Raw genomic sequence first — 452,819 nt, 5'->3', positions numbered from 1 at the left:
GGGGTGGGAATTTTGGAAATTTTTCCGTTCTATAATCTTTATCAAGTTCAATGCCACGAGGAGCTGCCAATGGCTCACAAAGATTTACAATTTTCTGATATAATTAGAGAAATCTTTAAACAAGCTAACGATTTAAAAAAATGAAAAATACACTCAAATCACTTTTTTATTGTAACAATTGATCTACAAGATATTATATGAGATTGGAAATCAGACATTTTGAACATCATATTCTGATGAAGAATTGCAATTTATCACTTGCAAATTATCGTGGAATAATGATCAAGGGTGCAGTACCTTAAAATCAGGAGATTACCAAAATTGACTGCTCATTTTTCGGACGATAATCACTGCTTACCCGAGAAATAATAAGAGGAGAACTGAGAAAGGCGAGAAGAGTGATCAATATGTTACATACGAAACGTCCAATCATTTTGTCGAGCAATTTTTTACAAGCTAAAACAGACTTTCAGCGGTAATATCGAATTTTTCTCGAAGGATTTACAAGCGTTCCAACGATTAAATACGTCGAGTTACCTTGACTGAACGGGACCGATTGAGATGTAGATTAATCGACTGCAGAAACCGCTAACGAAATCGTCAATTATGATAGGAGATACAGCGTGGGCGTGGTTTCTATATCAAAATGATCTTTCTCTTTTTATATTGGTGAACGCGTGCCACTTAGGAAATTGTAATTTCGAGCTGCGTACCTCGAGTTAATTACAAAACGAAGATTTCAAATTGTGTCGAGGTCTAATTTGGAATCTACTGAATCTGGAGCTTTGTTTGAAATAAATAAGATCTAAAATCAGATCGATGAAATCAATTTGCCATGTTCCCTCAAATCCGTCAATCATAAAGGTATCAATGCCTCCAGCGACTGACCGGAGAACAATAGATTCTGGTTCTAGAAAAAAAAAAAGAAAAGAAGAATAGAAAATCAATCGAACGGCATTGAGATCTTGTATGGAATTCATACTTTTCCATGGACGGGAGATAAATCGACACGAAAATAGAACAGACAGGAAGGCGAAGAGAAAGAGAGTGCCAAGGGAGTGAAACGAGTGCCAAGAATCAGCTGAGAAAAGTGCGAGGGAAAAGTGAGCTGGATGGCCTTCGCGACAATTCACATTTACTTCTTGTTTCGCTGCTCGAATTCAGACGAATTCCATCGATCGATCGAGAGTCGAACCATTTTCGATGAAAAGAACATCCCTTAATTCATTGGCTACTCTGAGATGAAAATTAATTTCATAAATGAAATTTTCAATCTCACCCCAAAGTTAAATGTATTATTTTTAAACGAAAGGGTTTCATATGTTGGAAGAATAATTTTTAAAGGAACAATATAAAATTAAGAAAATGAAAATTAAATTAAAATTGGAGCGCTCTCCATGGTCCGCCATCCGAGAGGTGGACTTTTCTTACACTTACCCTTAACAAAAAAGGACTGCATACTTTATTTCGTACTCCCGTATTCTACTACTACAACCAAGCCTTAATTAAGACAGCACGGTGCGTAATTAAAAGATCGTTCAATCGTTCTAATTATTACACAAAGCCGGCTAATGTCCACGCGTAAAAAGAATCTGATCCGCTGGATACAGAAATCGGTGTTCTCGCATACAGGGATCGCATTAAAGCTGGCAGAGAAAGGCGGCCACCCACTGGCTTACACAACGTTTTGCTCCAGTTATTAGTGTGCGACTGTTTTACGGGCCGTGGTTTTGTCATTCATCTCAAGACAGACAAAACAGTTGCCCACTAAATGCGAAAATTAATTAAATAGTTGAAAAATTTTTAGATGATTCCATAAGCAAAGATAAATTGAAAATGTAAAATAAGTTCTTTCATAGGATTCCCAATATGGTACCAATAATTTCCTTTGACTGATCAACACTATTGATTGATCCGATTTTATCTAAACGAAATCTAAATTGTTACACATCTCGATTAAATCGTCACGAAGCAGACATAGCCCGGAGACGAAACTCCAATGTCATCCGTGGCTGATTAATGATCATAAACGTGCTCGATGAAAGTGTTATCATTTCACAATGCCACGTAACAGCCGGCTATTGTCATCGTAACTATCTACGTGCTACCAGAACCGACTGACACAACAATACCAGGCCCAACCATAGCCTCTGCATAATATTAACTGGCTCTCTGTCGTAACATTACTGCTGACCGTACCTCAACTATACTAACTCGTAGAATACCGATCATAATTATCATTACTGTTCGCAATTTTCCGTTTAGATCTTTCATGGACCTTCGTAATGACGGTGGATTAATTTGGACTGTTTTATGGGGGTTGAGGAACTTTCTAATTTTGTAGTTTGGAATAAGAGTAGAATAAGGATAATTTTGGAGGATTACAATTATGATAGTCATTATTAGTACGATCCAATACCAGTACCCAGTATCAAATATTTAACACCCAATACTCAGTACTCAGTATCCGGTATCCAATGCCCAGTACTCAGTACCCGGTATCCAATACCTGCTACCCCATACCACTGCCAGTACTCATACTAATGCTAATGGTAATAGTAGTAGTATTTTACCAGAATACTCGTAATTAGAAATAATAATAGTCACCATTCGTTCAAAAAGTGTCTCGGAACAATAAACACGGGCTTTCGTATTACGCAAATCTTGAGTTTTGCAATTTTAGTTACAGGCTGACGCTTAATACGTGCATCGAATTGAATGTTAATAAAACAGCCTATCGCCTTTCGAACGAAACGTTTCCAGCGGTAATTGTTAAAAACACTATAAGGAGGAAAAACGTGTGACACTCAATTTGAACAAAAGCTACATTCCAGAAAACAATAATCCCTTTAACCGGAAAATTAATTGAAAGTGTAAATTCACGACTCAGGTTATCCGTAACCAATGATTTATTGAAGTAAAAATACAGAACCTAATTTTTTATTAAAAAAGAAAAATTGTTTAATATGACCCGGAAGTAACAGCAAGCTTCCACTAAAGGAAAAATTCTAAAGGCGCCTGTTATCAACGGCAGCCATCGATAATTTCGACAAATGTAAAATTATTGCGTGCCCGCACGTGTGGCCCGATATCAAACGGTCAATTTACCGGTTGTATCGAAAGAAAAGCCTTGCAAGTGTCCCTTGCTCTTTTCTAATCATATTAGCATATCTAGGTGAACCGTGCTCTCTCTCAAGAGTGATTGTACAGATCTACACGCGCGGCACCAGAGGCCATTTCCTTTTATCGTTCTTGCAGACAGAGCGACAAATGTCGTGTAACTGCCACGCGGATATGCGAACTGTCGTAAGCTCTCCCACTCGTTTCGCGACGTGTACGATAACACATAGAGTTACTGTTAAATAAAAAAAATAAAAAAATCGTAACAGAAGATATAATGGGTAATAGAACAATCACTAACGGGATAACGCAATGGGTACATAGGGCAATTATTTGCACCCAATATCCAACTCCACTACCCAGTACCTAATTACCAATTACTTTTGGAATATAAATTTATATGATATAAAGAAAGATGAAACTCCATGATAAAACAGGTTTACTAAATCATCCATCTATTCAGCGATCACCAGGTTGTCATGGAGATTCATGAATCCTCCCTAGCAGGCCAATTAATCAAAGCATTTCATCGGAACAATTTCGATGAAGAATGGATACAGTTGGACCGAATGTGCTAATCAACTGGCGAAATTACGTCAGGAATCGCACTCGCGGTGCCATTTTCGTCGCTCGATTTCGACACTCCTCCTCCCGATCCTTGAAGGATATAAGAGCTACCGCAGCAGGAGGGCGGCCGAAATTGTAGAGACAACGTGTCACGGCGCACGTTGAATCATTGAAAAAGAACGGGAGAAAAAAAAAAAGAGGAAGAACGGGCAGTTTCGAGCGTGCGCGACGCGAAAGTACCGAGAAACCGTGACTTTTTGCGCTCGATGTCTTATTATGTAACCTGTCCTTTCGATCTGCCGGGAACCTTTATTTCTCCTCCGCCACCGACATCTGGCAAGCAGATCGTCCGTAACTCTCCTCCTCCTAACGGCGGTTAATTGAAAGATCGTATATCTACGTGCATCGTAATAGAAGAGATGCTTCCTGAGATTACCGTGCTCTGTGGCCTGCAGACTTTTTGTTTATTGATAGAAACCTAACGCTTTCATTACTGAGGATGAATATAGATAGTCATCAGAATGATAGCTGTGGTCACTCACTATTAAGGACTCATTACTCAGGACCGTGTACCAAGAAAGGCTAGGGTCATTTGGCTTTCTAGGAGACCACTGTGTACTAAGGATCACTATACTCGGCGACTACTCAACCCTGGTTAATTAGGAAGGGTGGCTATAGTCACTCATCGCTAAGGACATTGTAATTCTCCATTGTCCAGAACTCGTAAATAGGAAGTACTGTACGAGTCTGATCAGTTGGCACCTGGGTCAGCAAGGGGGCTGAGAGAGGCAAGGGGCTAAGGCTATACCTCCCACATACCAACTCCTCAGACTCGTACAGTCGTTACCAGAAGGTAATTGGGAAGTCCCCGAGTAGGGACTTGAAGTCGCTCTATTAAATTTTTATCCAGAGATCCTTAAGTCCTAGTCCACCCCTAGCGACTATAGTTACCCACTACTAGGCTAGCAGCGCTGGACCCTCACTGTGCACTAAAGGTAAGTGTACACGAGAGAGAAAAAATGGTAGAGTGTAGAGAAAACTCTCGGTAGAGACACGTAGAGACGTGTACACACCTTGTAGAGCTGCACCGTAGAGCTCTCTACCTGAGAGCCTTTTTGTGGAGATTTCTCTACCGTGTAAACAGCCCCAGTAGAGAAATTTTTGTCTCTACATCGTCTCTACGTCTCTACGCATCGAGACGTATAAGTTGGTAGAGCTCTACCTAGTTTCATGCGCTTTATTTTGATATAGCAAACGAATTTTTAAGAATGTGTAGGAAAGGAACTATTAAACATAGAATGCTAAGATTTGTTATACATATAAATATATTTATATGTTTTTATTTTATTTTTATATTTTTTATTTTGAGCTGTAGAAGCAGCGGGAGGGTTGATTGAGCGCTTATTATAAAACATAGTTTTTGATACTTTTGAACACTATTTTAAATATTTGTAGGCCCACATGTTTCTGCCGAAACATCTAACTAAACCCTATTACAGGTATAGAAGCACTTCGAACAGGGATACTAAATAAACAGCTCCCGGTCATTATTCTAGCGCGCGCGTCTCGGATCGGGACGAAAGTGGGTCACGGGTGCAGGCTCTCACAGCAATACCTTTGTGCTCCACTCCAAATACCAATGCGTTTCGTATTCTATAGGTTTCAAAGTAACTTTTTAAGCAATAAAAAAAAAGACTTTTTTGACTCCTACATAGAGGTCCCCCCTTAAGAATAACTAATCACCCACTGTCCGTCTGCGTTGACACGTCGACTCGCAAGGTTTATAGAGAAAGCAGTGGCAACAGGATTTACATAAGGAGCCCTGTGTATCGGCTGGACAATTGAATTTTGAAATCGCACTCACCACACCCACACGATCACCCACTAGGCGCCACCTTGAACCCAGGACAGAGCGACCGTATGATTAACGACACGAAGGCATTCTAATTGGCCTTCGTCGTGGCGGAATAAAAGCGGGGCATTCCTATCGAAGTGACAGAAATTTCCAAGGTGGTCATACACTTATGGTCCCGAACCAACGTGAACCGTCTAACGGGAACAATGGGGGATTGAAGTTGAATGAAGGAGACGAAGAATAAACAAGTCGTTGTGAAATTGGATGGGAGACGAGGATGGCGAAAAATATGCGCCCGATGAAGAGATAAATGTTCACTTACGACTTTGTGGGTCAGTCGGTATGAAAGCTACTTTCGGGAATGTATGATGGAGTGGGTCGAGTGAAAAATGGTTCTTTTGAGTGGGATATTGTGGAAGTAACTGTATATAAATTACACAGGCTCGTATCCTTGTACAGTATAATGCAAAGGATACATTCAAGGATAAATGGATAAATGGGATCAGAATTTAAGTAACTGATTGCCATGATCAGTAGAACATACCATGATTTTTCGAACAATGGCATCTTTCCCTCATCATTTTCTAATTATTTGGCTAAATCTCGTAGTACCAATCACCAAAGACCACCCATGGCGTCAATATGCGTAACACAAGTTTGTATTAAAAATTGCCAAATTAGGTTACCAATTTACACAATCCAGAGAACCTTTCCTTCGCATACCTAAATTATGATTAACGATCAGATTCGACGTCGGACGTATAAAAATCACTTTTTAATTATAAATCATTAACGTCATAGAGATTAAGATCGATATAAGTGGCTGCAACTTTGTGCTACCGCTAACACTCATTTTCCTTTATCTCTTCGAACCGAACTATAAAAACACGATAGAAAATTCTTCGCTACCATTAGAGGAACTTATTTATAATCGACGATTTCACAGGAGGGACCCGTTCTCAGGACTTTTACTCGCAGTTTCGTGTGTTGCTCGGTAGCACAGCAACAAAACGTTCCAGTTTCGATAAAAGGACGTTGAGCAACCGATAATGACCGCGACCAAGTTAGTATAGCACGGCTACCTGAGAACAATCGTATGCGTGCAATTTTCTGTTGTCTCAACGTCCTACAGAGACACGTAATCCCTTGGAACATTGCAATATCGGCTGTCATGAACGGCGATGGGAATAAAAACCAACAATTTTTCCTTCTAAATATTTTCTATTCTATCTAACTTATAATTTAAGATTCCTTATACTACTTATCGTTCTAATTTCTTTCAGAACCACCCTTAAATATCTTTAAATGTTATACAGGTGGTAGTTTTTGCTGATCCTGTATTTAATCATACACTCTCAATCTGACAATACACACACCACAAAGCACACAAGGAAACAATTAGTCTCTTTGTTGCAATTATAGCAAAGTAAAAAGGGTTTATTAAAAATATTGTACAGTGTAAATTAACATATTTTTATAGCTCTTACATGCTTACACAACAATATCTCTATAAATCTTATTATGCCCCATGGAAAGTGCAATATGTCAGTTCAACAGATCGTGATTATAACATTTATGTAGATTTGAGATTTATAGTTGAATACTGTAAATATAGAAGACTTTTTACAGTTATCTTTCTATTTTAAACATATTATCCTATCTATTTTTTATATCGACAATGACCTGTAAAGTTGAAATCATCATTTATTTTATTGTTGGATGAATGGATACTAAGCTATCACATGCTTTTCACTCACTTTTCCTGGTAATTTCTTATTGAGAATAAATTCCAATGCATCATTTACTTTAAGTAATCCAACATTTAATACACATGTTGGTTTAATCAAACCCTCCTCGAAAAATTCTAAGATATCATCCCCTGCTTGTCTGATTTAAAACACATAAATATTAGGTGATTTAAATCTAATGTAAGAATCAACTCTGTCCTATAAATTTTGTTAGCTATTTCCTTTTTAATTAAAATTGACACAATTTTCAATGACTCATTCTTAAGGGCTTTATACAAAACAAAATTCATAGGACATTGTAATTTTACAAAAAATATTATACCTATATGTTTCAGGATTTGCCTTTCTAAATTCTCTTAAATTTAATCCAGTAACACTGAAAGTACCTTCCTGATCTTTAGATTCATCATTTGATTTAATTGTAGCTGTGCCAGCAATTATTGCCCTACCTTAATGACAAAAACTATCATTACACAAGTTGTCCTACATCAAATTACGACTAACTCTATAATAATTTTATACCTTCGCGAGAAAGATGGTGCAATACCACGGCAAAACTATCATCACGTAACAAATCTTTTATCGTTGCATCGGGTTTGTAGATATCAGTAAAGCTAAAAGTACAACAGAGTTGCTACCACTGTTTGTTTTCATGATTTTCATTTTCTTTAGAGAGACTTACCAACTTAGGATCTTTTTAAAGTATTTACCATCAGCATCATCAAAAATAGCTTTAATATCTTTGTCAGCAGCTACTTCCTCAATTTGTTTTAATAATGTACGATCTTTAAACTTAAAAGATGCAAGCACACCCTTTTCCCTAACAAGTGCTGCACCATCTTCGGTAGCACAAACACTTATTACCTAAATAAACAATTGCCTAATTCACAATGCAACCCAATTATCTTTGAAATTCTACAACAGCTAAACCGACCTGAGCTTTGAAAACATTTGTTGCAAGATCAACAGCTGCCAACCCAGTACTACTTACACCAACATTAACAAACATAATGTCATGTTCTTGGAGGCTAACTTTTTTTTCTAAAGCAATCAAAGCAGTAATATAATCATCGAGTAATCCTACAGCATCCAATGATTTTATCTCACATGGTATTTTCCAAACATCCTATAAATTTAACTTACAATCGGATGCAAGACACAAGGATGTTTCAATACACAAAACCTGCTTACAGCAATATCTGCCACGCACTGCTCAGCTAAACCTCCATAACGATCTTTATTAAGAGCAATAACCTTATCGCCGATTTTATACCCTTGCTTTTTTGCTTCATCTCCAACTTGAACCAATTTCCCAACAAGTTCATAACCAAGAACCATTGGTAAAGTTGGTTCAAATGTATATAAATTTTTAGATAATAAAACATCTGATGCATTGAGAGCACAGTAATTAACATCAATAAGAACCTGACAATGAAAAAGATGCTTTGTGTCTACGTCTTGTATTCTGAACCTTACTTATTGAGAAAATTGTTTTGTTATAAATACTAAATATTATATTTATACTAGTTTATATAAATCTTTCTCTATGTCATAAAAAATAACCACAAACAATATAAATTATAATATGTAATAAAAAATCCATGGAGTTGAAACCTAAAATAAATTATTAAATGATTAATTATTAAACCATGCTCTTACTTCGTTTGTTTGTAACATTTTGGGGGATTCTAAATTTTCTACAATAAGGGACTCGTTGAATTTCTTCAACACGGCTGCCAAAATTTTGCCTGCTTCGGAAGCCGGTATACCAGTTTTTGCATCTTCTAGGTTAAGCGACTTTTCTTTAGCTTCAGAAGTAAACCCAAGGATCCTTGTCCGTGTCGGCAACTTCTTCAAATGATTTTTACAAAAATGCGTTAAAATTCTTCGTCCTACCACGACTGACATTGTTCTCGAACCACAATTATTACTCGATACACAAGGAGCAGTGACACCAGTGACACGGTGCAAAATATTGCCGTATCCATTCGTCGTATCCTTCGCGCATGCGCGTCACTGCTTCAGTATCGAACTGAAAATTCAAATCGTTGAAGTAACAATCGAAGCGCGACGTCAATATATCGATATTTCGGAAGAAGAAGAAGGAAGTTAGTAATTCGCGGTTGTTAACTTTGAAACGGCGTGCTCTTATATTCGACGCAATTTAAAATAGTATTTAGTGTATTTAATAGTGTAATATAAGTGTTTTGTTGGACTGTGTGTACGTGGATTATGGAATAACACTTTTGGACAGCAAAATTCTTCTATTAGCTGCTTAAACTACTTGCAGACATCGATTAAAAAAGGTCAGTGGGAATACATTTTGTTTTCTACAAGCGGCTATTATTCGAATATATGTTTCTCTTTATTCTGAAAGCATTTCTGACTTTTCTACTAAGTATATCATTTAAAACTGTATTTAAACTTGTTGAAATATTCGTAACTGAATTTTATTTGCAATATATTATGGAAAAGTAACATTAAATGTGCTAATAGAGGCACATAAGGTAGTTACAAAGTAGTTATAAAGCAGTAGTAATGTAGGATAAACTTACCGATCGCCCAATGTGTGAAATATTCTGATTTTGAGAAAAATCCCGTGGCTATTAAAGGAGACTTTTTCAATGAAATTGTCGTAGAATCCATTGTTAAAAATTTACTATGAAATAGAGGAAAACGGAAATGAATTAAATTAAAATTAAATTAGTCAACTTCAATTTCAAATCGATCGAATCAATCGTTAATAATAATGTATTAGTCGCAAGATATTTTAATAACATAATTAATTTTTTTGCACACTATGTACGAAAAATTGAATTGAAAAAATTAGCAGAATAGAAAGCAAACAAATTTCTTATGTACAACTAATAAAATATATACAAATTTTGAAAAATAATTGAGAAGTTAAAAATTAAACTGGAAAGTTTCACGATATGGCGCAACCTCGCAACGCAATATTTCCAAAAATTTATAAAATCATAATTAACGAGCGAAATTCAATCAGAAAAATATATACAGTTCATGAACAGTCTCTAAATTTTAGTATTTATTGAATATACCTGTTAAACAGGTTGACACGTCGCACTTTTGTCACTAAATTTATTCACCAACTTTACGAACGCGTTTAATTAAGCATAATTGATTAAAAAATTTGTAATGAATTAGAGATACGTGTATTTGATAACCAACACCAGTCACGGAAACGTGTTTCCTCCGCGGTGTTCAAAATAAGAATGAAACGATCCAGTTTTAATTCTTCGAGCCTCCCCACCAAACAGCCACTATATTCATTTATTTTTTTTTTTTTTTTGAGCTTCCTCGTTGATCCATTTAATGTACATACATTAGCAGACATTTAAATTGAAATAGAAAAAAGGAATTGTAAGCTAAAAATTTGTTACTATTAGAAGTTAGTTTATTAGTACTATAAGAAGGATAAAATGATAAAATACAAAGCATCTGAACTTTATTTATTGAGTTAATACATCTTTGCAACTGATACGTCTCTTTTTTTTGTTCAATGATTATATAATAATATCTTACAGTAAAGAATACATAGTAATTCAGTTTCTGCAAACAACCATGAAAATTAAGTACAACGTTTATACAATACATGAAAATGACTATGGAAGTTTTACTTGAATCGTTAGTATTGTTAAAAGAAAATAGAAACATATGAACCATAATATTCCTATACTGATCATACAATGATTAATCATACTGAGCTGAGCGAAATGATACTTGTCGAGGTACCATTAACACAAACGATTATAAATTTGATGAAATTTATTCGTTGACGATATTGATTCATGCATTAAACGGTATGACCAACCTTACCCATTACTATCACAAAACAGTTATATCATGAAATTGTTAGTTTATCGCTTAAACATATTGTAGATACTAAATTTGATTGACCAGATTAAAGTTAAAATAATAAGGCGACGAGTATGACTAGTATTAAATTACAATGTTACGTTACAAAAGTAGTAAACTTATTTAACGCCTTGTGTTAGTTCAAATAAAACTACATAATGTTAAGAGTATATTTAGGCTGCTTCAATCTCACTTATGATTCGGGTATGAAATGAAAAAACGAAAGTAGCAACGAAAGAAGCATTTACATTAATGAGATATGCTATTGTAAACATTCTAGTCTCGGTAGAATTATGAAAAGTTCTGTAAAAAAGTCCTGAAAATGGCGGGAACTTGATGGTAGGGTCGAGTCAGGTTAGGTCAGGAATGGTTGGGTCGAGTCCCAAAAATATTCTCAGGTGTTGAAGATATCAGGATCCCTGAGAATTTTGGACCTTCTGATTTTTAGCCTCGAAATTCTTAGAAATCCTGAGCTTTCGTGGAATACTTTTGATCTTTAAAACATATTCTCCACCTAACCCTAACTGATCCGCCATTTTCGGCTTCTCACACACCTCTACACAATGCAGATTTCAGTTACAATGATTGTAATGTTGATTCCAAAACGGACTGTTTTCATAACAGCTTTGATAACTTGATACCAACACATCTAATACCTCTCAGCCTTACAGACACTTGATTAGTATTAAAATAAAAGTTACTTCGCTTGAAGGCATATACAATGTAAGCGATACAAAGCATTGTATAAATATTCAACAGTCGTGAACTCCTAAAAAAGAGTCAGATATTAACAGAGGAATTAATTGTATAGAAAGAAACACAGTGAAGAAACAATTTTTGCTGAAAAGGATGAAACGCTTCCAAGTATTTTTGTGTTTGCTGTTTATACAATCACCACCTTTGCAATTTGATGATATCGCTTGATTAGAACTGCAATATCAATCGTCATTTTTTTAATTAAAAAATCTACCTACATCACATATACTAAACGATACGAACACTTGTTCCCTTCCTCACAAAAGTCATCAAGTGAAAATGCTAGGTCTAAGCATTTTTCGTTGGTAGCAATAGCTGGATTATAGAACACATACGTTGACATAAATTCGTCTATAAATTTTTTGTTTTTTGTCTTTTTCTTTTTTTAAACATATCAAACAGTATACTGTGCATTCACGTTCATAATACTGTGAATGAGATTTTTTTTTTTTTTTTTTTCACCTTAATCCTACGCAGAATATTAGGATATTACTGCCGTGGTACTATGCACTCCATTGTTAAGTGTACAAGTTTAGTACAAACGTTAGAAAAAACTATTGTTATTATTATTATTATTATTTTTTCTCATCGCTTAAAACTGAAATCTTAGTAGTAAACCTATACTCTGGAATGCTGTATTAATAATACTTCTAATTTGACATCGATGTATATCAAAAGTCGTTCCACTTGGATACGCTCGTACAATCGGCAAGAACTTCGTTAGATTATTGTGCAAAATTCAGTTCAACGTTTTCGTAGTAATCAAAAAAAAAAGGAAGATACAATAGAAATTTAAAAACGTTCAAACGTTATGTGTATAAATTGAATTCGTTTAAAATTACCTAAAGAATACATCATTATTTTTACATGTTATATGTGAATTTTACAATCAATTAATTCCTTAGGGTCCGCAAATTAAATTGTACATCACTTTTTATAAAATTGTTCTTAAGCAAACGATAACTATGCTCGTTTTCTGAAACATTCTTGCTGTATTAGATATTCGAAAATCGTATCTACCGAATACTTTCATCGTTACATCAAAACTACCTGAATTGTAACAAAATAAAAGGTGTTAATTATAGTTATTGTAATTACGTATTTTCGTATATGAAATAAGAAATTTCGTAAGAAAGTTGAGAATGTTTCGTGAAATACTTGAACTATTATTTAGTAATTTATCTTACAGGTCTTACAAGTATAAAACTGCACCATTTTACTATCAAATCTGCGAAGAATTGACTAAATATGAGAAAACTATGAAAGAAATTCAACCCCGTTCAATTCAGTTAATTCCAACACGATTTAAGTTAAAGACTAGTCAAACTTAAATTCTCTCTAAAGGTTCAATCGCTTCGCCGTTTGAAGATATTTTACATTTCTTCTGCGATTGATTGTACATCGTTTGCAGAGGTACATGAAGCAATTCCACGATTTCTATAAAATTAGGCTCTGTAATGGATAGAATAAGAAATTTATGATAGATCTGAACGTTAGTTTATTACTTGGTCATCAGAAAATTACTTACCATTTTCGGCTGTGATATATCCGTGTCTAATTAAAAAGTCAAGAGCAACTGGTACAGATGTTGTTTTAAAATGTGAAGATAATATCCTTTCTAAGCATTCGTTAACTGGAAGCAATTCAAAAGTCTCTACTTCTCCGTCATTGTTACTCGGTACAAAATCTGGCGGTAGTTCAAGGTCGTATACAAATTCTGTATTGGGAAATAAGCCCCTTTCACTTTCAAAGAAGAGTGATACACAACCAGCACTTTTTAGTTTAGCAATTAGATTATTTGGAATACTGGCTTCTTCTCCAGCCTCTTTTATAGCAGTTTCATTAATTCCATAACCGACACTTAACCCACCGCTCACCATATTATCCCAATATCCGGGCCAAGTTTGCTTATTTGGACTACGTTTTTGTAACCATATTGATAATCCTTTGACAGGATCCATAACATATCCATTAATATCTACACCATATTTTCGAATTCCAAATAAGCCTACACAGTCATTAACAATTAGAAATAATTTTTTTTTCTAATAGAGGAACATATAAATAGCATACATACATGTGGCTGATCGATCCATCTTAAATAATGGTGGAGTGTTGAACTGTGCACGTACTTCGTAACATTCTTCCCTCCATCCCCTTAATGTTACAAATTTCTCACCTGCGCGCCATTCTCTTAATACTTCTTCAACCCGAGCACTTCTCTCTGAATAATCTCGAAATGCAGGATTTAGTTGCACATATTCAGGGTGTACTTGAAATACCTATAAAAAGATAGTTAGAGCTTCTATAGAGTTATTCCTTCTTATTTGTGAAGTTATAAAAACTAGCATGTAATTACCTGAGGATGATTTAACAATTCTTTCATAACATCTGGACGTACAAGACCAACTTGTTGTCCATCAACAACAAAAGCCCTGCATTCACCTGCATGGAAACCTAAAGAATTGTACGCATATATAGATGATAATCTTCCTGAATAACTCTAACGATAAATCATAAAATATTTACTTTATTCATACATTATAACATAATACAAAACATAAAACATAAAAACATATGGGAAAGGAATAAAAAACTAGGCAAGACATAAATATATGTAGTAATACAAAAATATAGTTCAATATTATTCAGTACTAAAGGATTAGAAATAATGTATAAGCCCTTAAAATTATCATAAACTTTATTTTTTATATTCATTTCTATTAAAAATAGAAACAATTATACAATTATGTGATATACATTCTACTTCAGTAAATATACATATACCATTAATTTACTCAAAATATTTAATATAAAAAGAAAAGACTACATCAGATAGGGAATTAAAGGATCTCCGACAGAAGTATTGCAAAACTCATTCATGTTTCTATAAAAAACAAAGTATTCCTTGTTATTCAGTGCAAAAATATGAGAAAGAATACACAACAGACTCCAAATCAATATCTCAGTAGACAGGACAGAAAGCCACGCTTTTCTATGCACTATTCAATGAAAAATCAGGCAGTCGAGGTGTATGAGAGAACGGTACACGATTTGTCCAGCGATTTTACTTACCTGACAGGTAGAAGCAATTAAATTTATTAGCGAGCTTCAGTAAGCGTGACATCGGTTTCTTATCACTATCCGTCATGATGTTTCGCTGTCGTTAACCAGCTGTGACAAAAAATGTTAGCATAGAGTATATAGAGAACTATGTCAGGCAGGAGCTTCACGAAATTTCTGCGCGTTGAGGAACAGTTATAGAATGAAAATGCTGTTGGATTGGTCCGAAACTTGTTTACCTTCTTCCCATTTTCTTTTTGTCGTAGATCCAGAGATAAGATACTTGAATTTATTATTTGTACAGCTGATAAAATACGATAGTTTTATTCTATCAGTAGTGCTTCTTAAGAAATGCTGGAAACTGATGATAATTTATTATGACATTTATTCTTACAGTTAAATATATAAATATCAAAACTTGAGAATTCCATATGCAAAGGAATTTCATGTTAATTATTTATGATAATTTGAATAATGAAATTCATTATATTTCATATAAAAATGATGAAGTAAAACAACAGGGGGTAGATGATGGCTTTATGTACATAATTGCAATTATTTAAAGAAGCAGAATGCTTTTCACATTTTATTTTAAGTATTTTTAGAAAAGAATTTTCAGAGAATTCCTTGCATATCATTTAAGCACTCTGTTAAAACATGTTCAGAACTCCCAGTAGATGGTATTGAGGTGCTGGCTGTTTACTGTATGAACAGTCTGTTTATATATTTTATAAGTTTAATTATTAACAATGAAGGTAAAAAACGCGAGCAAACATGTTGAAGAAGCGTCAGAATCATCTGAATCTGATTCGGAGTACAACAGTTCAGATGAAGAAGTAAATATTCCATGAATTTCAAAATACTTATAAGTAATCTGTTCCTAACCTATTCTTTTTCACGTGTATAGTTACGAGAAGCTTATGCAAAGGGTTTATTAAAACCTGGTCTGAATGTATTGCTCGAGCAAACAAAAAAACAGCACAAAAATTGTGTGGTAAGTATGATAATTTCATGATTAATTTTATAGGTATCATAAATGTTTATTCCTTAAGAAAAAATGAAGAGAAGATGATTGAAATTTTAGAATCTTATGAAAGAAAAGTTAGAAGCTATTAAGTTAAAGTTGCCATGGGTCGAGAGATTAGATTTGACAAATGCACCAGCACCTCTGGCGCCGGAATTGGCACTGCAAATGCAGGAACAGGAAGTGAGACGCGCGAAGCAATTAAAAGGAAATAAGAAAATACCTCAGTATGATCCAGCAGAGGATCCTGTTCTGAATGATTTTCGCAGAGAGACAATGTTTCATAGACAAGCACAGGGTGCAGTCATGGATGGTATCGCACGATTGAAGAAGCTTGGAATTCCAACAACCAGACCTGAAGACTATTTTGCTGAAATGGCCAAATCGGATACCCACATGCAGAAGGTTAGGCAAAATCTAATGAAGAAACAAACGATAACACAGAGATCAGAGAAGATAAGGCAGTTGAGACAACAAAGGAAAGTGGGGAAGCAGATGCAGATAGAAGCAACTCTGAAGAAGCATGCAGAGAAGAGAAAATTAATGGAAGAAGTTAAAAAGTATCGCAAGGGTATGAGACAGGATCTTGATTTCCTGGATGAAAAGAAGAAACCGCAAAAGAAACCGATGAATCCGAGAATAGCGGCGAAGAGGAAGATGAAAGACGTGAAATTCGGTTTCGGCGGTAAGAAACGTGGCAGTAAGAAAAATACAAGAAACAGCTCCGCCGATGTCTCGGAATATAAGAGGCCTGCGAAGCATGGAAAGGATATGAAGAAAAAGGGCGGTGGAAAAGTAAAGCAGAGATTAGGGAAGGGCCGTAGGGTACAGATGAAAGCAAAGAGGAAATGACAGCAGACATAGTTCATACCTTACTCTATCTAAACCTATCAACGCGTTTTGTACGACTCAAGGACTGGAGCACCTGTGCATTTGTAAAATAAATCGTTTAAAATAATAAAGAACCGATATTTTCCTCGTTACTGTTTCTCACTATTTTTCCTCAATCGCAATGTCCTGCAATTCTGTTTTCTGTATTCAACGAACAATTGCGAACAGTCTCAACAAAAGAATTTTGCCGTACATGTAACTACGTTCAAACCCATTGAGACGTGTACTCGCATCAAAGATTACGTAAAGGCAAAGGCATACAGGGAGCTAGGAAATATTTTTCCATTTCAGAGACCTTTTTCAACTTAGCTAACACTGTTTCGTGTTCAATCAGACGCGAATTGCATCGTCATCGATACGACGATGCAGCACATTTCTACCGCACGCTTGGAAAAATATACGGTGGCCCAACTGAAACCTAGCCGACCATTGTGCTTCTTATCACTCACACCTCTCGCGAAGTCTTAAAAAGAAATATCTTTTAGATATCCCCTTTTTTTTATCGTCAGTCGCAACTCCTTTTCTTTCATTCAGTACATAATCATAATTCAGTTATCTTTCGCTTTATGAAGCATTGAAAAATTAATTATATCTTTTTAATTAGTAATTTTATTTCTATGGTATTCAAAGTGTTGAAACTTAGGAATAAAGTTGTAATTTCTGATCAATGGGTCACCCGGTATATGAATTTCCAAGCAGCAAAACAAATTTGTAATCTGCTTGCAAAGACACGTTCAGAAATCTTAGAGCGCGTATAGGGGAAAGGAAGATGAGGTGGAATCATCATTAACCATACACCCTAGGGAATCAAGCAGCAATCGCTGAAGGAAAGGGGTCGTGTACGCTGTACACATATATTTCCCCGCAAATGCAAACGTGGACGTGCATGTAATATGCGGTGTAATCGCATTTCCATGCATGTAACAAGCCCTGTAGATACAGCGGATTGTCTAATGGATGACACATGTTTAGTATTCCTACAGTACCACCATGCCGATAGGGAGAGCATCATTCTGATCCTCGTGTCCATAGCGCATAATCGTTTGTTTTTTTATCCCGTACGTTTTTTAATAATTTAATGGCGCATTAACGCGACGAACGTCGATCAGCTAATATTGGAAATTCACTTTGTGGATTAAGCGATCCATCATACGATAATTTCTACCATATTGCTTCTTTATTTCTCCCGGATTATCTTTCACCGGCATTATGCGTAGGCGTATTTTCATTTGAATGATTGAAAAGTCAAATAAAGACACTAAACACTACATTAAAGGGTATAGCAGGATAAGATGGTCAAAACTGCCCTTGAGCCGAATTTGCTTCGCAATGCACCATTCGATAGCATATCCCAAAAAACCATGGTACACCAAGTTTCAACCCTGTACCTCAACCGGGAGGGTAGTCGCAGGGTAAGAAAGAAAAAGTAGTTTTTGCCATATTTTCCAAAAAATCTGAAAAAATTTGAAATTCAGTCAAGTGTCACCATGTGACGCTGAAAGCTACGACTTTCGACAGATGACATTTTCTGCCATGAAAGTAAAAGTCAGGACACAAAATTCAGCGTCATGGCGTTTGGACTTTCCACGACATTTCGTGGCATAAAAGTAAAAGTCACAATTTACCGGCCACGTGAAGAACGTATCCTGAAGGAGGCCAAAAATTGCCATGAAAGCGATGCAATCGATTTTGCTGGCTCAGCATATCGGTGCACCTGTACACGCGTGATCAACGATACGATGGATCCTCGAAGAGAGCTGTGATGGTCAGCAGAATATGGGATAACACGCGTGATTGGGTTTCGAGTGTATACTTGTTATTTGGTGAGTGGAAACACCGCCGATCGAGCCGCATGCATAAAGCCCTGGCCATTCGTGTTCACCCACGCGCACACACGACCGTGTATACATATTTCTTTTTTTTTTACAATAGCCTCGGGTTATTGTATTTAAATCCACGAGCACTCTCGCACTGTCCAGCACAGACACGAGAGAGCCCTGGGAATCTGCCCTTCAGGTAACAGCTGTTTCAGAGGGAACCCCGAACGAGCTTTCCACATTTTTAGTCCTGCTACAATTTTGCCAATTACACAAGTGTCAGGGGTTCGTGCTAGACCTTCGATTCTTTATATGGTTCAGTGTGTTAATTAGAACACATTGAAAGTGATAATTAGAACCGAAGACTATAAGCAATGTACCTTAAGACAATTTGGAACATACTCTATTTTTGAATTATTATAAGAAAAAGTAGCTGAAAAAGAATATTCTAACCTTAACAGCATACCACCTAACCCTACCTGGAACGCCCCCTAACCTCAACAATATAGTCAAGCAACCAATTAAGACATCCCTATCATTGATGATCAATGATCCGTGACATGAGCACAGTTTGCTCGAATAGTCAGCAACTAACAGGTAAATGGAAATACCCGGGTGTTGCTTGACCTCTGGTGAAGCTAAAATTCTGACGAAATGTCGGGATATTTATCCACTCGGACATGATCCACATTGGAAAGTCTCGGCTAATAATAATTCATTTACTTTTAAATGAGTCCGTCTGGACAAACGGCGATAGAATATTTTTGTCATGGCACAGTTTAGTCGTTTAAATATGAAATACGAAATGACTGGTCTTTGTCGGAAGAAATAATGGATCAACTAATTTACAGTTTAATATTATCCATTAGCGAGTATGAACATTTAATGAACTTTATGATCTCCGGTTATTTGATTATACAATTTCCATGAAACTTTAAGCGTCGAATTGATATACCAACGTTTAAATATGAATTGCAACGTCGTTCGTATACTTTCGTGAATTCCTCGACGAGGCACAGATTTTTATATAGAGTATCGGGGTCAGATTGTAATCTCCGTGTATTCCAACAAATTGTCCAGTTTTTAGACGACCAATTTACAGCGTTAACACGACCCGGGCCAAATAGCCGTGGTATTTATATTGTAGTTCGGACACGTGCTGTACAATTCTACGCGAACAAGCTTTTTTTTCATCACGCGTGTGAATTCACCGGACGGCCGGAATATGGACAGGTATCTCTCGCAGATATTTGTATCGATGACAACCACCGTGTGACACGTATCCTCTGTCGGCTGTTAATGGGTGAAATTTGTTTCGCTATTGCCATCGGGCGATTTTGTACGATTTCGAATCTCGCGAAATTTCGTACGCGAATCCCCGTACCGGGTGGAAGCTGACACGACGACGATGATATATCCATCTCAATTATTTGGGCTGAACGAGAGACCGAGCTCTCTTGCTTCGTTTTGTGGGACCTAGGTTAGGTTTATCTCTTTTTTATAAATATCAAATCCTTATATAATCCTCAGTTCCAATTTTTCGCTTCGAATTAATCGAAAAGAAACAGCTGTACTTTCCCTGGATCCATTGGCGTGACTAGGCAGGGGTTGGAATGGGTCTGCTCGTCCATTCCAGAATGTGGATCGGCACCCCATCCCTACACCACTAGAAAATATTTGTCAGTTTGTAAAATCTGTTCTTGTGACAAATAAACATTTGATACTTTTAGATAAAAATCCTAGTTACGCCAATGCCTGTACCCTTCGATACACGAATCCCCGAACGACTTTTCCAGGAAGCATAAAATCGTAGGTTTCAGCGGCACGTTGTTGGCACGTGGCTGGTACTAGGCTGAAGCGAATAATACAGTCGTTCGTAGACGAGATAGTTAGCCATTGGTTACTTCTGCGTTCACCCTCGCAGCCAGTGTGTTCCATAAAGCTGACGGTAAATCGACTGTGAGCCGTGGAGCAACCTCTCGTGTTGTTGCACGTACGTGGAACGCAGCCTGTTTGGGGATGGGGATGAATGGGGTTTTGGGGAGTGGCGGAGAGGTCGGTCCGAGAGGATGGGAAACCATTATTGAAATGCAGTAAATGGCCGTGAGTTTCAATTGCCCCTGGGTGCTTCCAGCATGCCGTAGGAAAGAGAACCACCCCACCTGACCCCCTCATGAAACCAGCCTTATACTAGATGGAAGGGAATTACGAGAATTCGCAATGATTCGCTCTCTGTCGGTGCACGAAAACACGCGGCAGCATCGACTGATCGGCCTACGAGCCGTTCGCCTTCGATGGATCGGCTATTAGGGGGTGGGATACCTATTGCTTTTCCTGAGACTTCCTGTCTGCCCGGATGCTGCCGGGGATTCTATTTCGGTTGGTCTAGCTCTTTGTACTTGTATCCCCGTGTGTTTTATGATTGCTCTGTCTTTGTTACCATGCGAGTGTGAGTTATGAAGATGGTATGCTGATCGATAGACTACGGATGTTTATGTGACTATAGATTTATCGTATACAGGCTGACTTACCACTTTATGTGACTCACATAAATGGAGGGGAAATATGATCTGTTCAGTTAGGTTCGTTTCATCATGATAGACCTAACCTGAACTTAATCTTTGTAATAGCAAGGATGATCAGGTGTGAATGATTATCGTGGGAACGAGATGGCGCTGATTGAGAGGAAAAAAACAGATGATCCTCATCGATAGGCAGTCACGTCCGTGGGTTGGAAGAAGGGCTACCAAAACGCGGTCGTTTAGGTAACGCAGTCAGGGAGACAAATGCGATATCGCGTCTCATAGCCGTGGCGGAATTTCAATGGAGCAGATGATATTCAGCGATTCGCAGACGTCGGTAACGAAATTGGACCCGCGTGTCACTGGCATACCAATAAGCGATACGCGCCCGGCCAGACACGGCTTGCTTTATTTTCTCTGAATATGACGCGACCTATTCGCGAGCACGTATTTTGTCAGCGAGTTACGCGGAATACAGGCACACCCGGCTGTTTTCTGGAAGGAGCAACCTCTGACATTTTGTATGCGGGTCATACGTATTCATGCATACGTACCGTGCAGGCATTCGTCGGATAAGCCTTCGAAAGCATCGGGGGGTGAACGAGGTTTCTTCTTCTTAGATAACCAAGGTTCATCATCGAGCCTGGAATTTAGTTTTCTTGCATCCTTCGTATGACTCGGTCAGAGCGCGCCAGCAGAGACCTCTAGGAACTTATAAACATGGGATGTCATTAGATTTTGTTAAAAATATCTGGTATTTTACCATAACAATAGGGTCATGATCATTAGAATCATTTGTACGCATATTTTCAGTTTTTAGAAATTCTGATTGTTCTACATAGCGATACAAATCTACGGGATTTAACTGTGCTAACGAAGAATGCGAACGTGAGAGTATTTTTACTTGCGCATGCAGTTTTAACGTATTCTTCCGAGCTGGAATTTAAATATCTCCAATTAAAATCCGGCGAGCACCTTTTAAAAGCTGGAAATTTAAATTCTGCCGATAAAGCTTTTGAGTACGGGGTAGCATGAAAATTTTTTTCCCCTCAGCTTAGAAAGGCTATTAGCTGCCAGTTACTCTTCGTCAAGCGGAAAATAGTTCTTTTAACCGGCAAACTGAAAATATCGTTGAGAATGTTACAAGAAATTAATGAAATTACAATTTTCTTTTACCGCTTCGTTAAATAATTAAAATAATAAATAAAATACTATTTGAACAGAAACGTTCAGCACTGAACGATTCTGTTCCATAAACAAACCGAGTTCTATGCAATCTTAATCGAGTGTGCCGCATTCGGTCCCCGCGAAATCGATTTCTCGTTAAGAGGGCTTGATCGATTCAAAGATCGTCGTATCGCGTGTAGTGCATCAACGAAGCTCTCGATATGTCGTCGGAGCACGCAACAGTCATAATACGAGAGGACATAAAACACGTGAACGCGTAAAAGTCCCTAGAAAGAGGATTTTCCATTGCAGGCGTCGTTATGCGCGGAAAACGTTTCGTAATCTTCATTAGAAACACGCTTCGAAGATATCGTTAGACTTTAATGAATGGTTACTGCTAGAAAAATATTTAAAAACATCAATCGTTAGTTAATATTATTTATTTGTGAAGTTCAATGATTTTAAATAAACAGAAATAGCGTTAAATTAATTTTAAACACAAAAATTATAACAAATTCAAGGTTGCGCTTAATAAAGTGAAACGTGTAGAAATATTCTAAAAAATAGATGAAAAAGCAATATTAAAAAGTTTGGGTAGAAAACATCACTCGACTTTTAATATTTCATAAATTGATCGAAAAACTCGACGATGTGCTTCACAGTTTATTGACTCGGAACTTTCATAGTTTTGTGATTAAAAAAAAAAAAGGAAAAAAAAACAGGAATTCGAAAGGTATTTTGATCGGAAATTCTCTATAATCGCGACACAGTGAAAATGAACTCGGCCTCCAAAAATCTTCGTTCCAAATCCGTTCGAAGTTCCGGTGTTTGTTCGCGAGGAATTAAATCGGTACTCGACGAAAAGGCGATCATAAAGGGAACGGAAATTGAGCAAAAACTCGACAATATCCGCGGCAGGTTTGTACGAGACTCATCGATTCGGTCTCGCTCGGTCCAGACGCGGCTGATAAACTTTCACGTCCGCTCGTTTCGTCCGGAATTATACCGACGGTAATATCGCAGGGCGTTTTATTCTTGCGGCGTAATCAAGTCGCGAGCGTCGTCAAAGGACGCGCAATAAAAGAAGTCAAATATCAATACGGGACGGACACGATGTCTCGAAAGAAATGAACGGTGAGGAACGAGGAGGATGCATCCGGCTGGAAATTGTACAGTCGCTTACGCTGACTGCCGCTCGTGTCCCGGAAATTTGCTCTTTGTTAGCTGCCTTCTCTCCCATTAATAAGCTCGATATTAATCGTTGCCCTTTTTCCCCCTCTCCTCGAACCTTTTTATTAGCGCGCTTGGTAAATACTCGAAACGTATCCTGGATAGGGCAGCAAGAAGGACAATTTCTTCCTGGTTATTAACTGGCTAGACGGTTGTGTGTTTGCTGTGAAATCTCGTTATACGACCCTGAAGACACGATTTTTCGCCGAGGGTAATAGTACACGAAATGTGTCGAGGGAATATGCTTCTTCCTTTGAAGGTGCAGCAAGTAGCATAAGGCTAAAAGGGGAGTGGGCTATAGGTAGTCAGACAAGTAGTAAGGGGGATGTAAGGAGATACATGTAGAACGGAGACTATATTCAGGCAAGTAGAATAGGACTACAAGACCCCAGACATGTAGAAGTAGTGAGATAGCGGATGATCAGATAAGTAGATAAGGACCAGGTGGCAAGAGAAAGAGTTAAGGAGTAGGTGATTAGAAAAGTAGCTTATGCCCAGGCAGTCAGAGAAGTAGATAATGCCCAAGTAGTCAGACAGGTAGATAGTATTCGAGTGGTCAGGTAAGTAGATAAAGATCAAGGAGAAGGTAGAAGTGGGTGGCCTCATAGGTGCATAAGAACCAGCTAGCCAGACAAGTAGAAAAAGCCCATATAAAGTCAAATAAGTAGAATAAGACTACATGTAATCAGGCAAGTGCAATACACATAGCAGGTGTCAATAATTTCAGACCCTGTTCACTTTGAAGTAATTATGTAATTGGCATCGATATGATGGTATGAACATTTGCATTTAACAAACTGGTAATTCGATTTCCAATGGCAAATATCAATGTTCATTTATACTAGTTCGATTGCGTAAAGACGATACCCGATATTTGATAATCAGAGAAGGGAAACAGGAGATTCTCGGTAGTTAGAGTCTGTGTCTCCTCTCCAACCCCCTCAAATCCAACCGGCTTGTGTCATCGATATCATTGTCTAGACAACTGGTCCGCGAAAATATCATTCCTTAATTAAATCGTGCTGTATAATTCATTTATTTATTCCCATCCCGCCTGGTCCTGCGATACATGTATAATATTTATCCTGACCTTTTGCTGTAACCCAAATATGAAAATAGCAGACTGTTGGCTCGACAAAACTGTCGAAGTTAATTTGATGACCATTTTAGTGACCTAAAATTCTATATAAAATTTCAAATTTAATTGTTTTACTGATATTCTGTGCTTTCTGTAATAAATATCCTAACTTTTTAATTATTAATGTGTTAGGTATCGATTTAATAGTGTAATATAAATTACTAATTAGACCAACTGTAAGTGGTAGTAACGACAACTTGATTAATTAATTACTAATTAGTAATAGTTGTAATTACTATCGTTATTAAATTTTTCCTCATTAAAATGTTTCCTTCCCACAAAATAACATCCAACGCCATTTACCACTAATGATAGCCACAGTTCACCTGTCGTTTATCATTTCCCGACGATTTTTATTGGTGTAGATCGTTTGAACGTTTCACTTTTCACCCCACGTGTACCAAAAAAGAAGCAAAAAAAGAAGAGAAAGTAGGAAAAAAAACGAAAGAAGAAGAAACTTCACCCTCGCGTCTTCGGGTCGTGTATGGTTCTTCTGGGACCCAAAGCGACACGTTAAGGGGGTTGAGAGCAGACCAGCAACCGAAGAGATAAGGGCTTAAACTTCTCACGAGCGGCTGGCTGTCTGGTTGATTTACGAAATTGTCCTTTTAAGGCAACGCCAGCAAGAGTTGCGAAATTCCTTGTATGTTGCATAAACTCGAGGACCGACTTCGTCGGACGACAGTTTTTTCTTATTATTTCCGCGTAGTTCATGAAACATTAATAATCGACCCTCCCTCGCGTATCTTTATTTTATCCACCGGAAATATGGGAAAAATTTTCTTGATATCGAAAGGATCCAATCGTCCCCATCGTTCTTGTGAATATTTTAACAATTGCTTGAGAAACTTGTTGAAATTTATTAAAGTAGGACAAGAGCAAAATGGTGTTTTAAAGATGTAAGAAATTTTTTAATTAAGCGATTCAATTAGTAATGCAATTTTATTTTTTGCAAAAGTATACCAACATTAAAATATCATGTACATTCTTGTACATTTTCCTGGAAATTTCTTGGAATTAAAGAATCGTGCTCTCTTGAAATTCGTGTAAAATTTGTATCTCTTAATTTTAATATAACATCTCGTTTAAGATACGGTGAAATATTTCACCTTCGAGAAAGTTTAAATTGCAATTTTCAAGCTGTTACGGGCTTCGAATGTTAGGAAACCTCAAAATACCTTAGAATTCTTCATAAATACCTTCCCCCTCATTCGTTATATAATATCATAACATAACATTATGATATACCTAAGAAATGTATTTTGGTTAAAAATTCGTATAATTACCCTTTATCTATATTTTCAAATTCAAACAAATTCTATGCGTGTCCTTTCATGTATAACATTTTAATTTGAAATAATATTCCTGAAAAAAATCAAACGCGTTGCAATTCAAAGCAGTTCTAATTAAACATTTCATATTTGTCAAAAAATGTAATATTTCATCGCAACGAATCAAAATTCCTTTGCTATAAAATATCGTAGCATAAAAATTGTAAGAATAATCAGTGTAATAACAATCGCGATTAATATTCCATTGAATATATTATTCAGATATATCTTCCCATCTGTCCCAGTTCATTTTTCCAATTCGTTTTATTTAAACGACCCACCACGCGATTGTATTGAATATTTCAACAGATATATACGGGCACAATAGACCTCCATTTCAGTACATGATATGTAAATAATCAGTGTACCGAGCTTTTAGTATTTCACGAACAGCTGTTCAACGGGACAGATCTGGGTCACAGTTGAGTTCTAGCCACCGTGTTAAGTGCCATAAACGAGGTCTGCCTATGGTTACCGTGAAACAAAACGGGGTGCTGTTAAGGCGTAAGAAACTTCCCGAGTCGTATCGTAAAAAGTAAAGAAAAATAAATTTTCTCGTCGATAAAATTCAACTAAACGACCTAAGACCTAATCCGACCCTATTATTGCTAAATAGAGAGTTTTACTCATAACCATTTAGTTCTACTTAAAATTTTGGTCTGACCCTCGGATGGCGGACCATGGAGAGAGCTCCAACTTTAATTTAATTTTGTATTTCATATTATTTTCATTTTCTAAATTATATACTTTTGCCAATAACATGAAACACTTTCGCTAATCTAGTCCTACCCAATGCCTAACCTAGCACAACCTTATAATATCTTCGCGACTCGAGCGCCATCTGAGCCAACCTCCTGCAAGCGTAATTAAAAGCGGACACTTTGTCCCGCGATAGTTCGCGATGAATCGAGAAGCCGGCTAATGAAGGCAACTTGCTGATTTTCAATTGAAACTTGCCGCTTTCGACAGCGAACGTTTTCGTTGCAAATCGAGTAAACCCGTCTTCTTTGGTCCGAGGGGACGTTCGGTCTGATTAACGGGCCACTACTGCAACTTCCGCTCGGTTGTTCCCGGTATCGGGACAGCATTGATGAATTCACAGAGATTAAGGAGCACGAAATGGATTCGTTAATTGCTCGCTGTAATTCAAATGAGAGCTTTTATTGTAAAATGAACAAAGTTTACTGGACGACAAGTTTTAACCACTTTGCACTTCTGCGTCTGTTCTTAGTTTATCGAGGAGCACTTAATTATAAGATTATAAAACATTTTATAGGGCACATTTGCATAATCGTTACTCGGGACGTAATTCAAAAGAATATTGAATTAGTGGGATTCGGTGTGCTTGCTTATTATGGAACCTAACCTCAAAATCTGTACGCCATTTCCTTCGCTGTACACCAAATGCAAATTCAGGTGGTATCAATAATTACGTACGTCACCTCATCAATTAAACTCGATTCATTAAGCTAAAGACAGCACCCAGAAGGGTTGGGAGTTCTCTGAGTGGGGCTATCGCACAAATTTCTTGGATCACACAACCGAGAAGTATCTAAATTTCCAGACTCATGTCTGTCTCTCTCTTCCTCACCGCTCGTGTAACTAACTTTCGTCTTTAAAGTCTGCGAGTGTGTACATTAAGGTCTTTGTACGTAAGACCTCGAGACCAGTTCCTCGTGCATCTTGCATCAGTTCACCTCTCTGTGAGAGAGAAGGTCGACCACGCCGGTTGATACCTCGCTGGTACTTCCTAATTAACTCTCTGGGTTTCCTCGCACGACTCCGTTCCAGTGTCATTATCCTCGCGCCTAGCTGGAAACCGAGTGTTGCTTACACGTGAAACTGCAACCGGCTCGACCGAGGGGTGCGAACTCGCATCGATCCCCGGGGAAAAAGGACGAAATATTTTTTTCACCATACTTTGAAATTTAATACGAGTTCATTGAACTTTGGTACTCGCTAGAGAGGCTCGTGAATTTTGGGTGAAATTTTATATGCTTGTGCCATAGCCAAAAATGCAGGAGTACTAGTTGCTATACTGCATATCTGAAAAACGGGGGTGAATTAAAATTACTAGAGTCCTGGGACTATTGAACCTTCGAGGAGCCCTTAGTTGACCTCTAAATAAAATTAAATAACGTAGAAAAATGGTAATGGTAAAAAGAATTTTGATTTAATATTTTTTGAAATAATAAATGGAAGGTTTAAAAAGAAAGTAGGGCCCAGGGCTGTAGTTTCTATAGGCGTTGGTTTTAAGAGTACCCATTATTTTTGGTACATCCTGTACATAATATAGGTACATGTATAATACGTTCGCTGCGGATGCTGCAGAATCGCATCAGCTATGATCTAGGCGATGTACGTAGTTTATCTATTGGTATGATAACAATGAGGATCACTGGCATCCATATCAATGTGGTAAATAATGAAGTCGGGTACGAATAGACTGGGAGAAAGCATCTTCAAAATTATGAGAAAAATAAAAAAAGAAAGGAAAATATGACTGCAAGGTTAGGGAGAGATTTATAGGGGTGAACAGTCAGGTAGTAAAATATATTTTATGGAAATGGCATAACAAATTTTTATAGCGAATAAATATTCGCGATAGGATAATAGGGAAGCATGTTTGCTTGGTAAATAACACATCGTGAATATTATTTGGCATCCAATCAACAACCATTTGCTAATTGATACTGTTATTTTAATATCAAATAGCATTGAATTTAATTGCGTTTGCTTCAACAAGCCTTGTGTTTAAATTATTATTTGCAAAGTAATTTCAAATATGGTTTTCAATCTTTTTTTGTAGAAATTAATTAATTTGAATTTTCTTACTTCAATTAAAATTTCATTTGTAGATTTCTTGTTGTCTTAGTAGATAAACATTTGCTGAATAAGAACATAATCTGAAAATATACAGATTCGTTCAAAAATAGAGTCAAATATGGCGAGCTAATATATAAAAGTGACATTTTATACCTTTCCTTTAAATGGCTATTTACATTTTGAAAATGCTACGCAAAGGTTAGTAAATTAACGTCGACATTTATTCGAGCATTTTGAAACCCTTTTGCTTGCACAGAATCATCGAAAGAACCCTGTGGGCAATCGATTCGGTAGAGTTTGATTTTCTACACGATCGAAAGCGTCCAGAACGATATCCGGTGTTTCTAGCACGGTTCCTCGTATCCGAACGGAAAACGAAGTCGCCTGGGATGACCCTCAGGGTCGGGAATAGCTTCGGATCCTCCGATTCCCCTGGGCGTTCCAGCTATCCAGGTGGTTTTATATCAGCCGATTTTAAAGTCACCGTCAAACGTGAAGTTTATAGCTCGTCTTTTCATTCGACTTTGCACCGCTACTTATGTTGAGCTTTCATTTCGCGAATCGCACCTTGGAAAGCCATTAGAAATATCCATAGGAGTTAGGTTTGGTTAACTGAAGGAGACGAGTGAATGAGAACGCTATTTGTAGGTTCGATTGTCCGAATACTCCTGCAGTTATTGGGAAATACTTTTTATTAAATTTTTGTAGAATATATAGATAGTTTAAATGAAATTGTTAATAAAGTAAATTTTGATATCATTTAAATCGGACAAATTTTCCGGAAGAGAAACGAATTTACTGAGAATCGTGTGATGAAAATGCTCGAGTAGCGTAGAGAAAAAATGGATTATGTATTCTAATTTTTTGAATAAATTTCGGCCACACCTCTGCACTGCTTTCTTCGTGAAAAAAATGTGGAAAATTGAGAGTGAAAATGAAGTGACGTTATCAAAAAACCGATTGACCTTTTAATTCATTCAAAATTTATAGTTTCTATTTTACAACGTTATTATAAAAATATTTTGAAACAGAAAAAAAATATAAAAATTTTTAATCAAGTAGAATGACATACATTTCACTCATAAAACTTACTTGTAAAAAGTTTAAAAAATTGCGTTTGTTTAAATTAAATCAGCTTCAAAAGACTTGTATTGTTTTGTCTTTGTTTTTAACATTCTTTTGTCCTACGCGTTTATTAAATTCACGGACGCAACTAAAATTGCTTCAGATCTAACTCAAATCTGGTCCAGACGCAAACGAGGTTTAATCTGGATACAATTGAGTCGTAATTGAAATCTAATCGATATCTATTCAAGATCTAACCGAGACTCAATTCGAACGTATTCGATTCACCATATCAGGTTGTGTATCACGGTAGGAAGATAGAAGGTGATTGTGACCCCATAACAATGACATTATAACTACCCACAGAATCTAAAGTACAGATAAAAATATTTTCTGATTTAATATTAAAGAAGAATTTCTCATTGAAAATAATTTATTAATTATATTTTGTTAACGTATAGGGTTAGGTATTTCCTAATGCGGGGGAGGAGCTGTAATAATATACAGCACTTGACATTTATTGATAGTAAAACTGAGAGATCTGACCCACCTCAGACAAAAGTCCTAATTACACCAATGATCCTACCTTTGTTCTCTCCATCCCCCTCTTTCTCATGGCAACCACCATGACTGCAATGCAAACCCATTAATTTCATTACGCCACCTGTCACTCACCTCTTTTCTTCAGCTCCCCATTGTCCCGCAAAATATTTGCACGCTTGTTCGCACGTCCCGTTACAAAAACATCGATCCACCGCGCGAAAAACAAACCTGCCTCTCACATCGAGCATTCATCGAAATTATTTCCGCTCTCGACGTCGCGTTACGCTTCGTAGCGGGCAGGAATTAGGGAGAATCGTTGCTACAGCTTCGCATAATTACACGGCCACTTCATTATTGCAGCCGCGTGCGGATGCTAGGCTCGGGCGCATACGTAGCGGAAGACTGAAAATACAGTTCGACGAGCAATCGGTGAATTTCAGACACGGTCATGTTACTGAATTGCCGTCGATACGGAAATATCGGCTTGATGCATGAATTGCACGCGTTGCACCCCTTCCTACCCTGCCCACCCACTCGCTCGATTATATATTTATACGCAACGGCATTCGATTACATGGCCACTCGGATATGAACGTTATAATTTTAACGAATGTTAAATAGCCGATTTTCCCGCGCGGCCACCGTGCAGGTAAATATTCATACGTATATTCATGCACGCGCGCGCGGCCACTCGTCGGCCATATTCGAGGATTATCATCACGAACCGACTAGACGGGGTTTCGTATGGCAACTAGTACGTGACCATTAACCGTATGTCCAATTAATGAGCTTTTTGTGCCATTCTTATCCTTTAGTCCCAATAGTGGAAATTCATGAAAAACAAAATTTTCATCAAAAATTTCATCGAAATCCAAAAAGTTTAATCTTGTATTCGAACAGTTACGGCAATCGATCATATCCTCATAAAAATTATTTCGAACAATTTGCATTTTTATTAAACGAATAACTTCCATTTATCCCCGTTCTAACAACAGCTGGGCGCATGCTATCCAACTTCTCGAACTGTTTGATAAAGCGGTTACGCTATACACCAGACTGAAATAAGTAACTGCAAGCCTCGCGCTTACCAGTACGACCCTCGAACGACAAACAAAACGATTCCAACTCTCTCCGGTCGCTTCCCAACCCCCAGCTGCTCTCGTGGTCGTTTTCGAGTCTCGCATATGCTTAATGTCAGCGCGTTTGAAAATCGGGACAAGGGTGTAATTACGCGTTAAGAAGTCGCCGGAGAGGTTTTAAATTAAGCGAGCTGCTGCAATTTTCGGCGACCTTCCCCGCGCGTCCGCGCCAAACCACTCCGTGCGGTTTGTTTACTCTCAGGCGAGAATGAGAGCCAAGTGCTAGAGCAACGGCGATCGATATACATATATCAGGATTACATCCATCCATCCATCTATTCCAGTGTGGTGAACAGGATGAAATGGCGGGAAATTGAAAAATGATTGAGAGATTTTGAGGTTAGGTTTGAAAAAATGATTAAATTTCTATATTCTTCCCCAAAAATTTTAACCTAATCTCACGAAAGATTCTCTAACCTAACCTAACCCAGTCGTTGGAAGGAGATCCGATTAGTTTCGATTTCACGGAGCGGCGTTTTGTAAACGTACAATGCTCCATTTTCGGCTTACCACAAACGCTAATAGTCAAGTATACCAGGACATTGAGAATGCACTTGCATTATAATTACACACTTAACCGTCGGTGTACGGGTGCAGTCGAGTCGTTTAGTGGTTTGCACATATTACGGTTGCAGTTGCATACGTGTTTCAAAGACTAATTAACGATGTTTGAAACGATACACGTGACCGTGAATGTGTATGGCTAGAAGAAACAGATAATGGGTGATTTGCATAAGAGCGAAGGATAATCTAACCTTTAAGTATTATGGCAGAGTTGGATCTGACCCTGTCAGAGTACTTATTCTCCAGGCATTCCCAACTGGCCTCTTAAAACACCTCCTCCTATAGAAGTACCTCGTCAGTTGCTAATGATGCCCATATAATTTCCATGTGCTTTTGGAATAATTTATGACACTCTAGGTTTTACATTATGATAAGCTGGCCACCCTGGTTACCCACCAGGAGATATTTAAAAATCAGCCATAAGAGTCAAGATATCTCCATACCATTAAACGGACGGTTCTACCAGCTTCTAGTACGGTCATCGTTGTCCCGAAAAGTGGATCAAGTTGTTTCCGTATAAACGCGGGTTACACACGTGATGCAGATGGATAAACGCGTGTGCACGTGCGGCTAGGCAAAGCCTCGGCTCATACAGAAGTGTTTAGAGTTTAGGATGCACATGGGAACGCGCGAATCCGGGCGACCCGTATTAGGGTCACGTGCAGATTTGCCCAGGCTAGAGAGCCTATCTTATGCGTCCCACGTACGCTCATCTCGGAATCAGAAGGCCGTCATAAACGATGCAAGGGATATATCCTCTTTCAGGACGGTCAAAATTCACCACCGTGAAATCTCGGCCGCGAAAATTGTTCGTCGGACCACTGTTTGGTCCAATCGGGCCAAACATTCTGATCGCGTCCCCCAATTCCTTTCCCCGTCGACTTTGGTGTTTCTTGATTTCTTTATTTTTTGGGGGCAATTGCCTTTCAGAGCCTCTTTTTATCTTGGTATCCCGAGCTTTCTTACTGATAGGGTCCTATACGTTAAACTAATGGTTTGCAACATAACCTCACATAACGACTGCTCGCGTATGCGCATGCGCGGACGCGAGTTGCAATATGGCGTGGCAACCGCTTGGTTAGCAGCCGTTGTTTTATTCAAGAAACTGAATATTGAAGCGAAAGTCAATATCCTCGGCCCGCTTTCAGATGGATGCATCGATATCCTCCCGTAATCCGCGCGAAAGCGACCGGAACACATCCGGAAACGCCTGGACGGATGGACGCTTCGGATCGTTTTGCGCGGCAAACAAGTGGATAGAGGCGAATTACTCGTCTGTCTAATTGATCGGGCGTCTATCGTCCGCGATTACCGCGTTTAACGACGACGCGAGCGTCGCCCGGTCGGCGTCTGATGGCGACGGTTATCATCAGGACATTACCCAGGCCAGCTTATGCCTGTCCGTTTGTTCAACTCTGTTTGCTGCGAACTATTCCGCGAATTTGCAACGTTAGCTTGCTCTCTCGAGGCTCCTTTAAATATTGATACTCACGACTCGTGTACACCTCGTTTACACACGATATAATGGTACATTGGACTGATTTAATCATCTCTTAACATAAACTTAGGAAACACATCACCTAATTGAGAGACGTTGATTTTGATGCAATTCCGGTATAATTTAGAACCTGAAATTTGACGCGTTCTTTCTTATTTTATAACATTATCAGGTTAACTATATTTGCAAAAAAGATGGAAGCAGGAAATCACGAGTTTTCCGTCGAGGAAAATTTCCATCTAGATTTTCAAACATCGAAGCGACCGGAGTACGATTGATTCAAGGACGAAAGAAATAAGGATAACGGTTTCTCTTAACTTTCCGAGCCGTTTTTCCGCGTCATCGGTGCACCACGGATTTCCACGAACTTTTCAACTCGCTAACGTTCTATCCCCATCGTTATCTCCCCTTTCTTCTCGCTCTCGAACCATCGTCGCGTATCGAGAGTAATACAGTCCCCGACTACTTCATCAAATTAACAAGAGCACCCGCTGAACTTACGGCTCGCGAGACGAGGCAGGTGCACTTTGCAGGATAGTTACGTCCCTATCGCGATACCCTGCCATCTTGGAACTTCGAAACTATGCGCCTAACTTTTTCCTTATATTTGCAAGAGTGGTTGGGATATCTTGTTGCAACGTTCGGTGTATGAACCATTTTTCCTTTTAATTTATTTATAGTTCATTGTTCGTATATTTCGTGTCGAATTCAAAGTTACAGTTGTATGCGATAGAAAGGTATGACTGATATGCGTGATTAAATCTGGGGAGAAATAATCGCAGAAGCACACTCGATCATGTTTGAACCAGGACGTTGTCATGACCACGTCAATATTCGTCACTGGTGATTGCTTTTATTTTAATTAAATCTGAAAAAAAACATAGGCACTACACTATGTACCGTGTAATCGGGTTATACTATAAAACATTCTTTGTGATCCATATTCTTGTATCGTTTATAATTGTCTGAGACAGCTCGCAGCGCCCTCTAGCTACCGCTAACTACTAGGCCTGATAATTGATTCTGTCTAAAATTCAATATCAGTTGGAAATTTTTAATATATCATAGTTAAGCTATCATTTATAGCTGAACGTAGATACGATTCTCCGCTAGTGAAGTGAGACACCCCTTTGTGGTGCTCGTAGAATGTGTGGATTACACAAGCATATCGGTGCGACAACGGCATGCGATTGAATACTGCTACTGTGCGCGACTCGATATGTGATTTGTGCCCTATCGTTGCGAATACGCATACGTTCCGCATAATTGATAGACGGTGGCTACAATTGGCGCGTATACGATCTATATGGATGATCTTCAAGGGTCTTGACTTTCATCCACATAACTCGAGAAATTCTAGATCCTCTGAGAGATTCCTGCAGGAAGTATCGCATACTCGATAATTATTACGTTTAATTAAAGGGAAATGCTTCGATAAACCCTGCCCGAGTGTTTTTCCTCGAATCTGGCGAGAATTCCGAGATCCCAGCAAAGTGTTTACACGTCTCGAGAATAATTTCACTTTTGATGAAAAAGTAGGTTCGACGACGGTCGTTAACTTTTAACGAATCAAGTTTCCGCCAATCGCCGGAAGAGCTCGCGCCAGGATATTTGCAATCTTCGCCTTTGACAGGGTAACTCGAGTCGACCAAGAAGAGCCTTGCCAATTCACATGCACGGTTATCGCGAAACAACTTTCCTGCCCGTTGCACGTAACAACTTGGAAACTCGTCGCTCGCGGTTACCGTGAACTTTATGGCGGTCTTCCTCAAAACGTCCGACCTGGCGATGAAAAAATAAACCGACGGAACACGGAAACTACGCGAGAGCTTCTCGAGTGAACGCTGGGGAACAAATAGCTGGACGATCGTTAAAACGCTGGGTAACGAGTTACCCCTTTGTCCTTATGGAAACCTTTTATTTTCACTGAAACCACTGAATTTAAAACACCATTCGATTCAAAGTGAACCTAACCTAAAAATCAACTCGGCCCTCCCATCTTTCGCGTATAACTCTTGAAATATGAGAGATGTAAAAAAATATTTCTAATAAAAGTTTGATAGTACAATAAGTGCTACAAACTTTATTAGCGAAATTTTGAAAAAATGTGTCTTCTTTAATTTTGAAGAGGTACTTTCCAGAATTTTATTAACGCAAATAATAAATTCTAATGAAATAAAATGAATATTATTATTAATATTCTGTAGCTTAGGCACGGACTTAACGGCAAGGGATTTCCATGTCGCTGCAAACGACGAAACTCTTTCTGGTCTTACCAGCTGGAAATCGTTCCGCGGCTTGCATTATAGCCATAACGCAGATTTACGACGCACACGACGTCCCGGCCTGCAATATTTGCAGCGAATTTGTCATTTCACTGTGCAGTTATTACTTTCTCGTTGTTGCTGTTCGCGGCCAGTCGTATGCTAAACCGTGAAAAACGTGCGAGCAAAAAAGTCTGTAGGAAAACGCGTGCAGGCAATTCGTTTTCTCGAATCTGACGTTCTTAGACAGCCCTTCATCGAATGAAGGATCGATTAATTACGCAAACGTTCCTTGTTCTTAAAATTAAAACAAATGTGCTTTGAATATTTAAAGATTAAAAATAAAAATTATTGAAATAAATTCATAAACAGAAGAATTGCAATTCATGGTAGAAGCCCTTTTCTGTCGGAACGCTTCGATTTTCTTCAGTATTGGTAAAATGGTCGGTCGAGTGCAGATGCAACTTCGTCCTGTTCCTTGTTGAGGATCAAGGATACGGAGATTCGTGGCCGTCGTCCATTATACACGTTACACTGACAGTCTAATATCGTCCCGGGAGACTGCAGGATTAACTTGAAATTTAATGGGTTTTCGAATTGCCATGGGAAGAGAGTCATTTGCGAGGGAAGTGTTCGAGGCACAGGGATTTATGGGGAACTGGCGTTCTCTGAAAAAACAAAAACAAAAAATAAATAAATAAATAAATTGCCATCGAAGGCTTAATGGGTTATTAATTAAAGCACGCCTTCTAAAGTGTATTTATTATGTAATAAATTGGTCTGTCTTCATTGATTTATTAGCTTCGATGAAATTTATTACTCCTCCCTTATTGTTAGTATAGTAAATACGGATAATTGAAATAAATAAATAAACAACATAATTTGTAAATTGGATTTTATATATTTTTTTGACAAAATGACGAACGACCAGTTTCTGTGTACTCTTTGAAATATATTTCTAGTGATTTTCTAAAGATAAATATTGAATTTATTGTTTTATTGGTCGAATATTTACTGACATTTTTTAATTACCTACAATTAATTCATATAATGAACGTTTTTATTACTCTTGAAATTTTTGGAGAAATACTTTTTATTCTATGTATAAATATTTGTATGAGAATTAAATATTGATTTATTGATATTACTCGAAATTATTTATCAGTGAAATGAATTTTTAATTTCTATCATAAGTTCAGTTAAACAAAAAAAATTGGATATACTTTATTCTTTGCTTTCTTTGTGCTTCTTACTTTCAGGTTTATCTTTTCATAATTTATATATCCATACTTATTAAATCAAGATACACGAAACCAGGGAGTTTTGTGAAACTTGAAACTTCCGGAAATAAAAACTATTTCTCCATCGTGTGCTAGGTTCTTGGTTTAGAAAATAACGAAGATAAGATACATATACGTATTATATTTCCAGTAATAATCGTGGAAAAATATTCAGTATCTTACCATAACATATACAAATATCTAAGTATTCTAGTATACAGTACTCTTATTCAACAAGTGCCCAAGTACCCAAGTACTCAATCACTTAAATATATACTAAGTATTCTAGGTATTCTCTTAGTATATACTAAGACAAATATCTAAGTATTCTAGTATACAGTACTCTTATTCAACAAGTGCCCAAGTACCCAAGTACTCATTCACTTAAATATATACTAAGTATTCTAGGTATTCTCTTAGTATATACTAAGACAAATATCTAAGTATTCTAGTATACAGTACTCTTATTCAACAAGTGCCCAAGTATCCAAGTACTCATTCACTTAAATATACATATACTAAGTATTCTAGGTATTCTCTTAGTATATACTAAGACAAATATCTAAGTATTCTAGTATACAGTACTCTTATTCAACAAGTGCCCAAGTACCCAAGTACTCAATCACTTAAATATATACTAGATACTAGTATACTTTGCTCAGTATAGCAATCCCAGTATTCGAATATACTGATTCAATATGTCGAAGCCTACAAGTATCTAAATACTTGTTGATCCTTATTAATAGAATACTAGGAGAACAACAATGGTTTCCATCAATCAGTGGGGCAAGCGTCAGTGTTCTTAAGGTCCATTAAATTTCCTACGTCTCACCGATGCTTTGTACATCTACGTGGCTAGTGGGCGAGCAACACGGAAATAGAAATACTAATGTTCTTTCGCAGGGAAGCTTTGTAAATGCGCGGAAACAAGAAATCAGGAAGCACTAGGCGAAGCTTGTTAAGCGAACTTCTTTGAAACTTTCCCTTCAACGTTGAACGTCTCTGTAAATTAGTGAGCCCGGTCTTCGGAACGTGACTAATAAAAAGCGTAATAATAGCAGTTACCTCCTGCTTCTACAGGCTCTTTCAAGAACCAGGTACATCGCATAAACTGATCAACACAGTCATTTATTGTTTTATGAAAAATATGCAAGTAGAATGTGGAAATTTTTAATGCAAATTATTTATTAATTTGATATATCAGAATAATCGTGGCTTCAATCTTAACCTAACCTAACCTGACCCTCTATAGACAGATATTGAAATCTGATTCAACAGATGGGTGCAAAGTTATTTTTATCTACAACTGAAACTTTTTCAGGATAAATCAGTATATATCGTCATTCCTAACTCGATCATTTTAAATTACCCCATCCAGTTAACATCTCGCAGGGACATTAAAATATACTTTATCTTCAGTTACCAAAATGGTAGAAAGGTTTGAACGAGCACTTTCTACACGATATTTCAAATTCCAGGATCTCCATTCTACCTCACACATTTTATATTCCTCTGCACATGTGTAGTATGCACAGCTGAAGTGTTCCAACGTTCTCGTGAAGTGTTCTGTAAACGATAGACTCCGGTTGATCTCACAGATAATAACTTACTGGATTTAAGTGAAGAGATTTAGGTCCTTTATAGAGTCCCATCTATAGATCCTATATTTTATCAAATTCATAAATCCATATCTATCTTTAACAATTAATTTAATCCAGACTGTCTCCTGAAATATATAACCATAAAAATTGATTGCAAATTATCATTTAGGAAACTTGTGCCATTTTCAAAAGAGGAATTCAATTAAAATCTCGTAAGCGTCGTCGAGTATCTTTCGAGATAGCCTTACGTGGATCTTTTCTACGCTGAAATACGAAACGTACGCACGCGAGAACAAATTGCTTTTTGCAATAGGCGTGCACACGTACACATAGGGGAGTCCGTTCATAAAACATGCATAATAAACACGGTACCCGCGTCGCTGCGCTTGCGTGTATTCAACGCTCAGCATCCCCGAAGGGATGGGGTAGGAAGCTTTCGGATCGATCCTTCAGCTTTATCTGTACTGCTGGCTTGAGAGAACTGAAGATCCTTCATTTGTACCTACAGGCTGGTCATCTTTCGTCGGTGAATGTCGGAGGAGCCGCAAACGGATGGCTTTCCTTATGTCTCGAGCTTTGTCGGCGTATACGAAGCCTCGATACGAATCCACGGCTCCTCCGATGCTTCTTTACCGCTTCGGATAGATTTGAAACTCGAGAAGAAGGAGGAATGATCCTTCAGAAACTTCTATTTCAACCCTTTCTTTCAAAGTGGCATGTCACAATGATTGTCTTCAATTTCTTGAGATTATAGTTTTGATATTTATTTTCAAAAATAAAATTTTTTTACTCAATTATACTCTATTCAACGAAAGCATTGATGTTTTCATTTGATCGCTCGCAGATGTTTCGTAAACAAAAACGTAACTTCAATTTGCAACCATAGCAACAGTATTATCGATTTTTCTGGTCGAAATTGCAGCTGCATCATTTTCAAAATAAATGATCTGAATATTCAATGATCGTATCGAGTTATAAAAGTATTTGTAAAACAGTACAGTTGTATAGTTTCCCAGGGAAATAGATATCGATTGCTATTCGACGTTAGAATAAATTTAAATGTGTTGCATTTCGTAAAACATATTACACGTATGCATTGTTTGGACGTATTTGTCCACGTCTGAATGTTAACAAGATCTAGACATAAGGTATTCCGTGGACGAAGCGCGGATTTTCCACAGCATCCTCGCGAATTTCTCCATTTCACGGACGATTTGTCCATGGCGGAGGGTTTTCACGCGCGGGGTCAGCACGGGGCGACTTTTTAAATCTCGCCTGACATTCCCTACCTTTCAGATTTTATTCGCTGGCTGAGCCCCAGTATCGCTCGTTGTTACTTCCACCGCATAACTTAATGGCACATAATTGAAGTAGCTCGAAGTAGCTTCTTTTTTCTCACAGGATAGATTTTCTCCTTTTTTCAAAAATTTATAGTTAAATATTTATTTTTAATTTTCAAAAAATGGCCCATATAATTATTCTAATTATAAGAATATTATGCCAATGATAAGTACATAACTATATCGACCCTCAACATACAGTTCCACTGTATCAACATATTCGCGACCAAAGGGTAAACACAATCTCTTAGAGTCCTGTTTGCTCAACTCACACGTGTCCATTACTGTATCAATCACATAAACGACAATAAATCAACAGATTTTCCGGGAGGTAAAGTCTCAAAGATGAAAAGACATTGCATGGAATTTAATATGCACTTCCTCGATCCGAAACTTTCTTCCATAAATATTCCTTCACTTGTATCAAACGTCATGGAATTCGATGATCGGTGATACTCCGATAAAACACGGACCGTGGTGTTTTTTTTTCCTTTTATTAGTAGGATGCTGTCATGCATAGAAGTAGCTGGGAAGTTTGCTGGCCGAGAAAAGTCGCTAGTCATTCGTCTGCCAGTGACGGTACTTTTGGTCAGCTTTAAAACTTCTTTGGCGATAGTTTGTCGAACAACGTGAGAACAAGTGAAGGATGCTCAAGGCTCTGCCACCCCTTCCTTTTAAGAAGGGTTACTTCCGTCTTGGCAGCTAGGAAAAAACTGATAAATTAATTGCTTCCGCTTTCCTGACATTTTTTCAAACAACTCCCTAAGAAGTACTTATCAAAGTGTACACCTATTAACATGAATTTGTTTATAATAATTTATATGTTAGAACCGAGACAAATATCTTTTATTAATCACTACAGCTTTATGTAGAATTAGAGTTAGGGTATGTCAGGTTAGGTTCAACATGCCTAACCTTACCTTACGATTTTGACCTAACCTCTTTCTTACATGGTTCACGCGTGTGTTTCATGTAAAATGAAAAAAAGGAAGGATAGGTTAGACCAAAATGATAACCTCGCAATGGCTGAAAGTATAAATTTATAATTTATGAAGGGACTAAACTAAATGCTCATCCAGGAATCGTTTAATCTAGGTTTGAAAAGTAGGACGAGTCCATTATCGCGGCGGGAAGTTAAATGAATCATCTTTTTAGATGGTGACTGCCTTTATGCCGAGTGAGAGAAGGTGGCTATTACAACGGGAACGCGGAAATAATTCCGGAAGATGCAAAACGCGGAAAAGTTGGTAAAACTGACGTTCCGGTAATTAGATTCAACGGTGCAAAAGGGCAACGGCGCCGCTTGACAGCGGGAAACTTGTCAACGATCCATTTCGATGAACGATTATAAGATCCGTCTGCAGAGAAACTTTCGTCGTTTCCCGACGTATTTTGCAATTATTATTTTCATTTACATAGCAACCAGCTTTGTGGCCGACAGAGTAGCTCGTTCCCGCTGAACGATCGTTCAGCTACAGATGAAACTGTACACGTAAACGCGTTGCGTTACAAAGAAGCCCGGGTCGAGTTTTAGTTGTAGAATGCCAAATGCAGAATTGTAGAAATATGAAATATGCTGTATAAAATTACATAAAGTGAACATTACTACGTGGAAAGTGGAATTCTGTAGGACGAAAGATATGAAATATGCAATATCAAATTCAGTATGAAATAATAATTTTAATAATCAAGAGAAGAAAGAAATGTCTTAAAACGCCAAAGGTAAAAGTCACTGTTTGATTTTACAGTGGCGCCACGGAATTAGATCAGGTTAGGTCAGGTTAGGTTAGGATCAGTGACCGTTGATATTAAATCTCCTATTGATACATTATTTTGATACTTTCCAGTGGAACGAAAACTGCATCAGAAATAACCGTGATATTTTTATAAAATCCATTCGAGATCCAATATTATCTTGCAGAATCGGACGAAAATTTTTAATTAACTTACCCGTCAATAGAACGTCAGTGCATCTATAAACGAACGTTCGCACACGTGTATCCTCGGCTCAATAGATAGACGCATTCTTCCATTTACATAAACGTCAGATGGAATTAATTCCCGTCATTTCTTCCCCTCTGCCTCCTCCTTCTACCTTGCAACCGATTCCAGAACGGAACAAACGATTAAAACGCTGCTCAGGATCGTTCGTAACGCATCACGTTTCTGCGTACAGATTCATTTATAACTGACAGTATATGTACTACCTATATCTCGGGTTTTGTACAATCTTATTCGATATCTGTGTAGATACCAATTTCGGTTTACATTGAATATCAATGTCTTCTTCATTAAAAGAATTAAAATAATAACACCTTACTCAATATGCAGATGTATTCTAGGAAAAAATCCAGTAGCTTTTCACGAATCTCGTTTGATCTCATCGGTTCGATAGGGCGGGAAAATGAAGGAAGCACCTTTGACGCAAATACCCCGAACCTCTAACGTCTTTACGGTCGTGGCTTGTAAACCACGAAGCATTAAAACTAATACATAATTATTCACGGTTCATTTCGTTTTCCCATTTCCTACTATGCCCGGCTTCTACACCGAGCCCGGCATCGACTCATCTCGAACGGAAAGAGATGAAACGAGCGTGGAAAAAAGATGGCGAGACGGGTGGAGGCTGCGCTTGTCCGCAGGCTTGTTTCTGCGCTTTGAGCATGCATTCTGTCGTACCGCGAACATGGGCAAGTTAACCAGCCCCGCGACTATCGCGAAAATAACGCCGTGGAAATCCGCTTGAGCGGAAACGGGTCGTCATTCCATCGATCCAATCTGCTTTCGTCTCACCCCCCTTCTGCTTGTTTTTTATCCTTGCTCGTTTCCCTCCTTTCTTTTTTTTCACTCTCTATGTTCGTCGCTTTCCTCTTTTTTTTTTTTTCGTTCTTCCTCCTGTACTCGTTCGAACTTCACGTTTCGGGCAGGAAAATCCGGCTCGAATGGAGCTACTTGATTTATATCGCGATAGCTTGTTTACGTACAAATATATTCCTGATGGAAATCGGCCGCTTTGACTCGCGCGTCGAAGCTTCCGTGTAATTTTATTAGCCCCGATTGGAGGTGCTGTTCCATTTTTCGGGTTTGTCTAATCCGCCGCGATCCGAGCGCGCTCTGTCGGGAAGCATCGGAAACGCGATAGAAGGCCCATTTTTCCATTTACCTTAAATTAAGAAATGAGCCCGTTTATGTGACATAAAGAATTATCTCTATAAGAAATAAACGTTTCGAATTTCTTTGAGGTTAGAATTCAAATCCAAGATGGATGCGTCTAATAAACACAGTAGGCCCATTTAATCTTTACAAAGCCACAGAGAGAGGAATTGACCCAGAAACCCCAAATAAACTGACGAAACATCCACTCATAACTATTGCAAACATCTCGGACGGGCAGGAAAAGTGGTGGCTCGTCGAAGCCAAAATTGCCGGTGATAAATCGCGGCGGAGTATGGGGCTTCGGAATAATAGGAACATATGCAGGGATTATCAGCGCAATTTTCCGTGGCTCGGTGCGTTGAGGTATCGCTTCTAAATGTCGTTAAGTCGAGTTATCTGTACACGAATAATTTCATGGCTCCGCCGCTCGGCTGCACTACATTTCACTATCTCCATCATACACGGAGCTCTGTACACCTAAACGACGCACACAATAGCGGGAACCGGTAGGTGTACAAAGGCACGCGTGTATAGGGGATGTGAATGTATCTTATGCAGCCCCTCTGTGACCCACCCACTATCTGAGATCGCTACTTATGGCTAGACACGATCTCACGATGCTCCCCATTTTTCTCTGATAACCTCTATACCCTGTACACCAATAAACTCTGATTTGGGTCATCGATGCGTCGATGCGTTCCCCGAGATTGCTATCCTCATCCCTAGACGAGAGCCACTAGCGTTTTATAGAGACTCCTTTACTTTTTGATGAATTTAAAGATGACGATGGAACTTGGAAGTTAATTTTTCTTTTTTATAAACATCGCAAAGACTATCGTATTAGATATGTCTTCATTATCAGCTCGTTCTGGCTGAGTGAATAATTAGACAGAGGCTGACGAAGCACTCATTTAACTATTCTAATTCAGGAATATTGCACACGTAACAGGGAACTTTAATCGGTTCACTGATTCATGTAACACATCGCCGATTGTATTAGGAATTTATTGTACTATGGATGTTTAATGCGTTTCATCGGTATCAGCGAATTAGTATGGAAGCTCTGCGGTATGATTAATACCTGCCTCAAAATTCGTTCTCGATGCTAATACAGCCTCCGTATATTAATATCGGTTAACTCGCGAAGGGTTACAAGCTTCCTGTAACAATGTTCAAAATAATTCAATAAATTTCTAAACCAGCTGTACAAGTGAAAATTAGTGTTAAAAATGTGAACAAGTGTCGCAGGTCGTAGAGAAATCAATAGAGGTGACGTGTAGCTGAAGGATGTTTTAAAACTCCGGCAGGAAGTTACGCGTGTATCTAAAAAGCGTTATTAGGTCGACTTTATAGAGGAAGTTCCCGGGCGTTTCTTTAAACTTACTTTCGGCGTGCTTGGCTGTGCAAACGTGTTCGCAAACTCAATCGGGAATTCTCAATACACAGTAGACACCTTTAAGGCGAAATTGGCGTGCCGTTGAAACCTCTTAGCGTAGCTACGTGCCACGATGAATCGAGGGCTTTCTTAAATATCGTCGGAAGCCAGACACCGCCGTTCCTATAAAGTCGTGAAAAATGTTTTCGGATGGAACGTGGTGAAACGATCGAATCTTTCTACTATTTGCACACGGTATACGAATCATGATAAAAATTGTGAGTCTAAGGGTGCTTTTCTTAAAAATCATTTTACTTCCATCATTCATATTATTAAAAAGAAAAAAGAAAAAAAAGGAACACAGATTCATTGTTAATATCCACCCTTTCATACGGGATACGAAATTTGGCGCTAGGGATTAAAAAGTTTTGATGTGTTCCATCGAGCCCCGCTCGGGTTAAACCTGTCCTTCCCACGACGGCGTATCACTGAACGGCGTCCTCTTTCAAAAAACTGCGCCAGAAAAGGCACTTCGGCCTCAGTAGGGAACAGTAGCTTTCCCGAACCATTGTACGGTACGTGATTGGTGGCGGAGGGGGGTAGCAGGTCTGGGGTGGCGCGCATGCGTGTTCCGCGGGGTTGGTCGCGTTGCCTGCCGAGTCTGTATCCCGGCGTCATCGGCAGTTATCGGCGAACCGCGATTCAATCCTCGTCGCTTCGAGTCGCGTCGGTGTACCGGCGAGATGTAACGCGACTGACAACTCCACGGGAGAGATCGTAAACCCTGTAATCGTGACGTTTGTAACTGGTCCGACCGATCGGGGAATAAAATAGCCGCGGTATACGCGGACCCGTCCTGGTGATCGCGAAGGTGTGGTGTGTGTTGCAACGGATCGTTTCTTGTTTTTCTTTTTTACATCTTTCTTTCCCTCCTGTTTTCCCTTGGTGACCAGGACATCGATCCCACGGTGCTGTCTGCAACGTGTCAAGGACACCCGGTCTACGACTCGGACTCGTCCGCCTCGAGGTACGTGTTGATTATTTTCGCGCGAGTGGTCAGACCAGGTGGGACAAGTCCATGGTGTGGCCCCATACCGACAGGGTCCGTTGCTTATGGTAGGCCGGTGTGGCGGGTGTGACGCGCATTGTTCGTTTGAAATTTCGCGCAGTCCAGCGGTGTTTCCGACACGCCGGACGTGTGTGCCCGCGTTGACCGAGCGAGGGCAGAGGCGGGCATACCGGGTACTCGGGTTCTATTACATCTGGAGTAGCAATTGTTGCGAGCGGTTCTTAATCAGGACCGCTTAATTCCGCGCCCGGAATGACTTTAACCTTCGCCTCGGCCCTTGAACTCGAGCATTGTTTACTCTGGCAATTTGCATAAGTTTAGCACAGGTCGAAGTTTCAGAGGGACCGCAGCATTTCTCTGCGACCTTATGAAACTGTCTGGGTTGGATCTGGGTTAGGACACCCTCTTAAGGGTCGACTTAATTTTTAGCACCGGACAAAGACTCGGCCTAAGGACATAACTCAAGAGGAACAAAGAAATGTGAATTAGAACCTCGTCCCAGGGATGACTGACACTGGCGATTGATCTTGTTTACCTGATCCGGAAAGGCTTCAGGGTTCAAGGTTAACCTTGAGGCTGCTGTAAACACAGGCCGCTGTACACAGCGTGATAACGGTTCGTCGCGCTTCCCGGGGCACGGAATCAATTGGGCGAAGTTAGCAACGACGATTAGAGCTCTTCTAACGACTAGCTGCCCCGTTAGCATGAAACATTATCGTTTCGAAGGGAGGCGGAGGTGGGTGCGCTAATAATGATCGTCCCGTAGTAGCTAATGTTTTGACCGTGTTTCTGGTTTGCGCCGTATGTGCAGTCGAAGTATAGTTGGCGAAATATAGGCGAGCTGCGGCATCGGTGTGGCTGATATTACAGCCCGTAATGTACCGGCCATCTCGTACAACGGGGACATTTCTCGAAACTTTGAAACGGTCCGTGGTCACGGTTGAATTGCTTCATTAGATCTTACTCGTAGGGAATTAAGGACATCCACTTCGAACGCTTCGCAATGTTCTCCTTTGTGAGACTTCCTTGACATTGGTTCAGCTTTTCGACTTATTGGCGTTAGTTACGAGATTCTTGGCTCTTCCATAACCAATGGAATCCACGGATCCATCGATAGCCTTTTGTTTATTCGAGCAATAGCGGCAGACAAAGAGCTATAGTAGGTAGAATACTATGACCCCCTCCTATACTGGGGTACCTCGGGGGCGGATTGAGCAATCGGTTATGCAGTACTACTGTACACGTTGAAAAGCAGCGGTTCTTTGTCGTTCCTTCTTGGTATAGCGTGAATGTTGATCATACACCATGACTGAAGCAAATTAGTCCTCGAGATACATTAGCATTTATTAATATTCATCGCGATTCTTAAAAAAGACTGGCATGGAAACAAGTGTATTTGCGGGTAGAGATTCATTTTTGTTCTGTTTCGTTTCCCTAAAACGATATCGTGTTTATTCGAACGAAAATAATGGTGGATTTTATTCTTTTCATTTTGGGAGTGAAAGGTAGTAGAGATATTGTGGGCTAATTGAAAAATAATTTATTTTTCATTTCCGTGCCCGCGACTCACCACGCGAGCCATTTTAATTGGAACTGAAAAGTCGGCCGTGTTTCCGTGCCATTAAATTACTCGGTTTCCTTTGATTCCACGTTTCCCCTGTCTTCGATATTAATTTTCAATAAAAATGCTTGCTTGCTCGCATCCAGACAATGCGTCCCGCTACAAAATGTTTTATTTCTAATGAATTAATTACCGCTTAATAACCGCGTGCAGGATATTCAGATTGAACACGAATAATTCTTGACTGAATGCAAAAGGGAACATAATATGCTATTAATTATTAATTCAATTGCGTAAACTGGTCATTTTTATAGAATTTCAAGATAATTAACAAATTATTCTCTTTATATCCTGACTTTTATAAAAAGATTTAATATTAAAGAACAGAATGTTAATTAGATCCGGCACAAACAATGTACGCAATGTTTAATTTTCATTTAAGAACATTCTTAGTTAATTAATCCGTTAATAACAACGGGTCAGTATTAAGTTCACCGTGAAGTAAACGAGTCGATACAATGCCCCTCTATGTACCTGTGTACATCGACTGCTAATCGAATGTTCCTTTGCACCGTAACTTTAATAATATGAACAGTGATGCATACATTAAGCGACGGCGATATTAACCGACTAGCCCTGTTCCTCTGCAACTAGTAACGACGCCACTAACCATCATTAACGTCCTTAATGAAACAGGGTGAATCGCTAAATATGGACAGTCGTTAGGGATGGGGTTGTTAAGTAGAATCTAGACAGGTGCAACAGGAATGTATCTCAGGTGCACTTATTAAATTAATTTTCTAAAGATCTGCGTCAGTATCTAAACAGAACAGGGCCCATTCGGATATGAGACATTTCTTTAAAAAATTTTCAAAGCATTTTGTAATTTGTTTTGAATCGTCCTATAGAGAAGAAGGGCTAGCCCATGGAGTGGTCTAGTGCGGCAGTGGAAAAGAGGCTTAGCAAGGGCTGAAGAAAGCAGAGGTAGAGGGAAATTTCACGAGTCTGAGAGAAGGGGTTGCTCTCTGGTTGCTTCCTCTCACTCGTTTCATTCCGTTCTCGACCTTTCTCTTGGGCAATCTTCCCCAAAACACCACCCTCTCTAGTCTCCGGGGGTCAATGTCTGCTGGAACGGCAACCTTGTCTCGCTTGATGCCGGCGCAATTGGAATTCTCAGTTCCGTTCTTACCCTTTCGAGACGGATGTCGTATATATACCCCCTAGAAAATAACTATTTGTTTTCGTTGATATACATATAGATATGATAAATTATGCAGAATAATCTTCTACCATTGGATCATATTTAGCCCAGAACTCCATCTGTTATTCAACAGTTTCAATTTTTAATCATTTTTTCAAAATACCAGTTATAATGATTCATAGTTGATTTATTCATAAAGTAGATATTTTATTTTATTTGAAAACTTTGAAACAAGCGTTTCACGAACAAATTAGAGATTCCTTGAAACAGGGGAAAAGGAATGGTACACTTTTAGTTGTTTCATTGCAAGTGAATTCCAGGATATGCTAGGTGCTCGGTCGTAGCATCCACTGAACGGATAACTTTATTTAATGGCTCCACGCCCTTAAATTTCGGGCTTTTGGCGCGAGGGTGGCGAGAACAGTTCGCGGAGGCGTTGTACCGTTGATCGTTGTCGGGCTGTTTGCTTTCGTTGTGTTCGCGGCGGTGTTGTTCTCCAGCTCGTTTGATGTACGGAAGTTTCAGATTTTTGGGGAGCTTCCGTTTATGGAATTCGCGAAGCTGTTGGCGTTGTTGCGCGAGCACGCGCACCCACGGCTCACCGACCGAGCGAAACATAACTGCCTAGCTGGATGTTTTATGTATTTTCCTGCGCGCCGAGTTTGAGAGAAAGGTCGTTTCAGTTTCCAGCTCTTTCGTGTGAAGTTCTTTGTTAGCAACAAATAGAAAGGTTATGAAATTTGATACTTTGCCTATAATCAAATCTAACATGGAAAGTAAAATAATTCCTTGTTCATCAGAGAAATAGGAACGCAAAGCCTTTTATTTATAAACTATATGCAAGCACATAGTAAAAGGAAAATGGAGGGAAATGTATTAATATTAATGTATTAATGTATTAATAATGAGAAACGGTATATACATAAATCCAAGAAAAAATAAGGCGACAAATATTACTTTCTACGTCGGTCAAAATTCAATGCAGCCCTTCCTTTCCCTATTCCACCTACCCTTTCATATTTCACCCTATTTACACGCATGTATTTCCCCCCACATATACACGTATGTATACCAAGGGCAGGATTCGACTACATTATTTTGGTACCAGGATTTCGATCCCCTTCGATCCCTGTCCTCATCTCTTGCCACAGATTTCTTTCGTCGGCAATTTTCTGCATAATATCTCGCGATCGGTGTCTGCATTTCCAGTTTCTGTGTATAGATAGCTGTGACAATAGCTGGATGCCTAAATTAAGTTAGGTAAGGTTAGGTTTAGGTTAGATTTTTATGCAGAGGGTGCTTGGAATTGTAAGTTTTCGATTAGAAAATTAATTTGGGAAGTGATATTCATGATAGAAACACTTTGTCACAGAAAACAGAACTGTTGAACATAACCTAAAATGCAGCTAACATGGCAGTCAAAGGGTTAACCATTTTACTTTTTTAACCAGTTGATTGCAATCGACTCGCACAGTAAGATTCAGGATGAAAAGGCCCCGTCACTCAATTTTCTTCCAAAGAATAAGCCCATTCTCTCGGCACACCACAACTTTTACCTCTCCATCGAAGATTCAAGGGCGATCGAGCCTTATTCTTCCCGGCTCTCCAACTTTCCCGGCCATACACGGTAATAAAGTATTGTTAACGTGGCCTCTCTCATAAGTCGTCGACGTCGTCGTCTAGGGAAAATTCTTGACAAGCTTCTCCTCGGCGTACAGCTACAAAGCAAGCAGCGTTCTGGAACGCGAGGAAACGTTGAAGATAACTACGATGAGAGGGCCCGTGAGATTCTTGTGTCAATCAGTGAACCGGAATTCGAGAGCGGGGCATTTTTCGTCTGTTCCTTTGCTAACACAGTATTTCCCAGCGAGAAAGAAGACACTTTTCACGTCCTTTTTACCACGCTGAAATTTCAACTGTTGCGTTCGTTCGATGGTAAAACGAAGACCCACTGCGAGAACCCAATTAGCCCGAGGTTCGTGTACGGGCAAAACGAATCTTTGAGCTTCTCCAACGGCAACCATCGATTAATTGCTCGTTCTTTTGCCGTTCGATGCTTAATCGATCGATAAGGAGAACGTGGAAAATGATTTTCACTCGTGAACTTTGATGCTTGAAATAGTTTTCATGAAAACTGAGAATGTTCCATCAGGCAGAGGGCAACTTCGCGAGGGCAGGGCAATCTGGCGGGGAAATTTCAATGAATATAAAATGTAAATGATTGAAAAAATAGAAGTTTGAAAAATGGTATCTCTTTTGGCCATAAAAGTTATTTGTTTCCAGTTGAAAAAAACTAACAAGTGGAATTACCCCTAGGTTGAAAGATCACCGAAAAATAAAGGGGAAAAATGGCAAATTGAAACCTTTTGACGGAATTTAGAGCATATGCAATCAAAATTGTTTTACACTGGCCGAATTTCGAAAACGTATTGTCAGCGTATAGATTTATTTTAACCATCGGGGCTGCAGCTGGATTTATTTTGACCGTCGGAGCTATGAGCTCTCGTAAATTCTACAGCTTTGAGTTCATACCGCGGGAAAAAGGCAAAAAAAAAACATTAAATTCGGCAATCCAGCAGCTGTTTGAAGTTGAGCGTCGCGATGCAGTAAACCGTATATCAAAAGAGATTTGTTTGCGCGGTCCTTTTATTTCCAATCGTTCAGCTCTCTTGGGGCATTGATGCCTGTTGAATAATTTCAATAAAATCTCTTAATTCGTTAAAAATATCAACTGAGAAAAGTGTCCAAAATTGACCAACTCCTCCGTTTTAGGTTACGACACTAAAAGTACCATAACCTAAATTTAGGCTAAGGTACTTAGGCTATAAGTGCTTTTAATTAGGATCTTCCATCTAAATTACCCTGTTATTTTGAAAATTAGCTCAATTAATAATTAATTGCCCAGATAATTCGAGTCCTCTCAAAGGTCCATTTCTCGACTCCTAATCTCTCCCATCTTTAACTTTGAAATCTTATCTAACCTAAATGATGTATCACGCGTTTAGTAGCTTGAACAAATCGTCAGGGTATCGATCGATGTTATTCGTCGACGCTTTTAGACTGCTCGTTACTCGATTATACTCCATCGAACCGGCTGATACGTAATCCTGCTCATCGACAACGACGACGCCCGAGAAGAATCCACTTACGAACGGTCGATCGGTTCGTCGTTTCAAAATTAACTCTAATCTAGGATCAGACCGCTTATAAAGTGGGTGCAGAGATTTGAGGGAGAAGAAAAAAATGATCGTTACTGGCTACTGTGCCGGCTCACCTAATTGGACGACACGGGGCATTTTGTTCGCTCAATTATTCTATGCCGTTATCGAGGCTCTTTGCGTTTAAAATTACGAAGAACAGTCTGATCAATTGTGTTCTTTTTAACTTTAGCCAATGTAGAGTAATGCACAAAACAATTTTCTTAAAATGATTTTTAAAAAAATTTTTATTTTATTTTATTTCGGTTCGTTAAGGGCTGTAACAATATTCGCAAATTTATATAACACTCGGTATTGATCACATATTTCGCGGATCACGTAATTCGACGAATCAACCTGATTAGTCGCATCCCGCGCTCAAACAGGCGGCCATCAAAGCCCATAAATCGTCCTCGGTCCACCATCTAATCTGTAAATTCGAAATGAGTTATACTCTGGCAGTGTGTGCTTTTCTAGAACGCTGCTTATCCGAATCTCCCGCTTGTTTCCCGATTTGTGCTCGTGGCGAGTCGGTTTGTTGACCTTTTGACCCATAATTGGTTATCGAGGTGCTACTGCAATTGGTCACTGTTAGCAAACAGTTTGGACGATCGAAACCGAAGCGTTTGGTCGTTCCTGAACATTGAATTCTCAGATATTTCAGGCTTAAATGATTTGAATTCTTTGTCCACAGATTTTTCTATTTCTAACCTCACTTTTTCAAATGTTTTTCAATATGGCGTATGTCAATGTCTTAACCTAACCTAACCTAACCTATTTTTTCACATCCTTTGTGGGACTGATTGATTTTAGAAAACATATTTTAGAACTTATAATCTCTTTTTACAATTCATTTTAAGATACACCTTCTCAGGTACACGAGTGCCTTCCCAACCTCCAAACACCATCCTAACCTAACCTCAGCCTCTCAAGATCACATTGTTTCGTCTACGAATCATTCAATTATTCGCCCCAAACGACAAACATGAAGGAGAGAACTAACGAGGGCAAACAATTCTGCTGTCTCCAATTACACGACCAGAAACGACCTCACAGAGTTGTCTCGAACAATTTCTCGCGAACGTATGCAGCCGGCTGGATGATGCTGCTCCGTGTCCGCGCACTTGAGCATTTAAAATGCTCCCTTTCGCCCCTTTTTTTCCCCTCGGTGTCACTTACCTGGCGTAACGCTTTTACCTCGGTGTCTGTGTACAAAGTGTACACAGTCTCTAACTTGGCCCGTGCGTCGTGTTGCATATGGAAATGTAGTCACGACGCAGAGGTTCTTACGTACCAGACCAAGGTGTGCATGCACGGATACTCTCGGCGAGCATTTAAATTTAGTTCTTTTTCGTTGGTCCTTTTTCCCGTGTCCCCAGCAACGTTTGCCATAGTTTGGAGAAAAAGACTGGGGAATTCAACCAAGGATTGAAAATTACAGCTTGAAAAATCTTCATCCCTTTTTCATGCAAATAACAGGATTATAAAATCAATTTCCTTTTATTAATTTTTTCTACGTCCTTATCAATTTTTATAGACCCGTATAATCTAAGTGTCGCGTCGAATAACAAAATGGTGCACCTACAAAGAGAAGTAGACCGTAAAGAAAAAACAATGAAACTATAGTCGAAAAACAATTCTGTGGCGTGTTCACGGGGAAAACGCTGAAAATTCGTAAACGTCTACCCGTGTAACACAAGCAGGCATACATTAGTGTTGGTGCGGCGTACAGACGCTTTACATAATATCTTTGCCATTGTAAAATGCAAAGTACTGCACAGGGCGAGTCTCGCTGAGCCAGCTTTTTCCTTCCGCCGCGTTCGCACTCCGTGTACCGTGAGAGAGAGAAGAGTAGAAGGGATGCCTCGAAAGCAAGTTTTTGTCTTCTCATGTAAATCGCCGCGTAGACGGGCCGATTGAGGGCTTAAGCACATATTTTTGTATTCTCTTCTTAGGGCGAGTCGATCGCGTTCGTCTCGACGAGAATCTTCGAGAGGAAATCGATATCGCTGTTGAAGAAATGGTAGATGTACAGGGTGTATAAAAAAGATCTATCTTGAAAATATCAGATTTTCAAAAAAAGAAATTTTACACAAAAATTCTTTGATTTTTTTATATGGGACACAGTTTGGGCTAAGTCGATTCTTTCAGCAGATTTGGTTAAATTAGTTGGGCATAATTAAGGTTAGATGTGCCTAATTGAAATTAGTATTTATTCATAAACAGAAGAATATTGTCCTAAACATAAACCTATAATGGAAACTGATAGATCCTTCGAACATGGTACCAATTTAAATTCGACTCAAGAACACACATATGGCTGAGATAGAGGTTAGGTTTAAATCAAATCTTGCTTGAGCTTGTAAGACATATCTGTATCAGGCTTAAATCAATCATAGGTTACGTAGAAATCAGACACTGTACAAGCTTAGACTAGATACATAATCAACACAGAGTGGACAAGTGTTAGTGCTGGATTATGACTGGTTTAGGGTAATACTACATCCGGCCTAACTGCAGATATTGTTGGCAATAGCTCGTTACAGATGAGACATGTTAATCAAGCACGTCTTGGGAACAATATTGGTTAGATGTTCATCCTATGCATGTATGGACATTATAAATAAGTTAGTAATCAGATGAAAGAAATTGAGAAGTATTCTGAAGAAAAGAAAATGGCTTCTCAGGTGCTCAACTAATAGAACCAACATACAGCTTCACCGTAAGAAATACATCTCTCACTGGGGTCCCAGGGGTCGAAGGCAATTCACCGACCGATACGTAGCAGAAATGAAATTCCGTGATTTGTTTAGATCGAATTCACGCGGGGATCGCGACACGTATAAATCCCATATCTCGTCCGGGACATGGAGATCCGGGGTTCGGGAACGAGTTAAAAGTATTCCATCGTGCTCGCATTCCACAATTTGCTTCGACGAATGTGACGATATTTTTTCACCCATGGATATTCCATAAGTCTATTACTGACAGAAGGCTCAGCCTGGTCCTGACAAATATTTTTTTGTACAAATTTTCTTGAACTCAGAAGTTAGGTTAGGAATCAGGTATATAACTGGTTAAATTATTTCGTCAGTCCGGACGAGGATCTTTGGTATTGAAAGAAAAGCGATAAAAAGTATTGTATTGATTTTTCATTTATCTTGGGTAGCTTAACAAATTTAAGAACCAAGCATTGAATATCGTCCAGGGAGAAATATCTCCGCCAAAGCTGGAACGTGGAATTCCATGCGAGTTCTGCCAATATTTCTTCACAGCTCACAAGTGTCAGCAGTATTGCGGAACACATTTCGCAGTATTCCTAGAGTTATGCCTGTATCTGCCAGTGGCGGGCGTTACCGTAAATTTTTCAGATCCGTAACCATTGTTTGATACACTTGGAAAAAGTTTGGGAGAAAAACAACGCAGTCAACTTGATATTTATTTTTTCAGAAGTATTTCTAGGGCACCTGGCAGAGAGAACTGATTTTAAAAAGATATAAAACTTATAATTTTAATTTTTAACATTAACAATAGTAGAAAAAGAATGCGGTATTACGAGAAGAATGAATTACTCGTTGGTACACCTAATACAGAGGTAACCATTCCTAATGGCGTAATAAAATTGACCAAAGGGAAAAGCTGCGATGGGCTCAAAGTTCAAGCGGATTGCAACGGGCAAAGGGTTAATGACAGGCCACCGCACGGCCAATTATTTAACCAATTATTTAGCCGAGTGTCCGACCAGTAAAGCAGTTTTATCAGCAAACAAGCCGACGATACAACTACCGTGTCTCGGTCATGCACTCTTCTCGACGGCATATCGATTCCCCACATCGTTACGCGGACTGGCGTACGTGGCCACGCGTGTATAGGTTATGTTCGACCAGGCCACCAGGTTATCTATACGGGCCCTTTTAACGCGGCAGCATTGTCTTTAGTGAATTGCATTCCGTAGATACTGTCAGCTGTTGGTGTTGGTGTCGTTACTCGTGCCCGATGATTATCGTTGCTATATCGAGAGCATTATGCGGCACACGTGCGGTTGCGCTGCTGCCAGCATTGCTAGACCCGCTTGAAATGGTCCTATGACCGATGAACCTTGATGGACTGTGAAGAAATCCGATATGGAGTTTCATTATCTGATATGCTCCCCAGGATTTCTATTCTCCTTAACTGAAATCCCCCATCTTCTATTATTTTTAAAGTGCCAAAAGACAGTTTTTATTTTTAATTTATTTTATCGTTTGAATGGTCGCACTGGAAATTTTTATTCGACCCCAAATATCACCAATTTACGTCCTCAAACGACCAGCAAACACTCTGACCTAACCACCTAAGCTCCCTCTGTCCTTAAAAAGAGAGGAGAAACCATCCCACCCAACAGAATAAAAAGAACTCGCCGGTGCTCTCCAAGCTCCCAGTAGCCCTGAGCAAAGGAACGACTGTGAACGCGTCTCGCTCAAACATGCATAGAATTTTCCCGACCGTCAGCCGGATGATTCAATGCATCCGTGAACATCCTCCAGCGGCTAAAAGATATGTGTCAGCGAGGAAACACGTGCAATGATATAGATGGACTACTCGTCGTGCATTTATCATCGTAAATCGTTCCTCGAGATAGATTATTACCTCTCTAATTGAAAAGGCTTTTGTCTCTGTAATTGGCATTTTTCTTCGATGTTGGGTAATGATGTTAATACCCTACAATTATCATTGTGCAGATAATTTATTGGTCTTTAGAAACTTAGGGAGATGATATTTACCAGTGGCTTACATTCGGATTCGAATAACTGGCTTTGAAGTTAGGTTATATTGAGACAGTAGGGGAAGGTTGGGTAGAATTATTCTACTCTATTAATGGCTATACTATCAATGATTTATCCGGTAATTTATAATTTTATTTTTCTTACTATTATTACTTAATATAACCTAAGCCTAAATTTAGGACATAATCTCCATATGCTCACATAAATGAACGTCCGCTAATCCACTTTGACTCGCAGAGTGATCACGATCATTAACTACGATTTGGGTGACCCAGTGAGCAGTTGTGTGTATCTGAGACTGGAGATATGAGCCAAGAGTAGTATTTGTTGTAATATTCAGCGGAGAGGAGTTTGTAATGATATTAGAGTCTGGTAATCCGTTGGTTCGTTATCCTCGCCCACTGGTGGCTCCCTCTAGACCGCATCTTTCTCCGTGCTTTTGTATTTCCTCGCGTTCGAGTATCCAGGATTTGGACGATGTTCTTTCGATTGGCAAATAAATTGAAATAGATATAAAAAGTGAAATTAAAATATTATTACAAGCGATTTTATTTTATGATTTCATAACGGTGGGGGTTGCAATCGCCCTCGTAGCCTCCCTTCGTATCCACCCCTGTCACCATCGATTCTTTGTCGAGAATTCTTTCGTTTCGTTCGCGTGCATTCGGAAGTTCGTTTGGTTCGCAAGTTGTACGAGGTTTTTGCATAAACGACAGCTCGCCTGGAAACGTTTCAATATCGCCCAGAGTTGTAGAACTAATATTCTCCTATATTTGTGTGTATATGTGTGAACATAGAGAACCAATGAGAGGAGTTCACATATTTACTGTGACACAATTTTGGTAAATAGAAGCGATGGAATATGTAAGCGGAAGATAGGACAAGTTTCCTTAGGATCGATCCCGATCCTTGTTTAAATGGCGCGGAAACGTTTCGCTAACTGGCGAACTTCGTCCTTCTTCGATTTTCCCAAGACTTTAGAGGGTGGTTAATTGATGTTGGAGACTTTTAGGAGTCCGGTAGTGGTCGTTTTAGCGTTTCAACAGTTTTCTCCTGAGAATACAGGCTGTCTCAGAATAGGTATCTAAAATGGTAAATCGTCATCTTCAATTATTTTAATTAATTGTTATTTGGTCGAAAGGGATCGAAATCATACCTATTCTAGTTCTATGTGCAAGGTAATCATAATCTTCCTGTTTGAAATTGAATTGTAATAGTTTTCCTTTAACGCGAAGTCAATTTATCTTTTATCTTTACTAACGTTCCATGGTTCGCTTTGATCCACGTGACACGTTTCTATTGGCTTTATGGTGCACGGTACGCTTACAAATCCTGTAACAACCTTTTAGAGTTATCTTGCACACGTATCCCTTTATGGAATACTCCTATATCTCGTTCCAACAAAGACGGGGATATTAAATAAAGGTCAAAGAAAGCGATTAAATTCCTCTTTCGGAGACGCGAAAGCGTTCAGAAACGGGAAATAAATTTCGTGCACGTTGTACGTTTGTAATCGTTCAATTTCTCGGCTGCGCGAGACAAAAAGACGGAATAAAATTTCAAATGGAAAGTTTTAAGACGTAAATTTGCAATTTTCCTTCCTCGGATTTGTCAACACTCGAAGCAAACTGTTAATAATATTCAGAAATTGATTGAAAGGATGATTTTATATATTCAACAATTTACAATTGTTCGGTGCAGAATGTTTGGAATGGAGAAAATTAACGAAACTCGGGATTAAAATCTAGGGAAATTTAGGAAATCGTCTATTGGACGGTTGTGTACACTTAATTACCTTCTGTAAACATCCCCTAGCGTTTAACATTTACAACAGGAAATTACGCTGCGATTTATGGACTGATCCGATCAAGTTAATTGCCAGCTGTGTATATATACTCTTCCAAATGATAAAAAAAAAAATGAACATGAATTACATGCCACAATAGAGAAAGTTACTAGGCTTTATCCTTGGGAAAGAAGAATTTTTTATTCCAAACTTGGTACGCGCATTCCTAATGTCCCTTTTATGCTCGTGTTTCACTCGAAAAGGGATGGCCTCGCAATTCTTAACAAAAAATGTGCCTCGTAACTAAGGGGTGGCGACCGCTAAGCCGGGATTGAAGACGCGTTTGCATAAAAGCTACTATTTACTCCGTGAGATTTCAGAAGACGCGTGTCGAACGCTTTGGAAACCTAAGATGGCGCTTTTCTAGCGTCACCTGTGCGGAAAGACCCATTAACATATGTGTAATAAGAATTTCAATAAGTACTAAAATTATTATCCTATTTTTGATTTCAGGTAAGTCACTGTTGTCGCAAAGTCCGTTTCAATAGCAGTGATTATTGGTGAGTCACAGTAAGATTTATAATTATAAGTGGTATAGTTGGAATTTCAATGACAATGGACGACCAAAGTGTAGGGTGTATTGTACAGCGTGCGAGATCTCCAGATGGCCATTGAAAAGGGTAAATAAAGGGTAATTCAGATTAGATTTCTGTCGATGTTAATTTCGAGAGGGGTTCTAAAACAGGTTTCGATTCAATTTTGAATTTTAACTAATTGCGAATTGATAACCCCCGGCAAGGATTAAAATGATAAAAAAACAGGACTGTACAGAGGTACAATTGTAGAGTGGATAAAACCGGTTGTACAATTGTTTAACTAATTTCCGGGGATATTCCGTGTATTGATTCTGGAAGCAGCACGCGGCCCATTTAATCGACGTGTTCTAACGTCGAATGGGGTGGTTTCATTGCTCGTAACGAGATTCGAATCGTTTGTATATCGTTGCAAACCACGAGGTTACGTTTCAGCAATATCCACCGTGCAGCGTGCTAATGTATTTTTAATACGTTTCCCCGGCGATTAATCAGCGTGTGCCGGTCGGCCGTGTGTTTTTAATGTTCGACGGGAAACGGTGGCCACCCTTTCACGGCTGCTGAAAATTTAAATAGCCGTGAGCGGACCCGTGACGGCAGATAAGGAAAATTGCCGCGAAAGGGGTATGGAACGTTCAAATAATTTTATGTATTTCCATTTTTCATAAAACAATCAACAAAATGAAAATATAATTTTATAAATGTAAAGCTCGTTACCATATCCCAACGAAAGGTTAACGTGTCCGGTTTAAATTGAAATTAAAATTTCATTAGGATAATCGATGCAACGAACATAACCTCTATTTTCCCGGAAAATGGTTACTGGTATAAAATGTCGTTCGCCCATTTTGAATCAGCCCGTACCGTTCATTAGAACGATCGTCGCGGGCAAGACGCCCGCTCGCCCCCTCGCGGCTAAACAACAATTTTTCCGCGCAGCATTTTTCTTTTTTTTTTTTCGCGGTTACACAAAAGGAGGCGTCCGCCGGCCATTTAACCGCTTGTAACGGCTGGCTTTAATCTACGGCGACTGGGTGCGACTCATTAGATGCGATTAGTCTGCAGCCAGACACACGCTCCTTTCCCGTCCGCACGTGCATACATGCTTACGTAGATACACGTAGACGCGCGAATAACCAGCGCCAAACTGCGACGCTGTCCCCATCAGGATTCAACCGGCGTGTCCTGCTTCACGAGCGTGTATTTCCCAGTCCCTATGTGTAAATCTATATCTATATCGTCGCCGAATGGCGGCACTGTATGCGTGGTTGTTCGTGCGATCTGTCGTAGTCAGCAGGTTCCAGCGACAATGAGGATGCGCTTTTAATAAATCGCCACCTTCCACGAACGATTTCTAACCGTGGCAATCCTGCGTGTCGAGACGCAATTTAATGCTGGCTGATTAATGAGCTGCGTCGAGGGGGTTGTGGGGGAGGATCCGAAGGGAGTATAAGTGTTGATGAAGCTCTTGCCAGGTGGTAGGGCAAATAATTGCACCTCTTGAAGCTTTTCTCGTTATCGAGGATTTGGAGAGGATTAGAATATCACTAGATATTCTGTTTGGGGAGTTTTCAAATATTTATTTCAAATATTTGTTTTAATTTGAATTCCAACTTTAAATTTCATTTACCGTGTTCTTTGAAAATAAACGTGTCAGCAATTTTAGTTTTACATTGGTATCAGCAGTTTTGTTCATACAAAAACACGAAGCAAAATCACGTTTTGAGATATTGGGGGCTTAAAAATTAATAATCGTCCGTTCCCCGTAAACATTGCACGATAAAATGAAAAATTTTTTCATTCCGCGGGGAGAACCGGCGTTCCGTAATGTAAATTTACAATGTTAACAAGATAAACATTATCGTTCACCTTAACTGCCAGGATAAGTAATTAAACTTTGTTAAATTAAAAAAGTTGATAAGGAAATTGCGAGTGTGCATTTTAAACTCGCCGATCCAACTTTATTTCGAAATAATAAGCTGTGTGCTGTAGCGAAGATTGCGGAATAACAGAAAATTCAGAAAAATTTTGAAATATCCGTAAAGATGACAGAACCTGAATTAATGTCGAGGGATGAAACCCAGTACCTGGACAATCGTACTCGCATTCGTCACGATGACAGAAGTCATGACATTAAATGTGGCGATTTACTCTGAAAATGTACTGTAACATCCAATACCAGTTATTCGATCCAGTTGTATTATGGGGTAGCCGGTGTTCACGGGAATTTGCATTTCATTAACAGGGCGGCATGATGTCCCGTTTAACGGGGCATGGAACAGGAAAACAGGCCGCGTGCAATTAAAAGTTGAGGCAGCCTGGCTATTTGCATATGGTGTAAAAAGTCGTTACACGACGAAGCTCGCGTGACGCACGAACGGTCATGGAAAGTCTCCCAAGTTTTAATGTCATTGGTCCATGGAAATACTTACTTTTAACTAGTTTATACCGTGGATATACAGGCGCCTCGATCACCGGCACGAGTTCATAGGCAGCCGGTTACTGACTTGGGTAGAAATGAAAATTTTCAATTACTTATAGCGCAGAGCTGAAAAGATGATCAGCTAAAGAAATTTTATTGGGCCTCTCTCCATGGTCCGCCCTCGGGGGATTAAAGAAATCTTTAATACATCTGTACCTATATCTTCAATTCCCAAATGTAATAAAGATTCGATGAAAGCGAAACGCTTGGTACCGCATTTTCGCTTTCATCATTACTGTAAATTATAAACTTCCAGCAAGAGCGACCTAAAAGATTGATAAACAGCTCTTCAGCCGGAAGGACTCAATCGATGATAGTAATGCGAGAACATGGAAGTCACGAATCAACTCTGGCTAGAACACCATTTAACCAGTATCGTGAAGTTCGTGGCTAGAAGTGATTAATCTTCCTGCACGCGGTGCATTCCGGTTACGGGGGTCGTTCGTGTTCACCGGCGCACTGGAATCCCCGTGAAAAAAACCGTGTTGGAAAAAAAGAACGGAAGCGGGAGGGCGCGTTAAGCCGAGCATTGCTCGGATGTTGCTTCGAATTCGTGTTTTTCACGCTTCCACGGGAACGCGACAGTCATAAAGAAGAGGTAACACGTGTTCTCTGCTGTGATTTTAAGCTGTTCGTTATGAATGACAAGGATGCTCCCTTGGTCGGTTAGGTTAGGTCGTGTTAGGTTAGGTCGTTTGGGCGTTGAGAATGGGATCTAAAGTTGTTTAGGCTGAGTAGATTGATTGAAATGTTTGGGTGCTGGGTGGATATTCTATTGTATCCTATTGAACAGAGTATTTAGGATTTAGTATGCTGTGGAGAGAAAAGATAAGTTGTTAAAAAAAATATATAAATAGGGTTCCTAGTGAAATGTTATTTAATTAAGAATATAATGTACTTGCATGATACATGTAAATTTGTATATTCTTATTAAGAATATAACATAGCAGTGTTAAGTGTTACGTAGAAGTTATAGGATGATATCTAGACTGGTTCAGTTGCTGTTGCATTTTACTTTCAGATTAAGCCTTCTAATTAAGCCTTCCTTATATGAAGTGAAAGCATAAATAACAAATGCAAAATAGAAGATAAAAGAACATGCAAGCTATGAATGTACTTACATAGATTCAAATGTGATGACTGACAGAGGTGCAAACACAATCTACCTTTTGATACCAAGGTGTTTAGAAATTAGGACTTAGATTTTTTTACAGAAAAGGAAAATTATCAGAGATTGTTTAATATAATTTAAATCACAAAGAGTCTTGGAGGTAGCATTAGTACCCATATTTCTATCAGAACCATCTTGACTATTTTTATCTGTGCTACATGTTCTTTTATAAAAACATGCTACATACATCAGAACACATATATTACAAGTTCTTGTGACCTGAAGCCTTCAACACAGACCATAAATTCTCCCATTTCGTCGGGTTTCTTGCTACCTTTTCTCCTCTCTTTCTTTCCCCATGTTGCCCGCCTTTGTTTCTCCGCCTCTTCGCCAGCTTGTCACCAGAAAGGTTCATTATCCCGTAACAGATGACGAGTAAACGTTCGCTTAATGAAATCTTCGCAGTGATTTTACGAGGGAAGTTTCGTGAACCAGAATAGTCTGGGCGAAAAGAGGGGTCAGGATGAAGGGAAGAGGAGATGCTGGCTGGCTACGAATACCAGCTTGAGGTTAAGTGTGTATGTACGACATTCCCCGGCGACAGTTTTCGAGATTCCGGAAGCAGGCGATCGGAGGCTGCTGAGAGTGTTTGGAAATTAAGCGGAAATACGGTTGGAACACTGGTGTCGAAAGTATGCACATTGATTACCCTCTTGGCAGACATTTAGGGAGCTCCTTTTTAATCATTTACAAGTTGCGTCGATGCGTTTAACTTGAACTTTCACAGAATTTTCGAATTTTATATTTCTATCGAAAATACGCAAATAACAGCCCAGATGTTCGGTATCCTTAAAATTGTAAGCGTTATTCCGAGTGGGAACCTCTGGCAGAGAAATATTGAAATAATTTATGTCGGTCAATTTTTCTGGCTACGACCCTATCTTGAATCTTTCATGCGGTCGTTTCGGCCGAAAATGCAATCGCTGCACCGGCTGAATTTTAAATAATCAAGTTCAGATTACACCCGCAAAAGGGAGTCTAGGTTCTTTAATAAACCGAAGAATCTCTCGCCTCGTTGGCTGCAGCTGCATTCGAATAAAGGAACGATATATCCTTTCCATGATATTCTCCCCCTTTTGCTGACTTTACATAATTTTGATAGTTCAAAGTTTGATAGAGAATTTATTGACCATCAGGATTTAGAAAAGTGAGGTTAGGTTTCGACGTTCGTTAGTTATTTCACCACATTCTTAAATTTGTCCTCTTAGCCGCAGAAAGCACTCCATCATAGCTCGGAAACAAAAGTGTACGTCTCTTGAACATTTCCGTGTCACCGAGGGTAACGAGGGTAAACGCGATTTCGCAGGGCTTAGGGATGAAAGCTTCTCTCGAAAAAACAGGCTACTCGATACTGCAGGTCGTCTCGAAACTTTCTTCTTATCGCACGATTAAGCCCTTCCCTCTTCCTTCTAACCGGGTCTACGAGGTCACCTTTGTGACCCACAGGGCAATCTTTTATTAAATCTCGCCTCTGAACACCCCTTTCCGGCCGTGATTCTTTTCCATCCCCCTTTCAACCCAATCAGACACAGTTCCGATCGCTCGGAGCCCGGTTTCCGAGCAACTGATGGCAAACGTCTGCCTGGTTTCCGCGTTGTATCTACGGAATGGTTCGAACTGCTAATGCGACGTGGAAACTGAAAATTCTGCGTAGTAAAAGGAGTCGAAAATTTCGGTCAAAATTGGGCGGCATCCCAAAAGTTAGTCGAGCACGTGTTATTCGGGTACCCGTAATCAGTACTCGATTCTACCCAATCTCTACCTGATCATTATCACGCAATTACCTATCTTTACCTGATCAGTCCTCGCCCCAACCGTACCCGAGGTAAGGATGCTCGAATTTTTGGGAAATGAACAGCAAACTGAAAAATGTTAAGACAAACTTGTACAGAATTATAATTACAATTATATTAAATTCATGGTGTCGATTACTGGTAGTGATTTAATCCAATGCATAGGTGAACGAGATCGTTTAAAACCTGATCAGAAGTTCGTCGGATAAATCGTCGAATAATCCTGAAGTGTTTTGAATAGCCGTCGATTCTCGGGACGAAGAAGTTTCTCAGACAATGGGGGTCGGTCGATCTTAATTTTCCGTCCGCTTTAACGGGGTGTTAAACAGCACGGAACTCAGCGTGTCGGGCTTTAATTAAAGTAACTCGCTACTTACGCAGTGGAGGGAAAATATTCGGGCGATGTAATCTCCGCTGACTTTGAATCAAGTTGAATTGCCGTGATTTTTGCAATTCTTCCTTGATTTCAGCTGATATATTACGAAACCAATAAAACATGGTTATATGAACAAATACTTGAGCTAATATGAACTTGCATGATGAATGCTAGACGGCGATAAAGGTGTTTAGTTAACGAGTTGAATTGTAAGTTCTTGATTCGGACTATGTTTCACTAGTGATATTCTGGCAAGCTTGTATCATAAATCGAGCCCTGGAGAAATCCTAACAGGGTTAATTAGACTGGAGTTTCTACAGCTGGATTCGTGGAACGCTTGCGGAGCTAATCGCTTAACGCTAAAGGACAAGGATACTAAGGGAATCGATAGCTTGAACCGTCAGATCCTTGAGATTACTGGAAATCAGATGACCTCTGCGTTTGTCCCTATGGATTTGTGTGACACGATAATCCTGGAAGGGTGATTCTGCACATTACACTTCCAGAGTATATTACAAACTTAATTAACACACCCTATCCTTAGTGAAGTAACTTTTATAAAATTAAAGACAATGTCCTGACTAAGCGGCTTGAGTGTACCCATTTAAGTTGATCCTGGATCAATTGGGACCCAGCTGTGTGAAAGGTCCATTCAGTAGACAAAGGGACTTGGACAGTTACAGCTGCCTTCTAACAAGCCATACCCTAAAGTGAGGGACATTGGGGTCACCCTAGACCCAGCCTCAATGGCCTACTGCCTTAGACACAGAAGCAGTTGTCCCATGTCACAGCCTGCAACAGTAGACCCCAGGTCCTTAACATCATTCCCCAACAGTTGTACCGGATGCCTGAAGACCGCCGTGGCCCGTCTTCGCTCGACCCTTATCTCACGAAAGAAAGACCCAATCGACGCTTAATTGATTCGCATTAACGCCACGGCGCAGGGGTATCAAGGGTGCTCGCGGAGGTAATTACTCGCTGCTAACGAGCAGCGTTACCGGGCGCGATCGATCGCGCGTCAAACAAGTCGAACTCCAGCGGCATAAGCGGAAGTTAAGTTGGACGAATGGAGTGAGAGGCGGCAGGAGTGTGCAACTAGTCCGGAAGTAAATGAACCGAGTCTTCCGCGCGGCGTTGTCCTTTCATCCCTACGATTTCAGACGGCATCGAACTGCACGAGGAAATCTGATCCTCCCGAAAGGGTGAGATATAAATTGTCACGCTAGTCTGAGGACGGAGGTATTAGACAAGTTGTTTGATGATCCAGCAAATTCGGACAGCGATATCCCCCTTGTAATTTGATCTCCCGTTGCCCGGATCCTCGATCGTTTTCATCGTTGTTTCTTACCTGGACCCGGTGGGACCGTTTCGATTCCTTCGGAGAGAATTAGGGTAATTTAGTCCAATTCTCTGGTGAAATTGATTCCTTTCCTATTGAATGACCTGGAACAATACTGTCCATGGGAGCATTCGTTCTTTTTATACACAGGACTACTCAAAAGTATTAGCCTTACCCTTCTAGTATTTTAATAGAACCTTTGTTGCTGGTTGAAAATTAACAATTAAGTATTTTTAATTGGAGGAAGACATAACCTGCCTGTTAAACTTTAATCGCAATTTTTTGTATACATTGATGAATGCTTATTTATAAATCAAGTGAATGGATATTTTTGGGGCTTTAAATTTTGATAGTGATCCAATTGCAAGTCCAGATTGTTTAAAGATCGATAGGGTCTTCCTTTCAGGCTGTGTTTTAAATTATTCAGTTCCAATTTTGCAAACGTTGAAGCCTGGCCTGAATAATTTAGACCCGATAGAGATCTGCTATTTGAAAGTTAATTTTCATATACCTTAGTTTACCAAATTTAGAAGGAGAATAGATATAACCACACCTAACCTTATACCCTGAGTAAATTAAAATAAAATTGAATTTGAAGGATCATCATACAGATATAATATCAGGTGTTTTAAAAGTTTCAAAGCTTATCAGTAAAATTACTTCTAAAATTATATCTCAAATATGATTTTAAACAAATATAATTATAAACCTATTTTAAAAATATCGAAAAGACGAAATTAAAATTTTGAACTCTTTCATGTTCAGTGAGTTTCTTAATCTTATATTTCATATATCAAATCCTTTGAAAGTGCTACGCATTTCATTTATTACCTCGAATCCTTTGAAACTTGTAAAGCAATAAATTTTCCAAGTTAGCATTAGGAAAATCAGATCAGTTTTTCAAAGCTTATTTTCTAAAAGTTATATTTTTCAATGGTAAAATGTTGTCAAAAGTGAAATTCAATTATTTTAACCTCTCTTGCAGTGAATATACATATATATTCGTTTCGTAATTTAGCAGTAAGGGTTGAATGACGGTTTTATTAAAAATTGCCCGATTCTGACTTCAATATCATCGTCAGAAACGATTAATTCTTCGCGACAGGCTCGTGACGATGGGTCCGGACGAATTTATGCGATAAGAGAAATACTGCAATGACCGGTGATACGTTATCGAGCTTTTAATTCCGGCTCTTTAGCCCGTTGATATATCGCCTTTTAAATCCGAGTTTAGACACGAAGTTTCACATGATATATAAAAGCTTTGTGTACACATACCGGCTGTTCGTATTCGCGAAGCTTTCTCCAAAGGCAGAAACAATTTTTTGAGATTTAGTGAAATAATGGTCGCTGGGTATGACCATCTGCTTCGCCTTGAGTTACGCGCGTACGTATAAAACTGCTGGAAAAGTTGTGGCACAGAATCGTATACTCCAATCTTTTGAAATTTTTTCAAAATCAATTTACAATCTTTTTACCAATTTGCTAGCCTCAAGTTATAAGTCGACAGAGATTGAAAGTACGTCTCTGCCATTGAAATAAATAAAATTTATATTTTCCAAAAATCTAACATTTTTGTATTGATCCCTCAGAAATGAATATTTGAGCCTTTAAATAGGCCTGTGCCTAGGAGCCATATCTGAAGTACAAAGGGTTACTTTGTTAAGGGCTGTAGGTCCAAGTAGACAATGTCCCTAACTAAACCATTCTTCAGGTGATCAAAAGGGTCTAATTAGTGTTCACCACCAGAGGCTATAGCCACGGTAGTGTTACTGTTCAGTATGGTCAAATAATGTTTCATTAAAATTCCTCTTCGAGCTGCTTGACAAGCTACCTTCTAACCAGGGATCAATCTGACGCGTTAATAAAAGAGCAATAGACTGGTCGTGGATTCGAGGACTAAGAGGAGGGTATGGGGGCTTTCAATTTTCTCCATTTAGGCCCTAATGAAGGACCGGTCCGCTGACTTGGTCGAAGGGTGACGAGGAAGAAAGCTGTCGGCAACGGGTAACCAGTTTCTGAACCCCTCGACCTCCTGAGGTCTTAGGCTTGACGGGGTAGCAGCCAGTTTCGAACGGACTACTTCACGCGACAGAACTTATCTAATATACCTGGATCCTCCCTCGCGTCACCGCCGAACCCTCCTAGAAGGATTCCTGCTCCCTTTATGCCACGCAGCCGCACTTTGGCAAAGTTCGTTCGCGCTAAGAAGCCAGGGCCACAAAGAGGAGAGCCGGCTCGAATATAAAATAACTCTGTCTGTCCCTAGTGAATATTATACGGGAATTCGGGGAGAATCCCAAGTAGATCGATGCTCTTAATTTTTTAACACGACCCCGGCTACACGGAGGGGTGGATTCCGTCGGTGACGTGACTCGTTTGGTGGTTAGAGATACTGTGTAAGGGGAGCCTCGGATGATAACGATTGTAGATAGGTCCTCGTGTTTCTTTATGAACAGGGGTTCATTTTAAATTGCCTTCTTTCTGTTTTATAGTCGTAATCCTTGCTTGGAATACCGTAATGATTGTTTGCGTATGTACAAGGTGTCCTAAAATGGGCGCTGCCCTCGTGGTCCGGGAATTACGTTTCGATTGAGCGTTGGCAAAGTGGAGAGAGGGAAGAAAGGACTATCCCAGGCTGCCCTTTATCGTGGGTCATCTCTTCATTAGGACCTGTACGAGGAAAATTGAAAGCGCCATATCGAAGGCTGCACTCTACAGATCATAAACAGCGTGAACGTCGATTGCTCTTCCTTGTTCCAGGCTGAAAGTCCTTGGAGCTATGATCGAACTCGACTGTAGAAGGGTTGAAATTGAGGATACCAATTCGTGGATAAGATGACTATAATTTATGACGATTGTAGGGTCCAATTGACGAGGATACGTTCTGGACGGTCTAAATTGTAAAGGCAAGGGACACTTTCAGAAATTCTCATCCAGAACCCAAGAAGCCTGTCTATAGTGTCCTCGGAGGCAACACTTGCAGATGTCTCCAGTGACTAGCAGCGTGTAATTAGGTAATTAACGATAGGCCAGGTAGGCGTATCAAGGACCATCTAAGAATCGTCCTCGTTCGACTGCGCGTTCCTGCCAAGGTAAAAGCTCGAAAAACCGAGGTGAAAGGCAGTCTCTGAAGGCGCAAAGTGCAACCACTTGCGTTCTCGAGCGCGCCTTGTTAATTCTCCATAGGCTGTAGTTATGGCGGGCCAGTCGGCCCGGCTGAGCACCGCTTTCGAGCACGCTGGTTAACGTGCTCGTCGAGCCACAGCACTCGGAAGAAGTTTCTGCCTGCCCTCCTTGGCCGAGCAACGTCTGCTTTTTATTATCCCGCTGTTAGAGACACGCGGAGAGTTTTTAGACAAACTTCTTACGCCTTGCTTTCCAGGGATAGGTTACACTTTCCTGGAGACCCCATGAACCTTATTTTTTTGTGTCTTGGGGATATTCTGCCCTGTTCCCATGTTCTGCATGGGAACGTATGGTGATTCTTTTTCTGGGTGGTTGAAATATTTAATCCGACTCTTCCTCTAACAGTTACCCTCAACTAAAAGAAGCCTAACTTGTGCCCAAGTGTACATGTCTTGAAAATACTGTGTCCTCAAAGCTATGTACGAAGGTATCTTAGTTTTGGGTCAAAATAACCCTTTATTCGTATGCCCTGTCAGCCCCAGAACATTCGTCTACCATGGGTTGAAACGGAAACGATGATTCTGATGGATTTTAATTAGCTTTCTCCTTTCCAAGGTTAGATGCCTTCCCCATTGACTGTCTTTGTAAAAGCTAAACAGTGGTTGCGGTCGTAGCTCTTTGATCGTGGATTAGCGGTTGTTGCTGCGAGCAAATTGTCATATTCATTAAGGATCCGCGTTTGAAGAAGCTAAACGGCGGTTTCACTGAATTTTAGAGGAGACTCCTCTTTGATCATATATTAGAGGTTATGTTTGGATACGTGCTGCCATATTGATTCAGGGATTCGGTTAATTCGAGCTACTGCGTTCCTTGATTCTGGGAAAGCTTCTTTCATCCTGCATCATTCATTACTTCTGTTAGGAAGTTGCTCTTTAGTAACTCATTGCCAACCATTGCGAGAGATTTCCCTATTTCATAATGTATCATTGAATAACTAAACGTGGAGATTTCTCATTTTCCACTTGATACAATGTTGATTTAACACTTTACACCAGTGAAAAGAAGAATATTTATAAACTTAAATCAATCAAAATTTAACCCTCTCGATGTTTAACCTATAGTTTCCAAAGGATTAAAACAAGTAGCAAGCAATAGTAATACGAAGTCAAAATCATCCAAAATTCTGAAGAAATTCTCGAGAGGACTCAATTCCCATCGGCAACCTAACCTCAAAGAGAAGCTTGGTAATTCTGAACTCTTCTATCGGAACAGCAATGATTCTAGCAAAATTACCTCTCTCTCATCAGAAATATCTCACGTGGAGGAAGACCATCAAACATCGCGAACACTCGGTTGAAATTTCTGCTGCGCCAGCATCAGTACCGGACCGGTGAAAAATCTCTCCGTTTCGTTGGAAAAAAGGAGGAGCAGAGGAAAATAACGTTTGCCAGAGCTGAATGTTCCACCCATCGTCGTCGTCGTCGTCGTCGAAACGAGCGATTGAATCGCGACTCGCGGGTTCACAAAGGCGAGACTTCAGGAAATTTCCGCGCCCGGGACGGTTCGTCAGACAAAAGAGTCTCGAAAGTTTGTTTCCCTGTTTAGAATATTTCGAGCCTGCCCGGTGAAAAGAGGGCAAAGAGCAGCGGTCTGGTTGTGTGCCATCAAGACGAGAATTAAATGTAGCCAACGTTTCATGACCATCCTGGTTTTTCATACCTTCCCCCTCGGTTCTTTGTCTCTGACTTTCGTATTAAAAGCTACATGGGTTACATTGGGTAAAGTAAGTGATAGAATATATTAGCGCCACTGGGTAAAGTATACTAGTGCTGATACATTAAAGAGGTACGAGAAGAATTAATGTTAAAATGGCTCTACTATGGTTTGTACTATTTCACTTTAATAATTACTGTTTTTATCTAACCTTATTGCTTAATGGATTTTTCTCGCCAATTTTAGTACACTCTACCAACATAACCTCAATGTTAGAAAACTCGAGTACGATTTTAAGATCGAAGACAATTGATACGTTAATTGATGACTCGAGTACAATTTTATCATTGTCGGATAGTTCAGACAGAAATATCTGGAGAATCTTGTTAGAGATACATAGATTGCGCGATCTTTTTTGTCTCTTCTTTTAGACGAGGAACAATTTCGTGGCGTTCGCTCTTTCGTCGGAATTTACGGTGTGTTTCGGACCGGGTCTCGTCTGTCTGGTTGAAATTTATGTCGCCTACGGTGACTATTGCCTTCGGGCAACGAGAGGATTCTTTTTTGCAAGCTCGGGGAAAGGTACTGGGTTAAATACGTGAAACGAAAGTCCGAGATGAATATTCATATTGAATTTTCCTTGTACCGCTTTCTCCCTCGTTCTTGTTGTGTTTTTTGTAACGAATATCGGAGCGAGGGTACTTTTGATCCAGGCTTGATTGTTAAATTTTCTTGTCGATGAAAAGTGAAGATAGGTGGTCCGTTTCTTTGACCGAATAGACTGTGCTCTGAGTAATTCTAGGTTAGGTCGATGATTTTTATGGAGAAACATAGATTTGAAATGATAGACGTTTCAAAACGAGCTGAAATATTGTCGATAGAACGAAAAGGTATTGATAAAAGTATCAATTTTCGATTTTATATTTATACGAACCTGAGTCAAAAGGATAACATCTATAGTGTTTACTGTTGCTTTCATCAGAGTAAAATGACTTCGACGTTTGTTACGTTCTTTATTGTTCTATTATTTCAGGTAAAACTATATCTAGCGCGTACCGATGAAATTTCAGGCAGAAGTTAGCATTAATATGGAATTCCCTGTTGCCTACAATTCGTTCACGTTAATTGGCCTGCGAAACAACGGCACCGCGTCAGAAATAGCATTCGGCTAATCTAAATTCTAATTTCTCCATAATTAGCATGTAGTTTCCAGAAGCTTTCATAACGTCTCCCCCTATCACGTGTTATTGCATTAGTCACGCGTCTCGTGAACGTCATATTACCTGGTTCCGCGTAGTAAGATTATCTGATATCTCATCACATAACGTTAAAAGGAACACGTTTCCAGGAATCGAACAATTTCGAATTACGAATTTACCAGAAAGTTAGTCATATAAAAGGATATACGTTTGTGAATCAATACAGAACAATGACTATCATTAGACTCGACAAGTGAGGTTTGAAGGAAGTTTCTTATTGTGCCCAATGAATTGTAGTCATTACAATAGTTAACAAGAATGGTACCTAACCTCTTGTAATCACTCTAGACTCATCACGATGCCTCTCGTCGTTTCTCAGAGACACTAGCTTCGAATCGCGAATTTGCGCCGGAAAGGAGAGTTTTAACCCCCCCTCCCAGAAAGAACAAACAGGCAGACTGTCCGCAGGCTAAATTAATTAAACCCGATACCTTCATGGCTCGTTTCAATTGACTGACGTCCGACTAATTTTCGATGAATTCCTGGCTCGCGTGCGTTTCCGAACTGACGTTAATAACGCGTGCCTTTCGAACATTCTCTTCCAACGCATAATGATAATCGTTCCACGCGACAGAAAACATGTCGTGGGAGTGAGAAGAAGAGAGGCGAGCAATTTGAGCGATGAAACGATGCCGAATAAAATTCCGGATAAAAGTGCCGTTTCACCAGGGGTTCAATTTCAACTGCACGACATAATTTAATCGTTAATTTTATCGACCAAAAGGTGGAAAAATGTAGCCAGTTGGTGAACCAGGATGTCCTGATGAAAATGAAAGGGATATGTAGAGGACGATGGGACATTTGGTTCACTGGAACCTTCGTGGTCCATTTTGAGTCCGTTTGCTGATCGTAGACATAGTCCCTGTCCACTTTCAGTCCATCCCTGCTTCTATGTTAAGCTTGGATAACAAGCACCATGGGATGCACAGGTTCTATTAGTCGAAAGGAGTCCACTACTGGACTTCTGCCTCCTACCCTCCCCAAATCTTAAAGGTCTCCTTGCCTAAAGTGGATATGGTCCATCTATACATAGGACCTATGGTTCCATCCGATTGCTGCCATCACGTTTTTACTATTCCATCGCCCCAAGCCCTCCATCCGACCATTCCATCTGCATGAATCGCTGTGGAGATGCGGGCCCGCAAACAAGGCCGACATATGGACTGCCTACACGTGCAACTTTGTACTCATCCCAGTGCTGCTACCCTAGCGCCACCTGTCTCCTTCCATCTCCTCCCTTTACGCGATGCTGCAGTCTCCTGTCCGCACCCCATCCCCCCGCATTTTCGTCAGGATAGTATACACGCGACATTAGACAGGAATGCGTGTGTTCGCAAATCGTTTGCTTAATTAAAGTTGGCGAAGGTTTGCTCCGCCAGCCGGAAACTACCGATAGAGGTTATCGTCGACCTCAGCACCTAGGATGAAATGATGAACGCGTCGGTATTAACATTCTGGCTTGTGGAGCATTATTTCTATCGGTTGTAAACAGTGTAATAGTGTCCCTTGCTAATTAGGCAGGTGGTCCATCCGAAAAGTCGTGGATACGTTTTCATTAAGGCATTACGGAGGTCCAGATTCTCCGTGTACCCGAAACCAAATGCCAGCAGAGAAACGGATGGACGTGGTTATACGACAGTAAATTTTAATTGTACGCCTCCATCCACGCCGCGATGGCGTGTTCAGTTGTCCCGATTCTGCTGTTGGCAGATCCACCATATTGCGGTGCATATGTACGCGCGTGCCGTTTAGTTGTCGGCCTGGATTCAAAATAGATTAGTTTGCAAACAGTTTCATTTCTGCTCTTGCCGTCATCCGTTTACAGCCAAATCATGGGAAGAAGTGTAGGAGCAAAATCTTGAGATAAGGAAATGCTGTTAGAAAGTCTTCGTGAACAAAAGGGTTCACTTTTTAATGTTTACTCAGCAAACAATGCACTTGATCCTCTCAGTCCAGCTGCTGCCAAAACATACAGAATTCCTTCACACCTAGCCCAGCTTCTGAGCTTATTAACCAATTATACTGTTTGAAGGATTAGATGTCTGCCAAGGAAAACAATGTAACTTAGGAAATAATTAACAATTTGTAGAAATTTAATTTCATTTTTTGCAGCATGGTGTATGGGTCAGACATGGAAGGGACAAAATTACAGTTGCTTGTTTTGGTTGTGTTTATGCACTTTATCAAGGTAATCGTTAGAGTCGGCAGGACCGCGGTGCATGGCCGACCAAGTGCGCACGCGATTTTTATGCTGGAAGATCTGCGATACGGTGCGGGAAAACAGATTTTAATGCGAGCGTGCGTCCAGCTGGTCCTCGAAGTTTGTTATTGAAAACAGTCGCGATTAGGTATTTCTGTAATGAGAGGTTATTTAGCATCCGTTATCGAGGGACATTGATGGATGTCCTTGTAATTAAGCTTCTTTATTTTTGTTGTTGATTTATCGTAATGCCCAGTCATTTGCCAGTGACTTCTAGGTCCTGGTATCAAAAGGACCATAATCGTTCTAGTGTGGCTGTACAGAAAATGGTGGAATAACAATACAGGTATTCCTCATCCGCGCGTCACTGTAACAGCTGTCTGCCGCAGCTGTCCGCCCGTTTACTGTCAAGGAACGCATCTGACGTTTCGAAAGGCCGGATTCAAATCGCGCCAAGAGGCTATAAAGCGAATCCTTCGACGCCCGGCGTTGGCTCGATGCGAGCTTTTCACTGTTCTCGTTGAAACTTTCCGCTCTCACGTATCGACGGTGCTGTCCAAGTTTTTGGAAGTTGGGGAACTCGAGCGGAAAGCTTGCCCGCTTGTTCGACCGGTCGCGAAAACGCTGTCGACGTTGACCCAGGTGCACCGCCAGGTAAGTCCCTCAGGGACTGGACTCACTGTCACCGGGCAGAACGGATCAATGCATTATTTCTGGAGAGTCGAAGAAACCGGAGGTGTGGAAAGTGGAGGATGTGTCCCTGGAGGATTTTTTTTAACTTTGTTTCATGATTTGTAAATTCTGGTAAGTTATTCTAGAAGGACGGGGTACCTGGATGTTTTATGGGGTGATGGGGGTATAATTCTATTGAACCAAATAATATATAGAGTAGAACATGCTAAGAATATAGACTAATTCTATTTACAACATCAACCATGGTTCAAGTCCCTCCCCACATACTTACAAACCAGCACAATGCAAATCAGTTGCAAGGATCCCTTTGGGAGAAGACGTTGTCCCGACGAACCCTTTATTCCCCGTCCGGAAAATCGTGGAAAGGACTTTTACTTAAAGGTAACCACCTATACACGCACACCAAGCACGCTCAGTCGTGCACATATATACACAGAGCAAGAAGCAAGAAGAATATTTCTGGCTGGCTCACGTACCAGCCTGTTATCTGGTCCCTCTGCAGAATATTACCGGTATCGTCGCAGAGAGTCGCCTTTTTCCTCTGCAGCCCTCGCTGCACGCTGCTCCAATTACCTTCACCCCATCTCACCGCCCCTTCCACTCTTGTTCGTTCTTCTTCTCCAGCCGAGCGGGCGAATTCTGTCCTGTCCGGACGAAATTCATCAAGGCTCGAGCGGTGGCTGGCTCGCCCTGCCCCGAGGCTTTGCATTCCTCCGCTCTCGCAGGAAACACGCACACGTAGCGTGCACAAAAGCCGCCTACGGGGGTGGCTGGACGAAGCGAGAAACACGTCGGAAGGGGAGGGATGGGCGCGCGGGGTCGAAAGTGGTGCGGTTTCGTGTCTGTCCTCGTGTTGAACGGCTTCCGTCGTACACGCCACGCACGAGATTCCGAGAGTACGGGTCAGCTGGCGTTTCACGTGACAGTGATGCGCAGCACCGTTTTTCCTCGTCCTCGTCCTTCCACCTTCACCCCCCCCCGACCCATACAGTTGAATTATGCCTGGGGGCATGTTTGCCGTATGCTTGAGGATTTCTCACCGGGATCCGTCGAGTTTCCTTCTTCTTTTTTCTGCAGTACCGTAGTTTCGTTGATGAGGATAGAGAGGCTTGAGTTTATCTCGAGTTTGAAACAATTCTGTCTTATCTTTTTGCAAAAATATAGAGCATTTGCTCTGAAGTTAAAAAAGATTGCTGCCTGGACCTCACTTGTTATGTAATGAACATTTGTAGCCTACCGAAGCTATGTATTATTTGCCGCCTGGTTGCTGGTAACCCCTCCCTCGGCGATCGTTGTATCAAAGCAAGGTTTATCGGAAGTGCAGGACCCGTGTCCGCGTACGTGTTGCACGTGCACGCAATCGAGGTGCTCGTGCATCACGCAGCTAGCTGGCGTTTTTTACCCCCGTGGCTTTTAAAAGGCCAGCCTGTCATAGGGGGGATGGAAAAAGAGCGGAAGAGGCCATTTAAGCTGAACGCGGCTCGGTACCCGACTGAATAACACAAAGGCAACGTTTCGTCCCCCCCGTTCCAACTTCGTCGACTGTGGTTACAGGTTTAATGGCGTAAATAGTCACCCTGCCTCTTTGCCCCTCGCCCTTTCGCCCCTCGCCAAAGAATTTTCTTCTTTCTTCGACAGAGGAAACTCGATTGCCGTGGGATCTTCGTTTCCCGAGGCCTATCCATCAATACTTTAACGTTTCATTGCACGCTTTGAGTCATAATTCTATGCCGGGTATGATTTCACGAACAGGATTTGAATTATGGCCCTTTATAAATTGTTCGGGGAAAGTTTGGAAACTTATGGGAGAGTTTCATATTGTTTGCAATTCTTTTTTCGTAGATGATCAGAGGGAGAATACGGTTGTTACGCTTTTTATTGTACTCGGAAAGACCTGGGGGAAGATGATTCGTGGTTAGGTTAGTTTTGGCGGGAAACGTGTTGCATACATGTGAACGTCCATTAAGGTTATGTTAAGAATTTTAATCATTTATGTTGCGATCTGACATTATAAACCAGAAACTCACTGTTCTCCCTAAAGAGAAAGCAATTTCTATCGAAGAACAACCAGGTGTACATCCATCACTCTGTATCGATAATATTGTGGCAGTCGCTTGTTATCAGGAGGCGTAATGTCGGGTTTCAATCGGCTGATTTGCGCTACCGGTACCACCGACTGTTATCGATTTCGACAGAAACATCGACTTCACACACTGACACTCTCGTTTCTGTTAATGGACAAGTCGCGCGTGTTTCGTCTGTGCTCATTATCGTTCTAAACGCGCCGCGCAATAACCAGGGCACTCGTTAGTGAGGTTAGGTCTCTTTAATTGACAGGCAGGAGTATCGGTGAAATGAAACCGAAATACAGCCTCCCCTTCATTTGCATAGCTTCAGAAATTGATGGGTTAGACACTGCGTGGAATACATTATTTTGTTTCTTATTTTTTCTTTTTTAAATAACTATGGCTGAACGATTTTAGGACTTGAAATTAATTTCCAAATAACTCCAGAAAAATGGCAGTCCTGATATCGTAATCATTCTTAGCATTAACCCGAAATTCTTGAACTGGCTGCAGGATCGTGTGCCATAATTCACAGGCGTTGTTTCGATGGAAGATAAGAGGGGTGGGAAGCACGCGTGCCAAATCAGCTCATTGAAACGCGACAGCCATCATGATTCGTTATTATCTGCGTTAGAGCAGAGAAGCCATTGTGATTTGCTTTATGGTGGTCGTGTATCCTGCAGGCTGAAACGGCCTAGCGAGTAGAAAGGGGAAGCAGGGAAATGAAAAAAACAGGAGACAAAACGGGGAATCCTCCTCGAAGACGAGCTGCTTTCAGTCGTGATACGCGTGCATGAGAGCTCTTTTGTGACGATGACAAGCAGACGATGGGTATTTATCTCTGTTTAAATTATTTAAAAGCACTATCTTCCCTCGCTTCACCGATTTGAAGAAACATCCGAGGGCTTGGATTAGAATATTTTATCAGTTTAAAACAAAGCATCTAAAGTATCTGAAATAATTAATAAAAATTTGCCATTCAAATTTCTTAAACTTCAATTAAAGTTGAAACATTTATCTACCTGGATGTTCATCTAGCGTAGTAAAGCTATTTAACACCTCAACCTTCTAAACGATTCTACCAGGAAGTTCGAAAGTCTAGTGAAACCACAAATTTCCCGAAAACTCTGCTAAAATTAAATACCCCAACAAGAAATCCTTTCCCTAGCAACAAAGTTCCGCAGGGAAAAAGAGGAGCAGCTAACAGCCGAAAAGATAAACGAAACGAGCTTAAAAACAGCAACAGGAACTAGAAAAAGACCGGGACAGGAACGAAAAGAATAGAAAAATGGAGCATCGAAAGGTAGGAGACTAAACACCAGGGAAGAACGAAAAAAAAAACCAACGGTGCAACAAAAATACCTGGCAAAAGGGAAGGCGGCGAAGAATAACGAAGAAAACGGTGCAAGGAATAAAAAATTGGCACGAGGTCTGGCAAAAACGTAGCAGCACAGCGTCGAAGAAGAAGAAGAAGAAGGAAAAACACGCGAAGAAAATAGCGGAAGGATGAAGGCGAGTAAAAGAGGGTAGGTTAGGTTAGGTAAGCACTTTCGCGCTCGCACAAGAGAGCAGCTGAGGCTGAAAAAGAAGTTGAACGACGAAAGAGAATGAAAGAAGATGTACAGAACTTCAGGCTGGACAAAGACAGTGAAAGAGTGCGACCATTACGGCACTCTTTCCGTTCTAGTGCTAATAATAATGCACTCTGTGCACTGATGGCCGGCTCGCAAAGACCGGTGTCAACGGATTTAATCCACCTTTCCACGTAGCTACGACGTCCTCAGCTAATTTTGCTTGACTAAAGGTTGAAAGGTATCGACAGAAAAACAAGTGGAAGTACGGAAAATTCGTTGAAGAGATTGAGACAGAGGCTGAGATTGAACGTGAAAAGTGACCTTACTTCTTTTCAGAATAATGATACGAGCTGTTAACACCTGTATTCTTGGATTCTCTTTGTCCTTAGCGAATGCATTTGGTTCATGATTCCTTTGTTCCCAGTAATCTTGCGATGTATTGTGAGATTGGGACTGATCTTTAAGAGGTTATGTTTGCATGAAAGACGAGTATCTAATCTAATATAAGACGCGCAAAAGTTACAAGAGCCTAATCTATGTTAGGAGGTTAGGTTAACATAACCTATTTAACAAGTATTTAACATAACCTCTACATTCTATTTGATATCTAGAGCTCTGTATAAGAACCAACGTCTAGCCAGATATTACCATCTACTCCTGATAACTGTAATATAGTGCACAATACACATCATAGTGTGCAGTCACAATCTAGAGGATTCCTAACAGTTGCAATAGCTATAGTAGCCTATTTTCTCAAGCCAATACTTACATCTTCGATTTCATATCCAATCTTCCCTCGCTTTTCATAATCCCCCTCTTTCTTCTTTTCTTCTCTTTTCATTCCCCATTCCAGGTTCCGTTACACACCCATTCACATCCTCCTCGACCATCTTTCAGCCCCCTACCATCGCAGCCCGTTTCACTGGTGGCCTCTGCGTCGCACGTTGGTCGTTACAGAGAGAAATTTTATAGAACGAGCCGCGCCCACTGCTCATTAAAGCAATTAGTACCTGTAGCTGCTACAGTGGCCTGGCTCTTCGTCTCTCTCGTCCATTTCTGCCATCGTGGCATGTGGCTATCCTTTCTTCTCTTTCTCACTGCTCGTTTCGTCGACGGTGACTCACCGTTTTACTTTTTATCCCTGCGAACTAAGGAATTAAACGGAATTTTTCCACGGACAGTTATCCTTTAAGGATAGTTGTTCTTTTTTGAAGGGCGGAGTGGTGGTTGTTATAACTGTGATTTGAAGATTTAAGAGGTTGTTTGATCATTTTTGATGGGACATTGTGTGTTTCGTATAGGTTAGGTTGTATGTTATTAATAAAGAATGTATGAATGGAAATGAGAAATAGTTATTGATCAGGATAGCAGGATTTTGTTCAAATTTAATTTAAACATTTTAAGCAATATTGTACATAACCTAAAATGTCCCCATACGTTATCCTCTTAAATATACATTATTTATACAGGTAAAAGTAGAAATTTATAGCAGGATTTCTAAAGGGATCCCTCATCCCTCACGAGTACCTTTAAATCCACCCCATTAAACTTCATTGAAATCCTTCTGGAATCATTCACAATGAAGGAACAGCTAAAAACGATTCTGATCTAATCTAAAAATAACATTTATAACGAGATTATAGACGAGAATAAGTAATTTATTAATTTTCAATTGCTACAGTGGCACAACAAAAAGTTCATGTCTGTTCTTTATATGGTAATAAAATGTGTACACATTTTATTTGGACGCTCTGTATTCAAACAACAAAGATGTAAGTATTTAAAGCGCTGGCATTCTTTTTGAATAAACCTGTATAAATAGGAAAACCGGTTTCGGGAACATCCCCGTAAATAGAGGGGTGTAGTACGAGTCACAGACCCGCAAAAATTATTAGAATTCCGCGGCGAGGAGGGTAGGATGGTGCAGTTATGCACTCGAGCGAAGTTACATATTTTCCAGCGCAGACGAGTTGACCCGCTTTCGTTTGGTCCTCTTTCGTTTCACCCTCCCTTTTCGCCATGTTTTCCATGGAATGCGCTTCAAACGTGTGTTCCAAAGCTCGCACGGGTTTTTCATCGCATCCTGTATTGATTACTCGTTTACTTCTGCGACTTTTTTCAGCTTGTCCGTTGGTCGAGTATGATTGAATTCGAACACACACAAAGAGGGTGCGATGGGGGGGTCCGTGAAATGTGGGGCACGAGGTGCATGGGGTGACATTGTGACAGTTTCAGACGTACACATCGCTATAACTATTGATTCCCATTACATTCGATTGATGCCATAACCTACAAAATCAATGCATCGTTGTTCCTATCAACCTAACCTATAAAGTGCATTAGACGAATGCATTCGAATGCAATCCTTCAGAACGAACAGTAAATCTGATAATGATATACAACTGCTAGCTACTATTTTATCAGAGGCTTCCAGGCTTTTATACGCTCTCCCTTTTTCTGGTCGCACTTCCAAAAAGTCAAACTCGCTTAACAGGTTAAACGATTAACTCCATCCTCCCTGATAGGATCGAGGAACTTTACGAAACATCAGAGCCACGCAAACAAAAAAGGGAGAATGAACGTGAACGGAGAAATTAAAAGCACGGAACTGCGATTATCGATCGTGAAACAGATTGTTTCCATAACGCGAGTTCCTTAAGAAGTTTCGAGCTAGAGGCTGTTCCCCGATTCTAAGCGGATATTTTCCGCGCGTATTCACCGGAATTCTACGGTGCAACATAATTGGTCTGTGAACATTGTTACACAGTAGAAAGGAAATAAATGTGGTATAAATACTTCTTTGCAATCGTCGTCAGTACTTTCCGCAGACGACAGTTAAGTTCTGTAATTGTACCAAGATGCCATTTTAAATAATGTTTTAATGGATTCAAATTGGAAGTGAAGATATCATTACTTATGAAACGATCAGTACACGACTGTGCTCCTTGAGCGGTTTGAGTTATTGAAATGAATGTGGTCCTCTGAGAGCATTGTCAGTCATCCCAGCCATGTTGACAGTGCCCCGAAGGTAAAAGGTCCTTCGACCACGCAACATCGTCTCGTCGCGATATAAATCAGCAAACGATCGCGTCGTGAAGTACGATTTTATCGCGACGATGTCCTCGAGCGAGCAGCAGCCCTGATCGGAGAAACCGTAAAATCGCAAAGCGGATCAGCTGACCTCCCGAAGCGACGCAGGTTCGTTCAACTACGACACCCTAGTCGGCCGGTGGTCCGCTTAACCCCTTTAAAAGAGGGTGGGGCTTTGTGTCTTTCGTCTTTTGCCCGCCTTTGTTTCTGCTGTACGCGGTGAATCGTTTCGGGCTGCCGGCTGACATGTCGCCTTTGATGCTACCTAGGTGTCCTGGCCTCTTTCAGACGCTCGATCGTTGACTGTGACGCCTGGCAGCTCGTAAGATCATGACTGTGAAAGGCTGAAGACCAAGGGAGATTGATGATGTTTCGACCTAAAGCTTGACTTGGCAGAGGAAAGGGTTCGAGTTGTGGACTCAATTTCGAATTTCCTTTGTTTCAGGACGAGATGGTATGGATCGTTGTACCTTACAATTATCTGCCAGGAAAGGAAGGAGGCTTCGAAATATGTAAGTGCATCATCTTCCTTTTCCATATCCTCCCATCAAAACTTCAGCTCCTTTTGTTCAAGATTCTAGACATCCTCCTTCAGATTCTTTCAAAATTCATTTCTGGCTAGTTGTATCCGGATCCAATAAAAACGTTTGGAAGAAGCGCGTCGCCACGCGTCCAAAGAGGATGGGCGAAATTTGCGAGCGTGCAGTTATTACCAGCATGTCCCCGGTCGCGAAAGAACGCGCTTTGTGTCGGCTGTCTCCCCTTGTCAGTTTCGTCGTCGGTGTCGCGCAGGATAGATATATATATATAGGATTCTCCTTTGTGTCTGGTCGCGGTCATTTTTGCCGTGTCCCGGCCCTGAAGAGCGTGTCAGACCGTTTTATCGGACGCCAAGCCGATGGCTGCGCGTTCGCAAAAAGGCCGATTGATTCGCCAATCGAGCCGGCTACAGAGTCTCCTGTTCACGGCCGGCCATTGTCGGCCAATCGTGAGAGAATCGTTCGCCGGGCCAGCTTGGATCCGCTTTCTTTTGCATCCGTACAATAGAAGGCTGCTTCACCGTGGGTTTCTTTCGCGTCCCGCTGGCGTCTTCCTCATCCCCAGCTTGATCTGAATGTTGCTGTTTTTCTTCCGTACCCCTCGGGCTAGTTTCTTCTACTTCAGTGATGTCTACTGCTTTCCCTTTGCCCCTTCCTGGGCTTTGTCCTTTTCCCAGCTCTTCTCTGGATAAGTCACTCTTCGTTACTAAAAAGACTGGTGATTTTGAAAGCGTGGATATGAAATTTCAAAAAGGATTAACTGAGGGAGCAGCATCTTGAGACCTAGTCTAAGGTAGCAGCACCCTGGGGTCTAGGATATTGAAAACACATATTTTTTCTGAAGGGGCCTTGGTTCCCAGGTGAAGGTATAGGTACTATGAAAAATTTTGACTCATTTTATGGCACAATAAGGAAAAGGTCCTCTTTGATGTTACAGCCGACCTCCCTTTAATGACGGGTTTGGTAATGAACATGTTATATTCTTAGGGAATTGGTATACTTGCACCAATATTTCAATCCTGTGGTTCAAATCCAATTTCGACCTGCCCTGCACAGCTGAACGCTAGATTTTCATTCAACCCTGCTACAGATCTACAGTAATTCAAGCAAAGTTTCCTGGAAACTTTGTGCACTTTAACTATCCAGTGTCCATCACCAACGAACCTAAACCGATAACTAACTTAACAATGGGCTAAGTGACACTCGAGCAGTTGGTCGTTCGTTATCAACCACGTCGACCGGTCAGTTCAAGGCTAGTCGGAAGGGTGCAAAATGAAGCGAAGTGGCTGGTGTCGAATGGCGGATACGCGGCTATAACACAGCTAGCCACTAACCCCTGTTCTAATTAAGCCCGGCTAACCCGCGAGTTAGGATTATTACTTGGCGTTCGCTGGAGTGAGAGATATAGAAACTGTGCACACGGTTTACGTGTGCGCCACGGTGGCTCTCACACGGCCGAGAAAGAAGCGGAAGGTGTCGTCTGGCATCCAGCCAACTATCCGCTTCCGTTCTCGTTCCTGCGGGAGCCGCTGACAGGAATTCAACACGTTTAGACGTTACCGAGGGGAAACTCTTTGAAAATTCTTGCAAGTACCGATGTAAGCCTGCAATGTCTGCCTCCCTGTAATGTCTGTAATATATACGTTTCAATGGAATATGTGTCGCGATAGGAGAAGCTATTTCTGTCGAGAACGACCGCGAAGATGGGAGTGTTGGTCAGACGAATGTCTGCTGGATATTTTGGTGCTGGACAGGCGCTAAGTTAGATTAATGAAGTCCTGTTTAAGAACTGTGAAGATCGGTGCCGGATCTGAGGGATTATTTGAGGTTAGGTTCTGCTAAAATTTAAGTTAGGATTTGAATATGCGATTTGTGATAGAATATTGTTAAAACAAATCATTAGTCAAACCCCAATCTATCTCTTCTCGGTGAATCAAATTGTATTCACAGTCTAAGGAACACCGCGACACCACCATCATCCTACCTAACCTCTTCACAGTTTCATCTTCAACTTGCTCCCCATTCCTCCTTCCCCCAACAACGTACACCATGGTAACTTTCTCCGCGAGACGAAGTCAGCGAAGACGAGAAGGATGACTAATTCGCATTCGTTTTAAAGCGAGGACGATAAGCTCGCTAGGAGGATCGGAAAACTACAGCGAGCCGCGATAATACGTCTTTCCTGTCACGTAGCGACCGATGGCATTATGATAATGCCGCGAGTAAGAAGGATTCGAGGAGGAAATGTGAACGATGAGTGAAGTGGCGCTGTAGAGCGTAGTGGCGGCGTCGTGCAACTTGATGGCGAACACTATTTCTTTCCTTTTTTATTTCGTTTTGCATGTTGGTATACAGGGTGTTATATACGTATGGTAGAACGTACAAAAAAATATCATAAGACAAAATTAAATTATGTTCAATGGAAGATCATATGACACATGGTTTAACCTTAGGAATGAGGGTGTTTCAAACTCGGCTTTATTTTTGATAATGGAACTGTATATTTTATTTTTTCTGTCCTAAAGATATAGCTTGATCCAGACGTGAAAAACATCCCTTATACTATTACCTGGGACTCGTTGAAAGCATATTCCCATTTACTTGTCCCTTTTTTTGCTCGGCAAAATTATTATGTAGGGCTCAATGACACGGTGAAGTATTCATGGAATTGTGTGTAAGACATTCGTCTGGTTTCACTGGGTGAATTTGGTTTGGATTTGACAAATTTTTGAGCTGCTCAGAAAAACGAGGGTGGCGAAGATTGATGACTGGTGTAGTTTTGTTTTTGCTCGTACCGTATGGAGAGAGGATATAATAGGAATGGTAAATTGTAATGGATGTTGTAGGAATTTCATGGATGCAAAATTTGTAATTTATGTAATAATTTGAAAGTGATTTTTCGGTAGAAATTTTTGGTAATTTTTTTTTTGAAGAAACTTAATTCTTCATTTTGGTATAGAATGTGGTAAAGGTTGAGGAAACTTTTCGTATGAAATCCCGTTATGATGATGGATAAAATTTCGAAATTTCGTGGAAATGCTGAAATCGTCTCGCAAACTTAATTCACGAAGAGGCTTAATGGAATACGCGGAATTTATGGGCACTGAATAAAATATGAACGTGGCACTCCCGAATATCATATATCGTGAATAATTTCGCGATTTCCTTACGTATATATACCTTCGAACCTCGTTCGATTTATCGTATGAATAACTGTGCAAGATTAAATTATTTCACTGCAATTTCATTTATTGATTTCTAGGTTAACTGATTATCAGTTCTCGGATCATTACTTCTGGAAATCCTGTACATTTCCTAGTTCCAATTTACTTTTCAGAAACAGTAATTCAGATCCTGATAATCTTCGAAATGGAAATAAATATTTAATCTAATCACCTGCGACTGTCATTTTTGAGGTTATGAATCCATGTCTTCAGCTTTCAGTCGCTGCTTCAAGGTTAGGTTTTAATCAAACCGAAGGAAAGTGTCGTTGAGCCACGAATTCGAGCCGTACAATCTCTGTACACTTGGGTGACATGTTAGACCCCCGATCGTCCAGGTTTCTGCGCCGTCGCTGGCCTTAATTGGATAGAAAGCTAATTAGACGATACCCGTTCCGCGTCCGGCAAGGCAATCCGGGCTGAAAGTGAACCGCGAGATTTATGGCGATGAAAAGACCCCGTGAGAGAGCGAATCTCGAAGAACGGAGACCAACAAGATCTATGGCTCCTGGCCCTTCCGGCAATGATACAAACTCGCGAAGCAGAACCCTGGAACCGCTGGCTGCAATTGAGGATTACTGTTTGTAGGATTGCCAAACAAAATTTCCTGTAATGTGCTTTTCATGTGAGGTTAAGTTAGGTTATGAAGAAGTCGATTTTTGAAAATTTATAATTTATTTTAAACAAAAAATCTTTGGGTTTAATGAATTCTCTATTGATTCGCAACACCAGTGGAGGGTCAATCGGGGCTCGAAGCCTTCCAAGGGCTAAAATCACTTAATAAACCCATAGTTTCACCAAACAACCCCCCGGAGAGTAGCAAATGCCCATGAAAATCGAATCACACCCGGTACACTATGGAAGAAAAAGAGTAAAGCCTCGGTAATAGGATTACACCCTGTCAACCGGCAGATTTCGACTAGATATTCAACCGGTCGACACATTCAATATTTGACAACTCGAATTAACGTTTCTGCGATTCCGCAACGGGGTATCGATTCGGCCATGGCCAATCCGTGTGTTTCGTATAATCCGTCGAGACGCGGTTGAAAATCCCCAAACGTTCGTTACAACCCTCAGCCTGGAAACTCTTCCTTTTCCCTATCAATTGTTGGGTGGGTGATATCCAGACTGCAAATACTTATACAAATTTCTTTAGCTATTGAGAATTTGATAAACTGAACAGAAAGTTATTTTCAGTATATTAGGTGAATTTCAAAAATGAATTTATTAGAAAAGAACTTCTGACAGTCCATAAACTCTGAGTAGAAAAAAAATGAAAAGAAGGATATATTAAGTTTCCAAGAAATTTATTAAAAAATACAGGTGATCGTTATAAATGAGAGTAAAATTCATTATGCACATCGTTTTACTTAAAAGCTCCCCCTGACGCTTTCTCCCATCTATTCTTCGAGTATCTTCAAAACACCATAGCCACGTAACGCTCGGGAACACCATAAATTAGCCGAGGAAGCTGGCCAAGTAGCAACTTAAGAAACGTCTTACAAACTTTTGAACAGTGTTCCAGAAGTTTACCGTTCGGTTTCTTCCCGCTGGTTTCCCCCTTCGAGCATTAAATATTTTCCCTTTCTCTTTTTTTACCTGAGCCACCCCTGTGTGTTTCATCCGTGTTTGCAGAGGCGGAGGCTCATCTTTATTGAATAAAAAGAAGCCCGTCAAGTCGAATTTACAGCGCCCTCTGAATCGGGCCGCCATTTTCGCCAAGTGTTTCTCTCGCGACATGGCCGCTCGCTCCTCCTCGTGAAATATTAATCTTCAAGAAGAATAATGCTATCAGGAATTATATCAAAAAGGGTTTGTACATTAAAACCAAAAGTGAACTGAAGTTGACAATCAAGATTTTATGAAAAGATTGCTATCTTTGAGTGAGGTTATGGTAACTAGATGAGATAGTTATGTTTCTTATGACACTTGCAAGAGAAATATAATCTCCAGTTAAGAAAATATTATTAAAAAATTGTTAACAGAACCAAGTTAATTATGATTAGCGTAGATCAGATGAGGTTTTAACCTCCTAACCTAAAATGCTATCCACGTCACTTGATTTTACTATTTGCCCGGCAATTAGTATCATAAGTTCTATCTTACGAAGAGAAAATTCGCGAAGAAGACGGTGTAAGTTCAGGGTTGCTAATCGGAAGAACAGTTTGCGTCCGAAATCGACCCTAACTGGAAGCAGCGAACCGACGAGAGCGGAGAATCGCATTACCACTCTTAACACAGCCTCTCTATCGCGGCTAATGGAGGTCCCCGGTTTCAAGCGACGCTCCATGGGCATGCTACTTAACCCCTACCTATCTGCGATTACCATGAGAGAAGGTACGAGTCACCGATGGGGGAAGGGACGAACACGTGACCCAGGGAAACCCTATCTGCTTCCGATTTTGTCGAAACCATTACATTCAGCTTTTGGTCGGCCCTTGCGGTTACGAGTGCCATTTTCAGAGTGGTTTTATGGGAAAGAATGAGGTCTTTGCGGGGCAAGTGAAAAATCGGTGATTGTTTTGAGATTATGTTCTGAAGATTAATTCTTAATAAAGTTTTTAGTAGCTCTATCTGAGCATTTGTAAAAGTTTCACGTCGAGAACGTTTGGTTCTTATCGTTAATGACCATAGAAAACGATGACAAAAGAGCAGTCAATCGTGTCTCTGGACGAAAGGAAAGTCCCACTAGAGAGGATCGAATCGAATCGAATCTCTTGGAAACGTTAAAAGTAAGAGCGCAGCAGCGAGGGAAAGATTAAACACTCCACGTCAAACACACAATTCCATCGATCGTGGCTAGGAAATTCCTCTGGAAACACTCCGTTCAAAGCGAAATAAAGCTTTCCCGCTTTGTAGACTACTAACTATTTCACCACTCCTAAGTAATCAAGCACTATTTCATCGGCAATGAAATTAGAGAAAGAAGATTATAAACAGAAAAAGAGCTTCATACAAAGAGCTTGGTCGTCGTAAGGTAACGAGACGCAGTTTCGTCCAGAAACAGGAGGTGTAGTTAGCAACGAAATTACACGAAACAAGGCGGAACCGGCAAACAAACCGATTGCAGGCAATCGTGTCCCGACAAGCCCAGTCATTTCGCCGATCAAAAGAATCTTCACCGACGGTTAATCGATATTCCGTGAACGAACTGGTTACATGCACGTCGGACGAGCCGATTATTCAGATTAGCCGAGCGTGTTCTACGAGTGGTTTCATCTTGAACTTCGTTTCCTCGGTGAAAAGTTCGCGAACCGTTCGCCGGGCGCGAGCACGGTCCGAGAGTATCAAAGGAGAAAGTTAGTCTATACTTAGGGAATATCGCTTTTAACGTTGCCAGCACTGGTAAATGTAGGGGCGGAGTTGGCAACTTGTACGACAGAATCCAGTTCATACTGCTAAATTATTCAGCCTTTTCACTGGACTATCATCTCCCTGTCAAACCAGCTGGATCCGCATTGTTTTAGGTTTTTCAAAAACTCTGCTATAGCCTTTGGCTGGCTGAGTGGCTTCGAATCAGTCCATCCAGGACACTTCTGACCTCAGTGGATGCTTGTCCAGGCGAACAGTGAGTAGGCAGTTGGACTGACTTTTGCTTGATTAAGTATGGCTTTCTTCATGGTCCGCCGTATTGGGGCTCCCTCCGTGGTCCGTCGTTTTGGGGGTCTTTCCATGGTCCAACAATAAAATTTATAAAACAAAACACAATTATCATAATGCCTACGAGCTTCAGGAAAATTCCAACTCCAGACAGGCACATCCTTTTCTCAGCAGTGTTCTGCGTCCGATTGAAAACCACTTGAAGGCACGTTTCTATCAGGTTATACGTTATTTAATCTGGGATTTAATCCAGCAAATTAGAGACGACAGCGGAAGGTAGAAGACGTTTCCTCAGGAACAACCGGTCCCATTCTCCATTTCCTCGCGCCGTCTTTTCTCTCTTTTCTCTTTCTTCTATTTCTGGCTTACGGTCAGCGTTAGATCCCGCGGGATACCCGGCTACTCGTGGTCCCTAGTCGAACCAGACTTTGCTCTCCTTCTTTGCTCGTTGCTATCTTCATTTCCATCACGGTATTTCCTGCTGCTATCTCGTGGCTCTATCGAGGTGTCCGCTTTTATCCTTTTTCGCGTTCCCTTTCCTTACGGCAAGCCTTGGCCCTTGGTTGAATCAAACGACGCCTCCGGATTCCTTTTTTCTGACGAGATTTGCATTCGACGCTAACGATGTTTCCTTTCTTGCCATGCTGCTCACTGGAAGCCGGGTAATTTTGCCGGGAATCGGTCCTTGGGTGAACGTTCCCTTTTTTTCCTTTTAGGAAGGTAGCCTCCTTTGAGCAGAACTTATTTTTTTAACTGCATTAATGCTGAAGGAAATTTATCTTATGTCTGTATATTTAAGGAATGAGACAAAGGGAACAAGTGTCTGAGCATTTAATAATTAAAGTTGAAAGTAAGAAGGAATTTTTTCATTTGAACCTTAGTGCTTTGAGGGGTGGCTATTTATGATATTAATAAATTCGTGAAAAATTTTTTATTCTTTAAGTTTTAATTAAAATTAAAACTATTTTTTATCCGAAGTCATCACTTGCCATTTCAGATTTTCGATCACTCTTCACCTATCCTGACTGAATCAAATATACAAACGTTCCTCTTTTCAATTCACCTTTTTCCTATTTTTCACCAAGTAGTTCAAGCCCGATACGCATTTCTATGACCGGCATTGCTTCCCGGCACTGAAGAAACGTTCAGCCAGTAAAAAGCCCGTCGAAAACGTGTCGGCCATCACTAGATACCTCACAGTCAGAAGAGACTGACGTTCCCGTGTGCAGTACCGTTTTCTCATTCCCATTCGCTTCTGGCCAGCTACTCTCGGTATCGCTTCAACCGTGGCTTGCCTTTTCTCTTTCATTCCTGGCTTTCGGTTAGCGTCAGATCCCGCGGGAGACCAGGTACTCGTAGAAGGATACTTTCCCCAAGCTTCTCTCGTTGCCTTTTCTCTCCTATCGATGTCTCCGCTCTTCTCTTTCCCGTCACACTTCACGGGATAACGTGGCACGACGATGGCATTCCCAGGTCCAGGACCCGTTCGTTCGAGTTCGTCGAAATCCTTAAGGACGTCGTTGACCTCGTTTCCTCAGCGCTTCTGCAGCTCTCCCGTTTTTCGACTACAAGCAGCTACTGCAAGCAAGCTTGCAGACACTATGATTCATACTAGTACGTCATGTCATAGGAATTATTTTATTCAAATTATTCGCAAAAGGATTTTATTCTTACAATGACGCCAACTGTGAAATTAACGTCCCCACTGACAGGGTAGGGCAGAGTAAATCAATCGGGCGTTACACTTACGCCTAAATAAATAAATCCGTGTTTGTGAACCGGTCAGAACGTCCCCACTAAGCGCGCCGCCACAGGCTCCTTTGAAAGGGACCGCCTGAGCCAGTGTTGAAATATGGCACGGGCCGTGGGGCCTGTCGGTACAGGCCGACAGAGGTATACCCTTCTGTGTGGCTTCGCCGAGCGGCCTTGTCGGTCGGCATAACGGGGACGCGTCAAACAAATAAATCCCTGCTTATAAAGCACTCAACAGATCCCCACTACCCACGTCGGCTTTCTTTGAAGAGGCCCGTCGAGGGCCGGCTTTCAGTGTGGCACGGGCCGAGGGACATATCCCCCCACTTGCTTAGCCCCGCCACGCGGTCTTACCAGTCGGCATAGTAGAGATCCATCTGATCTACATATCGGAAACATACACCGCGCACGCTACAATACTAGGCACTGATAAGTTGGCTGGTGGGACGACATAAGGGCAAGAGGAGTATTTCACTCGCTTCACCTGATTCCACCTTTGATGCTTCCGGAATGGCACATGTTGACATAGCAGGAGGATCTTAGTATCCGCGATGATACGTTTTGAATATTAATGGTTAACGTCCTGAGATGCCTAGGTTATATCCTTAAAGCTCTATCTTACTTAGTTTTGATGTGTTTCTTTCTCCTACCCTTTCTCAAAGCAATTTTTCGAATTTATAATGGAATTTTGTTTTCCTTTTTTTACACTCCTTGTATAACGCTTCAGCCCCAGGCTGCGGTCTCCTCTTAACCGGACTGTGCAGATTCAATCTCGGCTAGAACCGATTCTGTCGTCGTGTCTGCTCGATATATGTCGAGACTTGGTTTTCCAGCGGATCGGGACACGTCGGGCCCCATCAACCGAGGCACGATGCTATCTCGTGATACCTGGAGCAAAAAGACCTCTATGCTGCGGTGCCGGAGAGAAATCGAAGACGTTGGATGTTCCCTTCCTCTCTTCCTCATACACCTTAACTCTTTCTCTCCGTTGTTTCCTTTGAGCTTTTAGAGGATGATCGTTATGGCGCTTGGCGTTCGAGCGATTGGAGGCTGAACAGCTTTGTCCTCGTGGCTTCTCGGCCCGATGTACCGATGCTTGGCGTGGGACAATCAACGTGAAAGCTTCGGATTGGCGCTGATGTAGGCTGCGATGAGGAGCGAAGTGAGAGGGGCAGGAGGGAATTTTGGAATGAGCTTTAAATGTTGATTGTGGCTGAGTGCACCACGTATGTAGACGTGTGAGTGTCATTGCCAGGGCGTCCGTTGAGTCAGATTAGGATTTGTGAAGCTATATTTCACGATTTAGAATAGCTGATATTTAAATAAAATAGGGAAAATAGATATTTTTGGGAATAAAATATGAGGATAAATTTAACTTATAAATTATCTCTAATACTGATGCTTTTAATATAAATGAATTAAAAAATGATTGGATGCTGTTTCAAAAAACATGAAATATTTTCTTTTTGAAAGCCAATCGATATTGTTTCGAATTTATTGTTACGTGTATAGTACAATATTTTACAATTTCAATGATAAGCTCAAACAATAGCCTGGTATTGATTGCACACCGCATTACAATATCAATCAAAGCAGGGTGCACTATTCTCAGGTCGATTGTACACAGCATTACGATATCAATCAAAGATCTACATGCTGTCACTATACTGATTGCACATTGTAATGTGGCGTCTATCTAAACTACAAACAATATTCGGGCATTGTTTGTACATTAGGATATAATAACAATTGAAGTTATAATAATATAGAATCTATATAAACAATCACACTATTTTTTTGTTAATCAAGACACCATTATCCGGTCTACAAATATCTGATACCAGGAAAAGCAATAATTTTAAAAAGTGTATATTTTGTTGTTGAACTTCTTTTTTATCGGGCAATATTTCGGCGCTCAAAAAGCATTTTATTTGTCGATTATATGGTTTCGTTTTGGTAAATCGTTATGATATTTGTACCTGCATTTGCAAATATTTGTAGCCAAGCTAAACATAACTTGCAGCAGATGCTAAGGGAAACTCAAATACAACTTTAAAAGCCAGAACTTGTGACGAACATATCGGTGTATTTAACTGAAATGGCTTGATATAAGTAAACAGTTTGGTCGGATAAAAAGTTGAAAATCAAATCTTTCTTTAATCTCTTTTCAGTTAATCACTGGAAATGGTGAACAGTTTATAAAAACGTCTGCACTTTCAGTTCTGAATTTTGTTTAATAATATTTCTTCTAATAACCAAAGGACTAAAGACTGCAATAGCCTGTGGGCTACACGTCCTTAGGGTGTTTATGGTGTATCGTTTTATCTTAATTAATGTTAAACAATTTTAAATTTGACAGAAGTGGCGATTAGGATAGGTACAGTGTATGCTTATCTTATCGTATTCTAGGATCGTGACGTTCATTTATCTTCCACAACCACTTCGTCATTCGTGGATGCTATCGGCGACGGGTAATTCAACTAAACAGGCCAATTTCGCGGTGAACGCCGTGAACACGGCTTTCGATTGGGTTTCAATAAATTCGCCTAATGAATAAGTTTCATAAGTCATTCTAGCCGCGATCCGCGTTGAAATCATTCGTTACGCCGGTTTCCATTTGTACACGCGTTCGTTTCACCTGACTTGAATAAACATCAACGAAACAACGTGAATGATTTTCCCGCAGAGAAGACATTTATGCGAATACTTGTTTACCATATCGTTTGTTGTTATTTACTCTTGATAGCACCGATGTGAATCGGACTTTTGGTAAATACTAATCGCCAACTTAATTTATGTAATTAGGTACTAAATTCGCATATTAAGCTCTAAAATTTGTAATTTAGAAGCGTATTTTAACTAAATTCGAGCTTAAAAGATGGGGACTGCTAAACAGTAATTTCATAACCTCACTTTTCTCGCCTAATATAAAATATCGTCGAACTGTGAGGCGACAGGAACAAAAATAGTGGATGTTTCATGCTTTTCCTTGAGTACGTACCATCTGCATCTGCAAAAGTGTCCACATTCAGCGAAGAGACACCTAGCACAATAAACTCCTAACGAGCCACAAAAGGAAGCATCTACAAAAGTCTGAGACAAAAGCGAAACAATAGCAGTAAGTTCGCAGAAGAGCACCGTCTCTCGCGTTAAAGTATGGCCAAGATGTTTGAAAAGGCACCGCCCACTAATTTTTCCTCCAAGAGGAATCTCACGAACGGGAACAGCGGAGGAATCCCAATAACTTTTTGCTAGGATGAGTATCGGTGCAAAATGCGGCCCTGGTGAACGAAGACGAATAAGTGTGGCATCCACTCGACTGTTCACCAGGAAAGAGAATACGATTTCGTCCGGGTCTCGTTCGTCCCCGCCACTCGTCAACGGTGTCGCGCCAATTTGTCAGCGTCTGGAAGGCTGCGACCCTCCAATGATTCTCCCGCTTCCTCTGGCGACGAAACTGTGACAGTGGTTTCCTCGGTTTTCCCAGCAACGTAATGAACCGTATTTTCGCGGCGACGCGGTGTCAGGCGACGAAGGAAGCGGAAAGAACCTCGAAGAAACGGTCAGGTTACGTGGATACTCCTCCGCAAGACGATGAGGATCCCTGGCCACCCCAAGTTTTCACGACGGCCTGGAATTTCGTGAACGCTTAATGGCGGCTCGTGGCGACGTTCCAGACTGATAATTCGTTTAATTACTCTCGAAGAAATTCCGCTCGTTATGGGATGGGGTCACTTGTGCCCACGGATTCGGGGTAACGACAGCGAGAGTACCTGAGCAGGATCTAAGATACATCTGAACAGGGATTCTCAGATGAGTCTTTTATATTCAATTGTTTAAATTTCAGTACAACACATAAAATATCTCTAACGGGGTTTTATTTAAAATCTTGAAACGTCAGGAAATGAAAGAGGAAACTGATGAAAAATTAAAAGCTTTACCTTTGATGATACCAACAGCACGTTAAACTTTCCATTTGTTAATACAGAGGAGACTGAGGTGATAGTGGAAATATAGTATTTGAAGAGCTTCAAAGGGGAAAGATTGTACCGGATTACTTTTCTCTTGAAACAGAAATTCGCTTCAAAGCGAACCTCTGGATGTATACTTCCCGTTTTCAATATAGAACCCTTTTCAAAAATTCTGCGACACGCCAAGTCAATATTATTGATTACTTTCGTTTCTTTCAAATTTGCGTACTGAGCTTTACTGTGTGCATTTTTCCGGTCGATTTTTGGATTTATTTGAAAGGGAGTTAGGTTAGGTTAGGTTAACCGTGATAGACCAACATGAACGCAAGCTCCCTCAGTTTTCGTGATTCCTGCTTGTATTTGGACGTTTCTCGGTTTGGAACACAAATCAGGATTAATGATCTTTATTCTCGAAATACGCTTAAAGCTCGCCGGAATCCAGGAGTTTCGACTACACCTGACTGATGTCTTACTGGGAGATGTTAATTAATGCTTTCCAAAATGGCTGCCTCTTTATCGACTTTATTGTCCTAACTATTTCATCCTAAATATTAGGAAAATACATGGTTAACCTCTATGCAGGCCATTCACTAACGTATCTCCTTGCGTTTCTATGTGTGGGCATGCATGGGAACAAAGGAATTCCATCTGCCTGAGTTACATACACCAATAACAATGGAATTAATTAACGACAAATATAATGTTCACGATCATTGTTCTTCCGAATAGTAATTACTTTTATTGCTGATATATTTGTAATTAAGATATATTATTACTAATGTTAACACTAGATTTTACTGGGTGTATATACTGATAACAGAACAACGGTAGAGCAATTCTCAACGCAGCATCAAACAATTCTAACAATAAGTGTGTCTGTGCCTTATAAAAGCATTCTAAAGTGAACATCTCTTTTGTGATTGTCCTGCCCCCTGTAATCAAAGCTCGTTTACACGTCTATCCAGCGATTGTCACTGTTTCCATTGTTCCGTAGTCACTTGAAAATCCAGTTTCCGAGCCGTGTTCGAGATAGCATTAATTAACCGGCTAGGAAAAGTGCCTTAATTACGATGTCGTTGTCGCCCAACTGTTCACTCGTTCGCCAATAGATCCGATGATGCATAACCTATACGGGTATGCACTATCGTACACGTGCTCGTACCAGCACGTTCCCAGTGACTAGCAAGCAACATAAATATCTCGCTAATTCTACGTCACGAAATAAATCCTGGCTGGCACTGTGGAAACGTTGGCCCAAATTTGTGGGTCCGTGCACGCCCACCGCACCACCCCTCTGTGTCCCTACGAGTCCACCCGAACATTTGTCGTGCGAACGCAAACAGGCTGCTCCGCTTGCGTGTATAGATTTGTATTCCGTCTGTATTTAGATATGGAACCAGGGGGAGGCGTGTTTTACTTGCGAGAAAAGAGGATTTGGAGGGCGCTGTCCTATATACAGGAGACACTTTTATCTTTTGAGGTTATGAAATGGTGTATTTGAAATATTCATGGTGATTTGAATTATTTCTTATGGCCTTTGGGTTCCTATTAAGGGGTTTTGATTATTTTATTTGTTTCTTAAGGATTGACCATGGAACCTTCAGGGTTGTTTATATATTTCAAAGGATGAAGGGTTACTATGTGATCTATACTTATTTTTATGAATAATTAAGCAATTGTTTACTTAAATTTTGACGATGCAGGAACAAATTCCACTTCTGAATTTTGAGAGTAAAACGAAGATTTGTTAGTTTATCCCGTTGAAAATTTCAATAGTTCCGAGCTGAGAGGTGAAATTTTCGCCTCGCGAAAATGCAACGCGTCAAGCTAGCATTTTGTTCGTTAACAAACTAAAAAACTCGAAGCTTTGGACGAAATCCCTGTGTTCAACGGTTTCCCGTTGCTCCGCTACATGTTTCTAATAAAAAAAAAAAAGGGCAGAGAGCTCGTAATTCGACGAAGGGGTAGGTGGCGTTGAATTCCGCCCCGCGCAAATCTATTCTTCGGCCGGAATTTCGAGCGTGGTTCGCGCACGTGTCGCGGCACAATTCTTGCGAAATGACATTTCGACAATGAATGCTTGTAAACGAATGCAACGCCGGCCCGTAATTCGTGCATGGGATAAAATTCCTCGCCGCTTGTCGCTCCGCTTTGTTAATGCGACTTGCAGTCGTGCACGTGCAGGCGCGCGGGCGCGGGCACTCACGCGTATTGTGCCGTTCGTTATCGATACTGTGACGTTTGTCGATGTTCGCGTGAACTATTGTGCCACGTGAAAAATACGTGAACTAACGCTAATATCTATGGAGAGATTGGTGAATGGCTGAAATATTCAAGAATTTGAAAAATGATAAGGTCTAACTTAAATTTCAAAATTTCTTCTCAGCAGTGTTACTATATTGTTATAATGGTAATTCTAAATTGATATCTACAATTTTTTTATGTATTTCATTTGAATTCTTCGTTCTGTGGCGTATAAAAGTTTTCGTCTCATCGGTTCTATCAATGTTTCCCTTAAATATTGGAAACTATTGATCAGGGTCTACGATAATTTCAAATGAATACTATCCAATAAACATATACATGGAACGACGTGCTTCTTTAGCGAACAAATTGTTGTTGAAAATTTCAAAAGCCGTCGAAACTTTCGATATTCTCGGCAAGTTCAGCCGAAACTATCCTCGGGTTACTCGATCCGGCCGATCTGATTCCAACCAAGAGCCACCGAAAATTCACCAAAAACGAGTCCCCTCCAGCGCCGATCGATCACACGGTTCAAACCCTCTCACAAAGGCGAGAAAACGATGAAGAAGAAGAGATGGAGAAGGAAAGAGGGAAAAAGGAATCTCCACGGACAAGCAGACCGAAGCTATCGAGTAGATCCACGTCGAGCAGGGAAACTAAGATCAACCTCTCACCCGGTAGGCGACAAAGAAGCCAGCAGAACTGGTGGCTGGAGGGCCAAGGAGAGCCATTCACCGGGCAGGAAAATGGCGTACGTCGACGGCGAAGAAGCGAACCTGTCGTCGAAAAGGTTGACCCAAATGCACAATGGTAGAGAAGAAGTTGCACCGTTGGCTGGCATCGGAACACCTACCGATACATTGGTCCTTCTGTGATCTTCGAGGGGGATAAAGAGAGACAGTGGAGATCTAGGGCTCTTAAGGGCCAGTGTCCTTACCAGGGGTCGTGGTAGGCTGACAAAAAGAGCCATTGTTACGTCAACTTTAAGTTTTCACGCGGTCCTCCCCTCAACTGTACGTCGGGCGCCTTCCTTTTTTTACTTCGAGCAGCGACGTGACGTGAATGCAGCCCTTTGTACCCCACCTTCCCAAGTTTGACGGATCAATCCATATAGCTACCGTCGTCGACGTTTAGCCGTACTTCCGGCTTACGCCGACCCTCCCCTGGCGCGATAAGGAGAACAAATTGCCAGCGACTCGGCTACCCCGACGATTGAGTCGCGAGAGGGTTGAATATTTTTAAATGTAACGAAACGCTTTGGGTCATGCGATAAGTGGTATTGGATCTTAAGCATTTATATTATCCATCTTGTATTAGTATTCTTACAACATAACCTAACCTCAAACTTAAAATTAAAATGGACAACAGAAGTTGAAAAATTTATTATCAAAATTGTTAACAAATTCTCTTGTGACGAGGCAAATCGTAAAATTATTCGGTTAGCACAATTTTCAGACGCCTTCATAAACTTGAGAATCACCCGTAACGTCCAACCATAAGCGGCACCGGTGTTTCCACGTACAGATCGATACTCATGAATCCCAAAGCCGCCGCACAATTTATTTAATCGCAGAATAATCTCAGACATCTTGTACCGTTGGTGGACGGCCAAAAATTGATTTAATCGCCGGTTGAACACAGCTGATGCGGCTGACACGTACCATCGTACGGCTGTACGTTGGTACACGTATCTGTACACCAGTAATGGTGGATGTTGTAGCAATAATGGTGACTTGCGAGCTTCCTGGAACACAGACCTCGGTCCCACGTGAATACGTGAAAGTTCTGCAACGGGCTGTTGATTTGCATGTGTGCGTGCATACACCGCTCGAAGATGCATAAACATTATACACTCGATCCCTGGACGAGCAATATCAAAGGGGTTGTTGAACCGGAACGCGTTTTCAATTGCGTATAATGTCGTTTTTAATGTCCAACGCGATGAGAGTTAGTACTCGACAGAAAGGAAATGAAATTTCCATCTGTCGAGTGTCCAAACATTAACGCCCATCACTGTGACGTTCCTGGATCTATTTCTGGGTCTGGTTCTCGTGCGAGAAGGCGTGAAACAAGAACAGAGGAATACATAATGGCTTTTTTCGTAGACTGCCTCCTGAAATATGTAGGCACGGCCTCATGTGTCTTGGTGTTTCTTGTCGAAAGGCAAGAAATTTGGATATTTCGAGGTCCCTCTATCAATCATTTATGTTAGGAAATAGGGAGGTGCTTCTAGTTCAATACGACGCGGCCACATGTTCCTGAAAAGAAGAGTAGAAGTTTTCGTGTTTGGAAAATAGGGTTAAACTTTACTTTGAGGGAAACGAAAGTATTTACCTTTTTCGGGTTGACATTTAGTAGTTTCAGATGTGTAGAGTCCTAGAATGTAATTCCAACTTTAGGAATCCTCTTAAAATACCTCGTTGAACCGACTAACCTCAATTAGGGTCACCCAAAACGGATCCCTTAAAAGGTTAGTAAAGAAAGCAGAAATCAGAACGAAATGCCATCCTGAAGATTCGCTAAGCCAAGAAATCTCTTCAGCAGATAATGATAATTTCTCAAGGAACACGTGTCCCTCCACTCCAACGAGATCCACCGGCCCCGATAACGACCCAACGCTCGTTGCCCTCTCATCTGCCGACGAAACGCCTACGATCGATTATATCGCGCGCGTTCTAGCGTGTGTATATAAAACCGCAGGGCCTCCTCCTTCTCCCTTGGCGGGGACTTCGTGACGAGAAGCTATTCCTGGAGTATTTTAGGGTTACAAGTTCCGCCGTAGATTGCGCAGATAGGCCCCCGCGGGCTTATTTATGGATCGAATCCGCGAGATTTCCGGGAAAGCTCGTTTTCCTCCACCCCACATGGTTGCCTTCCTTCGCTCGCCGGGTTTATCCAGCCTTTGATACACCGGCCGCTTTGATGAAATATTATCGATAATCGGGGCTATACGCTCTCTGTTCCTGGGATTGTGAGCCTCTGTGCCATGGATTTTCGTTCGCACACGTTCAGGAACGTGATCCGTTGTCGGTGTGAACCGACAGTCATAGCACGGTTAAGGGCATTTTCAGAGGACAATTTTGGTTTGGGATCGAAGAGGAGGGTGAACTGGAATTGGACTAGTTTAAACTAATGGCAGATCTAGGGGCTGATAGAAAGAAATGACTGGGATAGTTGGTTCGCTTAATAGGATATGAAAGTGTAATTGATTTCTTTCGAAAGATTTACAGTAGGCTTCCCTAGGGTAAATGGTGCTATAGCATGTTAACTGAAAAGGGGAAAAGTATCATTTTTTAAAATTCTTGTATGTTTCCTCTGTAATTATTTATATCTACTGAATTTCAATCATGCAAATTCTCCATCATTAAAAGCAAGTGTATGGTGGGGCGCTGTGTAGAAAGTAAGGTTAGGTTAGCAGCTAAGAGGTTAACTGCAACGAAAGCATTGTTAACGTGAAGCTTTCATCTCAGCATGATCGTAGATGCATCGTTTCTGCCTTTTGTATCGTATCAGCCGACAAACCAATCGGGTACCCACAATAGGATCGGTGCTATAGCAACCAGGGACGTTTCCTTCTGATTTCCAGCGACGGGGATTTTTCTTGACGAGTTCCATACAAACGCGATCGTTCCCGTTCTCCTCGCTGCGGTGAATTCAATATAGTCGAACATCGATACGCGGTGTACAACTCGTGTGCGTACATAATTCACGAGCTGTTCGAACTTTAATGGGGCGAATCTCGAAAACCTGCTCCGACGATCGATACTGGCAGCACAGTTTTCGACGATTGTCGAAACAACATCATGGAATAATGCATAATGGAAAACCCAACGAAGACATTATTAAGCCGTTAAAGATTTATTGATTAAACAATTTTGTCTAATCCTTTGACATGATTGGTTTCATGTGTATACAGGTTGATCCATGATAAGTAAACACGGATTATTTGAAATAGAAGTACATCTAAAGCCCCTCGGGTTACATCGCCACACTTTGCGTCCAAAAATCCCCTCAGACGGGTCACCGGTCGTATTAACCCAGAAAACAGGTGCTCAAGCTGTGACTCATTAAAATTTAAAGCCCCTCTTTTCGGTCGTACACGCCAGAGAAAGATAGAGAGCAATTGTAGCGACAGCTTGTGGCGGATTTTCGCTAACAATAAGTGTCGCCAGAAACGACGAAAGGGGTAGCAGCCTGTACGTCGGTGTCGACAACCCCGTGAACGAAGTTTCACCCTTCTCCTCGCCTCACAGAACCCCCTGTTTCTCGAATGGGGCGGTGTAGTGGGTCGACGTAAATGACGGTAGCATCGATTTGCCATTTGTCTCGGTCTCGTCGGCCAACATTATTTCCCGGCGAGCCTTCTGTCTTACGTCCCCGGCCATTTGCCGGGAATTCGGCGCGCGTCGGGACGCGTGCTGGTATGCGGCTGCCGGACGTTTCTACGGCACAAAGGTGGCCGGCGTAGCGTGTATAAGTAAAGGCCCGAGGAAACGTCCGCGTTCCTGACACCTGACGGCGCATTCAATGGACGCCGTGCGCCCTTACGCGTCGCTGGCATCCCCGTTACGATACGCTGCACCTGGCTTAGCTCAGTCTCGCTTGAATGGGCACACGGTGATTTTTGCCTTTTCGACTTACCGTTACACAGGAAGGGCAGGAAAGTCTTTGTGATTCATGCTAAAGTGACAGGTATATTTAATAAGAGAATAATTAACTTTCGGGGTGATGAGGTAGAAATTTTACTTTCCTGTAATTTTGTTATCCTTATTCGTTTCTTTTTATAATGAAATATATAAGATAAAAAAAGATTTTATATTAGAATATAGGAAAAAATGAAGAGCCAAAAGTTAGCCTCTGAATCCAGTCATTCTCTTAAGTATTTAATAATGAACGAAGTTACCCTTTAAGACACCAATTGTTTTATCAATATTATCACTCTCAACGTTTCGTTTAAAACTTATTACAGCTTTGTCCATGCAGAAATGCTTATAAAAAAGCCTAGCGAAAAGTCGAGGTGGTGAAAAAACCGTAAACCAGTGGCGGCCATGTTGGCGACGAGAGGGCGCGACAAGCGACACGATGGAGAAAAACTTGAGCGTAGGCTCTTGTTATCATGGTCGTTACCGCGATAATATCGTTGTTGTACGTCCAGTCACACAGCGCGACGATATTTGCCAAGTAAGCTGCGTGCAACATAGCTGCCGGTTACGTGGTTACACAATGGTGACCCGGATGTAAACCCGCTAACGAGAACGTACCTCGACACCTGGCCTGAAGTTTACTTTGCCGCTGCACCCTTAGTCAGTGTAAACGGTGAATAATGAAGGATAACTGTTATTTGATTCAGTTACGCGGCTAGGTTCGCGGAAAATCCACGGAGTTGCGGATTCCGCGGGAATTTTGTTGCGAGTTTCGAGCATAATGAAACGGGGAAACGCTGAGGGATCGTCGAATCGACCTTTGAGAAGCGGTTGGGCGAGGATTGTTTCGTGCGGAATCACGCTTTTCGACCTTTGGATGCTCGCGTCCCGACAGCGTTCATTTATCGAGTTATTTTAGAGATATTCCGGATTTGTTAAATGTTTCATTCTGCTTTAGACTGCTGGAATGTTTGTTCTCCTCTGGATTATTCTTCTCGATGAACGCTTACGGGCAATAAAAACGATTATCTAAAAGATGAAACAGAAACCTGCGAGGATCGGATAAAAGAAACAATCCATCAGTATAAAATCGAACTTTAAAAACATTCCTTTTAATCTAGATTCAATCTGAACATTAACTTACCTGTGTTTGACAGCAAATCAAAAAGTGGTTACTGCAGGTTCGATTGTTTTTTTCAAAGTTGCCCGCAATTTTCTCGCTAGCCTGGTGGTTACACGTCTGGGAATGGTTGGAAAGCGAGGTTATTGATCTAAAAAATTGAAGCTTCAAAGTGTGCTCGACAAACGTACCATAAAGGAATAGCATTCAATCAATATCTATGACGTTGTGTGCACACAACGCTTGTATTCACTAAAGATGGATGGTGTGAACATCAGAGGGGGAATCCCAAAGGATTCACCAGTCGAGATACATACACAGAGGGAGATACAATTGTACTTGCGTGATCGTTTTCTGTGTGGATTGCCAGTTGTGGAACACTGCTATATAATGATAGTTTTGTCACAAACATATCAGGTTCTCGGTAAATCGTTCAAGATTAGACCATTTAGCGTGGTGTAAATTGAACATTTATGTAACACTATCTATCAAGCTCAGGTCATCATCATACCAATTAAGGATGAAGGCCAATAATCTGTTCCTTGTACTTCCAGCCAATCCTTTTCCACTATTATACCCCAAAATTTCTCTCGCAACAAATTATATAAGGGCTACGTCATCCCATTCTCCAAACGATTGATCCCTAAATTGACGTCCCAGACTTAGCCACAAAAGCGACTCATCACTCAACCACAATATCCAAATGAGGCTCAATCCGATTAAAAATTATCCAACCTTTCGGCCCTCCATTCCCCTATTCGTGAGCACCGAACGCTATCAAAAGAATCATTCAAAGAGAGACGCGTAGAATCCTAAATTAAGAGTGACGGGCCCCATCGACAGCGAGATAAACCGACGGTAGCCACATTCGCGGCGCATTTTCAGGCTCGTCTACAATTGCGGTTAATTACCGGCATATTCATGCACCACGATACCACGCTCCTTGGCCGAGGGTACGATACGCAGCAGGACGTGCCTACCACTCCGACACACGGATGCGACCGTAACTCGTTAGTTGCTCGGGACACGTCCATTGAATTAGCGGCGGGCTTAATTAAATCATCCAGATAAACAACCTCCCTTCACGGTGGACAGGAGTGCGGCGGCGACCTGTCTTTATCTGCTCGTCCCAGCGATATTCAGCGGACTTTTTTTCCCGTCCGCTGGCCGCCACCTGAATGGCTTGGGCTTCTTTCAGGGATGCCGACCTTTAGCGGGGACAAAGCCGAAGAGTGAAAGGGACTGCAGCCAGCTAGCATCGCGATAACGTATAAATTCACTGCTGTTTCTGTGACCTAGCGTCTATCAATCCTAGCTGGACTCGATACATTTTGCATTGGTCCAAGTGGAATGAACTTAGCACTGATGACAAGTCATTAGGATCATTTTGATTAGTGTCTTTACTTGGGTTTACTAAGGTTTCGTACTCTTTTCAGTGTATTATCCTCACAGATGAGGATCAGGATGAAGAATTAGAACCATCCATCTTGCAAAACTAATACTATGCAACTTAAAACTCCCCAGTACTCATGTTACACCGACTTCTTTTCTCGCCGAGAAATGTTATGAGTAGTGCAATCGATACATCTGTTCGGCGGGAACAATAATGACGTTTGACCGTGAAATACAACACCGGCACAAAGCAGGCGGCTCCCTTTCACTGGTAATAAATCTCGATCCATGGGATGATGCGGTCAACAACGTACCCTGATGAAAGGTACATCTTCGACGGTGTAACTCGATACACGACTATAATCGTAAAGAACAATACGCGGGGGTCGATTAATGAGCAGGCGTCCTGCGCTGTATAGTGTGCGATGAACTCATGGTTCCAGAGGGTCGGCGACGCACGGTGAGACAGCAATTCCCACGAATCCTACTAAGTGGCCCGCTTTCACGCTGCAAAATGGCCTCTAGTGTCAATTAACGGACGGGTTTGTGATCTTTGAACTGTAATACCTAGTATCACTTCAGAAGACTAGGGTCGTTCCTCCTGGTGATTAATTCTCACCATGGAGATATGACATTGATTTTGAAAAAATTATTATGCTGTTAACGCAAGTTTCTGAATATTTTATGATGTTCGATTGCATTATACAATTTATGCTTTGGGATTCATAGGTTAGGGTTTAGTGTCTTAACCTATATCCTCGTAAGTATGCACCATCTTTTGTTCCCATAACACATGCAGTAAAAGTAGAGCGAAGAGAACAGCAAGAAAAAGGCACTTTATCTTTAAACGTCCGTAACAGAGTTTGATCCTCGTAAAAGTGCTTGCTAGCCGAAGTATAAAACTGATGTTCGCGAAAAATATTTGCCAGTCTATCGATTTGATCGTGCTGTATTGGACAGCGGGTACTTTTTTTTTTATATGCAAAATAACGCGTGAGCATATTCAAACCAACGAGTTACATGCTGCGTCTGTTCAATTGCCTCTTCCCCCTCGTACTCATGTAACAACTTTTTAAAAAAACAATCGATACGCCATCGGTACCTGTCAGAGAGAAAATAACTCTTGTCATCGTTACGATCGACAGAACATCAAAGCTACTTTTTACGATGAATATTTCTTTGATCGTGAATTCACTCTGTAAATAAATTGTTTTTATTCAACAATGTAGAGGCACTTCTTTATACATGTGTCTACAATTCGAAGTTAGATTTTGGTTGGGTTGAAAAATGTATGAAAAAAGTTTCCATATGGAGTATAATAAAATTGACAGCAAAATATACATATGGCGCTGATTATATGCGTGAAGTAGTTTAAGGACGCCATCGATAGAGGGCGTCAAACAATCGACGCCATAAATGAGACTCGTAAAACCGAAGACGTAGAAATTTTGTACCAGACCGTTATTCAATTATCTGATTTTGGTTTAGGACACCTACGCTCGGCTCTTTCGCACTTTAACGGCTTACAGTACCGATTCAACCCCGTTTTCTCATCGTTGAACGCGGAATCGTAAAACCGGTCATTTCGAGCCTCGTAAACGCCATCAAGCTCGGGGTCTGAAAAGGAGGTAATTACAGGCGCTGCTAAATGAAAGTAAAAGGGACAGGAATTACTTGGAAAAAATTTTCAATTTTCATCTTTGCTCCTCGTTACTTAGCTCCTTCTATTTCCTCTGAAGAGTTTCTTCTCTTGTTGGAAAATTATAAAAATGCGATAAAAATGATCGTTAAAAATTCTCATCCAAAGTGGGCAAAGTTGTTCTTAAATTTATGAAAATTTTTAATCATTGCAAAAATATCAATCTTTAATTCATGCAATCCTTCATCCAAGTGACTCCAGGCAATTGGGCCGTCCGGATCATCGATAAACTGTCTGGAAGTCCAACAGGTCTGCCAACTGCATAAGGGGAACTACACTTTTCCGTGCGGTACCATCGTCCTCGATCGCGAGCTGCCGATGACAGCGATTACAAGCGGAATAACAATGCTCGCGGATAGTTCTGGCTTCGTTCGACGTAACGTAATCAGCAAAGTACACCGATGTGCTTTATTCGACATGATGCGATCGATCGTTTTGCAAACGGACGTAGGCCGTACGTAAATCCGGGTACCGGATTACCGTGGACCGTGTCGTTCCGACATATGTACGCGCGTGCAATATTTAAGCCTCGTTAAACCCGTAATTTCAAATCGGCCATGGGGTCCGCGTCATATGTTATTGATAATCGAGCCGCTTCTGCAGAGCATCGGTTGAATAATGCGCGGATTACGCGGTCTAAACCGAAGCAAACGTCGAATAATTAACAAGACAGGCAAGGCACGCTTTGAAAAGCAGCCGCGAGCGGTGAGCTCCTCGCAGCACCGCGAGCGTTACGCTTCGGCCTCATTAACTATACAACTTCCAGTCTCTTTGACGCGGCGCGAAGAGATTGATGAGGCGAGCTCCGACCGATTAGAGACTGTGATTAAGAAAGTCACGTCTCTGTGTGTGCTTATGTCTGCATGCTTTCGTGTCTGTATGTTACCTCCTTCCTGGATGCTTTTTATCCTTGTTGAAAGCGGCTGAAATTTTTGGCCAGAAATTAGAGACTACAGATAATGCAGTTGGTTATCTGATTTCAAAGTACCCACGTTCATTTATAAATTATAATGTTTTTTAGATTATGCGATTTCCATCTGTTTGAAAATCTAATTGGTATTTAAAAGGAATTTTTCCTCTCTATAACAGAAGCTAAATTAAAAAGTGATACTGTTATATTTATCAGAGAAAAGTAATTTAATGTAACAAAATTTTCCATTAAATTGTTCGACGTTGAACAATTATTTTATTTAACTAGAGATTATTAAGTAAAGTTTATAAAATGTTTTCTCTGTTTAATTGCGCGCAATACTTTTTGCTTTTTTATTATTAATTGTGTATTGCGATCTCAAAACTGTGATTTATTTTAAATTTATAATTTATAAGATATCATTTTATCAACGTGAATTTTCACTCAAGTTCACTGTGAACTACCGATGTATCAGTTTAAGGAATTTCAAATTTCACGAGGATTTCGGTGTCGTTTTCGTCTCGAGTTTCCGAAACACTGTCTCGTGAAATTGTTTTCGAGCGTAAGAAACAATTTCTCGGGGACAAAGAACCTGACAGTTCCTCTAAGACGCCATTACGCGTCGTCTACTTGTCGCCATCTTGTTCATCGCGAATTCACGACGGATCACGTCAACGGATACCGTCCGTTGCACCGTTGTTTCCCAAACGAGCTGGAATTCTGTTACAATTTCTAGCGGGCACGTTCCACTGTCCAGATTTTATTAGTTTCAATTAAAGTGTTCGGTGAATGTGATGAGCGGACTTTGACGATTAATAACAGTCTTTGATGTATGGATAGCGAAATTCTATATTTGACATTACTGAAATTGAAGCTGTTTAGTGATAATGAAAGATTTAAATAATTACGTTGGATTATTGATAAATTTTCATTTTACTGTTTAATGCCCATTACTGGTATTAGCAAAATGACAATACAAATTTTACTTAGGAAGATATTAATATCATTACCTCAAGTGTTATCTGTGTTCTGCATTTTTCACTAATTAATCGTCACATTTTCTCTTATCAATAATAATTCGTCTCGTATTTCGAGCCGAATGTCCCAGTTCTGTAGTCGTTTTGCATTCCATTCTGCTCGATAAACACGCCTCTGTATTCATTGAACAGACAAGTTTCACGGCCTTGTTCCCACCGTTCGATCGTAAACAATATCCTCGCACACTCTTGAAATCGCAAAGGTCTTCAGTCATTACCGAACTTCGGTACCCGTCGCGTCGTAGATATCTTTCCTCGCGAGTGTCGTGTGCTTACGTTGCTAACAATACCAGCGTTATAATAAACATGTGAGTATAAATTGATAAATCTCAAATGTTCGTGATTTCGTTGAATATTTGCACAAAAATAGCAAGATATTTTACAAATTTTTCTTGTTTGCATGTTGCAGAAAGAACCAATGAGCGTCGACCTCATCATAACACCATTCCGAAACGAAAACATTTTCACCTGGACGACAAACTAACCAGTAGGCAAAAACGTGAGTATCATACTGACTGTTTTTTTGCATGGAACTTGCACGGTACGAAATTTTACCGTGGAATTAGCAAATTATATTTTACACCGAATCCGAGTTCTGTTAATAACGCAGCATAACCTACAGAACAATCACCTGCCTCATTTTTTTTTTTTTCATAGAATCCTTTACCCTATTTCCAGCGAACCGTGAAATTTTGAAATAGAAAAAAAAAGCGTCGCGTAATTGCTTCCTCTGTCGTTCCCCGGTTTCGAGATTGTAAAACGCGCACCACATAACCGTTCTACTTTTTGCAAATTACAACTAGTATCAAAGAAAGGACGTAAAAAGAGAAATAGGGTCGAGGAATATTTTTCGAATATTTTGTTCGAATTTCTGCCAGTTATGTTTCGAGAATAATACAAAATTATAAATTTGAATATTCAGACATATAAAAATGTACGGTTTTTGGAACACCCTGTATGTATAAGTAGAGATTGCAAGTTTAAAAAGCGCGGTGGCTGGTTCATGTCGCAAATGTATTCTATGTCGCGATTTCGTTTTCGCTGGATGTGTCTACAAAGTCGTGGCGACATCACGGAACGTAAATTCTGTCGCACGATTATCTACATAATGGGCGAGCGTCGCGCGCGTACAGAAAATTTATCGTCTGACTTCCCGATGAAAATTCATATCTTTCCACCCCTGAAATTTTCCTGTCGCACTGTTTCTCTGCAAGAAACAGATCCTCTTTTGACTTCTTTTGACACTTCCCTAATGTCCTTCCACTATTATCATCTTCCTCTTTGATACATCTTTTTATTCATGAATACGTTGAATCTATGCTACAAGTATTATCATAGTTTTTATTCATAAAATTATAACTATGAAAGAAGTAAGATGACAATATTATGAGACGATACATAACCTAAAACAGTAGAGCGGGTCTGGGCAGGCGGTGCCTTAAAGGCTTGGTGTGCCACAGCAAGCCTTAACTCTATCTAGAGATTAAGTTATGATAAGAAATGTAACATTAGTAGAGAAAGTCACGAGAATATTTTTTCTTCTGCTGTAAATGTTAGGAGATAAGATCCCAGTCTCAGGACCCTAATTTTGGACGCTTCTACAGTAGAGGCTATACATAACCTTCTTTTTTTTCATTAGTTACAGGGGAGATATTTGTATTATTTTGATAATTATAATTACCGCAATGATATCCATTTTGGAACAACCTATATACTTAAAGGTTCGCTCTTTCTAAGGACACCCTGTGTGTATCTACATAGATATACACAGTCTTGCACGTATGCACACAGGAAGCCCGAAGGAAATGTCTGGCAGACGCCGGGAAACGTGATATCCGAAGTCACTCACGAATTCATAGGATCCCTTTTCTTCTTTGTTTTCCTCCGCGCAGCCGTGTAACTCGCACGCGACCACGCGTACCGATTCGGTAATGTTCCCGAGGATTTCCCGGCAATCTCAGCCCGCTTTCCTCCAAATCTCCCGGCAATGAGCCGCGTGATGTTTTTCTACCCCCCTCCTCGCACACACATACGCCCCCATACCGTCGTCTCGTTCGATGTGACGGTCAGGAGCTGAATTTCGGATGCTGCTGAGAGGGAGCGTCGTATTTCCTTGAACCTAACCTAACCATGTAGGTTTATCATTCGGTCCCGGTGGAAATAAAGAATTTTAGATCGTTTTAGGGTGAATGGAATTAAAGTCTGTTCGAACATGATGATTATTTAGGATTGATAGAGTCTACGATTGTTGTAAGGTTAAAAGGACTCAGAAACTATCGTACACCCTGCATAAATCCATCACAAGGATTAGGTATTAAACGACGCGTATGATTGTAGGTATTAACCACAGGGTTAGTGGCGAATGTAGGACTGGATTTGTTAACTTATTTTTTGATTATTAAGAAAAGTAGTGGCTCTCCAATCAAAACGAACATTACGGTTGATTCTCATTAACAGACAATTCAAGCACCCAATGAAATTTTGCCCTTGCGCGCATTGTATTTCAGATTCAATTTTCAGTCTCCCATTAATTTCCCCGGGTACTTCAAAGGTTTGCCAAGATTAATTTTCCTCTTCGTCGAATCGAAAACATTTGTTTTGTGACAGAAGTCGCTCTCGCGTTCATCCAATTATGAAAAATGTGCTGCTTTTGCTTGAACATTTTCGTTCGATAATTAAAATTAAAATTCCTTTAAGTTCTCCATCATTTCAGGGATAAATATCAGCCATAAATACTGATCGAAATGAGTAACCTCCTCGTTTTCCGAAATCGTTTAAAAAATAATCTCGATTAAACTCGAAATATTTCGGAGTCGGTTAAAAACAGAGCCACGAAACTGTCGCCGGAAGTCATCCTCCGGGCGTCGAGTTTCCTTCGCAGCCCTTCATTTGGCGGAATTTTCTCAACGTTTCACCAGGGGTCCCGCCCTTCTCAATCAGACCGAAAAGACACCCGACCCCTAACATACGAACCTGCGTGCACACATTCACGGGGTAATCCGCATAAATTCCTGGAGTAACAGTCGCGTTTTCATCCGGTCCGGTTGGGGGTCTAAGCGGAAACGAAGAAATTGAGAGGAAAGGAAGCTCGGTTTGGGATGAGCTCAACTAGCATGTATACCGTCGTAGGATTTAGGTCAACAATGTGGAACCTCGTAGAAATCGCTCCGGGGAATAGACTGTCGTAACTGATCGAAAGTATTCTGCTCGATTTGGCCACGATCTCCGTGGATCTGCTGGTAAGCGTGGTAATGTAGCCACCTGCTTTACCAACAGTTTCGTGTAACAGGATAATCGTAACTGGTGACCCAGTTCCTGGACAAGGCGTGTTTCACGATGCGATGTCCCGAGCGCCGATCTTCGATCCAGCGACGTTGTATCGTTAACGACACGTTGGATTGGGTTCGATTGAAATTAGGTGGAAGGGTTTCGTTGTGTTCCAATTAGTAAGATAAGTAATGGTATTCGGAACAATGTCACAGCTGCAGTAGAGGGAATAAAGGTATGCGTCGCATATCCCTTAACTGCTACAGCGAAACAAATGAATGTCAAGTCGAGTTATTCCCCTTTTATTAATTATTAAATGAATAAACTCGCTTCGAAATGAATACCTAACCGAATAACGGTCCTCTGTAATGGAGGCATAACGCAAAGTATTAAGACAAATGATGGGGGCCGCCTTCCCCTATAGAAGGTTACCATGCTCGGTATTTTACACGAACGTCCTCTACAACCCAATACATACACATGGGACAGCATTGACTTTGAGGGAGTCCTAAAAGCTGCAAACCACTCCACCGACTAGTTAGAAACGTTTCACTGGCCGAATTGTTAAGTGGCCGACTGTTATACTTAATCTATGCTCGCAGAGTAAAGCGAGTTCAGGTTAGGTTAGCTCCCTGGTGGCGAGAGGAAAAAAAAAAGTATCCTTGGAACACACATGTGCATCGTTGCGGAAGCCCTTCAAAGGCGTTGGTGAATCGCAGTTAAACAATGGCTTGCAAATAAATCCCGGCACGTTTCGACGGTTTGCGTTTAATGTTTCCGGGGAACGGTGGCGCAGACGGGTCTAAATTGGGAGATTTTCAGCCGGTCGACGTTAAATGTTTAATTGGAGTCGCTCGACTCGCGGAGACCCTCAGAATGGATTGCGGGAGGACGGTTTTATTTTTGGATACGTGTAACGAAGTTTGGATAAATATAGAGGCAAATATTTTGAAATGTCTACGCTAAGGAAATATTCATTAGTATGACAAAATGCTGTTGCTTTATCCCGACAGTATAAATATACTTTTTAGGTTATGTTTGTAAATATGTCCCTTGGTTTAATTTTTCTCTTAATATTACATCTCATTCGTTTTGGAATTAATGTAAATCCTACACGAGAATTGCCATAAAATAATCAGAACAGGTGTCGAGGATTAGAATCCTAACCTATTTATACGATCCTCTGCGTTTTCACCTAACCTACATTTTTCTTTGCGATGCATTGCATTTCCAAGGACCAAAGTCAGGTACTTCATGCACAAACGAGTCCTTTCTCGCGGAAAAATCTCGCGCTCCGAGGACATACATACATATACATATATTCGAGTCACTGCGGATGCATTTTGACCCCGGTCGAGTGTCAAACACGCAATAAAGCCGTGTTTGTGAGTGCGGTGACCCAGTTCGAATAAAAATATACACGCAAGCTTCGCCAGCATCCAACAGCAATTCGCTCGTATACTCTTGCTTGCGCTTGCATCCTGTTCGTTTTTCTACGCGCTGATCCTCTCGCTTGGCACCCAAGGGTACCAAATTATGGAATGCAGTTTTCATTTTGGAAATGTCGGTTTTCGAAAACGTAGTGCAGTCAGATAATGACAAAACCATTTTGAGAAAAAAAATTAATATCTGTAGAGGACTTTTTCCTTTTCGAAGTGCATCCGTGCCAGAACTTAAGCTGAGGCTAAAAGTATAATTTAGTTAAAATATTTCTTTCTGTTGATGGAAATTTCTTTCCTGTCTTTCTAAAGATTCCGAAGTAATTTCATCGTTATTATGAGCCAGAGGGGGTGTACGGTAGATTCTGTTAAATCATAAAGACGAAAGAATTCAGGTTGGAAGGAAAACGGAAGATGCAAGTATCAGGCTTTTGAAATTCGTCGGGATATTGAATAAGTGGAATCTGTTAGTGGGGGGTTAATTTTGATGATGTCCGAAGTTTTTATTGGAAAAGTTGCCAGCACGAGAATTTTGTTACGAACTAATATCTGAGGTATTCGTGTAAGCCCCCGTCGGAATGAACCGCGGGGTAACTTTGTTTCAGAAATGACTTAGTTTTCAATTGCTTTCGCCGCCCTGCATTCGCTGTAATTTTATGAAAACATATTAACCTGTCCATATTTTTTTTTCATTACTTTTCCAGTTTCATCCTCCAGGTTGAATCAAATTTTTCTCTTGATTCCATTACATCCTTAATGGTTGTTTATTTTTTTAAATGTTTCAAATATTAATTAAAGTAAATATTTGCTTTCATCTCCGTGATAATTATTTCAATAAATTGCACGAATAAGATAAAAGGAGGTTTCTGAAATATTAATAAAATTCATCAGACATATCACTGTAGTCACCTACGAATTCCTAAAATTAGTCTTATAGTCCGGGAAATTTAAAAAGAGGGTTGTCATTCCACTGTGCACACACGTGTACACAATCAACCGGAGGATTACGCAGGACCGTCTGCAACATGGCAGCTCGCATTACCTGGCCCCTTTCTCCCTCTATTATGAGGGACATTAGCGCTGCCGGCGGTTGTAGCAGCCAGGGAAAAACAATAGGTATACCCAGGACACTTGTCCGCCTCTCTGCCATACTTGTCCATTGTTCACAGCGCCGTCTGTCGGTTTTGTTGTTATACAGAGGGCTAAGAACACCGTAGGAATCCTCGAAGAAGCCTGAGACTTGGCTCTGTCTTTTATTAGCCAGAACAATCGTCGAGCAAACGAAGGACTCCATCAGCTGACCAATTCATGGGTCCAACGTGGCTTTTAAGCGCGGCAAATAAGGCAATCTTCGAAAATTGAATCTCCTAACGTTTTACACTTTGTGTTTAGTTATTTTTGTCGAGGGTACCTTGTCCTTTGTCTATTAGGGTACAATTCAACTATAGTCCAGTTTCAATCTTCTAATCCTTTAGTACTTCAAAGGCTAAGGTTTGGTGTTGTCGACCTCAACTGATGGAAACTAGGCACTGAAAATTTATCTTTCAATATTTTGGTTGACTATCGATAGAACTGTGTATTACTGGAGCAAACAACAGAATTATGTTGGTAGTCTGCTTGAATTATTCATGATAATAGAGGCACTATTGAATTACGAGACGTTCAGCTGGCATGCAGAGTGTATGGGGGTGGAAGTCCAAGTTCTGTGTGTAATAAAAATTGTAGTTTCAGGGGTGGAGCTCGATCGTTCGACGGAGAATCGTTTTTCCAAGACAAACACTGGCGCTCGTTAAATTGAACACGCGGTTGGTTACTTTGGGGATGCTTGTTTTCTTTCCTTTTTTCGGAGACCACTGGCCAGCGTTCGATTAATCACTTTGCCGGGGCTTATTTAGGCGAGAATTGTGAGATACAATCACTTTGTACCTTTTATGATGGCATAATCTGTCTTTTACGCGAGGACAATTATTTCTATTATACAGAAATGTCTCTTTGTATTTAAAAAATAAAAACATTTTCAACCTTTCAAAATATATTCATTAAGGATGGTAGCTTAATGCCTTTTCCATTGATTAGCATCTTCATTAGCGTTCCATTATTCGAGAATAGGTTGAATAGTTATCATGTTGCATAATTAGATTGCAACACCATAATTAAAAGCACCTCTTATGTCAGGTTAACATGTTTTGCCACCTAATACATTTACACACATCACACCTATGTGTACTCCTTCTCGAATTAATCTTCATACATCATTTGTCCCCATACTTCTATCAACAGATCAATATTAATCCTCTTAGATGCATTACAACTTCAATCTTTTGTTCGGCATACATAGCATCAAAAACTTCTACCTTTCAGGTAAATTGCATAAACCGTTCAATCGCTAAAAGAGGCGTCGTCGTGACGCGAAAATACGATCAATTTTTATTCCTGGTGAAGCTAATGCGATGTAATCATGCACGTGAATGCTAGACGTTTATAATTAGCACGCGAAAGGATCGCGAATGGCGCTGTCGTCGAACTTAACCCGTACAGTTCCATAATGCAGCTTTCATCGATAACGGATTAAGGGTACCGGGTCCGTACCATTAAATCCCGTTGGTATCGCATTAATTCCTTTTTAATTTTTGTATCATTGCTGTTCATTGAATCGCGTCACGAATGTGTTCTTCGTGCATGCTACGCTTATTCTATGAAATATAGCAGATTTGCAATTATTTCGCGGATACCGAGGGGAGGTATCTAGAAACTTCAAAAAAAAAATCAATTCCCTTAAAATCTCATTCTTTCGTAGCTATATCCTCAGGTACATTTCTCAGTAAAAGAAATCAAACATGTTTCGTTTTAAATAACAATTGCAATTTGTATTTCTTCTTAAAGATTCACTTAATAGATGTTTATAATAATCTTCGTATCTTCGAAACCATTATTGAAGGCTTTAGGTTCCCTTTCCCTCATTAGGACTTTACAGATCCAATCTGATTGAAAATCGGAATTCCCATATCATATCCCTGGCCGATAGCCTAATTATTAACATTACAACAACTCGACGGCACAGTTTGATGATATCGGGTGCGTCGAACTATTATCTCGGGTCGTTCGACCGTATGATTGTCGCCTAATGATCTCCTCCGAATTGTTAACTAACCACTGTTAAGTAATAGCGTGTCGCGTGCTTTAATAACGTTATGACGGCCGAATGGATATCGGGCTGGTCGATTCGACCGGTGTTTATTGTCCGGCTGCTCGTAATTCTCGCGTAACACCAATTATCGTTTCGGCTGTGCGTACACGGCTGCTTCCCTTCCGTGGAATTAATGCCGGCACAGCACGGTTCGCGACGTTCCCAAATATGTCCGAGGAACACGGTAGACAGTGAAATTTCCATTGCAAAGATAATCGTTGCCCTATTAACGGCATAACGAGATTTCCAACGCCGTTGGTCAGCTTTATTCTTCCCAGTTTCGTTGCAGTTTAACCACCAACGGCGCCACCAGTCTTTGGCTAATGGCGGTGGTTTCGTTTCATTTCGTTGCGGCTAATCTGCCTCTGCTACTCCTGTTAATCCATTAACTGATGGTTAAAGATGGGGAGAGGGTATTGCGTTTTCTACTGTATTCACGTTTCCTGTTGTTTCTTCTTGTTTTCAAGAACAGAAGTTAAGAAAATAAATGTTTAACATTGTGATTTTTTATTAAATTGCATCTATTAAGAGAAAAATATATCACTTTACTTACCTTAGAAAGAAATACTACACTTACCTGCTAGTTATGTAACATGTGTTTTAACTGATTAACAAAACTGTTGGAAACGTGGCAGTCACTCTAACCTCACTACACAAAACTTCTCACCAAACTTCATCAGATCACGAAACACCTGTAATATTCACTTTCCAACTACATTTATCAGTTTCTGAATCGTCGATCGATTCGATAAAGGAAACAACCTCTCACAAAATCACTATGTACTCGTTCATCAAAAGCTGTCCGATCGACACGCCGATCTACTACGCGGAAACGAAATGGCCGTGTCACGTGACGTCACGGAAACGATCGTCGCGCACAAGTATCGTTTCCAACGAGCGTTACCGGTAGGCGACATTTACAGAACATGGTAAGCGAATTGTAGATCGACAGGATTTAAATAGCGAATTAATTAAACGCCAATGAAACACTGAAGTAATATCTTTCGATCGAGCAGAACAGCCGAAAGTCGCTAAATGGAAAGAGGCCATTTAGTAAAAGGCACAGTCATACAAGAATGAACATTTTTATCAAGAATTCGTGTTTGATAAATATTTAATGTGCGATTGGGTATTGATTATAGTACAGTAATTACGGTATTACAAGGTCCCTACCTTTTTTCTGCAAACATAGAGACAAATCTTACCGCACATGGGGACTTTATGGTGCAATTGGTACACACTGGACACCGGTAGATGCACCCGTATGGTGTCAAGACGATTGATGGGCTCGTGGCTGTCGCGTGTCACCTACACGCGTGCACACACACACGTGACTCTTCTTCCAGAGATTTATCGGGCATTAAGAACGGTCGATTCAATTACGCTTGCGACTGACCCCCCAGCATTTCGTCTTGTGTGCCGTGAAAACAAAGATTTAAGTGGACAACGTGGCCAACGTACGGATGCTTTAATGGCATTACCGGGAAATTACAAGATAAACAGAGATTATCTGTTCTCGCGAGCGAGCGCCATCTCTTCTTCCCAGCTTTCCCATACCGGCTATGCTTGTCTCGTGCTAATGGCCATGGGACTGGTGGTAGTTGAGGGGCGAGGGTGCAGCTAGTCGAAGGAAATTTAAGGTTATTGCGGGTTTAAAGTAGCGAACAGTGACAAACTGGTGTCCCCTTAATCGTTTCGGAAAAGTTTCATTTGGCCGGACGTTCGAATAGCTGTCAAGACAATAAAGATGGCGCTTGATGTTTGTCGCTGGGGAATGGGAACGGAATTTCGTAGACGATTTTGGGATCGGAATGTATTGAATGGTTTCGATATCTTTCGAATTGCTGACGTTAAAACTTTCTGGATAAGTCATGAAATATTTGGATATATTTAATGGTTAAACTCTACTGCTCTTCTATGTTTTATTATTTACCATTTGCAGGTGTCGTGCTTTTTATTGAATTATTCTTTTTCAATATTTGTTCAACAAGCATTTGACGTCGTCGTACAATTACTTCAAGAAAATAGAAGCATCGAAGCATTTTTCTCTTTTAAAATCTGCCTATTCAGAAATGATTCATGCCGTTTAATGACATCAAAGACTTCCTTAATCATTGTTCCTCGTCTAGTTTTATAAAGGGCAGGCAACCTCTTTTATTTTTTTATTCTTCGCCTACTCCGTTTCTCGTTTCAATTTATCTTTGACACAAATGCGACCGTGATATTCATTACGGCGAAATTGTTTTAACGATAATCTGTCGACGCCGAGGAGCGTAGCTTCAATTTCTCTGGCTGCTTCCGGTTCCACGTTCTCACCCTTTACCCCGGTGCGCCCAACCCTTGCAGTAGATTTTTTAAATACTGGGACGGTCGGTCTGTTTCACGCCTTCTTCGTTCATTAAAGTCGATGGCGTGATCCGTGAGAATCAGCTGAAACACGAAGATGAAATGCCTCTTGAAGGTATTTCTACGTGAAAAATCCTTTCTCCTTTTGGTATGTTTTTAATTTTCTCCTTCGCGCCTCTTTGAATGCGATGACATGTGGAATTCTTTGAATTTTTAGAAGATTGAGGTTAGGGACCTCTCGTTATAAAGGTGTACTTTCTTCACAAAAAAATTACTTGAAATGAAAATTTCAGATACAAACATTTAATGGCTTTGGGATTATAACCTAAAAATCTACTTGGTAATTCCTAACCTCAAAATAATATACAAAACTTAGGAAACTTCTTAATTTTTTAACGCACTCCTACGTTCATTATAGTGAATTAATTTTGTAAAAAAGAAACTCGGTAATAAAGAAACATTTAAACGCTTGAACGTAAATTGTTTAAGAGTTTCGCAGTGAGATACTCTCCTGGAAATTTACCTCGTAAAGTTCTCCGGAAAATTTTCTTTTTTTTTTTTTCAACTGTTTGCCAAGTAGTTGAGGAACGTTTTTAAAATTTTCTTGAGAAAGTGAAGGAACGCTCGAGGTTACCCGGAAGATAAACTTCTGACTTCTGAAGGTTCGTCTCGACCAAAGTTTCTCCCCGGATACCCTCCGGTAGACCTCACAGACGAATCAATCAATAAACAACGTTAATCGCATTATAATCAAAATACTTCCCCCGCATAATCAGTGATACGTATTCACGGTGCGTCCCTCGGTCCATGAATAATGTAGAGCCTGTTTCATGGTATAATTTTTATTAACTACTACTACCAATCCTGTGGCTCCTATTATATTCTGCTATCATAAGTTAGCCTCTGTAAAAGATCCTCCACTTTTGCTACTTCTACTTTTTCTACTGCTTTTACATAAATGAAGTATCGTTCCCCTTAATTCTAGGATATCATTAAATTGTGTTGCTTAACTCCAAGACTCTGAGCAATATAGCAAAGAAATTTCAAGGGACTTAAATTTACTTAGCTATAAGACACGTCACTTTTATCTAAAAAAAATTTGAGGCACAGTTTCCGGAAATCCTTATTTAATACTTATCTCAAAGAAAATGTCAGCATCGAGCTGTGATTTTTGTCGTGTCCTACACGTCTTTCCATTTCCTTCCTTCTCGCTCAGTTACCTCTAGCACTTTCTCTTTCTCCTTCACCTAACCGTGTCTTCCACCCCCAATTTATCTCTTCCTCTTCTATGTAGCGGCAGTGTGGCCCCGACAGCCGACAGCCACAACGTGCGTCGCCGAGCAAACTGTTCATCAACCCCCCTCGCCATCCCTGCCCGTTTCTCTTTCGCCACGAAACTAGATTCACTGCTCATCCTAACTCTGCTACCCACGCGAGGCCAACGACGGTATCAGTGCAACTGCATTTAACTTTCTCCCATTCCGTTCGGTTTCGAGTTCGAGTTGGACCGCCGTTTGATGCTTTCTTTCGCGGGAGAATAAGCATGGTTCTTTTTCGGAAAGATTTGCAAGGGGTTGTTTATGTTTTTTTGTTTTATCTTAGATTGGCAGAGCTGTTAACACGAAATATTGTTTTTATGAAATCAGTTGAGTGAAGTGGATCTTGAGTTTTGTTACTGTGGAAGGGGTGGGTTCTGAAGATTATTATATAAACGTGCTTGAAATATTTCTATCACCTAAATGTGTATATACCATATGGATAAAGATATCAAAATGCTTCTGTAATATTACGGAATCCCTTTCAATAGGTTAGGTTAGGTTAGGTTAGGTCTGGATGACTATTTGAACTGTTAAGTCAAATGAAATGAATGGAACAGTGATGAGGTCGATCGATGATCATCCACCGTTCTACGGAAAAAATTAGAAGAAATTGGATTGTAGGCGCATGTAGAGGGAGGTCGCGGCGCTTGTTATCGCGTCGGGACGCGTAGGCGCCTGGTGTCGCGACGATGCCCCGGCGGCTGCGTACACGTGCATAATTCCGCGTGTCTCCGGGACAGGAACGTCATTTGACACTAATACACCGGCGTGGCATCAACTCTTGACGAAATTATGGCGTATGCGGGGAGGGCGTGGAGCTTGGTGTTCAGAGAGTCCTGTCAGAAACGATTTCGTTGTGACGGGCCCGTTACTTCGTTGTTGTTCCGCCGTTGACGTTACTACGAGGGGCTGGTTTTAGCAAGAGGGGTGACGAGAATTTGAATAATTGTTAATTGGTAGTCTGGAAGACGACATGTCGTTGGATGTATTTTTCGTGGTAGCAATTGCTCTATGGTACTATTTTATCATTTGAACGTGTTTTAAAAATTATAACAGCTGTAGTTTTTCAATTTAAAAATCATGTATTTAGTTCAGAAATCATTTTCAGCAGCAATTTAGTGATATGTACATATTTAGTTCATTAGCCATTCAAAGCCCAGTAGGAAATAACCCGATAAAATGAAGGATGTCCAGAAGATCAGACTTTCTCAACAAATAAATATCCCCATGAAAATTCACAATCACTCCGCGTGACGGCGACGAGTGCTAACGTCGTTCGTGCATCAATTAAGTTATCGTTCTCTCCGGGGGGTGGTAAGTAATATTGGCGTGACCGGGGCTGGCTGGATTCTATCCCCAACCCCCTGAACGTCATCCCCCTTTTCTATGCCGGGACGCCACTACCGCTATTAAGACGCGGCACTCTGCCACCTCTAACATCCACCTTCACCTCCCCTTTCTGCTTCTTCGCAAGGCATCCGAACCGGTCTCACCCTCTTAACCCACCCCCTGTTCCTCGCCTTACGATCGATCTTAATCCAACCGGGTGCTCTACAAGTCGACAAGCTGCTGGTGCTCACGCTTCGACACCTCTGCAGCCAACTTTCTCCACTCGAACAGGGTGTCTCTACTCGAATCCGCGTTATTGAATTTTCATATGGCACCTATTCACCCCTCAATACCTCGCAGCACCGTTTTTTCGTCTTTCGGTAATTGGCGAGGTCGCACCGCGCGATTTCGCATCGTCGAGGAGCGTAAACTAGGTGAATCGATGATCAAGAGAGTCTGGTAGTTAGGCTCTCCTTCTGGAACAGTTTTTTGGGAAGATTGATGGGTCTAGTTTAATCATCGAGTCACCGGTGGAGGGTCCTTCTGTTTCTGGGCCAAGACTCTGCTGCCATGCTGTTATTTCTTTCTGATAGGGTAAATTACTTAAGCATCCTCATCCGAGTGTTTGGGAATTAGGAACATCTAAGTTGGATCCGATCCTCAGGGATACTACTATCTGATGATGGTCTTGGCTAAAGTTTCGAACTTAGCAAAAGCGTATCTTGTTTTGAACAAACCACTGGATCACCATAAGTACCTAATTCACATCCCATTTCTATGGCTGGTACAGTCTTTGATATAATAATGCGATAGAAACATGGGTAGTCTTCGAAGACGTCAAAGCTCTTCACTTCTTGACCCTAGAGTAGGTCCAAGTTATAGTCATCCATAGTACGGATAGACCTCCTTTAGTCTTTAATGTCAAAGTCCTTAGGCTTATATGCCATGCTATTGATTGGATGTGTATTTGCTTATTTGTAACAAGGAAGCCAAGGAATATACAAATTCCAAGCGGCTAATCCCTATAAGACTTCCCCCAATGAACATCACTAGATCATAGATGGTACGAATGGATATTGTAGGTATTCCTGGGTTCCCCTCCGGATTCCGTAGGTCCCGACCATTCGTAAACCCATCTTTCTTGATAGCCGTGTTATATGTTCACTATGGACACCATACACGTCGACACGTACTCCTGGACCCTCTTCCCGACTGTCTCCAACGTCCGCTTTGTTACTGAGGGGCTCCCTCTGTGGACAGCGCTGAACCACAGCGCAGCTTCTATGGTGCATACGAATACGACGGATATTTCTGGGTTCTCTTTGAGTTTCCATGGGTGCCGGCCACTCGTAAACCCATCTTCATTGATGGTCATGGTATATGTTCGCCAAGGACACCACAAACGTCGACACGTAGTCTTGGAGTGAGGGTAGGACCCTCCTCCCGAGGGTCTCTAGCGTCCGGTTTATCTTGGAAATGTCCACGAGAGAGGCTCCGGAAAGAGTCGTAACGTTATGTCGAAGAAGATAAAAGGTTCTTGACGGTAAGTCGCGGTCGAGCGTGAAACGTGCCCGCTATAAAGGAGATAGGTTTTATGGGTTGAGGGTGGTTACCCTTTAATTCGTTTGAAAACTGTTTTACGCGGGGTTTTAGCGCCTGACGAGGCGGGGCTGAACCGATCTCTCTTACCTTAACCTTTTAAACCTCTTCTGGGGACCCTGAAATTTTTTTTCAATTTCTTAATACACTGTCTTATAATTTTTTATGTGTGCTGCATTTATGATTTATGCAAGAAACTGTAGGGTAATATTAAAATTATGTTAGGTTAGGTTGTACAAAAGTACTTCTTACTTTCAGGTCACATAATTTACGTCAGTTTTCGCATTAAGTGCCCTGAAAATCGAATTCTACAAAGTGGTAATAAAACAGTTATTAACAAGACAAATGGAGCTTGATTAAATTTGAAATCGTGCATCGATACGATCTTCGATATCGAATTTTCATATTTTCTTTAATTGAAATTCGTATCGGTATGTCGTTTGAAATTCATATCGAACCTTTCGAAATATCACCTCGTATGATTTTCATTTTACAGTTTAATTATTATAGACCCTTTAACAAGGAAACGTCGAAAAATCGTCGCACGGATGGGACAGAAATTCTCAATTTATTTCAGCATTGAAATTAATAAATGAAGTAATTATCGGAGAAAGGTAAAACGACTGTTTCCACACAATTCATCGAATAAAAAAAGCACAAAAGCAATTACACAATAATTTTATTTAAAAAAAAAAAAAGATTCAAAAATTGCTCCATGATGTTGAACGCATGAAACGGACTGAAATTATTTTATTTAAACCAAATATTTCGACTCATTAAGCGGCGGGATATATTTTACATAACGTCATTATCCGTCACAAACTGTACTGCAGCATCGTCGCCTGTCGCCGAGTTTATTTTCGCGCAAACAAGTCATCGCTAATTCTCGTGGTGGCCATGTAGAATCCGATTTCCCATAAGAATCGCACGTGAAATATATTAATGCGTCGCACCGCACACGGGACCGGTAATGAATACATATCATCCGCGTTTTGTAACCCGGCTGGATGTGCTGAATGCGTGAAAACGCAGAGTATCGATTGTCCGTTCGTTTCATTTTTCTCTCGGTGTAATTTGCGAGAGGTGGTTACGTGTATAATATATGTGTTTAAATTCTGATACAATTCCATTAAATTTTGCAAAATGCCGCTGTGATTTCTTTTTATTTTTACGCAGCCCCTGAGGGCACTGGAGATAGTTCAATATTGTCATCAAAATGCAATTAATGACACCAATTGGCTGTCTATATAATTACGAAACATCTCATACTATTCTCCAAAATATGTATATAAATTTAAGCCACAGACACAACCCTCCAATACCCATAAACATTCCTCGCACGCCCGACGATATCGGATCGTCGAACGAGACGTATCGTACATTTCCAACTGGCTGTCTGCTCGCCTGGACACCCCTTTAACATCGAGCAGCCCGAGCGTATTGAATAACATTCATGGGGAATTACCGATGTGTATTCACCGGTGGCCCGATCGAGCAGGGTACGTCTGTCCACATTGGGATTGGTTCTCGAGACGGCGGCCTTTCAAGGGCGATTTCATGCGAGGACGATTTAAGATCTGCCTGGGCCCACCATCGTGGTCGCTCTCTTTTTGCACACGGACGCGAACACCCATAGACATTCAGGATTACCGCGAACAGAGAGGCAGAGTTTTTCTCGATGACCGAGCATCGACCACGACGACTTTGCTTCCCCATCTCGACCCCATCCCATCCTCATCCTCCTCCCATCGCCGTCCGGCTCCACCGGTGGCTCGGTTACCAACGTTACAAGCCTGCGAGACTCGAGTGGCGACCTCTCCGTTTCCAGCCTTTTTCCTGCCGAGATATATAGACGGCCACTAAACTTCTGTCCTTCGCCATCAATTCTGCTGCAGAAGGATCGCGTACCACCTAACGCGGACTTCTGCTCCTCAGCCTCTCTGTCCCTCTCGTTTACCGAATGCCTGCAGGCTTGATCTTTTTTGTCGACGATAGCGCGAGCGGGCTATCTTTCGCGTTTAAAGGATCGCCCCTTGCGACAGTCATCCTTCAGACCTGCCTCCTGGGAACTGGGCTTGGGATCGGCCGGAGGATGAAGGCGCGGCAGTTCGCATAGCCCTAGCTGCCGAAATTGAATCGAAGATTTGGTCGTTTAGTGAAAGGTCCGGCTATTTGGAAGATCTGGGTCAATGATGGAAAGTAGTCATCCTGTCCTGTCCTGACCACTCTGGAAGTGGATGGATCCTTAGAAACTGGTGTGGTTGAAATGTACAGTGTTTGCTATAATGTGGCAGGATAGTAATTGTTAGAATCAAGGGTATGCTAAGTAGGGACCTGAATGTAATGGAGGTAAAGTTGTGGAATAATCCCACTGAGGAAGGAAGAGGAAAGAAGAAATGTCTGTATGGTGGTGTAATATCTAGCACACTTTTTAAGCGCATGTTTCATACGGTAGGACTTGTTTTACCCTCGTTTTGCTGCGTTTAAATGATCGCTCCCTGTGAGAGCGGTTTCTTTGCCTCTACGGGTTCCTTGGGACCAATCGTTCGCCCCGTGAATTTTTTACGAACTGACATTACATGCACCTTTATCTCAGGTTCCTGGTAAACGACAGGCGGACAATAATTTCTTCCTATGAGACATTCATGCAAACTACACGCTGTAAATAACTGAAATTGCATTTACAGCGCCATCTAGTTCGAATGTAAGGTTGTGCCTTTAGCCAATAACCTTCCAATTTACATTAGAATAGGTTGTATAAGTGTTTCTATTAGTAACTTTCATATTTTTCCTGCTTTCGTTCTTAATGGCTGGCAAAGTCAGTTGCATTCAATGAAATATTTACGTCTAAGATTAAGTTAAAGTGAGGTTAATTTGACCTAACCTATATTAGATATTATAAACTCTAATCTTCATTTGGAACTCCGACAGTGTTTAATTCATAACTTAGAATATTCTACGGAATTGCTACTCTGTTTAAGCGTAATATCGAGTATCATAACCTAACCTACATTTGGTTTGACCTCAATCTGCAGCTAACTTGAAAGCAGCCCTGCAGTCTCATTTGCAAGCAAATTTAAAATTCCGTTTCATTGTAATTAAAGTTTATCCATTAAACCTCATACGTGTTTAATATAACCGAATTGTGGTATATTAAATGGTATATTGCAGCTTAGCCCAGATTTGACCCAGACTTAATCCACACCCAATTTGGCAGCCTTATTTGCAAACAAATTTAAGATTTCAGTTACGTTCAAATTGCCTTCACTGAAAATCTTATGCGCTTATCATTATTTGAAATTTGAAGCATATAATCTGGCGACGTTTTCATGCTTCAAATTAACTTGGATCAGCTAGCACGAAACAAGAGGAACATATTGGACCTCGAAAGATTAAATGGTTTCCGGTTACAACGTTATGCTTTCAGTAGGGTACGACGCGCTCATGCTCTAATACCGTGAATTAATTTGGCATCGAACTGATGTGCAGCAAGAAAAGCGTAGGTATAGAATCGGAAGAATTTAATGGCAAACTGTCAGTCTTCCATATTTGCGGTGCTGCATATTCGAGAAATATTGATGCTTCAAAAGTGCCGCAATATTAGACCCACTCGGGTGTCATATTCTTGGAAAAATACTTGCGTTTCGAGTTTAACTTGATGTTTCATAATTTCATCTCACCGTAAGTGAAAACGAGAACACTGTGTACACAGAAGTATATATTCAAGAAAGATTCAGTAAAGAATTTCTCGCAGTCGCTTGAAGAAACAGTTTGTTTGCGGACCAGACTGCAGATATTACATCCAAGAACCAACTCCGGAGGCTCGGTGTGCGCCTCTGCCTGGCGGATGCACAGTTTCTCATGAACATGTGTCGATCCCGAGCTCTTGTGTACGGATGTCCACAGGATCTTTCTGGCTCCTTCAGAATATCGTATCCTCGAGGTAGGATTTGCTCTGTCGATGTCTGCGAGTACATATAAGGATAGATTTCCGTGTTCCCACCAATACCTATCCGATTCAGACAGCTGTATTCAAGATATCACCTCGACTAGTAGCATTGCACACAGGGTGTCCCAAAAATGATGATCTATCCAGTAACGTGAAGATTATTCCTCGAATGAAACAGTTAATTTATGACACGTTTATTATGTGGGAGGTGTGTAACTTAACCCCCTCCCCCTCCCACTCCACTGAAAATAATTAGGGTCACAACACAGCTATTTCATTGTTATCTGTTTTTTACAGAATTTGCCATATCGAGTGTACAATGCGGTGATTCCAGGGAGGGCAGGACATCTCGATAGAATCACAGTGCACTCATAAAAGTGGTGAGTCGAGTTTCGATTTTTACGTCCCTCGTCGAGCGAGAGCTAACATTTTTATTATCAGGTGGACAACGATTCACTGGTGAAATTATTTCGAAATTAGAGATAAAAGTAATTTCAGAAAGGGAAGCTCAATTTCTATAAAGTGGAAAGTTCTTGTTTTCAACGAAACCCTGGCTGTATTTATTGGTTCGAAAGAAAAACTTAGACCCGTAACCGCGTACCTCGTTTCCCGCCGAAGGGAAACGAAAGAATATAATTTCAAAGCAGAAGCGAAGAAGAGAGGTTGATTAAACGGTCGTTAGAGGGAAATGAATTTTAAACACGATTCCCCATACGTGAACGGGAGACGGAAATAATCGTGAGGCTGGCTCCTTTCGGTGAGAACGTTTCCGTAATATGCAAACTCGACCTTCGGTTGAATTAATTTTTGCCCGAATTATCATCCACACGAGATTCCCAGAAATTTTCGTCGTCTTTCGCGTGAACTTTTAGTCGGGATATGGTCCAGGGTATCCAGAGATAGAAATATTTGATAGGGAAAAAGTTGGAAACTTAAATGGAATTGGGTTTCTAAAAACGGTCTCGTAGCCTCGAAATTTTTTATTTCACCCTTCGTGTTACGTAAACTGAAGTTTAAAAATTTCACGTGTCGCTTTGGAAATTTTCTCTCTCGTAGCTAAGGTTTCAGTACCCCTGATTTCAATTTCCACGTTTCAGAAGTTGAACTAAATTTTTAACTACCGAGTTTCGAGATTCAAACTTCAATTTAGCCCCCCCCTCCCCCCCAACATCCGCTTCATCCGTTTTGATTCCTTAAGCGAATTCTGTTCAACATTTGTCACATTTCCCGCGGAACGATTCATTTCCTCCCGGAAGTTCTCTTCGTCGTCGAGCACATGCAGGTAGCAGAGTGGCTGGTCTAGCGAAGATAAACGTGGCCGGATCGAATCCTGGCTCGATCCTGGGTCGACCAGCCAATTGGTTGAAGTTGTCTGTCTGGCCAGGCCGATTAATCGATAAGCCCCATCGTCTTCGCTGAAAGCGAGAGTGCTCCTTCGAGAGACGAAGCAATCGTTGAAAGGGAAGAGAGGAGCATATCGACGCTTCCTGCCTCCTCGATGCTCCTCTATTCGTGTATCTACGTTTTCCGAGTGCTTTTAGCTCCGTGACATCGTGTTGCTTCGCAGTAGCTCCGGTCTGATCGATACACTCTGTGACCATACTTCGAGTCCAGGCTACTCAGATCCGTAGAGACGGGGTCCATGGTTATGATGGGAATGTGTTGAAAGGGGACCTAGAAGAGTCTTTTAGTAGCTGTCAATTGCTTCTTCTAGGTGGTCTAGTCTCAGGGACTAATTAGAATGGCTGAGGTGGGTAGCTCAGCTGGTCTGAGTAAAATTTAGGATTTGTGATGTTAACTGCAAGGCTATAATAACAATCTGAAGCCTATGGGTTTATAGGTGCAGCACCTACCATCATCAACATTTTGACAATTCACCTTAATACAAACATCCTCCGCATAATTCCTGAGCTCACTCCGTCAGAAAGGAAGGAAAGAATTCGTGATCCAACTGACAGACATCAAAATCCGAGCTCGCCATCATAGGCAGCACTGCAGTACGCTCCAAAGGAGCAGTTTCTCATTTCCCTTTCCAACAGCTGTCCACCTAGCCAGACCGAAAGCTAGCAATTCCTGGTAGGACCCCCCTTGGTGCCTGAGTTTTCCATAAATATAGATACCTCGGTGCACACCGCCACGCCTGAGAACCTCTGAGGTCCCTCCTTTCGGATGCTCCATTCCCGCCTCGACGAGAGGAGGATGTCCGGGGGACTGAGGGTACCATTGTCTTAATTGAGAGAGGTTAATTCGAGACAGACGAGTTCTGAGAGTTATAGACACTGTGCCGTGTTTAGCCGGGGCTTAGGCGGCTCCTCTTCATTGCCCGATACCGCAGACACGAGGACCCGCCAGTACGAGATGTTGGTGTGTCCGCACGTCTGCTTTCGTTTTTGTCCTCGTAGATTTATACATGCAGCCCGGAACGTACGGTGTCTCGGTATCTGACGTAGATTATGTGCCGGCTGGCTACTGGTAGATTTCATTAGGAGTTAGCTCCGTCTCTTGTAATTTATCTCTTATCAGTTTCGTTTCACGGAGGGTCAGAATGGACGTACACCGGAGGATCGTTTCTTTCGGTTCCCTCTGTGCTGACTAGGCAATCCTGAACACCAGTGATGGGTTCACGCATGTTCTTGGATAAGGTGGTGTCAGAAATGAGGACGGGGACGAGGGGGAATGACTTGGTTGGGTCATCCGAATTGGTAATTTTGCAATTTGCACTGAAAGGTTCAAGGGTGATCGAGTCTTAGAACTGATTTTATAATGCACACTTGAGAACAAAGTGATAGAGTTCTTTATTCCTTAGAATTAAAAAAGAACACACCCTGTCTAGGTCTTAGAAATTTGCATTTAGCAGCTTTGAGGGCCATTCTCATTCAGAGCCCTTTAAGTCGGCCAAAGCTCTAAATGAAACCCCAAACAACAGGGCCAAGTCTTAACAAACATACTTTTCTCAACTGTTTAGTCACTTTTATGCTGAAAGCATTATTTCAGCCATCACGACGAGATTGCCAGGACAAAATCTTGTCTCGGTCCACGGCTCTAACCCGAATCACAGCGAAGAGCTACTTAACCTCATTCCCACCCCTTCGGTCTCTCTCTCTCTTTCTTTGTCATTTAGTCATTAGAGCTTTCAGGCTACTCAGACTAATCTAACTTTTAACAGACCGTTACTCGACGGGCAAGAAATGTTTTCAAGTCCGTGGGACCACCTTAGACAGCCTAGCTGTGTCTCGCCGAAGAGCACCCTTGCCTTGACAAGGACCCTCATTGCATAATGTGCTCGTTGAAAGACGTAAGACGGAGGGGGATGAAACAGAACTGCGTGGCCGACGAGGCGCATCTCAATTTGAGGGCTTGTCGTTGATGACGAGAGTGACTCTTCTTTCTCCAGGGACATGGAGAGTTGAGAACCGTGACGCGGCAAAGAAAGCGCACCACGGTGGGGTGCCGGCAAGGTTAGGAGGGCGGGAATCATGGCAGTGTGTCTCCAAAACGTGACCGAGCATAACGTAAACTTCGTTAGGAAAAGTGGATGAGGGCGAAGAAATGCGGAAACTCGATGTTCCAAGGGTGAAATTATGTGGAACGAGGAGAGAAATCGGTTGGTTTATCGACTGATATGCTTCGCTGGTGATTTTCAACTGAATCTATGAGTATGGTAGACGTTAGGGTATGAATTGAATACCGTGATGTAGAATGTTTTAGTAATGAATGGTGCGATGGAATGAAGGAGGGTTGAAAATATATGCCTCAAATCTTCGTTACAACAAATAAATTTATTCAAACATAATTATTATACATCGGCTAAAAGCATTTCTTTCTACTAATAGGTGCTACCATTTCAGAAGATAGAAGAATTTTAATCAATTTATTCTTTGCCAGCTGAGTTCCTCGTGAAAAGTATCCTAAAAAGGTATCCAATAACACATGCACCGAGCATCCACTTTCATCGAACATTGCTGACATTCTGAATCCTCCTCTGTGTGACAAAGGAAATCCGAGGGGGTGAAAAAGAAGTGAAAAGGAAAGAACGAGGAGAAAAAGAGGGAAAAAATAATAACGACGCAACGAAATCTGAGACGTGATCAAGCACGTGGGAAATTTCGCTGTGACAGCAATAGAAGAGAAAGGAGGGACAAAGAACGTCGGGCCGGAAGAGAAGCGAGAGCCACGCAAGTCCTCTTTCCGTTTTAACCGGCCTGCGCTTCCGGAATTCTGGATATTCCCCGTTATCGAGGACAAAAAATGCTTTTTGCTCGGCTGGTCGGATGCTACGCGGTTATCAGTGTCCATCGCGAATCGCTTCCCTTCGGAAAAACATTTTTCGAATTTTCTGTGGTCCACTCGGGGTTTGCTCGGTAATTCGCAACGGTAACAAAAGGCTGTGAAGTACTTTTTGTGCGTTGAGAACAAAAAACGGATCAGAAGTGATTAAAATAATGCAATTATCAGTTGTAACGTCGGTTTAATATGTTTCAAACAGGGACAATTTCGTGACATTACTGTTTGATCATTTTCAAACTTCATAATTCCGCGAAGATTTAAACATGATAAATAACTTCGACACAAAAAAGAAGGTGGCGGACATTGATTTTCAATCAGGGAAATAACAAAATAAAATGGGTCTTCAGTGAAGTTGAAACGAACCGTGCAAACGGATTGTACATTTCGTGCCGATTAAATTTTAATATAAATCGACAATTCCTGCAGCTCTTTTAATCAAATACCATTCCTGCATCAAAGTATCTCGAAATCTCTTCGGGGCCGAGGATGGACGGGCGCTGAAACGGTCGGGGTCAGGGGTGGCCTTACAATTAAAACTTTGCTCCCGGCGTCTTTCTCTTTCAGCCTCGTTCTTCGCCTTTTAGAGTGCAAATAAACTGCCCCCGTGCCCGTCGTCCCTCGTTCCTGGATATTTTGTCGCTCGACAAAAGGATACCTTTCTTTAAATAAAAAGAAAACAAATTGACCTATAAACAATCTTAGAAAAAAAGAAGCATTCACATTTTCATTATACTTGTTTTAAAAAAGTTAATTAATACAACTTTATAACTGCATTTCATAACGAAGGAGTTCAATATATACAATAGCTATCTTTATAAACTTTGCCTGCGGGGGGCTTAAAGGTATCAGACACCCCACGACACTTTCTCGAATCCCAAGAAACGCAATTCCCGAGAAATTCTCGCAGCAGGGCTTGAAACTGCTGTGCAACCCCTATGTAGCCCGAAGATCGTCTCTAATTGGCCAGTGGCGGGATTGTCCGTTCCGCCATTACCACGGACAAAGAGTGGATCCGTTATCCCGGTCGGGTGGATCGTTGAAATATTGCCAGGTGGCGGATATCAGCCTCAGCCTACCGGAATGGCTTCCATTCCTTTCCGGCAGCTGACTCTGGATTAACCGGACCGCGAAGGATCCTACGAGATGGTCGACCGAGGGGTATTAAAGCCAGCCCCCTGATATTGCTTTCTTCAATTTGCAACTGCTTCTAGCCACTGACATCTTTGCTCCAGCTCTTTTAGAATCAGAAACGATCCCTAGTGACGTTTACTAGCTGCCCAGTGCAGTCCTGTAGGCTTACGTATCGATCGGCTGATCGGTCCCCAAGGTGCACCGATGTGATCGGCAGGCGCATTCACATCGGTACTCGAAGTGATAAATCAATTCTAAGAAGAAGCGCCTAAAAATCAAGCCTACCGTGCTCTATTTGACAGCTGACATTGAATTATAATTCTATCCTCGTTAAGTCATCAATCATTCCAACTGAGAGGTGACTCGTTAACACCCGTGTTATGTTTATTTTCGGACTTGAACGCTTTCTTAATTAACCCGGGGCAAGTGTCTGTGTTAAATGGTGCCTGACAAATGAAAAAACTTCCCAGATGTCCGCCGTTTTTGTCAGGGAAAAAAGAGGCGTGTTGTTAAAAACCGGCTGACGATCTGTCGGGAACAACGGTAACGACGCGTGTCTGATTCACCAGCGAGGAAGAAAACTGGATAGCCTGGGAGAAACGCAACACTACCGACGGAAATCTAGCCACGAATACTCGGCAATCGTAAAAAACTTTCCCCTGAATCATCTTGGTCACAGTTTCGCAACAACTCTCGTTACGAGTGTCAGCCCTTGCAGTAAAGTGGGGACCGTCTGCGTGAAACCAACAGACGTCCCCGTTGTTATTGCGCCGGAAGAAGTAAGAATCACGCGTTGCTTCTTTCCACGACGTTCCAACGAACGTTCCCAAGGGTTCCGCCGTCGAGGGTTGGCGCTTCTGGGATTAATTCAGGGAAGCGTTAAGGGCGATTTGCGGCGCTGATAAGGGACCGCATCAGGAGCCTAATTGTAGACCCGTTGGAGGATAGGTTCACCTACTTTCACGAGTAAAATCAGGCACATTGTGTACTATAAAGGACAAGTAATTTTTAATTTCTGAAATATTACTGTCTTTATACATCCTTATAAAAAATGCGGTCAAAACACCAGTCAAGCTCACACGAACCCTAATTCCGCCTAATCATCAAAGTATCGATCCAATGCTATAGGCATAGCACCATCGTTGTGGGCAGGTCACCAGAGGCGTTGACGTGTCAAAAACGTGGACAGCGGGTGGTTAGCGAATACACGGAACGAAGATTTGCTTTTAAGCCTGATACGCGTGGAACGTCCGGCTCGCATTAGACATTAGTCGGCCGCGTGAACTTGTTTGCGTTGTAGCGACGTCGACGACAGCGGCGACGACACTGGCACCAGGCGTCCGTAACGTGGCCTAAAATTAAATTCAGCCGACACAATGGATCCTTTCCACGACGGCCCCGATGAAATCTGTCCGTCAGTGAGGGAACAAGCGGACTCGATGCGATCCCTAGTGACGACATCGCTTGACGTTGAACGGGTGCTCTCTTTTCCTGCCAGCAGGCATTTTCTGCCACTGTTTTCTAGAGATATCGAAGTTAGAACGCGAAGACTTAAGAATTCGAGAATTTAAGAACTGAAAAATTCAGAAAGAAATTAAAAATTTCAAATGAAGAATTCTGCTTCTATGTCTATAGAGTCAAACGTTATCGACGCGGTAAAATGTTCGACGTTCATGATTCAAGGGCCTTCGAGATCGATTATGCTCGAAATTCGAGACGTCGCGTCGTCGGTCTCGAAAGAGGGTCGCAACGAGAGGGGTTTGAACGCGCTGTGATTTTGCGCCTTTAATATCCAGTTTAAATATTCATGAGGCGGAGGATGGGCGCGGGATATCGTATCTCAGCGCGCAAAGTCCTCGACACACGTATTTTCGGTCTTGGACACCGGCTGCGTTGCGCTTGTTCAGTGCATAACGAATGAAAGGTGTTTTTTAAATTTCATACGGACTTTAGGAGATTCGCCGTTAAAAAACGAGACGAAATTTTCACTGAAAAGCTTTCCACGTTCTGCGTTCACTTTTTTTTAAAAGAATGACTTGCTGAATTATCGTTGAGATAATTTTATTTTCAGCAATAATCTGCCCCTCCTATTAAGATAATCATTCATAATAAATGACGGTTGCAATTAAATAAAATATCATTATTTTTTAATACGATAAATTATTACTCAAATCCCCTGATATTCTTTTTATAATTGCAATGTTAAAAAGCAGCATTCAATAATTTAAACATTTTTGATAGAAGAAAAAAATTATAAATGGAACACTGCGTTAACGAGACATTGATCCTTAATAGGTTTGAAGGGAAAGTATATCTTATCAACAAATTAACACCTGTTTCAGTTTCACTAAAATTGGTAGGTGAATATCCTTATCCGTAAAATGAGAAGGTTTATTTCCTCGTGGCCCACTTCACGCTGTAAGGAACTCATTTTCGAAAGTGACTAATCCATAAAAATGCGTTTCGCTCGCCTCAAAGAATGGATGCCCCGGTATTCATGCTTGCATCACCGACGTCAAAAAGATTAATGCCCCGCTCGCGGCGAGGATAGCGACCTTTTTCCTTTTTTCTTTATTCCTGAATGAGAAGGAAGGAAACTGAGAAACCGGTGCCCGGGAAAAAGCACCTTCCACCGCCAAGAAATTACATTCCCGTCTACGTTTCGCGGTTTTCTTCGTTTGCATAAAAATCTTGATAACAAAATATTGTAACTCGTATTTTCTAGCCTCGCCCTTGGCTGTTTTTTTAAAGATGGCTCCGGGTTAAAATGGCTCTGCCTCTCTGTACCGTTGATGAATGTTCCATAAGACATTTCCATAGTCTTGGGTAAAGTATAGCGGTAAAAAATGGCGCGTTTTATATACTCTAAGAAACTAGGTTAGGTTAAGTCGGTTAGGTTACGTCTCCATTTTTACTTTCGTACCTAACCTAACATTACTATCCGCGTTTTTACTGCTCCCGATCGATTATTTAACAGTTAAGTAGGAATATTGGTAATTAACGAGGAGATTAACTTAATTGCGGACTGAATTCCAAGTGGAAACGGGGATTTCCTCTTTTAAGACCTGTGTCTAACCTAATACTACTTATTTCGTTAATCGTGCTAAACCGAGGTTAAATTATTCTTATAAGATTTCTCCAATTGGGCATTATAAATTGAATAACTGTTTATTTTCTAGGTTAAATAGCTGGAAGCAGGAAATTGCGAGTTTCATTAGGCTGATATATTTAGATTTAGCTTATAACTAAAGTGGCAAACAAAAGGCAACCATTTTAACCATCTAAAAATATAACCTCGAGAGGAGCTAAAATTGTTCTAGCGACATCCTTTCGAAAGCTTTCATCTTTGATAATCACCGAAACTGTCCGAGTTCTAAAAAATTGAGACGACCAAAGATAGACGTACGTAATTTATTCGGGCACCTATAAAAAGAACCTACGGACATAACCTGAAAAATGATAGCATGAGGTCTGGTGACACGTTCCTAAAAGATTCTATCTTTAGCATTGCAAGGTAATGGCAGTGAGATACAGGACGATAGAAACTGGCTGACAGTTGGCCAGTACTTTCGCTGAAATGCAAACGCAAGTAATGCGATTATTAATTCATCAGCGGGCGTAGAGCATACGTTACGCGTCGTTTGCGCGGTCATTAGGCACACAACGAGTGCAGATCGATCGAACCACTCTTCATGTACGTTGGTCGCAATTACTCGACCGTTATATTAGGTAGACTGTCCTGATAGATTACTCGACAAACCGCGGACTCGACCCTTCCAAGATTTAATAGTGATTTATGAGCATCCAGCTGTCTCTTTTTCTTTCTTTCTCTCTCTCTCTCTCTGTGTTGGCTTTTTCTCCGCGGCCATCTTTCATGGATCAGTTCCTCCAAAGGATAGATCCTACTCTACTCCACTGTTTCGATGTTGACTGTTGGATGGCGTGAAATTTGTCTGCGTCATTGACATTGATTCCTTTTGATAACTGTTGATAAAGGAAACTTCGAGTTTTCAGGATGGAAGTTCTTGTCTGCTCGAGTTAGGTTAGGTTACGTTGGAGATCGAAAGGATCGTTAACAGGAAATTATTTAGTATGCAAATCGCATTTTTTATTTAAAAATTCATTACACATTTCAGTCGATGAAAATTGGATAATTTTTTGGGAACTGTTAATGTTTATCAAAGGTCAATTGTTTGTTGTTAACGTAGTCGCAATTTTGGAACCTTAGTTCCGGATTCGAAATTTCTCAGGGAAGGAAAGATTGGGTGGTTTAAGATCCACGGTAACGGCAAAACCTTTAGAATTTCTTGGGCTTTCGGATTGAGCACTTGAACTTTCGGAACTTCTGTAATTTTCGAACTTGCGCGATATTAGAGTTACTCGGGACTTTCTGAATGGCGGCAACCTTTGAATTGTTCTGTTGGACTTTGAACTTGTTGACTCTCGTGGATTCTCGCGAACTGTCGCCACTGTTATCTATGGAAACTGTTGTTACCTGATAAGGTTTATTTGTGGCAACCGTTTGCCAACCGTCTGCGTCACGTTCCAGTCGCTTGAAATCTTTCAATTTGCAATTTGGACAGATTGGAAATATCCGGATTTATTTATAAGAAACTTGGACAATAATTACATATCATAGACAAAGTAGAAAATTAATATTCGTATCAAACTTGGACGTGCTTGCCCTCGCCTCTTAAGTGTCCTCCACTTGAGAATTTATCGACCCATCCCGAAATTGTTAATTTCCATTAAGAAACAATTGTAAAGTCGTCCCAACGATTCGTATGCCCGTCTGGCGACTTGCATCGGGTCTGTTTTTCACGATCAGCCGAGCCGTGGGAGTTAATTAAGTTAATTCGAAACGTGCCGAGCAAAGGAACCAGGGAGGGGTCAGTGGTGCTGCTCTGTCGGTAAACTTCCGATTCGAAATCTGCAGGGCACCAGCCACACTGGCAAGATTAAGAACCTTCTCTTGCTTATTATCCCGGACGTAAGACCTCGAAAAACAAGGAGACAGTAATTGCTGCCAAACCGGGGAGACAGAAGAATGGAGGGAGACGGGCAGAGAGCGAGCCGTGTCGCGGTTATGCAAAAGCAGACGACAGAGGGCCACCCCAGGCTTTTAGCGGAATTGCTTTTACTAACTGATCACATAACGTAATAAAGATTATTTTTACGTGCCCGAAAACGTTGGCACGGTGATACGTCACCGGAAACTTCGGCATGGACGAGTCGGTGTTAAAACCGCGTCAATTTGCATCTCCTTCGCGCCTTCGTTGACTTCGAGGATGTGTTGGAATTTCACTGTGGGTGTACAAGCCCTTCGAAGGGCCTGATGAAAACAGCTTTTGATTTAAGGTTACAAGAATAGAACTTGAATAACTAGGTCGATTTAAAAATTAATTGCTTTTCATTTTGATTCACTTTAAATATTACAAAGGGTACAGGAATTTTTGGACTCGTAGTAACTCTAGCCGTATCAAATTGATCCTGAAATTCAACTCACAAATTCACTCTTCCGATGATTAAACCACGCGGAACGTCAAAATTTATCGGCGAAGTCCTCCGGTGCAGTGTGCATATCAGTGGGTGTCACTGGATGTGTATGTGGGGAACTCGCACACCATGGAATTGACACTAGCTCAGCCGACATGGTGTCGCGTTACGAACACTAGCCTCCACCCATCGGCCATTTTCCATCTACCCTCTAACTCGTCTCTCGTCGTCCAGGTGGGATTCTTCCACGTGACGGACGTGTATCGGCACGGATCCATGGGTGTACCTCGGCCACTCCACTTTCGTTCTCCCTTCAGCATCCACTTCGTGATATGTGGGTGTGCCGGAACAGGATCTTCAATTACTCACGATACACGGCCCGATCAATTACACCGTTCACTGAACTGTAACTTCCTTTTTTCCCTGTTTTACAATATTCAGTAGATGTTTCGGTAGGCTCACTTTTTCTTTATTGTGCTACGGGTTAGGTTAGGTTAACTATGGCACTAATCAACTAATCATAAATTGCACATCAAAAGGTCCTAATTTAATTTTGTATTACGAGATGTCGAAGTTTGAGAATCCACCTTCAGAATATTTTCTCGAATCATGGCTGCGTGTTGGACGTCAGTGAACGCAAGGTTGCCCGCAAAGTTTCCATTGCACTTCAGCCGAAGCTACTTATCCTTAATCCCGGTATTACTCGAAGACGGAATAGAGCCAGACTCTCGGATTTGTCACGTCGAGAAAGGGCTGGGAAGAGTGAACGCGAGAGAGAAAGAGAGAAACGGCAAATTAGTTCGCATCGATCAGACTCACCCCTCTGCTGGCAATGAAGACGTATCGCGAACGACACTTATCAGCTCAAGATGTGCTCGATTAATTTGTTTAATCGATCTTCATCCCTCGCTCGAAGAATCCTCTGGTGTTCTAGTTGAATATCAACCACCAGGGATGTACCATGGATACAGGCTAATCGATGGCGGAAGTGATTTCTCGATTCGAGTCACAGGAATTGATTTGCAATTCTCTGGAAAGCTGGCTTTGAATATCTATTATCCGGTAGTTTGAGCGATTACCTTGCTCGTTCTTTTTAATAACCAATTTGTTATGATAAATCATTATTGAAATATGTCCATTCGAGAAAAGAAATTAATTTTCACAATTAGTAGAATACACGTTCTTTGTTAGAGAATTTCTCGTATACAACTAGCAGCCATAACAGTGAAACAGAAATGGTTGTTTCAATCTTCTCAGACTTTCCACGGGGTGCATTATCGTACGCATTTTAATTAATTTAGGTAAATTAAGCCGTTTTTACGATACAAGAAGAAATCCTATCCCCCTTTTTCTTCTTTGAAACTGGGTAATGGATAAAAATAGGAAAAGGTTACATGAAAAATAGTCTGGCACGAGCGACCGAGGGGAAGTTTTAATTTCGAGCGGTGCAATCGAGAGAGGGTTAGAACGCGTATCCTTTGCCCTCGGTTGTGGCAATTGTCTTTAAAGTGGCTTAAGTAAGTCACGTTTAGAGCAGAATTGAGCTCGGAGCTCTAATGAATTACACGCCCCGTGTTCGCTAGCAACTTGAAACGTTTCTTGCATTTGTATACTCAACAATAACGTTAAAAAAAAAGAAAATAATGTTCACAAAAGCGTAGTCTTCATCAGCGAACACATTAACATTATAACCTTCAAATGTTCAGTGAACATTAAAGTTTGTTAGATAACCAAATTAAAATTTAATCATATATCATTAGTCTGCTTATGTGGTACAGCTACCCCTATTATCCCATTCTGAATATTTCAAACAGCCACTGAGCACACACCATTCACCCTCAGTACGAACTATTATTCCTCTGGTAAGCAACCATTTCCCTATGACTCGCTATACCTCAATCATCGGGCTTTCCGTACCTCACGCCCAGCTCTCCTAAACATTTATCAAAACTGTCCACCGCAATCGCGATGGAGATGAAGTTAAGGGGTCCCGTGTAGTACGCGTCGATTTCCTATCCCATCGTATTATCTAAACAAAAGCCCCAGTCTGAATAATTCCCTAGCGCGGCCGCGAACACGTGACAGTGCAGCCACACATCGTCAGGTAACCACCGCAGTGACAAGCCGCGATACATCGTCGAATAGATAGGCTGTTCTGGTACGAGAACGATCCGTTATCAGCGTCACCGACGCAATAAAGCAAATTGTCATTGATGTACAATCGTCGTGATCCCTATGTCCCATGTGCGCCACGTGATCGCATAACCTCAAAACAACTTTAACCATATCAGATATTCGGTTTATGGTATTTGGTAACTTCTGCTTCAGGCTTCTATCGGATATATGGAATTGTTTTATTATTATTTTGAAGTAGAAATAATACTGCGGTCTTCTCTCTGCCATGTGCGCCATGTGGGTACATAACCTCAAAGCAACTTCGACCACATTAGACGTTCTACTATGGTATTTAGTAACTTGTGTTCAACGATCCTATCGGATATATGGAATTATTCTATTGTTATTTCCGGGGGGAAATAATATTGTGGTCTTCTCTGCGCCCCACGTGCGCCAGGTGAATACATAACCTCAACTTCAACTATATTGGCTGTTCTACTAGGATACTTGGTAACTTAGGTCCGGCAGAATTATTGGAATGTCAGTTCTACGCAGGGATTTTTAAGCATTCACCATAGATAGAATCCAACATCGAAATGTACCTCAGTCTTACCACAGGTCTGCTTATTCACCATAACATTCCTTCACTCGCATTCCATTTTATTTATGTACGGCCACATGAATCTATGCATCCGATATAATTGCGGTATAGAAGGCAGCATGGCGTAACATGCATTGTAGCAATAATTACGCACGATTGCAGGATTTCTCGCGTGCAGGAAGCAAAAAGGAACAGCCCGCCATGTTCGGAGAGGATTCTCGCGTATTCGGTGCAAGAAACCGCGTATACGCGCGGCATATGCGAGGAGTCTAGCGCCATACGCAATGTTAGAACGATAATCAAGCTCGGGGCAAAACGAAAATTTAGCGGTTCCCGCGGGAACGCGGGCGGCAAAACGAGTCACCTGACCGCTTCGTGGATTTGCTAATTCTCCAGAGTTATGCTGGACCATTTCTGATCATTAGACTAACTAATTCAAATTTTGTGCCCAGAAATAGGTATACCTGTCTGACTGTATAGGGGTAACATAGCCCTTGTACCTATTATAACTTTTCTCCCATATGACTGCATTCCTGGAGGATACATAAATGGCCTATTCACCCCCTTCACCCCACGGGCAGTCTACAGGACATCATTACCTCAGGTCAGGTGGGACAACAAACACCAAGTCACCTCAAGAGTCATTAAAAGGCCCAGCTTTGCAGGTCCACTGGGCCTATAATTGACTCCTAGGGTGCATCCCTGGATGCATTGGTTCCTTCCACTCTAGCAGGGTCCTAAATACTTAATTCTATAATATTCTATTCTACTTGTCCGACTGCTTGCCCACTCTATCCACTCGGCTGGCCATACACTGGTTTATTCTACTCCCATGATCATGCAGAGGCTCTGTTTCACTCGCCTGATCATAATCCACTTGTCTGACCACACGGCACGAATGGTTGTATTACTAAGCCGGTTTCAAGTCAAAACTGTCGATTTTCCCTTGATGAAAGTTAACAAAAACGTTATTGAATGATGGCGTAATATATTCAGAAGCAAAAATAGAGAGGTACGGGTAAAAATGTCCGAGGTAGTTGGTATTCCTGTCGGAGATGTTTTCGTTAAGTTCCACCTTCATTTCTGTAAAACGTTTGCAGCACGTGAATACTCGCTTGCGAGCGTATTCTACAACTCTTAACCACAACTAGGTCAGCGGGAACGTGTATGCCGGATAGTTTAATCTTTTATGTGATTGTTACGGGAGTTCTTGTGCTTCGCCATACACTTTTTCCTTGCATAGCTAACAAGCTTCCAAGGGATACACCTGCACTCACAATTTTCTTGAAAGAGTACAAACAATCCCACTTGCCATTGAAATCAATGCCACCTTTTTACAATTTTATATTGATGCACATAAAATATAGTACGTCTCTTTTGAAACGATCCGTATCGTTTTTTAACCAAACCCAAATCTTCAGCATAAATAACAGAGCAGTGTTTAAGGGAAAAATATTTCCGCCTTTGGTGGTGTCAGCTATATTGCGGCATATCTTCATCGAAGGCTTGCCACCCTCTTCAGCCCTTCGTCCCTGCGGGTTTACCCACGGTTTCATCGAAACGCGTCCCGTTCGAGCGTCCATTATTGGTGGACCACGATGAGCCCGTAAAATGCAGAGCTCTCGCCCGTTGTTTGTCGACTATTGTTTATCCGCACGGTTATGTGGCTCGCTGTTATCGTTTCCGGATACCTTCGTCCGGGGCACAATGAACATTCGCGTTTCCGGGAATTTCCGGCCCTGTGGAGGATAACTGGACCGGCTTTTTTTCCCGAAGTCGTTCCCGCTCGACTCGTTCCGTAGCGTATTAATTTACCGCGTCGACGTCGATGCTCGTCCGGGCGTTTCCGCAGTTTTTGGCCTCTTTTCAGCGGAATGGTCAAGCTTCAGGTACGAACACCAGAGACTACCGTATATACTTCTTCATACAGGCTGCTTCAAAAGATGATTGTCCATCTTATTTTCTTTGTTTCTTAATTGATCATAGTTTATCCTTTACTTCATTAACTGGACAGTGTTAAATGATGCGGGTGCAAACAGCGGAGAACATTACATTTTCCAGCTGAAGTATCTAATCAGCTGCGTATGAATATGTAATCGAGCGTATGTTTCGTTTCATCGTTTCACATGGATGGTTCGTTTTCAGTACACTTGCAAATATTATTCAACGTGATGCACGCGGCTGGTACGTGCATAGAACGCTGCATCGGTTCATTTGAACGGCATTGAATAATGTTTGGATAAACTGTAATTCGACTGGCATACTTCATTTCCTTGTCATTGTTTTTTCAACCAAGAAAGATAAATATGCACAGCCATAGGTAATTAATGTTTTATGGATGGTATCCATTGTTAGAGATAAGCGGGACAAAAGGAAATGTACGTACAGGTTGCTTCTGAGCAAGCAATAAACGTAACGCGAACAAAAACAGTTGCATTCCGAATAGCTTTCCAATCGTCGTGATTCGACTTCCTATTCAAGGAACCCCGTTTAACTTCACCGTTTCATGTAACAGCAGTCCATGCAATTACGCTTCGTCGGTCTTCGTATTTGTAGGTTTCTCTTGGTCGATTGTAAAACAGCGAGGCGAACGCACGTTGGAACAGAACACCGGCAGACGTAAAAGGAAATATAGTTTGAGGGCGCCACATTGGTTCGACGAGGCGCTCGTTCTCTTTCAATTTTCAGCTAAACACCATCTGCCAGAAAAACAGACTGGTACTCTGAAGAGAAAACTCCTCTACCATTATCTTCTTTATTTAAAAGTTTCGAAACGAAATTGTTAAATTTCTAATCTAATCCTAACCTAAAAATTAGATTAACTCTCATTCATAACCTACAAATTTGTTTGATAATAGTCTCTAACCTGAAAGTGTTAACCTAAGCTAACAGTTTCTATGGGGATTAAACTGCGACCTAATATTTGAACATCATATTTGGAAATGGGCTCTGATAATTTGCGTTTTAATGCTTTTTAACAACTCGTACGTTCCGAATGAGTGCATTTGAAGTTGAGGGTTAATGGTACGTTGAAACGGTGGAATGAATTTATTCTCTAGCAAAAGAGGCCGCGATACATTCAATCCCCGATTCATTTTTCCCTAGCAAACGACTCGATTCGTAAGCTGGATTCGTTCGAGAGCCAGCTATCTCCGCCTTGTCCCTGTAATTAGCCAGGAATTAAACTCGCCCCGTCCCGGACCCACCCGTTCCCCGTGTTTATCCACTAAAGCGGCATTAGCGCGAATTACCGGTGAAACGTTGCACGAAAATTGCATGTAAACAGTGCACTTTATTCGATTACGAGTCGCGAGGTTGGCGGAGGGAGTGGCTAGCAAGTTCGAGTGGCCTCGTATTAGACGTGATCAAATTAGTCTCGTTCGCAATGACTACGCTGCTGCAATCGAGTACTCGATAATGTTCTCTTGATGAAATTATGTATTTTATACCTTGATACTTTTCATACAATCGTGATTTCAAATTAATAAATGTATAAAATCTTTCGAAGCACAAAGCCATTATCGAACAAGATGGCGGAGCGAATGAAAGGGGGTCAGGTGGATTTACAATCTCGTAATTCCGCAGATTTCATTTTAATGAAATATCACTAAATTTATGGAATATGCAGCTTGTATTTATGCTGCTTAAACCCATGACCCAGTATTTAAATTCATGCTAAAAGCACGACTGACAAAAGTATACTGCCACGAATATCCCAGCCTTCGTTTACTAGGAATTAAAACAGTGTTACCGTGAACTGAAAGGGATCAGATCTTCACACCGACTTAACTAATTCCTTTTTCCTTGCACTATAATTATAAGAACAGCTGTTGCTGTTTCATTGGGGTCAATAAATTATCCTTGCCAGCTTGGTGCTTTCCAATTTTCAAACCCTTTCGAAAATAACTATAAAGAAGCAGTATCTGAAATAATTTCGCAACAATGGGAGAGGGCTAACCGGCAACTGGCCAGAACTGGTGGTTCCGTTGAGGCACGAGTCATCAGGACAAGAAAGCTCGCATGGAACGCTTGCGATGCGCGTAGGTGTGCTCTCAACATCAGCCTGGTGTGTACGGAATGTAATATGGTGGCTGGCAGCGTCACATGGCTATTTAGAGGAGCCATGGCACGGAGTTTCAAGACGAGGAGAGTTGGAAAGAGTTCTTGGAAGGGGGGACACCCTCCCATCAGGAACAGACCGAGGAAGAAGACGAAGAGGAAGAGACAGTCGCACGAAGAGACGCTCGAGGCGTTTCTCTTCTAACCGGCATCGTCCGGCTTCCTTTCTCCTCTTCCCCTTCCTCCCTTCCTTCCTGTTGTTTTTTTTACCCTACGTACATTCGACGTCTCGTTTCTCTCCTTTTTCTTCGGGGCTCTATTTTCTGCCCAGACCACATTAGCATCTTTGTCGCCCGCCCAGCCGCCGACCAACGTTCCGTCTCTGTCGGCGACGTTCACTTTTTGCCTCTCGCTTTGTGTACACGCTCGCGTTTCTCATTTTGCACCGTTGGGAGCTCAGGAACTGCCACTTTACTATTGGTTACAGATAACACTTAGTGGAGCCATGGCGACAGTAACGCGCGAGCGCTGTGTGCGAACATGGCGGACTCTAGCTGATACGAGTGTTACTTCTGCCCGAGAGTCCGTGTGTGTGATTTGGTCGGAATTCTTCCACTTTTACGTTGGACTGCCTGCTTGCTCTCATAACGCTTCAATTTTCTTCGTGTTATATCTGCACCCGTTACTGCTATTGCTTTTGATGTTATGGATGCTATCTGCCACTTGTTCATCTTGGGCTCTTAGAGGTTTATACTGTGCTTCAGGGCTTCAGAGTGTATATTTTAAATCTAGTTATAGCCGTTATTCCTTCCAGATCTGATCATAGTGCCCCACTCTCACCGACATACAGGATGGGCTGTGGTTAGGGAAGCGCCCTTAAGACACAGTATAACCTGTCCTGTTATGTTGGTTATGTATAGCCTGCCGTCAGCACCAAACCATCTAAAAATATTTAAAAAATGATAAAATTATGCTTCAATCCACTTTGGATACCATCTCCATAAAAGATTAACTCGAGCCTTGTTTGACACACAGGCAGTCGCAAGATAGGCAGCAGTCTTTTTTCCCTCGGTTTCTTTTTTTAATATCATTCCGTTCTATCTCCTCCTTCCTCCATAACTCTTTCCGACGCACAGTCACAAACGCGTTCCCGGTTTCTGGAGGCAGACAACGATGAACCGAGAGGGGAATCCGCAGATACGGCCCGTCCCATCCGCTCGGCTGGCTCGCAGACTCGCTGGAGCTTGCGAAAAGCCAGACCATTGACACCGGTGCTCGCCCCACCATTGTTACCGGGCTAATAAAGAAAAATAAAGGCTTCTCTTCCCGCAGGATATTAGCTCTTTCCTATCCAGCCACGCTCGTCGGGGTCCAGTCCCTTCTTACTGACCGAGCACGGTTGAGAAACGCGACCGACGTCCGGTTTCCGCGTTGCTGCTTCGTTTGTCGAAAATCTGAGCGTTGCTTAATCCGACCAACCACCGATCGCCCCTTTTCATTCTTCTCCCGTGAGCGATAGAAGCAAATTACGAGGCTCCTTCCGCTTGGCTACGTCCCTTTGTACCGTCTGTGATGTCTTTCTCGTTCTGTTCGGATGTTGGTTAGGTTTGCCTTCCGTGTAGAGGTTAGAATTGATTGTTTTCTTGGACGGGGTTCTACGTTTTTAGGGATTTAACATGTTTTCATTTAATTATTGCAGTGAACTGTAATTAATTCTTTTAAAGCTATGTCAATATGTCCTCAGTGACTATGATCACTAATAACCTAACCTAACTTATCTAAAATCGTTCCATGGTGAATCTAATCAAGTATACCGAATTTCCTTGCACGTAGAATGCGTTGTTGAGCGAAGATATTTCTTTCTGACTGTTCGGTAGACGAAAAACAACAGGATGAGCTCGAAAAAAGCCACAGACCAGCAATAGAGCTTGCTAGAAGCCAGACCATTGACACTGGCCCGCGCCTTCGCATTGTTACAGCACCTGGCTAATAAAGAAAAATAAAAGCTTTCTGCTGGATATTAGCTTCGTGCTCTGTGTCTCCGTTCTTTTTTTCCATTCTTCCACCGTGAAAAAGGAAAAGAGGGACCCACTGCGGAAGGAAGATCGTTCACCACGGATGCGACGAAGCTGTACGTTCGTGACGCGCTTTTCAAAGAGCTTAGACGACAAATTTATGGTTCCCTCTCGTTCGACCTACTGTAACATCGATCTCTTCCTCCCTGAAGGGTAGTTTTACCTTGCGATTGCATTGAACTCATCACTGTTATTATACCATAATTTACAACGGGGTAGAATTGTACATATGCATTACGGTTTGAAAGAGAATGTCAGCACCTCTCCTTCTATTTTCCCAGAAAACGTGTCGCAAGCGCTAATGTCCCCCCTTGAATCCCTTGGAGCCTTGCCTCTAATCATTTCCTACGAGAGGTTAGGAGAGGGCGGACAGAAGCAGACTAATCGACAGCAAATGGCAGAAAAGTAGAGTGCTAGCTGAGCAAACGTCCGGCTAATATCAACTTTTGTCCCCCTTTAGTTATCCAGCTCACGAAACATCGGGAAACAACACTCATGACCCGCACTCATTTGCAGGGGGGCACGGCACGCGATTAGGGGAGGGCCATTGTGTGCAAAATTGTTCCAGCGAACTGGATACTGATGGATGGGTCGAGTATTCAGATTGGATCTCTTTTAGGACCATGGAAATTTGAGGATTGATGCTTGTCCAAATTTTTATGGGAGGTCTGTAAATAGTTAGATGATAGGAGGGGGATAAATAATTTTGCGAAATGATGAAACTTGAATTATAGACTTCTAGCTATCATTTAAGGAACTGAGCAGTATTTTTGCTTTAACATTTAATCCAATATAAATGATGGCTCTTACTTTATCTGTTACAGATCCGAAGATGAAGTGGCCATTAGTGCTGACTTGCTTTCTGCTGCCGCATTCGTGCATCCTCGGCGCATCGCATGCCGGTAAGTGGTTATTCTTGCTATTTCTTATTCACCGATCGCCGGAATAAATTATATCGTCGGCAATCATCTCGTTATTCTGTGCATCGACCATGTGACAGGTCGATGAATACCTTTCCTACAACGTTTCCGAATAAATTAGTAGTCCCCCTACAGCTTGAATTCGATTATCCCAAAATAGACCCGCTTTAAACTCTAGTTCGAAAATCAGCAACCCATTTAACAAGCGATACACGAGCTCTTATCGCTAATTGGTTACATTAATTATATTTGACACAATCTTGATTTTACAAGGCTTGGAGGGGTTAAGACACTTCAAAAGGTTTACACTTTCTTATTATCAAACTCTCCGAAGATAAACGACACAAGGTTTCACGCAACTCCCTTTAAAAATCACTTGGTACAACAGAAATCCTCTAGTACCCCTGAATTCACTTTTTCCCTGGTCATAAATCTCCGCCTGGCTCACCTTTCACACTCGCAACCCTAAAAATCGAACAAGACATTCACGAGCGAACAGCGACCCGTTAATAAATGTTCGATACAGCGACAGCGATGCTCAAAGGGTTGAACTCGACGATAAAATCGACGCCACGATTTCCGGCCGTGCTGTTATCGCCTCATAAATCATTTCCAGGAACGACGGATCGGCTGGGCGCGGGTGCGATGGAGGTTATGTTAGGTCGCAGGACCCTCCGGTTTCACGCAACGAGCCGTGAAAGCCGGAGAAACAGACGAATCATGTTCGCTTTCTTCTTTCTATTAGCCTAGGCATGTCTGAAGAGGGTGCAAAATCCTTGATTCACTATTGGCGGAACGGAAACCGTGCGAGAACAACAGTCAAGGGGCTGGATTACGATCGTCCTGGAAATATGGGATTTTTGGTTAGGGGTCATTTCATTCTTTAGGCGTAGGGCACATTTTCACGTCCCAGTAAATTGCGACACTTAATGTCGTGATTTTGCAGGCCTGAAAATTAGAAGTTGCAGTGCCATAACACATAATCAAACCACTTTGGTTTCTGTGGCATTTGAGGTTAGGATAGATTTCTTTGCGAAAAATGTCACAGTGTCACGATAGCCACGAGTATTAGTGCCACGTGAAAACTACTCTAAAGTGCACAGCCATCCGTGTCCCATAATCGCAGACCTTATGGGTCTGTCCTCTGCTGGGCTGCACACGACCGGACAAATTGCCTTTTCTTCCCTTTTTCGCCCCTTGTTTGAACATATTGTTCTTATTGTTTCTGTTTCTGTGGCGATTAATCACCGACCACTGATCCCCTTTACTGCCCAACTAATCGGAAACGAATGCTACCGAACCATTCAAGGGCTGCTTAGGAATTTTAATTTCGCACTGTTGCTCAGCGTTTAATAGGAAACGGTGGTAGATTGGTAGTTTGCTGGAGTTTTTTCTCAGAGATGATTAGTATGACATCTATGGATGCATTGACTAGGAAATTGGTATGACTGATTTTCTGATTTTATGGGTAGGAGCCATTTTGTAGGTTCTAAGGAAATGCAGTTCACCTTTTGACTATTTTAATTTATTATCCAGTTCAGTTTCATTCTAAATTCAATGGTACATAATACCAAAGGAAGGTATACTTTCAAGGTGTCTAGGGAAATTTTGTGCGGAAGTCATATTTTCTAGAAAACTAGAGGTTATGATTCATAATTTCTAAGAGTACATTTTACTATAAATGCAGAAGTTGTTCCATTCAAACTAGAGTTCCTTCAGGTTGTTTCAAACGTCTCCTCGTTTAATTTACGATTTTGTTGTAAAAATGAAATAATTATGAGTCTACGGGCTCGTTAGAAAATATGAAATTCAAAGGAAAATTCAGTACTCGTTCTACGTACTGTCCTAGTATCGCAGGTCTAATTTGCATGTGAATGGGCCGTAAAAGAACTGTGCAGATAAGCTAAAGGCACGTAAATATTTTCAAGGCAGCGTTAACTTGGCTAATAAACAGCTTAAAGGGTCATAATCGTATAACGGATAATATTGTTCTGAATAGTCTAATCTTAATTTCGATTACGATCTCGTTGTACGACATTCTGCATCGTTAGCAATCTGCTGTATCTTAATAACGTATCATCCAAATTATAATATCACCATAATAAAATACCATCGCGCAGAAAATTATTTTACAAATTGCTTCTGCTTAAGAATTCAACTTAATTGCCTTTAATTTATAGGTTATGATATTTTACTTTGTCCAGTGATCTTTAATTCCCTTTAATATCATTCTCAAAAATATCTTTAAATCTTCCCTGAACCCTTTTCAAGTAAAGGGATCAGCCCAGTTCGAAACAATTACACATCCCACGTGACGACAGAGGGGTCGATATTCTTTCGCCATGTGCTGGCACGCGTTCCAGCCTATGTATCCTAACCTAACCTCTACCTGGCACTCGATTCCGCTACTTGTCCAGCGGTATGCAACTTGTTCGATGCCATTCTGGCAAATCTTCCGTTGGGGTCGCGTGTATCACAGGAAACAATCCCTTGTTCATCGGTCTGGGAACTTGTAGTTCGATCTCGAGACACAAGGAAGAGGAAGAGCAAAGTGCACACCTTAACAGAGGGCTAAAGGAACCGCATCTCAGAGAACTTGACGAGACTTTCCCCTTTTGACTTAATTGGCGGCTTCGAGACTAACGGCGCTAGGCGTCTACGTCGATTCGAGTGGCGCTTTGGCCGGTCGCAAACTAACAAAAGAAGCTGGAAACTCGTTAATGGTGCTCTGTGAAACAATCGATCGCTTTCTGTCGCAATTGTTTTTTTTTTATTCTAAAATTGCGTAATCCTGATTTAACAGAATTGTACTTTTCACGAAAGAAGACAGAAAATTTGTGAATTGAAATAAGGAATTGATTGTAATTGAGTGGAGTGGAATCTTTCGAGCTTTGAGAGGAACATTTTATGTTGCTTTGACAATATGAAAGATGAAAGACACAAGAGATGAAATATTTGATATGCATATTTGCTACTTTTCATCATGAAGATTCTTGACAAAATTCGAGAACAAAGAGACAATTTGATATTCAACAAAACATGTAATAAAATTCAAAATTGTAATAAAATTCAAAAGGAAAGGACATAAATGTTAATTTAAGGAATAAAATAAATTTGATGGCGTTATAATTAAGTTTTCATTGGAAGATAAAGGAATAGCCAGTGTCTTGGGAAACGTTGCATCGTTAATGATTTACCTTTTGGCGTTACCCCGACTTTCGAGTTAATTGGCGACATCGAGAAGTCAGACGTTCCCCGTTCTCGATTAAAGTGCTATCGTTTTGCAAACTCGTGGACGTCAACTAAGAAGCTAGGGAACTTGTTAATGGCTGCCCGAGAACAATGACGTGAAGGCTTGTTGGCTCCCCTCGAAGCCCATTGTCGTAGCTACTTTACAGTGTCGTGCATATTTTTTACGCGTCAGCAACAATTATGCCGGCGGCAAAATTTGAGGCCAACCATACTGGAGCTTTCATAAAATTAATTATCTCCGTCGACGGGACAACTATGAATAAAGGAAAACCATATTTTAATTAATCCTCCGAAGACGGATGTTATTGGACTGTCGTGGGTGAAGGACCATTTTGATCTACCAATAAAACATTATTATATTAGCTTTCATAAATAATAATTAAACATCATTGTGGACAAAACGAAACGTGAAATGTCGTTTAAATGGCAGCAAGTGGAATCTAACCTATTCGAACCTAACCTAACCTCATCATCCTATATAGACAATGATCTGAAACCATTCATAGTACATTAAATCATCAATACTTGTAATAATTACAAACAAAGTGTAACGAAAATCCGATTTTAATGACACCAAGCAAAGGCTGATTCACAAGTGTGCACGATCGAAGTGTCCCGATTGGTCTTACAACGGGTACAATGGCGGAGTGATTTAACGGAGCCGTAAAAAAGTTAGCAGGTGAGCCGAAGTCTCCGGCATTCAATTCCGGACCTGTGATCAGTGATTCCCTTTGAGTCGTTGAATTTGATAACCACCTTAATTGGCAGCTTCGCAAAGCCGTCTTTGTCGATCGAAGACAGGACCGATGCAACGACACTTCAGACTGTGGGAGGGAAAGAAAGGGAAGTAAGAAGCTCGAAACTCGTTAATGGCATGGATTCCAAGAGGACAATGACGTAAAGACCGTTGTCGACGACGTGGTTGCGTCTTCCTGGAACTAACTGTTGACCTTTTTCCTTCTTTGTGGCGAGTTGCTGAATGATCGTCGCTTTGATGGATCCGGCAGTGATTGCTGTCGTTCGAAATAAAGGACAGGGTGCTGAAGAATCTTTTAGATTGTCAAACTTTTTTTAATGGTGGCTTAAAGTTGGCGTCAATTACCTGCTTTTGTTAATATAAAATAAACATGTTTTGCTATTGTTAACATTCTTCGAGGAACAGGTAACAGCGATTCGGATAACAAATCGAAAGCCACGCGAAACAAATTGACATGGTGAAATTCAATAACACCGAAACAACGAGGTCTCGTATTGCGCGATGTATCAGCATCCAAATCAACGCCTGTCGATCCGTCACATGGTATAGGAACACGTAAGATGGATGTCACTTTTTGATCGTGAATTTTCAACGTCCTGTGTCACTCCTGTTCGCTGTTCACGGCGACCCCATTGCAAACTGGAAACAGTAAATCTAACCATTCAGGTTGAGCCATGTTGTAGCTCACGCTATTATTTCGAATATCAACGCGACATTAAGCCTGTGTAAACATGGAATTTCGCGACCTCTATCGAGCGATCAAGGATTTACGTCATCCCATACTTTTTGCAGTTCGCCAGAAACGACTATCCCTCTGCCAAGTCAGTTTGAAAGGATAATTTTGAGAAATTTGGGACAATAGAACAAAAAATTAACCCAAAAAGTGACGTATCAATCATATTGGAAATTAGGTTATAATTGGCCAACAACGCCATTTGTCGAGAAACTATAATTTTTCGTCGAACCTAACCTAACCACATAGAGGCGGCGCTGTCTCGAAAAATCAAGATCAAGTCGACCACGTCACGTTACAATGGAAATTCGTTAGATTTACCTTCGGATTCCGTAATTTCCTCGCAAAGCTAGACGTTGCGCTCGGGGTAGAGGGGGGCTGGCGAGTATTTGCTTTGAAGCAATCTACACAGAGGGAAAAAGAGAGAGGGGCACACGCGCTCCCTGATAGAAGCAAGCTTTTTCATCGGAAGAGAACTAATTTTGCGACGATGAAAATGCACGTTTACAAACCCGTGGCCGGGCACAAGGGTGAGCCATTCGGAAGAGGGATGAACGACAAGAGGGGGATGGGGTTGAATTGTGCGGGTGGGAGAAAGAAAAACGATGGCCCGGAGCGGAATTCGTTTGTTCCTTGTCCCTGACGGTTTTGTAACTTTGTAATGAAGATCCTGTCCGCATATGCGAATGGTAATACGTAGTCATTTTCGGTTAATGGGGTGTGAAACGAAAAGGCGTCTTTGATCGCGTGTTCTCAAATAGGTTTCCCAATGGGGATTTTTATAGGGATTCTGGTATTTTTAAATGATCGTTGCTGTAAACCTTTCTATGAGTCCGAATGAATAAAAAGCTACAGTTTACGATTTCTTTTGTACACCCTGAAGATTTTACGATTACTAATGGACGTGGCGCAGCAATTTACACACGGAAGAGGAGTTTCCATCCTACAAAACTCGCACAAAACGACTCTGTCCTTTAAATACGAATCGCCGGAGCGATGTAACGAATAGGAGGGAAAAGAAGAGGGAGCTGGAAAAAAATTCCGAGAAAGAGAGGGTAAGCTTGAATCGACGGGGATCAAGCTAAATGGCGCGGGAATGGAAGTGCTTTTTACGAGGTTACCGACCACTCGTGCCCGTGAAGTGGCTTTCGCTACGTTTTCGCCACCCTAGCGTTTATGATAGCTCGTTTGAGTCCCTTCAGTTCGCGGCATCGATGTTGTCGAAGAAACTGCTCGCGATAATAAAACTGGCGTCTGATGCACTCGCGTTTTCGACTGTGGCACCAGAGGCTCGATCTGTCTCAGCGTTCTTAAACGGTCTCAGCGAACCGGATAAAACGCTCCTCGCATCGTGGAAAGCTTCCTTCTTTTCTGGAATTAAAAATGTTCAGCTAGTTCTCTTCTTTTTTTCGTAGGAAGGTTGCTGGTTTCCTTACGACCTTAAAAGCTGTGGTTCAATTAGATAATTGAAATGCCATGAAGCTTCTAACACTTTCCTTCTACCTTCTTTTTATACGGATCTTCATTTTTACGGTTGTGCTATTCTTTCTATTTTTAACATTTATTGCAAATAATTTTATGAAATAAGGTTGAAATTGCTACTGAAAGAATAAAAGACTTTATAGGTTATAAGAATGATTTCCTTTTTAGTTCATAGAGAGTCTCGTCATTCCGGTGGGAGTATATAATATACCTAACCTCACTTATTCATCTCAACACTGAATCCTCTTCACATTACCAAGACATTTTTCCAAACAGTTCCAAAGACAATCATGCTCCCCCAACCTCCACATCCCCAGTGTCTCTGAAACAGTTCTCAAGACAAACAATACAGGCCGACATCAAGGCAGCACGCACGACTAGACTTGATCCAAACCCTGTCACCCCTTTCCCTCCTTTTCCCGCTTGGCCGAGTGTGAAACCAAGAATCAGAAGGGTGGACACGAGGAGTCGAGGCTCTCCCTCAGACCCTAGCCACGACCTTCCTCTACTCCTCGTTCAGGGGTTGTGTTTGCGGACGAGGGGACCCAGTTAGCATAATTTCGTCTAGCTTCGGTATATCAACATTATCCAACCATTCGCAGATATTCCACTGGTCGCAGAGAGATAAGGCACAAGGTGCATACAAGGGATTTTGTCTCTGCAATTCTGCAGATTCCTACCTTTAATGGTAAAATACAGTCATTGACAAAAAATTATCATTAACCAAAAGACAGTGGTACTTGTACATTCCGTCTCATGCTGAAGAGCCAAAGGTAATTGATTATGGCTGATGATAATTTTGATGTTAAATTGTTTATCAGAGAAAATAAAGAAAGGGAAAATACTGTGCCAGGGCTAAAGTGGAACAACAGTAGTCGCTCGTCTACACCGGACCTTATCCCTCGTACTCGGCTCGAGATTCCCCTGACACTGCCGATTATCATCGGCCCCCTTGTAATCCCGCGTGTTTTTATGAATCACGGTCTTTAGGTGCGGCCTGCTAATCGGATTTCTTTCGCTTCGCGGCACGAGGGATACCTTGAAGGGAATTATGCCAGCAGCATTAAGCGCGGATGGACAAGTTCTGACGCGATCCTAGCTACGGTCTTTGGGCTGGGCTGTTTGAAAGGGGCTTTGGATGAGAGTTGAAGGGAACCGGGGGCTAGTACAGCGTAACCCAGGTTAATATTTTGAACTTAGGTTGACTGCTATAACGTAAAAGTTATAAGAACTATAATATTCTATCTCAGAGTGAACTCACATTTCTCATAGCTTCATCCAATTCCCTTCAACATCTTTCATAAATCATTCGGGAAACCAATATCGCAATCTCAATACCTTGAAATTCACTGATTCATAATTCCGAAGAACTACACACACGTGTGCCATAGTTTCCCGGTTCAACCGAGTCCAATCCTCCCCTACCTGGATCGAAATTTTTCAATTATCTAAGTAAACGCAGACGGCACACGTATCCTATCGTGAAATCACGGCGTGCAAAATTAATCGCATCGAACGTTTTAAGCTGGTCGTGAAATTTTTTGCGCGACAGAGGAAGAAAAGGGGGAGACTGCAGGAGGTCAGTGTTCCTCGAGCAGAGAGCCACGTGGAGGGTTAATCAGAGTCGAGGTAAACAAGCTGAGGACCGGCTCGCTTGGTAATTAGTAAGGTCCGTTAAAGTGGATTCCGACACTGGCACACGGTGCCACAAAAAAGGAATGCGACGGTGACGATTAAAACTCGTCTCAACTTCCTACTTCCTTTTTTCATTCACATTTCCATACCCCTCCACTTGTGACCATTCCTCTTCATCTTCGTCCTCGTTTCGTTCGATTGAACTAATGAGTCAGAGATTTGGTTATGCACTACTTAGTTAGGTTAGGTTAGTCGCCAACCTAACCTAACTCCGCTTCTCGAAAAGATCACCCGGCAAAATTGTCGTCGTTCATAGAAACTGCATCGCGGTATATGAATCGAGAAATGCTCAACAGTCCATTAATGAACGATCGTTCCTCATTTGTAGCCACGTTCCTCTACGTTGGTGGCGTAGAAATGCATTTCGAGCTTCGTCTCGCCCGTCCTCTGGAAAACGAATAATAATAACAACAATAAAAAAGTAGCGGAAGGGGAAAAACGAAGGATCCGGATGCAACGGAGCGAAACATCGTACAGCCAGAGGGCTGAGCGTCAACCGAGTTTTTCAGCGGCATTACCGATTTATATTTTACGCCGGATTTGCCGCCGGATACGTGCATTTTTAGCGCACATCCTTCGAGCGAGTGGCGGATGCACCAATGCACCCTGTCAAACGTTCACTCGCAACGAAAGCTCGCGCTCGTGTTTTCCACCCTCGGTATTCATTTTTTCCTTTTGCTGATTTTTCCTATGCTTCGTGCTGTCTGTCTCTGTCAGATGGGGAAATTGCATTTTTCGAAATTAACCCTTTCTACCTGCGGCAGATTTTCGCATTAATTGTACTAGTAGAACCCCGACAGTTTGAGCTTTTGGTTTTCCTTTTAACCTTTGAACTATGTTAATCTGTACATTGATCTGTGGGGATGGATCAGTATATGGCATTATATCCAATGTAGATATAGTAATAATGACCCAAACTTAAAATAAAAATAATATAAAACACAAAATAGAATTAAAATTGGGGCTCTCCACATGGTCCGCCAACCTATAGGTGCGACTCTGCCTACATAACCTCATTATCAGTGACCTACGTTGGCCAAGACCATACAATATCCTCCAAACACCATAGAACTATGAGAAATAATTAAAAATTTGGTTTCATTAAAGGATGAAATTTGTAGCACCATGAAAAGGAAAATCAAAAGTAACTTTCCGAGTGATCCAATTCAATAACAAGTAATCGAACAGTGGAGTACCATTCCAAAATACCTCCAAGTTTCAGCAATTACATTAAACTGCAGCCACTTGCAAAGGAACATTTTCTCAAGTAGCTCCCTTCTTAACAGTTTTCCACACGCGATCGTGTTTGCACGCGCGGCTAAACGTGTCCTCGGCGCGCAGTTAAGCTTGCACGCGCGCGCAATTTCACGTGTAAACCCGTCGCTGGTGGAACACTGTGTCTCTGTGTCTGTTGATGGGCGACAGGAGAGAGGGGCTGAGAGAGAGAAGGTGAACAAGCGTCCTAGATAGTCGACGCTTTGTATTTGCCCATTAATAGTGAACTACCATCCTAGGCTGGGTTGCCTAGTCGGCGCTGAGAAATTAGCGGAGGCGCTAATTGTGTTACGTAACCTAGTTAGCGATGTATGCACTTGGAAATTCGAAGCGAAGATCCAACTCGGCTCCCGCCCACCTTCGATATAGACCCCTGTCGAACGACAGCTTTTTCGTCCTAATTAGATAGTAACCCCGATGTTCAGATCCTTCTTCAACTTTGGTCTTTGCTCCTTTCGATGTTTCACCTAACCTAACCTCGTCAACCTAACCTCATCAATTATTGCTGACTGAAGTTGACATTTTGTTTACGGTTAGAAAGGATGACTAATTGAGCCTTTTTTGAGAAATGGTCTGGGTTTTTGTCCTGGTATTGTAGAACCAACAAATTGTAGCACGAGTTTATTTGCTTCGACAATCATGTTTTCGAATTGTCGCAAACGTAAAGCAACCGTATTCCAGGTTTCTCAGTTTGCTAGAAGTTTTCACTTGGTAAATTTCGAGTCGTTTATCGGTCGAACGGCATTCATGAATTCCACCCACAGTTGCCGAAGATGGTGAGGCCAGGAGAAATTCCGAGGTAGTACGGTTCGCTTTGATGCGAAACAGGCGAACCATTAAAAAACTCTCGAAAAAACTTGAATAATTCCTCGCCCTCGAGAGGAATGAATAACTGGTAATCTCGAATTCCTGAGAAAACTGAAACATTAAGAGCTTCCGGTGCTCAAAGGGAACGATACATTAACAATTCCAGGAGTCTGCTGGAATTCTCATGGAATCCATCAGAAATGTCGCAAAATTAAATATTAAAAGAATCTTTTTAAGATCAAATTTTCTGAACAAATAAAATTAACACGTGAAAAGCAATTTCGTTATATTATTGCATTATTATTTTCAATTAAAAGATCGATGGATTTCAAGTTCGAATCCTTCCATTAAATGGATTTAATCGTCAATTCAGGAACATCCGGCCGAACGAGCCTGACACATGACTGATAAATGCATCCGAGAACGGCAGCCGTTCAGTCGCTGCCATAATAAACTTTTTTTTTAAATATTAAAAACTCTTTCGACGCGGCCCCATCATCGGATTTGCCGTTAAGCCGCGTAATGGCGGAAAAGTATATTATGCCGGCCGAGCGTGGATAAGCTGAGCATATTACCGTCGAGCGAAACCGCGTTGTGAATCGTGAATATAAATAGGAAGTTGAATGCGAATGCATGTGTGCGCTTATTGTAACAAAAGTGTTTTGCGTTCTGTGAATTCTCTGTACGGCTATAATAGTCGAACACTGTTCTACGCTGACTTAACCTAGTTTTCCTAATGGCCAAGAGGTAACAACCTCCAGTTGTCTACCTAACCTAACTTTTCTTTTGTCTTGAATTACGTATGAGTCTGCTTTTCTTCAGAACTTACTTAAAAGCAGTTGTTACAGAAAATTAAGGATACGTGAACTCTGTTCTTAGATATATCTTAAATCATGATATCAAAATGGTGAGAAGATCTTCGTGGGGCGATTCTTAACCTAACCTAACTTACATCACAGTACATATTGTGTATGTTACAATTATGAATTACCAGTTCGATTCAAGGGTATTACAAAAATGAACAACTCAGTTTTTAATTTCATTTTATTTGATATGAAAAATGGTGTACATTTCTCTGAGACACCCCTTATGTACCCACGAACCTCTAAAGTTTTTGGACCAAAGCTCCCGTTCAAGCCTTCTCTCACCTCCAACTTATCGAATTGATCAGAGTGTAACCAGCGGGTTAAAAAGTCCTCGAACGATCGGTCGACAAGTCCTCTTCAGCAATAATTACGAAGTTCTCGCGGTGATCATCAAGGGCAAGTCGAAAGTTGGACTGAATGGAATCCGGGTCATCAATAATCCACGAGGCAGACGATGTGGCGTGACGTCGAGGCATCATTCAATGGATCCCGTTGAATAGAGGTTAAGAAGACCTATTATGCGATTGCTCGTTATTGTTTTACGATCCTGGCAAGTCGTCCGCAGACCCGAAGGGTGGTTGGCGCTAATAAAATCAAAGTACCAATGGCGGCACGGGGGGTCCCTCGATTCTTTCACGAGGACGAGACAGCAGAGGGATGTACCAGGGGGGTGGGTAATTGCACGCTGGCTGGACGTGTTAATTTTACGCGGAGCTGTTGACTTCTGTCCTCCTTGCGGTGAAAATAGCGACGCTAGATTCTTGGAAGGTGTTTTTGAGCATTCTGGCTGCGTGCCGGATTGATGGTAATTATTCCAGGGGCGGTACGTGTCAGGAAAAGCAAGCACTCGTTCGTCTCTGGAGGATGATTCAACGGAGGGCGATGAAATAATTATTTCTGAAATAATAGTTATTTCAAAAATTGCTTTCGACACTTAACCTCAAACGACCAAGTCGGTTTTACCTTTTTTAGGTTAGGTTGGATCGAACCTTTTTATTCTGAAATACATTTTGTAAGGTCAATAAAGAAAAGTGTCGATATGCATCAGAATTGAAATTGAACGAGACTATGCAGGGAACGAATAAATATTCGGATAGCAGCCTTTATAAGTGGATAAACATCTCGATAACTCTCCTCGTGGATATACGAGCCGACGAGAACGCGTACTACTATGTTCTCGACACAATGGAAAATGCGAATCCTCTTTTGGCCTCCTTCTGATATCTTCCGATGCAACTCGAGATCCCTCGATACCCTCTTTTGTGTTTGTTTCGTGGACCAGGCGGTCCGGAATGATTCACCGCTTTCCTTGGCCTGATTGAAACGTCATGATTGCTTTGCTCGTTGCTTCCTCCGACTTGTGGCTCGTTTTCAATGCCACTGTACACAGTGTTGTGAAATTAACTTCTCCGTCAATATTATTCAGTCTACACAAGATTCATGACATCAAAGTAAATAATAAAAACATCATTTATCAAATTTCTCCCACCAATTTGTATTTGTTTAACGCAGCAACGAAAGGGTTCTGACCCAGAGGTTCTAACTAAACAAGGTAAAGCCATAACCTCGACAGCGATAAACAGGAAGCGAGAAATTGGCCCTGACAGAGGAGGGAGAAGGAGAAACACGGCGCAGGAACAAAGAGATTGCGACAAAGACGAAATTCAAATCGAATAAGACGCGGCAGAATCTGGTGAAAACCGGCGTGCCACGAAATGGAGGCAATAAAATCGTTCAAAGGGCGTCCCGTCTGCCGGAGACACGGTACAGCTAGGAGCTCGATGCCTTGCCCTTCCTCGGCATCCGGGAGCCCAGAGGGCTAAATGAAATAATTTCTTCGAGAACGATTTGTTTGCCGGCACAATAAAACACGCGCGACCGATGAAGATAAAGGAGAGAAAGGCTCGATTGGGCGTCGAGACGCGACCTCTCTACCAATGAATGGGACGGGACGGGCTCTGGAGAGGGCGTCCATCGAAATCGAAAGACAAGTGGGTAATCCGCGTGGCTCCGCGGGAACAGAGAAGTCCTGGAGGATATCGAGCGACGGCATCAAAGAGAATTCCACTTGGCATTGTACACGGCTGTTTGCATTGTACATTTGCGTTCGGCTAGAGGGGCTTTCGATACCGATAGCCAAGCGTCGATCATACGATTTCTTTGACGTAGCTGAAGAATAATCTGTGGTGGCTGAGTGGTTTTCCTTTTTTAACAAGAGACGAAGAGATTCTGATAATCGAGGAAGTTTTAAGTTTACGTAAAATTAATGAAGCAGCTATTTAGTTAGACGAGTTAATGAGTGGCACTTAAGTGTATGGTGTTCCCTAACCTAGACACATTGGATAGTAACTCCTAAGTATTGGGGCGAGTGGTGGGGACCTCGTTCCCCTACGGCACCTTTCTCCCTAGGGCAGGCCAGCATGCTCGACGGTGTACTTCGAAACTAACCTCAATGGCTAAAGGCAAGATTAGATTATTCGAAGAAGCAAATGGCAGAGATTGCACGAAATAACTTTAAATTGCTTAGATTTTCCTATCAGAATGTCAGAACGAAATAGACAACGAACCATTCATGTGAAAATAGAAGGTACAACTATGGCGGCACTGTTCTAGACCTCAATTCTGACCGAGGGAATGGAAGAACGTTGGGTGTAGTGAAAGAATACGGGAAACGAAGTTAAAGGTATAGAGGAAGCCAGGACGAGACGAGTCAAAGGAACAGGAAGAGATCCAAAGAATTTGAGAATGGACCGTAAAAGAGGAAGTCGAGAATCTGGCCACTGGTTTGCGCACAAATTGGATGTTATCTCTCGGCAGCTGGGGACAGAGATAGAACTGTGTAACACATATACACTTATACCAGCATGATCAGATGTTGAGAAGCTCCTAAGCGCAGGACGAATAGCATACTGATTCTGGCATCGAACGAGACTTTATTGTCCAAATGTGCACTGCGATACTAGGGGAAACGATCTAGAGGGCGCTGCTTGTTTTCTGGAAACTCCGAGCTTAATGAAGGGGAATTGAGGTTATGTTTAATCATATGGTTGGAACAGGCAACAGTCGCCATAAATCCTTTCATGATCATCGATCCTTTTACCTATACCGACGAACAGTGTTAAGTACAAAGTGTCCTTCCTTTCCTAACACTGTCCACGCTTTTCACGCACCCCTCGGTGCTGGTTCAATTATCTCAGGCACAATATTCCCTCCTTTCAGGTGGGGAATAATTAGATCTCCCTGGACGATGTCAAGGCGAGCGTCCACTTTGCCCATGTTCTACGCGGGCGTGTAGGACTTTTTGCAAGTCAAAACCGCGTCTAATTATTCAGCGAAATCTCGAGTCGCTGCTCTGCGTCGCGTCGTTTGATGTAAAATAATACGCGCGTGGTAATGGAGCCGGAAGTCACGCGTTGTTGTACACCATGGAGGATGATAGACCGTGGTCCTGTTGGGGGTTGAAAGTGTGCGATGTAACTAGGGGTTGGATCGGATAATCGTAGGAGGGAAAAGGTTAAAATAGAGTGCAAGGAACGGATTTAAATTTTTAACTTATCCAAAAAATGAATCATTTATTTAACTTCATTTAGCACAAGGTGGAATTTTCATACCAGATTTAATTTAGATTTTAATTATCTTTATTTCTAACCTAAACTTAACCTAAAAACTGAAGCTATTTTGTCCTAACCTAATTCAACCGAAGTCAGAAGTTACTTTTCAATCATCAGTTATTGTGACCCATTAATTATAGCTTACTAAAGTTTATTAAAAAGAAAAATTCGGAGAGTATAGCATCAAAATTTCAGCAAAACTGCATGGATAATATCGAGAAGGATATTAGACTGGACGCGTGCTTACTTATTTATTGTTAACAGCTGGAAGCCAACCGCTTTATGCAAGAATAATAAATGAGCTTGCTTGAATATTTATAGGCAACACTCGCCTCATTCATGTTTCCAGAAGGGAGTCATAAATTAATATTTAAATTTATACTGAAAGCGCTGATGAGAAAATCCCTGGCCCTCGATCACCTACAGGGGATTACTTTGTTTATAAATCATAAAAAACAACAGATTGCAATCTCCAGGACAATGAAAATCTATCATGATTGAAATGTTTATCGACTGATCTCGATTGCATTGATCACTGTTATTAATTATAACGCAGTGACGTATATATACGAAGGTGTTACAAATAATTTATTGCAAAATTGTTTTATATCTAATGAAAGCTTTTTGTTATAACTTTTGAGAAATTCCATTACTCTGTCAAACAGCTTGGAAATTATTTAATAATTTTGCATTTATATCTTGTATAATTCTTGAAAGAGTAATTAAATACAAACAGTTGTTTGATTGCTGCTGTTTGTTTAATAAATACTTCCAGGAACTCTGCTAAGTAATTGAAATATTTGTCTTAAACATTGCTTTATTAAAGCAATCTTATTTATTTAGTGATGTTTGAGAAGAGCAGTAATGGTATTTAATTATATCAAAAGGGAAAGATTTTCTTTATTGACTCATGGATCGATAGTAATTTCAGTGAGATTAAGAAAAATATCTGTGCTGTTTTACCTCGCTTTTGTTTAAAAATAGAAGACGGGGGAAATGTAATCAGCTGAGTTGATTTTCCGATGTTTCTTCTCAGAAGGTTTAAAAATACAAACGGAAAGTAATTAATACTCATTAGGGAAAGAATTACAACCAGCTTATAAATAGATAATTGAATCTGTTAATGCTTGAGGCTGTTAAATTCTTAAATGAAATTAATTAATTTTATTATTCTTTAATTTAAATACCTTACCTGATGAAATCATAAACTTAGTTCAAATAACTCAACCTTACATTAAAAGATTAAAATTCTTAATTAAAAATTTGATCAATTATCTTTTTATAAATCTTTATTTCGTTGCAATTAACATATCAATTAATGCAATAAAATTTCCATGAAAAATTTATCTACCATTTAAGTTAATTCCAATCAAGATAATGGAAACGCGCCATATCTCAAGGAAGAAAAAAAATTCACGTCATAACCATCTGCAGCAGCAGGGCTCTTCCGAGTGCAAATATTATACGAGTGTGTCGTAACCTGTGCGACAAGCTGGCAGCACAGTTAGACCCCGTTTGACCTCCATTAATAACGAACAGTTTATTCGCCGTAAATATGTAAACATAATTAAGGGTCTCGTTAACATGAGCAAACGATAGCACGGAGAGCCCTACCTTCCTGTCCCCCTCGCTCCTCCTCACGAGGAACCCTTAACCTGACAAGGCAGCCATGGAAAATAGAAAGAGGCTGACTTTTTGATCGAATGCCACCCCCGTTGCTTGTTTGCCGGACCACCCTCGCACGGATGTTAATTATGAATATTTAATTTCGAGTTACCAGACTTCCTTCTGCCGCCTTCTCCGTCGGCGAACGAATTTCTGCACCAAGCTTGCCCGCAAGTTGCAAATCGCCCGAACTGCCGCTGCATAATTGATCGCGACCATTAATTACGGGCTTGTTTGAACTATGAACGGTGGGCCAGAGGTGGAAAAAAATGAATAATGAAGGTGAATTTTTGGATGGTGGTTTCCGTGTTTCAATTTCCATTTGGTAGAGTACACCTGCCCGGGGGTACTTATGAACCTTCACGTATTATCTCTTGTTATTTTTACGGAACTGCTTTCCGAAAATGTAAGAATTTATATTCGTGATGCCTCCGAGCTAACCGAAGACACGAGAGGCGACTTCAAGAATATCCATCCCCTGAATTATGAGGTGAATCCGGCCAGCGAACTTTTCGAAAACTTCCCAGTCCCGGTGCCGGGTCGCGCTTTCTTCCTGTTTTTTAAATTGACCGTGCCACTTCCGTCTTATAAATAGCCCGCTTCCTTCGGGAACTTTTCTGTCTCACCGTGGATCGCTTTCAGCACGGTTCTGCCGTTGTCATTTCTGTTCTTCTGATATTTGAAGGAAACGTTCATGAAATTTTCAAGTTAACATCATTCCCTCATGTTTCTTGTATTCTTTGGAGAAGCATAAGCTACCAAACCTAACTTTAGATTTTATTTATTTATAGTTAAGCGAAAGATTTAGTCGGAAAAATTCAAACAAGAGTTTCATGGTTCATTTTTGTCCGTCTCTCGTATACCTTGTGCATTCACGTGGTTATGGCTCAAGGTGGACGTCATGGCGTCCATAGCATCTCCTAGACCCGTGAATATTTTCAATGGCAGCCGCACCGTAAACAGAATGCGATATTTTCCAGCGTGAAACAATAACGACCCGCCACGGTCACAATGTGTGCACCGTTGTTCCGTAATATCGCGTCCATCCCCTCGCACCCTTCGCCCCTCTCTGTGCACTCTGTTCTCTCTTTTTTTGCTTTTTGTTTTTTGTTCACCGCTTTGTCTTTCTCTCAGGCCGCTTGCGCCTGTCTGCTCCGGGAAAATCGCGAAAATCCTGAAGCGTGATTTGCATTTTGCCGAGGATCGACGGGAATCGTTGCTCGCTGCTCTTCGTTTCGGGCTTGATGCCATGGCGACCGAGGGTGTGGGCGGACGATGTAGAAAGAATTCTATGGTGGTAGAACTGGGATGGTGATTAATTATGCGTTTTCATTCTTTGTCTGATCGTTTGATAGGTGTTGGAAGGTGTTCATCCCTTGTTTGTGAAAATTTGGGAAAATTTGGGAAGGTTGATTGCGTGGAAAGTTGTGAAAATTGAAAAAAGGTTCCTTAAAATTGGAAAAAATAGCAGGAAAATGAAAAGTAATGCAAAATAGTGCTAGGAATTTAATGAAAAATGGGGAGAATTCGTAGGAATGTCTAAAGATATTGATTTACTATTTTTTTTTTTTAATTCAAAGGGGTATTTCAATACTAGTTTCACCGATTAATTAACTAAAGACATAACGCTGTACAATTTTTTACTACATGTCCGTTCCGATAAACACTATTCAAAAATAAAATACGAATTGATGGGTGAAAAGTAATTTTCAAAAGTATACCATTATTCGAAATGAATTTATGCCCTTGTAAATTTTCATTCGTGGTTGCACAGAAATTTCTGCCTTGGAATATCGGATGCAGAGATCGAATGAAGCTAATAACTGGGCTTTCGCGTGCTAAACGAGAATTTATGTTGCAAATTTGTGGCCTGGCTGATTTATAAATTTCGTTGCAAACGAAACATCGACTCTCGTTTTCGCCAAGTTTTGTTTCCCTCTGTTGCAACGAATAATCATCGCAATGGGTGCAACGACAACTGAACCATTGCGGAAAACGAACAAATATCGTGGAAATAAAAATTCATACATATAGGGCTTTTAAAAGAAGAAAAAAATTAAACGTCGAAACTAACGATCAAAATTTTATTGATTGTGAACGTTAATTGTTGATCGTTGTCGCAGAAAAATTTAATGGTACCAAACCATTATAAAAACTTCACTACTGGTTGTTGGCAACTTTAATAGACGTCAAAACGAGCATTCAATTATTACTACGGCCCTGATGTGTTCCGTGCTCGTCGGGGATAGGTCTCTGCCTCCATTTGTAATCCTGGCTTTCGTGTCGTGTAAACATTCGAACGGACATCGAGGCAGGCACAGCTTGTTACACGCGTATTTGGCAGAGCTGAAATGAAAAGCTTGCCATTTGTGAGTCGATTCGACTATGAAAAATGGTAAAAGACTTTTAGGAAATAGAGGGAGGAGTTAAAGAACCATAGAGTTTAATGATCTGAGCCTGGTCTCTTATAAACTCACTTGGGGACTTTGTTTTGACATCATTTGCAGAAATTTCTAATTTAATTTGAGTTAATTTAGCAGCTAATTAACTTAACTTGAGCTAATATAACTTAGGATAGTATTTTTAAAATATACCATATTTTATTTAAAATATTTTTCCAAAATGCTCAAGTACATAATCACTGAAGCTAAACTGGCCGCATGAATTCCCAGAAAACATGCAACATCATTTTTTCATTTTAACGAACCTCTTACGAGGCGAACTGCATCAGGTTGACTTTCACCCGTAATTGGACCACCTACCAACCTCCATAGCCGGTAACCAACTACTCTTCCACGTCCTGTGGACCACGTTATTCCGGAAGCGCTAGGACAAAACCGGACGTGCTTGTAGGAAGAGTCGCGATGCCTCTGGGCTCCTAAATTATTTTCCCTGGGTGAAAATTATTCATGGTCGTGGAGAACCTTGGACCTCGTGATTTCCTCTCCCTCGCAAAACCTTTCCATCCCTCTTTCGTCGCTGTTCTTTACATTCGTCCGTTCTTCTTCTTTAGCTCGTTAACCGCTACCGCCATAAGTTACCTTGTTTCTTTGTATCGTCGTTAGCAGCAGGACGTCCGGTTGAATTTTTAACCGCGAAAAACGCTGCAGCCTTCACCCTGCACCTGTATGCTTTAGGGGGTTTCGAGGGTCCTTTTCGAGTCGTAAGAGGATGGTAAAGGGGTGTAGACATTGGGGAAGGCTTGAGGGTCAAGACAGAAGACGATTAAACAAATGGTACGACCGAATATTTCTTTATAACAATATTGTTATAAAATTAAGTTAATCTAAAATTTATTTCACAAAATGTCCCAAATTATCTTTGTCCAAATGATCTATTCTTGGGCACAGTTCTGTCTGACCACTCTCGACCTCGCACTACGTGATTCCACTTCACGACCGACGGCTTTCACACACCACGTGTGCCCGACAAATCTATCAACCTGCGTTCATCGATCGACCCTGCCAACCCTCTGATCCGTGGTCCGTGCGCACTTTATCGTCAAGTGCCGTGTGTTCAGGTGTTGGGACACGTGTTGGACGCACGCACGCACTCGGATTCTTAATTGGCTTTGTGCGTTTGGGAAAAGTGTTTCTTAAAAAGATAGAATTACTGTAATACACTTTCTTGTTGATAAGTTTCTAATCTTTAATTTGAAAAAATTTTATAATTAACAGTAAGTAAGTTCTACTAAAACTCTTTCCATAAATGGATGAACCCAATGTCATCTAGCAGTATCTCGAAAATCCTCTCGAAAACCACGCGTCGTTCAGTACTCAGCGACTGGGTCGAACCCATAGCAACCCACCCCCTCGTTACCCCCATGAAACTTCCATTCGAAAGTTCATTCCGCTCGTGTCATCTTCGCTAATAGTTTAAAAGGCCTGGCTGACGAATGGCCGGGGACAGACTCTATCCAGGACTCGTCCCGACAGACGTCCACCCTTCCAACCCCCCCATGACGCCACCTTTCCAGCGTCGAGTTTTCGTTGCCTGGCTGCTCGAACGAATAAATAGAATAATTTAATTTTCACTCCTTCGAAACGTATATTTAAATAAAATATAGAAAGCATTAAGTTGTGGCATATCATTAGTCGATTTGGAAACGAAACGTCTGGCATTTGTAGTTTAATGAATATCTTCGATTAATTCATGAAAATTATTAATTAATTAGTTATGTTTAATTTTTTATAAAATAGTTCCATTGACGTTGATAGCTCAAGGAGAAGAAAAATCGTAAGCAGAAGGGGATGGAGGGGTGGACAGCGCCTAGAGACCGGTATTACGGAGGCTATGGGGTGAAAACATGATAACACCATTAACCATCCCCCTAATGAATTTATCGCCGGTAACTTAAGAACAATTAATGCGGAACTTTTGATGTATTGTTTCGAACGTTCGTGGGTGGCATCCCCGTGAATACCTTGGTCTCGCTGTTTTCCATCCACCACTATTCCCTCCTTCTCTCTTTTCAACCCCTACTGCAACCCTTCGTGAGTCTATTGTTTGCCGTTCCACGGGAGCTTTCGCGACCGGCAATTTCCACTGGCACTTCCCGCCAGAGGTTAATGTTTATTGCCTCTATTTTGCAGTTAGGTTGATTTTTCTTTTCTCTCCTTCCTTTTATCCTTTTCCATGACACCTTTGGCACCTGTGGAACAAATTTCTTTTCATTCTTCTTTATTTCATTAATCCTTGTTATTGATGCAATCTAGCGACATATTTTTAAGAAACATTTCATTCGTAATTCTCTTTTCAACAAACCATCATAAGTACCCACACGTTGAATACACGATGTTAACTTCGACGTACATCCGGCGCACAGATATTAAGAACAATCGATACGATGTCAGATCTTAGCGATTCAGTTTCCACCAGACCGTTCATTCGTCCCTTTTCTCTTCGGCTTAAGGTTCTTCCAGGCTTCATCGTGATTATCGCGAAATCGCATTTACGTGGCTGGGTTTTACATGAGCGGTCACGGGCCAGTCTCCTTTCTCCATTCACTAGAGCAACGATATTATCGTTCGAGTGCTTAGACGGCCTCTTTCATGGTTGATTTTAATGGAAACATTTCGTCCACGGTACGGAGAAACTAGGGCGAAACCGTTCTCCTTCTCGGCTCTTTTCAAAACCCCGGGACACGATGAAGCTTGTAATTCGTCGCTAAGTACGCGGCTGCTACTTACGCCAGGATGGTTCTTTAATATTCGACGAGTTGACGTGTAACGAGCTAATTGGAAACCGGACATTCAGCCCGGAGCCGGCTGGATTGAATGATTCACGAGCAATTAAAGTGGCCAAATAAAAATCGGGCAAACGTCTGGGTCCTGGGGGCTGCTTCGCTCGCTTTCAAGAGGATGAATGAATACGTTAAAACTTTCTATGGTCGTAAAGTCAAGCAACCGTTTTGTGTTAAGTACTAGGTAATCGTTTGTTAATTAATAATTTCATACGCTGATTGTTCAGGGGGTGACCTTAATTTTGTAGGGATTTGATCAATTATCCATAATTAAGAGTAATTCGTAATATCAAGACTGTTAAGTTGAAATAATACTTGTCAGAAACAAAAATGGCCCAGTGGAAACGGGCAGCCTTATGGTCGAACGTTCTACAAATTGTCGAAATCGAGTTGGCGAGGTATCGAAGCTCGATGCCGGCCGAAACATGATTTATCCGAGCCGTTTGACTTCTATTGTTAGTCGGATACACGATGACAGTGTTATTTTCTCTGGCAACGATCTGTTCGAACAGAATGGACGCGCGTTGGGTGTCGAAGGCTGGAGGGACAGGGGGTTGAAATTGGTAGAAAGGAGCGTAATTTCCTGAGGGGCACAGGGAAATATGAGCTCACGGAGTTCCTCTTTCCGTCGTTTATCGACAGCCCTCTCTCGGACAATATTTTATCGAGGAAATATCGACGCCCGTTAAATATATTTATCCTTTATTGATACACGTTCAAATCGTTCCTTGTAATGTCCACTTTTTTGTCCATACTCCTCTGCATTTTTATCGTCACTATTTACGCCGATCATTTTTTCCCATCAACTTTTGTGTTGGAAATGGGCAATCGTTTGAATCGTACAATAGGTGTCGGCAATCGTAAAACAATGAAAATCATGGACGTGTAAAAATGTTCAAAGGTATTGAAAGTTATTTTTATGGAATTTTGGTGAAGCGTTATTCTAACTTAGTGGGCTCGGTAATTGATTCAGCTTTGAAGTTACTGGAAAATATTTTTCTCTTCAATGAATTTTTCACTTTGACGTTAAATCCAAAATAGAGGGTGCTACACTCTGAGTAGCAGACATCATTCAACGCTACATATGTTAATAAAAATTTATAGGTAGACAAAGGAAATAATTCCAGAGGCATTTCATTTCGTTTCTCCGTTCGAATCACACTACGACCTCGGTGCAATTTCGAAACCCCGCAGGCAACGCAACACCGTAGCACGTTATCAACATTAGCGAGGACTTATTTCACCATTGCCAGACGTCTGTCCATCGTAGACCTAACACCAGCGAATTTACTCACCATTAAAGCCTGCGATGTGACGTAGTCGTCGTGTACACACGTTCCTAAACGCTGTGGACGTTCACGTATGAGGGTGGACGGGGTGGAAGGGGGTGAAATGGGATATGGACGCGGAAGGGACGCGTGCTGCGGGTGTGCGTACGAGGAAATTGCGTACGAGCTGTCATCGGCACGATACCGAGCCAACGATATCCAATTAATTTGCTGCCATCATTAAAATTAAAAGCTCTAGTATCGTACGTGAGTCTCGTCTTACCCTCGTGGAAATTTTCTTTTCCATCGATAACAGTGTCCAATGAATTTTCTTTTCCCTTTCTATGGAAAATTCAACCGGGCATTTACCATAAATTGTTCTTTATGTTATACATTTGTTTATCATTTCAAATTGCAACACAGATTGGATCACTTTTAACCGGGTAATCGAGAGAAGGACAGAAGCAATCCATGAAATGTTTTACTCGTTTGTTTTACATTACTGGACAATTCCACCGCCATTATTGCAATACACGCGTGGTTATGCAATCCCCATCCTTTCGCGTCGGTTTTATCAATTTGATTCTATCAAATTCACCGATAAACGAACAAAGCTCGCTCGCTGAAAAATTAATTACATCATCGAAATACGCGCGATTAAATTTAGCAATATTTAAATTCGCGGGCTTTTAAATTCTCTCTGCTACGTCGCTTATCCTGCCTCTCTGCAACTTTGCGAAATATTATAAAATCCTTTACCTCATTATTTGCATGTGGTGTCGGATAAGCCCGAAAGAAGAATGATAAATAAAGAGGAAGATGGATAAAAATAATTATGAATTATATATGACGATGGAAATTAACGTGATATGGGTTTCCATTAACGATCCATCACGCGAAGTTCTTGTGAAATATTCAGTAATCGTTTCTTGTGACGAGTTTTAAATTATATTGTTAACAGGTTAGGCCAATGATCGATTTAATTCAGGTTAGGGTGGATATGTCAGTTTTGAGGTTAGGAACGCAGTTTTGTAATTTGGAGGTTATTTGAACACCCTGTATATATCAGTATAATAATAATAATTTGGTGTCTAGGTGAATCGAATTAAATGGAATCGAATCGGCACGAAATGAATAAAATTAAATGCGACTAGGGAACGCGTGTGCCTTTTATACGGTTCGCAAGCGGTTATTTACTTTGTCGCGCTCGTTTCAAAATTACATTTTGTAAATGCATCGAAACATACAAATCAGCGTGCCGTAAACAGCATGATAATTAAGCGAGAAACAGCCAATTCGGAATTTCGTTACTCCGCCCATGGTGATTGAGTTTTCCGTCGATGTTCAATCTGTTTTCGTTTTTAACGTTCATTAAGAGATTGCGAAACGCATTATCATAACTGAAAATGTCTTATTGACATTTCATTTATGATATTCCTGTATTTTCCAATTAAACGGATTCTTTTTGAAATAGGTTATGTTAACTACAAAAGGTTAGGTTAGTGTCTTTCAATCATTTTTAAGGTTAGGTATTCAAAACGATGTGTCTTACTGTAGAAGAAGTAAAAATACTTCGAATTTCAGAAAGTGTACACTCTTGACCCCTCTACCCTCCAAAACGATCTCTACTACCCCTAGTATCAATTACCCACCCCAGCCAAGAGTCCACGCACAAACCACCCCATCAACCGAACTACACATGTCAGTTTTCAAACAGAATCGAGCCCATAATTGAATGTCCATGAATGGCTACGATTTCCACGAATTGCCCTTCGTCAAGCTACTTCGCTTAGCTACCCTTATTCTGGCTGATCCCGTCCAATTTTGGCCAGGAAAATCGTTCGCAACCGTTCCGCGTGCGTTTTCTCGGTTATGGGAGAAGACAATAGGGCGATCAGCTGGTCCCAACGCCATATACGGGGTGGCGTGTGACAAACGATCGAGCAACGCCTGCAATATATCCCCGTCGAGCTTAGGCGTGTTCACGTGGCCGAAAATAACGGCTCGGGGGGTCATTAAATTTTTATTTTGCTTTCAGACGATTTGCGTGCACCCCCTACCACTAATCGGGGTGGCTCTAATGATGATGTATTGGACTGCTGGGTAGGTTGAGACACAGGGGTGCCTTTAAGTCGATGCTATTTGCTGGGCTGCAATTTAAGGATGTTGATCTTCGGTCTTCCTTTATTTCATTAGGGCGCATTCATAAAAATAGACAGTCGTTGTTTCTAATTTTTTACATTTTTAATGCAATTTTTCACCGTCTATAACCCCAGCAGCCAAGAATTTAAAAGTACCAATCATATAAACTGCAGTTACAAACTACTGCCACAGTTAAAAGCACTCCATAGAAACCATCTTTCACATGTGCAAACGTAACCTCTGAAACGTTCAAGAGGAGAACCGAAAAAGACCATCCAACATCCATCACCCAATCGTCACAACACACTCCGGTCCAGCCCCCCCTCTTACACAAGCGAAAAAAAAAAACATTCCGAATATCAATCGGAAGCCGCGTAAATGGACATCGATCGGTGGTGCCAGCGATTCGAAATCGAACCAACGCGTTCCCTTTCGTCTCCATCACAGTGACGTGCTTCTTCGCAAACTCGCGAACCTGGATATCCTCGTTCGAACCACGTACACCATGGGACCATGGTTCTATGGGGTAACCAACGGGGATTAACCGTACGTTTACCCGTTATCCTGTAAACTTGATTAAGGCGATTGCCAAGCCGAGTTCGTTACCAGGATCGAACGATTTGCGTGACTCTGCTGCTGCGGCTTCGGCCACGGTCGCTCTGCGCGCACGCGGATCCTCGTTATTGCGGCCAGATCGATCAATCGTCCGATTTGCGGTTCTAGCTGTTGCGACAGGAAACGAAAAAACTGGTTGGAACTAATCGCGACCCATTAGACGACATAGCGGGCTGCCAGTTTGTTTGGTAACAAGAATTGAATATTCTTCCGGATGGCATCGATGACTGATGGAGATGAAACTTGATGGATGTCCTGGCCGGGAGTGGGCGATCTTGAAATATGAAATTTCAATTTGGGAAATGAAGGTACTGGTTATAGACGTAAGTAGATGATGCGTCAGATTAACCATGCCTAACCCAAACCTATCTGGGGGCAGACGAGACGGGAATTAGCGAATATTTCGCAATGGACAGCCGAACCGACGAGACGGGAATTAGCTTATATTCTGGAGTTAATGGCCGAACCGACGAGACGCGGACTTGCGAATATTTTAGAGTGGACAGCCCGACCGACGAGACGGGGGACTGCGTATATTTCGTAGCGAGTGACCAAAGTGACAAGACAGGGACTTGCAAATATTTAAGAGCGACCGACCGTGTATGCCTCGAAACGGATTGCCGAACCGACCAGACGGCAACTCTGGTCCTGATGATGGAAGGAAGAATTTCACGTTCCAACATTTCCTTTATGTTTAAAATAACTTCATCGACTTCTGAATTCAGCCCTGCTGTGATTCCGTATGTTTTTCCTCTGTGCTACAGCAAAACCTACGTCTCATTTCATTAGAAACATCTCTTTGTAATTACTTCATTAACAAAATTTCATTTTAGCTCACATGCCCTTTGTTGGTTCTGTTTAATTCGTTAACATTTTTTACGCGTTCACTTGGTTCTGCCTTGCTCCCTGAATTCTCTTTTGCCTAAATTCGTAACAATTGTGCGGCCACGAAAGCTTTCCTACCCTTTCGCTTTTTCACCGCTCAAGGAAACCTGAATCAATTCGAGATACCTTCACCGTCGCAGAAATATAATTTACAGTGTTTAATCTGAGAAGGTGGATAGCGAAACGAGCCATTTAAATCAATTCAAGCACGGGACTGCCGATGAATCCTGTGAATCATGGGGGGAGGGCTATGATCGTCGTCGGGCCAATATCGCGCCGGATTTCGTTTTAATTCGGCCGCACGAGCGGCTTTATTGGACTGTAAACGTAACGCGGGGCGCGATCACCAATTACATCGGAGGATTCCTTGGTATAAAGCCGACGGACCATGGTAGAGCGCGCTACTGTAGCCTTGCCCCTCATATTCGCGAGATTAAGGCAGATTTAACGAGCTCGTTAATTTATTAGCGACGTCATCTCCATGGCGATTCGAGGACCACGTGTTCCGATGAAAGGCCAGAACATGTTTTCTCATTCTTGTGGCATATGGAGGTTAAAAGAAATTTCGTGATGGATTGATGGGCGGAGTTGAGGTTATGTGATGAGAAATCGTAAAATGAGTTAAAAAGTCATCTCCTTACACTTTTAGACAAACAAAAAAACAAATTTACTATAATTTATTAATTCTACCAGCGCGGGAAATTTGAAATCGTATATGGAAATGCATATAATAAGAGGGAAAGTAAATTTTCTGTAATTAAAACGATATACAGGATTGAAGTTTCAAGTGAAAGTGCATTAAATCAATCAATGAATTTGCGAAATACAATGCAATTTAAATTGTGTATCGATGAGCACTGTTTTTCATGGGTTTCATTTCTCCGCGCCATTAAGCGGAAAACAGTGCGAAAGAAATAACAATTGGTCGTAATTCAAAGGCGGTATCTTTGCCGGAAACATTTGTACAACCACGAACCGATGTTTTTTCACGCCCGTTTGGCTGAGCGGCTGTAAATTAATGCGCCTAAAACAGCAGCGGCCGGTAATTGAAACGCATGGAAAATTTCGTCTGGCCGCGAGCCGGCAAATGAATTAATTAATACCCTCTGTAAAAACGTGGCTTTTGGTTAACCGGTTCCCGTTGTTCGTCGATACTGAAATATAACCGATGATCGCGGGTAGATAAATTTCTCTCGCAATTATTCAACGGGTCACGTTCAAGCCAAAATAATTCTCGTAACTTTGCTTTCTGACGATCTTTATTACCCTTTCTCGTTATGCGATTAAACAGTTTGAATATAATATTTATGTTCGCAGAATGGAGACAAAACGCATCATACTTTCCCATGTTTTATAAAAATAAAAAATTATGATAATTCAGAATAGTTACAACGCAAAAATATTATAATACGAGTTGTTTTTGAGGTTTGTTTTACGATATCATTTTAAATTTCGCGCGCCCGCCAAATTCAAATGCTGTAAAAAAGATTTTTAGTTTTCTTTTCTTTCAAATAGAAAATGAACTCAGTATTCTAATTATTTAGTGGATAGAGGAAATTGCATTTTGAGTTTATGTGTTATCAAAGACTAGTTAATTGTTTCAAAAGTAATCATTAATTAAGGTCGCGAGATAGGAAAGTACAATGGAAATAGTATCCCTGTTCGTAATAAACGGAGAACAATTGTGTATAGACAAGGAAGTCACTGAAGCGTTAATTTTCTCGAATTAGAGTCCATATCTTGTTATAGTGCGTTTGCTTCCCCTTTATTAGAGACTGCAAGGACGCGTCCTGTTGCAGCATCCGCTTCGTTAATTCGGTTAAGCTAAGTTCCGTGTTCGTACGCGGTCGACATTTATAATATTCACTTTATGTATGCATTCTAGAAGTTCTTGCGCGTGTTATCGCGGCTGGAATACCGAACGATCTCCTGTGGCCTGCCATTTTGAGGTTATGTAATTTTATTTCGAATATGTGAAAACCTTTACTCCACTGTTCAGTTCAATATTCAGAAACAAAACGAATGAAGTTTTTAGGTTACAATTCACTTCCTCACTTTTTTATTAATTTCACGAGATATTGTCGTCTTCAATTCGTATTGTGTATCATTTTACCTAAAGAATAATGAAAATTCCATTCGAACTTTCAGTTCGTATTATTCCAAAGTTGAAGCTTTCATCTAGTTTCATTGTCATCGCGCTCGATTTTCGTTAAAACCGCTGCGGGCGAAATTTATGCTCGTCGCGAACGCGAGAAGCCGATTTATTTTTAAACAAAAACAAGCCGCCGGTTGTCTGACACGTTCCTCCCAACAACCAGGCGCGAAAATTATCTGATCTCGTGCCACGGCGAAGCACGAAGCAGGAGGTAGTCGCGTGCATGCGGTTGCGAAGCATTAGACGCCATTCTTGAGAACTTGTTGAAGGTGTTACTGCTCCCCAGCGCCCTCGTGGTATTTTTCGAAAGTCCTAAATTAGTTGCACGCGTTTGCGACGCTTTCATTGCTGTTCCAGCAAACTTTGCCGTGACGATTTACAACTCTCACTAACTCTGTGCAACTAAAATTGGTACTAAAAATTGGGTGGAATAGTAGTGTTGTATATATTAAGACAGACCTAACCTAAACTGTATATAGTGTAACCTATTAAACTTAGTCTAATGTTAAATGCAACATGTGGCTTCCGACCTGAAGTTGTAATCTAAAGTGAGTTGAATTCTAACCGAAACTTAATCTGACATACTTATGGCGCACGTGTCATAAAAGATAGGTGAACGAAAATCATTTAAATCAGGCTTCATCATCTTGTCGTTGGCTTCTGTAGCGATCGTTCGATCGTTCCTTTCAACCACGCGTTAATATTCTCTCTGGTCTAATCGATAATCCCGTCAGTTTCCGGTCTCTGGTTGGCGAGTCGCACGGGTAACCGTGAATGTGGCCGGTGCGCGCGCGTGCACACATAACACTGTACATAAATTACCGGAACAGTCGATGCACTTTACGAGCTGGCCGCAACGTTGCATACACGATAAACAGGCTTTCCGGTTATCTTCGCGGTCTGATGAAACCGGTAAATCGTAAAAGGTGGCCAGCACTGGTCCCGCCTCGGCACTTGGTAATTTTGGATCCCTTAAAAAGCTGGAGGAACTGGGTCATCTGGGCTGTTGCTTTCACTTGTTCTGTTTTATCGAAACGTGAGGCTATTTCATGTTCTTCTGCGTTCTTAAATTCATGACCTGATTTACTTTTTGATATACTGACTCCTAGAATCCGAAACAGTACGAAATCACTGTCCGACCATGTGATAACTGAAATCTGTTTGAACATTTTTAAGAACAATCTTCTGGCTTACCACGAACCATAAAAACCAGAAACATCAATCATAATTGTCTCCCCACGTCTCAACTTATAGACTTCCGGGACACCTACTTCAGCTGATACAGCACCCGCTACCAGCGAACCAATTATAAACGTCCAAAGCATCAATCTCAATTTCCTCCAGACATCTGACCCTCCCGACAAACCGAGCAACCGTTTTCTACCCCTGAATCAGCCAGCTGTTCGGCATCGTACAGCCAGAGCGTATTTGATCGCCTTGGAACCCCTAAATCGGTATATCCCAGCGAGTCGCGACAGAGCACGCTTCCCAATTCGTATTTCCCTCGGTGCACGGCTCTTTCTTGCCACCCTTGTCGCTATATTCCTGCAACGATACGATATCCTAGCCGCTTCCTACCCGTGACGGTGCTTCGTCCTTCAGGACGTCCTGGCTGAGGCTGTCTGGCTGCCACCCCCCGTGTTTACGAAAGGTTTTACGATGTTTGCCGTCCGCGCGGGCCCTTATTGTTGTTTATAACCACGACCGTGCCCCGTGGCGAGGCGCTAATACGTTCGGGCTTAATGAAAGTTGCGGATGGATTTCCAAGAGAGTCGGCCGACGTATTACGCGGGGAATATCACGTTCCCGGTGTTTGGACCTCTCGAATCTGAGACGACGTATGAAGGGAGTAGACTCGCCCGTCCTTTGTTTGAGCTAAAGCCTCATCCAATGGGGCTTGATGCGAGGAGACGATGTAAGTTTGCCGATGTCTTTTCGAGCTGATGGGAAGGTGAATCGATTACCAGAGTGGTGGTGAGCTTTGGTAAAGAGAAACAGAGGGAAATAATAGAGGAAGAGGTAGAACAGACTGATCAGTGAGGTCTGCCTAGCAGGAGCTTACTAGGAGGATAGACCCTGGGAGGATGGACTCATTAGCAAGGCTATCTATGATGTCTGCGCTTTAGTGAAATTGGAAAATGAGAGGACATTTTTGCCCTGGATCTGTTAATGGACTTAACGAGGCTAACTGGCTGGTGCCTACCAGTGGACTTATCAGTGACTACTCAGGATGCGAATGTCTTAGCTATGGGTTCATCAGAAAGGCTACTCAATAAGGACTGTTAGTGGACTCCATCTATAACTTGTCATATGGAATTGAAATGCCCCATCTATCCAACTACAAACGATCTCAATTTAACTTCTCAAACACTTGTCATTTCCACCCCTCTTCCTGAAATTCCAGTTTAGCATCGAAATAACATCAGAATTTCGTAAATTCCCCTTAACAACCGGAGAAAACTCCGGTTTTCCACGAACGATCAAACAATTTCCAGGCTGTAAGCCGGCGCGAATTAAAAAACCACCCCGAAGGAAGAAGCATTCCGTCCCGAACAGCGATATTGCTGGCGGCAAGGAAGAGGCACGCGTTCCCGCTCGCCGGGTTGAACGAAGACTCGCGAGGAATCCGCCGGAAATCTCGTCGAAGCATCACTCGAGGCGCGTATAATTCACGTTTCAACACACAACTCGAGGGTGGAGGCATTTGAATACGCCGTGCCGGGATTCTCTGGCCGCGTTAGCCGTTGAATCCGTGAAATATACAGTTATGGGAGGGGTGCATTATAAAGCGAAGGGTGGGTAGGAGAGGGATAGATAGGCTTCTTTCCCTTTTCGAATTCTCTGCTGGAACTTTATAACGGTCGATTCAGTGTAACTCAAATCAAGCTTAGTTGTTCTTACGATGTTAAATCTTCTGGACATCCCGGCTTATGGGAGAAACAAAATACGAGGGGGATTTATTTTGTTGTATAACTTGGGGTGATGGTTTTGGTTACGGTAAGTGAAATTTTATCACAGTGAGTTGGAATTATAGATCCAATTTGAGAGTATCATTTTTCATTTAAATAAGTTTTGAATTATTTTATGAAATTTTAATGAAACGACGTGACGTCACTTTCAGTGTTTAATACATTATAGTATGAAATTTTATTTTATTATTATCATTTGGTGTTGCTAAACCAATTACACGGAGAGCATGTTGCATGATAGATGAACGAAATTTTCATTCGCTTTTCACCTTTTCGTTCTCGGTCAGCTATTACCTTCGTTAATTGTCATTAATTATGTCAATAAGTGGTAACGTGCACTTCTGATTGACCGGTTAAGTGGACGTCAATGAAATAGAGATTCTTTCTCGTCGCTTAAAGGTGTTAATCCACTTTCCGTTTTTAGTTAACTAATTTTTATTCAATCAAACCTATTATACATTTAATTCAACAACAATTTACAATGTTCTCTCTTTCAACAATCAATTCTACACTGAAAACAGCTTTCCAATCCTTCCTTCGCTCCCAGGGGCACCTGCAACGCGTAACTAAATCGTTCTCTCCCCCAAATCAACCCCATCACGTTACAGGGGCCAATTAATCCCCATTAAAACTCACTGAAATCCGATTCAGCAACAGCAGTCGATCGTACGAGTTGAGCACATCTGCCGATCCTAAAGAGGGTGGCGCCAGGGTGGAACGACGAGGGGTGGGAGGGCCTCGGTCGAGTAGGGGTATCATTGAATCCTGAAATATTAAAATGTAGTGACGGGGTGCGTACAATGTTACCCCTGCCAGATATCCAGAGGGGTGGAAACGACGCTGGCGGAAATACAGCAGATATTGAAAACGCCACCCCCGCCCCTTCACAATTCACCGTGTCTATGGTGAGGCCGTATACGGAGAGAGGAGAAAAATTTCAACCGTACAATGTGGTAGACGGTGAAACGAAAATCGCCTACAGCCTTATTAATACGCCACAAATTCGTGCGTGTGGGTGGAGGGCGGAGGGGTAGCTGGTTGGATGCGTTGCAAACTTGTACAGGATGTTGAAAACATGATGGTCATAGTTGGACTTAGGGTCCAGCTACTAAAGTGTTACTATCCTGAATTAAAATTCTGAGTGATTTGATACCAAATTACTTAAACTATAGTTCGACAACTTCTACTTATTAATGTTTAAAGGATATGAATGTCTATTGACCTCAGGTCTCTATGTATGAACCTTCTAGATAAGTGACTGCAGTGTTTCTTGCAAATGGGGCTCCAAAAATTGCACCATCTTCCCTTACCAACCTCACTGACCGGAAGATTTACTCGCGTGCAGCCCACCCCTAACACCCCATAACCATCCTCCGCCACGGAATAAGCGTTTCCACCTTAACTCTTCCTCAACAAGTAGCTGGGTGTGGTTTCCACGCTTTAGCTACCAGCGAGTACAAGGGGTGAAGGATTTGCTTGTGTATTTAATTTCCGCCGAAACGAATCGGATCGCTGGCGCGTGGAATTCTGGAGAAGGGGGTGAATGCGAGGGTGAGCGGGGGAGGATGGAAGCCGGGAAAACGAAGAAGAAGTTGCACAATCGCTTTGGAGAGCGTCGAATCGAATCTAGCAACAGCTTTCAGCGTTGCTTATTCGCCTGTATACATTTCTCTATCTCAATTTATAATGCAGTCCCGAGACGAGATGAGATCTCCGCGAACGGAAAATGGTTTTTCCTCGGAGAAGAACCGCCCTGACTTACATGGCCACTCGTTTCGACGGATCGATTCATGAGATTTCGTCAAAACTCGTATTTAGTTAAAATGATTTTGATATTTTTGATAATTGTTGAAACATTTTTTACACATCATTGAATTGAAGCTTCCATAATTCCTATGGTTGTTCGAATGTTTTTAGTACTTTTACTGGATATTTAAATGTTCTTGAGTTAATGAGTCGATTACTTTTTAAGTTAATTCAAACCTAACCGAAAAGAGGGTGGATGGCGAACGCGGCGAGGAGTAACGTGTGTACAGATTAAATAGTTTCACGCCAGGACGAGATTGCAATGCGGGAAGAGGGTATTTTTATTTCGCTATCGCATTTTTACCCCCATAGGGAATCCATTTGGTTTGTTTGCGCAGCTATTGAGCGATCTGCTTGCGTGACGTGTAATTACTTCGTAAATATTCCACCTTTGCTGTATTTTTAGAGTTAATGTGGCTTTGATTTGTTTAACAGTGACAAGAGGTGTTCAATTGTTTGCAGATTGAATTTTTCAAAAACGAAATGAAAATTTCTAGCGTCATGTTGTTGGAGCATTCATTCCATAAAAGTTACTCGATAAAACGTCGAAACAAGTTTCGTTTAGAAATATCCAGATGCAAATACTAAAATCGGAAAAAAAGCAATTTTTATAGCTATAAAAAATAATAAAAATTATCTATGGAACACCCTGTACAATATACTAACAGTGCTTTGCCGAAGAAAAAACAAAAGCTTCCCCATGTTGCAGGGACTATTAAAAAAAGCACGCACTGTACCCTTTCAAAACAAATTGAAAAGGATTCCCATACATGTTGACCCATTCGCATGCTATTAAAAAAAAATACAACATGCTTCTGTACCTTTTTGGGCAAAAAACAGACAAAAAATTCTGACAAATTAACACGCGATGCCATGGACAATCCCCGCGAACCATTCCATCATCCAGGAACGAAAACATCACGACCTACATTCCATTACAGTTTCATAGTGCAAAAAAAGGAAGACAGAACAAAAAAAAAAACCGAACCAATTCCTCCATTGGGAAAAGAGTCTCCCCTGCATCTGAAAGTGCACGCTTTCGAGGGTGATGAATGGCGAGCGGGATCATTAGCTAATTGTAAGTTCAGCCAGGCCAAGTGCAGCTCAGAATTCACCCCCGTAAGTTGAAGCAAGTCTTCAGCATGAGAATCGAGCGTCGAGCAACGATGGCTATAGAGTACCTAACCTAAATCTAACCGAAACCTAAATTCCTTTGAATTGAAGGAAGATTTCAGTAGGAAAATTGATCGCGGGTAGCGATAGCTTGTCGTAAAGCAGAGGAATTAATCCAAACCTAACCTCAATCTAATCTTCATAAACTTAAACAAAGAATAGAAAATTTTAAGACGTTTGATACTTTCTTGAAGATAAAAAATAAGATCACCTCTTCTAAATGAACCAATAAAGGTTTTTGTTGCGATTTTTTAGGTTATGATTCAACCTAACCTAAACCTGAATTTGAATTCAGCCATTTTGTTTCCAAATTTCACGTCTTTCCGAAATTTTTCTATAAATCTAATTAAGACCACGAAGACACTTCAAGGTATCGAATCTCTCCGATCGATCCCGACCGAAATCTTTTCCCGTTCAGCGTCGATTTTCCCAACATCCCCGTAGAATATTAAATCAATCCATGGACCGCGATGGAAAGATGGATTTCGACCAGACGAATTAATCGCTCGTCATCGCCATTAAAAAATGGATTATCGAAAGAGAGAGAGTATCCCATGCCGTCTGGAAGAGTCTGCCTGGAGATTACCAATCTCGCTGGTCCTATCGAAAAAAAAGACCTTGGAACATGCACCGATGATTTCCGAGCGAAGGCTGCTCCATCGAGTTCCCTCGATTTAATTCGATTTTCATGTATATCTTGGGTCCAGGCTGGCTCTTCTCGGAAAATGATCGGGTTTCAGCGAGGAATAACTTGATTAAAATAATCTATCACCCGACCAGTGACAAGGGTGATTGGCTATCCGAGTTAAATATGATGGAGCGATCACTTTTCCATACACACACACACATGTCCACTACTTTTTTCCCTACCAGCCTGCCAGTTGGTTTCATCCTGTCCTCTCTTTTTCCCTTTCTATGTCGACTCTGAGTATCGACAGAGGTAAATTGATTGGTAATATGTGGCCACCGGCCGTCAGGCTATCTCCGTGACATTTACCAACGGAAATGCCTCGTTTTTCCGATATCCGAGGCCGAAAGAGCCGCTGAAAGGGCTTTTACTGGAGGAAATGAATATTACACCGGTAGGTACCGTAACCGGGCACTCGGGATCAGATGATATTACACAGTCGCGCAGAGGGCTGGACGAATCAACAAGGGTCTGGAATAGCGGCGAATGTGTCGTACGAGATTCAGATCTCGCGATACACAAACCTGTCGGTGAATACAGGTTGCGATATCGTCCGAGGAATGGGGCCACTTTTGATAGGTAATTGACGCTCGTTTTGCGGGGAATATCTGCGAAGCAATTTTCTAGGTCCTCTTACTGTTTGTCCTGGGGAAGTTTTGAAGGTAGTAGAAGTCATATTTTTATTTAGCCATATTTTGCTACTTGAGTCAGTACTAGTACTCAAGTCATTATTGGCACTTGAGTTAGTATCAGTCTAAAGAATTACTGTCTAAAGATCTTCATCAAGCTGATTGCTTCAGAAGTAATTCACCTGAAAGTTTCTCCCCTATCTCCAAGCATTTCCTCGCCGCTTCCTTTCAATTCCTTCTAATTTTCCCAAAATCGTTTCTGTGATCTTTATGGCAAAGGTCACGACACACGCAGGGACAATGCGTGCTGTACAGTTTTTAAAACCAACTAACCTTCATTCAAGCGAATACACGTAGACCGTCTTGTAATTACGAGACCCTGAGGACTCGTAAAATTGTAGACGATGCGTGCGATTCAGCGTTTTATTCGCTGAGGGGAAGTTTTGTATTAGGGGATGTTCCTGGAAGATGTTGCAAGCATGTTAGTAATTTTTGACACGTGATAGCCTCGTTATTTTCTGGAAATTGGCCCCGCAGACGGAAAGGTGATTATTGTTTCTTCGTTATAATTCTTTATTATATAAATAGTACAACTTTATTCTTCTTTTGTAAAAAGTAACCCAAACTCATTAGTGAGATTGAAGAATTGTTTAACTAATTTACTTATGATCACCCTAGAACAGCAGCAAGCATCACGTACATAGTTTTCTACCCTCAACAAAATTCTAGAACGTACACGAAAAGTTACCCCAACTGTCGTAGGGTATGAACACTAGGCATGAGCAACGTTATTAAAACAGAAAGTATTACTTTCCCCTACGGTAGGAGGAATTATCCTTACCTACCGGTGTCCTTTTAAGCTACCTCCTACCGAAATGGCCAGCGGCTTCGAGGTACAGTAATTAATTAGTAATTATATCAGCAGGGGCGAAAAAGTCAAGCCACCAGGCTACGATGTCGAAACTCACCCCGATAACTTCTGCTTTCTGACCTAACTCCAATTTCTGCTAATTATATCGCGACTGGCTACTTTCCATCCCTCCTTGGCCCCCTTTTCTCACCACTTTTCTTGCCAGCACTGTCGAGCCTGGATAATATCATACACAACGAGGGGTAGTTAGGGCTACTTCGTAAGATGATAGCTTTCTTTGTTCTGTCTTGATGGGGATCTTTATTTGGAGAGATTAAGGGATGAAAGAAACTCCGTAATACCATTTTCTTTCACCGAACATTTACCACAACAGATTCTATCTGAAATCATTAAACTCCATCGTGTATAAAAATTATCCCCTTCACCCTTTTTAACCCACAAGAAACACTAATTTAGTACGTTCACCGCGAAACGAGTTCAAAAAGCGACAAACATGTACATCGTCCAAAGATTAAGAAAGAGAAAAACCTGAGGAAAGCCCATAAACGTCCTCATCCAAGGAACAAGAAAATCGAGTCACGAGCTCTCAAGAAAATACACGTCGTAAGACCGCGACATTATAAAACGATGACGATAATGGTCGACGAAAGCATGCCACGGTTCGCTGAACCCGGAACAGCCGTTTCCTCTCGTCCTTTTAAACAATTGGAACGAGTTTGCAGGCTTTGCTTCAGTTCGAGCAACGACGAAAGCTACAGAAATCCCGGGATTCTAGGAATATTAACTGGAAAGGGTGTAGCCGAACATTCGTGGAATGGCTGCTACCAAAAGCTAACCACACTATAATTATGTATCCTAACTAGTTTGGCAAACGTACTATACACAAAATATAAAGATCGTAAGCTGATAAATTGTACAGTCATTACGTTTGCAAAGTGTACTGTCTTTTTGTCGAGTACTGTAATTGAGGTTACGTCTGACTTTGAGGTTAGGTTTGAGTTTTTAGCGGTTGACAATAACCTTCCAAGAATGCGGTACTTTCCTGAACTGATGAAGATGGTCCAACTACATAAAATAAATTAAATTTCTGCCGCAGACCTGTAAAAACGCAGAATCTTCTTAAGAAGATCGGATTATCAGTTGAAGGAGGTTCAACCCATCCTCTTTTGTAGAAACCTGGGATTACTAGGAAGTGACGAGTCGCGATTAAGCATTGTTTGTCGACGGAGCATTTTGCATTTAATAAGTCCAGGCATTCGGGAATCCTGGATGGAATCTCCTCGCGATTCCTCGCTAGTATAATCCATCCTCCCGGCTAGTTGTATTTTTGTTTTCCACCGTTACTTCAGGGGGTTATTGCGAACCAGATGGGGGGGAATATTATTGCCGTGGCGCGCGTGCATTAAGATGATTTGCGTCCCTCATCCCCTACCTCGTTCCACCCTTGTTCGAGGTGAATGGATGAACGCGCGGTTCCTCGAGCGGAACAGCTCGTTTCCGCGCGATTTACGACTGCACCTCGCAAGATTTTTCGAGATCCGATCCTCCGAACTGGGTTACAGGGACGTTAACGTGTTAGTAGGTTCAAATGAGGGTCTAATAGGGATCCAGCTGCACGGCAGGATGTATGAAGGTGGTGAGGTAACATATGTTGGGAAATATCTGTGAACAGGTTAGATTTTTTCCTAAAACCTGATAAAGAATATTGTTATATTTATCGATACAGGGAAATATCAACATCCTTCATTTGCACTGGAGAGGTTAAGTAACCTAACCTCAACAACCATACCAAAGTGGCAAAAACTGATGAAACAATATCCAAATCCTATCACAGCATCGAAAATTCTCTCTAACTCTGAAAAAAAAAGAACCGATCGATCCTTGTTTACACAAACCACCCCGTTCGGTTTGAATATTCTATATCTCGGGTCATATATGTATATATATATATCATGCCTTTATTTATCCAGCAACCTTTGGCCAGATGAAAAAAATGTAAAACCCTCCCCCCTTCTACGGGGGTCGGTGTGTTGCAGGCTGTGAGTTTCCGGCGCAATGGAACGGCCACTGGTTTCAATCGGGGAATCAGGGGTTGGTGACAGTGAACGGATCCATGATGACCAGCAAGGGCCGCTGCATCGAGACCAAAGACGACAAGTTCCTCATTCATGACACGTGAGTCTCGTTTGAATTGCAAGTGAGATATGTATATCGCCGGTCCCGTCGATATGAAACGATGCATGGATCGTATTTCATCCTTTTATCCGCGCCGCCATCCCCACCCACCCTCCGCCTCCTTCATACCTCGACTCTGGTTTCGAGTTTGAGCTTTTATTAATTAACTGCACCCTTCGATGCTTTCGACCCTCTGTGACAAAGCACCTCGGGGCTAGGCGTGCCAGTGAAAGGGGTGTATAAAACGTTTCCTAAAACGAAGGGGAGGGATGAAGTTTCGAGATTCAGAAACGATCCTCGAGAGGGGTGCGTATGTTACGTTGCTTGTAATGTTATGATGGATACTGATATCTCTTTAGCAGGGAATTTAAAATATTTGGGGTGAAAGGAGAAGCTTCTTTTTTTAACGGAGGGGGTTGAAAACTCGTCTTTTTGACGAGTTCCGAATAGAATTTGAAATTCTTTCAAGGATGGTAGATTTAGAAATTAATAGTCCTTGATTACTGAATTTTTTAAACGAAAGATTCTTTTAGTTGGTCGATTTTTAAGTCATTTAAAAAGCAGGAAGAGCGTCAGAAAAGTGTCGTGAAACGTTTACGAGGAAAGAGATCTTTATGGAAGTCTTTAAAATGTATCAAACGAAATTATTTATCAGAATTTCGTTTATTTGTCAGCGTTCATAAGACATTCAGTCGCGGGATGAAAGTCGAACAAAGTAGCACAGCGAACGATAAGAAACGACCGAGATGAGGATCCTTTATTCCGTTTCGTTTTATCTTTCGCTCGGTGAGATTCTTATATTCCTCGGTAGTGACCTTAATATCCACGCTGAAGAAGAATGAGAAGACGTTAGAGGATCATTTCGTGCGCTTTACGAAAATTCTATTTTGTCAGTATCGTCGCTCCCCGCCATTTTACAATGGATGGAGTTCAACGATGAAAGATCAACCGGCCAGATGAAACCATAAAAGCATGCCAAAACGGTCGTTTCCTGTACGCGAAAATTCTCTTCATTTCTTGAAAATGACAAAGTTTGCAAAGTTTCAAACTTGGAGAGCTTAGAAGTTACGAAATTTGAAAATCTCGAGGGTAAAAATTTTGATAACCTGATTAAGCTGGTATCTAAAAAAATTTATAAAGTTAGTAATTTGAAATTCGGACGCTTTGGGCGCGCGAGAAATCACTTGAAAATTCAGAAGATCGAGGTATCACATCAGTCAGTAACAAACCCAATCGAATCTCGCTGATGCTACTTCGTCAGCTAGCCTCGGCATCATTGACATGCAAATGAGAGAAGAAAATTGACGAGCAAGCGTGTAGAAACGAGCGGAGACAAAACGGAGAAGCGAACGGGGAAAAGTTGAAGGAGGACAAGATAGCCGTGGGTATCCTGGCAAAGTTCAGAGTTAAGTTTTAATTAATGTAATGGAGAGTAGCCCGTGATTAGCCTTCCAATCAGGGTGCTCCTCTTTTCGAGGATGCTGCCCTGGCGTGAAGGCAAAGAGGACGTTGTGAGAGGAATGTCCTTTTGCGAACTGAACTGTCCAAACGAGGCTGAAGCTGGCAAATGGGCCAATCGACATTAAGATTCTTTGATTCGGCGATGAAAAGTGATGAGAAGAAGTCAGGCAAATGAGATTCAACGCTAATTCAGTGTTTAGTAACCTCATCAGGATAGCCTCTTCACTTATTGTCCATTTTTAATTGGTATAGTCATGTTTCCTTAAAATAAAATATGATTTTATCAATTTTTTTGAGGTTAGAATGAGTTGAACCACTCTGTTTAAAGGCTTACGCTATATCCCCACTCGGGGGGGGGGTAGAGTGCTTCGAAAAACATAACCTCAATAAGCTCTGAGTCCTTGACAACAAGAGGACAAATACTATTTTCAAGGTTTTTCGTTAATTGAAGCTCCATTATCGATTTGCTGGAAAACCCTCAACGGTAGTTAAAAACAGAATCAAAGTTGCTTATCCCGGTTCAACTTACAGCCATGCTTCTATAGAAACTTCATTACGATTAAAATTAAACTACAAAATTGCTTGCTGGAATTTCAGTGCAATTCCCCGTTCACGGTGAATTTTCTAAACATTTCCGCTTCGATTCTGCGCGAATTCTAATTAACTCTCAGCCCGGGCACAATCAATTATCGAGCAACGTAACAAATCGTCGAGTTTCCGAAACTTTCGCTGTATTAAAATCTGATATCGAACCAATATTGCTGAACAAACTATACGCTAACTTTAAAACCTATATGTATATACGTAATCTAACCTCACTTTTATGTATATAGTTATTTCATACAAATATCTAATTATAACTATATTAATAATATTAATTAAAGCCAATGCGTAACGAATTGATTCATCTGAAAGAAAAGTATACTATTTGAACGTAATTACAATCAGTCCAAATCGAAAATAAAATGGTGGACACGACACAAAATGGCGGCACGAATGAGTTGTATTGGTCGAACGAAGGTCCGAAAACAAATTGAATCTAACGTTGCGTAAATACCAGCATAGTGGCCACGGTACTTTTTAATCGATAAATAATTATTACGAAGCTGAAGCCTCAATCGCTCGTCATTACGTTGGATTATCGGTAACCATTAATCGACGCTCGGGTACTGTGTATTACGCACCCCGACGCCAAAGCATCAGTGTCGTTATCAGAAACAATCAAGCCGGCTGGAAGTTAATGGTGACGGAAAAACGACACTTTCTGGCTAATCATTTCCTCGTAAATAACAGGAGTACCAATATTAATTTGTTAACTAACGAGAAATTTTTATGACATTTTTCTAAAATACTTTTTCTAAAAGACTTTTTACTATAGCAGAATAAAAAGAAATCAATTTTGAATTTTTAGGTTATGTTCAATTTTATTGGTTATCTTTTTTAACTATCCAGCTCGTGTATCGCCAAACAACAAAATACAATTATTTTATACAAATAAATGTTAGCCTCGTCTGAACAAACGTAAACATTGTTTGTCACGGTAATTTGCAACCAGGGAATCTACATATGTAATCATTTACAAACATGTTGATTACAATTGTGGTACAACCGGCGCATTCTAAAACACGATTGAAATACGGGAAAGCAGAGAATTGTACGTTGAAATCAATTGAAGGTTTTGGTAGAGGGGTTTCGATGTATCTCAAACGCAGCCACGAAAGCTCCGGCCACGATCCGATGGGCACTATGTACCAGCACCCCATAGGTAGATATCGATTATCCCGTAGCGTCGTTAACGAGGCGTCGCGATGCTCAGGTGCCGAGATTACGTTACACTTTAGCCCTGTCTTTAACCGCCTGCTACCCAATGTTGTATAATCGAATGGACACGACTGTTGCGAATGAATTTCTTCTCAATTAACTCGATGGATCTTGATAGTATTAATCAATTAGAAGTTTGATTTTATTTGAATTAGGTTATGTTGCGTTTAGGTTAGGTTCTTTCTCGTTTTAATTTGGAAAACGTTGTGGAAGTTTATAAAGGTATCAATCTCGTTCGAAATATGCCAAAGAACAACGAAATCAGCAATTTTTGAATTTTATGCAACGCTCGCTTTTTCATCACGTCGATAAATCATGACGTGCACATTTCGTACCGTTAATCATTTATTCAGTGCGGGACGACAAACATTTCATCTCATTTCTCAGTTTTATTTTGGCATTTTTTCAATATTTCAGTTGCAACAATGTTTTATTACGCGGTCTGTTTTTATTAACGTTCTCAAAATGTGATGTAATTTTACTTTCGAGGTTTATGAAACATTTATTAACAGTGAACATTATATAATAAAAAGTGTTTCTGTATTTTCAAAAGTGTGAATTTACTTTTGAATGAGAATTCCCTTTCTGAACCACGAAAGTTCATCCTAACCTCAATTTTCAGTCACGTGATTTCGATTTTCACTTGGTGAGAACTTCATTATAACCAAAGCAGGAGCTTCCCAATGTTTCCTAATAAAAGGCTGGTCACAAGAGACGGGCGTCGAACCGTAGGAACGGGTTATAGGCTCGAACGAAGCCAGGAATATGGAGTTGGTAACGAGAAAAAAAAAAAAAAAAAAAAAAGAGGAAAAAAGAGTTATATTGCCTTTGCGTTTGCGACGAGGCCACGCGACGCCAGCATATGAATAATATCCTGTCGGCCAGCCGGGAATTTCCTCTCGCCTTTTCCTACGCGATCCTCCTCGTCGACGGAGAGGATCCGCTGATTGGATTCGAATTGAAGGGAAAGTTTATCTGTCCGTCGACGCGCGTTACTTCCGGGAATCATTTCGGTTTCCAACCGAACTAGAACCGACCGGAAATGGTAATGACGTCTCGCGTTCTCCGCCGTGATGGATATACTTTATTATGGAATTGTCAGCTGGCTCAATGAGATCCAGCCCTTCCCTCTGCTTGAAATACGATTCCGCTGTCGAAGTTGGATCGCAAAGCAGATTTTCGGCATGCTCGAGGGTTGAGGAATATTGTCGATGGATATTTTATCTCTGTGCTGGTTTTCTCTGCTTTTTAAGCTATACTATCCTGCATTTTTCACATCCTCTTTTCTCTTTCGGAAAATTATGCTGTAGGAAATATATTTATTGTTGAAGGAAATTTATTAATTTCTTTTCATATAAAATATTTTCAATCTTTTTTGAACCTATCTCATTTTTATCGAACTATCTTCCCCGTAATTCCCTTGGAAAGTTTAAAACAGTGTCTCGCATAATTACCGAAAGCAGTGCAACACGTTTCCGCCCGAACTCGCTTGGTCGATCGGTTTACCCGACGCTGCCTGGCTCGAGACAATGAACAATGGAGACGAGCGAGCGGATCCGCATAACTGAGAACGCCTGCCGCCGAGAGGATCCAGCGTGAAAGATGAAATTCGAGGCGTTGGCGCGCGTTGCGGCCACAAAAGAGAAGCGGAAGAACAGACGCGAAGCTATTTACCAGGAGCGTCGCGAGTCGTCGTCTAGCCGGCAAGAAAGCTTCAAGTTATAGATGCTCGCGGGTAGAAAGGCTAGATAAGAAACGAACGTAGAAATATAGAGTAACGACCGAGACGTTTCTCCGCGAAGGAAAAGAAACGATCGTAGAATCCTTTTCCCTCCTTTCCCGGCTCGATACTATCCAATCTTTCTTGAATGATTCACGACGATTGGCTTTATCGATCGTTTTGTTCTTGTACGCCAGGGCGATGGTTTTAAATTTGTTCGGTGTCTACTGGCAATTAGCGACACCTGAGATTTATCAGTGACGCTGCTTGCCTGTTACCGGTCGATCATGATTTGTTAGGTCGTTGCAACCGTTCTATCGACTATTAATTAGGCTTGATTGCTAATTAGCGAGACCGGTGCTTTATTTTGACCTGTCTAGTTATCGGTTTTGCTAATTGTACGGCTGGCGCAGAACAGCTACGCGTTTGGTCATTTAACGATGGATCATTGTTCGTTTTATGATCATTTGTGCTAGATCTACAATTCTTTTATGGTTTCGATCTAATCATTTCAATTATGCCACGGTGGAAGTGTTAATTCTACGATCTGTATCTGTATCAAATTTATAGGTTATGTGGTAAATTTATTTATTAAAATCTATGCAAAAATTTCATCAGTAATTGAAAATTAAACAAGTCCCGCGGAAAGAAATCGAACATAACCTCTTAATCGATCGGTTAACATAAATTGTCCGCCGTGTTGAATAGGTCCAGATTAAAGAGTAGGTGAAAAATCCGCGCGAGATGCTGAAATCTTCAACCGCCAGGTCACGACCTTAATTTTTTCTCTTGTAGCCTTGCCGCTTCCTCTTTGTCCGCTTTTGAGCCACGGAAATGGCCGCCGTGTGTCGTTGCGGAGAAACGAGCTGCATGAATAAATAAAAGATGGCCGGAGAGAGAATGAGTCGGGAAAAGAGGGCGGGAAATCGAGGCTAGGACGAGTTAGGCCAGGAAAACTTATCTAATCAATCAACCCGGCTGATCAAGCTTTCATTGATCGTGGTAATCCATCAGGATATCGAACTGATACAAACAGCGTTCCAACCGGATATACCTGGATACCCTCCAGTTCTCGCGTTAATTATTTTTCGTTGAAGGATGCAATGAGGTGTTGAGAAGATGTATTTTTCCTGCTCGGGCTGTTTGTGGTTATTGATCACCAACGGTATTCAAATTTGGTTCATCAAGAATTCTAGGTTAGGTTTCAGTTTTCTGATGGATTGTTTGCAATGGCACTTAACTTAGGAACATTTATATTTGAATATTAAAGACGGGTCTACAAAGAGCAACGTTCATCCGATTAATTCGAAATGCATAAACAAAGGAGACACCCAAAAGGCACTTCCTAGGAACATAAAACAGTTCTTACAGCGATGCCAACCTCCTTGATCGAAAAGCACCAAGGCGCGCTGGCTCAATCTACGTTTTAATCATTTCGTTTTGGGACAAAGGGTTGAAAGGACGTGCAAATTGTCAGAGCAATGCTAAATAATTGCGATGAGGAATTATCTGAAAGATTGTTTTCTTTTGTTATAAATTATCTAGTAAATTGAATGCATTTAAAGTTCTTGCTTTGGTGTTTCATGATCGTTGATATAAGAGTTTCGTATTATTTTCTGATTAGATCGCGTTATTAAAAGTGATCGTTTAAAGCTTAATCACGTTTGTTTCAATTTTCGTTTCCACGATTAAAAAGGACGTTTATTGGTGGCTCACGTGTTTCGTTTCGCAAGCACCACTCCACCGAGTCTCCGATCCAATTAACGATGAAACTGATTCCATTCTCGAAAGTGTCCTCGATCCTCGAAATTGTAATTTCGTTTCGTTTGCCCTCGATCTGAGACTTCGCTTAGCAATATTTCACGCGTTTCGATTATTCGAATTACGTGCGCGAAAAAGCGCTTGGAACGTTCGACCGTTGAAACGCTATTAAACGTCGTCGCAATTAAAAGTTAATGAGCATCGCTTTTTCCCGTCGTACAATGTAAATTACGTTAATCAATACTTTCCGTTCGTATGATACGGGAATTCTCGAAATTGATTCGTACCATTCATTTCCAGACCTGGAATCGTTTAATTTTCACGCCTTTGTAACCTATACAGGTTATTTAAAATCGTATTTCTCTTATTCATTCATTTTCTTTACTGACACTTTTGATGCATTTATATTTATAATATATTTTATGAATTGCAAGAGTTAGATTAGAATTTCAGGTTGGGTTAGAATTTAAAATTAGGTTAGAGTTTATGGATAATTTGGAACAGAAAGACATCAAACAGAATTGAAATCACTAATTTTTTTTGTAAAAAAGATCAAAATTTTTTGACAAGTGTCTTTCTACCCTACTTGTAGTCAATTTTTATGTCCCTCTCTTTCATTTTCCAGTTCTAACAGTTTTCAGTTTTTTATTGGAGTTTAAGTAGGCCGAGCAGAATCGTTCTTTCTCATTCTACAGATTTATTTCAATTTCTTCGGAACATTGGGCTTCTTTGGTTTCTTTACGAGGAAAATAATCGTTTGTAACGGTGGACGGAGCAAGGAAGATAATTCCTCGAACTTTAAACCTCCCCGGCGTTTTTCCTCGCGCCGATGATGGACCCACCGCGAGTAGAAAACTACCTGTAATTACCCTCACCCCCTCTGGGTACATTTTTCTACGGTGGAACAGCAATATCTCTTCGCCAGAAGAAACTCGCCAGCGGGCAATAAATGTGATCGTTTAAATCGTTGAATTGATGGAATGAAAAAAAAGCAATCCCCATCAGACGAGAGTAATTTGATCTCAAAATACTGCTTTTATAAGACCATTCATCAATCTTATTTATATTTCAATATCAAACACCATCCCTTAATAAGAGAACTTCTTATCCAGAGGGGTCAGACAAAGAAAAGTACCATCAGACAATTAAATAGCCCTCCAGAAATAGTGTTTCTTTAGTGTGACACAGTTTCCTTGGGTTCATCGACCTCTATATGGCATCTGATCAACTCTCCATCAACCCCCACATCAAACCTCCATCGACCTCCATGAACCATAAAGTATCAATACTCAGGAGATCGTTTCGAAAGAGCAAAATGTAGGAAAAGTTTCATCCCCTCTGCTGACATCTTCATTTCCGGCTGCGTTAACGGTCCACGCAACCACCTCCACCACCATCGACGAGCTTCTCACCCTGAGGCTTCGTTGCAGCAGCAACGGTATGGCCGTTCTGAATGGCGAATGGTCGGATGGTGGGCCTCGACAAATAGAGACAATTAAGCGGCTAATATGAGATGCCCTGCCGTGTGCGTCGCTCCCACGGGTATACCGGACGTGTGTGCGGACGAAAGAGGGGGGGGGGGGGGGGCAGGGGTGGTCGCAACAATGCTATGCCACTACAAACACCACCAGGGAAAACCAACAATGCACGCGACCCACTAGACCCCATCTACCTCGTTAAAGCCCTGCCTCCTTCTTTCCTCTTGATCTCTGAATCGTGATCTTCTCTTGATCCTTCGGGTCAGATTCAGCCCCGACAATTCGGGAATTTCTGTCTTTGATGCGGTGATCCTTTTGCGTGCTTCTGATACGATCGCTTGAGGTATTCAAGTTTAGGTATGTTTGGACTTCTGAAGACAGGATTCTTGGGTATATTGGGACTGTTTAGCGGGTGTCCAGGATGTTGAATTGGGGTGTGAATGTTTGAAGGGACGTTGTAGGATTTATGATGGTGTTCCGTGTCTTGGAATTGGGGGAATGTTAATAGATGCGACCGAGGAGATGTTAATTGCAGCAGTAGGTGAGAAAATGTTTGCACGTAATTAGGTATTCAATTAGGTAACGAATGGTAATCGGAATAAACAAAAGAAAAAGTAATATCTGGCAAGTATTTAGCGTCGTATGTTTTTTCCCTACATTTCGGACATGGGAAAATAAAGCGTACCAAACACTGTGTACACACGACTCGTCCACCCACCCTTAAACGATCCGTGTGTATTTAGGGTAACTCTCGAAACGAAACGATTCAGGGTGGACAGGGGTGATCGTGACGGTGCATACGCTCTTGAAATCGCGTTAAATAGGCAGATGGAAGGGTGAAATAACGTTGCGATTATTGTTCTGCAATATTATTTATTTTACAATATGGCAATTGTTCCCATTCATAATTTTCATATTACTTAATTAAAAGAAAAAAATGTCCATAGGTCCATTGGGTCCTCGCATCCTCTGTCTTCCTCCTCCACCCTCGTTTTCATCAAACTTATCACCCTGTCTTTCGAGGCATGTTTTCTTCCACCAATTTCCATCGACTATATTCGAAAAAAAGAAAGAAATTCCATTTCACTGAATCCAGCCAGTTGGAGAAGCGATTCCTCTTTCACGTCGCCTAGACCCATTCACCGTTCGCCATTGACGTGTTCGAAATTCCGAGCGCGTTGAAAATTGCTCGCGAAAACGCGCGCGGTCGCATTCACCGGCGACTTTTCTTTTCGAAACGGTAACCGCGTTACCGGCAATACTTCCGGCCCGACTCACCTATTCGATTATCGATTTCTTTCATTTTATTTTTAAGTGACGCCTCCGCAACCGCGCGGGCGCACACATACACAGGCTCGATGGTAACTCGTTTGCGCGGGAGAAAATTCAGGTGCTCCGCGGGAATTTCCAAAGCGAAAGAGTCCTTCTTTCTGCAAGAGAGAAAAAAGAAGTAGATCGGGGCGAAGGAAAACGGTTCGGGTACTTTAATGGAGAACGTTCGAACATGGCGGGTGGAAAATAAGCAGCCTGGATATCCTTGCGGCGGTGTGGATGCTTTTGCATTGAAACCCAACACTTTTTGCTCGTTTTACGCTCGTTCCAGCTCGAGGAGAAGCCCTCGTGAGGATCGACACTGAGCGATGCGAAAACTCGCGCTTGTAAAGGTGAACGTTTCTCACTGGAAATACCCCCTGTATTCTTGAATTTTTCGACCTCTGGACGGCTCGGTACTCCTTTAATTCCTTGAATACTTTTCAGCATTTGCGGTCGGTCAAAAGGTTAAAAGGTTAGGAATTTTCACGAGAGTTATTCAAGGACGAACAGCTAACAAGTTGGTTGTAACAGCAGTCGAGTAGAAAGGATTAAAAGTTTCAAATCCCTTGTGTGATTTTAAATCATTCTATATAGTCAAATTTATGCGCATATTATATTATTTTTATGGAGCGTAATGTGATAGAATTCAGTAGTATAAGTTAGCATATAGTCGGGCGACAGACTGCGACGGAATCCAGTAGTATATATCAGCGTATGATCAGACGAATCCGAATTTCTTAACATTCTACCATAGCTGAGTTATTTTTGAAGTCGTTTCGAATGAAATTTTGCAAAATTAATAAGAAATTTTTAATTGCTCGAAATTTCGAAAGGAATTTGGTTTGATATTCTCTGTTCGTTAGACTGTTTCTCGCAACACAAGATCCGTCCAACTTTCAAGAAGGTTGAAACGCTTAAAGGCAGTTGTACGAAAGAAAATATTCAATTTCAAGTCTTTGCAGGATTTCATTATCGGACGGAAGAAAATATCAAAGGTATTCTTCCTGGTACCTTTGAGTATTCGAGCTGTCGGAATGAAGCTTGAACTCTTTCGTAGCGGTGAAACTCTAAACTTGCTGCACCAGAAATCCCCTTCTCTCATTCTTGATCTAATTTGCATTCTCGGTTTCTTTTTACCGTTTGAAAAGTGTCGCTAATTGAATCCAGCAGCTTCCGGTGTATTCTTTGAGCGATCATTAAAGTGGTAAGCAAGTAACGGACCTGTTAATGTGCGAGGCTTAGAAAATGAAATTTTTTTCAAATTAAATTAAAATTCCCGCTATTCGAAGGTTAAAGAATTCATCATATTTTTCTGGAAGAAGGCTAATTACATTTCATTTGGAGTGCTTGGAGTCGATAAAGCGTCAAGATAAAAAAGAAAAGTAAATTTTGTTAAGATTCCTCTGCTCTCCCTCGAACAGAAGCACCACGGACTTCATTAAACGAGTTTAATTCTTAATAAAGAATAATTCGTTCATGAAGAAATCGATGAATTAAAAGGGACGGCCAGGACATTCGTCATAATTATTTCTTCGGTTCGTTCCAAGCTTTCGCTCAACTTCCTTCATCAATTTGTCAGTCAACCTTTAATTTCTTCATTTTCTCCCGTCTCCTCCTTTGTGTCCTCTTTTTTGTTCGTTCCTGAGAAAAACACGGGAAGACGTTGGAGAAGAAAATCTCGTAACCTGCTAAGGGGAAAGGAAAATCGGATATCACGTTTCTCTTTCGTGCCACGCGAACAGCTTTTCAAAATGGACGCCTGATAGCACCCTGAAGGGACACCTTTTAATTCAGCAACACTCGTGATACTCGATTACAGCAGCCAACAGCCGGTTGGCATCCAGATTAAACGAGTTTAATCCGTGTTGTTTGTTCCGACTTGAAAGACTATAGTAAAAAGACGCTTTGGTGGATAATCGGATCATATATTCGGTATATGCAGTTGCTACACGAAAAAATATTGGTATTATTGTTTGTTACATGCACAAAAAGAAAATAATCATGAATTTTTCAACTGTAAGAATGACCCTTTAGAATACACAGTACCGACCACCCTATAGAAATAACACGAATTTCAATTTGTCAATACTCTGGAACTATCCGTAGGATTCGTTCCCAGTAGCCACGATTTCAATTAATTCACCAGATAGCCGAAAATATCTTCAATCAACGCGTAGCCGGAGGCAAGAGCTTTACAAAAGATTCCACGGTCGGGGACCAGCTAATTAAACAATCGACTGGAAAGGGGATGCGCCAGGATGCACAACGAATTCCCATCGTGCGTGTTGTGCCGAAACCCTCGGGGCGACGATATCATCGAAGCTGATCGAGATACAGCCTTGAGCGCAGCTGAAACAGACAAATAACGAAGAGCAAAGACGCGGCACGCTGGATCCGGCTAAATCAATCGCCTGAAGGCGTCGAAAAAATTCAGCCTTTTCGTACGTTGCTTAGCTGCCGTGCGGTAACTACGTGAACGTCTGTTTTCAGATGAAATTTCGCAGAAAAATTGGGTTCAGGTAGGAGACAGCAGAATACTGAAGCATTTGGCAATCTTATTTGATGGTAACTTTTATATTGCAACGTTATTTTAGGTCTTCTGTGTGTAATTTTCAGTTAATTTTAATTGCACAACTCATCAAGTACTTAAAATTAACTTAATCTAAAGCTAATAGGTAGAGTGTTCGGGGATTATAACTCTGTTAGTATTTTTAGGGGATAAAGATTTAATATTGCAATTTCATAATATGTGGGATTTACTGATACATAAACAGTTTTAATAAATGATGTTGTAGGACAAAGAACGTGGAGGTTTCGAATTTAATTGCTAATCTAATAGTTTCATTGTAAACCGCGCAATAAGCAAGCAGAGTGTTCTCGTTGATATCACCATGTTCTAAATGATTACGAATCTCGAGGAATTCTGGGAATGCTGCATTTAGGCGACGTTGTTCCCGAAGGAGGGCCTGTCCCTGCCCTTTCAAACGCTCCGCAACCCTTCAAATGCTCACGGAGGGGTGGTTCACGTGGCGTCTTGAATCGTGTACAGGTCCGTTGGGAGATATCCCCGATATTCTGTTCTCTACCTACAGCTGTATGTCCATGCTTAAGTCACCGACCGATTTAAGCGAAATAATAGATCGATAATCAGGTCAGTTAAGTGCCAAGATTGCCTTTGATTGCATTCAAAATTCATTAATCACTGATTGATTAATTTGATATAATTATTGTAGTTCGATTTCCGAGTTCTTCAAACTTTGAAGCTCGTAGAGACGTGTTTATTTTAAAGAAATTATTATTCATTCATAATATGTAATAATTAATCTGTTGGGTCGTCGTTCTCTTCTACTTCATGAAACTTTTCTGCAATTTCGACTGGTTAGCTATATAAGGCTTGTAACGAGTTGCGCCGAGAGGATATAATAAAACTCGGGGCAAAATTAGTCCGTCAAAGGTGGCGGAAGGGGGGAGGCTTTTAATTGGGATCCCATCGGGGCCCCTCGACCTCGTTAATAGATTCTTTTTTTTTTCTCTGGAAGTTTGTAACGGGATAACAACGTCGTGAAACGAGGCGTTTTCAAATTTGCAAAGGGACACCGTAACTGGTGGTCATATTAGATAAGAAAGAAAGGTACTTTTATCAGTATATGGTCCATTTCAAAAATGGTTCTCACAGTAGACAACTGTATCAGAAACATTTATAACAAATATTTTTATTCAACCAGCAGGTTTTGTTTAAAACATATCAAGAGTTTGTGCTGTTCTTTGTTTACTAAATTTATTATTGGAAATTTAGAAGATTAATATGTATTAACATGGTACTGATATGGAAAGTAAAATATATCAGTAACAAAAATGAAGAAATTTCAGTCGTCACTATACTCGGAAGATAAAGAAGATTACGCTCTGTATAACGCATTTTTTTTCAACTCGATAGCTCAATTGGTTCTCGAGATATGCGGCTTCAAAGTTTTACCGAAGTTAGCGTGAGTGTAGTGAGTAGCGAGTTAATACGGAAGTAGCGTGATTCGCTGAGTAACGCGCTAATGACTCAGCGCTTATCGCTGACTCACCGCGTGCGAGTGAGATGGGTATAGCGAAATATTAAAAATTACCCTTTGCTTTAAACGATCATATCTCGGAAACTAAAGGGCGTATTAGCGCACAATAAAAAGCATTTTAAAGAGGAAGCTTTTCCACTTCTAATGATATAAATAGTAATGCTCTATCGTTATGGATAATCATATTATATTGCCTCAAACTTTGCTATGTTTTAATAAGCTTCTCATAACGTCCTTTTTTTTATTGCGCATTCAAGCAAGTATTGAGGCTACTTATTAATCAGGAATGTGTATAGTTGTGTAAAATTCAATGCCCGAGATGTTAGAAGTGATGATTTAACTGATTTTGCACTATAGAAGAGGATTTAAACTTTCTGTAGTATTTGCAAAGTGAACGAAATAGAGATATGAAAAAATGAAAAGGGAAAAACAATTGTTCGATATTGCTTATCATATCAGGTGGAAAACGGGATTAAAAATCGAGTCGAGGGAAAACTAATTGTCCAACCGAAAAGGATTTCACGTTAAAGATTAAACGTTTTTTTCCGAGTGGAACCGCGATTTTTTTCCCATGATATTTTCCCGCCGAAATCCGTTGGTTTTCCCCTCTTTGTACTATTGACGTCTGCCCGTAAGCCGACCAGAGGGATCGTCGATGCTTTTCGGCGTGTTTTTTAAACTGCTAACAAATTGAATAGCGTAGAATTCAAATTCGAAACTTTCTGCATTTGCATGCCCGACTTTTTCCAATTGTGGAATCCTTGTTAAATATTTGTTTATTGAAACTGGACTTATTGTTATCTGTAAAACAAACATTATCCAATTTGAATAATTGAATCGAACAATGTTAAATTGTTGATAAATTCTTCTTCCTTTTTTTTTCAATAGTACCTGTTGATTTTGATGGAAATTATTGTTTATTTGTTTATTTATTTAAAGAGAGCGTGCGTGATAAATCCTTGAAGTAGATAGATCTACATCATTTTAAATAAAATTCCGTACGCTGACAGCTGTCAATAATGAAATACCTCAATGCCATGCCGTTCACACATGTGTGAATCAGCCTGAAATGGAAAACTTTAAATTATCCTTGCGAAATTTTACCGAAACGTTCGTTACGTATTCAGCCGACAAAAAAGTCTCACAGGTATGCGGCTCGATCATTTTTCCCGTTGAAAAACAGACAGGAAAATTCGTGCCCGATTCCAAATGTATCTCGTGTTTGTTCGAAACAATCCGAATTATTTCGATTTTGTGTACAAGCGGCCCTTTGTAACACGATAGCTTTTCGACGTTACAGCGCCGTCTGCGGCCGAAGCGTCGAATTTCCGAATTCTCTGCGCGCGTATCCAAGCGTTTTCCCTTCCCTTTCTCCCCTCTGCTCTTTCGATCATGAAATAAAATCACCAGCCGGAAGTCCGCTTCCCAGCAACAGATTTTTATTTGACCGATGACAAGATGGGAATTTTTGAAATGCAATCTGCGAAGAGTGAAAGAGCAGAAATTGGTTGAACCAGATGAAGAACTTTTGAGATAGATGGTATAAATTTTGGTATAGAATATCAATACTCAAATTATTAATAATTGTGAGTCATTCGGTACTCAATACTTGAGTACTAGACACTCATTACACTAAATTAATAATTGTAAGTCACTTTAGCAAATCTAAAATTCATTTCGATAAAAGTTAACGTAGTTTTCAAGGATTCTGAACTTGCGAATCTCGATTATTCTTAAAACGTCGTCGAGGGTTGAGCGAAGGAATTTCAAGAATTGAATAATCACCGGGAACAGTTCGTGCTCGGTCCATTGCACTTTACTCTAAATCATTTCAGCAACAATTTCCCCGGGAGGATATAATCGCGCTACGATTTTCACCATTGCATTTCACAGAAAGTTCGATCGGTGCTGTGCACGCGGCCATGCAAATTATTGCTGCTGGATATTAAACGCGTCACGAACCTTTATTGCTGGTTTCAAGAGGTTTAATTCACTCGACAGTATAAAAATTGATTTAAAACAGTACACGTGTTCAATAATTAAAGGGATATTCATCATTTTTGACGTTTAGTAGACGCTTGGATATTTTCTCTATTTAAATTTCTCCTTTTTTTATTCAGTTCAGTCGAATGAATTATTATACGAACGGATTCCAAAATAATATGACCTTTGGCTGAAAATTTTAAACATGGTACGAGTGATTGATTAAAATTAACAGTTGATTAAAAAAGATTCTACCACAGTTGAATGAATCGATTTTGTTCATATTTTATGGGTTCGAAGGAGTGTTGATATCTATGACGTGTATCATGGACGACTAAAAATGGAAAGGAGAGTTTTCTCGAGTATCTTGGGTCAGGCTAACCCAAATCAGAATTTAATGTGAGATGCAAATAACTAATGACATTTCTTGTCTGGTTTTACCATGTTTCTGTCGATGAATCTTTTAGTATTTGCAAAGTGATTTTGAGAATGTGGGACACTAGCTATGAATAGTTCTAAATCTTTTATTAAAGATTGAAATTAGAACAAAAGTTTGCTGCGTTATAAATTTTTTAATAAGGAAAATGTGAAATTAAACAATTCAGGAAAAGAAGAATTTTTGAAAGTATCATCAAAAATTGATTTTTAAATATAATTTACAACATTTGTAAATAAAGTAATTTAATACACTAAAAGAGGAATATGAAAGATAGAATATTTCATGAATATTTGATGAAACTTTTCAATATCCACGATTTTCCTATTTTCAACGATTATTCAGAAAATAATTATCTTCCTTCGCATTCGCACGTGTTTAATTTTCATTCACCAAGTACCTTTGGTCCGTGAATTTCTAGGGAATATCGCCGTATCCTCGCTATTCTCTAGTAAAATATTCCGGTTTACTGTAAATCGAGAGGTAGGAAAGGTAATGCATAAATAGTATCGATACAATATCGAGATAGAGCCCGGCCAGCCGGAATGCTGCTCGAAGCAGGAAACCCGACGAATTATGTATCGAACGTGCGAGATCTCGCTAGCATGAGCTACAACAATCCCCTTTTCTACAATGCTGCCAGCTACATACACCCACTAGTGGTTTACAAGCTATAAGCTCGTTAAAGTTTCATTCAAACGATGATTTAAGTAATCTTACTGATAAATTGAAAATCTCATTGTGAGTGCAATAGTGATATGTAGTATCATATAACTCAAAGCTACTGAAAGAATAATTGACTCAAGGTAACTTAATATTAGTGAACAAGTATTTAAGATAACTTAATGTAATGAAACTTATTATCACTAAAAAGTATTTAATTCAAGATAACTTAATGTAATGAAACTCATCACTAAAAAGTATTTAACTCAAGATAACTCAATGTAATGAAACTTATTATCACTAAAAAGTATTTAACTCAAGATAACTTAATGTAATCACTGAAGCTTATCATCAGTAAAAAGTATTTAACTTAATGTAATAAAACTTATTATCACTAAAAAGTATTTAACTTAAGATAACTTAATAGTACACAAATCTTAGATCGAGATCAAAGAAGAACGTGTACAGCCAAGAATATTCAGTATTCCTATAAAATGTTGGAGTAGTGTGTAAGCTAATAACCCGAGTTGTGTAAACATGTGATCCGTTTCTGATCCTCGAAACTACATAACGTTTCGTGATCCGAAATGTCTGGTTCGCACGTTGGTCGTTGATCGACGTGGTTCGCATTCTGTTCCCTGAACTCGTAGTCGATCCTGAAACTTCCGATAACATCGTAAACTACCGTGCAAAAGTTTCTGCCTCCACGCTCGCTTCGAAAACGGCCACGATGGAGTCGTCGTGGAAGTCAGAGATTCACGATTTTGTTACCGGATTATTTCTTCCCCGCGAGTTTCTCCGATAATGCGAGCACTGGCACTCGATATTCCTCTGGCTCTCGGCTCCTTTACACTCGTATCTCTAACCTGGTCCCTTATTTTTCGCCAGCTCTGCTTTCATCGCGATTACCTTTCATGCTGAAGGCAGATTTGCTTGCGGATCCGGGCCAGAGAAGTTGAAATAAATTCAAAGTTCGAAGTTCTAGATTTGAAATTTGAAAATTGAAATTCCTCGACGCACCCGGTGCGTCACATGATATTTATAAAGGAACATTTTTACGTTATCACTTTTTAACTCCTGCCAGGAGAGATAGGACACCCCGTACAACATCGACGGATTTATCTTTTTCAGTCACCCGCATTCCGTATTCATTGGCCTGTCGCGGATCAAGCGCCATCATCGCGCGAATCTCTCGCGTTCCCGGCTGCGCCGGCTGGCTTTCCGATCTCGCTTAAAATTTAATTCGAGCACAAAGCCTCGGGCTTTGTGGCGACTCACCGACCGTGATTGGTTGCCACCTAAGTTTAAGCTGGTCGGCTTTAGTTCCGCGTCGAAGAGCGTGCGTGGCGCAATGCGTAAGCTTCGCCCGACGCTCGTAATCCGACTTGAACGATAACTCCGCGTTGCGCGGGAATGCCTCGCTCGATGATGGATTTGTCGACAACAATGGATTTGGGAAAGAACGGCGAGGAAATTTGAAAGAATACAAATTTTCGAAAGGAGCCATCATCGTCGAGATATTTGCCATTGAAGTTCCCTAATATACTTGGTGTCCCTAAATTAAACAATTTTTTTTTTTTAATTTCTTATGTGCAATAATTTTAACTGATTGAATTTGTATTTTATTGATATTTTCGGGTGACGGATTCAGCTAATCAACCGTTGAAAATTTATTGCGATTGTTAACTACGGATATAATAAACAAGGTATACCATAATTAATCAATTAATATTAATTAAAATTGAATAATACGTAACAGATTGTTACATTTACCTGTATTTTGATATTGTATCTCTTCGAAACAATATAACGAAATAATTATTCATAACAATACCAATATGCATAAAGGACATTTTCAACAAATAAACGTCAACGAAAATGTATATTTTATACTTCACATATGATATTCAATGTCTTGTTTGAATTTCAGTCATATAAATTTAAATTTACGTTTAAAATATGAACAAATGGAAATTTCTTCATTTCATTTCACTTCAATTCTTTCCATTTTTCCAAACGTTTGCACTGTTGGAAAATTTTTATGGAAAATTTTGTTTCCAATAATGTTTAATGTTTATTATCTGCTCTACTGCTTTTAATGGCAGTAACAGTTATCGAATCGCCCCGTATAATACTCATCAAAACCATAGAATATTTAGTTCTTTCACCCCTAACATCAAACTCCTCGTATACATCAGCCATCAGCAAAATTCGATCCCCTAATCACTTTCCGCATTACGTGTCCAAACATCCTCGACCACATTCTCAAAATCCCATAAATATTCGATGAGCCAAATCGAGCCAGCCCCGTGGAACTTCTTCCCACGATGCTGACGCGTTGATAAACGTCTAGCCAGAACCTGGAAGAAAGGGAAGAAAAAAAAAGGAACTTGCTCGACAAGTTGTCAAGCAGACACCATCATAGCCCTGTTTGTATTGTCTAATAGCCGAATGGCGTGTAAGAGGGTGAGTTTGACCCCTTGCGTCCGCTCAGCCACCCTTGGTCGAATGGCAGACCCCGGGCGTCTCGTTCTCGGACATGGTTTATTGATTCCTAGCCTGCGTAAATACGCACCCGTGGTCCCTGCTAACGACGCCCACGAGGGCGTCGCGACGCGACAAATTATCGTGCACGATCGCGAGCCAACGTGTTTTAGCCGGCGATTTCGATGTTTCTGATCCCTGTGCGATGGCTCTGGTCACGTAAAAAGGTGTTCACGAGAATGGGGTGCTGATAAAAGGGGAGTTTACGATCTACAATGGCCCTTTTTTAGTTGTAACTTAGAATGGCTTCAACCCTGGAAGATTAGCTTTTAATTCTTCACACTTTTTCATTCGAATTTATAAACGAGGAATATTAATATAAATTCATCCGTGTTTTTGTAAATATTTAATTTAAAAAAGAAAAGGCAATTAAGGAGGTATTTAATTCTCTTAACAATTTAACAAGTACCATGGTAAAGAAGGTTAGAATGGAGGCACGGGATGTAAGGGAGGAGTTCTACTTCTCTTTTCATCCCCCATCCCACCCATAGTTCTATGGTGAGACGTTATTAACCCACGTGCTTCGACGAGGCATCGGAATTATTGAACGACCGTGACGAGAGGCGACTTTAGCGAAGAATCTCGTTAAAATGCGAATACTTGACTTGACGCGACCGATTTCTCTTAATGGCGAAGTAAATACGTCTACTCGATTTGATATACCTGCACCCAGGATGGCAACTAAATTCACGATCTCCATATTTTTCCTGCTGCAATTATTTTCAATATAAATTGTTACTGTAAGTGCTATTTATATTAATAATTTCTTGCCATGTTTGGGATCATTTTTACATTTCAAAATAATTGCCATATTTATAATGGGAGTAATAAATTAATAAAATTACCCAGATTTTTACGGACCGCAATGTAAACACTAATTTTTAACTCTCGGATGGCGGACCATGGAGAGAGCCATAATTTTAATTTAATTTTGTATTTCATATTATTCTAATTTTTAAAATTATGTTTGGGTCACGATTGACCCAGCCTCCCTCTTTCAAAGCGTACATCTTCAAAATCCACTGAATTTTCAATTTTCCCTAACAATAGAATAACAAAGATGAACAATTCTATGATGTAGGCAGAAAATTTAATTTTTATTTCATAAATTATGAATAAAAGCACGCCCAGGACACAACGTGGCGCGTGACTTAAATCATCCTCGAAATGTTGATTCATGGAACAATTTTCATCCCGTGCATCTTTTATGCTGATTAATTTAACAGACGAGCTCGTGTAATCCCAGCTGTGCGAAGAAAAATTTAAAGCATGCAGTATGTGCAGCATTGCAATAGTTTTTTTTTTTCCATCTCCTGAACGGACGTTCACAAATGCCATTTGTTTTAAAACTGTTGTAGCCACTGTCCTGTCGCGTTGCAGATGAAATGAATCATTTTTTGAAAGTTTCATACATGCTGACAGAGATTTATTCAATACATTATTATTCGACTAAATTAGAGAGTCGATTATTTATCAAAATCATGGTCCTACATTCTTTTTAAAGCATATTATTAATAATTATGATTTAATTTTTTACACCAGACAGGAGTTACATTTTGAATGAAATTATTTTGCTTGCAAGTACTGTGAAATTCGACCTTTGCGATTAATTTAAAGAATCATAAATAGCAGTAAAATGAAGTGACAAAATGAGCTATAGAATGACGAAATAAAAAAATGAAATAACAAACGTTCTACGGTACGAATTGTTCGGGGAAAAAGAGTTGTAGGACATTTTTCATCGGGAAATTTTTGCAGTGTAGCTTCCCTTGCTCGCAGTTATCAATCTGTCGATAACGGTGTTGTCATTACTCGTAGGTTGCAACGCGAGGACAGAGAATGAGCTGTCTCAGCGCGATCCTCGTGATTTATTTATGCGATTGCATCGAAAAACGTTCGTTGACCCGGCTACGTTGGCGGTTCTTTAATTTATTGACGATTGTTTATCCTGTTCCATCCTCCCGTTTTGTTTGCTAAATGTTAACTATCATTTCCATTTTATTTTACAACCTATTCGTGTCCTAACGTCGTTAGGTTCGCATTTTTCAATCGCGGCAAATAAACAAATAAAGAGCAGGCGATGGCAATTATCGTTGGAAAAGCATCTCCGAGCTCGTAAAGGTCGGCTCTGAACGATACAGGATCGTCTCGAGACGACAAGGGTGAAGCTCAAAGGATATCGCTGTGATGCTCTCAGGATCATCGAGAAACGATAAAGCAACGCTCCTTCGCAGCGTCCCGGCAATAATCCGGAAGTACGATCTATATCTACGAGATACCCGTTGCAAACAATATTCCGTACTATAAAATTGAACTTTCCTATAACTCGGACATTGGTACCCACTTTAGAATTGTGTACAATTGAATTTCTATCGGCTTTAATGATTTCTTGTTGAAGAAGATCGATCGTTGTATGTCCTATTATAAAGAAACTGATAAATATTTATCAGGATTTTTAAGGAGGAATATTTGTATAAACGTCCGACAGAAAATTCAGTGTCGCGACACTTTACACGGTCGACCTGGTTGTAGCTGGTCAGGTGCCATCGTCCAATCATCTGTGCAGCTGCATCATAGGCAATTATCGATATTTCCCCGTAACCTTCCGTCGGAATCGTTAATTTCTTCCAGTCAATTACGGCTAATTAACTGGCGCCAGAAGAGGACGAAGAACATCGTTTTGACTTTTAACGCAGCTTGTGAAATTGTAATAATATTCATCCGGAATGAATGTTATTAACGTGATTTCATTGCGAAGCAATATTAAGAATCGTTTCCTCGAGCTTCGATTCAGTTTCTGATTGATTCTAACCTATAAAGTGGGATTCTAACCTATAAAATAAAACTACCTTCGTTACGCATGCGCGAGGAGAATCTGAAAAGATTCCGAGGATGGTGTTCCATAGTTCTCTCGATACAACGTTCTATCCTCCATTAAAATAACGTTTTATTGCCGTATCTCTGAGAGCCAGGAACGATGCACGTCTTCCACGAAAAGCATCAAGGGTGGCGGGTATCTCGAAACCGGAAGAGCCGTACGATAAACCCGGTGGAGACGTTGTTGGAAACGAGCGATTTATAAATGTCACAGACTAGCAAATACATCTCTCTCTGTTTCTTTTATGAACCATGAACCGTTCGAAATATACACGTATACGTAGCATTTGCGTTCTGTAACGTCTCAATTCGTTGATGCCTCGGTCCCCACATATATATCACCGATATATTTGTCTTTCGAGCCCGCTTTTGTACTTTTCTGGCATCGATCTTGCGGTTTGAAAGCGTTTCAGCGTATTCAAATGACGAGTGACTGTCGATAACGAGAATGAAGAGGAATTTTTCCAGTAAATTTCAATTCGTACAAAGGAAGAAACTTTATTTTTAATTTTACAATTCATGAAGACATAGATAGATTGAAAAGAGAAATTGAGAGACGCAATAGCGACACTAGCATTTGTTGGATGGTGAAAAGGAGAGGGGAACGACGCGGGGAGGAGTTGCGTCCAAGTATTGTAGTATCGCGTAGCTACTTAAAACTTTTGGAGCTTGTCTTGTGTCCCTACTAGTTGGCACCTTGCTTACTTAGCTCGGCTCTGCAATTTCTACCTTTTCCCATGGTCGCCTCCCCTTCCTTGCCACCCTCATTCGATGTCTCAGTCTTGGTTACACCCTTCTCGGTGCCTGAAGGCGAAGTTTACCTTTGTTTCTGCCCGTCAACCAGGCATACTTCTCGGTTGGGGATCATCCTGGATGATAGCGATGCTTAGGCTACTGGCTTAATAATTGGGGGATGAAGAAGGTTGTTCGTGGATTCCTTTGAAAACACTTGATTTGTAACACTTGATGTAATTTAATTTTAATAACAATGTTTTCTTTTTTGCTTCAGAGAGGTCAAGTGCTATCGATGCATCGTGATGCACATGAAGCATCCGAATGTTCTTCAATATAAAGAGAGTGAGTACCTTATTTTGATATTAATTTCTGTCAAATTTAATTGGTCTAATCTGTATTGCAATTTTTCTTGCAGCTTATTGCACGATCGAGTCGCCAAAGCCGAGTCTGCCCTCGATGTGCAGCGAGCTGACCAGCGACGCGATTCTTATTTCACTGTTTCGCACGGGCGCAGCCCCGATGCCCTGTCCCTTCAAGGGACCCTTGGAATTCACCTACAGCCACGGCGAGGGGGAATGTAATTCACCACTGTCCACTGCTGAAACCTGCACCCAAGAGTCGCGATTGCTCCTTCGTTACCAGGCCTGCGCCAACGTTCTGTCTTCTGAAAGCGTTGGTGGGTACTTTTTGGCTTGTTCGCATATTACATAAAACCCTTTCGTGTATTGGAACCAAATGGTTGTTGGAAATTTCGTTTAGTCATATCGTCGTTAATTAACCCAACGCGAAGAATCTGCGACGGTCAATAAAGCTTCCGGTGATTCGATGAATGATTAACGATGTTATCGATCCCTCCGCTCGTTGTTATGGCTTGTCGAAACGATTTTCCGTAATTACTACACCGATATCGTTACGGTGGACAAGCGTGGCCGGAACGAAAATCCGCGTGTAATTCATTCTAACCGACGAGCCACGGTTTATTAACGGTTAGAATATTTCCGTCCATAATTTTCCGCAAGGCTCGGTCGGACGATTTACCCTTCGACCGTAATTGGAATCGTAATGAACCTGCGTGTAATTAGACGCCGATGATACCGACAGGAAGATTTGTCGATTCGTTTATTTTTATTATTATATTGATTGTTACATTGTAAAACTAACTTGAACTAACTGTTCCTTATTTTAGACGTGGAGCTAGAGTGTCTTGCCACGTGGAAAGAGGGCAGCACGCACAATTTAGTAGCACGGCTGCACAGCGCGCGAAAGACCAACGACGAGGACAGCTACAGATGCTTTATTTACGAACAAACTTCGAACAACTCGTGGAATTTGGCGCAGAGCGCTGACGCCTCTTGCACAGGATTGATCAGCGTCAAGGAGGCTGCCAAGACCTTTAAAATGAAACAGAGTGAGTACTTTTTGAATCTCTATTCTTCCGACTGTCGTATTTTCTTCAACCGTTCTAGGGAAGCAGTCTGAAATATAAAATTCCGAACGATATTTCATGAAGTGTACTAAAAGATTTTATTTCTGAATCTTAACACGCTCGTCAAAACTTTTCCAACGATCATAGGAGGAACGTGAAAATGATTATTGTAGAACGAACGATACCGCCATTTTGTTTATACTTTTGTGTAGTTTCATTATTAATTGCACAAGGTGTTAAATTTCTCGGAATCATGCTGTATAGTTGACCGGGACGATGAAAACCGCGAGAGGTGATAGGGACAGGCTCGAAGAACGAGAGCATGTAAACTATGACGGTGTCCATGGACCAGCAGATCGAATTCTTGCAGCGCATGCTATCGAGACCGACGTCGGGTACTTGGAATATTCCATGGTATCGCATACCTGCATATAACCTTATCAGATTGCGATGATTCTGGCGCTGCAGCCACGGTTAACCAAATTGAGGTGATGACCAGGCCTCTGTGAGCCACACCAGGCATTCTTGGGATTGATTTCGTCGAAACTCCCCGTAAATTTCTTTGACCACCCTTCCGATCAGCCTATCATGGAATTTTAGCTGGCTTCTTGGTAAAACGTTAACAGCTGCATCTGTGTATAAGGATTCTGTGGATTCTATGTAATAGGATTCAGGGTGCCTGGGTCCGGGGTTCAGGGAGCCACGATACGGGGGTCCAGGGTACCAAGGACCCAAGTGTCTAGGGTGCCAAGGCCTAGGATATAGGATCCAGGGTCTAGATTCCAGATTCCAGGGGTCCGGGAATCAGAGTCCAGAGTCTGCGGTATCCGCAGGCCCAAGGCCCAAGGCCCAAAGTGCGAGACCCAAATTATGAAATCCAGGTGTCCAAGGTACCAAGGACCCAAGTGTCCAAGGTGCCAAGGCCCAGTATATAGGATCCAGGGTCCAAAGTTTCAGGGTCTGGATTCCAGATTCCAGGGGTCCGGGAATCAGAGTCCAGAGTCTGCGGTATCCGCAGGCCCAAGGCCCAAAGTGCGAGACCCAAATTATGAAATCCAGGAGTCCAGGATACCAAGGACCTAAGTGTCCAGGGTGCCAAGGCCCAGGATCTAGGGTCTGGAGTTCAGAATCCGAGGATCTAGTGTCGAATTCCAGATTCCAGATTCCAGGGGTCCGGGGATCAGAGTCCAGGATGCGCAGGCCCAAATGATGAAATCCAAATCTCAGAATCCACAGTCCACAATCCCTTAAATCAGGATTCAGTACCCCCTACCATGTGGAAGGTTTGATTTAGACCTTGTTTAGGATCCAGAATCCAGATCCCAGGTACTAGTGTTCATAATCAAGGATCCACGGATCAGATGCAACAGTAATTACACCCTTACTGTCAACTCATGCGCAGCATACAGCTAGACTGTATCAATCCATTGTTTCTCCATATCATCAATTAGCTGCTTAATTGATCATCAGTATCAAATGTCCATTTCGTTCCACTGTTGCTGATTTCGTTCAAATGCATTTGTCTCATACCTGGAATCCTATAGACCTGGAAGCGTAGATACGAATAGACCGCTGGTATCAGATGGAGATGATCTTGTTGCTGGCTTTGTGGTAAACCGCATTCAGTTGGATATCCGGAATACATGACTGATTGCGCAATGCCGTTGCAAGCACACTAGGAGATTTATTTCCAGCGACATGTTAGCCAGACATTCGTGATGTTTTCTCAGTTTCGGATCAATAAACCCTTGGCGTTCATCGGAATGATGATTGCGATCGCAAGTGGTGCAATATTAATAGCAATCTTCGGATGCTTTCTACGCCCAATGTTAAGGATTTTAGGGGCTAGGACCCAGGTAAAGGAATTAAAAACTCCGAAAATTTTAAGTGCACATGGCCATTGTTTAAGCAGCTTAAGGATTTTTCCAACGCCACTATCGCACCATTGGACTCGAGTGTTTCGTTAACCTCGTTTCCCGGCGTTTCCATTTAAACTTTCCAGAAGGCAGATTAGCTCTGGAATCCCTATCCAGGCTTTTTCGTGACTCGGTGGAGTGAAGGGAACATTACTCACGCTGATGTCTCCTTCAACATTCCGATCTGATTCTGATCCGTCTAAGAAACAATATCACTCATTGACTTCCGCGAATGTAAATTGAGTCTTAAAAACATAACAAAGAATTTAAATACAACAATTTGAATTTCGAACATCGTTTAAGTTAGAAAAAAAAGCAACGTGTTGGACAGCAGAATGGAGGGAATGCAATAATCGTACACGAACGTGCACGATGCCCGTCGCCTGTAAACAGTTATCGCGTCGATGGTCGACTGCTCACAGCCATCAATCATTGTGCATGAATTAATGGACCGTTAAAAATGCACAGGCGTCGAAGTATGCAGTGTGCTGAACGTGTCGGCTAAAAGGCGGTCGATAATTCGATCCGACAACACGATCTGGGAATGTCTGTCCGCGTTACAACTTAACAACAATTTAATCTGATTTCGTTTTTATTATTTTCTGTTTGTAACATTTCAATTTATAATTGACAAAGAACGTGGGAACTTTGTTGCTCTGTCACTACAGATTGCATGTAATTATTTGTTTTATATTGCTGGGCAAAATATATTTGTATTTATCGATTGAAATCAGTGTCAATAACGTCTTTAATTCTTATAATTTCCATAGTAACAATTTCTTACTCGAATTCTGAGGAAAACTAAAAAGTTTCAGAAAACTTTTAACTATTTAAACGCATGTCGTTAATCATCTTCAGTTCGCATTAAAACAACCGGGAAACTTTAAACAACTGCAGAACTTCGAAAGCTCCCTTAACGCGAATAAACGTAAGCCTGTTATACGTTTAGCACGCCAACGATTCCTCGAACAAGAATTTCAATGTAACTCGATCCTTCGTCACGGCGGAACTGTCTTAATTAGACGCCGAGACTCGAAGGGAATGAGAGAAAAAAAAGTCGTGTAATTCATAGGATTCGTCGTAACGGATAGAAAATGGCAACGACAGTCGTACGATTAAATTTATATCCGTCCGGGGAGAAAAAATAAACGGGACAAGTTTACGCGTACTTTGGTTATCAGCTGACGGGACTTGGCGAACTCGAAGAGTCTGGAATGAGTTTCTGCTTGCATTATGCACTCGCGAAGCTTGGAATAACCGCCTTCGCGACGAAGTTATATTATTACGAGAGAGGAATAAAGCCTCGACTCACGAATACCCCCTTCTTCGACATCTAATCGTATTTAACTTCCGTCAGGGATCAAAAGTTATCGAACCGAATTTATAGTTTTTTATGCTACCATTCAATGCACCCTCGTTTGATCACAGACATTTCTAACAATCATGTGCAGAGTTATGTGAGTTTTTATATTCTATCAGAAAAATGGCGATATAGGGAAAGCAGGAATTTTTAAAATTCTAACTCTGCCTGTAATTATATTAAAAGTAATTTAGAAACATAATAATATAATTTTAAATTATTAAATATTATAATATTTGGAGGGGTGGGGGCACAGGCATGCATAGAAGAGGCCTTCCCCCTCCATCGTCATTCTCCCACGGAATGGTGGGGGTCTTGGGGAGGGGGGCACTCCCATTTTTCCTAGGGAAGCCTACCATGCTCGATACTGTATAATATTGTATAAATTATTCTTACGCCATTGTGCCATTTCTAATAGGTACCATTTCTGTTTCAGAAAATTCACCGAATCGTTGCACTTATCCCTCCTGGGTGGTGGCAAACAAGTCATGGGTGGCCCTGGATCCAATAACGTCGCGACTGCAGGCATCGCCTTACAACTTGACGATCCTTGATCGAAAGGAGACACGTCTGGTCTGTCATTCCGTGGTTTCCATCCACGATCGTCATTATCATCATCCCTTCAATCCTGACAAAGAGATGCAGGTGCAGTACGTGGCCAAAGCTACCCTCGATTGGTGAGTTCTTTCGTTCCATTGAAGAATTTGTTTATTAAATTCATTTGAATTATCAAAGTGGTACTTGTGAGAAAAGGAACGTTCAGTAGTAGAGCTTGGTTACTGGTCAGACATTTCCTGGAGGGCGAGGACTAATCTCTTCCCGGTTTCTCAGCAGTCGTGTTTCCTTCGTTTTTTCCTCGCGATGAAAGACTTAATGATGAGAATTCCTCGAGCAACCGGAAGTTACCTCCAGTATCTTCGTTCGGAGAAATTAGTTCTGAAAAACAGCTCCATTAATGGAGTCGTAATCAAGTTTCGTTAAGTTCGTGAAAAACTAAGGTCGTGTCTTAAATGTAAATGTACAGGTCTGTTTTAAATGCGACACAAATGAAACTTCTCTTTCAAAGAATTAAATAGAATATACTTATTAGAGTATTTATCTATTTAACGTAAATTGAGCGCGACTAAATATTACAAGGAAAAAGATTAATAACAATTTGTAGATTTTACAAAATCATTAAAAACGTGTTCTTCGATAGCGTGCAATTTCCTCGCCGCCATTTTCTTTCCTCTATCCGTCGGGAACATATGAATTCGCCGATGGCTGCCGCTGCAGGATATAAAGAATACCTGTCCTCGCTCCTTTCTCACGAGGATGGAAGGCGAGAGAAGAAACTCTTGCACGAAGCTTCTCATAAAATCGCGAGCTGGCGCGTAATCGCGGGTATATTAAAGCGCGAGAAGATCAGCCTGGAAGATTCGCGAAATAAGAAAGAAAAGACTTTCTTTTTGGACCCGAGCAAGTGATAGGTAACTGGTGTGCGATATGCATGCAGAAAAAACCATCTGAATGTCATCTTTCTTTATGCAAAGCTTATTAACATTCTCGGTATTAAAACAATATTAAATAAATTTAGATCGTACGTGCAATTTTTATTCGAAATATTTGTCAAGTTAATGAAACTGTAACACGAAAATGGTCATTACGTTTCAGCAGTGTATCGTTTTATGTAAACGGATGTTAATATTATCATTACAACAGCGGACAGAATATTCATTTGACGAAACACAGAGGAATACACTCGACATGCAAATTGATGATCTTCTTTATTTCAAAATCAACAATGATTTATTCATCCCGTAAATTGTTGCTCATTATACAACATAATTAATTTGGTTACAATACACGTAATTAATTCCAGCTGGAAGGAACGATTATATACGACACAAACATCATTACTGCGATTAGTCGATGGAGGAATTAATTAAACGTCGAATCGACAAACTTGACGACAAAAAAAAAAAAATTGGAGTCGGGGGTACCGTGCAACTTCGAAACTGTCGGGGAAAGGTTTTTCGTCAATTTAAATTGCAACGAAACCGGCTGGAAGTTCAACAAAACAGCTCCTTCGATTTTCATCTCATTTTCATGAAATTGAACCTCCTCTCAAAAAGATTTACTCCGTTCTTATTCTTTCAGAATAAAATAAAAATAAATTTAGCTAGATAATTACATATAGAAAACAAAATTATATTGATAACGAAATTTTCATCACTTTTCAAAGAAGAAATGTGCCAGAACTTAATTTTGAAAAGTGGCTCATTTGTTTGAATAATCAGACAGCTATTACTGGTGAACAAAAACACAAAGGATGTTTCATAACGAGCATTCAGTTTGCTTAACCGCATCCCTCTTAACCCTGTTTCACAGATTTAAATGCCAGTCGCAAGATTTTCCGTCGAAACACACTGCTCTATAGCCCTCCATTCACTGCTCTACCGACTATTCAACCCTCCTGATCTACTTCCACCTCCGTTATTCCGTTCAGTAGGGGATGAATCCCGATATATGGAGACACAGATCGTGTATGCTTTTCAAGAAATTTCGCTGCTAATAAAAAAATCAAAGCTGAAAAACTACTATTGAGACGCTAAGATGATAACAAACTGATAACAACAGATAAAGATACAGGTAGGTTTTTATTGCTATAAATATTCATATATTTAAAAATTGAAGTGGGTGGGCGGTATGGGTGGAGGGTAAACCACGCCCGTCACGTGGTCAGTGAGGTGAAGCAACAATGAGCAGGGATCGCGTTAAGATGGGTCACCGCTTTTTTAAAGCTTCAATGATTTTGAAAGTTCTAGGGATTAAGAGGTTCAATGTTTTGGGTTCCAAATTCCAAAATTTGGATATTGTTAAGATCCAAAATTACCTAGAAACCTTAGGGTTTTCCAAAGTTTAGAATTATTTCTAAAGGCTTCAAATTCCAACGTAAAAATCCAGAATCCAAAGCTTTCAAAGTCCCAAAGACCGTTAAAAACGACACTGAGTTATCAATGGAGCAACCAATTATCAGACCGTTTAATCCACCAATTGGTTCGGTCGACAGAAAACACGGAGTTCCCATTGATCAGACAGCAAAAACCACACGACAACAGGGAATCGATGCTCCCCACACATACACAGAGGATTTTTATCCGCCAATGCTTGTATTACAAATCGAAACCCCTGTAACGATTAACCTCTTTCGTCCACGTTTAATTGTTATTAGCCACACAATCGTGAGGAACAGCTCTACAAGCTCGCGGTGGTGTAACGATTGTACGGCGCAACACAGTGCAGTGCAACGACTGTGAATTGATAAATATTCTGGTGGCTATTGTACGTTGACGATCGATATACCCCCACGATATTTATGATTGCTGTTCCGTCCCTGAGTGAATAGAATTCCCTTGCAAGAGGGTTACAAAGGAGCTCCGTTTCTATGGGCACAGAATCCCACGGCTGCAACTTTGTGCGTTTGCGTGTTACTTTGGTGTTGCTTCTGAATAATTGTAACGTTGCACGAGTATATCTTTGTTATAAAACTTAATGGAAGAAATTCCTTTGTTCCTGAAGATTATGAAGAAACTATTTTTCCAACTTTTGTGATGACCCGGTGGAATCAAATTCTAAGTTAAGACTCTATTATTGTTAATTCTTCGAAAAGTTCGCCAGTAAATTGTTAACGTATCTTTCCAACTGGAACCGTCGCCAAAAACTAGAAAGCTCGCTTATTGAATTAAAAGTACCACTATACATATAAACATTGCCAGAACGAGATATCGATACCACTGACTCGATCGGAAACGTGCTTGTTCCCGGCTGGTGCAACAGGAAAGGGTGTTCTTATCACGGAGTAATGTTCTTATCACCGCTATATATCGAACCGAACTGCATCGTGTACTGCATAAAACTTTTGTTCGATTCGACGTGGCCGCGGACTCAAAACGGCTCGGTGAATCTATTCCTTGAACAGCCCCGTTTTCTACATTGTTACACGAGCTACATCCACTTCCGGTGTTCGAGATAAAACGGATAAACGTGTTGTTTTCCCTCGTGAGTGTCGTTCCTTCCACTTCTGAGACCGTTTCCTACGAGTTGAAGGAAAAGATGATTGCGTCCCGGTGAAAATGTTTGGAAGTAAATTTTACGAATTCAATAAATTTTAATGTTCGTTTCCTCAGTATGTTGTTCTCAATCTTGATAAACAATTTTCTTCCATTTGAAACTATTTTCATACTGAATTTTCTTGTTACATCAGATGAATATTTTGGTTATTTACATTCTTGTTACAGTGATATTTAAAATATCACCCATCCATTTCATAAAGAAATATGCTTCAGGTTTTATACCTTCAAAATAGCAACGCCCAATGATTCGCGCCTACATAAACCAATCACTCGCAGGGCCCTTCGCATTTCCCCGCCATCATTCCGCCATTTTCTAACATTTATCTCCGCCGCGACAGTGTCGCCCTCCCCATACATTACGCCACGGTATCGCGCCTCGCGAAAAAACATCTTCGCCCGAGTGTTGCGGACGAATTCATAAATCGATGAACGCCAACGGCAGAGGTAGGTTGGACACTTCGAAAGGACAAAGCCAGCCGGATATATCGAGCCGACGGAAAATAAAAAGCAACGAGAGATAAAAAAAAAAGAAGAAGAATAATGAAACATAGTCTGGTATATCGCAAGGGAAAATGAAACGAGGGAAAATCTGAAACTCGTACCAGGAACACGTACTCGATTATGCTTTAAAAAAAAGTCACTTCTAAACGCGTGCGTTTAATTTCGTAGATGTCCGACAAAGAGGGCGCTATTTAACGAGCCAGCTGACTCGCAACTCGTCTATGGCTACTTGTTTTTGATTCAATGAACCGGAGGGGAAATGATGCATGAAAACAAGCTTTGATCGACGAAACGTTTGAAACTGTCGAAGCTGGACGGTGTTTCGAAAAAAAAAAAAAAAAAAAAACTGGGAAACGCGTCTGGTTATTAGATCGCGACTACCACTCAACAGCCCTGAAAGGTTTTATTGCACCACGTGGTCGGTCTCAAAGAACGCTTTTGACTGAAATGTAGCCACTGGTGTAGACAACGATGATTGGTCGATGGAAAAAGTCGACTGCCACTGAATGGACAGTTTTTTGACGTAAATTTTTGTCTAGCTGTGTAAGCTGGTTTGGACAGTCGCGGATTTCTAACCTCAAACAATATCCACTCGTCTTTTTGTGATTTTTATTTTAACAAATTTTATAGAATAGGAGTTTTATAATTTCCCTGATATTGATTTTTTAAAATCTCATTGGATAATTTCAATATTTTCCAGTTCCAATTTTTTGTTCCAGTTCTGGTTGTTTTTTAATACCCGGGTCATTCCGGAGCATTTATTTTACAATTCTCTGTTTTATAACCTCTCGCGTTCCCTATTTTTTTCTGTTTTTCGTTTCATCGTCCATTGTGCGTGGTCGGTGTTTATTTTCGCTACGTTTTTCAATATTTTCCCTGTGTAGTGCTTCCCCGTGTTTTTCATCCGAACAGCTTTCTACTCTTTTACCATTTTCCAGCTCTCGCCTTTTCGTTCCATGATGCATCTTACCTTAACCTTTAAGGAAACTTCATTAAAAACGTGTGAATATTAACGGAATTGAATTTTTTTTTTCTTTTAAACAATATATTCCATATTTTGAAATGCACTCCGTTTGTAAATGCAAAGTCCGTCCCTTTTTGGCCACCTGTTTTATTTCAACAAATTCATGTATGCAAGGGGAGTCTTCCAGAAAGACCCTACCAAAGGAACGCGGAAAATGTGGTTATTGTTATTTCCAGGGGCAATGGAATATAGAGTAGAAATTCAACAGCTGCACCCTCCACGTTGATCTGAAACTTTAGCGATGCAGAATGTATGGATTGAATTTGAAAGAGTGTAAAATCAAATTTTGTATAATTCATCCCTTGAATATTTAAACCAAGCCATTGTAGAATTTCTATGTTTTACACCGTTTGAATAAGAATTTCCTAATCACTCTTTAAACGTCTCACAATTCCCACAAAATATCTATTTCATTCGAACAACACATCCTCCAACCCCTATCAACGTCCCAAAGCAAACACTTACCCTCCACAAACGGACTGGAATCGACCCTTCACCCTTTCAACCTCCCCCAAAAAAAAAAGCAATGGTTTCGTTCTCGCTAGTTCTGAATGCAGCCACGTGGCGATTCCTGAACTAAACCACCCTCGAAATTCGAGCCAGAAGATGCTGGTCACGTAGTTCGGCCGGTAATATACGAAGGACACGTCCCGCAGAAACCCCCCCTTGGCCTCTCTATGGGGTTAAGGAGCGAACGTATGTACCGTTAGAGGAGGGGGTGGTTTCGGGGGTGGCCACGAGGTAAACAAGCGTGTCTCTTTCTGTCGACGGAGATCGACTTGGCCTGGAAGTTGGACGTTTCAGAGGTCAATTGGCCGGAAAATTGCTCGTTCAGCCGGGGATCTGGCGACCGGAAGTGCAGTGCTCGTGTCCGGCCCGGTGCACCGGTTCCTGTTCAAATTATCCACCGCGAGTATGACGGTTTGCCTCGGTCGATATGTATCGTTTAATCGATTTCCTGCCGTACCTGCCACAGTTTCAATTGGGATGTTTTCAAGGAATTTCAATATCTAGAGTGGATCCTGTGGGTTTAGTCATTATTTTAGTGGTGGTTTTTTAGGGTTGTTGTACAGTTTTTATTTTTTAATTTCTCGTGAAACGGGTTAGAATATTTTTGTTCCATAGAAATTTAATAATTTCATTTTTTATTGTAAATTAAATTCCTATAAAAATAAATTGCAACCCTTAAAAAAATGTTAATTACAAGCAGCGTTTTCGGTTTACAAATCAAACATTTGTTTCAATTACCTCTTATCTAGCAATCAAGGGATTAAAGTAGGAACAGATCCGATCATTAATTATTACCGTCAGTCCAATAAAATCGAGTTCTTCAGCTTCCGATACTTTTAATCGAATGTACAAAAAGTAGAGAGGTACAAATTGATCGCGGAGCTAATATTATTTTTCATAAATCTCTCCGAGGCATATTTACACCCCTAGCTCGCCTCCACTCCCTCTAATCTTCTTTCGCTCTCTCGCTGTTTGTTATCATTATTCTCGTGCCGAGAGTTTTTATACGAAGATTTATTTTGCTACTTCCAATTAGTTGCTCGTTTATAGAGCTACCGAGTTTGCGACGTTCTGTCGCCAGAGGGCTTCATTCACATCATAACTCACGTTTCACAAAATAGCTAATTATCATCAAATTATCAAGTATTGATTGCAAATGAACTGGATGCATTTTATTTTAATTCATATATTCCAAAAATTAGGAGATAACATGCATCTAGATATAAAAGAGCATGTACATTATTCCACCATCCCTTTCATCTCTCAGCCCAAAGGTTCCCTTCCTTCTTGTTACGGTTCACCGTCTCCGTGATGAGAGTGCATCAGACAGCACGATTCGTGTCGATATCCGGCGGATGTTGCAGCCACAACCGCAGCCGCAGGCCGGTGATCGCCGCTCGTGATGCGGGAACATTGAATGAAATGAGTCGAGTCGATGAAACGGGGTCGAGATAAGTGGGAATCGGGTCTTGGAACGATCAAGCCGCGACGTGAGACAAACGTCTTGCTTGCGTGGGTGGTGTGTCGCTGATGGCGACGAACGAGCCTTTTATTTGTCGCTGCGGGGCGCTGTTCCTTGGAATGGCTGAGTTGTGGCAATATGGCGGTGGTTTGAGGTTATGTACACCTCCTTACAAAAGTGTTCGATCATACTTAAAATAGAATAAATATATTCTAAATATAAATGCAATTGCAATTTTAGTTTTTGCTAGCGCTCTGTTTAACCTAACATAACCTAACAAATTTTCAAAGAGCGCCAAAGCAGCTCCCTCTACAGGAAGGTGAACTTAAGCAAGCGATTGAATAAATTGAGTTAGTAGTCGTAAGTAGTAAAAACAAAGTGTCCCTCGCAACAATGAAAGAGGAAGAAAATTCAATTCCAGGACACACGGGTACAAGATCGAAAAAGTAATACACGTATCGATAAATAAAAGGGATATGGGATCTGGAAACCATAGAGAAATGTAAAAGAAAAAGAATATGGAGGTAGCAGGTGAAAAAAAAAAGAAGAAGAACTCGGTGGATCGAGAAGAGGAACAGCTGGAGGAAATACGACAGGATGGGGGATGGAAGGGGACGGTAGACCCTTGGATGGAGAGGGTGCACGTCAAATTGGCCGCATAAGTGCGCTCCTTTCATTGAATCGTCTAACGACCGGACATAAATTAGATTGGAAACTCGAGATGCTTCGAAGAAAGAGTCGCGACCGATTCTCTGCATCTGGTAACCTCTTTAAGGTTAGGAAACGGGGACAATATGTGACTTGAAGAGTTTTATTTCATTTTTACTTGACATTTATTGTTAAATTTCAACTATTTTCGTGGCCTCGTTCGCGAGAATCGAAAGAAGATTTAATGGAAATAATTTCTGATGTTTATAAATTTTAATGAAATGGTCAATTTACCATTTTTATTGCCATAAATGATGAGGGGTAGGAAATGGAATTTTAATAATTAATTTCGATTGGAATTTTGATTGTTTTCCACCAGACAAATATTTCGAGGCTGTGCTACTGTTTCATTTAATTTTTTACCTTGCCATAAAGTCAATTACTAACTGGAATAGCAAAGGAAGTTGGGAGAGAAGTTTATGACTTGCAATTTCGTGTAGCAAGGAAATTCGTTGTTAACTGGAGGTAGTTGAAACAGCCGAGTTTATTAATTGAAGTTACGCATTATTAATTGATCCATTTAAAATTCCCTTGTTAAAGATAATTTCATTGTTCCAAGAAGTTGAACGTATAAGTCATCGGACAGAAAATTTACTCCAGCCTAAAAAATAATTAACAATATTGTTATAAAAACATGTTTCCAAAAAATTTGTTAAAACTTCAACTGAAATAAAAATAAAATACATTTATTACATTTATTAGAAAAATATGCAAAAGGTAATAGCAGAATTTTTATATCAAATTTCACTAGTATATTGGTTCGTGTATTTCTTTGGACATAAAATTTTCAAGGAAAAAGAGAAATTCGAAAATCGAAAGAGGGATCATTCGAGCGAAAAGGTCTGCCAATAACTTCCACTCTTTTTATAAAATTGAACCGTATCGAAGGTCCCCGAAGGCGAAAAGCGCAGCAGAGTCGGTGGAAAGTGTCTAGAATGGGATTATACTGGGTTACATTTGCGCTTCCTCGTAAAGAGAGGGTTGAAAATGTACACAAGTCCGTAAGAAGCCGCCATTGCACCCCGGGGAACGCTAACACCGTTCGAGACTTCGTTGGATACACTCCAGAAAGTCGGAATGTAAATGGTTGCGGCAACTCAATTAATTAAATTGCCTTTTCTCTGTTCATCGTGGCCCACTTCGTGCCTCCTTTTAACGCTTAAATGGCTTCAAATTATCTTGTCAATAAATGCAACCATTTCTGAAAAATAAAAATAAATACTGCTATAGAATTTAAATTCTAATTTAAATTATCACTGAACTAAATTCATTATAACATAAATTATTTTCTCAATAGCAAATAAGGTGCTTCTTTTTCGAAAAATTCTCCAGCGATAGTAAACCAGAAAATCCTCCCCCATTTCCATTCGAAAATTCATATTTCTCGGAATTTAAAAACTTCGGGTTTCCAAGGCAGCGCAAAATTTCCTGACCGTCATAAAATCCTGACGAAACCGGAAATCGTGGACATTTGTATCCGTTCCACGGAGACTTTCCGCCGAAAAGTCGCAAATCTTAGCCGTCCGAAAGGGACAGCCGAGTGAAAATAAAAAATCAATCGGTCCTCGGTGGGAAAAGTTCATCGCGCGCAAGAAAACATTCACCCGACCGGAAGCTGATCTGTCGCCATAACAATAATCCGCGGGAACGCGTCCGTAAGAATAGACGTGTTATAAACCCGAAAATCCCGACTCGTTCTCGATCGCGGGCCCATGGGTTTTCACGACCCCCTGGGAAGCAATACGCGGCACTTTATGTTCGTTTTCATGGCGCGAAGGATCGTAAGGAAAATACAGTTACCCGCGAAAGTATCCGTTCGCTCTTTGTCTGTATCAAGCTGAACGCGTTTGATGAAGCTGTGAATAAAACAGCCTCGATGTTTTGAAAATGATGGGCTGCAAAGAAAATGTGTAGCCAGTGGATTTTATGGTGGCTAGACCACTGCAAAGAGGCTAATTAGTTACAGTAAAAAATTACTTCCACGAATATTGGATAGATGGCGCTGAATCCTGGATAGTTGAGGCTAGGTATGAAATTTTAGTTAAGGTTGGGTTACGTCCGACTGAAAGCAGAGAATAAGGAATATATCGCAGTCAAGATACTTTTTGTAGAATTTTTTAAATAAAGATTGAGTTGTTTAAGAGATTGTTGATCATTTATGATGATGGACCATAATCTAACCAAGTGTGCACAGAGAAAACAGAATGAAGCCTGAAACAAACACGCGTTGTTTCATGTGTGCAATTCAAGCAGTGTTATGGACTAGCTATAACAGAGTCCTCGGATTCATCGTAAAAGAGTGGGGGAGGGGGGCAAGTCGTAAAAGGATTACGTTAAGGTTAACGCACGCCCGTTAAGAAACGTCCTGATAAAATAAAATCTTAATCCTGGTCCGACCACGGAAGCGACCGAAGATTTAACGTCTTCCATCCTTGTATTCCAACCCCATCCTTCCCCTCTTTTATTTGTTTCTTTCCCCCGGTTTAGTTGGCTACTGCCAGCTTTTATGGCGTACTGGCTCGATTATTAGATACGTCCCGTTTTCATAAAAGTATACGCATCGTCTGCCCTCGTTTAATTTCAAGGCCAGACATGTTTTAAATTTTAATTCTGTTAAAATGACGATAAGGAAGCTGTTTGCTTTTATTTTATAGCATCATCAGTGTTCTTCAATATCCCTCTATCAAATTTTGTAATTTTTAGGACGTACACTTATTTTGAGGTGCCCTGTACGTTACCAGAAATCTATTTTTAATTACCAATGTATCAGCTTATTAGAAATCTGTTTTCCAGTGGAATAGGAAAATAAAATGATTTTTAAAAGCTTAGCGGATATTGCAACCACGAGTTTCGGTATTTTTCCTAAAATTTTTATTCATCTCCTGCGGAATGTTTACCAGCAATTTCTATCCGGAAATTCTGTTTCCGTTTGCAGCACCAATGGCTACGTGTGCCTGATGTTCCACCGAAGGGACGACCATGTAATAGAGATGCAGCTGTCGGAATGGAGCCAACAACCTGACGACGTGTGCAACTCCAGTACGTTCAACTCCCACTCGACGCCGTACACGACGTTCATTGGTAAGTCAATTACGATCATTTATTAACACTTGCTCGTGCGAAGTACTCTCCTATTCCGACGTATAAGTTTGGACTGAAACTTCACCTGCAGTCATAAAGACCCATAGTTTCTTTACTTTATTAAAAATGAAGGGGGCAGACCGTTTAATACAAAAGTAGTGTAAATCAATTTTTATTGAAAATTAAAAAGCAATAATTGAGTAAGTTTGATTAATATTTAATTTTTATTTTAACTCACGCATAGTTAACAATCTCCTCCATTTTTCCCAGGAATAAATATTTCAGGGCAATTCTCGTCTAACAACCAATAAACTTTCCTAATCGATAGATCGAACTAGTAACAGTTCGCTAAACAAAGGGAAAAAGGATCGGTTTAAAAACGCGTTGCCGATGGTCAGTGAACTCGAAAATAAAACGGCAGTCAGTAAAATTAAAAGCGATATTTCACTGTCGAATGTTGCGAAAAAAGAGGAAACAAAGAATACAAGTTTGAATGCGAGAGAATATACATATATATCGTGGGAAGATAGTGAATTCCCAATAGGGGGTTGATGGAGGATTTTGCCAAAAGGGATGAAATTATTTCGCGAAAATTCGCGGTTCTCTTTTTTACACGTGTAACGATAAATAACGTCTTAACAATGGGCAACGTTTCGTTCGCTGGCCACGATAAATGTCTTCTCTGGTTGTAAAATTTCCATGAAACGATCGCGATCGTTTCGCGCGGAAAAATTCCCGCATAAAGTACGACTCGTTATTTAATATCGGCCACGGTGAAATTAATTAGACGCGATATTTCAGCGATAACGCGTGATTTTTATCCGACCGGGCGAAATATTCGCGACGGGACGAAAAATCGGCGAATTAATTATCGGCCCCGTTGATTAATTTGTTGATAATGAATTGGACGCGCATACGGTACGCGAATGAATTCCATGCGTATTGTAAACTGCATTTGAACATTTTTTATTCATCTCTTGAATATGAATGAAAAAAAAAGAAAAATATATTGTTAATTAGCTCGATTCATTTATTTAAACTGCAATTAGTTGGTTGAATTGTTTGCACGAAGTTGAGAGTCAATTTTCTAGAAACACAAAGACGTAAGTATCGACGAAACGGAAACAGATAGAACACGAAGGGGAAGCAGCAAACGGGAAACTTTAACAATCGATTCGCGAAAGCAGCTCCTTTACGATTGCGTTAAGGATCATATGCCGAATCCGTCGTAAACTCAACCCTCTCAGGTCTGCTCGCAGTTTCCGTTTAAGCCGATTACTCGATTCCATAACACTGCGACGAAGACAGCGCTTGGAATTTATCGCGACAGCATTGAGATTGCGATTCCGGCGTCTTGAGCTCCTGGAAACTGTTCGACGACCTTAACATTTATGTTCCTTTCGATTGTTCCATTCAATTATTTAGTTTCCTGGAAATTCCAGCAGAAAAATCACTACCATATCATTTTACCTTCTCAGGACTAAATAATAATATTAAGTTTTACACATTGAGTTAGGTTCTAAGTTAATAACACTATAACACAAAATTATTGACTCTTTTTATATATTTTAATAGTATTCCATGAGAAAAGTTCAAAAATTGGCGCCATATTGAATTCCATCCAATGCACATAGATGGCGCTCACTTAACCTCAAATATTTACCTGAATATGCTTTGCATATGTTAAGTTAGTTACTAATCCATCCAGATTTATTCTAAAATCGATCCCAGATTAAAAGAATCTAACCAATATAGCAAAAGTAGAACACTTGCCCCATCTTTTCAGCAACAGATCCGATGACAAAGCAGTGTCCCAACCTGGGTCGCTACGAGATTGTCTCCGTGCTTCATTCGCATGCCGGTGAGAACCCCGAAGAGATACTGGGCGTGGAGGGTGAACCGAACATGGCAAACGCCGCCGAAGTGCAAGACGTCAGGGTCACATCGACACCGTATCCGGGACGATGTCGGTACGGAAGTGTTCGCCGACTGGATATCGGTTGCAAGACACCGGATCGCATGGAGTTTGCCACGTCCTGCAGCGACGAGTCACCCTCGGGTAAGATTTCTTCTTCCACCGGGAATTAGGGGATAAAATTGATCCTTGTTCTGTGAAACTTACTTTCTCTTTGAGCCTGTTTGCTCTTATTCGATGCGAACCGGGTTGGATTCAATTTTCCTGGACTTGTTCGACGATGTTTAAAACTCTAATAGATAAATCAAAAGTTCGTTTAGATCAATTCTTCGATTAACCTTAATCAGCTACGGACGAAAGAACATGCCACGCGCGTTTCGAACTCGGTCAAACATTATCATACATCACATTCGAATCTTCATTACAATTCCATAATTCACGATTCGCTTTTTGCTTCGCCTCCCATCGGTACCGTGAGATTAATATCTCCAACGATTAATCTTTACCCTCGCTATCCCCTCGTTTCCATCGTTCATTACTTCCCGCCTATTTCCCTTCGGAAAACAAGGGAAAGGGAGACATAAAAATTCCCGGCATCGAACAGGATGACGAGGGCACGGAAAGTGGCTAGGAACATTGATGGCTTCGAGACGTGGCTTCTGACGTTTCTCAGACGTGAACAGTCGTCGTTCTCTGTGTTACCTTTGAAGGGTTGCTACCCTCTTCAATTTCGTCGGCCTCTAGACAGAATAACTGTTCTTCGTGGCAGGAATGACGTGAGGGAAATCCATGTCAGCAATCTATACTTACATGACTTATCTAGTATATAATACTACTTCAAACTCACTGATTCCAAAAGTAGACATTTAATATACACTCCTATATTTTGCTTCGTGTCGTCAAGCTCTTAAATGGAATCCATTTTCCAAATACCTTCATCATAATTGACAATGAGAGTACAGATCAAGGGCACTTAGGATGAAAATCGAGCTATTAAATTTTCTCATTGGAAAAATGTGAAATTGACTTTGACCCAGACCCCAACGCCCTTCGATTGTCATCCGTCTTACCTGTATCTCGTTTTCACCCCCTTTGGAATCGAGTGCACGCGCTAGCTGCAGAATCATACGGGGGCGAAGTGAATCCTCGAAGGGTGGCTCACCCCCGACAAGGAACATCTTATCGGATTACCCGCACCAGGCCAAGTTATTCCTCCGTACGGAGACGCGTCTCTCGCTTCCCCATTTACCTCGAGCCGCCAGCAGCACCACCCTTCCCTGTTGGCTGGTAAAGTTATCGCAAGTGGCGATAGTTAGTTTGCGGGGAGTCAGCGGCGTGACGGTTGCCCTGGCTGCCTGCTTGCTTATGTGCAAAGTTTGTTGCTTTATTCGCCTGTACGTGTTTATGGCGCGTGCCTGTGCACCGATCCGTTCGCGTTGAAAGATAGCTAGGTATCGAGCCTGCTTTTAGGGCTTCTGATAAAAAGTTGATCTTTGGGGAAAAACCGGCTTGAAATATGCTGCCGGAGAGCGGGAATCGAGATATGAGAATCGTTTTAGACACCGAGCTGAGAAACTTGGCGATGGTGTCACGTATTCGTGATGGTGATTGATCAAGGCAAAAGAATCAGTAAGGATGATAGTATGGTAATTTGTACGTGGGTGAAGTTTAGAACCTTGAGATAGTCATAGCTACAAAATATAAAATATTCTCAGGAATAATACTTGTTACTACAATTCTTCAGGACCCTCACTATTTGGGATGAGATTCCATTAAATAGTAGCACTCAAGTTAATCATGATAAAGCTAAAATACTATAAATATTCAGAAATGTTGAGTCTGTATCTTATAATTCAAAATTAATGAAATAAATGATCACCAATCAAGAGATTCTGAATGAACGTCCAGCATAGTTTCCTTCCAGCACGGTTTTAATCCCAAAGCGGACAAATACTGCTACGGTGGAAGGTGAGTGTGATTAACGATCGGTGCCGGAAGCTAGCTCGAGACATCTCGAGATGTTCTCGGTCTAAGAGCTCGAGCTAAGATCGCTGTTTGTACGAAGTCTTAATGACCAATTCGCGTTCTACTCGCAGACAGAAGGGAGAGACTGCAGGCTGGAACGCAATCCCCTTGTCGACAGCCGTAAGACAGGAAGCTCCGAGCGCCTAAATCCACGGTTATGTCAACCTGCTCTCCGTTAAAATAATTCCGGATACTAAACCCCTTCCTCTTGAGATATCTGCTCGTGTTTTTGTGGATTACGAAACGCCACTGCTCTGCCATCTCCTACTTTTGCTCATCTGGCGATCTTTCACGATTGCTTCGAGTTTAGGTATCAAAAAGTTCTTATCACGAGATAACTGGCTTTTTTTATTTGTTAAGTCAAGGGACATAAGTATACGGAAGGATTGGTTCTTTTAAGAACTTTGGTGAAAAAGGTTCCTAGCTTCTTATTTTTCATTTATTTCATTTTAAATTTCATATATCTTCTTAGAGTGTTTTTATTCGTTACATATTAGTGAAATTCATTAAAATCAATCATAATTAATTATTTATTATCAATAATGTCCATTCTAATCGTGAATAAGTATCATCAGGGTGTATTAAAATATAGCATTTTTCTTTGCCTTATAATACAGAAACGTGTGGCTCTAGTCACTCAATGGTTATATCAACAGAAGCGCGTAACTTTGCTCTTTAAAACGCCGTTTGATTTGCGTTGATACGATTTTTGGTTTCCGAGATATCATCGTTTGAAGAGATACATAACTTTTAACGTTTCGGCTGTTCGCGTCTCTTTCTAACTTGCGTATCACTAGCAGCAGTCGCGCGGCTACTAGTGAGCGGTGAAAGGATTAGTAGCTCACTACTATCGCTACTTAAGTACTTAACTACTGGACTACTAAGCGCTGAATGTCGTCAAACTTTGAAGCTCTATATCTCCGGAACTAATTGAGATATCGACATGGAACAAAATGCGTTATACAGGGCATACTTTCCTCTATATTCTGAGCGCACTTGCTGTACAAATTATGCAATTTTTCACAAAGAATACTGTGTTTAAATTTGACTTTATAAGTATATTAGATTGATTGAACAACTTCGAGTAATTTTATAGCTGTTATGGATTGAGAATACAGTTTTCAACAATCATTAACAGTGTATTTGAATACTAAAAATGTCACTTTATGAAAAATATTTTTTATATATGTATTTCAGTCCAGGACGTTGTACTCGTACATTGTGATAAAAGTAATTAATATTTTTTATTAAGGTATGAGCAATAAAATGAAATATTTACCGAATAAAGCTGCAGGTATTGTTTTAAAGCTCCACAGCGGCAATCAATAAATGGACGTCCATTTGGTTTGTTTGAAGTTCTGATAGAATATTTTCAATATTTTAATTTTCAAATCTACATTTGATTAACAATATATTACTTAACCATTGAATATCTTATTTCTAATACTTCTATTGGCAAGTACAAAATACTTTTTTACAATAATGTAATCTTAAATACATTTTGGATGCGGAAAATCTTTCTGATGTTGAAATAGTTATTCGACGAGCAAATTTATCGTGATCTATCAAGGAAATAGAACCGACTGCTTTGATTGACTGTTCGTCGCTTTGAACTATGTTCCACCGAAGAGTAGACCATCTTTCTGTCGCTAAATTTTCGTTGTTTATTTTCATTTTCAGTCAGGGAACTGTCGCGGGGACGCTGTAAATTCTCATCTTTCTATCTTGCAGTCTCGATAAGGTATCGGTGTCGAGACAACACGCCAGATATCGACATGTTCGAGCGATTTACGACTTTCGTTTATTTCGTTCTCGTTCGCGCCTTTCTCGAGCTCCAACACACAGCCGATCTATTCCCTCTCTAAAAATCCGGCTCTCAAAAGTGTCGACTTCTTTTTTTCAGGTATTATTTCAAACTGTTCCACTTTCAACAGAAGTTCGCAGAAACCGAATCCATTCACAATAACCTTTCTTCGAATTACTATGAAAGGTATAAGGACTATCTGTTTAATAGTGATCATTGCTTAGATAATTACAATTCAGCTAATAATTGCTATTAGGATTCTAATTGCGGGTCAAATTACTATTCTATAGGGGATACTGCTATTTGGCTAGTTAATTACTATTTTGATTGCTGTTGGGAGCTAGTTATTGCTTGGAAGTCTATAATAGAGTCTAGTATTACAATTTATTAGTATTTTACACTGTTCAGATATTAAACAATAGACAAAATAGTACAATTTTCAATAAAATGCTAAATTGTGTAATAATTGAACGTTCTTAGCCTTTTCAACCCCTTTACAATATCTCGGTTCAATTGTTACCCTTTTTTACGTTCTTTTTTCTTATTTTTTTCTTCTTTCCTCGTGAGTTAGTCCGTAACTCGATCGTAAAACGACTCTTATGGTGAACGAAATCGTATGCTTAAAATCGTTGCATGGATGATTACCCATTCAGTGCTTTCGTTAGAACGATAAACGTTTCTCCGTTGCTATGGGAACTTTTTTTTCTCTTGTTCCACCTCTGTTGAAACCGATAAACCACTCGGAAATTGTGCTTTTACATGTACTTCGATTCGATTCTCGATAATGAGGTCACATTACCCGGGGATGTAATATTCCGATGTTCCATCCATCTGTTAAAATCAGATTCGCGTTTATTCTTCCGTGAATATTCCCATGATAGCGTTCTTTAAAATTCAATGAAATTGAATGGTGATTCACACGATGTAACTATGTTTTTGTATTTTGAAATGTGTGCTTTGATTATTTCAATCAAAATATAAATTGAATGAGTGCTTCTACGTTCAGATGTATAATTGTTTCGAGTTTGTAAATACAGAAAATAATTTCAATCAGCATTTCGTTATTAATTGTTAGCAAAAATAGTTTGAAAACTGGATAAAGTTAAAATTATTCTTCCACCACTTAATAAAATGAAATTTGCCTTGTTAGTATGCCGTACAAGTATCTTATCGCGTGCATTGTTGTTCTAAGCAAAAGACATTATTCCTGTGATGATCTGATAACTTTGAACCGAAAAGTTTGCCCAGCTCGTCTCTTGATACGCTGCTCGTCTCCTAACTTTCTTTTAACGACTTGTCGCGAAGTCTAGTTTCCATGCATCATCTTAACTAAAATTTTCACTTAAAAGTGATGAAAAACGCCTGTCTAAGAAGATCAATTACTTTCAGAATACTGGTGTCACGGAACTTGGATCGAAAACGACACGGCATACTTGGTCGCTAGTACGGACGTGGGACGATATTGTCTCGTTTACAGTGCATCCGCCGCGGCGACAGGAAGCCGTGAACTCTCAGTGACGGGTCATCTTGCTTCCTGTCCGAGGCCCTCTCATCGTCATCTAGTATCGTGGCAGGTCAACCTCACGTCGTACGGTGAGTATTGCTGACGACTCGACACCATCGAGTCGACATTTCTAATTAACTTAGACGTTGAGTGTCCCATCAATGATCCTGCTGTTCCCATCGCTAATTAATTAACCCATAACAATCCTGATGAACGGATTCGAACAGGCATACATCATAATGCTCTGGTTACTTCATAGCCTCCTGATTTTCTTTATTTCTTTTTTGACAAATATCAGAGCAAAAGGCATCTCCTGTTAAAATTTTTGTGTAACTATAAGGTTCACTATTTTTCCTCAATGGCATCCTTTAACAACTGCAATAACACGTGTTCCCTGTTACAGCGCAATGTGGCGACATCTCGACGGCCACATCGTGGACCTTCCGGATCTCCGCTTCTGTGTACGTTCTGCTGGTTCTCGGCATCATCTTCGGCAGATATATCGCGAGGTGATACCATTGAGTGGAGGAAACAGGCCAAACAGAAACGGCCGTGTAGTCAGCTACACAGAACGACAAGCCCAACAACTACAACAAATCTCTATATAAATAAACAAAACGAAAATATATAAATATATATATAAATATAAATACAAGAAAAAAAATTATATATATATTAAACAGAACGATTTAATGGAAGGTGCCGAGATCGAGGGAGAAAGTAACCTAATAATCAAGCTTAGTGGATAAGTGATCGTGGCTGCAAACTGTGCTGAGAGGAGGGTTGAGCTACTTGGAAGATTTTCATCGACGCTGCGAATATGGCGGACACCTGAACGATCAGCTGTATATAAGCTAGGAATTCGTTTAGAAGAAAATGATAAACTTTACTGGAAAGATTGAAATAGGACCCACACCCTTCTCCAGGTGTGTATTACATTCTGCATGGGTGCTTTGGGTGCTGGGACCTAGGTGTTTGGTGATGGGCGGATCGCTGTGAGCATGTAGATAGGTTTTCAAAGTGTTCTTTTCAAATATATTTGATTTTCTCATCAGGATGTACTGGTGATGCAAGTTACCTGTCTCTGTGTGATATATGATTATTCAATTGTCAGAGTACCAGTAAAGCTTTCATGATTTATGTGGTGGGGAATTATCTGTAATCAATTTATTTCACAGAATTATTTATAGTGGTATTGAAAGTGTGATATAACGTAACTTCTCAACTGCTTCAAAGAAACCTAGAATGTTGAACTATCTTCCATAAGTCGATACCCTGAATGTGATCTAATGAATGAATATTTCTAATTAAACCAAATTAATTTTCCTTCGCCACAAACACATCAGATACATCGAACGAAGGAGGAAACAGTAGGAGAGCAAGAAAGAAGAAGAAATAACAAAACAAAACAAAAATAAGGGTGCTGGGGCCAATATCGTGTGCGTCGAACGATGACTGTATATCCCAGTGAGTGAGAATGAGTGAGTGGGAGAGAAAGGGAATCAAGATGGAAGACGTGCAAAAGTAAATGAAACCCAGAAAAGAAGGAAGATAAAAGCGAAGAGAAGAGAGAAACTTTATAGTACTTGTTTAGGGTGCTCGACGTCCGCCACATTCGCAGAGCTGTTTTCCAGGTCGAACGAAACGTGTATTTACTCGCCAGCCAGGGAATACTGTTTCGACTGTAATTATACACGTTTTAATTAAAGTTCCGCGGCACGATCGCGTGGCCGAAGAAAAACACGAGAATCTTATCCGTACGTGTAACCTGATGCCCGTGTGTGTGTGTGTAAAAAAAGGAAAATAGAAAAAAAGAACGAAAGAGAGGTTAGTGGTGCTGCGCCATGAGTACCAACAGCTAAAAACGATTATTATTATTATTATAACTATCATTGTGCGTGTTGGAACGAGCGTATAAACGGACTTCTCCCTTCTTCCATGTCTTCTTTCCTTTTATTTTTCTTACTGTGCCATTTTTTCACTTTGAAAATGGACTTCGACGTTAGCTTGTAAGGACTGTACATTAACACCTTGCCCATTGTTCTGATAACCTGAAATGGTGGTTGTGCCATATCAATTTGGAGGTTAAGATTCGTTCAATATGGCTTTATTAACTGAAAAAGGAAATATGAAAACGGGCCAGGTTTAATTATGCTAAAATTTTATTCTTTTAATTATTATGGTATTCAATTAATAACCAAAAAATATGAGGAATGTTAATGACCTCAGGTTGGTAAGGTGTTAAATGCTACCGTGACACTGTTTTAAGGACTGGAAAGAGGATTTCCTGATTTAATCTGAACTACACGATCCTTGGAATCCCTTCTTTCGGGTCGACCCCTGAATTGAAATTCACCAGACGAGCTCATTACTTCCTCTTTTATTTCTGTAGCTTTCTGAATGAACTACGCTTCAAGGTCGCTTTGTGATGTTACACATTGATTTCAGCGATACTTTATTAATAGAAAATTAGCTAATTAATTTAAAATTTGATGAAGTGGCTCAGTGGCTCAATGAATCTTAGATCCTTAAGATGTGAGTTACTAATTATTTATTTAATTAAAGTTTCAGAAGTTCACAAGTTTTTAGTCTATTGTTTGCTTTAACATATATTTATTCCGTCTAGTCGGTTCGGTCATCCACTTTGAAATACACTTCAGCTGCAGTCCCGTCGGTTCGGTCGGTTCCATCGAAATATCCACAAGTTTGGTTAGTTTTGGGTTAGGATTGAGTTAAATTTAGGTTAAGCTTGGCCCAATAGCGTCGAGAATCTGTTATATAGGAGAACCTCTACGTTCTGAACGCATGAATTCCCAAAGCTAAGTACCAAGTTTCATCCCAATTGACCACCGAAAGAATATTCAATTAACTTGATATAAAATAAGCACGACATATCGAGGGAACTCAATTAAAACGAACAGTCTGTACTGTGAAAACGAAAGCAAAAAATGAAGAAAAGAGAAATTGTATCCAATTTCTCTGGTAAGAAGCACGAAAGAAAAGAGGAAGGAAAGAGAAGATTCTTGTTAAAAGTGCAGATATTTTTCACGTGTAACTACATTTAATTAAGGACTAACGCTGACTAACGAAGAAAGGAGATAGTACTTGGTCGCATAGCTAGTCGATTTACTATACATACTTGGATAGTTGGGTATACATATTATAAATATGAAATATAAATATATAAATATATACATATAAATACACGAGGACAATTCGATGTTGGTTACAAGCTTGTACACTATTAGATAGAAAGAAAAGAAAAAGGGAACTGTACGTCTGAAAGGGGGAGGTGGGGATGTGCTATTAAGTCCAGACTCACTATGAGTCTAACTCACTCCATATCTCAAACTCAATCTAGATTAGTGTTCCTAAAAAAATACCAACCACACTAATTAAAAAAAAACTTATTTAAAATAATCAGAAACCTTCAAAAAAGTTTAATATCTTTTTAATTTAACAGAAAAATCTTTTATTTTGAGAGGTCCTAAAGGTATCAAATCAGTCTAAAATCATTCTTGTCCATCCCCAAACACATACTAGCTAAAAAAATCCATACAATGTTCCAATTGATTAAAAAAGAATCAAAACGTGACTGTCCTATTCAATTCTACTTGTCAGACAGATAACAACAACAGTTCCGATCCCCTGTTTTTTTCGAAATGAAGAACGACAACAGCTCCACCTAACTGTAAATAGTAGATTTAACGATTTTCGTGTAGGATGGAAGGAAAGATATGAAACGAAGGAAACAGAAGAAAACGAAGGCGATAAAAAGTGAAAATGCATGAAACACGGTCAATCGGTTCCACGCGCGTTTTGTCGCAAATTTTTTCCTGTAAAAAATCTGAAAGAATGTGTGCGAGAGAGAGAAAGAAAAGGATGAGAATTTGGTTTTATATAGAACGCGAGAATGTAGATTTCAGGGTATTTATATCGAAGGTTAAATAGTTATACAGATATGCAAGAAAAATATTTAAATATAAATTATATTATAAATATGAATATAAATATGGGAGAATATATATATACTATGTTTTTATTGTTGTGAATTTAATAAATGATGGTCGACGTCTTGCAAAATTATTGTCGACCTGGATACGTATTTCGTGTTCCATCGAAAAACATACTTTTCTGATCCTGTCGTCTTTTGTTTGCTAATAAATATTGATAAAAAATACAGATTTCAAAATAAAAAGCACACTTTTCCAACTGAACTCTTTTGTAAAATTGAATTATAAAAATGGGAACTATGCAAAATTATAAAATTGTCGTGTTTGATAGTGTGAAATATTGTGAAATTTCAATATTTTGAAAAAAGTAACAATGGTTCTTTGAAAAGCACGTTCGATGAAATAATGACGAAGAGCGACAGAAACGTATCTGTATTCTTTCGACGATGTAAAATAATGTTTATAATCGTAATGAAAATTCGAAGGACAGGTATTTACGAAGGTGGGTGGTGAGTAAATCAATTTGCGAACGAAGGTGCACTACATGCTGTTTTATTTGATATGGTGGTGGGTTTGATATGAGATATTGATCGTTTGAAGTTGGAAAGCATTTGAACTGCCATTCGCCGAATACAAACGAAGATAGATATGATATTAATTAAGAATAAAATTGATTTGAAATTTATTGATATTGGTAAATAATGTTAATAATAAATCAGTAATGATATTTTAAATTTAAACGATATAATTTGATGATTTAAAAAAAATTATCTTGCAATTTTTCAGAATTTAAATTACAATTTTCTGTTAAATTAAATATCAATTTTTCTTTTATTAAATCATTTTATTTCAGAATAAAATATTCCACTTCAATAAAATTTATTCGTTCATAAAATAAAATTGCAAAAACGTATAAAATTTCTCTGATGGAAAAAATTCTCCGAATTGTTGGAATTATTGCAATCATACGATTTATAAAATCAATCGCCCATAAAAAATTACGGCATGTATTTTCCCATCACTAAAAAAAGAAAAAAAATGCACGAAAAATAAAGCAATTCGTTCCTCATCCTCGTCGCGCCCACACGTCACTGCCTGTAAAACGAAACACAACGACTATTACCGTCTCTAGTCTTAGTAATTAACATGGTAATTTCGATTTTGTAAATTAAACCCGCGCAACCCTTGATCGAAATGAGTTTCTCCTCATTCCAAGATCTTGGGAGATTAAAAGTGTACCAAACCACCATCTAACAAGCAAAATTGTTTATGATTACACTTTTAATTTTCCGCCATTACAAATATGTAAAGAATTTTCGAGCTCACCTTTCATGTCTCATTAAATTTACCAAGAAAAAAAAAATTAACGGGATAGTAAATTTGTTGTAAAAATTATTTAAAATAAGAAAGAAATTAATGAAGGCACTGTAAAGGACGAAAATGAGAAAATTCTTGAAAATTTGGTTCGATCAAAATGTAATATCGAGAGAATTTCTAGATCTCGATCGATGGTTGTTGCAGCCATCTCGATATACCCGCACTAATCACGCTAGATTAAGGATAATCACGTGTAAAGGACGCCTGATACATTTTTTACCAAACTAAAACAAGAGAGAATGATTAAGAAAAATTATACCAGCTTTATCTCATTCACCAACGAACCACCATAACGTTAGTTGTGGGTGTATTGGTAGATTTTCAGAAACGCAGAACTCGAATTCGTGCTTTGAAATCTTCTTTATAGTGAAATGAGTGCTTTGCTGATGAATTTATGGTGAGAAAGAGAGAGAGGGTGAAAGATACACACATGCATACACACATACACATGAACTATTATGATGATACTTATTAATGTAAATGGTTTTTCATTACTATATTATAGATGTTAACTTAATAATATATTTACAAATAATTAAACGGGAGTGGTGGTTTCATTTGCACATCCTTCTTTATGATTTCTCATTTATGATTGGAGTTCATTTATCATTTATGAGTTAAATTTGAGTTAAATCCAGTGACTACAGATACAGAAGACTGGACATGCCTGTTTTCGAAGGGTCATGATTCAGAGGGTCCCAGACATCCCCAGATGAAATTAAATCTGTATGCTGAGAGCACCTACATGAAGCTAGCCGGAAGGAATAATAAAATATGATTATTTTTAATTTTTCTTAGTGTATTTCGTTTGTAAATCGTTTGATTGATTGTGAGTCCATTTTTAACGTTTGTGACAAATTAGTTCTTTTCTAATTAGCAATTTTATTTCAGTCATGATGTGAGCTGTAACTTTATAGTAATTTTTTATAATAAACAGATTTTGCGATAGCTGATAACTGTAATTTATCTTACTGATAACTGATAACCCTCTTCATGGGCTTCGCCTCATACTTTTCAATTATTTATTATTTTTTTTGTCTTTGCGGGTCCCACGGGGCTCAGCCCTATATCTCTTATATTCTTGCATCCCTTACATGTAGACATCTTTGAAATCCCAGCATTTCTTACATCTCTGCAGCTTTTACATTCCTATATTAATTACATCTCTGTACCGCTTACACCCCTTCATCCTTTACATCCTTGAATTCCTTAGATCTCCGCATCCTTTATATGTCTCCACCCCTTATGTCCTTGAATTCTTTCAATCCCTGCACCCATTACATCACTGTATCCCTTACATGCCTGTAATCCTCATATCCCTACATCTCTTGTACCCCTGCAACCTTTATAATAAATATATTACAAAAAATGGTTCGAGTAAAGGTAAGTAAAGGTAAGTAGTCTTGTACAAATTTAGTTCCTTTTTTTGCCGCCAGAGGGCGCTGATTCGAGGTCGAAATTTTAGTTCGCATTTTTCCCGCTAGAGGGCCAAAATTTCGGCATGATTTAGTTCCTTTTTTTTGCCACCAGAGGGCGCTGATTCGAGGTCGAAATTTTAGTTCACATTTTTCCCGCTAGAGGGCCAAAATTTCGGCATGATTTAGTTTCTTTTTTTGCCACCAGAGGGCGCTGATCCGAGGTCGACATTTTAGTTCACATTTTTCCCGCTAGAGGGCCAAAATTTCGGCATGATTTAGTTTCTTTTTTTGCCACCAGAGGGCGCTGATCCGAGGTCGACATTTTAGTTCACATTTTTCCCGCTAGAGGGCCACAATTCCGACATGATTTAGTTCCTTTTTTTGCCCCCAGAGGGCGCTGACCCGAGGTCGAAATTTTAGTTCACATTTTTCCCGTTAGAGGGCCAAAATTTCGGCAAAAGTTACTTCCCTTTTATTTAGAAAGGGATATAGAAATGTAAGGAATGCAGAGATGTAAGAGATGCAGGGATATAAGGGAAACAGAGATGTAAGTGATACAGGGATGTGAAGGATACAGGGGTATAAAGAAAGCAGAGATGAGAGGAATGTTGGGATGTAAGGAACATTGAGATGTAAATAATGCAGAGATGTAAAGGATGCACACAGGAGTAATACAATCAACACGTTCTTCCTCCTAAATGAGTTTATTCAGTGAGCTAAGTAGATAAATACAGCAAATTAAATGAACGCAGAAAATGAAATAAAGGTATATGTATGTTTAGCAGGTAGATCTGCACCCCTTGACGGTCGCTGTAAGACTGAGATGATGGTGTTTCACTTCGCTCTAGGTCGAACGGTTGATAACGGTGCCGCAGTTAGCTACTTTTACTCGAATCAGTGGCTGTAAATATTTTTTTTTCTTTTTTTTTCAACGTGGGGAAATCTTGCACAAGATAGTATCAGATTTCTACTGACTAAAACCCCATCGCGACCGTCACTGGTGCTAAATTTGCAGAGAGCACAGCCAGAGACATAAGCGCAAGGCAGGACTTAAGGCAAAGTTGGGAAGTTGGGTGTTGAAGTAGGCAAAGTATTAGACAAGAAATTCCGACAATAAATATGTTTTATTACACATATATCTCGTACGAGGGTTACACGATATTAATACATGTTCATTTAACTGTCCAGCAATCAAACACGTTTGTATTTCAATTTGTTTTTTTTTTCATTTTTTTCAGTTTCATCTCTTTATCTTTTACATCTGACTTTCGCAATCATCAGCGTTCAATCGTCGTGATCATTTTCGTGGTATACGTCATCGTCATCACCATTATCACGGTTAAATAACAAACAAATCACACATCACGTGAAATCATCATCGAAATCGTCATTTTACAAGTAAAAACATCATTCTCTAAAGCGTCGTTAGTCACGAAGTAGGAAGCTACTGGGTATGATGAAGGAACGGTGATGAAATGAATAAAACCATGAAAATTCTTAAATACAAAAATCAGAAAAAAAAAAATACTAAAAAAAAGAAACATTCTTTCGTCGTTCGATCGGTCATTCTCGCTCGAATTTAATTTGAAGATTCATGTTCTGATTTCGATCGATCAGCTGATAGAATCGAATCCATGTTCGAGCAGACTACTCGTATGATTTTTGAAAAAAAAAAAGGGAAGAGGATCCAGTTTGAAGAAGTCGAGCGAGTTTGTCCATACTCTTGTTTCACGGTTAAAACGATTAATTACCATTAATTAACCTTGGTTGTCGCTTACGGCCTAAAGAAGTTTCGTTTTTCATTTAAGTTAATTCCTCAGCTTAATATCTAGTCGTGTACTTCGTTAGCCTTACGTAAAATTACTCTTAATCATATCTAAGCTTGGTGGCCAGCACCAAAAAAACACTCACTAGTTTTCATACTGCCTACGGACACAGATACGTGTTCGCCTCTTCCTCGAGCGGACTTCAATTGTATTTCTCTGTTTTTTTTTTTTTTTAATCGCCTTTAAAATACTCTTTTCCAGTCTTATTTTGTCATTAATTTTGCTAGAAAATTGTGTCAATCGTGTAAAGTCAAATGAACAATCGTCGTCGTACGCTATACCATCGTTTTAGTCAAAAGAGAAAAACAAGGAACCGTAGAAAAGGCTTTCACAGAATCGTCAGGGATGCCAATTACTCGAGAAAGAGTGCGATGAATCGATTCTCGACTTGTATATCGCGACTGTCGAGACTCGATTCGCGAGTTTGAGCGATTCACAGACATCCAAGCGAGAGAGTACTTCGTTTATTTTCATTTTTGTCTCGATATTATTTTTTTTTTTTTTGCATTTTTTCGTTTTAAATGTTTTCTTCTCAACACATCGAGCTGCAAGGTACCTAGCTAATTAAAATTCCCCTCGATCCCCTAAGTATCTACCATCGCTAGAAGCCAGAACGCGCGATGATGATGAACGTGGTTTCCATCTCGTTCAATTTTCTTGTTCAGAATCTTGGATGAAGAACAAACAAGTTCGTATCTTGCCGTTTTATCGAATGATCGAGTGACTATAACAATACTCTTTGGTTAAAAACGATCGCCTCGTGTGCGTCTGAGTGTGTATGTGTATATGGGTGTATGTGTATGTGTGTATGAACGCGAGAAGAAAGTCTCATAACAATTAATTTTAATATAAACGCAAGGAAAAAGGCCAGCCTTCAACCTTTATATTAAAATTAACTCACTCGTCCATCGTGTGAAGACATCTAATACAATTCACTTTTTAACGAACGCTTTCTTCCCTCTTCATGCGATGAGTTGTACGCGCTTATAATCAGCGAGCATGACAAAGATCCTACGTTTAAGGATAGACTTAGTCCTAGACGATTGGGTAGCCGTGAAGATGATCGTCGGAGAACCAAGGATGAACGTGGAAAGCGCAATAACTAGTGTTCCTCTACAGTCTTCTGTTCACCTTCCAGCCTCTGACCCCCTCCTTTCATCGCCAATCAGCGGTTCAATCTTCATCCTTAACATCTCCTGATCATAAGGGAACATAGCTATCGTTTAAAGCCTTCGTCCCAAGATTAGAGGTAGCTGGGGGTCAGATGGTTGCGCAGAAGATCCTCCGAATCGTTCGCATGTCGCGGCATCAGCCGCTTGTACCATGTAATTGATATGTCAGAAAGGATCCTATCATTTGGCGGGATGAGATTTCCTGCGTCCTCGAATCGTATCGGTAGCAAGGAGCCTTCACTGATCCTTGGCTAACCGGTCTGCTTGTGTACAGGTACTTGGTGAAGAGATTCGTGTCCTCCTTCGAGCTAGACACACCAAAAAGGGTCGAGGCCGATCGAACGACGTCAGGGAAGGGGAAAAGCGACGATGATAACGACGACGATACTCCAGTCTCCGTCTTGAATCGAGGATTCACGTTGAACGCCCTCGATGCGCCTCGAACCAGCCGAGACGCAGCGATCTAGGATCGTTGCTCTTTGCTGAGACCCGCGTCAGCTTCGGAGCAAGCGACCGCGTCAAACGAGTGTCCTCATAGCGCCATACGCTCTTAATCGTTCGCCACTTTGGCTGATCCTCTCGTTCACGCGTCAGCAAATGACCCTTCACGTCGGTCCAGGTCTCTGAACTAGCAGCGACTAGACGTTCCCATCGTTTCCGTGCTCTCTGCCCTCTCGTTCTACGACGAGGCATTTTCCACCGTCCCAGGGAGTGGAGCTTGGCCAAAGGTCAATAGGTCGACACAAATAGACCCAGGCGGTGGTAGCCAGCTAAATGTCACTGGCGCACACGCCACCAGGTCTGCTGCACCTTCTCGTGGAGCTTCCTGCAAATACCCGCGAGCCTCCGTCACATTCCAGCCTCCGCGGCGTTCTCCTCTGTCTCACCGCCCCCTTCCTCGCTGGATAACGTTGTTGTCTTCGCCGCTCCACCCGACTCTCCGGTTTCTGTCGCCTCACCGGTTTCATCGCCTTCCTCCAGTGTCACCTGAAACAGCAACAGGATCTTTAGATTATTTCGGAAACTCAAGTGACGCTGAGACACCTGACTGATGCTAACAGATGAGCAAAAGTGATAAACAGGATCAAAATCCTACCTGGAAGTGTATCCTTTCAGATTGTGGCTCGTTTCCTTGTTGCGGCTGGTCATCGGACGGCGGTGATGGAGAAATCTTGGATTGGTACCAGTCTCGGTTCTCCTCGAGCGTGTCCAGGATCTCCTGGGCGTCTGGGTGCACCAGGTCCGCCCAGGTCTCCCAAAGGGGATGGACGATGTAGTCGATGAAGCCGACCTGCGACTTCTCGATCGTGGCACTGTGCCTGTCGCACATCGGGCTGATGTCCATGTTCTGTTCACGCTCGCGGTCTCCTTGGAGGAAGAACTCTTCCATCAGCAGACCGACCCATCGTTCGTAGAGTGGTAACGGTTTCGTGGGGTTGGACAGGTCAGCGCAGTGCACCAGGTTCTCGAGGACCTGGATACGGTCGGTGTAGTTGTCTAACAGAAGAACGCCAGAGCCAGCCACCTTCTTAGTCTCCACCATGGTCTTCAGATCAGCGAGGAGGGACATGTGTTTGGACATGTCCGTGGATAGGACCATGTCGATGACCATCTTGCGAAGTGTCTGACGCTGTTTCTTCGTCATATTTACGAATATGTCGCAGCCCTCGTTCTGAAGGAGCTTGAAAGCCACGGCCAAGTGGTGGTTCTCCAGAACGGACTCGTCATTGTACATCAGGGCAAGCTCGGAGCCTGAACAGAGGACAGGTCATTAGTATACCGAATAATTTGAGGATGCTACCACCTGGACTGAACCCTCTAAAGGCATGTCCTCGGAAAGAAGTTGTATAGGTATCAATGAGACACTTACTCGAATTGATGAGGAACTGGTTGGTGAGTCCAGGATGGTCTACGTCGTGAATGGTAGCAGCGAAGAGTGCCGCAGTGATTTCCAACGGTGTAAATACCGACTGCAACAAAAAGAAACATGTCCGATTAGCCTTTGAGTCTAACAATCACTTAGCGTCATCAACACAAATTGGTCGTTAATTAAAAAGCAATTGGAGGCCAGAGAGCAGGAATTAGCGGGAATCTCGAAAGGAATGGGTACTAAATAGGCGATCAAACATCAATCTCGCGACTACAGAGCTCTAATTAGCAACGTTTCCTAGAAAAACGTGAGGTTAACGCGCAGTTTAACGAAACACCTAACAGATACGATTCCTGAATACAATATTAACCTCGAGTGCGGGCGTGTTGAGCAGAGTGTGGGTGGACTGGGTCACGTCGGCCGCGTGCAGACTATTATGGAAGGGATTGTCCTTGACGTAGTGATCCTCGAGGGTCATCATAAAGGTGACGAAGGTCTTGGGCGGTATGGCCAGCGATTTAAGCAGATCTCGGCTCTGGAAGGCTGTGTAGGCGACGCAAGTCAGCGGCCTGTTGTTGCTCAGCTCGCCTATCCTGAAGATGTCGATGCCCCACTTGTCGATGTCTGATAGAAGCTGAAAATATACGAAAGAAGGTCAACTTAATCATCAGGTTCACCGAGGGAATTTTATATTTAGTAACATGGGTCAATTAAGCCCTATGGTGGGACTTTGAATGCATTTCTGATTGAGGATCAGTAAGACCCGCATGTTTTTTAGTAGCGAAAGTCTATTTCTGGCAAATCAATGCAAATGGGATGAAGATTTAATGAAGTATTGTTGAGGGGGTCGTGTGTAAACGTGTTAAACAATGTTCTTTTAGGACAGTAGAACGTATTATGATTAAACAATTGTAATACTTGTGAAAATAACATCTGTCTACTGTGAAATTGTTACAAGTTTAAATAAAATCAGTTAAGTACAAACGGTTACACGGTCGTTGAAACTTTTTACCCTAGTTCTGCTTAGCAAACAAACTAGAATGCTCCGTTTCACAAGCCAAATAAGGATTCACGAATGATTTTGCGTAGACTGAATCAGAGCGTGTGGGCTTTAGAACCATTCCAAGACCTCAAAAAGTAGTTTCCTTGATCCGGCAACTATTTGATTAGCATACAAAGCAGCAGCCACTGATTACGCGAAAGTTGTACCAGCTTTCTCTTTTTCAGAGAGATTTGCATCTATTATACGAGACTGTGAAACTCAACTATCGTGTGCTCGATGCTGCTATCGCTATTCATTTCTTCAGCAAAAAATACAGATTTTAATTTCACGAATTGAGAAACACTTCGCTAGGTAAAGTAAGTTGAGGTGGAACGATAATGATAAGAAATCGAAGCAATTGGGTTATCAGCTGACCTCGGCCCACATGGGTGTAAGTATAAATACGCGACCCCTGCAGTAGCCAAAAAATAACACCTTTGGCTCTTGTCGAACTGAACCCCATTATCAATTTTTTTAAAAGATCATGAGGACTCCATGTGTCCTTGCAAATTAACTTATTCTTACTTTAAGATAAAATTCAACTATGCCAATAATTTTATTCATCTACCTACTGCAAATGAAGAAAAGAATTTATAAACAATCTTTGTTGCTGGAGTATTTGTTGGAAATAAAAATAGAGAAGATGAACAGGTGTAACATGGACATAAACAAGGAAGCATGTGTCCTAGTTCGCATTGGAACGTCGATCAAAGATTACACGTGTTTCCTACACGTGCCGAATGCGATTAATAATTAGAGAATAGCGTGGGATTAACAGTGGATTAACTGTGGGGGATTTCAGTTATCATTGTTAGAGAAACGGGGATATGACGAATAGCTATTGTGAAAGTTTGATCGATGGAGGCTTTGAAATGTATTTTTATGCTAATTTGTAAAGCAATTTAAATGCAATATAATATTATACTAACAATGAAATCAATCTTGCGTTAAAAAATATTGAAGATCGAATATTGATACTCGTTTGAAGACACTGAATCTGTAATCGAGGTCTTCCGTAGAAAGTATGGGCACCGTTAATTAATTTCACTTTCACGGCAGTACCTCGCGTACGAAGAAACACTTACGCAATTTAAATGATTCATTTCGGGTGGAGGTGTTATTTAATCGTTCAAGTTTAATATCAATTCATTGAATGGACTCCATCTAAAATAACTTTTTTAAGAAAATTTGAATTCCAGTGAGATATCTATTATCACAAGTGTTTTATTACCATTTCAAAATTTCCATTGTTTGCTATTTGGAAATGTAAATGTTTTACATCGAACGGCTGAAAAAACATTTTTTAGGGACACAGATGTGTGCACTTTTATACTTGAAATAAAAAAATGATCAAACAAAGATGTTCAAAAGCAGTTTCGTTTTAACACGTTCCACTATCCTGGTTGAGATTCGGTTTGAGGGTGGAAGGAAGGGACTTACCTTGCCAAGTTCTTCTTCATGGGGCGTTTCAACGCCGTAAAGTGGCACACGCTCCCCTGTGAAGCTATTCGTGTGTGTAAGTGGCCGTTTCACGCCGCTGATATGGGACATCGCAGCAGGACCTCGCTGAACTCGGTCCTTCTTTTTCGCCGCCCTTGCATCTGCGCTGCCTGCAGCCGCGACTGCATCCTCGATTCGCAGGGAGGGCAAGTCCAACTCTTGCTGTTTATCTGGAATAAAAAATATAAAAAGAATGATTAACAATTGAATGCTCAATTAGTAGAGTACGTAGGAAAAGAGCTGGGCCTAACAAGACATTCAGTATTGGGCGTAGGGTGGTCCACTCTCGGATGGCGGACCATGGAGAGAGCCACAATTTTAATTCAACTTCAATAGGGCGTATAGGGTTATCGGTATAAAAGGACTATTCTACTAAAAAGAAAATTTTGTAATGCTCTGTACTTTCTCGAAGTTCCTTATTGTGTGGGCGGTTCCGAGAACAGGTGAAATGTAATTAGTAAAAGCACTTGACGAAACGATGAAATGAGCAAACAAGGAATTACTACGAGACAAAGCACGTGAAACGGAATGAATGGTCATGAGATACGCTTTGCAAAGTCTCTCAAGGGCTTTTGGTGCGTAAGAGTTGCATATTTTTTTATTGCCGGTGGTAAATCAATTTCTCACGTTGGCCTCGGAACGAGCCGGTTAATTGTCTTTGTTTATCTTACATTCTTTCAAACTCTTAATTCGATGTTTTCTTTTTAATTTGCATACGTCACAATGAGTCTGTAGAATAGACGATAATGTGATAAAAGTACATACGCACTTTGATTATGAACTTTGAATGATATAAATTATTTACATATTAATACTGAGATGTTTATTTGCTGTTTACAAGAGACTAAAAAAATTTTATTTATCTTACGCCTATCAATTTTTTATTTTATTCCATTTTTTTTTTTTTGAATTGTTTTTATTACCAAGTGTGGTCGAAATTTAATGGTTGATTCAACTATTAAAATTTGAATTGTTTATTGCCAATGTGCAAAAAAGAAGGGGTTCAAACATCAAAATTCCAATATAAAATTTCTATTTTTTGAGTATACAAAATAAATTATAGAAATGGTTAACAAAATGTTTGAATTCCAAGAAACTATTTCTGAGAAAAGAAATTTCACATGGAATTTTTATTTTTTTATTTTTAACTTACCAAGGAAGGTGCTGCAAATGTATTCTGAAATCTGATTTCCAGATTTTGAGGATTCCGAGAAGTGGGAGAGTTCCTTGTTCAGCATACGTTTGAACTGTAATCAGAAAACAGGAAGATGATTAGTTTTATATAATTTATTTCATGAATAATTGTTTCATAATTAGTTAAATGATTGCGGCAATTTGTTTTGATCTTAAATTTAATAATTGTTGGCTAATTACGACAGATTGTGTTTTTTGCTCTGAACTCGATCATTTTTATTATATGTAGCAGTTTTTATTAATTTACAATCAATCAATCTTCGTTTCCTCATTTCCCAATACATTTTCTTAATTTTCCGGTTTCCTAGTTTCCTATTTTCAATGTCCTACACCCCCACTTTAAAACTCTGGAATTTTTCCATTCTTCGACCTACAAACATTCAAACGCATGAATTATTCAATCATCAAGAGAAGAAGAAAAAGAATCAACAGTATTCCACAAACTGCAGAGGAAACGGAGCAAAAACTGTCAGTATCATCGAAAAACATTGAAAATTGATGAAACACGTGACAAAAAACTGAAAGAATCGAGATGCTGTTTTATGATTGGTGGAAGGAAACGTTATCTCGTGAAATTTATAATATTTGCGAGTCTCGTATGAAATTTCGACGCAGATACTTGATAGCAAATGAAACATACTCATACACATATACACGTTCCATAGGAGATGCTGGAGGATTTGCAAATGGATGGATGCTATCGTTGTCTGAGTTTCTTATTCTTATCGGTGCTTGTTTGAGCTTTGTAGCAACCGGTAAAAGGATCTCTTTGTTATCCAGCCTGATTACATAGACGCGTTTATCGATAAGAACGTGCTGGAGAGAAACGAGAAAGGAGGAGTGACCTGTTATCGAATCGGTTTTGTTTTCACTTTCAGATCCTTTAAGAGTTATGACTGATTGTCTCGTGAGTTTCCCTAGTAACCACGTGTTCATGATTCGATAAGGGAATTACTCAATGAATTCATATGCTTTCTGGAAATTGAGAGCTTTTTTTTTAGAAAATTGGGAATCTAAACACTTCTATCTAAAGCTTTTCACTTTGGGAAATTTTGGGTCGTTGAATTTTCCACCTTTCCAATATTTTATCTTCCATTTTCCAATATTTCATTTCCCATTTTTCCACTTTTATTTCCCATTTTCCAACTTTTGTAGAATTAAATTTATTAACCTGATTCCCTCAGCTTTCAATCTCTCATTTATCAAAGAGCATCTCGTCATTACACGTTAATTTATACCCACGCACTCTCTTTTCCCCCTGAATTATCCCAACCAAGCAACCGAACAATAAAATAAAGTAATTACCGGAGACTAATTGGGTCATCAAACAGATATTACTTGTGATAAATGATCAAACACCTCTACATTCTTACACTCGACAAAATGTATCCTATCAGATAGCATACCCATAAACCTAATTAATTTAACAACGAATCAAACAAATTATATGTCATTAATCAACGTCAACATAAAATTCTTAAACAAATTAAATTGAACAAACTGCACCTGACGAAGATTAACGCAGGTAAAATCATTACTGTATAATAATACGATTATACAAAAGAATTGACAATTTTAACATTCCTTCTTTATTTCATTTTGAAATCATGACAGAAGGTTTATAAAAATGATTTTTTGGTTTATTATCCAATTGCATAATATCTTCAGATAGTTACTACGAATTAAATCACCGATAATACTATCTTTGAGGTAAAATTACAATTTGCTGATTATTTGATCGAAATAATTTAATGATCTAATCGATCGATTGTCTATTTTTATCCAATCGTCACCGAAGATTTATCGGACGACATTTCGTTTCGCGATAATTCATGCTTTCTTTTAATTTAATTTGATTTAATTTCTAATGTTAGATCACGTTGTATATGGTCAGGGACGTGTTGTTTGTTTAATACTGAATCTTAAATCAATTTAGACGTAGTTTATATGTAAATCGTGATCGATAAGCTTGTTTTTCTGCCTTCTTAATTAACACAATTATCTCTTTGAGAAAGAACGGAGAGATGTATTTCAGATTCGATAATAATTTAATTCGTATGAAAATATTGTTCCTGGGATACAACAAAAAGTTACATCTCTGGATATTCTTTTTTGCATCAAAATTGTTTTTGTTGCTCAATAAATGAAAAATATGAAAATCATCGAAATTTTTGAATTTTCCAACTGGCAGCTTTGAAATTTATAATTATTTCCAATTACTTTGGATCTAAATTGTTCAACTTTTAGCTTCAATATTTCCCTTTTATTTTATATAAAAAATTATTATTTTATTTTAAAGAAAACTCGTTTGATATTATTTACGATATTATCATCTACGTTACAATAATAGAATAACAAAAAAAACAAGGCTGCCCATCAATTATCTCATCTCACTCGATAACGTCTCAGTTCATTTCAGTGGCACGCAACGAGGCGTCATTAATTGAACTCATCGATTACGTGATCGCACACTGGGTTCTTTCATCGACAACATCCTGAATCTCATAAGGTGATAGATAACGCTTATCATCCCACTTCAGAAAGCCCCGGCTTTTATTATTTGTCTCTCAAGTGATACGTATAGAACAATATTCCAACGATAATTTATTCATAAAAAAATATTAGCAATTTGTAATATCAATGCAAAATTACTGAAATACGCTGAAAGGTTATCTTCTAAAGTATTTCCGATCGAATCGAATCGACGACCTGTTCGCAGTGTCGATTCCTTATAGATAATCTAATCTCCAGAGGTTTCAGATTCTCTGTAAGTCCGGTTTTCGTAAAAGATTGACGTGTTTCGCTAATAAAGAATATTCAGAGTCGTACGCTAAGATAGTCTAATCCGTTCCACTGCATTGTTGTAAACAAAGCAGATAAAAAAAATTTTTTATCTGATTGGAAGAATACGATGCGGACGAATCGGTTCTGAAACTGGTTTTCAATGCACTGTTTGACGTTTCAACACAATTGGAACTGTTTCGATATCATGTAAGAAGACATGGTGAATTGATCTTAATCACCGTTGTTTGTTTGTTTGGGCAACATGTATCAATCGCCCTGATGACCCATCCTACATTTAACATCCGTCATATTATTACATGTGATTAACGTCATTGTTTGGGTAACAATATATCATATAATGTCGAAAGATTGTCCTATTGGTCGTCTCTGTTTTTCAGCATCGTGTTGTTTTGAACAAAGGATCAATCTGCTTCTAACCTCTTAGTACAATCTTATACGATGAATGACGATAGTTCAATCATGTTTATTCATATTGATGCGAATAATCAGTGCAATATAGTATTTTTAGAATATTTTATATTGAACCAAGATGAACTTGCCTCCTTAACCACGCCTACCAAACGTAGGTCCACGTGGTGGGGGAAGCCCACGTGGTGGGGGAGGCCCACGTGGTGCGTTCAACATAGGTTAGGTTGAATTTGTCTTTTTTTACATACTTCACGTTTCATTTTAAAAAATTGCCTTTTGAGAAATGTTTTTTGAAATAATTTTTTCATAGAAGTTCTAGTTCCCAGGAAAAGAAGACGAAAGAAATCATTTCTATGAATATTATGATAAGGAAATTGGTGAAGCAATTTTTCAATTTTCCTCTTCGTGGTAGAATGGTTACTCATCTTTCCCACGATTATTCGGCGTTCAGTGGAGGAAATTTCATTCAACATGGTTTCATCGCTAATGCTTTATCATTAACTGACGTCATTCTGAAGCACAATTTGAATAACAATCAGGCATCTCTATAATTAAACTACCCCGACTCAAGAATTCATCACTTAATGCAAGATGAATATCATTTCACGAAACTCGTTTACTTAACTGATAAAATGATTAATCAACCGTTACTCCAAAATTTGTAAAAACTTAAAAATCTAATTTTAGATTACTTTTTTATATAATAAAAAACTTATTTATAAAATCGATCAAGTTTCCAAGGGAAAATTGAACATTTCCAATCGAATTGCAACAGGATGCCATAAAGATAGATGTTTTCAATTAACGAAAGGTTAATTAGGCTGCGATTTGCTGCGGGAAGAAGCTAAACCAACGATAAGGTCGATGAATCGATTTCTCGTCTCGATTTGCCCTCGTTTCGCGGCAATGAAGGGTCTCGAAACTCGCAACGATTATCGATTACTTTTGAAATCTCATTTAAAGGCGACATATGGCGGGAAGATCATGATCCTCACCCGAACCTGTCGGTTTTAATCAAATTCATGGATTAAAATTTCTTTTCGTTATCATAGAAATTAATCCATAAAATCCTTGTGTAAATATTATATCAGAGAACAATTTGGTAATATATCCCTCCGAAATTTTTATAAAAAGATATTCGAACTTAAAATTTGTCTAACTTAAACAAAATTGAACGAATGAAATATTTTCATGATTTCTAAGAACTCAGTATTCCTAACAATGGAATTCTGTGATTAATAGCTTCACATTCCCCGAATTTCTATGTGCTTATCTTTGCATAATTTTGATTTTGAAATTCTTAATTCGAAGAAAAATTTTCAGTTTCAGATAAAGCACCTTGAAAGTTTACCAAATACTAATAAATTTGAATTTCTCTGGCAAAGCTTCGTGTGCCTTCTACTGTATTAAATCACAGTACTTTATAGTTGATAGAATAAATAAACTACTAATTTGCAATTCAACAAAACAACAGTAATCGTTAATTCCTTCTAACCGGTACTTAGGACTATTACTTTTACAACATGAGAATCTATTGAATTTATAATTCCTTTAATTTTTCAAAAAGATCCAAAAATGGGAAGAAGTATACCTCAACAGCAACGATGCTAGCCATGGCAGTGAGATCCGCCAGGGTCCTCAAGCAATTGAAATATCTCCCGGAATCGTCCACGTTTCCGGTCGCGAGTTCCGCGTCCGTCTGCATCTTTCCACGTCTATTCTCACAGTTCCCACGAGATTATTCGGATCGAAGTTGATCGAAAACGGTCAACATCGATGTTATACTTCCCGAAAATCGATTCTCACTTTCACCGGTACCGATCGCACTTTCTACGCTCGTATACCGATTCTTCTCGAGATTTCGTAAGGAATACACGTGGACGTTATCCCGAAGTACACCCAAAATAGTTTTTCAGTCCCACGGTACGATAAGAGTTCACTGATTATCTTTGACGCAAAAACACGTCGATTCGATCAGATGGAAATACTATGTATTCGAGATGAAAATGTCCACCTCCTTTTGTTTTCACTGTCGCGAGAATTCTCCGTTGACTAGTATCACGTATAAATTCGATGAGAATACTGATATTGTGCAAGTATCGAGGTGTAAACGTGCCTCGAAGCGAGCCGCACTGAGTTCGCTCGACTGCTAAGCGTGGTCTACGTGCTGGAATCGCGTCGGGCAGCTATTTATTGAGGGCAGAGCGCTCGGTCTTTGTCGCGCTCGCGGGAAACGATTCGCGCGAGTTGGACGCTGGTGGGGGAAGCGTTAGAAGTACGATTTCGCGAAACTGTACGGCGCGGGAAACGCGGACCTTACGAAGAAAAATGGTACTTCGGAACTGATTCGAAAAAGAAACTAACTAATTGGGATTTTTGGTGAATATATTCAGAAAGTTGTTTTTTCACACGTTTCAAATGAAATATTTATTTGTACAGGGAGAATTATACTAACCTGTACACGAAGCTTGCAAAGAAAAATGGTATTCTTAAAATGATTCAAAAAGCAACTATAATTGATTGGGATTTTTGGTGAATATAGTTAGAAATTTTTGTTCGTGAGTTTCGAGTAATTTATATAAGAAGCTTAAGAAGAGATATGGTACTTTTATAATGATTTGGGTAACAGAGGATGACTGGTTAGAATTCTGGATGAATCTGTATAAAAATTTGTTTTCAATACTTAGGCAGGATGTATTAATACCTTTGAAATTATGCAATAAAAGACTTAACTGTGACTAGGTGGAATTTTTTATGAACTTGCCTATAAAAATTGTTTATCAGTTATTTTATCGGACGATTAATTAATAATTCATTCGACGCTCAATCAGAATTGGTAATACGGATGATTTTCATTTGATTTGTTTATTATTACGTTAAAGACGATATAATTCAAGGATTCCTCCTTCCTGAATTACGTAGTTCTGAACATTTGTTTGTCTACTTCCATCTTCAGGTACTTGTCTGTTTGATTACTGGATGAAGCTAAACTGGCACGCAAACATTGCATTTCTCGATCGAATGTGAACAGCAACAAAGGAATTCCCAATTTTCGAGAATTGACTCATCAATTCAGACCCCAAAGTTTATATTTGACTTGGACGATATTCGAGGATTCGCCACTTTTCTTGGTCCTGATATCATCACCCACATGCGTCCATCTAACGTCTCGGAATCTTTTTCCGAATTCTATTCAACGTGAGTCAACGACGAGTTCCGAGGAACCCCAGCATTGTCTCCTATTTTGAGGCTCGACTACTTGTGTCATTTTCGAGTGAAAATTCGTGGGAATTTTTGTTTGTCTAATTAGGAAGTCAGGTGAGCCGAGTGGAGTAAAAATAAAATTACCGATTATGAACTATCGCTGATACTATGTAATTTGAATATCACTAGTAATAGTAAGTAAGGCTTATTAGGATCTAACTTTCTTCATTATTGAAAAGTATTCCAGGCTTTAATTAAAAAAAAAGGTTTTCAATTTCTTAATAGGGAATTGTTTCACCCTTCTGCCCCTCTCCCCATCGTGCTACTGATACTAGATAAGCTATACTAGATACTATAGTAGTCATACTGCTACTACAGTAATTAGTATATTATAATAATACTACTATACTTAGCGTATTAACAGTGTTAGTGCTAGTAGCAATGATACTGACTAATTTGAATATTAGTAGCAATACTAATTACTAATCACCAGCATTAGAATCTACAACTATTTGGGACTAACTACAGTAGTGTAGGATTACTATAATAATGATATTGATAATAATAGCAATATTCGCCGAAATTTTAATAGCAACAGCATTAAATTTATACAAAATGTTTATTGACCATTTGGAAACAGGGGGAATAACTAAAAGACGTATTGTCCTTCAGCTTCAGGATTTTCAGTAGATATTAAATAACTAAGGAAAATAAATATTCAGAATAAATGTCGACAGCACTAAAGCACTTCTCGAGCACTTTGATAAATCTTCTAAAGAAACATTTTGGAAATTGAAAGAATTTTTAACTGAACATAAAAGCGTGATTCTAAGCACGTTTACATATGAATATTCGTTGAACTCCGCTGCTTACATAATTTAGGTTTGCAACACCGTGAATGTATTGAAGACACGTGTAAGTTGCATGGAATAAGACGAGTTTTGTGTTAAATTCTGGCAGAATGGTAAAGTGACATTGAACTTTTGTATACGTAAATAATTCATTCACCTTTCGCTACATTTTTTCATTCAAAATTTTTTCATTTACTGGCAATAAAAAACAGAAACTGTTTGTTTAATAATCATCATTTTCAACAAACTTACATTTATTGAAAGTTTTTTAAACAAACTGGCCAATTTATCGCACGTGCGCAAAATTCTTCCCGAGTTCAACAGTTACAGTGTTTTTTCTTCTACGTGCTAAAAATGTACGTGAAGAATGATTTCTAGGAATACGTAAACGTATAATCAAGAGAACTATAATTTTTCAATGTAAATCGTTTCGACAGCTGGCAATTAGGGCAGCGAATACACGAGTGTACGTGACACGAAGCGCGTACACTTAACATTTTAAGCCCGCGGTATCTCGAATTGGTAAATGTGACGATGTAACAGAATGAAAGATAATTTTTCTTTTTAATTATTCTTCTTCTCGTCCGATTCGACCGACTATATCGCTTTTACGCTCGTTTTATATTGCTCCCAAATGTACAAGTACGTCACTGCTTCGAATTATGGACTTTGAGTCTATTGATCTGCGTGCCTTATGTTTATTTTCTTCTGTTTGCTATGGGAAGAACATGGTCCACTTCGTAATTATATTTTTCAAGTTTGAAGGGTTGAGAATTGAAAAATGGAAAATGGAAAATTTGAAGAGTTGTAAATTGAAAAAAAAAAAAATGGAAATTCACCACTACTATTACTGTAGTAGTTAATAGAATATTCATCATATTTTTAGACTTCTGTATCAATAATATGCGAAAGAGAGCTTTCGATTTGGAATAATAATCGTGGGTGATTTATAGCTGGGAAATGAATTGTTTTCTCAGGAATTTAATTCATCGACGGAATTGGGATTCCTGGAGTGGCTTGATACGGTATTCGTAAGTTTATTTGAAGTGTCTGAGAACGTAAGGGAGACCGGAAGTTGTGACCGTTCAGTAAAAGTGTGGATAATGTTAATACTCGATTCTGAAATAACACCAGATCAGAACCATCTTCCAGCACCATTCATGGACATTGCGGTAGGTCTGGACACTGTTTACTGTCATATATATTTCATGAAAAAAATAAGAACTGGCTGGTTTTCTCTGTACAGGTGGAACCACAACATCCGTTTATCATAATAAGCAAAGATAACTTTAAAAAAATCATTTTGCAACTTTCAATTTTCAAGTTCTCAGTTCCATAATTTCCCAACTTTCAATTCCCAAGTTTTCAGTCTTATAATTTCCCAAATTTCAATTTTCAAGTTTCCAGTTTCATAATTTCTCAACTTTCAATTCCCAAGTTCTCAGTTTCCCAATTTCCCAACTTTCAATTCCCAAGTTTCCAGTTTCATAATTTCCCAACTTTTCATTTTCCAGCTTTCAATTTGCAAGTTTTCAGTTTCATAATTTCCCAGCTTTCAATTTTCAAGTTCTCAGATCCATAATTTCCCAACTTTCAATTCCCAAGTTTTCAGTCTTATAATTTCCCAAATTTCAATTTTCAAGTTTCCAGTTTCATAATTTCTCAACTTTCAATTCCCAAGTTCTCAGTTTCCCAATTTCCCAACTTTCAATTCCCAAGTTTCCAGTTTCATAATTTCCCAACTTTTCATTTTCCAGCTTTCAATTTGCAAGTTTTCAGTTTCATAATTTCCCAACTTTCGATTTTCAAGTTCCCAGTTCCACAATTTCCCAACTTTCAATTCTCAAGTTTCCAGTTTCATAATTTCCCAACTTTCAATTCCCAAGTTTTCAGTTCCACAATTTCCCAACTTTTCATTTTCCAACTTTCAAGTTCCCAATTTTCCAAGCTGTCATTCCCCAATTTCCCATTTCCCAACTTTCAATGTTCCAATTTCCCAGCTTGTCTTTCCCAATTTCCCCAAATTTTTCAAATTGAAATCTTTCAACTTTTCAGTATTTAAATCTCCAAAAAAACGAAACAAGGAATGTAGAGATAGAAAGATGAAAGTTCTTCAATGACAAATTATCGATCTCCCTAGTGGGTGCATGTGAGCAGTGGCCGGAAATAACTTTTGTTCTTCCTTCCGTTAGATAAAGAAGAAAGAAGGCCGTGTCCTCGCGAATCGCTTATTTCCTTTCGTGCTTTCTTTCGCTACATTTAGCCTGGCCATAGTTCCGTCTACTATCATTACTAAATCGATCTTATAGTTGAGAATCGAGAAGGATAGGAAAGCGAAGTGTCGAACGACTTATATCAGTTGGGTCACTATTTTTAATGAAGGTAACTGAAGGAATTGAAAGTTCATGGACACTTGGGACAATTGATTCTTAAGGCCAATACGAATCTATATTCGAAAATACCTTCTTAAAGATTAATGACTATGCTTATTGTCTTTTTATTGAGATGACATGGTGTTTATCGAGTTTAGATAATCCTGATAAAATTAAGTTAACTGAAAATTTGAAAAATTGATGAATTGATAATCTGATGATTTGAAAATTTTAAAAATAGTACTTAGATGATTTAAAACATCGAGAGATCAGAAAATGAAGAACTGAAAATAGAATATAAAAATTTTAAATAATCAGAAAAGAAAAGAAAAAATAAATCATAAAGTGTACCAGGTATAAAATTTCAACCAGATCACCGATAAAAACTCGTATAAGTAGAATCGTAATAAACAAGAAATCTATTAATACTTCAAAACTAAAAATAGAAGAGAATTGAACAACGTAATAATAAATCATCTTCGAACAGAAATACTTCAACGATTCTAAACACACTAGTTTACGTAATAGAGTTGCTCGACATCTTGTACCGCTAATATATTCATAAAACGTAATAAATCATTGCAGTAACTTAAGCTGCAAAACCGAACGCTTAGAATTGACATCATCGATTATTTCATATCAATTCTACGTCTTTAGAGATGCACTTTAATATCTCGTGATGCTTATTTCTCTAATGCTTCATATAATCGGTGTCAACAGTAGCTCTTCAACACGTGTCAACCTCGTGAACAATCACAACTGACATCCATTCTATGCATGCTCATCTGGAATCTTTATTTTATCGATTCATTGACTTTAGTGCTCTTATAAACTGCTCGTATATCTCAAACTAATTTCACTTCTGATACAAACAAATTTGCGTGTGACACTACTTAGAACTTGCAATTAACAAACTTTAATATACGTACAAGGCTAGGAAGATTATAATAATAATGATGTTAGTAATCATAAGGAAATTGGGAAGTTTAAATGTCTTAAAGTTGAGAAAAATTAATTAAATAAAGACTGAGAGCTTTGGAAAGTTGGGAATTGAAAAATTAGGAATTTAAAAAATTGGGAAATGGGAAATCTGACAGATGGAAGCTGGGAAATTGAATTCAATGCTTTGCAATTTTCCAATTTTCAATTTCGCAATTAAAAAAGGAAAATATCATCGTTAGCACCTATAGATACTAAAACCTATTTAAATGTGATTAATGAAAAAAATTTCATATTAAATATTCCCATAAAGAAGTGGGAAAAACTGTTCGTCTTTCATGGTTTTCTGAATTCAGAATAATACCACGCTTTCTATGCAAATACTGATCTCCTTTCCTACTGGTAAATGTACTCGAACCAGAGACGATCTACGTTTCCGGTTCAGAACACTGGTGCTCGTAATTTTGAACCCCGATTGGATGCACACGACTTAGCTATTGCATTTATTCCGCGTTTCCCTCGCTTTCCGAGCGTTTAATTTATGACTATGTTGTTCCCTTTGCTTGTATAGCGAGTGTTATGTCTCGGAAGGATACTAATATACTAATATGACGTAATAAAATTTCATGTTAACAAACAAAGAAGATCGTTTGCCGCTTCTATTCAGAGGATGAGGTCGCTTGTACTTACTTATGGTAGGTTAAGAATTGAATAAATACCATCTGAATAGAAATTAACTCAATTGAAAGAATGGTACTTGAGTAAAAATTGATGCCAGTAGATATACTATTAACAGTAATCAATACTACTAACACTGTCAATGGTAATTAATGAATATTATTAATAATAGTTAAATATTAATAACGCTAATGGTGCCAAAGGTGATCCATCAAACGACTCATTTATGTAATTAAGATAATTGGCAAATTTAAGACAATTTACAAGCACTGTTCTCAAAAGTGGATCAGAATAAAAAAAAAGGAGGATATGGCATTGTTTAATGAGAAACAGTAAGAATCAGATTCATTAGCATTCACCGAAATTATCATTGGAGGCAATTGGAAATTAATTAGGCGGAAGAATTGGTTAATTAGATTCCTGGATTATACTGAACCAGATTTATGCTGTGCATGAAACACCGCAGTGTCCAATTAAAAGCTCAATTAAATATAGTGAATTGGAAACAGTACTCGTGGCTAATGAGACAGACGTTACACTTCCTGGTAATGATACATTGAATTTTATGATGTCATGTTTAGAAAATTCATCTATTATAATTACTTTAGACATACCTTGAAATTTATTTTATTGCTCTATCGTTATGAATGTTATATTTTTATTAAAAAGAAAGAAACACCACACTGAATTTGTACTTGTAACAGATACATTTTATAACAAAATAGTCAAAAATTATCGGTGAAAAATTTAATTTATATTATTGATTTTAAGGAATATGATATATTAAATGGTGCAATAAAAATATTTGGACCTTCTGGTTTTATGGATTACCCTGTATATATGGTGACTCGTTACTTTCCCAGCCAGAGAAGCGCGGGACAGTAAATCGAGCTGCCATAAATGTAATCGCGGGTAATTTGTCTCGTTGTTTAAGCTATCTGGAAGCAAAGCCTAGCGTATATCAAGCAACGTTTACGTCACCGTGTATATATTTGCACATTATTGTTATCGTGTGCTTACAGAATCTATAAAAAAACGTATACTACCACTAAATAAAGATGAATTTTTGACAGCATCGATACGCTTTCAATGACAAAAAATCGTCTGGTAAGTCGGTGGTAATTTGACAAACGTCATTCGATAGTTTAAATAAAAATTTAATAATTTCCGTTAATGAAAATGGGAGGAGCTTTCTTGAACGTCATGTTCTTGGAAATGATTTTGGTGCTTCTGTTCAATTGATATCCTTGGGTACATTATTAACATTATTAGTACTGTTAACAATGTCAAAAACATTTATCAATATTGTTAGTAGCAGTTAAGTGGTAATATTTTTAATATTATTATAAGAATTAAGTACTGATATTATTTATAATTTTGCCAATTAATCTTAGCAATTTTCTTAATTAATGAGTACTACATTCAGATTTCTCAGTAAAAAATACAAGGTAATAATTTTTTCTTCTGTTTAATTTTACAAAGAAATATCAATAAATTTCGCTTGGCGCGAAAAGAAAGTTTCCAGCAAGTTAATTTTGCTTCTCTTAAAAATCATTGTATCAGCAGCTATTTTTTTTAGAATGAATGTCATTGTTTTTAGTAATAATATTGTTTGTATATTTGACTGTTTGTTTGATTTCTCCGACTTGCAAAATGTAAGACAAAAATATTTTGATTCACATGTGGTAAAATGCGTATGATTTTTGTTATGCGTAACTACTTAAAAAAGGAATGGAAATCAAATTTAGCACTCGGAATTGAAATGTGAATTCAGGTGTGAAATTTCCATAATTTTTATGAAATTACCCGAAATGTTTTCCATGTATCGTTCATTTTTTGCAAAGTGTTTGCAATAAAATATCTGCTCAGAATCGGAATTATTGGAGGCTAAGCACCCGGCTTCTTCCGGCAGAATATCTTCGACGAATTCAACCATCTGTCGAGTGTTTCCATGAAACTTCAATTTTTTTTCTTTTTTTAACTTTTTATTCGATCCTTGACGAACGTACACAGACATCAATGAAACTTAAGTGAAAATTTCAAAAATTCAGGGCGAAAAGGGTTATTTGTCCAAAATTCATCGAACTCGAAATTGTTTAGAAGAATTTGAAAAGAAAAATTTGCAAGCAAATTAATTGACGTTAAGGAACAGGAGCGAATGATCATGAAAGAGGTATCGTGAATTCTTTTAGTGAATGACGTTATTTCCAAGAAATCATCGATGCGAGTTTCGACCAAAATCGGAATTTGGTATGAGGAGAACATAACAATGAAAGAGGTGGCATATAATTCCTGAGAATTACTGAAATTTGACGTAATTTCTCAGAAATTTAAGAATTTTTCAAATTTCAATTAGGTCAAATTTCTTGAACATTTATACACATTTAGTATTAGAAAAACATGGCGCCAACTAGAATTTTTAAAACACAGACGACTTTAAATTTGAAGAATTGTACAAATATTGATACATCGACAGTCACGTTGGTCATCGGTGACTGGCGCCTCAAATTGTTAGGAAAGGAGAAGAAAAAACATACCTCGGACGTCATTAGCATAAAGCTAATAATGTAAGACAACAAATTTAAAATTTGAAAACTAACCAATGGTTAAGATAATTAGTGTCTTTACATGTCTGACTGCACACGTCTCTTTCTACTGCGCCAGTCGATCTGTTAATATCCCCAAAATCGTTACTTAACTCTGCTTAATGGTATCTCATCAATTTTTGTTGAGAAAGTTACATCACTCGAACGTCATCATCAAGAACGTGACTAAAATTGGAACACGAGAAAACCTGGAGAAGTTAATGACGTGGTGGCCAAACTTGGGATTTAATACAACATTATGTCGTTCACGGGGATATTGGTTTATGTAACATTGAGTATATATTTTTATAAATGCCATCGCTATCCGTCGATGCATGTAATTGATTCACGAAGAGCTGCCTACCACAGGGCTTAAAGATGCTCATTACATAACTTAAACAGGGATGAATTTTGGGATAGCTCCCTAAACAAGTATCATATATTTATGGGATATATTAAAATTTCATTGGAACCGCTCATTGCTCAGGATTACTAGATAGGCCAAACTTAGAACTTACTCATAGTATCTGGCAAAAGTACACATTTGTTGCAATTTATTTCAGCTGTTCGTATCAATCACGACTTCCTGTTGCGAGAAATTCAATTCGATTGCTTAAATTTACCTAGAATTAAATCATTCTCTTCAATCATTTTGTACAAACTTTTTCACTTAACTTATAATTATCTCTGATCGTATCGCAATTGTTCAGGGAATACTTCTGAGTGTTTGAGGTATTAATAACTGGGCAATCTCAACCGAAGTACCGTATCGATGTATTAAAACAACAGAAAGCCTGGGGGCGGAAATTTGATACGTAGATAGAATGAAAGAGAAACTAAACAATGAAAATAATGGTACACAAAGCATCGCGACGACTGGCGCCTCTTAAGCAGACGCCAATCTCACATATTCTTAGACAAAATTCGGCGAACGCTTTTGTTTATCTCGTTCCCCTCTTCAATAGATTCCATCTAATCTATTTAACCCGATCGTTTTACATGGAAATCGAACAGTAGCTGGAAATTATTTCGTGAGTCTTTGATTTCAAGATTTCTAGGTAAGAAAATTTTGATGAATCTAATGAGGTCATGTGGTTGTCTAGTTTATTCAGAAATGATTTCAGCAAATCGAATGAAGATAAAAGAATAATTGATCAATTCAACTGTTCTATAAATAGAATTAAATTTAAGCATTGTTCCATACTAGAAAACAATTTTTTAATAAAACTCTTTGGTGCCAGACGAATTGACGCAAAACTATCAGTTTTTATACATTTTTCAGAAATGACTTCAAAACCTCAGACACGAGACGTCCTTAAATTATTCCGCGCCGGCTATCGTCTCGCAGACAGACGAAAAGAATTCAGAAAAACCGCGGATAGTTCGTCAGGATCCTTCTAAAACGTAGACGAAATTAATCACAGAAAAATGTTCAGTGGCTGCGAGAGCTGGCTGGCTGCCAATTCGATGGCCGGACATATTTACTCCCTGTAGCGTGGACGATTGATTTATGCGGCTGAAGGACACCGACGAAAAACGTATATACACGTGGTTGGTTTTATCAGCATCCCGGAAGTCGAACAGCTGATTTTTAATCGCTTAAATCTTGAAAATGTGGCCACAGATTGCTAACTGATAAAATGTCATTTTGATTAACTCTGATATGAAAAATATTGAAATTTGCTTCGTTTAGGTTAGATTAACTTTAGGTTTAGTTAGGTTACATTTCAGTTTAGATTAGGTTAGGTTTAGGTTAGGTTAACTTATTCAGAACATTGAAATTTGCTTCGTTTAGGTTAGATTAACTTTAGGTTTAGTTAGGTTACATTTCAGTCTAGATTAGGTTAGGTTTAGGTTAGGTTTGAATGATAATGCACTTAAAAAATTAGATATTGCAAGAATTATTCGTTTATCTTAACCTAAAAAATCACTAACCCATTTAACGATGGCATAACAGAAGTAAATTAAAAAAGTTCCTCGTATTAAGTGGTTAAATTAGTTGTCGAGTAGTAAGGACGTTGTATTAATCAGACAAGTAGTAAAGGTTAATAAGAACATAACTTACACGTGATATACATTGAAACATATTACACAGCAATTAAAAGTATACCTAACTCAAATCTAGTAGCAATCTAGCAGTAATCAAGCCAGCTTTCAGTAAACTACGCGAAGAGGAGCAAAGTTGAACGGATCAAGATCCAGCCACCTGCTCCTCGTAACGATATTCATAGTTCGTCCACGTGTACGACGACCTGCATATCAACTCGCCTAATCGTGAGGTCGCAGGTCCTCCGATGTAGGTCAATTCGTTCGAACGATCGATTTTCAACGGAGAGAAAAAAAGATATAGCCGGGACAGACAAGGGCGGCCCTTGAGTCACGCGAGGGACTCGTACTTACACACTTTTACCTGGCAAATGACGAACTCTAACATTTGCCGCGCAGCCAAGGATTCGTTCGTTCGGCGACTTTGAAACGGTGATAAAATAACGAATAAGACCTTACTGAGGTGACATTTCGCGATTTCCAAGGCAACTCTGCTGAAGCTCATCAAATGCCGATCATTACGTTATAAGCTCCTTAGACTATCGTTTTCAGATATCCCGTCGTTTCTTCTAAGTATCTTCAAATAGACAAGCTAGCTTTAAAACATTTAATAACTTAAGTTCGCAGGACTTAACGATAAGCTATTAATCAACAAAACTATCTATCCTGTAGAAAACAAAAATATTTATGTAACCCCGTCGACTTTGTTATTTTCGGGAATATAAATGACGTTGATCTATACATCCATTTCTTTACTTATCGCCATGGATAAATAATGTTCTCAAAGTTTGCCACGACTTTCCTTGAGCTTTCAATAACGATTGACGTATGGTAAACAAGTCGAGTACCAGACTCTGTTTTCCAAGTTATGGATCGATGTTTCGAATCAAGGATGTGCAACATATGTGTATCCGCATCCACTATGCGGCAGACCGAATGCTGGAATCATTTCTCTCTATTTCGATCCACCGTCTTGTTGACATAGGCGCAACAAGCTAGTACTGCGCCATCGTTACCCAGAATGCACCGCGAATGACACAGTCAGCGCCATCTGCGCGGCAGCGATCGCCTTGGCCGTGAAACGAGCCCGATTATGCAACACGGTTCTCTCGAACATAATACCGGACCCACGGGTCAAAGTCGACAGTCGGAAGCTTCGGGCTTGAAAGTTTCTATTCCCCTCGAGGCCGAACGGTCGGTCGAAAACAAGTCGTAAAATCGACGTAAACAAACGGGAGTACGCGCAATTGCATGGCTGCGAATCAAAGTGCCGTCCATTGCTTTAATCCGACTCTATTGGGTCGGAAGATCCGTGGTTGCCTTGAACGATGCTAGTTTACGTTTGAAAAGTCCTAACCCTTCGGTTCCGGCTGTAAAAGCAGAAAATGAATCGACGCACTGCCTTGACCCGGCTACGTGACATGCGAATATACGCGAATTTCCTCCGGGAAAACATGGTCAAAAATGTAATTTTCTAGGAATTAAGTCGAGGCTGCTCGGTCAATATTCTTTTGCTTTCATTTTCCAAGAACCCAACCTGAAGCGGGCGCAATAAAATTAATTAGATTCATCGGGGATGAGGATCGAGGCTGCTGCTGATCGACTTCCTTGTCCCAGACACTAATACCCGTGACATTTGAACAGCATTAACGAGAAATCTAATAAATCTGTACAGTTGAATGAGCAATCGGAAAATCTAAGTGCGATACACGGTAAGTTGTCCGGAATTGGCGAGAAAAACCTGGCAGCAGTGCGATTCAAATGCAGTCCGTTATGCAATGGCGCAAACCGGTATTTCCTAGTGTTTTTGTCATCAACGTACATACTCTCGCGAATTCCCAATGCAATAAACATACTGAATCGCTTGTTTAACTTTATTTCTCGTTCTTTCGTTTTTATACTCATTAGCGCGGTGACGATTTTCCCGTATCTCGCGAGGTAGGAGGAGAACAGAAGGAGACGTAATCTCTTCCTGTTTGACAACTGAACGCCATTAATGATGCTTTGTAAGAAGTGCACCGAGGCTCAATTCTGCTATATTTACCGTAGTTTGTGGATGTAACAGCTTATAGCAATAGAGTATAATCAGAGTTGAGGGAATTTTCCTCTACCCGATGCAATTAAGAAAAATTTGACCTCGAATTTTCAGGTCAAGGCCACTTTTGCGAGTCGTTTTGTTAACAAATCTCATTATAAATTAAGCTTCATTTTCATTAGTAACAGAGCTATGTAGAAGTCAAATTCATTAAATTTAAAAGAAAGCCATTTAAGCCTCCAATTTGTTGGAACGTCTATTCTTTGATATAACGTCGTTTCATGGAACGAGAACATTTCATTGGTTGAAAGAAATAAAACGATCCGACAGAAGCTCGATGTTCGCTGAAAATTACAGTTGTAATTCTCAGTCGAGTTTCTAGTTCTCAGCGCGACGATATCAATCAACTGCCGCGCGAATAATTGCGCTCGATAATGTTCCCTTGCCTTGGAAAGCCGCGTTGTGAGAAAGTTCGACACAAAGAACCCGAGTGAAACAGAAGAAATTCACGAGCTTTAAAACGAAGCTACAGCTTTCTGCGATAAAGGAATACTCGAGGCACTAAATCATCGGTAAGGTAGATTCCTGCCTTTGCGACAAATAAATTTAGCGTCTATAAATCACGTAACGCGTCAGAATCTATATCGACGAAAGAAGCGAATGAAATTCGTAAACAAAAGACGAAATTAAATGTGGACTTACCTTCAGGGAGGCCATGTCGGACACGGACCGATGAGTCTGAATGGTTTCCAGCTGGTCCAGGCACCAATCCAGCTCTTCCATCGTCTCGACGGCCAGTTTCATGTAATTCTCCTCTGAAAAATGAAAGGGACACCAAATTAAATCATCCTCACACAAAAACAAAATGGAATCGAATGGATTAATCTTTTCTCCTGGCGAATCTTTACCTCCTGGCGCCACAATCCGCGGTTGCGGTGTGCTGCTACCTTGGGCACCGCTACTCCTTCGTGATCTAAAGAGAAATTCATAAAAATACACTAAAACTTTAGTTATTTGCTTAATTTATACAAATATCGGGCTGTTCTACTCACTTGTTCGTGGGCACATTTGTAAGGGACAGGAAGTTGTTCCTGACCGACCGTAAGGAGGCAAGGATCTGCGCGAAGGGCGTGACGATGAGGTCCTCGCCATGGCTGCAAAAAGGAAACACACAATCAGAATTTGCCCTAAACACGTGGGAAATCTAGGGATAATTGGGAAATGAATGATCAAGTGGCAATCAATTTGACGTTTGCTTCGTGCCTTTAAGCTGCGCTCTACCGACATGCAGGCATGGAATTTTCTTCTTGCAAACTGTACACCCTTTATAATTTTTTAAATAATTTAAGAATATACTAGTAATTACCTGTTGATAATTAATAAACTAAACAAAAAAGATAGAAAAATGTTCTTTATTTATCAAAAATCGATGTTGTAAATAATAATGGAGTATTGCAATGTATCTATATTAAAATAAAAATTATTTATAAGAATAATTGCAACTAAAAATAACCATCAGATCCCCTAGAAGTCACTTTACGACCCCTTTTAGGGTCGCAACTCGTCCCGTCTAGTCGGTTCAGTCGCTTGCAAGTCTTCGTCTCGTCTATGCAGGGTGTCGTGTCACTGTACTATATGATAAACATTTCTGATTCAATATAAATTGCAAATGGAGTAGCATCTCAATTTTGTACCAGCAATTACGCAACATCCTGTTTACATTAATTTCCTGTCCCATCGGTTAGTGTTTTCCGTACAGTCGGTTCGGTCAGGGGTTAATGGGTTCATTAACTCCCAGAGGTCCTTCACTAACTAGAGATATTACTTAATTAACTTACACCAGTTCGGATGTAATTTTAGTGCAATATAGTACTCGAAAAGCATTTTCTTTATGGGCAATTGTGAAAGGTGAAATTTTCCGTCTCATCGGTTCTATCATGGAACATCACTTAATTGACAGTACATTCTTGAACGAATTTCCATGAAAGTGATTTGTTTAAAAAATAGAGTTCAATGTGCTGCTATTTTCTGGTAAGGCGGGGCCGGAAGTCGACTGTAAATCTAGTCCGAGATACAGAAATGAATTCGTTCAACGCAAAGAAAATAAACGAGATCGACGGAGACCCTAGATCCAGATTGCATTCATTTTTCCATTGCAAGGCAACTTCCTCTTAGATCACAAAATTCGAGCGTGGTATCGTTTCTCGGAAAGATTAAAAGGGAAAAGAGACACTCCTGATGCAGGAGAAAATAAACGAAAGCTCGTTTGCGTCATCTGCATTCCATTCTTTCAATTCTTCGTCAGAGAAGAATAGTTCAACCTTCGAAGATTAAATTCCTAATAAAAAGAAACTACATTGTAGTTGCGATTTTTTAAAAAAGTACAATATTTATAACAAAGTTTAATGAGCTTTTTAATTACTTAAAGACTGCGAAAATTATAGGAATTCTAATTTATATTTATAATAGAAATCAAATTCTTTGTAAATCTACGTTAATTATAAAAGTAAATTGTTTATTTTGTTTCCTACGAACTGAAAATGTTTCAATTAAAACCACTTTTCAATAGAAGCGCAGCTGGTGATTTAGGAAAAGTCTATCAAGAGGAAGTTGTTTGATTCAATTATCGAGCAATTTTTGTTCGTCCAATTATATTCTAATTAAAACAGACGTCGATCCAAACAAAACTAAAATTTATTTTCCACCTCAGAGAAATATCATGTCACCGTTTCTGCTTTCGTTTCCAATTTACTCGGTATCGAGAGAGCGTGGAATTTACTTTAATTAAATCACGCGGCTCTCACGCGTGTAAATCATTTTATCCCCCTCTAGCGAAATTCTACGAAGGTCATAGGTCAGGTCATCCGGTCGTGGTCGATCTAAAAGTGTCATCGATGTTCACGGATCAATCGACTGATCTTGGCTAATTGACAATCAAATTACTTCAGGATGATCGACAAATTTATTCCACGTGATAATGCTTGGATTTTTTTATCGTCAGAAATTAGGAGGAAGTATCGATCATTGAATCTATAAAACAATGTATTAATTATTAATTTACATATTCCTTAGGAAAAATCTTATATCCTGATCCAATCTCCAATCGATTCCAGATTATCCTGAGGTGAAACTTCGCAAGCTCTGAATATCTAACGGGCTCATGGAAAAGTAAATCCATCTCCATCGTCTTCAAAGAGGACCAAGTCCATTTACCAAATCTTTAAAGTCACTGAAATCCCAATGTACACCTATTCCAGGGGAAAATTGCCTTTGCAACAATCAAAGGACATCAAACAAGTAAGCATCGTGAGTTCATATTGAAGTAGGTTACACAGGATATTCTCTGAGAGGTCCTTGATGTAGAATAAAATTCATCCGGAAGAAAACGTCTATATCCATCTCTATAAAGCTTCGGAGACAAGGGAATCACGTCACGTATGAAGGAACGTGTACTATACCCAATAGGAACTTCTTAACCTTCGGACGTTAGAGACGACTTTATCCGCGGAGGAATCTCTCGGCTTATCTGTATTTATTCAACTCGACCCGCTGAATCGTTGGTCCGCATCTAAAATTGATGGAAACGAGGGTGGTCCAGCGGTTTCTGGGTCAACTGGAGCGTGCTACGAATGCCGAGGATGATAAACACCGGCCCAACGGCTGCCAAAGGAATCATTCCTGATGTTTCCTTGTGTGTAAACGCGACCAGACGAGGGCACAAGTATTCCTTCTGGATGGATATTGCGATCGAAGAAGTAGCTTTGGTATCGACAGTTTCGTTCTTTAAGATAACTGGAGTTATAGAAACGATTGGACAAGTGGCTGGTATAATATAGTAGTGTAACACTTTGGCAGAGTAGCCTAGTGGAGTATCAGTGCAGTAGTATTGCACTGTGGTTGTATGCTACTATATTAGTAATCTATTCCAGACGAGTACCTATGACGTTATACTACTCTCTAGCACCTTGATAAAGTTTTCCACTTCATCACTAGCCTTGTTTCTCCATTCCAATACGCTACCCCTTCGATATACCTTAGCTGAGGGGTAGAGAAGGTAGCCATTACCCAAGGAGTGGCCAATTCTAATCCCTAACGCAAATTTAACTTAGACTTAACTGAACACTACTATAATGAAAGAAAGCTACTAGTAGAAGTACTCAATCATAGCGATACAGTATTATACTAGTATCAATGACTCATGTAATACTAACCCTAACATACCTTGCTAATGGAAACCGAGCCTAACACAGGAGGGTAGTTAGACTAGTGGCCAATTCTAATCCCTAACCGAAACTTAACTTAGACTTAACTGAACACTACTATAATGAAAGAAAGCTACTAGTAGAAGTACTCAATCATAGCGATACAGTATTATGCTAGTATCAGTGACTCATGTAATACTAACCCTAATATATCTTGCTAATGGAAACTGAGCCTAACACAGGAGGGTAGTTAGGCTAGTTACTAAACAAGGAGTGGCCAATTCAGGTAAATAAGAAAGAAATCTCACGTCGTTAACACATTCGTCTTACTTTATTATCCATTTGCGAACTAGTGTTAATTTCCTCCATGGTTCATTAATGGTTTGATGTAAATCAAAGTCGCAAAATAGAAGTTACAGTCGCTAAAGTACGAATTATTCGAATTCATTTACTTCCGAACGAGTTGAAACAACCGTGAACGATGAGAATTAACTGGAAAAGTTGAAATGAGCCCTCTGGCTTCTCTCCAGAACACGAATTTATTCCCTCTGATGGCCGTTTCACCTGATTCGTTATGCAGATGCGTATGTACGCACGTCAAACCGATAAACATGTGACTAATAAATGTTAAAGGGATCCGTGAATGGCCTCTCTGTACGCGGGCCAATTATTTTCATCGTTTCAGCAAATTACGAAATATTTCGTGGGCTTGCATTTGCGTGGCTGTAATTCTCTGTCAAGATCGAACAGGATTTGCGTCAGCTACAAATGATCGATTATAGTCGGTTTCATTGATGAAGGATGAAAATAGCTGCTTCTCGTTGCTCTAGTCAACGATACTTGTTTTTCGCTGTTGAAAACAACATTCGAATGAATAGCAATTTATTATAATTCTATTATGAATTATTAATCCAATTTGATTAAATAACAGTACATTATTCCATATGTTTGCCAATTTGCATTTGCAATTGTGAAATTGTTATTCAATCGAATGACTTAATTGTTTCTTTTTTTTTTCTTGCTAAAATTAAATGTTGCGCAAAAATGATTTTTAATCCAAATTTATTCTGATCCATTCATCCTCGATGATCCGACCAGCGACAAGGCGCAATCAATTATAATCTGATAAAGTCACAAGACCCGTGAAATTGAACGTTATCAACAAAATGTTATCAGTTGAATAAACATCGAGTAGATATCATTTGACACTTCTACACTGGAATATCAACGACAATTATAATCTAATTAACTTTCAACAATCATTCATCAAAACTGCATTAAGTTTAATCAACCTTGTGAGCTTACAAGTAATAACAATTTTATCATTACTGTTATCACAAAATACAATTTAATCAATTCAAAATCCGTCATACCCTTATCACAAGGGAATGTTCAATCTAAATTTAGCTCGTATTAAATCAATAAGAGACTTTCTGTCAAACACTGGTCATCAATAATGATATAACAATGAATTGATTTTAGATTATTAATTTAACAGCGATTCAATAAACCTTTCCACATCGAACACACGCCTAATTCAACATCCACCTCAGCAATCTCATAAATCACAAAAGGAACACCCTAACACATTTATATATCCATACATTCAACACCCCCCTGGGAAACATCTAAATCATCCCCACACGTATTCTACGTGGCAACATCGTGGATCCTCGTCAGAATCTTTTTACCCAACCCCGAGGAGTCGTCAGCAATTACTAACTCTGCGGATCGTCGACCTCGATTCGACGTCCTAACCACCCCTGACAATCATCTTCCACTTACAAGTCTCTTTTCGGCGGCGACTCGAAACACTGTTCCCAGAACAGAGCCTTCCTGGACGGTCGTAGCCGAAGAGCGGAAGCGGATAGAGTTCGAGGCAGCCCACCGGAATTTCCTATGCTGCCACCAGCGCCAAGTGACGGGGAACTCATACCGGCCCCACACCTTTTCAGGCCACTGCCGGACCCCGAGAAGTCCATTAAGCCGCCACTGGAGTCAGACATCGTTAGGCTGCGATGCTGATCGCTTCGAGTCGTTCTTGAAAACGATCTTCAGTATTTGAACGCATTCCAGGTCCTCTGGGAAAGCTTCCAAACGATGATTTGGAATCCTCACTTTTAGGTCTATAGTCACTCGGAGTACATGTGTGGTTCAAAGTTTCTTACTGAGGCTAAGGTGCCCTCCTTGGTGCTGATTGATGGGAAATTGGTAAATTCACTTAGAGTTCACTCGAGTAGAACTGTTTCATCTTCTGCACTCCAAGAACACACTTTTTACGAAGGTAGTTGTCACTTGATACGGTTTGGTACACTTTTAGGGTACTATGTTGAAGGTGTGAGTACTCATCATCACTAATTTAATTATATAGTACTTGGAACATTAATGAGTTCTTTATTTTAATTATGCTATCATCCTGTCATGTCTAAACTGGAAACCTGTTCATCTTCAAAAATGAAAGATGTCTCCACTTAAACTTTATAAACAATATTTATGAACTTAGTAACTCAATCTTGATCACCATGAAACCACTTCATTTCCCTAACAAGAATGTCCAACGCTTCAGGGTGAAACAAGAGGAGGCGAAGTGAAACGTTAAATGAACATGGACGGAGGATAAAACTAGATTTTTGTTTACTCATCAGAGTAGCCTATTAGAATGATTGCGTTTCGAGGGGACGTTCACTGGCTCGAAAAGACGCGGGGTCGTCGCGACGCTTCGACAAATCATGGTAGCAAAAGTGTTACGTTATCAGGATTTCAAATTGCCACTGAAATTGCCCTCGTTTGGCAGGTTCGTTTCGTTCGCTACGGAAACGAGGCAATTTGTCCCCTTTTGCTCCCGGATAAATCTCTAACTAGCTGAATGCCTTTCTGAAATCGTGTCTCGATTGTTTGCATTCAAGTTCAGAAAATTCTATCAAGTGTTTCATTATTATTCCAGAAGATTTATATAATAAACCTGACCTATCCTAACATTTTCAAATTTCTACCTGTCGCTCTTGCGAAACAGAGTATAAATAAATTCTCTCGACGTGTAATATGCAAAGTTTATTGAAAATAATTCTGCAATTTCAAAGTGTCGAGGAAGTTATTAAATATAAACATATTTAACAGAAGATTTCGCAGATTATCAAAATTTCAACGTTCACTTTGAAAGATTCCTTGTTAATTTTAGTGGCCAAGAGTTGGCAAATGCTTACGTTCCAATTTAGTATCTCTGTGTCGCTAAATTCCGAGATAAAGAGACTCGATGCCAACAAGTAGCCGAGGGTCTAGCCTAATTAGTTTCCTCTTGGTTAAGTTGGTACTTGTCCCAGTTTGTCCAACATACCACGATAGAATTGCTGAACTGTTCCATTCCAGTCGTCAAATGTCTATTTCATTAAACAATTATTTTTCACGGTGGGTTAAAAATATTTCTCCAAAACTTCATTCTTCAACTGGCAGTTGTTGACTCATTTCCATATACTGGAGAAAATGACATTTTTCCCTTAAAAAATAAAGGAAATTTGAAATAACGAATCTCGATTTAAAAGAGGAAAGAAAATGTAAAAGATAATACAGATGTTTTAAAATGGACTTTGAAATTCCCATAATTTATGCATCGATGCTTTCGATGGAGATAAAAGGGAACAGGAGAAGAACATCCAATCCTCAGTAGTAACATGACATCTTCAAATGCTGAGGGAAGGAAACAGACGGAATATTGAACGAGGTAACGTAAACTTTTCTTTGTGCCCCTTACTTTAGACGTCGAATTGCGTTTGGATCGAGGGGGTGCTGAAGAATGGGCAAATGGGCGCGAAAGTCTGATCGAATTTCGATTACTGGGAAATTCAATTTGGGATTTCGGCCTGGATCCCAATGGCAATCGAGAAAAATATTTTGCAATTTAATATTTTCATTGAATTCCGAAATCTTTCAAAAATTTCTTTACCTTCCGTAAAAATGACCAAAATATTATTAAATTTCCAAGTGTTGATTTTCTAAAAAAAGAAAAGTCTTCGACAACAATCGATTCAAACGTGTGCAAAACGGTCGCGGTTAAACAATGGCAGGTGTATCATTAACTGAAGATAATGAGCAACGTTCAAGTTAATCGAGGAGTTATCGTACGAGAATGAGGAACAAGGATATTCAAGGAAAACGAGTATGCAAATTGCGTCAGCGAAGTAAATTTGCCGTTCTCCAACAGGTTTCTGGAAAGATTTCGAACAAATTGAAAAGAAAAAACCACACGTCCAACGTAATTATTACATAATTTCGTTAATCGTTTTTTTTTAGACACCGAGCGCACTCGAAATAGCTTTCGACGTATTATTCAATATGATTTAAATTGATCAACTTTCGATTTTCATTCGTTCATCAGAATATTCTATTGGTGACCTAACCTAGACCTGTTGATGAATATTCATCATGAAAATTAATTCTTTTTCTTCCATTTATATCTCGATGCAGAGTACTCTGATACAGGTATCAAACAATCGTAGAAATTTCAATTCGAAGCAAAGAGGATTTTAAGAGAAATAAATTGGAATGACCTCAACATAATCTTTAGTGAATCCAAAACCTGTCGCTCTTAAAGTTATCTCCATAAATGTCAGAGTACAACCGTCACGATTTCTCACGACAGAAGCGACTTTTTCACCGCTTATATCATCCTTCCTTATCGTCCCATCGCTTCCTCGGCATCAGGCAAAAACGAAGAAACCAGTTCGTATCAGCGTTTTCTATCTAAACCGGAAGAAATCTCGGCCGAGAAAGTCGTTACAAAATTTTTAGATTATCTCGTCATTTCCTGGGGAAACTGTCGTTTGAAGACGAGCCTTTAAGACACGCCGATCGATCCACGTGCCTTCCCTCACGCAATTGAGGAAACTGCGTTGCCATGGTTGGAAACTGTGACGAAACGAGATGTTTTATAATATTCAAGTAGGTATTTAAAATAACTAGGAGATACTAGAGATACTAGGATCCATAGTTGTTTTTGAATTAGGTTTACTGAGTATTTGCGTTTTATCCCACTTCAAGTGTGATCTGTCTTCCTTCCTTAACTGATGACCAATTAACAAGTTATCAGTGGAAATTTTTAATTTACTGGAGAAATATACTATAATTGAGCAATGGAACACTTGCCCACCTTTTATAAAGCTTTCTCAGCTAAGAAAATGACGTAAAAAATTCAAAGACAGTGGAAAGAAGAAGTGGCTAAACAGTATTCCCCTAGCACCACTGTAATTCCTAATTAAACCATAACTTATATCACGTGTATACCTCCAGTTTACAAGACAAGAGCTTCAGCAACTCGTATAAAAAAAGATAAACTGCGAACCCTAATCTCAATAGAGTGTACCCTCCCTTATAATGGCACACCTCTCAGCCATCAACCTGATATCAAGAGAATGAACTTTTTATCCAAATTTATGACATAAGAATCTCAAATTGATAGCTAAGATCTGAGGAATAAAGTGATCATTTCTGATTTTCAGAATCCTGTCCAAATACTGATTCAGCCCCTGTACACAAATCTCCATCAATTTCTACCAAATACGATATCAGTTAAACCCATTTACCAACCAGTAAATACACAGAATTGTGCAAGCAAACAACGATCATTGATTAATTATGGGAACATAATGTTACCACAGGTTTCAGAGCATTTACACTTTTAACCCCCTGAGGTCCATTTCTATAATACTACATTCGAGAAGAATGATGGTGAGCTCCCGAAGAAAAGATGAAGGAACCCTAACAGTAGGCTGTACCCCTGGTTCACCACAGACCCCCTAGAACTCTGACGAAAACCCTGAATGCAACTGCATTACCTTGAGAATCTCAAGGACCTTGACCTAAAATGTCTTTAATTCAGCAAGCCATACGAAAGAATCCCAGCAAAATTCATACAGCAACCTCTTTGCTGAAGACTCAGCCGCTAGAGCCTAGGACCGGGCACCTACACGAGGAATAGTGAAAACTGTGCATGTAGGCAAGTGCTTATCGATAAGGAAATATACAACCTACATATGAAAAAGGTTAAGGAAGTATCTGGCAGCACGCAATTACCCTGAAGAAGTGAGCTAATCGATGGTACACCGTGTCGCCCACGAGTGTTCCCCGTAGCCAAGTGATCAACCGTTCGGACGTAGCAGTCACGCGTGTTCCACAGACGATGAAGAGAAACGGGAAACGCGTAAGCCTGATTCACGTGACGCGATGCAAGCTCACGGTTGCATACACTCGTGTACACGTACACGCACTCACACACGAATGACACATAACACGGGACACGAGAGACACGCTGACTCGAACGACCCGGTTGGTGTCGTCGGACACCTCGTGTTTGTTCAACTGGCCAGGGTGATCTGGTTTCGCCGGAAATTTCACCGTCAACGTAAGGGTGGGGGTCGCGATTTGCGCGGGAAACTTGCGCGTTGTCAGCTTCTCTCTTTCTCTCTTCAGCTCATTGTTCCTCTTTCATTCTCTACCTTACTATCTTCCTTTTTCATTCTCTACCTGCGATCCTCACCTTTCTCGCTCCCTCTATTTTTATGCCCTCTCGTTTTCTCTCTCTCCCCATCCGACTCTATCGTTTCAGGACTTCCTTTGTGAGGTGTTTTATGAGGCTTCTAGTTATATCGGGTGCATTCTTCCGCTTGATATTGGTCCGATAGGCGTACACGGATGTAACCTTATACGGTCTGCTATCTGTTTATCGTATGATTGAATTTTTCCCCTCGGTGTACTTGAAATCTTTTTTACCTACTGGGTCAACAACCGAGTATCCAACTTCAAATTGATGGTAACAGATTCATTATGTTTAGAGTTGAATATTTTATAGTTAATTTAGACCCATATTCTTTGGACATTTTTGTCAGCTAATTTATTATTATTATCCAAAAGGTCTAAAATAAGAATCTCTTCCTTCACTTTTCCTATTTCGATCAATTTTATCACTGTTTCTCTTATCATCTATTCTTTTCTCATACCTTTTTCCCTTCCCTCAGCTTGTTTTTCTTTATCTTCTCCTCTCAGACTGCTTATCTCCTTGCACTTATCTTAATTCATTGCTTATCTCGAACAGTGATTTCCATTTTCAAACGTGACACACGATTTCCCGTTCGATCGGTGCCGAGTCTCGTTTCGAAATAAGAATCCAGGAAGGGTCTCCTGAAGAATGATACAAATTGGATGTTCGAGGAACGATTGCGAATAGAAACGAGCTACGTTGGATACACTCGCGGCACAAATGAGCCATTTAATGAATAATGTATTCAAATTGGCCTTCCCTGCCGTGAACCTCTCGTTTGAATTTATCGAAACATTGCGACTCGTTGGGAACGGAAAAATGTCAACGAGCTAATTTATCGAAAGACGATTGATTTCAAATTGGATACCGAGGGATGATATATTTATAAAATGAAAATTCATTTTAATCTTATGAATTATTGAGGGAGCAGTTAGGCGAAAGTACACTGAAATGAAGAAATTGCAAGTTGCAAATATTCCAAATGACACAAAAGAACCAGCTCACCCTTGGAAACCCTTCCAACCATTAAATTCTACAAATTTCACCCTTAACGTGCCATCCTCCATCGTAAAACTTTCCACCTCCCCCCAAGACCCAAAACTCTCACCCCACAAACTTCGTAATCATCTTCAAACTAAACACATCCTCGCTGCACTTAATCTGAATAAACAATCACCGAACTTTGGCACCTACTTTAAAACAGGAAACAAGAATACTTCATTAGAGCATCAATTACCAATGACGATGTAAAGTCTCATTTAAGAAACACGCAATGTTAATAGATGATCAAGCAACCAGTCACTTCTGAAGAAGAGGAGACACTGCATCAACACACAACCATTCCTTGGATCACGGCTACCACGTACACAGAATGCGATACACACTGTGCTGGGATGCAGTTCTATTCGTAAATGACTCGTCCTGACGTAGAAACTAGCGGTCATTATTTTAATGAACGCCTCAATCGGCCTTAATTCTCTGGATTCTTCAGTTCTACCTATGCGACGTTCTCATCGCACATAGCGTGAGGACGAGATCGCCTCAAGGATCAAGACTTAAGGTGACACCTGCAGTCATGGCTTTTGTGACACTGTATTAATCAGAAAAAAATGGTCTTTTATGATTTTACAACGAAAAATAAACAATTTTTTTATTGCAAAAATGCTTCGTTACTCAGAACCATTCACACCACCGTAAACACGTCCACATGTTCCATGTGCAAACGCTTTGACTCAGCTACCAGGAACCAATGGTGCCTGATTAATCGACACCAGCCTAATGGCTGTCGATATTATGCTTTTTTCTTGTTAGGCAAATGCCACTGATAAAGGGGGCTGAAGAGCTCTCGTTTTCTTGTTTTTGTGCAACATATAATATCCATTAGAGAAAAATAAAAATTGCAGGGGAAAATTTTAATTAAAAAAAAAAAAAAAAAAAATACCTAGGACGTATATGGACAGACTGTCGATATTATGCGAATGCGCGGGAAAATAAATACCAGTGTGCACGGTAACCACGTAAACGTGTCCAATCGTTATTTTCTCCTCGTCCAGGGGTCAATATTGATTTTCAACGACGGCCACGTCGCAAGCTCATGCTGCAATTGCAATTTCTTGCTACATTAACCTCACCTAACCGCAATCTAACCTTCCAATTTTCATCGGTCGTTGAAATTTGAATAAATTTCTTAAACAGATATCGCCTGTACCTAACCTAACCTAAACCAAATCCTAGTTTCCGCAAAGCGTTATAATCTGAGAAGTTTTTTAACCTCTCTGAAATCATCAGTGGAACTCTTGATTCTTAGGAAACTAATAGGAACTTAACCTAACCTGATGTTCGTCTTTCATTAGTCGTAAAACTTAAGACTTAACGGTAACCTAACCTAATCTGATCCCTGGTCACATTTTATGGAAAATTGAGACATAACCTAAATTCTATTTTCCACTAGAATAACAGAAATCACCAGTGGAAGTCTATAAATGTTGACAATGTAGATTCCTGTGTGCAACTTTACACAGCGTGCAAGATAATCGTGGAACGACAGATGGAGCGAAACGGATACTTCACGATGTTTGCTCTTCCAGAGATAAAAATATTTGCAAACGATGCACTTACTCTTCCGTTGCATTCGCGATGCACTCGTTGGAAAAATATTTATCAGATGAAACTGTGACGACTTGATGGCAGTTCTTAACACAGATTTAAAAACTATAAATTCATTTTTTACAATTTCTGAGACAAATTTACAATTTTAAACAATCATTTCAACATTAACTTTGTTGTACGAAATCATTATTTACACATGCAAAATATAATTTTCAATCAGAACACAAACCATCCGTCAGATAGCATACTAAATAAATTTTAATAACTGTTTAGGTGTACAGTTTGCAATGACACTAATTGCAGCGTATTCAAAATTACGTAATAATGCGACTTACCTATACTGATCGGTAAATATCCTGAAAATAACAATTCGTATTTATTCGAAAACGTTCCACTATATTAATCATGCTGTTAATTATTTAACGTGTACCTGAACACAATCTAGAAAAAACAAACACTCTAATCCCTAATTAAGTGTTAGTTTAAGGGCGTAGTGTAACTATACTTAATAAAAGCTAGCTGTCCATGTGTTCAACAATTAATTTGTACAATTTTTACATAATTTTAGTTTTTAGAATTTTTCATTTGGTTATCACCTGATGAAGCTGTACAATGTCCATTGTTTGCAAATAAAAGAAAAGACAATGCAGCGGTATTTCGTGTGCGTGTGCGTGTGTCTGGTGGCTGTGTGTGTATTCAAGCATCAGTTTGATCAGAGCAATTCTGCCATGTATCATTGTTGAAAATTGCTTCAATGCAATCATCAACAGTCATTGTTGACTCACAGCCATTCGTTACTTTTTTATTTCAAACAATCCATTCCATCGATCTATAGAATAAATCAGGCTGTTGTTCTACCTCCGATGTGTTAATTTTTAAAAAGGTTAATTAAGAATGAAGGGAAATTTTATTTTCTACTTTTCAACAAATTTCATCAACCAATAAACAATCCTTTCTGTCAAACTTTCAACGTCATAGCTACTATAAAAACTGCTAATACTAAATTCATAAATTTCCTTCAAAAATTTTATTCTCTATTCTATAAAATAATTTAACAAAAATTCATGTATTGAACGATCAATAAGCAGTAATTCTTTGTCTAACCAATCACAAGCAACTCGTAAGCATAATTCAAAATAACTGAACACCTCAACAAATACTGTTTAATAAATGACAGAATTTGTTTATCCTTTGCACAGCAAACAATAGTTCATGCACCTTAAAACCCCATTGTTAAATGTATTTACAGTGTAAAAAGAGACAGACGAACGAAGGATGGTGTCGAATCGAATTGATTTTACAGCATTTAATTATTGTCGTGGCGAAGGGTGTTCATTAGTCTGTGAGTGTGTTATTTGTGAATTTATTGAGACGTGAAGTGATGCGAGAGATTGATTATAATAAATAATAGGGTCGTGTACATACGCTCTCTCGACAGGAAGCTCTGTCTCTTTGAACCTGCAACCCAAGGATCACATACATGATAGTATTGTCTCACCCCGCACCCCCTCTGACAAATCATTTCAAATAAATAATTCAATATTCGATGCAGTAAGGCGTGAAGCTTAAAAAACGACCTTGGTAACTTCAAATTTAAATTTCAGTCACTTCGAAAGTGAAATTAGACGATGTCTTTCTTTGTAACTTTTTATAATACCTCTGAGTCATTCTGTCTCCTAGGAAATTAAGTGAAATTTGAATCACAAATCGAGAGCATAAAGTTTGAATTTTCATGCCTTGCTGCATAAAACATACACATACTATGTACAAGTCAAATAATAAATCGCGGTAACACACGTTTCTAAGCACCACCATCACCACCATACAAAGCTACATGTAAATAAGAGACCATAGATCGTATTTGTACAATTGTAGTACAATATGATTACATTTTTATGATTGTGCTTCAATCAGACGTATTATAGTTGATATTATTTGGTTTCATACTTGCAGGTCTGTGAGAATGTAGAAAAAGAAATAGATTCACAGTTAACATATGTGAATAATACTTTCAATTTGAAACTGTACACTCTTCGATAATATTGGTCACGTGCAGAAACATCTAACCTTTTGTACAATTTCATTTTGGTTTACGAACGATCTTGATTAAACGATAGATTATTTGAAAATTTAATAAAAAGTGTTTCTGTGCATGGACGTGCTACAGGGTGAAATATATTCGTGGTTATTAAGAATTCTTTTGAAATTTTCAGTAGAATAAATACGGCCATGATCAGACGTCAGAGGTTGTGATGGCGCATTAAATACTAGATGTACTTAAAGTATTTCAAGTACCAACTACCTGGGATATTTGAGTATCTGAAGGGATTTGAGTACTTAAGTATTTCAATATTTTTTAGTATTTACGTATTTTAAGGTTTGGGAGGAGTCATTTGAGCATTCTGGTATTTGGGTATTTTAGTACCTGAAGAATATTTGAATATTTAAACAATTGAGTGTAAACCCTTTCAGTACGACTCAATTAAATACTTTCTGCTACTAGAAGAGAAATTCTCATTTTCGTCATGTTGCTTGCCTGCTGCTACTAGTAAGAAGGAAGGACTATCCCTCCATCCAGAACAAGGAAGACGTCGTCGACCCTTTTCTTAGTTCCACCCCGGTTTTACTTTCGTAATGGAAATCCATCCAACCAGCAGTACTCCAGCAGGCCTCTCCCTTACCGCCCTTATTTGGAAACTGCTATATGTACGAATCAATGACTTCGCGAGGACTTGTGAGAGAACACCTCCTATCGTGGCCCTCTAGTGGCAAGCACGGAGGCGTGCTATGAGCAAGAAGACTACTACCTGCGCCATCTAGTACGAATGAAAAATCGATGTAGGGTACCTATCGACTAAACGCGTTGAACAGATGAACCACCAGGTGGCGACAATATCTTAAAGTCTGTGGCAGTTTATCTGAGAGAAAGCAACAACGTTACCCAGAAGGTTCATTTGCGTCATTCTCCGCTAGATGGTACTAGCAACATTATTTTCATGCAATTTTAAAAATCATTTAAAAATAAATCTTACACAATACTTTCGCTTTTCTAAATTAATTACATTGCAATGAAGAACGTCCTGTCTTACTACTGTGCAAATGAAACAATTATAATGTGTCTAATTAAAAATTGAAGTTGAAGAAATTTAAACACTTTTCCTAAGTAAACAGTTGTTATAAATCATATACCACAACTATGTCTACTTTCCTAATTGACAGTCGGTAATGCAGTTGCACCAAACAGTGATGGATTTCCATTCTGCGGTTAATTAATATGTATGAGCCCACTACCTTTAAATAACACTGATTCAAACAGTCGATAAATCGATGTACAGGCAGACCGTGTTTATTTCCTAATTCCCCTTTTAATTATTCATGAACACGTGCATACTGCGTTACAACTCGCTAATTATTACCGCGTTGTGTACAAGCGGGTTCATTAATGGTGCCCTATCAACAGGAATCTGTAACTTACGTAGGTGTTAATTACACCAGCTTCGTTTAATCATAAGCTATAGTACGCCGGTGAATATCCCTCAATTATGAATTTCGCGCTAATACGTGTGGTAGATGATTACATGGACAAACCAGCCATTTTGAATATAAAATTGAACCTTTTGGTACTACTTCATTTACATTTCTGTTTAGCTCGTTAGATTCATTTATCTCAATATCACAGCATTAATATTAACAAATATAAAACTTAAATTAACAAATTAAATAACACGTCTGACCATGGCTGACCTATTCTACTGAAATCTCAAATGCACAACCAATAGTACGAGAGATTTAATTGTTTAACACATAAATATTCCATATTTTTCGTGGAATTATTTACAAGACCAATTTTTTCCCTGCTTCCCCATACGTCGACAGAAAAAGAGAAGATCAGAAGGTGACCAAAGCTGAAGCATATTTTTTGGGAACCTACCTTTCGCTGGCGATCGAACTATTTCGAGACATCGACTTCGGTGACATCTCGAAATCGCTGTCACTGCGATATAGGAAACTCTCCCGTCGCTGGGGTAGAGTTTGGAGAACGAGGCCTGCACTAGGTGAGGCGCCTCCTCCGCCTCCGGCGCCACCGTCCAGCGTCGAGGCGCCATTTTCCACATCGAAACTGTAAACAGAAAAAGGAAACATTTGCTTTATTACCGTTCCATTTACACATTTGCGATTGCTCACAGGGTACTATATCTTTATATATTTACAACCATGAATCATTTGCTTAACACAATGCCTATCTGGCTAACAATAAGTTACCATGATACTTGGGAGATTCAGAGGTAATAATCATTTATTAAAAGGAAGAAAAATATTAAATTTGGTACAATTTTGGACATTTTCAAAATCTTGAATAATCTTAAGCAAAGGTGAGATTTCCATGGTTTTGAGCAATATGGAAGTTAGACCACGTCCCAACACAAAACAAGTATACTAAACTAATTTCCAAAGTAACTTTATACAAGAGAAACTCCCTAGTTGAACATCAGGATAATATAAATAGCTCTTGAAAGTGTAATAGTCGAATTTCTTCGTTAAGCTAACGATGGTGTACCATTGCATCATCAAACAGCGTCGAATTCAGTTTCTCCTGGTCCATGGTGTCTCATAAATACATCTAATGAAGTCGCGTAGGAGTTGGTAAGGTACTTCTCATTTCATGAAACTTATACATATTGCCCCACTAGGGATCAGGGTAAATACGACTACTCTTAACTGCATTAGGATCCGATAAACAATGGAATCATACGGTTGAAAGCAACATTGTAAAATAAGACAGGCAGAGGAAGAAAGCTTCTCGCTTCGGCGATCAAAGAAAAACTGGATTCACAGCAGCTCAGATATATTTTCTTAAATGAGAAACGTAAGAAATGGGTCAAGAAAATTTGTCAGGTCAGAGGTCACGAATGTATCAAACTTTCGTCATCCAGCTAGATTATTCCAGGGAATGAACCTTTTTTTCTTTGAACAGCGATTTTGGTTCCTTTTTTATTAAAATTATGAATTTTGCCATTTTTATCTGTTTGTTTGAAAGCTGATTGAACATTATGTAAATTTTTTTATTGAATAAATTTTTTATTTTTGGAAAAATGATTTTTGCAATATTGAGAATCATGAACTAATTTTTGTTTTAGAGCTTCTATTTTAAAGTTATAAAATAGCTAAGTTCTATTCTAGCGCAGCTTTTATTAACGTCGCAATAAACTGCTGAAGACAATGGTACCGCGTGGGTTCGTCTATCTGATACGGAGCGTATCGCTGTCTTTAATATTTTATTGCGACGTTAACAAAAGCTGCACTAGAATAGAATGCAGTTGTATAATAAAGAAAATTTCAAAAAATATGATAGTAATTTTTTTCAGATTTATATAAACATGTCCTTTGGGTGGAATCTGTAAAATAAAAATTAATTTGCAATTTTGAAAATTGCAAAATATATTCTTGGACATAACAAAAATTTATTTAGAAAGAATAACCTTCCTCAATTAAAATAAAATAAAAACTTACACAATATGACAAATAGTATTCGAGATAAAAATTAAAATATACAAACCATTTTTTACAACAAGATATTTTTTTTTCCAGGAGAAAAAATAATCGATTTTGTGCTTTAAAATTAGAAACATACTCAAGGTTAATAATTCATAGTATTATTTTTTAACAAAGAAAATAATTCCAACCAACGAGGAGATCGGGATCAATTCGCTCGTTAAGCGGTTCTAATTACCCCGGTTTAATCAACATTCTTTCGTTCTCATAATCACTTTGACCAGAAAACACGGTTCGTCTTCCTGCTTTTGATAATCATCATTGTGTGCGATTATATAAGCAATGACCTTGTTATTATGATAGAATGAATCTAAATAAACAACAATTAGAATTTCCAATTCCATTTATCTTATTCACGGTATCGATACTATATTTCGTTCGAAATAAAAGAAAGATAAAGAAAAGGAGTAAATTAAAATTTCAAATTCAGGTTAATCAGCGATCGATATTAATAAAGGCAGAAAATTGCTTGCAGGGAGATAGCACATAAAACAACGATGATCAATGATAATAAGAAAGGCTTTCATTTCCAGAGCTTTGCACGTGACCTAAAAACCTGTTGCAACAAGCTCTCCCTCGAGCAAACTTACAATCGGGACATCTAGACAATCTTTCCGTTTATCTATAGCCACAGCCAAGCCTGAACAGCTAATATTGGTTTTCGAGCAGAGCTGCCAATAAAGTAGTGATTAAAAGGCACTTCCGGCCTATGCTTGCCGCGCCCATAACGCGTTACGTAAAACGCATTGAGTAATGGTTAAATGTAACACGATTGATAAATTGGGGGTGTGCAATCGATACAAAACCAGAACCATTATTATTTTCAAATATTAACACTGTTTTTTAGTTATTCTTGGCAAGAATTTTATCGAAATTTATTTGCCGTAAGATCCGTTGTGTAACAACTGGTATCGTTCATGAGGATCTTCGAACAAACCGTTCCTAACTTTGGAGGAAACACCTAGAAACTGTGCTTCCACCAATCCAGACGCGATAAATTCAAGGTTCTAGCAAGTAGCCTAATTTTCCCAAGAATCGTTAAATTAGCAAATCGAGATCATGTGGGGTCCAACAGTCGTTAAGCCCAACGATCCTACAGCAAGTTGTAAATTTCCCTTGATCATGAATCGCGCTGGCGTGATTAGGTTAATTGCGCATGTACCTAATCATTTCTCTGTCTCTCTCCACGGCGTTCTATGTTACGGATAATTAAAAGGAATCATTGGCCGACCTCATTTTCTAATGGGTTCCTTCGACAGTAAAAATGGTAAAGGCTCGTCTGATCGTTCATTAGATTTTAAATAAGGTGATTATAAGAAAATGAGTGGGCCATTACTTTCCTCTTAAATTTACTATACTTAAACTAAGTATGTCTTCCATTTCATTATATACAAGACATTAGATTTCATCCAGTTAAGGTTTCGTCATATATTAATTTTGGATAATTAAATTAGGACCAGGCCTGCCATATAAGAACTACAGCGGCCAACAGAGCCGCCTATTGCCCATGGGCGAAACTAATGGTAACAATGGCGGACGTAAACAATCCAGATGGGCAAATACACTTTTTCGTTATTTACATTGATAATCCTTGCGTGGGCAATTGAATTCGTATCGAAGTTTCGGTATTGGAAACCTTTTTATTCTGCAAAAATAAAAGTGTTCAAACAATGAGAATCCGGAAGGCTATTTTGCAAAATGCATAAAAAATTTTTACCTGAAATATGGAAATATTTATTCAGCTTCCAACGCAAGAATTAAAGTCGATATTCAATTGTTGCCCATGATGAAATATGCAGTTGCCCGTAGGGTACCTTTCTCAGCAGACCTGGTTAAGATAATCTTCCAAATGGCAAACTTACGGTACAGCCACGTAGACAAGTTTGGGATGCGGTTTAGCACGCGACAACATCGAAACGCAACCGCTATGCCTCCTGAACGAAGTCACCGGAAGTGTCACCCTCATCGTGCCGGAATCTCTACGTGCCAATCTCGAGGACACCTCGTGTGGCACGAGAATAGCGTAGTCGCTCATGATGGGCGTGACTGGTCCGCTTAGGACCTAGTTTCCATCGACGATTCACGTCACCCAACAGGTCAAAGCTCAATCTTCGATCGTCCAACGTTTAAGTAGTTATTTACTTATGGGGCAGCCTGATGAGTTCAAACTCGTCGTATGGGAACGAGCTATGTGGGAGCTCCGGATAGAGCTACTATTACTGGAGAGAGGTTAATTTGAAAACTTACGTTCATGTTTACAGTTTGACTTTATGTCTGCCCTTTCAGTCTGATCCTGCGCACGGAGGTTCTTGTTTCAGGGAATTATAAGTTTTTTTTCATTGGTGATTAAAGCTAGTCTGACCGTAGATACAGAGATGAATTTCAAGAGGTGAAAATGAAATAAAATGCCTTTGAGTGGAAGACCAGAAGGGTGGAAGATAAGGAAAGAGGAAGATACTAGTGTAGGCGCGGATTAGAGTGGGGGTATACTAGCGTGGGCGCGTAGTGGGGGGATAGGATACTAGTGGAGGCGCGTATTAGAGTGGGGGTATACTAGCGTGTGCGCGTAGTGGGGGATAGGATACTAGCGGAGGCGCGTAGTAGAGTGGTAGGATACTAGTGTAAAGTGCAGTAGCATAGTAGCTTGCTAAGGTACTAGTATAGTAGTCTACTAATGTAGAAGCACAGCATCATGGTAATGAATACTTTTCTCATCTCCTAAGGTTAAATAACTCTGCATCGCCCCTAACTAAAAAACAACAAAGCAACAACAATCTCTTTCCTTTCCTGAAGAAATTATTAACCTTCTATAATAATTGTTAACTGTACTAAAAAATAGAAATAAGGAAATAAAATGATCTAAAATTATGGACTTCCTTAATACGAATATGAGATAGAAGAAAATTCTATTAAAATGGTGCATTTTAACGGAAGAACAATTACGACACGTTCTAATCTGATGGCTCGATACTCGATTAATTGTACCGGACGATTTACTTTAATTGCCCTCGGAAGACACGAGGGAAGTTCCAAGGAAATGAAGTTAAACAGACGACGCTTTGCTCGATGCAGGAAATGCGAATTGAAATTACTTTGTCCCTGCGAAGTTAACTGCAAATCCGCCTTCGCTTGCATCCGATTTATCGAATGTCGTAAAAAGAAGAAAATACAATTTTACGAAGCACGAGAAGTATTTTTTACAGACCGTTGGTCTGGAATGCTTCATTCAGATTCTGCATCTAAAATCTATCGAATGTTGAATTTTATGAAACATTTCTTCAGAGTATATCTTGTTAATTTTTAATTAAAAATAGAAATAAACATTTATCGTTAAAATTCATTTATTTATAATTATAAAATATACGTTGCTGAAAATTTCTACTTTTTCTGCAGAGGAAAACCTTCTTTTTAGAGTATTGATTAAAGTATCGTAAGGAATTTGCGTTACGCGTTTAAATTGCACCAGGGTATGCAGGATAAAGCGATTCTTGTTACTTTTCTGAGCACGTGTTGGCTATCCTAGCAAGATCCTCTATTTTCTCGGCAAACAAGTTTACAGGACAGGGATAAAGGACATTTTTCTTGATTTTCAGCTATGAAACGAAAGATTTTTTCAAATATCCCTCACCAAGGAAACAGGAAAAATCGTAAAAGTATATTTATCGTTTACCAGTTCCATTGAAAGTTACTTCGATAAATTCCAGGAAAGATGTGAAGCAAATTGCGTGAAGCAATTTAAGAGCAGAGAAAGGATGTACAGGAATGTTTGTTCATTTTAAATTCAAATCCATTCGCCCGTTTCACCGCGGAACAAATGAAGTGAACAGCAGTTGTTAAATGAGATTCATCGACGGCAACGGTTGGAATTCCGGTACTGGAAGCTGAAGAAAATTCATCTCACTTCGTTACTTCTCTCTAGGTAGAAAATTCATCCTACATCGTTACTTCTCTCTACGTAGAAAATTCATTCTACCAATGTCAAATTTTTGTAAAAGTATCATAAATAATCTTGCTCTTCGAATAAAAATAGTGTTGCAATACTGATGAAACATTCAAGTGTTTATCTTAACCCTTTGCCTAATCAAGTTTCCTGTCCAAAATAGCGTCTTCCAACTTCAAAAGCAATACTCAAAACCAAATCAATCAACAAGTAGGACCATCATAGAACAAACTGAAACTGTTTTCTCCCCATTTGTCATTTTCTCTTTCAAACATGCGTAAATAAGTTTAGACTACCTTCTGTTCAGCCACATACCAGGTTATTCATAACAAAGCTATTCATAGAAACCAGGAACCATAAAGACCAAGCTTTTATCCATCATCGTCGCCGTCTCGCTTTCAACTTCTAATCGTCAGATTTCTAATTTTAATGCAACGCGTTCCACATGACTGCCTCCATTTACCCGTCAAGGGTCTGAGTCGTGAATCTTTCACGGTCCCCCATGAAACTGTTCCAAATTTACCACGTCACGCCTCCATCATAGTCGTTTCTGATGCTTTACTACCGAACCACCTGGAACTTTTTCCATTTCCATGGAAATCTTGTCTGGTAAGGACCAGGTTCTTTCGTCCCCATAATTCCTTCATCTCTGCTCCATGGTGAAAGACGAGCGAGTGTTTAAGAACGGTATGGAGGGTGATTCGTGTCAGGGATATCATAGTGGATGATTCTTATCATTTCGGTGGTTTTTATTTCATTTGGGAACGAAGCATTGCTAATTTAATTAATTTAGGACACTTATTAAATTCATTTTTATTCACTTAAAAAATTGGAATAATTTGTGAATTATGAAGAAAATTAAATTAATTACTGATTGCTTTCTTTGACCTAAAAATTATTTATCTTCTCATTTTCTATTTTTAATTTCAAAAGAAATGGAGAGTTATACGATTTCTCTGTGCAAATGGCACGCAATATTATAAAGGATCCATTATCGAAGTTAGAGCAATTCGAAATAAGATATGATACAGAAATGACGTATTTTACAGAAGACAATCAATCAACGTCTACTCTCTTTACTCAAATCTTCTATTTCGAGAAACGTGTACCCCTGTCGGTGTGGACGAAAGTAAAGATTCTGACAGTTAATTTGCTGTGGATAGAGATAATCAATCACTTCTTCTCGCATTTTCAGTTAAACCTCATTGAACGAATAAGCTAAAAATAATCTTAATTTTGGTTACTACTTATAAAAACAGGTCAATGTTCCGTGAAGATGATTTTTTATTTTGACACGTTCAAAGTAATTATTGCAACAGAGTTTCTCTACTGGAGGCATACGTCAAAATTATAGGAAATTACTGGAGAACCATGATCGATAATTCTGCCACCGATACGTCCTCGTTTGATGCACTTCGATCAACGTCCGATGTTTGCATAGATATGGAAATCTATCGACACTCCTTGATAACGAACTAGCTGTCGTGAAATATTAGAAACTTCTAGCCGAATATGCGAAATTCAAATTTATTGAAATTTTTCAAGCAATTTGGAAGAATAATCTATAAGTTCTGAATTTACGCGTTTGGTTGTAAAATTTGTCAAATTTTAAAATGTTAGTCCAATATTTGTAAAATATAATTAAAATATTGTTAAATATTGGAATAATGAATTTTTGGTAAAAATGAGAAATACTTATTTCAATAATTTACAATTTCCAAGCTCATTACAAAGTTCATTATCATATTTTATCACTGTTTCAACCTGCTAATATGAAATATTGTTTTCTAACTATTTCAAAATGAAAGTTAGGTGCTTGATTGCAAAAGTTATCAAATGTGGCAACCATTCGGGCAATACTGAAATATTGCCGCATGCTGAAATAAATTTTTGAAGTTCTAAGTGAACGCATTATCAAAAACTAAAAGTCAAAAATAATTGTTTCAATAATTTGCAACTTTCTATTTATCATTATTTCTAAGTTACAATTATCAGTTGCTTGAAAACATGGAACGTTTATTACGAACCGATGACGTTGGAAATAGAAATATTCTGTAAAAAATGTGCTGAAATGTAAGAATGTTGTAATAACAACTACGTAATTCGTAAAATCGTTTTCATGTTAATGCTCCGACTTATCATTAATTACCTACGATAAAACTGATAAAGTGCTCAATCGTAAAATACCAAAGAAAATAAGAAGGAAAAAAGCATTATAAGTAATGAAGTTCCTGCGTCATTGAGACTAAAAAATAAATAAATTAATTAATAGAATTAATAATTAGCGATGAAAACGATGAAGTAGCACTTCTGTATCGATAACCCGTCAATTTTAATGAAATGATAAATAAAAAATTACTGAATAGTAAAATATTATGCAAAAAAGAGATAGACTTTGTAACTTTGAAATACTATGTCTGAATTTCATTTTATTCATAATAATTTCAGTACTTTAATATTGACAATATCTTCAGAACTATACTTCTTGAATACTGTTCTATCAATATTAATTAAAAATTTAACATTAACCTATTGTAAATATAAAACGACAATGCCAACATTATTCTCAGTCTGAATTTTCAATTATTTCGTTGCGTTTACCTTCAATATATTAAAATTAGTTCCAAAGCTTTTCCTCATTATTATTGCTCTATAAATTTTCATCGAAAATCCAATTTCACACCATCAGAATAATAAAACTCTGTTGTCAACGACGAAATTTGTGATTCGATAGTAAACCAAACTAAATGGATTACCAAGGTTCGTTCTTTTAATACCAGAGACCATCAGTTTCCATTAAACGAAGTCGAACGTTTGCCGTCGTCTCGATGGAAAATAAATTGTTTATTTGTATCGTCAGTACGTTGAACCAGCTTTCGAAATACCATCTTGCTCGAATCCGTGACAACAATGCGCCGTTCTGACCCAAACACGATCGAAACGAGGAATAAATATTTGTTCCTTTACCTCCCTGCTTCTGCTTGACATCCTTGATTTACACTTCAGTTCCTTCGATTCGAGAAATTGCAAAGAAACGAGTTTTTCGAAGTTCAATTTTCTTGAAATTACAGATGGAAAGTTTTTTACGTAATTTTATTAATGATGGAAGAAAAAGGGTAAAAATACCTTATAAAAAAGATTTGTAATTAAAAATTATCTTAAAAATCGTGAAACAAAAATCTAGAAAAAATTTAATTAACAATCTTTTCGAAATTGTTATGGAATTACTGTTGCATAACAAATGAATAAAAAGAAAATTGTAATGTAATATTAAAAGTCGTCTGAATCCTAAACAACCTGTACCTAAATAATTATTTCAACTCTAAGAAATTGACATACAATAAGAAAAGCCTTCATCTAACACCACCATTACTCCAAATTCTGAAAAACCATTTCTAATGTAGCAAAGTATTAAAAAAAAATTCTCCAAATTCTAGAAAACCTATACCTATACAATCACTTTAAGTATGACAAAATAATAAAAAAATAAAGAAAAGGCCTCAGTCTAACGCCACAGGTATCCTAGATCCTAAAGAACCTCCGTAGAAAGGGCAGACATTTAATCAGTAAAAATCAAACCTAAATTCAAATTCTTCTTTTCTTTAAAAATCCAGCTATAAACAGGATCCTCTCCAAAAAGTCACAGGATCACTTCACGATCACCAACACCAATGATCACACTTTCGCAAGGAACCGCACCTAGTCTCGGCACTGGTACCGCGGATAGCCACGCATCAACTGCGGCTCACACGAAGTGACACCGGCTAGTAAACACAGCAGACTAAGGCTCATCCTGGCGCGTGTCCTGCGCCAAGGACACCGGCACGTTGTTCGCGCGTCGAACTCGCGACGAGCGATCCTGTATGGTCGCGTGCTGCCCGTCAACTGACGGCTGTTGCTCGTCGTTGGATACACACTACCACGGTTTGCCGCTGTGCATAGAGGGTGTCATATTTGTAACCAGAGAATATCCGGATGGGGAGAGATACTACATGATGAAATAAGACGAAAATGTAGAATAAAATTTTTCCATAGGAGGCTCCTATGTAATTTTTCAATAATATAGAGCGCCGTAATTCAGTTATCGAATAAAATGAAATTTTTATTAAATTTTTGAAAAGTATATCACATATGGATGCTGTCCCCAAACCGAAGGCATAGGGCAGGAGGCTACTCCCCACACTGAAGGCATAGGGCAAGATGCCTATTCCCATACCGAAAGCATGGGACACGAGGCTTCTCCCCTCACCGAAGGGATAGGACAGGAGACTTCCCCACACCGAAGGCATAGGGCAGGAGGCTATTCCCTACACTGAAGGCATAGGGCAAGATGCCTAATCCCATACCGAAAGCATAGGACACGAGGCTTCTCCCCTAAACGAAGGGATAGGACAGGAGACTTTTCCCCACATCGAAGACACAGGGCAGTAGACCATTCCCCACACCGAAGGCATAGGGCAGGAGGCTATTCCCTACACTGAAGGCATAGGGCAGGATGCCTATTTCCATACCGAAAGCATAGGACACGAGGCTTCCCCACACTGAAGACACAGCCTCCTGCCCTATGCCTTCGGTGTGGGGAATAGTCTACTGCCTAGACTGAAGGCATAGGGCAAGATGCCTCTTCCCATACCGAAAGCATGGGACACGAGGCTTCTCCCCTCGCCGAAGGGATAGGACAGGAGACTTTTCCCCACACCGAAGACACAGGGCAGGAGACTATTCCCCACACCGATGGCATAGGGCAGAAGGCTTCTCCACTTTTCTTCTTACACAATAGAATTCTTTGTTGTATCCAAGCGCACTGTTATTTACCGAACACCCAGTATATCTACGTGTTAGACTCGAGCAAATATTCTGATTTTTTGCGTAAGCACCCAACGATAAGCGACTACAGGAATCAACCGATACGAGATCAGAGTCTAACAATAACTAAAATGGCTCGAAGGTGTGTTTAGGGATTTAATGGTGGAATGGGGGGGAGTGGGGATTTTGAGTGCGGTTACTGAGGTTACTTCGGGGATCCTGGAATTTGCGGTTAGGTTTGAATTAATATGAACGGGAAATTTTATGAATTGTATTGAGGGTATTGGAAGTTGTAAGGGGATAACTTCAATTGGAGTGTTGAAGTTATTGTATACTCCTGTAATATATGTTATAGAACCTACGGGAATTATTCCTGTATATTTGCTTATAATCCAATGAAAATAAGCGATAAAACCTAACCTCGATTTTAAATCGCGAGTTTAAGCCACAGGAATTTTAGTGCACAAAATGGCTCCCAGTGAGTTCAATAATACAATTACCTTTCGTTATTATTCTCTCGTGACGCTCATTAGTACGTTAGTAATATGCTCATAACGTATTTACATTCCTAATTACCATGCATAGCAGTGCAACTGAAATTTCGTTCTATAATTGAGTACGATTTAATGATTTACAAAGCATATGATTTACGCGAAAATCCGAAGGTTGAAGCTCGTTTCAGATTTACGGCAGCCATAACGTTTCGTTATTTTAGATAGTTATGCTCGACTATTGTATACCTACGCTCTGGATATCGACGTTTCCAGCAAAACACATTTCGAATTATTTTCGATTTCTCTGTTGAAACTTTCCTTTATTTCCGAGTGGAAATTTGTTTCTTCTTGAATACTAAAAGTTCCAACGATTTTGTGAAATTTAAAATTATAATTGTAAGTAAGATTAAGTTTGAATATCTTTGACATGACAATGCAACAGCTACTTACTTTTGTAATGAATATTAATATTTTTTATTTAAAAAGGCCCAAATGTAGAGACTAAATAATAATAAAATTTTAAATAAAATTGAATGTTGTTAATTATTTCCATTCAACCTAGAAACACAATCTTCTATTTTTTTGAAATGTTTAATTTGTCGCTCATTAGTAGTCATATTATTAATTATGCTACCTATCATTATCCTCAGAAATACCTGTCATTAAATTGTGCTCTATGGTTCAATGAATGACATTTATAATTGTGTCATTTGAATATTTCCTGCAGGCATAGAAAATTTCAATACAACCTAATCAATATACGGACGTGGTATATCTAATATACGATATTAGCTAATTTTATCTTTTTTAATTTTCAATATTAATGAAGTTATTTGAAAAAGAATCTAAAGTAAAAAAAAATGTAATATCGGAAGATGTTACCAAATGAATGCTCACTTTATTTAGCTTTGCACTAATTAGTCCAAATTTAACCACTTCCTATAATTAACTATTGGCATAAATTCAAAGGAAACATAATTAAAGTTCAAATTAATCAACGAAGCAAAACAACTTTGAAAAACTAATTCATATGAACCAAAGGGAAGTACAAAACTTAAACAAATATTTGACTTGGACCTCTCCCAGTCAAATGATGATTTAAAACAGGTTTTTATCACTTCGTTTCGTATTGCTTCGACGTAAAAGAATGTTGGTTTCTAAAAAGGAGTTTCTAATTTGAAGGTGCTTCTCAGCCTCCAGACAATGGCATGGCTGTTCTCATAATTCTTGCGTTATTAACTAATAAAAGGTCTTCGGACGTATGGTTGTGTAATGAATTTCATAATGACGAGACAAGGATTTTCTATGCTACGTAATTAGACGAGCGTGACACGTTCATTTTCTTCGCATCAGCTTTTAGTTGCTGATTTTCATTGTGTAACAGAATTTCCGAATAATCACCGTTCAACGTTGCTGCGATACCCTATGTTATTCGATCAATCAATCTTCAGGGTTTCACTTGTGAAAAGTTTGGAAATGCTAAGCTTTATTGTTCTCTTCAATCTTCCTCTTTAAGTGTATCTTGATAGCCATCATTCAAGCTAGTTATTATTTCCTAGTTCTTATTGCGTTTGCCGGTAAACTCGTAAAAGTCCCCCTTCGGTTATCAATGGACCTTATCTTATGGTTTCTAGGACCAACAGTCACAAAAATTCGGATAATAATTTAAATACAGTGGTTAATTATTTCCTCGCTTGAAATATAATTATCTCCAACATTGAAATTAATGAAAATTGAGGTTAGGTACATTCCATTTAACTTGAGGTTATAAATTTTATTTCATTTTGAAGGTTCATTATCAGTTGGAACATTTTTTAGATAAAGTGTGTCAAGTCTTTCTAAGAAATTATATTTTCATTATTTACTTTCTGAGGTGAGGCCCGAAGCCATGATGTAACAGCACGTGATTAATTTATATTCAATATTAAATCGGCAAATACCTGTCTACTTGCTTTAAAAAAAACTGTGCATATATGAAGATTCGAATTATTAACATAATTAAAGTAAATCTATAAAAATTTTTCTCATACCATTTATCATACTAGAACATCTATTATTTATTTCCACAATTCTTCATTTTAATACGACACTCAGAATCAACAAATAATAAAAATTCAATATTTGTACAACAAACTGAAGGTTGTTTAAATCGTCCGTCTCTAAACAGTGATAATCAATCATGTGATTTCACACGTATCTTTTTTCATTTCATTTTTTTTTTTTTCGACTCTTATTTGCGCAGTGTATACAATTTTTCATTGCAAAATTGTTATGTTCCTTCTGCAATATTTTTATTGCAATTTGCCAGTTTTATACAATATGTAGTAGCAATGAATTTTCAATGATAGGCGACGAGGCGATTATTGCTATCTATTATTTGCCACACACTCAGAATAGATCTGGTTTACAATGACGATAATTCTTTGGATTCATTTTGTTTACAATGAGAGCATCGCAATGGCTGGTTATTTTTTTCTTTTCTGTCAGCTGTGTAATCTGAACGCGGAAGTGCGATAAAATCTCTTTGCTGGTCGCGAAATCCAAATAGAAAATTGAAACTCCCTCGCTCCGAAGATAAACATCGCATTTGCATCCGAGGCATATGTTATTTATATTTATTTATTGGATCCGACAAGTTTCTACTCGATATGAAATCTAATAAAATGTTGCACTTTAACGTTACTCTGAAAATCGACGACGTTTTACTATGTATTTATCATCGTGCGTCGATTCGAACGCGTTAATCAATCCCACTGTAATTAATTTTCAACAGTGCAAACGTTGATTTCATGTTGCTGATACGATTAATGTTCGAAAAGCGTTTTAAATGAGAAATGGAAATTTTCCATCCAACGATACAATTAAAATTCATTCAGTAAGAGGTTTATTCCCAGAAAATATTTATTAAAAAAGAAATGCTTATAAAGATTTAGGTTAGGTTGCCTCGAGTTACCCTAACCTCAATCACATGCATCCTCGAGCTTCAGATTATAATTATAATTATTTTGAACTGTTTTAGGAACCTTCTAAGTCGTCACTGTGTCAAAAACAAACAGAAAGTCACGAGTAATCGGGAAAGATATAGGTTAGGTTCACTTTAATCGGAACAGAAACCACGTCAGCCTCCAATCTTGTTCAGTTTTAATTTGAAAAGGTACCGAAACATTTCAGGAACGATCTCAGTTTCCAATCTCCCGTAAAACGATCAGAAATCGCGAACGATTGCGAAAGGTCGGGGTGAAAGCTCGGTATCGATCACAGGCTGGCGTGCCGCACGGTTGTTAAGGGTGTTTATCACCTACGCGCTCTTCAGGGTCGCCAGATTTGTGTCAAGAACTCGTTCTTGTACTTGTGCGCGATATGCGGCACTAGCTGCTGGAAAAACGCTCGTCGAACGTACGTACGCGGAAGAATTTACGAGCCTACAAACGCGGATATCTCAGGCGTAAAAGTCGTCGCCACGTCTTCTTTTTAACGGTGCCTTTCAAGGATGAAATACCGAGGCCTCGACATTTCAGCGAACCGCGCCTATTCTCATTCAAACTGTAACGTTCAACTCAAAGTCGCATCCTTTCAACATGAAAGGAAAATTGAAAGTATAATACCCGTTTCAGCATAAAAGTCACTATAAGTATGCCACTAGGGATTTCAGTTTCGATAACAGCCCGGTGGATTAACATATTATCAAACATTTGAGATCTTCACATTTCATAACACATTGTTGAACATTTAACCAAAAGAAATTCATTCAGCGTGAAGTGGAAAATGAATATGATAAGCAGAATTTTCTATCGAGTATTAAAAATGTGTATTTTTAGGTTAGGTTAGAAAGTTCAACGTATTCGCGAAAAGGGAGGCAATTTCCCTGAAGAATAATTCGACCTCCAGATGCTAATGGGTTTCAGTCGTGTGGTCGGTACTTCGAGCAAGGTGCACATCGATTACATTAGCATTAGGGCTAGCAAGTAGATCGGATTTAATAAACCCAGCTGGATATAATCTTAAAGGGGTATTACACGACCCTGGTTCAGTTCCAGGGAGCTGCTCACCGAGGGTGTGTCGCGACGAGGAGATTATTGCGGCTTCTGTTTATTAGCAATGCCCGATTTCGATTTTCCCTATGGTGTAATTAAACGGGCAGTCGTGAGCCGAGGTTAATCTTGTGCCTTACATGTCTAATATATTATACTTCGCAGGATATCACAGTATTAACGATGCAACAGTGATATTTTAGAATTTTTAATTTAGAAGAAGGATAAGCAATTAGGAAACAAATAACTATGCAATAGGACAGTCGGTAGTCGGATAAGTAGATTATGACCCCAGCTACCGCAGATAGTTAGACAGGTAGATTATGCGCAGCGGCGCCCTAAGTGGTCAGACAAGTAACAGGGGAACAGCGGAAGTGCTGGTGGTCAGACAAGTAATATGGGGATGGTGGAACCGCAGATAGGCGGATAAGGGAATAGGGACAGTGACACCATGGGTAGCAATACGAGTATGACAGGGTTCATAGGCAGTCATATTAATAGGATGAGGGCAGTAGTACCATGGATGGTGGAATGGGTTTGTGGGTGATTAGGCACGTATAGGGATAGAGGAGGAGTTAGTGATCCGGCAAGTAGAATAGGCCTAGTGACTTGGGTAGTCAGGCAGGTACTGTGGGGGCAGTGTGCCCATAGGTGGAGAAACAAGTAGCTAATGGACAGTGGTACTGTCATTAGTCTGATAAGTATAATACTACCACCAGAGTCAACTAGTCAGACAAGGATCAGATAGGGTTAATGCAAAATCTTATTATTTGTTATCATTTTAATGAATCCTGTTGATAGTAATTCGACGGGAAAATTTTTAATCGTGTAAGTCATGAGTAGAACTGTAACATGGTACACTTTTACGATGATATACATTCGCGTCGTGATCACGAACCTAACTGATCGCATTTGATGGCGTCAGTACTTCTATACTTCCAAGTGTAATAACAAAGAAATAGAATTATCCTGGGCAAAAAAATTTCCATCAACTTCGAAGCTTTAATTAGCAATCGATATCTTGACTCACCTCCTGTTACGATCGACGTAATAACGACGCGAGTGTCGTCGAAGACGATGACGACGTCTGTCGATGTGAGGCAGACCAATCGACGTAGTTTCTTTCGAATTTCGCCTAGAATCGACACGTTCCCGATTATCCTTGCTAAAAGAGTCACTTCTAGTATCCTGCTTTTCATCCTGCGGCTCCTTCGACCTGACCATCATCCAGATGAGGAACAAGAAGGTGATCATCGTCGCGTCTTCGGTCATTGCATCTTTTCAACTCATTCTTCAAGATACCGATCATTCATTATTTAAATGACACTCACTTTTTTCTTTATGTTCACTTGGAGATTGTTTTTCCAAATATATTTCCATTTTATTAATTGCAAATTGAAAAGAATCAGTTGATGAACAGTGTTCGTAGTGATGAAAGTTAATTAAGTTCTATCGATATTTTCAATAAAATGGGTAATAAATAAACAAGTATAACAAGGGAACAAGGGTAGAACGACTTAGTTAAGAGAACCAGGCCACCTAGTCCTGCAGACACCATCGACAACTAGATAACACACGACAACACGATCCATTATTCCCGGGATTTAGGACAATAGCCGTTCAATATTATTCCAGAACAATATTTATTGTTCTCCGGCTGTAGGCAGCAGCTAACCAGAAACGCGTAACCGTGCCCGAGATTCCTATTTTTTATTGTAAAACGCAGGAAACCATGAAGGACAACCGCGTTTAGTCGATTTTCCTCTTTGTTTAAAGTTGAGGATTCGGTTGAGCGACTTTTGCCAGCGTTTTTTACATTTTTCTAAACTTTAAAGTGATTACTTATAAGTTCCCTTTCGAATTTTAAATAAATTTTGATACCATTTTGAGGTTAAGTATCGACCTTACCTCCTTTTCTATATTTTCAGATTTCTTATTAATTTCTACAGTTTGTATCAATCAAAATGAATTACAGTGTGAGAAAAATCTACTATTGATTTCTTGTTATAGGAAATGTGACTAACCGTCAGCCATTTTGAGGTTATGTTCGATAGCGACAGAGTGTGCCAAACCCATTCATCGTCCTTTCTACTTTTTAATCTTTTTTGAACAATTTAGACCAATAAAAATGGTCATAACGGGAAGGTTATCGATGTGTCGAGAGAAAAAATTAATGCAACACGACTCGACGATATTTCCACTCGTTCGATTTTCCAGCTAAGGGCCACGGATGAATTATTGAACTACACAGAGACGTTTATGCGTGCGGAACAGCCTCGTTCTGGTATATTGGCCGGCACAATGGGAATGTCACCGCCCGTGACATTTCTCTTGTGCTATTATTAATGTGACATCTACGAGTAAGGTGGTTCCTATTAAAAGTCGATTTGCAGCCTTTCAAATTTGTATATCTTCCTGCTTCCTGGAAGTCGAAAAGAAAGTAGAACTACTGATCGAAGATTTGAATTTGAGCCATTAATGTGAATTGGTTATACTATCTCTACATCAGGGGTTAGGCTAGGTATTACAACTAAAAGTTAAATGCATCATTTTTAAACGAGAGTTTTATGTATTTGAAGAATAATTTTTAAAGGACTATTGTCAAACACAAAATTACATTGACATTGTGGCTCTCTCCATGGTCCGCCGTCTGAGGGTTAATTCCCTAACTTCCGTTAAATAACTAAACCTGAATCATTTCTATTTCCTTCTTTTTCTCCCCGAAACTGAAAGCAGTTCACAGTAATAATTGGTCGCAGCAGGGAACTTCTCAACCCTCTTCAACTAGTTTCTCCCCATTTGCTCTGAGAATTAAACCTCAATCCTTCTCCATCTCCAAAACCAACTCACTCGACGCTTTTTAAACCATTTTACCATTCGTTCCTTGAAATTTAAACGATTCTTACAGTAATCCTCCGCACGAGAAAAGTTCATCGCAAAAATTCATCCCCCATCAACCTACTTTTTTACATTTTCACTGAAAGAAAAAGGGGAAACGTAATCTCTTTCCAAAACCATCCTTCATTCCACGAACAAACAACATTCTCGTTCTTGTCTGATTAAATCGTTCCATTGAAATCGTTCCACCTTGGCCAATCACGCTCTGTTCCAGGATCAGACTCTTTGTTAGACGATGGCGACTGGATCGTTAAATATTGACAGTCTGTGGGATCCTATGGAACTCGTAGTCTAGTGACGTAATCGTTTGTATGACCAGAGAATTACTCGTTGCACGGGTTCCGAGTTATTAATATTTGTGAAGCACTCATACTGACTTTAGAGAGATTCATTTCTTCTCTTTACTTTGCAGCGCAAGATGCGCTGTGGGGAATGGTTTGAAAAACGAGCTTTTGGGGGAATGTGAAATTTTTAGGAGTGCTTTGTGATAACCAAATAGTTCTGGTATATTTTTGAAGCAGAGCTGTGACTTTCAGGGTATTCGGGTACCCGAGTACCTAAGAGACATCCAAGACAATGAAAATGTATGGTTTAAAATTTAAAATTTTTTGTTTTATTAATTTCTTATTAAAAAATTACAACAGAATTATGCAAAGAAAAACGATGTCCGAAATAAACCTTGTACAAAACTGAATTCTAAAAGAGCCATAAAACTTTTCTTCCTCAAAATCAGCTCAAAAATATTCACTACCATATTCTAGCAACCCCAGCAAGTTCTCTGAAACTTTTCAACGTACCACTATCCTCTGTAGAATCTACTGAAAGTCTCCAACGAAATTTGCTTAAAAAAGCAGTCTCACCCCCTAATTTGCGATGCAGAGGGGCTATGGTCAACCGTGAAGGGAGGCTGGATTTTTCAATAGAGTACAGGATCCCGTGGCACGATCGATGGAATCTATTAAGAGAATTGAAATTCCCGGCCACGAACGGGCTCAACAAGTACTCGGTTCACGGAACAATGCACGTACCGTGAAAGACTATCATCGTTCGATATCTGGATTCACCGGTTATTGATTTTGAATCTTCGATCTCGTTGCGGCTACCTCCAAGAGATAAAACCGTTGATTTTTAAAGGGCCCTTTTTCATTTTGTTCGTTCAAGTACAAAAAGGGATCATTTTAATACAAGAAAAGGATGATTCATATTCGAAAGGGGTTTTTTTTAAATATTATATAATATTTATATTGATATTTGAATAGAATTCAAAATCACGTTAGAAATTTTAATTTTAATTGCAAGCTTTACACCTCGTTAGTTTCAATTAATTATTTCACAGCACGTGTGAAATTTTACACAATTACGTTTAAAAAGGTGCTAATTGCAATTAAACGAGCACGCAACTGATCACAAGACTGTGATAATTAAATTTTAACTAAGTGTTTTAAACACGGAAGCTTCCTTATTGGAAGTATTTTCATTGGAATTAAAAGTAATTTTAATGATCAAGTATTATTTTATCACCTATCATTAATCAAAATCGAAAATGAAAATGGACGTCAATAAATTCGAAAAATCTTAAAAAGATTCATTTTTATGACAATTATTCGTTTACCCCTTTATCAGATTATCTGAGCATTCCTTCATTTATTAACATTTATTAAAAATTCAATTATCTATCACTTATCAATCATGAAGTCACAGAACACACTTCAAATAATTCATTTTATTCATGATAGTATTTTAATCGCTGACGATCACTTATAAATGAATCAAAATTAGGCATTAAATACAATTGATGAATGAGCATCAGAAGAACATCACAATTAAAAATTTTAAAGACACTTTAAGTGACAATGAGTAACTTTTATAAAAAAAGTCATTAACAAATGCGATTAACGTCACAAGAATGTCACAATTTCACGTCCCAATCAAGAAAGGTACTTGAAGTTCACTTTTATGGATTACAAAAAACAGATGGTATGAAAAGTGGCAAGTGAAGGATCTGTTGAGAAATTTTGGAAAATGTCGCGGTAAAATGCAATCGCGAGGTGCACCACCACGTGAATCGAGGTGAACTAAGCGCAGCGACGCCAGGCGTCGCGACACGACCTCGGACGCGAGCACACGCGTCTCTTGTTGCACGCTCAAGCGTAACGACGCTCGTTTCCTCGGCGGAAGCGGCGCTTATCGTCTTCCTAGAAGTTTCCTGCTTCCGATGAATAATCTTGTCAATTTATTGTTACACCATTACAAGCAATAACTTAAAATAATTCAAATTTAATTTACTGAAGATAATTTATAAGAAAAAATTGGAAAATTTGAATGAATTTTTAATTAAGATAATTCAAACTGGAGTGAAGTATGATTGACACACAATTTGGGGGAAAATTCTGAGATAGGTCAGGTCAGGCCAATGATAATAGACATAGTTGTATAATGAAAAATAGTACTACAAATACTCTTGTTAATCGCTGCTCATCAGAAGATCATTAATTGGTTTGATGGTCAGTGTAATTTGTTGATGTAATTGAACTTGATATGCTCAACGGTTTCGCGTACTGTAAACAACACTAATTGAAAATGATGGAAGCAAAATCGTCAGAGATGTGATTATTGAAATTCAAAAAACCTTAAAACTTTATACTATTTTTCCATTTAAAGCGATACTTTTTAAATCATTCCTTTTTTAATTTTAAATAATTTCTAGAAGGATTCAATTTCAACAAGGAACAATTATTCTATTTAAACTTAATTAATTAACTGGGTCATTAAATTTTTCATTACCAACATATCACAATGAGCCTCACAATGAATCAACACATAGTTTCCCTCACATCAACAATTAAACAATTTATCACTTCCCCCCAATTATTTTTATATATTCTAATCATATCTTCTGCAATTTAATTAGGCGTTATTATTTATATTAATTAAGCACAGAAATTCCCATTGTTGATAACATTTGCACCACAACATTTTCAGAGACGAAGATTCTCCCTTCACCTTATTTATTTATTTATCACAGAGAAATTAACTTTCTGTTAATACCAAATATCAACACGATAACATCGTTCCACAACACGATCGAGATCATAACACGGAACACGAATGATAATAATATCGAAATTTCATCACGATCAATGTTAATAAATAAAATCTAGCGATAAATAAATTTTTATAAACCATTCCAGTCACTTTCGTAACAAGATGCGAACGAGAAGTCGGAGGGATCAGCGATAAGAAATTTCACGTGAATCGTTACGATTCATCGATCACAATGGCCGCTCGATTTCGAAACGAAAGTAGATCAATCTGCGTTTCGAGCTGCTCTCGTACCGAGGACAAACTAAGAGAACGGCTGAAGCGGAACTGCTGAAAATCCGTCAGCGAGAGCGAGAAGGAAAGAAATCGATTGTCTTGCGATATCTTCGCGCGCTTTAAATGCGAGCCGCCATTAACGTATCAACAGTTCGAGGAACCCGCGTTCTCGTAACGTTCCCGGCCAATTCATTAATTCTTCATTACAACACATAGAATCTTAAAACCACTTTCATTATTTCTAACTGGGTCTAAAAATATTTTTCACAGTATAAAAATGTATTTTAACGTAGCTATACTGTTCCCGCCCAATTTAGTGATCCTTCTAAATATATTTGTTAAGGTATCGAAATATCTTTAGAATGTAAATCATATAGAACTGTTAAACTGAGCTAACTGCCCAACTATATGTAGACAGTAATTGACACTTATGTAAACTACCTTTCAAAGCAGAAATACAAACATTTCAAAATCCTTTCAACGTATACTTAACTGACTTACGTAACATCTCAATATTCACGTCCGTTAGGTGGAAGTTGAGTAGAACAACCACTTACCTGCAACAGAAAAATACGAATAGATTATTATTATTATATTTATTAATGAACAAGATATGGCAGGGTCAAAATTGACCCGGTGCCTTTTTAACACAAAGGTTAATACAAATGGAAAATTAAGATAAAAAGAAATCATGCAATTAGTTGTTAACCCTCGGACAGCGGACCATGGAGAGGGTCCCAAGACGGCGGACCATGGGGAGAGCCCCAAGACGGCCCCAATTAATATTCCTGTAAATTTCAGTCAACACTGACACAGGCTCCGTTGTTCAAGGGTTAAACGTCGATTGTATAGACAGCAATAGAAGGTGACGTTTAATACTCATTTTCAAGTAATAGTTCTTCTGTTTTTATGAAATATTCATGCGTGGACATAAGTAATCAAATGAACGATCGTTCGTGTAAATGTTACGTTCATTATACAAGCTTTACGTCACGAATTATCATCCCGTTACCATTTTATTTCACGTGTCGTGTATTCCTTTACGTGTACGGACACCCACAACACACAACACCCCGAAGCAACTGCTTGAATAATAATATTTTAATGAGGGAAAATTGTGTCGCGCTATCAACGTCATTAATGCTTGATCGTTTCTCTTTGCTTTTAATCTTTCAGCCAACCTCTTCAGCTGTTTCTTAATCATATTTCTTATTGTTTCAACTGCGATGTAGTTGATCGATTGTTAATCGTTAACGAGGTATACGCATGTTCGATCGATAAATAATTAATGATGACTAATAAGAATCATATCGGAGATGATAATCAACCTCGAAAGAGGTTTTTAATTATTGTTGTTTGTGTTTCAGAGTCTTTCGTAAAAGCAGGAAGTGTTTTAGGGGATTGATTGAGTATGATGGTGGTATAGTAAATTTACTATGAAAAATAAATTTCAAACTTTAGTAAGTAACTGAATCACTCAACATCAAATCCGGTGATAAATTATAGCTATTTTACTTTAATTCTGTTTGAATTTTATAATGCAGTTTATATTTCAAATTTATTCTCCAAGTTTACCAAGACTTTCAGTTAAAGAACTTGATTTTCCGTTGAAGGAAATTGAATTTTTATCGAAATTCAATATTGAAAGGAATTTGACTTTGATCGAAGAAAACTTCGAAACTGGAAATTTGTATTAAAAGAAGTTTCACTTCTATTGGAAACTCTTCGCAAGAAAATTCGATGATTGTATTGATTTTCTACTGTGGCAGCAAATTTTAAAAAATAATTACTCAAATCGTTCCAAGAATTAAAAAAAAAAATTAGAATCACCACATCTGTCGCCAAATTTTTAAAAAATTATTGCGATTTCTTCCTGTCGTCAGTTTTGTCCATGATATTGAATCCAACTCCCCCTCCCCCCCCCCCTATTTTTTGGCAGTATTAAAACTTCCACAACTTGTCCAATTTAAACTCCGCAATATGCCGATTTCCCGAAAACTACGTGGTTCAGCATATTGCCATATGTGTCGCTGGATGTTTCTAATGACACGACAAATGTATGCTATTGCTTCATGATCCTTGCCGTTTACCCAGAATCCAATGGTGCCCCATAAACATGGCGGGTGCGCGGGAAGGGTGGCTTAACCTACATTCGTTGCACGTAAAACGATAAATCTTGCGTTTTGATTTCAACAGCGTAGCAATTTCCCTTAACTGGTTTATAAATGAAGCACGGAATGTAAGATAACGAGAGAAAGAATTAAAAATTCCTTTAGAATGCTCGCTTTAAATGCAAAAACGTAAAAGTACCTTTTAATCTTACTGTAAGATACAACATAACCTATTTTCTGAAGAACTGATCAATTCTTTCCAGAATACAAATGTTTTCATTAATAATTTAAGCATTTATGAAGTTTTTTAAAGTCGGGGTTTGAATATTTATGGAATGAAAAATGGGCAGAAAGTTAAATTATTAAAGCTGAGGAGAAACTGAAGAGCTTTGGAAGCAAATAAAAATTGCAGGGGTGCAAAAAATATTGAACCAAGTGGTATGTATTATTCAAGATGGAATGAGAAGCGCCATAAGCGGAGGTCTTGAGAAACTTCTCGTGAATTTAATGTTCTGTCGGTGCAGCAGGATTCGATATTACCGGATGATAAAACAGGAATTTCAATCGTGTCGATAAAGAAGCTCCCTACAGTTAGATACAGCAGACGTGGGGGCCGATGTTTCTTTCTTGAGGCTTTGGAGGAGGACCATTTTAGGAAATGAAAAATTATCGAGCTGCAATTGAATGCGTGCATTCTTCACAATTTATATGTTTACATGGCACAGCTATACATTCTATATGAATAATACATGCGAACATGAGCTACTCCTAATGGAGAATTGTACCTCGATATTTCTCTGCGTCAGTGGTTCTAGGTGTAGCACCATTACTAAAGTAATGAAATACTGAAACCTTCACAAGCGAAGAAAAAACATCTAAAAAAATTCCTAGATTGGTAATCATCTGCAGTTCGTTCCAATTTTCCCCTATTTCTTCATTCCTTTCATGCCAGTTACTGAATGTTCCTCAACTAATTACTAGATGGCGCAGATGGCCGCTTCCCTCTAACCTGCATACGTTCAACACGCCAAAGTGCAAACTAAAATTCAAATGTTGATGAATCCATCTACTTTCATTCCTTTTGATTAATTTGCAGCATTTTAATATGAATAGTACATAAATTTCACGCTTTGAAATTTCCCAAGGATCGAATGAACAAATAACAAAAACTCTGTCTACGTCATCATTCCCCGCCACTTTGCTTTTCTAATCGGATACAGCGTGTCTCGGATAAGTGAAGTCAGCACAAGGCTGATGGAAGAAAAAAAAAAAACGAGCCGAGTCGAGGGTCGGAGGTTAAGTGGTCGAAACACGGTTGCGAAGGGGCTGGCGAAAGGGGCGGGGCGCTGCAGAGATTCCCTGATACGCACCTGGCCACGCGCATTTGAGGGCATCAGTGACGTCAAAGCACGACGGTGGAGGTTCTCGATTACGTCACTGGCCCAGCCAGCCTCCAACGCCACATCATCGATCAGTTTGACTCGAATGGTGGGGATAGGGTGAACCAGAAGGCTTGTACGAGAAGTGGGGGAGGCGGGAATCAAGGAAATATCACTAATAGCCGGCTCGCGGTCTATTAATTAAATTTTTGATTAGTCGACGGATATTTTAGTACCACTCAACCACCATTTTCGATCAATTAGAGTCGAATCGACGCATTTCTGGGATTGCAAACGCGACATTTTCAGTGCAATGAGATTGCACTTCAACAAATAATTATTTTTATAAAAATACAAATGTGAATATGCGGCAACATTTTTGCATCAACTGTTTAACAATTGGAAATTATTTCTCGTTTGATGGAAAAACGAGAGAGGGATTCGTTTGAGAATCTTCCTATTTCAAGAGCAAATAAGACGAAAATTGTACGGAACTTCACGAATCTACTTCAACAGAGCAAAGAATGTGAACTTTTCCACCAACAGTGTCTCTTTTATTGACTTTTCTTCTTCCTATTTCAGCAGAAATATTCCCACCGAAGTTTTCGACAAAAGCATCAACTTTTAACAAGTCTTCCGAGAATATCGTTTGTCGTTCCTGGAATTTTCCAACTTTCCAGACAAAATTCACAGAAATATGTCAATTGAAACGTAATAAACAACGTTAATTTCACAGTATACGAACTATTATAGTGCGTACTGCTAAGTTAGTCAATATATTTAAATGGAAAAAGGGAATTCAAGTTAAATGAAATAAATAATCTTCTTTTATGGTTGATTTACAAATCTCTGAGCTTCTTTCCGTTCATTAATGTAACGCTGTCAAGATCTCGTTATAGTTGCCAGCAACAAGATGAAAAAGGAATTCAAGAATACTCTCGTGTTCATTAATCCCGTTGCTTAATTAATTTCAAGGCAAGCATGTCAAGAGTTAACACCACTGTTTCGCCAAAGGAAATAATAAAAAAGTAGTATACACCCTAAACGAAAATTTCCTTAATCATTTCTGAAACCCTTATAATAAGGTAATAAAATGCTCCACTACTATGTTACTATATTAGTAATAAAGAGAATTGGATCATAAGTCTAGTAAAATTGTGACTAGTGTGCACACTAATTAGTATTCACACTACAGCAGAATATACTGGTATAGTAATTAATATGTGAGCGTAATACTTGATACTATTGAACTAATTAGTATACTTAAATGGAATCACGTGCAACAATTTTGCAAATTAATATCGAGCTAATAAAACAAAGGTGTTAATGTGCAAACGAAGAATTTCAGCCCCATTTCCGTTTAAGCTTCAACTATTTATCACGTTTCGTGCATCTTAAAGAAAGAACAACGTGATGTTATTAACAAGAACGTTCCAATTGGTCACGAAATGGCTACGATTTATGTTTGTTTGAAAATAGTTGTTATCTCTGTGTATTATAACAACCTGTTTATCTTTCCTTATGTCAAATTAATTTATTTCTATGATGAAAACAAAATATAAATAGCACATACAATATTTATTGGTCTAATACATTTTATATTATTTAATTTCCTATTGAAATGTTTAAAAAACCGGGTGAAAGAAATGTTAAAGTATTTCAAGGTTTCGAGAGAAGATATGTGTTCAAATCAGATTATTCATTGATAAATTGCTATATTTGAAACCTTGCTTTCATCATGTCATGAATTGTTAAGTATTTTTCAGCTTTTTATATTTATGATCTTGTTTCTCTCTGGTCAGTGTTTTATAAATATCATGTTACTAGTAAACGTTGGTCGCTGAAGCTTAATATAAAATCTTCAAGTCGTCTGAAAATCTGAAATGCTAATCCAGTTGAAACGCAAAACTCTAATTTATCTTAATATGCAAATTGTACGTCGTAAACGTCGTGTGCGATGGTAAATGAAGAAACCGAGCGAACGGAACAACAAGCGATTCTTAGAATTAAATGAAAGAACAGACTAGATTGAAGTTCATGGTTCCATGATATTTCGTTGGTAATTTTCTTTTAATAAATCCAGAAACTCACAAAATTCTCCGAACAAATTTATTCTTCGTTAACAATTAATAGGAGGGTTTTTTAATTACTGAATTCAGTAGGACTAAATTTTGGTGAGATATTGTTTACCTTAATTTGGAATTAATTAAGATAAAATAAGTTTTGATAGGAAAAGATTTTAAATTGTATTTGAGTGATGACCGATGATTAAGTTAAGTCTGTCTTAAATTAGACCTGATTTAGTATCTAATAGTAACTCAAACACTAACGATAAGTAACTATAATACTTCCAATAGTGATTGTTTGAATACTACTTAGATACTAATAGCTAAATTAGTAACTGAAATAGCAGGACTACTATTTTTATCAGTTCCATGGGAAGGGGATTCAACTTTCCATCCAATTTCTTTCTAAAGCAGCACGAAAAAGCTTGCGATTGCTATCATCGCGGGATTAAAATCAACCCCATCGTCTCACTAACCTACTTGAGGGATGAACACGTGGTCCACAGGGGCAGCAACCGCTGCTCGAACGTTTCCTTCTACGTGCACACCAATCCTGACCCATCCTCCGTCAGCAACCCTTTCGATTTCACCCTTACGATTAATCTATCCAACCTTCTGGACCACAAAATTCCAACGGCAGTTCGATAAAACTATTCTTCCACTTCCGGTACACGAATGGTGAATGCATTTTCAAACTCCCTTAACTTTTAATTCGTTTAAAAAAGTTTTGGTTTGAAATGTTTAAGCTCGCCATTTTGATTAGCTGTATTTCCTTTTCGTTTTACAGAAGCAATTCTCTTTAGTAATTAGTTGAAGGGTTCTTTTAAGTCGTCGTTTCGTAATTCTTGATACATTCGCCGATTATTCTTGAAAATGGATATTAAAATTCGTTGTCGGAGCACTTTGCGATAGCTCTAATTAATTTCTTAAACACCTTAAGTACCAGGATGTCTCTTTCTCCAGCATCACTTAGAATATTAAATAGTTGTCTCGTTATTTTAGGGGTACCATTGCATTAGGCTCATAGCTTTGTCAAAATTTTAACTTTTAGGCCATTCCTCTTCAGTTTCTTGTTATTTACAGAAAAAAGACCATTGCATTAGGCTCATAATTTTGCCAAAATTTCTTCCTCAATTTTTTAGATTTTGAAAAAATCATCACGTTAGATTTATAATCTTGCATTTCTTGCATTCTAAACCCATGATTTTATATTATTCATATCTGAACTTCTTGTTTCCAACACATCAAACTATAAGTTTCTATCTTGAACACTAACAGACACAAACTTTTATCATTAGTCTGTGTTCTATATTCATACTTCTTTGTTCTCCATAAATTTCATTTCACAATTTTCTCAAAACGAGCTCTTTACTCATACCATTCAAACCACCTTTCACATAACCCCTTTTCACACACTTTAATATTTAATTTAACTTACACATTAATATTCCTTAAATTTAGAAAATAATTCCAACATTTTAAACTTCACTGTTCTTATTTAACAACTAAACATTTTCATCAGAAAATGGGTTCTTTCCTACCAGAAGATACATTGATTCATCTTCCACCCACGAATGTAAACATTAAGTACCCAATCATAAATTATCACTTCTAATGATCAGTATTTCATTACACTCTTAATCAACTGCTTAATCAACCCTTAAATTCACTTTTGACTTAACCATAAATTAATCATCACTTCCTTGACCCAAAATTTATCAATCCAATTATAAATCATCATCACAAACAAATCAGTGGTCCTCAAACACTGTGATCTTCCAAGAAAATGATAGGATTACAGGATCAGTTGAATTAGGTCCAGCCGGTCCCATCAGTGATCCTCATCACCCATAACCACCCCCAGTTGCTCGTCAATCCCAAACCTTCAATTATCCAGTCCTAATCGAGGAAGATCCATGGATCCCACATAGATGATTCAAATATAACACTGAACATCCTTCGGCACCTAGTTACACCCACATAACCACCCCCACCCGTGTCAATCGCACGTGGACACTTTTCAACCCTTGCTGGAGCACTGAACGCGACTGAAACGGAACTCACGTGACCCAAGGGTCACCATGGGCATCTCGTAGGGCACTTAGGATGTTCGAGAATGAAGGGTACCACTGAACGACCGACAGAATGCAAACTTCTTGAGGGATGCTCTGTTGAAGGGTGAAACAGAGAGGAGATGAGGGTGCAGCCACGTTGGAGAAACGCGAGCGGATGAAGAGAGGCTCTATCGACGCCAGCGCCTCCTTCGGCGCCGAAAACGACGACGCCGGCCACCCTGGGAGGGGTAGCATCACAGAGAAGGCCACCAGGATGGATTCTCAACGATTGTACGCTTTTTCAGCGTAGATCTTGCTTAAACATACTTTACCTCTTGATAGAGAAGCAATTCTTTTTTGCTCCAAGGTGCTTCGGAGAAAATAACAGGCTGATTTTCGAAGGATGCTGGATGATTCAGTTTCGAGTGAGTCAGGGGGTGAGTTTCAGAGAGCAGTTGGAAATTGATTTTCTCAAGGACAGTAGGGGGATGGATGCTTTCTGAGAGACAATTGAAACTTTATTTCTAAAACAACAACTGAAGGTTGTTGTTGCCTTTTTATTATTGAGGGATGATTCTTCGTTGTCGTCCCTGTTACGCAAAATTGCGTGTACAAGGATGAAGTTAAAAGTTAAGTCCAGTGAATACATCACCCTCAAAATTAAGAAAAAGATCCTATAGGGAGAGGGTAGAATACTGCGTATCGTCCAATTGAACGAAGAATTTTAATTTGCATATAAAAAGCAAAAGATCTTTCATAGCTTCATTTTGCAACGTCATTTAAGAAAAAGCTCCCTTTTTAGCAGTAGCTACACGTTAATTTACTTTCTCTGCTTTCTTGCTGTTCCTATAATTTCTCGTTTCGCGATATATAACTGAGTTACCAACGAAACAGAGTTAACATCGAACGTTATAGTACATAAGTTATGGAGCCTGCTGAGTAAACAACACAATGCTCGAAAAGAGAAGTTACAACGAGGTTGGTGATTTCTTCCCATTTCAGTCAAGCTGTAGAAAACACTGAACAAAATTCTATTAGAAAAATGGTACAAATTACCATTTTTGTTTCTTTTGCAATTATACTAATATTCGAAGTGGCAAAAAAATAAATAAATTTTGGATTATTGATTGGAAAATAAAAATTTTTTTTATACAGTCCAAATTTGATATTGTAATTTGTACACGACTTCTGTAACGCACTGTATAGTAATGCTGTCGAACATGTTAGCAGAAGGAAATGGTTTAATATCCGCGTTGGAAATATCATTCATGGTAATGGGGGTTAAATACACGTTTGCTAGCGTACTCTGGAAACCACGTGCTCGACGACACACCCACGATGTTCAAAATCAATGGAAAGTCGGGTGGGCGCAGCGACGGTGTCGTGACCCCATCGTTCCTACAATTGCTGCCCCCTTTCAACATGAAAAATAGAGAAACAGCTAGAGTAATTAGCAGAATAATATTCTGCTAATAATAAACTACCTTGTACTGCTAATAAATACAACCTTTCATTAATAGGATGTATGTATGTTGCATTAAAACTGTACAGGTTGAGTCAAAAGAGATACTAATTTGGATCTAGTCAAAGTAACCCTTACCTAACTTAAACTTAATATTACGTAGTCTAAAGATAATTAGGACCCCCAAAAACAAACCCAAAATAACCTTAATTACATTAAAAGGGTCCTGTAATCTTACTAGAACTTTGGCCCTACTTATTTGACACAATTTACAAATTTTCTATAGAATTGGGTCTTTCACTTGAGAGGTTTTAAAATAGCCTTAGAATCAAGTTGAACATCAAAATCATAAATTTCCCCAGTTACTTGGGACGCGAAACATTCCTGATAACGATAAGAACAGCATCGAAACGAGGAAGGACAGGGTATTACGAAAAGCGGTAGATTACATCCTCCTGATAGGAAGAAAACCATGACCCTTCTGAACGAACACGAAGTCATGGTTATAAACACCGTGGACAAAGAAGTTAGTAGGTTACCTATGGCCTACGTCAACGATTTCCTTGCAATATTGAGCCTACACACGCTAACTGTTAACATCGTGTGAAAGAGAGGATCACGGATTCAGGAAAAAGCTAAAGGTTAACACATCGCATTCGATACAAACACGGAATAACCTTCGGATAAAAATCCTTGGTTACAAGGATTTGCTTAATTTTTTCTTTTTTTGGTAAATTATTTTTAAAATTCCTAATTGTATCTCAATATGGATTGGTAATTAAAATAATTTTTAAAGAGTTGAAATAAAGAAAAGGTCATTAAGTACTAAGATAATTTTTTTTCGGACGTGCCATCATCCATTAATAATTTTATACAGATTAAGCACGGAAAAGGGGAATGAAATGGAAGAAAAATGTCTTGGAACGAAGCTATCGAATCGACAATTTATCTCGAGTTATTTCCATTACGTTAGATCCCCCTAAGCGGGGATCGATCGAATCTACATTTTTCGCTCGCGTCTTCTCTCTCGACACTCGAACCGAGCTTTTTAACCTCGAGAAACATCTTGGCTCTCTCGAAAGAGGCCGGTGATGTCCCTGAAACAGGAAACACCGAGCTACCTCGACGATTCAGCCCGTATCGTGCACAGGCAATCTTGTGATGGGATCTAATAAAGATGGAACGGTGAACTCCTTTTTAAAATTGATGCTTCTGTTTGTTTCGATGTTGCAAACTGATAAAAGAAGAAAATTTCCATGAAACGTGAAAGTTAGTCTTATTTACTCTACTTTTATTGAAAATTGTGTGACAGCTCTCCGGCGTTGTTTTAATTTGATATGTTTAGGGCACTGAAATGCTAGGGAATTTTTTATCTCGTAAAATATTACTAGAGAAATTACAAAATATTACTAGAAACATTTACAGCAACAAATGGTACATTTCTTACTAAATTATTTAATTCATAATAGTTCAGAAACGAATCGGAGATGAAAAAGTTTCATCGCAAGAACTGAAGATGAAGCATTTCAGTGACACAAAAACAAGAAAAAGTTCATCTGGTCCTAGTTATTGATTCCCGGCAGAAGCTACAGTGCTACCACGACAGTCCCTAGTGGAAAACTGTTCTTTTCCTCTCTGTTGGTAAAATTCTGTGCCGATAATGCAGTTTCCTCTGCTGTAGTTACCTGCTGTGAATAAAACATGTTTCCCCTGGCATTTGCATGCATAGTGTCTAAGTTTCTGAGTGTGAACATCAATACACAGAGTAGATTTACGGGCTGCGATCGCAACGTGTTGAAAAATCAGATGATTATGCAATAAAAAGTACAGAAAGTTATTATTTAAGTTGTACACAATTCCACCGAAAATGAAGACATCAATACTAAATTTTACCAACAGCATATCAAACGAAATACGAGATGAAAATTAAAAAGACCCTGAAGAAATATCAAGAGGAAGATAGAAATCCATTTAATATACTAGAAACTAGAAACTGATAGCTCGGAGTTGATTATCGAGCCATGTTTCCAGCACGATCGTCTACGCTTGACAAACAACAAGACCTAATCGAATTATCGGTGAAACAACCGGTTATATTTCCTGTCACGAGGTTCACGTGTATATCGGAGCCGTGTTTGCACGGTGAATTATCATCAGCGTGTAAGTGAAACGGAAACGACGAAGTATCTACTCGTGGGAATGGATACAAATATACTTCAACGTGAAACGTGATAGCTATCATAAACCCTCACATGTACACTGAGAATCTTTATGTAAATATGTGTTTTTATAAAACATCTTTTTATATTATCTGGATGTATATGTGAAAAAATAAAAATAAAATTGCAGTGAACCAAAAAAAGTGTAATTACATTTTGCATGACTGAATCACCCTGTAGATTGCGTTATTGAGTACAAATATTCAAACATCAGATTGAGCGAGCAAATGACACAATTACTATGGCACACGAAGTATATACACCCGAGGTGAATGGGGATTCGAGGAGTCGATAAAAAAGTTGCTGTTATGTCTGGAAGGTGTTATCGATTCAAGGGGTGAAGTGTACACGAACGATAATTGTTTCCGACTCTATTACTGACAGAGTCTCGGCTACGTGATCGTAATTCAAAGAGGAGGGTGATGATCGATCGTGCACTTTTTATTCTGCAACTGAAATTTTCATCTTGGATGTTCGTTTTTACTGGTTCAAGTGCCGCTGCTCTGTCTACTTGAGTTAATTAGTAAGGGAGAGTTTAATCGAATCCCTGATTAAAGACAGAGGGTGCTAATCCTTGATCGAAGGGTTGAAAGTTCAGTGATTGGAGGATTTGAAGCTTGAAATGATAGATTAGGAAATCAGGAAAGTGGGAAATTTTGGTAGGAATGGATTTTCGTGAAATTGGATTATTTGCTAATTAATTATTTCATTCTAAAAATCAATGATCTGTGGAAAATTAAAATAATTAGTTTTAGTATTTCTTAATACAGAATTTAACGAAGACCACTTCATTGTACGCGATGTTATCAGTGGATGCACTAGGTAAACAGAAATTACCGGGTAATTGGAATTTTGGAGCTTATTCAGTCAACATGAAATGAATGGTAATTGTTCCTGACGTGGAACACATTGTTCGGCGTGTTTGGATAACATTTCTGGCTCGTGCTAGATTTCACAGAAAACCATTTTTAATTAAAATTAGACGTTCTTTCAATTTCCCGATGTTTATCTTGATGATGTCTTTCCTAACTGTTTGAACGAGAAAATTATGATTAAATTAACTTAGAACGTTAAAAATTTCAAAATTCATTGTAACTTACGCTAAACTTTCTAATACTAGATACTTTAGCAAGTACTCAATTCTTTGATGCTAAATGATTTGATACTAAACACTTAGTATCTAAAAAACGCGTTTCATTCAACTGGAAATCGAACTTTCATTAGCCAAATGATAATTAACCATCGCCTCGTGGCCCGTTATGAAGCGATTAGCGTTTTCCGCGTTGCAAATTAATTCCTGAGGCATCAGCGCGATGAAAGCTCGTTAGAGAAAACGAGCGGAAAGGGACGATATAACAGGTATCGATTATTCTCAAAGCCCTTTGCTGACAAAATACCTAAATATTGCTGAAAATATTCCAACTTTCAGACCCATCGTTTCAATCGCGCACTGTTTGCAATTTATCGATCTGACAGTGTTGCATTGTTTTACGTTTAGGTAACGGGCGTGAAATAATTATCCTGATAAAATATATGGATCAGTGAGCTTCAACAAACACCATAAATTAATTACTGCAATTTAGAACCTGATAAATGTGTACTCTCGTTATCAGAATGATTTATTTACCAGCGATAATTTTAACCTCTTCAAGGATATTAACAAATATATTAAACATTCCACTTTGTATATTTTTTAATGCATTTCTATAAATAAAGATTCTCTAAGCAAAGATAAGAATGTCTATTTAAAGTATTACCAGATATCATATTTGTGTCACTTTGAATAGCAGATTAAGATAATTTCCTTTACAACTTTAATAAATACATTCTGAAGAAGTTGAGATAACCAGTGATCTTATTCAGTTCATTAATAAGGAACTTATATAGAGGAAAAGACACTTGCATAAACAGAGATGCATATATTCATTTATATCCTTCTAAACTTTAACAAAAGTGATTCATATTCTTATTATTTTATTCAATTCAATAATTATTTATGCTGAAGACCATTGCATCAATCAAACATAATTATATTGGATAAACAGATGTTAGCAAATAAGTATGAGTCACTATGCAAATATTATTTCAGTTGAACCAATCATTTATATTAAATCTACTATCTTTTCTTCTATATAAATCATTCGTCACATAATTGTATACATTATGAACCATTTACTAGCAATAATAGTCATTTTATTAAATGCTAATGAGCATCAAAACACCGAGGCATCATCACTGCATCATTACCTGAATCAATCATTTTTCGACATTAATAGTCGTTTTCTTGATAGTCATGAAAAATGGAAACACAGAAGAGTAATCTTAACGCTATCAATCACTTTTCTGTAATAATAATAATTTCACTTGATAGAAACAGGAAATTAAAATGCTGACGAGGTAATAAAATGGAAAGATACTTTAAGTTGCATAAAAAAAGTTATGCGGTGGAATAGTAAAGTGCAGTTAGAATCAGAGAAAGCGAGGATGCTTCTTCTTTGAAATGCTTTTTATTTCACGTCGATATCAGGCTTGGTTGCCGAGATATCGTCGTTTAAAGCCCTGCGTAAATTTTAACGATTCGCTATCTGTGTCTTACTCGGGCGCTCGAGCCTCTCGCTATCTACCTTTCACTCGCACGCTCGGACCTTTCACTCGCACATTCGAACCTCTCACTCCCGCTCGAATCTTTCACTCGCACGTGCGGATGATCCGCTTGCATACTCGGACCTTTCACTCGTCCGCTCGGACCTCCGACTCGCACAAGCGCGCGACCTACCTCACGCTGGTCAGCAACGCGTGGTGAGTCAGCAACTTTTTTACTATTGCAACTAAGTAAGTACCTGATACTACCACCAATATCGCTAACGAACTCACTTCCAGGAAAAACCGGTTTCAGCGATTCTGAGAACTCTATACATCTCATACATCTCCTACACGTTAAAAAGCGTAATACTTTGAAAGCCTATATCTCCGGAACCAATTGAGCTAGCGACTTCAAACAAAATGCGTTATAAAGGGCACGCTTTCCTCTATCTTCTCAATGTATTTTCAGTTATAATTTTTTATTCCTTCTTAGTGTAATTTTTAGATGAATTTTGATTATTTAATTTACGAATCAAGAAAGTGGTTTATGTTTAAGGCCTTGCTAGCTAAGGGGCAGAATTGTAATTATTATGTGGGTAGATGCTTGTAAATTAAAAAATGTGAATTCTTGTGGATGCAAATTTTTTTTACTGATTTTAAAATAAGACTCTTTCTACGTGGTTCCATGAGGAAGTCATTGTATGTAAAATACAATTCAGTATGCATTATATGAAACAGATTATAAATTTATGAGCATATATAAAATATTCTGTTGTTTAATTTATAACGTAATGCAAAGGGTATATTCGATTTTTCTCATTGAAATATTGAAATTTCTGAAGAATGCGTAGATGTTATTTTAAATGAAAATAATTTGAAATCAAATTTTGTGAACAAATCAAACTCAGTGAAATATTAATCGTAAACAATTATAACAATGAATAACAAATAATTTGTTTAAATTTTACATTCATCTAATTCAATTATAGTAATTTCCTTTTATTGCGATCGAAGGTAAACCCTTTTACGTTGATTAAATAACATACAAATATTGTTTAAACCATAATATTCTCACGAATTTACATGTTTTCGAAACAGTAATAACATTTTCGCGCAAATTAATAATTTCATTATACACTTGAGTGATAATAATTAATGAAAATGTACCATGTTATTTCATACAGTGATTAAAGTTTAATGCGACACAAATTAATACCTTCAGACCAGTAACAATTAATATATCGTTGTTCGATTTATCAATCCGTATGAATCAGGAGGGGATAAACTGTGTCAATTTGTAGATGGTAATTCGATTTCATGATTTCATAGGTGGAATTGAAAAAGAAATTTAAAGAGAATATGAATGAGCTTTCTCCGATGTTCTAACGAAGCACGAAGTTAATTAATAAAATCCTCTCTTCTGTCTCAGTGACAGAAATATTGCAAAAGCTGGAAAGTTAATCCACCAACTTTGTTTCGCAGATTAACCTGGATGAAGTTGGACCCAATTCAAACGTTTTAATTAAAAAATCGTGCCTGATGTTGATAAAAAATTAATTCCATTGCTAAATTATTAATTGGGTTTTAGTTTATAATTAATTAATAATTGATTGAGCATCTTCTAAATTGGATTCTATTCAAATTTTGTAATAAAAAATTGTGTTTATCATCGGAAAATAATTAAATTAAGCTGTTTGAAAATTTAAAACAATGGAAGGACATAAACTAACTGTTATTAAAATCTTTTGCATATCCTTATGAATATTAATGTTATTTAATACTTCCTTTCTTCTTTCTACCTGATCGAATACATTAGATTTCCAGCATAGAACACCAATGACCCTCATTGCATTCACGTATCAGTGAGAACGGAAATTGCTTCTTCGAAATGGAGATGTCGAATCAGATCAATCCATTAACATATCCCATTTTCGGAACTGCCCAACGCGAGGATGTGTATTGATCGAATCCAACGCGAACAGAAATTCAACCTAATCACCGGGAATCTCACGTTTGTATCTTCCATTCATTTGTCACACACACACCTGCTCGAATGATTACAGCCTTTCAGTCAAAACAAATTGCAATCACATGCAATGATTAATTACACGTATGCATATTTTGCGATGGGTTATTTTAATAATTGATAATATTTAAAAAGCTTTAACATTCAAAAAACAGGTTAACGAAACTATTATTTGTTTCACGTCCTACGTTTAATGCACTTACTGATATTTATTCCATCAATTTAATTTCAGTGTCCTATTTATTTTACCAAATGAACACACATTTCAGAATGAAAAGTACACAGGTGTCCTACTAAATACGAGATAAATGAAGTGCAGAGTATCCAATATGTTCTTTTCAAACATCCAAATACATCTAGTGTAATTACAATTCCAGTTTAATTCCGTGATAAAATCCCAGTCAGTTGGTTTCCTTTATTTCGACTTCGAAATGTGTTTATCAAAATAAATTCCCATTCACGAAGCTAATTGTTAAATTTTGATTTGAACTTAAAGCTTCCCAACACAAATTAACAACTAACGAAGGTAGACGAGTTCACTTTGTAACCCTTGTTCTGTTATGCAGGATCAAATTAATTCAAAACACATGACTGTTGGCGAATGCAAAGGAACTTTGCTGTGGGTTAACAGTGGCCTAACGTTTCGCATATGAAACAATTACAACTTAATCCTTTGAAGCATAGCAGCATGCAAACGGTCATGCATCAGTTTTGCTACTAATGAACTCTCCACGAGAGATAATTAGTGACTGCACAGGTTGAACCTTGGAAAAATTTGCGCGCCTGCTTTTTTCCACTCTACAGTGGAAGGCAAATGTGGAAACATTGTTAAATGACTTCCGCTTCAGGTCGCATGACACTTTGCTTAGTAGGTCAGGTTTTACTAGGATTAAGCCCTGATGATTAAGATATAACGTTGACAGAACAAGGTGGAAACAAATTACTGTCACTTGGAAACTTAGCTGATGATTAATGAAATGGACTTTGAAATTTTGATACCAGAACCTAAATTGTAAGTTTCGTACCCTGCAGTCCAACTATGAATTCTGAATCGTAGCTCGTGAGTAACAAACCTCAAGACATTCGATCGTAAACCACAAATAACGGAGCAGGTTTTGATGAAATAAACGCACCAGGCACGAAGTGAACCGTAAAATACCGAAACCACAATGCACCGTGGTTCTATATAGGATGGTACATGATACCATCAACCGACACAACTCTGTATACCACAAGTAATTCCTCATTCTAGATGCTCCACCGATTTCGCGTGAATACACGAGATACCCTGCGATCCTGTTTCCACCTTTAACCTTCCGCAAAGGCTATCGAGCTAACCAATCTTCCCGCCAAAACTAATTCAGGCATCTATCCTTCACGTTCACCGTGAATTTCCAGCAAACGGTACAGTTAGTATACACCAATTCCAAGAAGATCTCGAAGACACCAATACCTACACCAGCCAGATGTATACTCAACCGTTTTAACTACTCACTCTAAGAACACCTCGGATTCGCTTCTGGGCAACACCAACCTCGGCAAGACGATCGCCTTCTTGCGTCTCGTCTTCAGGGTCTGCGTGGAGAACTGGAACTCCATCGACTGAATCGGCGAATGCGGGCTCAGTATGGTGATCTTTCGGTCACTGCCACCTGGACTGGTCAAAGAGAACACACTAGACGGTGGTGGTAGGCTCAGATGCTGAGGAATCTTCCTCTCCAAACCGGTGTTCGCGAACAAACCCCGTCTGACTTCAGCGTTTAGGCTCTCCTCTCTCTGAAGATTCTCGCTGCTCTTCGACTCGACAGAGACTATCCTGCGGACATCTTTGGTGGACGCGGTCAAGAAGCTCTTGTATTGACTCTTGGAACTGGTTACGTGAGCTTCCGAGGACAAGGACAAGGATTCCATGGACTTGGAGTCTTCGCTGTAGCGATCATCAGCGCTGAGGAAGTTCCTCGAGGTTCTTAGGCTCTCCATTGACCTGGCGGTTATCTGACCGCCACTGGTGGCTGTTAATAGATGCTGTTGCTTCTGCTGTTGCTGCCTTTGAAGCTTGGTCAGACTTTTCACCTCGGGTTCGTACTCTTCTTGGCTGGAGGATGACTGAGGACTGCGGTTGAACAGCCCCAATCTGGTCCCTGCGAATTTAGTGGTCCTGGTCTCTTCTTCGGTGACTCTCAGCCTGCTTTTGGTCATAGATTGTTGACGATTCATCAACAAGGACTCTGCTTCCTCAGGAACGTCCAAGGAATGACGTTCTATGGCTGGGATCCTGCTGATTTTCTCATCAACGATTGGTCTTGAAGCGTCCTCATCTTTTGGGAGGTTCTCCACCTCGTTCTCCGAGGCACACTCCATAGTGTCCGAGTCTTCTGTCGAGTTTCGTTGCTTGGGTTCGAGTCTTGAACTTCTGGACGTGAATTTCGACGTGAGCAACAATTTTGCCTTGGACTCCTTGTGCGATAACTTATTGATCAGCGTCAGCTTCTCGTCCGTGTCGTCATCGTCCATTTTCTGGGATGCCTCGACGATGGGGATTAGGTGAAGATGGGGTTAAACGGGCTCTTTTGAACGTGGAAGAGTTGCGGATCAAAGAAATGGAGGTTTCAGATGGGAAGAGAACGTGGACGGGGTAGATTCATTCGATTTCTTGCGCAACGAGACTTGCAATCTCGTGTGAAGGATAATCGAGCTACGATTCCTCCCGGATTTCCGGGATCATTCCAGCGACGATTGCTTCCGTCTCTTTCTCCCACCTCCGATGCTGTTAGACTGTCTTCTGCGATTACACCTGCGCCGGCTGAAAGAGTTAACGAATCTGTCTCGCGACCTTTCATCTACCGAATACACGATTCCTATTTGGAGTACCTTTGGCTACCGTAGGTCGAGTATAAGGTTAATACTAAATATTGCAATCACTCTTGGGTCAAACTGGGTCAGACCTTAAGAACAAATCCCTCGACAGTATATAATCAACGATATCAGAATTTCTAAAGTGACGTTCTTATTTTGCCATGTTATACGAATAAATAAAAAAGTCTTAAAATTATCCTAATTTGTTTATAGATACATTTAGAAGGGTTCTTTGGGTCACACAATTCCGTTAGTTTATTTTCGAGATAATTATTCTATTGCATGTTTTCCCCTCGATTTGATAAACTATTATCATCATCGTCGGACAATTTTGTCCTAGTTCAATGTCCAGCTTTACTCAATGGGCTTGTTGCGTGAGCAAAACTATTTTATTGTCTTGGAGCACGTGTTGGACACGAAAATAGAAACCGTCAGTCGATAAACAATTTCAAGCTTGGTCTTTACGTTTTCAAATCACTGACGAACTAAATTTCACTACGTCTAATTTCTGTAACGTTCGAAGCAGTGCTTTTCGATTTCTTTTCTTTTCGACAAATAGCTTGCAATCGTTCCAGAGAAAAAAAAAATTGGAAAATGGAACTTTCGATAGCAATGGTTTAAGCTTCTTCGAAGCTTCGTTGAAATGTTCAAGCTTTCGATTTGCACGCGATCGAGTTTCAAGCTTCAATCTGTCAAGCTTCGATCTCGAAATTACGATTTAGCCAATTTTAAACGATCGACGTAACACGGTTTCGGTCGACTGTTGATACCTCTCAAGTGAAATTAGATTTTCTAATGTTGAAGTTTGTTCTGAATTCTCTTATTTCTTTATTAAAAACAATATATATAGGACAACCTGATAAATTATTTTAGAAATATATGCTGAACCCTAAGTTGGACTCTATTGTTTAGAACCTAACCTAACACCATCCCATACGATATTAAACGCAGATTAAAATGACAGTGATAGAAATTATAATCAAGCTAATGGAAGATAAGGACCAACACCACCAAAATCATCACCGTCCTCGGTATCTTGTGTACCGCAACACAAGGTAGCGTGCAGGGACAAATTATCCGTGGCAAATTAGATTGACGCGATTAATTCTGCAGGTCGTCGTGAGATTCAAACGTGTCTAGACAATGCACCATTCATGAACAATGAAAACAATGGACGCGTCGACGTCCATACGGTCGGATGCTTCTCGCTTCGAGCCCAAATTGCCGTCTAATTTTGAAGAGGACCAACAGCGTCGCTGTATTACGGGATATGCCTCCATGGGAGGCCACCTCCCTCGACTGCGCTTCTAAATCTGTTTCTGCCTTCTGTCTCAAGCCTGATGCATACTATTCTTTTTTTAAGTCCTTCGCACTGTCGCAAGACTAATAAGGCGCACCACAAGTTCTTTATGTTTATAGTTCTTTCTGAGAGATGACATTTCAGGAGGGATAGTTATGACGGTTATTTCCTCAATGAACTTCAACCCATTTTTGGCTCTGTGAATTATTACTTTCTTTTTTATGTCACCATTAGGCTGTCCTTGTTTTGAACAGGATCGTTCTCACTATAATCAAATTCTCCCCCTATTTTTGCAATTATTAAAAACGGAGGAGCAGTAATGAGCGAGGCAGATTAATATGTAGAGAGAATTAGGTGCATCTGGATTTCGTTTATTGTCGAACGGCTCGTTTATAATTGGCGCCAGAGTGCTGGGTTCTATTTTAAATATACCCTCGTAATTTGCTGAGACTCGATGTCGTCCAAGCGTGAATATTCCTCGGGACGCTTGTTCATCATCCTTTCATTTATATTTGCGAGGAAATACAGTCGTCCGAAGATCATCTACGAAGTAAACGATCGAACGTGGGCGGTGAAGAGCTATAAACTGCCTTTTGCTTTAAGAGTGAAACTTATCTACTGTTCAAACTTTTGGTCCTCATTTTAAGCTGCCTACTTATCGCGAACTCTGTGTACCAAACAATTTAGGTGTTAGAGTATTTATTTATCTTGACTGCTTGTTTAAAGTATAAAACTGGGAACTTTGATTTAACATATATTTTCTTTTTTATAATTAAATCAGTGACTAAAGAAAACGATGAATTTTTTTAAATGTAAAACAGACAGTCAAATTTAATTTTAAAACCATTCTGTATTATGTTTCAAAACTTTGCACAATTTATTTAAACCGTATTTCATGAGAATTATAAGTTAAGCAAAACAACGAGACTGTCGACTAGAGTTTCATTCTATTTGGAAATGTGTCTTGTAAAAACAAGATTCATTTCATTCTGAGGACATCCGTTTCAGTGAGTTTGAAAAATAATAAATGTTTTCGTTTCTCTTAAAGAAACCACTGTGAGTAATTTATGTGCTTGATAATTCCATAATCACAAATGTTTTTCATTCTTCTGAAAGAAAATAATGAATTTCTAGATTTAATCTAACCCAGACTTAACCCAGTAACCCTTACTGAATTTGATCCACTGAGAGAATATGTAATTTTCTCAAATTCCAAGTTCCCTAATTTCTCTTGAATGCCATAATCTCTGAATTATCATATCCTAACTCTGACCTGACCCTATTTAAACGTCACCTCCACATATACTACATCAGATATTTATTATCAGACTATAAAATACAAATTTTGGCTGTAACTCTACCACTCGATTTATCAATGAGGCATAATCTTGAAATTAAAGAGGGAATATCAAGGAAGTTCATCAAATTTTGGGACTATAAATGAGAATCGTATAAATAGTGGATAGGTTAGGTTAGGTTGACTATGGTCAGCCAGGAAGATATGCCAAAAGTCCCGCTAAAATTCTTTCTTCGACGACCTTTACTGATTTAACGCTTTAAGAAGCAAGAAAACGCCCACGACTGTCGTTTAGCAGCAGCACGATTTATCGCACCGTGTCTCAACAGCAGAGGAGCGGCCGTAGGATCTTCGCAAAATACTGCTCTTTTGCTATATCGCTTTGATTTACGACGGTCATTTACGGCGTTCGATGGTTATTCTTCCTCGTATCACGAGAAATCGGAAGACCGATATAGTATGATAGGCATTATGATGGCAATTCAGCGTTTCACTGATACGTTTTATTGCTTCTGCTTTATCTTACTTGGACGAAATTGCTTCTTGGATTACAGAGCATCATTAACAGAACATTTAATAACAATAAACAATGATACGATGTAATAAATATAATGGAAGAACTATTTAATTAAGATTATTTTCCTACTTGTATAGTGAATCAATTCAGTTAGATGTATTGATTTAATCTAACTCATGAGGATGATAGCAAACTTATTACACCATCAAATGTAATCTAAAACTTGAAAAAATCAACAGTGATTATAAGAAACTACATAACAATATTTATCTTCTGATGAGAATTTCCCTCCATTTTTAACTTAAAAATCTTATGCAAATTTTACCAAACAGAATTTCAATCAGGAATCTAAAATTGAACTCAAAACACGTAATGGGATTGAATACTTGAGGAATTCTGATCCAGCCGCAAGAGATGTCGATTAAAGAAGCCTCGAATCAAGAAAATTGGATTAGTTTAGCAGGTCTCGAAAATTCTAAAGCATCCTCCCGTAAATGGTTCCAGTTAGCACGACCTTTATCGTTAAAGGCCTGTTTCCCACGCGAAGCTTCTTTGCTAGAAGCCGTTTCCGGATGATTTAGAGGTTTCATAGAATAGGCCAGGCCAGAACGGCAACTGGTTCACCCAGATTTACCAAAGTTCTAGGTCAATCGACATGGGTGCTCGCTTCGCCAACTGGAATCGTCGCGATAACACGCGACGATGCCTATGTGACTGCAAACAGCTGCATAGATCGATCAAACCTTCGGAAATCTGTTTGCTGCATGGCTTAATCATACACGTTTCATCGTTTGCACGCTGCTTTTCAAACTTCCTCATACCCTTCGAATAAGGTTTTCACAGAAATCACGCTGTTTTAGTATTGGCATTTGATATTAGCATTGGCATTGGCATTTAGTATCTGATATCTGGCATTGGGACTTGATATTTGATATTTGGTGGTTGGTATTTTATACTTAGTATTGGCATTGATACTGATACTGATCCTAGGTACTTGATGCTTAATATTGGTACTGATACGGATACTAATACTAGGTACTTATTGTTAGTTGCTTGATTTTGGTACTGATACTAGTGCTAGCATTGGCACTTTCATTAGGATTAGTATCAATATTAATATTGGTGCTGATGCGGATACTAATACTAGGTACTTAGTTGCTTGATCTTGGTACTGATACTAGTGCTGGTACTGGTACTTTCGTTAGCATTAGTATCAATATTAATATCGTCTATGTGGTGCTGATACTTGAAACCAATACGTTGAAACCAATTATTCAGAATTGCTTGAAGCACAGTGAATCGATGAAACTTGAACAACTCCAGCAAAAAATCGCTAAGAGGATCTATCCTTTCTCAAATTTCGATATCTAGTTTCCAGCTTTATACGATTCCTTTTCGATCATCGTATTTTAACCAAAAGAGGAAATTTGAAACGCAACGAAAGCTTTGAGAAGAGGTGAATCGTTTTAGATTTCAGTTTTTATAGTGCATTCTTCATTGATAAAACGTTTGCTAGAGGAGACATTTATAAATATTCCATTATTGCAAATGTTTGATATCAAAACATTCATTTCCATCGCTCTAAATTCAATTCTAGTGTGATGAATTTACATATTCAATTGAAACGTTTAAATAAACATTGAATTTTGCTAGTTTACACGACTTGGAAGGTCCAATCAAGGATACAGACCAGCCTCGAGCTGTATAGTAATTAATTGCAACCTTTCGTGATATTAAACTTTAAATTGCCAGGAAAGCTGTCTCGGTAAGTTTGGTTTCGGTAAACTTTGCGTCGAGAGCATCTAGCATGCTGTAATTATGCTTCTTACAAGTTCACGGTTCTCAAGCTTCTCAGAGAACCATTCAGCACTAAATTTTCCTCTTATAATTAGCAGCGCTTAAATTTCATCAACAATTAATTAAAAATTAATTCGTTTCAAAGAAAAGTAATTAGATCAATTACTCTTTTGAACACTTAATAAACAACCGGAATGTATTCAGAACCATAAGATAAATTTGGTGAATCGTATATAAGGAAGTCGTTGGAAGTGCCAGGAAACAGGAAACAGATGAACATGGGGTTGGAATTTGAAATTCATACACAACTCCCTGATGGTCAACGGAAGTTGACCCTGTTCGTCCTGCTGCTATTTACCGTTTCCACTCATTGGGGAAAGGTTGGGTCAACCACGGTGACACAATTCAATTATCGAGGCACTGGTCAACTTTCTCGTTCCATGCTTCACGTAGATGGCAATTCCTCGTTCAAAGGTCGATTTAATTAGAATTTTTGAAATCTGTATAGAAATTAATGGGTGTTGGGCAAACTTTGACGCGGGATATATTGGAAAATTATAAACACCGTAGCTTATTTGCAGAAATTTTGAATAATTGAGGTTAGGTTTGGATTGGCAATTAAAAGTTAGGTTAAGTCCAGAAATTGGATACTTGGACTGGTTACATAACCTTTTATATAAATATAGTATATGTATATAAAATCTTGGTTAGGTTAGGTTAGGTAATTAAAAGTTAGGTTAAGTCCAGAAATTGGATACTTGGACTGGTTACATAACCTTTTATATAAATATAGTATATGTACAATAAAATCTTGGTTAGGTTAGGTTAGATAATTAAAAGTTAGGTTAAGTCCAAAAATTGGATATTTGGACTGCTTACATAACCTTTTATATAAATATAGTATATATAAAATCTTGGTTAGGTTATGTTAGGTTAGAATGTGTCTCTATTTATATTCTTAAAGCGTAAAAAAGAAAGAACATTGAACTGTGTTTCATAATCAAGTCAAAATCTCGTTCAAGCTTAATAGAACGTTCCTTCGAATGAAATTATCCCGAAACCGTGCAAGGAAACAATAATTTCCAATCGCGACCACTTTACCTCTGCAAACTTTTCAGTCGAAAATTCCCACCGGAGAAAAATTCATTTCTACCGGAAACGTTCTCCGCTCCCGAAGGTGCTCTTTCTGGAGATTGAACTCAAGCTGCTCGTTTCGCTTATTTATGGGAGATTTCTATGCGTTTTTTGACTCGCGTAATGACAACTTTTACAGCCAGCGTTTTTTTTTTAAATAAAAGAATTTTGTAAGCAATTTCGAAATCAACAAAATGCTGCCTTAAACCCGTTCTAATTTCTCCTGATCCACATGATACTTCAGTTTTATCGAAAATCCCTGATATGAAGACGACCTATCCCAACGAATAATCCCGCTTCTGTTTCATCGACGCTTTAAACGACGATTAATCAATCCGAAAACGTGTTCGAAGTGAGTTTCTATTCTCTACCGAGGAGGACGTGAAATTTATGACCCGTAATCTCGAGATTTCCTGGTACCGTCTTGTGATCCCCGCAATAGACTCGTTTGAATTAATTAAACGCCGCTGCGCCGTCCCCTTATCTCCTTGGAAACTCAGTTTTCTACGTTTCAAATTTTTTGCCAAGTTCGTTTCTTCGCTTCTAACGACGCTCGCGAAACAAGAGTAAACAGAAGAGAAACGACAGACGAACGAATGAAAAGGGAACAATGGCACCGCTCTAGGCAAAACATACCGAGGCTTCGCCGTTTTAAATTATGCAGAACATCTGTGTCTGTCTTCTGCTTTCCGCGTAAGTTGGCCAACGACTTTGTCAAGAACTGACGCGTGTTACGTCAAACGAATGCAAATTTATTTCCCATGTTAATTTTTTAATAAAATTCACGAAAAATAAGGTGACACTTCTGAGAGCGGATATGAAAACTTTGTTTACCATTTCGTAGTCTACGCTACCTTAATTCCTTTATATCCCACGATATTGCCTATGGCATTTTTTTTATAAGTAAAAAATATAAAAGGCATCATACCAAACGCTTTAACCACGAAAAGAACAGTGATACACAAAAGAAATTTGTCGAAATCAGCTGCGGTGTGTTGGATAGAAACCGAAAAGGTATAAAAAGCCCATTTTCAACGATCCAAACGACGTTTAAATCGCCTGCCCGGCCGATTGAAAACGTGCAAAAAAGGAAAAACGAAGGAAAGCTTAACGTGCTTCATCGATTAAGTGGATTAAAAGTGAACACGCGTGTTCTGGCGGAACGAAATTACGTTTCTATGTGAAATTCGTTCGACGTGCTTGAAAGAATCCACCCTTCGCGGATCTTTGATTTTTAAATCACAATGGGACACGTTACTCAGCGTGAATAGAATCACAATGAAACTCTTCAAGAGCATTTCTTTTATTAACAAGAATACCTACTCGAGCCTGCGAAACCTGGTGCAACGTTTTTTAATTTATTTGCAAGTTTTTTTATGGTTTAATTGGAGACAAGGTTGCCAGATTGAATTAGAAGAAATTGTATAAAACAGACAGCTTGTTAACTTTTTGCTTCCCTTTTAATGAGAGCAGAAGTTTCATTCGTAATGCTTCAAGCGCATACATTGAAATTTGAACTATATTTGAGAAAGTTAAACTTCTTTGTGCACTGGAGATGAACTTTAAGCTTAAATCGATTCGTAATGTTTTTTGATAAAATGTATTTGTCTTGCCCTCGACTCCTGACATTTCTTTTCCATTATTTTGTCTATTCTCGCAGTGAAATTGCATTATCCTTTACTCTCGCCTGGTAAAGAAGATTAAATATACCATACTAATGGTAGAGGAAATAAGTTTCCTTTATTATTTGACTAGATATACAAAATGGCCAGATAATCCCTATGCATGCATGTGAATTTGCCTCGCAGCGACCATTTCGTTTATGTCAGATTATTTTGTGTTTTATGAATGAAACGATGTAATCTTTTCCTGTAATAACTTAAAGGACGTTTAATTTTTATGAATATTTATCTTGAAAAATGTGTTCAAAGTTAATAAACCACCATGTTGCTGTTAACTTTATTCTAAGTGGATTATTTTCTATTTATTAAATAAAAATTGAATTTCAACTTGCTACACGAGTGTTCCAGACAGCTGCCCTAGATTTATAAACAAAGATGAAAAGGAAAATCAAGGAAAAACCAAAAACTCCACAGCACCGTTCTCGAATTATTTCAAGCTGTCGACCATTTTGCAACATTTTCTACCTCGAAAAATTGTCAGAGCCACTCAAAATGGCGTAGCGAAACTGCAAGATTCGTCCAAGGTCGATTAATTAATCCTCCGGTTTGACAGCCTCTGGCTTACGTCCATGTTTTTTAAAAAGTTTCAGCCAACTGGCAAAAGTGTTTCCATCGTTTCTTCCACCATTTTCTATGAAACAAATTGCACGGGATACGTAGCAATCTACAACTTTTAACAGAAGAATCTACTTTGCTCCGTAGGCCTAGGTAACAGGAAGGTTCTCGGTGAAGTTAATTACCTTTCAACGTAACTGAATAATGGCAGTCGGGAACAAGCCATTAGCAAGCCTTCTAGTGGCCATTTTAACTAGTTGGATGAGAATTTCGAGAGTTATGATCTAATGAATTCGTCGAGGGAGTTCAGACACTGATATTCGAAAATAATGAAGCTTAACCTAACTTAATAACAAATTTCCTAACAAATAATAAATTGTTCAGATTATTAACTTTATTTTCCAATAATTTAATAATATCTTTTCCTTTCGTTTCCCACCTTTAAAGGTTATAATACATAACCTCAAAATATCATAACCTAACCTCAATTTCAAATAGCGATTCAAAACACATTAACCTTAATGCATTTAAACGTTTATTAAAAACAATGTTTAGACCAATGGTAACATACTGACAGACATTTAGCCGCATTCCCGATTGAATCACGGAAGAGATGGGAAACTTGGCAAGACTCGCGATTCTCCATCGCGATTTTCGCTAATTCTGCGGTTGTCTTGCCAACTTGTCGAGACAGTGAACTCTGCGATGCTTGATTAAACATTCGAAAGTGTATCAGAGAGTAGTGTGTTTGTGGTCGATGGAATTTCGAAGCACCTGTTACACATTTGGTGGACATGGACGAAGAAACATGGGATCTCGTTAGGTTAATTTTAAACCAGCACATATTTGAACTAACTTCAAGATTCCACAACGTTGTAGCAATAAATTTAAAGAACTATGTAAATTTATTTAAATGAAAACGTTTAAAGCTTTGACAATCCTATTTTTACGTTTCCTTAACCATATCCGATTCCTTTTCCCTTTTATGATATTTTATACAATAAAAGGCAAAGGTACTTCCAGAAATTGCAGTATCCCGTCAGAATTCATTTTATAATAAAGCTTCGCGATCTGCGCTTCGGATATGAAATCACAGAAGAAACCAAGACTCTGGAAACTGGTAACATCGTCAAAGAAACCATTTCCTTCGGTTTCTTATCGTGTATCCTGTTTGCACAGCTGGTTTGTGTCTCCATAAAGCAGGTTGTTTTGTTTCGAATTTCAGCTTTGAGCTTGTTTGCTACGAATTCGATAGAGAAAAGAAAGGAACGAATCTAGCAGACATGAGATTCTTACCGATTTTTCTTATTCGAAGATAATACTATCTTTTATTCTTAGTAGTTACATACGATAAGAATTTCTTTGCATAAATACTTAATTGTTAAGTTAACTCATCCATGTACGCAATTAACAAGTATCATTCAAATGATAAATCACAGTAAGAACCCACTTAAGTAGTTAAGTGTCCAAAGTCTGAATGACTCAATGATAAAAATTCTTAAGTACTAACTCAATCTACATAAGTATATTTAGCTAGTATCTCGAACTAAACACTCAAGTATCAATGGAATCATAGAAGAAGCGAATCGAAATTTATGTTCCCAATGCTCTACTTAATGCCCTGTATATCCAAAGCTTCAACAACTCAACAGTATAAATTTCCGAAACGCTAAGTCAAACAACGCCTCGGAGGTTCAGAAATAGCCCGGAGCCACTATTCGAGCTCGACTTCCGCGCTTCCCTCAAACAATACAGAAAATATTCCCTCCTGGTGAACACGTTATTTCGAGGCTGAGCAAACACTCATAAATTCTTTCAATCGATATACCGAGAAGCCTAATGCTCGCGTCGGAATCGATGACTCGTCGCGATTTGTTTGACGCGACGAAGCAACGCGTGCTATTTCTCAGAATCGATCCATCCTGAACGTTTATGATGATCGAGTGTAAGAGACTCTAGAAGAGCTCTTAACCTTCCCAACAGCTGACCGACACGACACGGTAACCGCAGGTACTCCAAATGGGTCGTTTACGATTAAATTTTCCTCTTGATAAGTCAAACTGATCAACTTCGATTCTGGTTAACTTTCGTTTATATATAGATAAGATAATTATTGTAGGATAACGTGTTGGCAATATTTTGTTATTTAAAACCCTCATAGAGACTTTGGGTAAGTGGTACAAGGTAGTATAGTCGCTACTACGATATAGCGAGGTCATAACCTTTTAGTAATGTGAATTATCCAGAGGTGGGGATACTCCAGTGGTGGGGCTCTCTGGTATGGAGACTCTCTATTGGTGAGCCCTTCACTGGTGGGACCTACTATTAGTAGGGCCTTCCAATGGTGGAACCTTTCACTGATGAGGCCCTTCAGTGGTGGAGCCTTCCACCACTTTGTCTCCCACTATGGGGGCCTTCCAATGATACGGACCCTACAGTGGTATGGACCTTTCACTAGTAGGGCCTTCCAATGATGAAGGCTTCCACTCAAGTGGCCCTTCAGTGGAGCCTTCCACCATTTTGCCTCTCACTATGGAGGTCTTCCACTATGGAGACCATTCAAAGGTGCGGACCTCCTAATACAATGGATCTTCCACTGGTGTAGCTAGCCACTACTGGGACGTTTCAATGGTGAAACTTTTTATCCTTTAATCGTCTTTTTCCCTAGGGAAGCCTAGTATGCTTGGCACTGTACTCTACCTTATAAAAACTGTTACGACCTCCCTGTATGGTTATGGCGCCTATACCTTAACACAAACTACAACATATACTATGTAACTGGGCTAAGCTATAGTTCTAATGCCCTAGAAGATTGAAAATTTTCAAGAAGTAGAATTGCGTATTAAACGAGAAAAATTTAAGTAATCCAACGAGGGAATTATATAAGAACTGAATGTCTAATGTGTATAATAAATATTTTTGAAAATATCCAATTCTGTAGAAGAAAGTAATTAGTTCAGTTGGGAAATTTAGTAAATTTGAAATGTCTTTGATGTTTCTACCATGAGAAAATAAATTGGTTGAAAACCTGTGTCCCTTTGAACATTCCAGTTTTGTCCTGTTATTCTTTACCTCGGAATATTACACTCATCATGTTTTTATCCTCATATTCATTCATATTCGTAATTTATAATTACAAGATAGTAATATACGCATAAACAAACTCACGTTTTTGTTTATATTTTCATACACATTTCGAAATAACATAAAACTTTGCCTTTGTGTAACCAACTTTACTGCATTTTTTTTATTTATGGCGTGTTTTGAAAGCATTAATTTTCTTCTCAATTTTTACTCGATGAAGTTCATCAGTTTGACTTTCGTGAAGTTTAAATGTAACTTGAAGAGAGTTCTTTCATCGTGCACTTGCGTCGTTGCTTTCTAATTTAAATTAATTAAGCTGCAAATTTGAAGGACAAAGTTCAATAAAATTTAAGTGGCTTTTGATTTCAATTTTAGCGATTGAAATAATTGTCCATCGTTTAAAAAGAGAATCGACAATGAGAAGCAAGACAGTGGGACGTCATTCGTGTTGCACTTTTAGAGTTCCGATACTCGAGGAAGGTACTCGAGTGCTAGCTGTAAAAATAGGAAAATCTGTAGGTGTCACGAGGCAGCCTTTCCTTTTCTTGTGAGTTAATAATAAGGATGATCATCGAACGACGTGTAACGGTTCTGTACTTTTCAACGTGTCTTACATTATTATAAACCAATATTGTTTTATGTGAGAAAACTAAGGAGGATGTATCAGATGGGACATTACAATTCTCATTGAAGAATAAGACAATCAGTTGTTCGATTACCTCATCAGTGACGAAAATATCGAGTTCTTCGTGTTCCAAATAACACGCCTATTCTTCAACAGCATTGCCAATTTATATTCTGTTGGAAATAAGGCTTCCCAACCAATCTTTCATTATCGTTATTTAGAACATTGAATTCTATTGCAACATAAATTTAAACTGGCAAAATTTATCTTCAAAATTGCAAATTATTTCAAAAGTATAAATAAATCAGTTTCTCATATTTTTCAAAAATTTATCTATTATTTATCTAGAAAAAGATTGATTGCTCCATTTCTTTTATCAAACATTCCTCTCTACTCCTATATTTCTTTGCCATTCTGAATTTACTTTCTGCTGCAAGAAAGATATTGCTTCTCCCTCATCCATTATCCTTCCATCTATGTTCTCTGAAACAACTTCGGCATTTAAATTCTGATTGCAATTTTTTGTCTTTCGTAATGAAAGAAATATTTAACTTTCAATGCTAATTGCTTGGCTCATTATGACTCAATGATTAACTTCTACTGCAATTTGCAGAACAAACATGGTTCTTCTAATACCTCTAATAATGAAAACAATTATTTTTATTACCGCAAACCATTCTAAAACTCAATTATAATTTTCCTATTAAGGTATTTCAAGACCCGATTATAGGATTAACGTATGTCCATTTCGCCATAGCTGTTAGGGATTACATCCCCAATAAAATCATCTCATCTTATACAACACTGGACCTTGCAAACAGGTCAAACAATGTACCTAAACAAAAGGAACCACAAAGTCGAAGTTCAAATTTGAACCAAAAGCCACATCAAACCCATAGCCCCAGCCAGTCCTTCAAAACTTTCACAACAGAGGTCCACTGACCACTAAATACCCATCGATTCTCCTTGAACTTCGAAAATGAACTCTTCTGACGCAAATGTCACGGTTTAAAGAACTCTCCAGCTCATCGGTAGCTAGTCTCACCTTCAGCGTGCTTTGAAGCTCTCACGAGGACGGGGAAGAGCGTTCGAGAAGGTGAACACGATGAAAATCCACGATCACGGTACACATGACACTTAAACGCGGCATTCTCGCGATAGAACGACGATTTAACGAGCTGAACGATCGAAGACACGCGGAACGAGTCACGGATTAGCTGTCGCGATCCGCTCGAGGTCGCGTGTGCTGTCGTACTGAGAGAACGCCAATCGAGCCGCCCTCCTACGACCCCAGGCCCCTCGTGTGCTCACCCACTGCTGCGAGCATGCTCTCTCTATCCTTCACGCTTTCTCTCGCTTGCTCTAGACTAGGAACGACTGTACATGTGCATCGTAGGTGCACTTGCTTCGCTGCAGTTTTCGATCTCTAGCGAACGACGGTTTGGACTTGACGAAGTAGCTATGATGAACGATAATTTTGACCCTGGATGAGTTTTTTGGAAGAATAAGATATATTTGAGATTATACCCCAGGACTAACTATAGGGTGAAAGCTAGCATCCTTAATGAAATATTAACGATGATGTAGGTATTTCAGATTCAGATAAGCAAGTTAGGAACTGCGAGCTAAGACTAATTGTAAGGTGGAAATTTGCCTCCTTGAATGTTTGTCTTCATAGCCAGGGAAATCCGTTTACTGAAGAACTGATGATAAGGATAGAACATAGTCAGCTGAATAAACTATCAACTTTCAGCTCGTATCAACCACTAGGTAAAAGTTTGTACCTGAGATTTGATGACTAAAAGGTTGCTGCTGAATGATATATAACCCATACACCGAAGTCAATTTCGTAGACCAGTTCAGCTTCTGAATAAAAGATTTCTATCCTCTCTGTCGGTCCTCGTGAGATTTGGGAAGCAAAGAATTTAAGAATTTAAAGAAAAACTGTTGAGTGAAAGTTTACACCCTCCATAATAGGTGAAAACTTAATGATAACGACATTGAAAGTGTGCATTTTCATTGAAAGAACCTTCGTATCTTACTTAACTCTACGTGAGAAGGTTAAAAAATTTAGGAGTAATCACCAGGTGCCATCATCGTAAAAGGAAAGTACAAATTTTTTCTTCCACCGTATCCTCATCCTCCATAAACTTCCAAGTAACAGGACCTAAGATCCTCCACTTCCTCATCGTCTAAACGATCTCGCTTAACCTCTCACTGTCGGCCATTATCCGCGTGAAACAAGGCCAATCTTTCAGGTATAGCGTAACTTAAATAGCGAAACTGGCTAAGAATTAACACAATTTCCCGGAAAGATGAACGTGGCACGATTTTCTCTAATGATCGGTCCAGTAACGAGGCATCCTTTTCTTTCCTCGCACACAACAAAGGGACCAATGGCGGAGACCGATGCAGCTTGACCTTTCTTCCTTTTGAGTGACTTCGAGCGTGTTACGCTTCCTTCTTATACCTAGCCATCCCTCTTTCAAGCTTAATATAGTCGCTGGGTGCTTGCCCTCTGTGCGACTGACATTGCAGCACACAGAGAGGAGGCTTACTCTGAAAGGAACCAGTCAGCCTTGAATAAGGCTCATCCGCGCCATCTGGCCGGAAACTCGATGCTACTGTCGCGAAAATGGCTGAGATTGGGATAAGAATCGTTCTAATTCCTGTCCGCCATTCTTTTACGACTTTATCGTCCGCCATTTTACCGTGGAAATGAAGCACACTTAATTCTATGGGGGTCTGATTGTAGATACAATGGTTATGGTTATTTTCAGTATTTCTGTCTGTTAACTGTCTTGAATGGTCAGGCTAAGTTTTATAAATTCTGGTACCCCTTTTTAAATAAGGTTAGGTTAGGTCCAAGCACCTAAGTCAAAAGCTTCTTTTAACTGAAATGAGGTTAGATTCTAGAAATTAGGTTAGGCACTTTTTTTAAATGCAATCAGGTTAACTTTATGAATTAAACACACAGTTATTCAGAATTTTGTTCTATTTTCTTTCCTCTACATTTTCTGTGTGCACAAGTTATGACGAGCAGCGATTTTTAAATAAACCGCAGAGGAAATTGATTTGAGTAGCTGAGTACGAAAAGGTACGTTTCAAGAGTTTTTTTTTTTATGTTTTCTGTTTGGAAAAGTGAACCTTTTTTCGAAATGTTCGACAGCGAAAATATTGCTGTATTTGAAACTCGAGTCGAGGAGTAAAAATGAAATACGGAAAAGTATCTGACTGTAATACGATATTTATAGTGAATAAAAAATTTGTACTGAAACAAAATATACGAAATATTCGCAAAATATTATTTTCTCCGCTCTTCCCATTTTGTTAAGAATAGAGTTTGTTAAAACGTAACTATTTTATCCGCCAATTATTATAGAACAAATATACGAAATACCATACACTGCGTCATTCTATTCTTCATGGAATTTTATACTTTCAATCGTTCCATTTTTAACCTCTACAAATTTTTTATTATCTCACGTTCTATTCTCTTTTTGTTGATCCTATCACCAATCCATTGAATGTTGGGCTTAATAATGCCTCTCTCAATTTCTTCACTATATGAATATGCAAATTAATGTTATTTTAACCGTCTCGTTTTATTCGACTGGAATATTTGAAATAAAAATTGGAAATAAGGTTAAGTATCTCATTTCAAGTTTGAGAACCTAGGGTGAGTTCCAAAAATTAAAAAAAAAATTAATTGGGTTTATAAATTTTTAAATAATTTTTATTCCAATTCCTCTAGGCTAACCATTGCCAATCTTAATTCAAATTTTTCTGTAAAGTAGATTATTTTGCGAACAAAAAATTGCACAACTTTCCCAATCGCCTCAAGTGTCATGAGATTAATATCTCACCAAGCTTGAATGAGTTTACAACAGCTTGCTTATCGCGATTACGTAAAAATGACGTTTTGTTTTTTTTTTTAATCTCAAGGACGTCAATTCTTGGAAAAAATTCAAAATGATGGGTGATGGTTAAAAGTTTCATTAAACGTACGACAAAGTTTTTCAGAGCTGATGAAAAATTTAATAACCCATCTTTGAGCACACGTCACGTGTAACTCAAGTGAAACTTGAATTCATTCGGGAAATATAAAGTCAACAACATTGATAAGATGAAAAAGACATTCTTCCTGCAATGTTCATGTTAATCCACTTTCATTTCATTAACATAAAGAAACTCGTTAATTATCCGACGAACGAATTCCAAAGGTACGGAGCAGTTCTTTCTCATTAAAACTTTACTCGTTAATTATCCCATTAAAAATTATGTACTGTTAAACAAAAAATAAAAGAAGATTTCATGGTGAAAGGTTGATTAAATTTTCCTCGGAGAAAAATATCGAGAGTGTGTCAAAATCACTTTGTTAATTATTAATTAATTATTCATTACTTTGTAAGTTTGCGATTAATAAAGGAAGATTTAATTTAATCACCTAAATACATTTATCAATTTTGATAAATGTTGAAATTCGGGCTTATTGATTGAATTCCACGAATTTTATTGTGTATCCGGAAACAATCGTTTCTGCGAAATGACCGGAATGTGTGCATTTTTGGTGACGAGAACAATGACTACGACCACGTTTCCATTAATTCGTACTGGAAAATTTCGGAATGTACCGGGGCCACATTCATCGCTAAAATTTACAATCCCCTGAAATCCAGCCTGTCCTTGTAAATTTTCGTGAAATACTATTGTGGGAGGTTGGAGTGATAAAATGCTTGCGATGACGCCTTAATTTCGTTAAGCAGGCTGTTGAAACGAGTTTCGTTGGAAAATTGAAAATGGGCTGTAACGAATGCTTCTATTCGAACTATGGGAAGTTTGCATAATGTAATCATTAATATTCATTGAAATTACGATAGCAATATGCATAATAATACAAAAATTATTTTACGGTTTAGTTTGTGGATTTTTGGCAATTGCAAAATTTTTGTAGTAACGATTTTTATTTTGATCGAATTAGTATCTAATTCTAGGTATGGTTGTGTCTTTCAGAAAAAGTTTATAATAATAATACTGGTACTGATAATGGTAGCAGCACTGATAATGACACTGCTAGTAAAGATAATGATACTAGTAATACTAACAGGAATAATAGTTATACTACTAGTATTACTGGTACCAATGATACCACTTTAGCAACGATACTAGTATCAGCAGTAGTAATAGCAACGTTTCATGTTACTTTTTAAACTAAATATTTGGCAAAAGATGGCGGTTCATCAGCTGTAATATTGATCTAAATGTTACTCCACGAGATTGCTATCATTCGAAGAAGTTTCGAAACGTAGCCGAAGGTGGCAGCGCTGTCCAACTCAAAAATTGACCAACCTGCGAGGGTATGCAGAAACCATGTTACCGACGTTCTAACTTATTGTTAAAACCTTCATCGATCCTAATTGATCTCAAATTCTAAGGTACAAGTGAAAAAATTAATATTCAATTATTTCCAATATAACATTTTTTTCAAGTTTCAGTTTTTAGATTTTGAGTCAACTAATCCCCAGCTTCCAATTTTAATCTTCTAGTTTCTAATCCTTAGGTACCTTCAATTTAACTAACTCTCAAGTTTCAGTAGTCAAAGAGTAACTCACAACTTCCAAGTATTTTCTATTTACCCATTCCTGTCTCCAAAATTCCAATTTAATTCATCTCAAACTCCTAATTTCTAACTTTAAGCTTTCAATTTCGAATTTTCCAACATCAAATATTTTCAATTCAATCTGCTGCTAATTTTCAATTACAAAAACCAATCCCTGTCATCGTTTACACCCTCTCATAAAATAAAAGGAAAAATGACTGATTTACTTGAAAGCACCCCTTCTAGATAAAGATCGACTTGATCTCTGTAAAACTTTCTTGATTTACACTCACCGTACTTCATGACCCACCACCACTGTCCAACCCCTACGCCTCCTCCTATCTTTCCGGCGCAATGTTTCCGCGACACTGAGCCTCTCCATCGTCACCAGCACGTGTCCTCAACAAATCTTCTAACTTGCCGTTAAAGTGGCCTTGCTTCTTGGACCATTGCCTCGTTCGTCATACCCTGGCAGTATGCTTCATGGTGAAACGTCATGGGGCAGAAATAACGGACTTACTCCAACAAGGTTTGATGAATTTCGACGATGCCTTTTTGCTCGATTGCTCTTCGATTCGTTCGAATTTCGATAATGAAGATCAAGTAGACGGAGTTGAAGTTGGGTGAAAAGTTCTTTTTCAAGTAGGACGTGTTAATTGGTGAGAAACTTTCCTTCAAAGTGAATCTTGAAAACTTTAAAAATTTGTTACCGGTTCCCTCTGCTTCTTTGAAGCTCTCTTTTAGTAATACAATACAGTTTTTGCTAACTCAACACTCGTTAAGTTAGTACTCGACGCTTGTTAAGTCAGTACTCAATCTTGTAGTGTGGAATATCTTCTAATTACCAGGTTTATAACCACCGATTTTCGAATTGCAATCTCCCTAATTTAAATACTTAACTGACTCAAGTAACTCAAATCCTAGTATCAAAACCCTCTTCCAAGCACTCAATTATCCTTTAACACTATCTTGAGTAACTATCTCAGTGTTGAAAACTTAATCCATCATCAGCAGCAGCTCAATGATTCATCAGCTGAATATATACACCTGATGATCAGGTCTTCAAGTTGGAGATCAATGTTTCCTCGCGTCGAGTGTTTTGACAGGCTGGTAAGAGACGCGCTCTCGTCTTCCGGCAAGCGTGACCGGCTTATCAGCGTAAGGAATCACCGGGCGGGAAATAAAGTCGAGGAGCACGCGTCAGATAAGCATCCGATCTTCGCGACGAACCGCACAAGACTGAATGCCGTATTGTATTTATAGAGCGAGTCGGATTATTTTCAACGGCGTCGCTTTTCTCACGTACACACTGTTTGTACAAGTGGCACTAGGACCTGTTTCCTCGTGGAAATATCTTTTCAGCCTGCCAGGATCGCCAGGATCTTCGAATCGGGTCACGATCCACTTCGAACTGAACGTTCTGCCAATTTCTGGCCTAATAACAGGTTACAGCCATTTCATTGATCTGTACAAATTCCTGTTACATAGAATAGTAAATTGAGTCAATTTTGAGAACATTCCATTTGTTTTTTAGTCATTTCGTTTAGTCGGAAACGAATCAGTCTCATCAGTTCAAGGAAGTGGATGGAACAAAATTGGTCTCATCGGTTCAGGACTCCAGGTGGAGAAATAGATTTCAAACTGATTCAATTCAGAAGCTACAATTTCATTTGAAACTCTCCATAATAGTTCTATCAATGTCACTTGTCTCTATCATCCTTTTACTAAAATTTGCAAATTTATAAGTTTCAGTATTTCAGGCACGTGAGTTCAATTACTCAGAACTTGGTTTATACCATCCATCATTTTCATAATAATCCATTTTGCATTCCTTATGATGGTACATTCTTTTTGACACGACCTGTATAGACCCATTCGCATAAATTAGTTCTTAAGTCTCATAATTCTTCGGTTCGAAACTTTATAAGTTACCCTGATCGTAAACTTTAATAACTGGCAGATTGTTCATAACAATTCAACGAATGCCACAGTCCTTCGATTCAGATTCGATATCCGAGCCAACCGGATGTGTCTTGAGGTAGCCCTCAGGTGTTGTCCTCTTCCGGCCATATAATGTCAACGCCAACGTGATGACACGTGACGTAGCCATTATTTGGACGGTGTCCCAGTCTTCGAAATTATAACAGCTTTATGATTCACGTACCTCGTGTTGCATCACGCCAGTACCACGTGGTTGCCAAGTTTTCGCGCGAGTTGCGGGAAAAATCATGCCGCTCCCGAAATACGGGCCATTATAATTCTACCCCCTTCGCACCTCGCCACCCACGATTTGTGAACGTCGCGACGTAGAATTTTCTTGTTTACGATAAATAATCGAGGCGACCTTTCGACGATCAAGGCGGTCTAAACATAACCAGTTGACAAATCGTTTTCATTCCTCGGGAGCCATCGAGGTATGTGTCTCGTTGTTCTGGAACGCGAATGGATTTTTGTTTTCGGATTGAATTCTTACGACTTTTTTCCTTCGTGACCATTTCACTCCTGCGTATGGGTCCAGTTGTAAAGTATTTCTATCTAAATTTATTTTTAAACATTTGAAAACATTCATCTGTTTCTCAATTTTGATTTTTGCAAAATTTTTTCAAACATATTTCCTAATTATATAATTTTATTAAGAAGAATAATTTATATGAGTCGAAATATTAATTTAGGGTGACTAAAAGAAAATTTGGAAATTCCCCCAAACTCTAATACATAATTATGATTTATGTAAAACAATTCGGGTCGAAAAATTGAAGTCTTGGGAATCCGGTGGATGATGGTATGTGGAGCACAGCCTTGTCACAAAATTTGCGACTGAAATTTTGTAATGTCGCTGTGAAGTCGCATGGACATGTTCGCTAAAGATTGACCCCTTTTCAAAATAACAGACAACAAAGTTAAAATTAAGCTTCGTTTCACATGATCTATGAGTTCGTAAGTCCGACAATTTTATAAAAAAAATATGGATTACACTCCTCATTTGACAGAGAAATGATAAAATTACAAAAAAATCATTGATTACTAAAAGCATTCCAAAATTCTGCAAAAGATCTATTAATTTTCGATCTGCAATAAATAGCAATTATATTTAAAAAAGAATTCTCAGAATTGTTGGTTAATTTTCTAATTGTTTAAGAAATATATTAATTATATAAAGAGAGTATACATCGAATTACTAAATTGAAATGTTAAAAAAGTATAAAACGCACGAAGTGTCTCGTGATATTCAATAACTTTAAAACTGTCTATTATTAAAATGCTATTATAAAAAAAGAACGGAATTCGTAGGTGGATCCAAATGTCGCGGTTTTCAAAATGCACCCTCCTACTGTCTCTTTCCTTTGTGTTTAGACTACTGAGGTCGATAATCGCGAGTTGGACTGGTGGCGCCATCAGTAGATCAAGAATGAACCTGTCTGACACAATACGGTCTCAATCTACTGCGGCGACGATAACCGACTTCTACTCCAAGATACCTTTTTTAATTTTTACATAAACAAAATTGCTATTTTTTAGAACATAAGTTTGTTATACAAAATAAGTTAAATTTTAAATACAAATTGCAAATTTATCCTTTGCATTTTGCAAGTGCATCAGGGAAATTTGTAAACAGCTCCTAAAATTAAATGGTCCTACACTGATTACCCTATATAAATAAATAATAACTTTCTAAAAACTGACTATTAATTCAATTTAGTTCCTCACTAAATAACTCTTTCTAACTAAACTCTTTCACTGAAAGCATTTTGGATGCGCCCATCTGTGGAAAGCTCCCATCAGAGACTTAAACGCATCCCCTAAGCATCAAACCATGATCGTTCCAGAAATACCACGAAGAGACCAAACATCAGAGACCTCTTGTTCCCTCGATACGAATATTCGCACATAATTATCCGTGTGTTGGCGCGGTTCGCGGAGCCCCTGGGAGATCGCAACCCGGCCAGGAGGCATAGATCCGCCATTACGATACCTCGGTTGCACGCTTCTCCTATTTGTTCGTCGTGTTAGCGACGCTTGGCTCGTTCGTGGAAGCGAATCGTCGAGCAAACATCGTTGGCCCTTCCTTCTGTACCACCTTGCCGGCCTTCATTTGCATTTTAATGTTCGCGAACAGTCGCGAAGTGGTCGGCGTGGTTTGCGTTTCCTCTTCGCGTCCACGCGTGTTTGGAACAGTTTCCACTTCGTTTAAGACGAGGAGACAATTTTCCGACTGTAACGAGGTCAGCTCCTATGTAACGTGACTTCTTTTGTTTTTTTATCATCTTGCTAGGCAGAGTGTACTGCGATGGGACGAGTGATCATGTAGGTCGATTTGTTTCTTCTATTTGATACAATCTGTTACTGGAACGATGATGGGCGGAGGGGATATTGTTGAGAATAATTAGTGCAGGCAATTTTTTAACCCTCTGATGACTTCATTCCTTTATTCCTAAGGTGAGGCCTTCTTTGCTCTTCGAAAGCCCACCATGCCTTCTATTGTACAGTGACATATAACTTAGGCTTCCTTCGAATCTTGAAATTCTTCAGTTTCATGGTTTTGATATTCTTAGACCATATTTTACTTTGACAAGGGTCATCGTTGACCCACGTTAAAACATACTCAGTCGTTAATCTTATCAAGTCCATCGATCAAACAAAGAGTTCTCCACTGTAGCCTTGATCTTGCGAGGGTTCCTTTGGATGTTAAGGTTGACTTATTGAATAAAACATTGGGTCAATGTTATCGAAACGAGAAAGATAGTTTCTTTTATTCCACTTTGCAAGATAGACTGAATTTTCCCCGATTTCGCGGCTGAGGAAGCAGCCATCCCTTATCAACGATGCATTCGAATGCAATGGGGTTGAAGAAATGAACTGGGGACCGTCCAGTCACGGAAATTTCCATGGTTCACAGGCTGGTCGAGGTTCAACGAGAGAAAGCACTCTCGGTGGTTCGGGCTATTATGCAAATTTTACCCCCCTCCTGTAGAATCATAATCGAGTCGGGCTGCATACGAAGCGTTATTCACGGGCTGACGCCCTTTGAATGTCCCTTTGGAGGGTGCTCCTGGATTTGTGGATTTTTCATCTGGAAGGATACCTTCCTCCATAATTTATGACACATTTACTGGTCTTAATCATGAAAGGTCCAGATTAAGTCATTGTGTCGATAACTTTTCCTATTTCTATTTTAATTCTTTTTTATTCCTGGTTACTTTTTTATATTGGCAATCGACTTAGGAATGTATAGTCTTATCTTTGCTTGACTTTGAATGTCGTTTGACTCAGGAGTTATGGTGCTGAAGAGAAGAAATTTTCGATTTAAGAGCTGGGGTGCGAGTATCGTGGGTGGCCGAGCAAGGGGATGTAGTTATTCGATGGGATGGGAAGGGGATGGGGCCAGGACAGGTTTCGGGGGCGGTCGATATCACCGGTCGTCAAAGCGCCACCACGCAGTGGTACACAATCAAATTTTGGCCGGCTCGAATTGCATTTTGATTCCCAATCAATAGTTGCACTTTATGCTACAGTGAAGTGTTTGGGTTATTTTTGAAAACCACGGTTGCCTTTATAACCATTCTACAATAATAATTGGTTTTTACAAACTAATTGAAAATTATTTGAATCACCACAAAAATTTTTTATTTTCTTCTAACGAAGGGAGACTTGATTCTAAAATTATTTGTTTATAGTGTTAAAATAATTCATTTCCATCCTAGCATGATTACTACTAATTCTTGTAATTGTCTGTTTTCCTCTTAGAACGAGAATTCTTTTAACAGAAATTCATTATAATTACTTTGTGCAACACTCGGAAGATTTGCTAGTTAATTATTTTTTAATGAAACAATTTAATAAATTTAAAGCGGTTTGCAGAAACGTTGGAAATAAGGGTATGAATGTAAGTGAAGTTTCTTGATTGAAAAAGATGGACTTTTCATCTCTATGAATTGCCTCTTAGGTTATTAAGCAAATTGAATTCGTTCAATTTCCCTTGAGATTTCAAACGTTTAATCTTAGATAGATTGATTCCTTTCAAATAGCTTTTTTAATTACCCGCAGAAGGGTACTTCATTTTTCCAACTATTTAAATTTTTAATGAAGTACTATTCTCAACTACTTCACAAAAATTAAATTCAAAAAATGAATTCCAAAGAATTGAATTTATGGAAAGTCTTTTCTTTTTAAACACTCTGTATAAAATTGCTAATCATCCAAAAGGAACTTGTTTCCTGCAATCTACAATGTCCAAGCAATATTAATGAACTTCCCTTTCTTATGTCCTTTTTTTAACACCCTGTATAAAATCGCTGGCACCGGTGTCGATTCTCACCTGGAATCACGGGATCGCGTGCGCTACCGTATCCAAGGTTCATCGTTGAGCTTTAATAGGTCAAGTTCTCGTTTCGTCTCGTTCGTGGGTGGCACGACGAAAGCTCAAAAGCTCATCAGTGTATCACGTACGTGACTGTGTGTGTGGGTTAATGGGTGCGACTTGGCCTAGGCCTAGACCCGGCCTACTATTTCCTGCTGTGCGATAACTCGAAGGTTACTAGCCGTCTGCTCTGGTGAATAGAGCGTCGAGTCATGGCCCAATTATACCCTGGGTAAAATTAGTCCAGCAAGATATAATTGTACCCCAGCGGAGACCATTGAAATTAGAATGATCGATGGAATGTACAATCGCTATTATTTTAAACGCTCGGATTTTCTTCGAACACGGCGTGAAAATTGCTTGCAGTAAGACTCGCAATTTCTTCCACGCAGTTCGCCATTCATCGATGCAAATCGGTGATAATGAATAGGTACTGAACAACGATACTCGGTTTTGCATTGCAAACGCCACAGTCACCGACGCGAGTTTTTCACGACAAACTGCGAAATTATCTTAATTGCAACGAGCGAAGAAAATCGAGGATGTAAAAAGCTATTTTGTGCAAGAAGAAACGATGTAATAAAGTGTGGAACGATAAAATCGACAGAGAAAAATGAGTCACCCTGTAGATACTCACAATACGAATTTTTATATAATATGCATCAATTGAATAGAAATCTAACCTTTGGAAGTCTCAAAACACTCATTTTCAACTTTATATATGAAATGTGAAAGAATAGGTTAAGGTCTGCTTTGTAGCCTTTACGAAGCACATAACCTCAAAATACAAATTTTCATAGGTGTGCATCAAATTAAAAAGAAGCCTAACATATTGCAAATTTTCAACTTTATATATGAAATGTGAAAGAATAGGTTAAGGTCTGCTTTGTAGCCTTTACGAAGCACATAACCTCAAAATACAAATTTTCATAGGTGTGCATCAAATTAAAAAGAAGCCTAACATATTGCAAATTTTCAACTTTATATATGAAATGTGAAAGAATAGGTTAAGGTCTGCTTTGTAGCCTTTACGAAGCACATAACCTCAAAACACAAATTTTCATAGGTGTGTATCAAATAAAAAAGAAGCCTAACATATTGCAAATTTTCAACCATGTGCATTAAATGAAAAAGAATAAATTAGGTTAAGTCTGTTAGATTTTGCAATGAAAAATAACCTCAAAGTACAAATTACAAGGAGGCATGTTAAAAGCAAAATAATGAATCACCCCATAGATTTTACAAAGCATCTCAGAAGACAAATGCTGAGATAATAAGGGGCTCTTTATTAGGAAGGTAAAACGACAGCGTTACAAGACCAGGGATCAACGTCTTCCCCCGGAAACTCGTGTTTCATTAGCTGGTAGCTGCTTCCTGCATCCACCCGGCGTGTGTCCCAGGATTCCGTAGATCTTGCTTGCAACCGACGAAACTGGGCTCTCGCCCATTGGGTGAACGTGCAACCCTGTGCAGTAGTAGGCGACGGTTCGTATCGATCCCTCAGGACCACGAACCTCCTCTCCCTGGTAGCCTTGCACTCTGTTTTCATCCACAGACTGGATACATTTTGAATAAGTGTCCCTTTCTTTTCTACCTCAGCCAATTACCCTTTATACAAGATTTTCATATGAATTTTATTTATTTTCAAATGGCGAGTCAATTTGGTTTATAACGAAGTGTTTTTTTTCAATTTCAAGTATTCGACTGGGTTGTTTAAAAATTCTCGTTTAATTTGTATTCTAAAGCATTAAGTACTTTGGAAAGCTCGACTCAGAATTCTATTTAGCATTAAACTTGGATAAGCCACTGGGCTTCTGTTATGTTAACCTTTCTGAAAATCCTCATTCTACCTGGGGGAGCTTGAAATCTTACCCATAATTTCCATTTTTATTCATTTAAAAATTGTTCAATCCTAAAATTTCATTTACTAAATTTCTAATTTTACTTATGGAATTATTTTCTAAAAATTCCACCCTCCTTTTACCCAGGTTGAATGTAATAATTTTCTTTTTTTCTGCCATAAATTCAAGAGAAATACTGAAGTGCTGGGGATTTGAAAATTTAAAAAAATCATTCGATTTTCCCGCTTGCCCAGCAAGAAATTCGCATCACCACGAGACCATTTGTTATTTCGATCGACGCGAATAAAATTCGATGGAACGTGAATCTCGTGCCAGGACTTCTTTATCTTATCACTTTACCAGTGAAAGACGAGGCTCGAAAGCAACGAGCCACCCGACGACTATAAATAAGAAGTTAATAAAACCACGCTGGGTGTTCTTGACCTCCGGGAACGCTATGCTGTATAGCGGGTGACTTATTTCTCGCAAACTATCTAAAATATTATATAAATCATTCCAATTAAAAATTATCAAATCCCTTAGGAAAAAGTCAATTAAAAATATAAAATAAAATTTGCACCCATGGGGCTTCAACTTTGACAAGACAGAAACAATTAATTTTATACTACTTGATGCTACTTACTATTACATATATACTACTTTTTAACATTTTTTAATAAATTCAATTTATTATTTAATTTTAACCACTTTCTATCAATGATCATTTAATTAAGAATACTGAAAAGAACTTTATCTAAACCAAATGTCGTTAAAAGGAAATTATTGAATATTGTGAAATTTAATGAAAGAACGAGCAAACTGTTGATGTAAAAAGGAAATTGAATTTTTCCAAGTCGACGACACGTGAACGTATCGTAAGAGAAACGAGTTTCAGGAATTCTCAGTGGGCAAGGATTAACCTAGAATGTGAAGGGCTTTTCACCCTTTGTAAATTCGTTTAGCTGTCATCCAGCTTAACGACGTTGATGTATTATAAACGTAAGACATTAGTTGTGGCATTTTACTCACAGGGATGACGTTTTGTTACTTATCACACAAGTAGAATATTTTAAATGGACTTACCTGAAACAGAAAACACAAACGTTTATAATAAAATTCTGGCCTAATTGTAAATTTATCTGTATTTCTTTGCAAATTTTTCATGAACCTAATCTACAATTTTTATTATATTTAGTTTACGATAAATCTTTCAGTTTAAGTAAAAAATTGAATTTTAAGAGGTGGTAAATATCATTTTTATTAATAATTTCCAAATGAAAATTAATATCGTAATCGTATAGAAAATCTTTCAGGCAGTATGATAGATAAAAATCGGGTTTCCCTTTGAATTGAAGGCGTTTTCATTTCCAGCGACCAAGTCTTTAGAAAAGGCTGAAGAACTCGAATCCGACGTCGAATGGCCTTGAACGAAAGCTGTTCTGATTTCTCAGTCGCCCTGCTAGGTATAGGATAAATAGAAGAGGAAAAGTAGAGCTGAAAATGCGAAAGCCTAGGCCAACTGAAATCGATATTCCTGGATTTTTATCATCGCGAACACGAAGACGCTCGATTTCCAAGCTTTTATTGGCCTCGCGAGAAATCCTAGCAGCTCGATAAACTGTTATTTTCACCCAACAATATTTTATAATAACTTTGTTACCGATGGTATTTTTGTAATTCAATGCGCGGTTTAATTTTCAATCTTACTTTCAATAATTTCTATTTCTTTGCCGACTCAACGAGTCGTCCCGGAAGACGAGATAACAAACGAGGTTTCACTTTAGGGTACACGCAGAAGAAAACCAGCTCCATGTGGTTTCACGCGTGATACCAGGCGGATAAACAGGCTGGAAACGAGTCCTCCATCTTCATTTAAGAAGAAGGATTGAGGACAAGTGTATCCTCCTACTTTCCGTCGTTCACCATTCTAAAACTCTCTCGACTTCTATTCTCAGCGCTGTTCAACGTTCTCGATTATGTTCGAGAAACTTGAACACCCTGACCACCAATAAGAATCAAACGAAACTGACGAGGATAATTTCTCAAGCTCGTATTACTATTTTAACATTAAATTTTAAGCACACGATGACGAATAAAAATGATTACTGGCATTATTTCATGTATATTTTCAGTTCAAAAGAAGTTTTATAGGTTAGAACAGAAAAAATTACTAGAAACCTAGGGGAAATGAGTTAGGTTAGTACTTCTGAGCACGTGCTGGTGGCGCCACATCAAGTGGCAGATATAACTTACACAGATTCTCACATTTTTTCACTAAAGAACTATTTATGTATTAATTTTACAGAATAACCTTTAATATTCTCAATAATACGTAAAGTTATTTCTATATTGTCAGTAAGGTTACTAAGGATGTTCGGGTTTGGAAAAAGAAGAACAAAATTTAAGTATTTCACAATTAACCCTTTGGCGATCAGCGTCCCGATTAAACGCATAAAACAAAGAAGCCATTGTTGCTGAAGAACGCGCGTGCAGTTTTATAAAATAAAAAAAGAGGATAACCGGTGCTCGAATAACCCTCCAAGGGTTCCTTTGTGTAGCCGCCTCTCGCCGACCGAGAAAGAAACGACCCCGTCCATCGTGCCAACGTTGGAAACAAGATTTTCTTTATTTAATAGTAATTTTTATAAACATGTTCATTAAATAATAAATTCACTTTTCGGACCGTGTAACGAAGTGATTATTAGCGCGAACCCTGTTAAATTACCGGCTTCGATAGCAAACCGAGCCCACTAGGGTAATTGTTTTTCAAATCAACCCCGTTAAATCCTCATTAGCACGCGAGCAAGCAAGGCAATTAATTTTGATTAGTAGCTGGCTCGATTCATCGATGTTAATGGAATTGTCTGGGAATCTGTCGTGTTCTATCAAAATCCAAGGATTTAATGACTAGCAATTTGATGGGCGATAAAGTAACAATGATTATTAACGAGATTCAAATATTTTTCAAATATTTGTTAATTAACCCTGGGTCAATCAAGACCCAAATTTACAAGATATTTACCTTCAAGGGTATTAACCCAAATTTTTTAATGTAAAATTTAAAAAATGAATAATCTAGAGAAGCTTGCAAATGAAGGAAATAAGAAAAACTCACCCGCAGATCCACGAATGCCTCCTCCTTGGCACGCTACTTTGAGGAACAAGCAATAAAGGGGCTGTGCCCTTTCCGCCACTTCCGCCACCGTCCCCGGCCGGAAGCCGTAGCTCCGGTACCTGAAGGCTGCTCATCTTCCAGGGTGTCGCTCGTTAGGTCAGCAAAACGACACACCTAACCCTCCCTCCTCGACTCGAATTGCACTTCGATCATGCATCACTCACCGTTTCTCGCTCTGAATCGATCAGCGAGAATATTGAACCACCGATACCAACTTCCGGTTTCCTTCTCCGACTATGGAAAGGACATTCTTGGTTTTCACTCGACAAGAAGATCGTCGTTTCGAGTAAGATCCAGTGAGACTACACAGGACAAACCACATCGTTTGGGTCATGATTCGTAGGGGTCGAAATGACCCTTTGTAAAGTAACAGACACTGTCAAGAAAGTTAATATTTTTTATAAAATTTTGTACAAATTCTAAAGGAATGTAAACATTCTACATAATAATAATACTACTTTGTTATTTCAAAACGTTGAAAGGAAAATTGTGTAACTTTTATCCAGAACTGTTTCGAATGGATCGGAATTGAAGGCTGAACGTTGAAAGTTCGCTCTTAAATTGTGCCCGTCAATTTCTTTCGAACGTCCGTCGAAAGTTTCTTTGAGAATAGTTCTTTTCTACACAGTGCCGCTGCCTCACAAAAGGTTAAATAGGGTTCCATTCCGAGAAACGAGTCCCTTTCGGTTCCATAGAATTTATGCGAATCCCAGTTGGTATCAGTGCCGTGTGACATACGATTTCCACCGATTTTTCTATCAGTTAATTTGATTGGACAGAATAATTTGTAAGGAACAAAACGTATTTCTTAAATTCTTATATTTTGATCTACAATTTTAGAAGAATTGCAAATTAAATTTTTATTAACTGTACCAGTGAAAACGACCATATTTAGTATATCTCAGAAAATTAATCACTAAAAGTTTTTAAAGTAATTTTTCCAATTTCCAATAGAAAATTAAAAATTTTATTAATTTCTCCCACTTCCATCATTTAATTTTTTAACCTGCCACTATTAAAAATTGAATATTTATAGTGTATTTTCTCCTTGACATAAATAGTTATTCATATTTACAACATCTACTTTGTATCAGTTATGTAACATTAAAACCTGAACATTTAAACTTTATTTTCCATTCTCCTTCATTAAATCGCTCAAATTGATCAATATGCAAAATATCCGAAAGATAAGACTTTATTAATGATGCACCTTCGGAAGATCGTTGAATCATGGTTCGATGTCCAAGGTTTCATAATGGAAGAATCATAATTTTTCATGTCGATCGAAACACTTTTTATCGCCCGTAAAACGTCAATTCAAATTGTACACATAACTAACGTGCAATAAGCGGTCACACCTGATAGTTTGATCGAGGATAAAATATGGAATGCGATTCATTGATAATAACATTTGAATAAACTTCATTTATCTCCTTTCATTTTTTTCTTTCTTATCCTTCGAATATTATGAACTAAATGAGAAAAATCCTTCTTTATCAATTAATCATTTTCCTTCTGTTTTTCAAACGATATGATTAATTGTTCATGAATTTTTCACGGCTTATAAAAAAAATATTATAATTTCAATGTCGTATAAGTAATTTAACATAGTCAGATTGCACTTAGTAAATTATTAGAAAAATAATTAATTTATCATAATTCACTTACTAATTAAATTTTTATAATGAGATTAGAGGTTCAACTTTATAGAGAATTGTAATTTCTCTTCCATAACAAAATTTTTTTTTTTAATTATTTCTTCTTGATAATAATTATTTATCAATCATTCTGACTTTCCTGGTAAAAATAACGTTGTACACAAAACAAATCCTTCAGGCATAATACAGTCTCTGTTGTCGAAATATCGATTGAAACGTGTAAAAGCTATAATGTGATAATCGATAATCGATTATCGATCGTCTTTGTCCCCTTTAGCTTGAAAGCTTATTAATAATAATGCAATAAGGGCAGCTGCACCATTGTGCAACGCTAATCGCCGAGGCTTTTCTCCGATCCTCCGTATAAACACCTCAGTGATTAGGTGGTTTTATGGAAATAATTCGCAAATTATTGGTAACAATAATAATAACTGAAATTTTTAATATGTCAACGTATTCATAATTTTTTAATAACTTTTTGTGACTTTAATTATATCATCACAGAGATATTTCTTTTCAATAATGCTTAAAGAATGTTTAATGTAATTTTCAACTTAAATGAGCATTACAAAACAATGTTATGATAATGTACCTTGTTTCTCCCTACCTCCCATAAATCAAAAATTTGCCAAAAATAGACACTGTCCGGTGAAGTCATCCTTAGAAATTTATTTCATCAAAATGGATTGAAAGTCTTTGAAACTCGTCAAAGTAACGTAATCACGTTTCAAAACAAGTCGAATTTTGTCGACATGTAACATAAAACGCAACAAAATCTGCCGAAACAAGCTATTAAAATTCTTCTCGTCAATCCCGACGTACGTGCGTCTCTTTTTTTTCGCAATTTTTGCTCGCGAATTTTAAAGAACTTTCTTCGTTACAGGAATACAAACGAGAAAATTTATCTAGTTTCACAAAATTCAACGCAACAGGTTTTGAAATTACCTTTGAAGAAAATTAACTTCAAATTGCAATTAATGCAAATATAACATTAATAAATAATTTTTGGTATGATGCCCCAGGTTAGGTTAGATCATTCGTACAGTACCGCGAATGGTAGTCTTTCCGGAGCTCCCACCCTTCCCCATAGATGACCCCGGGGAGATTGACAGTAATGCCCCCCCACCACTTGCGTGTAAATATTGACGCGGGAAAGTTCGAATTGATATTTATTTATTATTCATATTTCTCAGTAATATATTAATTTCTATAGTATAATTTTGTTTCTAAATTAATTTTAATATTAAAATTGTCAAAATTCCTGCTTTCCCTAAAAAAAACCCCACAAATTCAACGTAACCCAAATGAAAACAAAATTAAAATAAATTATAAATTGCAACCTACAAATGGAACCTAAGATTGTAAACATAAACAAACGTATTTTGAATAGTTACAATTTTGCAAAATTAATTTGAGAAGCGAGGAAAGAGTATTTTGATATTTAATGAAATATCCAGAAACAGCTGTTGCGTCTTGATCTTGAATATCGTTTGCTTGGCAGATACCGCGATCTTAGATTGCAAGTAATATAATAGCATTTGCCAAACATTTTCATATTTATATTTAGGGGTTTAAATTACAACGAGCGTTGCGTTTATCAAGGTCTCCGAAACGCGGCACGTACAATGAATTTTCATTTAATTGTAGACATTTCAAAGTAGCATCTTCATCCATCAATTGAGTTATAGATATAATCTTAAGTGATTAGAATCGCTACGATAGAAGATTAAAAGGTTCTCCTGAATCCATAGACCTGTCTGATTGTGGGAAATGTGGTAGAATAACGAAATCCAATATCTCTCGTATTTTTGGAAGTGGTCCAACCATTATACTGATGGATAACATATATTCGCGACAAGCTTATGTTGCTCATTGGAAAACCATGATTTATGAATGATTAAATCTTATCTATTCAGAAAAATTGAGAAGATAAGAAAATAAAATGTTTAAGAAGGAAATTTTGTAAAAATCAACCATTTTTAAAATAAACTAAAATAGACTTAATAATTTTTCAAATATCAAATGATCAACTTCGAAACATTAACAGTCAATAATAATTTCATGACATAAAAGTATCTCAAAATAGCACTTATGATACATCCATTTGATGCTTAAACTTCCCTCAAAATTATTGCAAAAAGCATTGTTCATAGTTTTCTAGGTTTCATCCGCAACATCTGCAGAAAAACGACGCTAAGTTTTTGTCTGTTCAAAGAAACAGAATTGTATTGCAGTGGAACATTCGGAGATTTGGAAAACTGTTACCCGGACAGGGTCGATTCGAGGATTCACGAGGGTTGTGTTATCGACGGAAGCTGAAGAATGGAGGAACTCATTCCGTCTGGTTGCACAGATCGAGAGAGAGAGAAAAAACGCTATGCAATCGATGCTCTTCAGCTTCTGCGAGTGACGTTCCCTTCGATGCCGGCACGTTTCCACGATCTAAACTAGATTCCTCGATAATCAGAAATGCTGAGAATTTCGACTCTGTCGCCGAGAGATGATTGGAATTCTCCTATAGGTGAAGAACAATCCCGTACCTGATGTAGTTCGCCGAATGATTCGAATTGTTGATCAATTATTAACATCATTACTGAAATACGTCTCTAATTTATATCGATAAATAAAATTAACGATTCTTAATTTTTACAAATTTCTCTAACAGCAAACAGTTATTTAAAAATTTTCAAATATGGCAAAATACTTAAAATGGAAAGCTAATTAATTAATTAAAAAGTGAGATATTCTATATTCGATTTGCAGCACTTTGAGATAAAAATTAATGAGAGATTTAACTTGAAAGTTTTGATTCGAACTTAATGAGTGTTCAGAATTGAATTCAGCCCATTTGGAGCCGAAATTCATTAAGTGACAATGAAGAATTATTGTTACGGTTCGCTTGAAATTCATCAAGAGTCGCTTTAAGTAGAAGCGTTCAGTGATCAGAAGCGGTTGATAGAAACGGGCTTGAGGTACCAGACACCGTTTTCCACTTTAAGTAGATTCAGACAATAACCAGACGCTCTTAGCGTTGTCATTCCGAGACTGGAAAATTTTGCAGCTCGTGTTGCCAGCCAAAACAATATTATAATTTATCATGAGACTCCTCCCGAGAATTTCGATCATAATTTTTATAGAACAACACTTCCAAGAAAACATTCTTCTCAGGAAGAAATCTCCTTTGAATTGTTTTCATTCATTGAAACGAAATCTCATAAAGTATTTAATTATTGGAAAAATTAGAATAACGAGTGCAATATCTTGCAAAATAATACTAGAACTTTCATTATCAAATAAATTATTACGCTTTTGTCATTTTATTAGTTTGTAGTAGAAGAATGATCAGGTTTAATTGATTTGTAATTAGTATTGATCTGAAACAGGCAGACGCATATAAAAAAAGAAGATGCGTGGATATTGGTGATCAATCGATTAAGCGTTATCGATGACGATGATGCAATAGGAAATCGTACGACTGTTCTTGGACGAGCATCGTGCATCTGATTATTGGGAAGCAATTTGCGTGCCAAACGTTTTAGACATTTTATTCGGCGATGGCATAATTTATATGGATTTCGCAAATACGATCAACTCACGTGTTTACTTCGCCATCCCATATCACCTGCATTCGATAAATTAATTATCGACGCTTTGAATTATAATTTCAAGTTCCCGGAAATTTATTGAAATAATGTTCCATCAATTTTATAAACGAAAAATATCATAAAAGTTTATATTTAATTTTTGCTGTACAACATTATTGTACGCCTGACTGATGGAGCATTGTAATTGTATGCTAATTAATCATTACGGTCACTGAACAGCTCTAATTAACATGAAAATTAATGTAATCAGAATGTAATATATTGTATATTGCTATAGAAAGTTATAGAATAAATTATAGAACAGCAAAATTTATTCAACAGTTAAATTTGAAATTGGAAGAGAAATTTATGGAAATTGTTTAATTTTTGATTTTGAATAGTACAGAAAACAAATTTATATTTTCTTTTTGAAAACCATACAGGGTGTCTCAAAGTAGATGTTAAAAATTGAAGAAGGGTACTTTCTTCAAAAGAGATAAAATAATATTTGTGTGAAGTTAACTTTCGGTCTTGTACTAAAGCATCTTTGAAGTACAAAGAAAACTTTTCTCTATTTTTCTTTTAAGAAAATTCTGCTCTTGACACCAAGTTATGATAGTGAAGTATGATGGCTCGAGTTAAATGCACGTTGTAAATCTCCAAAGTCCGGTTCAAGAAAATAAAGTATAAAAAAGGAGATTTATTCTCCAATTTTGACCCATTTTTTAGCACGAAATCATCTTCTTTTGGACTTTATCACGTTGGGTACACAATGCCTCAAGTACTTTCAGCTACTTTACACCACTTTACAATATTAGAATAGAAATATGAAATAATAACTTTTTTACACTTTTAGTTAATTTTATATAAATTGTATTATTCAATTTCTCAATAATCTTCAATCTACATTAATAAGAACGAATCATGTTTTGAATCTAAGAAAATCAGATAAATATTTTTCAAGTGATTTCACGAAGATTCAGTAGAATAAATTTTCGCGATTTTCCAAGAATTCCAAGATTTCTACAACTCTTGAAGCAGGTAAAATTATTTGAAAATACATTGAACTACAGCCAATTGTTCCTGTTTTATAATAAACAATCTCTGAATATAAAATTTCTACCATGACAAGTGAGAAAAGCAAGAAAACAAATTGAATTTTCGAAGATTCAATAACAAAGGGTCTGTTGTTAATTGAACGACAAATGCTTTGGAACAATGTGTCCTATCACCATTGAATCAACAGAGGATGGTTGCTGGTGTCCTGAACCGTGTTCAACCGTGATATGCCCGAGCATTGTGTCGGTAAACCACATGTCATCCTTTCCAGTTAGATATCGATCAAACGGGAACACGATACGCCAGCTTTTGGGCTGCAACTCGACTAAAGGACATTGTTTCTTTTTTATCGCAGGCAAATGAAATTGTTTCAAAAATAGATAACGCTTGGGTCAATCAACTAGCCGATGAAAAATATGATTTCTTAGGTCAAAATAAGGAAGCAATCGACACTATAGATTCAATAGTAATTGGAACATTTAACGTTAATCGCAGAGCCGATCAGTGATAGGGTATATACCCAACCTAGGGGTTCCTAGGAGGAGCCTAAGAAGAACCCCAAGGAGGTTTCTAAATAGCAACCTAAGGAGTAGCCTAAGGAGGACCCTAAGGAAGAGCTAACGTAGAACCTAGTAAGAACCCAAACAGATCCTAAGGGGACCCTAGGAGGAGCCTAGGAAGCACCCTAAGGAGGATTCTAAGTAGCAACCTAAGGAGTAGCCTAAGGAGGACCTTAAGGAAGAGCTAACGTAGAACCTAGTAAGAACCCAAACAGATCCTAAGGGGACCCTAGGAGGAGCCTAGGAAGCAGCCTAAGGAGGAGCCTAAGGAAGAGCTAACGTGGAACCTAGAGAGAACCTAAAAAGATCCTAAGGATGACCTAATGTGGAACCTAGGGATATTCCTAAAAGAGCCAAAAGGAATCTAAGAAGAGCATAGAACCCCCCTTCTTTTACACTCCCCCTAGACTCTCCCTAGGTTTTCCCAAAACCAAAGGCCAGTGATGGAAGGCTTTCCCCATACACTTATTCTTGACCACTAGAAGTCCACTTTGCACCTCCCAGTAGCTTATGTAATTGGCTTTACAATCATCATTTTTCTATCAACCACAACAATACCTTGTTGCGTATTACATTTCCAATCGATTACACGGTATACTGTCCCTGAACTATGGACTTTAATTGCAACTTCGAGGCGAATGCATCGCACAACAAACTTTTTCCAACGGCAAAGTAGATATTTTTACTACCCGATCCCTCGGTATCGGCCATTGTTTCAAAAGTTTTACGGCCTCTTTGACACGGCAACTCGGCACGTCATCGGGATTTTTTAGATGAAGGATCTCATATGTGCCTTGACGACGACAGAACAATACTATTGGTCGGTCGTCAAAGCTTTATACCCCTCTTTTGACTTTGAACATGAGTTGACCTCCTGAAGGCTACCCTTTACGTTGTTTACATAATTATATAATAATTTTTGTTATGAAATTATTTGTTCTCCATAGAATCAACCTTACACCTATGTTTCTTTATAACGTCGATTTTTATTTTATTGGACACATTGCTTACTTAACGATTTTTTCAGAATTACTTTGCTGAAATATTAATTATATATTTTTCTTCTTTATGAAAGAAATAGAAGTGAAATTTATTGAATATTTCACCGACCTAACGTCGTATATCATCTATCCAGACGATCGAATAAGAGGAAATTGCAGCAGAGCTTCGAAACCGACGAAAGGGTAACGAAATCGTTTCCAACATCTCCAGAGAATTTAGTTACATAGGTGTAAGATTGATTCCTTGCTTCTCGTGAAAACGAGACACGGTTACTTTTCCTCAGTGTATCGTCTAGGGATTTTCATGTTAAAGGTAGATTTTGGTAGACGGAGAAGTGTGTATCGGTTCGTTTATTACGTGAAACGTAGTACTCGATGAAGACGAATAGTTCAAAGTTGGATCAAATTTACTTGCCATTTCTTTGCCTAACTTTTATTATTTTTATTCATTTTCAAGTAACAACTACGTTTCAAATTTAATGTAATAATAATAAAAAATAAGTGATATTAGAAGGTAAAATTTGAATGCTTAAATTCGACAACGAACTTTATAATTCGTATCTTTATACTGGAGAAATTGAAGAAACTTTATTAAACCTGGAAAAGAGCAATGGAGGTACGATGAAATACCAGAGGCGTACCTTTCCCGCAGTTGTGTAACAAATCGACCACTAATAGTAGTCACGAATTCACATTTTCTTTTTTTCCTAACTCGATGCTCCATCTAAACTCAAGTCGGTTATGCAATCGATCAACGATTCGTGTTTCGATTGAGTGACTATGATTTCAGCGATTAACACAGAAAATATATCTAGTGATTTTATAGAGAAAAATGGTAACAAACAGGGAATTTTACTTAAATCTTAAATATGGTCGTTTTCACTATAATAATATTAATAATTGCATATGAAAATCCTTTTAAATAAATTTTAATTAAATTTGTTCCTTACTTATGATAAAATATTATTTTTATCTAAAGGAACCGGAAGTGAGTCTAAACAGGATGCTACTAAAAAAACCTATCTTTATTATGAATTCCTGAGGACTTAAAACAATAATGACTATTAATAATAACTATGCATTATTTTCATGAAAATCAAAAAAGAAGAAAGTTATGTTTACTTTATCACGGCTCTACGCACACCTGTATTATTTAACCCACTTCCGGATGCCTCGCCAGCACAGATAAAAACGCTAACAATGCAAAATTTTCACTTCCTCTTTATTCGATTTCGTCGAGAATTCTCACACGATACTGATACCTCTATATTATTCGCGTTTAGAAAATACACGGCATGAATTTTCATTCAAGAAAAAGAAAAAATATTAAATTTTTCTTTTTTCCAAAAACACGCACAAGATACTTGTTAAACTTCATTATATGCAATTAAATAAATGGCGACGATGTCAAACAAAATATTCAAATAAGATACATTTTATCAGAGAAACTACGTTTCTATTTGCATAAATAAATATACACATTTGCCAGCTGAAACAATAACTTTTATCAAAAGCTTGTATCTTTTCCCGTTATTGATAATGTCGGCTCGATATTTGACACTTGTTGTACAGCTGTCAACAGTGACAGATCGAGCTGGTTTGGAAATCGCAATGGCGTGAATAATGGCTCGGTGTCATGTTCTCAAGTGATATGTTAATAATTATACTCCAGTATTACTTCCAGGTTAACCACATACAGTAATGAATTTTTCTTATTTTTATAGTATATCAATCATAATAGAAGGTTACAAACAAATGATCGAATATTAACAAAAATATTAATAAAAACACCAAAACATCGACAGAGAGCGTACAACGCGCTTGAAGACGATCAACGGTACCACAAGTGTATATTCGTGCGACCGTAGTTTCGAAAAAAAGCGTCTGAAAGAGAGTCTCGTGCGTGTTTTCGTGAAATCGTGAATGAAAATGCGACGTAATATATCAACTCACGTGATCTGTTCGCTCTCTCGTTGCTTTCCGCTTAATTAATCGTGCAGACTGTTGTGTGTTGTTGAGTGTGTCAACGCACTCAGGTCAGTGGAAGAAAAGGGGCAGGGCATGTACAGGCTTCGTTCGCGACACGCACGTATTATACACATTTCACCAGACACGAGTACACTAATCGTAACAGAGAAATGGCCACTGGAAACGTCCGTGACAACCGAATCACGGCATGGTCCATTTCGCAGCTAACTTCATTTCAGGAGTGTGTTCAAAAACAAACGAACAGGTTTTTCAAAATCGCGACGAAAGAGCGCACGACGCACGCACCAGCCGGCACCGTACACGACTGACTTAGTGACTGACTGACTGGCCGCCCGAGGCGCGACACGAAACCGAACGAAGAAGCACGAACAAGCACATTTCGCCGGCCGATTTCACAGCAGGCTGTTTTGTATCTGACCACGCGTGAAAGACCGTTTAACAAGGAACAGTGTTGTGCAGGATGTTTAAGGTGACTCCTTATCGCGCGAATTTAACCGAACAAGTAGATCAGCCGACTAACAGCACATCGAGTAGACACGAAACTACCCGCGCTGCGGCGCTGCGAGGTAACTCGACCCGCGAACGAACCCACCCGATTGGTCACGGACACACACGAAGACTAATGTCTTGCTTTAATTTATGGGACGCGCTTAGGTTCCTACCCTCAGAATTATTTAAATTTTCATTTTTCTGAATGAAAATGTCGGATTTTTAGGATGGATTTTAGGTGATATGTGTTACGGCAGTAATTACAGTTACATAGAAGTGGAAAAACGGGGAGGAATGTGAAGAGTACTCAACCCTCGGATGGCGGACCACGGAGAGAGCCTCCACTTTAATTTAATCTGCATTTCACGTTATTGTCATTTTCTTAAATTTTACACTGCTCTTTTATAATTATTATTCCAATATGTAAAACTCCTTTGTTTAAAAATTATTGCTATTGTTGTTGCTTGTTGAATAAAATTAAATAATTTATTTGTTTTCAGTAACCTAAATTTTCCTTTTATCATCGCGTTTTTATTTTCATTTATTCATTTTAAAAATGTCAAAGTATTGTATGGTGAAATCGATTTAATATTCAATACAATACATATAGAATTGAAAGCAGAAAGGAATTATTGACGTTGAACATTTTTTTTAAAAAACTCATGAAAAATGTTTGAAAGTATTTCTCCAGTAGATACGAATGAAACAAGTCAAAGAAGGGAACGTAACGAGACAAGAAAACAAAGAATAATGCTTTTCATCTTCCGATATTTTCCATTTTATCCAATTCGTCAACAACGACTCGAAAAAAGATGCTTTCACGTTCTCCGCCTTAAAAAACATGCATCTCTGACAAAGAGAAAGAAGGATGAGTGTTAATATTTGAGCTTTTCGAAAATAATTGAAACGAATGTTTCATATCCATTTCCTCTTAGGATTTATTCCACAAAAGCTCTGCTTTTAATGGATACACTGCCACGTGAGATTCCTAATAAACATATCTCTCTCTTCAGAATTTAATTTTAGAATACAGCATTTCACAAAGTAAAAAGACGAACCTTGGAAACTTGAAATAAATGTAAAGGTTAATCATATTTTCTGCACAGAATTTTTTCCCCGGAAATCGGTCAAGAAACAGATATACATAATAAAATAAATTTATAGCAAGAACGCTTCAAGTTTTTTAAAGCGAGCAAAACATGTTTTGCAGTCCTTCAATTATATTCGTTCTGAGTAACAATTATGCTAATGGTAAATCTATCACTTAGATACATTGAGTAATAATTATTTGTTAGAAAATTATTCATACGACGACCGGTCGATATTTTTTCACTCGACATTTACTGATCGATTGTGGAGTATAAAAAGGAACAAAAAAGAAAAACAATGTATTCCAAATAGTTAAAGATTAATTGTTCTTTAAAGAAAAACAAGCAAATTTTCTCGGTTTCTTTTCTTTTGTTTGATCTGCAACTTGAAGATGCATACCAATAAAGTTGTTCTACATATTATGTGCAAGCATTGATTATGTCGTGTGTCGTTGATGGATCCTGACGTCTGTCTCCGTTTAACCGAGACACAGTCGATGAGAAACACGTGTTTCTAACGCCTCGAGCATTCCTAGCGATCCAATAATTGGTGCTGCACATTTACGGTTCATTACTTGGCCATTACATCAACAGAAATACATCATTAGCAGTGGTAGTAATAACGAAAGATTGAATACAACCGCAGGCTATAAAATCAGTTCAAAAGCGATAATAAGAATATTTAATAAAACCCAAGAAAGTGTAGTATTAAATAAATTTAAGTATGTGTAATTTGTATTAAAAAATTATCACTGTTTTTAATTTTCGAACAAATATTGAATTAATAAATATTGTTAATTTAAAGAAATTGTGGAATGTATCACGGACAACTCCTAATTTTTGCAACGTAAAATCAGACCAGTGTAAACGAAGAAAGTCTTCAGCAACCTACATATTTTTCAACCACAGATGAAACATCGATGTACGAGCATTCCAACGAGCAGGAATAAATTATGCAAATTCGAAATTGCGTGCTCCCACGTGGTCTTTTCACGGTATACATTCGCTTACAAGCATTAATTATTCGTTTGCCTTAATTAAAATTTCCTCCGATTTCATAAAAAACATTGTATTCGAATGGTATTACATCGAGCTCGTTCCTCCTATGCAAAGATATGATAAATGATGAGAACATTAAAAAGAAAAGATAATTAGGTTGAATTTAAATTTTCTTTTTAAACTATCCACACTATACGCCTCAGAATAAGAACTATACAAATTTTATTGAACAATTATCTAATCAATATTAAAGCATCAAAGAATATGTTTTTGTTTTAAGCAGAAGTAATGATAATTGTAAAGTTTCTTGGATACAATGGCCCAGTTCCTTCCGTTTGACTAAAAGTCCCGTGCCTTACGAGCAAACCGGGGAAAAAAGACTGGAAGTAAGTAGATTTCAAACTGTCACTCGAAACTTTTCAGTTCTGGTGAATTTGCATCGAAACTTGTGCCCCCTGTAGCTATTTCTCGAGGAATACTTTTACCAGAAGCGAAAATCTTCGGATATTCCCACGATTTGTTACTTCAATGGCCGACAATGGTCAGCCAAACGCGATCTCCTCTTCCCATGTTCTGCCCATCAAAGTGATAACGTTATTTCCGGCGAAATAAATCGAAATTCCATTTCAGAAAATTTTTTTTCTTGCCGAGATAAATAAGCACTTTGGATTCGCGTAACCGTTTACGAGAACGGCACTCGCGGGAACAATAAGTACCGCAATATTTCTGTCGGAAAGGGAAAAAAATGCCAACATCGCGAGTGTGTCGGGGACGTTAAGATTCCATCGAGGACAAGAAAGATTCGAAAAACGTACGAGCAACGAACGAGACGCGAATTACGTGACTCGGCTGCGAATATGCACGTACGTCGGTGCGTGTAAGCGACACTTTCCGATGCGTGACGCCGAATTTATCGTAGAAACTTCTGTTCCCTCCGAACTATCGTCACGGTGCTCGAACGTGTCCGTTAATCGTCGCGATAATGCCACTTCCATGCGATAAATTTGCATACCATTGTGCGATCCATGTTTCGTTGAGACGCCGCCGAGTGCGCTTCTCAGCGACAACAGGCGCGTCAATATTTTACCAGCCTACTTTTGATCCTCTTTAGAATTGATATGGATAACTTACCACACTTCAATATACAGAAGCAACACTTTCCTTTATATCAGAATAATCTCGTTGAGATTTCCTTTGTTTTTAGATTTTTTATTTAAATAGTCATTTTCAAATTTATGTCTATATGACATTTTGTCCATTCAATAATTTATGTATTTTACATAAGAAAGTGGTTCGATAAATCTTTTTTTAAATTTTTCTGTAGAATAACATTATCTTAAATAGAGATGCTGAAACGAGTAAGCAGATAAAATAGTAAATTTCAAGGAAACCAGAAGTCGAATTTATAGAACCGTATTTATAGTCTTTCCAAAATGGTTCGATCAGCTCGTTTGCCAACTAAAAGATATTTGCAGAATATTAGAAACGACACGAATCATGAGTGATCGAGTGTGACACAGAAAATGAAACAGGTCGTCATGGTCATCAACATACAAATTCCACGGTCCAAGGCGAATATAATTGAAACGCAAAATGTTTCACACGGTTTGCTTAATTTTAAGTTCACAGCTGCAACTGTTTGGCTGCTACCAGCAATTCAGAATTAACTTTCAAGTAAAATTAAAATTTTGTTGAATTTAGTTTTTTTCACCGTTCCTTGATTAGAATTTCGGCATTAATAACCGGTTTCTAATCGAAGAAACGTTTCGAACCGTTGGACAGGTGTTACGAAGTGTGCAAAAGTGTGACGTCAATTAAGTAATTATTCCACCTTCGTGTGTATGGTAACGGAATCCGATATAGGCTGCACGCGTCGAGACCGCGAATTAAAAGATTGATACGAACCAGGCGGGACGAGAATTGAAATCGCTTTTAATTGCGCACCGTTGGAAAACCATCGAGTTCGTTCGAAAAGAAATTGACACTTGTAGTGTGGAATAAAGATTACAGTTTTCCTTTGTTCTATTCTATTCGACCCTGGGTGCTATCGAGATTAATTTTGTTTTTAATTATACGATGCGTTAAGATTTACAATAAATCATTTTTTAGGTTATGTTATGAGGAACGAGTTGATTGGTCAGATACCATAAGTCCCAGAAACATCCACCATCGTTCCAATCATACTCGTCAATTGAAAATGCAAAAAGGTTTCAGAAAAAAGTCTCTCGTTATCAACCACGATCAATGGTTCGGAAGGGTATGCAATGAAATTACACGACGAGTAACCACAGAGTCCTTTACGTGGAAACGGTTGGGAAAAGGATCCGTAATCCTGTTCGCAAAAGGATTTTAATGATTCACTCGAAGCGAAGCGTGCTTCGCGTTTCCACTGAACAGATGGCTCTGTGATCGTCGCGTCTCGTTAAAGGCTTCGCAATCGTAAAAAGCTCGGAACTAACTACGCTCATTTTAAGTTTTCACACGAGATAATGAGGTCGTTTCGTATCTGAGCCTCTGCGACTGTGTGCGACACTACCCTTGCAGTTTTATTGCTTCCTCAACAATTTGGACGATGGATACTGTCTTTTAGTTGGACGTCAGGTTAGGTTGTTACCGAAGTTACCGAATGGTTGAGATTTTACAAGGTGTTTCGGTTATTTCGAACTAAACTTTGTTCGTATATTCCACGAGTATAAACGAGGGAAAAATAGGAAACGAATCTTTGGAAATCCTAAGTTTGGAAATTTATATGCTCAGGAGATAAATGTCCTCGTATATAACAGACTTTCGAAGTTATTGGATTAGCGAAAGCTTCCAACCCGAAACTAACTCAAACTTTTGAATATTTTAGTGTGAACGACCGAACCGGCGAGACGGGGATTAGCTAGTACTACGGAGCGTCTGACCGAACCGATGAGACGGGACGAAAACGACGTGTATCTTTCGAAACAAGTAGTACCTTAGGAAAATTGCAAATTCTCCATGGCGTAACGTTTCAAAAACTCCAGTATCCTGTTGAAAACTAAGCGATTGGAGATTGGATATTCGATAATGGAGTATGCTAAACATTGATGAAGCGTTCATGAAGTAATTTCCATCAAAGAATTTTTTTTCTCGCGAAAAGTAGAGCAACCAAGTAGGTGAAGCGTTCACTTGTCTACTCCACAGCTCCGGATAATCGTGTTTTAACGTTTTCCCAATTGACGCGAGATTAATCGAGCAATTCCGAGTCTAATTGAATTCCGTGCATCGCGACCGTTTCGAATTCAATAACCCAGGAATAAACTGTTTTCAATGGAGCACCGTGTGCCGGAGGATTGCCGATACATCAGCTTCCTGTACCCTCCTTTCACGCCCCCATCCGCTGTGTTTACTTGGTAAAGAGCTAATCCACTGATTTTCTGTCCCTTCGAAAGAGAGAGGTAATCTAACTGAACGAATTACACTCTGTAAGTCGCTACGCCCTATATACAGTCCAAGCTTTTGTTTTTAATCCGATTAGCAACGTTGTGCGAGCAGTAACGGGTGATCGATTTTTGATGAGTGCTTATGCGAAATGGGGAAGGAAGCGGAGAAATTCGGCGATATTAATTAGTACGATTTTTACGCTCCAGTGGACTAATTATGGCTTTGGAATGACAGAAATTGGATTTGATTGAAAGTAGATTCTTCGAGGTAAATGGAATTTTGAATTAAATGAAACCGATGACCGAAATATGAAGCGTAGGATTATACTCTTTTTCAAATATTTTAATTATTTCGTGAATCCTGAATTTATCGGTTCATATTTAAATTTCATAGGTATTTATCTTTTCATCGAGTCGTGATTGTTAAGCTTGAATTTAAGTTTCCCGCCAGAAACGTCGACGTAAACCGAGCCATATGCATATGTGTCAATTATTCAAAAAATGCACGTCACCTGTTTAAATAACAATTTTCTTGATCGACCGTACGCTTGATGGACGTTCAGGCGCCTCACGTACACGTAACAAAAACAAGATCAGACAAAGGTGTCGTTATATATATAACGAAGGCGAAGCATGTCGTTCGGGTTGCATTGTAATGCAGAGCAAGGCGCGGCACGTGTCACTGTCAGCGCGTTCACCGCGTCAAAAGTTGGGTGTCTGCGAGTGATCGAGCGTCGTTTATGCATCACGCGAGCGAACAACCGGACAATGACGCTTTGACATTGTAAATACACGACCGAAGTGCCACTGACAAGACAAATTATTGGGATCCTGGCCAACGACGCGTTTGCCGGCCCTCGTATTCTTCTGGGCATATCGACCAACTGACCATCCACCCACTCGACTTTCCTATGATGCGTCCTTTGGTCCTTCTTTCTAAGAGAAATTATTGTTTTACAACAAAAAAGTGGTTATTCCCAGCCTAATACCTCGTTTCATGACTGTCATTCTATATTTAAAAAAAACATCTAATTATTAAGGTTGCACTGACCAAATAGATTAAGTTAGATTAAGTATAAAAATGCATAAGAACTTTGTCTTCCTTCTTTTCTTACTGCATGTAAATTTGAAAACGAAAATTTAAAGTGAAACCTAACCTAACCTCAAATAAAGGATTATGAATAAAATGGTTCCGTCAACATAGATCTCAACATCAATTCACATTAAGACACTATTGCAGCCAGTGTGTGAATATGAAGCCATTTATAGTGAGGATTTCATTTTTGGTTTTGGATGCTGGCCATTTCCGGGATTGTCAATATATTCAGAAGATATTTCATCGGAATTTTCCTATAGCTGGTGACAGATAAAGCCATGGAATTGTTTCTCTGACGCCGCCATTTCACGTGTCTTCAGATGATACTGAAGATGAAAGATTCCATTTACATCTGTCAAATTTTCAATTGCCTGCTAGGTTCAACGAGAATCCTGGAAGGTTATTGAAATATGAACGATAAAGATAATATCCGAGAGCTGCTTTTTAGCTCATATTTTCATTAGTTACGCTCTCATTAAAAGCCTCCTTTACTCTGCCATGGTTGCTTTTAAACGTATCCCAACAGGAATCTTAATAAGGCGAGTATGGAAACTTCACATTAAAGGTCGAAGAGGCGAACAAGACAAATTTCAAAGCTATAGACAAGATCTTCTTAACATATTATCGGAAAAAGGAATAATAGCTTCTAAAATCTTAGAAGACGAAACATAACCTATAATTGAAAACCTAACCTAACATTCCCAAAATATCCAGATAATTGATCGAGACCTAAAAAATCATTACTATGATACTAATTAATCTATCTACCCTGGCTAAAGAAAATGAATGAACCCTTTTTCTATAATCTCGTTGGGTGGCCCAAAGTACCTAGAACTGACAAGTCCAAATTAATGGTTGAAACGAAATAGACATAACGATATAAGCATTCGTGTGATGAAAACTATGCAACAGTTGGCCAATCCGTGATCATCCTGGATTTATGACTGGTGGTCAGGTTGCATGCACGAGTTAGCGGTGATCCGCCAAACGTAGTGTCAAACAGATTTCCTTAGACGGAAAACCGGTTTAAAACGAGGATTCAATGGCGACGATCTGGCTTCTGGATTATCCGCGACCACTTATCACTCCTACGTCACTGACACCGTTCGTATAATGAGATTCGTTTGAACGTCGTGTCGGTGTGTTTGCTTGAAATGCTCGAAGAAACGTGGCAGCAACTGTGCAAATTAAGACACATTTCAATGGAGGACGATTTTCTTGCGAAACTCCCTGCATCCAATCCTAGATACTTCAAGTTTCGTTAAATAATTTGTTGTACAAAACTTGTTTTATGTATATTTTATGCAAACTTTTTCATTGCTTAACGTCGATCAGCTATGTTACTGAAAGACTCAATTAATAGTCCTGGTACTGATTTCCATTGACGTGCCTTATTTATTAAGAGCCACACCACCATTTTCAAGGTACAATAACATTGATGCAAAGTACTGCTGGAAGTAATTATATGTATCTTAATAACTGCTTGCAAAAGACGTCACATCCTTATCTACAATAGCTAGTATAAAAACAGTGTTCGATTTTATATCGTTGCACCTCGAACACCCACTCCTCAATGTCTCGCTTTAAATCCAATAAAAGTTTCAAATAAATGTAGGTATCAAAATTATATTAACAATTTGGACCTTTCCCACCAAGAAAAGGTCCAAATTGACCTTAGAAATTGCATGATTTTGCTAATGGCTGCATCAGCATAGTCCTACACCTTGGAGCCAGCTCCTAAAATTTGCCCATTTGAACCAGTTTGCAAAATGAGTCACCCCAATCTCAATTCCTCAGGGATGGACTCTGAAACGACATACACGTTGTTTAAGCCCATCCAGGTTAGTCATTCAGGTATCGAAAACGAAATCCTCTGGTGAACTTCTCATTCCATACAACACCCTCTTCTTGGTTGGTTCGGAGTGTGCTTTTGTGGACTGTGTGTAACCAGATGCCATGCTTCCAACCCTCTTGTGCTTACTATCTGACCTATGACGATGGTCTGATAGAGTTTTGATGGTGTTTGCTGTGCGGGAACCGTTCCTGCAATGGAGGGACGAACGACTGACGCAAGACACTGACATCTTGCTCTTGCTGTCATCCCTGTTCAGTGACGTTTCACATGATTCGATGCTGTTTGCTGAGACCATGCTGCTCTGAGTCAAGGCGGATGTTCCTTTTTTGAGCTTGACCAGGTGGCATTTCACATTGTGCAGATGGGTCCTTGATCTGGTGACTGTGAACAGGGGAATTTTCTGGGGCTCTGGGACACCATCGGTGAAGACGATGGGGACAACAACCACCTTCTCTTCTGTGGCCACCTGTATGCTCTTCGATTGGTTGGAGCTGCCCTTGGATGCGTTACTCTCTTCAGACTCTGAAGGTTTCAGAAAACTTGCCATTGACTGCCCGAGGGCGATTTCCTTCTGATGAAACCTCAAATTCGATCCTGAACACTGGACGTCCAGGTCTTTGACACTTTTCTTCTTCAGCCCTTTGGGGTGCTTGTGCTTCGTGACCACTTGACTCGAAGAACTAGTTGTTTGGTCCTCTACTAGTCCTAGATTTGATACCATTACGTCTTGGTCTCTTTTTGAAATTACTAGAGACGCTTGACTGTTCAGACGCTTGACTGTACTGGGCCTGCTCAGGTCTGAAGCAATACGTATCAAAGATGCTGCGACACTCTGGTCTTGATAACAATGGAGACTGTTATTAGAGTTTTTTGCTGAATTCTTGTGGGAACGAGGCTTCTCGTCAGCAAGGAGTTCTGCGTTAACACTGGATGTACGGACTTTAGGACTAGAATTCATTAATGATGCCCAGGATGGTTTTGGTTGATTATCTGACAAATCAATTGGAAATTCCTTCGACTTCATTGTTGACTTCTCAACAAGGTCCCTTGACTTATACAGGTTTTCGTCGGCTCGTTTGCTGAAAGCTGATGTCACTTGGCCACCTCCGCTACTGGTGCTACATCCAGCATTATCGTCGTAATGCGAAAGGACACAGGTTCTATTTCTGTGGCACCTATAGCACGAGCTGCTGACAGAAGGAATCAGTGAGCCCGATGGATGCTTCTCTACATACTGTCCAAATTGGAAGTGGAAATTATTCAAAGTAACTCGGCTGTCATCTTCCCCACCCGTCCTATTGGTCAGCCCACTGGATAAGTTCCTTCCAACGTACCTGGAGGAATGTTTCATTGGGTTCTCATAGTAGGTGTAGTCACGACCCAGAGGGACCATCTGGTTGCCCGCTGGGCAAAATGCCCTACTTCCCACATAATCTGTATCTCTAATTCCTTGAGAAGATTCGTCTATCATCTGTCTGCTTATCAACTGTATTGAGTCGTTCACTTGCGTATCCCGGCTATAAGTCTCTGTTTGATGAAGGTAATAACCAGATATATTGGAATACGGTGAACACTGGGTAGAATGCCTTTGACTTGAGAGAAAGGGATCGATCTGACTCAGGGCACGAGCCCTACCCGATATTACGTTCAACTGCTGCAGCAAGAAACGTAGCTCGCTCACATCTCTCTGGACACCGTCTTTGGTGGCTCTCGAGTGCGTCCTCAAAGACGCGGAAGAAGCCTCTTTCTGTGGATTTGGGGGAAAGTAGAAGGATTTAATGGACGGGTGAGGATTCTCCGCGATGTCTATCAGGTCGCCATTCTCTTGTGAATGTTGCTGAGGCTCATCGTCCCTTGTGGGTAACCGAGGTGACTTGGTTTTCTTTCTTTCCGATGTCTGAGATCGGTCGCTGGAGAAATCTTTATCTTCGGGCAATTCGTGAAACGTTACCTCCTTCAGACGATTCGGTGGATCGCAGTCTATGCCCTAGACATAAGGGGATTATTCAGGAAGGCGGAGTTAGGGTTTTGGAATCCTATCCAGCTGATCTTACAATTAGTAGTACTTGAGTTATAACCTTGTTAAAAACTTTACTACCAATAATTATGCAATATTCATCAATTGAAACCCCCAAATATAACTATATTAGTACTCTCCGATTAAGTGTACGAAAGTGTATAAAATTGGATGGACCAAAGCTTCCTTTAAATGCGCGACCATCAAACTGTTAAAGAAGACTTATAAGTCCTATTTCACAAGTTTCTCCCGCAGACACACAAAAAACACATTAAAAACAAAACGGTGCACCGGAAACAAATTGACCAAGCCCGTGATCAATACCAACGTCCGCAGGAAAGATACAGCCCCACTAATTAGACTCGGCACAAAGGAAGAGCGGATCAAAGGGAAGCGCAATTAGAAAGAAACCAGGCCACCGGTGTTAAGGACCTATTTATCGCACGACTCGAAAACCGGCTCCAGCTCATTAATCCTTCACGAGATAATCACCTGGAGCACAGGTAGCATGGTTCTCGACTCCATCTTCTTAGCCTGGTAATTTTCTTTCGTCAACTCGGTTCTGGAACCGGCCGACAGTGTGGTCGACGTGAGACTGGATCTCGAGAAGATTTGTGCCACTATCATCTTCATTTTCCTGCGACGAGCCAACGGGGACTCTGAAGAGACTACTCTGGTATCCTCTACGGTATCCTCCAATGAAGTAGTGCTTTTCAGTACCGGCATAGATTCTGATTTCGTTAGAACATTCGAGTGCAACAGACTGAAAAACTTCTCTGATGATTTTTTCTTTTTCGATTCGGAATCTTCGGTATCGTTGTCCTGCTGCAAACCCATTTTAGAACTGCTGGCCGAGAACGCCTCCTTATTGGTGGAATTCTGCGCAACCTCTTTACGAACTGGCCCCTCACTAGACGTCTCGTAATCGCCGTCTATGATTGGAAGGGGTACTTAAGTACTTATTTGAGTACTTAATCGAAGTTTTAGACTATTATCCCTACAGTTATGACATAATACGTGTCATCGACGTCATCTACTACAGGGTTAAAATAGTCACACAATTTTAAGAATGACGTTATATATCTTCAAAAGCAATATTCAATCTGCTATTTATGAAATTCGAGGGAAATTTTTAATAGAAACAAACCATCGGTCTCTGAAGCGCAAGTGGTCGTGCAGCTGGTTTTAGCCTCGACTGACATCGCACTCTGGAAGGTTAGTTATCGTTGCTGCTGCATTTCCGTTCTTCCTTGCCTTCTAACTACGCGTCTAATGCCGTCGTCGAGGGGGAGCTGTATTTTCACAGCCCTCTGTTAACATAATTCAATGGAATCGCGATAGAAACGCGAAATTCATTGACGGCCGAACCACGAGCCACACGAAAGACAGCGACATTCGTGTGTTGCTGGTTGTCGATCGAATCGAACGATTGTTTTCTCGAGATTGGTGCCGTTCGATCGCTGCTCGTTCACGGGGATTCAATTTCGTTTGTGTTTGCGCGAAATGCAAGCTTTGTATGTTGATTGGATCGTTTGTTAGAATATATTGGGGGATTATTGGTGATTTGAGGTTATGTTTGATGGGAGGCCAGTGCTGATGGATGCTCGATACTCTGTTTGCAAATTTTCAAGCTGTTCAAGCAGAACAGAACTTCGAATTATTTAAATATTTGTTATGAAATTTAATATTCTTTGTTTGCACTTTAATTAAATTTTAAGTTATAATAATTTTTACTGTATTCCCAAAGTACTGTGGACGAAAATTTTGGAAAATTCAATTTAGAGAGATAGAATTTAATTTTTCATCGACGAACCCTTCATTCAAATAGAATCACATACGAGTTTCATTCTCCAGCGACAAAATCGAATGGCGGTTTCGATCGGTTTTCAGTTCCAATCGTCCCAAAGGTTTTATTATGCATCGTGCCCAATCAAAATGCATAACCGGCTGCACTCGATGCAACAACAAAAGTGCCCAGAGGCTTTAACACACGAATGGACGGGAAGAGAAATTTATTCGTGACGATATTTCGCATAGGATGGATGCATTTTGTTCGACATCGTTATTGAAAATTCCAGTTTCATGCGTGGCTTGTAAGCGAAATGAATTCAATTTCTTCGATTAACACGATTGACAAATTTTTAAAACGAGTAGAAATAGTTGTAAAAAATTGTCAAATACAAAAGTAGTTTTATATTTTCAATCCTCAAATGGCGGACCATGGAGAGAGGCCCAATTTTAATTTGATTTTGCATTTATATTATTTATATCGATTTATATTGTTATTTGATATTATTTTCACAACAGGGAATCGATCAAAGGAACTCTAAACGATCGTCTGTGTTAATATTTTTCGACATAAATTCTAAACGATGGTTATTACAGGCGTAACTGCGCATCGACTATCTTGGTAGAGCAAATTGGCAGATGTCCACCATGTATACCATGTATGATGTACAGGCCATCGTAAATATGAATAATGATCGTGATACCGTAAATTATATGCGTCTGGATGCTCTAAAATAATCACGAACAAACCACTATATATACAATCACCAACAGGCGTTAGAAACTTTTTAGAATTTTATATCTGAGTGTGTTATTTGATCAAACACGACACGAACAGCACTCTGATATTTAATACAATAAGGAGAAAAGGTAGAGACTCGTCGAGGAGGAAATATTCAATCGTTTCCTTGTTTTCTCTTCCCTTTGTCAATGTTTCTCTCGACCCACATCTTCGGTGTTCGAGTGCATTTATACGAACCGTGCAATCTTTCAGACAGCTATATCCAAGTATTATATAACATTCCACGCTTTTCACGGTTGCTTTTATTCAGAAATTTCCTGGAAAATGTATCGCGTCAGAATCGATACCGTGTTACGTGTCGTCGAACGAGGTCCATTCTTGAGAGAATTCTCTTGAAAAAGCAAATACACTGTCGGGATATTTGCATGGAATATATCGGGACGGACAAAAGGAAGCTCGTTTCCAGAACGTTTAGGAATTCGTTTTCTACCTTTTGTCAAAAGCTTCCCCGCGGCGTAACTGCGTTTCCTGTCACTTCCCAATGTTTCAGAACTTTAAAATTGCAAAAATAACAACAATGATTATTTTAGACTATTAAACATTTTGCATTGAATTAAAAATATTGTTCTGATTGCTACGTGCCCTCCTCGTTGCCCCAGGGCAACTACAGCCCTTCAGGAGGGCCACATATAAATGCGAGGGATCAATCTCAATCCGCCATTTCAAAAGACTTTGTTACACTATCTCACTGCAAAATACTTGGTCAAATTGCTGGAACACGCGTTTGACACACGATACATCATCGAAGCGACTGCGACTCTTCCCAGATGCTGTCCAGACCTATCAGACGCGGTGGTGTACGTGTGTCCCACAACGCGGAATCGGCCTATTTTCAACGATTGCGGTTACATCACGGATTGACGGGATCGGATGAAGCCTGTCGATGAAAAATCAGAAGCAGGCCATCCAAGACAGGGCGTGTGCGATCGTTCATTCAGTGAAAGTCATCTAAGACCTGGTATATAAAACCGACCCGTGTAACAGAGGATGGCACACTCTTGGTTCACGTAGAAGACAAGCAACAATGAGAATCTTGATAGTAAGTAAACGATCGATACTGAGTGATTAAGTGACTATTTCAAGATGATCGTGGTCGTTGAGGTTAGGTCAGAAGAAGTGAGGTTAATTTCATCTTACAATGTTATTTCTAAAAACACTTAAGAGCCTTCCAATTACTTCTATAAATATCTAAACCACCATTTCACTTCAGGCATCATCATTATTTAACATCATTTCGAATCGAACATCAATACTCTGCAATTCTATGTCAACAGTTTCTCTAAGAACCAAAGTGTCTTTTTAAAGACTCTAGTATTTGTCTTTTAAACTATTCTACACCAGAAGTTAGATTCAATTCTTCTACCTGACCCAAGGGTAAGTTCACGTTTCACCTACGTTTACCCATCCAGAACGTCCATCGATTCCGGAAACTTCCAAACTACTATTTCCAAAACTCGAAACCAGATCTAATCGTTTCACAGTTCTGCCTTTTGGCGACGGTGGCATTCGTAACCAAAGCGGAGCCACAGCAACAGAAGACAAAGCGTGGGGTGCTATTGGGTTCAGGAGGGCTGGGCGGATCGTTGGTCGGACTGGACCTCGGCAACAGTCTCGAATCAGCTGGAATTCCTGGAGGATACACGAGTGGATTGTCCATTGGTACATATGGAGGGCTCTCGAACGGAATATCCGGGCTTACCGGAGGATATGGCTCAAATATCGGCGTAGGAATAAATGGAGGGCTCTCGACAAGTCTTACTGCTGGAATTTCTGGAGGGCTGAGTACTGCCAACGTTCAGTCCATAGCTCAGCAGGTTCCAGTGGTTGTTCCTCAACAGTATCCTGTGTCCAGATCCATTTCTGCCCCTTACTACGTTCGACAGACTGTCCCCCTCATCAAGGACCTACCTGTCCATGTGTCCCAACCTGTTCCAATCGCTGGGTCGCAATCCATCAGAGTTCCAGTACCAGCTCCTCAATCAATCCCTATTCAGCAGACTGCCCCTCAGTCTCTGCTTCTATCTAGTGGGTCCAGCCTGGGTTCTAGCCTCGGATATGCTGGTCATGGGTCAGGAATTAATTCTGGGGGACTTAGCCCAAGTCTGGGTGCTGGACACATCCCTGGAATCCACCTTAACTCTGGGATCAACACAGGACTAACGTCTGGAATTGGTTCTGCTTATGGCTCGGGTCTGAACTCCATTGGTTCTGGCTTAGGACATGGATCACTTTTAAATTATGGATCTGGACTGGGTCTGAACTCTGGATATGGTTCAGGACTTAGTTATGGATTTGGATCGACTGGTATCCCCTCTGGTGGTGGACTGAATAGTGGATATGGGTCCTCATTTGGATGGACACCTGGAAGTGGCCTTGGTCCTTATGGCACGGGGTTGACTGACAACCTTGGTTCTGGATATGGAGCTGGTTATGGGTATTCTACTTCTGGCTCCCTGGATCGAAGTGGTATCGTCTTCAGGAAATACTGAATTAATGAATCAAGATGAATCGAAATGTATTCTGTACAGTTGGCAATATCATAAATATTGTGTTTTATACATTTTTAATAAAAATATGTTTCTGTACGATAAGTATGAAGTTCTAAATTTGCAAGTAATCCATTTTTTTTATCAGTATCCTCATTATCCTGTCATAAAATGAGCGTGAATAGGTGTGCTAAGTATTATTGCATACGAAATGGTCGGGTGCATTAAGACACCGATGCATACACGAACAATGGTAATTTTTCAAGCCGATCGGTCAATATGAAGCTCACGTGGGGTGGAATTGCGTCAGCAAAGATCCTTTCGCGTCACACAAATTAAACGAATCAGGTCATGATTTCGAAACTAGGTTTCACCCCTCTCTGAACGAAGGACGAGAACCAAATTTGTTCGATGGTCACATCTGTGTTAGATGCAATTCAAGTAACTCTTCCTTGAGGTTTGTATCTTAAGTTGGAAACTCTTTCCAGCTGTTGGAATTTCCTTATCGATAAGAAACGATCAATACAAGTTTTTCAAGTTTATATTATTCGTGTAGTTTGCAAACTGAACCATTCATGCCATCTAGCAATGAGCAGAGAGACTGACGATAAAGAAAATCATTTTTTTGATGGGAAATTGATGACTTTTGCACCTTACAAGGATAAATAGAACGTTTTTGATTTTCCATTTTCCATTTCCCACAGAGTGCGCCATAAAACAGATCCTGAAAATGGCGCTATGAGCCAGGTCGGTATGGCAGTTTATGGGATACGAATTTTCGCGATAGGCAGTTCATCTTAGAGACATCTAGTCGATAACTGTAATACACAGTCGGTAACATGTATTTGTTTGCATAACAACTGTTTATAGTGCATGCAAATTAATGGAACATCATTATTTGAAGCAAATTATCACCATAAAAGGAATGGTGGAAGAGTCCATTTTTACAGGACAAGGCTGCAAAATTTAGTTTCCATTAGTTGGTTCTTCTACCACTAGATGGCTGGTGCATTCCTTGGTCTATCGGGTACTATTTTTTTTAATTTTCGAAATTAACGCTTTAAACGAATTACAGTTTGTTCATAAAATATTTTACTGACCCTTCGGAGTCATAAAAGATACTTTCTTCAGAAAGAAATGCAATTTTCTGTTTGGTCAATTTTACCACCCCTCGGAAGATGGCGCTCGCAGGATTGTTTTCAAGGGATATAATGATATAACATCAAAAGAAAGTATGAAGTCAAAACTTATTCCATATTTTTAACTTTGGAATAACTTTCAGGAATAACTTACTGCCTAATTTGCAAATTAACTAATTATGTCACTTATTATATCAACTTACGAATTTCCCTTTACACCATAGTGTATCCGAAAATGTAATCACTCACCTGAAACAAACAAAAAACAATACAATTATTTATTAACATAACAACTGCAAAGCTTCCAAATATAGTTCATAATTTCTACTTTTTAAGTAATGAGAAAAACAATTATTTTCTGCCAGTATACCTGCGACCTCATAAACTATATTTTCTTAATACCATCGTACACACAAAGGAACCTGACGTGCAATGCTCAAATCTAGCTGCACAAAGTCGGCCCTGTTTCCTTTTGTCAGCCACCATTAATTATGACAGAAAGTTCTCGAGGATATTACCTTGTACCAACTCATGAAATTTTCATTATTTAATTAATTTCTTATTGCGCAAAACAAACAAAATTTGTATTATAAAAAATATAGTGAGTTAATTAAATGCATAAGTTTCAAATTTAATGTATTCAGATGAGGGGGTTGAAATGAGTTAAAGGGCGCCTGCTGTTATAATCCTTTTCTTTAGCAAACTTTCTCCCACGGTTTTAATAATGCAACACAGTCCGTCGGTCGAGAAAGTTTTGCACAAGCAAATGAACGAGTGCAAAAGAAAAAAACAGAAAGAAAATTTTTCGAGCTCGCTTTAACAAGATACAGCTGGCTGTAATGAAACCGCTAATGAGAAACATTTATCCTTCAAGAAATGTTATTTTTTGGTGTAACTTTCCCTGGGAAATTATTTCTGTCGTAATATGCACATTAACCAGTAAAGTGGGATTAAAGCGAAATATAATTAATTCGTGGGGTCCGACAAGGGGTGTTATAAGTGGAACAAGGAGAAACAGGTGGTTGGTTGTCAAATATATGTATGTTCCAGTATAATTTCCGACCTATGCGTTATTTTCAAATGTAAATTGCGAAAATTTTATTTAATTCTTCCTGCTTGAATTCTTAAATATTATGTTTTTGTAATAAATTAAGGCGTTAATTATCAAATATAAACCAGAAAACATTTCAGTAACCTAACTGTTCAATACAGTGTATGAAACTAGACTGACTATAAACTAATGTTTCATTTATCATTCCTTGAAATTATTTCTTAGTATGTTTCTCGAGACCTTTCTATCGTATACAACGTGGAAACATGAATGAAAAATGCAGCGAATACTATGAAAATCTACACGATTCAACTTTACATGATATAAGGTTAGAGTTTCTTACTTTGACCGAGGAACAAAGTTTTCTACAGAAAGTGTCGGTCGATGGATTTGCATATTTCATGTTCTGTTACCGTTGCGAAAGCTCATGCACCGAGCTGGCATAAATTTGTAGCACAATATTGACTTTCTAATCCCAAGACCTCTTTCTGGTAAATTTCATATTTTTTTCAAATAAAAAAATTCTACTTTATACAAAAAAATCGATACAAAGCTTTTGGGGGTAGTTTAATTAAAAACACTTGTGATAACAAGTGGTTTAACACATATCTTAATCCTACAATTATGAAAATTGCTGATTAATGCTAGAGAAATATTTGGACGTTTAATGCAGAGTTTGCGAAGCCCGATGGCGATAATCAAGCACGGTTAACAGTCGATTATGCTCATAGTTAACGGATGAATAGGGGTTGTTTCGCTTCCCTTATCTCACGTAGATCGCACGAAAGTTTAATTGATACACGTAGATGGTTTATCGAGCTATATGAAAGACAAAGGCAACTTCAAGAGATCCTCCTTTGCTTCAGCATAATGACTGTATTTCAATTTATTATTTTTCAGCAAGTAGGAAGTTGAATATCTCTTGAAATGTCAAATGTTAAATTTTCAAATATAATTATTTCATAAAACAACTAGGTATTATTATTTTAAATTAATTATTAGTGCCCTGGGTTTCATGATAAAGGGATCATTTGAAGTAAACCTGCACCATCAGGAAACTAACCTAAATTACCACCTAACCTAATCTAAAAATTCTTTATAGAGATCTATTATTCTATCACATAAATGCTATCACAGACATTCTTATACTGTATACTACTTGAAACAGTAATATCATACGACGTTTACTTTTCATTCCAAGTGCAGCTCTTCATAACGCACTTTGTTATTTGAACCTAACCTAAATTACCATATGCAATGTTCCATCACAGAGATCCCATAAAACATCATAGACTGCATAATGTCCTCTACTGTTTTGTTTCCATCTGAAGTACAACCTTTGGTGCAGTATTTGGTTACTTTCAACCTAACCTACATGCAAAACGCAGCCATTGAACGAAAACAGACGCTTAGTTTCCAAACAAGCTCCATTTATCCGCCAGCTGTTCGCTTCCAATTACAACCTTCGCCTTGACAGCTTAATTGCCTCGAACCGGGAAAAAGGCCTGGCCGAATCAAAGGGGTGGGTTAGGCGGACTCAGGGCTGGGTTAGGTGTCGGTACACCCTGTGCATAAGAGCGTGCCCTGATCAACCATGCGTAAGAGTGTCCGTCTGATTTAAAAGAGCGTCCAACAAGCGAGGCCAATCAGTCACGGTTGATGAACCCTTCAACACTGGCTTCCCTCGCGTGTACGGTGCACCATGGTGGCCACTGACACAGACGCTATAGGGAGCCCAGTGCGGGTACTCCATTGACAGTGATCAAAGGCTGTGACGGTAAACAGAGCCATGGTGGATGAGAAAAAGTGTGGGTAACCTTGCCTCCTTGAGGACAAGGTATGCGGCAGCATACCGCGCATACAGGGGCGTATAGCTGTGGAAAAGTGGAGAAGGAGGGTGTCGTGGGACAGGTCGAGCAGATGCCCTGCGTGTATTCTGACCATGTAGCGAATTGATAACGGATGGCGGCGATGTATTATACTGGAAGTGGAAAAATAATGCAAGAAGTGTTTCGACAAGGTCTGATAGTGGACTCATCTGTTAGATCCCTCTCTTTTTCGGCGGTGCGAGAAAATGGGTTAAGGTGGAGGTACAAAAAATGAATGTGGGTTAGGATGGGACTATAAATATGTAAAAATAAGTTGAGAAGAGGTTTTAGGAATGGAAGTCTTTATGAACCAAACAAGAAACAACAGAATACAGGTATAGAGTAGGGCACCTTGGGTGCCCTGAAGGGGCTGGTGTCTTAGACAATTTCTATTATTATTATTGTAAAAGTTAAAATGAGAAAGTCTGAATGTGCCATATTGACAAGAGAAAGGAGGGTTAATAAAGGTTAGAAATGGGTGTAGTGAAAAGTTGTAAGTTTAATAAAAGTGAAGTTAAGAAGGCGTGTTAAGTGGAGAAAAAGAAGATGGAATATAAAAAGCATAAGGGAAAAGAAAATAGGTTAAGAGGATTTTACGAAATTCACAAAGTCACATAAGAAGATTCTTTTTTCATATTATAAGTTTGCGAAGCGAATAATGCTAAAAGCTAAATCCTTTCGGAATATAATTTTTATTAAAACAAGAAAAATTGTTTATAGTTTTGCAAAGCTTTTAAAGGAGATACACATATAGTTGGTATAAGTTTTATTTCGATTTTATTTACAAATTGAAATTGAACCGCAATGAAAATGGAAGTCACGTTTCTGCTATCTGAAACGTAAACTATGACTCACTACCACGTTCTAGGGGTTTGAATAATCTCTCGATGTGTTTTCATCGGAGAACTTCGTATCGAGATTGTTCACCCACACGGCAAACAATGATATACGTATTTCGATGGACTCATGGCTGGAACAAGATGGACGATTGTTTTCCATCGATACGGGGGTTGAAAAGTTTCATAGACTCTTTGTCTACAGAACTCGGACATCACGCGTTAATACACTCCGTGGCTGTCATCCATTTCAATTTTCAATGGAAGTACTTCGATTTTCACAAAAAGGCTTCGCAATACATTGATTTCTTTTTAATCGGAAACTTCATTAGATAAATGAATTTAAAAAAAAATTAAATGAATGATCATTTTTTATTTTATTTTGGTTAAAAAATCATTAATATTGATTTTATAGTTTCTGTGAATTTAAAGCTAATTCAAAGATTGAAAGTTTCCAAAATTCAAATTTACCAAAAGAATAGGGTCAGTTTGAGTTTCTGAATAAATCACAGTCATGAAGGACTGCAAACCATAAAACTTAGACAAAACTCGTAAAACATCTAACGAACATTTTCATGGTAGTTTTTCAATGAACCCCTTCATATAATAGAATACATGGATCGAGATTTCCCTGGGGTATCGATAGCTGGGCTGTCGATATTAAAGAGGAACGTGCCGAAACTACGAAACAATTTGCCAAAGAAATCACTTTGACCCTTCGTTCGAATTATTTCTTACTACGATGAAAATTCCCTTCTCTTTTCTTTTACAGTGGTTAGCAATTGCTAACTGGAGCGTATCCAATAATTAATGAACAGCGATTGGTTGAAATAAGAAATTGAAAAGAAAGTAAATCCAACCAAGAAATCAGGATGAGTGTTTCTTGAGAAAAGGACGAGGTATCTGAAAAAGGGACGAAAGTAGAAATAAAAAGCAAATTGAAAGACGAGGGTAGATTTCTTTAGACCAACCTGTGACACGTCTGCTATTTAATTCGTAGCAAGATAAATTGTATGTTTCTTTAGGTCGAAAGAAATTACAGTAACGTGTGTTAAAAAAAATGAATGGCAAAAGAATTTGTTGGGTCATTCCATTCCAAATCAATCACATTTGTTCCTCAATGTCTAGAATCTTGTTTAAAATAAAATATAATGTAATTTATATAAAATTAATTAATTTTTTTGAAATTACTTAAGAAAGTGTAAAATAATATAAAAATTCTCACTGGTGTATATATTTTCACGTCCAGCTATCAACAAGGATTCACTCAGTTTCCTAAGTAAATGAATTTTTCCATTACAAGAGGATCTTTCGAACGTGTCGTTCATCTTCAAGGACTTCGAAGAAAGAATTTATCCAACAATTTGCTACCACGACCTATCTGTGAAACTGAAAACACGCTTCGTCGCCTTGGAACTCTATCAACACTCTGGAAGATCGAGTTCTAAATATATCCGGAAGTCCGTTGGACCAAGGATTCCACTCAGTTTCCGTGTTCGAGAAGATAATCGATCAGATTGCAACGCTTTCCTGAACGGTTGCTAGCTTGGATGATAAGAAAGCCGGTGACGTATGTAACCGGAAAAGTGAATCCCTGATAGGTTCGAGGCTTGTTCCGTCGTTAACTGTGATTAAGTTCACGAGAATCTGAATTGTAATTAGAATATATAATGGAGAGTTTGTTGGAAGATTGAACAGAGGTAAGAACGACTTTTCTATCTATCTGGAAGTTAGATATAAACGTTAGTTAGAAGTTATTTGAAACGTGGTACCGGCCGTCTGACCATTTGTCTGACTTATTACGTCCTCATTCTACTTGGCTTTATATCTACTTGTAAAGTTTTCTTCTGAGAACTGCAAAACAATGTCATTCCCTTTGACGTCGTCTTAAAGGTAACTCATATTATTGTTAGGAACTGTGATAGCGCTATAATTTGTATAAAATATGTAGCGTAACTTGGCTGAGAGTGTAACAGTTAACATGATGAACAGGAAAACGCAGAGAGTTGAGAACAGAACATTGGAACTAGAGCATGGTCTATGCAATGGAAGATATAGACTGTAGAAAATAAAAAATAAAATGAAAATATGGATTATGGCACATATAATAGAAAATATAAGAATGCGGAATGTGGAATGTGGGATGTGGAATGTGAAATGCGGAATGAAGGATATGGGGTGTGGAATGCGGAGTGGGGGATGTGGAATGAGGGGTGTGGGGTGTGGAATGTGGAATGGGGGAATGCGGAATGTGGAATGTTAAAACCCATTGTCAAGATTCAGAGATAAAAATTTTATGTAAATTGCTTTCAGAATCCTTGCTTATTGCTTTGTCTCATTATTAAGTCATTCCCCTCTTTAAATTCAAAGTAGAAGGTGAATTTTCCAGCAGACTAAAAGAAAAGTAGGCACCTGTTACTTTAATTCAAGAACACGTATTATTTTCGAGAATGAGATTTTAGTGAAGAGGAAGCCGGAGGGACATCGTGCAGTGAAAGTTTTAGAGAAAATCGAGGGAGTAGAGTGGAAATGGGGGTAAATAAAAAGGAACGTGGGCTTCGTGTGGAATTTCAAACGCACATAGAAGTGAGTAAAAGGAAACATTTTATTACAATTGAAAATGCCTTTTCTTCTATCTCTCGTGATATTTCAATCGTTTTAACCCATCAAGAATCCTGCAGTGAAATAATGGGGGTTTTACACATAAGATTCTCTATTTTCTTACAGAAATTATTTATTAAATAAAAATTTTTTAAAACATATATAAAGAAATAAAATATATAACGTCCGAATTAAAAATAAATAACCCATAATCTTCAAATGCAATTTTTCTGTAAAAAAAAAAACAGAAAAACAGTGGTGCAACTGTAATTTTGCTCAACCCCCAAAGGCAGAACGTTTCAAGTAATTTTCAAACCAGCTAAGTTGAAACCATTAACCATCTCAGCATCCACGATGAATAACAGCCACCCCCGTTTTTCCCACGATTGCCTCTAAATCGAAGTATAAACCCTCTAGAACCACCCCTCCATCCTCTACAACATATCAAGGGATGTAAGGGGGTCGTTGGAGGCCCTCAACTTGTTGGACACTGAACAAGGGTGAAAGAGAGGGCACTGGCCAGCTGATGATACGCCACTGCGGCATCGATCCCCCAAACTACCCCTCCAACCGTAACCATGACGACCAGCCACCCCGTCTACGTCCAAGGAACCACGAGCCTCGTTTTCATCCCTTCTGAACTCACGGAGCCAAGTGACGTCAGGTGATAAACATTAACCACGCCGTGAACCTCTGCCCAACAACCCCCAATACGGGGGTCAAACACGGCCTACGTTTGTAAGGTGGTGATTTTTGATCAATTGGTTCTTTGTCACTTGGGAGGGGAGGTACAAGAGTCTTTTCGGTGTTATAGATGGTAGAAGAGGGTACATAGGCTCGTTACATTGGCTGTTTTACAGGGGTGGGTTTCCATGTTTTGTTCGACAGTGACGGGGAGGGGAACAAGTGAACCCTGGAGGGATGTTTTATTATACTGACGAGTGAATAGAGAATTTATGGAAAATAGGAGAATGATGCAGATGTAGGTGGGTCCTTATAAATTAAAAATTTTTTTAAAATTGTTATTTGATGTAAACTGAATTTTTTTTTAAACCCTAAAGCTGTAAGTTTGCACATGTCCAATTAAGAAGCTTAAAAATGTTTATAAAAATGTTGGAATTTTTTTCATGGATTGAAAGTGTTGTTCTTTTTGAATCAATAAGTCACTGCTGTATATTTCTATCTTACATTGTGTCATTATTCCTCTTGCACAACAAAGGATTATGTAGATTCACATTTATGCTGTAAATAAATTTCAAACATAAATTTGCATTTTAAGTCTCAATATAGAGTCCCAAGGTATTTCCCAGGGTAACAGCATCCATTGCAAGATCCTTCTCTCCAGCAAGGATCATACTTTTAAATACTGGATAAGGGAGATCCTGTTTCCTGCTTACAGGAAGCTTTTCCATGTAAATGCTGTCCTTGCACGCATTTATGAAATCCTTTCGAGTTGCATTCTACGAATTTAAGTGAATGATCTTCGCTGCAAAGCCAAAAGGATCTTGTAAGAGTCGTTGTTGCAGCCTTGAGACTCTGTTAAAACGAACAATTTATTTCTGAAATTTATATAGAGCGAAAATAATTAGGATTATTTTGAAGATACATGGTTCAGTGAGTGATACACAACAGCTACAGCGGTTTACATCACTCGCAGTAGTAAAGATAGATGTAAAACGAGACGGTACTGCAAAAGTTACAACTCTCCGGACAGATGCAAAGCGTTCACCGTAAATCGCGGTCTCTAACTGCACCGTGAACGATAAAAATGGTGATCCCCCTTTTATGGTGGCACCATAAGTAATCGGGTAGTTCGACGTCGAATTCACTCTTCAGGAAACTTCAAAGCTGTAAACATGAAAATATACGATCTCACGTTCCTTTTATACGCTTGGAATACAAATATTTTATAGATAATAATAATATCACCTGAAAGAAATTTTAATAAGTTCGGCTGAATTTTCTGCAGACCCCTGATTTTAATTATATAATTTGTAGATTAACAATTAAAGCGTTGGAAATAAATTTTCAAGTGAAATAAGTGGATAAATGGATCGGACACCCGTGGAATTAAATTTCACGCTTTGTTTCCCTAGGAAAGAACGCAAAAACAACAGGGGTATCGGTGTTTCAATTACTGAAAAAAAGGATTCAAGTAGTACGAACCAACGAATGATCCGACTCTCCGACACGCTCGACCTACTCTCTTCGATTTTCCAGTGAAATGAAACGAAAACAATGAGAAATGAAGCTTCAAGTTTTCAGAAAACTTTCAGAGTAGGCTGGGATAATAAAAATCCAAACAACCCTGATCGACTCTTATTTGAACATTTCAACGAATCACTATTGACATTAACTTTATTCCTTTGCCGAAGTTCTTTGCAGCTGTATAGTTGAAGCACTTAATTTAATTAAGAAACTTTGCAAGAAAATTCCCAACCTTCTTTGCCCCTTCTAATTATTCTTTAGAAGTTACTAATAATGCAACATCAGGAAATGTTTATTGACAGTTGAAAAGCTTGCTGGTTGAATGTTTGCATTCGATTCTATAAACGGAATACAGAAACCAATACTGCAGGGTATAAAGCTGTCTGAACGCTCGACTGGACCTGTATCTCGTTGGGACTAGCATCGACGGCCACGCCATTGAAATGCTTCCGTCTTTTAAAGTATGTAGGTTAACGATGACGTCACTAGGCAATCCGTGACGTGTTTACAGTGGAACATACATCGTTGCGGTCGTTGACGTGGATAAGGAATCGGTTTGGAAAAGGTCACCTACCATAACTTAACATTTTGGAACCATAGAGGGCGTCACTATAACCTCCTCATAGTTATGTAGCTTTAAATACAACCAATTAAGTGTTAATTATACATTTTTTAATTCGAAAAATAGTTTACCATTTCACATTATTTTACTGTGAATAAACGAGGCTGACCAAGTAGATTAACCCTCAGACAGTGGACCATGGAGAGATTCACAATTTTTTAATTCTACATTGTGCTTTAAAAAATTATTTTTTAACTATATGAAACTGTTGTAAATGTTGCAAGGATTAAGAAACGACTAGTCAGGTTTGACACTTTACAAATAATCCCCCCATGTTCCCAGCTGACAGCAGTGCACCTAAAGTGCTATTAGCTTGACTGGTTGTATCAAATATTACTTAGATTTCAGTGTGGTAACCCAAGCACACACACCTACATAAACATCCCCGTCTTTAGGGAAAGTTTTGGGCATTAACCTGAGGGATACGAGAATGTGTTAGGAGTCGCTCCTATTTGCAATGCAAGTTTAAATGGTAGCAAATCGTGTCTGGATGTATTCATATGCATTCGTACAAGCGTTTATGCTAATTCACCAACGGAGCTACGAGACGCAGCCCCCAGTTCGATAGGGGATGAATTTTGCAGGGGGTGATTTGAGGACCATTTCAGTTTTTGTCTATGTTCACACGAAAACTAGATTCATGTTGAACTGGTTGATACTTTTTGTTAAATAACAAGATATACAAGGTATCCTATCTGTAAGGAGACATGTAATTACAAGTTCGAGATCGGTTCTGAGTTTTCGTCTCCAACAGGGATAAACGAGGTTTACCTGTACGATTAGTTGCTTAATCTTGTTTCGAACTTCATTCCAGTAGCACGGAGAGAGTTGTGTTGAAATTCTGGATTCAGCAACTGTGCAGGACAGCAAAATTTTTAATCAACCGAGTTACGTAGATTTCAATCACTTTATATTATTAGCAAACTGTATTGGAAAACTCTCTGTTGTCATTCGGATGAATAGAAGATCAGTGGAAAGTGAAAACGTTTTGAAAATGCGTTTGCGGCAGCGTGGCAACTGCTTTTGACAATCTGTCGCATAAATCACCGACCTGTACTACTGAAATGCCCGTAGTTAATTTAAGATTGACCGAAAATTCACTGGTGTTTAATTACGTCATTACGTCTGGAATCAATTAGATTGAGTGTAATTTAAATTATGTCCACGACGTCCACGTTTGATCCATTTTGATTAGTAATTAATTAGGTCGTGTTGAGTGATTAATTAGATCCGTTTAGTGAATGCTTGATACCAACGATTGATACTAACTGGCTTTTGCTTTTGTGCATGTGGTAAATGATATTCGTTTTCAATAAATATCGAGTAATTAAACCAGTAACTATTTCTTCGTGGTGCTAGAATTATTGAGTTGTACTAATAGTTTTTAGTTTTTGGTGATTAAAAACAACTGGAGGTTCTCAAAATCACTAAGAATCCCTTATAACAAATATAATTAATTTACTTTATATTATTCACATTTGATTCACAGTAATTAGTGAAATAAACAAAAACATGGAGGCTAAATTATTGATCTATACTACTGACAATAAATACAATATCCTTTCGGGGCTAAAAATTAATTTTCTGAGAATCAATTCCCAATTATTTGCATTTTTAACTGAAGGTTATATAAATAAATCACTGAAATTTATTTCAAAAATAGTTTGTCCCGAGTGTATTCCCAATTACTGATCCATACTACTGAAAAGCGATGAAATGAATAGTTTAAATTATACAAACGAACGGTAACAAATTATCGTTGAAACATTGTTCCAGTTAAATGCAATTAAAGGAGTCAACCACGTATAAATTTGCGCACAAAAATTTATTGCTCTCCATTGAACAATTAAACCTCCAATCGATTTTCAATCACTTCTTGCACTTATTTGAATATAATAAATTAAATTTAACTTTGATGTAACAGAATTGTTTAAAGAAACAGTCACACAATAATAATGTTCCAATTATAATCTTTTTTTTCTTAATATTATGTCACTCCTGATTATTGATCAAAAGCAATTCACAAGGACATCAAAGACCGAGAGCCACTGTGTCCCCTTCAATTACCAGGCAATAATAACGTTCTTTGTGCAAAGTCTGAAATCGGCAAAAAGCTCGCTGAAGCTTCTTAATAGAAGCGAAATATCGATAAATTGAATGTGTACACCAGGCAAGGTGCTCAACATTTAATGAGAATCGAGTATTACTTGCAATAAACAAAACTGGTAGCAGAAAGTTGGATTTTCTGTAACTTTGGTATTTATTCTAAAAATAGAAATGCAGTAATTTCAATTCGGTTCACCTTTAACTCTACGGTAACTTTGATATCACGTTAATTGAAGGCAAGTTTCAAATTAGTAATTAAATAAGTTGATTCGATGAAAGGACCAGTCTTCCACGAACTCAGTTATACGGGTAATTATATTTTGGTCCGGTTAACTTGTTTCCTCCTTTTCGTTCCCTACTTTTGGTTGAACTTCGACACAGGTAACAAGGGGAAGATAATTAATTAATTAAATAAATCGTTGTCAGATTTCATTTTCTTTGCCCCAGTGGCTAGAATTCAAAATAACTAACTCAAACACTTATAAATCAAATTCCTAAGATTGTAGTCGAATCAATTTCTGTGCCATATATGATGCTAGAAATAACCAAGCAAGTTGCACGAATAGTCGTGTAAAGTTCCCATCGATTCGATTTTCCCGCGCACAATGGCCGAAAATTACTGTCAAGTCGAAAGTTTCGAGGAAAGCGAGGATCGCCTGCAGCTATTTCGTGCTAAGCTGTCGACGTTCGGCTGGTCCGTAACGTGGGATAAACGCGGTACACCGATACTATTGATTTTGCGAGAGGTGCAGAAAGAAGGGCGGCAGAGAAAGTGGAGGGTGAGCGAGGTCAACCCCCTTTTCAGGCTGGCCCGACATAAAACAGGGTTTTTTCCGGGCTTAGGCCGGTTTATCCTTTAACGTTGCTCCTCTGCGGTAAACCGAACTGGAAAAAATTGATATTTAACTCTGTACCTGGCTGATGCTCGTGCTTTTGTTCGTATTTTCATCCACTACTATTTTAAAGTTACTATTTGTTATAAAAAATTCAATAGCGCAGACTAGAGATTGAAAGCCGGGAAAGTGTTAATATTAGTATCGATGTTTTTATAAATTTATTGTGTAAAATATAACGTTAATTATAATGATAACGAAATAAATAATAAGGCAGAACCTAGATGAATGGCTGGGAAACCAATTAAAACGTCGTGTATTTACCTGGAACGATGATCAATACATCAATCTAACGCAACTTTTCCCCCTATTAAATCTCCTCCATACCCTTTACGCCATCGGCTGAATGGAACACGTCAAATTACTATGCTGAGGGGCATGATTTATGGGCAGAAAAGTTGCGACCACTGGATGTCAGCTTCGATCGTTCAGCGATAAGGAACACAACAGGGATGCTGAACAATGATTATACAGGATGATACAAAAATAATGCCCCTAAAAAGTATATCAAAAAATATGAAAAAATGCAATATCTCTGGACTGAATTTGTTAATAATAAAAAGATAATAAAAAGTTAAAAATGTGCAAATTTGGATAATGAAAGGAACGATACAACAATAAAGTTTATCAAATATAAGTATTTCAAAATCTAAAGTATTGTAATTTCAAAGTTTCCAATTTTTAAATCACTAATTAATTAATTAATTATGTTTATGGAATCCTGCCTCGAGTCACCATTTCGAAGAAGAAACCAATGGATGTGCCCGATCGATACACCTCGAAGTTGGTCGTATCTCGACACGACAGCGGCTACGTTCAAATCGAATTACAAAATTGACAGAGTAGACAGAATTCAATCGTGCTTTTCCGACGAACCTGCCAAAACTAGAGTGATGGTGAACTAAAGCGTAAGCAACAGCCCAAATTGGATCGGGTCCAACATCAGAATCGCTTCTTTTACGAATATGTAACTCGAATTAACTAAACAGACCTCCATCCCCTGACACGGAAAGGTTATCTCACATTTTCCTTTTCGTAGAATAATGCACGTGCACGAAAAATATTTCAAACATCGTTCGTACAGGTGACAATGTCTTTCTAAACCATAATTATTATAATTTCTGAGTATTAACAAAAATAACTAAAAAATTTTAATAACAACTTTCATTTCGTTGATCCAGGTAGCTGTATTATATAATTTCCCATCGTTACACTGAAGGACACTATGGCGGACACAGAGGACCCAGAGGAAACCTCTGCACCCCAAGAATCAGACTACGAAATTCCAGGGATACCCGACGATTTGAAGTCGAGTACCTCGAGTGCCTCGAAGAGTTCGCCCAAGATGTCAAAGATAGAGTCCCTCGTTTCAACAATTCTACAAAATGGATCACCTTCGGCATCAGTGGTAATGCCACCTCCAGATGATCTACCTAGAGACCCAAGTATCCAGAGTCAACAAGAGGAAACATCCATCTTGGAAGAAACATCCAAGAGTCAGGAAGAATTGAAAAAGTCTCAAGAACTTCCTCTGAATGGAAAGAAAACCTCATTGGATCAACTGAGCAAGGACATGTTCCAGAATGGCCAGAAGCCTAGGGCGGCCAGATTGCATCGACAGTGCCAGCGTCGATTCCGGGAGCTGATCGGCAAACGAGAAATGAAGAACGAAGAGCTGGAGAAACAACAGGGTGACCTGAAGCACCGTCTGAATATCCTGGAGTGCTCTATGCCCGCGGTGATGGTGTGGAACATCTGGCGGATGAGCCAGGGGGCATGTGTACCTAGCATTAAACAAGTGTTAGAGAAGTCGTTCCAAGGCCCTGCATCCGGGGAAGTGTACTGTCCGAGCACGCCCAGTCGCCATTTCGACTGCCGAGTCAGGGAGGTTGAGGCCGAGAGGAAGCAGGCGCAGAAGAGGGCGGAAGAGGCTAGGACTCTTTGGGCTGAGAAGGCGGCTGCGTTGGAGGAGAAAAATAAGAAGCTGGAAGAAGCTAAGAAGGCTCAAGAACAGATTAAAGAGAACATAGAGAAATTGAAGATCGAGGCTCAGAAGCTACGGGAGGCTGCTGCCGCTAAGATGAAGGACGATGGTGCCTGTGAGTCTGGTGAGTCCTCTAATTCCTTAACATTATAGCCACATTTCTGAACTGTGCCCTGAACATCTCTACTATGATTACCGCAGGCGAGTGTGGCGTAATAGAATGTAAGAAAAAATGGCTGGACAAAGTGCCCAGCAGCGCGTCCATCAAGTCAACGGACATCGAGTGCCTGGAGGAGCTCCAGCAGCTGGCAGAGACCGAGCTGTGTATGAAAAGGCAGATCGCCGACCTGGAGCGTCGAGAAGAGGCCTACATGAGGACCCTCCAGCAAGCTGATGAACTATGGTCGAAACTGCAAGGCGACGCGGCCAGCACAATGAGCACTCTTCAAGAACAGTTGGATGTAAAGACGGCTGCCAATCAACAGATGGCTGATCGAATCGTTCAGCTGGAGGACATATTGGAAAAGCTAAGAACAAGAATGGCAAATTGCAGGAATGAGCTGGAGAAGTACATGAGTATAGGAAAGATAGAGGCCCTGATAGGTAGAGATGATGACTTCGCTGATGTCGTTGAACAAAAGACGTCTTCTGAAGTGCTTCGGTCGGATCAGAAGGTGGGAAGCAAGTATGGTATAGCGACAGTGGAAGAGAAAGGCGTACTATCCAAGGAAGAAATGTCAGAGAAGGATGTGATGGCCAAACCAGACTTTGCAGATCTCACTACAGGCGTTCAATACGACGATTTGACTGTAGAAGAGAAACAAAAGCTGGAAGCAGCTAAAAATTACCTGGATAATTATGGATCGCTTTCGGAACTATTCACTGACGATGACTATGTCTGCGCTCCAGACTTCATTTGCAACGACCAGGTATTCACAGAGACTGGATTAACTGAAGAAGAACTGAAAGCTTTGAAGGAAGGACGCGTGACAGCAGAGATGTTGCTGAAGAAGTTAGAGGAAGCAGATGGAATATCTGAAGTAACAATGTCTGGAATATCTGGAGTTTCAAGTGCGATGAGGAAGACGATCAAACATACAGAAGATAGTAAGGAAGCTGAGGAACTCTGCGCCCCAGACTTCATTTGCAACGACCAGGTATTCTCAGAGACTGGACTAACTGAAGAAGAACTGAAAGCTTTGAAGGAAGGACGCATGACAGCAGACATGTTGCTGAAGAAGTTAGAGGAAGCAGATGAAATATCTGAAGTAACAGTTAGCGGAGTTTCAAGTGCAATGAGGAAGACGATCAAACATACAGAAGATCGTAAGGAAGCTGTGGGGGAAGAAGAGATTACTTCGATTGATGAGATTACCATTAAAAGTGACAGGAAAATTGATGATGAACAAGAAACTCTAGTCACTACCCTAGAAGAGACAGAGATTGATGCTGTACAGGAAGCTTTTACTGAAGTCCCTATGCTTGAAGAAGAAATTGTAGAACGAATGACTACTGACGCTGAAGTAGAAGATTATACATTATATCAGGATGCAGTTGGAGATGACAACATCCTGGTCCCGCGTGATGAACTGCAAACGTGGCAGGGTAATGTGGATGCAGTACGTGAAACAATAGCGGTATGTATTAAAGTTGAACTAAATAATGATGAAAAGTGAACTGAAGATTAATTTCTTCACATTATGTTTAGACTTGTCCCGATTGCCTGATTGTCAAGAAGGATGCTGATGAGGTAGCTGAGATGATAGCAAGGTACACTGGAGTAAGTATAAACAGCTACAATTGTTTCTTGTTTAAATGGAATTTTTTCTTCATGTTCTGTATAGTCATTTCTTCAAACTCATTATCTAAAGCATCAATTTTTCGGTCTCTTCCAGATAACAATGAGAGACGTGATCGATGACCCTCGACGAAGAAAAGAGGAGGTCGAAGAACTAAGCGTTCTAGAACAGGTGTCTCCTATAGAAATTGGAGTACAAGTAGAAGAAAAGGGACAGATCGAGCTAGAAATAGAGGAAGCTGAAGTAATCACGGCACAGCTTCCTGAACAAGAAGATGTGTCCCTAGTAGTTGAAGAAGTAGCCCAGCCAATAATCAAGGAAGAAATTAAAGACATCGAAGAACCGATAACAGCACAGAAGGTAGCTGAAGTAGAAGAATCACCTGAAAAGGAGAAAACAGTAACACCAACGGTATCAGTGGTGCAAGAGGTGAGCAAAGAACCTAGTAAAGTTTCGATACCGCAAGTAGTATCTATTAAGGAAGAGACACCATCTAAGGAAGAGATACCTCCACTTATGAAGGAGGGAGTACCTGTTGCTGCAGAAATCAGTCCTGAAGAAGCGGAAAAAGTACCTGTAGAAGCTGTTAAAACTGACACTGTACCAGCAGCTGATAAGGAAGATACTATAACACCCGTGGCAGTTGATGATATAACACCAGTGGAAGTAAAACAGGTGGTATCACAAGAAGAAAAAGAAAAAGACGTAGATACAATAACAATAAAAGTAAAAGAAGAAGTAATTGAGGCTGAAGTTCCTGTGGAAAAGAAGGAAGATGAAGCACTAGTGTCGAGGGAAGAAGAAACTGAATCACGAATACTGCCAGAGGAGGATGAAATGGTTACAGCACAGAAGAAAGAAATTGAAGATGATTTACTTCCAGAAGTGGAAGAGAAGAAAGCACCAGAAGAAGAAAAGGTTGAGGTGGACATGCTTGAAGTAATGGAAGAGCCAAAAGAAGAAGACATTGGGGTCGAATTACTTCCAGAAAAGGAAAAAGAAGAAATCCCAACAGAGGAAGAAGTTGCATTAGAATTACTTCCAGGAAAGGAAGAAGAAGAAATACGCAAAGAAGACATCACAGTGGAATTACTTCCAGACGAAGTACCAAAGGGGGAAGAAATAGAAATGGAAATGCTCCCAGAAGAAGAAGAAGTATCAGAACCTAAAGAAGAAGGCGAAGAAGAAGCTGAAGTACCCACAGAGGAAGCAGAGGAAACAACAGTACTAGTAGTAGCAGTAATTCCAGAAGAAGAAGTAGGAATCGAAGCTGAAGAAGCCCCAGTGCCTGAAGAAAAAATAGAGGAAGTACCAATAGAAGAGATAATAGAAGTAGAAGAAATCGTAGATAAAGAGAAGATAGAGGAAATACCAGAAGAAGAGAAAGTAGAAATGTTGCCAGAAGAAGTGGGAGAAGAACCAGCTGAAGAAAAAGAAGCAGAAGAAGAAGTGACAGAAGTGCCTGTATCAGAAGAGTTAGAAATATGTATAGAAGAAATATGTGAGGGACCATGTAAGGAAGGAATCCCAGCTGAAGAAAAGGAATCAGAAGAAGTGATAGAAGTACCTGTATTAGAAGAGTTAGAAATATGTACAATAGAAATATGTAAGAGACCATGTACGGAGGAAGTACCAGCTGAAGAAAAGGAATCAGAAGAAGTGATAGAAGTACCTGTGTCAGATGAGATGGAAATACCTGTGGAAATATGTATGGTAGAAATATGTAAGGAAGAAATATGTATAGAAAAAGTATCAGTACCAGAAGTATCGGAAGTACCAAAGGTACCAGAAGTTCCAACTCCAGAAGAAATGGTTTCGTTTCCTTGTGTCTGTTTCATTGAACCAGAAGTACCAAAAGATAAAGAAGAGGCGCAATTACTTCCTTGTATCTGTTTCACTGAACCAGAAATACCAAAAGATAAAGAAGAGGAGCAATTACTTCCTTGTGTCTGTTCCTCTGAACCAGAAGTACCAAAAGTTCCAGATAAAGAAGAGGCCCAAACATTTCCCTGTATCTGTTTCACTGAACCTAAAGTATCAAAGGTTCCAGTTCAAAAAGAGGCACCTTGTGATTGTTTCTCCATACCCGAAGAACCTGCACCAAAAGCATCAAAAGTTCCAGTTCCAGAGGACCCGACTAAGCTTTGCAGCTGTTTCTTTGCGCTGGAAACACCGGAAGCTCCAGTTCCAAAAATTCCAACTCCAGAAGTGCCGCTTGTAATGCCCTTTATTTCTGTCCTCCCTACAATTGCTGAGCAGCAAACTGTAATTTACTTCAATACCTATTTACAAAATCAGCAACATATCAACTTTTCTACAATTTTAATATTTTTTCGTAGGAACCAGAAACCAAAATCGAAATCACCCAGACAGAATTCAGTACAACCATGGAGTCCATCGAAGTGGTCACACAGACAGTGTCCGAGACAGGAACACAAACACCAACGACCAAATTCACAAGACCTTCTCAGCAACCAAGGATTATAACCATCACGAAGCCAATGGACCCAGAACTGGAGATCCTGGACCAACTAACCCGCAGGTTGACACCCATAACGGAACCATCCTTAACAATAACCACTGCCGCGAGTACCCAAACAGAAAAATCAAGTTTCGTCCAAGTTAAAGCTACATATGTTGATAGTAGACCTCCGAGTCTTCGTATCTCAGAGATTCTGCAGTCCCTGAAGGCTGAGGTCGCCCATCTGAATGGAACACCCAAGTCTGACCCGGAGCGGGAGCTTAAGTCCTTCCACTATAGCAAAAAACCTAAACAGCCTGAACTGGCGAAGTGCAACTGTTGCGTGTGTGGCAAGGACGTGCCTTCAAGCATATCCATTGATCCAAGGACTCAAAGGGAGTCCTCAACGGTGTGTTGCCCCCAGCCTCCTCCGCCGACGACGAGGAAGACTGTCACCCCATATACAAATCAGGTGATGCAATATGAGACTATCTGTCCTGATTGTAAGATACGGAAGCTCCAGGAGGCCTTGAAGCTCCAGGAGGCCTTGAAGCTTCAGGAGACCTTGAAGTCCCAGGAGGCCTTGAAGTCCCAGGAATCCGTGAAGTCCTCCAAGAAGGAGGCGAAGAAACTCACCAGTGACAAAGAGGTCTGTGCCGTTGCCTCTACTACCCCAAGGGGCATACCATTCCATAGGCTGAAGAAGAAGGTCGATCAATGCTGCTCGGCGAAAATTTCCAAGGCTAGCTCCAAGGATAGCTCCAAGGATAGCTCCAAGACTAGTTCCAAGAATACCTCCAAGGCTAGCTCCAAGGTCAGTTCCAAGCTCGACAAGTCCTTGAGGAAGGATACAATGGATCCTGAGAAGGAGGTGCAAGAAATTATGCCTGCCACCGAGACGACAGACAAAGAATCCTTGATGCACTGCGTCTGCAGTTGCGAGATAGAAACTGGAGAGTCTGGAGAGTTAAATAGAATGCACTGTGCCTGTGGTGATCCTGACTGATCTGCTTATTTGATTCTTCAAGGATGGATGGAGGCTAATGTGTCACACCTGAGAATTCCTCTCCGCTGGGGTATGTTTAACAGTTTTTTATGTCGAAGCCTTTGTTCCCTTTATGTCGTGTAGATAAGTGTATCGCATGAAAGATGGCTTTTGTGAACTTGAAGGAAGAAAAAGTATTTCTCTTTAGACTTTGTCAGATGATACATTTCTTCGAAAGTTTATACACCTGTCCTTATGATGGAGTACTTTTATGTACGTCGTTCGACTTTTCGAAAATTTATGCACCAGATAATAAAAATGTATTGCGACTTTTGTAACCTTGCGTTTGAAAAGCTTCTTCTATAGAGAGGGACATTCAAAAAGATCTGTTTGAAGTTATTTTATTATGGAAACTGTCAGACTTCCCTTCCTGAACCTTGACTAATACTTCTTCTGTCTGAAAATGTTTGAGGTTAGGTTTTAACATAACCTAATATGCAACATTTTAGAATCGTTTCAGTAAAGGTTTCAGAGGATCAGAGTTTATTCTGAGGGAGAATATTCCTTGAACGTATTCAGAAGATGAATGAAGAAAGTAGGAGTAACTCGTCCAGCAAAGGCTTCTGAGCGACTGAACCCGATGATGGAATCAAACATGGCCGCGACAAAGAGAACGGTATGTAATTTCCAATAATATGGCCTTCTGAATGGCACTCTTTTAAAATCAATAGCATGGAACCATTGTGCAGGATGGTTCTTCTCAACTGGCTGTCACATAATAGGATTGACTATCATTCAGAAATTAAATTTCGACTTTGGCTTACCGTCCATCTGAAGAAGAAACACAAGTGCCCAGTGCATTGTTCCATGTAATCGTTTATGTAGATTGTAAATTGATAATAAAAAACAACTGCTATTATGTGTACCTTTGAAAGCAACGATAATTATACTGATTTTAATTTTATTAACTTAGCTATAATTAAATGAGAAATTATATAATTGGAGGTTCACCTTCTTGCGATGGCTTTGTTCGTGTTACATCATAATTAGTTTCAAATTAGCTTCACGATGAATGTGGTTTAAATTTAAACGAAGCTGAGTATAGGCATCTATTGTGTTTAAATTAAGACAATTGAATTTCAATCGGGTTGAATGAGATATAGATTATATTCTGATGCGATTCAAAGAACTTATTTAAATTAATATCATATTTATCAATTAAATATATCCACCTATGTTTAAATTAATTGCAATTAGAACAGAATTGCTTCTTGGCTGATAATAGGTTAGGGTTTCATTAAAAGTAAGTTAAACCTCGGTTAGGCCTCCTAACTTTAGTCATAATTAGGTTTTGATTCTGTTTGAACCAAAATCGAATTAAACTTCTCGTTAAGTTTAAGGGAAATACTTAATAAGTTCTGATTAAATTTGTATCGAATTTTAGGTTATGTTTGCAAGTTTAAAGTAGCCTAATGGAAGTAAATGGAACTTATTTAACTTCACAATCAAAACCTAAAATTTTATAAACCATAGTTTTACATATTGGAAGATATTTATTCATTTCACTTAACTAATCCATGAATATTCTTCCGTGAAGTGCACTATCGAAAACACTTTCATTACTCAAACGCGTATTCACGAACGTTGTTCCGTTGAGGTGGTTTCACCAATTTGCATATTAATAGAACTGCAAATGTTGAAAGGAACCTTGCCGAAATTTCAATGCTTCCGTTACTAACGAGATGTCGTTACTTCATAAATCAGACACCCACGACATTTGGCACGGAACGATTACAATTTGTCGCCAAACTTAAGTGACCCCCAGTCCAAACGGAGATCGTCCATTTTGTCTTCTCAAATGATTCATCAGAGTCATAGACACATAGCTTATGATTTACAACATGATCGTCATTTTAAAAAAATACTGCACCTCAATAAAAGAAAAAAAAAATATTTTTTAAAAAAAGCCTAACTCAAAAAAGAACCATTTAAACAATTGGTTTCTCCAGAAAACACTACAAAAACTCAAAATGAAAGAAAATATGAAGAAAAAAAAAATGAAACTTACCGAACGTTGGCCAAAGTGTGCCTCCTGGACCTCAGGTTATGATAACCCCTTAGTTCCCCGATGCTCCCCTGTTCCGCCTGCATCCTGGCCTGTGCAGTTGCAGCTGCACTGGCGATCACGTGGTGCTGATGAGCCGGTGCACCCGCGGTGGTGATGCTCCTTCGCGATCGCCAGCCGGTTCTGCTGCTACCACCGCCACTCGGGGTCGGCGATTTCTTCTGGTACGGTCTGCAAGATTACCGAACGCCGGCCAATTTTAAGTCTGGCCTTTTGGCTACCGCGTGTCTACCTCTCGTTTCGTCGTCCGAGACACCACTGTGCATCATTGGCCGGGACTTCCCCTTTTGGATAGTGCGTATCGATTCAGGGTATTCAAAGTACGTAGGATATTGAGGAAGGTTGTCTCGTGAATGGGGGCTCGAGGCCACGAAGAAGGGGTATAAGGCTGGACGTATCTTGTGTGCGAACGGTATAACATTTCATTGAAGTAACCCGACGAGATGGACGTAGTGGGAGGTTATGAATGGCCCGCGATACAGGTTCAGTTTAATTAAAGGTTCAAAGAGGAGGAAGATTGTGATATGTTGAGAGCAGCAAGTAGCAATTTTTCAATAAGGTCACTTGACACTATGGACACAGTAGAAGTCATGGATGACTCACTATATAAATTTTCGTTCATAGAGTTAGTCTCTTATAAAAACATATAGGTATAACAAATTCTGTATTCAAAGAGAGTTACCAAGTGCAAAGGAACGTGACAATCGTTGGAACAAAGAAAATAAAGGGTAGCAAGAGCTACTCGAAATGCAATTTGTAGCGGTAGCTAAATCGATTCTCGGTGTTAATGCAACCGAGGTCCTCGTTGATTAAAGGATCGTGCTCGAGGACGCATCGATAGGCCCTGCGATTCCATGAAATATTCATGAACCCCATGGAAAACTGTTACGCCTTTCGATCGCTTTTAAACAGGTTACCCAAAGGCTCTCTGTGAACGAGTCGCGATGAAAAGTTTCCAAGTATCAAGGAATTGTAAATCAGTCCATCTTCTTGCTTTCGCATCACAATCTATGAAGTTAATAATGCTGTTAATAGAAATAAATGAAAGTCATCTGATCCGATTTATGTTTGAAGCATTCAACAGTAAAAGCTCCATCTTGATGTGGCCAATAAACGCCAGAACATTCGAAGCAGAAGCACTGGTCCATGAAATAAACACCATAAAGCCGTATGGCGGCATTTACCACGTTAATGTATAACATGGTTTAGCTCGAGCCTGAAATCGAATTCACCGTGCAAGCGTTTCATATGTTCTGAATAAACATGGGCTGCCAGTGCTGTCGAGGGTAAATATTTCCATTACGTTCCTGACCCCTTCTCTCTTCGATGTCTGTTGCACACAATGCAGAATGGAGGCTTAATGAGCGACAGAAAAGTCCTGGCAGACGTCCAAGAAGTCTTCATTCGTTCGAATCAGACGAATCTGTGTAATTTGTTCTTCAACGACGATCGAAGTGACTTTAGAATGGTTTAAGATTATAATTTCATTAATGTCAACAGTCAAGAGTGTGATTGAGGTTATAACTAAATGGTCTTGAAAAGGGTACATGACTCAGAGGATCGGCTTAACCTCAAAATCCAATATAGAATCAACCTAACCTCAAAATTAAATATGTTTACATGTAAATCGATTAAAACATCAACCTAACCTCAAAATCAAAGTTGACCAGGACAAGCTAAAGTTAAAATAACGATGCAGACGTGTCATTCGTGGACTAAAAAAGGGAGAAAGGAAAACACGACATCAATCAGCGTCATATTCGAATCAATCCCAACGTCAAGTTCACCGTGCTTTTTCTAACCAGACGAACGGATGCTCTAATTGAATAGCGAATGGAAATGACGTGGAGTTTGCGAAATCAACGTTGGCGTGTATCGAGCAGGCCTCGAAAATGAAAGGGCAGCCACGATCCCGAATAAACGTGGTCTTTTTCCAAACTCCACGTCAATAGAAGTTTCTCGATAGCTGGGAAGCAAGAAAAACAACGTCAATGAAGATAAACCGTGATTGTAGAATGTTTCCCATCGCAGCGAATTTAGAACAATGGTTAACCAGAAGAGCCAAAAGAGTGTAAAACACTGTGAGCTGGTGAAGCTGTAGCAAACCACGAGGAAATGTAACCAAGTGGAAGCGGATGCACTTTTGACAAGTTTTAAAGCTGCATTGTTCGAGAGGATTGGAATTTCAGTTTCTAGTACGTTTGGGAGAGTCAATGGTGACTTGAACAGAGCTTATTGGGTATTTTGGGAAAATTCTCATGAAGGGGGATCTGAATGGCGCGCCACTGAACTAAAAGCTAACCTCTAAGTTTATTTCTTTTTCTACCAATCTACCCTTGTACTCTATTCTGAAACGGAATTACAATTCATTCTAGAGAATCATTTAGAAATCCATATACCAGTATTTCGCTTTTACTGTTTCAATTTTATTATCGCATAAACTTGTGTTACTGTGCTGCTCTAGAAAGCAGCGCCACATAAAATGGCGCATCCAAGGAGTTTTATAACTCTTCGCTTCTGTCGAAATTAAATTCCAAAGTTTCGTGATAATATTGAAACTCAAAACATCTCTTTCAGTTTATTGAAGGAATAAACTTCAGGCCAATTCATCTGTCTCTATTTTTCAAAACAAACAGAACACAAATTTTATTGTTCTTATCCTTTTCCACGGAAAAATAGCTCTTTTATTTCGTCTCTTCAAAATACAAATGGAAATTCCTCTCTATTTTCACGATAACTTGTAATTCGTGTGCTGAAATGAGCAATCCAACAATATGAAAACAAAAGCAACGCAGTTCGCGATTCTTTTCGTTTAATTCACCGACTCGATTCTACGGCTGGAGTGGTTAATTCGCGTGTAACTTAATTTCGCCAGCCTCGGAACACCGGCGTTATTTTTAATTGCAATTTCGTCCGAGGCTTTAAATAAACACTGTGCCACGCGTTCATAAAATAACCTGGGAGTACAATGCACTCTCAGTTTGTTGAAGCACACGAAGCGTTGTTTGTTCAGCCTGTTTGTTGAGCGGAAAATGAATACAGCAAATTGCTGCATCAGAGACAACTTGAAAATTAACTGGTTATAAAGACGACAACAATTTTCTTACGAAGTTGTTACACGAATCAACGAACAAACCCTTTTGTCCCTTTGAGCTTGGAATCAAAGGAGAAAAAAAGGAAAATTGAAAAAACTAATTTTCATTAACATTCGTGGATTCTCCATTAAGAAATGAGGGCTGGTAATTTGGAAAGCATTCCGGTTTCGATAGTAAACGCGGTCGTATCCATTAGCGAAACTAACACGCTGCCGGATTCAATGCTGCCTCGCTTTTCGACGCCATTATCGTGCAGTTGCACCTGACACGTTCCATCTTCTCCGAACTGAGGATGTCATTGTTAGAGATCAGATAACATCGAAGTTAAACGCGAACGAGTCTACGAGCGTGCGAAACGTACTCGGTCTGATAATTAGCCTGATATTGAGGTTAGATTCCTCTGAGAATTGGAGGAGGAGTGGAACTCAACCATTAATCACTGTATAGCAACTATAATTATAGGGGAAGAACATTTGTTTTTAGGGACGCAATACCATTAGCACCTAAGAAATATAATCATGGTCTCATTTTATACTTAATCCAAAATCAAGTACAAATCTCCAAAGATAACCTATAATCTGTTTCATAACCCAACGTAATCAGGTGATCATCTGTCACGCCAATAAGTTTCTCAGGCTGAAATCCTACAGGATAAAGGAATCATGACCATCGCGGAAGCGTATGTCCTTATCTCAGGCGATCGATCTTTGTCGTGGGTGTTTCTGACGCAAGCTCAACGGCGAAGCAACATCAACAGGTTGCTCCGCGACGCCTAGCGAGACAAAGACGAGAAAACTCGATGCGTCTGTAGGCGACTGGTATCGTCTGAGTTAGGTCGGAACCTAGGGGTTTATTAGATTGACGCTAAGCTAATATCGCAGCGAGTTGCGTGGATTTCCAGCTAGTTGAATGTGACCTAAATGCCTCTGCCTCTCCGTATTCAATTCTGCATTAAACGTCGGCCTGTGACGTGGATCAGTGAAACGGGATGGAAATGATACCTTGGATTCTGAGTATCAGGAATACGCAGATGAAATACTGAGAACGTGCCAGTCATTACTGTCGATTTCAAGAAACTTTTTAGATTCAAGGAATATAACATGAAGATTGATGGATTAGGGTCAATTGTGATGCCAGACAGTGGCTCAAACTTAGAAAATAAGATTTAGAATGAAAAATCCTTGAATTCCTAACTTAACTTAACCTATAACCTATCCTATCTTTTCAAAATCTTCCAACAATGATTTAAAACTTCAATACTTGTCATCTTGGCTGTTTAAGCGAATTGGCTTAAAAGAGTCGTTCACGAATCTTCATTAAACTGTCGCCAAATAATTCAACGCGAAATTTTCCAAGAATTCGCGTCCGTGTGGGTGCACCCACAGAGGCACGTGTTGCAACGACGAAGGAAATAGTCACTTTAAGCCTCATCCACGTATCCTCTGTAGCGAGGAGAATTTCGTGTTCGCCATTTCGATGAACGACCCATCCAGACGTGCTAATTATACGCGTTCCGTTTCAAAATTAGCCGAGCCTCCGCGTTTGTAACCATGATTGAAAGCTGGGTAATAATAAGCGTCATTTTATTTATACGGAATGGCGATCAAAAGCTCGCCGATGCCTCCTTTCACCGGGCTAATTCTGTACGTCCAGGGTTTATTTTCATCAGGAGACAGAATTGTTTCCGATCAGATATTATTAAGGTATTTGGTTATTTATATGTTCCTTTGAGAAGTAATTATCTTTCAGAGGTAAGAGACAGATGGACTGATGAGGTAACGTTAGGGTGGTATTGAATGGAGTCGAATTGGAACAATTGTTCGATTAGTGTTTCGGAATTATTTAAAAAAATAATATTTTTATATCAATGAGTACCTTTTCCAAATTAAAGCATCCCTTAGTGTAATAAAGAGGTGTAAACATGATGAATAATAAAATAATTTGGTGTAGTGAATACATTAATTAGTAGAAATAATTAAAATTTCATTACGTATAATAATTATAATTAAATTATCAAAAGGTCAAAAATTATTTTAAACAATATTTGAGGAGATTCGACAATTTTTGACGTGCTAATTAGTTTTTCTTCAACCCAATTGTTTAATGAAAAATATGTTACCAGCAAAAGCAATGAGTTTTTAAGAATTTATGAAAGCACGCACAATGGAATTTAATAATAATGTTCAAAGGGGTAAATTCCGACGTATCAAAAGGAATTTCCCAGTAAAAAGGATGCAGGTTACAAGCGCACTACTTGCTGTTTTATTTCTTTTAACAAAGCAATTTTACAGAGAAAAAGAGGAGATGAAAACAAATGGCATATGAACTGGTGCAAAGAGAAAATAAAGGAATGGTTGGATGTTGCGATTAAAACATCTTGGTAGGAACAAAATTTAAACAAAAAAAAAAAGAATCTTTTAAGTGAAAAGCGTATTCCTTCATAAAACAAAACGGGAGGAAGAATGTTTTATTTGTATAAAGTGCTTTATATCCCATAATCCGTAAAAATTATCTGTCGAATGTTGAAAATCTAAATAAAAAAGTGAAAACTGAAGAGACTGTTGATCTTTCATCGCACATTGTCTCGTAATTAAAGATTGGCGCGGACGCGGCGTAACTTTCACGGAAAATAATGGGTTTGCGTTTCTCGTCGCCCGGTAGTTAAACAGAATAGCGTGGTTTTATTGCGTTGAAATCCTCCGTTTCGTTTGATCCAAACAAAAGAGCTAGCCAAGCGAAAGGGCGCCACTGTTCTGCCACGTGTACCATTCTTATGATCACGTTGCGCGAACAAATGACCGCGTGAACGCATGAAAAGCCTCTCAATCGAATATTTTTCGCTTACGAAAACTCGTTACCCATGGATAACTCTGAACAACGACCATGAACTAGTTTATTCTGTCATGGTGACCATTGTCAGGTATTTGGTTTTTCGATTAGTGGATGTGTGAATGGGACTTATGGGACTTTCTATGGATAACCTATAACATATGGCATGCATGTGAATTGGACTTGTCTGAAGATCTTCAACAGATGTTGTGCCCGATATCAGTTCATTACATTTCTAAGAAAACGTCCAATAAAACCTTCCCTTTCGTTGTTAGCTTTGTATTCAAGATGTTGTAATCCAATACGTTCCAGCGGATATCCGTTGCCGATAACCATTAACGCAAAACCGATACCGGATCATCGTTTACGTCAAATCGATACGAACCGTACGAGGAACGCTATAATCAGGGCTAAGCAAGCAATATGTAGAAGCCATTTCCTCTTGGACTCCAACACATGTCACACATGCCTGTGCACATGTATGTACACGTATGCCTGTGAGCATGATCAAAGGCTGAGAGTTGGGCGAGAAGGTCAATGAAAAGGAACCGCAATGTGATTACCATTTGGCGGATTATACCATGGATCTATTCATCGTATAGGGCGTTTCAAAAGCTGCAGGCTCTACTAGATTATGCCAAACCAAGTCAAACAGTCTTTTTTTATTTCAATAAAGAATCACCCATTTTGATAGATATGTTTAAGAAAAAATTGCTACCTTTATGGAGTCAGGAAGAAATAAGGAAGGGTGCAATGAAGTCTCGGAGAGGAAATGTGTTCCAATGCACACATAACCTAAAAGAGGAAGTCCATTACCTAAACGCAGTGATTGCAGCAGTAAATGCCTCAAAGTTTCGCAGGGAACGAGTAGGTTTCTTTCTTAATACCCGACGAAAGTTTCACCAATTACAATTACCTTGTCTTTCTTACAAGTTGCTGGGAAGAAATCTTAATCTGTTGAAACCGAGGAATTACTTGGCGTTTCGATTCAAATTTAAATTGCAATACTCGAAGCCAGGACCGGTAAATCTGATTAGTACTTTGAATTGAAATGACAAAGTTAATTATAACTCTTCGCACATAAATTAATTCGGTCCCTTATTGGATAACCTTCATCGGACATTTTACCCAGCTGTGCTCTGTACAATTTTCTTTATACTGTAACAATAAAACAGTGTACCCTTAAAAATAAAAATCGCTCAGAGCACAGAATTTAACTTGAAGAAGGCATCACTAACCTTTCCTTCGTGTTTCGACCGTCCTCATCGTCCTCTTCCTCAATATCGTGCAGCCTGGGGCTCAAGCGATGCTGTGTGTTGCCCTCTTTCGAGAATTCCTCTTCTTCGATCCTATGTTCAGGCTCTTTTTCGTCCTCGAGATCGTCTAGATCTTCGTCAAGGTTACTCAGAGGTGCCAGTTCCTTCGTCTGCACCACAGGTATCTTTCTCTGTTGCTGCTGCTCCTTTTCTTGTTGCTTCTGTTGCGATAATAGCTGCTGCTGTTGCTGCTGTTGACTTGGTTGCTGTTGCTGCTGGTATTTGTGGCCGGTGGAGCCCTTCTTGGCCTCGGGGGTGGCCCCCGAGACAGCCGCACCACCCCCACCCCCGCCGCCACTGGCGCACGGCAGGCAGCAAGACCACGCGCCCCCCACCTCGGCACCCTAGCGCCACTTAGCGTCGAAACATCCAGGGCCGGCTGCACCAGGCTCTCCAGGACCTCTATGGACCAGCACGACCGATTACCAGCGATTTCTAGCTTTCAGTCGCGGGCTACATTGCCCTATCTTAACCCTAGGGCTAGACCTGGTCCAAGTATGGGGAATTCCTGAAATACTGTGACTTCTATGAAAGGGGTTCAAGATTTCTTGGGTCCTTCAGGTCTTCTAGTCACTTGGTGATGATTTCTCAAAATTAGTTATCCTCTGTGGAATGCGCCACAAGAAATTTTGAGCCTTTTACACCTCTGGCTCTCCTTATAACAGTGTGTACTTTATGGACCTCAGTGGAGCACTTTGGATCCCCTAGGCTCTCAGGTCCTTTATATTCTGTACCTTCTATGGTTATGGATCCAAAACTTGTTGGGTCCTTTAGGTCTTCTATTGAGTTTCTGACTGATTCTTGAGATCTTATATTAGATATTTAGCTCTACCATTGACTTAGATAGAACATTTTCTAGGTCTACTAGATCCTTGCATATGAAGGTTTATTATAATTAAGATCCCTTTTCTTATGTCTTATATTTTGTGCCACTTTATTCACACTTAGGTGTGACTGTTGAGTGTTCAATATCTACGTCCATTATCAAAATGGTTTCCAAACTAGAGTACAGTGAAAGGTTCTTAAAGTAGTCTCCTACAGCTGAGATGAAGATGAAGTTATAGGCCCTTCTTCTAAACACGTACAAAAGAGATTGGAATGAAGATGTAAACTTTACTTCTCTACAGGTAACAATAGTTCTCAGTCCTTGATACTTCCAGAAGTGGTTCTAGGTCTCAGTTGAAAATTATTTTGACACAAATACACCAAGTACTCTTCCAGTTTGATCACTAATTGTAAGAAGCAAGTACTAACAGTTATGCCAATCACACATCAACCAGAATACCAAGTGCACACTAAACCTATGATGAACAGGGTTCTATTTTCGACAGCACATCACAATTTATGATCCCCTAGCTCCCATAGAGCTCTACTTTCATCACCATCAAAGATCAACGAGAATGGCTGTCGATCCGGCACTATCTCACTGATCTCACGAACGAATACACCTGCACACCACTCGCACCTCCAATTATCTCTCTTTCAGTGACTGGAATTCGCGTTGTAGGTGAAAATAGTACAGCTGCAGTTAGTTGAAGCAATTAACCGTCACATGCTTCGATGGTATCGATTCCTAGAATTCCTCTTTGCACTGGGCTTTCGTTAATCGCTCTTCTCTTCGCTGTCCAGACTAATTAAACCCCTCGACTTGTTACCTGATCGCTTTTTCTTCTTTAATTCGGGATGGCTTCAGCTGGACTGCTCCTCCGGGGATCAATTCTTTATCTAGATAGTTGGTTATGTCTAAGAACTTGCCTCGATCCTTCGATCAGTTGGACAGACTGGGGCAAAGTTGTTGGTCACTCTGCATGGAGGTCCTTTTGGGTTCTGGTTTCGTATGGAGGGTACGTAAAAGAGCTCGATAAGTGTAGTTTGGCACTGGGTTGCGTAGAAAACGTGCGTAGAAAGAGTAGTAGACGATGATGAGGATGAATCTTCCCGCGTCCCTTTGTCACGTGGAGCGGAACACAAAATTGATTGTCGTCGGTGATAGGACGTGAGGTCTTCGTCGTTAACGACACGAAAGCATTGGCTCTCTGCAAGATTCATCTTGTCAGATGGTGTACAGAAAATGGCGAGAGAAAAAGAGAGAGAGAGAGATGAGTTCTAATTCTATCAGCTGATTCTGTTACCTTTTTTGTATTATCTCACTACAACCATTTTTATTTTTCTATTCTAATTTAATTCTTGCTCATATACCCAAGATTAATTTATTTAATTATTACTCAGGATTCATGGGTGTGTATCAAGACGTGTGGGTAGAAATTTTTTTCAATTCACTTTCTCCATTGCTTTCCAACCAAAATAAATTATTTAAGGCTGCAATATCGAAAAGAATCGAGTGCTGTGACGAGAAAATGTCACGAGGGTAATCGTTCGGTGACATTTCCAGCTGGACAATTTATTTCTTCCTCTTTCAATAGCAATCTCCATTTGTCACTATTTTATTTATAATCTTCATCCAATATTCAGTTACAGTGATTTTAAATTTGAAGCAGAATTTAATGGAAAAATTGTCGATCGTTTTACAAAATTAAATAATTTTCTTTTTTAAGTACGAAGATTCTCTTTTCCAATTTTTATCGAAGGCTCAAGCGGTGGAATGAAATAATCAAGAAAAATGGCATAAACCCATTAAGAAACGAGAAGCCGAGGCAATCAAGCGGTACGAGGTTGGAATTTTTAATTTTCTCGCAATCTACGCTGGTTTTTATTAACCATTAACCGGGAAATTGCTCGAGAAACTGTCTGGATCGAGACAGGTCGTGATTTTTCCTTCTACCGTCGAAGTTCTTCAATTTTTATTGCGATGTAAAAAATTGAAAAAAAGTGAAATGAATGAAAGTGCCCGAATCGTTTCCACTTCTCGAAGCTGATATTTCGTAAACTTTCAATTCGATATTTGACAATTTTTCATTTAACAAATTGGCAAACTAAGAACTCTGCAAACAGCAAAATTTAATTTAAATTCCTCTCAAGGCATTAATCTCAATAAATAAAATCTATTTTCTGAAAAGGTAAAAAGCAATTTCGATTTTCTGATGTTCGCCGCGTTGCGTGGTTACGCGATTCGCAAAGCGTGAAAACGGATAAAAGTAAATAAACCGGCATCTTGCCCGAGTCTCTGATTTTTCTCTTTCTCGTTCCATCGGAACTAATAGTAGCGGTGGTGGTTTACAGGACATTCCATTTTCTAGCCAATCCGATTAACGGCTTCCGCGTATCGAATAAACAGAAAATTAGGTTACGTCATTAGCTGACACTTTCTTCGCCCCCTTTCGAAGTCAATAATCCCGCAGACAAGCCGGTTGCTGATTAATTTCTCTTTAAACGAAAGCTGTCGCCCGGTCGACTGGCACACAGGGATCGATTTCTCTATCCTCCTCCTTTGGTATCGATAACCCTTTTAAGCAGTGATTAGCGTGAACGTGATTAGCCCGCAAGATAACTTAAAAAAATTTTTTAAATATTGAATGGAAACAAAATTTTATTTTGCGAGAAAAAATTCCAAGGGATGTCGTCGTCAGATGATGAAAAGAAACTTCCGCGAATCCTTATGAATTTTTCCACAAGTAGGGTGTCTTATCAGCCCTAATTTAATATTCTTCACTCTGTTAACACTTGCCAGTCTCGGCGATATTAAGTGGAAGAAAAATTTACTCCGGAAACATCCATGGAAACTTCTTAGGATGAAATTTTTTGTAATTCCATTAAAGAGGGTGTTTTATCATCCCATTTTAATATTCTTTACTTTGATTCTAATCAATCTCAAAAATGAATTTTGCAGAATTTTATGTAAAAAAAAGAATTAATTAAGTAATGAAAGGAAGTTTGAAACAAATGCTTTTAAATTCCACTGTAAAGGGGGTGTATCAGTTGAAATCTACTCGTGAAAGTGTTTAATTCGCGTCAGCTGCTTGCCTACCCTCGAGCAAGTTCAGAATTGTTGTTGTTGCTGTCTGTTTCTCGTTGTGTTATGTTCGTCCGGATGAAAGAGGCTGATAAAAGGGCGATTCCTATTCAGAGGTTGCTTAATTAAGCCTCGGTTGCTGCTCGGTTCGTGATGAAAGAGCCACTCGCAGTTAAGCTAGAGAATACACAGTAAGTGTTGTTGGTTAAATTGAACGAGAAACGTACGTTTCCTAAAGACATTCATTTCGTACAATATTTCATGAAAAGCAATATTTTTAAATTAAACATTTCATACCAGCGTATAGTGTATTAATAAAAATAAATGATACTCATTGAACGAAATAAAAAATTGTATATTCTCATTTCATGGTACTAATGAAATATTCTCCCTGGGACGACGGACCATGGAGAGAGCCACAAATTTAATTTAATTTTGCGTTTTATATTATTCTCATTTTACAAATATTACACTGTCCCTTTGAAAATTATTCTTCAATTAAAAATGGTACATTTAACGTTTTCTGAATTTAGATCTTGTTTGATCTCTTTGAAAAGTTTTAATTTCATGTCTTTTTAGATAAATGATAAGAGAATGAAGTTCATTGAGCCTTTGGAACGATCGATAATTTTATTTTGCAAACGGTTATTAACCATCCACTGCAATTAATTGACACATGCCAAGGGGTCTTGGCTGACAATCGATGACTGCCCCTGGACGTAATCATCGAACCCCTCGTAATTGATGACACTAACCGCGTCTAATAATGCAGCCACTCAACTGTAATGACTGGGTTTAAAACACTCTTCCCTTTCAGAACATTGAACTCTATTTATTGTGCTTTTTTCCTGTGAATCGATAAATTTCAAATCATTTCAGTCTTCTCACAATTTATTTTATTATATACTACTTTCACTGAATTCTCGTTTATTTTCGTAAAATATATCTCGTTTCCTTTTCCACAGAAAAAAAAACGCTCGACAAATGGGGAATGAAAATCGAAATAAAAATTGTGATCGAAGCGATAAATCCCCTTTATAGCCAGACGAAGGAAGGTCCGTGTACGTCGATGAAAAAGTGAACCGGAAACTGAACGGTTCCGTTGAACTTCCTATTCAAAATTTCCTTTACTCCCGTTCGCAAAACTTACGAAATTCATCTTCAAAGGAAAGAGTGAAAAGAAAGTTCTGAGAATGACTTTCCTTCTTTTTCCTTTTTAAATAAAAACAAAGTCAGAACTGGAAAATCCAAAGCAGTGCAAATGACATTTTTTTTAATAAATGAGAAAATTCTGTGAAATATTTTTTGAAATACGAAACAGTAAAGAATATTAAAATGTAAATTCTGCGAAATTATAATACCATTACAAAGGAACATGAATCAATATTATTTATACATTCCTCCATAGTGAAAATTAAATTATTACCTCCCAAGGGTCATCTCTGTCCCTCTTCATCTTTTCAAAAACACATAATACCTGAATAAAAAAGAAGAGTAATAAATTTTGAGAAAGATACGAACAAAGAGTTTCAACAGCCCGTAAAGTATCTCTTCAGCAGCAGTAGAGCATAAAACAAAGCAATTAAAAACTCATCTCTCTGTCTCTCATTTTATCTCTAACATTGTTAAATTGCTCGATGCGTGGCACAGTTTGAGTGGGACTAGTGATTGTCTTCGATTCAGAAACGAAGAAATAGCTTCTTTTTCCGCCTCTGATCTTTGTCAGGACGGCCGGAAAGGAGTGTCATTGTCGTGTTTCTACCTTTGTGCCGCTCTCTTCGTTTTTGCCCGGCTGAACGGATGCCACGGCACCGTGAGATTCTTTTAATTGATTCCCCGACAGCTTCCTGTTTACCTTCAAGGAGCGCTTTGACGATGTTGTGCAATCAGATCGATAATTTATTACGTATAATACACAATAATATTCTCAGTATCAAAGAATTAACAATAGCTGCTTTACAAAAATTAAACAGATGTTTATGTCTAATTAATTATAACGAGCGCGATTTATCAGGTAACGAGTACCAAGTGGCCAAAGTAATCCCTTAAACAGCTAAATCCTTTTTAAAGCACCCTCTGATATCTAATCCATCTTATTCACCGTTCCTCATCAACAAGTATTACACAACCTCGTCCTGGCACGTTCAGCCGTCGACCAACGGTTCGACCAAAACATTCAACCCCTGTAAAACAGCCCTCCAATCACTGAAAACAGCCCCGTGAAAGCGGAATCACTGCCAAGATCCGGTTCACCCTCGATGCTGGACAGAAGGGAGCGGCTGTTGTGTCACGCATCGGCACCTTTGCATGGAAAACTTCCTTTCCGTGGGGTGGTAAACAACAGGTAGCATGTATCAGGACACGCAACCACCCCCGTCACCGGAAATAACGAACGGTCTTATATTAAGCCGGCTTACTGGGGTGCTAAGGGCCCGTTGCGCTTCCGGTCACTTCGCGATTCACCAGGAATCGAGAGAGCGTAGTCCCACAGGACGTGGCCCTGCCCACTGCATCCCTGATCTGCTCACAAAAATCAACACTGAACCACGACACTTGCGACTGTTCACTTGGAAGAAGGAAAACAGAGATCGGAGCGGACGGCGGTTGAGTTGGTTGCGCGAATGAAGGATTCTCGCGTGACTGGAGTGGATTCTGAGGATTTGAAGACTTGGGCGACGTAGATTATCACCTGGCGATGATTTTGGTTACAAATATGTGGACTTTCTTTAATTTTTCTTTTTAAAAACAAAGAAAGTTTGAGTGTCTCTACACTGGGCTACGTCTGAGACGACGTTGTTATTTCTAGTTAGATAACAGAGTGCCAATTTTGGAATTCGAGGATTTAATGAGCTTCGGAATCTTTTTGCTGAGAAGAAAAACTGACTGAAAACTGAGAAGTAAATGAAGACTATTGTCTCTTGATTGATTTCATGCCTAGAACAGGTATAATAATTGATTGAAAAGATCACAGGGCAAATAACATTGTTCCAAACTTGAAGCCGGTACAACAGGATCATTAATCTTATACCATTAATTTATTTTTTATGATACATTCCTTTCATGCTTTTCTGTTTAGACATCAGTTTCTAATTAAAATCAGCTCCAGAACTAAATTTTGTTAGGTACCCTTCGATAATTACCCTAAAATTTGCACTTCGCGATAATAAACAATGAAGGAGGCTGAAGGATTTTTCTAATAATCCCTACAATTAATACCAAACACCACTGTACACCCAGAGAATTAATTAAACCTGCACCACGTGTACATGAGCCACCTGATCCCTAGGACCCTGCAGTCATACCAAAAAACTGCTCAAAAATACATAAAATCAAAATCAGAATTTTTCAAAAAGCATGAACCACAAACTACTCTATGCAATCACTATTCATAACCTGGATATTGATATCCAAAATGAGTAGCATCAATAAGATCCACCTAGGACCTCAAAAATCTCAGCAACAAAAACTACATACCAGAGAAATATCAAAGTTTATTTAAGAGTCCAAATCACAGTGCACCTCAAAAAGAAACTATAAAGAACACTTCTGCCCAGAAGCCGACTTTATCGAAGCAGAAACCTTCGCTGTGTATGCATCCCTGACAGTATTACCGGTGTATACCAACAGCCCTTTACTCCATTTTCCTTCAAAAGCCAATGCGCAAAGTCTTTCACTTGAAAATTCTGCCCTAAAAAAGCCACTCTGATCGGAAATCACCTTCGAACGTCTGCACAAACACTGAAGGCACAGGTGCTGTGGGGACCTAACGCCTGGTCCAAAGACCGGGCCGATAGGAGGTTGAGCGATGAGAGGTCAATACTGATTTATAACGATAGAATTTATAGAAGGGCTTGATTCAAGGGTGTAGGTTAGGATCTGGGTGGAAAACAATGGATTCTGTACCGCGAGGAGGCTCGGTGCTTCCGAGCCGAGACGATGAGCCCGTGCGCCGTCGTATTGACGTTGACGGCGGCCGAGACCCGACTGACGGAACGATTCTGTGTGTGGCGTCGCCGTGGCACAGTAACGTAGCATCCGGAAAAGCGGAGGGCTTCCAGTGGCACCGCGACGTCGCCGACTCCGATGTCTTTCCACTGTTTTCTTGATTCTCGTTGATCTCCCCCATCTATGGATCGATCAAGTCATCTGACAGGTGCATCCTCTACTCTGCTGGCCGCAGATTAATTTAAGCTGCATTGCGGAAGCATGCTTGATTCCTTAAATTTCGAATTAAAAACATCTGAGTACTTATAAATTGTTGAGTACTCGATATGGATTTGTTATCCTTGTTCTTATGTTGCATACTGGTACTCGTATTTCTAGTTGATGTTTATTTTAGAACCAAATGAAGTATCAAATGATGGCGTAGGTTAAGTTAGGTTAAGTCTCAGTTACAATGGGTGAATCTTCATTCGAGAGCTAAAATAACCCTCGAAACGTGGTCTGGATTACGACAAGGTTAGGTCCGGTTTAGTTACCAGTTAAATCCAGTAATCTTGTTAGAACCTTACAAAAACGTGTGCATATCGTTCCGAAGAGAAACACAAATAGAGGCGGCAGGAGGGGGGCTGAACAACGTCCTTGATCCTTCCAATTTGCCAAATCTCATCCAAAAAATCTCCATTTTCTTTAAGGTCTGCTGCGAATTGTTACGAAGGAAGATAAACGTAATCCCACTAGCAGGAGACACTTCGCTTGCAGGAAAACGGAAACGTTAGAAAGAGCAAACATGGCGGCACAGATATCAGGAAGGTGGCCAACGTCGAGAAGCGTTACCAGTCCTCCAGAGACCGAGCTCTCCTAAATTAAACAGACAAATCTCCGCGCCGAGATTCTTTAAACAAATAGCAGCGCTGTTGGAAAATATAACAGAGAGATTTGTGACCGTGTGTGCATGGTGGGGTGTGTAGGGCTGACCTAATTTTTGCAAAACAGCCGTTGCAGCGAACTGGCCATTACTGGCTACCAGCAATGACGCCTACGTTATCTGACACCATTGTGAGACTAGGCGTTGTTAGAGGAAAGTTTAGTGGATGAATTCACAATGGGGATATAATTCAAGATGGGTGTTTTATTTTCAATTTATCTATTGGAGATTTTGTGATGGTCTTCTTATGAAAAATTTGTGATGTCTCTAATTTTGTTCTTGTTTTAATATCCTCGTTTTTGCAACGTTGCTTCACAAAGTGTTTGTGATGGCGCGTCACAAAATTTTTGTGATTATGCCCACAATTGAAATTTCAATTCTTGTGTCCTTATTTTTTAAATTCTCATCAATATAATTTTGTAAAAACTTTGTGATGTGCTTGCCTTCCACATTGGTAATAATGTAAAAGCTGCAATTAATGAATGATTTCTGAACCTTGTCCCTCTGTGCATGCAATTTTTTATTATCAATTCTCTGCTTTATAAAACGTATGTATTTTTAATCCCAGATAGGTGGATTCTCATACAAATAGAACGACGAGGATTTGAAATGACTACGAACACGTTATATCATACATCAATTTTATGATTTACTTTCAACGAGCAGCGAAAATGACAGAAGCACGTAGTTTGCGAGGCTTGGCGTACCAATCAATTTTGCAATATTACTATAGTTATGTTGCAAGCTATTGTGAAAATTCCATGTGAATTTTCCTTCTGAGAACCTGAAGAATCTCCTCACTGCGCATGTCTTTAGCGTCTCAGGATCGTATCAAGAAACTAATCGTCTCAATTAACTCTTGAAACCTGATACCATTATAAAATAAAATACTAATTGTTTATCTAAACAATTTTCAGAAAATTTTCAAGCTAATTTATTTGGAAGCAAAGTTTACAGTTTCTCCAGATTTGCAGAAAATTAATAAAATTCTGAATTTTCATCACAACCTTAACGAAACTAGGGGCCAGAACAAAATTCTCAATTTAATTATTCCTTTCACGCAGTTCGTTTACCAAAGTCGAAAATCGATAGTGGACCGAGTTAATTAATCCGTCTTGCCCGGTCTAATTAAACAGGCTAACTTTTCCTGCGATTCGTTTAACGAAACGACGATTCTGTTTGTGATTGAAAAAGAAGAAAATCAAAAAGGACCTCAGTTTCGAAGTTCACTCTAATTCAAACATCATCTTAACAAATGGTACGAAAATACTAGAAGTATTCTAACCTAACTTTTATTCATTTTTGTATTTAATTGCATTGTTTCAAATATTGGTATAATTTCTAAGGGGGTATGGGGTAGGGAGGTAAACCAGGTCCATCCTGGGCCTACTTACTTAGGCGAAGACCCAATCTTTATTCCTTTAAACCCACTTTAAAATCCGGGTAACTTATTTTTAAGGTTAGGTTAATTTTTCAATCACCTGTTATACATTTGTCAGAAATCAATGTTTGTCATTTATCTAATTTTGTGAAAACTTGGAATCTCGTACACTCCAAGTGATGCGTGTCCAGCTAGGTACATAACAACGTTACATAAAGAAAACAGTGTCCTTCAGAGGAAATACACTGATGCTCAGGCAAATTGTGCCAATCTTTGCAGCAGATAGCCGTGCTATCATTTCGTACGTCACACAAGTGGGTAATAGACGGGAGCTTGGTCATTAGGTCTGTCAGTTCTACTTAAAGGCGACACGTTCGTCACATGACATGAATGATGGGCTACACGGGAGTAGTTCGCGTGTTCGTCGTCACCCTACAGCGCTATAGAGGCCCAATGGATACTTTATGGTGACTTATCCTATACGAGGAACAATTTAATGAAGCATGATAGCTTGCAAACTTCATTTACATATATATGGACATTTCATCAATTTTCTGTTTGAAAATGATTCAATTACCATTAATCTTTGGAAATTATGGCAGTGCTAGGTTTGAACCTGGCATAGGTAAGGGCTTAATAAAATTAGGGAATTAATTGTATGAATATTTAATTGATAAAGGTTCCTGTGAATTTCAAATTAAATACCGATAGGGGAAATTAAATTTGTAAAGGGAATAATTATCTGCTGATACAATTAATTGTTAAAATGAAATAATTAACATACGTGTCACAATTGTTCTAATATGTGCATTATACAATAATGATTTTGACAAACGCTGACAGATACACTAAAATATTCCAACAGAATTAAACATTCAGTTAAAATTGATATAAATCATACGGACCAACTTTAAATTGAATATTTTATTGAATATTCCTGAGCAAATTGATAATCAGATTTTCAATCGTCCACGTTTACAAACAATTTAATTTTACTCTCGGATCACATATGTTTGAAATATGAAGTGAATACAGAACGAATATGTATTTTAATTTTCATTTAAGTGAAAAATAAAATAAAATCAATTTTAACGTTAAAAAGATGATAGTTTTTGTTTCTTTTGCATTTTTCAAGTTACAGTTCTCTGAATAAAGTGAATAGAGAAGAATTTTATTGAAAAATAAAATCCTCTGGAATTTTTATTGCGCAATACGGATTTTCTGTCGAAGAATTGAATACTAATATCAATCTTTTCCACGAACGATTTTCCTTCAGATTTCTATATCATTTTATTAACTGTTTTGTAACTTTCATAAAACGGAATTGTTACATGTTAAAATAAACAAGATGAGTGGTTTTATTGAGACTGGGAGAACTTCCTGGCGTTCGAATTGCACTTCGACGACGATTACCTCTTCGTTTCCGGTTCTATTGGAGGGAGGGATGAACTAGTTCGATCGATCGAAATTCCTCGAACTCGTGAAAATCGAGAACAAGGGATCAGACTTTTTAACAAAACTGAATTTCTGTACTCTAAATTTATCTTTCTTTTAATTCTAAATATTTTATTTAGAAAACAAATGATTCATAAGTTATCGGATATATTTTGCATATTTTTGATCTGATCGTAATTCCATAAACATCCAGGGAACATTAATCAAATTCTTCTCCTATAATGCAACCTTACGAGGAACAGCGAAGCGAGAAAACCCTGTCTCGGACAAAATGCAATCGATTATGTCACTGTAATGCAACATGCTAAATAAATAGCTTCTTTGATATAGAAGACTGCAAACATAATGCATTAATGCACCAACCAAGCATGCACTCTCAACAAGAACCAAACGAGAACAGTCTGTCTCTGTTTCTCACCCCCGTATTCGCCAAGTATTTTCTGACTCTCTCTCTCATTTAGTAGACTATAGATTGAATTTAATTAGAGGCTGAGAATTTCCAATAATCCAATAGTCTGCGTGCAGTCATTTATGGTTGATGTGAATTTTATTTATTCACTTTATAAATTATGAAATCTTGAAAAAGCTTATTTATAATACCTTTCCTAATATCTTCATTTTACTTAATTTTTATTTCAAATAAATTATTTAGACTATTGTGAGATACAAATTTTAACAGATAAATATAAACAAAATGATAATATTGAAATTATTTTCGAAAAGAAAATATTAAATTTTACTTCCATATAACGTATGGTAATAATAAAATTGTTTACGAAAAAAGAATATAAAATTCTACTTCCATAATAATAAAATTATTTTTTTTTTTTATTATTATGAGGAAGTTTAAAATAAACAAGTTTATGCAACGGTGCACAACGAAGTTCATAAACATGTGCATTAATACTGAATAGCGTCATAACGTTTGCAAATCATGGTAATAATGCAGCAGGATCGACTCGGTTGTTCCATGGGAACGTCGGTTCGTCCAAGCGTGATAAAACAACAACCCCGTTATGACGAATAAAGAATCTGAAGCGATTATCGACAGCCGCGTGTTCAATATTTGTTTTGCGTTTGACAGTTGCAAATTAACCAAATATTGCGACAACCGATATCGATTTTCAATGATCAAAGGACATTGGTTACAGTACGCGACATAAATTCAAATAAAACCCTGAATTATTCCAAAAAAATTCATTTTATCCCTGGTAAAAGTCAATAACTTTTATTTTTATAAATCACCGAGTAAACAAAAATAATTTAATTTTTAAAGTCCACTTTTTTAAAATTTGTTCTTTAATTTGTTTGGGTCTTTATTGGGCCGGGTTCTTTGATAAAAATAATCTTATTCGTGTGTTATCACGATATAATCCTATCATATTTCGTCAGCTTTGATTTAATCAGATTTCATGGATTCGCAATGGGCAAACAGCTCAAGCCGCATGTTCTCAGTGTACGAAGGCTGCATTAATCGTTAGCAAATCGCACAATCGAGACAACGAGGCTTGTATCCTATGAAAGAGGAGCTCGAAGAGACGGTCGAGGGTCGATATAGGAGGAAACGCTTGCGCGGTTTGCCTTTCGTCCTCGGTTCGCCACTAATAATCGCGAATTAATGAGGAACCACATCCGAATACCACTGAATTCGGTCAGACGGTAATATTTTGCGAAATCAAAAATTGATTCGAATAAAAAAAATTGCCAACATACCTCCTCTTCATTTGAATGAAGTACACCTTCAAATTAGCAAAAACGAATTAGAAGTACGAGTAATTTTAGAAATTGAAAAATAATTGCCTGACGTACCACGCGAGCACGATTATTTTCAAAGAGGTATTGTTACAACTGGGAGAGGTTGACATCGCATTCGAACTAATTTAATAGTTCGCTAGAGTGAAGACAGCTGCGTGACAAAGACCATTAGTTAGATACAGGAGTTGGCCAAGTGTGGAACTCGAGCAAAGTTAATTTAACTTTGTCTTGACAATTCTTTGATCGCGTTAATGGAACGAAAACATTACACCTCGCAGACGGCAAATAAATTTATATATTCTTCGTTCTAACTTTATATCATTTTTGTTTTCTAAATTTTACAATGATCCTTTTAGTATATGAAACTCTTTTGTTTAAAAATTACATATATAACTTTAGATTAAAATCCTTGTTTCAGAGCTCTTCATCTGAAATTAAGAACAAATCTCGGCTCGGAATTTTTGTAAAAGGGTGGATTTCATCCACCCATCCTATGGAGTTTCACCCTCGAATATCTACCCTTATCATATAATACTTTCTCACACGAAAGTCATTAACTTCGTAAGATCCTTATGCTGGTACCGGTCACTGGTGATGATAAGGGATACGGGGGGTGAGTTATCGAGGGTGGAACTTAAGCTTCTTTCGTGAATGGGTCTATTCTTTGTGAAGGGTAACCTTTCTTCCGAGGGATTTTTCTCCTTTTCCAACGAGATTTACTTTTTCCTAAATAAATGGTCTCCTTTTGATGAAGAAATGGTGCAGTAAACGATAAACAATCGAAAGTTGCTGTACAATAAATACTAAATAATGGAAATACATATTTTCGTGCTTATCAAGTGAATAGGGGTGAACATCCACCCTTATCGTTATAAACTTGAAGACACCATAAAAAATTAATGATAAACACCATGTCGACCGGTGTACGCGGTTAAGTTAGTGAAGTTGTAGCCCAGCCAGAAGGTCGGTTATTGATTGGCTGCCTGTTGCTTTTAACCCTGCCACTGCTGCGGTTATACACCCCTGTATTCCCCTTTCATCCCTCTTGTTTCTCGTTCTTCGACCCTTCTACTGTCTACAGACTAATGGTTACCCCGTAGTATTCACCCACTATGGATTTGAATTACTTTCTACCTTTTATCCTGCTTTCCACCCTCGCATAATACTAGAAGACGAACAAATGGTGCTACGAAGTTTACCCTCCACTCTGTTTTTTTTTTATGTTCGATTCTTGTAACAGAGTTCGACGTTTTTTCGCTGAGATGTTTATACGATTGGGGGTTGTTTTTTTTTCTATGGGGTAGTTTTTAGTAAGAGGAGGTCGATCGGGGAAGAGAAGATAAGGAGATCTTTCTTTTTGCTTTGAAAGAATACATAAAGTATGAATTTACCTACTCTTCCTCAAGTTTAATAAACTGTCCCCTATAAGTTAGGAAGGTGCTAGTATCGATGCTCGTGGAGCACAAGACTTGCTTCAGATTCAATAACGTAAAAAAGAGTGAAAATTAAACTATAGAATTTTAAAAATCAATAGTTTTTAGTTACAAAAGAAATTCCTTTAATGGTTTAGTGGAAAATTACACGTCTCGGGATCACCATGAAAATTGTCGATTTGTTCCCGGAAATAAAAAAAGTAGCGGAGAAATTGATACCCGAAGCGATATTAGCCGATAATATCGACGATGCTCTTTTCCCATCATTCGATTCTTCCAACCGGAAGATAAGCCGGGATTAACGTTGAAACTATCCCTAGGGATTCTGCTAGGGAGCTTTAACAGTACTAATATCACGAGTGATACGATTACTAACTACTCTTAATTAAAACCATTCAATTACTGATTCTGCTTTAAAGAGGATTTTTTCCTATTACATAAATTATAACAAGTCATTTTATAATACTGAATTCACTTACTTTATTTTATTTATTAAATTAAAGGCTCAGACTAAAATGAATTCAACACCTCTGTATTACTCGAAATATCATATGACGGTTTCAAGACGCCATTTATGTTTACAAAACACCACGTGACTTACTTGCATGATTAACATAACCTCAAAAATTAATTATATAAAAGACTAAAAGCAACCATAATGATTTCACGAATATTAGAAAGAAACTTTAGGATCAAGAGGGAATAATCCAAAAAATCTTTAAGAAATTTAACGTGGATTCAATTTGATAAAAAAGATGGCGTTCATCTTTTCTAAATCATAGGTTCTAGTGATTCTGATATCACCTACTGTGAAGTTCCTGAACTATCTTTAAATTGGACGCACAAGGAACCTTCAGCGCCCTCTGTCACATCTTGAAGATTTAATTCTGCCATCGTATAGGTGGCGCTAACTGTATATAATATAACGGATACAGACGAGGTACTACTTTACCATCCTGGATCATTTTGGCTGGTGTAGTTCCTAAAATCGCCGGCCTGAATCATAGATAGCGTAACAAAACGACTGACAAAACTAGGGTTTTAAGCTACGTCGGTATTTCAGATCGTGAGACACGAATTCCCATAATTCGTACCTCGTCTATGACATTATTCGTATTTTAGGAGGCAAATTCAATTTATTAAAATAATTTAACATGCAAACTCACCTTATTTGAAAACTGAAACAGTCCCATCAGGTGTATAGTAATCACATGCATGACTTACCTGAAACAAAACAAAAATAAGAAGTTAGTTAACAGTTCCATTTTATCAAAAGTCGATGGCATAGAAATCTTTCAGAAATTAGAAACAATCTTGTAACATAGCTTCTTTACCATGGACAGAAAACTCCTGTACCGGCATCAGGGTAAAACAGAATTCTACTGTATCTTGCAAATTTACCCTAGATATTTTATACGGTTGAATGTAAAATTCCCTAGAAATGTTACCAAAAAAAATTTTTGGAGCTAAATTTTTCATTTTCTTTTTCTTTTACTAAATTCAAATTAAACTTTTAATCCATTAAAACGAACGAAGGAGCTCAATTTAAGCACCCAAATGTCGAATCGATCAATATCAACCAGAAATAAAGAATTTAACTTTATTGATTTTTCTTCTGAATCTCTTTTCGTTACTTCACCGTTAATTAGTGATAATTAAAACTTGGGCGCCAGGCTTGTTAACGTTAACGATGAGGGGAACAACCAGATTTCAGTAATATGAACTTGTTGTAATTCGGTTGAATAATTGTGGGTAAATTCAGTTGTTATGCGAAATTTTAATCACAATTTTGGGAATATCAATTTCATTACGTCCACATTACAATTAATAATGCATCCTTGTAATTATAATTGTTTTATATACTGTGCATAATTATAGAAATTATGAAAGGTGGCTATATTTTTAAGTAACAAGTGATTCATTTTAATATTCGTTAGGACAGGTCAAAATAAATTAAATCAATTAACAAATTTAACACGTTGTTTGTCACGAGGGTCTCCAATTTCGTGCAAACAAATAATTAGCAAAATTATTAATAAATGATATTTTAACGTGGCTTACTACATATGTCCATTTGCACTGTGGCAATTAACGTGTTAATCAAACGTCCATAATAAATGGATCAAAAGAGATTAATATTCAACTTCTGTCAGCTATAGTATTCATCTGACATGTTACTGATTATTGCTGTCATCGAAATTATTAACTATTCCACAAATACATATTGTTGCAATTTGAAACTAACCTGACACGAATGTACAGTGTCGACCATGGGAGACTTTACTGGGAAGAAGATAAAATTGGTAATTTAAAATTATATAAGATGTAGAACACTCGTGAATGAAACTTGGCAGCTTCATTGATCTCAAACCCTTCATCAAATCGGTGGTTTCACTAACTCCGTTGGTCTCGAATGATCTTGAATTCAACATTTCGAATGGTTCTGAATAATTTCAGTCCTGGCAAGCTTCAATAGCTTAACTGGCTGTGAAGTGGCTACATAGTGAAGAGATTTTCTTCAAAGGGCACAATTTCAAAGGAATTAATACCACCTCATGACTTTAAATCCTGAAAAGTGTTTCTTGTTAGAAAACTTGTTCAGCTAATTTTCAAAAGCCAATTTATTCTTGATTCAAAATTCAACAATAAATTTTATTTCAGTGTTAGGCTCTACAATTTTATCTCTTAGGCTGTCATTTTGTTTCTTTATGCGTTAATATTCAAAATCATCAAGTTTCGTTTATTAAATAAATCTAAAAGCAATTTTTATATTTTCTGCGAACCATTTCGTTCCATACTGGAAACCTAATCTAACCATTCGTAGAAGCTACATATCATACTGAAACTTCCAAGGTAACTCAACCCCCTTTATAAAGGGTAGGTATGAAATCGTACTCGAGATGAAAAGAAAAAAAAAAGCATTCGTTCGATTTGTGGAATAGGTTGGCTGGTGGGTCTGCAATGCAGTTACGGCTTCGTATCGACCTGTTATACGGCAGTCATCAACCTGCCACCAGGTGAACGTGTACACACAGGTGTACTGTAAACGCTCCGTTAAGAATTGATCGCATGGGACGAGTCTCGTGTCGCACGAAATTTTACCCGAGATCGTCTCTTGTTACCGTCAAGGTGACAGACATACCCCATAAAATGAATGTTTCTATTCAGGATAGTGAGTTCACGTTAACCTTAGTGTGGTACACCCAGGTCCTATGAAATGTATGAACTAGTACATCAATTCAAATACCCATCTACAGTGGACACTCATTAAATTGCCTCGATTTATAGCAGACTCTAGTTACATTGCCTCCATTTATAGTAAACTCACGTAATATTGCCACGATCTACAGCCACAGGAAGCCGATTTAACCATGACCCAATTGAAAGTTTTTCAGAAAGAGAGGATAAGAAATTTTTCCGTGAGAAAGTTTCCTTTTGGTTAACGACACCCGAAGATATTTCGAAAATGATCACTGACCCTTCTTTTATTGCCTTCTAAATATACGCCTCTGGGTGAGCATATGGCATTTATATGGTGGAATCTAGTGGAGTGTTTCAGTAAAAGGAAAAGAAGTGTTTGACCCTAGACCCTAAGGCTTGACCCTAAGGTTTATAGAGATGGTAGCTTGAAATATTTTCAAAGTAAGGTTCGAGCTACCTTACAGGCCACTAATAATGAAAAATATTTTACAAAATGGATTCTTAAGATGTTATGATTACATTTAAGCTCCTGGAAGGAGTAAATCCTTATTATGTATACATAATCCCTTAGTTTAAGCTCCTGATCAGCTTATGTTTTTAAGGTACTAGTTTTAGTACTTGATATAAGCTCCTAACAATTCAACAACCTTTTAGTCAGAAACTTTGTTATCAGTAATTTCAATTTAATTTGATATTATTATTCTCTAATTTTGTTTAAATCTTCTTCAACACTTGGAGCATCCGCCCATCAGAAGAATCTGTTACATGATACGTGACATACTCTAAGTTTCACCGCTTACCCTGAGATTCCCTAGGGTATTATCATGTATGTATGATCACACCAACGCCCACATTTGCATAGGACCTTGTAATTGCAAGCTTGAACCTTGTATTAAGCCTTCTATTAAGGATTTACTTAAGCTTAATCTTCTGGATCAGAACAGATTGCTGTTCAATCATCAAAATGGTACTCAACAATCAAAGTCTAGAAACGTACACAACACGATTTAATTTACCCAATGGATTTTACTGATTGTTGCCTCTTCGGGTAACCAAGCTCCATCGACAACAAGGACAATTCAACGATGAAATGCCCTGATAGAAGCTGGACTCAATGATTTACCGATGTCACGTAGCTGACCTGGGTCAAATATTTAATCAACGCTCATTCTGGGTCGTTTAGTCACCCTTGGTTATTACAACCACTGCTTGTTACGGTACCGAGGACAATACCAACCCTGTGTATTAACACGTGGGTAATGAATTTCCAGGTCATTAAGTAGTGTCCAAGTTGGACTTCGTCGAACCAGCCTGGGATAAATAGTGTCGAAATGGAAAAGTGTGGACAGGCTGACGAAAGTTAAGTTGACAGGGTATGATGAGGTTAGAACAACGCAAATGTCAGACTTTATTAAGGGTAGCTTAACCTTGGGGACTATAAGCTTCGTTGTCGTGTTGTACGAATTGATTTTCTCACCTGAGCAAGTACGTATTTCAAGTAACAATTTAAATGTAATTAGAACGTGTCCTTTGGGTTGGAAGTAGAGTTAGTATGGTTCATCGGGCTGCGACAGGTTGAACTATCCCGACGAGTTGTATCGATTTCGCCACGTTAATTGCACCTGTCCAACCGATGACACATTAAAACGCGACGGTAAAACTACGAACGGTTGTAAGCTGGCATTAATTGGCGTCCTGGTTCGTGCCAAATTCAGTTTCACTGCCGAGACCTGCATTTTGCAGTGGATTCGATCTTATCTACTTGTCTGACCATCTACGGTACTTATCCACTTGTCTGACCATTCACCGTGCTACTCTACTTGCCTGACCATTCACCTTGCTACTCTACTTGTCTGACCATTCACTGTGCTACTCTACTTGTCTGACCATTCACCGTGCTACTCTACTTGTCTGACCATTCACTGTGCTACTCTACTTGTCTGACCATTCACTGTGCTACTCTACTTGTCTGACTTATCTAACAATTTTCCGCTATTCATTTTACGTTTCCTTATAAAAAAATCTATCATATCTCAATCAATACCTGTTTTCTAGAATAGACATCACTTTTGCAAAGCATTAAGAGATTTATTGCCTAACAATGATTGCTATTGAGGTGTTCTTTCTTTCTGGAAAGCCATTCTGAAGACAAACTTTCTCGAGGCTTGTCCAAATATCAAGGAAGTAGGTCGCGAGCCAATCTAAGGACGTACAAATAGGATTGGTTCTAGTTGGCAGGATAAAGGGCAAATCAAATTACCAAGTATCGGTTTTGCAAACGTGACAAAACTGTGAACAAAGACGTTTGTTTGATCAAGTCACGTACGATAGAATTCACTGAATATTTCATAAATCCTGTCAATTATTTCGTCCAGCCACGATCTTCTGATTTGTATTTTATCTCACTTGGAAGTCACTTTATAAAATCACGTTTTCTATACGCAATTTATCTCCGACCAAATTAATTTCATATCAAAATTTCAATCTAGCGAGGAGTTTTTAATTTTTCTACAAAATTATTTATTCTCCAGTTACCGCTAGAGTTTCACTTCACAGCTTGAAAGTTAATTTTAATTCGAGTCAAGCGGTGCATTCGTTTTAATAAACGAGTTAATAAAACGTAAAGAAGGAAATGAATGAATTGCTCCTTCATGCGGATTACGAAATCCCAAGTGATATATCGTCAGTAGGGAATTAAAGTACGTGCCGTTGGAAAAAATTGCTCCACAAATCATTATTAAATCGACAAACTTTATGTGCGTATATATCGTGTAATTACATCCACACATTTTATTTCTTAATTAATGCGAGGGTGTACCATGAATTCTATCATAAAATGAAAATAAATAAATCACATCTTCATCAAGGTATCCGTCTGTAAAAATCAAACGTTCGTTCAATAATTTTTATCTCGTTGAATTCGTAAACATTATACAATTTGCAGTAAATCAAATAAAAACACACCGAAAGAGGTAAATTGGGGAACGAGATAAATTATACCGAAAAAACGAGGTAAAAGGGAAAAAATTACATTCACCACTTTTTCATGCTCAGTTTTCCCCATCAACGATCCCCATTTCTACTTTATTTCGCAATTTTATCCCCGGCAATCCACGATGTTCTGACCACGAAACATTCTCGTAGCTGGTCGAGAACGAGGAAAACAATCGAGCCAACATTCCTCCTAAAGGGAATGTTCGACTCGAGTAGCTGTTCAATGAAGTGAAATCCGAATTCGAATCGTTTCGCTCACTTCACACGACTTATTTCCGACAAATGGTGCTTCGTTCTTGTCTGAAACACCAGTTTTATTTCTGAAGATGAAAAAAATTGGTCGTATTTTCTATGATGGTCGTCATAAATTGCTGTGAAGAAAGGAAATGAGGCATATTTTGCTTTGGAATGAAATACATGATATAGAAAGTATCGATCATAGACTTAATTAAATATTTAACAAGAAAATGTGAAAACTGATTGACAATGAACCTGCCAAGTTCTATATATTTAAAGTGTATGAATATTGAACGAGATTAAAGTAATTAGCAATATTTTTATTTAAATATGTAACAGATGGTTCTTATCGAGATGTCTGAATCGAATATTTAAAAATTACCATCTTGTTTTATACGAATACCATTATTCCTGAAGAGAAATGGGTCAGACAAGTGTTGCATGCCTTTAAATGGAGCGCAAGGTGGCTCGAATGAAATTTTTTTTAATAAAAGCACTCCTGCAAATGAAAGTTGACAGATGCTTTTTAAATATTAAGGTACACTTCTTTCCGTTCACGATGTACCTACACAAAGAAATGGTTTATTGGAAACAAATGTTCAACTATACGTTCTACGAATAGAGTTTGCAGAGTAACCTTTTCAATTTTTCGCGTGAAAATCGTTCATAAATGTCACAGTAATTGCTCGTGTATGGGAAAATATTTCCATATCCAAAGAAGGAAGCAAAAGTCTCCTTCGAGACAAGTTTTATCTGGGTCGTTTCATTCTGAAACGGTGATACAAATGTAAATGAAGATTATCATTTCAAATACGCGAACAATTTTTGAAACTGAACGAAGATATGTAATTGAATATTTTCTTTAATTTCAATGCAACGAAAATTTACAACCATGAATTTATTTAAAATTCTTTATTATCTTTTGATTATAAAAATGTTTAAAAATTTCTATGAAATTGTTATTCAAAATATAGATTAAATTCTCTTAAGCTACTTTGGAATTCAAATAAAAAATATTGTAATTCTAGGGATTTTGTGAAAATAGGTGATACACAGTATTCGATTCAATCAAAATATGCAAACAGCGGTCGATGCATTTCCCGAAGCAAAAAGCTTTCAAAATATCGGACGCTTGATTTCCCTTCTGTTTTCGCAATTGGTCCAATCGAATGGACAACATCGATTTATTATGTCCGGTATTCCGTGCAACGGGCACTTCCGATTGAACCGAACAGGAAAAAAAGGGATTTTATTGAATCTGGATCAGAGATGAAACTGCAACGATGAGAATGTAACCATACCTTACCATGAATATTCACGATCGTCACTGAAACGTGCGAAAAATAATCAAACAGCAGACAAAGGAAGCGATCAGTGATTTTTGAACGAGTCAATGAATCGTATAATTTGAAGAGAAATTTCAGAATTGGTTTTTGAAGAATTTTTCAATTAAACTCTTCACAATAATTGTTAATTTATAAATATTATATGATCTAATTTTATTATTTATAACTCTCGAGTAAAATTGTAATTTCCTTTCAACCTTTTTTACAAAATATGAACACATATGTAATTAGCAGTACTGAGAACCCATTTCATGGAAATAATGCCATCAGTTCTAATAAACTCGGTTAAAAGAGATCACGTTCGAGCATCTATAAGCCCAGTCGTATCCTGATGCTTAGCACACTTCTATAGAAGCTGCGAATCGATACTACCTGTTGTTCGTACTTTAATATCCTGAAGTTGATGTCTGATTCTGTATGTATTGAAAAAGTTTACTGGAGGATTCGCCAATTAAGGGAGGGCAGCCAGGCCATGAAAAAGAAAAAACTGTTTTTAATGCAGTATCTTGAAGAATTGTTTAATATTGATGAATCGTTGAGACGAGGGGTGTCCTGCTTCGAATAATCATCTCTCTTGGCTAATTGGACTTTATTTCTCGATTGAAAGAAGAAAGTATTGAAAGATTGAAGTGTCATTTATTTTTACAATTTGAATATTTCATTTAAAGATACGATTTGCTTGTTCTAAAAAGGTCAAATCAATCAGACGTGATTGAAAATCGAGTAGAGAAAAATCAATCTACTTTAGCATGCTCATTCGTTAAATTTTTATACGACTCAGGACGATCCCAAGAAAACGATACGTAATGTAATGAAAAATAGAATTCATACAATACAATGACTAAGCAAACGAACTGAAAAGAATGTATGATATATTGAAGAACCATACAAGGGACAGACATGGCAAAGAAAACGAAAAATGTTCAGTCATCGGATAAATGGTACCTCATTTCTCATACGACTTCTTGCATAATAACCTCTTTTTATTTGAACTTTCCGTTCGAGCAGGAGCGATCGAGTAATTTTATCACGTGAAATCTTCTGGGAATTGAATTCAGCCTTCAACGAGCTACTGTCGGTCTCATTTTGTCACAGGATTTCAGGCAACGTGAAAGTAAGAAGGATTGTTTTAGTTATTCTTTGAAACTTTTTACCAAGTTTCATACGTGATTTTTAGTAAAAAAACGAAAAGGTTACTTTGAATTGGTGATTTTTAACAGAAATAAAAGTTTCTGATTATAGCAGCTTTGCTGAAAGCAGTTGACGTCGTACTTGTCTGATCATCTAGTGGGATAATCTACTTGTCTGACCATTCGCTATCCCAATCTACTTGTCAGACTATTCTTCGCCCTCACCGATTTTTCGATTATTTTCGCCACAGGAATCGTTTCAAATACTCTCACCCCATCCGGAATTTAAACGGAGCTAACGGTTGGCTTCCATTTTCTTTCTCGCTGAAGCAAAACGACGAAGCAACGTTCCACCCAGCTATATCTTCGTTCCGCTCGAAATTCCAGGAACGTGCGCACGTTCCTGAAATTATTATCGGCGACACGATAGCTTTTCACGATGATCAAGATCGACCCCGTACATTCGAATAAAATCGCATGTCACGGGGATTGAAAGTGCCTCGTCCCCATTTAAATGCACTTGTTCGTTCCTCCGACTTCCCATTCTTCGACACTTGAAGCAAACGTGCGGGGCAGACGGTTCCGTTTATCGATTTTCTACGCCAGGAAATAATTATACGAGTTTTTCGAATTTTTCGAATTCCTTGAAAAATTTCTTCTTTATAAAAACATTAATTGAGAAATATTTATCATGATACTTTTAAACAACTAAATATTGCAAAATGACAAAAATGGAAACGTAATGTGGAAGTTCGAATAAGACAGCTGGAAAAAGCTGTCTGACTAAGCAGTGGGCTCATCCACTTGAACGAAGAAACAAGATACAAAGATCCTGCTGATTCAGGATTCCTTTTTTGCGTTTATCTCGTTATGAGATTGAACATCATTTGCAAATTAGATATAAGTTATACGATAATAATAAGGTATTGGAATAAAGTGTGTCAAAGGTTCATTGTGCAAAGTGTTTGCGTCAGGGGGTTCGTTATAAAACAGTTATGCAACAGTGCCTGCAAATGAATTGGACGAAGCTGCGTCATTTAATCGATAGGAAGAATAATGTGTAAGTGTGAATAAAATTTGAATAACAAAGTGAAAAGTTTCTACATTCAAGATCTATGTGGTGGCAGTATGCACTTTTTCTACTTGTCTGATTATCTACCACTACGTCCTCGTTCCATTTCTCTGATTAGTTATGGACCTATTCTACTTGTCTATTGTATTTATGCAGTTTTCTATTATTTCACTTATGGCTCCATTTTACTTTTTTAACCACCTATCCTTATCTACTTGTCCTACTACTAACTACCCCCTACTCAATCCTACTTGTTTGATTACCTATGGCTTCGCTGTCCCTGCAGCACCACCCTGACCACAGCAATTTATCAAACACTGAATACGTACATTAATTATGAAAGTATAAATAGTAAGTTTCTCATTTCCCGGAACAAATTGCAGTACATGCATACTAATAATGAAACTGCGACACCTGCTCCTGAGAATAAAACTATTATGCACTTTAAATAGAGGTAGATAACATTGGGCAGAGATAACTAGCTGAGTTTTAAATTATTCTATCCTCAAAGGATTATTCTAGTGGGTCGTACGGTACACAAGCAGGCAGATTCATTTCGCGGATACGTCGTTGTATCTTTATGATACGTAAACACATTTTCCAGCGTTCCCGTCAAAAATCCATTAGTGCAAGTCAAGAGACCTCGAGGTACCGACTTCCCAGGGAAAGGCGCGTTCTTCTTCTTCGATATAACCTGTTATTTAACAGTAACGGGGGCGGTAAGGAACGAGCGTCTTCTCATATTTTTCTCGACTCTTCCTATGGGAACGAGAAATTCAACGAACCGTGCGGGACGTGCGAGCCTTTCGCGTGCATCCCTCGTAAACGAATCTCTTTGCCGTTGAACTTTTCATTTGATCAAATTATCTATTAATTTCTACGTCGTGTTTTTATCTTGCCAGTGTGGTTATTCGAACAGAGCAAAGTGAAATGAAAATTTTCAAATAATAAAATATAATACTATAAGATAGAAATGAAGCTGCTTGTTATGCAAGAATAAAACAGGATCAAATCTATCTTTATGATCATAGAAATATCAACAACGTACTGTCCAATGCTTTCTTATTCCCACCTGTAGATCAATGTGTCAGAAGTTATCTAACACGTACAGAGACTCAACAGCAAGCCCACAAATTCATTTCCAACTTCTCTTTATCTCCCCCAATTAATTCCCCGCAGACATTCTCTGACAACCAAAGGCTCGGTCGTATCCTTCACAGCTGTTCGTCGAAATTAATCGTCCAGGAAACGTTCGAACAGATTCCCAAGGCTGTTCATTTCATCGACGAGTGTAATTCGCATGAAGAAAAAGGAGGAAGAAAAAATCGCCGCTAATCACGGCAGTACGATCCCCATAATCGATGGGGAGGTGTGGTTTGCGGTTAACGAGCCATCGATTTGTCCGACGAATTAGAAAATGTCACGCACGGGTGCAAAAATCGAAACAAAGATTACGTTCCCGGTCAAATGTGGCAAACATTCATCCTTGCCAGCTGGAATATCAGCCATTTAATCAGATATTTCGCTAATTTTGATTATTGTGTTAGGTGCATTCGTGTCCGGGCTAGTTGCATAATTTCAGGAGGATGGTTGCATAACTTCAAAGGCTTCTAATGAACTTCTGACTGTAATATGAGTAGATTGATATGCTATTCTGTATTTCAACCATTTCAACGTCAATATCACTATTAAGCAACAAACAAACCCTATGGCTATGAATGTAAAATACTAACAGAGAGATAAATCCCTTTGTATATTTGTAATGATGAAAAATTTACGAATTAAAAATAAATTGAGGAAAACGAAGACTGAAAAGAATTCGGATAATTATAAAGCTTAATCGGTCGGTGGGACTCGTTAATCGCATATGATCGTCGTAGAAAGAAGGAAATGGAGGGCTTTCTTCCTACAAGCTTTCGAGGGCAACAGCTCCCACTCTATCGATCCCCGAACTCAAGGTTCGAATGCTCTAAGTTTCGTAATGCCATGGACGTGTGCGTTCAACCGAGGAACCGAACGAGAAATCGATGGCTTAGAGAAAAGGGACGTTCGGGACAATGGTCGTGTCTTCTGCGTCCACTTGTAAATCCAGTTAAAGTTAGCACTTGAGATTTCATTTCGAATTATTCAGCAATTGTATATTTGACCATTTATGTTATTTTAGACTAAGTTAGACTATTTGATTACTAAGTTAATGAAAAAATTGATTTAAACAGAAGTTGTTGGGAAAGAATGCAAAAAATCCTACCTTCTGCAGTGCATCGGTGCAACAGGCCAGCTCCTTCTAGTCCTAAGGATAATAGCAGGTCCTCTAGCGTGGCCCACGACAGGCGCCGAGGTACGTCCCTGGTTCCTTTTTCCCCAGAGATGACCACCGCCGCCGCCAGGGCCGCTTCCGGTACCTGGTATACCCGGATGAGGGCCGCTTTCGCTACACGCGCGTCTCGAAAACATTTCGCGTTTCCTGTCGTCGCACTTCATCATTTTTTTCTCGTCGCGTTTCCTCTATTGCTCACAGAAAACCAACGAGAAAAAGAGAAGAAGAACCCTTCGACAAGGGGTAGAAAGTAACCGACACTTTCCCTCGTGGGAATCAACTTTTACACCAAAGTTCTTTTCCTTCTTTAACGTTTTCTCCTTTACAAAACACAGTCCTTCTGAAAGTTTCTTCCCTATTCCCGTCAGGAATTCCAGGAATCGATGCGAAAACTACTGAAGAGGGATGTTGTCTTCTTTTACTCTTCTTATCGTGGAATTTCGTTTCACCGTAATTAGGGGAAATCAAGCTTTTACATACTTTTTCCTCGTTTAATTATCTTCTATGTACTTATATCTTAGATATTTTGTAGATTTTCAGTACTGTTTTTCTCTATTTAATTGACTTTGGAGAGGTCCTGTGGAATTGTTACTTCACTTTTCTTCAATTTTCCGCTGAATTTTCCATCACGTAACTTCTATTTTCCAGAGTTTTCCTTAACATTGTTTCGTTTTCACTATTTTCTATTTTGAACCTTCAATTTGTGCCCATTGTTTTTCATTCTACTTTGTTTTCATTTTTTCTTTTTCGAGATCAGTTTTTCCTGCTTTCTCGTTTTTCTTTTTCAGCTTTCCAATTTTTCTTCTTTGATTCTTCACTTATTTATTAGTTGAAACTCTATTTTACTTTGTACGTGGGAATTTTCCGACGAAAAATAAAACACAGGTTTCGGGATTTGAACTGGTGCTTCCTCGAATTCAAAGTCGCATGCTTTATCAACCCGACCAATGAAGCACCTTGTTTTTTCTTCTTTTTTTAAGATTTTAATTGCAGAAAGTTGTTTCATTAATAGTTGCCTCGTTTGAAACTTTTATTTTTATTTTGGCCCCCGAAGGCGAGAGAAATTGAGATAAAATGGGCCCACAAGTAGAATTCCCTCGTGTCCTAATACTCTTAGCAACACTGTGCGCAACTCATCCTTTTACCATCTTTTTTCTTCTCAACGCTGCGATAAATCCTACTTCTGCTGGCTCTCGAAACGTTCGTTCTCGTTCCAACGATGTCGGTAGAAAAAGATCTCAAAGAGAGGTAAAAAAGCGAATTGTTGGTCCGTCGGATGATAGCTTGAGTATAATTTCGTGTAAAATTTGTAAAGAAGAAAAATAGTGCTCGTTCAGCGTTATATTTAATATATCTCTCTAATCAATTTATAGAATTATCGTAGCTTAGATAATATTCAGGTGCTAGTGATTCTCAAAAATGTTCTTCTTAAGTTAACATACACATGTTTCTTTTTTAATAGAGTAGATAATTAGATATTTTATCAAGAAGAAAAATAATTAATTTTTACTATTTAGTGTTGAATTATTGAATTAATATTTACAACTTTCCTTTCGCTTCACTATCACACTTGTATACTAAATTTATAACGTTTAGGATACTGGTTCGTTAATTCGACGTGCAGTTTCTTGCTGGATCACTTTCCTCCTCCACTTCCGGCTGTTCCATCTGAAACTGCAGAAGCATTCTTTTCGTGCGAATTCTACTTATTAGTTAACCTTGAGACCTGTTTGCAAAATACAATAAATTTCGACACGTTATGAAATCTGTTATTCAAATAATTTACAAAAACCCGTGTTTCCATAAAGTAATTTACATTTCCTGAAATCTAGCAGGAAATGCGAAGAGTTCCTTTAAAGTTCCGAGAAACTGTAAATGAAAAAGGAAACCATTGCCAAGAAAATTGTGAAACTTTCTTGCAAATGTTCGTTGGATCCTATGAACGAGAGTTTGGCCAACGTGTGCCCTATGTTTCTGCCCGCATAAGAAGATGGCCCTGTTTCAAAGAGGGTCGATTCAATTGCCCTGCAATCAGGGATTCAGCCAGAAACGCGACACCTCAACAAGTGGTTGAATCCCTGACTCGAATTCCTTGGCAAAGCAATCACAGTGAAATTCGAGAGAGATTCAGGGCAAAGTCGATTTGGTGCACGGTGTTTGAGGATTAACTCTCAATTTGGTATATTCGAAGTTACTTTGTGGTTCGGTTCGATCAGAATTCACGCAGAATATAGATTTAGGGGAAATTGGCAGAGTTGTAACAATAAATGAGGCAGCTATAAATCGAATTGCTTTGAAATATAAGCGTATTACAATTTCCTGCTCGGGAAATTAAATGGCAGGTTGGAAAAGACGAGGAAATGAGTTCCCGCCATTTTGAGGTTAAACAAGTACGCACAATTTCTGCAGAAATGGCGCAAGACGCAGTGCAGAGAACAGAACAAGCGAGAAACGAGGGATTCTTTCTTTTTTCTTCCCCTTTTTTTCCCCTCTTGAATTTAAAATGAACACCGCTATCGTGGCCAACACGGACTTAACCTCGTTCCAGCTGGATTTATGTGTTGGGTGTGTTCGAGACTGTGGGACGTTGGCCTGTGCTTCGATCGAATTCGTTTCATTGACGGTGAAAGGGTCGAAAGTAGTGTGTCGTCTTAAAAAGAGGGACTTTCTTTAGAGTGGCACCTGCTGGTCTGCGCTTCAGAGACGTTTATTGACTCGAGAAGCCTGGGACTACTTTGTGAAGGTTAAATTTCAATGAACTTTTTATCAGCAAACTGAAAGACACGTTTGATTTGGAAGAAAAAGTAGTTTAAAGTCAATTTGGAATAAATTGTTTGGAGGTAATAAAAATTTTTAAACAAGAATAAATGAAAAATGATATTGGAATAATAAAACAATACAAAATCAATATGTCGATGTTCCAAAGCTGAAATATTTACAGATTTTTAATATTTTTAACTAAAACAACTGTAATGAATCAGATACTTCAGATCTGTTAATAAAAGCTCAAGATCCAAGTCAGTAATTACCAACCTCTATCGACAGAATACACTGTAGAAGGAAAATAAAAGGAGATTGCATCTAAGCTAAAGAAATCGCAAAAGTGGACGAGCAAACAAACAGCATGAAACCAAATCAAAGATAGACTCTATAAAATTGCATCCAATCAAGCGTTCTTCACAGTTTGATCTGTCGTCCGCCTTATCGGCGCGACAACCTTAAGGTTCGTTCACAATAAAGGACCAACTTTAGCAAACGAAACTAAATTACAGTTTAAACTAATGAGTTATAATTAAAATTAACGACCATATACATACACAACTCTGGGAGTACATTCCAGAGTGCAATGTAACAATGGAATTTCATTATGGTCAATCATCATTAGTGAGAAAATTAGCATCGAAACCCAGAGCCAAAGTAGATAATTAGGTTCACTGACGAGAATCAGTGATTAAATTTTAAACAAATTACAGTTTGTTCACGAGCTCGTTTGATGGAAACCATGTTACATGATCCCCCTCGAAATTGTGGTATTTTATTTCCATTCCCTGCATACCCCGGGAAACTCTGCGCCCGTTCTTCAGATTACAAGTTGCCACGATTGTAATTACGTTTCGCTGTTGCTTCTCGTTTTCGTATCAAGCTCACTTTCAATGAATATAGCGAAAGCTGAATTAACCACTTGTATTTTACTGCTGTTTTTTTTTCCTTCTCCACGAGCAACTGGCGAGTGCATCATGTCGGTAAATTGGACGGGAAATATGTCTGAAGGACTTCTGTATAAAGTTACATGAAACGAAATTTTTAGGTTAAGTTGTGCCTTCGTTAAAAACGGAGTTTAATGTTGAAAAAAAGAAGATTAAAAAAAGATTCAAAAAGTCAAGTGTGTGCCAGCTCAAGTGATCAAAACTCTGTTCAATTCATCAAGATTTCCAGTCAACGTGCAGGCAACAAGGACTAACTCAGGTATAGCTCATATACATTATATCAACGACCACGTGTGTCGCCAACCACGTGCTTCTCTCGCACATGTTCAAAGGGATCAACACCACACAACGAGCTGAATTTATATAATTATCGGCGCTAAGATTCATTTACACGCCAATTCAAATACAGCTTAATTTGCAAAAATCGAATCGCCAAGTTTTTTCCTACCGGCCCAATTCACCCCTGAGAATTGCGCCATTCTCGAACACACATAAAAACTCGCCATTAGAATGTAAAAAACGTTCAACCTGCATTTATCCGTGGCTTATACATTTTTAATCACGGAAACAAGGAAAAAAGAAACGCGGTCGTTCCTAATGTAATTAATTTCTTTCTTCGGGAAACGTGCCGTATAAATAGCGTCAAGCTCCGTTTCCAACGCAAACGGGAAGATAGATATAATGAAATTTCGTGCACGGTATCAAGCATCGTGCGCGGCTAATTGCATTTACCCGGCTGGTGAACCAAGAATGGGTAAATAGAACGTGATAGAAAACCCCGGGCATTGTTTCAAACGAGGATATTCATGGCGTGTACGCAAGATACCGTCGGCGATAGGAACAGAAACATTTGTTTCGTTCGTTCGTGACTGACATTCTGATTCACCCGTTTCCATCAAACCGATTTTGCTCAGTGATGTTTACCTCGACTCATCCAATTTTTCGCGGAACAATACGTTTCTCCCTTTGCCGTTGGATGTCACTGTTTGTGAATCAGAACAAATTTTAATGTTTCTTTGATGATGGCATTGATAAAAGGAGTACGTTTCATACAGGTACATACACGTGATAGACAGGGCAAGACGTGGGCTTTGGGTGCGTTTCCAAGTGGGCGACCAAACCAACGAAATGGGCACTTGCGGTTACTTTCAATTAACCCAAATGACCAAACCAATGAGGTTAGGTTCTGCTAATGCTTTGAAGCGAACGATTGAAGGCTGTATCACAGAGCGAGCGATTAAATTTCCTAACCTCAAACTAATCCGATTTATGAATTTAGAAATATCTCTATAGCCAAAGACACATGTTTGTGAAAACGTAGCAACAATGTGAATATCGTTGGATAACTCTTCATCGGCCATATCCAATTGACCCTACGTAATAAATAAAAGCAAAAGGTATCTAGGGAAAACGTTTTTCCTACGCAACAACTTCACAGAACAAAGTTAAGGCCCTGAGACATCGTTAGAAAGGTAGTTCTAGTGGAAAAGTCTTCCAGCTCGTAAACCGTCGGTTTTTATGAACCCACCTTGTGAAGGAGGATAGTGGTGGATGGTAAATGTTTATTACGACGTTTCGCTAAGATTTATTAGTTGAAAAAGAAATTTAAAAAGGGGTCAAAATTAGGCCAAAACATCAAGTCGTTTTTTTTACAACACTTTGCGAAGTAGGATCTCTTAGAATGATTATAAAAATTTATTTTGTGAAAAAAGAAAAGCCCTTTTCTCATTATCTTAATTTAATGATGATTTTATGGTACTGGCTCGAATAAGAATATTGATTTCCCGCAACAGATGAACGAATTTCCATTTAACGTCGAACAGAGAATTTTTTACAATTTTTTTGTGGAATTTGCAAAGTACCCGAAGACTTTAGAACACTATTTTGTTTTCCATGGAGCTAGCTAACGACAGATAATAGTATTTTAATGATTTTCTCTCTTATGTGGGTGTGGTGAACAAAAAGCGTTCCCAAACGACACTGAACCGATGAGACGAAAAGATTTTTTTCTTATTTTTCAGTCATTTTCGACAGTTATTCGACACAATTATTAAGAATCTTTCATTTTCTGAAAAATGAAAATTGAAATACCACCAGAGGTATTACTAATCTATTGCTTTTGTGGTAAAAATAATTTCTCTGGTTCTGAGAAAAAAAATTATGATTAAAAATGCTTTCTTTAAGTGCATGAAAGCAGCCCAGAGATGCAATTACACGAAGAAAGGCAAACGAATGAAAGGGAGAGAGAGGGGCAAGACACATTTTATTTCTCCAGGAAAATTGAGGGTCGGGTAACGAAGTTTCTTAATTTTGCGATATAATTATGCAAAATAAAGAAAAGAGGGGACAGATGAGATGAAGGGAAACTTGTTTCACCTCTGTTGGCCTCATTTTCGCGGATGCTGCTCCCCCGCAAAGTCTGTAAAAATATTTTCTGCAAAAAGCTGCAAATTGGTGGAAATTCTTAAGCAGCCGTGACTTATTAAATCAACGAACTACATTTTCTCGTTAACTCGAGAAGAATGGATCTCTGAACCTACTGAATGAAATTGAATTTCACTTGTGTCTAATTGAGAAACACTGAATTTATGAAATAACCTTGATTTCGTAACAGAAAATATTTCTGTCATCTCTAAATTAATCTAATAACGAAGAAGGCATGTATCTATTTGTACATATTATGCCAGATTTAGGTTAACCTAACCTAAATTGAATAAGTGTCACTAGTCCTCTAAAGTAACTGGAGGAATTCTCGAGAATACCCGTGGAGACCTAACTACATGATATTATACGCGTTGAGGAGCTAGTCGTTAGCTACCATCTGCTTCCTCACGAACAAGATTTCCATGATCAAACCGGCAGGGATCGTACTGCAGACTTTAATTAAGGCAATAATTTATCAAGGAAGTACCAGAAAGTTCTTCAAACTTCGAATGAAGAAGCTGGTCCAACATCCTAAGGTACTGATTTTAAGGATCTTCAAATTCTATTAAGCGTAGAAAAATTAATTAGTTTCAACCACTTGATGATGATGGAGGTTAGGTTCTACAAGTGTTACTTGATACTGTTGTCACATAACCTTCACATTATTCGAGATATTTAGAGATGTTGGGTCAATCTTGACCCAAACTTGCAAAATATATTCAAAGATATCACCGGAGATAGGGTCTGTCCTTATATTCCTTCAGGTCGTTACCGACAATCGATAACCAGTTCCCTATAAGTACTGGAATCAAGAGCAATAAGATCATCCATCTCTGTCCGCTTCTAATTCCAATTATCCCTCTTGCCATGTACGCTCTGACGTACTCTGTCAGCTCCGCTCATGAATAATCTCGATTTCATCAGCGGCACGCATTCCGGCGTGGTCTCAACTCGGCAAATTGTATAAATTGTCCCCTTGTTCACGGTTCAACTGGGAACTACGTAAATTCCAGAGTATTCCCAGCGTGGATGGCTCGCTTGGCCCCGTTTCACTTTTATTCCCGGCACCGCAGAATGCCGACACCCCTTCCCACGACCACGTGGCCAATCTTTCTCCCTCTTTTGCTCTAGATTCCCCGCCATCTGAAGGGATGGGACACGATTTTACGTGTCACCAGTTCGATTCCTCGTGTCAAGCAGCCGTTGAACCGTTCTCCTTTTTTTTTTGACAGCTTTCTCTTCTGCCACCACCTCTCCTAACTTATTTATAAGCTTCGTTCCATCGAGAATTTTTATGATTAACCATGGCTAACTTGATTTCTCCAAATTTTTCTTATTGTAAGAAATAGTCAACGATATTTATTATGAAAAATGATTAATTTCCAGAAAAAAATATAGGACGTGGCATATTGGAGAATAATAGCAAAATACTTTTAAAAAATAGCTTTCTCATATATCAATCACAGAAGTGTCGGTAATCAATCATAAGTGCAGGTGTCGTGGCAGACACAGGATGGTGGTTGTTCAGATATCAAAGTCAAGCTGCGTTTGACATGTTTATTGTTAAGATAGTCGCTTGTCAAGTATTCCAAATATAAAATACAATTTATGACTAATTTCCATCTAGGTCTTACTATGAACAACGTAATTAAACTTAATTAGAAAATTAAGTAATAACACACGGGGAATAGTCTACCCTGAAATACTGTTCCATCCCAAAGACATAGAATTTCCGAAGGAAAAGCCAAATGAAAACTAAAGATCCCTCAGCCAGATTTTCCTCGCATTAAAGATACCGTTTGATGGCAGCAATCTTCAGCCGAAGAAGCCGCGGCATATGGTAAGAACGTGTTCTGAAGGAAATTTACAATGTAAACTGATGTTTGCATACGTTATTCAAGCACACCGAGTGCACCATCGACAGCAGGAGATTCCGAGGTACATAGAACGTGAGATCTCTTAGATTCCATGAAATTTTTCTTTACCTCAGCGCGATCTTCGTGTTTATCTTTCAACCTGAAGACCCTCGATGGTACCGGGAATCTTTCCTTTGATCGATAAGGATCGATGGAACGCTTTATTGATTCCTGTTCTGCTTCCTGGAGCAGAGTATCGATAGTATTGATTGGAAAAGCGAGTTGTCTGCTCTGAGAGCATAAATGTGTTTCTTGTACCAGAAACCATGTAACAGCAATGCAATTTTAAGGGAAAATCTGGAAATCGTATTACCAACTGGTTTTCAAAGATTTTGAGATTTATGTTGCTAATTCATAAGGAAGGACGAAGGATGGTAAATTATTTAGCTATTACAGCTGAGGTCACAGCTAAAAAATGAATGGCCAAAAATGGTCGGAATAGAATATTCCGTAGTCTAATTCCTCTGGTCGGAAATCAAGCCGGCCGAGGAAACGGGGTTGTGGTGTTCCACGATCGATTCCCGAGCAGTTGACACGGAAGTTGCTTTAGAATTGTTAATTAAGGGTACAGTATGTCAGAGCTGAGTATGGCGTGCCATGAAAGATGAATAGAGATTACGGAACAAGTTTTCCTTATATGTCTTAATCCTCCAGGAAAATCATTTTTGTAATACCATTTTGCAAGGTACCCCATCCTTGTACATATCGTCACGAAACTCCTTATCGTCAGGAAACTTTCTTCATAAATGTGAGATTCCACGAAAAACAGGATGGGATTCTACCCTATCTAATACGCTACTACCATGTATCATGTCACTAATAGGTGTAGAAGTCGCACATAAATAAGGTAAAAATGATGCTAGTACTTTTTTAAAGTGCCCATTATCTGCTGAACCAATATTCAGACGTTCATGAACACTTGGGGCAGTTCCATAGCCTCTCGGTGTATTAGCCCGGCCTTACATAAGCCGCACGTTGAATAACCATGTATTAGGATGCCACGTGTTATCTCGCAACACGTTACTCTATGCCGCCACAAGTTATTTTATACTGTCACAGGTTATTCTAGGGTGCCACACATTATTTTCAGTAGTTACCATCTTGGCTTAAGATATTCCCTGCAGGCCTGAGGTAGTTTATGAGAACCCTAGGTCTTCCACGTGACTAGCAATGTATTTCGTGGAGGGATAAGTATCCTCGATGTAAGGTCCGATGTGCAGACGAGGTATTCCGTGTGGGGACCGACGTGTCCCATATGAGACTGAAGTATTTCATATTGGTCCCAATTATTCTATATCAGGCAGAGTTCGTTTCTTCATAGCCTCTGACTTTTGTAGAAATATATCTAGCTCTGACCAGTCGTCGTTGGAAACGGGCTAACGAATACAAGAGTGCAACCAACAACGCAGGACAAAGGGTGGAAAGGAATGAGAACTGCTACTGACAGAGGTGAGTGCAATGGAGGTCTGGGAGGGGGCTGAAGGGGTGAAAAAAGCACGCGGCCTCATTTAACCCCTCGTGTTCTTCGGCCAGAGACGGTCGCCTGATATTTAGGATCTTGAATATGCAAAGTAATTTCTCAGTGGAAGCTTCAGGCAGCTGTTTTCTTTAGGTCGTCTGATACTGAAAATTTTTTCACATGATGGTTTAGTTTTTCGTTTCAATATTAATACTGTTGTATTTCGAAAAAACATGTTATTTTCATTTCATACAAATCGAAAAATTGTAGATACAGTTTTTAACTGCCAGAAGGAGAACACGGTTCGAGTGTTTTCTTTCTCAATAAACGCGATTCGAGTGTGTTTGACTTGAAAGGAGGTCGTGGCTTGAAAATTACATAAAGTTGGAGACAAAAGAGGACGGAAACGTTCGAAACGTATCTAATTCTTCCACTCGGCTCATTCGAATGGTTAAATCCTTCGTTAGCAACGCGGTTAAAAGTTTCGAAGAGCATCCGACGAGAAAGTTGAAGTTAGTCTGTCGATGACAAAATTATCAGAATGAATGTTCTATTCTGGGTACATTTCGATGGAACGAAAATGAAATGGTATTGTGCAAATAACAAGAGTTGATTAATTTAATATTGATTAGGCTATGCAATTTAATTTTTTGGTTTGAAAATCAAGCAAAATTTTAAAGCCAGGTACATTTTAGACTTTTATTGAATTTGTAATATTTATTATTGCTATACTCGTCTATTTTGATTGATTATTAATTAAACTACATTTAATTAACGGATACATGATTTAACCTGTGAGTAGATTTTATCAATGTAGCCACTACCTAGGGATTTAAATTTATAACTAGCAGGGTAAGCTAACTGGCACCTATTGTTTCCCGCTGTGAAACTTGAGCCGATTGTGCAAACGCGTTTCCAGCGTTTGCGTTCACCATTTCAATGCTACAGTGACAAAGAAAATGGCGGAGGCGTTCGGCTCGAGCGAAAATAATTCATTGGGAAGACGTACGATGCAGATTGTGCGAAACAAAGTTTCGAATGTGTAACATAGTGATTGACGATGATGAAACAAGGAAACTTCCTAAGGGAAATTCCAGAAGAATATTAGTTTTATAAAACGATGAACCTCAAAATATAACTAAACACTTCTTAAAAAATTTATAAAATACTTCACCTTTCTCAAACCCCAATATCTCTTTCCTTATATCCTAAAGGTACAAAATTCCTTCCAGAGGAAAAAGAAGGTAAAAGAACTAAATATAATGTACATTATTTCTTTTTATTGAATCACATTAAGTATCTAAGACACATTGAAGTTAAGGGCTGCTTCGAGACCACCCCTCCACGTCAGGATCGATCCCATAACACAAATTTAATCCTTTTTTTATCTTCTATCGATCGCAACCACGACATGACCGAAATTCCCCAAAGTTTTGCTTGAAAATACAAAAAAGTGATGAATGTTCTTCCTTTTCGCTGAAGAAAATGGTGAAAAGAGGTGAGATTGGTCAATGCAGGAAGAAAAAACCTCGACGTTTAATAAGCGGTGTTTGAAGGTCCGCTGATTCTTTTCTTCCATTCTTTAATCAAGATTTTCATCGTCTTTTTCAAATGTTTTTATCCCTTTTTTGCCTTTGAGCAAGGTTTTTGACGGCGGATTCATAGAAGTCGAGGACAATGAACATTTCTCTCGCGTGATGAGCAAATATAAAAATTAATTTCAATTCTGTCGCATCAAAAGAATAACGATTCATTATTGGATTGCTTATTGTAATTCTCACAAACGTTATCCTTGAGACTCGGAAAAATGAAATAAAGAAAAAAGCAGTAACACAATTCTATGGTAAAAAATTCATAGAACGTTCCGAAAGATTCGTCTACTTCAAAAACGAAGACGTTCATCCCCAACAAGCTTTCATATTCATCTGAGGGAACCTCTATTCGGCCCGAAAGTGGCTGTCTGACAGCCGACTGTTATTTTTCTAACTAAACGAACAGGAAGTCGTCCAATACCGTTGGCTTAAGAAACATGTAAACACGTAGGGACGGAAGAAAAATAGAGTGGGTCGGGAACGTCATTCTTTGTTTGAGAAACTCGAACGACGAGTGGCTGGAATCTGGACTGCGAAGTAAATTTATGACAGTAGATTTTATGGAAATGCGTAGCGTATGTCTTTTGTTAGCACAGTAGAAACCGAATTATTGCCATCGTTAAACCCGCTAACTGCGTCGTTTCTCCAGCAGAAAGAGTTGTTTCCTTCGTATGTGTAATAAAAAAGGCATAAAAAATAGATGATTCATCTTTTATCTTTCTCATTTGTGCGAAATAACACAGTTGGAGGCAAAAATTGCACGGAAAGCATCAGTGAATAAAGTGATACTTTCATGGTGATATATTGCTTAACTGTTCGTAAAAGGAGCAAACATTGTTTATTCAATAACCAATATTATACTAATGGACCATTCATAAGTTATATGGGAATTACAGACTACTTTTACTCGTCTGGCCACATGTCTGGTCAAATTATCCTTCCATATATGCAAATACTACTTGGAAATGCTAGCCTTGGCAACTACCCCTCACGCCGGTAATTGGTAAGAACACCCGAGTAGCGCGTGATCGAGAAGTATTTAACAGGAGACGATCGATCGTAAACTACCTCTGATAGGAATCGAGAAGTTCTCAATGCTTCCGGAAACCAGGCGGTTGAATTTCCTCTGGAAAATTACTCATCCAGACAGCTCTTGCTGCGAAAACTTGAGAGAAATTTCATAGTCGAAGTGTTTCTTACGACCTTTAGAAATGTGATGTGCTTCTGGTGCTTCGAGTCAAATTCGAGAATGTTTAAACCTCGATGGTGCTTCGAATTTATGAAGAAAGACCAGAGGAATTTAAACCTCGTATCCGACGCTTCGAAGATCAGTTGAAACAATAAATCGAACAAATTGGTCCATGTTTTTTTTTTTATTTTTCATTTACGTCCACATCGGTTGAATTTCACCACCCACCGTGAAAATCGAGGCGATACGTTGCACGTGACTGGCAATTAAGCTGCTCGGTGACAGATAATTTTTCAAAAATTCATTTCCAACGACAGAACCGATGAATCATCGTCGAACAAAGGGATAGATATTTTTTTATATTCCTGGTCGTGGATGAAATGAAGCTCGAAAGCCAAGTACCAAGCAGGAAACTGACGAAGTGTCCCGACAAAGTTAACTAATTAGTAGGATGTAATTAATAGAAGCATGTACACGTTTCAACGTTCTTTTTCCTCGATGATCAACGAACAAGCTGCTTGATAATTCTGCAGAATTTTCAATTAATCAAGCTTTATTTAGCTTGAATTTTAACCAATTATATCGCTCGCGTACCATGAAGTTTGAAACTAATTTTTTGCTTCGATGGAAAACTGCCCTAAAGGGCCTTCGGACGCTTTTGTTCGCAAATTGTTTTAACGAAACATTTAAAAAATTTGTAGAATACTAATTTTCACAAAAGATATTTTTACCAAATTCATTAAAATACATCCTGCTATTATGAACCATGGTATTTTCTCGAAATTGACATAGGAATATGAATATTTAAATACAAAAATGCAAATTCATGAGTAAATACAAATTTCATTCAGAAGAATGAAAAGAGGAATCAATTTAAAAGCTCCTCGTGTAGAGTAACATTGAATAATTCCCGACGGTCTCTTAATTACATTCACCCCACGTTTGAAACTTCTGATTGGATCATTTCGTGGGCGATCCTAATTTGCACTGTTTTTAGCGAAACTCTGCGACTGGCAGTAACGTGATCTGCACGAACGCGTGCAACGACAGGACATAACGAAACCGCGACATGAAATAGAATTATGGAGAGACTGGTACACGATTCAGCTCGCAAATCACGGCTGCGACAGTGTAAACTTCGTTTGAAGGTAAGTCAAAGCTCGATCCGCCATCGCGAAACGAGATTTCCCTAACTTGACTGCTTTTCATAACTAAACTTTCGTCCCTAAAATCATGTATTGAAATTTCCAAAAAAGGAAAATCCTTAGGTTGAAACTGTAAAAATTTTAGAAGTAAGAAAAAGCATCTTTAATAAAATAATAATAATTTTGTCCCTAAATGTCCGAATTCCTTCAAGGTAGTTCCCAATTGATAGATTAAAATAACTCCTGAGCAATTAGTCTATTGAACCATCCATGATAAAAGATGGTATTAAAGACAAAAATAGTCATCGTTGTTATCATCTGATCCATTAGAAGGAACAAGAATAACGAAGAGGAACTTGTTGATCGAAGTTCATTAATTTGGTAGCACCTCGTCGGGGAAGGAGAAGGGCCTGGTGATATCTCAGATGGCCTGGTGATATAATATTATCCAGGGTAGTTAGCGGAATAGCCTGGCAGGCCATTTCCTTCCAATAGATTGTCATCAACAGAGAAACGTGAAGATATCAAATATAGGATCGACTGACGCAGCCAGCCTCGTTACTCCGACGAATAACGAGCTTTCCACGGTGATCGTCATTGGCTGAGGCAATGATCACTTTGCTGCTATCGAGCGCGACGGAACTAACGGGGAAAATATATATATTTTTATCGTGATCCTCTGGAGAATCTTGTTATGGTGTTAAAGGTGGATTGAGTTTCCACAGATGTCACATGTTTGCTATTTGTGATATTCTAATTTTCTTTTTTTTCTCATATCGAAGCTTTTGATACTATTTTTTAATAATATATAGGAATTGGCAAATTCAAATTTCACAGACTGATTCTACTAACTTTATCGAAAGTAGAAACGTAAAAAATATAGAGGAAAATGGAATTGCATAAGAAAAATGAATACACTCGACGATAAAAGGTCGACGATGAAATAAAAAGAGAAGAAGGTTTGTAGAATAAGTGTAAGAAATAAACTGGAGGGAAAGTTGATAAGAAAGAAAGTTATGAAGAATGAAATAAGAAAAACCTATTTTAATTTGAACATTTCAACATGAATTGTGTAAAAAATTGGCGAACGATATTGCAATATAATGCAAATTTGTATGTTTTCATTGAAAACTTTTTGTTCTAATAAAAACCTAAAAGGCTCTAACAATAAATTGTAAATTCTGGCGATATCCTTGGGTGAACCAGTGAACCGTAATTGGATATCGATAACTCGATATCTTTGCGACTAAAGTACCAAAAAAGTTCAGCATTTCGTGCTCGGGCGAACAAAAACTTTTTAATTGCAAAATGTATATATTTGCAAGAAAGGTTCCATAAAGAAACCCTTTTCTGCCATTACGATTTGAAAGTGTAATGAAATGAAATGCTCTTCATTTCATCCCTATAAATTCTGAAGAACCTTCATTCTCATTTATGACTGAAATGCTATTATTTCTCATGAAACATTGCAATCTGTTATGTTCATAAATGTGTATCTCACGAAACCATCTGAAAGAAATTAAACGTATAGGCATAACAAAGAGACAATGTATATAAAACGTTTTTATACCTCAAACGCTCGTTTCAAAGGACACAAAAAGAGGTGAACATAAAAACACCGAAGATATAGTCTTCGTCCCACGTTTCTATTTGATAGAAAACGTAATATTTCAGGAATGCGACACTATAAATTTACAGAAGGGTAAACAGCGACGATGTGACGTCACGCGTGAATTTGTTTCGCATGTAACAAATGCTTATTTGTTTCTTCATGGAAATTTCGACGTCGGATCAATCCGCCCAGCCACATTTTCACAGGACATTTGCTTCCTGAAGGATAGAAAGGAAGGGTGTCCCTTAGTGCTACCACTTGTAAAACCACGGTCCACGTCCTAAAAGTAACGACCTCTCGGGAAATCAACCGCGACATGTGGCAATGTGCTTCTCAATTTCCGAACAAAAAGGATACGATGTCGCTGGGTATTGTCAGGTCCATCGTAAACACGAAAATGTCTGTTGTTACAGAATTAGTGGGGTGGATTGAAGACCGTATAGGGTCATTGTCTGTATATGATCCACCATTCAGAGGACCACATTATCGGTTGAGATCTCACCACTCATACAAATAGCATCATCCATTGGAAGCCTGCCATGTGTAGAGACCTTACTACAACCCACCATTCATATAGGCTTCAACATTCATAGAGGCCCCACTATTCATAAGGGCCCCCCATCCACAGAAGCACAGCCTTTTATAGAGGCTCGCCATCTATAGCGTTTTCCCCCTCCATAGAGGCTCCCCATCCACAGAAGCACAGCCTTTTATAGAGGCTCGCCATCTATAGCGTTTTCCCCCTCCATAGAGGCTCCCCATCCTCAGGGGCCCAGCCTTCCATAGAGATCCTCCTTTCCATACAGGCCCACATCCATAAAGGCCCGGCCCAATCATAAAGACCACATCATCCATCAAAGAGAACCCTACTGTCCATAGCGACACCACCACCTTCAAAGACTCTACCATCTACAACAGGCCTGTCCAAGTAGGGGAATCCACTCCTGGAAGACATGTTTTGGGTCCCCTTCCAACGCTGCTCCTTCAAGTAAGATGGGACGGTTCCAATTACCGTCTCTCCGTCTTTCTTAGCGGCGGTATTGTCTCCTCGGTCCCATCTTACTTGAAGGAGCAGCGTTGGAAGGAGACCTGTTGGACAGACCTGATCTACAAAAATCCTTCCATCGTAGAGATCCTACGAAATTCCATCATCCATAGAGACATCCAGTTGCCTCTACTTCCGCATGTCCCTAAGGTCTGCTGTGTCGCCTCCATGCACACCAGACACGTTTCACCTTATGGACAGAGGCTTTTAAGCTTCGTACACACGTACTGTGTGCAGAAGGGACAGGGAGCAGTGGAAGAACGATCGACAAGGAACAAAGGGAGTCTAGTGCACTTTTGAACAGACGTCAAACACTCTTCTGCAGCTTCCGGGCTCTCATAACGACTTCTGCCAAGTTTCATTTTCGTTGGGTCGGCGTATCGAACGGCTGGCCGGGTGCTTAATGCAGAAATTAAGTGAAATCCGGCAACCGTAAAACGTTTTATGAGCTCGATCCTAGTATTAGCGCACGTTCGGTCGTCCTTTACGAGAGTTAATCCGCCTTTTTATTGTCCCTTTAGTAGCCGCTTTTATGCTACCCTTTCTGTACTGGCTTCACTACTAGTGCTGCCATGAAGACACTATTTTTACGTTTATTTTTTTCGCAGTTTAGTTGATGTTTCTTTGATAGCAACTACCTCTGAGAAATTGAATCGCTTGTGATCTTTGACCGTAAACCAATTTGGAATTTACAGGAAATGAAAATATGAAATCATTTGATACCCAGACATTTTGAAGATGATATCCTAAATATATAGGAACCATGTTGCCCTGGAAATCAATTTTGAACTTAAAGCTAATGCATATCACCATTAATCCCGCGAATTTAACGCACAAACACATTAAACTGAATATACGGATTCCGATTACATACTCGTCATTTTCCCGGTCTGATGCATAAAATCGACATGCACCGACAGGAAACGTCCTTGGTCGTACACTGCGCGGATTAATCCCGCGCGTTTTCGTGTTTCAACGTAGGTACGACTGCGAAAACCGTGGATAAATGGCAGGCCAACACGCGATTCGCTTCTAACCGCTTACTTCGCAGTGCCTTGAAAACCCAAGGAACTGCGAAACTACTGTAATAACGTGGCGTCTCTCCTGCCAGTTGAAGACAGCATTATGGATTACGGTTATTTCGAGACTAAAGATTTTCCTCGGATAAATATCCACTATTTTCGTGTATCTTTTCAATAGCTGAGAAAAAGAGGTTACCTAGTTAATTAACTAGAGCATAGGGACTTTTTGTGTTGATGGCCTGGGCAACTAGTATTTTTCTAGTATATTTACTAATATATTACTATAACTAATTATAGTTCTAAAATTACTAGCTGTTCAGTGATTTCATTGGTGGACAAATTTTTATATTCAAATAGAAGAATAAAATTTCTAACAAGTGTAACAATATAAAAGAAGGGATCTGAATGTTTCATGTTATCTTCAAGTTCAAGTTCGTCGAATAAAAATTCGACTCTAGTGTAATCTGCATTGAAGTTTCGCGGGTAACATGAATGTCGAGAAGAGACAAAATTTGAGGGAGATCTTGGGCTTCCAGAGGCAGAAAATTGCTGAAATTTGCTAAAACTTTCTTTTAAAGTTACGAAGAAACAGAGACCGAGGCAGAATATGAATATCTGTTGAAAAGGTTCTGAAACATGATTCTTCATTATTGTGGATGAAAACTGAGATCGAATGAACAATATCAGTTCTTTCTCTTATCAGAAAATTTAAACTTCAGTCTTTCTAAAATCAAATTCCTGCGGTTCAGATTTAAATTTGATCAATAAAGTTCTCCTTCTGAATTGTATTAAAATTTACAGGGATAAAGTTCATGTAAACGCGTAAATAAAGTTATCCTAATTAACAAATTAACAAAATAAAAGTGACGCTCAGAAAAACATTCTTTATCTATAAATTAGAGAAGGCGTTAAAAAACAAAAGGTTCAATTTGTTAGCATTTTAACGGTCCTCGTGTCTGACAAAGCGACACGTGTCAATAAGATCATTTAATTAGGAATCTCGTTATAGAGAACGGATAACAAAGAAATTGGATCCTTTACGAATCACTGAAACACGCTTGCCAAAAAAAAAAAAAAAACTAGAATTACCGTAGCTGTGTTTTTCAAAAGTCATTCGTTTAATTGCAATTTCAGTGTTTATCTGGACAATGAACATCGGTGTTCGTTAAAATGTCGACACGCGATGACACGGTGAAGATAAGAGGAACATTTTTAGAAGTAACAGTGTAGCCATCGCGTGAACAGGGATTCGCGAGGTTATCTTTAGACTTGATTTACACTGACCATTCATTTTATGGTGTAGCCTCAATTTAACTGCTATTTAGTATGCTGAAAGTGGTTATAGTTCATAGAAGTCTCGAAAAACTATATTTATAACAGTTCGTTGCCTTATGAAAAACTTTAAAAG

The 452,819-nt window shown here is 39.1% G+C and overlaps 6 protein-coding genes across 24 annotated transcripts; 3 read left to right on the top strand and 3 right to left on the bottom strand.

The window, feature by feature from the left end:
* Positions 1-6,944: 6,944 nt before the first annotated feature.
* Positions 6,945-9,301, bottom strand: LOC114871498 (quinone oxidoreductase-like protein 2 homolog). Its single transcript, XM_029177467.2, has 8 exons — positions 8,950-9,301; positions 8,482-8,715; positions 8,225-8,416; positions 7,973-8,154; positions 7,813-7,904; positions 7,613-7,739; positions 7,300-7,429; positions 6,945-7,225 (listed from the first exon to the last, which is right to left on the bottom strand). The coding sequence occupies exons 1-8, from the start codon at positions 9,196-9,198 to the stop codon at positions 7,199-7,201; spliced, it is 1,233 nt and encodes a 410-aa protein (XP_029033300.2). The 5' UTR covers positions 9,199-9,301; the 3' UTR covers positions 6,945-7,198.
* Positions 9,302-10,745: 1,444 nt separating this feature from the next.
* On the bottom strand, positions 10,746-15,175 carry LOC114871506 (uncharacterized protein YJR142W). The gene is made up of 5 exons (XM_029177483.2): positions 14,998-15,175; positions 14,282-14,379; positions 14,000-14,204; positions 13,451-13,930; positions 10,746-13,374 (listed from the first exon to the last, which is right to left on the bottom strand). The coding sequence occupies exons 1-5, from the start codon at positions 15,071-15,073 to the stop codon at positions 13,250-13,252; spliced, it is 984 nt and encodes a 327-aa protein (XP_029033316.1). The 5' UTR covers positions 15,074-15,175; the 3' UTR covers positions 10,746-13,249.
* Positions 15,176-15,652: 477 nt separating this feature from the next.
* On the top strand, positions 15,653-16,992 carry LOC114871507 (probable rRNA-processing protein EBP2 homolog). Its single transcript, XM_029177484.2, has 3 exons — positions 15,653-15,821; positions 15,893-15,979; positions 16,070-16,992. The coding sequence occupies exons 1-3, from the start codon at positions 15,735-15,737 to the stop codon at positions 16,859-16,861; spliced, it is 966 nt and encodes a 321-aa protein (XP_029033317.1). The 5' UTR covers positions 15,653-15,734; the 3' UTR covers positions 16,862-16,992.
* A 28,461-nt stretch (positions 16,993-45,453) lies between these two features.
* Positions 45,454-236,687, top strand: LOC114871505. Of its 8 annotated transcripts, none has more exons than XM_029177477.2 (14): positions 45,454-45,783; positions 82,260-82,326; positions 108,355-108,444; positions 126,678-126,760; positions 146,969-147,046; positions 185,687-185,825; positions 208,954-209,021; positions 209,095-209,355; positions 209,866-210,087; positions 213,818-214,058; positions 224,637-224,782; positions 226,569-226,841; positions 231,916-232,119; positions 232,434-236,687. In XM_029177477.2, exons 5-14 carry the CDS (start codon positions 146,977-146,979, stop codon positions 232,541-232,543), a joined length of 1,734 nt encoding a protein of 577 aa, XP_029033310.2. In that variant the 5' UTR covers positions 45,454-45,783; positions 82,260-82,326; positions 108,355-108,444; positions 126,678-126,760; positions 146,969-146,976; the 3' UTR covers positions 232,544-236,687. The 8 variants fall into 8 exon arrangements, 7 of the variants coding, with proteins under 7 accessions (XP_029033310.2, XP_029033311.2, XP_029033315.2 ...); XR_003788583.2 differs by lacking the exons at positions 45,454-45,783; positions 82,260-82,326 and adding an exon at positions 107,985-108,253 and having other exon boundaries at positions 232,434-232,956; positions 233,377-236,687; XM_029177478.2 differs by lacking the exon at positions 82,260-82,326.
* A 3,196-nt stretch (positions 236,688-239,883) lies between these two features.
* On the bottom strand, positions 239,884-407,469 carry LOC114871522 (cAMP-specific 3',5'-cyclic phosphodiesterase). 12 transcript variants are annotated; one of them, XM_029177523.2, is made up of 14 exons: positions 407,125-407,469; positions 399,906-400,133; positions 282,578-282,766; positions 280,072-280,104; positions 278,982-279,002; positions 266,358-266,459; positions 266,214-266,278; positions 266,008-266,120; positions 247,342-247,435; positions 246,129-246,358; positions 244,017-244,280; positions 243,647-243,746; positions 242,873-243,528; positions 239,884-242,763 (listed from the first exon to the last, which is right to left on the bottom strand). In XM_029177523.2, the coding sequence occupies exons 2-14, from the start codon at positions 399,986-399,988 to the stop codon at positions 242,626-242,628; spliced, it is 2,088 nt and encodes a 695-aa protein (XP_029033356.1). In that variant the 5' UTR covers positions 399,989-400,133; positions 407,125-407,469; the 3' UTR covers positions 239,884-242,625. The 12 variants fall into 12 exon arrangements, with proteins under 12 accessions (XP_029033356.1, XP_029033353.1, XP_029033344.2 ...); XM_029177520.2 differs by lacking the exons at positions 399,906-400,133; positions 407,125-407,469 and adding exons at positions 351,347-351,708; positions 361,222-361,774; XM_029177511.2 differs by lacking the exons at positions 399,906-400,133; positions 407,125-407,469 and adding exons at positions 321,082-322,389; positions 335,479-335,688.
* Positions 375,611-377,316, top strand: LOC114871523 (fibroin heavy chain-like). The gene is made up of 2 exons (XM_029177526.2): positions 375,611-375,837; positions 376,280-377,316. The coding sequence occupies exons 1-2, from the start codon at positions 375,823-375,825 to the stop codon at positions 377,285-377,287; spliced, it is 1,023 nt and encodes a 340-aa protein (XP_029033359.2). The 5' UTR covers positions 375,611-375,822; the 3' UTR covers positions 377,288-377,316.
* Positions 407,470-452,819: the final 45,350 nt, after the last annotated feature.

The sequence above is a fragment of the Osmia bicornis genome, chromosome 16, assembly GCF_907164935.1.
Source record: "Osmia bicornis bicornis chromosome 16, iOsmBic2.1, whole genome shotgun sequence".
In the NCBI taxonomy this organism is placed as follows: domain Eukaryota; kingdom Metazoa; phylum Arthropoda; class Insecta; order Hymenoptera; family Megachilidae; genus Osmia; species Osmia bicornis.
The sequence above is the reverse complement of the archived record's forward strand: the minus strand, read 5'-3'. Positions and strand labels throughout refer to the sequence as shown.

Coding starts and splice junctions, on each gene's coding strand:
- LOC114871498 (XM_029177467.2), bottom strand. CDS start 9,198: ATGTCAGTCGTGGTAGGACGAAGAATTTTAACGCATTTTTGTAAAAAT. Junction 8,716..8,949: donor AAATGTTACAAACAAACGAA/GTAAGAGCATGG, acceptor TTTCATTGTCAG/GTTCTTATTGATGTTAATTA. Junction 7,226..7,299: donor ATAAGAAATTACCAGGAAAA/GTGAGTGAAAAG, acceptor TCAACTTTACAG/GTCATTGTCGATATAAAAAA.
- LOC114871506 (XM_029177483.2), bottom strand. CDS start 15,073: ATGACGGATAGTGATAAGAAACCGATGTCACGCTTACTGAAGCTCGCT. Junction 14,380..14,997: donor TAATTGCTTCTACCTGTCAG/GTAAGTAAAATC, acceptor ACAATTCTTTAG/GTTTCCATGCAGGTGAATGC. Junction 13,375..13,450: donor ATATATCACAGCCGAAAATG/GTAAGTAATTTT, acceptor TATCCATTACAG/AGCCTAATTTTATAGAAATC.
- LOC114871507 (XM_029177484.2), top strand. CDS start 15,735: ATGAAGGTAAAAAACGCGAGCAAACATGTTGAAGAAGCGTCAGAATCA. Junction 15,822..15,892: donor ACAACAGTTCAGATGAAGAA/GTAAATATTCCA, acceptor TCACGTGTATAG/TTACGAGAAGCTTATGCAAA. Junction 15,980..16,069: donor AACAGCACAAAAATTGTGTG/GTAAGTATGATA, acceptor TTGAAATTTTAG/AATCTTATGAAAGAAAAGTT.
- LOC114871505 (XM_029177478.2), top strand. CDS start 146,977: ATGAAGTGGCCATTAGTGCTGACTTGCTTTCTGCTGCCGCATTCGTGC. Junction 209,356..209,865: donor TCTGTCTTCTGAAAGCGTTG/GTGGGTACTTTT, acceptor TCCTTATTTTAG/ACGTGGAGCTAGAGTGTCTT. Junction 210,088..213,817: donor GACCTTTAAAATGAAACAGA/GTGAGTACTTTT, acceptor TTTCTGTTTCAG/AAAATTCACCGAATCGTTGC.
- LOC114871522 (XM_029177511.2), bottom strand. CDS start 322,100: ATGGACGATGACGACACGGACGAGAAGCTGACGCTGATCAATAAGTTA. Junction 266,460..278,981: donor ATATTTACCGATCAGTATAG/GTAAGTCGCATT, acceptor TCCTTTTTGCAG/CCATGGCGAGGACCTCATCG. Junction 244,281..246,128: donor ATGAAGAAGAACTTGGCAAG/GTAAGTCCCTTC, acceptor GTATATTTTCAG/CTTCTATCAGACATCGACAA.